The following is a 435,000-nucleotide window of genomic DNA, read 5'->3' on the forward strand; positions in this document are numbered from 1 at the left end:
GTACTCTTCGCATGTTTGGGGGGGGTTCCAGTCACACAGCTTTACTTGATAGGGTGGAATCGAAAGCTCTTCGTCTCATCAACTCCCCTCCTCTGACTAACTGTCTTCACTCTCTTTCTCACCGCCGAAATGTTGCATCCCTTTCTATATTTTAACGCTATTTTCATAGTAACTGTTCTACTGATCTTGCTAACTGCATGCATCTACTCTTACTGCGGCCACGCTGCACAAAGCTTTCTTCTTCCTCTCATCCCTATTCTGTCCAACTCTCTCTGCTAAAGATGCCTCCCCTACTATCTTCAGATTGTCGAAACCGTACCTCTTCTAGAAGTTGTTGAACCAGCCGTTACTGGCGATGAATGGCTTCTTCTCCCCTTCGATGGTGTCATAGATTGACACAGCCTTCGCTTTGATTAGCGTCAAGCTGATGGGCACACAGGTCTTATTTTGGTGCTCAATCCACGTAGCTAACATCTTCTCCATTCTCTGCATCTCTACAGGACGAGCATAGGATAACTGACTAACTTTGAGTGGAGCTCCTGCCTTAGTTGTGTTGCGTTTTATGTACATTACTGTGGCTTTGTTTACCCCAAATGTGGCCTGAATAACACTATTTCGCTGGCCTTTTTCTGCCCTGTCCAAGACTTCCAGCTTTTCCTCCAGTGTATATGTCTTCCTTGCTCTCTTGGGTGTATCACCGCTAGCTGGAGATGCAGAAGGGCGCTTGGGAGCCATGGTAAACAATGGGCACGAGAGATGGAGATGTTGCCACAACCACGCATACGTGACCAATGAGAGTGCTTGATGCACGGCCAGGGTGAGAGGGATGTGGGTGGTGGGAAAATGCTAGTGAGCGGCAAATCGCCGCGCGGGTTTTAACTTTATTGACACCGTTTAATTCTGAGGAATTCATACAATGTGATGAATAATCCCTATTTTTTGGACACCATATAACTATGAATTAGTATAAAAGTAAATTTGTATATATTGAGAACTACCTGCATATATATATATATATATATATATATATATATATATATATATATATACTAGTACAGGCAACCCCCGTTTAACAAAGGTTCACACAACGAAATTTTGCTACAACGAAAGTTTCATTTTACTACCATCTGCTCGATTAACGAACACCAAACTCACTTTAATAAAGTTTTATCCAGGTAATTTTTTCCAAGTTTAAAAGCCCCACCGTATCACGCAAGCCGACAAGCTTTTCAATACATTAGGAGCTGCCGATACTAAGGCCTGCCTCAGGAGAAATCTTGTAGAATCAAGATCAAGCCTCTTGTGGACAACATGCGCACCACTCACTCCAGTTCAAAACATAACAGCGTTAGCAGCAACAACTTACCACCAAAACGCCCTGCAATGTGGCCTAGCATTCCTAAGAAGACCAGGAAGTCTCTTGCTCTTGAAGTGAAGCTGGATATTATTCACAGACACAAGAAAGGCGAGAAAACTATAGCATTGCTTGCCACCATCTTGAATCCATCTACTGTCTCTACTATTTTCAAGTCAGCAGACTCTATTAACCCCTTCAATACGGTGACGCTTATGTAGGCGTCATGAAGCCCCAGTAGCATATACGGTGACACCTACGTAGGCGTTATATTTCTTTTCTGAGCTTTCTTCAGTTCAGTTGTCCCGTATAGTGTGTTGGATATCAATTACACACGCCGTATGCTGTCCTTGAAATCCTAGAGCTCCTCCCACCATCCTTGTTTCCACCAATCACTAAAGATAAGCTACATGCGTCCCGCCTTGTGTCTAAAATTACCCAATGGCATAGACTTTTCCCATCTCTCTCTCTCTCTCTCTCTCTCTCTCTCTCTCTCTCTCTCTCTCTCTCTCCTCTCCATCTCCTTTCCTCCCTCCCATCTTCCTTCCTCCTCCCCTCTCCTCTCAAAAGATAAGTTACATGCATCCTGCCTTGTAACATTCATGAAAACACACACACACACACACACACACACACACACACACACACATACACACACACACACACACACACACACACACACACATACACACACACACACACACACACACAAAACAACAAATTTTTAATCTCTCTCTCTCTCTCTCTCTCTCTCTCTCTCTCTCTCTCTCTCTCTCTCTTTCCCTCCCTTCCCTTCCCTCTTCCTCTCGAAAGATAAGCTACATGCATCCCGCTTGTGTCTAAAATATTAGCAAATGTCACTCTCTCTCTCTCTCTCTCGAAGAGAGAAGCGTCCACTTTCCTCTTCGAAAGCGATATAGTAACTAAAAAATAGCAGCATAATACACAAAGACGACAAGTATGACAAGCTTGCACGAGTTTCCAGCGCTCGGGCGCGCGGCACTACCACCCGTATATCATACAGGCGGGCTTTTTTAACATCCGGCGCGAAGGGGTTAAGGTGGTAAACTCTGGAACTCCCTCCCTGCATCTGTATTTCCGAATTCCTACAACTTGTCTTCTTTTAAGAAGGAGGTATCGAGGCAATTGCTCCCCTACTTTGGCTGATGTTTTTTGCACTCTTTACACTTTTTAGAGAGCCAGCACTCAAGTGGGCCTTTCTTTAGCTTTCTTTTTTTTTGCCCTTGGCTGGCCCTCTTCCCTACGTAAAAAAAAAAAAAAAAAAAAAGTCCTCATTATACTGTAGTTCTTTATCCAGTAAATTCACAGTTGCGATATATGGAAATTACTACCCTTGATTCGATAAATGATAAGAAAAATTCACAGATACGGTATCCGCTCATATCATCCAAGAGGGCCCAGCGCGGGGAGCAGGGGTGATGACGTCATCTACGCCACATCTTCCCGCCACTCACTCTACTGTCTTTTAACTAGACCACCCATGGAGCCTGTTATCTCTTCCCATCCCCCCTTTTTTTTAACTTCATTACAATATATATTACTTACATGCAATACTAATTAGATGAATAAATGGAATATTAAAGATTCTATTGTAAGCACAAATATACTCATAATAATCATGGCAAACATTTAAAGCCTACTAACAGCGGTGAACCACGCAGCAATTGATAAAGGACACAGATGGGCCTGGCAAGCCCACTATCTGAGAATGGTGGAATTTGTATAACATCAAGCACGCCTTAGATAACATCATGTCATCTTGGGACGAAGTGAAGACCTCTACCATGAACTTAGCGTGGATTAGAGTATGACCAGAATGCGCACATGACTTCCCAAGCTTCACTGAAGACGACATCGGTGTGATCAGAAGTGACACAGTAAATCTGTGCCAAAGGGCTGACTTTGATGAAGTTGATGATGATGATGTTCAAGATCTTTTAGAAAGCCATGCTGAATCTCTCTCAAATGATGAACTTATAGAGCAAGACAAAGCATCACAGTTGGCAGAAAAAGAGGGAAATGAGGAAGAACCTGTACGTGGCCTGGACATCAAAACTCATAGAGAATGTCTCGGTGGTATCAAAAAAGGTCTGGAAACCCTGAAGGAACGTGATCCAAATCCTGCCAGGAGTAGCAAAGTGGCTCATGACGTAGAGAAAAGTGTCAAAATTTATCAAGAAATCAAAACTCATAGAGAATGTCTCGGTGGTATCAAAAAAGGTCTGGAAACCCTGAAGGAACATGATCCAAATCCTGCCAGGAGTAGCAAAGTGGCTCATGACGTAGAGAAAAGTGTCAAAATTTATCAAGAAATCTATGACGAAAAAACATGAAAAACCAAACGGTCCTCTATCTACTTGTTCTTCAAGCCAGTCAGACATGCCGTCCCTGTCACACCTGCCGACCCTGCTACAGCTGGCCCTTCCTCCATATTCTCTTTCTTCAAACCAGTGAAATGTGCTGACCCTGCTACAGCTGGCCCTCTACATCTGCTTCCTGCTTCCGACAGTGCAGACGACGAAGTTCACTCAGTGGAAGATGAGTAAGGGCTGAAATACCTACTGTCCTTTAGCCTCGGGAGGGACATCATCTGATAAAATACATGGTGAGTGAAAGGTAAATAAAAACGTTTTCTGTTTATTTCTTTTGTGAGGTACTTTACATTTTTTTTAATGACTATTTTCATGTATTTTCATTTCTGTAGGGGTGACTTTTGCCGTGCTGGAACGCATTCCTTACTATTACATGTTATAATGGGTTCGGTATACGGTAAATTTGATTTATGATAAGGTTTCCAGGAACGCATATGTACCGTATAACGAGGATTTACTGTGTGTATATATATATATATATATATATATATATATATATATATATATATATATATATATATATATATACAGTAATACTCCACTTAACGAACGTTCGTTTAACAAATTTCCGGTTTAACATACTATATAAAGTGAGACCAAAAATCCGCATAACGTACAACCACATCCGTTTTAGCGAATTTTCTGGGTTTGAATTTGCCGGGTAAGGGACCAAACGCGGTAGTTTCGCTGTGATTGGGTGGCTCCACGCCTGTCTATAGCGCTCCTGGAGCTGGATCCAAGATTCTTTAACAATGTCAGAGAAACCTCTTACAGCAAAATGGCATCCATGAACGCGCGGAGAGACGGTGACAAGGTTGCTATCAGGTTGCTCTGAGGTTGCTGGGAACACCACCTCTCAAGGTGGTGTTACTGTCTTATATAATGCATTTATGTTCACAAAACAACATTTCTATTAGATTTTTACGAACCTTGCCCCGAAGAAAGGATTGTTTTGTAATGCATAAAGAGAAATCTTACATGGAATACTAAAAAATAAAGCAGAGATGAGACTCGCTGCCACTCGGCCGCTTCTTCTTCTTGTGACCCTTTTGCTTGTGTGTTACTTTCATCATGATGTTTATGTTTTCACTCCTCTATTGCCTGCTATAATGGATATCATATCTTAATATTCATATACGCTCATGCCACGAAGATAACCTCGACTCCGTGGCACTGAGTGATAGTGAATTACTACTGAAATACCGCGGGATTTCATTAATAATTCACTGTCACTCAGTGACACGGAGTCAAGGTTATCCTCGTGGCATGAGCGTATATGAATACTAAGATATGATATCCATTATAACAGGCAAGAGAGGAGTGGAAACAAATATCATGGGGAAAGACAACACGCAGGCTAAAAGGGTCACAAGAGGAAGAAGAAGCAGCCGAGTCGCCTTGAGTCTCCCGTTTCGTCTGTGGCTCATCTCATTTCTGCTTTATTTTTTGGTATTCCATGTAAGATTTCACTTTATGCATTACAAAATAATCCTTTCTTTGGGGCAAGGTTTGTAAAAAGCTAATAGAAATGTTGTTTTGTGAACATAAATGCGAGAATGTGAGAGAATTTGTACGTAGCTTCTCTACCTTCCAATGACTCACATGACATCATAAAAGTAGTGGTACACCGGTGACCCAATGTGCTGCCAAACGTATATGTATATATATATATATATATTTTTTTTTTTTTTTTTTTTACCATGTGGTATGTTGGGACCAGTCCAGAATGCATCCCCCTATTTCCATTATTTCCTATGGCAAAATTACATCTGCTTAACGAATTTTCGCTCTACGAACAGCTTTGACACCCCTTATCCTGTTCATTAAGCGGAGTATTACTTTATATATATCTATCTATCTATCTATCTATCTATCTATCTATCTATCTATATATATATATATATATATATATATATATATATATATATATATATATATATACAGTAAAGTCCCGGGTTACGTCGGTCTCGAGTTACGTCAAACTCGTAGTTACGTCAATCCACTAGAAGGCAATTTAAGATTTAAAAATTAAAAATCATAAATCGTAAAGTGCGGGATTTATTGTTATTGTTGGTGGTTGCCCGCCACACCGCCCGCCTCATGCTTGAATACAATAACACCCTGCCTCAGTTCCACCACACCATCGCCCCTAGCAAGAGTGTTATCCTACTTCTGCGTTTACTGACTCAAGTTCTTAGTATCTTGCTCAATGGCACCAAAGAGAAAACTTCTTAGTGACAGCAGTGATGCTAAGAAAAGGAAAACCATTATGCTACAAGAAAAGAGGACATAATTAAAAGACATGAGAAGGGAGGCAGCAGCTGTGTGTGAGGGAGGGAAGAAGAAAATGGGAAGTTCGTTACCATGACAACGGGGAGGTTGACGACCTTGAGGGCTCGCACACCCATCACAACAATAACAACTCCAGAGCCTTCGCCTGGGCCACACGACACTCGCAGCTGACTTGCACCGTCTGCGCCTGTCTGCTGATCCCTATTGCCTTTTCCTATTGCATTTCCTGCCCTGCTGCCCACGCTTCTACTCCCACCGCACTGCACTACACTCCCAGCTGTCCGCCCTGTGGGCGTCACAACATTCGACCTGCCCACCCTCCTGGCGGCCTCAGGTGTCCACCCCTCTCGGCAACCTGCAGTCCTTCGGGTTCGTGGCCCTAATCAACAACAAAAACAAGCTTGTGTTTCATATTCCTAAATAGTTGTAAATAATATAACAATATAACCTTTAACTTACCTGAATGACCATAAACAATGATTGGTTGAAAACTCGATAATATGCTTTGAAATGTATGGAAACTCGAGTTACATACAAAATCGACTTACGTCATGTTTCAGGAACGTAACTCTGACGTAAACCGAGACCTTACTGTATATATATATATATATATATATATATATATATATATATATATATAGAGAGAGAGAGAGAGAGAGAGAGAGAGAGAGAGAGAGAGAGAGAGAGAGAGAGAGAGAGAGAGAGAGAGAGAGAGAGAGAGAGAGAGAGAGAGAGAGAGAGAGAGAGAGAGAGAGAGAGAGAGAGAGAGAGAGAGAGAGAGAGAGAGAGAGAGTAAGAAGGTGGAGAGGAGCTAGAGAAAGAAGGCAAGGCTGTGACCTATGGAGAAGTGACAGTAGTGTGGAGGTAGTCTACTTTGACTTTGATGATCCCTTGTCTTCCTTCCCTCCTTTGTCATTTCAGCAATGTCCTTCAGGCAGTCATTAAATTCACGATAACGGACAACCCCTCATCTCTGAAATATCCGTTATCACGAGGTACCACTGTAATCATCATCAAAATCCTTTAATGTCAACTCTTTAATAATCAACTCACTATTACCCCCTCACAACCACAATAAAAGCATCATACACAATGGTAGCCACACTATATGCAGTAACCTGCAAGTAATGGGTGATGAGATGGTGTCAGTCCTGCAACACCAAAGATGCCATTGGACCACATGGGAATCAACAATTACACTATACGATAAGCTATATCATTAATTCATCTATTCTCAGTAAGACAAATTTATTTTCATTAATAATAATGAACTCCTTTATTTCAACATTGAGTGTAGAATAAGGTAGGTTAATTTATGAAAATATTTTTAGCATTATGTAAAAGAAAATAAATAAATAAACTAAAAAAGAAAGGGGGTGATTAAGGGTCTCACAGACAAAGAGCTCTTAGTAACGGACAACCCCTCATCTCCGAAATGTCCATTATCACGAGTTACCACTGTAATCATCATCAAAATCCTTTAATGTCAACTCTTTAATAATCAACTCACTATTATCCCCACAACCACAATAAAAACATCATACACAATGGTAGCCACACTGTATGCAGTAATCTGCAAGTAATGGGTGATGAGATGGTGTCAGTCCTGCAATACTCACCATTACTAAATATAAAAGCAGCAAACATATGATGTGCTAGGATCCTGGCCACCTCCAGGGGCAAGATAACTGGAGGCTCTTTCCACACAAAACATTTCCACAGAGGCATCACCAGGCTGGCAATTCTTTGTACCTTCTTTCTGATCTTTATACAGGTAACACAGGACCAACATCTGCACAAAGAAACAATAGATATTTTCACTATGCATTTTTGTTATTAGATATGATATGGGTGAATACACTAAGCTCCTTTTCAGTAATCCCACTATAGTCTGATAATTTTATGAAGAGTATTTTGGCTAATTGTATGCCTTCCCTCCTGCAGCCTTGGTGCACAAGGCTTTCTTCTTCCTCACATCCCTATTCTGGCATATCCTCTAATACAAGAGTTAACCAGTGTTCTCAATCATTCATATACCTTTCAGTGATAAACTCTGGAACTCCCTACCTGCTTCTGTATTTCCATCTTCCTACGACGACTTCTTTTAAGAGGGAAGTTTCAAGACATTTGTCCCTATCTTTTGACTAATCCCTTCAAAATATTTTAGGGAAGCTGCAGTTTAGGTGGGCCTTTCTTTAATGTTTTGTTGCCCTTGGCAGGTCTACCTCTTGTGTAAAAAAAAAAAATCCCCATTTCTTGTAGAAGTTGCACATCTCACTGGTTAAGTCATTCCCACTGTTTGTGGAACTGTGGAAACTGACTCCTGTGCGCTTCAGCAATGGGAATACTAATGAAGCACTGATATCAGCTTACTTGATATAGCTCAACTTGGGAAGTGTGCTATCTCCAACCACCCTATGAACCTGTCCACGTATGCTAAGTGCACTTGTCTGTCGAGCTGGAATAAATCTGTCACTGTATGTTGAAATGGATACTGGGGTGGGGGCTTGGCTGCTCGCAAGTGTGAGTGGGTGTTGCAGATGATCCAGGTATCTCTGTGGTGTTGTAAATCGCCTCCTATACCAGGTCTGCCTTGCCCTCCTTAGCATCCAGTATAGACCCTGGTGGCCTGTGTGGAGCTTTGCCGCCTGTCATCTGAGAGCTGCAGGTACCATCAAGCAGAGAGATCCTTGCCCAAACATTTATGTTACTAGCCCATGCAACACTGCCACCCTGTCCCTGAGCCCACAGAATTAACACAGGTAAGTCACCTCCTGGGCCTGATGTGGATGCAAATCCCCTGCTGTCACTTTAGCAATGAGTAGCTGATAGTCCTGGTCCTTAGCAGCTGCCTGCATAACCTTTGTGCTGTCCAGGACTATGTGATCATTGCTGTCAAACACAGCCACTGTTGCAGCAACCATGTTAACCTCCACGTCATTGGACTGTTCCTCATCTCTGACATTTAGTGGTGCACAGAGCATTAAATACCGCAACCAGAAGTCGGCTACAGAATTGCATTTCCCTTCAAGATACTTGATCTGGTACTTATACTGTAGTGTTTTCTCTTTCAGAGCAAACAGTCTTGGGTTTGCGACATCTTTCAGCTCTCTGTTTCCCAAGAGCTTCACTAGAGGATGGTGGTCAGTAATGATGAAGAAGTTGGGATATCTAAGCAGGAAGAGGTGAGCTTTGTGGAGGCACAAAGCAACAACCAGAATTTCGCCCTCCACAGACGCATAGCCCACCTCCTCAGGCATGAAGTGATGGCTGCCACACAGCGCCAGGAGCCACCCACTTTCACAACAGAAGGGAGCCCCTCCCAGATGACAAAAACAGTATTGCTCCAATCTGTCATCACCACAGTGAGTCTGTCTTTGTCATAGAAAGTGAGGCCTTCCTTGGCGAGCGTGAAGACTACCTTCTTGGCTTGGCGAAATTCTCTTGCAGGTTTTCATCCCAGTAGACTCTTTTCCTTTGTGCTTTCCAAAATGACTCCTGAAATGTCTCCATGAGTGGTGTGTTGGCCAGAAAGGCACTAGCTAGTTGACAAATCCATGCCAGGAGCAGATGTTGGTCAAGGATGGCTCAGCATGCAGGTCAAAGTTCCTGACAGCAGCCAGCCTTTCCTTTGTAGACTTGTAGACATCCCAGCCTACATAAAAGCCCAAGAAGTCCACCTGCCTCCTACAGAACATGAATTTTTCTGGCTTCAGGGTCACACCTTTCACAGCACATGTCTCCAGAAAACTTTATGTGCCAGAATCCATGGGTGTTCTACAGTACATATACCTGACCCAAGGGGTGAAGAAAGTCGTGAGTTTCCTGAGTGAGTTTCATTGGGTTCCTGGCTCATAGTGAATAATCTGCACCAGTGAGCTGCCTAGTTGGTCACCTGGAGAGTAATGTGACCAATGGAGTCCAAGGCCTCTTAATACCCAGCACCTGCCACTCCTTTGTGGTGAACCTGGCATCCAAGGACTATTGCAAAGCAGAAGTGCAATGAGGCAATGGAGGCGGATGTGGAGGACAGCCTCCTTCAGACCCCAATAATACAGGTCTAACCAGCACTGCATCGAAAATGCCTCCATGACAGGAACGCTGCGGTGGACATCTCCATGTGAGGACTGGATCATGTCATCAGCTGCCATTGAAGAACAGAGATAGCTTTGGTCTGTGCAAGGAGCAGTATTGCACCTATTACATGGCTGTAGTTACTTGTGGCCACCGACAGCTTGACCTCGGTGTCTGGGTGGGTAAGCACGGGCAACATCCAGCAATGGTGGGGAAGCGTAGGTCCATTAATCACTGCGCCACGTAAGAGGTTAAGTGACATGCAGGTTGGTGTGTGTGTTTTTTACTGAGGCCTTGGCCCAACATGTCGTATATCTCTTACAGTGTTCTTACCTTGGAGAAAGAAATTTTTGGCTAATGGTGGTGAATGGAAGAGGAGGAGGAGGGAGGGAGGGAAGAAGGGATCCAAGCACTATTCACACATAAACATTAACCATAAATTAAAACTGCACTTTCCTAAAACAAAAAAAAAAGTGAAGTAAATAGTTTGGAAATTAACCCCTTCACGCCGGATGTTAAAAAAGCCCACCTGTATGATATACAGGTGGTAGTGAAAGAGCGCGGGGAACTCGTGCAAGCTTGTCATACTTGTCGTCTTTGTGTATTACGCTGCTATTTTTTAGTCACTATATCGCCTTTGAACAGGAAAGTGGACGCTTCTCTCTTCGGAGAGAGAGAGAGAGAGAGAGAGAGAGAGAGAGAGAGAGAGAGAGAGAGAGAGATATTAGAAAATTTGTTGTTTTTGCATTTGTGTGTGTGTATTTACCTAGTTGTATTTACCTAGTTGTAGTTTTACAGGGCCTGGGCTTTATGCTCGTGTGGCCCGTCCATATCTACACTTATCCAATCTTACTTTAAAAGTGTGCACACTCGTTGCAGACACTACTTCTTCATCTAAACTGTTCCACGTGTGTATTTACCTAATTGTATTTACCTAATTGTAACATACGGGAAAAGAGCTATGCTCGTACTGTCCCGTCTCCATATCTACTAATGTCCAGCTTTTTCTTAAAATCATGAATATTCCTTGCGTTGACCACTTCCACGTCTAAACTATTCCATGCTTCCACCCTTCTATGAGGGAAGCTATATTTTCACATCTCTCCTATAAGTGGCCATTTTAGTTTTTCCCATGCCCTCTCGACATTCTTTCATTCCACATACACAGATCTTCCCTATCCATTTTTCCATGCCAATCATCACTCTGTATATTGCTATCAGGTCTCCCCTTTCTCTTCTGTTTTCCAGGGTCGGAAGTTGCATTCTGTTCAGTCTGTCTTCATAAGTCAAATCTCTTAAGTGTGTGTGTGTGTGTGTGTGTGTGTGTGTGTGTGTGTGTGTGTGTGTGTGTGTGTGTGTGTGTGATTCACCTAGTTGTATTCACCTAGTTGTAATTTTACAGGGCCTGGGTCTCATATGGTTCTCTCCATATCTACACAATCCAACTTTCCTTTAAAACTATGCACACTCTTGTTGACACCATTCCTCATCAAACCATTCCACATCCTCCACTACATCTTTGTAGAAACTATTTTTCATTAACATCCTTACATATTCCCTTGGCTTCTTTTTTACTATCTCTGTGTGTGTGTGTGTGTGTATTTACCTAGTTGTAGTTTTACAGGGCCTGGGCTTTATGCTCGTGTGGCCCCGTCTCCATATCTACACTTATCCAATCTTACTTTAAAAGTGTGCACACTCGTTGCAGACACTACTTCTTCATCTAAACTGTTCCACGTCTCAATACATCTCTGTGGAAACTATATTTTTAATATCTCTCAGACATCTTCCTTTCTCAGCTTTTTACTATGCGATCTTGTGCTTGGATGTCATATTCTTCTCTCAGGATCAGTTTCTCATTATCCACTTGGTCCATTCCGTTGATCAATTTATAGACTTGTATCAGGTCTCCTCTCTCCTTCTTTGTTCCAGGTTGGTAGATCCATAGCCTTTAGTCTCTCCTCATATGTCATCCCTTCAAATTCTGGAACCATTCTTGTAGCCATTTTTGTAGCCTCCAATTTTCTTATGTGTTTCTTTTTATGAGGGGTCCACACTACTCCTGCATATTCCAATCTGGGTCTTATTATAGTATTTATCAATTTCTTCATCATTTCTTTGTCCATGTAGTGAAATGCTACTCCAATATTCCTCAGCAAATTATATGTTTCTCTAAAAATTCTATCAATATGGCTTACTGGTTGATTGTTTTCTTCCATCGTCACTCCTAAGTCCTTTTCCTTTTGACTTTCTCCAGTTCTACTCCATCTCCCATCTTATAGATTCCCACAGGTCGTCTTTCACTCTTTCCCATTTCCATGACATGGCTTTTGTTCACATTGAATTCCATTTCCCACTTCTTACTCCATTCCCAGATCTTATTTAGGTCTTCTTGCAGTATTTCACAATCCTCCTTTTGCTTTATAACTCTGCACAGTTTCGTATCATCTGCAAACAAATTTATGTAGCTGTTCACTCCTTCTGGCATGTCGTTAATATAAATGAGGAAAAGTATTGGTGCCAATACTGACCCCTGTGGCACTCCGCTTTCTACTGCTCTCCACTTGACTTCATATCTTTAACTACCGTCCTTATTTCTCTCCCCTCAAATAATTTTCTATCCATCTCAATGTGCTTCCTTTTAAGCCACCCTTCTCCTCTAACTTCCACAGTAATCTTGCATGTGGCACTTTGTCAAACGCCTTTTTAAATCCAAATAGATGCAGTCAACCCATCCTCTCTCTCTTGTACTCTATCAACTATTCTAGAATAGAAACTCAATAAATTAGTTACACAAGACCGTCCTTTTCTAAAACCAAATTGGCTATTTGATATTAATTTGTTGTCTTCAAGGAACTCGATCCATTGTTTCTTTATTATTCTTTCACACATCTTGCATATTACACTAGTTAGTGATACCGGTCTGTAATTTAAAGGTTCTTCTTCCTTCCACTCTTATATATGGGAACCACCTCAGCTCTTTTCCATTCTACTGGCACTGTTCCATTTTCTATTGAGCATTTTATGATGTTGTATATAGGACTTGCTAGTTCTTCCCTACATTCTTTCAGTATTCTGCCTGAGACTTCATCCGGTCCCATTGCCTTCTCTTCATCCAGTTCCTTCATTAACTCTTTTATTTCAAGCTTGGTTACTTTAATCTCTTTCATATAGATTGTCTCTCTATTACCCTGTGGCCTCTCAAATTTGGATTCTTTAGTAAAGACCTCCTGGAATTTTTATTTAATAGTTCTGCCATACTTTTGGGTCTTCCACCATCCGTTCTCTCCTTTTAACCTTTCTATTGTTTCTTTTGCCTAATTTTTCCATTTATGAATCTATAGAACAATTTTGGTTGCTCCTTACATTTTTCGACAATATCTTTTCAAGTTCTTTTCCTCTTCCTTCCTCACCTTAACATATTCATTTCTCGCTGCCTTGAAGTTTTCCTTGTTTGTTGGATTCCTATTTCTCCTCCACCTTTTCCATGCTCCATCTCTTTTCTCCTTTGCCTTAGCACACCTTGCATTAAACCAATCTTTCTTTCCTTCTTCTTTTGGTCTATATTTTGGGACATATTCCTGACTCCTGTTTTGTATATTTCCAAAAATAAGTTATATTTGTCTTGCATTGTCTCTGAGTTTTCCATCTCCTCCCAGTCTACGTTTTAAAATAGTTCTTGAGATTCTCAATATCAGCCTTTCTGTAATTTAATCGGTCTCCTTTGTATGAATCATCTCTATCTTCCTTTCCTTCTTCTATATCTATTTCTAATATTACATGGTCACTCTTTCCCAATGGGCACTTATATCTTATATCGTCATTCATTTGTATACCCCTTGTAAAACTAGGTCCAATCTCGCTCTGTCTTCCTCTGAATCTTGTTTCCTCTGAATCTTGTGGTTCATCTTTCCCCAGACTTCTTCCCCCATACCACTTTCATAATTTTCCCAGTCCACTTCTTTACAGTTGAAATCTCCTACTAATATCACTTTTCTCCTTTCTTTAACGATTCTCATTAGACTCCTTATTGTGTCATCTATCATGTCTTTATATTCTTGATTGGTCCATGAATTTGTTTTTGGTGGCACATATGTTACAATGATTGTTATCTCTTTTTTATTAATATGCATCTTAATATACAATACTTCTGCTTTTCCTTCCCCACATTCCACTTGATTTATCACTATCTCCTTCCTTAACATTATCATGACTCTCCTCCTCCTTTACCCACTCTGTCTCTTCTCCATACATTATACCTATTATCCAAGACTATTTTGATTTCCTCATTTAGTTTTGTTTCAGCCAGGCATACAATATCTGGATTTTCTTTCCTTATGTAATCTCTTAATTCTAATTTACTTGATAAAACCCGTCTATGTTCGTATACATCATTTTTAGTCTTTTGCCTTTATCATTTTTAGTTAAACTTGTTCCATTTTTTCTCTTCCTTCTCGTTTATATACCATTTCCTTATCCTGTCTCCTAGAATTCTCCAAAAAATGCCTTCTTCTCCTCTTCTGACCTTTCATTATTCTTTTCCTTACTGTGTGCCAGTTCATTGTATCTCTTCCTTTCTTCTTGTGTGTAATTACCTAATTGTAACATACGGGAAAAGAGCTATGCTCGTGCTGTCCAGTCTCCATATCTATTAATGTCCAGCTTTTTCTTAAAATCATGAATATTCCTTGCGTTGACCACTTCCACGTCTAAACTATTCCATGCTTCCACCCTTCTATGAGGGAAGCTATATTTTTCACATCTCTCCTATAAGTGGCCATTTTAGTTTTTCCCATGCCCTCTCGACATTCTTTCATTCCACATACACAGATCTTCCCTATCCATTTTTTCCATGCCAATCATCACTCTGTATATTGCTATCAGGTCTCCCCTTTCTCTGTTTTCCAGGGTCGGAAGTTGCATTCTTTTCAGTCTGTCTTCATAAGTCAAATCTCTTAAGTCAGGCACCATTTTGTTGCAGCCCTCTGTACTTTCTCTAGTTTCCTTATGTGTTTCTTTAAGTTCGAGCCCACTGTATTGTTGCATATTCAAGCCTCGGTCTTATCATTGCAGTAATTATTTTCTTCATCATTTCTTCATCTAAATATACGAACGCCACTCTTATGTTCCTCAATAAGTTCAATACTTCTCCAATTATTTTGTTTATATGTCTCTCTGGCGATAGGTCATTGGTAATTGTCACCCCAAGGTCTTTTTCTTCATGACTGGTTTTATGTCTTCATTTCCTATCTTGTACATACTCCTGATTCTTCTTTCACTCTTGCCAAACTCTATTTTCTTGCATTTTGTCGTGTTGAACTCCATTTGCCATGTACAGCTCCATTTCCATATTCTGTCCAAGTCTTCCTGGAGTAGTTCGCAATCTTTGTCACATCTCACTTTTCTTAACAATTTTGCATCGTCTGCAAATAGGCTCACATAACTGGACACCCCATCCACCATGTCATTTATGTAGACCGCGAACATTACTGGTGCCAACACTGATCCCTGTGGAACTCCACTCTCCACCAAGCCCCATTCTGATGGTCTGTCCTTAATTATTGTTCTCATTTCTCTTCCTACCAAAAGTCTTCCATCCATTTTAGTAAACTGCCATGCACTCCTCCTACCATTTCAAGTTTCCAGATCAGTCTCCGGTGTGGTACCTTATCAAAGGCCTTTTTTAAATCCAGATATATTCCATCAGCCCAACCATCTCTTTCCTGTATTACATCTATCACCCTCGAATAGTAACATATCAGGTTTGTCGTGCATGAACGCCCTTTTCTAAAACCAAATTGACACTCACAAAGTATGTCATTTTTCTCCAAGAAGTCTGTCCATCTATTCTTCACCACCCTCTCACACATCTTAGCTACCACACTTGTAAGTGACACTGGTCTATAGTTCAATGGGTCTCTCTTGTTACCTGATTTATAGATTGGGACAATGTTAGCTCTTTTCCAGTCTTGGGGCACTACACCTTCCCTTAATGAGGCATCAATTACTTCACAAACTTTTTCTGCCAGTTGCTCCTGCATTCTCTTAAAATCCATCCTGATACCCCATCAGGTCCCACAGCTTTTCTCACTTCTAAACTCCCCATCATATTCTTGATCTCCTCCACAGTTACTTGAAACTCCTTCATAATCCCTTTCTGTTCCATTACCAGTGGTTTGTCAAAAGCAGTCTCCTTTGTGAATACCTTCCGAAAGCATCCATTCATAGCCTCTGCCATTTCCTGGGATCTTCACTGCATACTCCATTTACTTCTAAACTTTCAATACTTTCTCTATTTTTGATGTTGTTGTTCACATGTCTGTAAAAAGCCTTGGTTGGTCTTTACATTTATCAATTATATCCTTTTCTTGTTTCTTTCTTTCTTCTCTTCTAATCAACACATATTCATTTCTTGCTCTTTTGTAACTTTCCCACTGCTTAATCCGTCTTTTCCTTCTCCACCTCTTCCATGCATCCTCTTTTCTTGTTCTAGCCTTTTCACATCTATCGTTAAACCAGTCCTGCTTTCCAACTTCTCTATGTTGTCTTATTGGTACAAATTTTTCTCACCTTCTTTGTATATTTTTATAAATTCCTTCCACTTTTCATTTGCTCCTTAGCACTCTTGAATTTCATCCAATTTGTCTCTTGAAAGAATTTCTTTAGGTTTCCAAAATCTGTCTTGGCATAATTCCATCTTCCCACTTTATATTCTTCATTTCTTCTAGATTTCTCTTCATCTATCACCTTGAACTCCAAAACTGCATGATCACTCTTTGCTAAAGGGCACTCCACCCTCATCTCCTCAATGACCATTGGCTCTGTACTAAAGACCAAGTCCAGTCTTGACGATGCTCCCTCTCCTCCAAACCTAGTATCTTCTTTGACCCACTGAGTTAACACATTTTCCATTGCCAGTGTCAATAGTGTATTTCCCATGTTGTCTCTGATCCTTCCATTGACCAGTCCTCCCAACACACCTCTTTACAATTAAAATCTCCCATCATTATAGTTCGTTCACAGCCACCCAACATTTCTTCCAGACATGTTCCTGTATCACTTATCATTTCTTCATATTCCTGTACTGACCATGCATTTGTCTTAGGTGGTACGTACACCACTATGTAGTGCCTCTTTTTCCTTCATTAGTTTCTGCTCTGATCTTTAGCACTTCTGCCTTTCCCATACCTTCTTTCACTTGATCCACCTTTATATCTTTTTAACCAGCAACATCACTCCTCCTCCCATCTTACCTACTCTATTTCTTTTCCAAACATTATATTTCCCTTCTCCAACCATCATCAGGTCTTCTCCTCTCTCAGTTTTGTTTCAGTAAGACCCACAATATCTGGGTTCTTGTCCCTCAAGTAATCGTTGAGTTCTAAAATCCCGATATCACTCCATTTATGTTGGAATACATTACATTCCGCTCATACGTAAGTTTCTTTAGTCCTTTCTTGCTGTACTTTTCTGGGTTATGAACCACTTCCTCAGTCTCATATCCAAGATTCTCCAGAAAACTCTTTCTTCTCCTCTTCTGTCCTCTCTTCATTTTTTTCAAAGCCTCCTTTCTCAACTCATTTAACATTTCTCTTTCCTTTTCACCGAGATCTCTTCTCAACCAAATCTTCCTTGTTGTTTCCTGCTGGGCTAGCCTCCATGACTTCTCCACCAATTCATCTACATCCTTTTGTGACTTAAGTTTGATTCTTATTGGCCTCATACCTTCTCCTGTGAACTTTCCAATTCTATGGAAGTCCTCTATTTCTTGTACTAGGTCTTTTCCTCCTCCTGCACCACATTAATGATATTATTTATCACCTTTTTATGTTTTCTCTCTCTCCATTTTACTCGGTGTCTTATCCTCCTCCACACCAAATATCACCACACATCTCTTTTTGTCTACAGTTTCCTCACCAATGTCTCATTTGACTTAATAACCTTCACCACTTTCTCAGCAATCTTCTCTTCTATGATCTGTTGATCTATAATTTCAGCAAGGCCCAAAGTTTTCTCCCAGACTCTTTGATTTCCTTTTCCAGACTTGCAACTTTGTAATTTACCTCCTTTCTTTCCACTTCCTGACTTTTTTCCATTCAGCCTGCTTCTCCATCACTTTTCCTAAAGATTCTCCACATTTGTCGCAATTCACTTTAATTAGCTTAACTTCCTCTTTCAGTACTTCATTTTCTTTCTTCATATCGGCACACTCTTTCATTACATTGTCATAACTCGTTTCCAGGCCCCATACTTTTCAAACAGTTTTTCAATTTTACCTTCCAACTCCAGAATTTTCTTCACATAAACGCTCTTCTCCATTATTCCTTGAAATCCTGTGAAGTCTGATTCATCTTTCGAGTTCACGGCCGCCATGTTGCGCAGATGTAAACAAACCAGCTGATGGCTCAAACGCAGGCTACAGTTTATATTCACCTTCCTGGACATTATTTTGCTAATCAACAGTTAACATGACTATATGGAGACGGGACAAACATTACAAGCTCCTTTCCCACCTTGGTTACTCTTAGGCAATGGTAACTGTAGAATTAGAGATGATTGCTCTGGAGCTCAGCGACCACATCCGCCATCGACGGTGTCCCGTGTGTGTGTGTGTGTGTGTGTGTGTGTGTATTTTCACGAATATTACAAGGCGAGACACATGTAACTTATCTTTCGAGAGGGAGAGGGGGATGGAGGGAAGGGAGATGAGGAGAGAGAGAGAGAGAGAGAGAGAGAGAGAGAGAGAGAGAGAGAGAGAGAGAGAGAGAGAGAGAGAGAGAGAGAGAGAGAGAGAGAGAGAGAGAGAGAGAGAGAGAGAGAGAGAGAGAGAGAGAGAGAGAGATGGGAACAGTCTATGCCATTGGGTAATTTTAGACACAAGGCGGGATGCATGTAGCTTATCTTTAGTGATTGATGGAGACAAGGATGGTGGGAGGAGCACTAGGATTTCAAAGACAGCATACGGCATGTGTAGTTGGTATCCAACACACTACACGGGACAACTGAACTGAAGAAAGCTCAGAAAAGAAATATGACGCCTACGTAGGCGTCACCGTATTTGCTACTGGGGCTTCATGACGCTTACATAGGCGTCACCGTATTGAAGGAGTTAAACAACAATCACAATACAGGAGATCCACAAGAAACACATAGATATTAGCTCAGTGGAGGCTGGACTGATACTGATGCGCCAAGCTATTAACTAGTGACAACAGCCCTAAGCACGACTTGTTGTATCAAAATTTTTCATGCATCTGAAGACACAAAAAAATAATATACAGGCAATCTCTGCTTAACAAACGTTCACACAACTAATTTTCGCTACAACGAACATTTCGTTTAACGAACACCAAACTCACTTTAACAAAATTTTATCCAGGTAATTTTTTCCAAGTTCGAAAGCCCTGCCGTATCATGCCAGCCAACAAGCTTATGAATACACCAACGCCTCACGTGGACAAAACGCGCACCACTCACTCCCCCTAGTTCAAAACAATAACAGCGTCAGCAGCAGCTTGTCTTCCCTTCCTCAACACACCAACAAAACGCCCTGCAATGTCACCTAGCATTACTAAAAAGACTAGGAAGCCTCTTACTCTCAAAGTGAAGCTGGATATTATTCATAGATGCAAGAGAGGCAAGAAAACTAATAGCATTGCTTGCCACCATGGCTTGACTCCATCTACTGCCTCTACTATTTTTAAGATAGCACACTCTATTAACCCTTATATTCTGGTGATTAAACTATTTTCCAATATCCCATGATGGGTAAAAATGATAAACCTAAAAATTGTCAGAAGACTGTTTGAATACTAATAATTATTTTCTCTTTGTTATTCTGAATACAATGATGTACTTTCTAGCTCGATGTGACCTCTGAAAGTTTAGCTATTGCCTTATCAGGGATTCCTCCTCTGCCCGTTGTGTGATCCGTCAAGCAGAAACAGCTCGGTGAGCGATGACACCGCGCAAACACACACACACACACACTCTCTCTCTCTCTCTTTCTCTCATCTTGGAAGAGAAATTGTACACTTCCAATGAGAGAGAGAGAGAGAGAGAGAGAGAGAGAGAGAGAGAGAGAGAGAGAGAGAGAGAGAGAGAGAGAGAGAGAGAGAGAGAGAGAGAGAGAGAGAGAGAGGTACATTGGAACCATGCATGCTTTGGGGTCCGAAGGGGTCTCCAAGCACACGGGTTCGAATCCTGTCCACAGTCCGAGTGTAGGTTGGGCTTCCTCACTCAGGGCAACAGTTTCCTAGCAGGTGGGCTTTAAGATAGGAGGTACCCCAAAAAGCAAACCTTACAGTGACACTGACGAAATTTCATAGTGGCTGTACTTTGTATTAGACTAGGGAAGTGGCGCTCTGTCAGGCGAGGTTCATGAGCACCTAGCATTGGTTTCTTGGTAGGTTGGGTCGGTTTGACTGTACTATGGGCATTCACGACCTCCCGAAAGACCTCAAGAATGAACTCATTCAGGACCTCCCTTTTGCCATGTACTTGCTGGCAGAGAGCATGGGCATTATAAACTACCAAGTCAAGAAGATGGAAGAACCTCTTCTTGTACCACCTCATCATTTTACTGGTACACTTGATGCTTGAAATCATTGCGTTGGACTGGTCAACCGTATGCATGAACAGGTTATAATCTGGAACAGGCTCAGAAAGAGACAGCACTGAGCCTTTCCTCAAACTCAGGAGTACGCAGAATATTTTTCAAGCGTTGCGCCATGTTTCCTCTCTCGCTGTAGAAGTTACACTGACACCACCCCCGCATCACCCCACGCGCGTGGGACTTGGAAGGCATCTAGCCTGAGGGCATGTATGGGAAGAGTTGGCAAATCTGTCACTGTTTATAGTTTGTTTCCAAATTGATTAGTTTTTGAGTTATGAATTTTTGAAGTTGCCGACGTTTTAACACGTCGCTGGCACTACGGGATATACTACTTGATGACATGTTAACATGTCGCTGGCACTGTGCGGGTTAAGAGTTAACTCTGGAGTCCCATTCTGGGGAGGTGACCAAAAATGTCCCGAGGTCAGACTCCTTTCTCAATAATGACCCCAAATGCTTTGTCACCTCCTCAACTTTTTTACATTAACTTTGCAACATTTGCCATCTTAGATCTAATTTTCAATCTCTGGAACACCACCTCTCCTCTACTAAACCTCATCTTCTTTTCCTCACAGAAACACAGCTGTCCGAGGCAACTGACAGTAGCCCCTTTTCTGTGCCCTCCTACTTTCTCCATTCTCATTTTTGTTCCAAAGTTGGATGTTGTGTCTATACGAATATGGAACGACTTAACATGCTTTCATGCCCACGCTCTTGAATCTTTTGAGTTTTCCACCATCTGGCTTTGACTCAACAGTCACTCTCTAACTAAATTCATTTGTGCTGTCTATCTTTCCCCTAACTCTTCTGACTATAGTAAATTCCTTGACTATTTATCTTCCAAAGTGGAGCACATTCTGTCCCTCTATCCTTTTGCAGAGATTTCCAATCGTGGAGATTTCAGTGTTCACCACCAGCTTTGGCTTTCCTCTCCTTCAACTGACCATCCTGGTGAACTAGCCTTCAACTTTGCTATTCTCCATGACCTAGAGCAGCTGGTGCAATACCATACTTGTATTCCTGACCATCTTGGAGACACACCTAACAATCTTGATCTCTTCCTCACCTCTAATCCTTCTGCTTATGCTGTCACCCTTTCACTTCTGTTCAGCTTCTCCAATCACAATCTCATTTCTGTATCTTGTCCAATTTCTCCAATCCCTCCTCAGGATCCCCCAAAGTGGAAGTGCCTTTGGTGTTTTGCATTTGCCAGTCAGGGGGACCTGAGGAGATATTATGCTGATTTTCCAAGGAATGATTACTGCTTTCGTGTCAGAGACCCAGCTCTTTTTGCTGAATGCATAACAGAGGTGATAGTGTCTGGCATGGACACGTACATTCCTCATTCTTTTTCTCAACCTAAACCTTCTGAACCTTGGTTTAACTCAGCCTGTTCTCATGCTATACATGATAGTGAAGTTGCCCACAAAAGGTACTTGAGCCTTCCATCTCCTGAATCTCATGCTCTTTATATTTCTGCCTGGAATTATGCCAAGTCTGTTTTTCAACTTGCCAAACACTCCCTCATAAATAGAAAATGTCAAAATCTTTTAAGCTCAAACTCCCATCGAGACTTCTGGCATTAAGCCAAAAACATCTCCAATAACTTTACTTCTTCATCTTTCACTTCTTTGTTTCATCCTGATGGCACCACTGCCATCTCTTCTGTCTCTAAAGCTGAACTCTTTTCTCAAACCTTTACTCACAACTCCACCTTGGATGATTTTGGGTTTGTCCTTCCCTCTCCTCCTCCCTCTGACTATTTCATGTCTACAAATAAAATTCTTCGTTATGATGTTTTCCATGCCCTCGCTGGCCTAAATCCTCGTAAGGCTTATGGTCCTGATGGGGTCCTTCCTATTGTTCTCAAAAACTGTGCTTCCATGCTTGCACCTTGCTTGGCCAAAACCTTTCAACTTTGTCTATTGACTTCTACCTTTCTATCTTGCTGGAAGTTTGCCTACATTCAGCCTGTTCCTAAAAGGGTGACCGTTTTAATCCCTTAAGGGGACCGTCTGGTGGCCATGGTATCGAAAAATCTAAAAAAAAATTTAAATCCCCAAAACACCACCAGAGCATCCCAAACATATGGCTATATAGTGATGGAGTATTTTTGGGAAATATGCTAGAATATGTAAGGTATTTAAACTTTAAAGGGCCCCTGCCACGCCCACTGCAGCCCGGGGCTTACCCCTATCCACTCTCTGTACCATAAATGATGATAATAAACACGAAAAAGCCATGGAAAGTGGTTTCTTTGGTAAGGAAAGGTGGGCGCTGGCAACTCAGTACTATGGCGTACACAGGAACACACTCTCTCCCTATCCATTTCAGTGTCCACGTGACTGTGATGGGAGGAGGATCTATTGAGTATCTCGCCCATTATTTCACACCTTGCAAGCCACAATCCAGCCTATTTTACCTGCCTCTTTTTTCCTTACAATATCTAAACAAATGGTGCAAGTGGAAATTACAAGTTGTAACGACCATGCATGGATGGGAGACACTCTCACCTTCGAGTGACTAATAATTGTAAGATTAAACAATACTTACCAAGTTGAAGTTTTATCGTAATTTCACAAACATTTAAACGATGTCACTGAGGCAGTAAATGAGATGTCTATGCCGCTCCTCGTCAGTCCTTCAGAGTGTTGGTTTGAGGAACAAAGTATAAAAATTACAAAAGCTAAAAATTAAACAGTGAGTGAAGAAAAAAAACCCAAAACACGGTGACCAAGAAGCCGGGAGAGGGAAGGGAGGGCATTTACTGCCTCAGTGACGTAGTTTAAATGTTCGTGAAATTACGATCAAACTTCAACTTGGTAAGTATCGTTTAATCTTACAATTTCACTTCACAATATTCAAACTGACGTCACCGAGGCAACAAATGAGAGCTTTAGAGCAGGTCCTCAAACCAAGCCGAACCCCAAAACCAGGAACAACTGAAAACCATATATCATCATCTTCATGTATTCCAGCCAAAAGCATACAATTAAGTACAAATATGTGGACAAACAATGAAATCATATGAAAACCACCACAAAAACCCGTAGTACATTTTACATATTCATGGAGGAGACCCATCCTCCGCCAACACTGCCTGTGCAAATAACCCCTTCTTGCTAATTGGCCTCCCATAAAACTTCGCGAAGGTAGACTCCCTGGACCAGCCCACAGATGAAAGGATGGAGGACAGCGGAAGACAGAGCGCAGCCTTGCTATACGCGGCGGACCTAGTAGAGTGAGGTGAAAAATTTGTGAGGTCAATACCATGCTCCCATAACCTCCTGACCCAGCGCCGTAAGGTATCCTGGGAAGCCACCTTAATAGGGGTTTGGTAGTCAAAAGAAGGCCAGTGATGGAACCCTAGAGTCCTTAGTCCTCTCTAAATAATTAACAATTGTAGTATAGACACAGATAAGCTGGTCTGCAGAATATTTTTCAAAACATAATTCAGAAATGTGGCAACCAGGCCTAGAAGTTTTAAGGAGATCCCCAATACGAAAAACTATCATGGAATCCGAGATAGACATATTAAGGATATCTAAGAAACTTAAGACTTAGCCACGCTGCCCCGAAACCAGTAACAGTAAGGCAATTAATTTGCGGGATAACTGAATGAGTGAAAGACGTTCATCAGGGCCGAGACTCTTTAAGTAGTTGAGCACTAACTCTGGATCCCAGGTAAATTGACAGTGAGAAAAAGCAGGCCTCTCCTGAAAGACGGCTCGCATAAATCTAATAACCAACGGATGTTGACCCGCTGGTTGACCCCCGATCTTAGCGATGGTAGACACGGCCGAACAGATGGTATTCATAGTACTATAACTCCGAACGGGAACCCTCTGAAATTCACACAGTAGGAAGTCTAAAAGAAAACTTAAAGGTGGTAGAAACGGATCAATTTCCCGCCGGAGACAAACTGACACCCATCTTGAGAGATACGGCCTATACTGTTGTAAAGTGCTCTTCTGCCAGGAGTGAAGCAAAAGCTGGGCAACGTCTCGCTATAGGCCTTGGACTTCAAAGGATCGCCTGATAAACTCATCGCAGTCAACACCAGAGACCGAGCCCGCAGGTGGATGTAAGCAGGGTTCTGCGGTAATGACACAGGGAGGCGAGAGAGGAGGACTGGTGGCTGAACAAGAAACTGAAGGGCCCTGGGGAACTATGCTTGCGATGGCCAAAGAGGTAGAATCGCGATCAAGGAAGCCCGGTCCTCTTGGAGTTTCCGCAGCACTCTGGCAATGAGACTGAAAGGAGGAAAGGCATATGAAGTCCTGTCCGCCCAATTAATTGAAAAAGCATCAACAAAAGTAGCTGCAGGGTCAGGTTTCCAAGAAACATAGGTAGCCACCTGGGCATTTAAGCGCGCCACAAACAGGTCAATATCAGGAACATAAAACATGTCACATAACCTTCAAAAGACAAGGGGGTCCAACATCCATTCGGTGTCTAAATTCTTTAACCTAGACAAAGAATCTGCCTCCACATTCTGGGTACCCTTTACATGAGCTGCAGACAAGGTAATGCCCCGAGACCCGGCCCAAGCATAGATCTCCTCTATCAAAAAGTTAAGACGGAACTTCGTGCTCCCACCGCGATTCAGGCACGCGACAGCCACGGTGTTATCTGAACGAAGGCAGATGTGGGCATTACTGACATTCTTACATAGTGACTGGAGACCAAGTAATATAGCTCGCAATTCTAGGCAATTCATGTGGTCTAACTCCGCGTGAGCCCAAGAGCCACCCGCGCGCGGATCCGACAATGGCACCCCAACCTGTCAGACAAGCATCGGCAAACAATTCAAGGTCAGGGGAAGAAGAACGCAGTGATTTAGATTGCAAGGGAACATTATCAACCCACCAAAGGACTAATTCCTTAGCATGCTCATCCAAAGAAACTCTAGCTGCATAACCCCCATGGTGCCGGGCAAGCTTCCTGTTCCTAATGATCTCAAGGTACTTGTAACGAACGGGGGCCAGGTCGACAGCTGGCTCAGCAGCCACAGCGAGGCCAATGAAAGAAGCTAAATCACGCAAAGAGACACGGTCTTTCAACAACAACCGACCTAGTTCCTGAATTTTTATCATTTTCCTGAGATGCAGAGTAGCAGTCATGAGGCATGAGTTTAGAATAATTCCCAAAAATTTCATCTCCTGAGTAGGGACCAAAACTGATTTTTTAACATTAATAGTGAGCCCAACCGAATCAAAAAGATACAGAGCATAACTCACATTGCTAATTAACTCCTCCTCTGAGGGAGCAAAACATATGCAATCATCAATCAATATAACAGATGACCATAATCCCAAGGGACCGGATGTGACAGAACACTGGTTTCAATAATTTTGTAAAGATCCGAGGGGCAGATGTTAACCCTTGAGGAAGACAGGTAAAGTGAAAACATTGGCCCTTTAAAAAAAAACGGAACCAACACCTTTCCTCAGGTCTCACATACACAGAATAATAAGCATCCTGAAAATCAATAGTCATGAAAAAACACTGGGGCTGGACTAAACGCACCACATCCTTAAAGGAATCCATTTTAAAGTGAGTGTGAGTAACATAAGGATTTAGCTCTTTCAAGTTTAGAATGACTCTGGCAGTAGTACCGTCTTTCTTTACAGTGGGAAAAACATTGGAATAAAAAGCATTGCCAGGAGAGGGCTCACATCTCTCAACAATAACCTGTTCCACAAACCTAAGCAGCGCGGCATCCAGGGCCGCCCTGTCACTTTCTGAAAGGGACAGGGGCCGAGGCAGAGCAGATTGTAAGGGAAGCTCGTCAAACTCAAGCACATGGTGTTACGGCCCCCCCATAACATACTCCACTACCATCACCTCCTCCGCTTGTTACCTCGTTCGCCACCTCTCCGCCTCCCCTTCCACGCCACCGTTTCATGAACCCTCCACATCACCGTTTCATGAAGCCCAGCTACTGTCCCGAAGTTGGATTCACGCGGCCCCTTTCAACTCAACCGGAAGTATTGAGCCAGCTCTTAGCTTTCTGGAGTGCAAGTTGAGATCCAAGCCTCAACCAGTGAACACAACGCCTCTTGGGTCTACCGTGGGATCAACCATCACCCAGCATTTCACCACTGCGACACCGCATAAGTATCACTTCCCCTCGTCCGTGTTTTCCACATTGCCTCTATATAGGATTAGGATTATTGTTAGGTATTAAGTTGGGTTCTTTATTGTTGTATTTATTACTGTGTTATATGTATATGTGTATGTCATTTTCCTGTGTTTCATGTTATATATCTGTGTTTCATGTTTCATGTTATATCTGTGTGTCAATTTCATTATGGGTTATTAAAATAGCTTTTAAAGTGCCCCTTTGCATTTCCTCACCAGTTGAACCTGCAGTGTTTTTTTTATTGTTATTGTTCACCGGCTCCCGATGCCAATCTTACCAGTTTAACCGGTGAACGTAACAATTGGCGACCGTGACAGGACCATTATAACCCATGTTCAGTGTTCCATTTTTCCAGTGACTTTTTTCTGTGATTACATTATCTTTTGTGTTTCTGTGGTGTTGTGACTTTGATGTGTTTTTTTCTGTGACTTACTCTGCGTGTGGTTTAAATTTACCTTTGTGCGATCAAGTGGCTCCTTTTGGGTTAAACGTGCTTCGTGACTTTCATTGGTATCGCATAGCAGTGGTAGAGCAGGAAACCAGGTAGAAAGGCGTGTTCACCGATAGCACTTATCTCTATTTTTGCACATAGGCAGGTGTGTAATAAGTGTTATCCAAGTGTTGGGATCATCATATGTTCATGCGAACCCTCAATCCCCTCACTTCGCGGATCATTTTTCTCGCTAGTTAGAATCGGCCATTTTAACTAGTCTCTCAGACTAATCCGCCTCCTTATCAATAACAAGTCTCAGTACAATTCGCTCCTCACTCTCAAGTCTCGTAACTAGAGTAATCCGGATCCCTCTTAATGCCGTAACTCTCTAGTTTACCCCTCATTAGTGATTGTACTCATAAGTGTTTACTTAAGTATAATCTAGGTAATTTCAAGGTTGCCTTTATTATCACTCTGCCAAGTTCCTCACTTAAGTAATTCGCTTATCATTTTTTTTTTTGTTGTGGTTTAACATCTATTTAATATGGCTTCCGCTCAGTTTAACGTTGAAGATTTTTGTGCCGACCCTTCTCTGGAACAACTTAAAGATGCTAATATCAAGAAGGACCAATGGAAGACCATCGCTAAACATTTTGATGTTCCCATCACGTCTCAGATGACTAAAGAGGTCATTAAGAATGTAGTTGTTGAACATCTAGTGCAAGAAGGTCAGTTGCTAGGAAATGCCATAGAAGAGTTAACTCCCATGTCAGCCTCTACGAGGACTATAATACACAGTCCCCAGGAAGAACAGGATAAGAGTAGGATAAGTCAATGGGAAATTGAGAAGCTTAAACTAGAATACCGGATGCATGAAAACAAATGCAACTACAGGCAAAAACAAATGCAACTACAGGCAGAAAAAGAAGGAAAGAAATGCAACTACAGGCAGAAAAGGAAGAGAGAGAATTTCAGTTACAACTTAAAAGGCAGGAGAAAGAGTTAGAAATTCAGGAGTTAGCCCTACGAAATGACGCTAAGTTTAGAGGGAAGAAATAGATATAAAGAAACAGTTAGCAAGCTTTAATCCTGCTACAGCTGCTCCGCTAGTTCCCCCTTTTGATGAATCTGATGTTGACGGGTCATTTCGCGCTTTTGAGAGCATTGCTAATAGGAATAAATGGCCCAAGGATCAGTGGGTGTCTCTCCTTGTCCCTAAGCTAGTAGGAAAAGCTTATAGGGTATACAACGGCCTTAGTGATGAGGTAGAATATGAAGAGATCAAAGGTAACATTCTAGACGCCTACTCTATCACTTCTGATGGATACAGACAACAGTTTCGAAAGTATGTGAAACCAGAGTCTCACACCTATGTTGAATTTGCTAGTGAGAAACTAAGACAATTTAAGAAATGGTTAGCCGCCCTTAACATTACCACCTTTTCGGAGTTGCTCAATCTAATGGTCCTGGAAGAATGGAAGAACAAGTTACCCTTTAATATTCTGAGGCATGTGGAAGAACGGGAGAGAGTGATCTTATGTCTGCCGCTAAAGTGGCTGATGCGTTTGCTTTGTTGATGGGATCCCTGGGTAGTAGAGGTCGTGGTTCACTATCTAATGTTAGGTCCTCCTTTGGGGAAGGTTTTGGGGCGCGGGTGGTAAGCCGACCGGATTCTCGCCAAATGCATATAATTCCCCCTGGTGTACATACTGTAAGAAGCCAGGTCACACGATCCAAAAATGTAGACACCCAAATTGCAAGGCCTCTCAACGTCAATTTTCTTTTGTGGCCCCTAAACCTAACACATTTGAGAACAAGAAACCAGTGGCCCTAGCTAACCCTGTCAACTCTCCTCTAGAACTTTATGACTCGTACATGTATCAAGGTAAAGTGTCCCTGACTGATGGTAAAGACAAGGCAATAAATATCAAGGTTCTGCGTGATACAGGTGCTGCCCAATTCATTTTAAGGGAAGATGTCATCCCTAACATCAAACAGGCTTTCATTGGGGAGAAGGTGATCCTTACAGGTCTCGAATCACAGCTCTCCTATCCTTTGGCTAATATTAGCTTACAGTGCCCTTTCATTTCAGGAGAGGTTGAGGTAGCCATTAAACCTGGTGAACTGTCAGTACCGGAGGTACATCTTGTAATGGGTAATGATCTTGCGGGTAACTTGGCTGTTCCAAACTTAATTGTTCTTGATTCTCCCTTAACAGAAAGTCCCACTAAGACCCTGGACGAAACATCCCCTCACTTCTTCCCAGTGTGTGCAGTCACCAGGTCTCAGTCCAAGTCCCCTGCCCTTTCATCACCTCCTCCACCAATGATTGCCTCTACTGACAACTTGTATAATAACATCATTTCAAAGGAGAATTTGATTAATGCTCAGGAACAGGATCTCACTTTGGCTAAGATCAGACATGTTGCCAGTGAGACAAAGGATATGTCTAAATTGCCTTGTTTTTATTATCAGGAAGGAGTCCTGATGCGTGCCTACAGACCTCCTGAACTGAAACAACTAGACACCTGGTCAGAAACACATCAAGTTGTCATCCCTTGTCTGTAAGACCAGCCATTATAGAACTAGCTCATGATGGATTGTCAGGTCATCTAGGCATCCAAAAACCTACAAGAAGGCTCTTCAACATTTTTTGGCCAGGAATGAAAAAGGATGTGTCACACTATGTAAAAACATGTCACATATGTCAAATTGTGGGTAAGCCTAACGAACGCCTTGTGCCAGCTCCTCTGACGCCTATTCCAGTTCAGACGGAGCCCTTCGAAAAGATCATTCTAGACTGCGTAGGGCCCTTACCCAAAACCAAACGAGGGAATCAGTATTTGTTAACCCTCATGGATCCCACTACCAGGTACCCTGAAGCATTCCTCTTAAGAACATCACATCAAAGACCATTGTAAAACATCTAATACATTTTTCACCTCGGTAGGAATTCCAAAACAAATTCAGTCTGACAAGGGTAGCAATTTCACTAGCCATTTTTTCCAACAGATAGTGAATGAGCTAAACATCGACCATGTTACCTCCTCGGCTTACCACCCCAATCCCAAGGCTGTCTGGAGCGGTTTCACCAAACATTAAAATCCATGATGAAGAAGTATTGCTTGGAGCATCAAGGAGACTGGGATGAAAGTATTTCTTTCCTTCTCTTCGCTTTAAGAGAATCTCCTCAAGATTCTTTAGGTTACTCCCTTTGAATTACTCTATGGTAGACAGATCAGGGGCCTCTCAAAATATTAAAGGATCAATGGTTTACTCAAAATACTCCTTCAAGCCCCAGTGTGTCTGACTACATCAGTAACCTTAAGAATAAAATCAGTGAAGTCAGATCTTTGCTAAATCAAACTTCCTCAAATCTCAAACTAAAATGCAACAGAATTCTCTTCCCAAATCTGTCATGAGAAGTTTCAAACCAGGAGACAAGGTTTTACTTTTCTCCCCACTCCAGGCAATGCTCTTCACAGTAAGTTCATGGGACCTTATGTTGTGGCTCAAAAACTAAGTCCATTAAATTATGTGGTCCACACTCCTGACCGTCGTAAGGATTCCCAACTAGTTCATATTAATCTAATGAAACCCTACCACTCCAGAGAACCAGAGGACGACTTGTCTCACTGTACCTGTATGTCTGGTAGGGAAGGAGTCTGGTCCTGTGCCCCCCGAGGAAGAGTCCGACATCGAATTCCTCTTCTCGTCACCTAAAGGACGCCCCTCAAACAGCCAAATCATGTCTAACCTTGATGAGGTGTTTCTTTCCTTAACCCTTAACTTCCGGGGATTAAAATATTTTTCCTGTCTAATGACGGGCTTTGTAAAAATGGTACACCTAAAATTGTCAGAACACAGTTTGAATACTGATAATTATTTTCTCTGTGTTATTCTGAATACAATGATGTACTTTCCAGCTCGATATGACGTCTGAGAGTTTAGTTATTGCCTTATCAAAGTTTCCTCCTCCGGACTTCCGGGTGACCAGTCAAGAGGAAACAGCCCTAGAGAACACTTTGAATACTGATCTCTCTCTCTCTCTCTCTCTGTGTGTGTGACCAGTCAGAGAGACAGAGAGAGAGAGAGAGAGAGAGAGAGAGAGAGAGAGAGAGAGAGAGAGAGAGAGAGAGAGAGAGAGAGAGAGAGAGAGAGAGAGAGAGAGTAGGGGAGGAAGGAAGGACATATTATCACTGATTTCTGAGACACGTGTGTGTGTGTGTGTGTGTGTGTGTGTGTGTGTGTGTGTGTGTGTGTGTGTGTGTGTGTGTGTGTCATATATCACTGATTTCTGAGACACTGTGTGTGTGTGTGTGTGTGTGTGTGTGTGTGTGTGTGTGTGTGTGTGTGTGTGTGTGTGTGTGTGTGTGAAGCATTACTCTCTCTCTCTCTCTCTCTCTGACAAGTGTTGATGTGTGTAGGCCCGCATGTGTGACTCAGATGAGTTACCTTCACTAATTTATTATAAATTTTTGTACCATTTCGTACTTTTCTCAGGCTGTCAACTGAACTGATTTGCATGTCTGCTTTATCAATAAGCCTCATATTTATGTTGTAATCAACAACAATATCTGGCTTCCATATTATTTCTGTTTTCCAATGACTCCTGCGGGTATTTACCATTTGGCCTGTGTGGATTGTTGAAAGCAAAGTACTTCTTTTATCATGCCATTTCATAGCTATCATGTCATGCGTATTGTACTTGAGTGTTTCACAATCACATATGATATCCTGTTTCACACAAAGCGATGTCGCTTTGATGGTATATATTGCTTGAAAATGAGTCTTCCTTGAAAAGCATAAGTGACTCATCTATCACTAGGTTTTGAAATGGCTTGAAAAGGACTTGAATTTATTTACGAGAGACTGTATGACAGGCCTAATTTTCCAGAGTGGATCATCAGTTTTAACATTGCAGAAGTGAAGGTATTTCAATATGTTGTCATATCTGTCCCTTGTTATGTACCTTGCAAAGATTGGCATGTACAGCAGATCACTCTTCTTCCAATAATCATGCCTCAAAGCTTTTCTCGAATGACTCATAAGAAGCGTGACGGCTATGAACGTCAGGAGTTCATTTCTTGTGATGTTTTTCCACTCTTTCTCGTGAGAGCTATGGGGCACATCATCATCATCTGCTGTTTCTTCATCATGAAAAGTGTTGCTCTCACTCACTATATGGTCCAAGAAAGCATCACTGAGAAACGCCATGAAATAGTCACAATTGTGTTGCACAGGAGGGAATTCAGCTGTTATGCCAGGAGACACAGATAAATCAGGCATAACTGGGAAAAATCATCATTGAATTCCTCCATTGAAAGACAGGTCGGGGTCTCGCGCCACCTCTGCCACGCCCCTTGATCGTCTCCCAGAACGCGAGGAGCACGCGCATGCCTGCCTCCTAGAAACACTCTGTGTCCTTGACACATTATCTGAGTCTGTTCTTCATCATTATTGCCTTCACTGTCACTTATACTGTGTAAGAGTCTCTGTCTCTCTGTCTGTTCTCCTGAGAAAGCAGGTGAATGATGCTCTACATCCGTGTCCTCACTACTAGTCTCTTCACTTTCCCCAGTTTCTTCTTCTATATATTCACTGTCACTTTCTTCTAGCTCAGAACCACTGCTAAGTAAAAGGGTTCTGCCTTGCTCCATGGTGATTTACAATCTGACCCGATCCTTCGCTGTTATCACTGACCTTTCTACCCAGCGTCACCGAGTTGCCAAGTGTCGCCCATAAAACGGGAAAACAGTTCAGTTACCTCTAAAATTAGGAGCTCTTGTGGAAACACTTGTGTGGTAAAAGATGCCAGATACTTCTACTCACCATCCGCCTCAAGAGAGCGCGAGAGACTTAAAATTACCGGAAAAATCTTGATTACTGGGACGAATCCGTCACTGGACGTTCTGACGCAAACGTTTATATACGACCGCCGGAAGTTAAGGGTTAACACCTTCACAACAGTCTGATCTTAAAAAGTTATTGCTAGACTTTTCTGAAATCACAGGTGACCTTCCAGGAGTTTGTAATACTATCCAACATGACATAACATTAATATCTAATGACATCAAGCCTATAAGACAACCAGCCTATCGCATTTCACCCATTAAAAGAGACTTGATGAAAAAGAGGTAGACTATCTGCTCTGTCATCACCTTGCAGAACCTAGTATATCTCCTGGGCTTCTCCTGCCTGTTAACATCTAAGCCAGATGGTAGTAGTCGATTTTGCACCGACTACAGGAAATTAAATAAAGTGACGGTGCCAGACTCCTACCCATTGCCCTTGATAGAGGACCTTATAGATAGTATAGGAGTAGCCAAATTTGTAACCACTATAGACTTACTTAAAGGTTACTACCAGATTCCCCTCTCGGACGAGGCCCAAATAATATCCGCCTTCATCACCCCCTTCAGACTATACCAATACACAGTGATGCCCTTTGGCTTGTCTAATGCTCCTGCCACCTTCCAGAGGGCTATAAATTACATCACCCAGGACTTGGAGGGAACATCTGCATATCTGGACGACCTGGTGGTGACTGCGGACGACTGGGCGACACATCTGACCCGTCTTCGGAGGCTGATGGGTCGGTTGCAGGAAGCCGGGCTTACAATCAACCTGGCCAAGTCCACCTTCGGGAAGTCTACGGTGGTCTACCTGGGACATGTGGTGGGAACGGCAAGGTTCACCCCAAGAGAGCCAACGTGGAGGCCATCCTTGGCTTCCTGTCCCTACCACCAGGAAAGCTCTCATGAGGTTCTTGGGGATGGCTGGTTTCTACAGACGCTTCTGTAGGAACTTCTCCACCCTGGCCGCCCCTGACGGACCTTATCAGCACTTCCGTCCCCTTCCACTGGACCCCGACCTGTGACCAAGCCTTCCAACACCTCAAGGCGTTTCTCTCCTCGGAACCAGTGGTCTGGACGCCGGATCACTCCCGCCCTTCCATCTACAAGTGGACGCGAGTGGAGTTGGAGTGGGTGCTGTCCTACTACAAACGGACCCCACAAGCGGCATCCTCCATCCCATCGCCTATCACTCCGCCAAGCTGAAAAACATCAACTCAACTACTCCACCATCGAGAAGGAGGCTCTGGCACTCGTCCTGGCGCTCCAACGTTTTGAGTGCTATCTTCATCCTGGTCCTCAAACCACGAAGGTCTTCACCGATCACAATCCTCTGGCCTTCCTTCACGCCATGAAGAACCGAAACCAACGCATTCTTAGGTGGGCCTTGTTAACTCAACCTTCAACTTGAAGTCCACCATATCAAGGGGTGGACAACATCATCGCCGACGCCTTATCAAGATCTCCCATCTCACCTCCTTCATGAGCCCATTACGGAGGTCTTAGGGGAGGAAATGTTACGCCCGCCCGTAACATACATTACTACCATCACCTCCTCCGCTTGTTACCTCGTTCGCCACCTCTCCGCCTCCCTTCCACGTCACCGTCTCATGAACCCTCCACGTCACCGTTTCATGAAGCCCGCTACTGTCCCGAAGTTGGATTCACGCGGCCCTTTCGACTCAACCGGAAGTGTTGAGCCAGCTCTTGATTTTTCTGGAAGTGCAGTTGAGATCCAAGCCTCAACCAGTGAACACAACGCCTCTTGGGTCTACCGTGGGATCAACCATCACCCAGCACTTCACCACTGCGACACCGCATAAGTATCACTTCCCTCGTCCGTGTTTTCCACATTGCCTCTATATAGGATTAGGATTATTGTTAGGTATTAAGTTGGGTTCTTTATTGTTGTATTTATTACTGTGTTATATGTATATGTGTATGTCATTTTCCTGTGTTTCATATATATATCTGTGTTTCATGTTTCATGTTATATCTGTGTGTCAATATCATTATGGGTTATTAAAATAGCTTTTTAAAGTGCCCCTTTGCATTTCCTCACCAGTTGAACCTGCAGTGTTTTTTTTTTTGTTATTGTTCACCGGCTCCCCGATGCCAATCTTACCAGTTTAACCGGTGAACGTAACAATGGCCACAAACCACCACAAGAATCCATTTATTGGAGGAAAGAGCAAGCCACTGCTGTCTAGCAGTGAAAATTTTCCCGCTCATAAAATTGTCAGAGGTATTGGATAAAGAGTTAATGGTAATACTCACTCGGCAAGGGTTCACTGGGCCGGCCTGTGTTGCTGGTTCCCCCTCAGGGGAGGAGGCCGCTGGCCTAAAAAAGGCTTAGACCGAAACCTTGAGTTCTGGGAAGGAGGGGCCCTCCTAAGAGCCTGGCGGGAAGCAGCCGTCCGCCTGGTACCTCCTGACCGGTATGGGCGGAAAGAAGGCCTGCCCAGCCGCCTGGCCCGATGCAACTCCTCACACTTCTTAATGACATCAAAGGGGAGCAGCTCTGCAGTGCCAACTTCACAGTCCCAATGGCAAAGCTCCGCAAGGGCTGAATCGTTCATGTGAATGCGGGCCACTTCCTTCCTGAGCTGGTTAAGGTAACACACTGCAGAAGTCAGGAGACGTACACAGTTATTCAGGCCATCCAGGTAATCATCCACAGGCTTACCTTTCCTCTCCCCAATGTCACTCAGGCACTGGGCAACCGGAACCAGGGCCTTGGAGAGGAGGCCATTGGTGAAAACCAGGCGAGCATCAATCAGCCTGCCCCCCACACTTAGAGCCTTGGTAATAACTGCATTTGTAGCAGGCACAATCAGATTAGGAACATTGCTGGGCAACCTCACCTTACTACAGGTAGTTTTCACCCTCCGAGGTGGGCGACGCCTGAGGCTATCATCTAAAATGCCTGCTAAACGGTCAGACAGGGGCTCACCTTTCTTCTCCTGACCATGAAAATGCCCCGCCAGTTCTTCCAAAGCACGATGAAAATCAGCGTCTTCAAGCGTGCCCCGTGGGCCACCCAGGTCATCCAGCCCAGCTAGCGGGTCGGCCGCTGCCTCCCGCACCTCACCGTCTTCGGATCCTGCGCTCTCGATGCTGCCAAAGCCACTGAAGTCCCCACTGTCAGCCTGAGGCACTGTCTCAGGAGAACGCCTGTCCAGCTTCGCAATCAGGTCCGCCACGATGGAACCCAAATGGCTGACACGATCCTCCAGGGACGGGCCAGCTGAGTTGACATCACGGGGCTGACTCGGCCCCGCCAGGGCCGAATCGGAAGCCAGCTGAAACGCTCTGTCATGGCCAGGGTCACGGCGGTCCCTTTTTCCCTGCTGAACATCAGACCAAGCACCATCTTCGCAAGGGCGTTTCCTGCCCCATGGAGGGGAAGCCGACCGGGCGAAGGAACGAAGGGGCGAATCGCTAAGGCATGCTGGGTCCGCCATCTGCAAACGGGGCCCCCCCGACAACAGGGCAAATAAGCCAACACGATCCTAAGATCGAGAAGTGTACCACCATGTATCAGCAGCACAGGGTAAAGGAGAAGGTGAAAACTGACCAGGACAACTCCAAGGAGAAGCAGGCAAAGAAAAGGGCAGCAGCAGGCTCCGAGGAGCAGCCAGCAAAAAACCTGAGATCCAAGCTCGTGTGTAGACCAGACGAGGACGAACAACAGACTGACGAGGAGCGGCATAGACATCTCATTTGTTGCCTCGGTGACGTCAGTTTAAATATTGTGAAGTGAAATTCTTGATTACAGGAACAATCGCCATCGCTACGGACGCACTGATGCAATCATTCATATACAATCGCTGGAACATAAGGGTTAAGAAGGCTGGTGAGACCATATCTTCCTTGCAAGCTAAAAGAACCACCCGAACTCGTGACTCTGCAGTGGATAAAATGGAGAGCCTTGTGTAAATGTGGTACATAAGTTTTGTATGTAGTACAATGATGCGCCCTTTGTTTATATTCCACAGGTTGCCAGCTAGTGTCTTTCCTGCTCCACTCTCCCTCCCCACATAAATTTAAGACCATCAACATCATAAAGTTACTTACATACATACATTAGTGTACATTATAATGACTTAAATTAAACTGCTTAAATGTTTAATTTCATAATATTTACTTTCATTAACCTTTTACTATACTATGATGCATTCTCGTTTTATTTACTCTCAATGGAAGTTCCAGTCACAGGTTTAACTTTTTATAATTGATTCGCTTATGAAAATTCACTTAAACATTTTTTTATAGGAACATAGAACATTCTACGGGGTTGCCTGAATAATATATATGTATATATATATATATATATATATATATATATATATATATATATATATATATATATATATATATATATATATATATATATATATATATATATATATATATATATATATATATATATATATATATATATATATATATATATATATGTACAGGCAACCCCTGCTTAACGGAGGTTCGCGCAACAAAATTTTGCTATAACGAAGGTTTCATTTTATTACCATCTGCTCGTTTAACGAACACTAAACTTGCTTTAACGAAGCTTCATCCAGGTAATTTTTTCAAAGTTTGAAAGCCCCGCCATATCACGCAAGCTGACAGGCTTTTCAATACACCAGCCTCTCGTGGACAACACATGCAGCACTCACTCCCCCTGTTCAAAACAATAACAGCAGCAGCAGTAGCTCGTCTTCCCTTACTCAACTTACCACCAAAACGCCCTCTAATGTCACCTAGCGTTGCTAAGAAGACCAGGAAGTATCTTACTCAAGTGAAGCTGGATATTATTCACAGACATGAGAGACAAGAAAACTAATAGCATTGCTCGCCACCATCTTGAATCCATCTACCATCTCTACTATTTTCAAGTCAGCAAACTCTATTAAGAAGGCTGGTGAGACCATATCTTACTTGCAAGCTAAAAGAACCACCTGAACTCGTAACTCTACAATGGATAAAATGGAAAGCCTTGTGGAAATGTGGTACATAAGTTTTGTATATGATACAATGCTGCACCCTTTGTTTACATTCAACTGGTTGTCGGTTAGTGTCTTTCCCGTTTCACTCACCCTCCCTTCATAAATTTAAGATCAACATTATAAAGTTACATACATACATACATTAGTGTACATTATAATGACTTAAATTAAACTGCCTAAATGTTTAATTTCATAAATTTTACTTTCATTAAACCTTTCACTGTACTATGATGCACTCTCACTTTGTTTACTCTCAACAGAAGTTCAAGTCAGAGGTTAAACTTGTTATAATCGGTTCACTTAATGAAATTTCGCTTAACGAAGGTTTTTTAGGAATGTAATCCCTTTGTTAAGTGGGGGTTGCCTGTATTATATAATAATACTCCGCTTAACGAACATTCGTCTAACGAATTTCCGCTTTAACGTACTATATAAAGTTAAACCAAAAATTCCGCATAACGTACAACCACATCCGTTTTAGCAATTTTCTGGGTTTGAATTTGCCGGGTGAGGGACCAAACGCGGCACCTTTGCTATGATTGTCTGGCTCCCCACCTGTCTCTAGCGCGCCTGGAGCTGGATCCAAGATTCTTTAACAACCTCAGAGCAACTTCCTGCCACGAAATGGCTTCCATGAACGCTTGGAAGGTCGGTGACAAGGTTGTTCTGAGGTTGCTGGGAACACCACCTCTGGAGATGGTGTTACTGTCTCATAAATGCAACTATGTTCACAAAACAACATTTTGATTAGCTTTTTACAAACCTTGTTCCCAAGAGAGGATTGTTTTGTAATGCATAAAGTGAAATCTTACATAAAATACCAAAAATAAAGCGGAGATGAGATCGCCCGCAGACGAGGTGGAAAGAGACTCACAGCGACTCGGCCACTTCTTCTTCATCTTGTGACCCTTTTAGCTTTTGCATATTGTCTTTCACCACGATATTTATGTTTCCACTCCTCTATTGCCTGCTATAATGGATATCATATCTTAGTAATCATATACGCTCATGCCATGAGGATAACCTGGACTCCGTGGCACTGAGTGATAGTTAATTACTAATGAAATTCACTATCACTCAGTGCCACGGAGTCCAGGTTATCCTCATGTCATGAGCATATATGAATACTAAGATATGATATCCATTATAGCAGGCAATAGGGGAGTAGAAACAAATTTAATATCGTGGTGAAAAACAACATGCCAGGCTAAAAGGGTCACAAGAAGAAGAAGAAGAGGCCGAGTCACTGTAAGTCTCCACCTCCTCTGCTTTGGCTGATCTCATCTCTGCTTTATTTTTTTGATATTCCATGTAAGATTTCACTTTATGCATTACAAAACAATCCTTTCTTCAGGGCAAGGTTTGTAAAGCTAATAGATATATATATATATATATATATATATATATATATATATATATATATATATATATATATATATATTTAACCCATGTTCTATGTTGGGAACCAGCCCAGAACACATCTCCCCTATTTCCATTACAGTGTTCCCTCGCTATTTCACGGTTCTACTTTCGAGGCTTCACTGTTTCGTGGTTTTTATACATACTCATAGTATGTTCTGCGGTGTTTTCACTATATCTCGGGGTCTGTGGCGTCACTTATTAATGCTGTAAGTACAGTAATTCGGTAAGTTGGTGTGTAATAATGACGACAATGTACGAAAAGCACTGTACATGTATTGTTCATATACATATGCAGCCTCACCCAACATCTTCCCTTGTATCCAAGGCCCATAGAATAGAAGGTTGACCTTACGTGCAGCTCTAAGGGGGTGCAACAAGGGAGCTTCCTCCCAGGACGTATCTTTCTTGCACGGAAACCTCACGCTCTCCCTCTGCCCACTAAGCAAATCATACCTGGTACAGGCAACAAGTTTTGTGAAGGCCTCCTATTACTGCCCCACACCCTCTGCTTGACAGCAAGTCTCTCTCTCTCTCTCTCTCTCTCTCTCTCATCCCTCCTTTATCTCTTAAATCCTTTGATCTTTACGTTATCATAGAGGAAAGGTACTCTCTCTCTCTCTCTCTCTCTCTCTCTCTCTCTCTCTCTCTCTCTTGACCGTTGTATCATTATCATACTTAATGATCTCAATACTCTTGCTGTTATTAATTGTTATTATTATTATTATTATTATTATTATTATTACTACTATTATTACTACTATTATTAAACATTTGCTCTTATTATTATTAATATTAATATAGTGTTGCTGTCTTCATTATTATTATTATCATTATTATTATTACTATTACTATTATTATTATTATTATCATTTAATTTTTACGTTACATATAACTGAGGTAATTTATATCTACACAAGTAACTGAATGGAGCCCTCAATAACTAGACATCAGAAATTTACTTCTCAATAACTAAACATCAGAAATTTACTCATGTCTTAAGGTGCAAAATTACCAGAAAAAAAAAATAATGGTTTTTCATTTATCACATACTACATACTACATATTATATACTACTGATAATCAAATCAGTCACGCACTGCACAACTCGGCATTGTGACCAATGTTGGCGCAGAAAAGAGAGAGAATGGGAGAGTAGCACATGAATACCTACCAAGCAGCTTGCTAACTGAACCAACATCACTGCTCTGACTACTTGTGAACCCGCTGATGCCACGGCTGTGCATATTAGACCCATTTTGAATGCCTCGTAGGTCGGTCTTCTATTCCATGGGCCTTGGTTGTATTTTGCCAGTTTCGTCCACGCTGTTGGCTGTCTTGCATACTGTATCTTAGTGTTGTGTTCACGACAACTTATTTTTTTTTAAGTGGTGATTCGTTAAGCACTTGCAATGCTGCCTAAGCCCTATGCCCCTGCGAATGCTTCCTCTAGTGAACCTAAGAGGAAGGGGAAATGATGACCATCTGTAAAAAGTGAAATTTTTGCATATGATCAAAGAGGGCAGAAGAGGGTGAGTGAGTGCTACGTATCATGAGAGAGAGAGAGAGAGAGAGAGAGAGAGAGAGAGAGAGAGAGAGAGAGAGAGAGAGAGAGAGAGAGAGAATGTATACTTACTGTATAAGATTTTATAATTAAATAGATTTAAGTAAAATACTGTATGTGTAAAGTATAAATACTGTTAACATATTTTAAACATTCTGGTACCCACATACACACACCAAAATTCCTGGGGGGGGAGGGGGGCAAATCCTACTTTGCGGTTTTTCACCTTTCGAGGGGCATTCTGGTATCCATTAACCGCGATAAACGAGGGATCACTGTATTTCCTATGGGAAAATTACGTCTGCTTAACGAATTTCCGCTCTATGAACAGCTTTGACACACCCTATCCTGTTCGTTAAGCGGAGTATTACTGTATATGTATACAGTAATACTAAGCTTAACGAACGTTCGTTTAACGAATTTCTGATTTAACGTTAAGTACTATATAAAGTTAGACAAAAAAGTCTGCATAACGTACAACCAGTAAACTTTCTGGGTTTGAATTTGCCAGGTGAGGCACCGAATGCAGCAGCTTGGCTGTGACTGTCTGGCTCCCCGCCTGTCTCTAGTGCTCCTGGAGCTGAATTTAAGATTCTTTAACAACCTCAGAGAAACCCCCTGCTGCGAAATGGCTTCCATGAACGCTTGGAGGGACGGTGACGAGGTTGCTCTGAGGTTGCAGAGAACATCACCTCTGGAGGTGGTTTTACTGTCTTATATATATATATATATGTTCACAAAACAACACTTATATTAGCTTTTACAAACCTTGCCCCCAAGAAAGGATTGTTTTGTAATGCATAAAGTGAAATCTTACATGGAATACCAAAAACTAAAGCAGAGATGATGAAATCCGCCACAGACGGCGGAGTCTCCGGCGACTTGGCCGCTTCTTCTTCTTCTTGTGACCTTTTTAGCTTGGTGTGTTTTCTTTCACCATGATATTACATTTCTTTCCACTCCTCTATTGCCTGCTATAATGGATATCATATCTTAGTATTCATATAAGCTCATGCCATGAAGATAACCTTGACTCCGTGGCAGTGAGTGATAGTGAATTACTAATGAAATACCGCAGTATTTCATTAGTAGTAAAAAGCCAATATATATATATATATATATATATATATATATATATATATATATATATATATATATATATATATATACATACAGTAAGGTCTCGGTTTACGTCAGAGTTACGTTCCTGAAACATGATGTAAGTCGATTTTGTACGTAACTTGAGTTTCCGTAGATTTCAAAGCATATTTTCGAATTTTCAACCAATCATTGTTTATGGTCATTCAGGTAAGTTAATGGTTATATTGTTATATTATTTACAACTACGTAGGAATATGAAACAAAAGCTTGTTTTTGTTGTTGATTAGGGCCACGAATGCGAAGGACTGCAGGTTGCTGAGAGGGGTGGACGCCTGAGGCCACCAGGAGGGTGGGCAGGTCGAATGTTGTGACGCCCAGGGCGGACAGCTGGGAGCGTAGTGCAGTGCGGTGGGAGTAGAAGCGTGGGCAGCGGGGCGGGAAATGCAATACGAAAGGGCAATATGGATCAGCAGACAGGCGCAGACGGTGCAAGTCAGCTGCGAGTGTCGTGTGGCCCAGGCGAAGGCTCCGGAGTTGTTATTGTTGTGATGGGTGTGCGAGCCCTCAAGGTCGTCAACCTCCCCGTTGTCATGGTAACAGGCTTCCCATTTTCTTCTTCCCTCCCTCACACACAGCTGCTGCCTCCCTTCTCATGTCTTTTAATTATGTCCTCTTTTTCTTGTAGCATAATGGTTTTCCTTTTCTTAGCATCACTGCTGTCACTAAGAAGTTTTCTCTTTGGTGCCATTGAGCAAGATACTAAGAACTTGAGTCAGTAAACGCAGAAGTAGGATAACACTCTTGCCAAGGGCGATGGTGTGGTGGAACTGAGGCAGGGTGTTATTGTATTCAAGCGTGAGGCGGCCGGTGTGGCGGTCAACCACCAACAATAACAATAAATCCCGCACTTTACGATTTATAAATTTTCAATTTTTTTAATCTTAAATTGCCTTATAGTGGACTGACGTAACTACGAATTTGACGTAACTCGAGACCGACGTAACCCGGGACTTTACTGTGTATATATATATATATATATATATATATATATATATATATATATATATATATATATATATATACAGTAAAACCTCGCTTGACGAACGTCTCTAAGGACGAACAATTCAGAAGACGACCCAAAAATTTGTCAATATATCAGCCCAGGGGATGAACGATATTTCGGGAGACAAACGCGGTTAAACGGCTCGCCAGCAGGCGAGCCGTTTGTGTGATACCTATCACACAACAACAAAACAAAACATAAGCACAAAAGAAAATAGAAACAGGAACATACAAAAAATATTACATAACATAATCTCCGTGCCACCACGATTTTCTCCTGTTTTTCCTGGGCATGGTGATGTTACCGGCGCACTCTACTGTAGCTTCCTCAGCGTTATCCTCGCTGCTCTGGTGGCTCTCAGCATTGCTGTCATCATCATCCTGGCCATGTCCAGGTACTGCAGATTGTGGCACACCCATCGCAGCTGTTTCCTCACTCGCCTGGCAAGGAACACCACCCTACTGCCCGCTCCTCTCACACTGAGCATCACCTCCAAGGATCAAAGGAACTTCCTGGCCACGTGCCTTTAACTTCCCTTCTTGGAAGTCCAAACTTGCTCCCAAACGTGTAAGGAAGTCAATCCCCAGCAGGCAAGGGTCTTCCAATTCAGAGACGAAGACTCCAATCTTTCCATGTTTCCCTCGCCGATGTTCACTATAACGGGCCCCACATAGCATCACTGACTTGTGACGCTACACAGCTGTTGTGTAGCTCTGGCACACTGTGCACGTCCAAAGTCCTCTCTCATGACTGTCTTCTCGGATCTTGTCTGTCTTCCTCCCCATCCTCCTCTCCTCCATTCCATCATGCCATCAACGTCCAGTCTCTCGAGTAAATAACCTTTTCTTTTTTATTCATTTTATTATCATTTTGATAGCATTTAGGTAAGTAAAACAATTTAGGCTTTCTATAATTATTTTGTTCATGTCATGCATACATTAAAGGTGTATTTTGAATGGGTTTTAAGGACAAGATTATGGTTTTTTTTTTTTTTTTTGGTCTGGATCGGATTAATGGTATTTCAATACATTCTTATATGGGAAAAATTAATTCAGGGGACGAACAAATCGGGTGACAAACAGGATTTAGGAATGAATTATGGTCGTGAGCCGAGGTTTTACTGTACATATTTTATATCTATATATATATTTTTTTTCTTACCCATGTTGGGACCAGCCCAGAATGCATCCCCCCTATCTCCATTATTTCCTATGGGAAAATTATGTCCACTTAACGAATTTCTGCTCTACGAACAGCTTTGACACCCCCTATCCTGTTCGTTAAGCGGAGTATTACTGTGTATGTATGTATGTATGTATGTATGTATATATATATATATATATATATATATATATATATATATATATATATATATATATATATATATATATATATATATATATATATATATATATATATATATATATATAAACAGGTTGATTTCTAAGAAATATATTAGCAGGAAACCAATCATAAAGGCAGCTATGAGCAACATCTTTAATAGGCCAAACGTTTCAACATTTTTTCTCGTGTCATCTTCAGTGGTCTAAAAAATGATAAAACAAATATAAGTATAAAAGAACAAAGTTAAAATACTACAAAAAATACAATTTACCATTTACCATTGTACAAGTTACCATGTTTACCATTGTATTTTTCTTAGTACATATTTTAACTTTGTTCTTTTATACTTATATTTGTTTTATCGTTTTTTAGACCACTGAAGATGACATGAGAAAAAAATGTCGAAACGTTTGGCCCATTAAAGATGTTGCTCATAGCTGCCTTTGTGATTTTATATATATATATATATATATATATATATATATATATATATATATATATATATATATATATATACAATAAGTCCTTGTTTTACACTAGTTCAGTATACGATAAATTCGCAGATACAATAATTGACAATTACTACCATTTTTTCGATTTACGATAAAAATAATTCGCCCTTACGATAATTGAAATTCCTGCTGCCTGTGATTGTGGCGCTGCACTGCCCACTGCGACAAACATCAAACCAGTCACTTTCGCGCCACCACAACGAATATCAGTGAGACTGCTTGGTGATTTACTTACATTATTCTCTGCATTTAAGACCAATTCCTGTCCAAAACGTCACCGAAATGTAATTTGGATCTTGGTGAAGAAGTGAGTAAGGTTAAACGAGCCAGGAAAAGTTTAACGTTGGAAACGAAGCTTGATATAGTCAAGAGAAAAGAACTTGGGGAAGGATCGTCAGCCATAAGCCGTTCCCTGAATTTACCACAATCAATAGTTGCTACTGTTTTGAGGAATGCTCTAAGTGTTAAGGAGGCAGCAACTAATGCTTCAAGCCTGCAGGTAAAATTGCTGACAAAACATCGGGAACCCATTATGGATCGGATGGAGGGTTTACTTAAAATTTGGATAGACAACCAAATACGCCAGCATGCCCCACTTTCGTTGAGCCTCATTTCAGAAAAGGCCCCGTCTATTATTGAAACCTTGAAGGTTGAGATGGATGTGAAGGATGTGCAGTTCAAGGCCAGCAAAGGCTGGTTTGATCGTTTTCAGCGTCAATCCAACCTACATAATGTGAAGGCGTCAGGTGAAGCCACCAGTGCTGATCATGAAGCTGCACAGAAGTTCAAGCCAGAGATAGCTAAATTAATTGCTGAGAAGGGTTACAGTGCAAAGCAAGTGATTAATTATGATGAAACAGGCCTTTTTGGAAGAAAATGTCCTCCAAGACGTACATAAGTAAAGTAGAAACACATGCCAAAGGGTTTAAAGCGGCCAAGGACAGAGTCACACTTCTCTTGGGAGGAAATGCTGAAGGTGACCTGAAACTGAAGCCAATGTTGATATACCACTCAGAAAATCCAAGAGCATTGAAGAGACTAATAAAAGATTATTTACCTGTCGTGTGGAGATCAAACAAGAAGGCCTGGCTTACTACAACCATACACCAGGACTACTTCAGCTCTTACTTGGCACCTAAACTAACTGAATATGCCTCTCTGCAAATAATATAGCAAATCATTTTCATCTCATCCTGGACAACGCTCCCAGTCATCCAAAGTGTATGGAAGATTGGGCTGAGAACATTGAAGTGGTGTTCCTTCCTCCCAACACTACTTCACTGATCCAACCAATGAATCAAACCATAATTAAAACTTTTAAGGCTTACTACCAACGCCACATGATGAAGCAGCTGATTAAAGGCACAGATGGACCTGATAAACCCACTCTCATGGAATGGTGGAAATCATACATAAGACATGCCATTGACAACATTAGAGCCTTTTGGGAGGAGGTGGAAACCTCTACAGTGAATGCTGCCTGGGGAAAATTGTGGCCAGAGTGTTGTAACAAATTTCAAGGTTTCTCGGATTCCATAATTGAAGTGAAAAAGGATATTGTCAGGCTATCCCATGAAGTGGGCTTTACTGAAGTGGATGAGGAGGATTTAGATGGCTTGTTGCAGTCATGCAGAGCCTCTGAGCAATGAAGAGCTTTTAGAGTTGGAGAGAGCAGCTGCTGAGAAGAACTCTGCAAAAAGCTTTCAATTTAATTGACTCTGCAATGGAATTGCTGCAAGAACAACACTCTAACCCCAAATGGAGTAGCAATGTGGCTAATCAGATGGAACAGGCAATAAAAATCTACAGAGAATTATATGACACGAAACGTAAGAATGCAAAACAGTCCACAATCTTGTCTTTCTTCAAACATGTAGCAAGCCCATCCACTTCACCCACTGGACCTTCAACTCCATCAATTATAGCTGAGTCATCAACTTCAAATGACAAGTTTGAAGGAAATAAGTCACCTGCTTCACACTTGGCCAGTGCGTCACCCACTTCATCCGCTGTATCAGCTGATTGTTCTCCCATGAGCACTCCTTCTGAGTAGGCAGGTGAGGTCCCTGCTGTCCCTTAGCCTCGGGAGGGACAAAGGAAGGGCACAAATGGTCCTTTAGCCTCGGAAAGGACCTATACAAAAGATTAACATTAAGAAAGGTAAGTTAAACAGTGTTCATGTTGTTCAATTTTTTTTTTTTTGGTAATACACAGCTTGTCTAGTTTGTTTACTTTTTTCAATTGACTTTCATACTGAGCTGGAACGTATTCCTATCTAATACATGTTAAAACGGATTCGGTTTACACTAATTTCGGTTTACAATAGCTTTTTTGAGGAACGGATTTCTAGTGTACAATGAGGACTTACTGTAATTATACAGTGGTGCCTTGGAATATAAACTTAATCTGTTCAAAATTTTTTTCTTACTCCAAAGCATCAAAATACATGTATTCTTATGGAAGAAATCATAATTCGTTCCAAACTACCTCCCAAGACCAAAAAAATTGTATTTTCACCTAATTTCTTACTTTTTGCATACTATTACAATATATATTACTACTACTACTATTATGCTATAACTATACAAGATAGGAAAATAAACAAAGAAAGTAAGCAAAATGTAACATACTGAAACTTCTCTTGATCGGAAACAAGCGTCACCACATCCTACTCGTGTGATTCCATCAAACCAGCATCGCACACTCTTATATAAACCAATAAGTTTTTCTTTGATATACTGCATTCATTATGGAAAATAAATCAGGGAAGTAAGCAAACTGTAAAATGAAAATTCAACTTCTTCACGGTAGAAAACAGGTGTCAACACATCCTCCTCAAGCGACTCCATCAAGCCAGCAATACGCACTCTTATCTAAACTAATAACGAGATAAAATTAACAATTCCAATATTGTCATGCATCATAATATGTTTCTGAACTGCTTACTTATCCATGGAAATACAAGTATATATTATATCTCACCATGAAATACATAAAGAATTATAAAATAAAGCATACTCACATAAGTGTTCTCACCATCCTCACGCTTGGCACTCTCACACTTCCACAAACATATCCTTGTAAAAGCTGATACATGATTGGCTAAGTGTCCACCATCTTGGAAACAATGGATCACAGGTCTTGATATATGACAGATAGCCTCAAGCATAAACAAACTGTGTGGCATAAAGGAGCGCGCACAGTCTAGATATAAGATATAACTGGACCATGGGAGCAAGGCTTCTGAAAAGCGCCATGATCATGCCCGACGGGCTCTACGTAAGAGCCATGATCGTGCCCAAGGAATATACAGAAAGGAAGTTTTGGTGTGGGTTAAAGTTTGGAGGACAGCAACGGTGCTGCCATCTGTTTATAGAAAACGTTGTTAGGAGTAACTTAAAATTTCTCCCATGCTTCCTCCCCCACCCCCTAGTTTTCCCTGCATTTTCTCATGGTTATGAACTTATAAGGCAAACAAAACATGTTATAAATATATATATATATATATATATATATATATATATATATATATATATATATATATATATATATATTCTTGCCCACCTCCACCTGGGCCACACCACACTCCTCACTTGCATCACATACGTCGACTGTCTCGTGACCACTTCTGCCCTTGGTGTAGGACTACCCCTGAGGCCATGGAACATTTCCTGCTTCAATGCCCACGCTTCCTCTCTCAACATTCTGCATTACGTTCCCGGCTCTCGGCCCTGACCATCACAACACTCGACCTGCCCACCCTCTTGGCAGCCTCAGGCATCCACCCCTCCTGGCAACCTGCTGTGCTTTGCCTTACTTGTGCCTTCTTGAGGAAGACTGGCCAGCTACCACGCCTGTGATACCCACACAGGACTGACTACCCCAGGGCTCATAAGGATCCAAAAGAGGCCATAAAGATCTATGGATCCTTATGAGCCTGGGGTAGTCTTGTGTGGGTATCACAGGCGTGGTAGCTGGCTGGTCTTCCTCAAGAAGGCACAAGTAAGGCAAAGGACAGCAGGTTGCCAGGAGAGGTGGACGCCTGAGGCCGCCAGGAGGGTGTGCAGGTTGAGTGTTGTGATGGCCAGGGCGGAGAGCCGGGAGCGTATGCGCTATGTTGAGAGAGGAGGCATGGGCATTGAAGCAGGAAATGTTCCATGAACTCAGGGGTAGTCCTACACCAAGGGCAGAAGTGGTCACAAGACAGACGTAGGTGGTGCAAGTGAGCACTGAGCATGGTGTGGCCCAGGCAGAGGTGGCTCAGGCAGACGATAGCTGATGTCACTGATGTGCCTCGTGCTCCTTCCCGTGACTGACTGACTGTTTAAATCTTGTAACGGCACTCATCCTTCCCCGCTGATGGATGCCCCCAACCCTCACCCCTTTACTACCTGCAACCTGCGCGCCATCTGTTAGAAGCAAGGTTCCCTAATCAATTTCTCCAGCCTGCCCATTGAACCCGTATATCCTCCCTAGAATCCTTGATCGTGCCTGACGGGCTATAAGGGTTAAGGCTTTTCATTCAAGAGCTCAATACTCTCTCTTCCCCTCGGATCTTCTGGAATCTTCTATATGTCTGTCTGTATGTCTCGTGACCATGTGTGCTGTTACACTAGGCAATGATCTTAATAACTAAAAAAATTAACATTATTATTTGCAGCACTACAAAACAACAACCAAATAACTGCAAACCACACTCCTGAGGCACTGAGGCAACATGGATATAAATTAAATAGATATATATATTCTATCAATATGGCTTACCGGTTGATTGTTTTCTTCCATTGTCACTCCCAAGTCCTTTTCCTTTTTTACTTTTCTAACTCTACTCCATCTCCCATCTTATATTTTCCCACTGGTCGTCTTTCAGTCTTTCCTATTTCCATGACATGGCTTTTGTCCACATTGAATTCCATCTCCCATTTTTTAGTCCATTTCCAGATCTTGTTTAAGTCTTCCTGCAGTATTTCACAATCCTATTTTTGCTTTATAACTCTGCACAGTTTCCTATCATCTGCAAACAGATTTATGTAGCTGTTCACTCCCTCTGGCATGTTGTTTATTATATATATATATATATATATATATATATATATATATATATATATATATATATATATATATATATATATATATATATATATATATATATATATATATATATATATGACAAAAACTATTGACTCCAATACTGACCCTTGTGGCACTCTGCTATCTACTGCTCTCCACTTGGATTTCATATCTTTAATTACCTACCATCCTTATTTCTCTTCCCCTCAAATAATTTTCCATCCATCTCAATGTGTTTCCTTTTAAGCCACCCTTCTCCTCTAACTTCCACAGTAATCTTTCATGTAGCACTTTATCAAACACCTTTTCTAAATCTAAATGAATATAGTCAATCCATCTCTCTCTCTCTCTCTCTCTCTCTTGTACTCTATCAACTATTCTAGATAGAAACTCAGTAAATTTATTACACACGATCGACATTTTCTAAAACCAAATTCGCTATTTGATAATAATTTGTTGTCTTCAAGAAACTCGATCCATTGTTTCTTTATTACTCTTTCACACATCTTACATATAATACTTGTTAGTGATACTGGTCTGTAATTTAAAGGCTCTTCCTTCCTTCCTTTCTTATATATGGGAACCATCTCAGCTCTTTTCTATTCTACTGGTACTGTTCCATTTTCTATTGCGCATTTTATGATGTATATAGGACTTGCTAGTTCTTCTTTACATTCTTTTAATATTCTGCCTGAGACTTCATTCGGGCCCATTGCCTTCTCTTCATCTAATTCTGTCATCAACTCTTTTATTTCAAGCTTGGTTACTTTAATCTCTTTCATATGGACAGTCTCTCTATTACCCTGTGGTCTTTTAAATTTGGATTCCTTAGTAAAGACCTCATGAAATTTACTATTTAACAGTTCTGCCATACCTTTTGGGTCTTTCACCATTCTGTTCTCTCCTTTTAACCTTTCTATTATTTATTTTTGTTTTATTTTTCCATTTATGAATCTGTAGAACAATTTTGGTTGTTCCTTACATTTTTCGATAATGTCCTTTTCATAGTTCCTTTCTTCTTCCTTTCTCATCTTAACATATTAATTTCTTGCTGTTTTGAAGTTTTCCTTATTTTCTGGATTTCTGTTTTTCTCCACCATTTCCATGCTCCATCTCGTTTCTCCTTTGCCCTAGCACACCTTGCATTAAACCAATCTTAGGTCTATATTTCGGGACATATTATGTTAGCATGTCCTTTGTTTTTCCCATACTTCCTTTCTGGTTGACATCATGTCCTTTCCTCAGTCTCGCTCAGGCGACACTCTCCTCCTGCCTCTCGTTTCGCTCGGTTTACACTTGTTGTGTATTGTGCTACCGTAAATACACTTTCATAATGGACTCAGGTGTCTCCATGCTACCCCTGTTTTACCACAACTACCACAATATTCCCTGACTCCTGTTTTGTATATTTCCAAAAATAAGTTATATTTCTCTTAAACCGTTTCTGAGTTTTCCATCTCCTCCCAGTTTACGTTTTTAAAATAGCTCTTGAGGTTCTCAATATCAGCCTTTCTGTAATTCAATCGGTCTCTTTGTATGATTCATCTCTATCTTCCTTTCCTTCTTCTATATCCATTTCTAATATTATATGGTCACTCTTTCCCAATGGGCACTCATATCTTATATCATCGTTAATTTGTATAATCCTTGTAAAAACTAGGTCCAATCTCGCCGGCTCATCATTTCCTCTGAATCTTGTCTTTTCCTTTACTCTTTGGACCATCAAATTATCTATCATTAGGTTCAGGAATCTATCTCCCCAGACTTGTTCCCCCATACCACTTTCATAATTTTCCCAGTCCACCTCCTTACAGTTGAAATCTACTAATATCACTTTCCTCCTTTCTTAAATTATTCTTGTAAGACTCCTTATTGTGTCATTTATCATGTCTTTATATTCTTGATTAGTCCATGAATTTGTTTTTGGTGGCACATATGTTACAATGATTGTTAATTCCTTTTATTAATATGTATCTTAATATACAGTATTTCTGATTTTCCTTCCCAAACCCCACTTGATTTACTACCATCTCCTTCCTTAACATCATCATGACTCCTCCTCCTTTACCCACTCTGTCTCTCCTCCAAATATTATACCTTTTATCTATGTCTATTTTTATTGCCTCATTTAACTTTGTTTCCACCAGGCATACAATATCTGGTTCTTCTTTCTTTATGTAATCTCTTAATTCTAATTCACTAGATAAAATCCCATCTATGTTTGTATACATAATTTTTAATCTCTTGTTCTTATCATTTTTAATTAAACTTGCTCCATTTTTTCTCTTCCTTCTCTTTTATATACCATTTCCTTATCCTGTCTCCTATAATTCTCCAAAAAAAATGCCTTCTACTCCTCTGACCTTTCATAATTTTTTTCTCTTGCTTCTGCCACCAGTTCGTTGTGCCTCTTCCTTTCCTCCTCGTTTCTATTTTTCTTTATATATATATATATATATATATATATATATATATATATATATATATATATATATATATATATATATATATATATATATATTGTGATGGGCACCGTCTTAATCCCGTTTAATTTATTATTTCATTATATGTGAAGCCTATGGCCACTCATCGCGGGCCCTCGGGCTGTTCTGCTGAGCAGACAACCCACCTCCCCTCTCCACCATTTTGTGTGCCTGCAGCTTCACAGTTAATCTCAAGGTAGCCTTCAGCAGAAAGACACGCACTCTCGGTCTGGCACAGTGTTAAGAGTCTTTCTCTTCTTTGTTACTCGCTAGTCATTGGTCTAGTTGTGCCCTCCTGTTGAGTAGCTGGCTTGTTACTCGGTAGACCGTGGCTGTGTAGAACAACGGGCTTGTTGTTCTGAGAAAGTGTGGCTTTGGGGCTTTTCTAGTCTTCTCCACTCTGGTGTGGCGGAGAGACATCTTTGTCTCGTCCTGTTTGTTTGTTGGTCCGTGGTCACCAGTGTGTTTTCCTGTGTCCCTATCATCTATTGTGTAGTATCAGTAGTATACTTGTATAGTACTCCAGTCTTCAGCGGAGTTAACACGCACGTTCTCACAGAAAGAGACACGTGTCTGGACTTCTTTCAAGTACTCATTAGTCATTTCTGGGAGTTGTGCCTCCTTGAGTAGCTCTTGCTACTCGGTAGACCGTGACTGCTAGAGCAACGGGCTTGTTGCTCTATGTAGTAAGTTTGGCTGCATTTCTAGTCTTCGTCCACTCTGTGGCACCAGAGACATTGTCTCGTCCTGTGTGTTTGTTTCCTTGGTCACCAGTGGGGTTTGGGCGGCTGTGTCCCCATCATCTTTTGTAGAGTTTCAGTGGTATACTGTATTGTAGTGGTAGTAGCCACACACCATTGAAGGCTGAGAGGCTTCATGTCGGCCAGTGGTGCGTAGTTGTCCCGCCAGACTTGTCTGTGATGAGTGTATAGTTGTCACCCGTATGGTGTCTCTTGTGTGTACATCACCGGATGTGCTGTACACATATATTGCAGTAGTAGTAGGCCAATGTCAGTCTGACAGGTGTTAAAGCACCTGTTGTAGTAGGATAGTATAGTAATATATACACTGCACGTTTTGTCCCAGTCTGTGAACCCTCACAGCCTGGGTGCAAGGCGTCTTACATTAATACTTCATAGAAGTTAATTGTCCTTGTGGGCTTTCTCTAGGGGTATTAAGGCCTCGCCCTGTTACACATAATATCTACCATTTATAAATTCTACTTGGTTGGGTACAGGAGGAGAAGGAGTTGCTGAGGAGATTCCCTTATAGTGGGGGAAATTATACACTGTTGGCGACCTTGAAAGAACCTGATTTCCTGTGAGTTATAGTAGTGGGGACTCTGTGGAATGTTTTATAATCCCCACTGTACTGATCGTAACAAAGTTGGCGATTTTGTCAGAATAACAGTCTAGTGAGCTGTAGCAGCTAACCGCGGCCGGGTGGCGTACGTAAACCCATAACAATATAATATATATATCTTTGCAACCTTCTGTTTTTTCTGAGTTTTGTTTTTCTATATAGTACTTCTTCTGTTGCTGCTTGTGATTTTAGTAATATCTTAATTGGTCTCACTGTTCCTTCTTGATATGGTCCCATTCTATGGATTTCTTCTACTTCCTCTTCTAAGTTCTGTCTATCCTCGTCATTTAGATGTTTTAGTAGGTCTTTTACTTATTTCATTTCGTCCTCTTCCCTTCTTGGTCTATATTTAACATTTTTTTCTTTCAGTCCAAAAATAATTTCACTTTTTTTTCTGCAATTTCTCTTACTAAATTTTCCTTTTTCTTCAGGACTCCTATGATTTTGTTTGTCATATTTTCACCTCTTTCTTTTAACTGTTCTTGAAATACTTCCTGAAATGATTCCTTGTCTTTCTTATCTTGGACTCTCCATGCCTGTACTTCTTTTTTAATCACATCTTGTACTCTTTCTTCTTCTTTGTTAACTAGATCATTCAGCTTCTCTTTTTCTTTCTCGGCTTTACCGAGTCCTTCTTCCATCAATTTCTTGTAGTTAGCTATTTCCACTTTTAATTCTTCATTTTCTGTTCTTAGCCTAGTTTCGTTTTCTTCCACTCTTTTTATCCTTTCTTTCAATTTTTGGAGCTCTTTATCTTGTTCTTCATTCTCTTTCATTCCCATACTCTCCTTTATCAATTTATCTAATTCACGTTCAATAGTCAACACTCTATCAAATATGTGTGTGTGTGTGTGTGTGTGTATTCACCTAGTTGTAATTTTACAGGGCCTGGGTATCATACTCGTGTGGCCCCGTCTCCATATCTACACACATCCAACTTTCCTTTAAAACTATGCACACTCCTCGCTGACACCACCTCCTCACTCAAACCATTCCACACCTCCACACATCTTTGTGGGAAACTATATTTCTTCACATCCTTCAAGCATATTCCTTGGCTATCTTTTACTATGCGATCTTGTAGTTCTATTTAAGTTTTCCTCTCTCAACATCATTTGCTCATTATCCACTTCATCCAGTCCATTCAACAGTTTATAAACCTGTATTAAATCTCCTCTTTCTCTTCTTTGTTCCAAGGTAAGCAAATTCATTTCTTTTAATCTCTCCTCATAGGTCATTTCTGCCAATTCCGGAACCATTTTTGTTGCCATTCTCTGCAATCTCTCCAACTTCCTTATATGCTTCTTTTTATAAGGGGACCAAACCACTCCAGCATATTCCAATCTTGGTCTAATTACCATACTAATTAATTTCTTCATCATATCTTTATCCATATAATGGAAGGCTAATCCAATATTTTTATCAAATTATACGTTTCTCCAAACATCTTATCAATATGAGCCTCAAACTGCCCATGGTCTTGTATTATCACTCCCAAATCCTTTTCCTTTTCCACCTTTTTCAACACTACTTCTTCACCCATCTTATATGACCCTCTTGGCCGTCTTCCACTCTTCCCATCTCCATCACATGACTTTTGCTCAGATTAAATTCCATTTGCCACCTCTTGCTCCACTCCCAAATCTTATCCAGATCTGCCTGTAAAATTTCACAATCTTCTTCACTCTTCACACACCTACACAACTTCGCATCATCCGCAAACAAATTAATATAACTGTTTACTCCTCTGGCATGTCATTAATATATACAAGGAAAAGTATTGGTGCCAGCACTGAGCCTTGTGGGACTCCACTCTCCACCACCAACCAGTCCGACTTTGCATCCCTTATTACCGTTCTCATCTCCCTCCATCTCAAGTAGTTTTCCATCCACTTTAACACTTTTCCTTTCAGTCCTCCATAAATCTCTAATTTCCATAACAGTCTCATGTGAGGTACCTTGTCAAAAGCTTTCTTTAAATCCAAATATACACAGTCCATCCATCCTCTCTCTCTGTATTTTGTCAACCACTCTTGAATAAAAGCTCAGTAGATTTGTTACACATGACCTCCCTTTCCTGAAGCCAAATTGATGATCCGATAATAACTTATGATCCTCCAGGAACCGTATCCAATATTTCTTTATCACCCTCTCACAAATCTTACCGACCACACTTGTTAGAGACACAGGTCTATAGTTAAGAGGCTCTTCCTTACTGCCTCCCTTATAAATGGGCACCACTTCAGCTCTCTTCCACTCTACTGGTACTTCCCTGTTTCTAATGAACACCTTATAATATCATATAATGGATCAATCAATTCTTCTCTACACTCCTTCAATAATTTTCCTGAAACTTCATCTGGTCCCATCGCTTTATCATCTTTAAGTTCCTCCAACATTTTATATAACTCCTTTTAGGTATCTTAATGTCATCCATGTGCACATTTCCTTGTACATTCTGAGGCTTTACAAACATTGTTTCTTTAGTAAATACTTGCTGAAACCTATTATTTAGCAATTCCGCTATATTCTTAGGGTCATCTACTATCCCTTGCTCTCCTTTTAATCTTTCAATGGACTCTCTCTTTTAAGTTTACCATTTATGAACCTGTAAAACAATTTTGGATGTTCCTTACTCTTGTCTACAATATCTTTTCAAATTTTCTTTCTTCCTCCCTCCTTACCCTCACATACTCATTTCTCGCCACTCTATAATTCTCCTTATTTAGTATATTCCTGCTCTTTTCCATCTTTTCCAAGCCACATCTCTTTTCCTTAGCCTTAACACAAGTTGCATTAAACCAATCCTTTCTTCCTTCCTCTCTCGGTTTATACTTTGGTACAAATTTCATAACTCCTTCTTTATAATATTTCATAAAAATCTCATATTTCTTTTGCACTTCTCTGATTTGTAACATCTCCTCCCAATCTAATTTTCTGAAATAATTTTTCAAACTTTCTGTGTCCATCTTTCTATAATTCAATCTACCACTCCTGTATGTCTCGTCCTTCCTTCGCTGTGTTGTTGCTATCTGCATTTCCATAACCACATGATCACTCTTTCCCAAAGGACACTTGTATTGTATATCTCCACATAGGTACACTTCTCTTGTTAACACCAAATCCAGTCTAGCCGGTTCATCATCTCCTCTATATCTAGTATTTTCCTTCACCCTCTGTTCCATCATATTTTCCATCATTAGATTAAGAAATCTCTCTCCCATGCTTCCTCTCCAACACCACTTACTAGATTTTCCCAATCCACCTCCTTACAATTAAAATCTCCTACTAGTATCACCTTTCTTTTTCCAGATAATACACTTTCCAAACTCTGTAAAGTATCCTTGATCATATTGTCGTATTCCTTAATGTCCAAGAATTTGTTTTAGGAGGTACATAGGTCACCATGATTATTAATTCTTTTCCATCACTTTTTATCCTTATGCTTATCACTTCTGCGTTGTTCTTCCCATACCAAACCTTATCCACATTTATTTATTTCTTCGTCATAATCATAACTCCTCCTCCACCTTTACTCTCTATCCTTTCTCCATATATTATATTTATTATCCAAATTTATCTTTGTTTTTCATGCAATTTTGTCTCAGTCAAACACACTATATCAGGCTTCTCCACTATCATATAGTCTTGCAATTCCAATCTACTTGACAGTATCCCATCTATATTAGTATACATTACGGTCCACCCACTGCTCCCTCTAGGGGTTCCTCCGTATTCCTTCTTTCCACATACCACTTTCTGACTCTCTCTCCTATAACTCTCCAAAAACTTTTCTTTTCCTCCTCAGACCGCTCATCATTTTTCCTTCTCGCCTCTTCCACCAATTCCTTATATCTTCTCCTCTCTTCCTCATTTCTATTCTTTCTCACAAACACCTCTTTACAACCTTCTATCTCTCTTAACTTTGATGTTCTATATAGGACATCCTCCAGATTGTTGTGACTTCAGTACTACTTTAATCGGTCTGCTCACTCCCTCCTTATACGGACCCAGTCTATGGATCTCTTCCACTTCTTCTTGTAGGTCTTTTTTTTTCATCATTTAGATTTTTGAACAGATCTCTTACCGTTTTAATTCTTCCTTAATTCTCTTAGGCTTATATGTTATATTTTGTTCTTTCATCCCAAATATTAACACACTCTTCTTCTTTTCTGCTATTTCCTTATCAATGTTTCCTTATTCTTCATTACATTAACCAGTTCCTTGGACCTTTCTTTTTGTCTTCCTTCAACTGATCTTTAATTATTTCTTGTAATCCAACCATCTCTGCTTCCCTCGACTCAGTCCATTGTGTTTTCTTCAGTTCCCATTCCTTTCAAACCTTTCATTCTGCTCACTAATCATTTCCTTAAAGTCATCTTTCTCCTTTACTACTCTATCCATTTTCTCCTCCAACCGTCTCTTGTATTTTTCAACCTCCACCTTCAAGTGCATTCTCATCCACCAATCGTTTTCATTTTCCTCCAGTCTCTTAACTCTTTCCTTCAAAGCCTTGCGAATTCTCTATCCTGCTCCTCCTCACTCCTCTGAACTTTTAATTCCTTCACTAACTCCTCAAATCTCTTCTCCAACATCACCAATCTACCTTGCAATGTTGCCCCTGTTGAAGCTGGACTCATGCTTTGACTGGCCACTTTTGGCTTTGCTCCCTGGGCCTCATCAACATATTTTGAATTTGGTAATTTATTCCTTACCGGTCTATCCATTTTTTCTTACTTTTCCTGGGAACATGTGGGTGTGTGGTCACTGGGGGCCAGGCCTGGTAGTTACGTGTGTGGTTGGGATGCGTTGGCGGCTGCTATGGCTGGCCTTTGTGGGTTCCCGCTCTGTCGTTTGGAGTGTGGAGGTTCTCCCACCTCCGATCACTCCCATGTACACGCCACCAGGCTACATTCACTCTGTACACTCGTTCACTCGCTCTGGTCGCCCCTCAATAGCAATAACTATTCTCACTCAAGCACATTGCTTAGCGTGTGGAGTGTTAGTTAGATGCCGCTCTGCGCAGGAGGCACGTCCGCTCTCCACGGAGCGGAGTGTGTGTGTGTGTGTGTGTATTTACCTAATTGTATTTACCTAATTGTAACATACGGGAAAAGAGCTATGCTCGTGTTGTCCCGTCTCCATATCTATTAATGTCCAGCTTTTCTTAAAATCATGAATATTCCTTGCGTTGACCACTTCCACGTCTAAACTATTCCATGCTTCCACCCTTCTATGAGGAAGCTATATTTTTCACATCTCTCCTATAAGTGGCCATTTTAGTTTTTCCCATGCCCTCTCGACATTCTTTCATTCCACATACACAGATCTTCCCTATCCATTTTTCCATGCCAATCATCACTCTGTATATTGCTATCAGGTCTCCCCTTTCTCTTCTGTTTTCCAGGGTTGGAAGTTGCATTCTTTTCAGTCTGTCTTCATAAGTCAAATCTCTTAAGTCAGGCACCATTTTTGTTGCAGCCCTCTGTACTTTCTCTAGTTTCCTTATGTGTTTCTTTAAGTTCGAGCCCACTGTATTGTTGCATATTCAAGCCTCGGTCTTATCATTGCAGTAATTATTTTCTTCATCATTTCTTCATCTAAATATCTGAACGCCACTCTTATGTTCCTCAATAAGTTCAATACTTCTCCAATTATTTTGTTTATATGTCTCTCTGGCGATAGGTCATTGGTAATTGTCACCCCAAGGTCTTTTTCTTCATGACTGGTTTTATGTCTTCATTTCCTATCTTGTACATACTCCTGATTCTTCTTTCACTCTTGCCAAACTCTATTTTCTTGCATTTTGTCGTGTTGAACTCCATTTGCCATGTACAGCTCCATTTCCATATTCTGTCCAAGTCTTCCTGGAGTAGTTCGCAATCTTTGTCACATCTCACTTTTCTTAACAATTTTGCATCGTCTGCAAATAGGCTCACATAACTGGACACCCCATCCACCATGTCATTTATGTAGACCGCGAACATTACTGGTGCCAACACTGATCCCTGTGGAACTCCACTCTCCACCAAGCCCCATTCTGATGGTCTGTCCTTAATTATTGTTCTCATTTCTCTTCCTACCAAAAGTCTTCCATCCATTTTAGTAAACTGCCATGCACTCCTCCTACCATTTCAAGTTTCCAGATCAGTCTCTGGTGTGGTACCTTATCAAAGGCCTTTTTAAATCCAGATATATTCCATCAGCCCAACCATCTCTTTCCTGTATTACATCTATCACCCTCGAATAGTAACATATCAGGTTTGTCGTGCATGAACGCCCTTTTCTAAAACCAAATTGACACTCACAAAGTATGTCATTTTTCTCCAAGAAGTCTGTCCATCTATTCTTCACCACCCTCTCACACATCTTAGCTACCACACTTGTAAGTGACACTGGTCTATAGTTCAATGGGTCTCTCTTGTTACCTGATTTATAGATTGGGACAATGTTAGCTCTTTTCCAGTCTTGGGGCACTACACCTTCCCTTAATGAGGCATCAATTACTTCACAAACTTTTTCTGCCAGTTGCTCCTGCATTCTCTTAAAATCCATCCTGATACCCCATCAGGTCCCACAGCTTTTCTCACTTCTAAACTCCCCATCATATTCTTGATCTCCTCCACAGTTACTTGAAACTCCTTCATAATCCCTTTCTGTTCCATTACCAGTGGTTTGTCAAAAGCAGTCTCCTTTGTGAATACCTTCCGAAAGCATCCATTCATAGCCTCTGCCATTTCCTGGGATCTTCACTGCATACTCCATTTACTTCTAAACTTTCAATACTTTCTCTATTTTTGATGTTGTTGTTCACATGTCTGTAAAAAGCCTTGGTTGGTCTTTACATTTATCAATTATATCCTTTTCTTGTTTCTTTCTTTCTTCTCTTCTAATCAACACATATTCATTTCTTGCTCTTTTGTAACTTTCCCACTGCTTAATCCGTCTTTTCCTTCTCCACCTCTTCCATGCATCCTCTTTTCTTGTTCTAGCCTTTTCACATCTATCGTTAAACCAGTCCTGCTTTCCAACTTCTCTATGTTGTCTTATTGGTACAAATTTTTCTCACCTTCTTTGTATATTTTTATAAATTCCTTCCACTTTTCATTTGCTCCCTTAGCACTCTTGAATTTCATCCAATTTGTCTCTTGAAAGAATTTCTTTAGGTTTCCAAAATCTGTCTTGGCATAATTCCATCTTCCCACTTTATATTCTTCATTTCTTCTAGATTTCTCTTCATCTATCACCTTGAACTCCAAAACTGCATGATCACTCTTTGCTAAAGGGCACTCCACCCTCATCTCCTCAATGACCATTGGCTCTGTACTAAAGACCAAGTCCAGTCTTGACGATGCTCCCTCTCCTCCAAACCTAGTATTTTCTTTGACCCACTGAGTTAACACATTTGTGTGTGTGTGTGTGTGTGTGTGTGTGTGTGTGTGTGTGTGTGTGTGTGTGTGTGTGTGTGTGTGTGTGTGTCACTTGTTACTTGTTACTTGGGGTGTTTGTTCAAGGCTCCGCTGTACTGCGAGGCAGCGCTCAGCAGAGCCTCCCTCAAAAGCAACTAGCATCTATAATTGTCTTTGATTTCCATGCCGTTAAAATCATAAAATTCCTTGAACAAATATGTCTTCAATTTCTTTTTGAAGATATCGATCCTGGCACAACCTTTGATATCACTCGGCAGCTTACTGTAAATCCTTGGTGCGCATCTTGCAAATGCTTGACATCCCATGTCAAGGTTATTTCTTGGCTCATGTAGTCTGTATGGGTCTGCATCGTGTTCCTTGGTATGTGCACAAATGTATGAGTGTCAGGGGTCATTTCTTTAATTTTTGCAGTATCATATTCACTCAACCATGTTTCAGTCAAAGCAAGAATATTCAGATTCTCATCATTAATTGAAGTTCTGATTTCTATTGTCTTGTTTCCAACTGACTGAACATTTAATAAACCACATTTCAACATAGAGTTCACAGCATTAGTAGCCATGATCTGTATATTTCTGATCCTGTCAATCTTATTTTCCAACACAACACAGCAACTATTATTTGCCGAGTGGTCAGTATTCTGTTTCTTAAACCTCACACAGTTTATGCATTTCTTCTCTGTAGATGTGCAATCCTTGGACTTGTGGTTGCCTGCACATTTAAAGCAAACGGGATGCTCACCATTTTGCTTAGCATTGCAGTTTGCCTCAGTATGACAATACCTTTGACAATGGTAACAGATAAGTGCATGATACCTGTCGCAAACCTGGTAAACTCCCAACTCAAGCTTAATCCTGTCCTGATGCTGATGTAACAGCTGTCTTATCATTGGATCACATTTCATGATGTAATGAACTGTGCCCCCAGCTGCTGGTTTGCAAAAAATATTCTCAATCTTTGACTTGATATCAGGAACTGCTTGGAGGTAGTCATTTCTCGTAATGATTGTATCAATGATACTTTCCTTAGTCTCTTCCTTATGGACATTACATAGCATTATCTTGGGTTTAATTTTCTAACAGATTTAGTTGTCAACTTTTCAACATTCTCCAGTTTCTGGGCTGCCTCATTTCTCAGACTCTCATTGGCAAAATTCATCACTATTTTTTTGCCATCATTAGCAAACTTTGTATCATTAATTTGCATTCTATCCAAAGCATGAGAAACTTCATTCTTCAGATTTGCTTCAGAATCCTGAGTTACCCCTACAACAAGCAGGTTCTTTTTCATCCTCCTCTTCCTCTTCACGTCCTGACAAGGCGTGGAATGTTCCGAATCAGCAGACAGCGACTCAGTAACTCTCACCAAGCCTTCTGTTGCCTCATCAACCTTGATACTTATCTCCTCCATTCTTGCCATCTTATTGTCAACTATTTCCATCATCTTGTCAGCTTTTTTTTTTTTTTTTTTTTTAATACCATGTGGGCTTTTCACGGGAATTTTTATGGGCTAAAGGGGATACTTTTTAGGGTACCTCCTATCTTAAAGCCCACCCGCTAGGAAACCGTTGCCCCGAGTGAGGAAGCCCAACCTACACTCAGACCGTGGACAGGATTCGAACCCGTGCGCTTGGAGACCTCTAGGATCCCAAAGCACGCATGGTTCCACTGTACCACGGTGGCTTTAGCAGAAATGCTCTTCAAATCAGACTTAAATTCAACATCATTGATGAATTTCTTCAGAGACGACACCTCAATGAAGCAAACATCGCACAGATATCTCACATTGCAGATATTTTCAGATTTAATCCCTGCCAAATTCACACATTTTGTATGAGCCCACCGGCTACACAGACAACACTTAATTAATTTTGCTGGGTATCCAGAATCAGAGGTACACTTATAACAGGACGAAGGTAATAATGCTGAAATGGCATATTTCTCCGCCATCTTGGAGTCTTCCACTCCTTTCACTTATTTTCTATCTAGCGGCAACACTTTCCATAAATGTTCCTGTTTTTTTTTCCTCACAGGACATTCATACACTGCTGTGTTCACTGAGAAGTCAATGAGAGGCTTTTTTCATGCAATAATATACATGAAAAAGCGGAGCACCACTACAGAACTAGCAAGTATATGCGCGCGCATATACTTGTGTGTGTGTGTGTGTAAAGGAAATTTATTTTTTATACAAATAAAATTTATCTTACCTTAGATGGGTGTTAAAGAGAAAAGTTTAAGAAGTAACAAAACAAGTATTTACAGCCAATATGGGTGCAAGTAAGCTTAACTTCTTTACTTCAGACAAAAGAAAACTGCTCCTGGTGCCATATCCATGCTTGGTGGGGGTGGAGAGACACCTGACTCAGAGCCCATCTCTCTCTCTCTCTCTCTCTCTCTCTCTCTCTCTGCCTACTACAGAAACAAGGATGATGCTAAATGATTTTTCATAATAGGTATGCACAATAAGAAATAAACCCACACATTTAAAAAAAAAAAAAAATTATAGGCTGCCTTCTCAAGACCATTTTCTGAAGATGAGAAATGATAAAAATTATAATTTTACGGTAAACTAATCTATTAGCACCATAAAGAACATATAAGAGATAAAACAATTATTTCCAGCATGACGCCTCAGTACTTATCCTAATATAAGAGCCATACATATTTGTAATAATAATGAAAGTCAAGTATGACATCGTATCATATAAGACTTTTATTCTGAAAGATCTCTTACTACTAGTATCCGTGAAGAAAACACACCATCTTAGTAGAAAAGCAGCCATGACGCAATATGCACATCAAGGGCTCTTAAACCTTTTAGTTCGTTGACTCCCAATGAAGTTTCAAATTTATTTTCTATCGACCCCCTAGCTTTCAATTCATGGGAAAACCACTGATTCCAAAATCAATAGTAGTAGTAGTAGTAGTAGTAGTAGTAGTAGTAGTAGTAGTAGTAGTAGTAGTAGTAGTAGTAGTAGTAGTAGTAGTACCTATGAAGTACATATGATAAAAAGGTATCACACACTAAGAAACTATTTCAAGGTGTACAAGTACATGTAAATTAATCCTCAGTGCAACATACCTTTTCTTCTGTCACTGTTGACATCATTAATTAATCATTATCAAGGATTTCAAATAGGGGGATTAAATGGTCCCTTCTACTCCAGCAGTAAACATTCATCGATCCACTTTCAACCCCCTGGCTATTCATCGAACCCTTGGATGTTCCAATTGACCCCTGGGGTTCAATATCGACCACTTTGAGAACCCCTGGCCTAGATGAAGCAAAATACGCATCATCATATTGAAGAGTTAAAGAAGGTACAAATGACAATATATACACCATAGTTTCCTCACCAACACAAATAAAATAATCACCACATTCTAGTGTCCTCAAAAAGGTTAATCCAGAACCCACCCCTTCATGAAACACCACCTTCCAACCTGTTCTGCCTGAATATTAATGTATGACAGCACTGGCCTGTCTGACTGTTCCCAGGGCAAAACAGGTGCCTCTGTTAAGACTGAACCCCACTACATCTGAGAGCAAGACATTGCCTTATGCAAAAAACCTCACTGCAATTTCTGCTTGTCTAATGTTATCTACTGCTACATTTTTTTTGGTGGTCTGGTGCAGAGATGTTTTTCAACAATCTTACCTTTGGTCCTTCCTCCAGTGACCTGTTTCTCACAGCAATGTTGTGAAGTACTACTGTTGCCACAATGATTTTACTTCTTGAGGCTCATTTGGTCATGAGGGGTGTTGTTAGAATGCTGAACCTCCTTTTCAGTATTCCAAAACGTCCTCTCCAAACTGTTGTGGGTATTTAAATGGATCTGATTGAATTTCTCCTTATGTGTTGCCCTTTGATTGGCAAATGGAGCAAGGAGTTAAGAGTGGCAAGGCCACTATCTCCAAGAAGAAAGCCATTGGCCAGTCTCAAGAGTATGGCAGAGGCGAGACTCATTAAAATTTTAGAGTTGTGTGCACTGCCAGGCCAGTTTACAACAAGGTTGGTGACTAAAAGTGAGGCATCACATAAAACCATCACTTTGTATGCAAATAATCCCTTGCAGCCACAATATAGCTCAGCATCATCTCCACCAAGCCCTCTGATGGGGATGAGAGTTCCATCAATGCAGCCAGGCATGCCTGCAATGGTAGAGTGGGCTTGCATGATGGCAACCTCCTCTGCTGATGTAAGGAACCTGATGTGCTCTACCAAGACTTCCATGATGGCATGGACCACCCTCCTGATGCAGCGGGATGCAGTGAACCGCAATGGATCTGCTGTTTCATTGGAACTTATCTGTTACAAGGAAATAGCTGGTTCACACATGCCAATTTTTAAATGTATTTTTACATACCTAGAGTTTCCAACTCGCAATCGGCACTTGCTGACTGCAGAAAGCAGTCGCAAATCAAGACCTTGCGACTTTATTTACGTCGTGACATCATGGAGTAAGTTTTGAAAATGTGGTCTCGAGAGAAAAGAAAATATTAGAGTTGGTGAGGGAAAAAGAACATATGTGGGACCTGAGAAATTAATTATGCAGTTAAAAAAAGCTGGCGCAAATCGTCGTTTGACGAAATAGCTGCCACTCTACAAGAGCTGTTTCCCTCAATACAGGGTGTTGTTGGAGGTGAGTATTAAAAACTTGTCAGGTTTCAATTTAATCACAATAGTGCATAATCTCAAGATTAACAATTTTCTTGTGAGAAATGTAGGCTAATTTGAAGTATGGTAGACACTCCTTTCTTTCCTTCTACTTGGCCAGGGATATATCCACAGGCATTTTTTTCTGTTGATGCTTCCAGTATGCCAAAAGAAGAGCAACCACAGCTTCATCATCATCACTGGAGGAAAACATTTTGATGGGTAGCTATTTGTTTACATTCACTTCCCGCAAAGGCACCAACTAGTCGAAACTTTCCAGGCCCTACGTCTGACACTTTCTGACTTGAAGGAATGAGTCAGAAACTCTACATACATAAAAAGAGTCACCTAAATTAGCACATGTGATCTGCCTTAACACAGCATAACTAACAGCAGCAGATTATGAGAGATACAGAGACCTGGAAATATTAATGACTATGCATTAGTTTATACAATTTTATGCTGTTTTTATGAGGGTTCCTGTTACTGTCATATTTTCATTCCTATGTCATGTCAGCAGAATGAAAGAGTTGCAGAAGGGGAGCTATGAAACAAGGAGAGTTGGAGGGATGACTATATTAGAACAGTGCTAGGTTAGGTTAGGTTAAAGGGAGGCGGTGGCGTAGTGGATAAGGTGGTGAGCGTAGGATCAGGTAGATGTCCATGCATAAGTTCAAATCTCACCCATACTGCTTTGAATCTATGCCAATTGTCGAGTGGTTTAAAGTTGCCTACATGTCACTATGATACCCAGGTTCAAGGTGGTTACACCAAAGATGTGCTTGGGTGGTGATATGGACCATAATAACGGTACCAATATACATAAAACTGCCTGCGCCACTAATGGGCGGAAGCTGAACAGCACTTCCCACATACTCGTGTGCCTACAGGCACTATAGGCTATAATATGAAAAAAATAATAAAATGGTACTTTCTAAATTGTAAAAAAAAAAAAATCTCATTTTTTTTTCTGTTTGACTGCACTTTCACCACTTTCATTAAAATAAAAACCTATCCAAAGAGCTTTGCTTTAGACTGCCTTTCAAAATGTTATGAAAATTAGTCAAACAAGTGTCGTTAAAAACTGCTGAGGCACGACTAGTTGAAACTTTTACTAAGTTTCTTTTCAATGAAACATGAAAGCTTCTCTCACATAGCCAGTATCTCTTTAATTTCACTTGTAGAAATCACTTCCTCCGACTCTCCCTCCTCCTCATTACAAATTTCCTGCAGAATCTCTGTATGTTGCATCATCTGTAGCTCCTTTAATTCGTCTGTTGAGAGTTTCTCTTCATAGTCCTCAACAAGTTTGTGAATGTCACCCTTATCTACCTCCAGACTTTTTGAGAGACAATTTCTTCCAACATTTCTGACTTGGTTTCAATCTCAGGTTCAAATCCTTCAAAGTCCCTGTTTGCAACAACATCAGGCCATAACTTTTTCCATGCAAACTTCAAGCTTCTTTGTATTAATCCCCTGCCATGCCAAATCAATAATGCATCAGCATATCACAATGTTGTTGTGCTCTTTCCAGAATTCCCAAAAGGCTAGATTAGTGTTTTCAGTCACATCAAACTAGCAATGGAACAAATGCTTTGTGTAGAGCTTTGTAAAGTTAGGGATGACTTGCTGGTTCATAGTCTGTAAGATTGCAGTCATTTTGGGTGGGAGGTAAAGGACTTTCACGAATTTGAATTTGTCGAGGATGCCATCATCAAGGCCAGGTGGGTGCACTGGAGCATTATAAAAAATGAGTAGTGCTTTCATAAGGAGCTTTTCCTCTTGAAGATAATTCTTCACTGCAGGGCCAAAGATGAGATATAACCATTCAGTAAAACACTGCTGAGTAACTCATGCCTTAGCATTGGCATGCCACTAAACCAGCAGTTCTCTTTAAGAATCTTGTCTGTCTTAAAGGCTTGAAGATTTTGCGAGTGATACATTGGCATTTGCACACAATGCAAGTCAGACAGTCCTTCATGGGTTTATGGCCTGGCAGCTGCTTCTCTGTAGTGATGAATGTCCTTCATAGCATTTTCTTCCACAATAGTCCAGTTTCATCACAGTTAAATACTTGTCACGGGAAGTAGTCTTCTTTCTCAATAAGTGAAGCAAAACATAATGTAATCCCCCACTACCTTTGCATCAGCACTTGCAGCTTTATTATGCCTCATCAGTGAGTGGATGCCAGTCTTCTTAAAAATTTATAAACCAGCCATGACTTGCTTTAAATTAACTTTCTGCTGCCTCTATGGAAGTAGATAGTTCTTGTTTCTTCAGGTCACCATAAATAATACATGCCTCTTTGCATGTTATAGCCTCTGTCACTGTATCTCCTCCTAACTCTTTTTCTTTCATCCACACCAGCAGAAGCTTCTCCATCTCTTCATAGATGTTTGTTCTTAACTGGGACAGAATTGTAGTTCCTTTGGTTGACATTGCACAGTTAACTGCATCCTTTTGTTTAAGGATGGTACAAATTGTAGATGTAGTGCAGTCATACTGCCTTGCCAGATGTAGAACCCATATGCTATGCTCATGTTTTTCTATTATTTCTTGCTTTACTTCTATTGGCCTAATTCTTTTCTTTTTCTCAATACTGTTTTTTGTACTCATTTTTTTCTTTTTTTTTTTGCCCTATGATATAATACAAAAATGTAAGTAAAAAGTATGGAAATGAATTCACAGTGCACGAGATGCGACTCACTACGTGGGAAACACATGGATACTGGCTCAGGTGAGGCTGGACTGAGGCGCTGACTAGCAGCACCATTCTGAACCATGACTCGTATCTCAAACTTCCGCTTGTATCTCAAAACAAAAAATAGAGCAAATATCTCAAAAAATTTGTATCTCAGGTGGCTTGTATCTAAAGGTACCACTGTATAGCCCATCCAACAAAAAGTCCCAATTTTGAAACATCTATATACAGATTCTCCACCAGGAAGAGGTTAACAGACTTATACTGAACAGTAAGTCCTCGTTTTACACTAGAAATGCGTTCCTCAAAGAGCTATTGTAAGCCGAACCCGTTTTAACATGTATTAAGAATACGTTCCAGCTCAGTATGAAAGTCAATCGAAAAAACATCCATCTCAACCTTCAAAGTTTCAATAATAGACAGGGCCTTTTCTGAAATGAGGCTCAACGAGAGTGGGGCATGCTGGCGTGTTTGGCTGTCTATCCAAATTTTAAGTAAACCCTCCATCCAATCCATAATGGGTTCCCGATGATTTGTCAGCAATTTTACTTGCATTAGCTGCTGTCTCCTTAACACTTAAAGCATTCCTCAAAACAGTAGCAACTGTTGACTGTGGTAAATTCAGGGAATGGCTTATGGCTGACGAGCCTTCCCCAAGTTCTTTTCTCTTGACTATATCAAGCTTCGTTTCCAATGTTAAACTTTTCCTGGCTCGTTTAACCTTACTCACTTCTTCACCAAGATCCAAATTACATTTCGGTGACGTTTTGGACAGGAATTGGTATTAAATGCAGAGAATAATGTAAGTAAATCACCGAGCACAGTCTCACTGTTATTCATCGTGGTGGCGCGAAAGTGACTGGTTTGTTGTTGGTTGCAGTACAGCGCCACAATCACAGGCAGCGGGAATTTCAAATATAGTAAGTGCAATTTTTTTATCGTAAATTGAAAAAATGGTAGTAATTGTCAATTATCATATCTGCGAATTTATCATATACTAAACTAGTGTAAAATGAGGACTTACTGTAATAATATAACAAAAATAATAATAATAATAAAATAACAAAGAAGATGAAGAAGCAGAACACCATTGATCATATAGTCATTGAAATAGAAAACTTTGTTAAGTACAGGATAAAGTCATAGGCAATAACATAGATAACAGTAGATCTGGATTTGACATGAAAATCGCCGCGCTACAGTAACGTACCCAAAGCTGGAGAACGGACCTTAAATTTCAAACCTCGAAATCTCAGCTCCTAGCCAACATGAATCTATGAAAATCACTGTGAAGCAAGCTAACTGTGTTTAATTCAATGCCTGAAAGCGATATCTATATTCATACAACCGTGTCATTGTACCGCTCAGTTATACGCGTCAAACACGAGAATTTATATAGTACCAGGTGGATGTTTAAATACAACTTTAAGCTTACAACTGTATTTCAAACACAAAATGCAAATTTTTTTTCACTTATAAATTACTTTACATGATTTTGGCTGTCCACTTGCTCATCTCTTCTTCACACCTGTGAGTTTACGCCTCTTGTCATCACTCTGTGACCAGTGTTACCTCCTGTGGCGACACCAGGTTTGCGCTTGGCATGGACATCGCTTTTGGTGTCTTACTATCCCACCCCTTATATATGTCAAAGATGTTGCACTAGTGCATACTCTATATAATTTCATTAACAAAAATGCAACTTTTCTTTCTTTTTTTTTTTTAGGAAGACTATTTACAAAGCACGGAGGCGGGCTTTATTTATTTTTTACATCATTAACGCGAAGAAATATATCGCAGTAGTCACTATCAGTCACTGCCTAGGCATTGTTTCCTACCATTCTAGTCACACTATTAATCATTCATCAGTTTGTTGCAGTCACGTTAGTAATCAGGTGAGTTTAACACTTTACAGCACTCCACAGTACACTTCCACATCACAGTGATGTCAATAACATGTCACTGTTCTTCACCAGTATCACTATCTTTTCCCAAACTGACTATCTATATGGCACCAGATGTCGTAACTGCTGTCACTGCCACCAGTTGCACGCGTCTCGGATTACGTCCCAGTTACAGCCTCTCACTCTGCCATTTTGTGTGACCTCTAATTATATTTCACTGTAGTGTTTCACATTGTATGCCTCAAGTCACCACTAGCAGTTCTTCTCCACTGTACCACTGACTTAACTGTGCATACAACACTCAGCGTCACCCTACACACGTCATGGTTGGATACACCACCCACAATGTTAAATCTGGGTGCATTACACCACTCACAATGTTCACTCCTTATTCACCTCACTGTACTTCATTAATCACTGCACAGTGACATCACTAGTGACTGCATCACACACGCATAATAACATTTTCATGTGAGCCTTGACACAAGCTCTTCACACTTTCACTGTAAGTCAATTGTTGGACAAAACTCTTTCAACAGCATTCACATTTCACTGTTTCAATGTCTCCACAGATATGTCAAAATGCCTGAACATGCACGTAACATTTATAACCCCTCACTCTTGGCTACAGCGGTATCCCTAGCGTGATTGACTTGAACCGAGTGACTCGAGCGACTGTCCGTAGGCTAAACCGTTGGCCGTCTCGCTGCTCGCCTGAGATTTTAAAATGACTCATTCGCAGTAGACATGGGTGTATACAACTTGCCACAAATATGTACATAATAATAATAATAATAATAATAATAATAATAATAACAATAATGTTTTCTCCAGGTAGAGGTCAGCCAAACCCTTAATCTGGTCCACCTCACAGCCTCCGCAAATGCACATGCCTTCCCACTGCTGTGGTATTTAGTAATGATTAGTATTTCCTTAAAAAATGCACCTTATACTGTATAAAACTTCACAAAATTATAACTTTAACAGTCAGCTGCCGCGTACTACCACTCAACCGCTTCGGGTGCGTTACTGCAGTGGCGGCGCACCTCCGCACTCCCGTGTCAAATCCAGATCTACTGTTATCTGTGGCAACAACAATAGAACTATACTAAAAAACTATATTGTACTGACCCGTAGAGTGAGTCCGAAAATCCATGACATAGCCATATCTCTCATTTCTTAAGAAAATGGAATAACTGTTCTTTATTCAATTTAATGCATGACTTCACTAAAAGAGAGAGAGAGAGAGAGAGAGAGAGAGAGAGAGAGAGAGAGAGAGAGAGAGAGAGAGAGAGAGAGAGATTAATTTCCATTTAACTCTCTCTCTCTCTCTCTCTCTCTCTCCCTCTCATAGTTTACTGAGCATAAGGAAGTAAAATGAAGTGTGAAAAATATGAAAGACGAGAGAGAGAGAGAGAGAGAGAGAGAGAGAGAGAGAGAGAGAGAGAGAGAGAGAGAGAGAGAAGGAGGGGGGACAAGACATGAAGATGCTATAGGTAAATTAAATACAGTAAAGGTGCTGGTTATAAAAGTGAAAATGAGGCTGATAATTTACTTAATATTTACTGTTATGTCCTCTCGAGATACCCAGTATAATATGAGTGGGGAAAAGAAACAAAAGATGAAACTATTTTATTTCAGTTATTTTTCAAGCTGACATGTTGAAGTCATCAAAGTTTATCATCATTGCAGAGCAGTTCTTTTTCAGAGAAGTAAACACAGGCTGATAGGACTGTGGTGCTGTGGTGCTTATCTTGTTTACGCTGGAAAAAATCCTCTTCACCGTGGCTTCAGATATACCAGCTGCATATGCTGTCCTCTTCCTCGCTTGATTTGTGGGTAAAAGTGGTCCTCAATTTGGTTTTTCTTTTAAGAAGTATCTATTACTTCTGCTGACAAATTCCTTGGTTTGGCTGTACAACATACAGTAAGACAGGGAAGTCAGTGTGTTCTTCCATTGTGGCAACCAGATGAGAAGTGACTCGATTTACACTTGCCTGGTGACCTAATGAGCTTTCCCCAAGGAAAATCCCACCTCAGGTTGAGTGGCATCGCCTGACCTGATATGCCACATTATCATACATGTACATAAAATACCTTCATTTGATTTGGTATACAACACTTGTATCATCTGCTATTTAATGAAATAGTCAGAATATTCTTAGAATGTCATTTCTTGATAATACTATGATTAAAGAACAATGAGTAGTACAGGCAACCCCCGCTTAACAAAGGGCTTACGTTCCTAAAAACACTTCATTAAGCAAAACTTCATTAAGCGAACCGATTATAACAAGCTTAACCCGACTTGAACTTCCATTGAGAGTAAACAAAGCGAGAGTGCATCATAGTACAGTGAAAGGTTTAATGAAAGTAAAAATTATGAAGTTAATCATTTAGGCAGTTTAATTTAAGCAATTATAATGTACACAAATGTACGTATGTACGTAACTTTATAATGTTGATGATCTTAAATTTATGAAGGGAGGGAGAGTGAAACGGGAAAGACACTAACTGGCAACCTGTGGAATGTAAACAAAGGGCGCATCATTGTGTCACATACAAAACTTATGTACCACATTTCCACAAGGCTTTCCATTTTATCAATTGTAGAGTCACAAGTTCAGGTGGTTCTTTTAGCTTGCAAGGAAGATATGGTCTCACCAGCCTTCTTAATAGAGTCTGCTGAATTAAAAATAGTAGAGAAAATGGATTCAAGATGGTGGCAAACAATGCTATAGTTTTCTCACCTCTCGCGTGTCTGTGAATAATATCCAGCTTCACTTAGAGAATAAGAGACTTCCTGGTCTTCTTAGGAATACTAGGCCACATTGCAGGGCGTTTTGGTGGTAAGTTGAGTGAAAGAAGACAGAGCTGTTGCTGATGCTGTTATTGTTTTGAACAGGGGAGTGAGTGGTGGGCGTGTTGTCCATGAGAGGCTTGATTTTGATTCCACAGGTTTCCCAGGATTTCTCCTGAGGCAGGCCTTAGTACCAGCAGCTCCTGGTGTATTCAAAAGCCTGTCAGCTTGCGTGATATGGTGGGGCTTTCAAACTTGGAAAAAAATTACCTGGATAAAACTTTGTTAAAGCAAGTTTGGTGTTCGTTAAACGGGCAGATGATAGTAAAATTAAACCTTCATTGTAGCGAGATTTCATTGTGTGAAGCTTCATTAGGGGGGGTTGCCTGTATATGGTGACTGTTTTGATTGGATATCTCACACAATGGCAAACAACACCCTGCAGGTCAGTGCAATATGTAATTTCTTATGCTAAAATTCATTTCTTCACTTACCTGTTTTTCATACAAAAAAAACTCACAGTTCCACTGTCTCACTTACTTTCATCCGCCAAGATTACAAAAATTTCTGCCTTGCACTACGCCTGCCAGCGTGGTGCCCGGCACTGCCGATGGGATTGGCTGCGCTGCCCCTCAGTTAATTTTTATGAGCATTGAAACAGACTGGGGGAGGAAGGGAGGGCATCTGTTTTTGTATGAAAAAGAGGTAAGTGAAGAAATTAATTTTAGCATTAAAACTTACATTTCTATCACAGACACCTGTTTTTCATACAAAAAACTAGCAGACTCCAACATTTAAGGAGGTGGGAGTCGACTGGAAGAGGCAGGCGTAAAGGGTGAAATAACTGTCCATTGTGGAAACACTAACCCGTGGTAGAGGTTGACGTGGAGAAGAGGGTGCTGGAGAATGCAACCAGGTGCATGGGAGCACTACTTGACCAATGTGCCTCAAGAATTAGAGCCCTAGGTGACACGTGGTGAGTGTCCTAGGAGCGTGCATATGCCTATGACTGGTCGGGGCGATTTGATGGTATCCCATAGGAAGAAGGAAATTGCTGCTTTGGACATAGGTCTGGAAGGACATTTAACAGCAAGAAAGAGGTTGCGGGGTCTTGTAGGCGAAGCCGTCCTGTGCAGGTAGTGACGAAGCGCTCGAACGGAACATATGAGTCTCTCCACATCCTCAGAACACACGACGGTGGCAAGGCTTTTAATACGAAACTCCCGAGGAGTACTGTGGGCGTCTGTATTCGTCTTAACAATAAATTCAGGAAGATAAAGAGACCAGCAGATCCTGTCCCTGCCAGCTTGTCTTGTGAGAGAATGCATGAATCTCTCCTACTCTCTGTGCTGTAGCAAGAGCAAGCAGAAAAAGAGACTTTCTAGTCAGGTCTCTGATAGATGAGAGCTGCAGAGTTTCAAAGGGAGCCTCGATTAGGAAGCGAAGATGACATCTAAGTTCCATGAAGGCTGAAGATTCTTGCAAGGCCTCTGTGGCTGGAAAGAGCAGGCTCTGATAATAAGCCTCAGCACCTGGTTGTTGTTGAGGTCCAACCCTCTGATTGCCAGGACACTCTTAAGCATGGCCTTTGTAGCCCTTGATAGCAGAGGTGGAAAGATGACAATCTTGATGCAAAAAAACAAGAAAATCTGCAAATTTCTAGACCGTGGGGTTAGAAACGGTATGCCCGTTGTCCTTGCACCATTTCCTGTACCTCTTCCACTTGTGCTGATAGTTTAAAGAAGTAGAAGGCCTCTTATCATGCGCCAAGAACTCTGCCACCTAAGAGGAGAAGCCTCTGTATCTCACGTATCGCTTGACAGTCTCCACCCTGTCAGCTGAAGCCCGTGGACACTGCGGTGGAACCTGTGGGAGTGGGGCTGAGTCAAGAGGTCCTGCTGAAGCGGAAGGCATCGGGGTGGCTCTCGTGATGCTTTCAACAGGTCTGGAAACCACTCTCTCTGGGGCTAGAACAGTGCAATCAAGATGAGCCTGGTGTTGCTGGAAGCTCAAAGTTTGTTGAGCACCTTCCTGATGAGAGGAAAAGGAGGGAAGGCATACAGTATCCGCAAAAAGTATAGAGCGCTTCCCATTGAAATCGATGCTAAAAAGCGCTCTGAACTTGTTGCGTTTTCCGCCACTGTCAGACATATGGTTATTATAATTTCACATTTGGCAACTCAGCTGGCTATCTAGCACCGCACTCAGCTTGCGTTTTCCCGCTTCAGTGCTCACTGAGCTCTTATAAAGAGAGTTTATGTTACATTTTGCTCCTGCCTCCTACCCCCTATTTTCGTTGTTACACTTTGTAGCACTGCAGTTTTAGGAGATATTCATCCTGATGGCTTCTACTAACCTTAGTGGAGAGCAAAAGGCTCGTATTTTGGCCTGGAAGACTGAAAATGTGTCGACGAAAGAAATTTCAAGACGTACAAGGCGGGGTGAGAGCACCATTCAACATCTGGTCGCTACCTCTCGTGATTTCCCACCCAATGTCATACCACCTCGAAAACCTGTCCCTGGAAGGCCTAGAAAGATCTCTAAGTGTACTGACAACATCCTTCACTCAATAATCCAGAGATTAAAGCAGGTGAACTCGACTCGACTTTGCTGCAAGGAGTGTCAGAATGAACCATACAACATTGGTTGCAGAAGGAGCTTGGCCTACCCACATACAAGTCTGCTGCCAAACCACTCCTCACACCATCAATGGTGAAGAAAAGACTTGCGTTTGCACGCAAATACAAAGACTGGACTGCTGAACAGTGGAGGAAGGTACTTTTCAGTGCTGAAAGTACCTTCAAATATGTAAGATCACTGCCAAGGAGGATCGAACGTCCTAAGAATTCAGATCATTGCTCTCCTCAGTACACCTGCAAAACAGTGAAGCATCCTGACAGTGTGATGGTGATGGGTTAATTTAACCCCTTCGCCACAAGGGCGCCGCGCCCCGCGCCCCACCCAGTGTACAAGCTGAAACCTGTCGCACGCGCTGCCACTACGCATTCAATTAACTCATGTTTTCACTCATTTTGTATGGTCATATGTCTTTATTTTTATGTTCAACAGATAGTAGACACCTCATTGAAGGTTATGGTAGGCTTCGTTTGTTTGTGTTAGGTTTGGTTGCCTCACATCGATAGCGTAAATTTAGGTTACGTTTACGTATGTAAAAAAATATTTTATGGCCTGAATATTTCTGACATACACTTCATTGATGTCTCTACTATATGCTGAGCAAAATTAAAAAGGTCAATATATATATTTATATATATATATATATATATATATATATATATATATATATATATATATATATATATATAAATACAAGGTGTAAACCCACTTGAATGGGTGGAAGCGTAGGTTGCTGCTTGCCCGCCCTGCACACCACCCGCATCTCCCATTACACCACCAAGTACACCACCAGTGTCGCCTCACACCTTTATCCCAATTACGTAATTAGATTATGTTCTTTGCTCAACAATAATAATAATAACAATAATAATAGTAACAATAATAATGTAATAAAACCACATTGTATTATCAATAGGCTATGTACTAATTTACAAAATAATAATAACATATATTATAATGCATAATTATATTATTATTATTATTATTATTATTATTATTATTATTATTGTACTCACATTCACATGGGCAATGATGGGCTTGAGTGGCTTGGTGGGGAGGGGAGGGGCGAGGATTAGTGGGTGCCAGTGCCACTGGGACTCGGCTGTGGCTCCCATGGCTTGGGCTTGGGCCCACCCCTGGTCAACCACAGGCTCTACCTCATTGCCTATGTCATCATCTTTGTCATAATCACAGTCACTCTCACAACTATCATCACTATCCTCACTATCCCCTGGCACATATTCCAGGTCAGAGTCTAACGCTTGGTCTGACATGGCAAGTTAGTAGGGCAAAAAACACTATACTATGGCAGTAAAATCCTCCGTACACGTGCTCACTAAGGCAAAAACAATACTGAATCATTAGCAGGACATAATATCTCAATGCCCATTGGCTAGAGGGGTATTGTAGGTGGAGTCATGCATGACTAACGTACATCCCAGGGTAGCATACAAGCCAAAGAAACAAAGAAACAAAATAATACAAGCATGTACTTGCCCCTATACAATTGTAAGGCGCGATATCGTACACGCGTACGAGGTTGTATGCGCGTACGAGGGCCCATACCTCGTACACGCATACCAGCTTGTATTTAAAGGGTTAAAGGTACAGTGGGTCGTGCAGGGTTGTTTTTCCTTCAGAAAAACGTGACAATGAGAGCTGACAACTATATCAAAGTGCTAGATGACCATATGTTGCCTTTTTATGAAATTCATGGATGTGATAATTTTTTGCAGGATAACGCACCATGTCACAAGGCAAAAAAAGTGATGAAATGGTTGTCTGATCATAATGTTGAGCTTATTAAGTGGCCAGGTAACTCTCCTGACTTAAATCCAATTGAGAATTGTTGAAATTATATGAAAAATCAGCTCTCAACCTGCAACACATCATCTGTAATGCGGCTCTTCCATGAGATCTTGAAAATGTGGACCACAGAAATGGAGCTAGATTACTTTATCCAAAGACACCATACAGTCGTCTTGTCGTATTGCAGACATGATGGTTCTGACCGTCTCCATCTTGAACTTGGTGGTGACGACGTACTTGTTTAGGATGGAGAGGTTGATGATGGGTTGGAAACCTCCCGAGGCCTTTGGAATGACAAACGTGGCTTTTAAACCCGCAGTAGCGGGTGCTTCCTCTATGGCACCCTTGGCCCTTAGTTGCTGGATCTCCAAAAGAGGTGCTTGTCCTTTGAGTGATCCTGGGACATAGCCTCTGGGTTCCCTGAAGTGGGTTGTGAGTGGCGGGGGTGCAGAGAAGGGAATCCTGTAGCCTTCCCTTAGAACGTCGAGGATCCACGTCTCTGCCCCTATCTTGAGCCACTCCTCCCACCTGCGGGCTAGACAGCCCACAACTGCCCCCTGAGGATGAAGGGCATCACTTCCGAAAGGGCTTTGCCTTCCATCCCCATTCTTGCACACCAGAAGAAGAAGAGTGAGAGCCGCCACCCCTTCCCCCGGGAGTCCCTGGCACAAGCGGCGAAGGAAGGTCTATAGGCATGAGCAGCAGAGGGCCTGACAGCTGTGGAGGTAGAAGGTCGGGGGCCACGCTCCACCAAGGGCATGCCTGGAGCAGGACGCAGCCGGGCAAGAGCTCTGAGTGCGGCCTCATAGAGCATCCTATCAGCATTGCTCTTCGAGGACTGTAGCGCCTCCTGAAGGTGGTCCTCATAAAAAATGAGAGGGATAAAAATGGGAGACCTCCAAAGGATGCCTTTTTCGACCTGCAGGAAGGATGGTCTGAGCCTCCCTCCTCCAGGCTCGCAAGTTGGCAATAACATAAATTAAGTCCCTGCAAGCGTCATTAAGCGCCAAACGTACGGCTTTAAAGAGCTGCTCCTCCAAGTCTAAGAGGGGTGCAAGGAGGTTATGAGTCGCCAGAAGATGCATGGCACCCAAGCACCAAAAGGAGTAGTTCAGGGTGTCTCTAGACCCGGCAACCACCCCCTCCATCCTGGCCAACTCCGGGTGTTCACGGAGGACGCGAGGCTCTCTGGCACTAGGATGAAGGGTGCCATGGAGGCTAGGATTAACTAAGGCAGCTAACTCTTGACATGCCACAATGTAAATCTTAGCAAACCTGCCTGAAGGATAGTCATATGAGGTTGGTTTCTTCTCATTTGCCTTCAAATAAGCACTGTCGGCTTGCTCCATGAAAACTCTGACAGGCTGTGCCCTTCCAAGGAGGATGGGTCCCTTTCTTGTAGGTGAGGTGCTGGTACCTGGGGCCACAGGGCATTCCAGGTCAAACCGCTGTTCCATTGCATCCTCAAAAACTGAGTCAATGTAATTCATCATACGATGTTACATGGAGGGGCCATGAGGCGGGAACTCACGCCCCTCATCCCCCTCCAGGCCTGTTGGTAACCCATCATGCCTCTCTGAGTCGCAGCATGCCCCGTTAGGCCCCCAGAGACGGCGTGGCCCCTGAATCCTGCCACCCAGAACAAGAAGGGCAAGGAGAGCCAAGCAGGACACCCAATCGTAAGCATCTGCCAGAAAAAGATCACCTCCAAGACGACGGCTGTCTGAGCGTGTCAGGTCATGCTGAGGAGGAGCCACATCAGCCGAAACAGAGGCAACATGACCACTGTGGAGGCTTGTACGAGCAGGACAGTGGGTTTGTTGGGATGTAGGGGGGTCGTCAGACAATGGACCCCTATTGGCTGAACGGACAGAGGAGGCAGTCTGTGGGTAAGGCATGAGCATGCCATCCAGTGGTTGGGGAGACAAGGCAAGAGGGCAAGAGTCTTTCCCGGCCAGGCCTTCACCCAAGGCCACGGAGGGGGGGCCAAGCCTACCGCGCCAGCCCACCTCCCCCCAGTTCCCCCACCGACCAGTCCCGAGAAAGGGGGCCCACTGAGTTGGGGCAGGACTTCTTGATCCTCCGAGCGTCATCCTTTGGGGGACAAGAACGCTTAAGAGGCACTTCTAATCCTCGGACAGCCCCCCCACTGGCTCCCTGACTTGGTGTGACTGCACACACCTTTTTGCGTCAGGACTCTGAGGGGGCAGGACACTGAACTGAATCAGGTCCGGGTCTGAAGACGAGGGCACAGCTGGAAGACAGGGGTCAGTAGTGGAGGGGGGGCACAGAACCACGCAAATCTCCTATCTGAGAAGCAACAAGAGATTTGACAGAAGCAAGCACCTCCTCCTGCCAAGACTTAAAAAACAAAGAGGTCGATAGCAACAGGAGGCTTAGTGCCCTGCTGGGAAGCTGAATCCCCAGCTGTTAGCTCATCCTGGAACAAAACACTGAAGTCCTGAAGCGAAATTTCCAAGCCGCCATGAACATCAGACAATACAGAGGCAGCCGGTGAAACCCTTGTCTCCTGAATAAAAGGAGGTGCTTTAACAGACTGCAATGTGCCTACGTCACAGGAAACATTACAAAAGGGGGCAACAGAACTATGTAAATGTTTTGCCTTGGCACATCTCCTGTGCCTCAAACCACAGGGCAAGGACTTTATCACTCCTCCAAGTAGAACACTCATCACACCTCTTACCTGGGTTGCAGATATCTCTGCAATGAACACAAACAGAATGAGGGTCCTGGAGGAAACTGCCCAAGACCCTGGTGCAGTCTGGTCTCAGGCAAACCCTTCTAGAAGGCTTAGATGATGACTGAAAGCCAGAAGAACCAGGCCTGAAAGTAGCCCCATCCATCAGCAAACTATTCTCCCGAGCAGCAGCAGGCTGCTCTGGATGAGCATACTGGCCATTAAGGTTCTCTGCCATGAAAACACGAAGAAACCGGCAGAGAAAGCACTTGAAAAGTGCAAGAAGCGAAACAGGGACGGAAGCACAGTGCTTGTGAACACGATGCGCGCTGAAAATTAACTGAGGGACAGTGTAGCCAATCCCATCAGTAGCGCCGGGCACCGCGCTGGCAGGCGTAGCGGCAGGCAGAAATTTTTGTAATCTCGGCAAATGAAAGTGAGACAGTGGAACTGCTAGTTTTTTGTATGAAAAGCAGGTGTCTCTGATAGAATTAGTTTTACTATAATATTGGTACTATTTTATAGGAATGGCAGTCTGGTGTACATACAGTCACTATAGGGATGAGGTGCTAAGCACACAGACCTTTGTGTTACTGAGTGGCCTACTTCTATGTTAAACACCTTCCCTCACTAAGAGATGCCCTTAACACCTTCACTACGGTGACGCCTATGTGGGCGTCATGAAGCCCCAGTAGCAAATACGGTGACGCCTACGTAGACGTCATATTTCTTTTCTGAGCTTTCTTCAGTTCAGTTGTCCCGTATAGTGTGCTGGATACCAACTACACACGCTGTATGCTGTCCTTGAAATCCTAGTGCTCCTCCCACCATCCTTGTCTCCACCAATCACTAAAGATAAGCTATATGCCTTGTGTCTAAAATTACCCAATGGCAAAGACTGTTCCCATCTCTCTCTCTCTCTCTCTCTCTCTCTCTCTCTCTCTCTCTCTCCCTTTCCTCCCTCCCCATCTCCCTTTCCTCCTCCCCATCTCCCTTCCTCTCTCCCTCTCGAAAGATAAGTTACATGCGTCCTGCCTTGTAACATTAGTGAAAACACACACACACTCACACATACACTGATGATGACAATGTTGGTGAGGGAGAAAGAGAATTTGAAGGCTTTGATACGGCGCAAACTTCACTATTTGATAGAGTCTTGTCTATCGAACGTAAATTAGATAAATTGATAAAGGAGAGAGTATGGGAATGAAAGAGAATGAAGAACAGGATAAAGAGCTCCAGAAATTGAAAGAAAGGATAAAAAGAGTGGAAGAAAACGAAACTAGGCTAAGAACCGAAAATGAAGAATTAAAAGTCCAAATAGCGAACTACAAGAAATTGATGGAAGAAGGACTCGGTAAAGCCGAGAAAGAAAAAGAGAAGCTAAAAGATCTAGTTAACAAAGATGAAGAAAGAGTACAAGACGTGATTAAAAAGAAGTACAAGCATGGAGAATCCAAGATAAGAAAGACAAGGAATCATTTCAAGAAGTATTTCAAGAACAGTTAAAAGAAAGAGATGAAAATATGACAAGCAAAATGATAGGAGTCCTCAAGAAAAAGAAAATTTAGTAAGAGAAATTGCGGAAAAAAGAAGAGTGTAATTATTTTTGGACTGAAAGAAAAAATGTTAAATATAGACCAAGAAGGAAAAAGACGAAATGAAATCAGTAAAAGACCTACTAAAACATCTGAATGACGAGGATAGACAGAACTTAGAAGAGGAAGTAGAAGAAATCCATAGAATGGGACCATATCAAGAAGGAACAGTGAGACCAATTAAGATATTACTAAAATCACAAGCAGCAGCAGAAGAAGTACTATATAGAAAAACAAAACTCAGAGAAACAGAAGGTTGCAAAGATATATATAAAGAAAAATAGAAACGAGGAGGAAAGGAAGAGACACAATGAACTGGTGGCAGAAGCAAGAGAAAAAATAATGAAAGGTCAGAGGAGGAGAAGAAGGCATTTTTGGAGAATTATAGGAGACAGGATAAGGAAATGGTATATAAAAGAGAAAGAAGAGAAAAGAATGGAGCAAGTTTAACTAAAATGATAAGAACAAGAGATTAAAATGATGTATACAAACATAGATGGGATTTTATCTAGTAAATTAGAATTAAGAGATTACATAAAGAAAGAAGAACCAGATATTGTATGCCTGGTGGAAACAAAGTTAAATGAGGCAATAAAAATAGACATAGATAAAAGGTATAATATATGGAGGAGAGACAGAGTGGGTAAAGGAGGAGGAGGAGTCATGATGATGTTAAGGAAGGAGATAGTGGTAAATCAAGTGGAGTTTGGGGAAGGAAAATCAGAAATACTGTATGTTAAGATGCATATTAACAAAAAGGAGTTAACAATCATTGGAACATATGTGCCACCAAAACAAACTCATGGACTAACCAAGAATATAGAGACATGATAGATGACACAATAAGGAGTCTTACAAGAATCATTAAGGAAAGGAGAAAAGTGATATTGGTAGGAGATTTCAACTGTAAGGAGGTAGACTGGGAAAATTATGAAAGTGGTATGGGGAAGATGCCTGGGAGATAGATTCCTGAACCTAATGATAGATAATTTGATGGTCCAAAGAGTAAAGGAAAACACAAGATTCAGAGGAAACGATGAGCCGGCAAGATTAGACCTAGTTTTTACAAGGGATATACCAATTAACGATGATATAAGATACAAGTGCCCATTGGGAAAGAGTGACCATGTAATATTAGAAATGGATATAGAAGAAGGAAAGGAAGATAGAGATGAATCATACAAAGGAGACCGATTAAATTACAGAAAGGCTGATATTGAGAATCTCAAGAACTATTTTAAAACGTAAACTGGGAGGAGATGGAAAACTCATTAACGGTTCAAGAGAAATATAACTTATTTTTGGAAATATACAAAACTGGGGTCAGGGAATATGTTCCGAAATATAGACCTAAAGAAGAAGGAAAGAAAGATTGGTTTAATGCAAGATGTGCTAGGGCAAAGGAGAAACGAGATGGAGCATGGAAAAGGTGGAGAAGAAACAGAAATCCAGAAAATAAGGAAAACTTCAAAACAGCAAGAAATGAATATGCTAAGGTGAGAAAGGAAGAAGAAAAGAACTATGAAAAGGACATTGTCGAAAAATGTAAGGAACAACCAAAATTGTTCTACAGATTCATAAATGGAAAAATAAGACAAAAAGAAACAATAGAAAGGTTAAAAGGAGAAAACGGAATGGTGGAAGACCCAAAAAGTATGGCAGAACTGTTAAATAGTAAATTTCATGAGGTCTTTACTAAGGAATCCAAATTTGAAAGACCACAGGGTAATAGAGAGACTGTCTATATGAAAGAGATTAAAGTAACCAAGCTTGAAATAAAAAGTTGATGACGGAATTGGATGAGGAAAAGGCAATGGGACCGGATGAAGTCTCAGGCAGAATACTGAAAGAATGTAGGGAAGAACTAGCAAGTCCAATATACAACATCATAAAATGCTCAATAGAAAATGGAACAGTGCCAGTGGAGTGGAAAAGAGCTGAGGTGGTTCCCATATATAAGAGCGGAAGGAAGGAAGAACCTTTAAATTACAGACCGGTATCACTAACTAGTGTAATATGCAAGATGTGTGAAAAAGTAATAAAGAAGCAATGGATTGAGTTTCTTGAAGACAACAAAATATTATCAAATAGCCAATTTGGTTTTAGAAAAGGTCGGTCATGTGTGACAAATTTATTGAGTTTCTACTCTAGAATAGTTGATAAAGTACAAGAGAGAGAGGATGGGTTGACTGTATTTATTTAGATCTAAAAAGGCTTTTGATAAAGTGCCACATGAAAGATTACTATGGAAGTTAGAGGAGAAGGGTGGCTTAAAAGGAAGCACATTGAGATGGATGAAGAATTACTTAAGGGGAGAGAAATAAGGACGATAGTTAAAGATATGAAGTCCAAGTGGAGAACAGTAGACAGCGGAGTGCCACAGGGGTCAGTATTGGCACCAATACTTTTCTCGTATATATAAATGACATGCCAGAGGGAGTGAACAGCTACATAAATCTGTTTGCGGACGATGCGAAACTGTGCAGAGTCATTAAACAAAAGAGGATTGTGAAATACTACAGGAAGACTTAAACAAGATCTGGAAATGGAGCAAAAAATGGGAGATGGAATTCAATGTGGACAAAAGCCATGTCATGGAAATGGGAAAAAGTGAAAGACGACCAGTGGGAATCTATAAGATGGGAGATGGAGTAGAACTAGAAAAAGTAAAAAGGAAAAGGACTTGGGAGTGACAATGGAAGAAAATAATCAACCGGTAAGCCATATTGATAGAATTTTCAGAGAGACGTATAATTTGCTAAGGAATATTGGAGTAGCATTTCACTATATGGACAAGGAAATGATGAAGAAATTGATAAGTACTAAAATAAGACCTAGATTGGAATATGCAGGAGTTGTGTGGACTCCCCATAAAAGAAACACATAAGAAAATTAGAGAGACTACAAAAATGGCTACAAGAATGGTTCCAGAATTTAAAGGGATGGCATATGAGGAGAGACTAAAGGCAATGGATCTACCAACCTTGGAGCAAAGAGAGAGAGGGGATCTGATACAAGTTTATAAATTGATTAAGGGAATGGATGAAGTGGATAATGAGAAACTGATCCTGAGAAAAGAATATGACTTTAGAAGCACAAGATCGCATAGTAAGAAACTAAGGAAGGGACGATGTCTGAGAGATGTTAAAAATTTAGTTTCCCGCAAAGATGTATTGAGACTTGGAACAGTTTGAGTGAGGAAGTGGTGTCAGCAAAGTGTGCATAGTTTTAAAGAAAAATTGGATAAGTGTAGATATGGAGACGGGACCACACGAGCATAAAGCCCAGGCCCTGTAAAACTACAACTAGGTAAATACAACTAGGTAAATACACACACACACACACACAGCCCAGTAGCTCAGTGGTTAGAGCGCTGGCTTCACAAGCCAGATGACCGGGGTTCGATTCCCCGGCCGGGTGGAGATATTTGGGTGTGTCTCCTTTCACGTGTAGCCCCTGTTCACCTAGCAGTGAGTAGGTACGGGATGTAAATCGAGGAGTTGTGACCTTGTTGTCCTGGTGTATGGTGTGTGCCTGGTCTCAGGCCTATCCGAAGATCTGAGCTCGTTCCATAGGGTAACGTCTGGCTGTCTCGTCAGAGACTGCAGCAGATCAAACAAACAGTGAATTACACAAACAACTAGGTAAATACACACACTCTCATACACACACACACACACACACACACACACACACACACACACACACACACACACACACAAATACAAAACAAAAATTTTCTAATCTCTCTCTCTCTCTCTCTCTCTCTCTCTCTCTCTTCGTTTCCTCTCCTTCCTCCTCCCCTCTTCCTCTTGAAAGATAAGCTACATGCATCCCACTTGTGTCTAAAATATTAGCAAATGTCACTCTCTCTCTCTCTCTTTTTCTCCGAAGAGAAGCGTCCACTTTCCTCTTCGAAGGCGATATAGTGACTAAAAAATAGCAACATAATACACAAAGACGACAAGTATGACAAGCTTGCACGAGTTTCCTGCGCTGGGCGGCACTACCACCAGTATATCATACAGGTGGGCTTTTTTAACATCCGGTGCGAAGGGGGTTAATAACATACTACTTCTAATACACTCTTTTTAATGTACAAGGAGCAACACATCAAGTTCAAGAATAAATCTAGAAACAAGAAAAGACCCATTAATTCTCTCCAAAAAGAGGAGGAAAGAATTAGACAAAGAAAGAACCTATTCAGATTAAAAGAATTGGTGACAGCCAAATCTCAGAAGCACTTCACTATTCTGTGACACAAAAAAAAAAAAAAAATAAATAAATAAATAAAATAAAATAAAATTCTACACATAACTGAGCTCTTTAAAGTGGTGAAGTCAAGGAAGCTAAAGACTTATAAAACAGAACAACAAAATCATTAATTCTCTCATAGATGCATTACTTTTCCCATAATCACCAATAACTTTTTATATGGTACAGTTTCCTAAATAATTATATGTCCAAGAGGAGTCAAATAAATCTCTCATTCTTTCTTTATTGTGTACCCATTGACAACAAAGGATGATCTTGCACACAAGAGGCTAAACTAAATACTCAAAAGACTACAAGAAAAGTGAGCCTGCAAGACACGTACCGGATCCAGGCCTGGTAAAACTTGCTCAACACTTGTGTTAGCTTCTCCCACGGCTTCAGGTTCCAGGTAAAGCCCTGGTGGTTCAGCATTCTGATAAGCAGTAACAGGCACCTCATCAGCACCTCTGCTTTCCCTGCTGCAGGTAAATTCACTGTTATTCTAAGCATCCTCTTAAGGAGTATAATAACAATGACATAGTATGACTGTATAAATTTTGTACATATGAAATTATGTTTACTACTTAAAAATAATGCACTATTGGAAAACTAGGCACCCATTGAGGTTGCATCAGACACCACATGTAATTAGTTTTCGGCTTTAAAAGTAGGTGGATGAATTAGTATCGATCACTCTCTCACAGACTTTGAACACCTTTGTAGCACCACAGTTCACATCTATCACCCAGACCAGCAACAACCATGAGGCATTTACAACACCATGCTTCTACCACCAGATCCCTCTTAAACAGCTAAGTTCAGGCTAAATGGGAAAGCCCTTGCTAAAACCATCGAGTGCCAAGTGTAACTGCAAGACCATGTATCAACTCCTTGGAAGCGTTTATATCTGCATCATGATTGAAGATTGAGGCTACACATTCAGGAGAATGTGATGTATTTGTTTAGAAACCCAATTTCAGGGCTGAAACAAGTGTGCTTGACACAGCACACTCACTGGGAATCTCACTGCAGATGACATTTTTACAGTTAGTGAACAGCCACTCACTTGTTTGGTAACCTTTAAATCACATCTAAAGTTTAGCAAGAAACAGACAGAAACAACAGTGATATTTATTAATGAGATTAAATGAGCCTTGCTCAGCTGGTATAACTCCATTACTCTTGAGATTCTGCCTGAAAACTTTCCAGCCCAGATTCATATTATTCAACATCTAGCAAAGCAACACAGCCAGGAAGACAAGGCAGCCTAGCCACAATTGTTCTCGCTGGCATCATCATCAGCGGAACTTCCAAGCTGGTCGCATGTGTACGATCTAACTCCATTGGAGCAGGAAAACCACACTAAAGTGATAAGGAAGGCTTTCTCAAGGGTCTTCAGTGCTTCAGCTTCAATGAGGGAAATTGGCAGAGGTGCAATACAAACACATCTGACCAACAATGCTCACCCATTTGCATAGAAGTACCTATTCCTGGCATCAGGATATTAAGCATCAGTTGGATGAACTACTGGCCAAGGACTTCCTCAAGATGGACTATCCAATGGCTTCGCGCCACCCAATCTTTAAGTACTGATGACGAGATCGCTGTGCGACTGATACAGGATAACCTAGATGGGCCCTGGTGGCCATTTGTTATCCTATTATTTATGTTATGTTATGTTATTTTATCACGGCAGTGCCTAAAAAGCCATCATGTGTGAGACTTTGTGTTAACCTCACATCCAAAGGCCAACATATCCTGTTTGTTCACCCTACGATGGTATATCTTCTATCTGTGGGATTGGTAGCATGGTTTATCCCCCTTAATGACAAGATAGAATACTTCCAAATCAAATTTGCAAAAGAGGACCAAGACCTGGCATGCTTCATGTTTAAACATGCTGTCATGGGCCTAGTTCAGTTTCATCAGGAGATGAGTACAAGCAACAGGGTGACAAAGCACTTGGAGACATCTCGCAGATCATCAAGAGTGAGGATGATATTCTAGCCTATGACAAAACATATAGGGGCTATCTCTCATATGTCATTAACACTGTTCATTGTTGTAATCGACATGACATCATACTGAACCGAGAAAAGTAAAATTTTGGAGAGAACATGATTAACTTTTGAGTTTACACCATAACACCTTTAGGATACATCAGTGATGCCCAGTACACAAAGATGATTGCTGATTTCCTAAAGCCACATAACATCACTTATTTTCATTCATTCATAGACCTCACTAATCATTTTAGGAAATTTCTTTCCAGCTATTGCAGACACTGTTGAACCATATGAGACCTCTTGTGACCCAAGAAAGAGTGATGCTGATCACATCATGATGAGGTCAAGACATGCCTGGTATCACCACCAGTCCTTGTTTTTTTTTACACATGCCAACAATGGTGCAAAAAAGATGTCAAGATTGCCTGGGGTCAGATTTGTACTCCTACAAAAGCACAGGAAAGACTGGAGGTCAGTACCACGTGCAACAAGATTCCTTTCTGATACACCAAATATTTTGTCCAATTAATATGCATTCAAGCGGGCCTATCAAAAATTACATGATTGTTGTGTGTGTGCCAGCTTGTCATGGTATGTCATTCCACAGTTATCTTAGACAAATGTACCTGTAATATTATATGCATGTGTAGCTTCAATATCCCAGCCTTGTCAGAATCATTGTCTTGAGGGTGTATGGAATCATCTTGACCTCTTACTTATTTATTATAAAGAGACTTGACAGAACAGACTTCCATCTTGTATGGTAATCCTTTGTCTCCAGACTAGTATAAATACTATAACATGTATAAAAAAAAAAGGTTCTAAATCTCTTCTTACAATAATAGAATCTCCTTAAAGTATAGTGAGGAAAATGGGTTATGTGGTACATTAAAGAAAATTTAAGTTATAAGGGTAACTTCCATATATTGTGGTATAGATACACCACACTTACTTTCCTCTTATAAAAAGATTAAAGGATTAACATGTTATACTTAAAACTATAGCTTAGCTTATAGGAATGATTATAAATAACTTAACCTACAAATTAAGTCTATCAAGAGGTTTATTTCCTGTACTCCTGGGAGGTAATACCCGAATACCTACACCAACATGTCTCAACACTAGAATGTTGGTCATCATTCTGGGGAACATGAGCTTGTGGTGCAGCTGGAATTTGAACATCTTGTAAATTACTAGTTTCATTTGTATCCTCATCAGGGTGTATTACAGATGGTTTCAATTGATCTACATGTCGTTTAGTTATTCTCTTATCCACCTGAACCTAACAGTGCATGTTTCCTAAGGCTTTAGTGACTGTACCAGGCACCCACTTGTCTGGTGTGTTATAAGAACAAACCATGACAGAGGAGGAGGGTGAGTACGTAGGAACGTTGCCCTGCTTCTCCATCTGTTGCAATTCTCGTGAATGTGCCTCTTCCTGGTAATCAGGTAAGAGTAAATCTAGTTTAGTCCTGATCCTTCTATTCATTAGCATTTGTGAGTGTTTGACCAGTGGTAGTTCTGTATGACAAGAGAAATTTACTAGTGTTGGGAATTATGTCCACTGATGTTCATCTACACTTCATGTTATGCCTAAAAGTTAGGACTATTCTTTCAGCTTCTCCATTACTACTTGGATGGTAAGGTGCTGATCTGGTGTGTAAAATTCCATTAACTTTCAAAAAGTCAGCAAACTCACTAGAAGTGAATTGAGGTCTATTATCGATTACAATTCTTACTGGTAGACCATGTGTTGCAAATACAGGCATTATTGCTTCAGTAGTGGCATGTGTCGTAGTTAACTTCATTGGTATAATTTCAGGCTACTTACTGTAAGCATCTACAATCACTAAGAATGTGTGAGTAAGAAAAGGACCTCGAGTGTCTAGATATAGTCTCTGCCATACATATCTGGGCTGCTCCTATGGATGCATGCGTTTAAGCTTTGGCATATTTTGATGAGCTGCGCATGAGCTACATTCTCTTGTATATGCTTCAACTTGACTATCAATACCAGGCCACCATACATAAGTTCTGGCTACTGCCTTAGACCTTACAATGCCTTGATGGTCAGCATGTATTTCCTTCAGGAGGGATTGTCGTAACTCTTCAGGAACTACAACTCTAGCTCCACGAAGAATACATCCATCTTCCACAGTTAACTCTAACCATACCCTAAGATAGGATTTATAATCTTCTTGAGTTGTGACAAGTCCACGACCATTTATTAATCTTTGCATAACACGTGAAAGTGTTGGATCCTTTTTAGTGGCTTGTCTAATCATCTCAGTGGTCACCGATAGGTTATGACTTTCTACAAGTAATACACTGGTATTATATAGAATATATTACCAAGGAGTTAGATGATGGAAATAGCATAAATGTTATATATCTAGATTTTAGCAAGGCATTTGATAAGGTACCGCATAGGAGGCTAGTGTACAAATTGAGACTACATGGGATAGGGGGTAGGTTAGTTGATTGGATTAGTGAATGGCTTTCTGATAGGAAACAGAGAGTAGTATTAAATGGGGCAATGGCTGAGTGGAAGGAAGTGGTTAGTGGGGTACCCCAAGGATCAGTGCTAGGACCTCTTCTTTTCTTGGTGTACATTAACGATTTAGATATAGGAATTAGTAGCAAAGTATCAAAGTTTGCAGATGATACTAAGATAGCATGTGCAGTACAGGGTGAAAAGGACAATTACAGAATACAACGAGACCTGGACAGGCTGATAGCATGGGCAGACAGGTGGCAGATGGAGTTTAATTCTAAAAAGTGTCAGGTTATGCATTTAGGTAAAGACAACACAAACTTTAACTATGAGATGGAGGGATGTTGGCTAGAGGCAGTAGAGGAAGGAAAGGATTTAGGAGTAGTGATAGACAGGACTATGAAATTTTCAAAGCAATGTTTAGAAGCAAGAAATAGGGCAAATAGGATCCTGGGTTTTATAAATAAAAATGTTAGTTATAAAAGTAAGGAAGTGGTGCGTAGCTTATATAATTCCTATGTTAGGCCCCATTTAGAGTATTGCATACAGGCCTGGTCACCCCACTATAGGCAGGATATCAACATGTTAGAAGCAGTTCAGAGAAGAGCAACTAGGATGATACCAGCATTAAAGCGCCTGGAGTATAGAGATAGATTAAAGGAATTAAACATGTTTTCATTTGAGGGAGATGTATAAGAGGGGATATGATAGAGTTATTTAAAATGTTCTCAGATACAAACTACATAGATGTGAGATCTTTCTTTACCTTAGAGGAGGGAAATAGGACTAGAAATCATGGCAGAAAGATTAGAAAGCAAGACTGCAGGTTAGATATAAGAAAATATTTCTTTAGTCATAGGGTGGTAGACTTCTGGAATGCATTACCAGAGACGGTTGTAAATTGCACTAGTTTGACAATGTTTAAAAACTGATTACATAAGCACTTAAATTTATTAGATTTATAATTATGTATAGCACTGCATGATAGTTTTTATAAGAAATTTACTATAGTTAAACAAGACATGATCCCCATGTATGGGGACCACAAATTGTAGAGGCTTTCACTGCAGGACTTAGCCCTGTTAATGGGCCAAATATTTAGAATTAGTATATAATGTATTGTGTACTTGTAAGTGTATCTTTAAGTACTGATGACGAGGTCGCTGTGCGACTGATACAGGATAACCTAGATGGGCCCTGGTGGCCCTTTGTTATCCTATTATTTATGTTATGTTATGTTATGTTATTATCACACTCAGGTGCTGCATGGAAAATGAGACAGCACATCAGCATTTCCTATTTTACTGGTTTCCTTACATCCTAAGTCATATGTATAAGCTGCTAGAATTACAGCCCATCTCTGTAATCGAGCTGCTACTAGAGTCGGCAATCCTTTTCTTTGGACATAGAATGGCTAACAATGATTTATGGTCAGTCACTAAAGTTAACTTTTGTTTACCATACAAATATATGTGAAACTTTGTAACACCATATACCAAAGCTAGTGCTTCCTTTTGTATTTGTGAGTAATTTTTCTCAGCTGAATTAAGTGAGCAAGAAGCAAATGCTATTGGTCTCTTTGTTTTATTCCTAAATCCTGTTCGTCACCCGATTTGTACGTCCCCTGAATCAATTTTTCCCATAAGAATGTATTGAAATACCATTAATCTGTTCCAGACCAAAAAAAAATCATACTTTTGTCCATAAAACCCATTCAAAATAGACCTTTAATGTATGCATGACATGAACAAAATAATTATAGAAAGCCTAAATTGTTTTACTTACCTAAATGCTATCAAAATGATAAGAAAATGAATAAAAAAGAAAAGGTTATTAATTACTTGAGAGACTGGACATTGATGGCATGATGGAATGGAGGAGAGGAGGATGGGGAGGAAGACAGACAAGATCCAAGAAGACAGTCATGAGAGATGACTTTGGATGTGCGCAGCGTGCCAGAGCTACACAACAGCTGTGTAGCGTCACAAGTCAGTGCCGCTATGTGGGGCCCCGTTATAGTGAACATCGGCGTAGGAAACATGGAAAAATTGCCAGTCTTCGTCTCTGCCTTTAGAAGACCCTTGCCTGCTGGGGATTGACTTCCTCACGTGTGGGAGCAAGTTTGGACTTCCAAGATGGGAAGTCAAAGGTACGTGGCCAAGAAGTTCCTTTCATCCTCGGAGGTGATGCTCAGTGTGAGAGGAGTGGGCAGTAGGACGGTGTTCCTTGCCAGGCGAGCGAGGAAACAGCTGCGATGGATATGCCACAATCTACAGTACCTGGACATGGCCAGGATGATGATGACAGCAACGCTGAGAGCCACCAGAGCAGCGAGGATAACGCCGAGGAAACTACAGTAGAGTGCGCCGGTAACATCACCATGCCCAGGAAAAACAGGAGAAAATCGTGGTGGCACGGAGATTATGTTATGTAATATTTTTCGTATGTTCCTGTTTCTATTTTCTTTTGTGCTTATGTTTTGTTTTGTTGTTGTGTGATAGCTGGATTGGCTATCAGACAAACGGCTCGCCTGCCGACGAGCCGTTTAACCGTGTTCATCCCCCGAAATATCGTTCGTCTCCTGGGTCGATATATTGACTAATTGTTTGGTCGTCTCCCGAATTGTTCGTCCCTAGAGATGTTCATCAAGTGAGGTTTTACTATATATATATATATATATATATATATATATATATATATATATATATATATATATATATATATATATATATTATTTTATTTTATTTTTTTTATTATTATTAAGTGCAGTTTCTCCTTTCAGCTGAACAGATACGGCTATGCAGGCTGTGAGCCTGATCCATGTGTGTGCGCTGGTGTACTATGGTTAGGCTAACTATTACCAGTGTTTTTTCTTGCCTTGCCGTTGTTTTAAGACAGTGAAGGAGATTGTGTCACCCTTTAGTACACATCTCCCAGAACAGTGTTTTCTTTTTTTTTATTGTTTTCACCTTAAAAGATGAGTGTAGTGGGATGTTTATGTGAGGAGAGTTACGGCACCCCGTGACACCACAAGTCAACATTAACTAGGCTGTGTAGTAATTTTTATTTTGTAATATTTCTTTATCTATGTTTTTTTTTTTGTGAGTGAAATATCCTCTCTCTGGTGTATTGGACTGTAAAGGACAAACATGGTTGTGGGGAGATAAAGATCATTCAATACTATTCCAGTTATTTGCGTAAAGTGTGTGAATTTATTCAATGTTAATTTCTACTAAATCTATAATCCAGTGCCTTGATCACAGCTACCGCTACCATTTCTGTCAAAGTAAGTTTGAAGGTTCTTGCATAATCTTTCCTTTATTCATTCTAAATTTATTTTATTTTATTTATTTATCTATATATTTTTCATTAGTCATACCCTGAACCGCAACCTCAGCGGAGAGAGCCTGAATTTCCCCAACTCTCTTTGCTGTTGCCAGAGCCAGGAGAAAGAGAGTCTTATGGGTCAAGAACCAGAGAGAGGACTGGTCTAACAGCTCAGAGAGTGCCAACAAGATGCCGTAAGACAACGTCAACATTCCAAGGGGGCACTGTGGGCATCGGCCTGCGTACCCTCTGCCCACAGGTGCAAATGACCTCCCGTCAGACAGGTTGAGAAGAAAGGTCAAAACCTTTCAGATGAAAGACACTGTTAAGCATAGCCTTGTATACTTTCGCTGCTGATAATGAAAGGTGACAGTCCTGGTGCAAGTGGAGAAGGAAGTCAGCAAATTTTTGACTGGGAGGTGTCAAAGCAATATGTCCCTCCTGCTGACACCACTGACAATAACAGTTCCACTTATATTGGACTGGTAGTTCACAATGGTTGAACGCCGTCAAGATCCTGTCAGGAACTTCGCAACTCTTTGGGAATAGCCTTGATAACAGAGGAGTCGCTGGACAGTTTCTACGCAGTCAGCCAGAGCACGTGGAGACAGGCATGGGAGTGATGAAAGTGAGGCTTCCTTAGAAGGTCATCTGTGTTGGTCACCTGTAGCAGATCTGGAAAGCATTCCTTGCGTGACCAAAATGGTGCAATGAGGATGATGGATGTCCCCTGTGACAAATGGAGCTTGAACAGAAGTTGCCTGATCGCTGGAAACAGTGGAAAAGCGTATAGATCCATGTGATCCCAAGGGATGAGAAAAGCATCCATGGCAATGGCCATAGCATCTGAGAATGGAGAGACAAATACAGGGAGCCTGAAGTTCTGGCTGGTGGCAAAGAGATCCACGAGAGGCATCCCCCAAAAGTCGCCACAGGGCTTGACATACATCGTGATCAAAAGTCCACTCTGTGGAAATGACCTGTGACTCCCAGCTGAGGGATCTGCCACCATGTTGTGAGACACACTGATGAACTAAGGCCTGAGAACAATAGCTCTATCCTCTGCCCAATGCAACATCTGCTGTACCCTTGTGGTGAGAGAGATATGCCAGAGCTGTGATATTGTCTACAAACACTCCCACCGTCTTGCTCTGAAAGATGTGTTGGAAGTGTAGCAGAGCGAGAGAAACTGCTCAAAGTTCCAGAACATTGATGTGAAGAGCTGCTTCGTCTTCAGACCACAGTCCGCCCACAGTGTAATGAAGAAGAGAGCACCTCCAACTGTGTGTGGAGGCATCGGTGTACAGTAGAAAATCCAGCACCAGGTCCTGGAGGTCCCTGCCAGCAAGAAGATTGCATTCCATCGTCCACCACTGTAGGTCCACAAGATTGTTGGGAGTCCAGCTGATCTGGATCAAGTTGTCTTGCATTGAGCTGGACAACTGAGAGAGAAGGCAAAACTGTAGGCTCTGTATATGCAACTGAGCCCCTGGAACCAGGTGAATGAGGGAAGCCATGTGACTCAGTAGCATTAACTACTCTTTGGCAGTTGGGAGTCATGAATCCATGAAAGCTTGTAGATGAGAGAGAAGACTGTGTCAAGAATGCCTTCAAAGTCTGAATGTTGACTCCAAAGTAGACAATCTCCTAAGCCAGCCATAAGCAAGATTGTCATAATTGATGCGGACCTCTAAGGGGGCACAAGGCTGAAGCAGGACTTGGGTCGAGTTGAGAGCCTCTTGGTAAGATGACGCCAGGAGAAGCCAGTCGTCCAGATACTGTAGGATGCAGATGCCCCGCATGTGTAACTCCATGGAAAAAGGTGCCATAATCCCGGTGAATACCTGGGGAGCCTTAGACAGGCCAAAGCACAGTATTCAGAACTGTAGTATATGTTTATCCCAACTGAAACAAAAGAACCACCTGCTCCGGGGATGGACAGGAACTTGCAGGTAGGCATCCTTCAGGTCGATGGACACCATTCAATCGTGTCAGTGGATGGCAGCCAGTACCATGCAAATGGTTTCCATCTTGAACTTTGTTGTAGTAAAATGTTGATTGAGGAAGGAGAGGTCAATGATCGGACAAAATCCTCCTGTCACCTTGGGAACCACAAACAGCTGACTATAGAACCCGGGTGTAGGAGGAGCTTTCTTCACTGCACCCTTGTTGAAGAGAGCTATTACTTCTTCTGTCAGAGCCCTGCCTCACTCGGAATCTGTCAAGTAGGAGCCCAAGTGCCGAGGCTCCTGAGACACCGGAGGGAAGGAGTGGAAAGGAATCTTGTACCCCTCAGGAAGAACTCGTAAAACCTGTTCTTCTGACCCCATGTCCTCCCAGGCAGGTAGATGTCGGACAAGCAAGGCAGCCTCCAATTGAAGAAGTTGGAGAAGGAGAGTCATTTCTGAAATATCTGGATCTTTGACTTTCTAAAAGAGGGACATCCAGAATCATGGGAAGTGCAAGAATGGAAGCACAGTTTGAAGAACCATTGCTGAGTTAGACCAGGATGAGGGCGAGAGTCAACAGAGGTGGAAGAGCATGGATGTTTCTCCACAGTGGTGTTCCCGGTCTTGGCTTTGCTTTGATGAGAGCCTTAGTTGCCGCCTCAGTGAGCGAAACCAAAGCCATCTACTGTGCTTGACAAATGGCCTTCTCCACACTACCCAAGTCGAACTGCAGATCCGAGTCCAAGTCTGACTGGCGTAGCTAGGCCTTAGAAGTCGAACTAAACTGATGCAGAAGATGTAAGAGATAGGACTCCCTCCTCGCCACCCATGTATCAGCCAGAGCAAAGGCCATCATGATCCTGGTTTGGTCCACCACAGCACGTTGAATGCTGTATGTAAGTTGGTGTAGCATGGGCCCATGAACAGACGAGCCCTGACCTGACAACGTGAGGGAAAAGATGGTACCCACTGACCAAAACAGGAAGTTCTGTGTGTCCTGAGTGGTGAGAAGAGCCTCCTCAAGGCGCATCATCTCCCCCTGAGAAAGCGAGACCCGCAGGTCACCACGCACAGTCAGGTGTTGAACCAATTCAAGGTTCACCATTGCAGTGTTACAGTTTGTGCCTTGATTTTCTTGATTTTCTTGTCTATATATATTATTATTATTATTATGTTTATGATGAGTGAATTTAAATGTAGAATAAGAAGTAATGTCTTTGCGCAAGGCTATGCGTTTTTTGTTGCCCCCGTTGCATTGTGAGAGCCCGCGCTCCTTTTGTTTTCTCTTCCTCAGCGGGCGCTTCCTGGGATGGATGTGTTTTGTTGGTGTTGGAGAAATTTTGTGGTGATGTCATGGGTATAAAATGTGTTGGTTATTTGTGCTCCAATCCTAAAGGTTGGTGGTGTTATCTGAGAGATTTTTGGTGGTGTTTATAAGGTCTGGCAAGACCAGCTGTGGTGAAAATAAGTGGCGATGTGGAGTGGCTTTTGAGCGGGAAGGACCGCATGCATAGTGGGAGTGGTGACTATAAGTGGATCTTGGTGACTTTACATGGGTTGTGTGTTGTTTTCTTGTTGGTGACGAGTCTTTAGGAGGTCGTGGCGTCAACTGAGGGAGAGCATGGGTGAGGTGTGTCGTGGAGCGTGATTTTAGGGACATTTTGTTTTTGCTCATACTGTGTTGAATTAGGAGTGTAGATGAGATGTTACAACGGCATTTCTTGATATGTGGAGTTAATGATTAATTTTTGAGAGTATTGATTGATTGCAATCCATGTGTCCAGCTGTGGCCTTGGATCTTATCTCAGTTGAGATTTGTGGGGACCACTGATCTGGAGTAGTGTCGTCCCCTGGGTTAATTCTTATGAAATTAATATTTTCTATGATTTATATGTGTACCATTGATATTTTATTTTTGTATTATTTCATGCATTACCCATATTTTCTTTATGTAATATACCTATGTTTATTTATGCCATGCTTTTGAATTATTCCAATTATTCATGTAACCGATCATAACACCAGAGTGAAGCCTTGGGAGACTGTTAGAGGTAAGCAATGTTATAATTGTGTTGTGCAGTGAGTAGAGGCCATGGACAGCTGGAGAGGGTGACATTTTCTCTTAATATCCAGACCCTTAAAACTCCTGAGACAGGGATAACGTAATCTCGTCTTTGGGAGCAAACTGACCGTGAGTGAAAGCCTTGACAGCAGAAAGACTTTTACCTTCATCAATACTAGTCCTATAACTTCTGTAGTATCGCCTGGCAGGATACTTGGCAAAGGAAGGCTTAGAGGACTCATTGGCACATATCAATGCCTTCGAGGCTTGAAACATCATGAAATCTATGGGATGTGCATGCCTTAAGCAAGGAGTGGTGGCAGGAACATTACTCCTTTGCATGCCCGGGAGAAGGGAGAAGGGGGCTGGAGTCCTGTACCACCTGACCATGGGCTTCTGGAAACTTCTTACAGACAATGTCTATCATAGTTGTGAAGGTAGGGAAAGACTCTAGAAGACAATCTTCTGAACCCAAGGAATCCTCCTCCTTTTCCCCACTGACCAATTCCCAATACCCACCCATGGAGGGACGAGAGGTGGAAGGAACACAGAGAGGGGAGGGAGAGCCACGCACCGAACCCGCACTGTGGTGTTGCGAAAGTTGCTGTGGAGAAAGTTGTTGCAGAGCCAAACAATGGTCAAGATGATCAGCCAAGGAGAAGTTACCATCTGCCAATCCTCCCACTTCAGGTGCCATGGACTGGGGAGAGGGATGACTTGGTGCAGTCTCCTTGGTGTGGTCTCTTGCACCCCACCCTCCATGGATTGAGTGGTTGGATGCGCTTGACACAGCCCAACCCTCATCCAAGGATCTGAGATGGGCTAGCAGGCCAAGAACCTCACTTATAGCCACATATGGGTCCTAAGCCAAAGGAAGCGACAGAGAAGCAGGCCTCACTCTTCCCCTCACCTCGGCCCAGGATCGTTTCATGAACGATGGGGCGTCCACCATCATGGCACACTTACCCAAATGAACACTCGATGATTTGAATCACAGGTTGCCTCCCCGTGCCCCCTTGGCTAGGAGTGCCTCTTGCACTCTGCTAGGGGCCACATGTTTTTGGGGAGGTTGGTCTAGAGCTAGCCAGACACTCTGCCTGAGACAACGAACTTGCTGGAAGCTTAGCAAGTTATTAAGACATTAAGTTACCTGAGAAGCAATCATATCAGAAAGCATAGACTGCAGTGGAGAGCCATGGGCAAACATGATGGCAAGTTGATTCTCCAAGGGCAAAACCTGGCTTGCCTAGGAGGCCAAATCCTGATGGAAGCCACCGAAGACGGCGAGTCCACCTGTACCACCCGTGGGGCATGTCACCAGCCCCAACCCTGCTTCCTGAAGTACCGACACTACCCTGATGTTTAGCATGGGCACATCTGGTATGGTGCCGCTCCAACTTAGCCTGATAAACCCTGGCTGAATCCACCATCATGATATCCCAACCTCCATATTCCTAACACCTTAAAGAAACAGTACAGGAACCACGACACATAATACACATGGTATGAAGGTCATGAGAGATGTCAGGAAGAGCCCTGCTGCATTCCTGACGTGCACACAATCTTTTGGAGGAAGCAGAAGAGAAGCCAGAGTGTACTGGGGCCAGCGGTGAAGTCCCCGAAATGCCGGAACTGTCTGCTCTGGCCCACAGGCTACCAGTGATAAACATAACACCATCTGTTGGGTGACTAGCGCCTTCCCCCAGCATGTCTTTTTCAGCAGAGGGATGGAGGAGAAGAAGCCACGTGAGAAGACGTCTTGATAGAAGGAAAAAAAACATCGACAGTAGAGCAAATAACACAGAGAGCAGTGTGTGTAGCTGTGATGCGTGTGGGTAAAGAAGTGGGGTATGAAGATGGTTACCACAGGGAGGAATAGGAAAACAGCGCATCGACTTGTGCATGAGGGGAGAGGTTGATTTTTTTTTTTGTCATTGACAGACTCAAGGAGACAAGGCACTCATTGCTTATAGTAGAAGGAACAGGTCTTATTTGAAATAAATTCAATGTTATGATTTGTGAGTGATTGTTTTTCTGGTGATGTGGTCCACCACATCATCTTATCCCCAACTCTGGATGAAATCTGACTTTGGTATCAGCACTCTGTAGGTCAAACATGACATCACATAGTTGGACAGGACAGCCTAAGAGGAACCCTGATCATCACACACTTGCTAAGGTAAGTTAATGATGATCTTGTAATTATGTACAGTACTTGGTTACATTACAAAACTAATTTTTTGTATGCTGGTATATATCATAGCCAATGATATATACCAGTAACAGACAACCACTTCCCCTTTCAATCAATTAAATTGAGGATCACATAAATACACACTATATTAGCACGTAAACCCCGTATTGGGCCACCCGTGTACCGAGCAGATGTTTCACTTGTTGCATATTGGTACATCTGAGACCCAAATATCACTTCCTACAAACTATTACAAACATGAGTATGTAATCAATTTGTGTATACATTTGTATTTATTACATCTGCAGATGCATTGCTAAGGTACTAGAAAATAAGATAAAAATGCTAAGACAATAATTTCATTTGTTGAAAGAAAAAATAGGGTTCTGAAATACAAGTAATATTTGGTGACATATTACTTCAAAAATACAATCAATATAAGAAACTAATGGAATATTAGATCATCATAATGATGATCACTAATTACATGAGTCATTATTTTCATTAAACCATGAAATGCAAAGGTGTGGTTGACCCTCACATTCATTGCAATAGGTGGATACTCTCCTAACCTTGTTTGTGGCCACCTTGTATCCCTCAGACAGTGAAATTTTCTCACAGCATCCTCTGCATCTCTTCCTTGTGTTTTTCTTTGGTCCATCTGCTTCCTGTAAGGTATGTTCTTTTCTTGCACCCAATATATCAGAGGTCCTCTTCCCTGGTTTTGTAATTTCTTCAGGAATGTTTTTAGTAAGAGAGAGGATTACTGATTCTGTGAAAGTTTTTAGGAATACTTGTTTTGCTGAGGAGTATTTATTGTATAAAATTTGAACATTTGTCACTGATATCCTAGCAATCATTTCCAGAGACAGCTTCTTGTATCACTTCCTTGATCTGCAGAGTGGCGAGTTGTAGGAAATGAGTTGATCAGCAACATCAACACTTTTTTTTGCTTCATTTTACTCAATGACACTTTCAGGTTCTACAATCTCTTCCCTTTTCTGTTTTTCATTCCACTTGAAAATAAGTTATTACCTTACTCAGGTACTGTTGATAGTGTCAAGAATATATCATCAAATGCTATAGACTATACCTGGCACAATGGTGTACCAATAAGCAAAAGAAGGGAAAAAAAATTACTAGTTCACAATTCGGTATACATTTGTACCATGGATTTTTACGCTCTATACTAGAGGCCACGCTCTCACAATGATATATTTATACCTCTTCTCTCTGAAAAAGTCTAATGGACATTGGAGTGGTGGGGTAATGAAGGTTACGTGGTGAGGGCGAGTGTGCTAAGTTGCCAAATGCAGTTAACGTGTTAACTGCCTGAACATTCACTCTTGCTGTTCACATTTTTTTCATTTAATGGGACCGTCCAGTGGCCATGGTATCAAAAAATCTGAAAAAATTGAAAACCCCCAATACACCACCAGAGCATCCCCAAACATATGGCAACATAGTGATGGAGTATTTTGGGAAAATACGCTAAAATATGTGGGGTATTTAAACTTCAAAGGGACCCTGCCACGCCCACCGCAGCCCGGGGCTCCCTCCCCCGTACCATAAATGATGGTAAGAAGCACAGAAAAAGCCATGAAAAGTGGTTTCTTTGGTAAGGAAAGGTGGGCGCTGGACACTCAGTGCTATGGCATACACAGGAACACACCCTCTCCCCTTCCATTTCAGCATCCATGTGACTGTGATGGGAGGAGGATCTATTGAGTATCTCGCCCGTTATTTCACACTTTGCAAGCCATAATCCAGCCTATTTTACCTGCCTTTTTTGTCTTACAATGTCTAAACAAACGGTGCAAGTGGAAATTACAAGTTGTAATGACCATGCATGGATGGGAGACACCCTCGCCTTCGAGTGACTAATAACTACAATCATTATAGGGGCAGTCGGGTGCCATATGAGTCGTACAGAATATTCTAAACATCCCTAAAAAGGATATATAATGCACATGGTGGTGTATGAACACCAAATATCCAACCCAAATAAATGTACAGGGTCACAGAAGAAGAAAATGACATCTCTGTTTTTTTTTTTTTTTTTTTTGCCTTTTTTCCCAGTTTCCACTTCTTATCATTCAAATCGAATCTTCTCCCACATTTCTCAACGGATTTTCAATTTTGAGGTATCATTTTGAAGCTCAATGAAGCTGCTACATTTTCACCTCATAGAATTTGGCATTCTTTTTTAAGTGCCGCAATATAAAAAAAAATTGAAAAAAAATCATAATGGCCATCAAAATAAAAAAAAAATCAAAATTCTATGAGGTGAAAAGTTTTGGTATCCGTACCAGCAAAATTGAAATGTGTCCTCTAATGACAAATTTTACTTCCGCAAGTCACCCTCTGCGGAGTTGAGCTTCCCCATGAGATACGCTTTGCCACATCACGCAGTCAGTAGCTTGCATGCGGTTGCGCTGGTCGACGTTCGCTGCTGAGTCCGGGTTTGCGGTTTTTTCCCCCGTTTTCCAGGTAAGGCCACGTTACCTCTTACGCGGGGACATTGCCTTCTATCCGTTATCCTATGCTTGGAGCGGACAGAGCCGTTCAAGTGGCTATATTTGTAATATGGGCAGTTGTTAGGAGCTTACGGCTCTTGTTGCATTGCAGGGTGGTGGCCATGTCTTCCTCTGGTGAGGAGTTAGGAGTTAGCTGGACCTACCTTGGGCTCTTCCACGGGTTCCAGGACCTGCAGGAGTGCACTCAGTCATTTGGAGGGAGCTGGTTCTGCCACTGGTCTTCTGCGCCATGGTGGTTTGCAGGAAGTTTGCCAGTCGCCGGGCCATGGGGCGCATGGGCCTGCCAGTGTAAACAACTCTGCCACTGCGCCACTCTCACCGCCCACACAGGATGCCGCACCGTGGGACGTGGTTCTGACGGCCCTGGCAGAGTTGAAGGATGAGGTGAACAAGCTGAAGAAGGACAGACTGCAGCCTGCCCCCTGCCAGGCAGGGTGAATGAGGGTGCCAGTACTTCCCAAGGTACATAGAACAACAGTTCATCTGTTAACACCTTCTGTGGTTTTTCTGACCAGTCGGGTGCTGCTGGTGTTCCCCTTGAGCTCAGCCCCTCTGACAGTGTGTTGTTGCATAATGCTAAGGTGTTTGGGCCTCCAGACACTGACTCTGAGGAAATTGATCAGCAGATCGCCGATATAGTGAACTTCTTGTTTACCAACGGCATGCGTACTGAGGATTACAGGCTTCTCTGTGATGAGGTGATTAAGCGGCCGAGGAATTGCTGCAACCCTGAAGTGTTGGATGCGCTTAGGACTGACGCGAAGAAGACGGACCACCGTCTTAAGGAAGTGAACCAGGACATCCTGCAGGCTGCCACTATTGTTACTAAGTCGCTCTTGGCGCTGGACAGGGTGGCCCAAGTGTACGATCTGCCGGAGGTGGCTTGTGAGGTGGACCTGCTTAATGGGGCCTTGGCCTTGTTGGGTAATGCCAACTACAAAAACAACTTGGCAAGACGTTTCGCCATGAAGCATGAAATTAACTCCAAGTACTCACATCTCTGTTCTAGTAAGGTGCCAGTGACTTCTTTTCTTTTTGGCAATGATGTGTTTCAGTCTGCTAAACAGATCGAGGATTCAGAGAAGCTGAAGTTTAAGTTTGCGCCTAAGAAGCCCCCCTCTACATGGTCCTTCAAGAGTTCCAGAGCAAGAGGGTTTTGGGAATCTCAGCCAAACAGGAGTTACACCAGGTTCCAGCCCTATGGTCTTCAGCGGCAGGGAACCAGTGTTACGTTCACCGGTTAAACTGGTAAGATTGGCATCGGAGAGCCGGTGAACAATAACAATAAAAAAAAACACTGCAGGTTCAACTGGTGAGGAAATGCAAAGGGGTCACTTTAAAAGCTATTTTAATAACCCATAATGAAATTGACACATATATAACAAGAAACATGAAACACAGATATATAACATGAAACACAGGAAAATGACATACACATATACATATAACACAGTAATAAATACAACAATAAAGAACCCAACTTAATACCTAACAATAATCCTAATCCTATATAGAGGCAATGTGGAAAACACGGACGAGGGAAGTGATACTTATGCGGTGTCGCAGTGGTGAAATGCTGGGTGATGGTTGATCCCACGGCAGAACCAAGAGGCGTTGTGTTCACTGGTTGAGGCTTGGATCTCAACTGCCAATCCAGAAAACCAAGAGCTGGCTCAACACTTTCGGTTGAGTCGAAAGGGGCCGCGTGAATCCAACTTCGGGACAGTAGCGGGCTTCATGAAACGGTGACGTGGAAGGTTCACGAGACGGTGGCGTGGAAGGTTCACGAGACGGTGACGTGGAAGGGAGGCGGAGAGGTGGCGAACGAGGTAACAAGCGGAGGAGGTGATGGTAGTAATGCATGTTACGGGCGGGCCGTAACATTTCCTCCCCCCTAAGACCTCCGTAATGGGCTCATGAAGGAGGTGAGACGGGAGATCTTGATAAGGCGTCGGCGATGATGTTGTCCACCCCCTTGATATGATGGACTTCCAGGTTGAAAGGTTGAGTTAACAAGGCCCACCTAAGAATGCGTTGGTTTCGGTTCCTCATGGCGTACAGGAAGGCCAGAGGATTGTGGTCCGTGAAGACCTTGGTGATGTGCGGACCAGGATGAAGATAGCACTCAAAACGTTGGAGCGCCAGCACGAGTGCCAGAGCCTCCTTTCGATGGTGGAGTAGTTGAGTTGATGGTGTTTCAGTTTTGCAGAGTGATAGGCGATGGGATGGAGGATGCCGCTTGTGGGGTCCGGTTGTAGTAGGACAGCACCCACTCCAACTCCACTCGCGTCCACTTGTAGATGGAAGGGTCGGGAGTGATCCGGCGTCCAGACCACTGGTTCCGAGGAGAGAAACGCCTTGAGGTGTTTGAAGGCTTGGTCACAGGTCGGGGTCCAGTGGAAGGGGACGGAAGTGCTGAGAAGGTCCGTCAGGGGCGGCCAGGGTGGAGAAGTTTTACAGAAGCGTCTGTAAAACCCAGCCATCCCCAAGAACCTCATGAGAGCTTTCCTGGTGGTAGGAACAGGGAAGCCAAGGATGGCCTCACGTTAGCTCTCTTGGGGTGAACCTTGCCGTTCCCCACCACATGTCCCAGGTAGACCACCGTAGACTTCCCGAAGGTGGACTTGGCCAGGTTGATGGTAAGCCCGGCTTCCTGCAACCGACCCATCAGCCTCCGAAGACGGGTCAGATGTGTTGCCCAGTCGTCTGCAGTCACCACCAGGTCGTCCAGATACGCAGATGTTCCTCCAAGTCCTGAGTTATGTAATTTATAGCCCTCTGGAAGGTGGCGGGAGCATTAGACAATCCAAAGGGCATCACTGTGTATTGGTATAGTCCGAAGGGGTGATGAAGGCGGATATTATTTGGGCCTCGTCCGAGAGGGAATCTGGTAGTAACCTTTAAGCAAGTCTATAGTGGTTACAAATTTGGCTACTCCTATACTATCTATAAGGTCCTCTATCAAGGGCAATGGGTAGGAGTCTGGCACCGTCACTTTATTTAATTTCCGGTAGTCGGTGCAAAATCGACTACTACCATCTGGCTTAGATGTTAACAGGCAGGAGAAGCCCAAGGAGATATACTAGGTTCTGCAAGGTGATGACAGAGCAGATAGTCTACCTCTTTTTCATCAAGTCTCTTTTAATGGGTGAAATGCGATAGGCTGGTTGTCTTATAGGCTTGATGTCATTAGATGTTAATGTTATGTCATGTTGGATAGTATTACAAACTCCTGGAAGGTCACCTGTGATTTCAGAAAAGTCTAGCAATAACTTTTTAAGATCAGACTGTTGTGAAGGTGTTAAGGAAAGAAACACCTCATCAAGGTTGGACATGATTTGGCTGTTTGAGGGGCGTCCTTTAGGTGACGAGAAGAGGAATTCGATGTCGGACTCTTCCTCGGGGGCACAGGACCAGACTCCTTCCTACCAGACATACAGGTACAGCGCGAGACAAGTCGTCCTCTGGTTCTCTGGAGTGGTAAGGTTTCATTAGATTAATATGAACTAGTTGGGAATCCTTACGACGGTCAGGAGTGTGGACCACATAATTTAATGGACTTAGTTTTTGAGCCACAACATAAGGTCCCATGAACTTACTGTGAAGAGCATTGCCTGGAGTGGGGAGAAAAGTAAAACCTTGTCTCCTGGTTTGAAACTTCTCATGACAGATTTGGGAAGAGAATTCTGTTGCATTTTAGTTTGAGATTTGAGGAAGTTTGATTTAGCAAAAGATCTGACTTCACTGATTTTATTCTTAAGGTTACTGATGTAGTCAGACACACTGGGGCTTGAAGGAGTATTTTGAGTAAACCATTGATCCTTTAATATTTTGAGAGGCCCCTGATCTGTCTACCATAGAGTAATTCAAAAGGGAGTAACCTAAAGAATCTTGAGGAGATTCTCTTAAAGCGAAGAGAAGGAAAGAAATACTTTCATCCCAGTCTCCTTGATGCTCCAAGCAATACTTCTTCATCATGGATTTTAATGTTTGGTGAAACCGCTCCAGACAGCCTTGGGATTGGGGTGGTAAGCCGAGGAGGTAACATGGTCGATGTTTAGCTCATTCACTATCTGTTGGAAAAAATGGCTAGTGAAATTGCTACCCTTGTCAGACTGAATTTGTTTTGGAATTCCTACCGAGGTGAAAAAATGTATTAGATGTTTTACAATGGTCTTTGATGTGATGTTCTTAAGAGGGAATGCTTCAGGGTACCTGGTAGTGGGATCCATGAGGGTTAACAAATACTGATTCCCTCGTTTGGTTTTGGGTAAGGGCCCTACGCAGTCTAGTATGATCTTTTCGAAGGGCTCCGTCTGAACTGGAATAGGCGTCAGAGGAGCTGGCACAAGGCGTTCGTTAGGCTTACCCACAATTTGACATATGTGACATGTTTTTACATAGTGTGACACATCCTTTTTCATTCCTGGCCAAAAAAATGTTGAAGAGCCTTCTTGTAGGTTTTTGGATGCCTAGATGACCTGACAATCCATCATGAGCTAGTTCTATAATGGCTGGTCTTACAGACAAGGGATGACAACTTGATGTGTTTCTGACCAGGTGTCTAGTTGTTTCAGTTCAGGAGGTCTGTAGGCACGCATCAGGACTCCTTCCTGATAATAAAAACAAGGCAATTTAGACATATCCTTTGTCTCACTGGCCACATGTCTGATCTTAGCCAAAGTGAGATCCTGTTCCTGAGCATTAATCAAATTCTCCTTTGAAATGATGTTATTATACAAGTTGTCAGTAGAGGCAATCATTGGTGGAGGAGGTGATGAAAGGGCAGGGGACTTGGACTGAGACCTGGTGACTGCACACACTGGGAAGAAGTGAGGGATGTTTCGTCCAGGGTCTTAGTGGGACTTTCTGTTAAGGGAGAATCAAGAACAATTAAGTTTGGAACAGCCAAGTTACCCGCAAGATCATTACCCAGTACAAGATGTACCCCGGTACTGGCAGTTCACCAGGTTTAATGGCTACCTCAACCTCTCCTGAAATGAACGGGCACTGTAAGCTAATATTAGCCAAGGATAGGAGAGCTGTGATTCGAGACCTGTAAGGATCACCTTCTCCCCAGTGAAAGCCTGTTTGATGTTAGGGATGACATCTTCCCTTAAGATGGATTGGGCAGCACCTGTATCACGCAGAACCTTGATATTTATTGCCTTGTCTTTACCATCAGTCAGGACACTTTACCTTGATACATGTACGAGTCATAAAGTTCTAGAGGAGAGTTGACAGGGTTAGCTAGGGCCACTGGTTTCTTGTTCTCAAATGTGTTAGGTCTAGGGACACAAAAGAAAATTGACGTTGAGAACCCTTGCAATTTGGGTGTCTACATTTCTGGATCGTGTGACCTGGCTTCTTACAGTATGTACACCAGGGGAATTATATGCATTTGGCGAGAATCCGGTTGGCTTACCACCCGCGCCCCAAAACCTTCCCCAAAGGAGGACCTAACATTAGACAGTGAACCACGACCTCTACTACCCAGGGATCCCATCAACAAAGCAAACGCATCAGCCACTTTAGCGGCAGACATAAGATCACTCTCTCCCGTTCTTCCACATGCCTCAGAATATTAAATGGTAACTTGTTCTTCCATTCTTCCAGGACCATTAGATTGAGCAACTCCGAAAAGGTGGTAATGTTAAGGGCGGCTAACCATTTCTTAAATTGTCTTAGTTTCTCACTAGCGAATTCAACATAGGTGTGAGACTCTGGTTTCACATACTTTCGAAACTGTTGTCTGTATCCATCAGAAGTGATAGAGTAGGCGTCTAGAATGTTACCTTTGATCTCTTCATATTCTACCTCATCACTAAGGCCGTTGTATACCCTATAAGCTTTTCCTACTAGCTTAGGGACAAGGAGAGACACCCACTGATCCTTGGGCCATTTATTCCTATTAGCAATGCTCTCAAAAGCGCGAAATGACCCGTCAACATCAGATTCATCAAAAGGGGAACTAGCGGAGCAGCTGTAGCAGGATTAAAGCTTGCTAACTGTTTCTTTATATCTATTTCTTCCCTCTAAACTTAGCGTCATTTCGTAGGGCTAACTCCTGAATTTCTAACTCTTTCTCCTGCCTTCTAAGTTGTAACTGAAATTCTCTCTCTTCTTCTTTTCTGCCTGTAGTTGCATTTGTTTTTCTGTAGTTGCATTTGTCTTTCCTTCTGTAGTCTTTATCTTCTTTTTCTGCCTGTAGTTGCATTTCTTTCTTTTTTTCTGCCTGTAGTTGCATTTGTTTTCATGCATCCGGTATTCTAGTTTAAGCTTCTCAATTTCCCATTGACTTATCCTACTCTTATCCTGTTCTTCCTGGGGACTGTGTATTATAGTCCTCGTAGAGGCTGACATGGGAGTTAACTCTTCTATGGCATTTCCTAGCAACTGACCTTCTTGCACTAGATGTTCAACAACTACATTCTTAATGACCTCTTTAGTCATCTGAGACGTGATGGGAACATCAAAATGTTTAGCGATGGTCTTCCATTGGTCCTTCTTTATATTAGCATATTTAAGTTGTTCCAGAGAAGGGTCGGCACAAAAATCTTCAACGTTAAACTGAGCGGAAGCCATATTAAATAGATGTTAAACCACAACAAAAAAAATGATAAGCGAATTACTTAAGTGAGGAACTTGGCAGAGTGATAATAAAGGCAACCTTGAAATTACCTAGATTATACTTAAGTAAACACTTATGAGTACAATCACTAATGAGGGGTAAACTAGAGAGTTACGGCATTAAGAGGGATCCGGATTACTCTAGTTACGAGACTTGAGAGTGAGGAGCGAATTGTACTGAGACTTGTTATTGATAAGGAGGCGGATTAGTCTGAGAGACTAGTTAAAATGGCCGATTCTAACTAGCGAGAAAAATGATCCGCGAAGTGAGGGCATTGAGGGTTCGCATGAACATATGATGATCCCAACACTTGGATAACACTTATTACACACCTGCCTATGTGCAAAAATAGAGATAAGTGCTATCGGTGAACACGCCTTTCTACCTGGTTTCCTGCTCTACCACTGCTATGCGATACCAATGAAAGTCACGAAGCACGTTTAACCCAAAAGGAGCCACTTGATCGCACAAAGGTAAATTTAAACCACACGCAGAGTAAGTCACAGAAAAAAACACATCAGAGTCACAACACCACAGAAACACAAGCAATCACAGAAAAAAGTCACTGGAAAAATGGAACACTGAACATGGGTTATAATGGTCCTGTCACGGTCGCCAATTGTTACGTTCACCGGTTAAACTGGTAAGATTGGCATCGGAGAGCCGGTGAACAATAACAATAAAAAAAAACACTGCAGGTTCAACTGGTGAGGAAATGCAAAAGGGGTCACTTTAAAAGCTATTTAATAACCCATAATGAAATTGACACATATATAACAAGAAACATGAAACACAGATATATAACATGAAACACAGGAAAATGACATACACATATACATATAACACAGTAATAAATACAACAATAAAGAACCCAACTTAATACCTAACAATAATCCTAATCCTATATAGAGGCAATGTGGAAAACACGGACGAGGGAAGTGATACTTATGCGGTGTCGCAGTGGTGAAATGCTGGGTGATGGTTGATCCCACGGCAGAACCAAGAGGCGTTGTGTTCACTGGTTGAGGCTTGGATCTCAACTGCCAATCCAGAAAACCAAGAGCTGGCTCAACACTTTCGGTTGAGTCGAAAGGGCCGCGTGAATCCAACTTCGGGACAGTAGCGGGCTTCATGAAACGGTGACGTGGAAGGTTCACGAGACGGTGGCGTGGAAGGTTCACGAGACGGTGACGTGGAAGGGGAGGCGGAGAGGTGGCGAACGAGGTAACAAGCGGAGGAGGTGATGGTAGTAATGCATGTTACGGGCGGGCCGTAACAGACTTGCTCGCACATTCCAGGCAGTGAAAACCTTTTTGCAGATTGCGCTTCTCGCACATTTAATGACAGACATGAATGGAAACTCGACGAGAGCATCTTTCATTGCATAGCGTCGGTGTTCAGTATGCCTTCCATTGATTTATTTGCGTCCAGACTAAATACTCAGGTCAATACTTTTTGTTCTTGGAAACCGGATCCTGAAGCTAAATTTTTCATGCTTTCACCTTACAATGGGCGCAGTTTGACTTGCCTTACCTTTTTCCCCTATTCTCTCTAATCACTAAGTGCCTCCAGAAGGTCCGTGCGGAGCAGGCAAGGGTGTGGATGGTCGTGCCAGTATGGTCGACTCAACCCTGGATGGGGACGCTGCTAAGGTTACTGGTCGATTTCCCCAACAGGAAGGATGTTTTGACACATCCGTCCATTGCCGGGTCGCACCCGGTCATGCACCACACTCGACTCATGGCTTGCTCACTTTCCGGGAGAGCCTGCAAGAACAGAGCGTTTCTGCAGCAGGCGCAGACATCTTGCTGGCTTCCTGGAGACCAGGCACAGCTAAACAGTACCGGCCGCATGTCGCTAGGTAGTACCAATTTTGTGTTGGACGGAGTATTAATCCCCTTACTCCCTCTGCCTCCCACATCATCAACTTCTTAACGGAGACGTATCACAAAAATGTGGGCTATGACTGCGTTAACATGGTGACGGATGCTCTGTCATCGCTAGGGATTGTGCTTGATGGATGTAGAGCAGGGAATCATCCACTCATTTGCCGGTTCATGAAAGGAGTGTTCAATCTAAGACCGCCTACACCCGGGTATACAGCGACATGGGGCATACAACCTGTCTTGCAAAAGCTTCAGTCTATGCATCCCGTGCAGGAACTCTCGCTCAAAGATCTCACTTTAAAACTCGTCACTTTAATGGCACTCACTCAAGCTGCCAGGGTTCAGATTTTACATTTATTACTGCTTCATGGCATGGACATTACAGATGACTATATTTTCATTCCACTGGGTGGCACTGTGAAGCAATGTAGACCTAATTTCAATATTTCCAGGGTGCGATTTCAGGCTTACTCTCATGATGATAGTTTATGTGTTTGTAAAACTTTGTTGGAATATATTACACGGACCAAGGCTCTTAGGCATGATGAACACCAGAAAGTTTCCAAATTATTTATTAGCATCAACAAACCACATGCTGCCATATCAAAAAAAGACACAATTGCCCGGTGGGTAAAGTCATTGCTGTGTATGGCGGGTGTGGACATGAGCATCTTCAAGGTGGGTAGTGTGAGGCCAGCTGCAGCCTCAAAGGCCAAGGCTATGGCAGTCCCAGTGACGTGCATTATGAATAAAGCTGGTTGGTCTAAGGAGTACACATTTGCAAAGTTTTATGATAAACCAATTGTAACCAATTCTGATCTGTTTCAGGATGCAGTCCTTCAATAGGCAGAGGACGGTGACGTGTATCAGCTTATTCCCTTTGGGATGTCATTTATTATTTGGGTAATGTTCTGCTTAATGTACTTTTTGGTTTGTACCCATACCTGTTTTTTCTGTGGTCTTTCTGTGATGTATGATCCTGTATTCTACTTTGTGGATAATTAAAATGCTGTGCACAATTGAGACTTGAGCGTTTTGTTTTTACTTTTCATTTTTATCCCTCATCTGAGTCCGACACCCACATGGCTTCAAAGCCTCATGGGGAAGCTCAACTCCGCAGAGAGTGACTTGCGGAAGTAAAATTAATAAAGTACATGAGACTTACCTTGGTCAGTTGAAGTGTGCTTGTAATTTTATGAGGCAAGTCACCTCTGCTGGAGGGAGCTTTCACATGCCCTCCTCCCCCTCCCTCTTGTCAGGTGCGAATTTCAATAGTATTCTCAGTGCTACATCATGTGGGTGGTCGTTTACTTCAAAGTCTGACTGTGTGACGTGGCAAAGCGTATCTTCTACAGCAGGGGTGACTTGCCTCGTAAAATTACAAGTACACTTCAACTGACCAAGGTAAGTCTCGTGTACTTTATTAAGTTTAGAGGAAAATTTTTTATTTAATTGATTTTTTTTTTCATGCAGTTATTTATGGGTCGATTCACTTGTAACTACTAAACTAACATTGTGTAATAAACATCTATCAGCGAAAAAAAAAAACCCACGTACAGGCAACCCCCGCTTAACGAAGGGGTTACGTTCCTAAAAAACACTTCGTTAAGCAAAACTTTGTTAAGCGAACCGATTATAACAAGTTTAACCCCGGATTTGAACTTCCATTGAGAGTAAGCAAAGCGAGAGTGCATCATAGTACAGTAAAAGGTTTAATGAAAGTAAAAATTATGAAGTTAAACATTTAGATAGTTCAATTTAAGTCATTATAATGTACACTAATGTATGTATGTACGTAACTTTATAATGTTGATGATCTTAACTTTATGAAGGGAGGGAGAGTGAAACGGGAAATACACTAACCGGCAACCTGTGGAATGTAAACAAAGTGCGCATCATGGTACCGCATACAAAACTTATGTACCACATTTCCACAAGGCTTTCCATTTTATCCATTGTAGAGTCTCGAGTTCAGGTGGCTCTTTTAGCTTTCAAGGAAGATGCGGTCTCACCAGCCTTCTTAATAGAGTCTGCTGACTTGAAAATAGTAGACAATAGATGGAGTCAAGATGGTGGCAAGCAATGTTTTTAGTTTTCTGGCCTCTCTCTTGTCTGTATGTTTTTAGTTTTCTGGCCTCTCTCTTGTCTGTGAATAATACCCAGCTTCACTTCGAGGGTAAGACACTTCCTAATCTTCTTACGAATGTTAAGCCACATTGCAGGGCATTTTGGTGGTAAGTTGAACTAGGGAAGATGAGCTGCTAGTGACGCTGTTATGTTTTGACTGGGGAGTGAGTGGTGCGCGTGATCTTGATCTTGATCTTGATACTACAGGTGACGCAGAATTTCTTCTGAGTCAGGCCTTTGTATCGGCAGCGCCTGTGTTGTCCATGAGAGGCTTGATCTTGATCTTTATTCTACAGGTGTCTCAGGATTTCTCCTGAGGCAGGCCTTAGTACTAGCAGCTCCTGGTGTATTCAAAAGTCTGTCAGCTTGCATGATACGGTGGGGCTTTCAAATTTGGAAAAAATTACCTGGATAAAACTTCGTTAAGACGAGTTTGGTGTTCGTTAAACGAGCAGATGGTAGTAAAACAAAACGGTGGTTGCCTGTACTTTTTTCTTTTCAATTTTTCAAAAACCTCACTGAACAGTCCCCTTAAACTTTTACAGCTAAAATACATCATACTTTAAAGAATACACCATGGTACAGAGGAACTATGCGTGCTCTGAGGTCTGAGGGGTCTCCAAGCGCATGAGTTTGAATCCTGTCCACGGTCCGAGTGTAGGTTAGACTTCCTCACTCGGGACAACGGTTTCCTAGCAGGTGGGCTTTGAGATAGGAGGTACCACAAAAAGTATCCCCTTTAGCCCAGAAATTCCCGTGAAAAGCCCCACATGGTATGAATAAAAAAAAAAAAAGAATTAATTAAAAAAATAACACTAGGCCTTACTTAGTTCTATCTTTAACACATTAATCATGTATTTGGCCACATGTGTACAAAACAATTGTTTCACTTGTTGTGTTTTGGTACATCTGTGGCCCAAATAGTCCTTCCTACAAACTTTTGCAAACATGAGTACACAAGTACTTTGTGGGTAAATTTGTATTTTCATGTGACTGCAGATGTGTTACAATGCTACCATGTAAGTCGTCAATGGTATGGTGTTAATTATATATGCAGCACAAAAAAAAAGGTCTTACAAGATGTATAAAGTTTTGAGACATTTTACTTCCAAAATATAAACATTGCTTTGTGTAACAGTAATCAACTGTAAAGGATAATTCCCCTCATAGCAAAAAATAAAATTATATAATAAAGATTCCTAATAAAATAAAAAATTTGCTTTCATAAAAGTGTAATGTTCCATAGCCACCTACTGGATGGAAATAAGAATGCTATATATATAAAAAGAAAAACTGAATAAAAGTTCTTTAGATCACTACTTGTTACATGGAATATTGGATTATTCAAATATATGAAAAAGTATTTATGAAGAAAATATCACTCGGCAAACAATTAACATAAAAAAAAATTTCTTCCATAAAAGACGGTCAGTTTCATTTCTGTTCAAACAAGAAAACACACTTTTCAGTCATCCTAGATACAGCTTGTATCCCTACTAACTTGTATATGCATAAAAGAAAAACTGCATTAAAGTACAAAACAAGAATATATCATCAGTGCATTGCAAACTGGTTCATATATATGCACCAACTCATGCCTGGTACACTAGTACACCAATACACGATTGAGAAAAAAATTTTGTGGTCCGCAATTTGGTATGTATGAGTATTAAGGATCTTAACACCTGACAACAACAAAAATGGCATCCAGGCAAACTAGAGACTTTGAAGGTTTTATTACTACGCCAAAAGGACTGCAGAAACTTAATATGGATGCAAGAATCCAGGCGCTGGAAAGTAAGTTCCTAAGCATTTTGTCAATAGAAGAAAAACTGGATAGAGTTCTAGCCGAGAATGATTCGTTCAAGAAAGAGATCTACTTGTTAACGCTAGCGAATAAAGAGCTATTGAAGGAAAAAGTAGAGATGGAGAAAGAAAACCAACAACTAAGGAAACAATGTGAAGAGATGAAGGCTAAACTCATGGAAATGGAGATAAAAATATCCGAAGGGACTTGAAGAAAGAGGAATGTCTTAATCTAATTGACACCAGGATGAAGGAAGTGAATCATGAACATCAGGAGGTAGAAAGGTCGTTTAGGGAGATAGTAAAAAAGCAGGAAGAGGAAAATAAAGGGATTACGCAGAGGGAAATGGTAAAGGCACTAAAGGAAAATGAGTATGTGGTGAGAGATATTGCTGAAAAGAAAAAATGTGTGATCATAATAGGATTGCGGGAGGAAACTAACAGGAACTGGCAGGACAGGAGGGATAAGGAAAATGACAAGATTAAGTCTTTACTGAACAAGATCTCTGTGGAAGAAGAGGACCTATATGCTGAGGTAGAAGAAAGTGTGAGATTGGGAGCTTTTGAGGAAGGCAAGAATAGACCATTAAAATTGAAATTAAAGTCTCAGGTGGCAGCGGAGGCCTTGTTGAGGAGGGCTTGGAAACTTAAGGACTCTAAGGAAACCAAAACAATTTACATAAGAAGAAATATGTCACGGGATGAGAGAATGAAAATGAAGGAGCTAGTATCTGAAGTGAAAGAGAGGAATGACGAAAGAACAGAGGAGGAAAAGATCAAGTTTTTTTGGAGGATGAGAAATGGGAGGCTAAAGAAGTGGTGGATAAAACAGACGGAATAGGCATTACATGGAAGAATGAGACTAGGAATGGAATAAAAGTGACTTGCACGAACATAGATGGATTTCTGTCTAAGAGGCTAGAATGTATGGATTACCTAAGAAATAATGAACCGGACATAGTGTGTGTGGTGGAAACAAAGCTAAGGCCGAAATAAAGCTAGACTGGTTTGTTGTAAAACACTACAAAGTATGGAGAAATTATAGAAAAAATAAAGGAGGTGGTGGTATAATGGTTCTTACTAAGGAAGATCTGATAGTGAAGGAGGTGAACTATAGTAAAAGAAATGAGGAAGTGATAAGTATGCTTATAACAGATGGCAAGAGGGACATAAATATTATAACAGTATACGTACATACCACCCAAAACCAGTGCTTGGGAATATGAACAGTACCAAATGGTGATGAGAAATACTCTAGACAAAATGATGCAAGAACTCATCAGAAAGGATAGAGTGATGATAGTTGGAGACTTTAATTGCAAAGAAATAGTGTGGGAAGACTACAAAGTGGTGAATGGTGGTGAGTGGGCAGAAGAATTGTTAAAGGTAGCAACAAATAACTTGATGACACAGTGGGTGAGATCACCAACAAGGTGCAGGGGACAAGATGTTGCAGCAAGGTTGGATTTGGTATTTACCAGGGAATCTCTAAAAGAGGAAATTGAACATGAAAGTCCCTTGGGAAAAGCGATCATGATGTCCTAAGCTTTGAGCTGGATACAGAATTAAGCACGAATAAGATTGTGGAACGCAAGGAGGAAAAATTAAATTATACTAGGGCAAATTATAACCATATAAGGGAGTTCTTTAATGAAATTGACTGGTCCGTGGTATACCAGGAAAGAGATATGCAATTGAAGTACGATAAATTTATGGATTTGTATAACTCTGCTGTGAAAAAGTTTGTGCCATATTACAGAAAGGGACTTTAAATAATAAACAGTGGTTTAATAGAAATTGTGAAGAAGCAAAAAAGAACAAAGAAAAGGCATGGAAGAAACTTAAGAAAAACAGTGATGTATTATCAAGGGAAGGCTACAAAACAGCAAGGAATAGATATGTTGAAGTAAGGAGAACAGCACAGAAGGAATATGAACAGAGGGTGGTGGAAAACTGTGATAGTGACCCAAAATGTTTTACAAATTCATAAATGGAAAACTAAATAAAAGGAGGCAATAGAAAAGGTAAAAACGGGAAGAAGTATATGAAGATGCTGGAGAGATAGCTGAAATTTTGAACGACAACTTTTGCAAAGTGTTTACAAAGGAGGAGCATTTTATGGGAGGAAGGCCTACGGAAATAAAGCAAATGCAGGACATCATGGTTACTAAGGAAGACGTAAGGAAAATTATAAGTCAATGGGGCCTGATGGCATATCTGGGAGGTTGCTAAAAGAATGTAAGGATCAATTGTTGAACCCCATATTTGATATTGTGGATACCTCCATACGAACAGGATTAGTCCCGAAAGAGTGGAAAAGAGCTGACATTTTGCCTATATATAAGAATGGTAGTAGAATGGAACCGCTAAATTATAGACCAGTATCGTTGACTAGTATATTGTGCAAGGTATGTGAAGAAGTAATTAAAGCTAAGTGGAGTGAGTATCTAGAAAGTGAAAACATTCTGAGTGAAAGGCAGTTTGGTTTCAGAAAAGGAAGATCGTGTGTATCCAATTTATTATGTTTTTATTCAAGAGTGACTGACATACTACAACATAGAGAGGGATGGGTGGATGCTATCTACCTGGACTTGAGAAAGGCCTTTGATAAAGTACCACACAATAGACTGATGTGGAAACTAAAGATGACTGGAGGAGTAAATGATAAACTAGCAAAATGGATGGAAAATTACTTAATGGGAAGAGAAATGAGAACAGTGGTGAGAGGAAGGAAGTCCGAGTGGAAGAAGGTAACCAGTGGAGTTCCACAAGGGTCAGTGCTGGGTCCCATCATGTTTTTGATTTATGTTAATGATATGCCAGTAAGAATTGACAGTTATATGAACATGTTTGCTGACGATACTAAAATTATGAGGAGAGTAAAGAATGTGGAAGATTGTAACAAGTTACAGGAAGATCTTGATAAAATATATGAGTGGAGTAAAGAGTGGCAGATGGAATTTAATATAGACAAGACCCATGTTATGAAAATGGGAAGAAGTAGATACAGACCAAACTGGGATTACAGACTGGGTGATGAGAAAATTAAAGAGACCAATGAGGAGAAAGACTTAGGAGTAACCGTGCAAAACACTTTGTCACCGGAGAAACACATTAACAAGATTTTTTGGAAAACATACAACATGCTTCAAAATATTGGCCTTGCATTCCACTACCTAGATGAAGGAATGATGAAGAAGATATTATGTACCTTAATAAGACCCCAGCTAGAATATGCAGCATGTGTCTGGTCACCGCATATGAAGAAAAATGTGAAGAAGGTAGAAAGGGTACAAAGGCTGGCAACAAGGATGGTACCAGGACTCAGGGAGTTAGACTATGAGGAAAGACTGAGGAAGCTGGGGCTGACCACATTAGAAGAGAGAAGAACAAGAGGAGATATGATAACTATGTATAAATTGGTGAACAAGATTGACATACTGGATAGAGAGTTGATAAAGGTGACCACAAGTAATCATCTCCGAGGACATGGAAAAAAGCTAATAAAAGACATCTGTCTAAATGACGTGAGAAAATACAGTTTCCCGCATCGTAGCATTGATAAGTGGAATAAACTGAGCAGTCATGTCGTTGACGCGGTGTGTGTCAATCAGATGAAAGAGAGATATGACAGGAATGGACAAGGAGACAGGACACAGAGAGCTTAGCTCAGGTCCTGTAATACACAAATAGGTAAATACAAATAGGTAAATACACACACACACAAATACAAAAACAACAAATTTTCTAATCTCTCTCTCTCTCTCCTCCCTTCGTTTCCTCTCCTTCCCTCCTCCCCGTCACACCTTGCCGTGCGTCAGACTTTAAAGAGACGATCACCCACGTGAAGAGCAATGTAGTGCAAGAAACATAGTAACCAGACTTCACCACGGGGGGGAGAGGAGGGCATGTGAATGCCCCACAGCAGAGGTGATATTCATAAAATTCCAAGCATACATCAACTGACCTCCGGTAAGTCTCGTATACTTATAAATTTTACTTCATCCAATCACCTCTGCTTGTGGGGTAAGGCGAACACATGAGGTTTTAAAGCCACGTGGGTGTCGAAATAATCGTAATACCAAGAACCATGCCTCGAAATTAAGAAACCATAGCCAGATTACGTGACGCAAAATTTATTCCACGTAAGAGTTGACAGAGATCACAATGCCTGCATTACCCCGAAGTGCAACCATCACCGCCCAAGAATATACCCAAAAAAGAAAATTTACAAACACAGACAAGTACATGAACATTCACGCACATATTATTGGTCAAGATGCAAAACCGCCTCTTGAAATGTATCAGAAGTGTTAACAATTTCCTTGTCATAATGTCTAGCGAATGTGGACTCATGAGCCCAACCCGCTCTTGCCAAAATAGCACTGACAGGCACCGCCAAAGCCTTCGCTCTCGAAGCCGCTGCTGGCCTCACACTACCTGCAGTGAAAAGCTTGGTGTCAATACCTGCCATTGCCAACAGAGTTCTTATCCATCTTGCTATGGTGTCTTTAGTAACAGAATGGTGAGGCTTTGTAAAACTAATAAGTAACTTATCAGAAGTCAGATGGTTAGGCCTGAGCTTCGTGGTGACATTAATGTAGTGCCGCAGAGTGTTACAGACACAGAGGCGTGCATCTCTCCTATAAGCTGTAAAGGTCACACTTTGTATGTTAAAAGAAGGCCGACACTGTTTGACATTGTCCCCCAATGGGACAGTGATAGAAGAATCTGACATTCCCATACCATTGAGCAAGAGTAAGTGAAGTGTTTGGGTTCTCACAGCCTGAGTTAGTGCCATTAACATCACAAGTTTCAGGGTAATCTCCTTTAATGTGAGATTTGTCAGAGGATGCATAGACCTTAATTGCATAAGTACTGGCTGAACATCCCACGTCCTGTCATATCGTGGCCTTGGAGGACGTAAGTTGAATACCCTTTCAAAACCTATTTACTAACGGATGTCTGCCTGCTGGAAAACCATCGACTATAATACCCAAAGATGATAATGCACCTCTTGTTGTGTTTACTGAATTGTACCCCACACCTCTGAGAAATGAGGCTGTCAGAAAATTGATGATGTTCATCACAGTGGGATTAAGGGGATTGATGTCCCCTCCATGACAAAAGTGTGTCCACCTCCTGATGTGTGTAAGGTACTGTTTCTGTGTGCCAGGTCTCCATGATGCCATGATGATACACACACCCTCTGCCTGTATGCCCTGTTGTCGGAGGGATCCCCTGAGAGAAGGCATGCCATCAACTGCGTGTGACTCAGGATGGGATGGCATTCGGCTGATGACGGATGTGTCAGAATGTACCTCGATTTCCGTATGAGTCAGGGATGATCGATGAGCATGCGTAGAAGCATGCCCATCCAAGGCTGTGACGTCCAAAAAGGAACCACGATCCACCCCTTGACTCTCTCCGCCCGAATTTTCTGGAGGCACCTAGAAATTAACGAAAAAGGAGGAAAAAGATAAGGAAGTGTAAACTTGTCCCAATTAAGTGAGAAGGCATTGAAAAGGGCAGCCTCTGGGTCCGGCTTCCACGAGCAAAATGGAGTGACCTGTTTGTTAAGGCGGGATGCAAAAAGGTCGATGGAAGGGGTCCCAAATAAAGCACAGAGCAACCTGAATGTAGGCACATCCAATTTCCATTCATGCCAGCTATTAAATTTTTTGGAAGCTATATCCGCAACAAGGTTGTCTTCCCCTGGGATGTGAGAGCAGGTCACCCATGCGTTATGTTTGATACACCACTCCCAAATCATGACAGCGACGTCATTGCAAGCTTGAGATTTTGTGCCTCCCATTTCATTGACATAAGTGACCGCCGTGGTATTATCACAAAAAACCTTAACATGCTTATCCGTCAATTCTCGTTCAAACGTCCGTAAAGTAAAGAGAATCGCTTTAAGTTCCAAGGCGTTAATATGCATAGCCGTTTCCTCCAAGGACCACTGACCGCCTGTAGATTGTTGGTGCAGACTGCCGCCCCACCCTACTGTTGAGGCGTCTGTGAATATTACAATGTCAGGCCCTGATCTGAAAATGGCTCTATCCTGCACTGCTGCATTACTGCACCACCAAGCTAACTCAGATTTCATATTCTCCGAGATAATCATCATAGCATCAAAGTTCCCTTGGGCAGTGTGTAATGCATTAATCTTTGCTGTCTCAAGGTGTCTATAATGCAATTTCTCCAACGGAACCGTTGAGGTGGCTGCCACCAGAAGGCCAATGACCCGAGCCACTTGTCTGATTCGTGCGACATCCTTACCCATGAGTGCCCCACAAGCCTGCACTAATGTCACCACTCTGCACTCAGGAAGGGAAATTTTCATGGTTACAGTGTCAATAATATTCCCCAAATACTCAATCCGTTGAGTTGGGACCAAAACAGATTTGTCCACATTGATACAGAAACCCAGTTGTCGTAAAAGAGCTAAAGTGTCCTGCACACATGCCATACAATCTTCCCAAGACCTATTACAAATAAGGGAATCATCAATGAAGCTAGTAATGGTGTAACCCTTATTCCTCAAAGTGGAGTAAACTGGCTTCATGAGCTTAGTGAAAATTCTGGGGCCTTCAGAAATCCCATTAGGGAGACATGTAAATTTATAAACTGTCCCCTGCCAGGTGAAACAAAGAAACTGCTGCTGCTCGTCAGCAATCTTAATGGAGTAATATGCATGACTTAAGTCCATAGAAGCTAAATAGTCCCCTGCACTAATAAGCCTAATGGCCTGCTCAAAATCCTCCATTTTGAAATGTTGATATGGGATATGTAAATTAAGGTCCTCCATGTTCAGAACCATCCTGTACTCCCCATTCTTCTTTGCCCTGAGAAAAATGGGAGAAATCACTTGCTCCTCATGCCTTAGTTGTGACTGTGATGACCTTAAGTGCTAGCAATTTTGAAATCTCAGCATTAATAATAGCTTGTTCCATTTCATTGAAACAGTACTCCAAATTACCTGAAAAAAGATGTCTAATTAAATCCACCTCAATGTTAAGGTGACAATGCTGAACATAATCTAAAATTACAGGGTCACTGGTGATCTGATGACATGCACCAACAAACTTATGACGCCTGCCACCTTCAAAACTCTCACTTGCCTGGATTATTGCCAGGGCCTGGAACCGCCCCGGCTCTTGGCGTTTTTTGGCGGCATGTCACGGAAACCAGGAGAAACCAGTGGACCATCCCTAAGGCCACAGTTCTGAAACCCGTAAGGTTGGAAGCAGGAAGAGAAGCGTCGGTATGCAGCACCTGGTCCTGAGCCCCTTGTCCTGTTGCCAGGAAGACGCCACGGAAACGATGTCTTCTTGGCTGTAATTGTGGACTTGAGCTTAGCTGACTCTTCAATTTGCTTTACACTCTTTGAGATGTCATCCCCAAAAAGGAACCTAGTCATTGGTACCTTCTCCGTGCAGAAATGACTAAACTTCTGGTTCAATTCACGCTTCATCACATACTGTCGTGCTAGGTTGTTCCTGAAGTTGGCATTACCCAACAAGGCCAGAGCACCATTAAGAACCCCAACCTCTTGTGCCACCACTGAGTGCTTCTCCTCTTGAGCCACTTTATCCAAAGTCAACAGTGACTTAGTAATAACTGAAGCTGCTCGCAGAATGTCCTTATTAACTTCCTTCAAGCGGAAGTCAGTCCTCCTGGCATCAAGCCGTAAAGCATCCAAAATTTCTGGGTTGCACTCAACAGGCGCCAGTGCAGGGCAATTGGACGGCCTCATCACACTCATCCTCACAGATAGCTTTGTGATCCTCCTCACGCAGTCCATTCTCAAACACAAAGTTCACCATGTCAGCCACTGTACTGTCAATCACCCCAGAGACAACTTCAGGCGGCCCAAAAATCTTTGCACATTGATGCAAGTCCGTGGATAACGGGGCAGGAACCCCCTCCTCATCGCTGGCCCCCGCCACAAACCCAGAGAAGTTTCCAGGAGAGGCTCCACACGGAAGTCCAGAAGATGGGCCCGCACCATCATTGACAACAGGTGAGCGGGGAGAAGGCGCCATCCCGGTCACTACCAGCACCCGCAGGGGAGAAGCAGCACCTCTGTCCACTTTGAGCTGGTTAACCTCCCTTCTCAGCTCAATCAAAGCCTCCAAAACAACATCCCACTGGGCAGTAGGGGCCGAATCCTGCGTAACAGCTGGCCGGGGGCATGAGGCGGCACCAGGCATCCCCCTAAGCCGGGACCCAGAACGAGACGAGTGCTTTGACACTCTCCCGCTTGCCATAAGATAAGCATCCACACCAGAGCCACCGTCAGGGTCCTGGGACATCCCCCTAGCCTTGCTGGGCGCCAACGAGGGGCTGGATGGCAAGATGGGCCGCTCGTCCGTCGAGTCGGAGGACACCATGGGAACAGCTGTGACACCAAGACAAACCTTACCATGTCGCAAATAAATATAACCATGTAATATTCCCATGGACGTCACTAACCGCTCCCTACTGGGATTACGGATAGTAGGCACTGTACCTGCTTTGACAAGTGACGTGGCCTCGCTGAAAAGCAAACACTGGAATGGGAGACAACACCTCCCTACAACGTCCGCCTGACGTGGTGCGGTGTAAACAACTGACGCGGCAAGGTGTGACGGTATCTCATGTGTTCATCTTACCCCACAAGCAGAGGCGATTGGATAAAGTAAAATTTAACATTAACATGTTAAATTAACTAAACCAAACATTACCAACGAAAGTTAATCAGCATAAGGAAGCTTCATAAGAATTTTACCAATTACCACGAAACACAAAAACACTCACTTGTCTTCAGTAAGCACGAATTATCTAGCAGGCTTGGAGAGGGACAATTATCACTGCTTTCCTGGTCACTGTCACTCATAGTACTCCTCATCCACATCATGGCTCTCTCCAGAGCTGGCCCTCCGTGTTCCACTGTGAGACAAGACACAAAACTGTTCATAAACAGACAAACATGTAATACAGCTTCTGATACCTCAGGCTTAATGGCTTATTCTAACTGAAGTTCTATTCTTAACCATTTAAGGGAGCCAACCAAGTTCAAAGAAAATAAAATACATAAATCATCTCATGGCATTCATAGGCCTAGTACTTCACTATACTCACATAACAATTAAAGTCTCCCATTTAAATGCCCCACAACAAGTAAAAAAAAAAAAAATACATAAATCATCTCATGGCATTCATAGGCCTAGTACTTCACTATACACACATAACAATTAAAGTATCCATTCAAATGCCCCACACTCACACTAGGTTGTTCAGTTAAGATAGCCTAGAGATAGCTCTAGAAAAATACTCATTAAAAATAAACAAGAAAAATTTACCAAGAACCATTTTCTTTATTGTGCCATATGAAAGTTTTCTCTAAAAGCCTAGAAAGGAAGAGCCAGTCACTCACTAGCACATATGGCATATGCTTAGAAAGAGGAATCTGGGTTGCCACATCCACCCACCATCTCCCCTTTCAATCAAAGCATTTTGCATTTTCAGAGTTTTTAATGTGATTTTGTTGATTTCAGACCTTTTTGCAATTTATATTCCTTCATGTAATGTTCCCCACCCAAAAACTCCAATTTCCCATAAAACCCCTAAGATTGTTGGGAATGAGAAGTAGACAAAAATTGCAATTTGAAAAACAATCATAACTTGAAAAATATTCGTCTACGATGGAAATGACATATATCATCAGTCATTTCACTACATTTCTCACCAGATAACATAAGCTACATACCAGATTCCATGGTTGGGTTGAACTGTGAATGGATCACATTTTATGCTTGTATAATGTGTTACTAGATTGCTTTCAACAGTAGTTGCTCAAATGCACTAAAAAAATTTTCTGAATTTGACTTGCTGAAATCGGGTGTGTGTCTTATATGCCTGTGCATCCTATATGCCATCAAATAAATTCTAATTATATACAGATAACTTGATTTACACGATAGATGCGTTCCAGAAGGCATCGCGTATTTTAAAATTCGCCTAAAAGAAACTTGTAATTCTCATAAGAAACAATAGGGGGGATGCGGGATGTGGTCCAAAAAATATTTGTACAAAACACTCTATTAATTTGGCTAAATTAACATGTTTTTTTATCATTTACCATTCTACATACTAGAAGTGTATTCAAAGTAAAGGCAAAAGCAAGAAATAATGAGAAAGCAAAAAATAATAAGAGAAAACAACAAAACAAAGAATATGTAAACAAAACACTCACTACGTCACTGCCTTCACCATTCACACCACAGTCAGTCACCATTGTCCTCTGAGCTTTTCCGCTTTATCAAAAATCCATGTATCAAAAATAACCCCACAGTATAAAAGTAAACACTAGTAAAAAAATGAACGCAGGATGCCAATGTCTTCACCCCTCACAAGTAGTACTCCCTGTTGCTGTCCACTCACTGACGTGCAGTTTGAAATTCCGTCTGGTGCTAAGTTTGAAAATGTGGTTGGGCCAAATCGTGTATAACCAAACCAATCGTGCAAATTTAATTAATCATAACATTTTTCTAGTCACGTATTAACAAAAGGCGTAAATCAAACATGCATAAATCAAGAGTTACTGTTATGATGTTAGGTTCGGGCAGGATGAGGGAAACAAGTAAGCTGAGTGGAGCCGTACTGTTTACTGACCTAGTGTAGTGCTTACAACCCCAACATAGACTCCCTCTAGTCTCTATGGTTCGAAACTCTCGAACTAGAGGGCTGTGACAATGAACCCAACAAGACAAGTGAACAATCTTAATCTAATAACCCAACACCTTCCCCCAAGATTACATCACATATATACATTATTCGTAAGACTTCTTATCCTTCCGTACAGTGAGTCTCCTCGGCTCCCGTCGCTGGCATCCGCTGCGGCATAGAGGGGCAGATTGACTGTTCTTGCGCTTCTCCTCCTGAGGTACATGCAAGGCTGGGGGTTGAGTAGTCGACTATTCTGACGAATGCATTTCATCAGTGGTTGCACTCGTGAGGAATGGGCGATATGGGCGTAAAAACCTGCGATTCCTCCACCAAGTCCTCCCGCTACCCAGCTTTACCAGGTAGTCACACCGGGATCCTATGGCCACGATCACGCTATGACGATCCCAACGGTTCGACGTGTGGTTGAACACGTCCACGCATGTTCCGATAATGAGTTGGGAATGTGTGCGATACCTGGCATCGTATCTGTCCTTGGCTTGTTGACGGAGAGTTATTGTTTTGCTGTCACACTCTGCCGCTGATTTCTGCCACTCCTCTGCGAAGGAACGATAGTGAGTAGGGACAGAGGATCATAAAGATGTCCAAATAATACCTGTGATGGCAACCTCCTGTCACCATGAAGAGTGTTTCTTAGTCCCAGCAGGCCTCGAGTGAAAGCATCATCGTCCAGGTTGCCGTTCTGCGTAGTGGTCATTAGCAACTTCTTGACGAGTTTCACAGCCGCCTCCGCATGACCGTTCGATTGAGGGAAGTGAGGAGAGGAAATACGATGTTCCACCCCCCATCACGTCAAGAAGCGTCGCACTTGCGATGACGTAAACTGAGGACCTCCATCAGTCCTGAGCACGGTAGGTATGCCAGTGTACGCAAAGAGCTTGCGTAAAAATGAGACAAGCTGAGCTGACGAAGCAGGCCTCACGCAGCTAAATACATACAGCCATCCTGAGAGTCTATCCTCATACACCAGGAACGTATGGCCAGCCATGTGGAAATAGTTGGCCGAGACAGATTCAAAGATACCGGTAGGTGTGTCGTCCTGAAGCAATGGCTCCCTCTGCAGGCTTGGTAACAACTGGCAGCACGCTGTACAGGAAGAAACTATATTTTCAATGTCAGTGTCTATTCTCGGCCAGTACACACACTGCCGAGCGCATCGTTTCGTCCTCTCTATACCTAGGTGGCTGTCGTGCAGGCGGTCCAAGGTTACCCTTCTTAGATAGCATGGAATGAGGAGTCGTGTTCCGTAGACTATGAGGTCGTCCACGACAGCTAACATGTCACGAACCCTCCAGTAAGGTCGAAGCTCAGGGTCTAAATTATTAGCATGCTCAGGAAAGCCAGTTAATATTACATCACATAATTTCATATACTCATGATCATGTGTGGCCGCACAACATACCTTTGCGAGCGTAGCGTCGTGTAGAGGTGAAATATGCGTGCCGGTCTCATCAACCGCATGTAAGGTAGCTAGTATAGCAGTATGAAGGGGATCCTCATCCTCCTCTTCATCCTCTTCCACCAGATCCTAAACAGGTGATCTGGACAGAGCGTCAATGATGCTGTGATCAGCACCGCGTTGCCAGACAAGTAAAATTATATACAACTAGTTTCTGACGCATGCGCTGGAGTCTAGTATTTTCTATCTCTTCGATATACTTGTGGTTGAGGATGGGCAGTAGCGGACGGTGATCGGTGACTACCTCAAAGTGCGGTAAACCTCAAAGGTAAGTACTATACTTCTTAGCAGCTCATACAAGCACTGCCATTTCCATCTCAATCACAGCATAGCGGCTCTCTGTGTCTGTGAGGAACCGAGAACCGCACTGAACAAGCTTTCATGTGTCACCATGGCGTTGCCACAAAACGAATCCGAATCCTCGTGTGCGTGAAGCATCTGTTTCAAGCTTGGTAGGACGTGAAGCATCGAAGTGAGAGAGGATGGGTGGAGAAGCTAAAGCTGACTTGACGTTGTTAAAAGCCTCGCTATGTTGCGTAGTCCAACACCATTCGTTGCGTGGGCGTAGTACGTCGTGAAGTGGTGTTACGGCAGCAGCGACGTGTGGCGAGAAACTTCCTAGTTGATTCATGAGCCCTAGGAAAGAGCGAAGCTCAGTGATATTCTGAGGCTCCGTAAACTCTGAAATAGCCGCCACCTTCCTCTTGTCCACAGTGTATCCCTCTTGTGATACGCAGTAACCGCAGAATTCCACGCAGTTCCCTGCGAACTGAAACTTCTTTGGGTGCCAAATTTGTCACATCGTTCAAGAACAGATATGATGTGAGAGAGATGATGGCACTAAGTAAAGTCGTACACCAACACGTCATCCACGATCTTTACCATCTGTGAAACATCCTCTAATGCTTGGTCGCCTCGCCTACTGTAATCGTCTCTGGACGATACCAGTCCCATGGGGGTGCGCTTGAATTTGTATTTCCCCCACGGTGTGATAAAGCAGGTTAGATCTTGGTCCTCCTCAGCAATGGTTATTTGGAAATAACAAATCATGGCGTCCATCGTTGTAAACCACTTGGAGCCTTGTTCCATCGAGGCAATGGCATCAATAGGTGATCAGAGGGTGTATGCGGGCCGCATCACACATCGGTTTAGACATGTGGACATTCTTCTTCGGCACTGGCACCATGGGGTGGCATCGCTGTGTAGGGTAGTCCACCTTGGTAATAATGTCCTTCTCAAGCAAGTCGTCGAGTTGAGCCTTTATCTCACCCCTCCAACTGCAAGGTATCAGGCGAGAAGTGGTCACTGCTGATGGTTGAGCACCATCCACAAGGCGTATACGCATGGCACCTCCTGACATCTCCCGTAGAGTTGTTGTGTCGAACACTTTCGGAAATGCGGCAATGATCTCCGAAGCATGCGTTGCTCGCTCTATTGGTGTCGGTTCACGGTCATGTGGCCATCGAGGCATAAGTCGCAGGCGTAGATTCCACTTGCGTTACGCTTCCAGGTGTAGATTTCGGAACTTTACTCTTCACAGCCTGAATCTGTGCTGAGAAATCGTCTGGTAAAATACCCAAAGAAAAAGAGTCGAACCAGCTCAGTAACAAACCCTTCACTTTTCTCACCACGGACACAGTCACTTCCGCTTTCCTGTCACCCAGTTCAAGACTCACAGGGAAAGTACCGATGCAAGTCAAAGGTTGCTGATACGCAGCAAACAGACCAGAACTAGGTAAAGGACACAAGTGTCATTGCTGGATGCCAAGGAAGTTTGCGACCCCTTCGCCCATGACAGTCATTTCAGCGCCTGAGTCTGGGGTCCATTGAATTGAAGCACTACCAGTGGGGTGAGTAGTTCGCACAATGATTCGAGGCGCCCGGTGAGAACAAACACCATTCACGTAAATATAGCAATTAGACGATGCACCTCCGTTTTCTCTGCTTTCATAGACTTGACTTTCACTGACTTACACACTTTCCCTAAATGTCCTATTTTACCACACTTATAACACTTTTGACCTTTTGCTCGACAGGAGGAGGTAGTAGACACCTAGCGAAACAATAACTTACTCCCAGTGAGATCTAATAGCACTAGTTCAGGAGGTGCTGTGAACCTTCCATTAAAGCTAGTTGTGATCTCGTTGAATGTTTCCCTTTGTGTCTCACAACCCAAGGGGGTAGTCACAGCCTACCCTCTAAAGACAGCTCTCCTTCTTCACACAAAACTACATGCACTTACCACACATACACCCTTCACTCCAAATAAAGATTTAAAAGAAAAATGGGACCCAAAATAAACAACGCCTCGGAGTCCCCCTCTGGGGAGAGGACCAAAAATCTGTGGAACACCACCTCTCCTCTAATAAACCTCATCTTCTTTTCCTCACCGAAACACAGCTGTATGAGGCAACTGACAGTAGCCCCCTTCTCTGTTCCCCTCCTACTTTCTCTATTCTCATTTTCATTCCAAAGCTGGATGTTGCGTCTATGTACACAATGACTTAACTTGCTCTCGTGCCCACGCTCTTGAGTCTTCCGAATTTTCCACCATCTGGCTACGACTTAACAGTCACTCTCAAACTAAATTCATCTGCACTGTTTATCTCTCCCCAACTCTTCTGACTATAGTAATTTCTTCGACTACTTAACTTCTAAAGTGGAGCACATTCTGTCCCTCTATCCTTTCGCTGAGATTTCCATTTTTGGAGATTTCAATGTTCACCACCAGCTTTGGCTTTCCTCTCCCTTCACTGACCACCCTGGTGAATTAGCCTTCAACTTTGCTATCCTCCATGACCTAGAGCAACTGGTGCAGCACCCTACTCATATTCCTGACCGTCTTGGAGACACGCCCAACATTCTTGATCTCTTCTTCACTTCTAACCCTTCTGCTTATACTGTCACCCTTTCATCTCCGTTGGGCTCCTCCGATCACAATCTCATTTCTGTATCTTGTCCTATTTTTCCAATCCTCCGCAGGATCCCCAAAGCGAAGGTGCCTCTGGCGTTTGCCTCTGCCAGTTGGGGGACCTGAGGAGGTATTATGCTGATTTTCCCTGGAATGATTATTGCATCCGTGTCAGAGACCCATCTCTTTGTGCTGAACGCATAACAAAGGTGTTAGTATCTGGCATGGAGGCGTACATTCCTCATTCTTTTTCTCAACCTAAACCTTCTAAACCTTGGTTTAACTCAGCCTGTTCTCGTGCTATACATGATAGAGAGGTTGCCCACAAAAGGTACTTGAGCCTTCCATCTCCTGAATCTCATGCACTTTAAATCTCTGCCCGGAATCATGCCAAGTCTGTTCTTCAACTTGCCAAACACTCTTTCATAAATAGGAAATGTCAAAATCTTTCAAACTCAAACTCTCCTCATGACTTCTGGCATCTAGCCAAAAACATCTCAAATAACTTCACTTCTTCATCTTTCCCTCCTTTATTTCATCCTGATGGCACCACTGCCATCTCTTCTGTCTCTATAGCTGAACTCTTTTCTCAAACCTTTGCTCACAACTCCACCTTGGACGATTCTAGGCTTGTCCCTCCCTCTCCTTCTCCCTCTGACTATTTCATGTCTACAATCAAAATTCTTCGTAATGATGTTTTCCATGCCCTTGCTGGACATAAACCCTCGGAAGGCTTATGGACCTGATGGGGTCCCTCCTATTGTTCTCAAAAACTGTGCTTCTGTGCTTGCACCTTGCCTGGCCAAACTCTTCCAACTTTGTCTATTGACTTCTACCTTTCCTTCCTGCTGGAAGTTCGCCTACATTCAGCCTGTTCCTAAAAAGGGTGACCGTTCTAACCCCTCAAACTACCGTCCTATAGCTTTAATCTCTTGCTTATCTAAAGTTTTTTTAATCTATCCTGAATAGGAAGATTCTCAAACATCTGTCACTTCACAATCTTCTGTCTGATCGCCAGTATGGCTTCCGTCAAGGTCGCTCTACTGGTGATCTTCTGGCTTTCCTTACTGAGTCTTGGTCATCCTCTTTTAGAGATTTCGGTGAAACTTTTGCTGTTGCATTAGACATATCAAAAGCTTTTGATAGAGTCTGGCATAAAGCTTTGATTTCAAAACTGCCCTCTTACGGCTTCTATCCTTTTCTCTGCAACTTTATCTCATGTTTCCTTTCCGACCGCTCTATTGCTGCTGTGGTAGACGGCTACTGTTCTTCTCCTAAACCTATTAATAGTGGTGTTCCTCAGGGTTCTGTCCTGTCACCCACTCTCTTTCTATTATTTATTAATGAACTTCTTAACCAAACTTCTTGCCCTATTCACTCCTACGCTGATGATACCACCCTACATCTTTCCACGTTCTTTCAGAGACGTCCAACCCTTCAGGAAATTAACAGATCACGCAGGGACGCCACGGAACGCCTGACTTCAAGATCTTTCTAAAATTTCCGATTGGGGCAGAGAAAATCTAGTAGTTTTCAATGCCTAAAAAACTCAATTCCTTCATCTATCAACTCGACACAACCTTCCAGACAACTATTCCCTCTTCTTCAATGACACTCAACTGTCTTCCTCTTCCACAATGAATATTCTCGGTCTGTCCTCTGCTCATAATCTTAACTGGAAACTTCACATCTCATCTCTTGCTAAAACAGCTTCTGAAGTTAGGTGTTCTGAGGCGTCTCCGCCAGTTTTTCTCGCCCCTCCAACTGCTTACTCTGTATAAGGGCCTTATCCGTCCCTGTATGGAGTACTCTTCGCATGTTTGGGGGGGTTCCAGTCACACAGCTTTGCTTGATAGGGTGGAATCGAAAGCTCTTCGTCTCATCAACTCCCCTCCTCTGACTAACTGTCTTCAGTCTCTTTCTCACTGCCTAAATGTTGCATCCCTTTCTATATTTTATCACTATTTTCATGGTAACTGTTCTACTGACCTTGCTAACTGCATGCCTCCCCTCCTCCTGCGGCCACGCTGCACAAGGCTTTCTTCTTCCTCTCATCCCTATTCTGTCCAACTCTCTAATGCAAGAGTTAACCAGTACGCTCAATCATTCATCCCTTTCACTGGTAAACTCTGGAACTCCCTCCCTGCATCTGTATTTCCAAATTCCAACAACTTGTCTTCTTTTAAGACGGAGGTATCGAGGCATTTGCTCCCCTAACTCTGGCTGACGGTTTTGGCACTTTATCTACTCTTTGGAGAGGCAGCGCTCAAGTGAGCTTTTTTTCTAACTTTCTTTATTTTGTCCTTGGCTGGCCCTTCCCTACGAAAAAAAAAAAAAAAAAAAAAAAAAATTGCTCTCTAACAGTGTGCCTATTTCCACCACACCAGCAGTTTTCAGGTTTGACTGTACCGTCCCGTTGCTTGTTACCTTGGTACGGTGGGCAATGAGACACTTTCTGAACACTTGTTGAGCCACTCCCTCGCAAATCGGCATAATCAGCATGAGCAGTTTCTGATGCCCTGCATATGCATACAGCATTACTTAAGTCAAGGTCGTGTACCTGAAGCAATTGTTGAAGTGTTTCCTCGTCACGGGTGCCAACAACAACTTTATCACATAATCTGTTGTCTAAACACGTAGGGCAAAAATCACAGAATGTAGCTATTTCTTTCACCGCACAGAGAAAGACGTCGAATCGCTCACCAGGCTCCTGAGCTCTTGCGTAGAAGTCCCTTCGGTCCACCATCACGTTCCTCTGGCACCATAGGGTGAGACTCCAATGTGTCAGGGGTTCTCAGACATCGTCCCTTCCTTAGTTTCTTACTATGCGATCTTGTGCTTCTAAAGTCATATTCTTCTCTCAGGATCAGTTTCTCATTATCCACTTCATCCATTCCGTTAATCAATTTATAAACTTGTATCAGATCCCCTCTCTCTCTTCTCTGCCCCAAGGTTGGTAGATCCATAGCCTTTAGTCTCTCCTCATATGTCATCCCTTTAAATTCTGGAACCATTCTTGTAGCCATTTTTTGTTGTCTCTCTAATTTTCTTATGTGTTTCTTTTTATGGGAATTCCACAAAACTCCTGCATATTCCAATCTAGGTCTTATTTTAGTACTTATCAATTTCTTCATCATTTCCTTGTCCATATAGTTAAATGCTACTCCAATATTCCTTAGCAAATTATACGTCTCTCTGAAAATTCTATCAATATGGCTTACCGGTTGATTATTTTCTTCCATTGTCACTCCCAAGTCCTTTTCCTTTTTTACTTTTTCTAGTTCTACTCTATCTCCCATCTTATAGATTCCCACTGGTCGTCTTTCACTTTTCCCCATTTCCATGACATGGCTTTTGTCCACATTGAATTCCATCTCCCATTTTTTGCTCCATTTCCAGATCTTGTTTAAGTCTTCCTGTAGCATTTCACAATCCTCTTTTGTTTAATGACTCTGCACAGTGTCGCATTGTCCGCAAACAGATTTATGTAGCTGTTCACTCCCTCTGACATGTCATTTATATATACGAGAAAAAGTATTGGTGCCAATACTGACCCCTGTGGCACTCCGCTGTCTACTGTTCTCCACTTGGACTTCATATCTTTAACTATCGTCCTTATTTCTCTCCCCCTTAAGTAATTCTTCATCCATCTCAGTGTGCTTCCTTTTAAGCTACCCTTCTCCTCTAACTTCCATAGTAATCTTTCATGTGGCACTTTATCAAATGCCTTTTTTTAGATCTAAATAAATACAGTCAACCCATCCCTCTCTCTTGTACTTTATCAACTATTCTAGAGTAGAAACTCAATACATTTGTTACACATGACCGACCTTTTCTAAAACCAAATTGGCTATTTGATAATATTTTGTTGTCTTCAAGAAACTCAATCCATTGCTTCTTTATTACTTTTTCACACATCTTACATATTACACTAGTTAGTGATACCAGTCTGTAATTTAAAGGTTCTTCCTTCCTTCTGCTCTGTGTGTGTGTGTGTGTGTGTGTGTGTGTGTGTGTGTGTGTGTGTGTGTGTGTGTGTGTGTGTGTTTTACCTAATTGTATTTACCTAATTGTAACATACGGAAAAGAGCTATGCTCGTGTTGTCCCGTCTCCATATCTATTAATGTCCAGCTTTTCTTAAAATCATGAATATTCCTTGCGTTGACCACTTCCACGTCTAAACTATTCCATGCTTCCACCCTTCTATGAGGAAGCTATATTTTTCACATCTCTCCTATAAGTGGCCATTTTAGTTTTTCCCATGCCCTCTCGACATTCTTTCATTCCACATACACAGATCTTCCTATCCATTTTTTCCATGCCAATCATCACTCTGTATATTGCTATCAGGTCTCCCCTTTCTCTTCTGTTTTCCAGGGTCGGAAGTTGCATTCTTTTCAGTCTGTCTTCATAAGTCAAATCTCTTAAGTCAGGCACCATTTTGTTGCAGCCCTCTGTACTTTCTCTAGTTTCCTTATGTGTTTCTTTAAGTTCGAGCCCACTGTATTGTTGCATATTCAAGCCTCGGTCTTATCATTGCAGTAATTATTTTCTTCATCATTTCTTCATCTAAATATACGAACGCCACTCTTATGTTCCTCAATAAGTTCAATACTTCTCCAATTATTTTGTTTATATGTCTCTCTGGCGATAGGTCATTGGTAATTGTCACCCCAAGGTCTTTTCTTCATGACTGGTTTTATGTCTTCATTTCCTATCTTGTACATACTCCTGATTCTTCTTTCACTCTTGCCAAACTCTAATTTCTTGCATTTTGTCGTGTTGAACTCCATTTGCCATGTACAGCTCCATTTCCATATTCTGTCCAAGTCTTCCTGGAGTAGTTCGCAATCTTTGTCACATCTCACTTTTCTTAACAATTTTGCATCGTCTGCAAATAGGCTCACATAACTGGACACCCCATCCACCATGTCATTTATGTAGACCGCGAACATTACTGGTGCCAACACTGATCCCTGTGGAACTCCACTCTCCACCAAGCCCCATTCTGATGGTCTGTCCTTAATTATTGTTCTCATTTCTCTTCCTACCAAAAGTCTTCCATCCATTTTAGTAAACTGCCATGCACTCCTCCTACCATTTCAAGTTTCCAGATCAGTCTCCGGTGTGGTACCTTATCAAAGGCCTTTTTAAATCCAGATATATTCCATCAGCCCAACCATCTCTTTCCTGTATTACATCTATCACCCTCGAATAGTAACATATCAGGTTTGTCGTGCATGAACGCCCTTTTCTAAAACCAAATTGACACTCACAAAGTATGTCATTTTTCTCCAAGAAGTCTGTCCATCTATTCTTCACCACCCTCTCACACATCTTAGCTACCACACTTGTAAGTGACACTGGTCTATAGTTCAATGGGTCTCTCTTGTTACCTGATTTATAGATTGGGACAATGTTAGCTCTTTTCCAGTCTTGGGGCACTACACCTTCCCTTAATGAGGCATCAATTACTTCACAAACTTTTTCTGCCAGTTGCTCCTGCATTCTCTTAAAATCCATCCTGATACCCCATCAGGTCCCACAGCTTTTCTCACTTCTAAACTCCCCATCATATTCTTGATCTCCTCCACAGTTACTTGAAACTCCTTCATAATCCCTTTCTGTTCCATTACCAGTGGTTTGTCAAAAGCAGTCTCCTTTGTGAATACCTTCCGAAAGCATCCATTCATAGCCTCTGCCATTTCCTGGGATCTTCACTGCATACTCCATTTACTTCTAAACTTTCAATACTTTCTCTATTTTTGATGTTGTTGTTCACATGTCTGTAAAAAGCCTTGGTTGGTCTTTACATTTATCAATTATATCCTTTTCTTGTTTCTTTCTTTCTTCTCTTCTAATCAACACATATTCATTTCTTGCTCTTTTGTAACTTTCCCACTGCTTAATCCGTCTTTTCCTTCTCCACCTCTTCCATGCATCCTCTTTTCTTGTTCTAGCCTTTTCACATCTATCGTTAAACCAGTCCTGCTTTCCAACTTCTCTATGTTGTTTTATTGGTACAAATTTTTTCTCACCTTCTTTGTATATTTTTATAAATTCCTTCCACTTTTCATTTGCTCCCTTAGCACTCTTGAATTTCATCCAATTTGTCTCTTGAAAGAATTTCTTTAGGTTTCCAAAATCTGTCTTGGCATAATTCCATCTTCCCACTTTATATTCTTCATTTCTTCTAGATTTCTCTTCATCTATCACCTTGAACTCCAAAACTGCATGATCATCTCCTCATCTCCTCAATGACCATTGGCTCTGTACTAAAGACCAAGTCCAGTCTTGACGATGCTCCCTATCCTCCAAACCTAGTATCTTCTTTGACCCACTGAGTTAACACATTTTCCATTGCCAGTGTCAATAGTGTATTTCCCCATGTTGTCTCTGATCCTTCCATTGACCAGTCCTCCCAACACACCTCTTTACAATTAAAATCTCCCATCATTATAGTTCGTTCACAGCCACCCAACATTTCTTCCAGACATGTTCCTGTATCACTTATCATTTCTTCATATTCCTGTACTGACCATGCATTTGTCTTAGGTGGTACGTACACCACTATGTAGTGCCTCTTTTTCCTTCATTAGTTTCTGCTCTGATCTTTAGCACTTCTGCCTTTCCCATACCTTCTTTCACTTGATCCACCTTTATATCTTTTTAACCAGCAACATCACTCCTCCTCCCATCTTACCTAATCTATTTCTTTTCCAAACATTATATTTCCTTCTCCAACCATCATCAGGTCTTCTCCCTCTCTCAGTTTTGTTTCAGTAAGACCCACAATATCTGGGTTCTTGTCCCTCAAGTAATCGTTGAGTTCTAAAATCCCGATATCACTCCATTTATGTTGGAATACATTACATTCCGCTCATACGTAAGTTTCTTTAGTCCTTTCTTGTGTGTGTGTATTTACCTAATTGTATTTACCTAATTGTAACATACGGAAAAGAGCTATGCTCGTGTTGTCCCGTCTCCATATCTATTAATGTCCAGCTTTTCTTAAAATCATGAATATTCCTTGCTGACCACTTCCACGTCTAAACTATTCCATGCTTCCACCCTTCTATGAGGGAAGCTATATTTTTCACATCTCTCCTATAAGTGGCCATTTTAGTTTTTCCCATGCCCTCTCGACATTCTTTCATTCCACATACACAGATCTTCCCTATCCATTTTTCCATGCCAATCATCACTCTGTATATTGCTATCAGGTCTCCCTTTCTCTTCTGTTTTCCAGGGTCGGAAGTTGCATTCTTTTCAGTCTGTCTTCATAAGTCAAATCTCTTAAGTCAGGCACCATTTTTGTTGCAGCCCTCTGTACTTTCTCTAGTTTCCTTATGTGTTTCTTTAAGTTCGAGCCCACTGTATTGTTGCATATTCAAGCCTCGGTCTTATCATTGCAGTAATTATTTTCTTCATCATTTCTTCATCTAAATATACGAACGCCACTCTTATGTTCCTCAATAAGTTCAATACTTCTCCAATTATTTTGTTTATATGTCTCTGGCGATAGGTCATTGGTAATTGTCACCCCAAGGTCTTTTCTTCATGACTGGTTTTATGTCTTCATTTCCTATCTTGTACATACTCCTGATTCTTCTTTCACTCTTGCCAAACTCTATTTTCTTGCATTTTGTCGTGTTGAACTCCATTTGCCATGTACAGCTCCATTTCCATATTCTGTCCAAGTCTTCCTGGAGTAGTTCGCAATCTTTGTCACATCTCACTTTTCTTAACAATTTTGCATCGTCTGCAAATAGGCTCACATAACTGGACACCCCATCCACCATGTCATTTATGTAGACCGCAACATTACTGGTGCCAACACTGATCCCTGTGGAACTCCACTCTCCACCAAGCCCCATTCTGATGGTCTGTCCTTAATTATTGTTCTCATTTCTCTTCCTACCAAAAGTCTTCCATCCATTTTAGTAAACTGCCATGCACTCCTCCTACCATTTCAAGTTTCCAGATCAGTCTCCTGTGGTACCTTATCAAAGGCCTTTTAAATCCAGATATATTCCATCAGCCCAACCATCTCTTTCCTGTATTACATCTATCACCCTCGAATAGTAACATATCAGGTTTGTCGTGCATGAACGCCCTTTTCTAAAACCAAATTGACACTCACAAAGTATGTCATTTTTCTCCAAGAAGTCTGTCCATCTATTCTTCACCACCCTCTCACACATCTTAGCTACCACACTTGTAAGTGACACTGGTCTATAGTTCAATGGGTCTCTCTTGTTACCTGATTTATAGATTGGGACAATGTTAGCTCTTTTCCAGTCTTGGGGCACTACACCTTCCCTTAATGAGGCATCAATTACTTCACAAACTTTTTCTGCCAGTTGCTCCCTGCATTCTCTTAAAATCCATCCTGATACCCCATCAGGTCCCACAGCTTTTCTCACTTGTGTGTGTGTGTGTGTATTCACCTAGTTGTAATTTTACAGGGCCTGGGTATCATACTCGTGTGGCCCCGTCTCCATATCTACACACATCCAACTTTCCTTTAAAACTATGCACACTCCTTGCTGACACCACCTCCTCACTCAAACCATTCCACACCTCCACACATCTTTGTGGAAACTATATTTTTCACATCCTTCAAGCATATTCCTTGGCTATCTTTTTACTATGCGATCTTGTAGTTCTACTTAAGTTTTCCTCTCTCAACATCATTTGCTCATTATCCACTTCATCCAGTCCATTCAACAGTTTATAAACCTGTATTAAATCTCCTCTTTCTCTTCTTTGTTCCAAGGTAGGCAAATTCATTTCTTTTAATCTCTCCTCATAGGTCATTTCTGCCAATTCCGGAACCATTTTTGTTGCCATTCTCTGCAATCTCTCCAACTTCCTTATATGCTTCTTTTTATAAGGGGACCAAACCACTCCAGCATATTCCAATCTTGGTCTAATTACCATACTAATTAATTTCTTCATCATATCTTTATCCATATAATGGAAGGCTAATCCAATATTTTTATCAAATTATACGTTTCTCCAAACATCTTATCAATATGAGCCTCAAACTGCCCATGGTCTTGTATTATCACTCCCAAATCCTTTTCCTTTTCCACCTTTTTCAACACTACTTCTTCACCCATCTTATATGACCCTCTTGGCCGTCTTCCACTCTTTCCCATCTCCATCACATGACTTTTGCTCAGATTAAATTCCATTTGCCACCTCTTGCTCCACTCCCAAATCTTATCCAGGTCTGCCTGTAAAATTTCACAATCTTCTTCACTCTTCACACCTACACAACTTCGCATCATCCGCAAACAAATTAATATAACTGTTTACTCCTCTGGCATGCCATTAATATATACCAGGAAAAGTATTGGTGCCAGCACTGAGCCTTGTGGGACTCCACTCTCCACCACCAACCAATCCGACCTTGCATCCCTTATTACCGTTCTCATCTCCTCCATCTCAAGTAGTTTTCCATCCACTTTAACATTTTTCCTTTCAGTCCTCCATAAATCTCTACTTTCCATAACAGTCTCTGTGAGGTACCTTGTCAAAAGCTTTCTTTAAATCCAAATATACACAGTCCATCCATCCCTCTCTCTCTGTATTTTGTCAACCACTCTTGAATAAAAGCTCAGTAGATTTGTTACACATGATCTCCCTTTCCTGAAGCCAAATTGATGATCCGATAATAACTTATGATCCTCCAGGAACCGTATCCAATATTTCTTTATCACCCTCTCACAAATCTTACCGACCACACTTGTTAGAGACACAGGTCTATAGTTAAGAGGCTCTTCCTTACTGCCTCCTTTATAAATGGGCACCACTTCAGCTCTTCCACTCTACTGGTACTTCCCTGTTTCTAATGAGCACCTTATAATATCATATAATGGATCAATCAATTCTTCTCTACACTCCTTCAATAATTTTCCTGAAACTTCATCTGGTCCCATCGCTTTATCATCTTTAAGTTCCTCCAACATTTTATATAACTCCTTTTAGGTATCTTAATGTCCTCCATGTGCACATTTCCTTGTACATTCTGTGGCTTTACAAACATTGTTTCTTCAGTAAATACTTGCTGAAACCTATTATTTAGCAATTCCGCTATATTCTTAGGGTCATCTACTATCCCTTGCTCTCCTTTTAATCTTTCAATGGACTCTCTTTTTAAGTTTACCATTTATGAACCTGTAAAACAATTTTGGATGTTCCTTACTCTTGTCTACAATATCTTTTCAAATTTTCTTTCTTCCTCCTCCTTACCCTCACATACTCATTTCTCGCCACTCTATAATTCTCCTTATTTAGTATATTCCTGCTCTTTTCCATATTTTCCAAGCCACATCTCTCTTTTCCTTAGCCTTAACACAAGTTGCATTAAACCAATCCTTTCTTCCTTCCTCTCTCGGTTTATACTTTGGTACAAATTTCATAACTCCTTCATTATAATATTTCATAAAATCTCATATTTCTTTTGCACTTCTCTGATTTGTAACATCTCCTCCCAATCTAATTTTCTGAAATAATTTTTCAAACTTTCTGTGTCCATCTTTCTATAATTCAATCTACCACTCCTGTATGTCTCGTCCTTCCTTCGCTGTGTTGTTGCTATCTGCATTTCCATAACCACATGATCACTCTTTCCCAAAGGACACTTGTATTGTATATCTCCACTTCTCTTGTTAACACCAAATCCAGTCTAGCCGGTTCATCATCTCCTCTATATCTAGTATTTTCCTTCACCCTCTGTTCCATCATATTTTCCATCATTAGATTAAGAAATCTCTCCCATGCTTCTTCTCCAACACCACTTACTAGATTTTCCCAATCCACCTCCTTACAATTAAAATCTCCTACTAGTATCACCTTTCTTTTTCCAGATAATACACTTTCCAAACTCTGTAAAGTATCCTTGATCATATTGTCGTATTCCTTAATGTCCAAGAATTTGTTTTAGGAGGTACATAGGTCACCATGATTATTAATTCTTTTCCATCACTTTTATCCTTATGCTTATCACTTCTGCATTGTTCTTCCCATACCAAACCTTATCCACATTTATTTTTTTCTTCGTCATAATCATAACTCCTCCTCCACCTTTACTCTCTATCCTTTCTCCATATATTATATTTATTATCCAAATTTATCTTTGTTTTTTCATGCAATTTTGTCTCAGTCAAACACACTATATCATATATCAGGCTTCTCCACTATCATATAGTCTTGCAATTCCAATCTACTTGACAGTATCCCATCTATATTAGTATACATTACGGTCCACCCACTGCTCCCTCTAGGGGTTCCTCCGTATTCCTTCTTTCCACATACCACTTTCTGACTCTCTCTCCTATAACTCTCCAAAAACTTTTCTTTCCTCCTCAGACCGCTCATCATTTTTCCTTCTCGCCTCTTCCACCAATTCCTTATATCTTCTCCTCTCTTCCTCATTTCTATTCTTTCTCACAAACACCTCTTTACAACCTTCTATCTCTCTTAACTTTGATGTTCTATATAGGACATCCTCCAGATTGTTGTGACTTCAGTACTACTTTAATCGGTCTGCTCACTCCTCCTTATACGGACCCAGTCTATGGATCTCTTCCACTTCTTCTTGTAGGTCTTTTTTTCATCATCATTTAGATTTTTGAACAGATCTCTTACCGTTTTAATTCTTCCTTAATTCTCTTAGGCTTATATGTTATATTTTGTTCTTTCATCCCAAATATTAACACACTCTTCTTCTTTTCTGCTATTTCCTTATCAATGTTTCCTTATTCTTCATTACAATAACCAGTTCCTTGGACCTTTCTTTTTGTCTTCCTTCAACTGATCTTTAATTATTTCTTGTAATCCAACCATCTCTGCTTCCCTCGACTCAGTCCATTGTGTTTTCTTCAGTTCCCATTCCTTTCAAGCCTTTCATTCTGCTCACTAATCATTTCCTTAAAGTCATCTTTCTCCTTTACTACTCTATCCATTTTCTCCTCCAACCATCTCTTGTATTTTTCAACCTCCACCTTCAAATGCATTCTCATCCACCAATCGTTTTCATTTTCCTCCAGTCTCTTAACTCTTTCCTTCAAAGCCTTGAATTCTCTATCCTGCTCCTCCTCACTCCTCTGAACTTTTAATTCCTTCACTAACTCCTCAAATCTCTTCTCCAACATCACCAATCTACCTTGCAATGTTGCCCTGTTGAAGCTGGACTCATGCTTTGACTGGCCACTTTCGGCTTTGCTCCTGGGCCTCATCAACATATTTTGAATTTGGTAATTTATTCCTTACCAGTCTATCCATTTTTCTTACTTTTCCTGGGAACATGTGGGTGTGTGGTCACTCCAGGCCTGGTAGTTACGTGTGTGGTTGGATGCGTTGGCACTGCTATGGCTGGCCTTTGTTTCCCGCTCTGTCGTTTGGAGTGTGGAGGTTCCCACCTCCGATCACTCCCATGTACACGCCACCAGGCTACATTCACTCTGTACACTCGTTCACTCGCTCTGGTCGCCCTCAATAGCAATAACTATTCTCACTCAAGCACATTGCTTAGCGTGTGGAGTGTTAGTTAGATCTCTCTTGCAACAGGCACGTCCGCTCTCCACGGAGCGGTGTGTGTGTGTGTGTGTGTGTGTGTGTGTGTGTGTGTGTGTGTGTGTGTGTGTGTGTATTTACCTATTTGTGTATTACAGGGCCTGAGCTAAGCTCTCTGTGTCCTCTCTCCTTGTCCATTCCTGTCATCTGATTGACACACACTGCGTCAACAACATAACTGCTCAGTTTATTCCACTTATCAATGCTACGATGCGGGAAACTGTATTTTCTCACGTCATTTAGACAGATGTCTTTTATTAACTTTTTTCCATGTCCTCGGAGATGATTACTTGTGGTCACTTTTATCAACTCTCTGTCCAGTATGTCAATCTTGTTCACCAATTTATACATAGTTATCATGTCTCCTCTTGTTCTTCTCTCTTCTAATGTGGTCAGCCCCAGCTTCCTCAGTCTTTCCTCATAGTCTAACTCCCTGAGTCCTGGTACCATCCTTGTTGCCAGCCTTTGTACCCTTTCTACCTTCTTCACATTTTTCTTCATATGTGACCAGACACATAATGCATATTCTAGCTGGGGTCTTATTAAGGTACATAATATCTTCTTCATCATTCCTTCATCTAGGTAGTGGAATGCAAGGCCAATATTTTGAAGCATGTTGTATGTTTTCCAAAAATCTTGTTAATGTGTTTCTCCGGTGACAAAGTGTTTTGCACGGTTACTCCTAAGTCTTTCTCCTCATTGGTCTCTTTAATTTTCTCATCACCCAGTCTGTAATCCCAGTTTGGTCTGTATCTACTTCTTCCCATTTTCATAACATGGGTCTTGTCTATATTAAATTCCATCTGCCACTCTTTACTCCACTCATATATTTTATCAAGATCTTCCTGTAACTTGTTACAATCTTCCACATTCTTTACTCTCCTCATAATTTTAGTATCGTCCACAAATATGTTCATATAACTGTCAATTCTTACTGGAATATCATTAACATAAATCAAAAACATGATGGGACCCAGCACTGACCCTTGTGGAACTCCACTGGTTACCTTCTTCCACTCGGACTTCTTTCCTCTCACCACTGTTCTCATTTCTCTTCCCATTAAGTAATTTTCCATCCATTTTGTTAGTTTATCATTTACTCCTCCAGTCATCTTTAGTTTCCACATCAGTCTATTGTGTGGTACTTTATCAAAGGCCTTTCTCAAGTCCAGGTAGATAGCATCCACCCATCCCTCTCTATGTTGCAGTATGTCAGTCACTCTTGAATAAAAACATAATAAATTGGATATACACGATCTTCCTTTTCTGAAACCAAACTGCCTTTCACTCAGAATGTTTTCACTTTCTAAATACTCACTCCACTTAGCTTTAATTACTTCTTCACATACCTTGCACAATATACTAGTCAACGATACTGGTCTATAATTTAGCGGTTCCATTCTACTACCATTCTTATATATATGCAAAATGTCAGCTCTTTTCCACTCTTTCGGGACTAATCCTGTTCGTATGGAGGTATCCACAATAACAAATATGGGGTTCAACAATTGATCCTTACATTCTTTTAGCAACCTCCCAGATATGCCATCAGGCCCCATTGACTTATTAATATCCAGATTGCTTATAATTTTCCTTACGTCTTCCTTAGTAACCATGATGTCCAGCATTTGCTTTATTTCCGTAGGCCTTCCTCCCATAAAATGCTCCTCCTTTGTAAACACTTTGCAAAAGTTGTCGTTCAAAATTTCAGCTATCTCTCCAGCATCTTCATATACTTCTTCCCATTTTTACCTTTTCTATTGCCTCCTTTTATTTAGTTTTCCATTTATGAATTTGTAAAACATTTTTGGGTCACTATCACAGTTTTCCACCACCCTCTGTTCATATTCCTTCTGTGCTGTTCTCCTTACTTCAACATATCTATTCCTTGCTGTTTTGTAGCTCCTTGATAATACATCACTGTTTTCTTAAGTTTCTTCCATGCCTTTTCTTTGTTCTTTTTTGCTTCTTCACAATTTCTATTAAACCACTGTTTATTACTTAAAGTCCCCTTCCTGTAATATGGCACAAACTTTTTCACAGCAGTTATACAAATCCATAAATTTATTGTACTTCAATTGCATATCTCTTTCCTGGTATACCACGGACCAGTCAATTTCATTAAAGAACTCCCTTATATGGTTATAATTTGCCCTAGTATAATTTAATTTTTCCTCCCTGCGTTCCACAATCTTATTCGTGCTTAATTCTGTATCCAGCTCAAAGCTTAGGACATCATGATTGCTTTTCCCCAAGGGACTTTCATGTTCAATTTCCTCTTTTAGACAGATTCCCCTGGTAAATACCAAATTGTGTGTGTGTGTATTTACCTAATTGTATTTACCTAATTGTAACATACGGGAAAAGAGCTATGCTCGTGTTGTCCCGTCTCCATATCTATTAATGTCCAGCTTTTTCTTAAAATCATGAATATTCCTTGCGTTGACCACTTCCACGTCTAAACTATTCCATGCTTCCACCCTTCTATGAGGAAGCTATATTTTTCACATCTCTCCTATAAGTGGCCATTTTAGTTTTTCCCATGCCCTCTCGACATTCTTCCATTCCACATACACAGATCTTCCCTATCCATTTTTCCATGCCAATCATCACTCTGTATATTGCTATCAGGTCTCCCCTTTCTCTTCTGTTTTCCAGGGTTGGAAGTTGCATTCTTTTCAGTCTGTCTTCATAAGTCAAATCTCTTAAGTCAGGCACCATTTTGTTGCAGCCCTCTGTACTTTCTCTAGTTTCCTTATGTGTTTCTTTAAGTTCGGAGCCCACTGTATTGTTGCATATTCAAGCCTCGGTCTTATCATTGCAGTAATTATTTTCTTCATCATTTCTTCATCTAGATATACGAACGCCACTCTTATGTTCCTCAATAAGTTCAATACTTCTCCAATTATTTTGTTTATATGTCTCTCTGGCGATAGGTCATTGGTAATTGTCACCCCAAGGTCTTTTTCTTCATGACTGGTTTTATGTCTTCATTTCCTATCTTGTACATACTCCTGATTCTTCTTTCACTCTTGCCAAACTCTATTTTCTTGCATTTTGTCGTGTTGAACTCCATTTGCCATGTACAGCTCCATTTCCATATTCTGTCCAAGTCTTCCTGGAGTAGTTCGCAATCTTTGTCACATCTCACTTTTCTTAACAATTTTGCATCGTCTGCAAATAGGCTCACATAACTGGACACCCCATCCACCATGTCATTTATGTAGACTGAACATTACTGGTGCCAACACTGATCCCTGTGGAACTCCACTCTCCACCAATCCCCATTCTGATGGTCTGTCCTTAATTATTGTTCTCATTTCTCTTCCTACCAAAAGTCTTCCATCCATTTTAGTAAACTGCCATGCACTCCTCCTACCATTTCAAGTTTCCAGATCAGTCTCTGGTGTGGTACCTTATCAAAGGCCTTTTTAAATCCAGATATATTCCATCAGCCCAACCATCTCTTTCCTGTATTACATCTATCACCCTCGAATAGTAACATATCAGGTTTGTCGTGCATGAACGCCCTTTCCTAAAACCAAATTGACACTCACAAAGTATGTCATTTTCTCCAAGAAGTCTGTCCATCTAGTCTTCACCACCCTCTCACACATCTTAGCTACCACACTTGTAAGTGACACTGGTCTATAGTTCAATGGGTCTCTCTTGTTACCTGATTTATAGATTGGGACAATGTTAGCTCTTTTCCAGTCTTGGGGCACTACACCTTCCCTTAATGAGGCATCAATTACTTCACAAACTTTTTCTGCCAATTGCTCCTGCATTCTCTTAAAATCCATCCTGATACCCCATCAGGTCCCACAGCTTTTCTCACTTCTAAACTCCCCATCATGTTCTTGATCTCCTCCACCGTTACTTGAAACTCCTTCATAATCCCTTTCTGTTCCATTACCAGTGGTTTGTCAAAAGCAGTCTCCTTTGTGAATACCTTCCGAAAGCATCCATTCATAGCCTCTGCCATTTCCTGGGATCTTCACTGCATACTCCATTTACTTCTAAACTTTCAATACTTTCTCTATTTTTGATGTTGTTGTTCACATGTCTGTAAAAAGCCTTGGTTGGTCTTTACATTTATCAATTATATCCTTTTCTTGTTTCTTTCTTTCTTCTCTTCTAATCAACACATATTCATTTCTTGCTCTTTTGTAACTTTCCCACTGCTTAATCCGTCTTTTCCTTCTCCACCTCTTCCATGCATCCTCTTTTCTTGTTCTAGCCTTTTCACATCTATCGTTAAACCAGTCCTGCTTTCCAACTTCTCTATGTTGTCTTATTGGTACAAATTTTTCTCACCTTCTTTGTATATTTTTATAAATTCCTTCCACTTTTCATTTGCTCCTTAGCACTCTTGAATTTCATCCAATTTGTCTCTTGAAAGAATTTCTTTAGGTTTCCAAAATCTGTCTTGGCATAATTCCATCTTCCCACTTTATATTCTTCATTTCTTCTAGATTTCTCTTCGTCTATCACCTTGAACTCCAAAACTGCATGATCACTCTTTGCTAAAGGGCACTCCACCCTCATCTCCTCAATGACCATTGGCTCTGTACTAAAGACCAAGTCCAGTCTTGACGATGCTCCCTCTCCTCCAAACCTAGTATCTTCTTTGACCCACTGAGTTAACACATTTTCCATTGCCAGTGTCAATAGTGTATTTCCCCATGTTGTCTCTGATCCTTCCATTGACCAGTCCTCCCAACACACCTCTTTACAATTAAAATCTCCCATCATTATAGTTCGTTCACAGCCACCCAACATTTCTTCCAGACATGTTCCTGTATCACTTATCATTTCTTCATATTCCTGTACTGACCATGCATTTGTCTTAGGTGGTACGTACACCACTATGTAGTGCCTCTTTTTCCTTCATTAGTTTCTGCTCTGATCTTTAGCACTTCTGCCTTTCCCATACCTTTTTCACTTGATCCACCTTTATATCTTTTTAACCAGCAACATCACTCCTCCTCCCATCTTACCTACTCTATTTCTTTTCCAAACGTTATATTTCCTTCTCCAACCTTCATCAGGTCTTCTCCCTCTCTCAGTTTTGTTTCAGTAAGACCCACAATATCTGGGTTCTTGTCCCTCAAGTAATCGTTGAGTTCTAAAATCCCGATATCACTCCATTTATGTTGGAATACATTACATTTCGCTCATATGTAAGTTTCTTTAGTCCTTTCTTGCTGTACTTTTCTGGGTTATGAACCACTTCCTCAGTCTCATATCCAAGATTCTCCAGAAAAACTCTTTCTTCTCCTCTTCTGTCCTCTCTTCATTTTTTCAAAGCCTCCTTTCTCAACTCATTTAACATTTCTCTTTCCTTTTCACCGAGATCTCTTCTCAACCAAATCTTCCTTGTTGTTTCCTGCTGGGCTAGCCTCCATGACTTCTCCACCAATTCATCTACATCCTTTTGTGACTTAAGTTTGATTCTTATTGGCCTCATACCTTCTCTTGTGAACTTTCCAATTCTATGGAAGTCCTCTATTTCTTGTACTAGGTCTTTTCCTCCTCCTGCACCACATTAATGATATTATTTATCACCTTTTTATGTTTTCTCTCTCTCCATTTTACTCGGTGTCTTATCCTCCTCCACACCAAATATCACCACACATCTCTTTTTGTCTACAGTTTCCCTCACCAATGTCTCATTTGACTTAATAACCTTCACCACTTTCTCAGCTATCTTCTCTTCTATGATCTGTTGATCTATAATTTCAGCAAGGCCCAAAGTTTTCTCCCCTGACTCTTTGATTTCCTTTTCCAGACTTGCAACTTTGTAATTTACCTCCTTTCTTTCCACTTCCTGACTTTTTTCCATTCAGCCTGCTTCTCCATCACTTTTCCTAGAGATTCTCCACATTTTCGCAATTCACTTTAATTAGCTTAACTTCCTCTTTCAGTGCTGCATTTTCCTTCTTCATATCGGCACAGTCTTTCTTTACATTGTCATAACTCGTTTCCAGGCCCTCATACTTTTCAAACAGTTTTCAATTTTACCTTCTAACTCCAGAATTTTCTTCACATAAGCGCTCTTCTCCATTATTCCTTGAAACCCTGTGAAGTCTGATTCCTCTTTCGAGTTCACGGCCGCCATGTTGCGCAGACGTAAACAAACCAGCTGATGGCTCAAACGCAGGCTACAGTTTATATTTACCTTCACTGGACATTATTTTGCTAATCAACAGTTAACATGACTATATGGAGACGGGACAAACATTACCAGCTCCTTTCCCACCTTGGTTACTCTTAGGCAATGGTAACTGTAGAATTATAGATGATTGCTCTGGAGCTCAGCGACCACCTCCGCCATCGACGATGTCCCGTGTGTGTGTGTGTGTATAGAACTATTTTCTTATATGAATTCAAATTTGTATATCTTTATGATTTTTAAATCATTTTATAATGTTTTGGACTGTATATATTCTAATTTCTTTAATATTTTACCATTTTATACTTTTGTTGAAACTTTTAGGTTGTATTGATTTTCATTATATTTATGGCATTTGATGGCTCATACAACACATGGGCTCACGAGAGGCATCAAGTCTTGGCAGATATTAAAATGAAAAAAAAAGTTAAATGAGCATATCTAATCACTGAACATGAAGTGAATGATTTCACCTGACATTTGAATACTCTTACATGCATTTAGACCATTATTACATCCCAGTATTTTGCATTTAAAAACTTTAATATTTGCTAGTGGCCTATATACCAATCTTGCTGTGATATGTAAATATATACCTGGCATGGGCAAGTAATCATAATTTTTCTTTGTTTATCATAATTTTTTTACATGTATGTCAGGTAAGAATGTTAAAAAGATAGGTGCAATTTTAATTCTAAGAAAGTGAGTCTTACTTCAAGGAGTAACAGCATCACACTATAAAGAACACAGTGAACAAGAAACAAATGTAAACAAAAGTAAGGTTATTAGAGTAGGAGCTTTCAATAGACCACCTAACCAGTCAGCAGATGTAGACAACCTTATGGTAGATGAGATAAATAGGGGGTGTACTAGTCAGACAATTATCTTAGGGGATTTTGATCTTAAGTCACTAAACTGGGAGAGGATGGTAGGAGATGCTAGTGAAAATAAGTTTATGGAAAGTTTTCAGGATAACTATTTAGTGCAGATGGTACATAAACCTACTAGGGGGAGGAAGGTTTTAGACATAGTACTAACAAATATTGAGCATTGTTTAAAGGAAGTTGAGGTAGGAGAGACTTTAGCAAACAGTGACCATCATATAATTAGATTTATCATTAATTTCAGTAGGGATAATATAGTGAATAAGACTAGAGTCCCAAACTATCAGAAAAGCAATTATAGTAGGTTACGTCAGTTATTAGGAGAGGTAAACTGGGAAGATAGTTTTGGAAATAAAACTGCACAGGAGATGTGGGATATTTTTAAGGTTGTAGTAAAGGGTATAGTGATGCAGTGTATCCCTTACAAAGATATAAGGCAGAGAAACAGGAAGCCATTATGGTGGACTCACGAGATAGGTAGACAGATCAGAGAGAAGAAGAGGCATATAGAGAGTTGCAGAAAAGTGGGAAGATGTAAATTTGATTAGGTACAGACAGGTCAGAGATGATTTGAGTAAGGTTATAAAAAAGTAAAAGGCAGGCAGAGATAAAACTAGCTAGAGCTGGGAGTAAAGATCCCAAAAAATTATATAGTTATTACAAGGTCAGTGATAAAAGAAATGGATAGGATTGGACCACTCAGAAAAGATGGTGTAGTAGTGGATCAAAATGAAGACATAGTAGAATTATTGAATGAACAATTTTCTTCAGTATTTACTAGGGAAAGAATAGGAAATCCTGTTACAAACAGTGCGACGAGTAGTTTAAGAGCTTTAGAAAATATTTATATAAAACCGGGAATTATTAGAAAATTTATTCTTGAACTAGACGATAGGAAAGCTAGTGGTCCTGATGAGCTACATGCCAGAGTACTTAGGGAGGGTGTAGACAGTATTTCTGAAGCACTTAAGTTAATCTTTGAAAGATCACTTAGATTTGCTGAGATACCTCAGGACTGGAAGTTAGCTAATGTTACTCCAATATTTAAAAAAGGTAGGAAGGATGATGCGAATAATTATAGACCGATCAGTTTAACTAGTATAGTATGTAAGATACTAGAGAAAATCATTAAGGGTAGTATTTGGGAGCATTTAAATGAGAATAGATTAATTAGAGATACCCAACATGGCTTTAGATCAGGGAGGTCCTGTCTTACAAATTTACTCGATATCTTAGAATATATTACCAAGGAGTTAGATGATGGAAATAGCATAGATGTTATATATCTAGATTTTAGCAAGGCGTTTGATAAGGTACCACATAGGAGGCTAGTGTACAAATTGAGACTACATGGGATAGGAGGTAGGTTAGTTGATTAGATTAGTGAATGGCTTTCTGATAGGAAACAGAGAGTAGTATTAAATGGGGCAATGTCTGAGTGGAACATAACATAACATAACATAAATAATAGGATAACAAAGGGCCACCAGGGCCCATCTAGGTTATCCTGTATCAGTCGCACAGCGACCTCGTCATCAGTACTTAAAAATACACTTACAAGTACACAATACATTATATACTAATTCTAAATATTTGGCCCATTAACAGGGCTAAGTCCTGCAGCGAATTCCTCTACAATCTGTCATCCCCATACATGGGGATCATGTCTTGTTTAACTATAGTAAATTTCTTATAAAAACTATCATGCAGCGCTATACATAATTATAAATCTAATAAATTTAAGTGCTTATCTAATCTGTTTTAAACATTGTCAAACTAGTGCTATTTACAATCGTCTCTGGCAATGCATTCCAGAAGTCTACCACCCTATGACTAAAGAAATATTTTCTTATATCTAACCTGCAGCCTTGCTTTCTAATCTTCCTGCCATGATTTCTAGTCCTACTTCCTCCTCTAAGGTAAAGAAAGATCTCACATCTATGTAGTTTGTATCTGAGAACATTTTAAATAACTCTATCATATCCCTCTTATACATCTCCTCTCAAATGAAAACATGTTTAATGCCTTTAATCTATCTCTATACTCCAGGCGCTTCAAAGCTGGTATCATCCTAGTTGCTCTTCTCTGAACTGCTTCTAACATGTTGATATCCTGCCTATAGTGGGGTGACCAGGCCTGTATGCAATACTCTAAATGGGGCCTAACATAGGAATTATATAAGCTACACACCACTTCCTTACTTTTATAACTAACATTTCTATTTATAAAACCCAGGATCCTATTTGCCCTATTTCTTGCTTCTAAACATTGCTTTGAAAATTTCATAGTCCTGTCTATCACTACTCCTAAATCCTTTCCTTCCTCTACTGCCTCTAGCCAACATCCCTCCATCTCATAGTTAAAGTTTGTGTTGTCTTTACCTAAATGCATAACCTGACACTTTTAGAATTAAACTCCATCTGCCACCTGTCTGCCCATGCTATCAGCCTGTCCAGGTCTCGTTGTATTCTGTAATTGTCCTTTTCACCCTGTACTGCACATGCTATCTTAGTATCATCTGCAAACTTTGATACTTTGCTACTAATTCCTATATCTAAATCGTTAATGTACACCAAGAAAAGAAGAGGTCCTAGCACTGATCCTTGGGGTACCCCACTAACCACTTCCTTCCACTCAGACATTGCCCCATTTAATACTACTCTCTGTTTCCTATCAGAAAGCCATTCACTAATCCAATCAACTAACCTACCCCTATCCCATGTAGTCTCAATTTGTACACTAGCCTCCTATGCGGTACCTTATCAAACGCCTTGCTAAAATCTAGATATATAACATCTATGCTATTTCCATCATCTAACTCCTTGGTAATATATTCTAAGATATCGAGCAAATTTGTAAGACAGGACCTCCCTGATCTAAAGCCATGTTGGGTATCTCTAATTAATCTATTCTCATTTAAATGCTCCCAAATACTACCCTTAATGATTTTCTCTAGTATCTTACATACTATACTAGTTAAACTGATCGGTCTATAATTATTCGCATCATCCTTCCTACCTTTTTTAAATATTGGAGTAACATTAGCTAACTTCCAGTCCTGTGGTATCTCAGCAAACCTAAGTGATCTTTCAAAGATTAACTTAAGTGCTTCAGAAATACTGTCTACACCCTCCCTAAGTACTCTGGCATGTAGCTCATCAGGACCACTAGCTTTCCTATCGTCTAGTTCAAGAATAAATTTCCTAATAATTCCCGGTTTTATATCAATATTTTCTAAAGCTCTTAAACTACTCGTCGCACTGTTTGTAACAGGATTTCCTATTCTTTCCTAGTAAATACTGAAGAAAATTGTTCATTCAATAATTCTACTATGTCTTCATTTTGATCCACTACTACACCATCTTTTCTGAGTGGTCCAATCCTATCCTTATTTCTTTTATCACTGACCTTGTAATAACTATATAATTTTTGGGATCTTTACTCCCAGCTCTAGCTAGTTTTATCTCTGCCTGCCTTTTACTTTTTTATAACCTTACTCAAATCATCTCTGACCTGTCTGTACCTAATCAAATCTACATCTTCCCACTTTTCTGCAACTCTCTGTATGCCCTCTTCTTCTCTCTGATCTGGCTACCTATCTCATGAGTCCACCATAATGGCTTCCTGTTTCTCTGCCTTATATCTTTGTAAGGGATACACTGCATCACTATACCCTTTACTACAACCTTAAAAATATCCCACATCTCCTGTGCAGTTTTATTTCCAAAACTATCTTCCCAGTTTACCTCTCCTAATAACTGACGTAACCTACCATAATTGCCTTTCTGATAGTTTGGGACTCTAGTCTTATTCACTATATTATCCCTACTGGAATTAATGATAAATCTAATTATATGATGGTCACTGTTTGCTAAAGTCTCTCCTACCTCAACTTCCTTTAAACAATGCTCAATATTTGTTAGTACTATGTCTAAAACCTTCCTCCCCTAGTAGGTTTATCTACCATCTGCACTAAATAGTTATCCTGAAAACTTTCCATAAACTTATTTTCACTAGCATCTCCTACCATCCTCTCCCAGTTTACTGACTTAAGATTAAAATCCCTAAGATAATTGTCTGACTAGTACACCCCTATTTATCTCATCTACCATAAGGTTGTCTACCTCTGCTGACTGGTTAGGTGGTCTATAAAAGCTCCTACTCTAATAACCTTACTTTTGTTTACTCTAACATCCAGCCATAAGGACTCTACTCTGTTATCTACCTTAATACCATTAACCTGACTGGAAATGAAGGATTTTTTACATAAATAACTACTCCTCCACCTATCCTACCAATTCTCTGGTGTAAATACATAATGTATCCATCTACTTCATATTCTTTCCTATTTTCCTAAACTTTTCCTCATTTACCCATGCCTCTGTGACACATACAACATCTAAGTCCTCCTCAACTATATAACTAGATAACTCGTCCTTCTTGTTCCTAAGACTCTGGCATTTACATAAAAACATTTAAGTCCAGCTACCTTCCTAGATGCTGTCTCCTTATTTGGAATCCTAATCTTATTCTCTCCTATTTGCACCTGGAAATCTTTCCTAATCTTTTCACTATCTCTGTTTATCCTATCTAATTTATGTCTAGCATCTTTCTTCTGGAATGCATTTGCTACCTCACCCCTACACTCCATCCCAACTCCCCTCCAGACATCCACTCAGCACATCCACACCCTTCCTACTCAGATGCACACCATCCCTAGCATACAAATCCTTCGCCCATAGAACCTATCCCATACATCCACAAAGCTGACACCCACATCCTTACACATCCCTTTTACCCGATCATTCACACCAATGGCTCTAGACAACCATTCCTGCTAACATACACACGAGGCAAGATTCCTGACACTACACACCTCCTACCACTCTCCCTTATCTTGCCTAACATTTCCCGAAATCTTGCCACTAACTCCTCCGACCCACCTGCTCTGACATCGTTCCCACCTACGTGCAAAACTACTACACCTCCCTCTCCATCCCCCAACCCTCTTCTGCACCTCCTCACTCACTGCCTTCACACCTGCACCAGGCATACACACGTTCGTCCTCCTATCCCTGTCTTTCCCAAAGAAAGTGCTATCTAAATACCTAACCTGAGAGTCACCCACCACACACACCTGAGGTGTGCTACACAACCATCCTCCTCCTCTCCTCTACCCCCTTCTTTCTCCTTTCACTCACCACAACCACTTCATTCACTCCACTCTCACTTTCACTCTCCCCCTCCCCATCCAACAAACCGAACCTATTTTCACACTCAACAGGTTTAGTCCTATCCTCCCTAACAGCCTCCGCTTTCCTTCCCCTCGCAACCTGCCATCTCTGCCCATCCTGACTACTATCTTTCCCCGTCTGGCTCGCCTGGTTAGTAGGGTACCCCAAGGATCAGTGCTAGGACCTCTTCTTTTCTTTGTGTACATTAACGATTTAGATATAGGAATTAGTAGCAAAGTATCAAAGTTTGCAGATGATACTAAGATAGCAAGTGCAGTATAGGGTGAAAAGGACAATTACAGAATACAACGATACCTGGACAGGCTGATAGCATGGGCAGACAGGTGGCAGATGGAGTTTAATTCTAAAAAGTGTCAGGTTATGCATTTAGGTAAAGACAAAACTTTAGCTATGAGATGGAGGGATGTTGGCTAGAGGCAGTAGAGGAATGAAAGGATTTAAGAGTAGTGATAGACAGGACTATGAAATTTTCAAAGCAATGTTTAGAAGCAAGAAATAGGGCAAATAGGATCCTGGGTTTTATAACTAGAAATGTTAGTTATAAAAGTAAGGAAGTGGTGCGTAGCTTATATAATTCCTATGTTAGGCCCCATTTAGAGTATTGCATACAGGCCTGGTCACCCCATTATAGGCAGGATATCAACATGTTAGAAGCAGTTCAGAGAAGAGCAACTAGGATGATACCAGCATTAAAGCGCCTGGAGTATAGAGATAGATTAAAGGAATTAAACATGTTTTCATTTGAAAGGAGATGAATAAGAGGGGATATGATAGAGTTATTTAAAATGTTCTCAGCTACAAACTACATAGATGTGAGATCTTTCTTTACCTTAGAGGAGGGAAGTAGGACTAGAAATCATGGCAGGAAGATTAGAAAGCAAGGCTGCAGGTTAGATATAAGAAAATATTTTTTTAGTCATAGGGTGGTAGACTTCTGGAATGCATTGCCAGAGAGGGTTGTAAATAGCACTAGTTTGACAATGTTTAAAAACAGATTAGATAAGCACTTAAATTTATTAGATTTATAATTATATATAGCACTGCATGATAGTTTTTATAAGAAATTTACTATAGTTAAACAAGCCCCATGTATGGGGATCACATATTGTAGAGGATTTCGCTGCAGGACTTAGCCCTGTTAATGGGCCAAATATTTAGAATTAGTATATAATGTATTGTGTACTTGTAAGTGTATCTTTAAGTACTGATGACAAGGTCGCTGTGCGACTGATACAGGATAACCTAGATGGGCCTTGGTGGCCCTTTGTTATCCTATTATTTATGTTATGTTATGTTATGTTAAGCTTGGTCATGTCAAGATCAAGATCATAAATCCCATGTTTTGTTTTGGTTCATGAGGTGTATGGTCACTTAGGAAAATTCTTCCTGACTGTTGTCATTCTATGTGAATTACCGCAAAGTATGACCTATTATATACCGTTACCTTGAAAGAAAGGTGTTTTATGGCGTAGTACCAATCATCACTTTGTTTACATGTGTGAAGATGTATAGGGTTTGATCTTAGAGCCTCTTGCCATAGACTTACCACTAACTACTGCCTCAATACTGAACTTTGGCCTTGAAGGACACAAGCTCATTTCCTGAGACTTTTTTTTGGAGAATAGTGTGTCTTATGAGCCATCAAATACAGTATTTCATAGTTGGTTAAGTTTTAATTGGTGTCACTTTTTCATTGATACTATAAGAAAAGGTCTCATAGGGTACGCCGTGGTGCAGAGGGACCCCAGGGTTCGCAAGTGCATAGGTTCGAATCTTGGCCATGGTCCGAAGTTACTCAGGGTAACAATTCCCAAGTGCCAAAACCATAATCCTCCTGCCTCCTCTGTCAGGAGGCACTGTCCTAGCCCTAATATAATAAGGAAACTGAATGTAAAAACAAGAAGAAAAGAAAAAAACTACGTATAAGAAAAGGTCATACAACAAATAATTAAGCCTCCTTAGGGATATCGTTTTGTTATGGGAAAAATTTTATACTTTTGAGAATATAATTTGCATTGAACTCCAATTACTGATTTTGTGCCATATAAAATTCTTTGAAGAGAAGTTTGAATAGAATACAAAATATTACTATTACTGTAATTCGCTGTTAAAACTGTGGTCAATAAACATCTACCTATCTACAGAGACAGATAACTCATCAAATACCACATCAGTTTAGAATTAATCAGTATGAATTACCCATGTCACCACTTCTAAACAAGCATGGCAGCACAAAATATTGTGTTTATGCAACTTAGGTAAACATGGCTTGCTTACTTGTACAGTAAGCCCCCACATTTTGCGATCCTATTAGTCTGCGAAACCATCGCTAAATTGGAATTTTGCCAAATTTGAATACTACTTTAAATAGGGAAAAATATCAATCAGTCTTTCGTCCGCCCAAAGTCTCCATTTCAAGTCCCCATTTACAGCTGCAACATCGCCACCTTCACGAAAATCAGCACCCCCCGAACCACTAGCCCCTAAAACTTGGGGACGTTTAGTTTTTCGCTCGTGCTAACTCGGGAAGTTTGGCGAGAAACGCACAAAATAGCCTCTATTTACATACTGATTACAATTGAAAATTCAAGAAACGAGTGAGTACAAATGGTGTTCTGCCCACAAGCAACTCTTTCTCTTTGCAATGCAAAAAAAACAGAAGTCTCTAGATGCTATGGTTACCAAAATATCACAGGTTGAATGAGGTGGTATAATCGGTGTACGTGGCCTTGCGTCCGATCTGCGCCAGCGGCCTTGGCTACAGCGATAGAAAACGAGCCCCTTGTATCCTCTCTCTGGTGGTGGTGGTAGAATGTCCTCCCCCTCGGTGGTTGAACCATATCAGAGCTAAGAACATAGCTATCTTCGCTTTCTATTATTGTAGAAACTGTTAATTCCAATGCCCTTTCGATACCACTCTCATTCAAAAGTTGTCTCCCTGCAACATGACGAGAGACCTGAGGTATAGAAGTAAGGCACGTGGAAGGTGACGGAATCAGACACCGTGGAATCACTTTCGCTCTCACCATCCATTGTGGAAGTTGGTGACACACTGACCTATAGCACATGTTTACTCCTGATGAGTGTTGCCACCTCACAAGCAAAGAAAATGGGAAGAAAATAGCCAAAATATAGGACAAAACGCCCAAATGTCGATCGACGTGCCCCGAGTTTTGCGTGATGAACATCTATCGACGTTCCTGAGTAGGAGGGGTTAGTGGAGGCCATGGTGATACCGAAAATCACTAAACAGTGAGGATGGGAGCACAAAATATGAGTTCACATGCTGGCTTAATAGCTCAAGTGTCGAGCGGAAATGCCGGAGGCAATGTGTGGCTGACATCACGGCCAAACAGACACGCAATTGGCTCAGAGTGAGCGGGAGGCGGGACAATTGGCTCATAGTGAGCGGGAGGCAGGACAGTGTAGCGTGGTACATTCGCTAAATATGAGAAAAAATCTCTAAACTTGAGGGCTTGGCCTTTTTCCAGACACTCACTAAATAAGGGTATTGCTAAGCTGGATTTCGCTAAATTGGGGGGCTTACTGTACTGAAAAAATATATCAAATGCTTATCCTCACTAGATAAGGTAAAATTAAACATTCTAAGAATAAAAATAACGGGGAAAAAAGGAAAGTCCCACATGTTAGAAAATGTGGAATATGTATCTGATAGCACAAAAAAATAAAGTGTAAATGAAATCTGCTCTGATAAAGTAGAGTGAATTAATGGGAGTCACTAAAGAAATGAGGCAGTGGACTTACAGCTGTGAAGGTAGAGGTTCACTTCTTCCAGCACCAGAGCATCATAGGGATATGCTTTGCTGATGAACTGTTGACAAGACACTTGTTATAATATGTGAGGGAATCATTTGGCACAATGAGCTCTAAACATCTTGGTACTCATCACAACAAGGGCAGGGTAATGTCTACATGACACACTGCTGAGCAGGAAATATTCCCCAAAGTTAGAGTAATTAGGATGGAGAAGCTCATCAAAGCAAAAATAACACAATTTTTGCACAACACACGACAGAACAGGACATATGCACACGGTTACACTAATTGGAATGGATAAATTGTCTGTAACACTGTATATGTTTATGTCTCAGATAGTGTTTCCAATAACTTCTCCAATCCTGTTACCCTAATCCTGAGGACACTTCCTGCTCTAGTGTGTGTCATGCCAGATGTTGCTTTCACTTTACCATGATGTGTACTGGAAGTTTTGGAGCCAACTGTACAAGACAGGATCAAATATGTAAGGTATGCAAGGATGTCCATCACCACAAGCATGGTGGTGAACCAGTCCGATAATTATGTTCTTTTGATTGCTTTACTTACTGTAAGCTGAGGATTTACTTTTAACTGCATTTTGATAACATGTAAAATGTTGTCAAACTCCATGGGCTACTCCATCACCACTAATATGGACAAGCACATCCTCACACATCTCATCATATCATTTCTCTTCAGTTTTTTTCATTAGCATCAGATGCACTGATTTTTTTTTTTTTTTTATCTGCCATTACTATGAAACTCATCACTTGGACTGTCATCAAGGCATGAGTATTTCCTAGTCATTGCACATCAACACATATCTGAAACACATACATTCATTACATAAAGAGTTACCACTGACTGTGGTAGCTCTCTTGCTAGTTCAATTATCACAACACACAATATGAAGTAAAAAGAGAAATGAATGAACAAAAAATTAAAGAGAAATGAGAAGAAAAAACACACCTTCAATTGTTTAGTCACTCATTACAACAAAGGTAGCTTATTACAAAACATGAAGTAAACAAAGTTAAATAAGTAAAAAGACATAAGCACCTCTAACTCCATTAGTTGCTCCTCAATTGATCTTGGCACAAATTTCTTGTAGAATTGGTAGGCAAGGTGATGCACTGGTCCATGGTAAGGGTAATTCTTATACTGCTTCAATGCACTAACAGCAGATTCCAGGCCAAAGAGCTCTTTCTCCAGCTCCAAAAACTGCAGCATGAACCAGTCACACTGCAATAACAACAATTTGTATCCTATTATATGTTATATTACTTTAAGCTTGATCATCACATGTAAAAAGAGATCAAATTCAGAGAAAACTGGGAAACAAAAATAATAATACTCACAGGTTCACTGAGACTAATGAAGGCTTTCTTCAGGAAGAAGTGAGCTACTTTGACTAACTTTTTGCTGGTGTTTGCTGTTCCTTGATATTCACACATGTTCACTGAACATGAATTATCTGCAATGTAAGATAAATAGAGCATCTTCTCACTTACAGACTTACATGTTAAACAAACCACTGAACTAACAACATACTCTTTCTACCACCAGTAATGTGTATGAGACACTATTTAATTTTATTTACTTTATCTTTTTATTGTGGTATTCTAATACTGGCACCATGTGCTCATCCTGCAAAAAAATCGCCATGCCTCAGCATGTAACATCATATAAGAAATGTTAAAATATATAGTTTCCCGCAAAGATGTGTTGAGTCTTTGGAACAGTTTGAGTGAGGAAGTGGTGTTAGCAACGAGTTTGCATAGTTTTAAAGAGGTAAATACACACACACAGTCAAGAAAGGACGCACTGGCTCCGTTCCAACATTCACCTGATCTTCACTACCTGTTGTACAGTATTTACAGTGGCCTGGGCAAGTTGTGTGGACTCATTTTTCATGAAATCAACTGTTAAAGTATCATGAGTAAAAATAAGATTCCATCAAAATGCAGATATGAAACTAGGGAAAGAATGAAAGTTGATGACTATGTTAGTGAGGGAGTGAGCGCATTCGAAGGTTTCAATACGGAGAATACTTCACTACTTAAGAGTGTGTTGACTATTGAATATAAACTAGATAAATAGATAAACGAGAGTATGGAAATGAAAGAGAATGAAACACAGGAAAAAGAGTTTATAAAACTGAGAGAAAGGATAAAAAAAAGTGGAAGAAAACAAAGCTAGGCTAAAAGTGGAAAACGAAGACCTGGAAAAGGAAATAGCTAGCTATAAAAAAAAATATATAAGGAGCAGATGGAAGAAGGACTCGGTAAAGCCGAGAAAGAGAAAGAGAAGCTGAAAAATCTAGTAAACAAATAAGAGGAAAGAGTACAGAACGTGATTAAAAAAGAAGTACAAGCTTGGAGAGTCCAAGATAAGAAAGATAAGGCTCATTTTCAGGAGGTGATTCAAGAACAACTTAAAGAAAAAGAAGAAAATATGACAAACAAAATGATAGGAGTCCTCAATACAAAAGAAAATTTAGTTAGAAAAATTACAGAAAAAAGAAGAGTATAATCGTATTTGGAATAAAAGAAAAAAATATAAAATATAGACCAAGAAGAGAAAAACAAGAAATGAAATCAGTCAAAGACCTACTGAAGAATCTAAACGACAAAGATAGGCAGAACTTGGAAGAGGAAGTAGAAGAAATACACAGAATGGGACCATATCAAGAAGGAAAAACGAGACCAATTAAAATACTACTAAAATCACAAGCAGCAACAGAAGAAATATTATATATAACAACAAAACTTAGAAAAACAGAAGGCTGCAAGGATATCTATATAAAGAAAAATAGAAATGAGGAAGAAAGGAAGAGATACAATGAACTGGCAGCAGCAGTAAGGGAAAAGAATAATGAAAGGTCAGAAGAGGAAAAAAGGCATTTTTTTGGAGAATTCTAGGAGACAGGATAAGGAAATGGTATATAAATGAGAAGGAAGAGAAAAAACTGGAACAAGTTTCACTAAAAATGATAAAGGCAAGAGACTAAAAATGATGTATACGAACATAGACGGGGTTTTATCAAGTAAACTAGAATTAAGAGATCACATAAAGAAAGAAAATCCAGATATTGTATCCGTGGCTGAAACAAAACTAAATAAGGCAATCAAAATAGACTTGGATAATAGGTATAATGTATGGAGAAGAGACAGAGTGGGTAAAGGAGGAGGAGGAGTCATGATTATGTTAAGGAAGGAGATAGTGATAAATTAAGTGAAATGTGGGGAAGGAAAAGCAGAAGTACTCTATGTTAAGATGCATATTAATAAAGGGAGTTAACAATTATTGTAACATATGTGCCACCAAAAACAAATTCATGGACCAATCAAGAATATAAAGACATGATAGATGACACAATAAGGAGTCTAACGAGAATCGTTAAAGAAAGGAGAAAAGTGATATTAGTAGATCTCAACTGTAAAGGAATGGACTGGGAAAATTATGAAAGTGGTATGGGGGAAAAAGCCTGGGGAGAAAGATTCCTCAACCTAATGATAGACAATATGATGGACCAGAGAGTAAAGGAATGCACAAGATTCAGAGGAAATGACAAGCCGACGAGATTAGACCTAGTTTTTAAAAGGGGTATGCAAATGAATGATGATATAAGATATAAGTGCCCATTCGGAAAGAGTGACCATGTAATATTAGAAATAGATAGAAGAGGGAAAGGAAGATAGACACGATTCATACAAAGAAGACTGATTAAATTACAGAAAGGCTGATATTAAAAATCTCAAGAACTATTTTAAAAACATAAACTAGGAGGAGAAGGAAAACTCAGAGATGATGCAAGAGAAGTATAACTTATTTTTGGAAATATACAAAACAGGAGTCAGGGAATATGTCCCGAAATATAGACCTAAAGAAGAAGGAAAGAAAGATTGGTTTAATGCAAGATGTGCTAGGGCAAAGGAAAAAAGAGATGGAGCATGGAAAAGGTGGAGGAGAAATAGAAATCCAGTAAATAAGGAAAACTTCAAGGCAGCAAGAAATTAATATGTCAAGGTGAGGAAGGAAGAAGAAAAGAACTTTGAAAAGGACATTGTCAAAAAATGTAAAGAGCAACCAAAATTGTTCTACAGATTCATAAATGGAAAAATTAGGCAAAAAGAAACAATAGAAAGGTTAAAAGGAGAGAACGGGATGGTGGAAAACCCAAAAAGTATGGCAGAACTATTAAATAATAAATTCCAGGAAGTCTTTACTAAGGAATACAAATTTGAAAGGCCACAGGGTAATGAAGAGACCATCTATATGAAAGAGATTAAAGTAACCAAGCTTGAAATAAAAGAGTTAATGAAAGAACTGAATGAAGAAAAGGCAATGGGACCGGATGAAGTCTCTGGCAGAATACTGAAAGAATGTAGGGAAGAACTAGCAAGTCCTATATACAACATCATAAAATGCTCAATAGAAAATGGAACAGTACCAGTAGAATGGAAAAGAGCTGAGGTGGTTCCCATATATAAGAGTGGAAGGAAGGAAGAACCTTTAAATTACAGACCAGTATCACTAATATGCAATATAAAAGATGTGTGAAAGAATAATAAAGAAACAATGGATCGAGTTCCTTGAAGACAACAAATTAATATCAAATAGCCAATTTGGTTTTAGAAAAGACGGTCGTGTGTAACTAATTTATTGAGTTTCTATTCTAGAATAGTTGATAGAGTACAAGAGAGAGAGGGATGGGTTGACTGTATTCATTTAGATTTAAAAAAAGGCGTTTGACAAAGTGCCACACGCAAGATTACTATGGAAGTTAGAGGAGAAGGGTGGCTTAAAAGGAAGCACACTGAGATGGATAGAAAATTATTTGAGGGGGAGAGAAATGAGGACAGTAGTTAAAGATATGAAGTCCAAGTGGAGAGCAGTAGAAAGCGGAGTGCCACAGGGGTCAGTATTGGCACCAATACTTTTCCTCATTTATATTAATGACATGCCAGAAAGAGTGAACAGCTACATAAATCTGTTTGCAGATGATACGAAACTGTACAGAGTTATAAAGCAAAAAGAGGATTGTGAAATATTGCAAAAAGACCTAAATAAAATCTGGGAATGGAGTGAAAAGTGCGAAATGGAATTCAATGTGAACAAAAGCCATGTTATGGAAATGGGAAAGAGTGAAAGACAACCCGTGGGAATCTATGAGATGGGAGATCAAGTAGAACTGGAGAAAGTAAAAAAAGGAAAAGGAATTAGGAGTGACGATGGAAGAAAACAATCAACCGGTAAACCATACTGATAGAATTTTTAGAGAAACATAAATTGCTAAGGAATATTGGAGTAGCATTTCACTACATGGACAAAGAAATGATGAAGAAATTGATAAGTACTATAATAAGACCCAGATTGGAATATGCAGGAGTAGTGTGGACCCCTCATAAAAAGAAACACATAAGGAAGTTGGAGAGACTACAAAAAATGGCTACAAGAATGGTTACATAATTTGAAGGGATGACATATGAGGAGAGACTAAAGGCTATGGATCTACCAACCCTGGAACAAAGAAGGGAGAGAGGAGATCTGATATAAGTTTATAAATTGATCAACGGAATAGACCAAGTAGATAATGAGAAACTGATCCTGAGAGAAGAATATGACATTCGAAGCACAAGATCACATAGTAAAAAGCTGAGAAAAGGAAGATGTCTGAGAGATGTTAAAAATATAGTTTCCATAAAGATGTATTGAGACGTGGAACAGTTTAAATGAAGAAGTAGTGTCTGCAACGAGTGTGCATACTTTTAAAGTAAGATTGGATAAGTGTAGATATGGAGACGGGGCCACACGAGCATAAAGCCCAGGCACTGTAAAACTACAACTAGGTAAATACACAGAAGGCATTGTGTAAAGGATATTGGAAAATACAGTTTTCCACACAGAACGGTGGAAAAATGGAATGCATTGGATAATGGAATTGTTACAGCACATAGTGTGCATAACTTTAAAGAAAAACTATATAAATAGAGATATGGAGACAGGATATTATGAGCCCTGCTCGAACCCTGTACAATACAACTAGGTAAATACATGCACACACTGAGGGAATGTAATGACTAGCTGGCAGAGATATTACATAACATTATAGTATGTTCTTTTAATGAAAGAAAAGTCCCTCTAGATTGAAAAAAGGGCCAGTATTGTACCAATTTTCAAGGGAGGTAATAAAGAACCACTCAACTACAGACCAGTGTCCCCAACAAGCATGGTTGTGAAAATAGCAAACAGAATCTTAAAACATAGATGGATGGAATAGCCAGAAGTCATACATTAATTGGATGACAATTTGGTTTCAAAAGTGAAAGATTTTGTGTCACAAACTTATTGAGTTTCTACAGTAGAGCAATAGATATAATTCAGGAGATGGGCAAAAGGGCAGATTGTGTCTATTTGGATCTAAAAGTGGCTTTTGATAAAGTACCACATCAGAGACTGTTATGGAAAATTAAAAAAAGAGTGGTTAACAGGGAAAAGTACTGGATTGGAAAACAGACATCTTAAAAGACAAAGAAATGAGAGCAGTGATAAAAGATCAAGAATCAAAATGGTGTAGCATTATAAGTGGAGTTTCACAGGAAATGTTCCTGGCTCCAGTAATGTTCATAGTGTACATTAATGATAAGGTAGAAGAGGTGGATAGTTATATAAGCTTATTTGCAGATGACAAAGTTACTGAAACAAGTGGAAAATGACATGGATTGTGAAATGCTGAAGAAAGACTCAAATAAGATACATGAGTGGAACAAGAGATGGGAAATGGCATTTAATGCAAAAAGTGCAAAGTGATGGAACTAGAGAAAAGTGAAGGAAGACAGACAAGATTTGGAATGTGGGAGGAGTAAAAATTCAGAAAACAAAAGAAGAAAAAGATCTGGGTATTACAATAAATAATAATTTATCACCAGAAAAACTTGCAAACATTATATTTAGGGAAAAGTAAAATAAACTAAAAAATATATATATGGGCATTTACCTATATATATGAAGAGATGATGGAAAAAAATAATAGAATACATCTACCTAAACTAGAATATGCTGCACTTGTATTATCACATGAAAAAAAAAAGATATAAGGAAGATAGAAAGGATTCAATGAGTGGCAACCAAACTGGTTTCAAGTTTGAGAGACCTAACCCAAGAGGACAGATCAAAGAGATTGAAACTTCCTACATTACATAAGAACAAAAGAAAAGAGGTAAGCTGCAAGAGGCCACCAAGCCTACACGTGGCAATCCCTGTATGTTTAAAGCTACCTAATTCCATCTATCATCCCCATCCATGAACTTATCTAATCTTTTAAAGCTCCCTACAGAGTCAGCCGTGACTACATGACCACTGAGAACGTTCCACTCATCAACCAATCTGTTTGAAAACCAGTTTCTTCACATTTCTTTCCTAAACCTGAATTTTTCAAGTTTAAATACATTATTTCTGGTTCTGTCCCTGCTACTGATCCTAAAAACTTTGTTCATGTCCCCTTTGTTAAAACCTTTTTATACAACTTAAATACAGGCAACCCCCACTTAACGAAGGAGTTACACTCCTAAAAAAACTCTTCGTTAAACTAATTTTCATTAAGCGAACCAATTATAACAAGTTTAACCCCTGCCTTGAGCTTCCATTGAGAGTAAACATGGCACCACTGCCATCTATTCTGTCTCTAAAGCTGAACTCTTTTCTCAAACCTTTGCTCACAACTCCACCTTGGACGATTCTGGGCTTGTCCATCCCTCTCCTCCTCCCTCTGACTATTTCATGTCTACAATCAAAATTCTTCATAATGATGTTTTCCATGCTGTTACGGTTTTGCCCAAACGTAAGTCGTCACCCGGCTGCAGTTAGCTGCTACAGCTCACTAGACTGTTATACTGGCAAAATCGCCAACTTTGTTACGGTCAGTACAGTGGGGATTATAAAACACTCCACAGAGTCCCCACTACTATAACTCGCAGCCGACGTAACCCTCAGGTTCTTTCAAGGTCGCCAACAGTGTATATTTTCCCCCACTGTAAGGGAATCTCCTCAGCAACTCCTCCTCCTGTACCCAACCAAGTAGAATTTATAAATGGTAGATGCTATGTGTAACAGGGCGAGGCCTTAATACCCCCTAGAGAAACCGCCCACAATGACAATTCCACCCACTTCTCTATGAAGTATTAATGCCTCTCCACCCGCCTTGTCCACAGACTGTGATAACTCACAGACCGGAACAACACGCGCGGTATATTATATTACTATAATATCCTACTACAACAAGTGCTTACTAACACCTGTTAGACTGACATCCCTGGCCTACTACTACTGCAATATATGATGTGTACAGCACATCCGGTGATGTACACACAAGCCCAGACACCATCTACGGGTGACACCCACTATATACTCGTCGCAGAGACGTCTGGCGAACAACTACGCACTCCTGGCCGACATGAAGCCTCTCAGCCTTCAATGGTGTGCGTGGCTACTACCACTACAATACAGTTTACTACTGAAACTATACAAAAGATGGTGGGGGCACACAGCCACCCAACAAAACACACTGGTGACCACAGCCACCAACAGCAACAACGAGGCGAAACAATAACGCGTCCCTCCACGTTGCCACACCCGAGTGGACGAATGCACAACAGGAAATACAGCCCCAACCGGCTACACTTTCCTCAGGACAACAAGCCCGTTGTCCTACACAGCCACGGTCTACCCAGTAGCAAGCCAGCTACTCAACAGGAGGGCACAACTCCCAGACCAGTGACTAGCGAATAACAAGAACAGCCCAGCAACACGTGTCTCCACCCTGTGCCAGAAACCAAGAACGCACGTGTCTACCTCTGCTGAAGGCCACCTCTGTACTAATGTGAAGCTCGCAGGCGCACAAAATGGTGGAAACAAAGAGAGGGGGTGTGGCCGCACAGCGGAACAGCAACAGCCCGCGCTTGGGCCAGAGGCTATACATATAATATAATTAAATAAAGGGGAAATAATGCGCTGGCCCTCACACGCCCTCCCTTAAAAGAAAACATTTTGGAAATAAAAAACATTTACAAAATAAAAAAAATAAAAAAGGCATGGAACTGATTAAAGGGAATGGCCCCGGGACAGACAATCAGCCACAATGTTGTCTACTCCTTTTATATGTCTGACAATGATATTGTACTCCTGGAGTAGAAGACTCCAGCGAGTTAAACGCTGATTTTTAAATTTAAACTTTTCTAAGAACTGAAGGGGACTATGATCTGAATAGATGACTACTTGGGGCCCGTAAGCGGTGGTGTAAATTTCAAAATGCTGCAAGGCTAACAAAATGGCAAGCAGCTCTTGCTCAATGACTGAATAGTTCTTCTGGGCGGGAGTAAACTTTTTCGAAAAATAACACACAGGGTGGTTAACACCCTGGTCATCAGGCTGCAATAAAACTGCGCCTACTCCCACCTGACTGGCATCTACTGCGAGAGCAAAACATCGTCTGAAGTCAGGGGCCTGGAGCACTGGCATCTCGCATAAAATGGTCTTAACTCGGTGAAAGGTGCTCTCACAGTCTTCACTCCAGACCCACTTCTTACCCTTTTGCAAGAGATCTGTAAGAGGTGCCAGGAGGGTCAAATACCCCGGTACAAAACGACGGTAGTAACCTACCACTCCTAAGAATCTCTGCAAGGCACGGCGACAGGTCGGTGCGGGGAACCGCCTAATCGCTTCTACTTTGGCTTCAGGAGGAGTGATGTAGCCATGGCCCACTCGGTAACCCAGGTATTGCACCCGAGCTTGTACAAATTCACACTTCTCCAAGTTGACAACTAATCCTGCTTCCTGGAGTCGTGCAAAGAGGGCTTCTACATTAATCAGATGCTCAGCCCATGTTGTGTCATAGATGACCACGTCATCAATGTATACAACACAGTGAGTCAGACCATCAGTAACTCGGTCCATGAGACGCTGAAATGTGGCTGGGGCATTTCACAGCCCATAAGGCATCACTTGGCACTGATAGACAGCGCTGTTGGCCACAAAACTCGCTATCTCCTTAGCCAGCTCCGTCAATGGGACCTGCCAGTACCCCTTGACAAGGTCCACTTTGGTGATAAAAGTAGCTGACCCGATTCGGTCCACAGAGTCATCCACACGGGGCAAGGGATAAGTGTCTACTTTTGTTAGAGCATTAACCCGCCTGAAGTCAATACAAAACCTGACCTTGCCATCAGGCTTAGGCTGCAGGGTGACTGGGGAACTCCATTGACTGTAAGTCCGAGTAATGAGCCCATGCTCAAGCATGTACTCCAACTCCTTCTCCACCAGTGCTTGCTTCATAGGATTTACTCAGTAGGGGGGCAATTTGACAGGCTCTGCGTCCCCAACATCAATATCGTGTTCTATCAACTGTGTCCTGGCCGGGACACTGCTAAATACTGAAGAGTACTTTCTCAGCCGCCGAAGCAACTCGTATTGCTGATCCCCTAAATGTGCAACCTTCTCTTTCAAAAGATGGAGGCTATTCCGTTCCCACTGCCCTGTAGTAACAACAGGTTCAGGCCCAATGACTTCTGGAGCCTCTCCCTCCCGGCAGAAAAATAAAACTGAAGATGCCTCTTGCATGGCAGAACTAAAAGAGCCCTTCTGGCTAGTAGAACGAAAATAGGGCTTCAGCATGTTAACGTGACACAGCTGAGCCCTCTTGCGCCGGTCAGGAGTGACCACCAGGTAGTCGAGGTCACCTACCTTTTTCTCTATAATATAGGGGCCACTATAGCGGGCAGCAAGCAGCTGGCCCTGAAGTGGTAACAGCACGAGCACTTCATCTCCAGGGGTAAAACTCTGATACTCGGCCCTTCGGTCATAATACCCCTTCATACTCTGCTGGGCCTTACACAGGTGGGCCTGCGCCACCTCTAATGCCTTGGCTAGTCTCTCTCGACTGCTCATAATGCTCTTAAGCAGTGAGACAGGGCGCTCAGGCAATGGCTGACACCAAGCCTCCCGAACTACGTCGAGCGGTCCATGCACTCGGTGTCCAAACACTAGCTGATTGGGTGAGAAACCCAAGGACTCAGTGGGCGCTTCTCTCACCGCAAATAAGACAAAAGGGACACCCTCGTCCCAATCCTTATCTCTCTCCATGCAGAAACTCTTGAGCATGGTTTTGAGAGTTTGATGATGTCTCTCCAGGGCTCCCTGAGACTGTGGATGATAAGCACTGGACACAATATGCTTGATCCCCCACGCAGTCATCGTATCCTTAAACAACTTTGAAGTAAAGTTGGTCCCCTGATCTGACTGCAGCTCTGCTGGCAATCCAAAGTGTGTAAAGAAGGTTAACAAAGCCTTCAGCACCACCTTAGAGTGAGTGCTTCTCAGGGGAATTGCTTCAGGATACCGCGTGGTAACATCCATTATGGTCAACAAATACTTGTGACCAGCCCCGGTAGTAGGCAGAGGACCTACTATATCAATCAAAACCCTCGTGAAGGGAGGATCAACAGCAGGGATAAGGTGGAGTGGCGCCACAGGGGGTGTCTGATTAGGCTTGCCCACCACTTGACAAGTGTGGCAGCACTTAAGAATTGTGGCTACTTCTCCAGACATGCTGGGCCACCAAAAATTGCGAAGCAGGCGAGCAACGGTCTTTCGGATGCTCAGGTGTCCAGCCATGGGCCCCTCATGTGCCAACAGCACAAGTGCCTCACGCAACTTCTGCGGCACAACTACTTGCAATAACTCACCACCGTCACTCTCCTGCTATCTACGACACAAACAACACCCCTTGATGCAAGACAAACTCCTCCCTGCCCTCCAACTCCTCACTTCCCTCACCCACTCGAGAAAAGAAGGAGGCCAACGCCGGGTCCTCCTGCTGCCTACGAATGAGCTCTGCAGGCTCTAGCTGGGTAAGAGAAAGGGGGACTATAGGGTCATGGGGTTGAGGCAACGCTGCAACCCTACGTCCCACACGGCCTCGAGGACGGAGAGCTGGCCCAGGCTGCTCCGCTCCTGCCATGTGATCCGGTGAGTCCTCAGAAGGATCATCACCACCAGCCAGGCAGTCACCAGGCAAGGGAACAGCTCGCTCCCTGCCTCAAAGATGCTCCACAGGGGGAGAAACTTCCAATCCCCCCGCAGAACTGGAAGTCTCCCCACCCTGGGCGCCAACTTCCCACAAACTGCCTGACTTATCATGCTGGGGCCTGTGCTGAACATCAGAGCCCTCAGCCTCCACACCAGGAAGCGATTCAGCACGAGTGCTCCCTCCGGAGTGCTCTGCAGAGTGAGGATAACCATCAAACAACTCAGCTACACCCAACACTCCGTCCTCACTCTCAACAACAACTCTCAAAGCCGAGTCCGGTGCATTAACCCTTAACTTCCGGGGATTAAAATATTTTTTCCTGTCTAATGACGGGGAAAAATGGTACACCTAAAATTGTCAGAACACAGTTTGAATACTGATAATTATTTTCTCTGTGTTATTCTGAATACAATGATGTACTTTCCAGCTCGATATGACGTCTGAGAGTTTAGTTATTGCCTTATCAAAGTTTCCTCCTCCGGGCACTTTGACCAGTCAAGAGGAAACAGCCGGAGAGCGACGCTGCTCTCTCTCTCTCTCTCTCTCTCTCTCTCTCTCTCTGTGTGTGTGTGTGAGAGAGAGAGAGAGAGAGAGAGAGAGAGAGAGAGAGAGAGAGAGAGAGTAGAGGAAGGAAGGACATATTATCACTGATTTCTGAGACACGTGTGTGTGTGTGTGTGTGTGTGTGTGTGTGTGTGTGTCATATATCACTGATTTCTGAGACACTTGTGTGTGTGTGTGTGTGTGTGTGTGTGTGTGTGTGTGTGTGTGTGTGTGTGTGTGTGTGTGTGCAACTCTCTCTCTCTCTCTCTCTCTCTCTCTCTCTCTCTCTCTCTCTCTCTCTCTCTGACAAGTGTTGATGTGTAGGCCCGCATGTGTGACTCAGATGAGTTACCTCAAAGCTTTTCAATGACTCATAAGAAGCGTGACGGCTATGAATGTCAGGAGTTCATTTCTTGTGATGTTTTCCACTCTTTCTCGTGAGAGCTATGGGCACATCATCATCATCTGCTGTTTCTTCATCATGAAAAGTGTTGCTCTCACTCACTATATGGTCCAAGAAAGCATCACTGAAAACGCCATGAAATAGTCACAATTGTGTTGCACAGGAGGGAATTCAGCTGTTATGCCAGGAGACACAGATAAATCAGGCATAACTGGGAAAAATCATCATTGAATTCCCTCCATTGAAAGACAGGTCTCTCGCGCCACCTCTGCCACGCCCCTTGATCGTCTCCCAGAGCGAGAGCAGCATGCCTGCGTCTCCTAGAAACACTCTGTGTCCTTGACACATTATCTGAGTCTGTTCTTCATCATTATTGCCTTCACTGTCACTTATACTGTGTAAGAGTCTCTGTCTCTCTGTCTGTTCTCCTGAGAAAGCAGGTGAATGATGCTCTACATCCGTGTCCTCACTACTAGTCTCTTCACTTTCCCCAGTTTCTTCTTCATATATTCACTGTCACTTTCTTCTAGCTCAGAACCACTGCTAAGTAAAAGGTTCTGCCTTGCTCCATGGTGATTTACAATCTGACCCGATCCTTCGCTGTTATCACTGACCTTTCTCCCAGCGCACACGAGTTGCCAAGTGTCGCCCATAAACGGGAAAACAGTTCAGTTACCTCTAAAATTAGGAGCTCTTGTGGCACACTGTGTGGTAAAGATGCCAGATACTTCTACTCACCATCCGCCTCAAGAGAGCGCGAGAGACTTAAAATTACGCCGAAAATCTTGATTACTGGACAATCCGTCCGCCTCTCTCAACAACTCGACCGCCGAGTTATTAACAAGTGACTCTATACCGTCACCGTCAGCCTCTACACCAGAACTCAATGGTGAGCCCAACACTGGCTCCACCACATCAGCACTGTTACTCCCATCTGGAGTCAATCCCATCGGGCTGCTAGCAACCTCCTGGGTAGTAACAGGCTCTCTCAGCCCAGCGGGCCTGAGAGCGGGTAACAACATTTACAGAGTCTTGCACCACTGGCCCAGACTCTTCAGCAGCTTCATCCTCCTCAGAGGTTGGGATCCATACACGACCACCAGCCAAATCATTCCCAAGCAGGAAGTCCACTCCTGCAACTGGCAGTTCGTCTGCCACTGCTACCTGACGTAGCAGTGACAAGAGGACATGACAGCGTCACCTCAGCCGTCACGAACTCCTCCACAGTGTTAAGTCCACACAACACTGACACAACACTGCCTTGCTAGATGTCACCTTCTACCAGTGACATTTCGGCACACTGACTGCTGTGCTCCCGTATCACGCAGTGCAGTGATGGGATTTCTTCCGCCTCTCTAGCCTTCTCTTCCGCCTCTCTAGCCCTCTCCTCAGCAGCTAGTCTTTTTAACTCTCGCCTCTCTTCTGCTTCTATCTCCATTTTCCTCATTTCCAGCTTCAATCGCAGTTCCTCCAGTCTGGCAGCTGACTGGACACTATCAGCAATACTGCTTGCTGGACTAGATCGTCGGGAGCCTTCCCTGCTTCCGATACTTCTGCCAGGGCTAATATATCCCACATCACCTTCACTGGGACCGCCACGTGCGTTATCATGACACGTAGTAAATGCGTCCTCACTGACCCCACGCGCAGAGCCACCGACTCATCATACCCACGTGGTGAGTCTCACCGGCTCACACTCGCATCCTCACCCTCCACTAGTGGGGTGAAAAGACCAGTAACTCTCTCTCCATGGTGCCCACAGGGACTCATTCTCACAAACAATAAAATAATATAAGTAATAATAACCCACACAATAACACTACACACTATAAAGCACTTGGTTTATCCTGGCGAGGTCGCCACTGTTACAGGTTTGCCAACGTAAGTCATCACCCGGCTGCGGTTAGCTGCTACAGCTCACTAGACTGTTATACTGGCAAAATCGCCAACTTTGTTACGGTCAGTACAGTGGGAATTATAAAACACTCCACAGAGTCCCCACTACTATAACTCGCAGCCGACGTAACCCTCAGGTTCTTTCAAGGTCGCCAACAGTGTATATTTTCCCCCACTGTAAGGGAATCTCCTCAGCAACTCCTTCTCCTCCTGTACCCAACCAAGTAGAATTTATAAATGGTAGATGCTATGTGTAACAGGGCGAGGCCTTAATACCCCCTAGAGAAACCGCCCACAAGGACAATTCCACCCACTTCTCTATGAAGTATTAATGCCTCTCCACCGCCTTGTCCACAGACTGTGATAACTCACAGACCGGAACAACGCGCGTATATTATATAACTATACTATTCTACTACAACAACTGCTTACTAACACCTGTTAGACTGACATCCCTGGCCTACTACTACTGCAATATATGATGTGTACAGCACATCCGGTGATGTACATACAAGCCCAGACACCGTCTACGGGTGACACCCACTATATACTCGCCGCAGACACGTCTGGCAGATGACACAACGCACTACTGGCCGACATGAAGCCTCTCAGCCTTCAATGGTGTGCGTGGCTACTACCACTACAATACAGTTTACTACTGAAACTGTACAAATGATGGTGGGGCACACAGCCACCCAACAAAACACACTGGTGACCACAGCCACCAACAGCAACAATGGGACGAAACAATAACGCGTCCCTCCGCGTTGCCACACCCGAGTGGACGAACGCACAACAGGAAATACAGCCCCAACCGGCTACACTTTCCTCAGGACAACAAGCCCGTTGTCCTACACAGCCACGGTCTACCCAGTAGCAAGCCAGGTACTCAACAGGAGGGCACAACTCCCAGACCAGTGACTAGCGAGTAACAAGAACAGCCCAGCAACACGTGTCTCCACCCTGTGCCAGAAACCAAGAGCGCACATGTCTACCTCCGCTGAAGGCTACCTCTGTACTAATGTGAAGCTCGCAGGCGCACAAAATGGTGGAAACAAAGAGAGGGGGTGTGGCCGCAGAGTGGAACAGCAACAGCCCGCGCTTGGGCCAGAGGCTATACATATATAATTAAATAAAGGGGAAATAATGCGCTGGCCCTCACAATGCCCTTGCTGGCTTAAACCCTCGAAAAGCTTATGGACCTGATGGGGTCCCTCCTATTGTTCTCAAAAACTGTGCTTCTGTGCTTGCACCTTGCCTGTCCAAACTCTTCCAACTTTGTCTATCGACTTTTACCTTTCCTTCCTGCTGGAAATTCTCCTACATTCAGCCTGTTCCTAAACAGGGTGACCGTTCTAACCCCTCAAACTACCGTCCTATAGCTTTAATCTCTTGCTTGTCTAAAGTTTTTGAATCTATCCTGAATAGGAAGATTCTCAAACATCTGTCACTTCACAATCTTCTGTCTGATCGCCAGTATGGCTTCCGTCAAGGTTGCTCTACTGGTGATCTTCTGGCTTTCCTTACTGAGTCTTGGTCATCCTCTTTTAGAGATTTCAGTGAAACTTTTGCTGGTGCGTTAGACATATCAAAAGCTTTTGATAGAGTATGGCATAAAGCTTTGATTTCAAAATTGCCCTCCTACGGCTTCTATCCTTCTCTCTGCAACTTTAACTCGTTTTCTTTCTGACCGCTCTATTGCTGCTGTGGTAGACGGCTACTGTTCTTCTCCTAAACCTATTAATAGTGGTGTTCCTCAGGGTTCTGTCTTGTCACCCACTCTCTTTCTATTATTCATTAATGTCCTTCTTAACCCTTAACTTCCGGGGATTAAAATATTTTTTCCTGTCTAATGACGGGGAAAAATGGTACACCTAAAAATTGTCAGAACACAGTTTGAATACTGATAATTATTTTCTCTGTGTTATTCTGAATACAATGATGTACTTTCCAGCTCGATATGACGTCTGAGAGTTTAGTTATTGCCTTATCAAAGTTTCCTCCTCCGGGCGGGTGTGACCAGTCAAGAGGAAACAGCCCGGAGAGCGACGCTCTCTCTCTCTCTCTCTCTCTCTCTCTCTCTCTCTCTCTGTGTGTGTGTGTGTGTGTGAGAGAGAGAGAGAGAGAGAGAGAGAGAGAGAGAGAGAGAGAGAGAGAGAGAGAGAGAGTAGAGGAAGGAAGGACATATTATCACTGATTTCTGAGACACGTGTGTGTGTGTGTGTGTGTGTGTGTGTGTGTGTGTGTGTGTGTGTGTGTGTGTGTGTGTGTGTGTGTGTGTGTGTGTGTGTCATATATCACTGATTTCTGAGACACGTGTGTGTGTGTGTGTGTGTGTGTGTGTGTGTGTGTGTGTGTGTGTGTGTGTGTGTGTGTGTGTGTGTGTGTGTAAGCATTACTCTCTCTCTCTCTCTCTCTCTCTCTCTCTCTCTCTCTCTCTCTCTCTCTGACAAGTGTTGATGTGTGTAGGCCCGCGTGTGTGACTCAGATGAGTTACCTCAAAGCTTTTCTCGAATGACTCATAAGAAGCGTGACGGCTATGAACGTCAGGAGTTCATTTCTTGTGATGTTTTCCACTCTTTCTCGTGAGAGCTATGGGGCACATCATCATCATCTGCTGTTTCTTCATCATGAAAAGTGTTGCTCTCACTCACTATATGGTCCAAGAAAGCATCACTGAGAAACGCCATGAAATAGTCACAATTGTGTTGCACAGGAGGGAATTCAGCTGTTATGCCAGGAGACACAGATAACACAGCCATAACTGGGAAAAAATCATCATTGAATTCCTCCATTGAAAGACAGGTCGGGGTCTCGCGCCACCTCTGCCACGCCCCTTGATCGTCTCCCCAGAACGCGAGGAGCACGCGCATGCCTCGTCTCCTAGAAACACTCTGTGTCCTTGACACATTATCTGAGTCTGTTCTTCATCATTATTGCCTTCACTGTCACTTATACTGTGTAAGAGTCTCTGTCTCTCTGTCTGTTCTCCTGAGAAAGCAGGTGAATGATGCTCTACATCCGTGTCCTCACTACTAGTCTCTTCACTTTCCCCAGTTTCTTCTTCTATATATTCACTGTCACTTTCTTCTAGCTCAGAACCACTGCTAAGTAAAAGGGTTCTGCCTTGCTCCATGGTGATTTACAATCTGACCCGATCCTTCGCTGTTATCACTGACCTTTCTACCCAGCGCGTCACGGAGTTGCCAAGTGTCGCCCATAAACGGAAAACAGTTCAGTTACCTCTAAAATTAGGAGCTCTTGTGGAAACACTTGTGTGGTAAAAGATGCCAGATACTTCTACTCACCATCCGCCTCAAGAGAGCGTGCGAGAGACTTAAAATTACGCCGGAAAATCTTGATTACTGGGACGAATCCCGTCACTTCGGACGTTCTGACGCAAACGTTTATATACGACCGCAGGAAGTTAAGGGTTAACCAAACTTCTTGCCCTAACCACTCCTACGCTGATGATACCACCCTACATCTTTCCACGTTCTTTCAGAGACGTCCAACCCTTCAGGAAATCAACAGATCACGCGGGGACGCCACGGAATTACTGACTTCCGATCTTTCTAAGATTTCTGATTGGGGCAGAGAAAATCTAGTAGTTTTCAATACCTCAAAAACTCAATTCCTCCATCTATCAACTTGACACAACCTTCCAGACAACTATCCCCTTTTCTTCAATGACACTCAACTGTCTCCCTCTTCCACAATGAATATCCTCAGTCTGTCCTTTGCTCATAATCTTAACTGGAAACTTCACATCTCATCTTTTGCTAAAACAGCTTCTATGAAATTAGGTGTTCTGAGGCGTCTCCGACAGTTTTTCTCGCCCTCCAACTGCTTACTCTGTATAAGGGCCTTATCCGTCCCTGTATAGAGTACTCTTCGCATGTTTGGGGGGGTTCCAGTCACACAGCTTTGCTTGATAGGGTGGAATCGAAAGCTCTTCGTCTCATCAACTCCCCTCCTCTGACTAACTGTCTTCAGTCTCTTTCTCACCGCTGAAATGTTGCATCTCTTTCTATATTTCATCGCTATTTTCATGGTAACTGTTCTACTGATCTTGCTAACTGCATGCCTCCCATCCTCCTGCGGCCACGCTGCACAAGGCTTTCTTCTTCCTCTCATCCCTATTCTGTCCAACTCTCTAATGCAAGAGTTAACCAGTACGCTCAATCATTCATCCCTTTCACTGGTAAACTCTGGAACTCCTTCCCTGCATCTGTATTTCCGAATTCATACAACTTGTCTTCTTTTAAGAGGGAGGTATCGAGGCATTTGCTCCCCTAATTCTGGCTGACGGTTTTGGCACTTTTGTACTCTTTGGAGAGCCAGTGGGCTCAAGTGGGCCTTTTTCATAGTACAGTAAAAGGCTTAATGAAAGTAAAAATTATGAAGTTAAACATTTAAGCAGTTTAATTTAAGACTAAGTCATTATAATGTACACTAATGTATGTATTTAAGTAACTTTATAATGTTGATGATCTTAAATTTATGAAGGGAGGGAGAGTGGAGTGGGAAATACACTAACCGGCAACCTGTGGAATGTAAACAAAGTGCGCATCATGGTACCGCACAAAACTTATGTATCACATTTCCACAAGGCTTTCCATTTTATCCATTGCAGAGTCACGAGTTCAGGTGGTTCTTTTAGCTTGCTTAGTGCTGTGGCACTATTTTTCAAAACATGTACCACCAGTGCGGCGGGTTTGAGCAGTTTTTTTTTATTACGAAAATGGAATCCTTGTGGTCCAAACCCAAAGAAAATGGGTTCTAAGTACTTGTTGTATATGTAAAGTTTTGCACTATAAGCCAAAACGTGTGTGAGCCATGCATTTTCTACGCCCACTGTGGTGAGTGGTAATTACCAGCTGATGATGTTGCCTATTGGTCACCATTTATGTTTTACTTTGTCTACTTAGTCTTCGGAATTTTTTTACCGACAACAATGTGTCGTCGTCCGCAGCGGACAGGTTAATAGAGTCTGCTGACTTGAAAATGGTAGACAGTAGATGGAGTCAAGCCATGATGGGAAGCAATGCTATTAGTTTTCTTGCCTCTCGTGTCTGTGAATAATATCCAGCTTTACTTCGAGAGTAAGAGACTTCCTGGTCTTCTTAGCAATGCTAGGCGACATTGCAGGGTGTTTTGGTGGCATGAAAAGCAAGGGAAGATGAGCTGCTGCTGACGCTGTTATTGTTTTGAACTAGGGGGAGTGAGTGGTACATGTTTTGTCCACGAGGCGCTGGTGTATTCAATAGCCTGTCGGCATGCGTGTTATGCTAGTGCTTTCAAACTTGGAAAAAATTACCTGGATAAAATTTTCTTAAAGCGAGTTTGGTATTTGTAGGAGTTTGTATTTACCCAAGAGCGGTACGATATGTTTACCTAGATATAAGCAGGCGCCATGGGAACAAGGAGTCAGTCCTGGCCCCGCTTTGTCACAGCTCGCCTTGTACTCTTTCGCTCCACCAATAAACCAAGCAAGATCCTGGTGTTTCTGCATCCCCTCACACCCCAACATGGCGCAGTATCGTTTAAACTGGGGTGAGGCACCAGGACGCGTCCGAGGTAACCCCGGAATGGAGCAAGCAACCCTGGAAGAAGTAGTTACCGAAACACCGGCAAGAGACCGCGTGGCACTTCATCCACCATTATCAAACCCTCCCGCCACAGCTCCCAGGCCTGGGCCCTTCAGCACACCCCTCGCCCCATTTGCATCAACACGGTCACCTGGCGCACAAGCTGTTTCACCATCACATCGTCCGCCGGCTCCCCCGTCAGGTCCTGGGACGGCAACTCAAGGCATGTCACCGGCAGCGTTCGAGGCATGGGCCGTTAGCGTGGAAGACTACGGCCTGATCTGCGGGTGGTTCCGCCTCGCCGCCCCATACGTGCGTCTCCTGTGCGACGGCAGTCTCCAGCAGCATATCGACGCACGCTTCGACAAGCAGGACTTCCGGCAGCTCTCAACCAGTGCAGCGATAGAGGTGGTCAGAAGTGTGGTGGTGGGGCAGCGGTGCGAGGTAGGTGCATGGTCCAACCTCTTTCAGTACTCCCAGGAACCGGGAGATAGTGTCGATGTGTACGTGTCGAGGTGCCGTGCCCTGGCAGCCGAGTGCAATTTTCGCTGCCCAGAATGTGATAGTTCGCTGACCGAGTATATCATGAGCAGAAAAGTAGTCATGGGGCTCAGTGATCACAACATGAAAGCTGAGGTGTTACGGTGCTTCCCTCGCCTGACGTCCGTAAGTGATGTGGTGAACCAGTGCGAGATCATAGAGGTCGCAGACAAGGTGGCAGGGCGGCGGGCCACAGGGAATGTGGCCGCCCTGGCGGACGCAGGAGCGTCCACCCCCCACCCACCGCAACCCCTCAGCCCCCCCGCCACCGAGGTGTCAGCTGTGAACCACCAGCGCCACGCCTGGAGCTGCAGCGCCCCCGGTCGTGCCAGCTCAGGGTGCAGCCAGAAGCGGTGCAAGGGCTGTGGGGACAGTGGGTGCGGCGGCAATGACAAGTGCCCCGCCCGCGATGCCACATGCTGCAATTGTGGGCGTAAAGGGCACTTCTGGCGCGTGTGCCGCGCCCTCACACCAGGCAGGGGCCCGTTACCTCCAACGCAGTGATTGTGGGGGGCGTGGAGGCGACGGCAGACCTCTCAGTGCGCATTGTCTGCCCCTGGCCGCAGGCGGAGTGCTGCACCACGGCGGTAGCCGACACAGGGGCTCAGGTGTGCATCGTTGGCCGGCCCCTGCTGGAGAGTCTTGGTATCCCCCCAGGGCAACTTCACGTCTCACCCAGGACAGTCCGCCACGTCGCCGGTGGAGGGGTGAAGCTTCTGGGAAGCCTCACGTGCGAGGTGTCAGTGGGGCCCATCACCACGTCCGAGTGCGTATACATAGCTGATGGGGTGCAGCGGCTGTACTTGTCACTCGGAGCTTGCAGAGCCCTTCAGCTGGTGCCGCAAGATTTTCCTCGCCCCGCAGCCAGAATCAGCACGCTGACAACCCCTGCGCCCAAGACCTCGGCCCACCCATTGTCACCGCCCTGCAAGTTGGTGGAAGAGAACGTGGAGCGTCTAGAGAAATGGCTCCTGGAGGAGTTTGGACGCACGGTATTCGCAACAGAGCGCACACACACCTCTACCAGAAATGCGTAGCCCACCACACCACATACACCTCCGCCCCGGCGCACGCCCCCACGCGGTGCACGTACCCGCCACAGTCCCGCACCACTTCTACGACGAGGTACGGCGCCAGCTCGACGACGTCATGAGCGACATGCCCAGGAAAATCAAATGTGTTGACGACACGCTTCTGCACGATGAAAGTGTGGTGGAAGCCTTCTGGCATACGTATGGGTTTCAACAGAAATGCCACGACAACGGGGTGACGCTGAGGCCTGATAAGTTCAGCTTCTGCAAGAGGAACGTCACGTTCGCCGGGTATGTACTCGGCTGGAAGACTACCAGCCCAGTCACGACCTCATCAAGAGCATCGCAGACTTCACGATGCCTGCAAGCCCATCACTGACGGATATCAGGTCGTGGTTTGGCCTGGTGAACCAGGTGGCTCCCTTCTTAGCAGTTGCCCCCATCATGGAGCCCTTCAAGGAGCTCCTGAAGAAGCCAATCGGCAGAACAGTCTATTGGGACGAAACACTCAACGCCATCTTCACATCAGCGAAGGACACCATCAAAAAGCTAGCAGCAGAAGGCCTCAAGTTCTATGATACCTCACGCCCCACGGCCGTCCTAACTGACTACAGCCGGCAAGGCATAGGATTCGTCGTGTCGCAGCAGTACTGCCAATGCGTGTCCCTGGAGGCACCGATGTGTTGTCCCAATGGATGGAAGCTCGTCCTCTGCGGCAGCCGGCACCTGACCGCGACAGAAAAGAACTACAGCACACTGGAGGGTGAGGCACTCGCGATAGCCTGGTGTCTCCTCTTAGGCTGCAAAAACCTAACCTTCATCACCGATCATAAGGCGCTCACCAAAATCTTCGGTGACAAGGCTGAAGGACATTCACAACCCCGCATCCTCAACATCAAAGAAAGGACCCTGATGTATAACTTCCGGGTCAAGTACATCAAGGGAAAAGCAACTGCGCCGCGGACGCTCTCGCACTACCCAGCATTAGCAAGCGCACCAGAGGACTCAGACGAGGCTGACGATGAAGCAGTGTGCACTGTCATGGTCGCCGCGGCAGCAGACGCCTCACGGACGATGTGGGTCATGTGGTAGACCCACGTCATGTGGAGGAGGAGGCAGTCAGAGATGAGGAATATCGGCTCCTCCATGAGTGCGTGGCCAATGATGGTTGAGGTGAGCGGAAGGACGCCGAGCCGCCGCCACGCCCGTACTTCAGAAGGCGGCGGCACTTGTCGTGTCAAGGCAGCATTGTTCTATATACCAGTGATGAGAGATTCCCCCGCCTCGTCATCCCAGCCGCACTCAGACGCACCGTGCTCGCCAATCTCCACGCCGGTCATCAAGGCAGAGACTCAATGCTTCGCAGAGCCAGGCAGTCTGTATACTGGCCCGGCATCGACGCAGAAGTGGAGCAAAACGACGCCAGTGCCAGGTGTGCGAGATGCACACGCCCTCTCAGCCAGCCGAGCCGCTCCTGCCCACCCCACCACCCCAGTTCCCGTTTCAACAAGCCGTGGCCGACCTGTTTCAGCTACAAGGCAATGTGTACATCGCCACGCCGACCGGCTGACAGGCTGGCTAGAAGTGGAACACCTGTCTGGGGAAGCCACCAGCTCCCGCCTCATCACGTTGTTCGGCGGTGGTTCACACGCTTCGGCATCCCTGAAGAGCTCTCATGTGATGGGGGCACCAACCTCACTAGCCACAAGTCAAGAAGGTTCTTCGAGGACTGGCGCGTCACCCTACAAATCTCATCATCCCACTACGCCCAATCTAATGGGCGTGCAGAAGCAGCTGTGAAGTCGGCCAAGAGGCTACTAAGAGGCAACACAACTCGCAGGGGCTCCTTAGACACCGACAGCATTGCCAGGGCGATCCTCCAGTACCTGAACACACCCCTGCATGGCCTCGACGCATCCCCAGCGCAGCTGCTGACAGGCAGACAGCTGCGAGACGCCATACCCGTGGAGAGCTCCCACTACTTCATCAATGAACAGTGGGGCAGAACACTGCGCGATCGGGAACGTGCCATGATCGACAAGTCAGTCAACTCATCCATACGGCACGACCAGCACGCCCAAAGCCTGACACCCTTAAGGCCGGGCAGCGAGCACGCATCCAAAACCCATCCAGCGGGCGGTGGGATCGGGTGGGAACCGTGCTCGAGCTGTCTGCACCCGCCAGTATCTTCTACGACTGACGGTAGTGGAAGAGCGTCCATACGGAATAGACGTCATCTTCGTCCTCTCATCGGTGAACCACAGCTGTCGGATGATTTGACTACGTCCCATACACCTGTGCGTCACCACACCACGGCCTCATCGCACCCAGCGAGCACCAAGGCACCTTGATGATTGTGTCTTGAACTCTCCTGTTTAGTTAAACTCACTGTGTCACTCCAGGACATGTATTATGGTTACTTTTCATTTGCTACCCACAGTGTATATTATTTTTCATTTGTATCATTACACCATCCAGTGTAATTGGGGGGAGAGTGTAGGAGTTTGTATTTACCCAAGAGCGGTACGATATGTTTACCTAGATATAAGCAGGCGCCATGGGAACAAGGAGTCAGTCCTGGCCCCGCTTTGTCACAGCTCGCCTTGTACTCTTTCGCTCCACCAATAAACCAAGCAAGATCCTGGTGTTTCTGCATCCCCTCACACCCCAACAGTATTCATTAAATGAGCAGATGGTAGTAAAAGGAAACCTTCGTTGTAGCGAAATTTCGTTGTGTGAACCTTCATTAAGCAGGGGTTGCTTGTATTTCTATCAGGTCTCTTCTTAACCTCCATATCTCTAAGAAATGCAGATTGAGTTCTTTCAGTCTTGCTTCATAGGGAATATCCCTCATTCTCTGTATCTTTTTAGTAATCCTCCTTTGCACCAACTCGAACTGAGCTATATCTTTCATATAATGTGGGGACCAAAATTGTACTGCATAGTTGAGATGTGCTTTAATCTAGTCTAATATTCTAGCCTCTAAACCAGGGGTGTCAAACACGCGGCCCGCACGGCCCGCCACGCTACCCTGTGCAGCCCGCAGCATGTCTCCTATTTCAGTCTTAGTTGGTCTTTTTACAGGAATAATTAAGCCAGCCAGCCCTTCGCATTTTAAAGTCATTATATAAAGATATAAAGATACTATTATATTTTTTGGGCAGTGATGTTCCTCTGTGGTATAGTAACTCCCTACCTCGTCAAGTGTGTGTGTGTCTGTATGTGTGTCCAGCTCACCGTCACCTGCCACCATTCTCTCTCTCTCTCTCTCTCTCTCTCTCTCTCTCTCTCTCTCTCTCTCTCTCTCTCTCTGTGTGTGTGTGTGTGTGTGTATTTACCTAGTTGTATTTACCTAGTTGTAGTTTTACAGGGCCTGGGCTTTATGCTCGTGTGGTCCCGTCTCCACATCTACACTTATCTAATTTTTCTTTAAAACTATGTACACTCTTTGCTGACACCACTTCCTCACTCAAACTGTTCCAAGTCTCAACACATCTTTGCGGAAACTAAATTTTTAACATCTCTCAGACATCATCCCTTCCTTAGTTTCTTACTATGCGATCTTGTGCTTCTAAAGTCATATTCTTCTCTCAGGATCAGTTTCTCATTATCCACTTCATCCATTCCATTAATCAATTTATAAACTTGTATCAGATCCCTCTCTCTTCTCTGCTCCAAGGTTGGTAGATCCATTGCCTTTAGTCTCTCCTCATATGTCATCCCTTTAAATTCTGGAACCATTCTTGTAGCCATTTTTGTAGTCTCTCTAATTTTCTTATGTGTTTCTTTTATGGGGAGTCCACACAACTCCTGCATATTCCAATCTAGGTCTTATTTTAGTACTTATCAATTTCTTCATCATTTCTTTGTCCATATAGTGAAATGTTACTCCAATATTCCTTAGCAAATTATACATCTCTCTGAAAATTCTATCAATATGGCTTACCGGTTGATTATTTTCTTCCATTGTCACTCCCAAGTCCTTTTCCTTTTTTACTTTTTCTAGTTCTACTCCATCTCCCATCTTATAGATTCCCACTGGTCGTCTTTCACTTTTTCCCATTTCCATGACATGGCTTTTGTCCACATTGAATTCCATCTCCCATTTTTTGCTCCATTTCCAGATCTTGTTTAAGTCTTCCTGTAGTATTTCACAATCCTCGTTTTGTTTAATGACTCTGCACAGTTTTGCATCATCCGCAAACAGATTTATGTAGCTGTTCACTCCCTCTGGCATGTCATTTATATATACGAGAAAAGTATTGGTGCCAATACTGACCCCTGTGGCACTCCGCTGTCTACTGTTCTCCACTTGGACTTCATATCTTTAACTATCGTCCTTATTTCTCTCCCCCTTAAGTAATTCTTCATCCATCTCAATGTGCTTCCTTTTAAGCCACCCTTCTCCTCTAACTTCCATAGTAATCTTTCATGTGGCACTTTATCAAAAGCCTTTTTAGATCTAAATAAATACAGTCAACCCATCCTCTCTCTCTTGTACTTTATCAACTATTCTAGAGTAGAAACTCAATAAATTTGTCACACATGACCGACCTTTTCTAAAACCAAATTGGCTATTTGATAATATTTTGTTGTCTTCAAGAAACTCAATCCATTGCTTCTTTATTACTTTTTCACACATCTTGCATATTACACTAGTTAGTGATACCGGTCTGTAATTTAAAGGTTCTTCCTTCCTTCCGCTCTTATATATGGGAACCACCTCAGCTCTTTTCCACTCCACTGGCACTGTTCCATTTTCTATTGAGCATTTTATGATGTTGTATATTGGACTTGCTAGTTCTTCCCTACATTCTTTCAGTATTCTGCCTGAGACTTCATCCGGTCCCATTGCCTTTTCCTCATCCAATTCCGTCATCAACTTTTTATTTCAAGCTTGGTTACTTTAATCTCTTTCATATAGACAGTCTCTCTATTACCCTGTGGTCTTTCAAATTTGGATTCCTTAGTAAAGACCTCATGAAATTTACTATTTAACAGTTCTGCCATACTTTTGGGTCTTCCACCATTCCGTTTTCTCCTTTTAACCTTTCTATTGTTTCTTTTTGTCTTATTTTTCCATTTATGAATCTGTAGAACAATTTTGGTTGTTCCTTACATTTTCGACAATGTCCTTTTCATAGTTCTTTTCTTCTTCCTTTCTCACCTTAGCATATTCATTTCTTGCTGTTTTGAAGTTTTCCTTATTTTCTGGATTTCTGTTTCTTCTCCACCTTTTCCATGCTCCATCTCGTTTCTCCTTTGCCCTAGCACATCTTGCATTAAACCAATCTTTCTTTCCTTCTTCTTTAGGTCTATATTTCGGAACATATTCCTGACCCCAGTTTTGTATATTTCCAAAAATAAGTTATATTTCTCTTGAACCGTTAATGAGTTTTCCATCTCCTCCCAGTTTACGTTTTAAAATAGTTCTTGAGATTCTCAATATCAGCCTTTCTGTAATTTAATCGGTCTCCTTTGTATGATTCATCTCTATCTTCCTTTCCTTCTTCTATATCCATTTCTAATATTACATGGTCACTCTTTCCCAATGGGCACTTGTATCTTATATCATCGTTAATTGGTATATCCCTTGTAAAAACTAGGTCTAATCTTGCCGGCTCATCGTTTCCTCTGAATCTTGTGTTTTCCTTTACTCTTTGGACCATCAAATTATCTATCATTAGGTTCAGGAATCTATCTCCCAGGCATCTTCCCCATACCACTTTCATAATTTTCCCAGTCTACCTCCTTACAGTTGAAATCTCCTACCAATATCACTTTTCTCCTTTCCTTAATGATTCTTGTAAGACTCCTTATTGTGTCATCTATCATGTCTCTATATTCTTGGTTAGTCCATGAGTTTGTTTTGGTGGCACATATGTTCCAATGATTGTTAACTCCTTTTGTTAATATGCATCTTAACATACAGTATTTCTGATTTTCCTTCCCAAACTCCACTTGATTTACCACTATCTCCTTCCTTAACATCATCATGACTCCTCCTCCTCCTTTACCCACTCTGTCTCTCCTCCATATATTATACCTTTTATCTATGTCTATTTTTATTGCCTCATTTAACTTTGTTTCCACCAGGCATACAATATCTGGTTCTTCTTTCTTTATGTAATCTCTTAATTCTAATTTACTAGATAAAATCCCATCTATGTTTGTATACATCATTTTAATCTCTTGTTCTTATCATTTTAGTTAAACTTGCTCCATTTTTCTCTTCTTTCTCTTTTATATACCATTTCCTTATCCTGTCTCCTATAATTCTCCAAAAATGCCTTCTTCTCCTCCTCTGACCTTTCATTATTTTTTCTCTTGCTTCTGCCACCAGTTCATTGTGTCTCTTCCTTTCCTCCTCGTTTCTATTTTTCTTTATATATATATATATATATATATATATATATATATATATATATATATATATATATATATATCAACCTTCTGTTTCTCTGAGTTTTGTTTTTCTATATAGTACTTCTTCTGCTGCTGCTTGTGATTTTAGTAATAATTGTTTCGATGACACAGCTATTTCCCGTGCAATCCTATAACTTGCGCGTACTGCAGTGTCATTGGCTTCATGAACACGCTGATACAATGACTGCTGACTTTGTGTGTGTGTGTGTGTATTTACCTAATTGTATTTACCTAATTGTAACATACGGGAAAAGAGCTATGCTCGTACTGTCCCGTCTCCATATCTACTAATGTCCAGCTTTTTCTTAAAATCATGAATATTCCTTGCGTTGACCACTTCCACGTCTAAACTATTCCATGCTTCCACCCTTCTATGAGGAAGCTATATTTTTCACATCTCTCCTATAAGTGGCCATTTTAGTTTTTCCCATGCCCTCTCGACATTCTTTCATTCCACATACACAGATCTTCCCTATCCATTTTTCCATGCCAATCATCACTCTGTATATTGCTATCAGGTCTCCCCTTTCTCTTCTGTTTTCCAGGGTCGGAAGTTGCATTCTTTTCAGTCTGTCTTCATAAGTCAAATCTCTTAAGTCAGGCACCATTTTGTTGCAGCCCTCTGTACTTTCTCTAGTTTCCTTATGTGTTTCTTTAAGTTCGGAGCCCACTGTATTGTTGCATATTCAAGCCTTGGTCTTATCATTGCAGTAATTATTTTCTTCATCATTTCTTCATCTAAATATACGAACGCCACTCTTATGTTCCTCAATAAGTTCAATACTTCTCCAATTATTTTGTTTATATGTCTCTCTGGCGATAGGTCATTGGTAATTGTCACCCCAAGGTCTTTTTCTTCATGACTGGTTTTATGTCTTCATTTCCTATCTTGTACATACCCCTGATTCTTCTTTCACTCTTGCCAAACTCTATTTTCTTGCATTTTGTCGTGTTGAACTCCATTTGCCATGTACAGCTCCATTTCCATATTCTGTCCAAGTCTTCCTGGAGTAGTTCGCAATCTTTGTCACATCTCACTTTTCTTAACAATTTTGCATCGTCTGCAAATAGGCTCACATAACTGGACACCCCATCCACCATGTCATTTATGTAGACCATGAACATTACTGGTGCCAACACTGATCCCTGTGGAACTCCACTCTCCACCAAGCCCCATTCTGATGGTCTGTCCTTAATTATTGTTCTCATTTCTCTTCCTACCAAAAGTCTTCCATCCATTTTAGTAAACTGCCATGCACTCCTCCTACCATTTCAAGTTTCCAGATCAGTCTCCGGTGTGGTACCTTATCAAAGGCCTTTTTAAATCCAGATATATTCCATCAGCCCAACCATCTCTTTCCTGTATTACATCTATCACCCTCGAATAGTAACATATCAGGTTTGTCGTGCATGAACGCCCTTTTCTAAAACCAAATTGACACTCACAAAGTATGTCATTTTCTCCAAGAAGTCTGTCCATCTATTCTTCACCACCCTCTCACACATCTTAGCTACCACACTTGTAAGTGACACTGGTCTATAGTTCAATGGGTCTCTCTTGTTACCTGATTTATAGATTGGGACAATGTTAGCTCTTTTCCAGTCTTGGGGCACTACACCTTCCCTTAATGAGGCATCAATTACTTCACAAACTTTTTCTGCCAGTTGCTCCTGCATTCTCTTAAAATCCATCCTGATACCCCATCAGGTCCCACAGCTTTTCTCACTTCTAAACTCCCATCATATTCTTGATCTCCTCCACAGTTACTTGAAACTCCTTCATAATCCCTTTCTGTTCCATTACCAGTGGTTTGTCAAAAGCAGTCTCCTTTGTGAATACCTTCCGAAAGCATCCATTCATAGCCTCTGCCATTTCCTGGGATCTTCACTGCATACTCCATTTACTTCTAAACTTTCAATACTTTCTCTATTTTGATGTTGTTGTTCACATGTCTGTAAAAAGCCTTGGTTGGTCTTTACATTTATCAATTATATCCTTTTCTTGTTTCTTTCTTTCTTCTCTTCTAATCAACACATATTCATTTCTTGCTCTTTTGTAACTTTCCCACTGCTTAATCCGTCTTTTCCTTCTCCACCTCTTCCATGCATCCTCTTTTCTTGTTCTAGCCTTTTCACATCTATCGTTAAACCAGTCCTGCTTTCCAACTTCTCTATGTTGTCTTATTGGTACAAATTTTTCTCACCTTCTTTGTATATTTTTATAAATTCCTTCCACTTTTCATTTGCTCCTTAGCACTCTTGAATTTCATCCAATTTGTCTCTTGAAAGAATTTCTTTAGGTTTCCAAAATCTGTCTTGGCATAATTCCATCTTCCCACTTTATATTCTTCATTTCTTCTAGATTTCTCTTCATCTATCACCTTGAACTCCAAAACTGCATGATCACTCTTTGCTAAAGGGCACTCCACCCTCATCTCCTCAATGACCATTGGCTCTGTACTAAAGACCAAGTCCAGTCTTGACGATGCTCCCTCTCCTCCAAACCTAGTATCTTCTTTGACCCACTGAGTTAACACATTTTCCATTGCCAGTGTCAATAGTGTATTTCCCATGTTGTCTCTGATCCTTCCATTGACCAGTCCTCCCAACACACCTCTTTACAATTAAAATCTCCCATCATTATAGTTCGTTCACAGCCACCCAACATTTCTTCCAGACATGTTCCTGTATCACTTATCATTTCTTCATATTCCTGTACTGACCATGCATTTGTCTTAGGTGGTACGTACACCACTATGTAGTGCCTCTTTTTCCTTCATTAGTTTCTGCTCTGATCTTTAGCACTTCTGCCTTTCCCATACCTTCTTTCACTTGATCCACCTTTATATCTTTTTAACCAGCAACATCACTCCTCCTCCCATCTTACCTACTCTATTTCTTTTCCAAACATTATATTTCCTTCTCCAACCATCATCAGGTCTTCTCCTCTCTCAGTTTTGTTTCAGTAAGACCCACAATATCTGGGTTCTTGTCCCTCAAGTAATCGTTGAGTTCTAAAATCCCGATATCACTCCATTTATGTTGGAATACATTACATTCCGCTCATACGTAAGTTTCTTTAGTCCTTTCTTGCTGTACTTTTCTGGGTTATGAACCACTTCCTCAGTCTCATATCCAAGATTCTCCAGAAAAACTCTTTCTTCTCCTCTTCTGTCCTCTCTTCATTTTTTTCAAAGCCTCCTTTCTCAACTCATTTAACATTTCTCTTTCCTTTTCACTGAAATCTCTTCTCAACCAAATCTTTCTTGTTGTTTCCTGCTGGGCTAGCCTCCATGACTTCTCCACCAATTCATCTACATCCTTTTGTGACTTAAGTTTGATTCTTATTGGCCTCATACCTTCTCCTGTGAACTTTCCAATTCTATGGAAGTCCTCTATTTCTTGTACTAGGTCTTTTCCCTCCTCCTGCACCACATTAATGATATTATTTATCACCTTTTTTATGTTTTTCTCTCTCTCCATTTTACTCGGTGTCTTATCCTCCTCCACACCAAATATCACCACACATCTCTTTTGTCTACAGTTTCCCTCACCAATGTCTCATTTGACTTAATAACCTTCACCACTTTCTCAGCAATCTTCTCTTCTATGATCTGTTGATCTATAATTTCAGCAAGGCCCAAAGTTTTCTCCCAGACTCTTTGATTTCCTTTTCCAGACTTGCAACTTTGTAATTTACCTCCTTTCTTTCCACTTCCTGACTTTTTTCCATTCAGCCTGCTTCTCCATCACTTTTCCTAGAGATTCTCCACATTTTTGCAATTCACTTTAATTAGCTTAACTTCCTCTTTCAGTACTTCATTTTCCTTCTTCATATCGGCACACTCTTTCATTACATTGTCATAACTCGTTTCCAGGCCCCATACTTTTCAAACAGTTTTCAATTTTACCTTCCAACTCCAGAATTTTCTTCACATAAACGCTCTTCTCCATTATTCCTTGAAATCCTGTGAAGTCCGATTCATCTTTCGAGTTCACGGCCGCCATGTTGCGCAGATGTAAACAAACCAGCTGATGGCTCAAACGCAGGCTACAGTTTATATTCACCTTCCTGGACATTATTTTGCTAATCAACAGTTAACATGACTATATGGAGACGGGACAAACATTACAAGCTCCTTTCCACCTTGGTTACTCTTAGGCAATGGTAACTGTAGAATTAGAGATGATTGTCTGGAGCTCAGTGTGTGTCCGTGTGTGTGTGTGTGTGTATTTACCTAATTGTAACATACGGAAAAGAGCTATGCTCGTGTTGTCCCGTCTCCATATCTATTAATGTCCAGCTTTTCTTAAAATCATGAATATTCCTTGCGTTGACCACTTCCACGTCTAAACTATTCCATGCTTCCACCCTTCTATGAGGAAGCTATATTTTTCACATCTCTCCTATAAGTGGCCATTTTTAGTTTTTCCCATGCCCTCTCGACATTCTTTCATTCCACATACACAGATCTTCCCTATCCATTTTTCCATGCCAATCATCACTCTGTATATTGCTATCAGGTCTCCCTTTCTCTTCTGTTTTCCAGGGTCGGAAGTTGCATTCTTTTCAGTCTGTCTTCATAAGTCAAATCTCTTAAGTCAGGCACCATTTTGTTGCAGCCCTCTGTACTTTCTCTAGTTTCCTTATGTGTTTCTTTAAGTTCGAGCCCACTGTATTGTTGCATATTCAAGCCTCGGTCTTATCATTGCAGTAATTATTTTCTTCATCATTTCTTCATCTAAATATACGAACGCCACTCTTATGTTCCTCAATAAGTTCAATACTTCTCCAATTATTTTGTTTATATGTCTCTCTGGCGATAGGTCATTGGTAATTGTCACCCCAAGGTCTTTTTCTTCATGACTGGTTTTATGTCTTCATTTCCTATCTTGTACATACTCCTGATTCTTCTTTCACTCTTGCCAAACTCTATTTTCTTGCATTTTGTCGTGTTGAACTCCATTTGCCATGTACAGCTCCATTTCCATATTCTGTCCAAGTCTTCCTGGAGTAGTTCGCAATCTTTGTCACATCTCACTTTTCTTAACAATTTTGCATCGTCTGCAAATAGGCTCACATAACTGGACACCCCATCCACCATGTCATTTATGTAGACCGCGAACATTACTGGTGCCAACACTGATCCCTGTGGAACTCCACTCTCCACCAAGCCCCATTCTGATGGTCTGTCCTTAATTATTGTTCTCATTTCTCTTCCTACCAAAAGTCTTCCATCCATTTTAGTAAACTGCCATGCACTCCTCCTACCATTTCAAGTTTCCAGATCAGTCTCCGGTGTGGTACCTTATCAAAGGCCTTTTTTAAATCCAGATATATTCCATCAGCCCAACCATCTCTTTCCTGTATTACATCTATCACCCTCGAATAGTAACATATCAGGTTTGTCGTGCATGAACGCCCTTTTCTAAAACCAAATTGACACTCACAAAGTATGTCATTTTTCTCCAAGAAGTCTGTCCATCTATTCTTCACCACCCTCTCACACATCTTAGCTACCACACTTGTAAGTGACACTGGTCTATAGTTCAATGGGTCTCTCTTGTTACCTGATTTATAGATTGGGACAATGTTAGCTCTTTTCCAGTCTTGGGGCACTACACCTTCCCTTAATGAGGCATCAATTACTTCACAAACTTTTTCTGCCAGTTGCTCCCTGCATTCTCTTAAAATCCATCCTGATACCCCATCAGGTCCCACAGCTTTTCTCACTTCTAAACTCCCCATCATATTCTTGATCTCCTCCACAGTTACTTGAAACTCCTTCATAATCCCTTTCTGTTCCATTACCAGTGGTTTGTCAAAAGCAGTCTCCTTTGTGAATACCTTCCGAAAGCATCCATTCATAGCCTCTGCCATTTCCTGGGATCTTCACTGCATACTCCATTTACTTCTAAACTTTCAATACTTTCTCTATTTTTGATGTTGTTGTTCACATGTCTGTAAAAAGCCTTGGTTGGTCTTTACATTTATCAATTATATCCTTTTCTTGTTTCTTTCTTTCTTCTCTTCTAATCAACACATATTCATTTCTTGCTCTTTTGTAACTTTCCACTGCTTAATCCGTCTTTTCCTTCTCCACCTCTTCCATGCATCCTCTTTTCTTGTTCTAGCCTTTTCACATCTATCGTTAAACCAGTCCTGCTTTCCAACTTCTCTATGTTGTCTTATTGGTACAAATTTTTCTCACCTTCTTTGTATATTTTATAAATTCCTTCCACTTTTCATTTGCTCCCTTAGCACTCTTGAATTTCATCCAATTTGTCTCTTGAAAGAATTTCTTTAGGTTTCCAAAATCTGTCTTGGCATAATTCCATCTTCCCACTTTATATTCTTCATTTCTTCTAGATTTCTCTTCATCTATCACCTTGAACTCCAAAACTGCATGATCACTCTTTGCTAAAGGGCACTCCACCCTCATCTCCTCAATGACCATTGGCTCTGTACTAAAGACCAAGTCCAGTCTTGACGATGCTCCCTCTCCTCCAAACCTAGTATCTTCTTTGACCCACTGAGTTAACACATTTTCCATTGCCAGTGTCAATAGTGTATTTCCCATGTTGTCTCTGATCCTTCCATTGACCAGTCCTCCCAACACACCTCTTTACAATTAAAATCTCCCATCATTATAGTTCGTTCACAGCCACCCAACATTTCTTCCAGACATGTTCCTGTATCACTTATCATTTCTTCATATTCCTGTACTGACCATGCATTTGTCTTAGGTGGTACGTACACCACTATGTAGTGCCTCTTTTTCCTTCATTAGTTTCTGCTCTGATCTTTAGCACTTCTGCCTTTCCCATACCTTCTTTCACTTGATCCACCTTTATATCTTTTTAACCAGCAACATCACTCCTCCTCCCATCTTACCTACTCTATTTCTTTTCCAAACATTATATTTCCTTCTCCAACCATCATCAGGTCTTCTCCCTCTCTCAGTTTTGTTTCAGTAAGACCCACAATATCTGGGTTCTTGTCCCTCAAGTAATCCTTGAGTTCTAAAATCCCCGATATCACTCCATTTATGTTGGAATACATTACATTCCGCTCATACGTAAGTTTCTTTAGTACGACTACGTGTATTCTCGTCACCTATAATCACTGGCTTTGGAACGTGTGTGTGTGTGTGTGTGTATTATTGTTAAAAGTATTTTTCTTAATTAAAGTAAGTGATTGTAAACACAATGTCACCAGCAGGAACTTTACCATCTGCTTCGAGTTTTCTACCGTGTTATGTAGTGAATGAATTATTCTCATATATTTTTACGTAAATCATGTGACCATTTCATCTCATCGACTGCGTTCCAAAGCCAGTGATTATAGGTGACGAGAATACACGTAGTCGTACTGGCCCTTCTCTGTAATATGCATGTAGTAGATGTGACCATAACTCGTCATTCCTCCGTCTCACCGAGAATCGGCCTTTGACTTCAGTCCTGCTTTGAACTTCAAGAGCGTCACAGCATCAGATTTTGGTGTGACTCTTACTGCATATCATCTCATCATGATTTCCAAGAAGCGAACAGTTACTGAAGAACATCGTGTGATGCAGGAAAAGTGGAAAATATCTTACCTTTTTGCTGAAGTGAATGGAAAGCCAACTTGTTTGATTTGCAACCAAATTATAGCGGTGTCAAAAGAATATAACATTCGGCGACATTACACAAGCACTCATGCTTCAAAGTATGATGTGTATAGTGGAAAACTTCGTGAAGAAAAAGTAAAGACGCTAGAACAGTCTCTCAAAAGGCAGCAGTCAGTGTATCAGCGTGTTCATGAAGCCAGTGACACTGCAGTACGGGCAAGTTATAGGATTGCACGGGAAATAGCTGTGTCATCGAAACCATTTTCAGAAGGGGACTTTATAAAGAATTGCATGATGATGGCCGCAGAAGATATTTGCTCTGAAAAACGTAGATCATTTGCAAACATAAGCCTTTCAAGAAATACAGTTGCAGAAAGAATAAATGAACTGTCAGAAAATCTTAATATTCAGCTCAAAGAAAAAGTTGCTAAATTTGTAGCATTTTCTGTAGCAATCAATGAAAGTACAGACATTACTGACATAGCACAACTAGCAGTGTTCATACGTGGTGTTGATGAAAATATGCAGGTAACTGAAGAATTTGTAGAATTAGTACCAATGAAAGGAACAACAACAGGGGATGATATATTTGTGAGTTTGACTGGTACACTTGATAGGATAGGTGTTGACTGGAAGAAAACTGTGAGTCTGAACACAGATGGAGCATCTCAAATGGTTGGTAGAAAGGCTGGCGTGACAGCAGAGTTAAAGGAAAAACTACTCACTCTGAATTCAGACTATCAAATTCACAGTGTTCATTGCATAATTCACAGGGAAGTGCTTTGCAGTAAAATATTAAAGATGGATAACGATATGGATGTTGTTGTCAAGGCAGTAAACTTTATACGAGCGCAAGGTCTGAACCATAGACAGTTCAACTGCCTATTGGAGGAAACTCACTCTCATGGTCTGTCTTATCACACTGATGTTCGTTGGTTAAGCCGGGGAATTGTGCTGAAGCGCTTTTATGAATTAAGAAGTGAAATACAAAGTTTCATGCATAACAAAAGGAAGAAATGTCCAGGAGTTGAAAGACTATGATTGGCTTCAAGATTTAGCCTTCATGGTAGATATGACAGAACACTTGAATTTGCTCAATACAAGACTGCAAGGTCGCAATAAATCGGTGACAGACATGCATGAGTCTATTCGTGCTTTTGAGGTGAGGCTCAAACTTTTCAAACTTCAACTAGCAGCGAAAAATGCTGCACACTTTCCTACATTGAAATCATTGCAAAGCACACCCAAGTTTTGTGGAAATATCAGCAGAGAAAAGTACTGCAACATGATTTCCAAGCTACTGAACGAATTTGGAAAAAGATTTGCAGATTTAAAGAACCTTGAGAGTGATTTCTTGATCTTTCGAAATCCTTTCGCTGCAAATCATGATGAGACACCAGAGGATATTCAGTTAGAACTAATTGATCTTCAGCGCGATTCTGCATTGAAGGAAAAGTTCTCAAGTGTTGATATTGGTACATTCTATCAATATGTTGGGCCAAGATATCCTCAAATCAAATGTTTGGCCTCAAAGATTATGTCAATGTTCAGCAGTACCTATGTCTGTGAGCAATTCTTCTCACTGATGAACTTGAACAAGTCTGGACTCAAGTCTCAGGTCACTAATGAACACCTCAACTCAACACTGAAAGTAGCCATTGCTCAATCTCTGGCGCCAAACATAGACGAACTTGTACAGACCAAGAGGTGCCAAGTTTCTGGGAGCAGCACGACCAGGAATTAAGGTAAATGATGCTTCTTTTTCTTTACTGGTTTATCTTTTGGTTACGTGTGTGCAAACGCGAGTGAAGGTAGAATATATTATTAGTTTTATTATTGTTGTTATTATTATTATTATTATTATTATTATTATTATTATTATTATTATTATTATTATTATTATTACTGTATTATTATTATTACTAATATTATTATTATTATTATTATTATTATTATTATTATTATTATTATCATTGTTATTATTATGTAATTATCTATTATTATTATTACTATTATAAGTATTATCATTATTATTATTATTATTATTATATAATTACCTATTATTATTGTTATTATTATTATTATTATTATTATTATTATTATTATTATTATTGTTATTATTATTATTATTATTATTAATATTATTATGGTCATACGTGATTATCTGGCCCGCACATTGAATGTTAAGGTGAAATCTGGCCCCTTGGGGTAAATGAGTTTGACACCCCTGCTCTATACCATGCGCTCTAACCTCTCTCAAGAAATCTACGCACAGGCAAACCCAGCTTAACGAAAGGGTTACGTTCCTAAAAAAACGTTTGTTAAATGAATTTTCGTTAAGCAAACCAATTATAACAAGTTTAACCCTGATTTAAACTTCCATTGAGAGTAAACAAAGAGAGTGCATCATAGTACAGCAAAAGGTTCAAATTAAGATAAAAATTATGAAGTTAAACATTAAGGCAGTTTATCATAATGTATGATGTAAGTAACTTTATAATCTTGATGATCTTTAATTTATGAAGGGAGGGAGAGTGGAGCAGGAAAGACACTAGCTGGCAACCTGTGGAATGTAAACAAAGGGAGCATCATTGTACAGTACCACATACAAAACTTATGTCCCACATTTCCACACGACTTTCCATTTTATCCATTGCAGAGTCACAAGTTCAGGTGGTTAGTTTAGCTTGCAAGGAAGATATGGTCTCACCAGCCTTCTTAATAGAGTCTGCTGACTTGAAAATAGTTGAGACAGCAGATGGAGTCAAGCCATGATGGTGAGCAATGCTATTAGTTTTCTCGCCTCTCATGTCTGTGAATAATATCCAGCTTCACTTTGAGAGTAAGACACTTCTTGGTCTTCTGAGCAATGCTAAGTGACATTGCAGGGTGTTTTGGTGGCATGTTGAGTGAGGGAAGACGAGCTGCTGCTGATGCTGTTATTGTTTTGAACCAGGGGGGAGTGGTGCGCGTTTTGTCCACGAGAGGTGCTGGTGTATTCAAAAGCCTGTCAGCTTGCATGATACAGCGGGGCTTTCAAACTTGGAGAGAATTACCTGGATAAAATTTCATTAAAGTTAATTTGGTGTTCGTTAAACAAGCAAATAGAAGTAAAATGAAACATTACTTGTAGCAAAATGTCATTGTGTGAACCTTCGTTTAGTGGGGGTTGTCTGTATATAATGTCATAATTATCAACTTTACCTGCCGCCTCATAAACCTTACTATAAAAACTCAATGAGTTTGTACGGCACGACTTTCCCTTCGTAAATCAATGTTGTATCTGATTTATCAAGCCGTGTTTGCCCAGGTGTTCCCTAATGTTTTTCACTAATATTGATTCCAATAATTTACCCACAATTAAAGTTAATCTGACAGACCTGTAATTAGACGTTACGGTTTTATCTTCCCTCTTGAATATGAGAACATTGGAATCAAATACCAACAACACTTACATATAGTTTCAATTGTTTCTTCAATTTTGTAGCAGAGTCTATAATAGATGCCACTTGTTCAATTTTGCAGTAGAGCCTATATATAGATGTCAATCTGGAGTACCAAATTGCTGGGAATCTATATATAGACATATGGATGAAAGTCAGTAGAGTCTATATAGAGACAATTTCTTTATTTGGTAGTTCACTCATCTGCCCTGCTGCCGGGAAGGTGTTAATTAAACTTTTCTTATGGTATTATTATTACCAAAATAAGTGTGTCTTGCATTGAAGTTATTACTGAGATCATCTATCAAACCATTCATAATTGAAACTCCTCTAATATACAAAACAAACAAAGCAAAATGAGAATTATCTAAACACTAAATAAAACATTAACTTAAATTCGAATTCGAAACAGCAACTAGTGAAAATAGCAATAGTAAAGTAAGCTATGGACAAGGCAATACCAAAAAGAAACCACAAAATCATACTCCAGCTTAAAACTACTCCAGAAAATTACTAATTTAGAAAACCAGTTCAAGTTACTGTAACAAAATGAAACAATTAATGGATGGTGAAATGAGCAATATAGAAAGTTTACCAGAATAAAACACGAGCTAAGAGAATTACAACAGGAATTGGGAAAATAAAATTATTGACAATCACAGTAAAAATAGTAGGGTATTTTGGAATAATTTCAAAGTATTAAAAGGTAAAAATATAACATATACTAACTATATGAAAGATTCTGAGGGAAACAAAAATTATACAAAGAAAAATGTAATTTACTAGAAAAAAAATTGAAGGGACATCTGCAAAATAACGGAAGACCATATAGATGCATTTATAAATGTAAATTCAAAGAATATCAGCATCTCCACTATCTGACCTAAACAGACTGAAAGACAAGAACTACCACACAAGAGAAATTGACAGAGAGAAAATTATACGACAATATTTATGTTCTTTGAAGTGTCTAGCATACATCAGCACAGTTTCCCGCCATTCTGACATGGGTTAGTCATCCCCCTCCCCCACCCCTCCCTGCCGCCTTGCCTTGGCAGGACCAAAAAAAACGGAGCGCCATTTGATATTACTGTCATGAATGTGATGTAGCTCTATGCATCGAGCCTTGTTTTGAAGAATATCACACCCTGCTGCAATACTAAAAACCTTAGATACTGAAAGAAGAAAAATAAACAATATTTTGTGGTAAACTGAGCAAATAATTTTTTTATATTATATTTACAGTATTTACAAATATTTTTTTGTATTTTTCATTTTATAAAACATGGGTTAATTTATGAATATGTAACCATTATCCACATGTCTCATAGGAGAAAAATATCGATAAAATGATAAAAAAAAAGCCTCATTCAGAAGTTGTATGTCTGGCAGCATCACTGAGTAAGGTAAATTTAAAGCTCCAGCTGGATATTTATAAATGACAATTTCGAACTCTAACTCTTATTTTTACTTTTCTGTGCTCATTTTGAGTTATATGGAATAAAAAAAAAAATGGAATTTTTGGTGACCTGGACGAGTATTTGGAGGTAAATCGGTGCTGACCTCTTATGGGTTAAAACAATTAAATACCAAGTTTCTCAAAAATTGATAAAATAATATTAAAAAATATTACAGACAAGGCATTATATATTCAATGCATGCTATTCAGCTGGATTTTTACTGACATTTAAAACATCCATAATGAAATTTATCCCTAAAAAGAATAAGTCACCAATACATCCAATTAATTATACACCAATTTCTTTACTAGAAGTTCAGGCAAGCTCTACAAACATATAAAACAAGGTAGACTAAATACATTCATATCAGAAAATAACATAATACAAGAAAAGCAGCAAGGTTTCAGAACTTACAAAAGAACTCACAGCCATTGCAACTACATATGACACAATGGAAAATGCATTAGCAGAGAAGAAACTAGTTTACATAATATTACGCGATGTTGCCACAGCTTTTGATAAAGTGTGGCATGATGGATTAAAATATAAGCTACAGAGAGTGGCTGTTTCTCTGTTCCCTCCTGCTTTCTCTATTCTCATTTTCGTTCCAAAGCTGGATGTTGCGTCTAAGTGCCCAACGACTTTTAACTTGCTCTCATGCCCCAGCTCTCAAATCTTCTGAGTTTTTCACCACCTGGCTTCTACTCAATAGTCACTTTAATTAAATTCATCTGTGCATGCTGTCTATCTCTCCCCTAACTCCTCTGAATATAGTAAATTCTTTGACTATTCAACTTCCAAAGTGATGCACATTCTGTCCCTCTACCCTTTTGCAGACATCTCCATTCTTGAAATTTCAATGTTCACCACCAGCTTTGGCTTTCCTCTCCCTTCACTGACCATCCTGGTGAACTAGCTTTCAACTTTGCTATCCTCCATGACCTAGAGCAACTGGTGCAACACCCTACTCATATTCCTGACCGTCTTGGAGACATGCCCAACATCCTTGATTTCTTCCTTACCTCTACTCCTTTTGCCTATGCTGTTACCCAATCATCTCCACTGGGTTCCTCTGGTCATAATCTCATTTTTGTATCTTGTCCTATTTCTCCAATCCCTCCTCAGGATCTCCCAAAGCAGAGGTGCCTCTGCCATTTTGACTCTGCCAGTTGGAGGGACCTGAGAAAGTATTTTGCCGATTTTCCCTGGAATGATTACTGTTTCCACGTCAAGAGACCCATCTCTTTGTGCGGAATGCATAACAGAGGTGACAGTGTCTGGCATGGAGGTGCACATTCCTCATTCTTTCTCTCAACCTAAACCTTTTAAACCTTGGTTTAACAAAGCCTGTTCTCGTATTATACATGATAGAGAAGTTGCCCACAAAAGGTACTTGAGCCTTTCATCTCCTGAATCTCAAGCACCTTATATTTCTGCCTGGAATCATGCCAGGTCTGTCCTTCAACTTGCCAAACACTCAATCATAAATATAAAAAAATGTCGAAATCTTTAATCTCAAGACTTTTGGCATCTAGCCAAAAGCATCTCCAATAACTTCACTTCTTCATCTTTCCCTCCTTTATTTTGTCCTGATGGCACCACTGCCATCTCTTCCATCTGTAAAGTTGAACTCTTTTCTCAAACCTTTGCTAACAACTACACCTTGAATGATTCTGGGCTTGTCCCTCCCTCTACTCCTCCCTCTGACTATTTCATGTCTTCAGCCAGAATTCTTTGTAATGATGTTTTCCATGCCCTTGCTGGCTTAAACCGTTGGAAGGCTTATGGACCTGATGGGGTCCCCCATTTTGTTCTCAAAAACTGCGCTTCTGTGCTTGCACCTTGCCTGGCCAAACTCTTTCAACTTTGTCGATCAATTTCTACTTTTCCTTCTTGCTGAAGTTTGCCTACATTCAGCCTGTTCCTAAAAAGGGTGACCATACGATGGTAATCCCTCAAACTACAATCCTATAGCTTTATCCTCTTGCTTGTCTAAAGTTTTTTAATCTATCCTGAATAGGAAGATTCTTAAACATCTGTCACTTCACAATATTCTATCTGACCACCAGTGTGGCTTCCGTCAAGGTCACTCTACTAGCGATTTTCTGGCTTTCCTTACTGAGTCTTGGTCATCTTCTTTTAAAGATTTCAGTGAAATTTTTGCTATCGTGTTAGGCATATCAAAAGTTTTTGATAGAGTCTGGCACAAAGCTTTGATTTTAAAACTGCCCTCCTATGTTTCTATCCTTCTCTCTGCAACTTTATCTCAAGTTTCCTTTCCGACCATTCTATTGTTGCTGTGGTAGACGGTCACTGTTCTTCTCCTAAATCTATTAATAGTGGTATTCCTCAGAGTTCTGTCCTGTCACCCACTCTCTTTCTATTATTCATTAATGATCTTCTTAACCAAACTTCTTGTCCTATCCACTCCTACACTGATGATACTACCCTATACCCTTCCATGTCTTTTCAGAGACAACCAACCCTTCAGAAAATCAACAGATAACTCAGGGGCACCACAGAACATCTGATTTCTGATCTTTTTAAGATCTAGTAGTTTTCAACGCCTCAAGAACCCAATTCTTCCATCTATCAACTCGACAGAACCTTCCAGTCAACTATCCCCTCTTCTTCTATGACACTTGACTGTCTCCCTCTTCCACACTGAATATCCTAAGTCTGTCCTCTACTCATAATCTTATCTGGAAACTTCACATCTCATCTTGCTAAATCAGCTTCTATGAAGTTAGGCATTCTGAGGCATATCCACCAGTTTTTCTTGCCCCTCCAACTGCTCAACTGCTAACTCAGTATGGAATACTCTTTGCATGTTTGTGGGGTTTCCACTCAGTTTTATTTGATAGGGTGGAATCAAAAGCTTTTCATCTCATCAACTCCCCTCCTCTGAATGACTGTCTTCAGCCTCTTTCTCACCACCAAAATTATGCATCTCTTTTTATCTTTTATTGTTATTTTCTTGTTAACTGCATGTCTCCCCTCATAAAAGCCCCGTTGCACAAGGCTTTCTTCTTCCTCTCATCCCTTTTTTGTCCAACTCTCTAATGCAAGAGTTAACCATTCATACTTTTCACTGGTAAACTCTGGAACTCCCTACCTTCTTCTGTATTTCCATTTTCCTATTACTGGACTTCTTTTAAGAGGGAGGTATCAACACATATGCTCCCTAATTTTAGTTAACTTTTTACATGTCTTCTTGAGAACCAAATTCAAGTGGCCATTTTTTTAATATTTTGTTTTCCTTGGCTGGCTCTCCTGTATATATAAAAAAAAATTACTAAGAATGCCAACTATACTAGAAAAACATTATGTAATTTTCTCACAATAAAACTGCTAAAATAACTATTGATAAAGACAGTAGTATTGAAATCAAATTAAAAAGTGGTGTACCACAAGGGAGTGTACTTTCTCTGATGCTGAGTCTCTGAATTAGCCTGTGACTGCTCAAAGTGGCAAGCTACCACCCCTGTAGTGGATCAAACTGCTACAACTCTTACAAGCAACCATCTTCAAACCTCCACACTTCACTACAAAGTTGCATATCTTGCTATCTTTTATCATATCTATGGTTACTTCTTTTTGAACTTGGCAATTTCTTGCCTTTCCTTCCTGTAGTCTAGCTGCACAGACTTTCTATTCATTTTCATCTATTCTCTTTCCCGCATATACAAGAGCTATTGAGAGCCCCAATTTTTCATAATTTTCACTTGTGAACACATAACTCTGCCAGTTTCTATTTTTTTGGCTTTTCCACAGCTATGAAAAATGCCTCCCTCCCACTTCCCACTTAGGCCTCACCTTCCAGTGGCTGGGAGGATGATGTGACATTCAGCAAAGAGCTCTTCCAGCAGTGGTAGTGTACCAGGCCACAGAATCCATCAGACAAGGCCTTGAAGTGTTTCCCAATGTAAATCTCAATCCCTTGTGATGGAGGCAGCCTCTGCATCTGGATGTCTTCTATCATCTGTGCATTGGCAAGTATTCATATATTATTAAGCATTTCATCTCTAAACCAGTAACTCTTAAGTTAAGTGTCTTCAGTTTTCATATCCTAACCTTACTGTATGTGGTGTTCCTATATTTTCACTATTCTCAACTAGCAGGTCGTGTTTCATGTATGAATAAATATCACCGGACAAACAATATTCCATGGATCAACTCACAGCAAAGGCTCAACATATCATGGGGCATTAATCCATTTAATCACTTATATGCCCTCAGAGAGAGAGAGAGAGAGAGAGAGAGAGAGAGAGAGAGAGAGAGAGAGAGAGAGAGAGAGAGAGAGAGAGAGAGAGAGAGAGAGAGAGAGAGAGAGAGAGTGAGTGAGTGAGTGAGTGAGTGAGTGAGTGAGTGAGTGAGTGAGTGAGTGAGTGAGTGAGTGAGTGAGTGACCTACATTACTAAGTTGCATTTATCTAGTTCTATATCACAGGGTTCAAGCAGGGTTCATAGTGACCTGTCTCCATATGTACATTTATCCAATTTTTCCTTAAATTTGTGCATACTTTCTGCTGGTACAATCTCTTCACTCAATCCATTCCACATGTCCACCAGACTATGTGAAAAACTAAACTTCTTAATGTTCCTCAGATACTGACTTTTCATGATCTTGGAATGTCCTCTTGTTTGTATATCTCCATCCTCCATCAGTGATACGAGGTTATGTCTATCTATCTTTTCCACAGTTTACTAACTTCTGCATCATTATTAGGTCTCCTCTTTCCCATTTATCATTCAAAGTTAGTAGTTCCATTTCCTGAAGTCTTTCTTCATAAAGAAGTTCCTTTATTTCTGAAACCATCTCTGTAGTAGTCTGTTACATTCTTTCTAGTTTCTTGATGTCTTTCTGCCTGTATGGTGACCATATCACTGCTGCATATTTTAGTCTACGTCTTATCATAGTGGTTATGATCTTTTTCATCCCACTCTCATCCATGTAATGGAAAACCATTCTGATGTTAGTTAGTGTCTTGCATGTTGAAGCAAACAGTCCATTTATGTGTCTTTCTGGAGACAGGGTGTCTTCTATAATCACTCCCAAGTCTTTCTCTTCATTCCTTTTCATTATAATCTCTTCTCCCATTTCTTATTCCCATGTAAGTCTTCCACTACTTTTATCCATTTCCATTACATTTACATTACATTCCTGAAATTAAATTATAATTTCCATTTTTGGCTCCATTCTCAGATCTTGTCAATATCTTTCTGCAATTCCATACAATCATCAATGTTCCTTATTACTCTCAAAAGATTTGCATAATCTGCAAACAAATTAATGTAACTACTCAAACCCTCTTCTATATCATTATTATATACTTGGAACATAATCAGTGCCAGCATCAAACCCTGTGATACACCACTAGTAACTGTGCTCCAGCTTAATGGGATGTCTCTTATCATTATCCTCATTTCCCTATCAGGTAAGTAGTCTGTCATCCAATTTTAGATACTACCCTGTATTCCTCCAATGTGTTCTATTTTCCATAGGAATCTTCAATGTGATACTCTGTCAAAAGCCTTCTTGATATCTAAATAGTGTCAACCCATCCATCTCTCCCTGGTACTTCATCTATTACTCTATTTATAAAAGCTTAGTTAATTTGTTATACAATGATCTTCCTTTTCTGAAACCAAATTAGGAATTATTAATTATTTCATTTCTCTCCAGATATTCTAGCCATTTTTTTTAACAACAATTTCACAGATCTTTCTTACAACATTAGTTAATGACACTGGTCTATAAATTATTGGCTCAGTATTTCTTCCTCCTTTGTATATCGGGACTATATTTGCTCTTTTCCATTCCTATGGTACCTTCCCTTCCATTAGAAAATTGTTGATTGCATCCTAAACTGGTTCCACCAGTTGTTCTCTACATTCCCTCTGTGTCCATCCTGACCATCCATCTGGCCCCATTCCCTTTCTTTCATCCAACTTTTCCAGGAATTCTCTAATTTTCAGATTTTGCATCACAACATCTCTTAATCCTTCCTGTATTACTTGGTTGTTTGGCTCTAGAAACTCTTCCCCTTCATTGAATACTGATTTAAAGCTCTCATTCATCATAAGTTCACTCATTTCTTCCAGTGTTTCATATATCCTTTATCCCTTAATTAACTTAGTAATAGTCTCTTTTTTCATCATTGTATTCTCCTTGTTGTATTCACCTAGTTGTAATTTTACACGGCCTGGGCATCATACTCGTGTGGCCCTGTCTCCATATCTACACACATCCAACTTTCCTTTAAAACTATGCACACTCCTCGCTGACACCACCTCCTCACTCAAACTATTCCACACTTCCACACATCTCTGTGGGAAACTATATTTCTTCACATCCTTCAAGCATATTCTCTTGGCTATCTTTTTACTATGCGATCTCTTAGTTCTATTTAAATTTTCCTCTCTCAACATCATTTGTTCATCATCCACTTCATCCAAATCATTCAACAGTTTATAAACCTGTATTAAATCTCCTCTTTCTCTTCTTTGTTCCAAGGTAAGCAAATTCATTTCTTTTAATCTCCTCATAGGTCATTTTTGCCAATTCCGGTACCATTTTTTTTGCCATTCTCTGCAATTTCTCCAATTTCCTTATATGCTTCTTTTTATAAGGGGACCAAACCAACCCAGCATATTCCAATCTTGGTCTAATTACCGTACTAATTAATTTCTTCATCATATCTTTATCCATATAATGAAAGGCTAATCCAATATTTCTAATCAAATTATATGTTTCTCCAAACATCTTGTCAATATGAGCCTCAAACTGTCCATGGTCTTGTATTATCAATCCCAAATCCTTTTCCTTTTCCACCTTTTTCAACACTACTCCTTCACCCATCTTGTATGACCCTCTTGGCCGTCTTCCACTCTTCCCCATCTCCATTACATGACTTTTGCTCAGATTAAATTCTATCTCCCACCTCTTGCTCCACTCCCAAATCCTATCCAGATCTGCCTGTAAAATTTCACAATCTTCTTCACTCTTCACATACCTACACAACTTCGCATCATCAGCAAACAAATTAATATAACTGTTTACTCCTCTGGCATATCATTAATATAGACAAGGAAAAGTATTGGTGCCAGCACTGAACCCTGTGGGACTCCACTCTCCACCACCAACCAGTCCGACTTTGCATCCCTTATTACCGTTCTCATCTCCCTCCATCTCAAGTAGTTTTCCATCCACTTTAACACTTTTCCCTTCAGTCCTCCATAAATCTCTAATTTCCATAGCAGTCTCATGTGCGGTACCTTGTCAAAAGCTTTTTTTAAATCCAAATATACACAGTCCATCCATCCCTCTCTCTTGTATTTTGTCAACCACTTTTGAATAAAAGCTCAGTAGATTTGTTACACATGACCTCCCTTTCCTAAAGCCAAATTGATGATCCGATAATAACTTATGATCCTCCAGGAACCGTATCCAATATTTCTTTATCACCCTCTCACAAATCTTACCGACCACACTTGTTAAAGACACAGGTCTATAGTTAAGAGGCTCTTCTTTACTGCCTCCCTTATAAATGGGCACCACTTCATCTCTTTTCCACTCTACCGGTACTTCCCCGGTTTCTAATGAGCACCTTACAATATCATATAATGGATATATCAATTCTTCTCTACATTCCTTCAATAATTTGCCTGAAACTTCATCTGGTCTCATCGCTTTATCTTCTTTAAGTTCCTCCAACATTTTATATAACTCCTTTTAGGTATCTTAATGTCATCCATGTACACATTTCCTTCTACATTCTGAGGCTTCACAAACATTGTTTCTTTAGTAAATACTTGTTGAAACCAATTATTTAGCAATTCCGCGATATTCTTAGGGTCATCTACTATCCCTTGCTCTTTTTTAATCTTTCAATGGACTCTCTCTTTTAAGTTTACCATTTATGAACCTGTAAAACAATTTTGGATGTTCCTTACTCTTGTCTACAATATCTTTTCAAATTTTCTTTCTTCCTCCTCCTTACCCTCACATACTCATTTCTCGCCACTCTATAATTCTCCTTATTTAGTATATTCCTGCTCTTTTCCATCTTTTCCAAGCCACATCTCTTTTCTTTAGCCTTAACACAAGTTGCATTAAACCAATCCTTTCTTCCTTCCTCTCTCGGTTTATACTTTGGTACAAATTTCATAACTCCTTTATAATATTTCATAAAAATCTCATATTTTTTTTGCACTTCTCTGCTTTGTAACATCTCCTCCCAATCTAATGTTCTGAAATAGTTTTTCAAATTTTCTGTGTCCATCTTTCTATAATTCAATCTACCACTCCTGTATGTCTCATCTCTCCTTCGCTGTGTTATTGCCATCTGCATTTCCATAACCACATGATCACTCTTCCCCAATGGACATTTATATTGTATATCCCCACATAGGTACACTTCTGGTGTTAACACCAAATCCAGTCTAGCCGGTTCATCATCTCCTCTATATCTAGTATTTTCTTTCACCCTCTGTTCCATCATATTTTCCATCATTAGATTAAGAATCTCTCTCCCATGCTTCCTCTCCAACACCACTTACTAGATTTTCCCAATCCACTTCTTTACAATTAAAATCTCCTACTAGTAACACCTTTCTTTTTCCAGTTAATACACTTTCAAAACTCTGTAAAGTATCCTTGATCATATTGTCGTATTCCTTAATGTCCAAGAATTTGTTTTAGGAGGTACATAGGTCACCATGATTATTAACTCTTTTCCATCACTTTTTAACCTTATGCTTATCACTTCTGCATTGTTCTTCCCATACCAAACCTTGTCCACATTTATCTCCTTCTTCCTCATAATCATAACTCCTCCTCCACCTTTACCCTCTCTATCCTTTCTCCATATATTATATTTATTATCCACATTTACCTTTGTTTTTTCATGTAATTTTGTCTCAGTCAAACACACTATATCAGGCTTCTCCACCATCATATAGTCTTGCAATTCCAATATACTTGACAGTATCCCATTTATATTAATATACATTACGGTTCACCCACTGCTCCCTCTAGGGGTTCCTCCGCATTCCTTTTTTCCACATACCATTTTCTGACTGTCTCTCCTATAACTCTCCAAAAAAACTTTTTTTTTTCCTCTTCAGACCGCACATCATTTTTCCTTCTCGCCTCTTCCAACAATTCCTTATATCTTCTCCTCTCTTCCTCATTTCTATTCTTCCTTACGTACACCTCTTTACAACCTTCTACCTCTCTTAATTTTGATGTTCTATATAAAATGTCCTCCACAGATTGTAGTGACTTCGGTACTACTTTAATCGGTCTCCTTACTCCCTCCTTATACGGACCCAGTCTATGGATCTCCTCCACTTCTTCTTGCAGGTCTTTTTTTTCCTCATCATTTAGATTTTTGAACAGATCTCTTACCGTTTTTATTTCTTCTTTAATTCTCTTAGGCTTATATGTTATATTTTGTTCTTTCATCCCAAATATTAATACACTCTTCTTTTCTGCTATTTCTCTTATCAATGTTTCCTTATTCTTCATAACATTAACCAGTTCCTTAGACCTTTCTTTTTTGTCTTCATTCAACTGATCTTTAATTATTTCTTGTAAACCAACCATATCAGCTTCCCTTGACTCAATCCATTGTGTTTTCTTAATTTCCCACTCCCTTTCAAACCTTTCACTTTGCTCACTGATCATTTCCTTAAAGTCATCTTTCTCCTTTACAACTTTCTCCATTTTCTCCTCCAACCGTCTCTTGTATTTTTCAACCTCCACTCTCAAGTGTGCATTCTCATCCACCAATCGTTTTACATTTTCCTCCAGTCTCTTGACTCTTTCCTTCAAAGTCTTGCAGAATTCTCTATCCTGCTCCTCCTCACTCCTCTGAACTTTTAATTCCTTCCCCAACTCCTCAAATTTCTTCTCTAGCATAACCAATCTTCCTTGCATTGTTGCTCCTGTTGAAGATGGACTCATGTTTTGTATGGCCACTTTTGGTTTTGCTCCCTGGGCCTCATCGGCATATTTTGAATTTGGTGACTTATTCCTTACAGGTCTATCCATTTCATTTCATTCTTCCTGGGAGCGTGTGGGTGTGTGGTGGTGTGCATTGGCGGCCAGGCCTGGTAGCTTTGTGTGTGTGGTGGGATGTGTGTGGCAGCTGTTTATGGCTGGCCCTTGTTTGTTTCCCGCGCCGTCGTCTGGAGCACAGAGGCTCCAACACCTCCAATCGCTATTATGCACACTCCACCAGGCTACGTTCACTCTGTACTCTCGTTCATTCACTCTGGTTGCCCTTTTGTACTAGTGACGGTTCTCACTCCAAGCACATTGTTTAGCGTGTGGAGTGTTAGTTAGACAACACTGAGCAAGGAGGCACGTGTGTGTGTGAGTGTATTTACCTAGTTGCATTTACTTAGTTGTAGTTTTACAGGGCCTGGGTTTTATGCTCGTGTGGCCCTGTCTCCATATCTACACTTATCCAATCTTACTTTAAAAGTATGCACACTCATTGCAGATACTACTTCTTCATTTAAATTGTTCCATGTCTCAATACATTTTTGCGGGAAACTATATTTTTTAACATCTCTCAGACAGCTTCCTCTTCTCAGCTTTTTACTATGCAATCTTGTGCTTCAAATGTCATATTCTTCTCTCAGGATTAGTTTCTCATTATCCACTTGGTCCATTCCGTTGATCAATTTATAAACTTATATCAGATCTCCTCTCTCCCTTCTTTGTTCCAGGGTTGGTAGATCTATAGCCTTTAGTCTCTCCTCATATGTCATCCCTTCAAATTCTGGAACCATTCTTGTAGCCATTTTTTGTAGTCTCTCCTACTTCCTTATGTGTTTCTTTTTATGAGGAGTCCACACTTTCCGCTTACCGCAGGGCCGTGTCTAGTTGACGTTGGCGACAATGGAGTGCCAGAGTCCTCTATTCCCAGCCAGTTCCCTCATTTCTTCCATCTTCTCTCTTCCTACCATCTCTTTGATGTCATCCATATATTTCATTCTCTGTCTTCCTCTCGCTCTACGTCCCTCAGTCATCCCCAACAGACAATCTCTCTCCAAGCCATCTCCTCTCAAAACATGCCCAGCTGTCTGCTTCTCACTGTGGTCAATAACTCCCTTGTCATACCAGCCAGCTGCAACACCTCCCAATTTGTTCTTCTTGCCGCCCATGGGATCCTCATTATTCTTCTCTGTCGCCTCAAGTCTCTTCTTCAACTTTTTACTAATGGTCCAGGTTTCACATCTGTATAATAACACTGACCATATGTAGCACTTCAGGATTCTTAACCGGATCCCACTACTCAACTTCAAATTTGTTAGTATCCCTCTCATTTGCCCAAAGCTTGCCTTTGCCATTCCAATTCTTGCTCTTATTTCTACATCACATCTACCATCTTCGTCCACCAAACATCCGAGGTATCTAAATGATCTAACTTGCTTCACTACCTATACTCACATTTACCCTTAGTTGCTCTTTTTCTTGGTTACTCCCATCACCTCTATTTTACCAATGTTAATCTTCAATCCAACTCCCCTACATTCCATATCCAATCAATCCACCAGTCTCTGTAACTTTTCCACACTACTCCTGCATATTCCAATCTGGGTCTTATTATACTACTTATCAATTTCTTCATCAATTCTTTGTCCATGTAGTGAAATGCTACTCCAATATTCCTTAGCAAATTATATGTTTCTCTAAAAATTCTATCAATATGGCTTACCGGTTGATTGTTTTCTTCCATCATCACTCGTAAGTCCTTTCCCTTTTTTACTTTCTCCAGTTCTACTCCATCTCCCGTCTTATACATTCCCACGCGTCATCTTTCACTCTTTCCCATTTCCATGACATGGCTTTTGTTCACATTGAATTCCATTTCCTACTTTTTACTCCATTCCCAGATCTTATTTAGGTCTTCTTGCAGTATTTCACAATCCTCTTTTTGCTTTATAACTCTGCACAGTTTCGTATCATCTGCAAACAGATTTATGTAGCTGTTCACTCCTTCTGGCATGTCGTTAATATAAATGAGGAAAGTATTGGTGCCAATACTGACCCCTGTGGCACTCCACTTTCTACTGCTCTCCACTTGGACTTCATATCTTTAACTACTGTCCTTATTTCTCTCCCCCTCAAATAATTTTCTATCCATCTCAATGTGCTTCCTTTAAAGCCACCCTTCTCCTCTAACTTCCATAGTAATCATGCATGTGGCACTTTGTCAAATGCCTTTTTTTAAATCCAAATAAATACAGTCAACCCATCCCTCTCTCTCATGTACTCTATCAACTATTCTAGAATAGAAACTCAATAAATTAGTTACACACGACAGTCTTTTTCTAAAACCAAATTGGCTATTTGATATTAATTTGTTGTCTTCAAGGAACTCAATCCATTGTTTCTTTATTATTCTTTCACACATCTTGCATATTACACTAGTTAGTGATACCGGTCTGTAATTTAACCCGTAAGAGGTCAACCACGTACACGTACGTAGAGTCTTTGCTTACTATCTGTGGTCAATCACGTACAAGTACGTTCGCCCCTTTTTCGGTTTCCATGCATTTGAAATTCCTTCCAGCTTCAACATTTATGTTCTTTGAAGTGTCTAGCATATATCAGGACAGTTTCCACCATTCTGACATGGGTTAGTCATCCCCCTCCCCTACCCCTCCCTGCCGCCTTGCCTTGGCAGGACCAAAAAAAACTAAGCGACATTTGGTATTACTGTCATGAATATGATGTAGCTCTATGCATCGAGCCTTGTTTTGAAGAATATCACACCCTGCTGCAATACTAAAAACCTTAGATACTGAAAGAAAAAATAATAAACAATATTTTGTAGTAAACTGAGCAAATTATTTTTTACATTATATTTACAGTATTTACAATTTTTTTTTTTTTTTTTTTTGGTATTTTTCATTTTATAAAACATGGGTTAATTTATGAATATGTAACCATTATACACATGTCTCGTAGGAGAAAAATATCGATAAAACTATTAAAATAGCCTCATTTAGAAATTGTACGTCTGGCAGCATCACTGAGTAAGGTAAATTTAAAGCTCCAGCTGGACATTTCAAAATGGCAATTTTGAACTTTGACTATTATTTTTACTTTTCTATGCCCATTTTGAGTTATATGGAATAAAAAAAGAAAGTGGAATTTTTGTTGACCTGGACGAGTATTCGGATGTAAATCAGTGCTAACCTCTTACGGGTTAAAGGTTCTTCCTTCCTTCCGCTCTTATATATGGGAACCACCTCAGCTCTTTTCCATTCTACTGGTACTGTTCCATTTTCTATTGAGCATTTTATGATGTTGTATATAGGACTTGCTAGTTCTTCCCTATATTCTTTCAGTATTCTGCCAGAGACTTCATCCGGTCCCATTGCCTTCTCTTCATCCAGTTCCTTCATTAACTCTTTTAGTTACTTTAATCTCTTTCATATAGATTGTCTCTCTATTACTCTGTGGCCTCTCAAATTTGGATTCCTTAGTAAAGACCTCCTGGAATTTTTTATCTAATAGTTCTGCCATACTTTTTGGGTCTTCCACCATCCCGTTCTCTCCTTTTAACCTTTCTATTGTTTCTTTTTGCCTAATTTTTCCATTTATGAATCTATAGAACAATTTTGGTTGCTCCTTACATTTTTCGACAATGTCTTTTTCAAAGTTCTTTTCCTCTTCCTTCCTCACCTTAACATATTCATTTCTCACTGCCTTGAAGTTTTCCTTATTTGCTGGATATCTATTTCTCCTCTACCTTTTCCATGCTCCATCTCTTTTCTCCTTTGCCCTAGCACACCTTGCATTAAACCAATCTTTCTTTCCTTCTTCTTTAGGTCTATATTTCGGGACATATTCCCTGACTCCTGTTTTGTATATTTCCAAAAATAAGTTATATTTGTCTTGCATTGTCTCTGAGTTTTCCATCTCCTCCCAGTCTATGTTTTTAAAATAGTTCTTGAGATTCTCAATATCAGCCTTTCTGTAATTTAATCGGTCTCCTTTGTATGTATCGTCTCTATCTTCCTTTCCCTCTTCTATATCTATTTCTAATATTGCATGGTCACTTTCCCAATGGGCACTTATATCTTATATCATCATTCATTTGTATACCCCTTGTAAAATCTAGGTCCAATCTTGCCGACTCATCGTTTCCTCTGAATCTTGTGCATTCCTTTACTCTCTGGTCCATCATATTGTCTATCATTAGGTTCAAGAATCTTTCTCCAGGCTTCTTCCCCCATACCACTTTCATAATTTTCCCAGTCCACTTCTTTACAGTTGAAATCTCCTACTAATATCACTTTTCTCCTTTCTTTAACGATTCTCGTTAGACTCCTTATTGTGTCATCTATCATGTCTTTATATTCTTGATTGGTCCATGAATTTGTTTTTTGGTGGCATATATGTTACAATGATTGTTAACTCTTTTTTATTAATATGCATCTTAATATACAATACTTCTGCTTTTCCTTCCCCCCATTCCATTTTGTTTATCACTATCTCCTTCCTTAACATAATCATGATTCCTCCTCCTCCTTCTCCCACTCTGTCTCTTCTCCATACATTATACCTATTATCCAAGTCTATTTTGATTGCCTTATTTAGTTTTGTTTCAGCCAGGCCTACAATATCTGGATTTTCTTTCTTTATGTAATCTCTTAATTCTAGTTTACTTGATAAAACCCCGTCTATGTTCGTATACATCATTTTTAGTCTTTTGCCTTTATCATTTTTAGTTTAACTTATTCCACTTTTTTCTCTTCCTTCTCGTTTATATACCATTTCCTTATCCTGTCTCCTAGAATTCTCCAAAAAAATGCCTTCTTCTCCTCTTCTGACCTTTTATTATTCTTTTCCCTTACACTGTGTGTGTGTGTGTGTGTGTATTTACCTAATTGTATTTACCTAATTGTAACATACGGGGAAGGAGCTACGCTCGTACTGTCCCGTCTCCATATCTACTAATGTCCAACTTTTTCTTAAAATCATGAACATTCCTTGTGTTGACCACTTCCACATCCAAACTATTCCATGCTTCCACACTTCTATGAGGGAAGCTATATTTTTTTCACATCTCTCCTATAAGTGGCCATTTTAGTTTTTTCATGCCCTCTCGACACTCTTTCATTCCACATACACAGATCTTCCCTGTCCATTTTTCTATGCCATTCATCACTCTGTATATCGCTATCAGGTCTCCCTCTCTCTTCTGTTTTCCAGGGTCGGAAGTTGCATCCTGTTCAGTCTGTCCTCATAAGTCAAATCTCTCAAGTCAGGCACCATTTTTGTGCAGCCCTCTGTACTTTCTCTAATTTTCTTATGTGTTTCTTCAAGTTCGAGCCCACTGTATTGTTGCATATTCAAGCCTCGGTCTTATCATTGCAGTAATTATTTTCTTCATCATTTTCTCATCTAAATATACGAACGCCACTCTTATGTTCCTCAATAAGTTCAATACTTCTCCAATTATTTTGTTTATATGTCTCTCTGGCGATAGGTCATTGGTAATTGTCACCCCAGATCTTTTCTTCATTACTGGTTTTTATATCTTCATTTCCTATCTTGTACATACCCCTGATTCTTCTTTCACTCTTGCCAAACTCTTAATTTCTTGCATTTTGTCGTGTTGAACTCCATTTGCCATGTACAGCTCCATTTCCATATTCTGTCCAAGTCTTCCTGAAGTAATTCGCAATCTTTGGCATATCTCACTTTCCTTAACAATTTTGCATCGTCTGCAAATATGCTCACATAACTGGACACCCCATCCACCATGTCATTTATATAGACCGCAAACATTACTGGTGCCAACACTGATCCCTGTGGACTCCACTCTCCACCAAGCCCCACTCTGATGGTCTGTCCTTAATTATTGTTCTCATTTCTCTTCCCACCAAAAAGTCTTCCATCCATTTTAGCAAACTGCCATGCACTCCTCCTACCATTTCAAGTTTCCAGATCAGTCTCCGTGTGGTACCTTATCAAAGCCTTTTTAAATCCAGATATATTCCATCAGCCCAACCATCTCTTTCTTGTATTACATCTATAACCCTCGAAAAGTAACATATCAGGTTTGTCGTACATGAACGCCCTCTTCTAAAACCAAATTGACAATCACAAAGTATGTCATTCTTCTCCAAGAAATCTGTCCATCTATTCTTCACCACCCTCTCACACATCTTAGCCACCACACTTGTGAGTGACATCAGTCTATAGTTCAATGGGTCTCTCTCTTGTTACCTGTTTTATAAATTGGAACAATGTTAGCTCTTTTCCAGTCTTGGGGCACTACACCTTCCCATAATGAGGCATCAATTACTTCACAAACTTTTTCCGCCAGTTGTTCCCTGCACTCTCTTAAAATCCATCCTGATACCCTATCGGGTCCCACAGCTTTTCTCACCTCTAGACTCCCCATCATATTCTTTATCTCCTCTACAGTTACTTGAAACTCCTCCATAGTCCCTTTTCGTTCCATTACCAGTGGCTTGTCAAAAGCAATCTCCTTTGTGAATACCTTTCAAAAGCATCCATTCATAACCTCTACCATTTCCCTGGGATCCTCACTGCAGACTCCATTCACTTCTAAACTTTCAATACTTTCTCTGTTTTTGATGTTGTTGTTCACATGTCTGTAAAAAAGCCTTGGTTGGTCTTTACATTTATCAATTATATCTTTTTCCTGTTTCTTTCTCTCTCTTCTCTTCTAATCAACACATATTCATTTCTTGCTCTTTTGTAACTTTCCCACTGATTTATCCATCTTTTCCTTCTCCACCTCTTCCATGCATCCTCTTTTCTTTTTCTAGCCTTTTCACATCTATCATTAAACCAGTCCTGCTTTCCAACTTCTCTATGTTGTCTTACTGGTACAAATTTCTTCTCGCCTTCTTTGTATATTTTTATAAATTCTTTCCACTTCTCATTTGCTCCCTTAGCACTCTTGAAATTCATCCATGTGTGTGTGTGTGTGTGTGTGTGTATTTACCTATTTGTATTTACCTATTTGTGTATTACAGGGCCCGAGCTAAGCTCTCTGTGTCCTGTCTCCTTGTCCATTCCTGTCATATCTCTCTTTCATCTGATTGACACACACGCATCAAAGACATGACTGCTTAGTTTATTCCACTTATCAATGCTACGATGCGGGAAACTGTATTTTCTCACGTCATTTAGACAGATGTCCTTTATTAGCTTTTTCCATGTCCTCGGAGATGATTACTTGTGGTCACCTTTATCAACTCTCTATCCAGTATGTCAATCTTGTTCACCAATTTATACATAGTTATCATGTCTCCTCTTGTTCTTCTCTCTTCTAATGTGGTCAGCCCCAGCTTCCTCAGTCTTTCCTCATAGTCTAACTCCTGAGTCCTGGTACCATCCTTGTTGCCAGCCTTTGTACCCTTTCTACCTTCTTCACATTTTTCTTCATATGCGGTGACCAGACACATGCTGCATATTCTAGCTGGGGTCTTATTAAGGTACATAATATCTTCTTCATCATTCCTTCATCTAGGTAGTGGAATGCAAGGCCAATATTTTGAAGCATGTTGTATGTTTTCCAAAAATCTTGTTAATGTGTTTCTCCGGTGACAAAGTGTTTTGCACGTTACTCCTAAGTCTTTCTCCTCATTGGTCTCTTTAATTTTCTCATCACCCAGCCTGTAATCCCAGTTTGGTCTGTATCTACTTCTTCCCATTTTCATAACATGGGTCTTGTCTATATTAAATTCCATCTGCCACTCTTTACTCCACTCATATATTTTATCAAGATCTTCCTGTAACTTGTTACAATCTTCCACATTCTTTACTCTCCTCATAATTTTAGTATTGTCCGCAAACATGTTCATGTAACTGTCAATTCCTACTGGCATATCATTAACATAAATCAAAAACATGATGGGACCCAGCACTGACCCTTGTGGAACTCCACTGGTTACCTTCTTCCACTCGGACTTCCTTCCTCTCACCACTGTTCTCATTTCTCTTCCCATTAAGTAATTTTCCATCCATTTTGCTAGTTTATCATTTACTCCTCCAGTCATCTTTAGTTTCCACATCAGTCTATTGTGTGGTACTTTATCAAAGGCCTTTCTCAAGTCCAGGTAGATAGCATCCACCCATCCCTCTCTATGTTGTAGTATGTCAGTCACTCTTGAATAAAAACATAATAAATTGGATACACACGATCTTCCTTTTCTGAAACCAAACTGCCTTTCACTCAGAATGTTTTCACTTTCTAGATACTCACTCCACTTAGCTTTAATTACTTCTTCACATACCTTGCACAATATACTAGTCAACGATACTGGTCTATAATTTAGCGGTTCCATTCTACTACCATTCTTATATATAGGCACAATGTCAGCTCTTTTCCACTCTTTCGGACTAATCCTGTTCGTATGGAGGTTTCCACAATATCAAATATGGGTTCAACAATTGATCCTTACATTCTTTTAGCAACCTCCCAGATATGCCATCAGGCCCCATTGATTTATTAATATCCAGATTGCTTATAATTTTCCTTACATCTTCCTTAATAACCATGATGTCCTGCATTTGCTTTATTTCCGTAGGCCTTCCTCCCATAAAATGCTCCTCCTTTGTAAACACTTTGCAAAAGTTGTCGTTCAAAATTTCAGCTATCTCCAGCATCTTCATATACTTCTTCCCTGTTTTTACCTTTTCTATTGCCTCCCTTTTATTTAGTTTTCCATTTATGAATTTGTAAAACATTTTTGGGTCACTATCACAGTTTTCCACCAACCTCTGTTCATATTCCTTCTGTGCTGTTCTCCTTACTTCAACATATCTATTCCTTGCTGTTTTGTAGCCTTCCCTTGATAATACATCACTGTTTTCTTAAGTTTCTTCCATGCCTTTTCTTTGTTCTTTTTGCTTCTTCACAATTTCTATTAAACCACTGTTTATTATTTAAAGTGTGTGTGTGTGTGTGTGTGTGTGTGTGTGTGTGTGTGTGTTTACCTAATTGTATTTACCTAATTGTAACATACGGAAAAGAGCTATGCTCGTGTTGTCCCGTCTCCATATCTATTAATGTCCAGCTTTTCTTAAAATCATGAATATTCCTTGCGTTGACCACTTCCACGTCTAAACTATTCCATGCTTCCACCCTTCTATGAGGAAGCTATATTTTTCACATCTCTCCTATAAGTGGCCATTTTAGTTTTTCCCATGCCCTCTCGACATTCTTCCATTCCACATACACAGATCTTCCCTATCCATTTTTCCATGCCAATCATCACTCTGTATATTGCTATCAGGTCTCCCCTTTCTCTTCTGTTTTCCAGGGTTGGAAGTTGCATTCTTTTCAGTCTGTCTTCATAAGTCAAATCTCTTAAGTCAGGCACCATTTTTGTTGCAGCCCTCTGTACTTTCTCTAGTTTCCTTATGTGTTTCTTTAAGTTCGAGCCCACTGTATTGTTGCATATTCAAGCCTCGGTCTTATCATTGCAGTAATTATTTTCTTCATCATTTCTTCATCTAAATATCGAACGCCACTCTTATGTTCCTCAATAAGTTCAATACTTCTCCAATTATTTTGTTTATATGTCTCTCTGGCGATAGGTCATTGGTAATTGTCACCCCAAGGTCTTTTTCTTCATGACTGGTTTTATGTCTTCATTTCCTATCTTGTACATACTCCTGATTCTTCTTTCACTCTTGCCAAACTCTATTTTCTTGCATTTTGTCGTGTTGAACTCCATTTGCCATGTACAGCTCCATTTCCATATTCTGTCCAAGTCTTCCTGGAGTAGTTCGCAATCTTTGTCACATCTCACTTTTCTTAACAATTTTGCATCGTCTGCAAATAGGCTCACATAACTGGACACCCCATCCACCATGTCATTTATGTAGACTGCGAACATTACTGGTGCCAACACTGATCCCTGTGGAACTCCACTCTCCACCAATCCCCATTCTGATGGTCTGTCCTTAATTATTGTTCTCATTTCTCTTCCTACCAAAAGTCTTCCATCCATTTTAGTAAACTGCCATGCACTCCTCCTACCATTTCAAGTTTCCAGATCAGTCTCTGGTGTGGTACCTTATCAAAGGCCTTTTTAAATCCAGATATATTCCATCAGCCCAACCATCTCTTTCCTGTATTACATCTATCACCCTCGAATAGTAACATATCAGGTTTGTCGTGCATGAACGCCCTTTCTAAAACCAAATTGACACTCACAAAGTATGTCATTTTCTCCAAGAAGTCTGTCCATCTATTCTTCACCACCCTCTCACACATCTTAGCTACCACACTTGTAAGTGACACTGGTCTATAGTTCAATGGGTCTCTCTTGTTACCTGATTTATAGATTGGGACAATGTTAGCTCTTTTCCAGTCTTGGGGCACTACACCTTCCCTTAATGAGGCATCAATTACTTCACAAACTTTTTCTGCCAATTGCTCCTGCATTCTCTTAAAATCCATCCTGATACCCCATCAGGTCCCACAGCTTTTCTCACTTCTAAACTCCCCATCATGTTCTTGATCTCCTCCACAGTTACTTGAAACTCCTTCATAATCCCTTTCTGTTCCATTACCAGTGGTTTGTCAAAAGCAGTCTCCTTTGTGAATACCTTCCGAAAGCATCCATTCATAGCCTCTGCCATTTCCTGGGATCTTCACTGCATACTCCATTTACTTCTAAACTTTCAATACTTTCTCTATTTTTGATGTTGTTGTTCACATGTCTGTAAAAAGCCTTGGTTGGTCTTTACATTTATCAATTATATCCTTTTCTTGTTTCTTTCTTTCTTCTCTTCTAATCAACACATATTCATTTCTTGCTCTTTTGTAACTTTCCACTGCTTAATCCGTCTTTTCCTTCTCCACCTCTTCCATGCATCCTCTTTTCTTGTTCTAGCCTTTTCACATCTATCGTTAAACCAGTCCTGCTTTCCAACTTCTCTATGTTGTCTTATTGGTACAAATTTTTCTCACCTTCTTTGTATATTTTATAAATTCCTTCCACTTTTCATTTGCTCCTTAGCACTCTTGAATTTCATCCAATTTGTCTCTTGAAAGAATTTCTTTAGGTTTCCAAAATCTGTCTTGGCATAATTCCATCTTCCCACTTTATATTCTTCATTTCTTCTAGATTTCTCTTCATCTATCACCTTGAACTCCAAAACTGCATGATCACTCTTTGCTAAAGGGCACTCCACCCTCATCTCCTCAATGACCATTGGCTCTGTACTAAAGACCAAGTCCAGTCTTGACGATGCTCCCTCTCCTCCAAACCTAGTATCTTCTTTGACCCACTGAGTTAACACATTTTCCATTGCCAGTGTCAATAGTGTATTTCCCATGTTGTCTCTGATCCTTCCATTGACCAGTCCTCCCAACACACCTCTTTACAATTAAAATCTCCCATCATTATAGTTCGTTCACAGCCACCCAACATTTCTTCCAGACATGTTCCTGTATCACTTATCATTTCTTCATATTCCTGTACTGACCATGCATTTGTCTTAGGTGGTACGTACACCACTATGTAGTGCCTCTTTTTCCTTCATTAGTTTCTGCTCTGATCTTTAGCACTTCTGCCTTTCCCATACCTTTTTCACTTGATCCACCTTTATATCTTTTTAACCAGCAACATCACTCCTCCTCCCATCTTACCTACTCTATTTCTTTTCCAAACATTATATTTCCTTCTCCAACCATCATCAGGTCTTCTCCCTCTCTCAGTTTTGTTTCAGTAAGACCCACAATATCTGGGTTCTTGTCCCTCAAGTAATCGTTGAGTTCTAAAATCCCGATATCACTCCATTTATGTTGGAATACATTACATTTCGCTCATATGTAAGTTTCTTTAGTCCTTTCTTGCTGTACTTTTCTGGGTTATGAACCACTTCCTCAGTCTCATATCCAAGATTCTCCAGAAAAACTCTTTCTTCTCCTCTTCTGTCCTCTCTTCATTTTTTTCAAAGCCTCCTTTCTCAACTCATTTAACATTTCTCTTTCCTTTTCACCGAGATCTCTTCTCAACCAAATCTTCCTTGTTGTTTCCTGCTGGGCTAGCCTCCATGACTTCTCCACCAATTCATCTACATCCTTTTGTGACTTAAGTTTGATTCTTATTGGCCTCATACCTTCTCTTGTGAACTTTCCAATTCTATGGAAGTCCTCTATTTCTTGTACTAGGTCTTTTCCTCCTCCTGCACCACATTAATGATATTATTTATCACCTTTTTATGTTTTCTCTCTCTCCATTTTACTCGGTGTCTTATCCTCCTCCACACCAAATATCACCACACATCTCTTTTTGTCTACAGTTTCCCTCACCAATGTCTCATTTGACTTAATAACCTTCACCACTTTCTCAGCTATCTTCTCTTCTATGATCTGTTGATCTATAATTTCAGCAAGGCCCAAAGTTTTCTCCCCTGACTCTTTGATTTCCTTTTCCAGACTTGCAACTTTGTAATTTACCTCCTTTCTTTCCACTTCCTGACTTTTTCCATTCAGCCTGCTTCTCCATCACTTTTCCTAGAGATTCTCCACATTTTCGCAATTCACTTTAATTAGCTTAACTTCCTCTTTCAGTGCTGCATTTTCCTTCTTCATATCGTGTGTGTGTGTGTGTGTGTGTGTGTGTGTGTGTGTGTGTATTTACCTAATTGTATTTACCTAATTGTAACATACGGGAAAAGAGCTATGCTCGTGTTGTCCCGTCTCCATATCTATTAATGTCCAGCTTTTCTTAAAATCATGAATATTCCTTGCGTTGACCACTTCCACGTCTAAACTATTCCATGCTTCCACCCTTCTATGAGGAAGCTATATTTTCACATCTCTCCTATAAGTGGCCATTTTAGTTTTTCCCATGCCCTCTCGACATTCTTTCATTCCACATACACAGATCTTCCCTATCCATTTTTCCATGCCAATCATCACTCTGTATATTGCTATCAGGTCTCCCCTTTCTCTTCTGTTTTCCAGGGTCGGAAGTTGCATTCTTTTCAGTCTGTCTTCATAAGTCAAATCTCTTAAGTCAGGCACCATTTTGTTGCAGCCCTCTGTACTTTCTCTAGTTTCCTTATGTGTTTCTTTAAGTTCGGAGCCCACTGTATTGTTGCATATTCAAGCCTCGGTCTTATCATTGCAGTAATTATTTTCTTCATCATTTCTTCATCTAAATATCTGAACGCCACTCTTATGTTCCTCAATAAGTTCAATACTTCTCCAATTATTTTGTTTATATGTCTCTCTGGCGATAGGTCATTGGTAATTGTCACCCCAAGGTCTTTTCTTCATGACTGGTTTTATGTCTTCATTTCCTATCTTGTACATACTCCTGATTCTTCTTTCACTCTTGCCAAACTCTATTTTCTTGCATTTTGTCGTGTTGAACTCCATTTGCCATGTACAGCTCCATTTCCATATTCTGTCCAAGTCTTCCTGGAGTAGTTCGCAATCTTTGTCACATCTCACTTTTCTTAACAATTTTGCATCGTCTGCAAATAGGCTCACATAACTGGACACCCCATCCACCATGTCATTTATGTAGACCCGAACATTACTGGTGCCAACACTGATCCCTGTGGAACTCCACTCTCCACCAAGCCCCATTCTGATGGTCTGTCCTTAATTATTGTTCTCATTTCTCTTCCTACCAAAAGTCTTCCATCCATTTTAGTAAACTGCCATGCACTCCTCCTACCATTTCAAGTTTCCAGATCAGTCTCCGGTGTGGTACCTTATCAAAGGCCTTTTTAAATCCAGATATATTCCATCAGCCCAACCATCTCTTTCCTGTATTACATCTATCACCCTCGAATAGTAACATATCAGGTTTGTCGTGCATGAACGCCCTTTTCTAAAACCAAATTGACACTCACAAAGTATGTCATTTTCTCCAAGAAGTCTGTCCATCTATTCTTCACCACCCTCTCACACATCTTAGCTACCACACTTGTAAGTGACACTGGTCTATAGTTCAATGGGTCTCTCTTGTTACCTGATTTATAGATTGGGACAATGTTAGCTCTTTTCCAGTCTTGGGGCACTACACCTTCCCTTAATGAGGCATCAATTACTTCACAAACTTTTTCTGCCAGTTGCTCCTGCATTCTCTTAAAATCCATCCTGATACCCCATCAGGTCCCACAGCTTTTCTCACTTCTAAACTCCCCATCATATTCTTGATCTCCTCCACAGTTACTTGAAACTCCTTCATAATCCCTTTCTGTTCCATTACCAGTGGTTTGTCAAAAGCAGTCTCCTTTGTGAATACCTTCCAGCATCCATTCATAGCCTCTGCCATTTCCTGGGATCTTCACTGCATACTCCATTTACTTCTAAACTTTCAATACTTTCTCTATTTTTGATGTTGTTGTTCACATGTCTGTAAAAAGCCTTGGTTGGTCTTTACATTTATCAATTATATCCTTTTCTTGTTTCTTTCTTTCTTCTCTTCTAATCAACACATATTCATTTCTTGCTCTTTTGTAACTTTCCACTGCTTAATCCGTCTTTTCCTTCTCCACCTCTTCCATGCATCCTCTTTTCTTGTTCTAGCCTTTTCACATCTATCGTTAAACCAGTCCTGCTTTCCAACTTCTCTATGTTGTCTTATTGGTACAAATTTTTCTCACCTTCTTTGTATATTTTATAAATTCCTTCCACTTTTCATTTGCTCCTTAGCACTCTTGAATTTCATCAATTTGTCTCTTGAAAGAATTTCTTTAGGTTTCCAAAATCTGTCTTGGCATAATTCCATCTTCCCACTTTATATTCTTCATTTCTTCTAGATTTCTCTTCATCTATCACCTTGAACTCCAAAACTGCATGATCACTCTTTGCTAAAGGGCACTCCACCCTCATCTCCTCAATGACCATTGGCTCTGTACTAAAGACCAAGTCCAGTCTTGACGATGCTCCCTCTCCTCCAAACCTAGTATCTTCTTTGACCCACTGAGTTAACACATTTTCCATTGCCAGTGTCAATAGTGTATTTCCCCATGTTGTCTCTGATCCTTCCATTGACCAGTCCTCCCAACACACCTCTTTACAATTAAAATCTCCCATCATTATAGTTCGTTCACAGCCACCCAACATTTCTTCCAGACATGTTCCTGTATCACTTATCATTTCTTCATATTCCTGTACTGACCATGCATTTGTCTTAGGTGGTACGTACACCACTATGTAGTGCCTCTTTTTCCTTCATTAGTTTCTGCTCTGATCTTTAGCACTTCTGCCTTTCCCATACCTTCTTTCACTTGATCCACCTTTATATCTTTTTAACCAGCAACATCACTCCTCCTCCCATCTTACCTACTCTATTTCTTTTCCAAACATTATATTTCCTTCTCCAACCATCATCAGGTCTTCTCCCTCTCTCAGTTTTGTTTCAGTAAGACCCACAATATCTGGGTTCTTGTCCCTCAAGTAATCGTTGAGTTCTAAAATCCCGATATCACTCCATTTATGTTGGAATACATTACATTCGCTCATATGTAAGTTTCTTTAGTCCTTTCTTGCTGTACTTTTCTGGGTTATGAACCACTTCCTCAGTCTCATATCCAAGATTCTCCAGAAAAACTCTTTCTTCTCCTCTTCTGTCCTCTCTTCATTTTTTTCAAAGCCTCCTTTCTCAACTCATTTAACATTTCTCTTTCCTTTTCACCGAGATCTCTTCTCAACCAAATCTTCCTTGTTGTTTCCTGCTGGGCTAGCCTCCATGACTTCTCCACCAATTCATCTACATCCTTTTGTGACTTAAGTTTGATTCTTATTGGCCTCATACCTTCTCTTGTGAACTTTCCAATTCTATGGAAGTCCTCTATTTCTTGTACTAGGTCTTTTCCTCCTCCTGCACCACATTAATGATATTATTTATCACCTTTTTATGTTTTCTCTCTCTCCATTTTACTCGGTGTCTTATCCTCCTCCACACCAAATATCACCACACATCTCTTTTTGTCTACAGTTTCCCTCACCAATGTCTCATTTGACTTAATAACCTTCACCACTTTCTCAGCAATCTTCTCTTCTATGATCTGTTGATCTATAATTTCAGCAAGGCCCAAAGTTTTCTCCCCAGACTCTTTGATTTCCTTTTCCAGACTTGCAACTTTGTAATTTACCTCCTTTCTTTCCACTTCCTGACTTTTTCCATTCAGCCTGCTTCTCCATCACTTTTCCTAGAGATTCTCCACATTTTCGCAATTCACTTTAATTAGCTTAACTTCCTCTTTCAGTGCTTCATTTTCCTTCTTCATATCGGCACACTCTTTCATTACATTGTCATAACTCGTTTCCAGGCCCCATACTTTTCAAACAGTTTTCAATTTTACCTTCCAACTCCAGAATTTTCTTCACATAAGCGCTCTTCTCCATTATTCCTTGAAATCCTGTGAAGTCTGATTCATCTTTCGAGTTCACGGCCGCCATGTGTGTGTGTGTGTGTGTGTGTGTGTGTGTGTGTGTGTGTGTGTGTGTGTGTTCACAAACATTACCAGCTCCTTTCACCTAGTTGTAATTTTACAGGGCCTGGGTATCATACTCGTGTGGCCCCGTCTCCATATCTACACACATCCAACTTTGTCCTTTAAATACTATGCACTTTCCTTGCTGACACCACCTCCTCACTCAAACCATTCCACACCTCCACACATCTTTGTGGGAAACTATATTTTTCACATCCTTCAAGCATATTCCCTTGGCTATCTTTTTACTATGCGATCTTGTAGTTCTACTTAAGTTTTCCTCTCTCAACATCATTTGCTCATTATCCACTTCATCCAGTCCATTCAACAGTTTATAAACCTGTATTAAATCTCCTCTTTCTCTTCTTTGTTCCAAGGTAGGCAAATTCATTTCTTTTAATCTCTCCTCATAGGTCATTTCTGCCAATTCCGGAACCATTTTTGTTGCCATTCTCTGCAATCTCTCCAACTTCCTTATATGCTTCTTTTTATAAGGGGACCAAACCACTCCAGCATATTCCAATCTTGGTCTAATTACCATACTAATTAATTTCTTCATCATATCTTTATCCATATAATGGAAGGCTAATCCAATATTTTTATCAAATTATACGTTTCTCCAAACATCTTATCAATATGAGCCTCAAACTGCCCATGGTCTTGTATTATCACTCCCAAATCCTTTTCCTTTTCCACCTTTTTCAACACTACTTCTTCACCCATCTTATATGACCCTCTTGGCCGTCTTCCACTCTTTCCCATCTCCATCACATGACTTTTGCTCAGATTAAATTCCATTTGCCACCTCTTGCTCCACTCCCAAATCTTATCCAGGTCTGCCTGTAAAATTTCACAATCTTCTTCACTCTTCACACACCTACACAACTTCGCATCATCCAAAACAAATTAATATAACTGTTTACTCCTCTGGCATGTCATTTATATATACCAGGAAAAGTATTGGTGCCAGCACTGAGCCTTGTGGGACTCCACTCTCCACCACCAACCAGTCCGACCTTGCATCCCTTATTACCGTTCTCATCTCCCTCCATCTCAAGTAGTTTTCCATCCACTTTAACACTTTTCCTTTCAGTCCTCCATAAATCTCTACTTTCCATAACAGTCTCGTGAGGTACCTTGTCAAAAGCTTTCTTTAAATCCAAATATACACAGTCCATCCATCCTCTCTCTCTGTATTTTGTCAACCACTCTTGAATAAAAGCTCAGTAGATTTGTTACACATGACCTCCCTTTCCTAAAGCCAAATTGATGATCCGATAATAACTTATGATCCTCCAGGAACCGTATCCAATATTTCTTTATCACCCTCTCACAAATCTTACCGACCACACTTGTTAGAGACACAGGTCTATAGTTAAGAGGCTCTTCCTTACTGCCTCCCTTATAAATGGGCACCACTTCAGCTCTTCCACTCTACTGGTACTTCCCTGTTTCTAATGAGCACCTTATAATATCATATAATGGATCAATCAATTCTTCTCTACACTCCTTCAATAATTTTCCTGAAACTTCATCTGGTCCCATCGCTTTATCATCTTTAAGTTCCTCCAACATTTTATATAACTCCTTTTAGGTATCTTAATGTCCTCCATGTGCACATTTCCTTGTACATTCTGTGGCTTTACAAACATTGTTTCTTTAGTAAATACTTGCTGAAACCTATTATTTAGCAATTCCGCTATATTCTTAGGGTCATCTACTATCCCTTGCTCTCCTTTTAATCTTTCAATGGACTCTCTCTTTTAAGTTTACCATTTATGAACCTGTAAAACAATTTTGGATGTTCCTTACTCTTGTCTACAATATCTTTTTCAAATTTTCTTTCTTCCTCCTCCTTACCCTCACATACTCATTTCTTGCCACTCTATAATTCTCCTTATTTAGTATATTCCTGCTCTTTTCCATCTTTCCAAGCCATCTCTCTTTTCCTTAGCCTTAACACAAGTTGCATTAAACCAATCCTTTCTTCCTTCCTCTCTTGGTTTATACTTTGGTACAAATTTCATAACTCCTTCTTTATAATATTTCATAAAAATCTCATATTTCTTTTGCACTTCTCTGATTTGTAACATCTCCTCCCAATCTAATTTTCTGAAATAATTTTTCAAACTTTCTGTGTCCATCTTTCTATAATTCAATCTACCACTCCTGTATGTCTCTCCTTCCTTCGCTGTGTTGTTGCTATCTGCATTTCCATAACCACATGATCACTCTTGTATATCTCCACATAGGTACACTTCTCTTGTTAACACCAAATCCAGTCTAGCCGGTTCATCATCTCCTCTATATCTAGTATTTTCCTTCACCCTCTGTTCCATCATATTTTCCATCATTAGATTAAGAATCTCTCTCCCATGCTTCTTCTCCAACACCACTTACTAGATTTTCCCAATCCACCTCCTTACAATTAAAATCTCCTACTAGTATCACCTTTCTTTTTCCAGATAATACACTTTCCAAACTCTGTAAAGTATCCTTGATCATATTGTCGTATTCCTTAATGTCCAAGAATTTGTTTTAGGAGGTACATAGGTCACCATGATTATTAATTCTTTTCCATCACTTTTTATCCTTATGCTTATCACTTCTGCTTGTTCTTCCCATACCAAACCTTATCCACATTTATTTATTTCTTCGTCATAATCATAACTCCTCCTCCACCTTTACTCTCTATCCTTTCTCCATATATTATATTTATTATCCAAATTTATCTTTGTTTTTTCATGCAATTTTGTCTCAGTCAAACACACGATATCAGGCTTCTCCACTATCATATAGTCTTGCAATTCCAATCTACTTGACAGTATCCCATCTATATTAGTATACATTACGGTCCACCACTGCTCCTCTAGGGTTCCTCTGTATTCCTTCTTTCCACATACCACTTTCTGACTCTCTCTCCTATAACTCTCCAAAAAAACTTTTCTCTTTCCTCCTCAGACCGCTCATCATTTTTCCTTCTCGCCTCTTCCACCAATTCCTTATATCTTCTCCTCTCTTCCTCATTTCTATTCTTTCTCACAAACACCTCTTTACAACCTTCTATCTCTTAACTTTGATGTTCTATATAGGACATCCTCCGCAGATTGTTGTGACTTCAGTACTACTTTAATCGGTCTGTTCACTCCTCCTTATATGGACCCAGTCTATGGATCTCTTCCACTTCTTCTTGTAGGTCTTTTTTCATCATCATTTAGATTTTGAACAGATCTCTTACCTTTTCAATTCTTCCTTAATTCTCTTCTTATATGTTATATTTTGTTCTTTCATCCCAAATATTAACACACTCTTCTTTTTTCTGCTATTTCCTTATCAATGTTTCCTTATTCTTCATTACATTAACCAGTTCCTTGGACCTTTCTTTTTGTCTTCCTTCAACTGATCTTTAATTATTTCTTGTAATCCAACCATCTCTGCTTCCCTCGACTCAGTCCATTGTGTTTTCTTCAGTTCCCATTCCTTTCAAGCCTTTCATTCTGCTCACTAATCATTTCCTTAAAGTCATCTTTCTCCTTTACTACTCTCCATTTTCTCCTCCAACTCTCTTGTGTGTGTGTTGTGTGTTGTTTTGTTCCTTGTTATTTACCTAGTTGTATTTACCTATTGTATTTTACACCTCTTTATGTGTGTGTCCCGTGTGTGTGTGTGTGTATTTACCTATTTGTGTATTACAGGACCCGAGCTAAGCTCTCTGTGTCCTGTCTCCTTGTCCATTCCTGTCATATCTCTCTTTCATCTGATTGACACACACCGCATCAACGACATCACTGCTCAGTTTATTCCACTTATCAATGCTACGATGCGGAAACTGTATTTTCTCACGTCATTTAGACAGATGTCCTTTATTAGCTTTTTCCATGTCCTCGGAGATGATTACTTGTGGTCACCTTTATCAACTCTCTGTCCAGTATGTCAATCTTGTTCACCAATTTATACATAGTTATCATGTCTCCTCTTGTTCTTCTCTCTTCTAATGTGGTCAGCCCCAGCTTCCTCAGTCTTTCCTCATAGTCTAACTCCTGAGTCCTGGTACCATCCTTGTTGCCAGCCTCTGTACCCTTTCCACCTTCTTCACATTTTTCTTCATATGCAGTGACCAGACACATGCTGCATATTCTAACTGGGGTCTTATTAAGGTACATAATATCTTCTTCATCATTCCTTCATCTAGGTAGTGGAATGCAAGGCCAATATTTTGAAGCATGTTATATGTTTTCCAAAAATCTTGTTAATGTGTTTCTCCGGTGACAAAGTGTTTTGCACGTTACTCCTAAGTCTTTCTCCTCATTGGTCTCTTTAATTTTCTCATCACCCAGCCTGTAATCCCAGTTTGGTCTGTATCTACTTCTTCCCATTTTCATAACATGGGTCTTGTCTATATTAAATTCCATCTGCCACTCCTTACTCCACTCATATATTTTATCAAGATCTTCCTGTAACTTGTTACAATCTTCCACATTCTTTACTCTCCTCATAATTTTAGTATCGTCCAAACATGTTCATGTAACTGTCAATTCCTACTGGCATATCATTAACATAAATCAAAAACATGATGGGACCCAGCACTGACCCTTGTGGAACTCCACTGGTTACCTTCTTCCACTCGGACTTCCTTCCTCTCACCACTGTTCTCATTTCTCTTCCCATTAAGTAATTTTCCATCCATTTTGCTAGTTTATCATTTACTCCTCCAATCATCTTTAGTTTCCACATCAGTCTATTGTGTGGTACTTTATCAAAGGCCTTTCTCAAGTCCAGGTAGATAGCATCCACCCATCCCTCTCTATGTTGTAGTATGTCAGTCACTCTTGAATAAAAACATAATAAATTGATACACACGATCTTCCTTTTCTGAAACCAAACTGCCTTTCACTCAGAATGTTTTCACTTTCTAGATACTCACTCCACTTAGCTTTAATTACTTCTTCACATACCTTGCACAATATACTAGTCAACGATACTGGTCTATAATTTAGGGTTCCATTCTACTACCATTCTTATATATAGGCACAATGTCAGCTCTTTTCCACTCTTTCGGGACTAATCCTGTTCGTATGGAGGTTTCCACAATATCAAATACTTCAACAATTGATCCTTACATTCTTTAGCAACCTCCCAGATATGCCATCAGGCCCCATTGATTTATTAATATCCAGATTGCTTATAATTTTCCTTACATCTTCCTTAGTAACCATGATGTCCTGCATTTGCTTTATTTCCATAGGCCTTCCTCCCATAAAATGCTCCTCCTTTGTAAACACTTTGCAAAAGTTGTCGTTCAAAATTTCAGCTATATCTCCAGCATCTTCATATATTTCTTACCCATTTTTTACCTTTTCTATTGCCTCCCTTTTATTTAGTTTTCCATTTATGAATTTGTAAAACATTTTGGGTCACTATCACAGTTTTCCACCACCTCTGTTCATATTCCTTCTGTGCTGTTCTCCTTACTTCAACATATCTATTCCTTGCTGTTTTGTAGACTTCCTTGATAATACATCACTGTTTTCTTAAGTTTCTTCCATGCCTTTTCTTTGTTCTTTTTGCTTCTTCACAATTTCTATTAAACCACTGTTTATTATTTAAAGTCCTCTTTCTGTGATATGGCACAAACTTTTCACAGCAGAGTTATACAAATCCATAAATTTATCGTATTTCAATTGCATATCCCTTTCCTGGTATACCACGGACCAGTCAATTTCATTAAAGAACTCCCTTATATGGTTATAATTTGCCCTAGTATAATTTAATTTTTCCTCCTGCTTCCACAATCTTATTCGTGCTTAATTCGTATCCAGCTCAAAGCTTAGGACATCATGATCGCTTTTCCCAAGGGACTTTCATGTTCAATTTCCTCTTTTAGAGATTCCCTGGTAAATACCAAATCCAACCTTGCTGCAACATCTTGTCCCCTGCACCTTGTTGGTGATCTCACCCACTGTGTCATCAAGTTATTTGTTGCTACCTTTAACAATTCTTCTGCCCACTCACCACCGTTCACCACTTCGTAGTCTTCCCACACTATTTCTTTGCAATTAAAGTCTCCAACTATCATCACTCTATCCTTTCTGATGAGTTCTTGCTTCATTCTGTCTAGAGTATTTCTCATCACCATTTGGTACTGTTCATATTCCCAAGCACTGGTTCTGGGTGGTATGTATACTGTTATAATATTAATGTCCCTCTTGCCATCTGTTATAAGCATACTTATCACTTCCTCATTTCTCTTACTATAGTTCACCTCCTTCACTATCAGATCTTCCTTAGTAAGAACCATTATACCACCACCTCCTTTATTTTTTCTATCATTTCTCCATACTTTGTAGTGTTTTACAACAAACCAGTCTAGCTTTATTTTGGCCTTAGCTTTGTTTCCACTACACACATTATGTCCGGTTCGTTATTTCTTAGGTAATCCATACATTCTAGCCTCTTAGACAGAAATCCATCTATGTTCGTGTAAGTCACTTTTATTCCATTCCTAGTCTCATTCTTCCATGTAATGCCTATTCCATCTGTTTTATCCACCACTTCTTTAGCCTCCCATTTCTCATCCTCCAAAAAAACTTGGTCTTTTCCTCCTCTGTTCTTTCGTCATTCCTCTCTTTCACTTCAGTTACAAGCTCCTTCATTTTCATTCGCTCATCTTGTGACATATTTCTTCTTATGTAAATTGTTTTGGTTTCCTCAGAGTCCTTAAGTTTCCAAGCCCTCCTCAACAAGGCCTCCGCTGCCACCTGAGACTTTAATTTCAATTTTAATGGTCTATTCTTGCCTTCCTCAAAAGCTCCCAATCTCACACTTTCTTCTACCTCAGCATATAGGTCCTCTTCTTCCACAGAGATCTTGTTCAGTAAAGACTTAATCTTGTCATTTTCCTTATCCCTCCTGTCCTGCCAGTTCCTGTTAGTTTCCTCCTCAATCCTATTATGATCACACATTTTTCTTTTCAGCAATATCTCTCACCACATACTCATTTTCCTTTAGTGCCTTTACCATTTCCTCTGCGTAATCCTTTATTTTCCTCTTCCTGCTTTTTTACTATCTCCTAAATGACCTTTGTACCTCCAGATGTTCATGGTTCACTTCTTTCATCCTGGTATCAATTAGATTACATTCCTCCTTCCTCAAGTCCCCTTCATATTTTATCTCCATTTCCATGAGTTTAGCCTTCATCTCTCACATTGTTTCCTTAGTTGTTGGTTTTCTTTCTCCATCTCTACTTTTCCTTCAATAGCTCTTTATTCTCGTTAACAAATAGATCTCTTTTTTGAATCATTCTCCTAGAACTCTATCCAGTTTTCTTCTATTGACAAAATGTTTAGAACTTACTTTCCAGTGCCTGGATTCTTGCATCCATATCAAGTTTCTCCAGTCCTTTTGGCGTAGTAATAAAACCTTCAAAGTCTCTTGTTTGTCTAGACGCCATTTTGTTATCATTATTTCACCAATTGTCAGCTGATTACGGCCAAAACAATCACCGCCCACACCTCTCCTCTCAGGGATCACTCTCCATATCCTCACTTTCAACACTAAGCAACAGTAGGACATTAACAGGACACTAACTTAGAGTTACCGGGCCCTGCAACACCATAGGTATTTTCCTTCTTCCCGTCACTTTCTCTCAGCAGTGTGTGTGTGTATTTACCTAATTGTATTTACCTAATTGTAACATACGGAAAAGAGCTATGCTCGTGTTGTCCCGTCTCCATATCTATTAATGTCCAGCTTTTTCTTAAAATCATGAATATTCCTTTGCTGACCACTTCCACGTCTAAACTATTCCATGCTTCCACCCTTCTATGAGGGAAGCTATTTTTTCACATCTCTCCTATAAGTGGCCATTTTAGTTTTTTCCCATGCCCTCTCGACATTCTTTCATTCCACATACACAGATCTTCCTTATCCATTTTTTCCATGTGTCATCACTCTGTGTTGCTATGTGTGTGTGTGTATTTACCTAATTGTATTTACCTAATTGTAACATACGGAAAAGAGCTATGCTCGTGTTGTCCCGTCTCCATATCTATTAATGTCCAGCTTTTCTTAAAATCATGAATATTCCTTGCGTTGACCACTTCCACGTCTAAACTATTCCATGCTTCCACCCTTCTATGAGGGAAGCTATATTTTTCACATCTCTCCTATAAGTGGCCATTTTAGTTTTTCCCATGCCCTCTCGACATTCTTTCATTCCACATACACAGATCTTCCCTATCCATTTTTCCATGCCAATCATCACTCTGTATATTGCTATCAGGTCTCCCTTTCTCTTCTGTTTTCCAGGGTCGGAAGTTGCATTCTTTTCAGTCTGTCTTCATAAGTCAAATCTCTTAAGTCAGGCACCATTTTGTTGCAGCCCTCTGTACTTTCTCTAGTTTCCTTATGTGTTTCTTTAAGTTCGAGCCCACTGTATTGTTGCATATTCAAGCCTCGGTCTTATCATTGCAGTAATTATTTTCTTCATCATTTCTTCATCTAAATATACGAACGCCACTCTTATGTTCCTCAATAAGTTCAATACTTCTCCAATTATTTTGTTTATATGTCTCTCTGGCGATAGGTCATTGGTAATTGTCACCCCAAGGTCTTTTTCTTCATGACTGGTTTTATGTCTTCATTTCCTATCTTGTACATACTCCTGATTCTTCTTTCACTCTTGCCAAACTCTATTTTCTTGCATTTTGTCGTGTTGAACTCCATTTGCCATGTACAGCTCCATTTCCATATTCTGTCCAAGTCTTCCTGGAGTAGTTCGCAATCTTTGTCACATCTCACTTTTCTTAACAATTTTGCATCGTCTGCAAATAGGCTCACATAACTGGACACCCCATCCACCATGTCATTTATGTAGACTGCGAACATTACTGGTGCCAACACTGATCCCTGTGGAACTCCACTCTCCACCAAGCCCCATTCTGATGGTCTGTCCTTAATTATTGTTCTCATTTCTCTTCCTACCAAAAGTCTTCCATCCATTTTAGTAAACTGCCATGCACTCCTCCTACCATTTCAAGTTTCCAGATCAGTCTCCGGTGTGGTACCTTATCAAAGGCCTTTTTAAATCCAGATATATTCCATCAGCCCAACCATCTCTTTCCTGTATTACATCTATCACCCTCGAATAGTAACATATCAGGTTTGTCGTGCATGAACGCCCTTTTCTAAAACCAAATTGACACTCACAAAGTATGTCATTTTTCTCCAAGAAGTCTGTCCATCTATTCTTCACCACCCTCTCACACATCTTAGCTACCACACTTGTAAGTGACACTGGTCTATAGTTCAATGGGTCTCTTGTTACCTGATTTATAGATTGGGACAATGTTAGCTCTTTTCCAGTCTTGGGGCACTACACCTTCCCTTAATGAGGCATCAATTACTTCACAAACTTTTTCTGCCAGTTGCTCCTGCATTCTCTTAAAATCCATCCTGATACCCCATCAGGTCCCACAGCTTTTCTCACTTCTAAACTCCCCATCATATTCTTGATCTCCTCCACAGTTACTTGAAACTCCTTCATAATCCCTTTCTGTTCCATTACCAGTGGTTTGTCAAAAGCAGTCTCCTTTGTGAATACCTTCCGAAAGCATCCATTCATAGCCTCTGCCATTTCCTGGGATCTTCACTGCATACTCCATTTACTTCTAAACTTTCAATACTTTCTCTATTTTTGATGTTGTTGTTCACATGTCTGTAAAAAGCCTTGGTTGGTCTTTACATTTATCAATTATATCCTTTTCTTGTTTCTTTCTTTCTTCTCTTCTAATCAACACATATTCATTTCTTGCTCTTTTGTAACTTTCCCACTGCTTAATCCGTCTTTTCCTTCTCCACCTCTTCCATGCATCCTCTTTTCTTGTTCTAGCCTTTTCACATCTATCGTTAAACCAGTCCTGCTTTCCAACTTCTATGTTGTCTTATTGGTACAAATTTTTCTCACCTTCTTTGTATATTTTTATAAATTCCTTCCACTTTTCATTTGCTCCTTAGCACTCTTGAATTTCATCCAATTTGTCTCTTGAAAGAATTTCTTTAGGTTTCCAAAATCTGTCTTGGCATAATTCCATCTTCCCACTTTATATTCTTCATTTCTTCTAGATTTCTCTTCATCTATCACCTTGAACTCCAAAACTGCATGATCACTCTTTGCTAAAGGGCACTCCACCCTCATCTCCTCAATGACCATTGGCTCTGTACTAAAGACCAAGTCCAGTCTTGACGATGCTCCCTCTCCTCCAAACCTAGTATCTTCTTTGACCCACTGAGTTAACACATTTTCCATTGCCAGTGTCAATAGTGTATTTCCCATGTTGTCTCTGATCCTTCCATTGACCAGTCCTCCCAACACACCTCTTTACAATTAAAATCTCCCATCATTATAGTTCGTTCACAGCCACCCAACATTTCTTCCAGACATGTTCCTGTATCACTTATCATTTCTTCATATTCCTGTACTGACCATGCATTTGTCTTAGGTGGTACGTACACCACTATGTAGTGCCTCTTTTTCCTTCATTAGTTTCTGCTCTGATCTTTAGCACTTCTGCCTTTCCCATACCTTCTTTCACTTGATCCACCTTTATATCTTTTTAACCAGCAACATCACTCCTCCTCCCATCTTACCTACTCTATTTCTTTTCCAAACATTATATTTCCTTCTCCAACCATCATCAGGTCTTCTCCTCTCTCAGTTTTGTTTCAGTAAGACCCACAATATCTGGGTTCTTGTCCCTCAAGTAATCGTTGAGTTCTAAAATCCCGATATCACTCCATTTATGTTGGAATACATTACATTCGCTCATATGTAAGTTTCTTTAGTCCTTTCTTGCTGTACTTTTCTGGGTTATGAACCACTTCCTCAGTCTCATATCCAAGATTCTCCAGAAAAACTCTTTCTTCTCCTCTTCTGTCCTCTCTTCATTTTTTCAAAGCCTCCTTTCTCAACTCATTTAACATTTCTCTTTCCTTTTCACCGAGATCTCTTCTCAACCAAATCTTCCTTGTTGTTTCCTGCTGGGCTAGCCTCCATGACTTCTCCACCAATTCATCTACATCCTTTTGTGACTTAAGTTTGATTCTTATTGGCCTCATACCTTCTCTTGTGAACTTTCCAATTCTATGGAAGTCCTCTATTTCTTGTACTAGGTCTTTTCCTCCTCCTGCACCACATTAATGATATTATTTATCACCTTTTTATGTTTTTCTCTCTCCATTTTACTCGGTGTCTTATCCTCCTCCACACCAAATATCACCACACATCTCTTTTTGTCTACAGTTTCCCTCACCAATGTCTCATTTGACTTAATAACCTTCACCACTTTCTCAGCTATCTTCTCTTCTATGATCTGTTGATCTATAATTTCAGCAAGGCCCAAAGTTTTCTCCCTGACTCTTTGATTTCCTTTTCCAGACTTGCAACTTTGTAATTTACCTCCTTTCTTTCCACTTCCTGACTTTTTTCCATTCAGCCTGCTTCTCCATCACTTTTCCTAGAGATTCTCCACATTTTTCGCAATTCACTTTAATTAGCTTAACTTCCTCTTTCAGTGCTGCATTTTCCTTCTTCATATCGGCACAGTCTCTTTACATTGTCATAACTCGTTTCCAGGCCCTCATACTTTTCAAACAGTTTTCAATTTTACCTTCTAACTCCAGAATTTTCTTCACATAAGCGCTCTTCTCCATTATTCCTTGAAACCCTGTGAAGTCTGATTCCTCTTTCGAGTTCACGGCCGCCATGTTGCGCAGACGTAAACAAACCAGCTGATGGCTCAAACGCAGGCTACAGTTTATATTTACCTTCACTGGACATTATTTTGCTAATCAACAGTTAACATGACTATATGGAGACGGGACAAACATTACCAGCTCCTTTCCCACCTTGGTTACTCTTAGGTAACTGTAGAATTATAGATGATTGCTCTGAGCTCAGCGACCACCTGTCGACGATGTGTGTGTGTGTGTGTGTGTGTTTACCTAGTTTTACCTAGTTGTATTTTACGGGGGAAGAGCCTATGCTTGTATTGTCTCACCTCTGTATCTCACAGTGTCTAATTTTCTCTTCAAGTCATGTACAGACTTTGCATATACCACCTCTCCGCCCAGTCCGTTCCAAATATCTATCACTCCATCGGGGAAGCTGTTTTTCTTGAAGTCTCTTCTATAGTTGTCTTTTTCTGAATTTTAATCCATGTCCTCTTGTGTCCCTTGTCCCTCTTCAGCCAGTCGATCCTAGTTGTATTTTTTACCTAGTTGTATTGTACAGAGTTCGAAAAGGGCTCATAGTATCCTGTCTCCACATCTCCATTTATCTCATTTTTCCTTAATGTTATGCATTTTATGTGCTGTAACAACTTCATTATCCAATGCATTCCATTTTTCCAACATTGTGTGGAAAACTGCATTTTTCCAATATCTTTCACACACTGCCTCATCCTGATCTTCTCATGTCCTCTTGTCCTTCTATCTTCTGTCAGCAGCAGCAGGTCTTCTTTGTCTATCTTTTCACTTCATTTACTATCTTATACAGTTATTAGGTCCCCACATTCTCTTCTATCTTGTAAGGTTGGCAGTCCCATTTCCTTCAGTCATTCTTCATATATGAGGTCCTTTAATTCCGGCACCATCTTTGTAGCAATCTTCTGTATCCTTTCCAATTTTCTTATATCCGTTTAGGAGCTCGGAGACTATACCACTGCTGCATATTCCAGCCTGGGGCATATCATGCTTGTGATGATTTTTTTCATCATATATTTATCCATGTAATGTAATGCCACTCTTATATTAGTCAACATTTTATATGATAGTCCAAATATCTTGTTTATGTGTTTTCAGGGCTCAGATTTTTTCTGTATGATCACTCCCAATCTTTTTTTTCTTTAATCTTCATTATTATTTGCTCCTCTCTCATGAAATAGTTCCATACTGGTCTTCTCTTACTCTTTCCTAGTTCCATTATGTGGCATTTCTTGCCAATAAACTCCAATTTCCACTTCCTGCTCCACTCATAGATCTTGTTTATATCTTCCTACAACAGCAGACAGTCCTCTCTGGTTTTGATAACTCTTAGCAGCTTTGCATCATCAGCAAATAGATTTATATAACTGTTGTTTACATAAATCTGAAACATAATGTGGATTAACACTGACCCTTGTGGCACTCCGCTAGTTACTTTACCCGAAGATGAGTATGTATCTCTGATCACAGTTCTCATTTCCCTATCCTTCAAATAATCTCTTGTCCATTCAAGAAAAGTTCCTCGCAGTCCTCCTATGTTCTCTAGTTTCCAAAGTAGCCTTTTTGATGTCCAGGTATACTGTGTACACCCATTCATCTCTGTTTTCAAGTCCTGCAATAACTCTCAAGTAGAAGCTTAATAAGTTTGATACACATGACCTCCGTGTCCTGAACCCAAATTGTGTTCTATATGACTTGCTCCTCTTCTAGAAATTTAACCCATTTTTCTTTGATAATTATTTCAAATAACTTTCCCAAAACACTTGTAAGTGACACTGGTCTGTAGTTTAGTGGTTCAATTGCCTTTCCTCCTTTAAATATTAGTATTTCATTGGCTCTCTTCCATTCTAGTGGAACTTTCCCTTCATTTATTGATACACCATCCAGCCCCAATACTTTTCTGACATCCAAATTGTTCTAATATCTTCTATGTGCACCGTGATTTCCTATAATCCTTAGCAATGCAATGTCCTGTCTGGTTCTGTAAAATCTTCTTCTAAAGTGAACACAGTTTAGAAGCTCTCATTCATAATTTCACACACTTCTTTTTGTTTGGTATGTCTTTCCTCCTTTAATTATTTTTTTCTACTGTTTCCTTGTTCTTTATCTTACCATTTATAAATCTGAAGAAAAGCTTGGGTTCATCTTCAGTTTTTTGCACCACATCTTTCTCAAAGTTTCTTTCTTCCTCTCTCTAATATATTAATTTCTCGCATCTTTATACTGCTGTCTGTTATTGTCATTTCTCTGCTTTCTTAGTTTCTTCCAAGCTTTTATCTTTTGTCTTTTTTAGCTTCTGTGCATCTAGCATTGCACCAAGAATATATATATATATATTGTTACGGCCTGCCCGTAACATACATTACTACCATCACCTCCTCCGCTTGTTACCTCGTTCGCCACCTCTCCGCCTCCCCTTCCACATCACCGTCTCGTGAACCTTCCACGTCACCGTTTCATGAAGTCCCGCTACTGTCCCGAAGTTGGATTCACACGGCCCCATTCGACTCAACCGAAAGTGTTGAGCCAGCTCTTGGTTTTCTGAAAAGCAAGTTGAGATCCAAGCCTCAACCAGTGAACACAACGCCTCTTGGGTCTACCGTTGGATCAACCATCACCCAGCACTTCACCACTGCCACACCGCATAAGTATCACTTCCCCTCGTCCGTGTTTTCCACATTGCCTCTATATAGGATTAGGATTATTGTTAGGTATTAAGTTGGGTTATTTATTGTTGTATTTATTACTGTGTTATATGTATATGTGTATTTCATTTTCCTGTATTTCATGTTATATATCTGTGTTTCATGTTTCTTGTTATATATGTGTCAATTTCATTATGGGTTATTAAAATAGCTTTTTAAAGTGACCCCCTTTTGCATTTCCTCACCAGTTGAACCTGCAGTGTTTTTCTTTTATTGTTATTGTTCATCGGCTCCCCGATGCCAATCTTACCAGTTTAACCGGTGAACGTAACAATTGGCGACCGTGACAGGACTATTATAACCCATGTTCAGTGTTCCATTTTTCCAGTGACTTTTTTTTCTGTGATTACATTATTTTTTTGTTTCTGTGGTGTTGTGACTTGATGTGTTTTTTTTCTGTGACTTACTCTGCGTGTGGTTTAAATTTACCTTTGTGCGATCAAGTAGCTCCTTTTGGGTTAAAATGTGCTTCGTGACTTTCATTGGTATCGCATAGCAGTGGTAGAGCAGGAAACCAGGTAGAAAGGCGTGTTCACCGATAGCACTTATCTCTATTTCTTGCACATAGGCAGGTGTGTAATAAGTGTTATCCAAGTGTTGGGATCATCATATGTTCATGCGAACCCTCAATCCCTCACTTCATGGATCATTTTTCTCGCTAGTTAGAATCGGCCATTTTAACTAGTCTCTCAGACTAATCCGCCTCCTTATCAATAACAAGTCTCAGTACAATTGCTCCTCACTCAAGTCTCGTAACTAGAGTAATCCGGATCCCTCTTAATGCCGTAACTCTCTAGTTTACCCCTCATTAGTGATTGTACTCATAAGTGTTTACTTAAGTATAATCTAGGTAATTTCCAAGGTTGGCTTTATTATCATTCTGCCAAGTTCCTCACTTAAGTAATTCGCTTATCATTTTTTTTTTTTGTGGTTTAACATCTATTTAATATGGCTTCCGCTCAGTTTAACGTTGAAGATTTTTGTGCCGACCCTTCTCTGGAACAACTTAAAGATGCTAATATCAAGAAGGACCAATGGAAGACCATCGCTAAACATTTTGATGTTCCCATCACGTCTCAGATGACTAAAGAGGTCATTAAGAATGTAGTTGTTGAACATCTAGTGCAAGAAGGTCAGTTGCTAGGAAATGCCATAGAAGAGTTAACTCCCATGTCAGCCTCTACGAGGACTATAATACACAGTCCCCAGGAAGAACAGGATAAGAGTAGGATAAGTCAATGGGAAATTGAGAAGCTTAAACTAGAATACCGGATGCATGAAAACAAATGCAACTACAGGCAGAAAAAGAAGATAAAGATAAAGAGATAGAATTACGGAAAAACAAATGCAACTACAGGCAGAAAAGAAGCAAAAGAAATGCAACTACAGGCAGAAAAGGAAGAGAGAATTTCAGTTACAACTTAGAAGGCAGGAGAAAGAGTTAGAAATTCAGGAGTTAGCCCTACGAAATGACGCTAAGTTTAGAGGGGAAGAAATAGATATAAAGAAACAGTTAGCAAGCTACAGCTGCTCCGCTAGTTCCCCCTTTTGATGAATCTGATGTTGACGGGTCATTTCGCGCTTTTGAGAGCATTGCTAATAGGAATAAATGGCCCAAGGATCAGTGGGTGTCTCTCCTTGTCCCTAAGCTAGTAGGAAAAGCTTATAGGGTATACAACGGCCTTAGTGATGAGGTAGAATATGAAGATATCAAAGGTAACATTCTAGACGCCTACTCTATCACTTCTGATGGATACAGACAACAGTTTCGAAAGTATGTGAAACCAGAGTCTCACACATATGTTGAATTTGCTAGTGAGAAACTAAGACAATTTAAGAAATGGTTAGCCGCCCTTAACATTACCACCTTTTCGGAGTTGCTCAATCTAATGGTCCTGGAAGAATGGAAGAACAAGTTACCCTTTAATATTCTGAGGCATGTGGAAGAACGGGAAAAGAGTGATCTTATGTCTGCCGCTAAAGTGGCTGATGCGTTTGCTTTGTTGATGGGATCCCTGGGTAGTAGAGGTCGTGGTTCACTATCTAATGTTAGGTCCTCCTTTGGTGGTAAGCTGACCGGATTCTCGCCAAATGCATATAATTCCCCCTGGTGTACATACTGTAAGAAGCCAGGTCACACGATCCAGAAATGTAGACACCCAAATTGCAAGGGTTCTCAACGTCAACTTTCTTTTGTGGCCCCTAAACCTAACACATTTGAGAACAAGAAACCAGTGGCCCTAGCTAACCCTGTCGACTCTCCTCTAGAACTTTATGACTCGTACATGTATCAAGGTAAAGTGTCCCTGACTGATGGTAAAGACAAGGCAATAAATATCAAGGTTCTGCGTGATACAGGTGCTGCCCAATCCATCTTAAGGGAAGATGTCATCCCTAACATCAAACAGGCTTTCACTGGGAGAAGGTGATCCTTACAGGTCTCGAATCACAGCTCTCCTATCCCTTGGCTAAAATTAGCTTACAGTGCCCGTTCATTTCAGGAGAGGTTGTGGTAGCCATTAAACCTGGTGAACTGCCAGTACCGGGGTACATCTTGTACTGGGTAATGATCTTGCGGGTAACTTGGCTGTTCCAAACTTAATTGTTCTTGATTCTCCCTTAACAGAAAGTCCCACTAAGACCCTGGACGAAACATCCCCTCACTTCTTCCCAGTGTGTGCAGTCACCAGGTCTCAGTCCAAGTCCCCTGCCCTTTCACCACCTCCTCCACCAATGATTGCCTCTACTGACAACTTGTACAATAACATCATTTCAAAGGAGAATTTGATTAATGCTCAGGAACAGGATCTCACTTTGGCTAAGATCAGACATGTTGCCAGTGAGACAAAGGATATGTCTAAATTGCCTTGTTTTTATTATCAGGAAGGAGTCCTGATGCATGCCTACAGACCTCCTGAACTGAAACAACTAGACACCTGGTCAGAAACACATCAAGTTGTCATCCCTTGTCTGTAAGACCAGCCATTATAGAACTAGCTCATGATGGATTGTCAGGTCATCTAGGCATCCAAAAAACCTACAAGAAGGCTCTTCAACATTTTTTTGGCCAGGAATGAAAAGGATGTGTCACACTATGTAAAAACATGTCACATATGTCAAATTGTGGGTAAGCCTAACGAACGCCTTGTGCCAGCTCCTCTGACGCCTATTCCAGTTCAGACGGAGCCCTTCGAAAAGATCATTCTAGACTGCGTAGGGCCCTTACCCAAAACCAAACGAGGGAATCAGTATTTGTTAACCCTCATGGATCCCACTACCAGGTACCCTGAAGCATTCCTCTTAAGAACATCACATCAAAGACCATTGTAAAACATCTAATACATTTTTTCACCTCGGTAGGAATTCCAAAACAAATTCAGTCTGACAAGGGTAGCAATTTCACTAGCCATTTTTTCCAACAGATAGTGAATGAGCTAAACATCGACCATGTTACCTCCTCGGCTTACCACCCCAATCCCAAGGCTGTCTGGAGCGGTTTCACCAAACATTAAAATCCATGATGAAGAAGTATTGCTTGGAGCATCAAGGAGACTGGGATGAAAGTATTTCTTTCCTTCTCTTCGCTTTAAGAGAATCTCCTCAAGATTCTTTAGGTTACTCCCTTTGAATTACTCTATGGTAGACAGATCAGGGGCCTCTCAAAATATTAAAGGATCAATGGTTTACTCAAAATACTCCTTCAAGCCCCAGTGTGTCTGACTACATCAGTAACCTTAAGAATAAAATCAGTGAAGTCAGATCTTTGCTAAATCAAACTTCCTCAAATCTCAAACTAAAATGCAACAGAATTCTCTTCCCAAATCTGTCATGAGAAGTTTCAAACCAGGAGACAAGGTTTTACTTTTCTCCCACTCCAGGCAATGCTCTTCACAGTAAGTTCATGGGACCTTATGTTGTGGCTCAAAAACTAAGTCCATTAAATTATGTGGTCCACACTCCTGACCGTTGTAAGGATTCCCAACTAGTTCATATTAATCTAATGAAACCTTACCACTCCAGAGAACCAGAGGACGACTTGTCTCGCACTGTACCTGTATGTCTGGTAGGGAAGGAGTCTGGTCCTGTGCCCCCCGAGGAAGAGTCCGACATCGAATTCCTCTTCTCGTCACCTAAAGGACGCCCTCAAACAGCCAAATCATGTCCAACCTTGATGAGGTGTTTCTTTCCTTAACACCTTCACAACAGTCTGATCTTAAAAGTTATTGCTAGACTTTTCTGAAATCACAGGTGACCTTCCAGGAGTTTGTAATACTATCCAACATGACATAACATTAATATCTAATGACATCAAGCCTATAAGACAACCAGCCTATCGCATTTCACCCATTAAAAGAGACTTGATGAAAAAGAGGTAGACTATCTGCTCTGTCATCACCTTGCAGAACCTAGTATATCTCCACAACTTAACATTGCAGAGGAAGCTGACAGCCTGTCAGATGCTGAAGCTAGTGACCATGGCTTCTCATCTGGATCTGGTTTGAAGGAAACTAATGTTGGTGAGATGTATACCTTTATAGGCTTGGCCATTTTGCCCACTATTTACTCATATCATTCCACAAACCAGATGCTGTTATTTACCTGCTTTCATCTAAGCCAGATGGTAGTAGTCACTTGATTTTGATATTCACCGACTACAGGAAATTAAATAAAGTGACGGTGCCAGACTCCTACCCATTGCCCTTGATAGAGGACCTTATAGATAGTATAGGAGTAGCCAAATTTGTAACCACTATAGACTTACTTAAAGGTTACTTCCCCCTCTCAGACGAGGCCCAAATAATATCCGCCTTCATCACCCCCTTCGGACTATACCAATACACAGTGATGCCCTTTGGCTTGTCTAATGCTCCCGCCACCTTCCAGAGGGCTATAAATTACATCACTCAGGACTTGGAGGGAACATCTGCATATCTGGACGACCTGGTGGTGACTGCGGACGACTGGGCGACACATCTGACCCGTCTTCGGAGGCTGATGGGTCGGTTGCAGGAAGCCGGGCTTACAATCAACCTGGCCAAGTCCACCTTCGGAAGTCTACGGTGGTCTACCTGGGACATGTGGTGGGAACGGCAAGGTTCACCCCAAGAGAGCCAACGTGGAGGCCATCCTTAGCTTCCCTGTCCCTACCACCAGGAAAGCTCTCATGAGGTTCTTGGGGATGGCTGGTTTCTACAGACGCTTCTGTAGGAACTTCTCCACCCTGGCCGCCCCCCTGACGGACCTTATCAGCACTTCCGTCCCCTTCCACTGGACCCCGACCTGTGACCAAGCCTTCCAACACCTCAAGGCGTTTCTCTCCTCGTAGCCAGTGGTCTGGACGCCGGATCACTCCTGCCCCTTCCATCTACAAGTGGACGCGAGTGGAGTTGGAGTCGGTGCTGTCCTACTACAAACGGACCCTACAAGCGGCATCCTCCATCCCATCGCCTATCACTCCGCCAAGCTGAAAAAACATCAACTCAACTACTCCACCATCGAGAAGGAGGCTCTGGCACTCGTCCTGGCGCTCCAACGTTTTGAGTGCTATCTTCATCCTGGTCCTCAAACTACGAAGGTCTTCACCGATCACAATCCTCTGGCCTTCCTTCACGCCATGAAGAACCGAAACCAACGCATTCTTAGGTGGGCCTTGTTAACTCAACCCTTCAACTTGAAGTCCACCATATCAAGGGGTGGACAACATCATCGCCGACGCCTTATCAAGATCTCCGTCTCACCTCCTTCATGAGCCCATTACGGAGGTCTTAGGGGAGGAAATGTTACGCCCGCCCGTAACATACATTACTACCATCACCTCCTCCGCTTGTTACCTCGTTCGCCACCTCTCCGCCTCCCCTTCCACATCACCGTCTCGTAAACCTTCCACGTCACCGTTTCATGAAGCCCCGCTACTCAACTTTCGACTCAACCGAAAGTGTTGAGCCAGCTCTTGGTTTTCTGAAAAGCAAGTTGAGATCCAAGCCTCAACCAGTGAACACAACGCCTCTTGGGTCTACCGTGGGATCAACCATCACCCAGCACTTCACCACTGCGACACCGCATAAGTATCACTTCCCCTCGTCCGTGTTTTCCACATTGCCTCTATATAGGATTAGGATTATTGTTAGGTATTAAGTTGGGTTATTTATTGTTGTATTTATTACTGTGTTATATGTATATGTGTATGTCATTTTCCTGTGTTTCATGTTATATATCTGTGTTTTATGTTTCTTGTTATATATGTGTCAATTTCATTATGGGTTATTAAAATAGCTTTTTAAAGTGACCCCCTTTTGCATTTCCTCACCAGTTGAACCTGCAGTGTTTTTTTTTTATTGTTATTGTTCACCGGCTCCCCGATGCCAATCTTACCAGTTTAACCGGTGAACGTAACAATATATATATTTCTCTTAACTCTGTAAATAGATACGTATTTCTTTACTCCATTATATTTCTGTATGAACATTTCATATTTCCCTTTAATTGTCATTCCATATATAATGTTTCTCCATTCAATATCAGCAAAAACTCTCAGCAGCAGCAGCAGCAGCAACAGCAGTAACAGCAGCATCATTATCATCATTACTATCACACCATCATCATTACTATTATCACCATCATCATTAATATCATCACCATCATCTTATCAGCACTATGATGTTAATAAATACTATGAGTGTAAAGATATGAGAGAGAGAGAGAGAGAGAGAGAGAGAGAGAGAGAGAGAGAGAGAGAGAGAGAGAGAGAGAGAGAGAGAGAGAGAGAGAGAGAGAGAGAGAGAGAGAGAGATACTCGAGGACCACACCTCCGAAAAGTGATTAGCAGTGTCCGTGAGTGTTACACCAGTGCGAGGATATATACTAAGTGAAGGAATTCAGTGCTATAGTGGCTAAAACAGTGAATGAAGTTTGAAAACAGGAAACTGCACGTGGAAGTGCGGAAGCCTGTATCACACAGAGTGACCTTGACAAGGGATTAGCTTGACCTGACCGCGACCCTCCACCCCATTGTCAGCCAGTACTCCTTACCCCCACACGACACCTCCCTCTCTCTCCCAGCATTCCTGGCTCACATACCAAATGGCTCATCCAGGTATGGTGTCCGAATGTTTTGAACACCGCATCAAAAGACCCAATGGCATCAGTGGATATAGACCAGCTGTTTGGTGTGCAGTATGTGGCTGCAAAGAGTCACTACAGCCAGTGAAGGAATGCACTAAGGAAGGGTGTCCAAACATCTGTCACGTGAATTGTCTGGGCGTGGCAACAGAGTTCAGCTGTGGCAACACCGCACAGCTCCGTGATCTGGCGGGGATCAGCGACCCTGTGACTCCTTACTCAAGAAATCACCAGGCAAATACTGATCTCCAAACCCAGACAGACTCCGCCCCGCAACAAAGTGTAGAGGAGCCTCAGGACGACTTAGGAGACCTACAGAAGGAGGAACTGATGAAAATCGCCAGGAACCTTCAAAAGGAGCTCGCCTCAGCTGAGCTGCTACAGATCCGTCACGGCGGGTCTTGCTGACAAGCGGGTAGTGCTAGTAGAGGCAGTGTCTATAGTGGACACTCTCCTAGCCACCCTCGCTAGTGAGGGCCTGGTGCAACAGACAGTAGCGTGCACGGCTCGTCCTCATAAAATTGTGAGCGAAACAGGTGAGACTGTGACTGTGGGCTCAGGGGAGTGTGATTTCTTCTCTTCTCCTTCCCTTACATCCCCCCCTCTCTTCCTCACCCAACACCACTGTCCCTCTCTCTACCATCCCCAACCCGCCTACGCCTAACACCTCTGTCCTACTCCCTACCCTCTCCTCCCCACCTACACATTCCTCCCCACCCAACACCTCTGTTCAACTCCCTACCCTCCCCACCCCACCAACACCTTTCTCCCCACCCAACACCTCTGTCTCTTCCTCTACTATCCCCACCCCACCTACACCTTCCTCCCCGCCCAAAACCTCTATTCCTCTCCTACCCTCCTCCTCTGCCCAACTGAACCCTCCTTCATCCTCTACTCCTCCTACCCCTCCTACCTCACTCGACATTGCTGCACTACCTCACCCAACCCCCTCCTCTAACAACACACTACCTCCCAACTCCCAAACTCCCCTACCCAACCCACCCCAACCCCAACACACCCCAGAACCTCCTGTCCCGCCATACCCTGCATCAACGCTACAGCAAGGTGTGCCCCAAACAAGAGGGGAATATCCTGCCACCACACAAAGCAGCTCTGCTGGCAGGCAACACCGCCCTAAGCGAAAGAAGATGAGGAATACGGCCACAGGAAGGAACTCCGACTCCAGTGAATCATCATCCGAGCGTCAGCAGCAGCAGTCACGACAGGAGATGATTCAGGCGAGACAGCAGCAGACCAAGTGCCCTCAGTGCAAACGTCAGGGACACACTCGGGATCAGTGCCCAAGGCAGGTCTGTGATTACTGTCAAGGCCACCACCATTCCTCCGCCACCTGTAGGATCAGGATTGCGGACGTGAGACAGCAGGAGTTAGTGCAGGCAGTGAGGCAGAATGGTCAGGAAACACTAGTCGCCCTGAGAAGTGTTGCTTGGCAGCTTCCTCTGCTGAGACACACAAGGGCTCCACTCATGGCTCCTCACAGCTCCTCACCACCACAGTGGCCTGCAGCCACACCTGCCTTCCCAGCTCACTATGGCGCCGGACACCCCTACTACCTGGCGCCGCCACACTCCGCTCAACAGTGAACTGACGATAGTGTCGGCCAATGTGAGAGGGTTCCATACCAACATTGGGGAGCTCACTCACAGAGCCATAACCAGGAACAAGGCAGACATTGTATTCGTGTGCGAGACCTTCCTGGACGACAACATACCTCCAAGCTACGCCCGCGTCCGGGGTTACTCGCCCTGGATCAGAAAAGACCGCTCCACATGGGGAGGTGGCGTGGCCTTCTGTTATAAAGAGTGTGTTAACGTTCAGGTGGTAGAGTCTCCCACGAACATGCCCAGTGACCTGGAAATGCTATTTTGGAAAATAATAGACAGTGTGGGTAGAAGTGTACTGTGCATTGGCTGTTATCGTCCTCCTTCTCAAGGCGCAGCGATAACAGACTACCTCACAGAAAACCTGGACCTATTGTTGACGGCCAACCAGTGTGAGGGAGTGATAATTGTAGGTGACTTGAACCCACACACAGTGCACGCCTCATTTAACACGCTACTGGTGGTACATGACCTACATAATCATGTCACCTTCCCCACTCATGTCTCTGGGTCATGTCTTGACCCTGTGGTGACCGATCTTCCCCCCAGTGATGTTCAGTGTTCACCCTTGGACTTTATAGGCACCTCAGATCATGTAGCTGTCATCACCAAATTCCACTTCAGATGCCAACGTGAGGAGAACCTCTCCCGCACTCTGTGGAAGTGGGAAGCCACAGACTGGGGAGCCTTAAGGGAGGACCTGAGAAGGACGAACTGGGGAGCTGTTCTGAGTGGAGATGTCAACCAGCAGGTGAGGCAGTTCTCAGAGCTGCTATTCACCTTACAAGAGCGCTGGGTACCACACTCCTCTCACACCACCAAGCCCTCTGACCAGCCCTGGTTTGGACCTGCGTGCCGAGAAGCCTCTGACGACAAATACCGGGCATGGAAAGCCTACAAGAGGCATCCGAAAGAGGGCAACAAAAAACGTCACAGAGCAGCCTCCCTGAGAATGAGGCACACACAAGAGTGGGCCTCAGAGCAATGGAAGGAGGACCTCAGGAGGAAGCTCCATGGCGGACAGGTGGGCACGAAGAGGTGGTGGGGCATTGTGAAAGACCAGCAGGGTGAGGAGAGAGGCGCCAGCATCTCATCCCTCTTGCAGGAGGATGGCAGTCTGGCCCACTCAGCACATGAGAAGGCCAACCTCCTGGCGAAACACTTTGCTGGAAAAATGAGTGTGCCCGACCCTGAGAAGACACCACCAACGATGCCTCACACCATAAAGGACACACTTCTGGAAGTTAACCCGTATGTGGTCAATCACGTACAAGTACGTGAAATCGGAGGTTACTTCCTGTGGTCAATCACGTACAAGTACGTTCGTCACTTTCCCGCCTTCTACTACTACCAAATGCCTTCTGCTTACATGAATTATTTTTCTGTATGTGTCTAGCATATTTTAGCACGGCTTCCTGCCATTTGAACACGTGCGTGAGCCCTCCCCCCCCAACCCCCTCTCACTGCGCACGCGCTGCTGCTTCCCCGCGTCGGAGCGTCCCCATCCATCACTTGGCTATGAGTCACAATGGCAGGAACGCGTCACCGCTCTCTAACTTTCGCTGAGATTGATGAGTTGTTATGTCATAGATTATCATTTATAGTGTAAATAATGTGAAGGAAGCCAGAGGGTACTTGTAGTGTTAGACAAAAAAATATAATTATTTTGTAATAAAACTGCTTCATTTAAAAAAAATGGAAATTAACTATATATGAAAACATGCAACTGTCTTAGATAATAAGGACCCATAATACACTTACTTATCATAGATTATCATTTATAGCTCTTAAAAGGTCGGGAAACAACAAAAAATCAAGAAAAACAAAAATCGTACGTCTGGCAGCACCGCCCAGCGAGCCAAGTTTAAAGCCCCAGCGGGACATTTAAAAATGCCGATTTTGAACTTTAACTTATTTTTTTTTAGTTTTGTGATCATTTTCATACATATGGAACAATAAACAAAAAATTGATTTTTGGTGACCAGGATGAGTATATGTGATGTAAAGGTATGTTGACCTCTTATGGGTTAAAACGAGTGAATCCGAAGTAAGGAAAAAGAAGCTTCTAGAAGTGGATGAAAATAAGGTGACAGGGCCGGAAAATATAACCCCTCGCTTGCTCCGTCAGTGTGCTAATGAGCTGGCGCGACCACTCGCCTTACTGTTCACTCGGTGTCTCGAGTCCGGCACGTGGCCGGCAGCCTGGAAAACGAGCAATGTAGTGCCAGTTCACAAAAAAGGAGGCAAGAACCAGTGTAAAAACTATCGCCCTGTGTCCTTACTGTCGGTGCTCAGCAAGGTTCTGGAGGCTATTATAACCTCTAGGGTCACTGAGCACCTAGAGAAACACCATTTTCTGTGCGTCAGACCTACATCTGCTGCTTGCCACCCAATTGAGTGCTGCACTTGATCAGGGCAAGACCACAACCGTCGTGGCACTGGATATTGAAGGCGCTTTCGACCAGGTGTGGCACAAAGCCCTGATCACTAAAATTCGTGCAACTGGCATTGATGGTGCACTCCTGTCTCTGCTGGATGATTATCTCAGCAACAGACACCTGAGAGTGACTGTCAGCAGCCAGGAGTCAGAGGTGCAGCCCATCAAGGCAGGTGTACCACAGGGAAGTTGCCTCGGCCCTCTGCTGTGGAAAATCTACATCAACGACCTGCTGCACCTCATCCCCAGTGCAAGGGCTGATGATGTAACTCTGACTAAGAGTTACCAGGCAGAGGAGGAGCCTGAAGCAGCAAGGCAGCTGGAGGACAGGTTGAGCTGCATCGTGGCCTGGGGCAACACCTGGCAAGTTAAGTTCGCCCTACAGAAAACACAGCTGCTCCTCGTCTGAAGGTCACGCTCAGCCATGCGCATAAACTTCAACGGGGCAACACTTTCACCACAAGAGGAGGTAGAGGTGCTGGGGGTCACCTACGACCAAGGATTGACCTTCAGGACCCACATTGAGTGCCTTGCCAGGGCAGCCTCCAGGAAGCTCGCCTCACTCCGAAGAATGTCGTGGTTGCTGGATGGTGAGGGGCTAGAGCTGCTCTATAAAGCACAAGTAAGGTCCTCCCTGGAGTTCTCATGCCTTGAGTGGGGCGGCTCCGCCAGCAAACGTCTCACCCTCCTGGACAAAGTACAGAACCGAGCAGCAAGGCTTATCAGGGACACAGCTGGGCAGCAGCCACGACTCCACACCCTCCAGCATCGCCGTGACATGGCGGGACTCACGGTGATGTACAAAGTGCAGGTGGAAAGAGTGAGCCACATGCAGGAGCTTCATCTGCCTGCACGCTCCCCTCAGGTCACCACCCACATGGTCACCCAGACACCTGGTGAGCTCCTGTTGACCCGATGCAGGACATGGCATCACCAGAGACAATATATAAACTCGTGTGCAAGGAAATGGAACTCTCTTTTGGCCTCACAGGAGATAAACCTCAGTGACACAAACACTCAGACATTTAAAGTGCAAGTGAACCATTGGTTACTGAGGCAAGGGTGAATCATGTACAGTGAACGTAGTATATTCAAGTGTTATTACAATATAAGTTATTGTTGTACATACAGAATGTAATATACATCACCAGGGTCAGATTTTAAGATAGGTTGCACTAACCCTGTACCCTTTAGTCTGTAAAAACAACGTTCTTATGTAATGTAGAAGTTGTTTTCCCTGTACATTTGATCAGTATAAATGAAAAAAAAAAGAGAGAGAGAGAGAGAGAGAGAGAGAGAGAGAGAGAGAGAGAGAGAGAGAGAGAGAGAGAGAGAGAGAGAGGAGGGAGGGAGGAGGAGGAGGAGGGAGGGAGGAGGAGGGAGAGGGAGAGAGAGAGAGAGAGAGAGAGAGAGAGAGAGAGAGAGAGAGAGAGAGAGAGAGAGAGAGAGAGAGAGAGAGAGAGAGAGAGAGAGAGAGAGAGAGAGAGAGAGAGAGAGTGTGTCTGGAATGGGTGGACGGGCAGAGAAATTAATTCCTACAACCTGGAGATATTACAAAATCATCGACCTTCCATCTGGACTCCCTGTGCTACCTGTATATTTTAACATTCACTTCTGTGCTCACCAGAAGCTGAGGCAATAGTACTGCTCACCTATATTAAGTCTCTGGGGCCAATCTCTACTCTGTCAAATATTCAACTGCCTCAGAAACTTATAGTTTTAATGTTGTTGCTTTCTGGGTAAAGTGGTCAGGCCTTACATTCATTGGACATCAGAAACATAAACAATCTAAGATTCCAAAGTTTCCTTCAGGATAGGCAATCCACCGAAGACTTATCATTTAGCTGAACTTTGTTTAGTGTCTTATCCCCTTGGTAAACTCTCATGTGTTCACACAACTATTGTAGACTACTTAAACAGAACTAATTCTACTAGCAGGCCAAACACTTTTTTTTTCCTAACCACAAGACTCCCTTCTGTATGGCCTCTTAGGACATATTAAGACATTGGACTCAGGATATGGTAGTAGATGCTGTCATTGACTTCTCAATTTTTCCCCCCCACACTCCTCCAACAAGTCAGTCTCGTCCTGTAAGGTGAATTTGAAGTTGCCTCTTTCAAACTATTTTGTCCACGATCAACAGGGCCAGTGTTGTCTATTTTTCTTTTCTTTTTTTTAATGCAAGGGAAGCCGGCCAAGGGTAACAAAAAATCTTAAAAAATGCCCACTTGAATGCCAGTTCCCTTAAAGGTCAAAATAGAATTAGCAAAAAGTCTGAGACAAATTTCTTGAAACTCCCTCTCAAAAGTTAAGTCATAGGAAGATGGAAATACAGATGCATACCAAAGAAAGGTATAAATGATTGAGAGTACTGGTTAACTCTTGCGTTAGAGAGTTGGACAGAATAAGGATGAGAGGAAGAAAAAAACCTTGTGAAGCGAGGCCACAGGAAGAGGGGAGGCATGCAGTTAGTAGGATCAGAAGAGCAGTTACCAAGAAAATAGATATAAATGATAGCAAGGGATGCATCATTTTGGCAGAGAAAAAGAGGCTGAACACAATCAGAGGAGGGGGAGTTGAGATGAAAAGCTTTTGATTCCACCCTATCTAATAAAACTGTGTGAGCAGGAGTCCTCCAAACATGCAAAGAGTATTCTATATAAGGGCAGATGAGGCCCTTGTACAGTGTTAGCAGTTGGAGAGCCGAAAAAACTGGCAGAGACGCCTCAGAACGCCTGTTTTACAAGAGATGAGATGTAAAGTTTCTAATTTAGATTATGAGTAAAGGACAAACCGAGGATATTCAGAAGAAGAAGAGGGACAGTTGAGTATCATTGAAGAAGAGGGGATAGTTATCTGGAAGGTTGTGTCAAGCTGATAGATGGAGGAATTGAGTTTATGAGGCATTGAACACTACTATGTTTTCTCTGCCCCAATCAGAAATCTTAGAAAGGTCACAAGTCAGGCAATTTGTGGCATCTCTGCATGATCTGTTTACTTCCTGAAGGGTTGGTCATCTCTGAAAGGACATGGAAAGACATAGGGTGGTATCAACATCAGTCTATCAATGATAAAGCTTAAAGTTGTGGATCTACATTTTGAAACCCATATTAACAATTATGTTTTGTCTGCTACTTTACATTATGTACAATTGTATCTTTCTGTTGGTCTTGTTTCCGCTACCTATGTTTGGTACAAAGTGTCAAGTTCTATTACATGTTATTCAGCATTCAGGAAACTTTGTGTTTAATTTTTCCCCTTTGACTCTTGGAATTTTTTTAAAGTTTAACTTGTTGAGTCTTGAAGGTTGGAGAAACCAATTTAAAGCTCTCACTGAGTTCCTCAGTTTAAATTCCATGAAGTGAAATCGTAATATTAAAAAAGACCTTACCAAGTATGAAGTCTGATTGTGATTTCAAAAAAATTTGAACTGCATCACTTAGGTGTTAAATACCCTCCCTGCCCTACCCTATCCTATGGGGCTTTCTTTGGGGTTTTAAGCTTTGCTTACTGACAAATTTGGCAGCTTCCTCCAACCTTCTTTCTGAAGGACTGATGAGAGGTGTGCACGGAAGGCATCTCATTTAATACCTGAGTGATGCAGTTTAAATGTTAGTGAAAACACTATCAAACTTCATCTTTTGTAAGTACTTATTTAATCTTACATTTATGAGATAGGAGCAAAAAGACTTAGGAGTGTGAGTTACAGATAACATGTCACAGGACAAACATATCAACAAGATTACCAGGAAAGCTATAAATTTGTTGAGGAAAGTGTTTTGTATACTTGGGTTAAGGAAATTATGAGAAAAATAAGTTACAGCAATAATGCCTAGATGGGAGTATGCAGTAAAGGACACAAAAAAAAGCTTGAAAAAGTGCAGAGAGTGGCAATTAAGATGGTATTCAAACTTTGGGATCAGACTTATGAATGTGCAGGAGAGATGTGTGGTTTAACTTTCCAAATAGAAGCATTGAGCCATGGACACTGGAGGTGATAGTCTGTGCAAAAGACTTCCATTATTTCAAAGAAAAGTTGGTTAGGTGTAGATTTAGAGATGGGACAGCGCTAGCATAGCTCTTCTCCCGAATGTCACAACTAGGTAAATGCAATAGCAATAACACTGGTAGATTTATCATAGAGCTGGCAAATAGGTGGCTGTCAGCAATGAAACTTATCACTGATTTTCATCTGTTGTCATATTGTTTCTCCAAGCACTCCAAAAATGTATAAAATATCATAAACAGGACAAATCTTTTCACAGATCTTTTATCATAATTGGTCATTCCTAGTCAAATTTTGATTGATATAGTATTTCCTAACACTTTCTTAATTAGAATTTGTTTAATTTTGAACAAATCTGCTAGAACAGCCTACTTATCACCTGTCAAAAAAGACAATAGGGTTAAAAAGGTCTAACATGTACTTACCTGCAACAGTTCATCAACATCACTATCCATTGCTTCTGTAAGATCTTGAGATGAAACGTCAAAAAACCCTGATGGCTTTAATTTCATACCATTAAGAATAGATCTGAATTTTTTTCTGTCATCCGCAGTCAGACTTGGGATATTTCTGGCAATGACATCTGTCACCTGTATGAAAGAGATCAATGTGAGAAAAAACAAAATTTTAGTTTATCATTTCACTAAACATGCAAGACTTCAATGGTCATCATGGACTGAAATGCTCTTGCAAGCATCTGAAGGCAAAGAGTCAACATAGATTAAAAACTCAAGAGAAAAAATCCATTTAAACAAGAAAAATACCTTAATCTTTTCTTAATATACAAGACATTGGCCAAGGCAAAAATTAAATAAATAAAACATATTAAAAAAATGTTAACTGGTGTTAGTTCAAAAGAAAAGTCAAAAGGAACATCCAAATTGGAGTACATGTGTCTTGCAGGCATGGCCATGATTATGATTACTAATCAAAAATCATAAGTCAGGCTGTGATTACATAATCATAATCAAATCATAATAAAAAGCATTAAATTTGTTTAGTCATAATCAAAATTTACTCTGCAGTGATAATCATAATCAATTCATAATCAAATATTTTTTTATAACAATCATTGGTTAAAATGTGATTATTGTGATAATTTATTTGTAATTTCCATGAAACACTTCACTTTCAAGTCAAAGTATGTTTTGAAAGCATTGGCATGATCTCATGTTTTTACTTGCATGCTCTTCTACCATGATGAAGGGGAAGCTGGGGTGAAGTGGACCAGTGGTGCAATATGGACCACTGGCTCTCCCACCAAAACCAATGATACGAAATGTCAAACAGCAGCTGCAATATCTGTTGGTATCTTAACGAAAATTGCCCATCAGCTTTGGTACTGAAAGGAAACCTTATTTCAACTGAAGGGATCAAAGTTGAGACTTTTGTAATACTTGAAATTTATATGTAGTTTTATCATGTTTTGTTGTGATGATAATTTCTAAAAAACAGTGGTAATATTGCTAAAATAAGCAAGGCTGGTGTGAGAAATGAGAACACCTAGCCACAGGGCTACATTATATTATTTAAACATGTTGTCCGAGTATCAATCGTGGAACTGGCTACAACTGCGCGTATTTACCTAGTTGTTTACCTAGTTGTGACATATAGAGAAAGACCCACACTAGGCTTGTGCTGTCCTGCCTCCCGATCCGTTTCTATCAAAATTTTGCTTAAATTTCTGTATGGTCTTTGCACACAATGTTTCATCAAGTTTGTTCCATGTTGCTATACATCTAGGAGGAAAGCTACATTTCTTTGTCTCTTTTGCAATCACTCATTTTCAGTTTCCTTCCATATCCTTTGGTGCTTTTCATATGAAGTTTGATGAGATCAGCTCAGTACAGTCTGTCTATCTTTTCCATACAGTTTATTATCTTATACAAAGTTATTATATATTCTCTTTCCCATCTAGTTTTCAAAGATGGTAGTCCTATTTCCTCCAGTCTTTCCTTTATCTTTGGCACCAATTTTATACCTGTCCTTTGGATTCTTTCAAATTTTTTTATATTCTTTTGCATATGTGGAGACCACACCACTGCTGGATATTCAAGTCTGGTTCTTATCATACTGAAGTTATGATTTTTTTCACTGTACTCTTATCCATGTAATTAAATGCCACCATGATATTTGTTAGTGTCTTATATGTTCTAGTAAATAACCCATTTATGTATCTTCCTGGCATCAGGATGTTTTGTATAATTAATGAAGTACATGAGACTTACCATAGGTCAGTTGAAATGTGCTTCAGATTTTACGATGCAAACCACCACTGCTAGAAGGGAGCATTCACATGAGATATGCCACGTTGCCATGCACCAGCAGACTTCAAAGAAAGGAGAAGCACCCACATGCACAAGAAATACAGAGTAACGCCTGTCGTAAAAGTCAGCCAACCTATTGACCGTACAAAGGGCGGGAGCGGAGGGCACGTGAATGCTCCCTTCTAGCAGTGGTGGTTTGCATTGTAAAATCTGAAGCACATTTCAGCTGACCTATGGGAAGTCTCATGTACTTCATTAATTTTCCTTCAGCAAACCACCTAACTGCTAGAGGGAGCATCACATGAGATTTTAAAGCCATGTGGGGGTTCTCCTTAACCAAATAAGCACATCCATCTCCAAATAGAAAAGAACTGAGAAATATAAACCCCAATTTCATTCTAAATTGAAAAATCATTCTTATTACAAATAATACCAAATAATATATAAATGAATCACAACATAACCAACCTGGTTACAAATTATGAATTATGGAGATAACAGCAAAACTTAATTATGCAAGTTCAAGTACTGCCCTTTGAAAAGGATCTGTGACCTGGGAAATTTCATTATTATAATGTCTGGCAAAGGTGGTCTCCTGCATCCAACCTGCCTTTGCCAGGATAGTGTGAATAGGTACATTTAGGGCCTTTGCCTTAGACCCTGAGGCAGAGCGAACACTGCCAGCCGTGTGTTTTTTGGTATTGATACCACAATCCGTCAGCATAGTCTTTATCCACCTTGCCAGTGTCCTTGGAAATGCCACCATGTGGTTTAATGAAACTGATAAGGAGTTTCCCATGATCATGACCAGAGGTCTTTCTCAAATTTTCAGTTCTCAAAAGATATTCCTTCAAAGTTTGTACAACACAAAGTCGAGAATCCTGATCATAAGCAAAAAATTTTACCATTTGAACATTAAATTCTAGACGGCACTCTTTTAAGTTTCCTCCTAACCAAAGAGTGATACAGGAGTCATCTATCCAAGCCTCCTTACATAACAATAAATGTAAAGTTTGAACCCGTGCAGCTTGTGTCAAAGCCATCAGCATCACCAGCTTGAGAGTCAATTCCTTCAGAGAAAGTTCACTTAACTGGTTCATGGTCCGGAGCTTCATCAACACAGGCTGTACATCCCAGGTTTCTGCATATCTGGGGCAAGATGGTCTTAAGTTAAATATACCACGCAAGAACCTGTTTATAAGTGGACGAGTCCCAGCTCTGCATCCCTCTAAAATAATGCCTAGTGCAGACAGAGCTCCCCTGGCCGTGTTAACGAAGTCATATCCCAACCCTCCGTGAAAAGTTTCTGACAGAAAATTCAAAACATCAGCTACAGAGGGAGTAGGGGGATTGACGTGCCATCTATTACAAAATAGCGACCATCTGTTAATATGTGTTCTGTATTGGCGTGCAGTACCTGATTTCCACGAGGCCATGACAATGTCCGTACCCTCTCTAGATACGCCTCGCTCTCTGAGCTGATGCCTGACAAGAGACAAGCCATCAGTTTGGTGTGTCGCAAGATTGGGTGTACCTCTTTTGACGACGGATGCTGCAAGACATTCACTTTCTGATTTATGATCCTCGTTTCGTTGACCAGCATCCGCATAAGGAGACTCATCCACGGTTGAGATGCCCAGAGAGGAACAATGAGCCACCCCTTCGCTTTCTCTACCTTCATTTTCTGAAGACATCTAGTGATGAGAGAAAAGAGGGGAAAATATAAATCAAGTCAAATTTAGCCCAATTTAGGGTAAAAGCATCAATGTGTCTGGGTCTGGATGCCAGGAACATAAATAGTCCAATTGCTTATTAATTCTAGATGCAAATAAGTCAATGGAAGGAGTCCCAAAGATTAAGCACAACTTGCTAAAAATCTTAGAATTAAGCTGCCATTCATGCCGATCATTAAAGTTCCGTGATGCTGCATCTGCTAATACATTATTCCTACCCGGAATGTGAGCACAAGTAAGCCAGATCCCATTTGCAATACACCAGTTCCAAATATCAATGCAAATCACATTACACATAATAGACTTAGTTCCACCCATCTCATTAACATAGCTACTTGCAGTGGTGTTATTGCACAACACTTTGACATGGCAGCCCTTTAGGAAGTGTGCAAAGGATTGTAGGGTGAACAGGATGGCCTTAAGTTCTTAGGCATTAATGTGTAATTGTTGTTTTTCAGGCGTCCATTTTTCATTGGTAGAGTGTTCTAGAAAGCAACCACCCCAGCCTAAATCAGAAGCATCCATAAAGATCTCAACATTTGCAGCTTCCCGGAAAATTTTTGTCCTGAGTACCTATTTCAGCAATCCACCAGTTCAGCTCATGTTTCATTGCATCCGAAATCACCATCTATTTGTCAAAATCTCCTTTTTGTGATTTTAATGCCTTAATTTTTTCCCTTTCTAATGTCCTATAATGAAGTTTGCCCAATTCCACTGCTGGGATAGCAGCCACCAGTAGCCCAATTACACGTGCTACCTCTCTGATTTTCACTTTGGTCTTACTTACCAAAGAAGAGCAATGTCTCACTATCTTCTCTACTCTGCGAGGGGGAAGGGTGACGTTCATGGCCATTGAATCTATGATGTTACCAAGATACTCAATACGTGTGGTAGGTACCATGACAGACTTATCCACATTAATGCAGAAACCAACCGATTGGAGGAGCTCCACTGTGTCTTTCAAACAAGCATAACACCCCTCTACAGATTTACTACACATAAGCGTGTCATCAATAAAAGAAGTGATGGTGTGGCCTTTGAACCGCAATGCTGAAAAAAATGGCTTCATAAGTTTAGTAAAAATACGAGGACCCTCTGAAATGCCATTATCCAGACAAGTGAATTGATAAATTTTACCTGACCATTTGAAGCAAAGATATCTCTGTTGTTCTTCAGCAATTTATACTGAGTAATAGGCATGCGTAAGGTCTACTGAAGCCATAAGATCACCTCTACTAACTAACCTGATCGCCTCTTCAAAATTTTCCATTTTAAAATGTTTGTATGCCATGAATTTGTTCAATTTTTCCAAATTGATCACCAGTCTGTAACCCGTTTGCTTCCTCAAGAAAACGGGTGAAATAATCTGGTGATCCTGTCTGTGAGTCTCTTTCATAACCTTTAGACTTAACAACTTCTCAATCTCCATACTCAAGATAACTTTCTCCTCAACTCCAAATCAGTATTCTACTTCCTAAGAGAATAAATGTCCTATTTTATCTTCATCTATCTCAAGATGACAATGTTGAACAGTGTCTAGGATGAAGGGGTCACTGGTAAGTTTACACCACTCGTCAACAAACTTGTGAAGCTGCCCTGCTTCAAATTCCTGTCTTACCTGGATTACTGCCGGGGGCTGTTGAGTCCCCGGCCTCTCCAGTTTTTTGAAGACGAGTGTCTCCTTGGAGAAAAGGATCACTGGTCCCCTCTGGTGCCAGCTTTGCATTGCCCGTAAGGTTTAAACCGTGAAGACAGGCCCCGGAAACCAGACTTGCCAAAGAAGCTCTGTTGCCTGGTTCCACCAAACTTCCCAAAACCTGGTGACCAATAATGGAAAGGCTTTTTGTTGGAGATTTTGTTCTTCAGCCTCTCAGCTTCATCAATCTGCTTGGCAGCCTGCTAAAGATCGTCCCCAAATAATAAACCCGTCATGGGTGCCTTATCATAACACAAGTGTGAGTACTTTTGATTAATCTCACGCTTGATGATGTGCCGCCTGGTTAGGTTAGTGCGGAGGTTGGCATTCCCAGTAATGCCAAAGCGCCATTGAGCATAGCTACCTCCTGACCAATAACAGGGTTCCCGTCCTCCAAGGCCAACTTATCCAGCACAGACAGAGACTTAACAAGGATAGTGGCGGCTTTGATAATATCCTTACCTACCTCTTTGAGTCTGAAATCAGACTTCTTTGCCTCCGTGGACAGAGCATCCAACACCTGTGTGTTGCACTCCACGGGAATCAGCCCCGGGCAATTGCTAGGCCGCTTGGTAACGTCAGCATCTAAAACGTCTTTATAGTCTTCTTCCGTCATGCCGTGAGCAAACAGGTGGTACACCATGGCAGCAACTGGCTCCTCAAGCTCCTCAGCACACTCAACCGTGGGACCAAAAGATTTTGCTGCCTGTAGCAAAATACTGCCTGTTTGAGCCTCTTCTTGAATTTCTCCTTCCTCAGCACTCACATCCTGTTTGGACTCAGAAAAACCTCCCGCAGCACGGGGAGGAGGGGGAAGCAGAGCGAGCATGTTCCCCGCCTGAGTCTTTACCAGAGCCAAAACCAGAGAAAGAAACGCCAGGTTCCGAACTCACACGAGCACTATCACTCACCATGTTCTTATCACACTTAAGTTTGTTCACGTCCTCCTGAAGGGCAGCCAAAGCCTCCAAAATCTTGGATAAAAGACCAACCCCCAAACGGCAGGGTCAGTGGCGGCCGCGGGGCCAGCCCTCTTATGTGAACCACCACTGACCACGCTCTTGGATCCTGATGAAAGCCTCCGATCATTCTTCCACTTGGAAGAATAGTGGCCCCTAGTCTTGCTACGATCAGTAGAAGGGGAAGAGTCAGATGATGACATGCTGGCAGCCAGCTGAACTGCATTAAACAACGTAAATCTGAGCTAACTCACCCAGCCAAGAGCCTTACCAACGGGGGGCAAACCAGCTCTTCATACAGATAACGGGAAAAAACACGTCAAGTAATCATAAATAAGCCCGCTCTTATGTAGATAACGGGGAAAAAACAGGCAAATAAACCATAAACGAACCCGCTCTTATTTCAGATAACGGGAAAAAACATTGAGTAACTTTGACGACTTACCCCGCTTCACCAAAATCACGAGGCACAAATGCTGCAAATCTAGCTCACCATGCCTTACCAGACCCGCTCCAATCGTGGATAACAGTGAGACAAGTGGAAATAAAGTAAGGCAGCCCGCTCCAAACACGGATAACAGGAAAATCAAGACGAATCGACGACACGTCTGCACCGTGCGCGAGCAGCGAAGCAACTGCTGGTGCGTGGCAACGTGGCGTATCTCATGTGGTGCTCCCTCTAGCAGTTAGGTGGTTTGCTGAAGGAAAACCACTCCCAGATCTTTCTCTTCATTTGTTTTCATTATAATCTCTTTTCCCATATTCTATTCCCTCATAGATCTTCTATTAATTTTACCCATTTCCATCACATGGTATTTCTTAGCATTAAATTGTAATTTCCACTTTCAGCTCCACTTTCAGATCGTGTTAATATCTCCTTGCAATTTCATACAGTCCTCATTGTTCTTCATTACTCTCAATAGTTTTGCATCATCTGCAAACAAATTTATATAGCTACTCAAACCCTCTTGTATATCACAAAAATATATATGGAACATCATTGGTGCCAGCACTGAACCCTGTGGTACTTCACTAGTTACTGCGCTCCAACTTAACCCTTAAATGGGAACAAGACTCCACTTGGAGTCACATGTTAGTGGTTTTGAAAAAGTACGCCATTTTTTCAAGCACACCTGGCTCCAAGGTCTATGGGTGAGTTGAGTGTCTGTTGATCATCAGATCTAGGGGAGGACAAACGGGCTCCTCGCTGGTGATGTTCTTTCCTTCCTAGGTAAAGACTGTGACGCCAGGTGGACCCACTAGGTCGGTTTATGAAATATTCTAATGAACATACATATTGGGCAAAACATTGTTTATAGACCTGTATATGTGGTATACAGGTCTTTATCATCTCTAAATCACACTAAATATGTTGGCTGGGATTTGATAAGAGTCCTGTTACAGTTATTCTCTCGTTCTACATGTGTGTAATAGTTACTATTATTTATTCTTCTGGTTTCTTTCATAGGTAAATTTGATGTGTAGCATCCCTGTGGACTGCCTGATGAAAGAATACAGCAGCTGTTGGCTAAGGAAACTGTAGATCTCACAGGTGAAATAACATTCACTGAAGTCTGTGAGCCACTCACAGCGGACTTGGTTATTTAGAGAAAATCACATTTTCAGGAATCACCTTCCTTTTGTTCACACCACCACAATTGGGATGGAATGCATACAATTTATAAATAATTTTCAGATAATGATTTAAGTAATATGTTCAAGCAAAAGTTATCATGATAAACCATATTGTGAGTATGCATGTTCTGTTTTATTTGGTTATTTACTTGTTTATATAAAAAAAATGAGAAACAAAAATTTTTCATCTTCATTTGGTCAGAACACCACAATTGGGAAGCAAATTAGGAATTATACACTATTTCTTAGAAAAATCAACCACTTTAGTTAGAGAATATTCAATTTTCTTACTTTTATTTCCAAATAATTTTTATTTATATGGCAGTCACTATTATTTTCAATATTTTTTTAAATAAATCATGAAAATTAAATATGACCGTAAATTTGAATGTTTTTACTTTCATCTTACAAGATGTTTTCTTTTTCAAATCTAACCTGGTGTAACTCAATAAAGATAATCCAAAACATTTTTTTCCAATATTTTTTGCAGTGGGTCCAAATGTAGTCATGACATAATTAGCGTTAGTGAAATTGGGCATTTCCATTTAAGAGTTCATGAGATGTCTCTTATTACAGTCCCCATTTCTCTCTCTATTAAGTAGTCCCTCATCCAGCTTAAGAGCATGCTGCGGTAAAGATTTAGTAAATTATGATGAAAATTCGCTCAGTCCCTGCAGATTATTGCAAGAAAATATTCTGAATTCATATGGTATAAGAAATATTGGCATATGCATATGGTAACACTCATTCTGACACATTTAAAGGGACATGAGTGGCATATGCCACAAGGTGGGCGTAGCACAATAAACACTCTCTAAACATGGCGGTATATTGCCTGTTTTCCTTGTCATTTTACCACTAATATTGGTCTCTGTGGTGAGGTGCCACCCCTCAAATCGCTATACAGCACTCCCCCAGTGCAACAGAGAGAAGCAAAGGAAGAGATTATGTCATGCTCCTGCTTGCAGGCTCTCTAAGTTATCCTCTTTGCTAATCTTAGTGGTGGGTGAATTCTATCCAAGTGAAGAGTGAGTGCCCTCTACCTCCCACAGCTATTCCCATTCTGTTTCTACTGTCTTTGCCTCCCTTTTTGTCCTTTCTTTGGCAGTCAGGGTTTTTACCCTCAGGGATATCAGTGTCCCTGCCCAAGGCTGACTTTGGTAGGAGTGGGTCTTGCAACCCCTCCCCCATGGATGCTAAAGTACCAGAGGGGCTTGCCTACCCGTATGACAGATGCAGAGAAAAGCTTGAGAGATCCCTGTGTCTTGAGAGGGATGGGAGGATCTCCTCGCCCTATTTCTGACCTTGGGGTTGCCGGTGGGGTTACAGATGTGGCATCTGCCTGTCAGACCATTCCTGGAGTAAACCTTGGAGGGTTCTACGTGTAGGCTCCTGGAATGTCCTGAGCCTCTCAGAGGATCAATGACTGCCTCATCTATTGGATGAGCTCAATAGGTTGAGGGTGGATATGGTGGGACTCTGAGACAAGGATGCCTGGCAGTGGTGAGACCAGTAGCAAGGGTTTTACATACTACTGGTCCAGCATGAGCAATGGTCATCATGTCAAGGGTGTAGCCATAGCTGTCTCCAGCAGACTGCAGCCATCCGTTGTAGAGGTTACTCAGGTTGATGAGTGTATAATCCAACTAAGGTTAAAGCACAGTCTAGGCTTCACGTCTGTTGTTGCAGTATACGCTCCTACCAAAGTACAGGCAACCCCCCTTAACAAATGGGTTACATTCCTAAAAAACGTTCGTTATGTGAATTTTCATTAAGCAAACAAATTATAATAAGTTTGACACCTGACTTGAATTTCCATTGAGAGTAAACAAAGCGAGAGTGCATCATAGTACAGTAAAAGGTTTGATGAAACTAAAAATGATGAAGTTAAACATTTAAGCAGTTTAATCTAAGACTAAGTCATTATAATGTACACTAATGTATGTATGTAGGTAACTTTATAATGTTGATGATCTTAAATTTCTGTAGAGAGGCAGAGTGGAGTAGGAAAGACGCAAGCTGGCAACCTGTGGAATGTAAACAAAAGGCACATCATTATACCCCATACAAAACTTATGTACCTCATTTCCTAAAGGTTTTTCATTTCATCCATTGCAGAGTCACAAGTTCAGGTGGTTCCTTTAGCTTGCAAGGAAGATACGGTCTTTCTTAATAGAGTCTGCTGACTTGAAAATAGTAGAGACAGTAGATGGAGTCAAGATGGTGGCGAGCAATGCTATTAGTTTTCTCGCCTCTCTCATGTCTGTGAATAATATCCAGCTTCACTTCAAGAGTAAGAGACTTCCTGGTCTTCTTAGCAACACTAGGCAACATTGCAGAGCTGGTCGCAGGGCGTTTTGGTGGCATGTTGAGCGAGGGAAGATGAGCTGCTGCTGGATGCTGTTATTGTTTTGAACTAAGAGCAGGGAAGGGTAGGGGAGTGAGTGGTGTGCATTTTATCCACAAGAGGCGCTGGCGTATAAAAAAGCCTGTTGGCTTGCGTAATACGGCGGGTTTTTCAAACTTGGAAAAATTTACCAGGATAAAATTACGTTAAAGCGAGTTTTGTTTTCATTATACGAGCAGATGGTAGTAAAATGAAATGTTCTTTGTAGGGAAATTTTGTTGTGTGAACGTTCGTTAAGTGGGGTTTGCCTATATATGAAACTGAAGAGAATGAGACATACTACGCCAAAGTCGACTCTGTCCTGGATCAGTGTCCCTGTCATGATGCACTTATTGTCTTGGGTGACTTTAACCCCTTCATGCCGGATGTTAAAAAAGCCCACCTGTATGATATACGGGTGGTAGTGCCGCGCGCCCGAGCACGGGAAACTCGTGCAAGCTTGTCATACTTGTCGTCTTTGTGTATTATGCTGCTATTTTTTAGTCACTATATCGCCTTCGAAAAGGAAATTGGACGCTTCTCTCTTCGAGAGAGAGAGAGAGAGAGAGAGAGAGAGAGAGAGAGAGAGAGAGAGAGAGAGAGAGAGAGAGAGAGAGAGAGAGAGAGAGAGAGAGTGACATTTGCTAATATTTTAAACACAAGTGGGATGCATGTAGCTTATCTTTTGAGAGGAAGAGGGAGGGAGGGAAGGAGAGGAAACGAAGGAGAGAGAGAGAGAGAGAGAGAGAGAGAGAGAGAGAGAGAGAGAGAGAGAGAGAGAGAGAGAGAGAGAATTAGAAAATTTGTTGTGTGTGTGTGTGTGTGTGTGTGTGTGTGTGTGTGTGTGTGTGTGTGTGTGTATTTACCTAATTGTATTTACCTAATTGTGTGTGTGTGTGTGTGTGTATTTACCTAATTGTATTTACCTAATTGTAACATATGGGAAAAGAGCTATGCTCGTGTTGTCCCGTCTCCATATCTATTAATGTCCAGCTTTTCTTAAAATCATGAATATTCCTTGCGTTGACCACTTCCACGTCTAAACTATTCCATGCTTCCACCCTTCTATGAGGGAAGCTATATTTTTCACATCTCTCCTATAAGTGGCCATTTTAGTTTTTCCCATGCCCTCTCGACATTCTTTCATTCCACATACACAGATCTTCCCTATCCATTTTTCCATGCCAATCATCACTCTGTATATTGCTATCAGGTCTCCCTTTCTCTTCTGTTTTCCAGGGTCGGAAGTTGCATTCTTTTCAGTCTGTCTTCATAAGTCAAATCTCTTAAGTCAGGCACCATTTTCGTTGCAGCCCTCTGTACTTTCTCTAGTTTCCTTATGTGTTTCTTTAAGTTCGGAGCCCACTGTATTGTTGCATATTCAAGCCTCGGTCTTATCATTGCAGTAATTATTTTCTTCATCATTTCTTCATCTAAATATACGAACGCCACTCTTATGTTCCTCAATAAGTTCAATACTTCTCCAATTATTTTGTTTATATGTCTCTCTGGCGATAGGTCATTGGTAATTGTCACCCCAAGGTCTTTTTCTTCATGACTGGTTTTATGTCTTCATTTCCTATCTTGTACATACTCCTGATTCTTCTTTCACTCTTGCCAAACTCTATTTTCTTGCATTTTGTCGTGTTGAACTCCATTTGCCATGTACAGCTCCATTTCCATATTCTGTCCAAGTCTTCCTGGAGTAGTTCGCAATCTTTGTCACATCTCACTTTTCTTAACAATTTTGCATCGTCTGCAAATAGGCTCACATAACTGGACACCCCATCCACCATGTCATTTATGTAGACCGCGAACATTACTGGTGCCAACACTGATCCCTGTGGAACTCCACTCTCCACCAATCCCCATTCTGATGGTCTGTCCTTAATTATTGTTCTCATTTCTCTTCCTACCAAAAGTCTTCCATCCATTTTAGTAAACTGCCATGCACTCCTCCTACCATTTCAAGTTTCCAGATCAGTCTCCGGTGTGGTACCTTATCAAAGGCCTTTTTAAATCCAGATATATTCCATCAGCCCAACCATCTCTTTCCTGTATTACATCTATCACCCTCGAATAGTAACATATCAGGTTTGTCGTGCATGAACGCCCTTTTCTAAAACCAAATTGACACTCACAAAGTATGTCATTTTTCTCCAAGAAGTCTGTCCATCTATTCTTCACCACCCTCTCACACATCTTAGCTACCACACTTGTAAGTGACACTGGTCTATAGTTCAATGGGTCTCTCTTGTTACCTGATTTATAGATTGGGACAATGTTAGCTCTTTTCCAGTCTTGGGGCACTACACCTTCCCTTAATGAGGCATCAATTACTTCACAAACTTTTTCTGCCAATTGCTCCCTGCATTCTCTTAAAATCCATCCTGATACCCCATCAGGTCCCACAGCTTTTCTCACTTCTAAACTCCCCATCATGTTCTTGATCTCCTCCACAGTTACTTGAAACTCCTTCATAATCCCTTTCTGTTCCATTACCAGTGGTTTGTCAAAAGCAGTCTCCTTTGTGAATACCTTCCGAAAGCATCCATTCATAGCCTCTGCCATTTCCTGGGATCTTCACTGCATACTCCATTTACTTCTAAACTTTCAATACTTTCTCTATTTTTGATGTTGTTGTTCACATGTCTGTAAAAAGCCTTGGTTGGTCTTTACATTTATCAATTATATCCTTTTCTTGTTTCTTTCTTTCTTCTCTTCTAATCAACACATATTCATTTCTTGCTCTTTTGTAACTTTCCCACTGCTTAATCCGTCTTTTCCTTCTCCACCTCTTCCATGCATCCTCTTTTCTTGTTCTAGCCTTTTCACATCTATCGTTAAACCAGTCCTGCTTTCCAACTTCTCTATGTTGTCTTATTGGTACAAATTTTTCTCACCTTCTTTGTATATTTTTATAAATTCCTTCCACTTTTCATTTGCTCCTTAGCACTCTTGAATTTCATCCAATTTGTCTCTTGAAAGAATTTCTTTAGGTTTCCAAAATCTGTCTTGGCATAATTCCATCTTCCCACTTTATATTCTTCATTTCTTCTAGATTTCTCTTCGTCTATCACCTTGAACTCCAAAACTGCATGATCACTCTTTGCTAAAGGGCACTCCACCCTCATCTCCTCAATGACCATTGGCTCTGTACTAAAGACCAAGTCCAGTCTTGACGATGCTCCTCTCCTCCAAACCTAGTATCTTCTTTGACCCACTGAGTTAACACATTTTCCATTGCCAGTGTCAATAGTGTATTTCCCATGTTGTCTCTGATCCTTCCATTGACCAGTCCTCCCAACACACCTCTTTACAATTAAAATCTCCCATCATTATAGTTCGTTCACAGCCACCCAACATTTCTTCCAGACATGTTCCTGTATCACTTATCATTTCTTCATATTCCTGTACTGACCATGCATTTGTCTTAGGTGGTACGTACACCACTATGTAGTGCCTCTTTTTCCTTCATTAGTTTCTGCTCTGATCTTTAGCACTTCTGCCTTTCCCATACCTTCTTTCACTTGATCCACCTTTATATCTTTTTAACCAGCAACATCACTCCTCCTCCCATCTTACCTACTCTATTTCTTTTCCAAACATTATATTTCCTTCTCCAACCATCATCAGGTCTTCTCCTCTCTCAGTTTTGTTTCAGTAAGACCCACAATATCTGGGTTCTTGTCCCTCAAGTAATCGTTGAGTTCTAAAATCCCGATATCACTCCATTTATGTTGGAATACATTACATTCCGCTCATACGTAAGTTTCTTTAGTCCTTTCTTGCTGTACTTTTCTGGGTTATGAACCACTTCCTCAGTCTCATATCCAAGATTCTCCAGAAAAACTCTTTCTTCTCCTCTTCTGTCCTCTCTTCATTTTTTTCAAAGCCTCCTTTCTCAACTCATTTAACATTTCTCTTTCCTTTTCACCGAGATCTCTTCTCAACCAAATCTTCCTTGTTGTTTCCTGCTGGGCTAGCCTCCATGACTTCTCCACCAATTCATCTACATCCTTTTGTGACTTAAGTTTGATTCTTATTGGCCTCATACCTTCTCTTGTGAACTTTCCAATTCTATGGAAGTCCTCTATTTCTTGTACTAGGTCTTTTCCTCCTCCTGCACCACATTAATGATATTATTTATCACCTTTTTATGTTTTCTCTCTCTCCATTTTACTCGGTGTCTTATCCTCCTCCACACCAAATATCACCACACATCTCTTTTTGTCTACAGTTTCCCTCACCAATGTCTCATTTGACTTAATAACCTTCACCACTTTCTCAGCAATCTTCTCTTCTATGATCTGTTGATCTATAATTTCAGCAAGGCCCAAAGTTTTCTCCCCAGACTCTTTGATTTCCTTTTCCAGACTTGCAACTTTGTAATTTACCTCCTTTCTTTCCACTTCCTGACTTTTTTCCATTCAGCCTGCTTCTCCATCACTTTTCCTAGAGATTCTCCACATTTTTCGCAATTCACTTTAATTAGCTTAACTTCCTCTTTCAGTGCTTCATTTTCCTTCTTCATATCGGCACAGTCTTTCTTTACATTGTCATAACTCGTTTCCAGGCCCCATACTTTTCAAACAGTTTTCAATTTTACCTTCCAACTCCAGAATTTTCTTCACATAAGCGCTCTTCTCCATTATTCCTTGAAATCCTGTGAAGTCTGATTCATCTTTCGAGTTCACGGCCGCCATGTTGCTCAGATGTAAACAAACCAGCTGATGGCTCAAACGCAGGCTACAGTTTATATTTACCTTCCTGGACATTATTTTGCTAATCAACAGTTAACATGACTATATGGAGACGGGACAAACATTACCAGCTCCTTTCCCACCTTGGTTACTCTTAGGCAATGGTAACTGTAGAATTAGAGATGATTGCTCTGGAGCTCAGCGACCACCTCCGCCATCGACTGTGTGTGTGTGTGTGTGTGTATTTACCTAATTGTATTTACCTAATTGTAACATACGGGAAAAGAGCTATGCTCGTGTTGTCCCGTCTCCATATCTATTAATGTCCAGCTTTTTCTTAAAATCATGAATATTCCTTGCATTGACCACTTCCACGTCTAAACTATTCCATGCTTCCACCCTTCTATGAGGAAGCTATATTTTTCACATCTCTCCTATAAGTGGCCATTTTAGTTTTTTCCCATGCCCTCTCGACATTCTTTCATTCCACATACACAGATCTTCCCTATCCATTTTTCCATGCCAATCATCACTCTGTATATTGCTATCAGGTCTCCCCTTTCTCTTCTGTTTTCCAGGGTCAAGTTGCATTCTTTTCAGTCTGTCTTCATAAGTCAAATCTCTTAAGTCAGGCACCATTTTTGTTGCAGCCCTCTGTACTTTCTCTAGTTTCCTTATGTGTTTCTTTAAGTTCGAGCCCACTGTATTGTTGCATATTCAAGCCTCGGTCTTATCATTGCAGTAATTATTTTCTTCATCATTTCTTCATCTAAATATACGAACGCCACTCTTATGTTCCTCAATAAGTTCAATACTTCTCCAATTATTTTGTTTATATGTCTCTCTGGCGATAGGTCATTGGTAATTGTCACCCCAAGGTCTTTTTCTTCATGACTGGTTTTATGTCTTCATTTCCTATCTTGTACATACTCCTGATTCTTCTTTCACTCTTGCCAAACTCTATTTTCTTGCATTTTGTCGTGTTGAACTCCATTTGCCATGTACAGCTCCATTTCCATATTCTGTCCAAGTCTTCCTGGAGTAGTTCGCAATCTTTGTCACATCTCACTTTTCTTAACAATTTTGCATCGTCTGCAAATAGGCTCACATAACTGGACACCCCATCCACCATGTCATTTATGTAGACCGCAAACATTACTGGTGCCAACACTGATCCCTGTGGAACTCCACTCTCCACCAAGCCCCATTCTGATGGTCTGTCCTTAATTATTGTTCTCATTTCTCTTCCTACCAAAAGTCTTCCATCCATTTTAGTAAACTGCCATGCACTCCTCCTACCATTTCAAGTTTCCAGATCAGTCTCCGGTGTGGTACCTTATCAAAGGCCTTTTTAAATCCAGATATATTCCATCAGCCCAACCATCTCTTTCCTGTATTACATCTATCACCCTCGAATAGTAACATATCAGGTTTGTCGTGCATGAACGCCCTTTTCTAAAACCAAATTGACACTCACAAAGTATGTCATTTTCTCCAAGAAGTCTGTCCATCTATTCTTCACCACCCTCTCACACATCTTAGCTACCACACTTGTAAGTGACACTGGTCTATAGTTCAATGGGTCTCTCTTGTTACCTGATTTATAGATTGGGACAATGTTAGCTCTTTTCCAGTCTTGGGGCACTACACCTTCCCTTAATGAGGCATCAATTACTTCACAAACTTTTTCTGCCAGTTGCTCCCTGCATTCTCTTAAAATCCATCCTGATACCCCATCAGGTCCCACAGCTTTTCTCACTTCTAAACTCCCCATCATATTCTTGATCTCCTCCACAGTTACTTGAAACTCCTTCATAATCCCTTTCTGTTCCATTACCAGTGGTTTGTCAAAAGCAGTCTCCTTTGTGAATACCTTCCAAAGCATCCATTCATAGCCTCTGCCATTTCCTGGGATCTTCACTGCATACTCCATTTACTTCTAAACTTTCAATACTTTCTCTATTTTTGATGTTGTTGTTCACATGTCTGTAAAAAAGCCTTGGTTGGTCTTTACATTTATCAATTATATCCTTTTCTTGTTTCTTTCTTTCTTCTCTTCTAATCAACATATATTCATTTCTTGCTCTTTTGTAACTTTCCACTGCTTAATCCGTCTTTTCCTTCTCCACCTCTTCCATGCATCCTCTTTTCTTGTTCTAGCCTTTTCACATCTATCGTTAAACCAGTCCTGCTTTCCAACTTCTCTATGTTGTCTTATTGGTACAAATTTTTTCTCACCTTCTTTGTATATTTTTATAAATTCCTTCCACTTTTCATTTGCTCCCTTAGCACTCTTGAATTTCATCCAATTTGTCTCTTGAAAGAATTTCTTTAGGTTTCCAAAATCTGTCTTGGCATAATTCCATCTTCCCACTTTATATTCTTCATTTCTTCTAGATTTCTCTTCATCTATCACCTTGAACTCCAAAACTGCATGATCACTTTTTGCTAAAGGGCACTCCACCCTCATCTCCTCAATGACCATTGGCTCTGTACTAAAGACCAAGTCCAGTCTTGACGATGCTCCCTCTCCTCCAAACCTAGTATCTTCTTTGACCCACTGAGTTAACACATTTTCCATTGCCAGTGTCAATAGTGTATTTCCCATGTTGTCTCTGATCCTTCCATTGACCAGTCCTCCCAACACACCTCTTTACAATTAAAATCTCCCATCATTATAGTTCTTTTTTTTTTGTGTGTGTGTGTGTGTGTGTGTGTGTGTGTGTGTGTGTGTGTTTACCTAATTTACCTAATTGTAACATACAGAGCTATGCTTGTCCCGTCTCCATATCTATTAATGTCCAGCTTTTCTTAAAATCATGAATATTCCTTGCTTGACCACTTCCACGTCTAAACTATTCCATGCTTCCACCCTTCTATGAGGAAGCTATATTTTCACATCTCTCCTATAAGTCCATTTTAGTTTTTTCCCATGCCCTCTCGACATTCTTTCATTCCACATACACAGATCTTCCCTATCCATTTTTTCCATGCCAATCATCACTCTGTATATTGCTATCAGGTCTCCCTTTCTCTTCTGTTTTCCAGGGTCAAGTTGCATTCTTTTCAGTCTGTCTTCATAAGTCAAATCTCTTAAGTCAGGCACCATTTTGTTGCAGCCCTCTGTACTTTCTCTAGTTTCCTTATGTGTTTCTTTAAGTTCAAGCCCACTGTATTGTTGCATATTCAAGCCTCGGTCTTATCATTGCAGTAATTATTTTCTTCATCATTTCTTCATCTAAATATATGAACGCCACTCTTATGTTCCTCAATAAGTTCAATACTTCTCAATTATTTTGTTTATATGTCTCTCTGATAGGTCATTGGTAATTGTCACCCCAAGGTCTTTTTCTTCATGACTGGTTTTATGTCTTCATTTCCTATCTTGTACATACTCCTGATTCTTCTTTCACTCTTGCCAAACTCTATTTTCTTGCATTTTGTCGTGTTGAACTCCATTTGCCATGTACAGCTCCATTTCCATATTCTGTCCAAGTCTTCCTGGAGTAGTTCGCAATCTTTGTCACATCTCACTTTTCTTAACAATTTTGCATCGTCTGCAAATAGGCTCACATAACTGGACACCCCATCCACCATGTCATTTATGTAGACCACAACATTACTGGTGCCAACACTGATCCCTGTGTAACTCCACTCTCCACCAAGCCCCATTCTGATTCTGTCCTTAATTATTGTTCTCATTTCTCTTCCTACCAAAAGTCTTCCATCCATTTTAGTAAACTGCCATGCACTCCTCCTACCATTTCAAGTTTCCAGATCAGTCTCCTGTGGTACCTTATCAAAGGCCTTTTTAAATCCAGATATATTCCATCAGCCCAACCATCTCTTTCTTGTATTACATCTATCACCCTCGAATAGTAACATATCAGGTTTGTCTGCATGAACGCCCTTTTCTAAAACCAAATTGATGTGTGTGTGTGTGTGTGTGTGTGTGTGTGTGTGTGTGTGTGTGTGTGTGTGTGTATTTACTAGTTGTATTTACCTAGTTGTAGTTTTACAGGGCCTGGGCTTTATGCTCGTGTGGCCCCTCTCCATATCTACACTTATCCAATCTTCTTTAAAAGTATGCACAATCTTGCAGACACTACTTCTTCATTTAAACTGTTCCACGTCTCAATACATCTTTGCGGAAACTATATTTTTAACATCTCTCAGACATCTTCCTTTTCTCAGTTTTTACTATGCGATCTTGTGCTTCAATGTCATATTCTTCTCTCAGGATCAGTTTCTCATTATCCACTTGGTCCATTCCATTGATCAATTTAAAACTTGTATCAGGTCTCTCTCTCTTCTTTGTTCCAGGGTTGGTAGATCCATAGCCTTTAGTCTCTCCTCATATGTCATCCTTCAAATTCTGGAACCATTCTTGTAGCCATTTTTGTAGTCTCTCAATTTCCTTATGTTTCTTTTTTATAAGGGTCCACACTACTCCTGCATATTCCAATCTGGGTCTTATTAAAGTACTTATCAATTTCTTCATCATTTCTTTGTCCATGTGGTGAAATGCTACTCCAATATTCCTTAGCAAATTATATGTTTCTCTAAAATTCTATCAATATGGCTTACTGGTTGATTGTTTTCTTCCATCGTCACTCCAAGTCCTTTTCCTTTTTTACTTTCTCCAGTTCTACTCCATCTCCCATCTTATAGATTCCCACGGGTCGTCTTTCACTCTTTCCCATTTTGTTCACATTGAATTCCATTTCTCACTTTTTGCTCCATTCCCATATCTTATTTAGGTCTTCTTGCAGTATTTCACAATCCTCTTTTTGCTTTATAACTCTGCACAGTTTCGTATCATCTAAAGTTTTCCATCATAGTGATAAGCCTCTAGCAGTTCTACAACATTCTTGTGCTTGCACTCAGATAGAATATCAATCTCAATCATGAAAGTCTCCAGATCCTCTTCCTCCTCTCAACTTCTTGAGAGCTCATCTTGATTTCCTTGTGTTGTGCTTTGTACACTTTACCATAAGCTCCATCTCCAAGCTCTCCAATAATATCCCAAAAGTCCTCAGGACAGTCCAGTCGCACATTATGGAAATGTTTTTTCTTTTTAGCTGAAGAGCCACCCTTGAATATTATATCTTTGACCTTAGAGATGAGTGACATTTTTTTTCTAAAACTCTCGTGGTTACATTATACAGCACAACTTTTCACCTAGTTTTACCTAGTTGTAGTTTTACAGGGCCTGGGCTTTATGCTCGTGTGGTCCCGTCTCCATATCTACACTTATCCAATTTTTCTTTAAAACTATGTACACCCTTTGCTGATACCACTTCCTCACTCAAACTGTTCCAAGTCTCAACACATCTTTGCGGGAAACTAAATTTTTAACATCTCTCAGACATCGTCCCTTCCTTAGTTTCTTACTATGCGATCTTGTGCTTCTAAAGTCATATTCTTCTCTCAGGATCAGTTTCTCATTATCCACTTCATCCATTCCGTTAATCAATTTATAAACTTGTATCAGATCCCCTCTCTCTCTTCTCTGCTCCAAGGTTGGTAGATCCATTGCCTTTAGTCTCTCCTCATATGCCATCCCTTTAAACTCTGGAACCATTCTTGTAGCCATTTTTTGTAGTGTGAGTGTGTATTTACCTAGTTGTACCTAGTTGTAGTTTTACAGGGCCTCGGCTTTATGCTCGTGTGGTCCCGTCTCCATATCTACACTTATCCAATTTTTCTTTAAAACTATGTACACTCTTTGCTGATACCACTTCCTCACTCAAACTGTTCCAAGTCTCAACACATCTTTGGGAAACTAAATTTTTAACATCTCTCAGACATCGTCCCTTCCTTAGTTTCTTACTATGCGATCTTGTGCTTCTAAAGTCATATTCTTCTCTCAGGATCAGTTTCTCATTATCCACTTCATCCATTCTGTTAATCAATTTATAAACTTGTATCAGATCCTCTCTCTCTCTCTGCTCCAAGGTTGGTAGATCCATTGCCTTTAGTCTCTCCTCATATACCATCCCTTTAAATTCTGGAACCATTCTTGTAGCCATTTTTTGTAGTCTCTTTAATTTTCTTATGTGTTTCTTTTATGAGTCCACACAACTCCTGCATATTCCAATCTAGGTCTTATTTTAGTACTTATCAATTTCTTCATCATTTCCTTGTCCATATAGTGAAATGCTACTCCAATATTCCTTAGCAAATTATACGTCTCTCTGAAAATTCTATCAATATGGCTAACCGGTTGATTATTTTCTTCCATTGTCACTCCCAAGTCCTTTTCCTTTTTTACTTTTTCTAGTTCTATTCCATCTCCCATCTTATAGATTCCCACTGGTCGTCTTTCACTTTTTCCCATTACCATAACATGGCTTTTGTCCACATTGAATTCCATCTCCCATTTTTTGCTCCATTTCCAGATCTTGTTTAAGTCTTCCTGTGGTATTTCACAATCCTCTTTTTGTTTAATGACTCTGCACAGTTTCGCATTGTCCGCAAACAGATTTATGTAGCTGTTCACTCCCTCTGGCATGTCATTTATATATACGAGAAAAATATTGGTGCCAATACTGACCCCTGTGGCACTCCGCTGTCTACTGTTCTCCACTTGACTTCATATCTTTAACTATCGTCCTTATTTCTCTCCCCTTAAGTAATTCTTCATCCATCTCAATGTGCTTCCTTTTAAGCCACCCTTCTCCTCTAACTTCCATAGTAATCTTTCATGTGGCACTTTATCAAAAGCCTTTTTAGATCTAAATAAATACAGTCAACCCATCCTCTCTCTCTTGTACTTTATCAACTATTCTACAGTAGAAACTCAATAAATTTGTCACACATGACCGACCTTTTCTAAAACCAAATTCTATTTGATAATATTTTGTTGTCTTCAAGAAACTCGATCCATTGCTTCTTTATTACTTTTTCACACATCTTGCATATTACACTAGTTAGTGATACCCCTGTAATTTAAAGGTTCTTCCTTCCTTCCTTCCTCTTATATATGGGAACCACCTCAGCTCTTTTCCACTCCACTGGCACTGTTCCATTTTCTATTGAGCATTTTATGATGTTGTATATTGACTTCTAGTTCTTCCCTACATTCTTTCAGTATTCTGCCTGAGACTTCATCCGGTCCCATTGCCTTTTCCTCATCCAATTCCGTCATCAACTTTTTATTTCAAGCTTGGTTACTTTAATCTCTTTCATATAGACAGTCTCTATTACCCTGTGGTCTTTCAAATTTGGATTCCTTAGTAAAGACCTCATGAAATTTACTATTTAACAGTTCTGCCATACTTTTGGGTCTTCCACCATTCCGTTTTCTCCTTTTAACCTTTCTATTGTTTCTTTTTGTCTTATTTTTCCATTTATGAATCTGTAGAACAATTTTGGTTGTTCCTTACATTTTTCGACAATGTCCTTTTCATAGTTCCTTTCTTCTTCCTTTCTCACCTTAGCATATTCATTTCTTGCTGTTTTGAAGTTTTCCTTATTTTCTGGATTTCTGTTTCTTCTCCACCTTTTCCATGCTCCATCTCTTTCTCCTTTGCCCTAGCACATCTTGCATTAAACCAATCTTTCTTTCCTTCTTCTTTAGGTCTATATTTCAACATATTCCTGACCCCAGTTTTGTATATTTCCAAAAATAAGTTATATTTCTCTTGAACCGTTAATGAGTTTTCCATCTCCTCCCAGTTTACGTTTTAAAATAGTTCTTGAGATTCTCAATATCAGCCTTTCTGTAATTTAATCGGTCTCCTTTGTATGATTCATCTCTATCTTCCTTTCCTTCTTCTATATCCATCTCTAATATTACATGGTCACTCTTTCCCAATCACTTGTATCTTATATCATCGTTAATTGGTATATCCCTTGTAAAACTAGATCTAATCTTGCCAGCTCATCGTTTCCTCTGAATCTTGTGTTTTCCTTTACTCTTTGGACCATCAAATGTGTGTGTGTGTGTGTGTGTGTGTATTTACCTAATTGTATTTACCTAATTGTAACATACGGGAAAAGAGCTATGCTCGTACTGTCCCGTCTCCATATCTATTAATGTCCAGCTTTTTCTTAAAATCATGAATATTCCTTGCGTTGACCACTTCCACGTCTAAACTATTCCAAGCTTCCACCCTTCTATGAGGGAAGCTATATTTTTCACATCTCTCCTATAAGTGGCCATTTTAGTTTTTCCCATGCCCTCTCGACATTCTTTCATTCCACATACACAGATCTTCCCTATCCATTTTTCCATGCCAATCATCACTCTGTATATTGCTATCAGGTCTCCCCTTTCTCTTCTGTTTTCCAGGGTCGGAAGTTGCATTCTTTTCAGTCTGTCTTCATAAGTCAAATCTCTTAAGTCAGGCACCATTTTGTTGCAGCCCTCTGTACTTTCTCTAGTTTCCTTATGTGTTTCTTTAAGTTCGGAGCCCACTGTATTGTTGCATATTCAAGCCTTGGTCTTATCATTGCAGTAATTATTTTCTTCATCATTTCTTCATCTAAATATACGAACGCCACTCTTATGTTCCTCAATAAGTTCAATACTTCTCCAATTATTTTGTTTATATGTCTCTCTGGCGATAGGTCATTGGTAATTGTCACCCCAAGGTCTTTTTCTTCATGACTGGTTTTATGTCTTCATTTCCTATCTTGTACATACTCCTGATTCTTCTTTCACTCTTGCCAAACTCTATTTTCTTGCATTTTGTCGTGTTGAACTCCATTTGCCATGTACAGCTCCATTTCCATATTCTGTCCAAGTCTTCCTGGAGTAGTTCGCAATCTTTGTCACATCTCACTTTTCTTAACAATTTTGCATCGTCTGCAAATAGGCTCACATAACTGGACACCCCATCCACCATGTCATTTATGTAGACCGCAAACATTACTGGTGCCAACACTGATCCCTGTGGAACTCCACTCTCCACCAAGCCCCATTCTGATGGTCTGTCCTTAATTATTGTTCTCATTTCTCTTCCTACCAAAAGTCTTCCATCCATTTTAGTAAACTGCCATGCACTCCTCCTACCATTTCAAGTTTCCAGATCAGTCTCCGGTGTGGTACCTTATCAAAGGCCTTTTTTAAATCCAGATATATTCCATCAGCCCAACCATCTCTTTCCTGTATTACATCTATCACCCTCGAATAGTAACATATCAGGTTTGTCGTGCATGAACGCCCTTTTCTAAAACCAAATTGACACTCACAAAGTATGTCATTTTTCTCCAAGAAGTCTGTCCATCTATTCTTCACCACCCTCTCACACATCTTAGCTACCACACTTGTAAGTGACACTGGTCTATAGTTCAATGGGTCTCTCTTGTTACCTGATTTATAGATTGGGACAATGTTAGCTCTTTTCCAGTCTTGGGGCACTACACCTTCCCTTAATGAGGCATCAATTACTTCACAAACTTTTTCTGCCAGTTGCTCCTGCATTCTCTTAAAATCCATCCTGATACCCCATCAGGTCCCACAGCTTTTCTCACTTCTAAACTCCCCATCATATTCTTGATCTCCTCCACAGTTACTTGAAACTCCTTCATAATCCCTTTCTGTTCCATTACCAGTGGTTTGTCAAAAGCAGTCTCCTTTGTGAATACCTTCCGAAAGCATCCATTCATAGCCTCTGCCATTTCCTGGGATCTTCACTGCATACTCCATTTACTTCTAAACTTTCAATACTTTCTCTATTTTTGATGTTGTTGTTCACATGTCTGTAAAAAGCCTTGGTTGGTCTTTACATTTATCAATTATATCCTTTTCTTGTTTCTTTCTTTCTTCTCTTCTAATCAACACATATTCATTTCTTGCTCTTTTGTAACTTTCCCACTGCTTAATCCGTCTTTTCCTTCTCCACCTCTTCCATGCATCCTCTTTTCTTGTTCTAGCCTTTTCACATCTATCGTTAAACCAGTCCTGCTTTCCAACTTCTCTATGTTGTCTTATTGGTACAAATTTTTCTCACCTTCTTTGTATATTTTTATAAATTCCTTCCACTTTTCATTTGCTCCTTAGCACTCTTGAATTTCATCCAATTTGTCTCTTGAAAGAATTTCTTTAGGTTTCCAAAATCTGTCTTGGCATAATTCCATCTTCCCACTTTATATTCTTCATTTCTTCTAGATTTCTCTTCATCTATCACCTTGAACTCCAAAACTGCATGATCACTCTTTGCTAAAGGGCACTCCACCCTCATCTCCTCAATGACCATTGGCTCTGTACTAAAGACCAAGTCCAGTCTTGACGATGCTCCCTCTCCTCCAAACCTAGTATCTTCTTTGACCCACTGAGTTAACACATTTTCCATTGCCAGTGTCAATAGTGTATTTCCCATGTTGTCTCTGATCCTTCCATTGACCAGTCCTCCCAACACACCTCTTTACAATTAAAATCTCCCATCATTATAGTTCGTTCACAGCCACCCAACATTTCTTCCAGACATGTTCCTGTATCACTTATCATTTCTTCATATTCCTGTACTGACCATGCATTTGTCTTAGGTGGTACGTACACCACTATGTAGTGCCTCTTTTTCCTTCATTAGTTTCTGCTCTGATCTTTAGCACTTCTGCCTTTCCCATACCTTCTTTCACTTGATCCACCTTTATATCTTTTTAACCAGCAACATCACTCCTCCTCCCATCTTACCTACTCTATTTCTTTTCCAAACATTATATTTCCCTTCTCCAACCATCATCAGGTCTTCTCCTCTCTCAGTTTTGTTTCAGTAAGACCCACAATATCTGGGTTCTTGTCCCTCAAGTAATCGTTGAGTTCTAAAATCCCGATATCACTCCATTTATGTTGGAATACATTACATTCCGCTCATACGTAAGTTTCTTTAGTCCTTTCTTGCTGTACTTTTCTGGGTTATGAACCACTTCCTCAGTCTCATATCCAAGATTCTCCAGAAAAACTCTTTCTTCTCCTCTTCTGTCCTCTCTTCATTTTTTTCAAAGCCTCCTTTCTCAACTCATTTAACATTTCTCTTTCCTTTTCACCGAGATCTCTTCTCAACCAAATCTTCCTTGTTGTTTCCTGCTGGGCTAGCCTCCATGACTTCTCCACCAATTCATCTACATCCTTTTGTGACTTAAGTTTGATTCTTATTGGCCTCATACCTTCTCCTGTGAACTTTCCAATTCTATGGAAGTCCTCTATTTCTTGTACTAGGTCTTTTCCTCCTCCTGCACCACATTAATGATATTATTTATCACCTTTTTATGTTTTTCTCTCTCCATTTTACTCGGTGTCTTATCCTCCTCCACACCAAATATCACCACACATCTCTTTTTGTCTACAGTTTCCCTCACCAATGTCTCATTTGACTTAATAACCTTCACCACTTTCTCAGCAATCTTCTCTTCTATGATCTGTTGATCTATAATTTCAGCAAGGCCCAAAGTTTTCTCCCCAGACTCTTTGATTTCCTTTTCCAGACTTGCAACTTTGTAATTTACCTCCTTTCTTTCCACTTCCTGACTTTTTTTCCATTCAGCCTGCTTCTCCATCACTTTTCCTAAAGATTCTCCACATTTGTCGCAATTCACTTTAATTAACTTAACTTCCTCTTTCAGTACTGCATTTTCTGTCTTCATTTCAGCGCACTCTTTCAGCACATTGTTATGACTCTTTTCCAGTTTGCCATACTTTTCAAATAGTTTTCAATTTTTCCTTCTAATTCCAGAATTTTCTTGACATAGACGCTCTTTTCCATTGTACCTTGAAGCCTGTGAAGTCTAATTTCTCTTCCGAATATGCGGCCGCCATGTTGCGCAGATGTAAACAACTCCCAGCTGATGGTTCCAACGCAGGTTACAGTTAAAATTCACCTTCCTGGACATTACTTGCTTCTCAACAGTTAACATATGGAGACGGGACAAACATTACATGCTCCTTACCCACCTTAGTTACTCTTAGGCAACGGCAACAGTAGTAGTAAAGATGATTTCTCCGGAGCTCAGCGACCGCGTCTTCTGTGTACTATCCATTTTTCCATGCGTGTGTGTGTGTGTGTGTGTGTGTGTGTGTGTGTGTGTGTGTGTATACGAACGCCACTCTTATGTTCCTCAATACGAATGTTACAAGGCGGGACGCATGTAACTTATCTTTCGAGAGGGAGAGGGGAGGGAGGGAAGGAGATGGGATCAGAGGAGGAGGAGAGAGAGAGAGAGAGAGAGAGAGAGAGAGAGAGAGAGAGAGAGAGAGAGAGAGAGAGAGAGAGAGAGAGAGAGAGAGAGAGAGAGAGAGAGAGAGAGAGAGAGAGAGAGAGATGGGAACAGTCTATGCCATTGGGTAATTTTAGACACAAGGCGGGATGCATGTAGCTTATCTTTAGTGATTGGTGGAGACAAGGATGGTGGGAGGAGCACTAGGATTTCAAGGACAGCATACGGCGTGTGTAGTTGGTATCCAACACACTATACAGGACAACTGAACTGAAGAAAGCTCAGAAAAGAAATATGACATCTACGTAGGCGTCACCGTATTTGCTACTGGGGCTTCATGACGCCCACATAGGCATCACCGTAGTGAAGGGGTTAATGCTGTCACTGGCACTGAGAGAGCCGGCTATGAGTCATGTGTTGGTTCCCATGACTCTGGGTACCAGGAACAACAACAGCTCTTTTCTTCTGAATCTTGCAAGATCCAGAAGGTTGAGAATTACAGGTTCTTGGTATCAGAGACCAGCGCTGCACAGCTGGACTTGATATAGCAATGCCAGAAAGGTAGCAAAGGAGATTAACCATATCCTTTTTGGTACTTGTTGGAGAATCCTTCAGAACTGCAGAGTTTTTGGAGTGCCGAGTTCTTTGCGAGTGATCACAGGCTTGTTGTTACTACACTCAAGCTCCATGTCAAGTCCAGAATGCCTCCAAGATGTGATCACACTGTATTTCATCTTGAGAAACTGAAGGACTTGACATGTGCCCAGGAGTATGCAGTGACAGTCTCCAATTGGATTGGAGTGCTCGACACCATTGAGGACCCGGTAGAGCTATGGAATACCTTCAATCATGAGACTCTTGAGGCTGCCTAGGAATGCGTTGGGGAGTGCCCAAGGTCACAGAGTGGCTTCACCTTGGTAGGGATGCTGGACAAAATTGAGGAGAGTTGTGCTGCCAGACATGCTGGGAACCATGACCAGTACAAAGCTCTATCACTAGACCTCTCCTGAGGAGGGACAAGGAGAGGTATATCAGTGGTCTTGCTGAGGATATAGAGTGTCATTTAAATGCTAATGACCTCCAACCTGCCTATCGAGCACTGAACAGACTCCACTCCAAGTCTACATCTCAGGCAAGCGCTATCCAAACAATCAGACGCAGATGGGCAGATGGCTCATTGGGCTGAGTACTTTGAGCAGCTATTCACGGTGGATTCTCCAAGCAGACAGCTCCGAACTGCAGGGTTACAGATGCTGGATGCTGATCCACCCATTGACAAAACTGCACCTCCATTGATGATGTTAAAGGAGCTGTGACAAAGTTGAGGGGTGGAAAGGTAGCTGGCATCTGTAACATCAGTGCAGAGCTGCTCAAAGCGGGGGGTGAGACCATGATCCATGGATTGCATGCTGTCTTGACTGCTGCATGGCATTCAGGTACCATTCCCCTTGCCTGGAGAAAGGGATTAGACATCCTTATCTGGAAGATGAAAGGGGATCATCAGGACTGCAACAACTATTGCGGTATAACACCGCTTAGCATAACAGGCAAGGTGCTTGACCATTTGCTGTTGATGCATATCTGCAGTCACCTGCTGAAACACCAGAGACCTGAATAGTCTGGGTTCATGCCCGGTAAGTCAACAGCTGACCAGATCCTAGCGCTTCGCGTACTGGTGGAGCATCAACAGGGGATGCTTGCAGCCTATGTCGATCTCAAGAAGGCATTTGATTCAGTGCATCAAGAGACATTCTAGGATCCTCTGTGTCTCTGTGGGATTCATGCAAGGATTACTGATTTATTAACTGGTATCTACTCCGGAACTGTGAGTACTATGAAGTGTGGAGGGTGCATGTCCAGCTTTTTCGATGTGAGTACAGGAGTGAAGCAGGGATGCGTGCTTACTCAATCACTTTTCAACATTTGTATGGACTGGGTACTAGGCAGAGTTGTAGACCAAAGTCATTGTGGAGCATCTGTCAGCAATACTGAGATTACAGATTTTGTTTTTGTCAATGATGCAGTAATATTTGCTGAGTCACTGGAGGTTCTGATAATGGCTCTAGAGGCACTGCATGAGGATGTGAAGCCCCTAGAACTCCAGGTTTCCAAGCCTACGACCAAGGTTCGGGTGTTTGGAGGCTTACTGGATGAACCAGTACAGTCTGTCCATGGGTGTGGTGAGGACATTGGGATCTCAGAAAATTTCACATACCTAGGTAGTGTAGTGCATAATAACAGTGGATCAAGCCAGGAAGTTGTATGATAGATTGGCCTAGCCCACGGCGTTATGAATTTGCTCAACACGAGTATTTGGCATTGTCAGTACCTGTGCAGACAGACAAAGATATGGATCTTCAAGTTGCTGCTGATCCATGTCTTGCTCTACAGTTGTGAGACATGGACACTGAACACTGATCTGAAGAGGCGAATTGATGTCTTTGGTACTAGATGCTGCGCAGGATCATGGGGTACCGCTGGTATGACTGTGTCAAATCAGTAATTACCTTGTGAGACTGATTCAAAGCTGATTACCAGCATAGTCCATCAATGTCAACCGCTACTTGTAACAGTGTCACACAGTAATGAACATCGTACTTGTCATTAATTCCTTAATTATTATTATATGTGTATGTATATAATTATGTTGCATGTCTAAATATGGTAAATAGTGTTGCACCAAAGATGGATGGGGCTGACAGGATCATCACACAAGTCATGGAACTTTCCATAACCTATTTTTTGCCATCGATAACTAATTGGTTGCATCTACATTATATTATATAAGTGATTTGCATACTTATCTCTTATATAATGTATTTTAACATGTACTAATCTTAGTCATAAGTTAATTTTTCTTGCCTAATTCATGTAATTAGATTATCATATTTAATATACTAATGTATAGTGACTGTGGTAAACCCACTCACATTTCTGCTGTCAGCACTTTGAAGGCAGCAAGTGTGCCTTGAGCTGGCTCAGAAGTCAGTCAGCTTGCTGGGATGTAACACGTTATCACGTACCAACACAGGTTGTCTCACATACGCTACACCTTTCTCCAGATCTCTGTATTTAATCTTATATATATTTATAGCCAAATACAAGTTCACCTTTGATATTCATCTGTAAAACCACAGAAGCTCAACCAAGTGACTTTACCTACAACAGAGAGGTAAGAACTAGTTAATAGCATCCTGGGGTAATTAATAATTCTAAATACCCCGCTGGAAGACTTTATAGGCATGTGGCACACTATCCGAAAGCCGATCCTGCATATCAGGTTGTCTCCGAAATAGATAACCCAGCATGGAGGTCAAGGGGACATCCACCGAACTCATGGCTGCAGCAAGTCAATGCCTCTTACTGGGAGTTACTTGGCATGGGAAGGGAGCCTGCATGGAGACTCGTACGGCGTGACCACCTGGAGTGCCACCATAGGGTAGGCGAGTCTATGTGCTCCCCAGCATATGCTCCCCCTGGTTGATTGATTGATTGATCTTCCTATTGCAACATGGGAAATAAACAAAATAGCAGCTGAAGATGTGAGAGATGAAGAAAAGGAAGAGACAATAGGAGATAAATGAAAAGAAGAGAGAAGAGATGGTTCAGTGGCAGGTAAAGCTGAGGTATTTGGCAAGGCAGAGAAAGAGGTTTTGGAGAGAAGGGACAAGGAGAGGATCTCACTTTTGATAGCAAAAGTAAAGAACGATGAAATCAGGGAAAAGAAAATCAGAAAATACATGAGGAGGAAGAGAGAGAGAGAGAGAGAGAGAGAGAGAGAGAGAGAGAGAGAGAGAGAGAGAGAGAGAGAGAGAGAGAGAGAGAGAGAGAGAGAGAGAGAGAGAGAGAGATGCACATACCTGGAGGTGCCAATCTTGATTAGGACCAAAAAAATCTACTTGGAAAGGAATGTCTCATGGAGAATGGAGAAGGTGGCTACTGGCAGTTAAAATAAACCATAATTCTATGAAATAGCATTCTTATGACACCCAAAAGTGAGTTAAATCTACCTGCAAAGGCACAAAGAACCAGAGCCAAAAATTCTAATAGTGTCACCACAAGGTAAATAGCTCCCAAAATACAGTAATACTCCGCTTAACGAACAGGATAGGGGTGTCAAAGCTGCTCGTAGAGTGAAAATTCATTAAACGGACATAATTTTCCCATAGGAAATAATGGAAATAGGGGGGGGATGCATTCTGGGCTGGTCCCCAACATACCACATGGGTTAAAAAAAAAAAAAAAAAAAATATATATATATATATATATATATATATATATATATATATATATATATATATATATATATATATATATATATATTGGCAGCATATTGGGCCACCGGTGTACCACTACTTTTATGATGTCATGTGAGTCATTGGAAGTTAGAGGAGCTATGTACAAATTCTCTCACATTCTCACATTTATGTTCACAAAACAACATTTCTATTAGCTTTTTACAAACTTTGCCCCCAAGAAAGGATTGTTTTGTAATGCATAAAGTGAAATCTAACATGGAATACCAAAAAATAAAGCAGAGATGAGATGAGCCACAGACAAAGCGGGAGACTTACGGCGACTCAGCCGCTTCTTCTTCTTCTTGTGACCCTTTTAGTCTGCATGTTGTCTTTCCCCATGATATTTGTTTCCACTCCTCTATTGCCTGCTATAATGGATATCATATCTTAGTATTCGTATACGCTCATGCCATGAGGATAACCTCGACTCCGTGGCACTGAGTGACAGTGAATTATTAATGAAATACCTCGGTATTTCATTAGAAATTCACTATCACTCAGTGCCACGGAGTCAAGGTTATCCTCGTGGCATGAGCGTATGTGAATACTAAGATATGATATCCATTATAGCAGGCAAGAGAGGAGTGAAAACGTAAACATCATGATGAAAGTAACACGCAAGCCAAAGGGTCACAAGAAGAAGAAGAAGCGGCCAAGTGGCCGCAAGTCTCTCGCTTTGTCTGTGGCTCATCTCATCTCTGCTTTATTTTTTGTTATTCCATGTAAGATTTCACTTTATGCATTACAAAACAATCCTTTCTTGGGGCCAAGGTTTTTAAAAAGCTAATAGAAATGTTGTTTTGTGAACATAAAAGCATATATGACAGGGAGGAGCGCCAGCTCCTTTCTTCTCCCTTTTCTGTCGTGCTATTTGACCCTGTGGTGGTGGCCAGAGTACAGGGAGATGGGCACTTAGCTGCTCAGCAACGTGCACTCTCTTCTTTTCAGGGATCAGCCTCTGGGTCTCGGGGGAGCAAGATAAAACTTCAGACGAGGAGGGGTGTGTTTCGTAAATCCTCTTCGTCGGCTCCGGTCCCTAAGCCCTCCACTACAGGAGGATCCTTTCAGGCCAGGAGTTCTCGCAGTGGCAGACCTCATGGCTGGGGTAGATCTCACTAGGGAAGTAGTTTGCTCTCCTGTGCCTGTGGGCACTTACCTGCAGTGGCACTGGAGAGAATGGATGGAGGTTGGAGCAAGAGAGTGGGTAGTGAAGACTCTGCATTATGGGTATATCCTCCCCTTTCTGTGTCCTCCTCCTTTCTCAGCCGTACCAATAGAGTTTGTGAGTTGTGCAGAGGGGTCGGATCGTCATATGGCATTGGACTTAGTGGTACAAGACATGTTAGCCAAAGGGCCTATGGAGCTAGTGGGGGGCAAGCTAGAAGGCTTTTATGCCTGTATGTTCCTTGTTCCCAAGGTAACACGTGGTTAGAGACCTGTGTTCAACCTCTCAACTTTGTACAAGTTTTTAGTGTTCAGTCCCTTCCAGATGGAAACGGTGGCATCAGTTTTGGAGTCTTTGAAAGTGGGGGATTGGATGGTGTCTCTGGATCTGAGGGATACATATTTCCGAGTTCCAATCCACCTGCATTCCCGCAAGTACCTACGGTTCATTTGGCAAGGCAAGGTTTTTCAGCTCAAAGTTCTTTGTTTTGGCCACGCCACTGCCCCGCAGGTCTTCACCAATATGATGGCTCCAGTGTCTTCATGGGCTCGTCAACACAATATCTCCCTGCGCCGTTACCTAGACAATTGGTTGGTCACAGGGATGACTCTACAGGGATGCATAGGCACCATCCGGGCTGTGTTACGGCTGTGTGCTCACTTGGGTATTCAGATCAATCTACCCAAATCAGACCTGGTACCCAGCCAAAAGAAGCAGTACCAGGGCATGGTGCTGGATTCAGTGAGAGCTCTGGTTTTTGTCGCCGAAAGGATCAGCTGGTTTCTCTCATTGGCGCAGAATTTTACAGAGGACAGAGCCCCTACGGTGTCTCTGTGGAGGTCACTCCTGGGTCATCTGGCTTCCCTGGAGAGGCTTGTCTAAGGCAGCCAGGTACACTCTCTGTCCCTTCAGTGGTACCTGAAAAATCATTGGAAGGCAGCGTCGGACGATCCCTGGTGGCGGGTTCCTCCTTCACAGCAGTGTCTGGCAGACCTCTCCTGGTGAATGGATCCAGGTCATCTAATCAAGGTGATGGCACCTCCAGAACAGTCTCTGTTGGGTGCTCAACTGGGGGACTCTCTAGTCTTGGGGGTGTGGTCTCCACAGGAGCAGAGGTTTCACATCAACCACCTGAAGATGATGACTGTTTTCTGGGCTCTGCGGTCCTTTCAGCAGGAAGTCTCGGGCACAGTGGTGTCTCTCATGTCAGACAATTCAACAGTGGTGGCCTATTAGAGGAACTCGGGGGGGCACCCGGTCCGAGTTTCTCTTGGGTCTGGAAGGGCATATTCTCCAGTGGTGCAAGGACAACTCAGTCTCTCTTCTCCCAAGGTTCATGCCAGGACGGTGCAATGCAGCAGCAGACATCCTCAGTCGTGAGTGTGTGGTGTCAGATTGGACCCTGCATCCTGTAGTGTTCAGGCAGGTCTTCCAGGTGTGGGATGTGCCACAGGTGGATCTGTTTGCCACTTCCTTAAATCACCAGTTACCTCAGTATGTCCCCCCCCCTGCCTGACCCGGGAGCTTAAAAAGAGGACACTTTTGCCTTTCCATGGGAGGGCTTGGATCTGTATGCCTTTCCTCCCTTCTCTCTGATACAGTGGGTGCTAGTTAAAGTCAGAGAGGCCACTTGTGTTGGTGTGACTCTGACTGCCCCGCGGTGGCACCAGGCAGACTGGTTTCCTCTCCTACTAAGTCAGCTTGTGGACCATCCTCGAGTGTTGCCGCAATGGGCCTCTCTACTCTACCAGCCTCATCGCCATCTCTTTCACAAATCACCAGGGGCTCTTCACCTTCATGTGTGGAGACTCTCTGGCATCTCTTCCGAAAGAGAGGCTTTTTGCAGAAGGCTGCTAGATTTATGGCCCTTCTGGTCAGACAGTCCTCTGCCAGAGTCTATCAGGCAAAGTGGTCATCTTCTGTGGTTGGTGAGAGTCGAGGGGTTGTCATCCTCTTTCGACCTCTGTGATGGACTTAGCAAACTTTTTTATTTTCTTTGGGACACTAAACATTTGTCCCTGCCATCCATTAGAGGCTATCGTTCCGCTTTGGGCCCTGTTTTCCAGCAGGCTAGCTTGGATATCTCACGAGATAGGGATCTGTCAGCTCTGTTTCAGGGGTTTGCCAAGTTGGCTCCTCCTTGTTCACCACGCATTTCTGCGTGTGATTTATCCTTAGTTTACACTCTTTAAAGAAGTCCCCTTATGAGCCTCTGCATTTGGCTTCATTGAAGGACGTTACACTAAAGTCCTCCTTTCTTTTGGTTTTAGCATCTGCTTGCTGAATTAGTGAGCTGCACGGGCTGTCAGCGGAAGTTTGTTACTCAAAAGGTTGGGCTTCTGTGACTTTCCCTTTAGCTCCAGATTTTCTAGGAGACTCGACTCCCAGGTGATGTATCGCACTCCGATTTCACCATTCCTGCTTTAACGGTGTACACTGGCGACTCGGATGGGGACAGGCTTTTGTGCCCAGTCAGAGCCATCAGGGAGTACCTTCATAGGACCAGGAACTGTCGTCCTAGATTCTCCCACCTTTTTGTGACGGTTACTGAGCCTTGGTGTGTAGTGCACCTTCATACTACGAGTATTTCCCAATAGATATATCAGGTTATCCAGCGTGCACATGTGGATGTGACTGAGAACATGCGCTTGGTTCAGGTGAAGGCACATCAAGTTAGAGCAGTGGCAACGAGTGTCTTGTTCAGGAAAATTCAGAGTATTCCTACCGTTCTTCAGGCAGGAACCTGGAAGACTATGTCCACTTTTGCTTCTTTTTATCTCAGCGATACCTTTTCTCTGGGCCCTGTTGTATCGGCTCTCAGGGTAATTCATTTTGTTTTCTCTTGGGTTCCTTATACATACAGTTATATGTATTGTCCTGTGTGGGGTTTGAGGTCCTTGGACTGTTCTCAGAACAAGAGTTATTATGCTTCTCTCACTCCTCTGGTTTTCAGCCGAATTGTTATATCTTCACTTTCCCCTTCCCTAACGGGACCACACGACAGGACCCGTTTGGCCCACATCGGCGTGGGGTAATGTTACCACGTACCATCCCTTCCCCTTGATGCGAGCTTTTCACGGAAAGGTTGGTACATCAGAAAGTGTATAGTGCACTTCGGCTTCTTCACTCCAGCACACTGTATTCACATTTGAGAGCAGACACGCAGAGCACTACTAGAATCATCGTCTCAATTCACCAAAGCAAACTTTCATCACAAAATGTTGTTTTTTATTGTCTTATGATAACGTAGACTTATGTGAACCAATAAAATAGTCGACTGTGGCCTATATTAGTAGTTATAGTGCTAGGTGGATTAGCTGGTTTAACCTTTGGTGGTAGGCTACTTTTATCGTGATGATAAACATTTTCTCGACCACCAAGCTGCTTCTACGCGGTTTTATATCAAGCAGCACCAATGGGAATCAATAATACAGGCAACAGCAGCCTGTTTTACATACTGTGCTGCAAGCCAAATGTGCAAGACTTTGCTATGGCTCAGACTAATTATATCATGTTATATGTTTGGAGAAACACATTTTTTCTTCCTTCACATATGATTCTAGCTATTTTACTTCAGCAAATCACTCATCTGCTAGATGGCGCCGTTCACATGAGACACACTACACTTCGCCACACTGTCAGTTGCTACGCTGACACCACACTAGTTGGACGTAGGAACCGCCTCCTGATACGTCGTTACTGCTTCTATTTTCTGTGAGTAGAGCAGAGTATTACCTATTACAATTTTTACTTGTTTGGATTGTGTTGTGGATATCCGTTACCTGTTATAAGGGCGGAGTAGTGACTATAGATATCCGTTACCTGGTACAAGGGCGGAGTAGTGACTATAGATATCCGTTACCTGGTACAAGGGCGGATTATTGGTTATAGATATCCATTACTTGATATAAAGGCAGATTATTGGTTATAGATATCCGTTACCAGATTTAAGGGCGGATTATTAGTTATAGAGATCCGTTACTTGACATAAGGCAGATTATTAGCTTTAGATATCCGTTACCTGATATTAGGGTGGATTATTGACTATAGATATCTGTTTTATGAGCAATCTCGTGAGCCGACATAGGTGCAAGATGGTTCCTTCTTCATTACCCATCATAGGGGTGAGAGGAATATTGCTTAATTTTCAAAGTTTGGGGCATCTGACTTCCCTGCATACTAAGACTGGTAATTTTCAATTTACAGTTGTCCTGTGTGAGAGATTAAGGCACCTGTGGGATTGGTATAGGAACAGCTGTTTCCAGTGGTGGCGTTTTGTTTACATTAGTCGCCATGTCTCGGACACCTTCTGTAACTAGCCACAGTCCTGAGAGATTCAGAAATACAAGCTTGCCACGCACCTCTTCTAAGGTTAAGGAATTTCACAAGGGGAAGTAAGCATGGTGAGGAAAGATCCAGATCCAAGACCCATTCCACTTGTCATGAACGGTTAAGTTCCTCACGGTCACCTACCCCAGTTCCTACCCACACACGTGAAGGCAGCACTGCCCCTTCTTTGGGCATGATTATGGATGCTTTAACTGAAGTGAGGAAAGACATGGACAAGCTTAAGAAGGAAAATGCAGCTGAGAACTCTAATGTAGTTCATAACAATGCTCCCCTGCCTTTGTCAAGTACTATTTTGGCGCCTGTTTCTCAGGAATCACCTGCGGGATTTTCTGGATTTAGATCTCCATCTATGGAGGCCAGCAGTGAGGAGGAGGAACTCCAGGGGGATGATACAAGGTGCCAAGAATTATGGGGCCACGGAAAATGTCGCAGAGGAACTTGACAAAGAGGTTGCTGCAATGGTGAACCACTTGTTTATTAATGGCATGAAACAGGAAGACTACAAAGCCATTGTAGAAGACGAAGTGACTCTGAGACCAAGTAACTGCCATGCATTAACACAAGTGGACTGCAACGCAGAGGTGCTGGACGCGCTGCCTGCGGAGGCAAGGAAAGCAGACTTCCGCTTACGTGAAGTGGGAAAGGATATTACTAAGGCAGCTACGATTGTTGTCAAATCACTTACAGTGCTAGATAAGTTGGCTCATGATGAAAAAAATCAAGTCATTGCAAATGAGGTGGCCATGCTTAATGGTGCCTTGGCATTATTGGGCAATGCCCACTACAGAAACAACTTAACCAAGAGCCATGTCATTAAGAGGGACATTAATCCCAAATATTCACACGTGTGCAGACAAGGCTTCCATGACAGGTCTATTGTTTGGGGATGACCTTTCACAAGCCACCAGGAAAATTGAGGAGGCCGAAAGGCTGAAAAGCAAGTTTACCTGTAAGAAGCCTTCTACGTTTTGGACTTCCAGCAGTGGCAGATTTGGTGGAGTAAACAGCGGAATTTTTTTGCCAAGGCCCCCTCCCGTGGATTTTCATCCAGATACTAACCATATGGATTTCGCAGGACGCCCTCCAGTGGTGAACCCAGGCGCTCCTATCCTGGTCAAGCTTGGATGGTAAAAAACTTGCGAGGCCGGGATCAACACAACCCCGGCGTTAACTCAGGTAAGACAGCAGTTTGAGGCTGGGCAACTTCACAAGTTTATCAATGAATGGCATGTGATTACGAGTGACCTGCTCATCTTGGATATGGTGGAACATTGTCATCTGGATATAGATGAAAATAGTATTCGATATTTATTTAGTGAGGATATACAATATGTGTTTAGTGAGGAAGACACACTGATTATGAATCAAGAGGTTAATAAATTGTTAGAGATAAAGGCCATCATAAAAATGCATAAGACAGGATCAACAAATACTTTCACCTGTCTTCCTGAGGAAGAATAAGACTGGGGATTATAGGATGGTGTTAAATCTTGAGAAACTGAACAGGCATGTGGCCTATAATCATCTTATAATGGAAAATTTCGAACAAACAACCAGTTAGTTAGTCAAGGTGATTTTATGGCCGCTATTGATCTTAAGAAGGCACATTATTCAGTGAAAATTGCAAAGGACCAACAGAAATATCTTTGTTTTAGATTAGTAATTCACTAACACTCAGTGCCACGGAGTCAAGGTTATCCTCGTGGCATGAGCCTATATGAATACCAAGATATGATATCCATTATAGCAGGCAAGAGAGGAGTGAAAACATAAACATCATGATGAAAGTAACACGCAAGCAAAAGGGTCACAAGAAGAAGAAGAAGCGGCCAAGTGGCATGAGTCTCCGCTTCTCTGTGGCTCATCTCATCTCTGCTTTATTTTTTGTTATTCCATGTAAGATTTCACTTTATGCATTACAAAACAATCCTTTCTTGGGGACAAGGTTTTTAAAAAGCTAATAGAAATGTTGTTTTGTGAACATAAAAGCATATATAAGACAGTAACACCACCTCCAGAGGTGTTCTTCCCAGCAACCTTAGAGCAACCTGAAAGCAACCTTGTCACCGTCCCTCCAAGCGTTCATGGATGTCATTTCGCTGCAAGAGGCTGCTCTGACGTTGTTTAAGAATCTTGGATCCAGCTCCAGGAGCGCTAGAGACAGAGGCGGGGAGCCAGCTAATCACAGCGAAACTACCGCGTTCGGTCCCTCAACCGGCAAATTCAAACCCGGAAAATTCGCTAAAACAGATGTGGTTGTACGTTATGCGGATTTTTGGTCTAACTTTATATAGTACGTTAAACCGGAAATTCATTAAACGAACGTTCATTAAGCGGAGTATTACTGTATTATGGAAACAGAGGTCTGGACCACACACAGCTTGAACATTCACTGAAAAAAATAACTTTCCGGCACCTAAACACCTCTGGGTTTTCCACCAATGGTCTTTGAATGGCAATGCATGTGCAGCCAATTGCTCCAATAACCCCTGGCATTCCAGCAATGTCATGGAAAGCTTCAACAGTTCGTTGCAGGTCATTTCCCGAATGTTGCTGTATGTAACACCTGCTTAAACTAGCAACTGCCCTGGACACAACCTTCAAGCACTGGCTGACTGTTGTTTGTGAGACGTCATAGCAATCACTTACAGTCAGCTGTGATCTCCACTTGCCATACAATGTACCGCAAGCAGGGTTTGGAGGTGTGGTGGAACGGGACATCCTGTTAAAACAGAAAAATTGTATTGCTTGCAATACAGTGTGGTATACAATGTATACCAAATTATATTGATACACTAATATCATTAAAGCATAGAATATTGTTTCATCTTTTTGAACATTAAAGTAGAAAAAATGTACTTGTCAGCGTTATCTATTTTAAAAAGAAAAGTATAAGCTCATTTCAGTCACATGAAATAGGCTTCCAGAGTACCTAGAATGCAGGAAATGCAATTTTTTTTTCCTAAATTTTCTGGGGTGCATGTCCCCACAGCCCCCTAGAATATGTGCCTCTAGCATTCACACCATCTGGTCAACCATCACCATCCATCATCAGCACAAGTAACCCCACAAAAGTTTACCCAGCCTACAGGCCTGACTTGTAATGAGGAAAGTAATCACCCCTTGAATCATGTGGAGCAGGAAGCTGATCTCTTATTTCAGGGTTTGCCTGTACTTATCAATAAAAGTATAGAAACTTAACTTTAATGTGATCTCATAGCCCGGATGTTTATGAATGACAGGCGCACCATAGCAGTAATTTTGTGCATGATATAGATATACGTGCAGCTTTTTTTAAGTAAGTGCGATAACAATAAAACACAATAGCGGAAGGCTGATAGCAGAGGTTTAACTCCTTCAGTATTTGAACACATTTTTACCATGATTTTGGGTATAGCAAGACTATTTCATTTGCATTTGGAAGGGTCTGTGGAAGTCAGAAGATCAATGGCCAGAATCTTCATTATTTTAGTCCCCCACATGAGTAACAAAAGCTGTATAAAATAGGGAATTGCGTCATGGTACTGAAGGGGTTAAGTGTATATAATATACAAAGATTTACTATTTATGGAATATTTATGGAATATATGATGCTGATATGTTTTTTTAACTGAGTATATATTGCACTCATTGAATATTCTCTGTTTCTAGGAATTTGATGTTGCTTGTGATCTTACATAAGGATTGCATCAAATATTGAATATGTTGATGAGATATGAATACCAAATTACCAAGTAGTGATTTTTGACAAACAAATGAATGTGATCAAGGAAATTATTTGTATGAAATGTAAATAACTGGTAGCTGTTAACTGATATATGAAATGTTTGTGAGTTTTCCAGTTCCCTCAATATACCATCCATGGAACATCTTGGTTCAGAACAAAATCAAAGAGGGAAAGATGAAGATGCAAAGCTTTTCCAAATTTTTGGCTAGGTGCAAGAAATCACAAAGAAAACTTGATTGAGAATGATCTTAAAATTTTCTATTGATGGAGTTTACAGCCTGACAATGATTTTGGGCAAAAATACTAAGAGGATGAGATTCAAGTGATGGAGAGGTCAAGCATTACTTAGGGGTTACCTCTGTCAGGTATAGCATATGAACAGCCAAATTAACCTCTTCACTCTGGACAATAGAAAACTGTTCCTGGCGTCATAACAGGGTTGCGTTAGGGTGGGATATCTGACTCAGAGGGAGCTTTCTCTCTCTCTCTCTCTCTCTCTCTCTCTCTCTCTCTCTCTCTCTCTCTCTCTCTCTCTCTCTCTCCTCTATGGAAATAATGACAATGGTAAGTGCCTAATCTATAAGAACCATAGAAAATAAAGAAATAAAATAGCAATATTTCCAGCAAGTGCATCAGTACTTATCCTAGTATAAGTGAATCATACACCTTTGTAATAATGATTAAAGTCAAGTGAGCTAATCCTATCATATAAAACCTACATTCTGACAGATCTTATACAGTATCTGGGAAAGAAAACACACACCATCTCAGCAGAAAGCAGCCATGATGCAACATGCACGTCACTGGATATATCACAAGCGTTCCAATTACATGAAATACATGTCATCATGTTGAAGGAATTAAACCAAGGTTTGGAAGATTTTGGGTGAGACAGAACTCAACTTGTAAGTATATCTTTAAGTACTGATGACGAGGTCGCTGTGCGACTGATACATGATAACCTAGATGGGCCCTGGTGGCCCTTGTTATCCTATTATTTATGTTATGTTATATGTTATGTTATGTTAAAAGTTACACTTCCATGCCAGACACCATAACATCATAATCACCTCTATTAAATGCTCAGTACACAGAGGTTTAAATTGTATTGCAACTGCACTATTGTAAAATAAATACCCTAAAGAACAGATAATGTAAGAAAATAAAAAATAGCAAAAGGCCACTACACTAATACAAGGAAATACTTTAATCAGTTATATGTTGACACAAGTAGGACAACTTTTGTTACCCTGAAACAGAGGAATACACACAAGAACATGTACATCAGAGAACCTACATGTGAAGCAGATCACACACCTGCCACAGGAGTTCCAGGGAAAGAAACGGTGCAGCTGGGATGATGACAGAAGGCAGGAGACTGAAGGCATCGTCCCACTGCTGCTTATAGACAGTCAGGTGAAACTGATCCAATGACCAATTGAAGTCACTCTTGTCTGGCAAAAAGTGTAGTATCATTGTTAATATCAACTTGATCCCACCCACAGCCTCAAAGTCTAAGTAAGGAGTTAGGTTCTTGTGCTACAATTAGGCACCTCATTATGCTTTATACTCATCCCACATTCTTTCATTTACTACACAGAATAAATACAAAAAATCTTTGAAAATATAGTTTGATAACTGATGATAAAGAAGACTACAATGAAGTTGCTCATTCATTCACAAAACAAGCAATTAAGGCATGCAGGGTTGTTGTTTTTTTTCTTTATTGTGACTTGTGGCCCAAAAGTTTTCCTGAGCTGTCATATAATTTTTTTTGTAGAAACTATTTTCCATAAGTTCTCAAAGAGTGGCACATGTTTGTGCTATCAAGTTAGGAAGAAGAAGAAGAAGAAGAAGAAGAAGAAGAAGAAGAAGAAGAAGAAGAAGAAGAAGAAGAGAGAGAGAGAGAGAGAGAGAGAGAGAGAGAGAGAGAGAGAGAGAGAGAGAGAGAGAGAGAGAGAAACATATGACAATATCAATGCAAAGAAAGTGGACCTATTGAGGAAGCTCAGTGTGGACCCTATGTCAACAGTACAACATTGGCTCATCAACCATCTATGATATAAAAAAGCAGATGAATCAACTTCTCAAGTTTTACAGTGAGTGTGAGAGCAAGAAGAACATGGAGGTTCGTAGAACACTTAAGGAGGATAAAAGCAGTGATTTAGACAGTGCTCTCATACAGTGGTTTAAGCTTCGGCGCGCTGGTAACATCCCTGTGCCCAGCGAGATGATAATGGCGCAGGCAAAAATTTTCCATGCTAAACTTAATTTACAACATGATTGTGAATATTCACAGGGATGGTTACAAAAATCAAAACGAGACACATACGTGTACAACTATCATATATCAAAACAATGTTACAGCTACACTTGTATAATACAGGGTAAGTATATAGAGGGTGTTTTGGGGACCACCTATAGTTCGGAATTTTCCATGGTCTGGCAAGTCTAAGGTCCGGTGGTTGCCGAATTTGGGAGGTTCAACCTGTAGGAGATTTCAACTATAAGGAGGTGGACTGGGAATAATTATGAAAGTGGTATGGGGGAAGAAGCCTAGGGAGATAGATTCCTGAACCTAATGATAGATAATATGATGGTCCGAAGAGTAAAGGAAAACACAAGATTCAGAGGAAACGATGAACTGGCGAGATTGGACCTAGTTTTTACAAGGGATATACAAATGAATGCTGATGTAAGACATAAGTGCCCATTGGGAAAGAGTGACCATGTAATATTAGAAATGGATATAGAAGAGGGAAAGGAAGATAGAGATGAATCATACAAAGAAGACTGATTAAATTACAGAAAGACTGATATTGAGAACCTCAAGAGCTATTTTAAAAATGTAAACTGGGAGGAGAAGAAAAACTCAAGAGACGGTGCAAGAGAAGTATAACTTATTTTGGAAATATGTCCCAAAATATAGACCTAAAGAAGGAAAGAAAGATTGGTTTCATGCAAGGTGTGCTAGGGCAAAGAAGAAAAGAGATGGGGCATGGAAAAGGTGGAGAAGAAACAGAAATCCAGAACATAAGGAAAACTTCAAAACAGCAAGAAATTAATATGCTAAGGTGAGAAAGGAAGAAGAAAAAAACTATGAAAGAGATTAAAGTAACGAAGCTTGAAATAAAAGAGTTGATGATGGAATTAGATGAGGAGAAGGCAATGGGACTGGATGAAGTCTCAGGCAGAATATAAAAAATGTAGAGAAGAACTAGCAAGTCCTATATACAACATCATTAATGCTCAATAGAAAATGGAACAGTACCAGTAGAATGGAAAAGAGCTGAGGTGGTTCCCATATATAAGAGTGGAAGGAAGGAAGAACCTTTAAATTACAGACCAGTATCACTAACTAGTGTAATATGCAAGATGTGTGAAAGAATTATAAAGAAACAATGGATTGAGTTTCTTGAAGACAACAAATTATTATCAAATAGCCAATTTGGTTTTAGAAAAAGACGGTGAGTTTCTATTCTAGAATAGTTGATAAAGTACAAGAGAGAGAGAGAGGGATGGATTGACTGTATTTATTTAGATTTAAAAAAGATATTTGATAAAGTGCCACATGAAAGATTACTATGGAAGTTACAAGAAGGTTGGCTTAAAAGGAAGCACATTGAGATGGATGGAAAATTACTTGAAGGGGAGAGAAATAAGGACGGTAGTTAAAGATATGAAGTCCAAGTGGAGAGAAGTAGACAGCGGAGTGCCACAGGGGTCAGTATTGGCACCAATACTTTTTCTCATATATATAAACGACATGCCAGAGGGAGTGAACAGCTACATAAATCCGTTTGCGGACGATGTGAAACTGTGCAGATTCATAAAACAAAAAGAGGATTGTGAAATGCAGCAGGAAGACTTAAACAAGATCTGGAAATTGAGTAAAAAAAATGGGAGATGGAATTCAATGTGGACAAAAGCCATGTCATGGAAATGGGAAAAAGTGAAAGACGACCAGTGGGAATCTATAAGATGGGAGATGGAGTAGAACTAGAAAAAGTGAAAAAGGAAAAGGACTTGGGAGTGACGATGGAAGAAAACACTCAACTAGTAAGCCATATTGATAGAATTTTCAGAGACATAATTTGCTAAGGAATATTGAATTAGCATTTCAAAGAAATGATGAAGAAAACTATTTTTTCATACTTGAAAAATGTTTTCACTAGTTACCTGTTTCACATAACAGAGGAATAGAGTGGAACATGGGTTACCTGACCGTAGATTGTAGTCACCCCCCAACCCGAGGGTTGTGGGGGAGAAGGTAAAGAAAACGGGAGTTGTACCTCTCCCCACAACCCACCCCTCTCAGCCCACCAACTCCATTCCTTCACGAGGAGTCAGAGCAGTGGGGAGGTAAGGAGGGCATGTGTTATGGAGAAACAGGTAAGTAGCAAAAACATTTTTTATGTATGAAAAAATAGTTTATCGCTACCCTGTTTCACATAACAGAGAAATATAATGGAATCCCACATTGAGTGGAGGGGGGTACTCTGAGACAGAGGAGTGGCATCACCTCAGAATCAAGGAGAACAGTATAGAAGATAAAACTCCTAGAATTAACCCCGTAAGATCCATCGGTGGGTGAGGTGTGGGACCGGTCTTGGGCACCGGAGTATACACCTTGAGGTTGGAAGGTTGGGATCAAGGTTAGAGCACAATGTTGTCAACCCTGCCACATGTCTCAGGAGAGGGGCACGACAGCAATCTCACCCAGTCTTCCAGGAACGTAGGTGAAGCTGAAGTTGTCACAAGGCAGGAGGGCAGGGCCTGTGACTGGGCTAACGCACAATGTCACCAGCTGCCACAATAGGACCCAGAGAATAGGTATCCCAGTATCCCTATCTATTCTCTCCAAGTCCTTCAGGTAATGGTTGGCGAAGACCGAAGGAGTCTTCCAGGAGGCTTCTTCCAGGATGGCCATAAATGAATGGTTCCGGGAGAGGTTGAGCGAGGTTGCAATTTTGCGAATGTCATGAGCCCTTACTTTTAGTGGTTGCTGAAGTTCCTCTGGAAAGGACTCATGAGCCTGGAGGATGATTTCTTTGAGAAGAAATGACAAGGCATTCTTAAAAAGAGGCTTGGCAGTATTTGATGGTGAGAGGAACAAGTTTCTGGGTTTGTGTGAGGAGACAAGGAGGCCGGGCCCTGCCAACCCCAAACAAGAAGGCCGGGGGGAACCATGGAGTACCTGTCTATCAGTGCTATCCATGAGGAGGTCACTACCCTAGAGACAGGCAGTCCGGGGGGTGCCTCCAGGAGTGGAGTCACCAGCCTCAGAGGGGAAGCACACACCTCGAGGGGAGGGGAGGTCCTGGCGCCTCTCTGGCGTAAGACAGTGGCTTTGGTAGGACGTAGGGAGGTCGGCTGACTCTGAGCCCCTAGCGGCCGAAAGGACATAGGTGGCAGCCCGTGGAAAGGGCGTGGGCAAGCCACCTGGTAGGCGAAGAGGCAGAGCATCACCCTTGCCTGGGCCCTCACCCTGGGCCTTGGGGGAGGAGCCAGGAGCAGTGCACTGGTCCACCCTCTCCTGTCCCCCCCCACCGACCGGGCCTGGGAAGGAGCCAGGGCACCGGTCACCACTGAGGTGGGGTGGGACTTCTTGATCCTTCTAGCGTCATCCTTAGGAGGATGAGAACGCTTGGAAGCCACCTCAAGCCCCCGGACGGCCCCCCTGGCCCCATGACTTGATGTGACTGCACACACCTTTTTGTGTCAGGACTCTGGGGGGGCAGGACACTGAACTTCATCAGGTCTCTGTCCGAGGACGAGGGGAGAGCTGAAAGAGGTGGGTCAGTAGCCAGGGAAGACACAGGGTTATGTAACTCTCCCAACCGTGAAGACACCAGGCTGTCAACAGAAGCAAGGAGTTGCTCCTGCCAGGATTCCAAAAACAGGGAAAGATCTATAGAGACTGGAGGCTTAGACCCCTGCTGAGAAGCTAAATCATCAGCAGTGAGCTCATCCTGAGAAATTACATTGCCTGCCTGAAGGGCAACACCTCCAACAGAAATAGCAGAGGAGACCTGAGAGCTAGAATCCCCAGACATATGGCTTGTGTCACTGCTGATACCAGACCGAGTATGAGACCCCTTAGACTTACCCTTTAAGTTAGCTTTAGCCTCCCGCTTGCACCTCAACCCACATTGATACTTGTAGGCGGTAAGAATCTTATCCTTGCTCCAGCCAGAACACTCATCACACCTCTTACCTAGACTGCAGAACTCCCTGCACTTGATACAGACTGAATGAGGATCATGGAGGGCACTACCCAAGACCCTGGAACAGTCAGGCCTAGAGCAAATCCGCCTCGTGGGCTGTGGCGAAGGAGACGTAAACACTGCAGAAGGACCGGCAGGGGCGTCCATATGGCTGGCCAAAACACCCTCCAGGACGGGAAACGACCGCCCCGGAGACACAGGAAAATCACTAGAATCTTCCTCCATAGAAACAGGAGGAAAAAGAAGGCGAAAAAAAGGCGAGGAAGAAAGGAAGCAGCGGTGGAAACGCAGGTCTACTTGCTCTGCGTGCCGAGAAATAACTGAATGGTTGTCCACGCAGTGTGCTGGCGGCAGCAATGAGCGCCGCGCTGCCAGGCATAGTGCTAAAGCGGGCAGTTTCTTGGCAAAAGGTATGTGGAGCAGTGGAACTGCTATATTTTGTATGAAAAACAGGTGTCTGTGACAGAAATATATATACATATATATATATATATATATATATATATATATATATATATATATATATATATATATATATATATATATATATATATATATATATATATATATATATATATATATATATATATATATATATATATATATATATATATATATATATATATATATTTATATATATTATATTTTTTTTTACCCATGTGGTATGTTGGGGACCAGCCCAGAACGCATCCTTCCCTATTTCCATTATTTCCTATGGGAAAATTACGTCCGCTTAATGAATTTTCGCTTTACGAACAGCTTTGACACCCCCTATCCTGTTCGTTAAGCAGAGTCTTACTGTATTCTGTATGACTCATATGGCACCCAGCCATCCCTACAATGATTGTAGTTTCACTTCACAATATTTAAACTGACGTCACCGAGGCAACAAATGAGATGTCTATGCCGCTCCTCGTCAGTCTGTTGTTCGTCCTCGTCTGGTCTACACACGAACTCGGATCTCAGGTTTTTTGCCGGCTGCTCCTCGGAGCCTGCTGCTGCCCTTTTCTTTGCCTGCTTCTCCTTGGAGTTGTCCTGGTCAGTTTTCACCTTCTCCTTTATCCTGCGCTGCTGATACATGGTGGTACACTTCTCGATCTTAGGATCGTGTTGGCTTATTTGCCCTCTTGTCAGGTGGCCCCGTTTGCAGATGGCGGACCCAGCAGGCCTTAGCGATTCGCCCCTTCGTTCCTTCGCCCGGTCAGCTTCCCCTCCACGGGGCAGAAAACGCCCTTGCGAAGATGGTGCTTGGTCTGATGTTCAGCAGGGAAAAAGGGTCCACCGTGACCCTGGTCATGACAGAGCGTTTCAGCTGGCTTCCGATTCGGCCCTGGCGGGGCCGAGTCAGCCCCGTGATGTGAACTCAGCTGGCCCGTCCCTGAAGGATCGTGTCAGCCATTTGGGTTCCATCGTGGCGGACCTGATTGCGAAGCTGGACAGGCGTTCTCCTGAGACGGTGCCCCAGGCTGACAGCGGGGACTTCAGTGGCTTTGGCAGCATCGAGAGCGCAGGATCCGAAGACGGTGAGGTGCAGGAGGCAGCGGCCGACCCGCTAGCGGGGCTGGATGACCTGGGTGGCCCACAGGGCGCGCTTGAAGACGCTGATTTTCATTGGGCTTTGGAAGAACTGGCGGGGCATTTTCATGGTCAGGAGAAGAAAGGTGAGCCCCTGTCTGACCGTTTAGCAGGCATTTTAGATGATAGCCTCAGGCGTCGCCCCACCTCGGAGGGGGTGAAAACTACCTGTAGTAAGGTGAGGTTGCCCAACAATATTCCTAATCTGATTGTGCCTGCTACAAATGCAGTTATTACCAAGGCTCTAAGTGTGGGGGACAGGCTGATTGATGCTTGCCTGGTTTTCACCAATGGCCTGCTCTCCAAGGCCCTGGTTCTGGTTGCCCAGTACCTGAGTGACATTGGGGAGAGGAAAGGTAAGCCTGTGGATGATTACCTGGATGGCCTGAATAACTGTGTACATCTCCTGACTTCTGCAGTGTGTTACCTTAACCAGCTCAGGAAGGAAGTGGCCCGCATTCACGTGAACGAAATGATTCAGCCCTTGCGGAGCTTTGCCGTTGGGACTGTGAAGTTGGCACTGCAGAGCTGTTCCCCTTTGATGTCATTAAGAAGCGGCTGGGCAGGCCTTCTTTCCGCCCATACCAGTCAGGAGATCCCAGGCGGACGGCTGCTTCCCGCCAGGCTCCTAGGAGGGCCCCTCCTTCCCAGAACTCAAGGTTTCGGTCTAAGCCTTTTTTAGGCCAGCGGCCTCCTCCGCTGAGGGGGAACCAGCAACACAGGCCGGCCCAGTGAACCCTTGCCGAGTGAGTATTACCATTAACTCTTTATCCAATACCTCTGACAATTTTATGAGCGGGAAAATTTCACTGCTAGACAGCAGTGGCTAGCTCTTCCCTCCGATAAATGGATTCTTGATGTGGTTTGTGGCCATGTGCTTGAGTTTGATGAGCTTCCCTTACAATCTGCTCTGCCTCGGCCCTTGTCCCTTTCAGAAAGTGACAGGGCGGCCCTGGATGCCGCGCTGCTTAGGTTTGTGGAACAGGGTATTGTTGAGAGATGTGAGTCCTCTCCTGGCAATGCTTTTTATTCCAATGTTTTTCCCACTGTAAAGAAAGACGGTACTACTGCCAGAGTCATTCTAAACTTGAAAGACCTAAATCCTTATGTTACTCACACTCACTTTAAAATGGATTCCTTTAAAGATGTGGTGCGTTTAGTCCAGCCCCAGTGTTTTTTTCATGACTATTGATTTTCAGGATGATTATTATTCTGTGTATGTGAGACCTGAGGAAAGGTGTTGGTTCCGTTTTTTTTGGAAGGGCCAATGTTTTCACTTTACCTGTCTTCCTCAAGGGTTAACATCTGCCCCTCGGATCTTTACAAAATTATTGAAACCAGTGTTCTGTCACCTCCGGTCCCTTGGGATTATGGTCATCTGTTATATTGATGATTGCATCTTTTTTGCTCCTTCGGAGGAGGAGCTAATTAGCAATGTGAGTTATGCTCTGTATCTTTTTGATTCGGTTGGGCTCACTATTAATGTTATAAAAAAAAAAAATCAGTTTTGGTCCCTACTCAAGAGGTGAAATTTTTGGGAACTATTCTAAACTCATGCCTCATGACTGCTACTCTGCCTCTCAGGAAAATTATCAAAATTCAGGAACTAGGTCGGTTGTTGTTGAAGAACCGTGTCTCTGCGTGATTTAGCTTTTTTCATTGGCCTCGCTGTGGCTGCTGAGCCAGCTGTCGACCTGGCCCCGTTAGTTACAAGTACAGGTAACCCCCGTTTAAGGAAGGTTCACACAACGAAATTTCGCTACAACGAAGGTTTCATTTTACTACCATCTGCTCCTTTAACGAACACCAAACTCGCTTTAACAAAGTTTTATCCAGGTAATTTTTTTCCAAATTTGAAAGCCCCACCATATCACGCAAGCTGACAGGCTTTTGAATACACCAGGAGCTGCTGGTACTAAGGCCTGCCTCAGGAAAAATCCTGTGACACCTATAGAATAAAGATCAAGATCAAGATCAAGCCTCTCGTGGACAACACGCGCAACACTCACTCACCAGTCAAATCATAACAGCGTCAGCAGCAGCTTGTCTTCCCTAGCTCAACTTACAACCAAAATGCCCTGCAATTGGCCTAGTGTTGGTAAGAAGACCAGGAAGTCTCTTACTCTCCAAGTGAAACTAGATATTATTCATAGACAGGAGAGAGGCCAGAAAACTATAGCAGTGCTGGCCACCATCTTGACTCCATATTATACTGTCTCTATTTTCAAGTCAGCAGACTCTATTAAGAAGGCTGGTGAGACCGTATCTTCCTTGCAAGCTAAAAGAACCACCTAAACTCGTGACTCTACAATGGATAAAATGGAAAGCCTTGTGGAAATGTGGTACATAAGTTTTGTATGCAGTACAATGATGCGCACTTTGTTTAAATTCCACAGGTTGCCGGTTAGTGTCTTTTCCGTATCACTCTTCCTCTCTTCATAAAGTTAAGATCATCAACATTATAAAGTTACGTACATAAATACATTAGTGTACATTATAATGACAAATTAAACTACCTAAATGTTTAACTTCATAATTTTTACTTTCATTAAACATTTTACTGTACTATGATGCACTCTCGCTATGCTTACTCTCAATGGAACTTCAAATCAGGGGTTAAACTTGTTATAATCGGTTCGCTTAACGAAGTTTCACTTAACGAAGTGTTTTTTAGGAACATAACCCCTTCGTTAAACGAGTGTTGCCTGTACCTTGAGATCATTAGGAACAGGGAGCTTGCCCGGCACCATGGGGATTATGCAGCTAGAGTTTCTTTGGATGAGCATGCTAAGGAATTAGTCCTTTGGTGGGTTAATAATGTTCCCTTACTATCTAAATCACTGCGTTCTTCTTCCCCTGACCTTGAATTGTTTGCCGATGCTTGTCTGACAGGTTGGGGTGCCATTGTCGGATCCGCGGCGTCGGGCGGCTCTTGGGCTCACGTGGAGTTAGACCACATGAATTGCCTAGAATTGCGAGCTATATTACTTGGTTTCCAGTCACTATGTAAGAATGTCAGTAATGCCCACATCTGCCTTCATTCAGATAACACCGTGGCTGTCGCGTGCCTGAATCGCGGTGGGAGCACGAAGATTCGTCTTAACTTTTTGATAGAGGAGATCTATGCTTGGGCCGGGTCTCGGGGCATTACCTTGTCTGCAGCTCATGTAAAGGGTACCCAGAATGTGGAGGCAGATTCTTTGTCTAGGTTAAAGAATTTAGACACCGAATGGATGTTGGACCCCCTTGTCTTTCGAAGGTTATGTGACATGTTTTATGTTCCCGATATTGACCTGTTTGCGTTGCGCTTAAATACCCAAGTGGCTATGTATGTTTCTTGGAAACCTGACCCTGCAGCTACTTTTGTTGATGCTTTTTCAATTAATTGGGCAGACAGGACTTCATATGTCTTTCCTCCTTTCAGTCTCATTGCCAGAGTGCTGCGGAAACTCCAGGAGGACCGGGCTTCCTTGATCACGATTCTACCTCTTTGGCCGTCGCAAGCATGGTTCCCCAGGGCCCTTCAGTTTCTTGTTCAGCCACCAGTCCTCCTCCCTCGCCTCCCTGTGTCATTACCACAGAACCCTGCTTACATCCACCCACGGGCCCGGTCTCTGGTGTTGACTGTGATGAGTTTATCAGGCGATCCTTTGAAGTCCAAGGCCTATCGCGAGACGTTGCCCAGCTTTTGCTTCACTCCTGGCGGAAGAGCACTTTACAACAGTATAGGCCGTATCTCTCACGATGGGTGTCAGTTTGTCTCCGGCGGGAAATTGATCCGTTTCTACCACCTTTAAGTTTTCTTTTAGACTTCCTACTGTGTGAATTTCAGAGGGCTCCCGTTCGGAGTTATAGTACTATGAATTCCATCCGTTCGGCCGTGTCTGCCATCGCTAAGATCGGGGGTCAACCAGCGGGTCAACATCCATTGGTTATTAGATTTATGCGAGCCGTCTTTCAGGAGAGGCCTACTTTTTATCATTGTCAATTTACCTGGGATCCAGAGTTAGTGCTCAACTACTTAAAGAGTCTCGGCCCTGATGAACGTCTTTCACTCATTCAGTTATCCCGCAAATTAACTGCCTTACTGTTACTGGTTTCGGGGCAGCGTGGCTAAGTCTTAAGTTTCTTAGATATCCGTAATATGTCTATCTCGGATTCCATGATAGTTTTTCGTTTTGGGGATCTCCTTAAAACTTCTAGGCCTGGTTGTCACATTTCTGAATTATGTTTTGAAAAATATTCTGCAGACCAGCTTATCTGTGTCTATACTACAATTGTTAATTATTTAGAGAGGACTAAGGACTCTAGGGGTTCCATCACCGGCCTTCTTTTGACTACCAAACCCCTTATTAAGGTGGCTTCCCAGGATACCTTACGGCGCTGGGTCAGGGAGGTTATGGGAGCCACAGGTATTGACCTCACAAATTTTTCACCTCACTCTACTATGTCCGCCGTGTCTAGCAAGGCTGCGCTCCGTCTTCCGCTGTCCTCCATCCTTTCATCTGTGGGCTGGTCCAGGGAGTCTACCTTCGCGAAGTTTTATGGGAGGCCAATTAGCAAGAAGGGGTTATTTGCACAGGCGGTGTTGGCGGAGGATGGGTCTCCTCCATGAATATGTAAAATGTACTACGGGTTTTTGTGGTGGTTTTCATATGATTTCATTGTTTGTCCACATATTTGTACTTTTGGCTGGAATACATGAAGATGATACTATATGGTTTTCAGTCGTTCCTGGTTTTGGGGTTCGGCTTGGTTTGAGGACCTGCTCTAAAGCTCTCATTTGTTGCCTCGGTGACGTCAGTTTAAATATTGTGAAGTGAAATTGTAAGATTAAACAATACTTACCAAGTTGAAGTTTGATCGTAATTTCACGAACATTTAAACGACGTCACTGAGGCAGTAAATGCCCTCCCTTCCCTCCCCTGGCTTCTTGGTCGCCGTGTTTTGGGGTTTTTCTTCACTCACTGTTTAATTTTTAGCTTTTGTAATGTTTATACTTTGTTCCTCAAACCAACACTCTGAAGGACTGACGAGGAGCGGCATAGACATCTCATTTACTGTCTCAGTGACGTCGTTTAAATGTTTGTGAAATTACGATCAAACTTCAACTTGGTAAGTATCGTTTAATCTTACAATTATTAGTCACTCGAAGGTGAGAGTGTCTCCCATCCATGCATGGTCGTTACAACTTGTAATTTCCACTTGCACCGTTTGTTTAGATATTGTAAGGAAAAAAAAGGCAGGTAAAATAGGCTGGATTGTGGCTTGCAAGGTGTGAAATAATGGGCGAGATACTCAATAGATCCTCCTCTCATCACTGTCACATGGACACTGAAATGGATAGGGAGAGGGTGTGTTCCTGTGTACGCCATAGTACTGAGTTGCCAGCGCCCACCTTTCCTTACCAAAGAAACCACTTTCCATGGCTTTTTCCGTGCTTATTATCATCATTTATGGTACAGAGAGTGGAGAGGGTAAGCCCCGGGCTGCAGTGGGCGTGGCAGGGGCCCTTTAAAGTTTAAATACCTGACATATTCTAGCATATTTCCCAAAAATACTCCATCACTATATAGCCATATGTTTGGGGATGCTCTGGTGGTGATTTGGGGATTTTAAATTTTTTTAGATTTTTCGATACCATGGCCACCAGACGGTCCCCTTAAGGGATTAAAACGGTCACCCTTTTAGAAACAGGCTGAATGTAGGCAAACTTCCAGCAAGATAAAAAGGTAGAAGTCAATAGACAAAGTTGAAAGGTTTTGGCCAAGCAAGGTGCAAGCATGGAAGCACAGTTTTTGAGAACAATAGGAGGGACCCCATCAGGACCATAAGCCTTCCGAGGATTTAGGCCAGCGAGGGCATGGAAAACATCATAATGAAGAATTTTATTTGTAGACATGAAATAGTCAGAGGGAGGAGAAGAGGGAAGGACAAACCCAAAATCATCCAAGGTGGAGTTGTGAGCAAAGGTTTGAGAAAAGAGTTCAGCTTTAGAGACAGAAGAGATGGCAGTGGTGCCATCAGGATGAAACAAAGAAGTGAAAGATGAAGAAGTAAAGTTATTGAAGATGTTTTTGGCTTAATGCCAGAAGTCTCGATGGGAATTTGAGTTTAAAAGATTTTGACATTTTCTATTTATGAGGGAGTGTTTGACAAGTTGAAAAACAGACTTGGCATAATTCCAGGCAGAAATATAAAGAGCATGAGATTCAGGAGATGGAAGGCTCAAGTACCTTTTGTGGGCAACTTCACTATCATGTATAGCATGAGAACAGGCTGAGTTAAACCAAGGTTCAGAAGGTTTAGGTTGAGAAAAAGAATGAGGAATGTACGCCTCCATGCCAGACACTATCACCTCTGTTATGCGTTCAGCAAAAAGAGATGGGTCTCTGACACGAAAGCAGTAATCATTCCTTGGAAAATCAGCATAATATCTCCTCAGGTCCCCCCGACTGGCAAACGCAAAACACCAAAGGCACTTCCACTTTGGGGGATCCTGAGGAAGGATTGGAGAAATTGGACAAGATACAGAAATGAGATTGTGATTGGAGAAGCTGAACAGAAGTGAAAGGGTGACAGCATAAGCAGAAGGATTAGAGGTGAGGAAGAGATCAAGATTGTTAGGTGTGTCTCCAAGACGGTCAGGAATACAAGTATGGTATTGCACCAGTTGCTCTAGGTCATGGAGAATAGCAAAGTTGAAGGCTAGTTCACCAGGATGGTCAGTTGAAGGAGAGGAAAGCCAAAGCTGGTGGTGAACACTGAAATCTCCACGATTGGAAATCTCTGCAAAAGGATAGAGGGACAGAATGTGCTCCACTTTGGAAGATAAATAGTCAAGGAATTTACTATAGTCAGAAGAGTTAGGGGAAAGATAGACAGCACAAATTAATTTAGTTAGAGAGTGACTGTTGAGTCAAAGCCAGATGGTGGAAAACTCGAAAGATTCAAGAGCGTGGGCATGAAAGCATGTTGAGTCGTTCCATATTCGTATAGACACAACATCCAACTTTGGAACAAAAATGAGAATGGAGAAAGTAGGAGGGCACAGAAAAGGGGCTACTGTCAGTTGCCTCGAACAGCTGTGTTTCTGTGGGGAAAAGAAGATGAGGTTTAGTAGAGGAGAGGTGGTGTTCCAGAGATTGAAAATTAGATCTAAGATGGCAAATGTTGCAAAGTTAATGTAAAAAAAAAAGTTGAGGGAGGTGACAAAGCATTTGGGGTCATTATTGAGAAAGGAGTCTGACATTTTTGGTCACCTCCCCAGAATGGGACTCCAGAGTTAACTCTTAACCCGCACAGTGCCAGCGACATGTTAACACGTCATCAAGTAGTATATCCTGTAGTGCCAGCGACGTGTTAAAACGTCGGCAAATTCAAAAATTCATAACTCGAAAACTAATCAGTTTGGAAACAAACTATAAACAGTGACAGATTTGCCAACTCTTCCCATACATGCCCTCAGGCTAGATGCTTCCCAAGTCCCACGCACGTGGGGTGATGCAGGGGTGGTGTCAGTGTAACTTCTACAGTGAGAGAGGAAACATGGCGCAACGCTTGGAAAATATTCTGCGTACTCCTAAGTTTGAGGAAAGGCTCAGTGCTCTCTCTCTCTGAGCCTGTTCCAGATTATAACCTGTTCATACGTACGGTTGACCACTCCAGGAGAGGTACTTACGGGGATGTAGGCAGTGCTGCAGATTGAGTGATTCCCCGTGTCCTCTCTTCCCGGTTCCCTTTGTGGTCTCATTTATACAATTGAGCAGCTGCAGCCTGCCCTCTAAAGACAACTTCTACTACTTCCTACACTACACTACAACACCTTACACTTTTACACTCTCTTCAAATCAAAATTTAATAATGGCTTCACCACGCCCTGCCTCGGAGTCCCCTCTGGGAGGGACCATAAATGTCCCCAGGTCGGACTGCCCTCTGCTGTCGACCTTGGGTGTCTTGACACTTCATCTAATACTTTCACTATCAATTTCTGCAACATTCGTGGCCTTCGTTCTAATTTTCAATCTGTGGAACACCACCTCTCCTCTACTAAACCTCATCTTCTCTTCCTAACCGAAACACAGTTGTCTGTGACTACTGACAGCAGCCCCTTTTCTGTTCCCTCCTACTTGCTCTATCCTCATTTTCAATCCAAAGCTGGATGTTGCGCATACGTGCGTAACGACACCACTTGCTCTCGTGCCCACAATCTTGAATCTTCAGAATTTTCTACCATCTGGCTAAGACTTCAATGTCACTCTCTAACTAAATTCATCTGTGCTGTATACCTCTCACCTAATTCCTCTGACTATGTAAAATTCTTTGACTATTTGACTTCCAAGGTGGAGCACATCTTATCTCACTTTCCTTTTGCTGAGATCTCCATTTTAGGGATTTCAATGTTCACCACCAGCTTTGGCTTTCATCTTCTTTCACTGACCAACCTGGTGAACAAACCTTCAACTTTGCTATCCTTCATGACCTAGAGCAGCTAGTGAAGTTCCCTACCCGTATTCCTGACCGCCTTGGAGACACGCCCAACATTCTTGATCTTTTCCTAACCTCCAACCCTTCTGCTTACTCTGTTAAACTTTCCTCTCCGTTGGGCTCCTCCGACCACAATCTAATTTCCGTTACCAGTTCTATCACTCCAGTGCAGCCTCAGGACCCGCCTAAGCGGAGGTGCTTCTGGCATTTTAACTCTGCTAAGTGGAAGGAACTAAGGCAGTACTATTCTGATTTCCTTGGGATGATTATTGTTTTCATGTCAGAGATCCTTCTCTTTGTGCCGAGCGCATAACAGAGGTGATTATCTCTGGCATGGAGCTATACATTCCTCATACTTTCTCTAACCCTAAAGCTAAAAAGCCTTGGTTTAACTCTGCTTGTTCTCGTGCTGTCAATGATAGAGAGGCGGCTCACAAACGGTTCCGTAGCCATCCAACTGCTGAAACTCATGCCCTATATATTTCTGCCCGTAATCATGCCAAATCTATTCTCCAACTTACTAAAAACTCTTTCATCAATAGAAAATGTCAAAGTCTTTCCAATTCTAACTCCTCTCGAGATTTCTGGCATCTAGCCAATAATATCTCTAACAACTTTACTTCTTCGTCTTTCCCTCCTTTACTTCATCCAGATGGCTCTACAGCTGTCTCTTCTTTTTCTAAAGCTGAACTCTTCGCTCAAACCTTTGCTACCAACTCAACTTTGGATGATTCTGGGCATATTCCTCCTACTCCTCCACCCTCTGACTACTTCATCCCTAAAATTAAAATTCTTTATAAAGACGTTTTCCTGGCCCTCTCTGGCCTTGATTCTCGGAAGGTCCGGATGGAGTCCCTCCTGTTGTTCTCAAAAACTGTGCTTCCGAACTCGCTCACTGCCTGGTCAAACTCTTTCATCTGTGTCTCTCTACTTCTATTTATCCTTCTTGCTGGAAGTTTGCTCACATTCAACCTGTCCCTAAAAAAGGTGACCACTCCAATCCTTCTAACTACCGCCCTATAGCTTTGATTTCCTGCCTTTCTAAAGCCTTTGAGTCTATCCTTAATAGGAAGATAATGAGGCATCTATCAGCTCACAACCTTCTCTCTGATTGCCAGTATGGTTTCCGTAAAGGCAGATCTACTGGTGATCTTCTTACTTTCCTAACTGAATCTTGGTCATCCTCTTTAGGGACTTCGGTGAAACCTTTGCTGTCGGCCTTGACATATCGAAAGCCTTCGATAGAGTCTGGCACAAATCTTTAATTTCTAAACTACCCTCCTACGGATTCTATCCTTCTCTCTGTACCTTCATCTCCAGTTTCCTTTCCGATCGTTCTATTGCTGCTGTAGTAGACGGTCACTGTTCTTCCCTAAAACTATCAACAGTGGTGTTCCACAGGGTTCTGTCCTATCACCCACTCTCTTTCTATTATTCATCAATGATCTCCTAAATCTGACTCAATGCCCTATCCACTCCTATGCTGATGATACCACCCTGCATTATTCAACAGCGTTCAACAGACGCCCAACCCAACAACAATTAAATGACTCAAGGCGAGATGCTATAGGACGCCTAACTTCTGATCTTTCACTTGTTTCTGATTGGGGCAGAGAAAACCTGGTTTTGTTCAATGCCTCAAAACTCAATTTCTACAACTATCTACTCGACATAACCTTCCAGACAACTATCCTCTCTTCTTCAATAACACTCAACTTCCCTCTCCTCTACATTAAACACACTCGGTCTATCCTTCACTAAAAATCTAAACTGGAAATTTCACATCTCTACTCTTGCTAAATCAGCTTCCAAGAAGTTAGGTGTCCTATGGCGTCTTCGTCCATTTTTCTCCCTCCCAGCTGCTTGCTCTGTACAAGGGCCTTATCCGCCCGTGTATGGAGTATGGCTCTCATGTCTGGGGATCCACACACACAGCTTTACTAAACAAGGTGGAATCTAAAGCTTTTCGTCTTATCAACTCTTCTCCTCTAACTGACTGTCTTGATTCTTTAAGTCACCGCCGCAATGTTGCATCTTTATCTGTCTTCTACCGCTGTTTTCATGCTGTCTGCTCTTCTGAACTTGCTAACTGCATGCCTTCCCCCTCCTGCGGCCTCGCTGCACAAGACTCTCTACTTCTTCTCATCCCTATTCTGTCCATCTTCCTAATGCAAGAGTTAACCAGTATCTTCACTCCTTCATTCCCTACACTGGTAAACTCTGGAACTCTCTACCTGTGTCTGTATTTCCACCTGCCTATGACTTAAACTCTTTCAAAAGAGGAGTGTCAAGACACCTCTTACGTTAACTGGACCCTCCTTTTAGATTTTTTGTTTTTTCTTTCTACTTTCTTCTTAACAGGGCCTGGCAACCAGCGGGATTTTTTTTTTTTCCAACACTTTGTTTGCCCTTGGCCAGTGCCCTTGTAATGTAAAAAAAAAAAAAAAAAAAATAGAAAGATGATGAAGTGGTACAAGAAAAGGTTCTTCCATCTTCTTGACTTGGTAGTTTATAATGCCCATGCTCTCTGCCAGCAAGTACATGGCAAAAGGGAGGTCCTGAATGATTTCATTCTTGAGATCATTCGGGAGGTCGTGAATGCCCATAGTACAGTCAAATCGACCCAACCTACCAAGAAACCAATGCTAGGTCCTCATGAACCTCGCCTGACAGAGCACCACTTCCCTAGTCTAATACAAAGTACAGCCACTATGAAATGTCGTCAGCGTCACTGTAAGGTTTGCTCGTCAAGTGTCAGACGTGCTCATGTTCGAAAAGACACACGTTACGAGTGCAAAGAGTGTGATATAGGTCTTTGTGTGGTACCTTGTTTCAAGGAACACAACCTTCCAGACAGCTATCCCCTCTTTTTAAATGACACTCAACTGTCTCCCTCTTCCACAATGAATATCCTTGGTTTGTCTTTTACTCATAATCCTAACTGGAAACTTCATATCTCATCTCTTGCTAAAACAGCTTCTATGAGGTTAGGTGTTCTGCAGCGTCTCCGCTAATGTTTCTCGCCCTTCCAACTGTTGACTCTTTTCAAGGGCCTTATCTGTTCTTGTATGGAGTACTCTTCACATGTTTGGGGGGGTTCCACTCATACAGCTCTATTAGACAGGCTGGAATCAAAAGCTTTTCGTCTCACCAACTCCCCTCCTCTGACTGACTGTCTTCAGCCTTTTTCTTACTGCCAAAATATTGCATTTATTTCTATCTTTTATTGCTAATTTCATGCTAACTGCTTTGTTGATCCTGCTAACTGCATACCTCCCTTCCTTCTGCGGCCTCACTGCACAAGGCTTTTTTCTTCCTCTCATCCCTATTCTGTCCAATTAATATGCACAGTGCCAGAAGGTTCTACCCAAAATTACAACCCAGTGCCAGCGATTTTTCAATTTTTTTTTCTACATAAATCACTTCATTTCAGTCTAAGAAACATGCCTGTAAAATTTTAAGACTTACTTATGAGCCATTGTGGAGATATAGAGGCTTTTGTATTTGAGGCGGTGTGATGTTTTGTCGTTCCCGGATGGCATGCGGTAGCAAGTTTCCTGTTCTTTGTAAACCAGTGTGGGTGTCACTTCAGTTTTGTGTGGTTTTGTGGCAAGTATGGAGTACGTTCAGTATAATTTTATACTCCAACAAGTTTGAGTACACACTGAGAGAGGAAACAGATGTGTCAAAATCGGCCAAAACATTGTTTTTTACGGATTCATTTTCTCTGGCCGAGGGAAGGGAAAACTAATCTATATACACTGTGCACTATATTTACACTGCTATTTACATGTTTATTCACCTTGTACACTAGTAGTTTTGGATTGTATGATGTTAGTGAATTACTAATGAAATACCGCAGTATTTCATTAATAATGCACTGTCACTCAGTGCCACGGAGTTGAGGTTATCCTTATGGCATGAGCGTATATGAATACTAAAATATAATATCCATTATAGCAGGCAATGGAGGAGTGGAAACAAATATCATGGGGAAAGACAACACGCAGGCTAAAAGGGTCACAAGAAGAAGAAGCAGCAGCTGAGTCGCTGCGAGTCTCCCGCTTCGTCTGTGGCTCATCTCATCTCTGGTTTATTTTTGGGTATTCCATGTAAGATTTCACTTTATGCATTACAAAATAATCCTTTCTTTGGGGTAATGTTTGTAAAAAGCTAATAGAAAAGTTTTGTGAACATAAATGTGAGAATGTGAGAGAATTTGTACGTAGCTCCTCTAACTTCCAATGACTCATATGACATCATAAAAGAAGTGGTAAACCGGTGGTCCAATATGCTGCTAAACGTATATATATGTATATATATATATATATATATATATATATATATATATATATATATATATATATATATATATATATATATATATATTGTGAGGGCCAGCACATTATTGCCCCTTTATTTAATTATATGTGTAGCCTCTGGCCCAAGCGCGGGCTGTCGCTGTTCCGTTGTGCAGCCAAAACCCCTCTCTTTGTTTCCACCATTTTGTGTGCCTGCGAGCTTCACATTAGTAACCAGCCAGTCTTCAGCGGAGGTAGACATGTGCGCTCTTGGTTTCTGGCACAGGGTGGAGACACATGTTGCTGGGCTGTTCTTGTTACTCGCTAGTCATTGGTCTGGGAGTTGTGCCCTCCTGTTGAGTAGCTGGCTTGCTACTGGGTAGACCGTGGCTGTGTAGGACAACGGGCTTGTTGTCCTGAGGAAAGTGTAGCCAGTTGGGGCTGCATTTCCTGTTGTGCGTTCGTCCACTCGGGTGTAGCGACGCGGAGAGACACGCTTTGTCTCGTCCTGTTTTTGCTGTTGTGGTGGCCATGGTCACCAGTGGGGTTTGGGGGGGCGATTGTGTGCCTCGACCATCTTTTGTATAGTTTCAGTAGTATACTGTATTGTAGTGGTAGTAGCCACGCACACCATTGAAGGCTGAGAGGCTTCATGTTGGCCAGTGGTGCGTAGTTGTCGTCCGCCAGACTTTTCTGCGACGAGTATTTGGACTCGTGTATAGCTGGTGTCACCCGTAGGTCGTGTCTGGGCTTGTGTGTACATCACCGGATGTGCTGTACACATCATATATTGCAGTAGTAGTAGGCCAGGGATGTCAGTCTGACAGGTGTTAGGAAGCACCTGTTGTAGTAGGATAGTATAGTAATATATATACTGCACGTTTTATCCCAGTCTGTGAACCCTCACACTTCATAGAGAAGTGGGTGGAATTGTCCTTGTGGGCGGTTTCTATAGGGGGTATTAACCCCTTCCATACCGCAAGACTGTTTTGTGGTACGTGCGTACCACGCGCAAAAGTGACCTCGTGGTACCGCAAGATGCCGCCATGGTACGTGCGTACCACACCAATACATTTCCGTGTATAACCGTGGCCTGAGTGCGGATTTTGCCTTTTTCATGCTCCACGTGGTTCACTATAAACAAACAAACACTGGAGGTGTTATTTTTAGCCACCCCAGCATAACAAAACCATCCCCCCCACTAGCCAATCAATATCGGAGTTAATTTTTCATGCATAAACTATAAAGCCAATCACTATTCTTTGACATATATCATTCCCACAGTCCCCTCAAGAACATCAGTTCTCTAGTATCGGCCGTGGTGAAACTGTTCTATTGCCTCTAGTTAGAGATAATGGCGTCTGCTTCGTGTAGCAGCGATGAGGATTATCATAATTATGAGACAGATAGTGAGGATATACTGGAAGACTTTCCAGATGAATATGATTCAGACTATGATCCTGAAAAAGAAATAGGAGAGTGATAGTGACAGCAGTGTTGAAACCCTCTCGGCAAGTGAGGGGGAGCAGCCTAGTTATGACTGCCTCAGGGCCACCCTCACCAGGTGCAGAGTGTGTGCTGCTGAATTTATGATTAGTGCACAATTTATGATTGTTTACGTTTTCTTTTATTAATAAAATGACAAAAATATGTTTAGAAAAAAGTACATAACACTGAGTTAGAAAGAAATATAATGTGTAGATCTGGCCGTGAGGCACGTGCGCACACAGGCAGGGGGCTGCGGTATTGGAGGGGAACGCTTTGTTTATATCGGGGGGTGGCTGCGGTAAGGAAGGGGTTAAGGCCTCGCCCTGTTACACATAACATCTACCATTTATAAATTCTACTTGGTTGGGTACAGGAGGAGAAGGAGTTGCTGAGGAGATTCCCTTACAGTGGGGGAAATTACACACTGTTGGCGACCTTGAAAGAACCTGAGGGTTACGGCGGCTGTGAGTTATAGTAGTGGGGACTCTGTGGAGTGTGTTATAATCCCCACTGTACTGATCGTAACAAAGTTGGAGATTTTGCCAGAATAACAGTCTAGTGAGCTGTAGCAGCTAACCGCAGCCGGGGGTGGCGTACGTTAAAACCGTAATATATATATATATATATATATATATATATATATATATATATATATATATATATATATATATATATATATATATATATATATATATATATAAGCATCCTATCAGTAAGCCACAAAAAGTATCACATCACATTACTTAGAAAATGAGTCAGCAGTGAATGTTGGTTCATGCACCCACAAAGCTAGCCCATGCACAGCATTCCATTGTAACACATGTTTCATTTTCAAATCAGTTATAGCAACAAAAGTTACCGCCACAAAAAGCACTTTCGCATATCTCAGTTTATTTTCAATTTCATCTTGTATACAACTTACCACTTAAGTTGTATGGTTTCTTCAGCTTCTTCACTGGTCTCTGATGTGATGAGTCACACTGCAACACATATTCCTTGTATTAGTATTTCTAACATTCAATAATAGATGCAAAATGCCTAAAATAAAAATGACAGTAGTAATACAAAATAAAGGAATAGCTAAAATGAACAACAATAGTTATTTAACCCTTTCACTACAATATGGGACAATTAACATTATTTCAAAAGTAATGTATGAAATCTTCATAAGCATGAAAGAGCATTAAAGGAACAGATTTTGCCATTTGTACCTAGTTTAAAGATTGGAAATGGCTGTTTAACAAGCAAAAATGTCTCAGAGTGATATGTATTTACATTATAGATATGCAGAATTAACATTTTCAGTGTGGCTGATAGTGTTGTAGTACATGCTTTTCTGCAGCTTGCGGCCCATCCCTGCATTTGGCTTCAAGTTCTCTGTGTTAGAGAATGACTTGAAAACAAGCCTAACCTTAGTTTTTGATGATATTGGTATTAAAAAACTAAATTACAATTTGTTGTGAATTGACCCAAATTTTAGCTTAAGTTTTTGTAGTTCTCGAAAGATTTTACATATGCAAACACAAAATATATAAGGCAAAGCCTGTCATTGATCAAATACTTGAACATAGTTCAAACAGTGTAATGCACATGGACATAAAAGTACAGACAACTCTCGATCAATGCGAGCTTCTATTGAATAACACAATTTCTATTTCGATTTCAACTTAATTTTTTTTCTTTTCCCCATGAAGTTCAAATAGAGTTAGCCAAAAGTCAGGGATAAAAGTTTTGGAAACCTTCCTCTTAAAAAATATTTAAGTTGTAGGAACATGGAAATACAGAAACAGGCAGGGAGTTCCAGAGTTTACCAGAGAAAAGTATGAATGATTAAAGGTACTGGTTAACTCTTGCATTTGAGAGTTGGTCAGAATAGGGGTGAGAGGAAGAAGAAAGCCTTGTGCAGTGAGGCCACAGAAGAAGGGGAAGCATGCAGTTAGCAATATCAGAAGAGCAGTTAGCATGAAAATAGGATTTTTTAAATGTAAAATCCATTTTATCTACATACTTATGCATGAGTATTAATTATTGCTTAAACCCCCATTCTCATAGTAAACTTAGACCATATCTAACAGCTCAAGAAAAAGAAATGAAAGAAATACATGAGGTGCCCTTTCTCATTTTATTTGAGAAGACACCCAGCCTGTTTTTTATTTCCAGGTATCAGCCATCAGGCTGATTCCCTCATTCGCCTCTACCCTAAAAGGTCATAGAGGGGAGGGAGGAAGGGAAACTCAATTATAATTAATAATTATGGGTAAGTATATAGATAATTGATTTTACATAAAAAAAAATCCTATTTGTTATCACACATACTATTACCCATAATTATTAATTATTGCTTAAGAACTGAATCCCAGGTACTGGAAGGAGGGTGACCTCACCCCTAAGAACAACTTTCACTCCCCAAGAAACACACCCTTACAAACCCAAAACTTACAAGGCGGAGACCATATCCTGGGGAGGGTGCAGCACTTGTAACCCATGACAGAGGGACAAAACCAGAGGAGTGAGAGAAGCATCACAAATCTCCCTACGAGACTGGTCAAATGACCCAGATACCCGACAAAGGACAATGCATAGAACCATATATGTACAAAGAATCCCCCCAAAAAATATTGAATTAACCTAAAAGCCAATACAACAAGGAATAAGTTACCAAATTCAAAATATGCCGATGAGGCCCAGGGAGCAAAACCAAAAGTGGCCATACAAAACATGAGTCCATCTTCAACAGGAGCAACAATGCAAGGAAGATTGGTTATGCTAGAGAAGAAATTTGAGGAGTTGGTGAAGGAATTAAAAGTTCAGAGGAGTGAGGAGGAGCAGGATAGAGAATTCCGCAAGGCTTTGAAGGTAAGAGTCAAGAGACTGGAGGAAAAAGTAAAACGATTGGTGAATGAAAATGCACACTTGAGAGTGGAGGTTGAAAAATACAAGAGATGGTTGGAGGAGAAAATGGAGAAAGTTGTAAAGGAGAAAGATGACTTTAAGGAAATGATCAGTGAGCAAAGTGAAAGGTTTGAAAGGGAGTGGGAAATTAAGAAAACACAATGGACTGAGTCAAGGGAAGCTGATATGGTTGGTTTACAAGAAATAATTAAAGATCAGTTGAATGAAGACAAAAAAGAAAGGTCTAAGGAACTGGTTAATGTTATGAAGAATAAGGAAACATTGATAAGAGAAATAGCAGAAAAGAAGTGTGTTAATATTTGGGATGAAAGAACAAAATATAACATAATAAGCCTAAGAGAATTAAAGAAGAATTAAAAGCAGTAAGAGATCTGTTCAAAAATCTAAATGATGAGGAAAAAAAAGACCTACAAGAAGTGGAAGAGATCCAGAGACTGGGTCCGTATAAGGAGGGAGTAAGGAGACCGATTAAAGTAGTACCGAAGTCACTACAATCTGTGGAGGACATTTTATATAGAACATCCAAAATTAAGAGAGGTAGAAGGTTGTAAAGAGGTGTACGTAAGGAAGAATAGAAATGAGGAAGAGAGGAAAAGATATAAGGAATTGTTGGAAGAGGCGAGAAGGAAAAATGATGAACGGTCTGAAGAGGAAAAAGAAAAGTTTTTTTGGAGAGTTATAGGAGAGAGAGTCAGAAAATGGTATGTGGAAAAAAGGAATGCGTAGGAACCCCTAGAGAGAGCAGTGGGTGGACCGTAATGTATACTAATATAGATGGGATACTGTCAAGTAGATTGGAATTGCAAGACTATATGATGGTGGAGAAGCCTGATATAGTGTGTTTGACTGAGACAAAATTACATGAAAATACAAAGGTAAATTTGGATAATAAATATAATATATGGAGAAAGGATAGAGAGGGTAAAAGTGGAGGAGGAGTTATGATTATGACGAAGGAGAAAAATGTGGATAAGGTTTGGTATGGGAAGAACAACACAGAAGTGATAAGCATAAGGTTAAAAAGTGATGGAAAAGAACTAATAATCATGGTGACCTATGTACCTCCTAAAACAAATTCTTGGACATTAAGGGAATACGACAATATGATCAAGGATACTTTGCAGAGTTTGGAAAGTGTATTAACTGAAAAAAGAAAGGTGATACTAGTAGGAGATTTTAATTGTAAAGAAGTGGATTGGGAAAATCTAGTAAGTGGTGTTGGAGAGGAAGCATGGGGAGAGAGATTCCTTAATCTAATGATGGAAAATATGATGGAACAGAGGGTGAAAGAAAATACTAGATATAGAGGAGATGATGAACCGGTTAGACTGGATTTGGTGTCAACACGAGAAGTGTACCTATGTGGGGATATACAATATAAATGTCCATTGGGGAAGAGTGATCATGTGGTTATGGAAATGCAGATGGCAATAACACAGCGAAGGAGAGATGAGACATACAGGAATGGTAGATTGAATTATAGAAAGATGGACACAGAAAATTTGAAAAACTATTTCAGAACATTAGATTGGGAGATGTTACAAAGCAGAGAAGTGCAAAAAAAATATGAGATTTTTATGAAATATTATAAAGAAGGAGTTATGAAATTTGTACCAAAGTATAAACCGAGAGAGGAAGGAAGAAAGGATTGGTTTAATGCAACTTGTGTTAAGGCTAAGGAAAAGAGAGATGTGGCTTGGAAAAGATGGAAAAAGAGCAGGAATATACTAAATAAGGAGAATTATAGAGTAGCGAGAAATGAGTATGTGAGGGTAAGGAGGGAGGAAGAAAGAAAATTTGAAAAAAGATATTGTAGACAAGAGTAAGGAACATCCAAAATTGTTTTACAGGTTCATAAATGGTAAACTTAAAAAGAGAGAGTCCATTGAAAGATTAAAAAAAGAGCAAGGGATAGTAGATGACCCTAAGAATATCGCGGAATTGCTAAATAATTGGTTTCAACAAGTATTTACTAAAGAAACAATGTTTGTAAAGCCTCAGAATGTAGAAGGAAATGTGTACATGGATGACATTAAGAAACCTAAAAAGGAGTTATATAAAATGTTGGAGGAACTTAAAGAAGATAAAGCGATGAGACATCAGGCAAATTATTGAAGGAATGTAGAGAAGAATTGATATATCCATTATATGATATTGTAAGGTGCTCATTAGAAACCGGGGAAGTACCGGTAGAGTGGAAAAGAGATGAAGTGGTGCCCATTTATAAGGGAGGCAGTAAAGAAGAGCCTCTTAACTATAGACCTGTGTCTTTAACAAGTGTGGTCGGTAAGATTTGTGAGAGGGTGATAAAGAAATATTGGATACGGTTCCTGGAGGATCATAAGTTATTATCGGATCATCAATTTGGCTTCAGGAAAGGGAGGTCATGTGTAACAAATCTACTGAGCTTTTATTCAAGAGTGGTTGACAAAATACAAGAGAGAGAGGATGGATGGACTGTGTATATTTGGATTTAAAAAGCTTTGACAAGGTACCGCACATGAGACTGCTATGGAAATTAGAGATTTATGGAGGACTGAAGGGAAAAGTGTTAAAGTGGATGGAAAACTACTTGAGATGGAGGAAGATAAGAACGGTAATAAGGGATGCAAAGTCGGACTGGTTGGTGGTGGAGAGTGGAGTCCCACAAGGTTCAGTGCTGGCACCAATACTTTTCCTTGTCTATATTAATGATATGCCAGAGGGAGTAAACAGTTATATTAATTTGTTTGCGGATGATGCGAAGTTGTGTAGGTATGTGAAGAGTGAAGAAGATTGTGAAATTTTACAGGCAGATCTGGATAGGATTTGGGAGTGGAGCAAGAGGTGGGAGATGGAATTTAATCTGAGCAAAAGTCATGTAATGGAGATGGGGAAGAGTGGAAGACGGCCAAGAGGGTCATACAAGATGGGTGAAGGAGTAGTGTTGAAAAAGGTAGAAAAGGAAAAAGATTTGGGAGTGATAATACAAGACCATGGACAGTTTGAGGCTCATATTTGACAAGATGTTTCAAGAAACATATAATTTGATTAGAAATATTGGATTAGCCTTTCATTATATGGATAAAGATATGATGAAGAAATTAATTAGTACGGTAATTAGACCAAGATTGGAATATGCTGAGGTGGTTTGGTCCCCTTATAAAAAAAAGCATATAAGGAAATTGGAGAGATTGCAGAGAATGGTAACAAAAATGGTACCGGAATTGGCAGAAATGACCTATGAGGAGAGATTAAAAGAAATGAATTTGCTTACCTTGGAACAAAGAAGAGAAAGAGAAGATTTAATACAGGTTTATAAACTGTTGAACGGTTTGGATGAAGTGGATAATGAACAAATGATGTTGAGAGGAAAATTTAAATAGAACTACGAGATCGCATAATAAAAGGATAGCCAAGGGAATATGCTTGAAGGATGTGAAGAAATATAGTTTCCCACAGAGATGTGTGGAGGTGTGGAATAGTTTGAGTGAGGAGGTGGTGTCAGCGAGGAGTGTGCATAGTTTTAAAGGAAAGTTGGATGTGTGTAGATATGGAGACAGGGCCACACGAGTATGATACCCAGGCCCTGTAAAATTACAACTAGGTGAATACAACTATAGTCCGTTCATCCAAAGAATCCAGGCCGAAACTGCTAGTTCGGTTGGCAGCCCTGCCCACCCTCGCCGCCACTAAATCTTCCGACACTTAAATTTTTTTCAAGTACATTTGTTTTTTTCACTTAACTCAATAGATATACAAGTTTATAGCTTGAAGAAAAATAAATGTACTTGAAGGAAATTTAAGTGTCGGGAAGGTTTAGTGGTGGCAGGGGTGGGCAGGGCTGCCAACCGAACTAGCAGTTTCGGCCAGGATTCTTTGGATGAACGGACTATAGGTGAATACACACACACACACACGAGAGACACGGTGGAGGAAGGACGCACTGGCGCCGTTCCGACAATCAGCTGATCTTCACTACATACCTGTTGTACAGTTTTTACAGTGGCATGGGCAGGTAGTGTGGACTCATTTTTTTTCATGCAATCAATTATTAAGGAATGATGAGTGAAAAAGAGATTCCATCAGAATACAAACATGAGAATAGAGAAGGAATGAAAGCTGATGATGACTATGCTGGTGAGGGTGAGCGTGTATTTGAAGGCTTCGATACGACGAATACTTCACTACTAAAGAGAGTGTTAAATATTGAATATAAACTAGATAAATTGATAAAGGAGAATATGGAAATGAAAGTGAATGAAGAACAGGAAAAAAAGTTTATAAAACTGAGAGAAAGGATAAAAAAAGTGGAAGAAAACGAAGCTAGGCTAAAAGCGGAAAACGAAGAACTAAAAAAGGAAGTAGCTAACAACAAAAAGCAGATGGAAGAAGGACTCAGTAAAGCCGAGAAAGAAAAGAGAAGCTGAAATCTAGTAAACAAGGAAGAGGAAAGAGTAAAGAACGTGATTAAAAAAGAAGTACAAGCATGGAGAGTCCAAGATAAGAAAGATAAGGCTGATTTTCAGGAGGTGATTCAAGAACAACTTAAAGAAAAAGAAGAAAATATGACAAACAAAATGATAGGAGTCCTCAAGACAAAAGAAAATCTAGTTAGAGAAATTGCAAAAAAAAAGAAGAGTGCAGTCGTATTTGGAATAAAAGAAAAAACAAGCATAGAGTCCAAAATAAGGCTATTTTCAGGAGGTGATTCCAACTTAAAGAAAAGAAGAAAAAGAAATGAAATCAGTCAAAGACCTACTGAAGAATCTAAAAAAGAGAAAAAGAAGAAATGAAGATAGGCAGAACTTGGAAGAGGAAGTAGAAGAAATAAACAGAATGAGACCATATCAAGAAGGAAAGACGAGACCAATTAAAATACTACTAAAATCACAAGCAGCAACAGAAGAAATATTATATAGAACAACAAAACTTAGAGAAACAGAAGGCTGCAAGGGTATCTATATAAAGAAAAATAGAAATGAGGAAGAAAGGAAGAGATACAATGAACTGGCAGCAGCAGTAAGGAAAAGAATAATGAAAGGTCAGAAGAAGAAAAGAAGGCATTTTTGGAGAATTCTAGGAGACAGGATAAGGAAATGGTATATAACCGTGAAGGAAGAGAAAAATGGAACAAGTTTAACTAAAAATTATAAAGGCAAAAGACTAAAAATGATGTATACGAACATAGACGGGGTTTTATGAAGTAAACTAGAATTAAGAGATTACATAAATAAAGAAAATCCAGATATTGTATGCCTGGCTGAAACAAAACTAAATGAGGCAATCATAATAGATTTGGATAATAGGTATAATGTATGGAGAAGAGACAGAGTGGGTAAAGGAGGAGGAGGAGTCATGATTATGTTAAGGAAGGAGATAGTGATAAACCAAGTGGAATGTGGGAAGGAAAAGCAGAAGTATTGTATGTTAAGATGCATATTAATAAAAAAGAGTTAACAATCATTGTAACATATGTGCCACCAAAAAACAAATTCATGGATCAATCAAGAATATAAAGACATGATAGATGACACAATAAGGAGTCTAACGACAATTGTTAAAGGAAAAAAGTTATATTAGTAGGAGATTTCAACTGTAAAGAAGTGGACTGGGAAAATTATGAAAGTGGTATGGGGGAAGAAGCCTGGGGAGAAAGATTCTTGAACCTAATGATAGACAATATGATGGACCAGAGAGTAAAGGAATGCACAAGATTCAGAGGAAACGACGAGCCGGCAAGATTGGACCTAGTTTTTACAAGGGGTATACAAATGAATGATGATATAAGATATAAGTGCCCATTGGGAAAGAGTGACCATGTAATATTAGAAATAGATATAGAAGAGGGAAAGGAAGATAGAGACGATTCATACAAAGGAGACCGATTAAATTACAGAAAGGCTGATATTGAGAATCTCAAGAACTATTTTAAAAACGTAAACTGGGAGGAGATGGAAAACTCAGAGATGATGCAAGAGAAATATAACTTATTTTTGGAAATATACAAAACAGGAGTCAGGGAATATGTCCCAAAATATAGACCTCAAGAAGAAGGAAAGAAAGATTGGTTTAATGCAAGGTGTGCTAGGGCAAAGGAGAAAAGAGATGGAGCATGGAAAAGGTGGAGGAGAAATAGAAATCCAGCAAATAAGGAAAACTTCAAGGCAGTGAGAAATGAATATGTTAAGGTGAGGAAGGAAGAGGAAAAGAACTTCGAAAAGGACATTGTCGAAAAATGTAAGGAGCAACCAAAATTGTTCTATAGATTCATAAATGGAAAAATTTGGCAAAAGAAACAATAGAAAGGTTAAAAGGAGAGAACGGGATGGTGGAAGACCCAAAAGTATGGCAGAACTATTAAATAATAAATTCCAGGAGGTTTTACTAAGGAATCCAAATTTGAGAGGCCACAGGGTAATGGAGAGACAATCTATATGAAAGAGATTAAAGTAACCAAGCTTGAAATAAAAGAGTTAATGAAGGAACTGGATGAAGAGAAGGCAATGGGACCAGATGAAGTCTCAGGCAGGCAAAATACTGAAAGAATGTAGGGAAGAACTAGCAAGTCCTATATACAACATCATAAAATGCTCAATAGAAAATGGAACAGTACCAGTAGAATGGAAAAGAGCTGAGGTGGTTCCCATATACAAGAGCAGAAGGAAGGAAGAACCTTTAAATTACAGACTGGTATCACTAACTAGTGTAATATGCAAGATGTGTGAAAGAATAATAAAGAAACAATGGATTGAGTTCCTTGAAGACAACAAATTGATATCAAATAGCCAATTTGGTTTTAGAAAAGACGGTCGTGTGTAACTAATTCATTGAGTTTCTATTCTAGAATAGTTGATAGAGTACAAGAGAGAGAGGGATGGGTTGACTGTATTTATTTGGATTTAAAAAAGGCGTTTGACAAAGTGCCACATGCAAGATTACTATGGAAGTTAGAGGAGAAGGGTGGCTTAAAAGGAAGCACATTGAGATGGATAGAAGATTATTTTTAGTGTGAGAGAAATAAGGACAGTAGTTAAAGATATGAAGTCCAAGTGGAGAACAGTAGAAAGCGTAGTGCCACAGGGGTCAGTATTGGCACCAATACTTTTCCTCATTTATATTAACGACATGCCAGAAGGAGTGAACAGCTACATAAATTTGTTTGCAGATGATACGAAACTGTGCAGAGTTATAAAGCAAAAAGAGGATTGTGAAATACTGCAAGAAGACCTAATTAAGATCTGGGAATGGAGTAAAAGTGGGAAATGGAATTCAATGTGAACAAAAGCCATGTCATGGAAATGGGAAAGAGTGAAAGACGACCTGTGGGAATCTATAAGATGGGAGATGGAGTAGAACTGGAGAAAGTTAAAAGGAAAAGAACTTAGGAGTGACGATGGAAGAAAACAATCAACCAGTAAGCCATATTGATAAAATTTTAGAGAAACATATAATTTGCTAAGGAATATTGGAATAGCATTTCACTACATGGACAAAGAAATGATGAAATTGATAAGTACTATAATAAGACCCAAATTGGAATATGCAGGAGTAGTGTGGACCCCTCATAAAAAGAAACACATAAGGAAATTGGAGAGACTACAAAAAATGGCTACAAGGATGATTCCAGAATTTGAAGGGATGACATATGAGGAGAGACTAAAGGAACAAAGGAACAAAGAAGAGAGAGAGACCTGATACAAGTTCATAAATTGATCAACGGAATGGACCAAGTGGATAATGAGAAACTGATCCTGAGAGAAGAATATGACATCCGAAGCACAAGATCGCATAGTAAAAAGCTGAGAAAAGGAAGATGTCTGAGAGATGTTAAAAATATAGTTTCCGCAAAGATGTATTGAGACGTGAAACAGTTTAAATGAAGAAGTAGTGTCTGCAACGAGTGTGCATACTTTTAAAGTAAGATTGGATAGGTGTAGATATGGAGACGGGGCCACACGAGCATAAAGCCCAGGCCCTGTAAAACTACAACTAGGTAAATACACACACACACACACACACACACACACACACCAGGGTTAAACTTGTTATAATCGGTTCGCAACGTAACCCTTCGTTAAACAGGGGTTGCCTGTATATATATATATATATATATATATATATATATATATATATATATATATATATATATATATATATATATATATATAATATATATATATATATATATATATATATATATATATATATATATATATATATATATATATATATATATATATATATATATATATATATATATATGTGTGTGTGTGTGTGTGTGTGTGTGTGTTATTTACCTAATTGTATTTACCTAATTGTAACATACGGGAAAGGAGCTATGCTCATACTGTCCCGTCTCCATATCTACTAATGTCCAGCTTTTTCTTAAAATCATGAATATTCCTTGTTGACCACTTCCACGTCTAAACTATTCCATGCTTCCACCCTTCTATGAGGGAAGCTATATTTTTTCACATCTCTCCTATAAGTGGCCATTTTTAGTTTTTTCCCATGCCCTCTCGACATTCTTTCATTCCACATACACAGATCTTCCTATCCATTTTTTCCATGCCAATCATCACTCTGTATATTGCTATCAGGTCTCCCTTTCTCTTCTGTTTTCCAGGGTCGGAAGTTGCATTCTGTTCAGTTTGTCTTCATAAGTCAAATCTCTTAAGTCAGGCACCATTTTTGTTGCAGCCCTCTGTACTTTCTCTAGTTTCCTATGTGTTTCTTTAAGTTCGGAGCCCACTGTATTGTTGCATATTCAAGCCTTGGTCTTATCATTGCAGTAATTATTTTCTTCATCATTTCTTCATCTAAATATACGAACGCCACTCTTATGTTCCTCAATAAGTTCAATACTTCTCCAATTATTTTGTTTATATGTCTCTCTGGCGATAGGTCATTGGTAATTGTCACCCCAAGGTCTTTTTCTTCATGACTGGTTTTATGTCTTCATTTCCTATCTTGTACATACTCCTGATTCTTCTTTCACTCTTGCCAAACTCTAATTTCTTGCATTTTGTTGTGTTGAACTCCATTTGCCATGTACAGCTCCATTTCCATATTCTGTCCAAGTCTTCCTGGAGTAGTTCGCAATCTTTGTCACATCTCACTTTTCTTAACAATTTTGCATCGTCTGCAAATAGACTCACATAACTGGACACCCCATCCACCATGTCATTTATGTAGACCGCAAACATTACTGGTGCCAACACTGATCCCTGTGGAACTCCACTCTCCACCACACCAAGGTGTGTGTGTGTGTGTGTGTATGTATATATATATATATATATATATATATATATATATATATATATATATATATATATATATATATATATATATATATATATATATATATATATTGATGGTAACATCTCGAAAGAGCAGTACAGCGGTCTCGGTAACTATCAAGAACACAGATTAGTGTAGGTGATCTTGGTCCTACCATCTGTGAACACTGTGGAAAAAGGAATTTTTCCCAGAGTGGGTCTGTGATCTGTGTCCCAGCTGGTATCACAAGGTGTGTGTATACTTACAAGATGTGCGAGATAAGGATCTGGACAAGGTGGATTGGATGTGTCGTCCATGTAGGAGAAAAGTGTTACATGTCTACTAGGAGCATGATAAGCTAGTTGATGAGTTAGGTAAACAGGCAGAAAGGCTAAACAGAGAGAATGAAATGCTAAAACAAAGGAATCGAGACTTGGAAAGTAAACTAGAAAAGGGTTGTCATAACACTGATCTTGATGACTGCATAACCAAAATTGTTACTAGTACAGAAAATCTGAACCAGAAGCTGTCTGAAGTGAAAGATGAGATCATCAACACTGTTGTTAACATGCATGCTAGTGTGTGGGGAGAGGACTCAAGAGAAAATTATATTGGTGCTACTCCTGCACCAGTGGCTGGAACTAAGAGAAATGTGCTACTTGATATGAAAGATGAGATAATAAGTACCATGGTTAACCTACATGCTAATCACATTGTTAAGGAGAATGTAAATGATGCTAGGTCCTATGCTACTGTCACAAAGGAGAAAAATCTGTTGGTTGTAAAGTCTACTGATAAGAATAATAATGTAGCTAGCAGGAAAGCTGAACTTGTTAAGGTTCTGAAGGATGTGCCAGTAGTGGATACCAAGTTTACAAGTGGTGGTAATGCTGTCATGAATTTTGCTAGTGAGTCTGAGCCCAGACCCGAACAAGATCAGCAATGGATTAAAGAATTTGGAAATTAATTTCACTAAGAATGATCTGTAATGTTTCTAAAGAGGAGAGTAAGGAAGATATTGTTGAATTTTTGGTTGCTAAAAAATGTTTATCTTCACAGTGTAGACAATGTGCATGATAAAATTAAGCTTATATTTGATAAGCCTGCCAATGGTAACACTGTACATTACATATTGAGATGTACACCTGATGTTAGAGGGCTGATATATAAACACGGTGATGTTGTGTGTCTAAAGTGGGCTAGATATACTGTGTGTGACAGGTATCACGTATTTAACTGCTACTACAGTCAAAGATATGGACACTCAGAGAGCAACTGCAAATTTAAGAGTAATGGAGATGTTGCCAGTTGTGCTAAATGTTCTGATAATCACCTTACCAAAGATTATACAGTAAATACTAGTGAGAGTGTATTAATTGTATGAGACACTCCAGGGATGATGTGAACCATGTAGTAAACAGTAGGCAGTGTAAATCACTTGATGCAGAAATGGCGAGAGTAAGAAACATAACTGATCATGGATACTAGGAGACAAGACATTCTTAAATATGGTTTTGTAAATATTCAATCTGTTGGTAATAAGATTGAGTTGAGAGAATTAATTGTGGAGAAATCTTTTGACGTTCTTGCTATTGCTGAAACATGGTTGAATGTTAACGATGAGGCCAAAATACATGAAATGACACCAAGCACTCACACCTTTCTACATGTTCCCAGAGCAAACAGGAGATGGATTGGTATATTTATAAGTAATGAATTTTCACAGATAAAATTACATGCTTCTCACACATTTAATACGTTTGAATCATTGACAGCTAGTTTTCTGGTTAACGGCAACCATAAACATATTTTAGTTGTTGTATACAGACCTCCACAGACCATTAGTGTTGCTTTTATTGAGGAATTCACTACCTACCTCGAACATTTTCATGATACAAATGATAATATCTATATTTGTGGAGATTTCAATCTTAGAATTGATGACGTACATGATCAACACTCTAAAAATGTCATGGACATCATGTCAGCTCAGCAATTCTTAAATAAAGTTGATGAACCCACCTCTCTTTCAGGATATATACTGGACTTAGTATTTTGTGACAGTGAATTCATCACCTTGTGGTTGAGCCAGACTTTGCCACTTCTCCTTGTCATAAACTTATTACATTCATGATTGAGGTGCAGAGAAACAGGAAGACCAAGAAAACTATTACTTACAAAAATAAAACTAATCTTGACTCTTCAATTTTGATTGACACCGTAATGGCTAAGATTTCTAGTGAAATTAATGATAATTGCTTTCATGCTGTGCTTGATAGCTGTGGTGGCGAGTGGACGTGTTGTGTGTGCGCTCCGTTTTTGGCTGTGGTTTTATAGTTAGCGAGTGGTGTTTGTGCTTGGTGTCTGTGTGTGGTGCTTTTGAGTGTTAGTGAAGTGAAAGTGTGTACTGCAAGTGTTAGATTAGAGTGAAATAGTGGTTAGAATCAGTGTTTGTGAGTTAAAAGTATTTTTGTAGAGCGAGGAGACTAGGCTTGTAACCGTCAAGTTGACCTTGAAAGAGGATTAGTTGACCTCACTTAGGCCCCCCCACCACCGCGGTTCCCCCACCCTGCTGTCACCTAGTATTTTTATTTGTTCGTGAGTTAACATATTGTAAATTAGTATGGCGGTAGCTACTGAGGTATATCAGAGTGTGATTGAGTGCGTGAAAGAGAGTGTTGAGGTGGGATTGGGAGAATTTGTTGTGTGTGAGATGTGTGGGCACGACAGGAAGGTCGTTGACTTTTCTGAGTGTATGGTGTGTAGGCTCAAGAGCGAGAATTTAGTTCTTTCTCTTGAGCACCGAGAATTGCGAGAGGAAATCAGAAAGCTAAGTGAGGGGAAAAGTGCGAACGAAGTTCTCATCTTTGAATTGAAGGAGGAGGTTAAGAGGCTTGGGGAGGCAGTGGAAAAAATTAGGCAGGAGATCAGTGTTAGGCCGAAGGTTGGACCTTCTGAGGGCGACAGGGTGGCTTGGCCCTCTGTCGGGAAGAGCAGAGTGGGGAAGAGGGAGCAGGCGAGCCAGACTGGGAAAGATAGTAGTCAGGATGGGCAGAGATGGCAGGTTGCGAGGGAAGGAAAGCGGAGGCAGTTAGGGAGGATAGGACTAAACCTGTTGAGTGTGAAAATAGGTTCGGTTTGTTGGAGGGGAGGGGAGAGTGAGAGTGGAGTGAATGAAGTGGTTGTGGTGAGTGAAAGGAGAAAGAAGGGGGTAGAGGAGAGGAGGAGGAGGGTTGTGCCTAGCACACCTCAGGTGTGTGTGGTGGGTGACTCTCAGGTTAGGTATTTAGATAGCACTTTCTGTGGGAAAGACAGGGATAGGAGGACGAACGTGTGTATGCCTGGTGCAGGTGTGAAGGCAGTGAGTGAGGAGGTGCAGAAGAGGGTTGGGGGATGGAGAGGAGGGTGTAGTAGTTTTGCACGTAGGTGGGAACGATGTCAGAGCAGGTGGGTCGGAGGAGTTAGTGGCAAGATTTCGGGAAATGTTAGGCAAGATAAGGGAGAGTGGTAGGAGGTGTGTAGTGTCAGGAATCTTGCCTCGTGTGTATGTTAGCAGGGAATGGTTGTCTAGAACCATTGGTGTGAATGATCGGGTAAAAGGGATGTGTAAGGATGTGGGTGTCAGCTTTGTGGATGTATGGGATAGGTTCTATGGGCGAAGGGATTTGTATGCTAGGGATGGTGTGCATCTGAGTAGGAAGGGTGTGGATGTGCTGAGTGGATGTCTGGAGGGGAGTTGGGATGGAGTGTAGGGGGTGAGGTAGCAAATGCATTCCAGAAGAAAGATGCTAGACATAAATTAGATAGGATAAACAGAGATAGTGAAAAGATTAGGAAAGATTTCCAGGTGCAAATAGGAGAGAATAAGATTAGGATTCCAAATAAGGAGACAGCATCTAGGAAGGTAGCAGGACTTAAATGTTTTTATGTAAATGCCAGGAGTCTTAGGAACAAGAAGGACGAGTTATCTAGTTATATAGTTGAGGAGGGCCTAGATGTTGTATGTGTCACAGAGGCATGGGTAAATGAGGAAAAGTTTAGGAAAATAGGAAAGAATATGAAGTAGATGGATACATTATGTATTTACACCAGAGAATTGGTAGGATAGGCGGAGGAGTAGTTATTTATGTAAAAAAATCCTTCATTTCCAGTCAGGTTAATGGTATTAAGGTAGATAACAGAGTAGAGTCCTTATGGCTGGATGTTAGAGTAAACAAAAGTAAGGTTATTAGAGTAGGAGCTTTTATAGGCCACCTAACCAGTCAGCAGATGTAGACAACCTTATGGTAGATGAGATAAATAGGGGTGTACTAGTCAGACAATTATCTTAGGGGATTTTAATCTTAAGTCAGTAAACTGGGAGAGGATGGTAGGAGATGCTAGTGAAAATAAGTTTATGGAAAGTTTTCAGGATAACTACTTAGTGCAGATGGTAGATAAACCTACTAGGGGGAGGAAGGTTTTAGACATAGTACTAACAAATATTGAGCATTGTTTAAAGGAAGTTGAGGTAGGAGAGACTTTAGCAAACAGTGACCACCATATAATTAGATTTATCATTATTTCCAGTAGGGATAATATAGCGAATAAGACTAGAGTCCCAAACTATCAGAAAGGCAATTATGGTAGGTTACGTCAGTTATTAGGAGAGGTAAACTGGGAAGATAGTTTTGGAATTAAAACTGCACAGGAGATGTGGGATATTTTTAAGGTTGTAGTAAAGGGTATAGTGATGCAGTGTATCCCTTACAAAGATATAAGGCAGAGAAACAGGAAGCCATTATGGTGGACTCATGAGATAGGTAGCCAGATCAGAGAGAAGAAGAGGGCATATAGAGAGTTGCAGAAAAGTGGGGAAGATGTAGATTTGATTAAGTACAGACAGGTCAGGGATGATTTGAGTAAGGTTATAAAAAAAGTAAAAGACAGGCAGAGATAAAACTAGCTAGAGCTGGGAGTAAAGATCCCAAAAAATTATATAGTTATTACAAGGTCAGTGATAAAAGAAATAAGGATAGGATTGGACCACTCAGAAAAGATGGTGTAGTAGTGGATCAAAATGAAGACATAGTAGAATTATTGAATGAACAATTTTCTTCAGTATTTACTAGGGAAAGAATAGGAAATCCTGTTACAAACAGTGCGGCGAGTAGTTTAAGAGCTTTAGAAAATATTGATATAAAACCGGGAATTATTAGGAAATTTATTCTTGAACTAGACGATAGGAAAGCCAGTGGTCCTGATGAGCTACATGCCAGAGTACTTAGGGAGGGTGTAGACAGTATTTCTGAAGCACTTAAGTTAATCTTTGAAAGATCACTTAGGTTTGCTGAGATACCTCAGGACTGGAAGTTAGCTAATGTTACTCCAATATTTAAAAAGGTAGGAAGGATGATGCGAATAATTATAGACCGATCAGTTTAACTAGTATAGTATGTAAGATACTAGAGAAAATCATTAAGGGTAGTATTTGGGAGCATTTAAATGAGAATAGATTAATTAGAGATACCCAACATGGCTTTAGATCAGGGAGGTCCTGTCTTACAAATTTGCTCGATATCTTAGAATATATTACCAAGGAGTTAGATGATGGAAATAGCATAGATGTTATATATCTAGATTTTAGCAAGGCGTTTGATAAGGTACCGCATAGGAGGCTAGTGTACAAATTGAGACTACATGGGATAGGGGTAGGTTAGTTGATTGGATTAGTGAATGGCTTTCTGATAGGAAACAGAGAGTAGTATTAAATGGGGCAATGTCTGAGTGGAAGGAAGTGGTTAGTGGGTACCCCAAGGATCAGTGCTAGGACCTCTTCTTTTCTTGGTGTACATTAACGATTTAGATATAGGAATTAGTAGCAAAGTATCAAAGTTTGCAGATGATACTAAGATAGCATGTGCAGTACAGGGTGAAAAGGACAATTACAGAATACAACGAGACCTGGACAGGCTGATAGCATGGGCAGACAGGTGGCAGATGGAGTTTAATTCTAAAAAGTGTCAGGCTATGCATTTAGGTAAAGACAACACAAATTTTAGCTATGAGATGGAGGGATGTTGGCTAGAGGCAGTAGAAGAGGGAAAGGATTTAGGAGTAGTGATAGACAGGACTATGAAATTTTCAAAGCAATGTTTAAAAGCAAGAAATAGGGCAAATAGGATCCTGGATTTTATAAATAGAAATGTTAGTTATAAAAGTAAGGAAGTGGTGCGTAGCTTATATAATTCCTATGTTAGGCCCCATTTAGAATATTGCATACAGGCCTGGGCCGGTATTTATCAAAAGTTCCAAGAATTCTCCCAAATTTACTCCCAAGTGTGTCTACGTCACCGTGACGTCACTCTCAAATCTTGGGATTTCTCCTAGCCGCCTTGAGACTCCGTTGGGAGAATACCTATCTTCTATTTTTCCCAAGATTGTAGAAATCAGTCAGTGTTACCATGTGAAAAGGAAACATACAACTTTCGTGTTATTTAGGCTTAAAGTAATGTTTTTTCTGCCTAATTATACAATGATAAATAAGAAAAAACTATAAAAAACACAAATAATTCATATATATACCAATTTTATGGTAATGGTACATATATTCCTACTCAAATTATTTCGGTACCGCATGGCGGATGTAAGCAATGACACGTGCAACTTTCAACTTTCAACACGATGGAAGGCAGCACCAAGAGTGATCGTCCAATGGAGGAAAATTACACCGGAGGAGCAGCAACCTCCAAAAAGGCTAAACTATGCAGGTCACCTTATACAAGGACAGCCAACTGGAGCCAAGCGGCTAAGCTAAAGCTGCTGGAATTAGTCGGGGAAAAACGAAGAGTTATAGAGGGAAAAAGGTTGGTAAAACAAAAGTTTCATGTACACCTATGGTTAGCAAAATAGTAGGCTAATCTAACCAATAGGACCCCCAGAAGAATCCTTGTTTTATTTATATATAATAATTGAATACGTAACGTACAGCGCGTTTGTGGTAGTATTATATGTATATTTTATGTGTATTGATATATGTATTTTTATGTGATGAGCTTATTTAGTTTTTTATAATGAAGTCGGTTACTTAGGTTAAGCTAGGCTACTTTGATTAGGTTTGGTTAGGCCACAGTGTAGCTGTGATGATTGTGGCAATAAAAGAAGATAGGCAATGAATAATTTTAGAATGGTATATTTTAGAGAATAAAATGAAATGCATTATAATGTGGCAAGGCAGTGCAACAACAACAACAAAAAATATATATTATACATATATATATATATATATATATATATATATATATATATATATATATATATATATATATATATGTGTGTGTGTGTGTGTGTGTGTGTGTGTGTGTGTGTGTGTGTGTGTGTGTATATATATATATATATATATATATATATATATATATATATATATATATATATATATATATATATATATATATATATATATATATATATATATATATATATATATATATATATATATATATATATATATATATATATATATATATATATATATATATATATATATATATATATACACTTCTTCATATTCGTGGGGTGCCGTGATTCGTATGTGAGTGCCATCAATAACACCCACCACATCAGGCAACCCACCAATTGCAGCGAATTCACCCTTGATCCCCTCCACTTCCTGTAGATTCACCGGGAAGTGAATGAACCTCCGGATGATGTCAGGGTGTACAAGGGCATCCAAGGTGTCACTGATCACTCTGCTGATGGTGGGCTGTGAAAGTCCAGTCATCAGCGTTGCACTGCTGCATTTTTCTCGTCGCCAAATACCGAAGAAGCAGTGCCACCTTCATCTCCGCACTCACAGCACAACTTCGTTTTGTTAAATTAGCAATTGCAGGTCGCACTAAGTCTGTCACAAACACAAGGCCAGCACGATCAACCCTGAACCTTCTCTTGAATTCAGCATCGTCGTACTGGTCAAATATGTCTCTCCTTGGCTGGAAATTCCTGCACTGACGAAGCCTGTGTTGATGTTGCTCGGCCATCTTGCTGCTTTGTGACTGCTTCCAACTCCTTGGGACACCGTTTTCGTTCTCCCAAGCGGAGCGCGACTTGGGACTTACCACAAGACGTTGGGATAAGCCACAAGGATTTTCTCACAGTTGGAAGTAGTCTCAAGCGCTTAGGAGAGCCCCAAGCGCTTAGGACTTCCCCCAAGCCCTTGGAACTTTTGATAAATACCGGCCCTGGTCACCCCATTATAGGCAGGATATCAACATGTTAGAGCAGTTCAGAGAAGAGCAACTAGGATGATACCAGCATTAAAGCGCCTGGAGTATAGAGATAGATTAAAGGAATTAAACATGTTTTCATTTGAGAGGAGATGTATAAGAGGGATATGATAGAGTTATTTAAAATGTTCTCAGATACAAACTACATAGATGTGAGATCTTTCTTTACCTTAGAGGAGGGAAGTAGGACTATAAATCATGGCAGGAAGATTAGAAAGCAAGGCTGCAGGTTAGATATAAGAAAATATTTCTTTAGTCATAGGGTGGTAGACTTCTGGAATGCATTGCCAGAGACGGTTGTAAATAGCACTAGTTTGACAATGTTTAAAAACAGATTAGATAAGCACTTAAATTTATTAGATTTATAATTATGTATAGCACTGCATGATAGTTTTTATAAGAAATTTACTATAGTTAAACAAGACATGATCGATCACAGATTGTAGAGGAATTCACTGCAGGACTTAGCCCTGTTAATGGGCCAAATATTTAGAATTAGTATATAATGTATTGTGTACTTGTAAGTGTATCTTTAAGTACTGATGACGAGGTCGCTGTGCGACTGATACAGGATAACCTAGATGGGCCCTGGTGGCCCTTTGTTATCCTATTATTTATGTTATGTTATGTTATGTTATGTGAGTGTGTTTTTCCGGAAAGTGAGAAACTTGCTATTGTTAAACCTACTCTAAAGAGTAAACTTGATTGGCAGTGCCTTTCTTCATACCGACCAGTTTCAAACCTATCATTCCTATCAAAGATTATTGAAAGTGTGATTCATGTTCAGCTAATGGATTATTTATCTACTATTCATGTATTGCCTGACAATCAGTCTGCGTATAGGAAGTTACACTCAATTGAAACAGCATTGTGTAGTGTCACTAATGATCTTTTGTGTATGATGGATGAGAGAAAGTGTGGTGTTTTAATATTGTTAGATATGAGTGCTGTTTTTGATACTGTAGTGCATGATGTACTGTTAGAAGATCTGCAGATCATAGGTGTTAGAGAACGTGCACTGCAGTACCTAAGGAGCTACCTTGTAAATAGGAGTTATTATGTCCAAGTGGGGAGCTCCTTTTCTGAGCACTGTCAGCTCAACAGAGGTGTTCCCCAAGGCAGTGTGCTGGGACCGGTATTATTTAGTGTTTATACTATAGAATTGTCTTTCATTTTGGAGGAATTTGATGTAACCTTCGCTCTCTATGCTGATGATACTCAGTTTTACTTAACAGTTAACAATATTTTAGATACAGAAAATACAATGACAAGAGTTATGGCTCTTATTAAGGAATGGATGAATAAAAAACAGTTGAAATTAAATGTAGAGAAAACTGAATGTTTGTTTATTGGAAAAAAGAGTGGCCTTAGGAGGTTTAACGAAGTGCAAAGTTTACATGTAAATGGTACAAAGATTTATTTATCTGAGAGGGTTAAGGATTTGGGAGTCATAGTTGATAAGTATTTAAGCTTAAATGATCAAATAAATGAGGCTGTGAGAGTGGCAAGGTATAATCTGAGGAACATTGCTTTCATAAGGAGATATTTGGATGAATATTCTGTCAAGTCTCTGATTCAAAATCATGTAATAGCCAAGCTGGACTACTGCAACTCCTTGTATTATAACCTGCCAAATTATCAATTAAGGAAATTACAACTGACAATGAACAGGGCTGCCAGAATGATCAAATATGTTTCACCTCGCGACAGAATAACGCCTGTAGTCATTGAGTTGCATTTGTTACCGATAAAGGCTCGTATTGCTTATAAAATTTGTGTGTTAACTTATCAAGTCGTGACTACTGGAAAACCTGTTTATTTAAGAAAGTTATTGCATCCATTTGAAGTTAAGACAAGTGTTGTGGTAAGACATGTAGCAGATGAGTACAGGCTAAATGAGCCAAGATGTAACTCAGATACGGGTTTCAGAGCCTTTCAAGTGTGTGCTCCAAGACTGTACAATAGGCTCCCAGTGCAGGTCAAGGCAAGCAATAGCAATGAACTTTCTAAGAAAAGACTACAGACATATTTATTCAGGGATGCCTATGATATGTCAGATATGACTGTCACTCAACATTATACTGTGTAAGATTATAATGTGCAATTTTTATGTTTTGATTACTTAAACTACATTACATGTAGAGCTAGATTTTAACGTGTGTGTGTGTGTGTGTGTGTGTGTGTGTGTGTGTGTGTGTGTGTGTGTGTGTGTTTTACTGTTTGATCTGCTGCAGTCTCTGACGAGACAGCCAGACGTTACCCTACGGATTGAGCTCAGAGCTCATTATTTCCAATCTTCGGATAGGCTTGAGACCAGGCACACACCACACACCGGGACAACAAGGTCACAACTCCTCGATTTACATCCTGTACCTACTCACTGCTAGATGAACAGGGGCTACACGTCAAAGGAGACACCCAAATATCTCCACCCGGTCGGGGAATCGAACCCAGGTCCTCTGGCTTGTGAAGCCAGCGCTCTAACCACTGAGCTACCGTGTGTGTGTGTGTGTGTGTGTGTGTGTGCGCGCGCGTGTGTGAGTGTGTGTGTGTGTGATCAGTTTTTACAATATTTTATATAGTACTCTGCTAAGTATTGTTCATATTTGTATTTTATATTTAATTACTATAGAATAGAGGCTCTGCGGAGCGCCACTAGTTGGTGGAGCAGGGTCTGAATGTAATGACAAAGAATAAAGAAAGAATAATATATATATATATATATATATATATATATATATATATATATATATATATATATATATATATATATACATACATACATACATACCGTATATATGTATATACGTATTCACAACAGAAACGAAATCTAGCAGAAAAAAAAATGCTACCTTTTATCGCAAAATGGTATCTTCATAAGAGGCGGTGGAAAGGGGGGATAAAATAAATACGGATTTGCGAAGTAAACAAAGTGAATATGCATTCAAAACAGGTCAAAATCTACCATGAGAAAATCATTTCATCCATGAGTGTGCTGTTGGTGTAACTGTAAAAATAAATACCAAAGAAGGAAGGTTTTATTTTGCAGTTTGAATGGCATTATCATTTTCACAGCATAACTACTTGGGCCAGCAAGCCTTGTGATGCCCTATGCACGAGGGGAAGTAAATCACCAATACACTACCTTGGTTACGACGAATAAGTCACGCGTGTTTCCTAGTTATCACTGTTTATGTCTTCCTTATTAGCGAGTGACCATGATACGTTGCAAACACCAAAATGAAGCCGCTATTGTCAGTCAGACCGCTACCATGCCAGGCAATAATGGCCGGTAAGCCGGGGACTATAGTATCAGACAATTAAATCAGTATTATCTACCTACCTTGACACTTGCTCCACGCACCCCGGTGACACCACCACCATTCTTAATATCCAAAGCTCTATTTTGCTGTGTAGGTCGACCCCAGCCAGGTAATGCACACATGTTTAAGTATACACATCACGCCTCCGCTCCCGCGCTATCTTGATCTTGATCTTGATACTACAAGTGCCTCGGGATCGTTCCGGAGCATTAGAACAAGTGCTAGAAAGCATAAAAGTACGCCGTGGTGGAATGATGAGATTAGAGATGCTAGGAAGGAAAGGAAGAGACTGAATAGAGTGTGCAGACAGTTAGGAAAGAGGAGACATGAGAGTGAGGAGGCTGAAAGTGAGTACCTGAATGCATGGACAGCGTATGTGAGTCAGCAGCGAGTGACGAAGCGAAAGATAATGAATGCTAAAGTTAAATGAGGGCTCATATGATCTGTGGGATCGTCGAAGCCCGAAAACAACAAGAAGTTAAATGTGAGAAAAGTGTGATTCAGTCCCTTAGAGAGAAAGGTGTGGAAGGTGGTCGTGAATGGTACAGATTCCTAAGGGGTGAGGGGATGCCTGACAGTGAGAATGTGGAGAGCCTGAAGGTGAATGGAGCAGTGGTGACTGATAAGGAAGAAATGAGAAGGGCAATAAAAGAATTTAGGGAAGAGATTGGAGGTGTAGGTGAGGTCTTTGATGTGGGTGAAGGGCGTGTGACACTGGAGAGAAAGGATGCAGACGAGTTGAATGAAAGGATCAGCAGGGAGGAGGTGGGGAAATGAGTGAAGAAGCAGAAGAATGGGAAGGCAGCAAGGCCGGATGAGATATCTTATGAATTGTACAAAAATGGAGGAGAGGTTGTGATTGATAGGATGACTGAGTTGTTTAACCAGGTGTGGGAGGAGGAGAGAGTGCCGAGAATGTGGAATGAATGCAGGGTGACTTTGTTGCATAAGGGAGGGTACAAGAGTAAGAATGAGTTTAAAAACTACAGGCCGATTGCGTTAATTAACACAGTAGGAAAAGTGTTCAGTGCAGTTTTGAATGAAAGATTGTGTAAATGGATTGAGAGAGATGGAGTGTTAGGTGAAGAGCAGAATGGGTTCCGTGTGGACAGGAGAGCTGAAGACAATATGTTTGTGGTGAATGAATTGATTGAGAGAAAGAAGAAAGATGGTAGCAAGTTATACTTAGGTTTTCTAGACATAGAGAAAGCATATGATAGGGTGAACAGAGAAATGCTAAGTAGAGTGCTAGAAAAGATTGGGTTAAGTGCAAAGATAGTTAACATAGTGCGAAGGATACAAGAGCTAAGTATAAACTTGGAGATGTAGAGACAGACTGGGTGAAGAGTGAAAGAGGAGTTAGGCAGGGTTGCATATTATCACCAACCCTCTTTAGCTTATATACAGAGGAACTAGCTGCTAGATTGAGGAGAATGAATGCAGGTGTAAATGTGGGGAATGATAAGATAGGTGTGCTCTTGTATGCAGATGATGTTGTTATGAGTGAGTCGGCAGAAGAGCTTCAGAGTTTGCTTGATGTTATAGATGGGTATGGAAGAGACTTTGGAGTGAGGTTTAGCAGTGAAAAGAGCAAGGTAATGGTTGTGAATGGGTCAGAGGATGAGAGAAACTCAGTGTGGAGACTATAGTCCGACTCAAATATGAAGGCCGCTGACGGGAGGGGGGGGGGGAGACCTAACGGGGATTCCCCGGCTGCGGCGTTGCTAAGCATCGTAGCACATGTTTCGATCTCATTATTAACTTACATTTTAATGAACCGTCATAAAAGTGTATTCCTCTAAATTTCTAATAAGGATGTACAGAGAGCTTTGAATATTGTTTTAGTGTAATGAAGACAATGATTTTGTATAGATACCACATGGGTGAGGTCAACCTCCCTGACCGCTGAGTCAAATCGTTGAGTTCCATCGCTTCAGGATGGAAGGTGAATATCAAAGTAGGAAAAATCAAAATGTATCCACGTGATCTTCAAAATGTACCATTTGGAACCAAAATGTATCAAATTTATCATCTATCTATTAAATCAAATTACTTATTGCGTTACGTCACTGTATGAATTATTTTCTTTAATTGCGGCTGAAAGCGACGTATGGAATCATCATAGCCGTCTGGCAGTTGTGTCTGAGAGAGAGAGAGAGAGAGAGAAAAATTCTCTCTCTCTCTCTCTCTCTCTCTATAGGTTGATGGACACTGCTATTATCTTCGTTACTATCTATTTACCCGCTAATGGGTGTGTGATTGTGACATTAGTGAATATAGACTTAAAACAAAGAGATACCAGTGAGGTTTCTTCCCTGTAACTCTTAAGTTTAAATTAGGAACAATTGTAGGAACACCTGCTCTTTGACTATGTATGACACAGTATGATGCAGTACATCTATGTAGACATATCATAATATCACTGCTATGAAATATACAACATCACAGCCTGCAAGTTAATCACTGGAATATCAATAAGATATCATGCGCTGTATGTAAATATAGCTATCACTAGAAGTAATACAGTCATGATTCTATTCAAAATATACATGGAATCTTTATATATAGAGAGTAAAAAAATATGAGAAACAATATATTCAACTTAAATTTTTCAACTTCACTAGAATTGTATAGAATATATATTGAAATATAATGAAGACACTTAAGATTCAAGCACTGTGTGGTAATTACCAGCCTATCTATCCATCATATATAAGAAAATAGGAACATTTGCAGGAACACCAGTATGATGCAGTAAATCTATGTAGACATTTCATAATATCAATTTGCTATGAAATATACATTATTATAACAGCCTGTAAGTTAATCACTAGAATATTAATAAGATATCATGCACTGTATGTAAATATATCACCACCAAAATATGAGCATATTGAGCATGTAGATTCACATCACTTTGCTATAAAAAATCATTATCACAGGCTCACAGCCTGTAAGTTAATCACTTATCCTAGAATATCAAAAAGACATCATACACTCTATGTAAATATAGCACTACCATAATATGAGCATATAGATATACTGTATCACCATAGACTTAGATATAAAATCAGCACACAGAACATAAGTTACTCACAAGAATACCAATAAGATACTCGTATCACACACTGTATGGTATACCATTACAATAATTCAAGCATCAATAAGAGATCAATCTTACAGTAATGACAAGAAAAAATACTGTCATAGTATAGAAGTTTTGCAGTCATTTCTTGCAACTTCACATCAATAACACTAACCCATACATAGGTGCATCTACCTTTGGTGAAGCATCACATATGTAAATATGTCACTAGAGTAATCATGAGATCATATAGTAGGTAAATATATCACAATAATATCAACATCAGTATGAATAATTACAGTAATACAGTACATACTTTAATAAGAAAAAGAAAGTATCATTGCTTAGGAGAGTTGCAGTTCTTACATACTATATAAAAAAAATATTTTCTCATTACTACACCAAAAATAAAAATGCATGTTAACTTCTTATTACATGTAGAATTTGAGCTTTACATAAGAAATCAATTCACCATTAGAGCATGACAACTACTGCGGCAACTGGGTAACTGGAAATAAAATAGTAGTTGAACTCATCATGCAGTCAATCAGTGATGAGTGTGGTGAAGAGGAGCGTATTTCACATTACATCTCACTTTTCTCTGAATACAGTTTCAGAACTCTTTACCATGGCACTGCTTGGCTCCCACTCATAGCAGTTCACAGAACCGCCACTTCCTTTGGTCAGTAAAAGATCATTCATTGTTGTGGTATTTAGTCTATTTCTGTGATCTGTTTTTATAAGTTTGACCTGAGAAAATATTCTTTCAACTGCAGCTGAGGAGTGTGGAAGAACAAGTAAATTTAACATGAAATTTGCAAGCTTTGAAAATATAGGTGTTCCATCACTGCTCTTGATTTCCTTGACAGAACACCAAAACTCAGCTGGGTTATTTGAAGTGATGGGTGCCACTGCTTCATGAAAAGTGAGGGATCTCCACTCATCATTACATTGATCATATTCTGACTCTTTTATCAATTGTGGAAATTTACTAAAGAGTGGTACCAAACTTTTAACTCCAGTGGTACCAAACTTTTAACTCCAGTTACGCGAGCAACAGCAGGGTCACACGCTTTTAGTAGAGGGAATACACCACCTAGGCCTTTGAACCTCTTACTAATTTGTCCTGACAGTTCAATGTAAAAATTCAGACAACAAACTCTGAAAGTGTTAAAATCTGATCCTATTCTCTTTTGTATATTTTGGTCATTCATTAGGGTTTCAACTTTACTGCCCAAATTCCATTCACTTTCAGGCAAAAAATTATTTGGATCATGGAAGTTAATATCAAAAGGATCTGACTTGCTTTTCATATAATTCCTTTTAATGAAATTACCTAGAATGGTCCTGTAAAATGCACAAATGTTGGAGTAAGCAAGATGAATCATAACAGTTTCACTCTGAAATTCTCTGTTCATCTTGTTGATGATAGGCAAAACATAACTTAAAAAAGAGAAATAAAGTTTGTAAATAGGATTGTTAAGGGCATCAAGTATTGCTGCAGCAGACTTTACACTAGCTTCCAAGGCTTCTGCTTGGAAGAAAAGGATGAGTGCCGGCCATTGTTCTAAAATTCTATTAACTACTGATTCTAAAGAAAGCCATCTTGTTTGGCTAGCAGTCAGAATTCTGTGTGATACAACATCAACAAATTCCTGAAATTCTTGAAACTTGATGAGCCGCTTTGGGCTATGATTTATGTAGACATGTATGTCTCTACACAATTCCTCAACTGCTTTGGGGAGCTTTTTGCAAGCTGCTGAGGATAATATCAAAAGGATCTGACTTGCTTTTCATATAATTCCTTTTAATGAAATTACCTAGAATGGTCCTGTAAAATGCACAAATGTTGGAGTAAGCAAGATGAATCATAACAGTTTCACTCTGAAATTCTCTGTTCATCTTGTTGATGATAGGCAAAACATAACTTAAAAAAGAGAAATAAAGTTTGTAAATAGGATTGTTAAGGGCATCAAGTATTGCTGCAGCAGACTTTACACTAGCTTCCAAGGCTTCTGCTTGGAAGAAAAGGATGAGTGCTGGCCATTGTTCTAAAATTCTATTAACTACTGATTCTAAAGAAAGCCATCTTGTTTGGCTAGCAGTCAGAATTCTGTGTGATACAACATCAACAAATTCCTGAAATTCTTGAAACTTGATGAGCCGCTTTGGGCTATGATTTATGTAGACATGTATGTCTCTACACAATTCCTCAACTGCTTTGGGGAGCTTTTTGCAAGCTGCTGAGGATAATATCAAAAGGATCTGACTTGCTTTTCATATAATTCCTTTTAATGAAATTACCTAGAATGGTCCTGTAAAATGCACAAATGTTGGAGTAAGCAAGATGAATCATAACAGTTTCACTCTGAAATTCTCTGTTCATCTTGTTGATGATAGGCAAAACATAACTTAAAAAAGAGAAATAAAGTTTGTAAATAGGATTGTTAAGGGCATCAAGTATTGCTGCAGCAGACTTTACACTAGCTTCCAAGGCTTCTGCTTGGAAGAAAAGGATGAGTGCCGGCCATTGTTCTAAAATTCTATTAACTACTGATTCTAAAGAAAGCCATCTTGTTTGGCTAGCAGTCAGAATTCTGTGTGATACAACATCAACAAATTCCTGAAATTCTTGAAACTTGATGAGCCGCTTTGGGCTATGATTTATGTAGACATGTATGTCTCTACACAATTCCTCAACTGCTTTGGGGAGCTTTTTGCAAGCTGCTGAGGAACACAGATGTAAGGAGTGACAAATACATCCAATTACAAATAAATCAGGTACTTTCTGAAGGAGTTTTGCCTTTAACCCTCCCATTTCACCCATCATGACTGATGCATTGTCTGCAGCAAAACCCAGCATATTTGAAAATGGGATACCATTTGTTTCAAAAAATTTATTTAAAAGCTGAAATAAACCTTCAGCGCTGGAATCTTCTACATCCAACAGTTGTAGAAATTTATCATCAACAGTTCTTTTTAAAGTTCAATACTCTAACAACAATGGCTAACTGCTTTGTTGTTGATATATCTGTACTTTCATCAACAAGTATTGCATATTTGTTAGTTTGTAAAAGTTCCACTATCTCCTTCAGACTCTCACTACCAATGCATTTTATAATATATATATATATATATATATATATATATATATATATATATATATATATATATATATATATATATATATATATATATATATATATATATATATATATATATATATTTTTTTTTTTTTTTTTTGGCTGGCCAAGCTTGTAAAAAAAATGCTGTCCTAGGACAGCCAAAAAGTATCAAATTTGTTCCCAAAACGGTAAAAAGTATCAAATTTTGTCTGACAATTCTATTTTGTACCAATTTTGCTGAGCGGCGTAAGAATGTACGAGCATTGTCAAAATGTATCATTTTGGTACAATTGTACCATTACTTGCACAACTGCGTCCGCGCTACTCGCCATCGCAACCTTCATAAGCAAGAGAAATTAATTATTTACAGCGTCAACAAGTTCTGCTTAGAGGATTCTTTTATTATCAATGTGGAGGACACTTCTGACGAAGAACTGTCTGATTAAATAGCTGAGAGAGGATTATGCCTACAGGGTAAAACCTCTATTAAAAAAAAAAAAAAAAACGCACCTTAACTCTTACCTCATGGGTGGTGTGGAAAAAGAGTAAAATAAAGCAACAAAAAAGATGCATGTCTACTTGTCTATTTTAGAGAGAGAGAGAGAGAGAGAGTGTGTGTGTGTGTGTGTGTGTGTGTGTTACGCCGCGTCACAGGAGAACCAATACGTAAACTGTTGAAAGACTCGCGCAAGCAGGATTACACACACACACACACACACACGTGCATGAGAGAACTATTATAGTAATAAGAAACAGGAGGAAGTAGTAACAAGCCACAGAGAGAGAGAGAGAGAGAGATGGGCGTTTCTCCACACTCAATGTTAATCCTTTAACTGGGGCTGCAACGTTTGGCGACGCCGCAACCGGGGAATCCCCGATAGGTCTCCCCCCCCCCCCGTTCAGCGGCCTTCATATTTGTGTCGAACTATAGGTGAGAATGAGATGCAACAGACAGATGAATACAAGTACCTGGGGATGTGGATGAGTCCGGTTGGCTGCGTGAAGACAAAGAATGAGAAGATAAGCTTGGTGAGTCAGTGGGTAGGTAGGCTAGGAAGTGCAGCAAGGATGAGAGCGAGTAAATATGACGTGCTGCGAGAAGTTTGGAAGAGCGTGGCTGTTCCGAGCATCATGTATGGTATGGATGTGATTGCATGGAATGAAAGTGAACTATAGTCCGACACAAATATGAAGGTCGCTGAAGGGGGAAGACCTAGCGGGGATTCCCCGGCTGCGGCGGCGCCAAGCATCGTAGCACATGTTTCGATCTCATTATTAACTTACATCTTAATGAACCGTCATAAAAGTGTATTCCTCTAAATTTCTAATAAGGATGTATAGAGAGCTTTGAATATTGTTTTAGTGTAATGAAGACAATGATTTGGTATAGATACCACAAAATGTAGCACCACTGCTCTCCAGCGTTGCTACTTTTCAAGGTTGGACATGGGTGAGGTCAACCTCCCTGACCGCTGATAATCCCCAGGTCAAATCGAGTCACTCCTCCCCTCCATTTCGCTCAGGATGGAAGGTGAATATCTCGTCCGCGCTACTCGCCATCGCAACCTTCATAGTCAAGAGAAATTAATTATTTACAGCGTCAACAAGTTCTGCTTAGAGGATTCTTTTATTATCAATGTGGAGGACACTTCTGACGAAGAACTGTCTGATTAAATAGCTGAGAGAGATTATGCCTACAGGGTAAAACCTCTATTAAAAAAAAAAAAAAACACCTTAATTCTTACCTCATGGGTGGTGTGGAAAAAGTAAAAATAAAACAACAAAAAAGATGCATGTCTACTTGTCTATTTGAGAGAGAGAGAGAGAGAGAGAGAGAGAGAGAGAGAGAGAGAGAGAGTATGTCAGTGATGTTAATTGTACGACAATTATCGTATTTGTACGATAATATGGCTGTTTGTACGATGTACAATACATAGGTAAGAATCGTACACCAATATACGATAATTGAGTGGCAAAGTATTTTTTTTTTTATTTGTAATAAGGTACTGGAATAATTGTGTAAAGCAAAAAATATCGATGTCAACATTTCAGAGAGAGAGAGGGGCTGGGGACTGGGGAGGGAAGGAAAAAGGAGAGAGACGCTGTCAGTCACAGTGTCAAGTGACAAAATGACCTTATTAGTGTGACTCTTAGTGTTTGTATGGTGAAGGGCGAGTTTTCCTTCTCTTATCATATGTTCTATTTGACGTATAACGGTATGAAAAAACAAAACATTCTCATTATGTGGCAATAATGGGCAACAATAAATAAAGAAATAAATAATAACGGTTTTCCAGTGTAGGTTGTGTTGCGGAGAGTGATGGACTGACGGTTGACTGATACGTTGACCCCTTGGAGATACATGCACATTGACACTGTACGTAAGCTTTTATCAATATACAGTTTTCATTATATATATATATATATATATATATATATATATATATATATATATATATATATATATATATATATATATATATATATATATATATATATATATATATATATATATATATATATATATATATATATATATATATATATATATATATATATACACACACACCTTTGTGTAACCTTTGTATGTGTAGTATGTCATTTGCATATAAAAATGAATGAAAATTAATGAAATGTTCAATACAGTGTATAATGCAGTTCTGATGTGTGTATATTATTTTTCCTTTGGATGTACGATAATATTAGGCAAAATACGATAATTCTGGTGGTTCGGTACGACAATGCGGGCTATAGAAAAGTTAACATCACTGGAGTGTGCGTGTGTGTGTGTGTGTGTGTGTGCCGCGTCACAGAACCGTATTATACGTAAACTGTTGAAAGACTCGCGCAAGCAAGATTACACACGTGCATGAGAGAACTATATAGTAATAAGAAACAGGAGGAAGTAGTAACAAGCCACACACACACACACACACACAGAGAGAGAGAGAGAGAGAGAGCTGGAGAGATGGGCGTTTCTCCACACTTCAGTGTGGGAAAAAGTGTGTCAGGATGGTGGTGAAGAGTGGTCTAATAGCTAGTAGGGCTTTTCAGTAGGTAGAAGGAAGGCACTTAGAGAAGGACTGGAGTATGATAGTTAGAAATGGAGAGGGTAGAGAATGGGGTGTAAGGAAGTGGAGGAGTGAAAGGTGTGGGACTGAGTGACTGGAGGAATAGGATTGAGCAAAAGAGTACCTTGGAATGGTATAGAGAGAAAGAGGCTCCAATGTATGAAGTGGCAGGTATGATGGAAGCCTGGGTGGGGACCTTCTCTTCCATGCTAGGGCACAGTGCATGGATGTGAATGCAAGGAATTATAGAATATAGATGGTCTGAGTCCCGCAGCAAAGTGTGCCAGATATGTGTCGTGGGAGAGGATGAGACGGTGGAGCATGTGGTGCTGGAGTGTGTGAAGTATGTCAGACAGGTATGAGATGATGCAAGTGGTGCTGAGGGAGCTGGGGCATGACAGAGTGGAGATGACAGGAAGGGAATGGATGGTGGTGCTGCTGGGACTCTGTGGGGATACGAATGGAAGGATGATTGAGGCTGTAAAAGAGTTCCAGGAGAGAATGTGGCGTGCTAGATGCAGGAACTAGTGGTGTGATTGTCCTCTTTGTTGTTTTTGTTTTGTTTTGTTTTTCTTATTTTCCCTACAGGCGCTGCCGATACAAAGGCCTGACAGAAGAAATTCTGCGTCACCTGTAGCATTAAGATCAAGATCAAACAGACTGGGTGAGGAGTGAGAGAGGAGTTAGGCAAGGATGTATTTTGTCACCAACCCTTTTCAGCCTGTACACAGAGAAGTTAGCAGCAAGAATGAGAAGGATGAATGCAGGAGTGAGTGTGGGGAATGATAAGATAGGTGTGCTTCTTTCTGCAGATGACGTAGTGGTTATGAGTGAGTCAGCAGAGGAGCTGCAAAGTTTGCTGGATGTGGTTGATGGGTATGGAAGAGATTTTGGAGTTAGGTTTAGTAGTGAGAATAAGGTGATGATTGTGAATAAGTCGGAGGATGAATGTAATGCAGCATGGAGGTTGGGAGAGAATGAGTTGAAGCAGGCACAAGAATACAAGTACTTAGGGATGTGGATGAGTCCGAATGGGTGTGAAAAGTTAAAGAATGAAAAAATAAGCTTGGTGAACCAGTGGGTGGGCCGTTTAGGAAGCGCGGCAAGGATGAGAGCAAGTAAGTATGACGTGCTGAGAGAAGTGTGGAAGAGTGTGGCTGTCCCCAGTATAATGTATGGTATGGATGTGATTGCATGGAACAAGAGTGAAATTGTGGCAGGGCGTAACTCGAAACACTGTTCTCCCAATTGCAGTTTATTTACAGAGCACAGAACTAGCAGCACAGCAGGCACCACAGTCTTGGTGATCACACGTCTCCAACGTCGTGTCTCCCTCCTCTTGTGGCCGTCTCCTCCACTGGCACGGCGGCAACACATGTAGGGAGTCCCACGCACTCGTAAGGGCCCACAACTCGCCCACACTGGCTCCTCGTGCTTGATCCCGTCGCTCGTGCCTCCCCTGCGGCACGACCTCGCACACAATCTTCGCTGAACAGAACAGGGGTAGTGGTGTGTATGGCGGCTGTTGTCCGTCTCCCGCTGCGCTGGCTAGCCTGGAAAACGTCGCCTCCTCTCATAGCTGCCGGCAAGAGCCACGTCAGTCTGGGGGTAAACTACCTTAATTTAACCACAAACGAGCGGTAGTGAGCCAACAACACTCCGTCAGTCCACAGAAATTGACAAGGTAGAAGTGGGGCAGTGTAGAGTAGCTAGGCTGGCACTGAATGCACCGAGGTACACGGCAGTAGAAGCCTTAAGAGGAGATATGGGATGGAGCTCTTTTAGGGAAAGACTTATAAAAGTGACACTTAGGTACGAGATTAGGCTTAAGAGAATGGATGATGCAAGAATAGCAAGGAAGTTGTATCTGTGGAGTGAAAGTGGAAGCAAATGGAGGAAAAGGTGTATGAGAATGACAGAGAGGAATGGTCTACAGGTTGGGTGGGCAGTGAGAATGGCTGGAGTGAATCAGAATGAGCTGGAATGGGTCGTGACAAGAGGAGGCAGAGTGGGAACAGAATGGGATGCGAGGAAGTGGAAGAGTGAGATAGACAGAGATGTGAAGAGTATGGGACTGAATGAGTGGAGGAATGGGATGGAACGAAAGACTACTCTGGAATGGTGCAAGATGAAAGAGGCCCCGATGTATGAGAGGTGGTACGATGGAAGCCTGGGTGGTGATCTTTTTAAAGCTAGGGCACAGTGTATGGATGTGAATGCAAGGAGTTACAGGTGGTCTGAGTCCCGCAGCAAAGTGTGCCCAGATGTGTTACTCGGGAGAGGACGAGACGGTGGAGCATGTGATGCTGGAGTGTGTGAAGTATGCCAGAGACAGGTATGAGATGATGCAAGTGGTGTTGACTGAGTTAGGGCATAATAGGAACGAAAGAGTGGAAAAGACAGGGAGGGAGTGGATGGTGGTGCTGCTGGGACTGAGTAGAGAAACGAATGAAAGGATGATTGAAGGAGTTTCTGGAGAGAATGTGGCATGCCAGATGTACAGAGGGTTAGAGCAAAGGACCCTGTTTCCTTTTTCTTATTTTTTTTTTTTCTGTGTGCCTTTTTTTGTCGTCTACAGGAGCTGCCGATCCAAAAGGCCCCGCTCAGGAGTGATCTTGATCTTGATCTTGATTCTACAGGTATCCCAGGATTTCTCCTGAGGCAGGCCTTAGTATCGGCAGCTCCTGTAGGGGATAAAAAGAAGAAAAAAAAAAAAAAGGCGGCAAGAACCTAAACCAGACACCATCCTTAATACTACTAATCCCTGCATCTGGCACTCCACATTCTCTCCAGGAACTCCTTGACAGCTTCTATCATCCTTTCACTTGTGTCTCCACACAGTCCCAGCAGCAACACCATCCATTCCCTTCCAGTCTTCTCCACCCTGGCATCCCCTAGTTCCCTCAGCACCACTTGCATCATCTCATTTCTGTCTCTGGCATACTTCACACACTCCAGCATCACATGCTCCACCGTCTCGTCCTCTCCCATGTCACACATCTGGCATACTTTGCTGCGGGACTCTGACCATCTGTAACTCCCTTGCATTCACATTCATGCACTGTGCCCTAGCTCGGAAGAGGAGGTCACCCCCCAGGCTGCCATCATACCACTTTTCATACATTGGGGCCTCTTTCTCCCTATACCACTCCAGAGTACTCTTTTGTTCCATCCTAGTCCTCCATTCGCTCAGTCCAATACACTTCACCCTTCTGTCTATCTCTCTCTTCCACTTCCCTACATCCCAGTCTGGGCCCTCTCCATTTCCAACAATCATGCTTCAGTTACTCTCAACATTCTTCCCCTCAACTCGCTAGAATGCCCAACTAGTTTCCAGACCACTCTTCACTACCATCCTGACACACTTCTTCCCCCACCTGTTATTCCTAACATTCCATAGAAACACCTTCATAACTATTCTTGCATCATTCATTCGTTCTAGCCTAGCCTTGAATCTCAGTGTTGCCTTCACATGCCTCTCTCTGAAGGTACTCCATCCCATGTCTCCCCTTAATGCCTCTATTGCTGCATACCCTGGTGCATTTAGAGCCATTCTTGCTACTCTGTTCTGTCCTATTTCTAGCTTCTCTAATTCACTTTCATTCCACATCATCACATCCATACCATACATGATGCTTGGAACAGCCACGCTCTTCCAAACTTCTCGCAGCACATCATACTTGCTGGCTCTCATCCTTGCTGCACTTCCTAGCCGACCCACCCACTGGTTCACCAAACTCATCTTTTCATTCTTTGCTTTCACACAGCCATATGGACTCATCCACATCCCCAGATACTTGTATTCCTCAGCCTGTTGCACCTCATTTTCTCCCAGTCTCCACACCAAGTTTCTTTCATCATCTTACCTATTCACAACCATCACCTTGCTCTTCTCACTGCTGAATCTCACCCCAAAGTCTCTTCCATAGCCATCTACAACATCCAGGAGACTTTGGAGCTCCTCTGCTGATTCACTCATGACTACCACATCATCTGCATACAAGAGCACACATACCCTATCATTCCCCACCTTTACTCCTGCATTCATACTTCTCATTCTGGCAGCCAGTTCTTCTGTATATAAACTGAAGAGAGTTGGTGACAAAATACAACCCTGCCTGACTCCTCTCTCACTCTTTACCTAGTCTGTTTCTATGTCTCCTAGTCTATATCTAGCTCTTGTGTCCACATACATACTTTGCACTATCTTTGAACTCAGTCCAATCTTTTCTAAGACTCTGCCTAACATTCTTCTATTCACCCTGTCATATGCTTTCTCTATATCCAGAAAACCCAAGTATAATTTACTACCCTCGTTCCTTTTCCTCTCAATCAGCTCATTCACCACAAATATGTTGTCTTCAGCTCTCCTATCCACATGGAAACCATTCTGTTCTTCACCCAGCACTCCAGTCTGTTCAATCCATTTACACAATCTCTCATTCAGCACACCAATGAACACTTTACCCACTGTATTCACTATTGCAATGGGCCTGTAGTTTTTCAACTCATCTTTACTCTTGTATCCTCCCTTGTGTAACAGAGTCACCCTACATTCATTCCACACTCTTGGCACTCTCTCCTCCTCCCACACCTGGTTAAAGAGCTCAGTCATCCTATCAAGCAGAACTTCTCCTCCATTTTTGTACATCTCATATGGTATCTCATCCGGCCCTGCTGCCTTACCATTCTTTTGCCTTTTCACACATTTCTCCACTTCCTCTCTGCTGATTCTATCATTCAATTCATCCGCGTCCTTTCTCTCCAGTGTCACACACCCTTCTTTAACATCAAATACCTCACCAACACCTCCAATCTCTTCCCAGAACTCTTTGATCACCTTTCTCATATCTTCCTTGTCTGTCACCACTGTCCTATTCACCTTGAGGCTCTCCACATTTTCACGGTCAGACATCCCCTCACCCCTCAGGAATCTATACCATTCTTTGCCTCCTTCCATGCCTTTCTCTCTGAGAGATTGAATCACGCTTCTCTCACACCTACCCTTGGCATTCATTATCTTTCACTTCGTCACTCGCTGCTGCCTCACATATGCTGTCCATGCATTCTGGCTCACTTTCTGCCTTTTCACTCTCATGCCTCCTCTTTCTCAGCTGTCTACACACCTTATTTAATCTCTTTCTCTCTCTCCTGGCATCCCTAACCTCATCGTTCCACCACAGCTTACACATATGCTTTCTGGCACTTGTCCTCACATACCCTATCTGGCTGGCAGCTGCGTTCTTCACATTCTCGACAAATCTATCATTCAATTCATCCACATCATTCAAGCTTTCATCTTCCCAGCATCTCTCACTCAGGTCTACCTGGAAATTTTTCCATCCTGCATCTTTTAGCCTCCACCTTCTCCTCTTAGCTTTTGTATTCCTATTCTGTCTCCCATTCAACTTACACTCCAACACCAGCATGTTATGGTCCGAGACAATGTCAATCGTTCCATCCTCGTCAATCCACATGCAGTCCACCAACTCACGCATTCTCCTATTCACTAACATATAATCAATCGCAGACTCCTGGTTCCTCACACACCAAGTCACTCGTCCTTCAGCCAGGGTCTCATTCAGGTTCTCCAACTCCATCTCATTTACAAAGCTGTCAAGCATTTCTCCATTCCTGTTCATTTGCTCGCCTAGTATACCTACATGTGCATTCATATCTCCCATAAGAATCAGTCTCTCTCCAGCACATTCTCCCACGATCTTCCTTAGAATACCATACTTCCTGCTGCTCTCTGTCACTACTCTCTCACCCTCTACTGTCATGTATACTACAATCACCACCAAACTTTCACACTTCCTATGCTCACCTGTGCACTCTACCTTCACTGCTAGAATATCCTCACTCATGGCACAGTTTCCTACATCTAGTTTTTCTTCTCTAAAATTCCTTTCCTTCCTATACATCAGGGGCAGGCAACCTTTTTAGAGTGAGTGCCAGATGAGACTCTTGGAAGGAGGTCGCGGGCCGGAGTGAAAAACGAAATCTCAGAAATACTATATTTTGTATAATACATTGATTACGTGAAAAAAATTGTACAAAAATTGCATTGAACACTCTACAAATCAATGAGACTGCTGGTGCTGTTTGCCATGAAGAAGCATTTCCATGTCCGGCTTGACATGTAAAGTAATTCAATAGTATAATTTATTCATTTAAAAACTTAAAATTTATTAGAGTTTCTTCTCTACTTTTAGTGGGAGGTCCACGGGCCGGATTGCATTAATAAAGCCTAGCAGGGTGGCGGGCCGGACGCTAAGCCTTCGCGGGCCGGATGTGGCCCACGGGCCGGAGGTTGCCCACCCCTGCTATACATGATAGCTACTCCTCCTCCTACTCTGTCCTGCATCTTCCGTCCCTTTCCAATCATCACATACTCACTACCATCCACTTTCACATCATCCCTCAGGTGTGTCTCGGTTATTCCGACTAAGTCAAAATGTTACTCTTCCAGCTCCTTAGACACGTCCTCAAATTTCCCAGTGCCCCATTCTCTCACATTCACACACCCAATCTTCATGCATACTGACACCCCGTGGGTACCTCCTCTTCCTTTCACATTCGCACACTCTTTTGCCGCAGGTTCCCTTTCTCTCGGTAGCCTGCTCTCTTTCATGCTTCTGTCCTCCTTTTCTCTCATAAAAACACCCACCCCTCCTCTTTGGATTCTATCCTATTCCTTCTTACCTTCCTCCCATCGCTGAGCCCACTCCACCAGGTTCCAGGCCACCCACACCTTTCCTATATTGGACATATACACTCCGTCCTGTGTCCACACCCGTCTCCAGTCCATCTTCTCCCACAACTGCATCTCGTCACATTTCCAGTCTTCCAGCCTTCCTACCAACTTTCCATTCACCCATCTCCTCTCCCGACCAAAAGCCTGACGCTCCTTGTCCCGCCTCTTAGGGATACACATCATCAAGGGCCTCCTGTGTACCTTGCGCTCCACCACTCTAACTATTTCCTCCATCACCCTAACTGTCTCCCGTCCTCCTATATCTTCCAGCCCGTTTCCTCCTCCCTCTATCACCACCAGGTCTTTGGGCTCCATCTGGTGGACGGAATTCATCACCACCTCACGGATGCCCCAGATATTGGCCCCTGGTTTGCTCTTATCCATCACCTTGTAGCCACCTTTGGACAGGGAGTATATTTCTTTTCCTATTCCTCTCATCAGGCTGTTTCCAAACAGCCACAACCTCCTAACTTTACTCCCTGTCTTGAGCCACAGTCGCTTGCCATCCTGGATATACCTCCAAGATTGCCGACCAACGCCCATCCACGCCGACTCAACATTACCCTGGTCCTCCTTACCTCTGTCCATTGACCTGTGTCTGGCTGGGGGTATCCTGTACTTTCCTGCTCCTAGCTCCTCCCCTGGCCTCCTCCTGTACCTTCGACTCCTTATTTGCCTCCCCCAAGCTACTGTCCTCTTCCACCCTCAATTCTTCACCGCCATTCCCCTTGGCTACCACGGAGTCTGTTACAGCCTTGTTGCTGTAAGAGTGGTCAGACTCCTGTGGGGTCAGTGTACATGTGGCGCCCCCTACCACCTTTACTTCTCCCTCACTACTAGGGTCAGGGACCTCCCCTGTCCTACCCGTGTCTCCCTCATTCTTTCCTTTGCGTTTCTCTTCCCACCATGCCCTGGTAGTGTCTAGGCACTCAGGGCATAGGCCTATAAGGAAGTTGTTGCTCAGCAGCCTCTGGCTAGCTTCCTTTAGGCCCACACATCGTGTGTGGTACCAATCACCACAAAACTCACACGCTATAGAAGTACCCCTATTATCCACCTCACCTTCACATACCTTACAGTCATTATCATACATCCTGCTTAATCACACAAGAAGAGAACGAAATAAATAAAGAAAATCGGGAGTAAAAAACACACCACGTCTTACCTCCTCGGTGTCAGGTCATCAGACAGCTGGTTCTGGTTCTGGAGTGATCCCGAGTCGTCTGTAGTATCAAGATCAAGATCAAGATCCTGTAGAGGACAAAAAGACACAAGCAGAAAAAATAAATAAATAAAGAGCAGTAATCTGTTGACTAATCATCCCTACACCTCACTTGCCACATTCTCTCCAGATACTCCTTCACAGCCTCCATCATCCTTTCACTCGTCTCATTCCAAACACTGCCCCAGGCAGGCATCACTCAAGAACTACCTGCCAGTGGCAGGCTGCCACCGACGCTACCCAGTCCCATGTTGGTGTCATGGGGAACACTGTGGCCAACAGGGCAGCAGCAGAGGCACACACGGCCCGGTAGCTCAGTGGTTAGAACGCTGGCTTCACAAGCCAGATGACCGGGGTTCGATTCCCCGGCCGGGTGGAGATATTTGGGTGTGTCTCCTTTCATGTGTAACCCCTGTTCACCTAGCAGTGAGTAGGTACAGGATGTAAATCTAGGCGTTGTGATCTTGTTGTCCCGGTGTGTGGTGTGTGCCTGGTCTCAGACCAATCCCAAGATCAGAAATAATGAGCTCTGAGCTCGTTCCGTAGGGTAAAGTCTGGCTGTCTCGTCAGAGACTGCAGCAGATCAAACAGTGAATTACACCCACCCCTCCCCTATTGATTTAGCTACTGACCAGACAGGCTTCCTAACTGACTTCAAGACAGCCTACTGGCGACACTGGGACACAACATTGACTGACGCTTTACAGTACACCTCACTGGGACACATTAGACAGGACAGAAGACATCACTGGTGGACCTACTCCCCCAACCGGGTACTGGACATGGCAATCACCAGACTCAAGATTGGCCACACCCGCCTCAATGCCCACCTACACAGGCTGGGCATGACTGACTCTCCCCACTGCCTGTGGTGCCCTACCCAGCCTGACACCCCAGAACACCTGCTCCTGCACTGCCCTCGTCACCACTCACACTGTGTGGCCCTCCTCCACTCACTGTCTGCAATTCACCCTCACAGGCCAACACTGATTGACCTCATGGTGGGTGGCTGCACAAATACCAATCAATCAGTCTTTTAAGACACTCAACCTCACCAGGACCTTCCTTCTTCTTCTTGAGGATTTGTTAGAGCCGTGCAGGCTGTGTGTCACAGCCTCTAGTGCAGTGGTTCTTAACCTGGGTTCGATCGAACCCCAGGGGTTTGGTGAGTCAGTTTCAGGGGTTCAGTGGTTTGGTTCACCCCACTCGTATGATTCGTGACGTCACGCTCTGCTTGGCCATCATTAGCTGCAGCTGATCACGCCACATCGCTTGGCCTTGATATCTGTGCTGCAGGCAACTCGCTCCACTCAGTAGTCGACTTGTGACTGTTTTCATCGCACGTGATTTGTGATTTCCCTTTTAATACTTCAAACCCTTGATACTAACTATGTCGAGCAAAAAAAGGAAGTCGTCGGACGAATACGTGCAGTATGGATTCACGTGTATAACGGAACGTGATGGGAGTCAGCGTCCTCAATGCATGATTTGCAATGCCAAGTTGAGCAATTCTAGTCTGGCACCGGCAAAACTAAGGGAACACTTCCTAAAGCTGCATGGAGATGGGAAATACATGAACACAACGCTTGCTGAATTCAAGGTGAAGAGAGCCAGATTCGATGAAAAGGCTACTCTGCCTGTTTTCGGCTTTGTACCCATAGACAAACCGGTCTTAACAGCATCATACAAAGTTGCGTACCTGATTGCAAAGCAGGGCAAACCACACACCATTGGTGAAACACTCATAAAACCAGCTGCGTTGAAGATGGCGAATATCATGCTGGGAAAAGCTGCTGAAAATAAGTTGTCCCAAATTCCTCTTTCAAATGACACCATCAGCAGCAGAATAGATGACATGAGCAATGACATATTGGCTCAAGTAGTTGCAGATCTGATTTCAAGCCCAGCAAAATTCAGCCTCCAACTAGACGAGACCACCGATGTTTCCAGTCTATGCCAGATTGCTGTGTTTGTGCGCTATGTGAAAGACGACATGATAAAGGAAGACTTTTTATTTTGTAGGCCTCTCACAACAACAACTAAAGCAGCTGACGTGAAGAAACTTGTGGATGACTTCTTCAGAGACAACAATCTTCATGGGATATGGTTTTTGCAGTTTGTTCGGACGGAGCTCCAGTCATGCTGGGACAAAAATCTGGTTTCAGTTCGCTGAAAGCAGATGCACCACACACCATTGTTACGCACTGTGTTCTGCACAGGCATGCATTGGCAACAAAAACCTTGCCTCCAAAACTCGCAGAAGTATTAAAAATTGTAGTGGAATGTGTGAACTATGTGCGAAATAGTGCTCTGAAGCACCACATCTTCAAAGAACTGTGTAATGAAATGGGCTCTGAATTCGAAGTGCTTCTGTACCATTCAAACATTCGCTGGTTATCCCGGGGAAAGGTGCTGAACTGTGTTTTTGCCATGCGTGTGGAATTTGCCCTGTTTTTGCGAGAGCACAAACACTGTCATGCAGATTACTTTGAAAATTCTGAGTTCATTCTCATTTTGGCGTACATGGCCGATATCTTCGATGCTCTCAATCATCTCAATCAACAGATGCAGGGCGGTGGAGTCAACATCATCGAAGCGGAAGAAAATTTGAAGGCTTTTCAAAAAAAGCTACCATTATGGAAACGACGAACAGAGAATGATAACTTTGCAAACTTTCCCCTGCTGGATGACTGTGTAAGTAAGATCGAAGACGTGTCCGGTATCGGAGACATTTCTGTACCCAGGGAACTGAAGCAAGCAATTGCCATGCACTTAGATGAGCTCGCAAAGTCTCTCGACGGGTACTTCCCCACCAGAGAGTCATATCATAAGTGAGACAGCCGTTCATGTTTAGTGTTGCGACAGCAGATGTCAATGATGAATACCTGGACGAAATCATTAAACTCCAGCAGAGCCAGGTTCAACAACAACTCTTCAGAACAACAACGCTCTCAACGTTTTGGTGTCACTAAATCGTAGCGTACCTTCTTCTTGCTAAGAAAGCCCTCGAGATACTCATAACATTTGTTACAACATATCTTTGCAAGCAGTCCTTTTCGAGGATGGTAGACATAAAAACGAAGAAAAGGAACAGACTTTGTTGCAAAAATGATATGAGAGTGGCACTTGCCAAGGTGAAACCGCGCATTTCTGAAATGGTCTCTGAGAGGCAACAGCAAAAGTCACATTGATTTGCAGTAAATATTCATAATGTTTTTGTTTTTATGTGAAATTCAGGTTTGTTGGTTTTGTTCTTTGAACACAGTGATTTTGTGTGCAAATGATGCATGGTACAGTTTACGTACTAATACAGTATATAGTAATTATAGTTAAATACATAGGTTTTGAATTTGAAGAAAAAAAAAGCACATTTTATTTTTCCAACTATGAAGGGTTCGATGAATCCATGTATGGAACTTGTGGGGTTCAGTACCTCCAACTGCTCTAGTGCCCCAAAGGTCCGGGATGCGGAGGTGATGTAGTCAGGCTATATGCGGTGAAGTTGATTTGTTTTGTGTAGGAAGGTCCTGGTGAGGTTGAGTGTCTTGAAAGCCTGATAGGTATTTGTGCAGCCACCCAGGAACCAGGACCTTCCTACACAAAACAAATCAACTCCTCCGCATATAGCCTGAACATATCATCTCCGCATCCCGGACCTTTAGGGCACTAGAGGCTGTGACACACAGCCTGCACGGCCCCAACAAACCTCCAAGACGAAGACGCTACCCAGCAGCTAATGGCAGTGGTGAGTGCACTAGCCGCCAAAGTGGACAACCTGACTGCAACAGTCTCTGGACTTAGTACAGAGTTTGCTGTCTTCAAGAACCAGCAGCACACAGTATGCAGTGGGACCTCCACTGTGGCCCCAACCCTATCCCCAGCCAGCGGTGCTCAACAGGGCCAAGGAGAGAGTGCCGTGTGTCAGCATAGCCTGTGCAACCCACCCAAGAAAAAGGACAATGCTGCAGGGCAATGTGCAACTGCTGCTGCACCCACACCGAGGATAGATACCCCCGACAAGCCAGTCAAGGGAGCCACACGACAACCCTGGAGCCCCTAAGGGATGGCCCCTGCTACAGAGAGCAAGTCACCTGTGGCAGACTGTGAGGAGGAGGATGCAAGTGAATGGACACTGGTCAGCCAAAAGAAGAAGTGGTGCTTCAGCCCAATCCCAGCCTGGACTGCCAGCCCCAAGCCAGACCAGGGACATCTGATGGCAGCCATACAGATGCTGATGGAGCAGATGTCTCGCCTGACACAGGAAGTGGATGGCCTGAAGACACAGATGCAACACCATCGCGATGAACGGTAAGACTTTCCGCACCCTAACATGGAATGTCAATGGTCTACATGCCCGTTTTACTGACTTACACTCTCATGTTCTTCTCCATAAGCCTGACATTATTGCCTTACAGGAGGTAGGGCCAAGGGTGCCTGAGCTGCGGGGTTATGCCTCCCACACCCTCAGTTGTGGTGACAGCAGTAGTCGGGGGATGGCCACTTACATTAAACATGGGATTCCAGTTAACTTCATGGAAATGGGGGTCACTGAGGGTATTGAATGTATTACTGTTTGCTTGCACACTGTGGGTGAAATTATTTACTTTGTAAACATGCACATTCATGCTGGTGCCTTAAATATTGCAAATTTTCCTGAATATGTTCTTGAAGAGCAAAGTGTTATCATGGGTGACCTTAATGTGAGGCATCAGAAAAATTAGGAAGCCACCTCACCACCAATGCCAATGGTATGTGCTGGAATGCTGTCCTTGACACCACAGATACAGCTGTACTTACTGGGGACCACACACCCACACATGTTCAAGGAGGCAGACTTGATTATGTAGCCCTCATCAATATGCCAACATATACTGCCCAAATTTATCTTGTCAGGTCATTGCTGAGCGAGCGCTTCGCCCTGGAAACGACCCTCCTGGGGTGGGGAACGTCCGGCCTCCGGGCCGTATAAGGCCCCCAAGACCATTTGATCAGGCCCGCAAGGCAGTTCATAAATGCTATTTCATATCTCATGAATGAATAATATATAATGTAATTTTATTATGTGCTGGCTGCAGGTTATTTAAATTCAATTAATTATCTATGAACTCGGCAGTTTAGCAGCGTCATACCCTTGAATATAATTATATTTCTTGATTTTTTATTTTGTGACTGACTGTTTTTCTTTGCACTGCTAGCGTCAGCTAAGAGCACTTGTACGGCCTTGAGCTGAGTGTTGCCATAGCATCCACAGGCGGGACCGTACACGTATGCTTCTCGTCAGCCGCCTGTCTGTCTGTACTGCAGTGACTCAGCTAGGCGGGCCGCGGGCAGTCAGTGCTAGGCATTTATCGAGTGTGGACGCTGTAGAACTGTTAATACACACTGGGTAGTTATCACGTGGTGTGACGTCCTACAAATGGCGACTGCAAAGAAAAGAAAAGTAGATGCAGAATGTCGAGCCTTCCAAGAGAAGTGGACAAACGATTATTTTTTTGTTGAAGTGAAAGGCAAACCTGTGTGCCTAGTTTGTGGGGATGCGTTAGCAGTAATGAAGAAGGCCAATGTGGAGCGTCATTACAGCTCAAAACATGCTAAGCTCAGTGATTTGGGAGGACAAATGCGTCTGGATAAAATCAATGCTCTTCGGCGGTGTTTAGAATCACAACAAGCCTCTTTCACAAGACCTCGGTGTGACAGAGACAACGTTATTCAGACGAGTTATGCACTGAGTGACCTAATTGCCAAGAAGCTGAAGCCTCACATAGAGGAGAGTTTGTGAAAGAGTGCATCGTTAAAGCTGCGGAGTTGCTAGCGCCAGACAAACTTCAGTTATTTCAGAGTGTTAGTTTGTCTCGTAGAACCGTCTCAGATCGGATTACTGACTTAGCACAAGATATTCATAAAACACTGAAGGATTCTGCAAGAGATTTCCAGTTCTTCTCTGTGGCTTGTGACGAGACAACAGACATAACAAATACCGCCCAACTGGCCATTTTGTTCGTGGAATAACGGCCGAGTTTGACACACGAGAGGAATTGCTGTCATTGGAAGCCATGCATGGCACCACAACTGGTGAGGACTTGTTTGAGAGTCTTGTTTCGTCATGAACAAACTAGAGCACCACAACTGGTGAGGACTTGTTTGAGAGTCTTGTTTCGTGCATCATACATCAAGAAAATTTATGTGCATTGTCATTGAGGCTCAATAATGTAATGACAACAGTAGTGTCATGCATAAATTTTATCAAGAGCAGAGGGCTAAACAGCCGCCAGTTTAAGGAGTTACTGAATGATATTGCCTCAGAGTACGGTGATCTTGTTTATCATTGTGAAGTGCGGTGGCTGAGTCGTGGGAATATGCTTATGCGCTTTTATGAACTGCGTGATGAAGTCAAGCAATTCATGGAGATGAAGGGGAACACCTGTCAGGGAACTCAGTGATAGCAAGTGGCTGTGTGATCTTGCTTTCATGGTTGACATTACCAAGTATCTCTCAGAGCTGAACGTCAAGCTGCAGGGCCCCAACCAGCTTCTCAGCTCTCTGCTTTCAAACGTGAAATCCTTTGAAGCTAAATTAAAGCTGTGGAAAGTGCAACTCGAAAGAAGTAACACTGTGCATTTCCCCACTCTGCAAGAACAAAATCCTTCTACAACGGATGAATATGCTGGTGAGTGTGCGAAACTAATTGAGGCATTTAGTGAAAGGTTCAAGGACATGAAAAGTAAACAACAGGAGTTGAACATCTTCGCTACACCATTTAATGTGGTACCAGCTGATGTGCCTGATAACCTGCAACACGAAATAATTCAGCTGCAAAGTGATGATGAGCTGAAAGCTAGGTACAACAACCTCTCACTGCTTGAGTTCTACAGACGTTACGTAAGTGCTGATGATTTTCCTATTTTGAGGAGACATGCACTGAAATATGCATCTGTGTTCGGGAACGACTTACTGCTGCGAGCAGTTCTTCTCAAAACTTAACCTGGCAAAGAGTAGACTGCGCTCCAGACTGACCGATGCAAACCTGGAAAACCAGTTGCGAGTAGCATCATCAACAGTACCACCTAACATCACGCGCCTCGCCAAAGAGAAGCAGTTCCAGCCGTCACATTAGAGGTGAGTTAAATGAGTGAAAAAATAATTGATAACTTTTTATGGCCCGCGAATTATATTAAAAATATCTAAATGGCCTTGACAGAACGAAGGTTCCCCACCCCTGATCTAGGTAGTGGAATGCAAGACCAATATTTTGAAGCATGTTATATGTTTTCAAAAATATCTTGTTAATGTGTTTCTCCGGTGATAAAGTGTTTTGCACGGTTACTCCTAGGTCTTTCTCCTCATTGGTCTCTTCAATTTTCTCATCACCCAGCCTGTAATCCCTGTTTGGTCTGTATCTACTTCTTCCCATTTTCATAACATGGCTCTTGTTTATATTAAATTCCATCTACCACTCTTTACTCCACTCATATATTTTATCAAGATCTTCCTGTAACTTGTTACAATCTTCAACATTCTTTACTCTCCTCATAATTTTAGTATCGTCCGTGAACATATTCATGTAAGTGTCAATTCCTACTGGCATATCATTAAAATAAATCAAAAACATGATGGGACTAAGCACTGACCCTTGTGGAACTCCACTGGTTACCTTCTTCTACTCGGACTTCCTTCCTCTCACCACTGTTCTCATTTCTCTTCCCATTAAGTAATTTTCCATCCATTTTGCTAGTTTATCACTTGCTCCTCCAATCTTCTTTAGTTTCCACATCAGGCTATTGTGTGGTACTTTATCAAAGGCCTTTCTCAAGTCCAGGTAAATAGCATCCACCCATCCCTCTCTATGTTGTAGTATGTCAGTCACTCTTGAATAAAAACATAATAAATTGGATACGCACAATCTTCCTTTTCTGAAACCAAACTGCCTTTCACTCAGAATGTTTTCACTTTCTAGATACTCACTCCACTTAGCTTTAATTACTTCTTCACATACCTTGCACAATATACTAGTCAGTGATACTGGTCTGTAATTTAACGGTTCCATTCTACTTCCTTTCTTATATATAGGTACAATGTCAGCTCTTTTCCACTCTTTCGGGACTATTCCTGTTCATATGGAGGTTTCCACAATATCAAATACGGGGTTCAACAATTGATCTTTACATTCTTTCAGCAACCTCCCAAATATGCCATCAAGCCCCATTGGGAGGGGGAAAGTGGTACGTGTGAACTAGTTCGTGCTAGATTTTGGGAAACAGGTATGTGAAAATAGGTTCGAAACACTGCGAACTTATTTCCCATGAACCTATTTTCCAATTTGAACATCGGCTTAGAAATAGAATCGTGTGTAATATCATGAAGCATAGTTGGTAACACGTACTTGGTAATAAGTTTGTTTCAAAATTGTTAACAGGTAGACTTCAGGAATATCAAAAATAGTTTATTTCTATATTTGATCAAGGACTTTATTTCAATAAAATTCCTCTGAGTACATATTACTGTACCGTGTAAAAGAACTAAAATAACCAAAATGACTAAAAGTTCATATGAGCTTCTATGAAAGATACAATTTATGTTCTGCAAATGGGGCAATGTTTACAAGTAGAGCTATTTATAATTGTGACACATCTAAGGCAGACAGTTGTGTAACTGCAGGGAAACAGGCAGATTGGCTCTTTCTTATTCACAGAGGCACTGTAGCAGACCACACAGTCAGCTTTGTCACTAGTTGATTGCAGAGTTGATGGTCCTGGTTCCATGTTGTCTGACTGCTGCAGATAGACAGATAGATAGATAGATAGATAGATAGATGGATAGGTAGATAGATGGATAGATAGATAGACAGATAGTTATACAAGTGTAAAACATTACCTCAGTTCTGGCTTGGCGAGATGCTGCCATTCGCATTCTTGGTGGCTGCTGCTTCACGTGGACGGCTACGCCTGGGAGGGTGAATGGGGGAATGGTAGACAGTCTCTGGCTCCTCTTCAAGTAAAGGTTCAGGTTCAGGATGAGGCTGTACATCGTCAGTCTCTTCAGCCTCAGTCTCATTCCCAACCTGTACAACTTGCTGCTGCCCCTCCTCATCAGGTTCGTCAGTTCTGAGGACCCTCTTCTTCATGCCGAGGTAACGCGTGCGCTTTATGAAAGCCTCAACAGTTCCACCAGCAAGCAACTCTCTGTTAGCTTTCTCGATCCTCTGCTGTGCCATTGTTTTCCCCTGCTGCTGTGTGACAGATACACCATTTGCAACTCTGACTACATCCAGCTCGAATCGCAGAGCTTTTCTCTTGATGTACTCAATGAAGGTCCAAAACCTTGTCTTGGGCTTCAAATTCTTTGACATAACAGCATGATATGACTCGCATGAATTATTTATTCTGTGCACTTGTCCCCACACAGACAACCTGTCCACGCCAATCCGTCTCAACCAAAAGTTGTTGTAATACTCTATAAGGCTGTCCACAGCAGCTTGTTGTCTGGGAATTTGTGGCTTAAGAGTTTCTGAGAAACTGCAGACCCTCCTCAATCTTGTCTGCTGGTAAAAGGGGAAGAGAAAAAAAACCCTCTTGCCCAAAGCTTAAAGACTGAGCCAGGTTTGTTAAATTCCCCCCGCAGATCCCTCTTCTGGATGGTTCGGAAGACTGCTTGGTTGTGGTGAAACCAACAGCCAAGCAGTCTTGCACTGGAAAAGACTGTACCTATAGCATTGTGTATTGCTACTTCAAAATCGCTGTGTACAATAGTTGGATCCAGTCCAGATAACTGAGACTTAATCCTATCAAGAACTGCAGTATACAGCTCCCCTTGCCTGCTTGTCATGAGGACATGGAATATAGGCAGAAAATTGTCTCCAAAGCATCTGAAAATGGTCAGGTGCTGCTCAAAAATTGCTGGTACAACAGAAAATGTAGCATCCATGGCCATCTCTTTCACGTGCATGACAATGTCCTCTATACCATCCTCATACATTATCAAGGCAAGGTTATCGTTGTAGGTAGCCACACCTTTATAGAAAGACTGGAACATAGTATTTGATGCCAAGAAGTCTGCTGCCTCCAAGGGGCTGGCTGGAGCAGGAGGAAGATATTTGTTTAGTTCATTTAGCAGTGTGCGCCTCACGCTTTCAAATGACACAGAAGTTGCTGCAGAAGCTGGAGCCCTGGCACATCGTTCATCATACACGTGCCTGTGAATTGATCTTGATGAAATTTTGAGTGTAATCTTATTTGTCTGCACAATATATACAATGTTTATAGAGAAATTATCATCACCGTAGTAATTTGCGATTGCTACTTACCTAACAATAGTGCATATCAAGGTACTTGCCTGGCATTCTGTGTTGGATCATTCTTAATTGAGTCTTTCATAAACGATTTTTAGCTCCATCTGCTCAATGTAACTTGCCTGGGAGTCATGGTTGTGGTCTTTGGTCACCATCATAGTGCTGTTCTCCAGGTTGATGTGGCCACGCCTATGGCACCCACTTTTGAACAAATGACACCGCACATGAAGCTTCTCATTGTACTGCCAATCCTTGACATAACCTTGGTCATCAAAAACGTACACCATGGAACCACGCCTCTGTCCCTTGATTTTTCTGACCTGCCTTGCCTCACGGTGACTTTCTTCACTCATTGTCACTGCTTAAATAGACAAGGGCCGGGTGATTATGTTGAATGATAAGACACAAACAAGAGACAGGAATAGCATAAATGTTTCATCACAGTATACCAAAGTTGCACTTTATACTACACCACAGTGCCTGAAGTCAGAGATGTCTGAGTAGCACCGGGCCGCACCACCATCACGTACCTGCGGGTGGAGGACTTCGCCACTGTGGATATTTTTTAACTTGAGCTCTTTTCGAACCTAGTTACAACTATTTTTTTAACATAATCCTATCTAGCTCTTTTCGAACCAAGTTACAACTCGAACATTTCGAACTTTACTCTATCAAGCTGGTTTTTTTTACATTTCGAACTAACTGGTGTTTACTAGGAAAGAAATTCGAACACGTTCCTGTTTCAAACCCTGCACTATCTTATTGAACACGAACCTAATTCACCCTCCCGCCCCATTGATTTATTAATATCCAAGTTACTTATAATTTTCCTTATATCTTCTTTAGTAACAATGATGTCCTGCATTTGCTTTATCTCCGTTGGCCTTCCTCCTGTAAAATGCTCCTCCTTTGTAAACACTTTGCAAAAGTTGTCGTTCAATATTTCAGCTATATCTCTAGCATCCTCATATACTTCTTCCCCATCTTTTACTTTTTCTATTGCCTCCCTTTTATTTAGTTTTCCATTTATGAATTTGTAAAACATTTTAGGGTCACTATCACAGTTTTCCACCACCCTCTGTTCATATTCCTTTTGTGCTGTTCTCCTTACTTCAACATATCTATTCCATGCTGTTTTGTAGACTTCTCTTGATAATACTTCACTGTTTTTCTTAAGTTTCTTCCATGCCTTTTCTTTGTTCTTTTTTGCTTCTTCACAATTTCGATTAAACCACTGCTTATTATTTAAAGTCCTCTTTCTGTGATATGGCACAAACTTCTTCACAGCAGAGTTATATAAATCCATAAATTTATCGTATTTCAATTGCATATTCCCTTTCTGGTATATCACAGACCAGTCAATTTCATTAAAGAATTCTCTTATATGGTTATAATTTGCCCTGACATAATTTAATTTTTTCTCTCTGTGCTCCACACTCTTTTCCATGCTTAATTCCGTATCCAGCTCAAAACTTAGGACATCATGGTCGCTTTTCCCCAAGGGACATTCATGTTCAATTTCTTCTTTTAGGGAGATGCCCCTGGTAAATACCAAATCCAACCTCGAAATCCAACCTCGCTGCAACATCTTGTCTCCTGCACCTTGTTGGTGATCTCACCCACTGTGTCATCAAGTTATTTGTTGCTATGTTTAACAATTCCTCTGCCCACTCATCACCATTCACCACTTCGTAATCTTCCCACACTATTTCCTTACAATTAAAGTCCCGACTATCATCACTCTATCCTTTCTGGTGAGTTCCTGCTTCATTCTGTCTAGAGTATTTCTCATCACCATTTGATACTGTTCATAGTTCCAAGCCCTGGTTCTGGGTGGTATTTATACTGTTATAATATTAATGTCTCTTTTACCATCTGTTATAAGCATACTTATCACTTCCTCATTTCTCTTACTAAAGTTCACCTCCTTCACTATCAGATCTTTCTTAGTAAAAACCATTATACCACCACCTCCTTTATTCTTTCTATCATTTCTCCATACTTTGTAGTGTTTTACATCAAACCAATCTAGCTTTATTTCGGGCCTTAACTTTGTTTCCTCCACACACATTATGTCCGGTTCATTGTTTCTTAGGTAATCCATACATTCTAGCCTCTTAGACAGAAATGCATCTATATTCGTATATGTCACTTGAATTCCATTCCTAATCTCTTTCTTCCATGTAATGTCTATTCCGTCTGTTTTATCCACCACTTCTTTAGCCTCCCATTTCTCATCCTCCAAAAAAACTTGGTCTTTTCCTCCTCTGTTCTTTCACTTCAGTTACAAGCTCTTTCATTTTCATTCTTTCATCCTGTGTCATATTATTTCTTATGTAAATTGTTTTGGTTTCCTCATAGTCTTTAAGTTTCCAGGCCCTCCTCAGCAAGGCCTCGACTGCCACCTGAGACTTTAATTTCAATTTTAATGGTCTACTCTTGCCTTCTTCATAAGCTCCTAGTCTCACACTTTCCTCTACCTCAACATATAGACATTCGTCCTCCTCGGAGATCTTATTCAGTAAAAACTTTATCATGTCACTTTCCTTATCCCTCCTATCTTGCCAGTTCCTGTTAGTTTCCTCCTTCAAACCTGTTATGATCATGCATTTTTTCTTTTCAGCAATATCTCTCACCACATACTCATTTTCCTTCAAAGCCTTAACCATTTCACTCTGTGTAATCACTTTATTTTCTTCTTCTTGCTTTTTCATTATCTCTTTGAAGGACTTTTGTACTTCTTGGTGTTCATGTTTCACTTCCTTCATTTTGGCATCAATTAGGTTGAGGCATTCCTCCTTTCCCAAGTCACCTTTGGATATTTTCTTTTCTATTTCAAGTAGTTTAGCCTTCATTTCGTCACATTGTTTCCTTAGATGCTGATTTTCTTTTTCCATTTCCACTTTCTCTTTCAATAGCTCTTTGTTCTCTCTCGTTAGCATGTAGATTTCTTTTTTGAAGGTATCATTCTCCGTTATGACTCTATCTAACTTTTCTTCTATGTAATATTTAGAAACTTACTTTCTAATGCCTGAATTCTTGAATCCATGTCTAATTTATCTAGTCCACTTGGAGTGGTCACAAACTCCTCGAAGTCTCTCACGTTTCTATGGGTGGACGTCATGATTGTTATCGCCAGCTTTTTCGGCCAAAACAAAACACCGCCGACATTCTTCAATTGGGAACCACTCTCCATTTTCACTTGAAAATGGCCCACTTTCTGTACTTTTTGAGAGTAGGACACTAACAGGACACTAACTGTGCCCCACAAAGATACCCGGGCCCTGCAAACAGCATAGGTAATTTCTCCCATTCGCCAGTCCTTAGCCGGAGACGAGCCGTCTTCAGGACTTCCTCTCTCGGCAGTGGCGCGGTGTGTGACCCTGATTCTGCAGGCAGGGCATGAGAACTCATCTTGCAGTGGAAGGAAGCCTCATCCTTCTCTGGCCTTCCTGTGGAACACCAGGAGGCACTTGATCAGCAAAGACCACGAAGGATGGAGTTGCTTTACCACAGTGTTCCTCTGCTGGATGACACCTGTGTGCCTATCACACATGATGAACTCCTCTCGGCAGTCAAGTTGGGCAAGTCAACAGCTCCTGGCAAGGATGGCATCACCTATGATATCCTCAATGCTCTCCTGGAGGTAAAGGTAGACAACCCTATCTTGGATTTATTTAACATGTCTTTCACTGCAGGCAAGCTTCCCCGTTCTTGGAAAACAGCCATCGTCATCCCAATACCCAAAGGTGATGGCACCTTTCACCCTATTTCTCTCACCAGCTGTCTGTGTAAAATGATGGAACAGGTAATACTGAACAGGCTTATATACAAGGTGGGCCATATACTCTCTGGCAATGTACATGGCTTCTTAAAAGGTCACTCTACAAGTCATTGTTTTGTTGAGTGTCTTATAAATAAGGATGCTACCTGCAGAGCTTTCGTTGATCTCAAGGGTGCCTTCCACAGGGCCAACAAAGATGTTATTATGGAGGAACTCATTCTCGAAGGTGTAAAAGGTAGATTATTAGAATGGATCAGGGACTATTTGTACAATAGAACAGCACAGGTTTGGTTTCAAGGTGCAGTCTCCTCTAAGGAAGTCTTTGAGCTTGGAACACTACAGGGTGGAGTCCTTAGTTCAATGCTTTTCAATGTTTTAATGGACAAAATTGTGTGCTGTTCCTTTCCGCAGGGCACCCAGGTCCTCATCTATGCTGATGACATACTCCTCCAATGCCCCACACCCAGGATTCTCTAGTTAGCTTTGTCACAACTGGCAGCATTGTGTGTCCAAATGGGACTAGTGATTAATGAATGTAAAACAAAATTTCAAGCTAAAGGGAAGGTCTCTTGGCTGCCCACTGTAAACAATGTTCATATACACAAGTACCTGGTTGTTCAGATGAACTTCAGGAAGTCTCTTCAAGCCGTCCACTATGTTTGAGACCTCTGTCTGCCATGACTAGCACCACTTCAGCTGCTAGCCAACAGGGGCCTGGGGGCTGGCATTCCAGTCCTAAGAATATTTCATATATCTGTCATACGGTCCCTTATTGATTATACCACCCAATTCTGTCCCCTGGAGCTTGTTCAGAATGAAGCCATGCGAATAATCTTGGGATGACCCAGGACTGCACGGATTGAAGTCCTCAGAGCTGAACTGCACCTGCCGAGTATTATGTGTAGGGTACAGGAAATGACTTGTCGCACAATTAGTCGGATACTATGCACAGGCTCTGACTCTCTAAAGGGATCACTGACCCTCCTGTATCATGATCCTTGCATTCCTACAGCATCATACCTCAGGAATATCTTGGGAGTACTGACAAGTGTAGGGGTAGCCGAGGCTTGTATTAACGTTGTTATGTCACCGCTGCAACCCGCCTGGAACCCTCACCATGTCAGTGTTGATATTTACTCTGCATCAGCCCAAGAGGGACTGGCTCCCTCATGTGCTGCAAGACATGTTCATGACTAAATTGTCCAAGTACCCACACGTTGAGGCTATTCATGTTTATTGTGATGGGTCAGTCAATGGCAGCAGGTTTGGATGTGGGCTGTTCATCCGTGACTACATCTCTGCCAGTCTCTACACTGACACTGAGGTTTCCAGGTGGCTCCCTGCACCCATGTCTTCCACTAGAGCAGAACTGTATGCTGTACTAGAAGCGCTCCACATTGTGGCACCTCTCCATACGAATGTGTATTTCTTTATTGACAGTCAGGCTGCATTGTATGCCCTTCAATCCACCTCCCCCATGGACTGTGATCTAGTTAATAAGTGTCTTGATCTCATCCATGCCCTAGAAGGTGCCGGTGCCACGGTCCATTTCATCTGGATACCCTCTCATGTGGGTATCCCGTTAAATGAAAAAGCAGACCACCTTGCTCAGTGTGCCCTACAAGATGACACAGTGGACCCTGGCACTGAGCACACTCTGGGTTATGTTAAGAGTAGTATTAAGGACTTTGTACAAAGTAGCATTAGTGATCAGTTGGAACTTTGTTGCCATAGGGGCAGTAGCACTAGTCTTCACTATGCACGTGTCTCCCAGAGCTGTGCTTACACCTACGGGAGACACACTGCATCACATGACAGGGTGGCAATGAGGCTCAGATACTTTTGGGAAGCCAGTGCTTCTCCTGGTGTGTGCTGTGTGCTGTGTGCTGGATGCTGCACCAAGGGGACACACTCTGCGTCATTATATCATGGAATGTCCTCTCATTGCTAAATTTGGGCCACAAGGTCAGCATGACTTGTATAGCCTCACTTACCATCTCTTAGACTCAGTCACTCTCAGAGATATACTCAGGGAATATCCTCAGTAGGATGTTTAGGCAATAAGGTGTGCGATATGTGTATTTATTTATTGAAATACTTGTATTCTTGTTGTGTATAATGTCCAAAGTTAGATTTTTGATACTGTAACCTTAAGTCTTTGCCCAGGGGGTGGGTGGCAAGGTCCATCCTCCTCCTTTGTTGAAATTTTATTAATTCAACAATAAATGTATCAATCAATCAATCACTCATATTTATCCATTATGTTCTCATATTTAACCTCTTTCTCTCTTCTGACTGTGGTGTATATATTTCTTGCTCTGTGGTAATTTTTCATTGTTCTTTCGTTCTTTTTCCATCTCATACATCTCCACGAGTCTGCCTTCTGTCTCTCTCTTTTGCCTTCCTGCATCTTTCACTGAACCATATATCTTCCTGTCCCTCCTTATTGGCTTGAATACTGGTACCATTTTTTGAACTACCACTTCATATATCCTCAGGATCTCTTCCAACATTTCCTCGGAGTTTGCCCTTGGAACGTTCTCGAACCATTTCCATTTGCCAAACAATTTTCTCATATTCTCTACATCCGCCCTTTTAAAGTTGTATCTTGTTATTGTCGCTGATTGGGAACTATACTCTCTCTCCCGTACTTAAGCCACACATCACAAGCTACCACAACATGGTCGCTCTTACCCAGTGGGCTCCCCATTGTGATGTCTATTTCCTCTTCTTTCCGAGTGAAAACCAGTCTTGATGGGTTATCTTCACCTCTCACCCTCGTTGGCTCTCTAATATGTTGGTACAAAGCATTCTCAGTCATCTGACTAAATATTTTAGCTCCCCAACTGCCTTCCTCACATCCAGATTTCATTCCTTCCCAATCCACTTCCTTACAATTAAAGCCACCACAAGGTAGGATGCGATTTGAGCCTCTGGATAGCTTCTCCAGGGTTTGCAGTGTCTCATTTTGCATATCTTCATGACTTGCTCTGGTCCACGCACCAATAAATGGTGGTACGTAAGCTGTTATCACCGTTATTTTTTCATTTTCCTCGGTTGCAACCTCGACAGCTAGAACCTCCAATAGGTAAAAACCCTTTCTACCACATTCACCCTCAGACTGTTTTGAACTAATAAACATACTCCATCTCCTGATTTACCCATTCTGTCCTTTCTCCATTTGTTATAGCCTTCCCAACTAAATAGCTCTAAGTTTATGGGCTGTACTTTTAAAACGTCCGACTTTGGTGGCGAACGCCTGGCAAAGATTTGTCAGGCGAGGATATGAGTGAGGGTGTCCTTACTTTAAAAAGCCATGGTGGGTGATAGGTGCGCCTGGCAAACGAGAGTGTTGCTTAGCACTAACATCTTGTATTCCCACTCTATGTAGCGGGTCAGCGACTGAAAAAGGGCACGAAATACACATTTGTTTACATCTGGCTGGCAGCATGGCTTCTACAAGCAACTTCTCTGCCTCATCTCGTGCCTCTCCTTTGTCCCTTTTTGATAAAGAGGCACTTATGGAACTCATTAAAGAACACTTTGATGTTTTTAATGACAAGTCCACCAAATTCTATGCTTCAAACAAGACTCCACAGGTCACCAAAAAACTCCCTTGCAGTTACACAAGATATGGGAGAACATCAAAGCTAGGTGAGTTACATTAATTTTGAAAGCTGCATGTCTAATGGATGCAAATGTAAAGTAATTTTCATTGTCCTTTTCTAAAATAAACTAACCTAATCTAAGGCATCTGGCATACCCCAAACACCCATCACAGTGGGGCCTTTCGAGTGAGGTAGTGTCGTGAGTGTAGTCTAATGTAATATAGCTGGCTTAAACAAACTAATCAAAGCATCCTAAGGATGTTGGAAGAAGCACTTGTAAGCTGGACTGAGTGGACAGGTAACACTAGGGTAACTGAGGTGGAGCTAGATTTCATAGGATTGCTTCATATTGTTCTTGGTCCTACAGTACAATGACTAGGTACTTCTCATACTTATATTATATGGTGCTACTATAGAGTGAGGGCTACCTCAATATAATCTAACTTAACCTAACAGGTTAGGTGAGGTAGACCTCATGCTAATGTAATACATATTATTCTATAAATTTTGAACCTGACATGTGTCTCAAACTACTAGATAAAAACATTGCTGCTGTAGTGTGATTCAGGATAGTTTTGTCAGGTTAGGTATATGTTAAACCTTTTTTTTGTGTGTGTGTGCTTTGAATGAAATTGCTTTAAAGATTTTATCAAGCAATCTTGATTTTTGAGGGAAGGTGTTAGGAGAAACAGCCAGGTAGCCAATATGTTCAATTGACACCTATATCAGCAAAAAAAAAAAAAGTATCCTGAGCAAGAGTAGGATAGAGAATGGTTTAAAATTTTACAGATTTTAGTAGCATTGACACAGCTAGTGGTTCAGTTGAACATAATAAATTATAAGATTGCTTTACATTATCAAGTTAAGTGATGAAGACTTACTCAGATAATAACCATAATGAAAACCTTTCCAGAAGCAAGAATAATTACTCCCGGCACAAGGCTGAGAGGGTCAAGACAGGAGGTAGTAAGCCACCAAAGCCTGTGGATCCTCTCTCAAAAAAAGCGTCCTTTCTTTGCGGGACAATGAATTGGACCCACTATGCAACACATGGGACAGTGATCACGGACACCACACAGTTGTTGTTGTTGAAAATGAAGGTGAGTCACGATGAGGCATTAAATTTTTTTTTTTTTAACCTTGGTGCTGTTTTTGGTATGATAGCCAAACTCCTTATACTTCAATACCTGGTATGCCAAATGTAGTTGCTATCCCAACTGAACTTAACCAAATAACCATAGGTACCTATTTAACTAACCAAAATAAACATAAGCAAACAAGGTGCATAACATACCAGCACAAATCATAAATTAGAGCATCAATTAATTTCTTATTTATCTTCATGGGAGTTAAGACTAAAAAGTATGTAATTTAATTTTTCAGCTGATGGGTCTGTGACACTTTCTCTGTCACAGCTGGAGGATCCCGTCCAAGAGGAAATCCCTCAGCAAGTGCCCCATGGTAGTCCAGCTGCCCCTGCTTAGCCAGTGCTCCACAATGGTCCCGGTGTCCCTCCTCAGCCAGTGCTCCACAGCAGTCCTACTGCCACCGTGGAACAGCCAGTGACTCCAAGGCCAAGGAAGGGACACTTGGTAAAGAAGAAGCTGGTACAGGATGCAAAGCAGGGAGCTTTGAAGTTAGCTAAAGAAAGACATCAGCGAAACATGGAAGCCGATGAGCGTTTGTTTCAAGAACAGCTAGAACTGCTTTGCTATGAGAAACAGTTAATAACATCATATTATGCACAAAAAGGAATTTCTCATAGACCTAAAAATAAAACATGAAATTGCACGGCATGAAAAAGAAATGTCCTCTCTCTAACTATTTATATTATCAATTATACTGTATATATATATATATATATATATATATATATATATATATATATATATATATATATATATATATATATATATACAGTATATTATAATGTCTACCCAGTTCAAACAACATAGTAGTACTGTGATAGTGATGTGATATTAAATACAATGCTCAGTGTTACTTTATTATTAACCCACAAATTAATCTGTTAGGGATGACCTGTTAAAGGGAAAGCAACAAAAAAGATTGTTTGGATTACTGATTGATACATTTTTTGGCTTCAAGTTGTACAACGACACATGTGTGTATATATATATATATATATATATATATATATATATATATATATATATATATATATATATACACACACAACTGGGCACAGTTAATCCAAAAGTTAACTTTTAAAAGACCTGAATACTATGTAATGTAACAAAGTAGAAGACACAATGTTTGCTCACACAAGAAAACTATATGCAGAGAAAGGGGAGGGGGGGATACAAGGTGTGTTGGGAGGATACTAATATAAGCTGTCACAGTGGATGATGTACAGATACAGTAGCATGTTTGAAATCATGATGCAAATTAAAGTGGAATGAATACTGTGAGCTACTCCTAACAGGAGAAACTATTGATTATATGCAATCTTTTCCTTTGTCCTGCATTCCTATATTGAGCACTTTCATTAACCCGTAAACTGCACCAGACATCTTAAGATGCTATGTGACCAACTGCGCCAGACATCTTAAGATGACAGGTTTTCTAAGCTGTATTTCAAAAGTTCCCGCACAGCCACCGTAAAATCCAATGAACATCATGTGGCAACATCATCCCTCTTTCGCTTCAAGCGGCTTCATATAGGCATTACTAACTCAGTCAGCCTTAGGCAGTCATGGAAGACGGTAATTCATGATCATCTTCCGATGCTGGCCAGCCTCCTGGTTCCCACATTCAAGGCCATGGGGGAGGCAGAAGATGTCGTAAAAAGGAGGAGATAGTAAAAAGAAAGCTTGCACTAGGCCCTGATGATGTAGATTATTTACAGTAATCAACTTCTGGTGCTGTGAGAAAGCCCAAGAGATGCCGTAAAAACACCCTCCTGCCTCTCAAGGTCACGAGCACACTGAAGAATGTCAAGTACCAATGTGTGCTGTACTTTGTTTCACTGAGTATCACACACTGAAACAATACTGAATAACACCATGCTGCAAACTATAAATAGTTTCGGATAAAGGGGGGCCACCGTGGTGCAGTGGATCCGTGCGTGCTTTGGGGTCCGAGGGTCTCCAAGCGCACGGGTTCGAATCCTGTCTACGGTCTGAGTGTAGGTTGGGCTTTCTCACTTGGGGCAACGGTTTCCTAGCGGGTGGGCTTTGAAATAGGAGGTACCCTTAATAAGTATCCCTTTTAGCCCATAAATTCCCGTGAAAAGCCCACATGGTATAAAAAAAAAAAGGGAGAAAAAATCAAACATGATTGGGAAGTGCAGTATGATCTCTTTGCCACCCTCCTGGCTCCCCTTTCACTAGCCCCCACTTCCCAAAGAACTTCAGCCAGCCATCACTGCCACACAATGTAATTTTTTTCACTTTTTGTTTCACTTTTCAGTGCTCTACTTGTCTCCTTTGAGTTTCATAAGATCAAAGATAGTTTTCAAGCAAGTTGATTTATTGCCAATTTTTGCGCACCCTGCAGCTGTTCTGAAATCATAATTGCGCAGTGTAAAGGTTAACTAGTTCCTCTTCCTCTTCATTGTTACTCTCATCATTAGCACCATCATCATCGTAACCATCATCTTCATCATCATGAATTTCCATACCATTCCTCTTTTTTTACTTCAATGTTGTGCAAAACAGCTGCACTACAAATTGTGGCCATTGTTGTATCTAGGTTTGTCCGCATAGGTATGGAGAGGCAACGGAATCTTCGCTTGAGGACCCCAAATGCTCTTTCAATAGGGTTGCGGGTTTTGGAATGAGCCAAATTATATCGATGTTCCTTCTGCTGTGTGGGACGCCAAATTGGAGTCAACAAAAAGGAGGTTAACTGGTATGCCGAGTCCCCCAGCAAATGGCCATCATAAGCTCCTGCTTGCAATTGCGCATAAAAAGAACTATTTCTAAATATCCTGCTGTCATGCACTGAGCCTGGCCACCGACAAACTACATTATAAAAACTCAAGTCTGGCCCACACACTGCTTGTACATTTAGTGATAAATAACCCTTTCTGCATCTATACAGTTCTGAATAGGAATGTGTGTACAGTCTATTGCCCCAATAATACCGGGGATCCCAGAAATAGCTGAAAAGTTGTCCTTTAAAGCTTGCAATTGATGCCTTTTAGGAAAGTTTACATGTTGCTGAAATAAAGCAGCAATGGCACGTACAATGTGTCAGGCACATGAGCTTACAAACTGTTGTGATATGTCAAAAGTATCCCCAATTGTGAGCTGCAGGTCACCAGTTGCCATCAACCGTAAGGTGATGAGGAGTTGAAGGTGTGCTGGCACCGGACACCCTGCAGAATGGAAAGATATTCGTTAATATTTGATGAATTAGTTACTTTGTGTATCAAACTAATATTTTTCTTAACTATGGGAAAGGTGTTCTTACTTTATTAAAATGGTATTTTATGATTTTATACATGATAGTATATAAACATTTTATTGACAAAGGAATGCCTATTTAATAACTTCATATGTGTATTTACCATATGTCATTATTAGTTATGGTATTTTACACTAACCTCTTGAATCATTTGCCTCTGGCAAATGTAAATCAGCAAGCAAAGATCTTGCAGTTTCCTTGCCTATCCTGAACCTGTGTGTAAATTCTTCTTCAGTTAGGCTTGCAAAAAAGTCCAAACGGTCTTTCACAATTCGTCTGGGCAGTCTGATCCTTTCTTGTTCTGCATCATCTATCACTTCAAACACCTCAAATTCTCGCAGATCATCCATAATCTAAAAAAAAAAAAAAAAAAAAAAAAATATATATATATATATATATATATATATATATATATATATATATATATATATATATATATATATATATATATATATATATATATATATATATATATATATATATATATATATATATATATATATATATATATAATGACACTTACCAGTAATTTCTGTTAAGATATGTACATATACATTATATATTTGACAAAAGCCTCCTGAACCTAGCTTAGCCTAATTGAACCACAGCAATGTAAGAATGTAATCCAAACCAACATACATTGGCTCAACAAACCTAAATTTCTCTAAAAACTATGATGAAAACGACCATTTGTTCACTCACTTTGGGGTTGTGATAACATGTCAAAATAATTATACATCATTATGTTGCTGTGAAGTGAAGGGTGTGCTTTAAAATGACATCAAAGTTAAACAATATTTTGGCACTGTCCCCAAGAAGCCGTCCTGTACGCTCACCTCCATTTCCGGCTCCCCCTTCACAGCTCCTCCACCCAGCTGATTTGACATCACATATATGAAGCCACGCTATTGGTCAGAGAGAGAGAGAGAGAGAGAGAGAGAATATGATAATGAAGAGAGAGAGAGAGAGAGAGAGAGAGAGAGAGAGAGAGAGAGAGAGAGAGAGAGAGAGAGAGAGAGAGAGAGAGAGAGAGAGAGAGAGAGAGAGAGAGAGAGAGAGAGAGAGAGAGAGAGAGAGAGAGAGATTGATTGATTGATACATTTATTGTTGAATTAATAAATAATTACAACAAAGGAGGAGGATGGGCCTTGCCACCCACCCCCTGGGCGAAGACTTAAGGTTAAAGTATCATAAAAATAACTCTGGACAGTATACACAACAAGAATACAAGTATTTCAATAAATAAATACACATATTGCACACCTTATTGCCTAAGACATCCTACAGTCTGGGAGAGCAAACTGAGGATATTCCCTGAGTATTTCCCTGAGGGTGGCAGAGTCTAGGAGATGATCAATGAGGCTGTACAAGTCATGCTGACCTTGTGGCCTAAATTTAGCAATGAGAGGACATTCCATGATATAGTGACACAGAGTGTGTCCCCTTGGTGTAGCACACAGCACACACCAGGAGAAGCACTGACTTCCCAAAAGTATTTGTAGCCTAATCTGAGCCTCATTGCCACCCTGTCATGTGATGCAGTGTGTCTCCCGTAGGTGTAAGCACAGCTCTGGGAGACACTCGCATAGTGAAGACTAGTGCTACTGCCCCTATGGCAACAAAGTTCCAACTGATCACTAATGCTTCTTTGTACAAAGTCCTTAATACTACTCTTAACATAACCCAGAGTGTGCTCAGTGCCAGGGTCCACTGTGTCATCTTGTAGGGCACACTGAGCAAGGTGGTCTGCTTTTTCATTTAACGGGATACCCACATGAGAGGGTATCCAGATGAAATGGACCGTGGCACCAGCACCTTCTAGGGTGTGGATGAGATCAAGACACTTATTAACTAGATCACAGTCCATGGGGGAGGTGGATTGAAGGGCGTACAATGCAAACTGACTGTCAATAAAGAAATATACATTCTTATGGAGAGGCGCCACAATGTGAAGCGCCTCCAGTACAGCATACAGTTCTGCTCTAGTGGAAGACATGGGTGCAGGGAGCCGCCTGGAAACCTCCGTGTCAGTGTAGAGACTGGCAGAGATGTAGTCACGGATGAACAGCCCACATCCAGACCTGCTGCCATTGACTGACCCATCACAATAAACATGAATAGCCTCAACGTGTGGGTACTTGGACAATTTAGTCATGAACATGTATTGCAGCACATGAGGGAGCCAGTCCCTCTTGGGCTGATGCAGTGAGTGAATATCAACACTGACATGGTGAGGGTTCCAGGCGGGTTGCAGCTGTGACATAACAATGTTAATACAGGCCTCGGCTACACCTACACTTGTCAGTACTCCCAAGATCTTCCTGAGGTATGGTGTTGTAGGAGTGCAAGGATCATGATACAGGGGGGTCAGTGATCCCTATAGAGAGTCAGAGCCTGTGCATAGTATCCGACTAATTGTGCGACAAGTCATTTCCTGTACCCTACACATAATACTCGGCAGGTGCAGTTCAGTTCTGAGGACTTCAATCCGTGCAGTCCTGGGGCATCCCAAGATTATCCGCATGGCTTCATTCTGTACAAACTCCAGGGGACGGAGTTGGATGGCACTAAACTGTATTAAAACAGGGGCAGCATAATCAATAATGGACCGTATGACAGATAACATAAATAATAGGATAACAAAGGGCCACCAGTGCCCATCTAGGTTATCCTGTATCAGTCGCACAGCGACCTCGTCATCAGTACTTAAAGATACACTTACAAGTACACAATACATTATATACTAATTCTAAATATTTGGCCCATTAACAGGGCTAAGTCCTGCAGCGAATTCCTCTACAATCTGTGATCCCCATACATGGGGATCATGTCTTGTTTAACTATAGTAAATTTCTTATAAAAACTATCATGCAGCGCTATACATAATTATAAATCTAATAAATTTAAGTGCTTATCTAATCTGTTTTTAAACATTGTCAAACTAGTGCTATTTACAACCGTCTCTGGCAATACATTCCAGAAGTCTACCACCCTATGACTAAAGAAATATTTTCTTATATCTAACCTGCAGCCTTGCTTTCTAATCTTCCTCCCATGATTTCTAGTCCTACTTCCTCCTCTAAGGTAAAGAAAGATCTCACATCTATGTAGTTTGTATCTGAGAACATTTTAAATAACTCTATCATATCCCTCTTATACATCTCCTCTCAAATGAAAACATGTTTAATGCCTTTAATCTATCTCTATACTCCAGGCGCTTCAAAGCTGGTATCATCCTAGTTGCTCTTCTCTGAACTGCTTCTAACATGTTGATATCCTGCCCATAGTGGGGTGACCAGGCCTGTATGCAATACTCTAAATGGGGCCTAACATAGGAATTATATAAGCTACGCACCACTTCCTTACTTTTATAACTAACATTTCTGTTTATAAAACCCAGGATCCTATTTGCCCTATTTCTTGCTTCTAAACATTGCTTTGAAAATTTCATAGTCCTGTCTATCACTACTCCTAAATCCTTTCCTTCCTCTACTGCCTCTAGCCAACATCCCTCCATCTCATAGTTAAAGTTTGTGTTGTTTTTACCTAAATGCATAACCTGACACTTTTTAGATATATAGAACATTCTTAGGACTGGAATGCCCGCCCCCAGGCCCCTGTTGGCTAGCAGCCGAACTGGTGCTAGCCGTGGCAGACAGAGGTCTCGAACATAGTGGACGGCTTGAAGAGACTTCCTAAAGCTCATCTGAACACCCAGGTACTTGTGTATGTGAACTCTAAGGATGGGAATGTTATTTACAGTGGGCAGCGAGACCTTCCCTTTAGCTTGAAATTTTGTTTTACATTCATTAATCACTAGTTCCATTTGGACACACAACGCTGCCAGTTGTGACAAAGCAACCTGGAGAATCCTGGGTGTGGGGTATTGCAGGAGTATGTCATCAGCATAGATGAGGACATGGGTGCCCTGCGGAAAGGAACAGCGTGCAATTTTGTCCATTAAAACATTGAAAAGCATTGGACTAAGGACTCCACCCTGTGGTGTTCCAAACTCAAAAACTTCCTCAGAGGAGACTGCACCTTGAAACCAAACCTGTGCTGTTCTATTGTACAAATAGTCCCTGATCCATCCTAATAATCTACCTTTGACACCTTTGAGAATGAGTTCCTCCATAATAACATCTTTGTTGGCCCTGTCGAAGGCACCCTTGAGATCAACGAAAGCTCTGCAGGTAGCATCTTTATTTATAAGACACTCAACAAAACAATGACTTGTAGAGTGACCTTTTAGGAAGCCATGTACATTGCCAGAGAGTACATGGCCCACCTTGTATATAAGTCTGTTCAATATTACCCATTCCATCATCTTACACAGACAGCTGGTGAGAGAAATAGGGCGAAAGGTGCCATCACCTTTGGGTATTGGGATGACGATGGCTGTTTTCCAAGAGCGGGAAAGCTTGCCTGCAGTGAAAGACATGTTAAATAAATCCAAGATAGGGTTGTCTACCTTTACCTCCAGGAGAGCATTGAGGATATCATAGGTGATGCCATCCTTGCCAGGAGCTGTTGACTTGCCCAACTTGACTGCCGAGAGGAGTTCATCATGCATGATAGGCACACAGGTGTCGTCCAGCAGAGGAACACTGTGGCAAAGCAACTCCATCCTTCGTGGTCTTTGCTGATCAAGCGCCTCCTGGTGTTCCACAGGAAGGCCAGAGAGGGATGAGGCTTCCTTCCACTGCAAGACGAGTTCTCGTGCCCTGCCTGCAGGATCAGGGTCAAACACCTGTTGTCTGGACTTGCCCTGGACGCTGTTGACATGGTGCCACACCTCCTGGAGGGACCGGGTCCTGCGCACCTTGTCCAGGAAGGAGACCCAGTACTTTTTCCTTTCCTGCTGCTGCAGATCCGTGAGGTGTCGAGCCACGGTAAACATGGCATCCCGTGACTCTGTATCTGCTGGGTTGAGCTGCCAAAGTCTCTGGTAGGCAGTGAGTGTCTGTTGGCAGTTCAGAATGACAGGGTCGGTAGTGTAAGTCCAGTGACATGGAGCATGGGCCCTTGTTGGAACCCTTGGAGTCGCGATGAATCCCTCGATGGTGTGCAGGAGTCCGTCGTACAGTGCCTCTGCATCAGCAAAGGAGCCCTTCACGGCAGCGTACCACGCCACCACATGGACGACGAGGTCCGTCATCCTGGATGGTGGCACTGTCAAGCGCTTCCTGGGCACTGTTGGGGCGGACTGCACCGGGAGGGTCATCTCCAGGGCAAAGTGGTCACTCAGCAATGACCTGACAAGATAAGTCTGGAGAGAGAGAGAGAGAGAGAGAGAGAGAGAGAGAGAGAGAGAGAGAGACACTTACAGATATGGTGTTGGAATGCTATGAACGCTGAATAGAAAGACCCAAAGGTCTCTGCAGGTACAGACCAAACCATTGGTGTGCAGTCTGTGGGCGAAAGGCGTCACCGACAACAGACCCCCAGTGCACCACAAAACCCTGCACTAATCTCTGCCACGCCCACTGCCTGGCCGGCGCGGCTGAGTTTAGGTGCGGCGACACAGGTCAGCTCCGTGCCCGGGCGGGGATTACTGACCCTGTCACTTATTTTGTGGATAACTCACAAGAAAATTCCTCTTCCTCGACTCTTCCCTATATCCCACCCACGGATCTGGTTGAGGAGCAGCCGGGGGATGGCCTCGATACCCTACCGAAGGAGGAGCTGATAAAACAATTAAGAAAGCTTCGTAGTGAGTTAGCCACGACAAAGAGCCAGCTAACGAGCTACAGATCCGTAACTGTAGGCCTGGCCGAGAAAAGATGTGTGCTAGTGGAAGCATTATCCATAGTGGACACCCTCTTGGCTACTCACGCAAGCGAGGACCTGCACCAGAGGTCAGTGGCATGTACAGCTAGACCTCACAAAATTCTGGATGAGGCTGTATCCGTTATCCCCGCGGACACGCAAGAAAGTACGTCTCCATCCCCTACATCAATCAACCTCCAGCATCCTTCCACACCTAACCCAGCATCTGTAAATGTGGTGGAGCAGGGACAAGTAGGAATACTCACCACAGGTATTCCTTCTCCATCCACACCTCATCCTTCACCTGAACTACCGAAGGAAAGAGGTCAGGCGCCATCCCAAGTACCTCCCACACCTTCACCTCACCCCTCGCTTGTATCAGCAGAGGAAAGAGAGCAAGGGCGGTCACTTGCTCCCCCCCCATCATCATCTCAGCCTGAGACATCAACAGGGGTGCTGAGGCGATGAACACAAACAAACAGCAACAGATCTGAAGGAGGTCAGGCAGGAGGGCAACACCGACCACCCAGAAGAAAGAAAACAGTGAGACGAGGGAACTCACAATCAGAAGCAACACCATTACCACTACCACAGCAAGGACGACCTCAGAACAGCAGTAGTCCACGTTACCCACCGCAGCAGCGTCCTAAAAAGGTGTGTGAATACTGCCAAGGTCGCTTCCACTCAGCTTTGGATTGTCGTGTGAGGGCTGCCAACGAGAGACAACAGGAGCTGGTGCAGGCAGTGAAACAGACTGGCCAGGAGACGTTACTCGCGCTGAGAAACGTTACTTAGCAACTTCACCAGCCTGCTTCACACCAGAGGCTGGCCGCACCCCCACTGGTGACTCCTGCAGGACCGCCAGCTTCTTGACCCCCCTGGTCCCTCGCCCCTTACCCATATGGCGTACAGTATGGAGCAGCACCCCACCACTACTCGGCGATGCTACAAGCCGGCCAACAGTGAACTAAAGATAGTGTCGGCCAATGTGAGGGGCTTTCACACAAACATTGGGGAGCTCACTCACAGTGTTATTATTAAGAAAAATATAGATTTAGTGTTCATGTGCAAAACTTTTTTAGATGCCAAGGTGCCAAGCAATTATGCCCGTATCAAAGGGTACTCACCATGGATTAGAAAAGACCGCTCTACACAAGGCAGGGGTTTGGCATTCTGCTTTAAGGAGACTGTGAATGCTTAAGTAGTAGAGCCACCCACACCCATACCTGGGGAACTTGAGCTCTTGACATTGAAAATAATCGACAGCAATGGGAAGGGCCTATTGTGTGTGGGTTGCTATCGGCCTCCATCACAGGGAACAGTGTTGCTGGACTACCTAACATTAAACCTGGACTCTTTGATGACTGCCAGTCAGTGTGACAGTGTAATAGTGATTGGCGACCTAAACCAGCACACAGTCAGGGACGCCTTTAACTCACTACTGGTTGTGCATGACATGCACAACTACGTCACCTTCCCCACGCACAAATCTGGGTCATCCCTGGACCCGGTGGTGACGGATCTTCCTTTCCACACAGTACAGTGCTTCCCACTCGACTTTGTAGGGACTTCAGACCACGTGGCTGTATTCACCAGAGTACAGTTCAAGACACCACATGAGGAGAGCTTCGAACGAACCCTCTGGAGCTGGGAGGCTGCCAACTGGGATGCCTTTCGTGCCGCACTGAGGACTACAGAGTGGGGAGGAGTGCTGCGTGGTGACGCCAATCAGCAGGTGAGGCAGCTCACCGAGCTGCTTCACAACATGCAGGTCTGCTGGGTGCCGCACTCGGTCCATAAAACAAAGGCATCAGATCAGCCTTGGTTTGGTCCTGCTTGCGTTGCCGCGTCAGATGCCAAATACAAAGCCTGGCGTGCTCTCAAGAAGCACCCGACGGCCAGAAACAGGCTGAGGCACCGAGCGGCAACAGGGCATATGAATGCCACGCAAGCATGGGCTATAGAGCAGTGGAGGGCGAACCTGAAAAACAAACTAAGGGGAGGCCAGGTTGGCTGCAAGCAGTGGTGGAGCCTTGTCAAAGATAAGCAGGGTGAGTCGCGGGGCACCTCCTTCCCTGCACTCCACCAGGCAGACGGCAGCTTCGCCCACAGTGTAAGTGACAAGGCAGGCCTCCTGGCCAAGCACTTCGCTGAAAAGATGTGCATCCCCGACCCCGAAAGACCCTCTCCGCTGCTGCCTCAAATAGTGAAAGAGACACTAGTGAAAGTGATAACAAGTGAAGTGGAAGTGCGAGCGATTCTCAAAAGTTTGGACGAGAACAAAGCTGTGGGGCCTCAGGACATCAGCCCGCACGTTCTACGCCAGTGTGCTGCTGAGCTGGCGCGCCCCCTCACTTCCCTCTTCAATCACTGCCTCGCCACCTCCACATGGCCTGAAATGTGGAAAGGGAGCAGTGTGGTGCCTCTTCACAAGAAGAACTCCAAGGCAGAGGCAAAAAATTACAGACCCGTGTCCTTGCTGCCTGTGCTGAGCAAAGTGCTGGAAACAATTGTGGCCTCACGAGTGACGCAGCATCTCGAGCGCCACCACCTGCTGAGCAACAGGCAGTTTGGGTTCAGGCAAGGGAGGTCGGTGGCAGACCTGCACCTGCTCCTCTCCACGAAGTGGAGTGAGGCCCTGGACCGAGGCAAGGCCACAGCAGTAGTGGCTCTTGATATCGAAGCTGCGTTTGACAGAGTTTGGCATGCAGCGCTCATCACCAAGCTCCGCGCTGTAAAGGTGGACGGAGCACTCCTCCACCTCCTAGAAAATTACTTGAGAGCCAGGCACCTCAAAGTAATTATCAATGGGCGGGAATCAAAACCACAGCCCATAAGGGCAGGCGTTCCTCAAGGGAGCTGCCTCGGCCCTTTGCTGTGGAATGTGTGTATATCAATGATCTGCTACACCTCGTTCCTGCAGCGAAGGCGTTTGCAGATGATATAACACTATCCCACAGCTACGGACTGGAGGAGGAAGCTGCAGCCACCTGTGACATCAACGCCACCTTGAGCCGCATTGCAGCCTGGGGAAGGAAGTGGCAAGTTAAGTTTGCTGCTCACAAAACCCAGCTGCTAAGCATCACCAGGACGAGTGAAGTCCTGCGCCTCGCCTTCAACGGGGAGACACTGACGCCGCGGGAGGAGGTGGAGGTGCTGGGGGTAACTTACGACCGTAAGTTAACTTTCAGGACCCACTTGGAGCGACTAGCCAGAGAGGCCTCAGGGAAGCTGGCATCCCTGAGAATCTCCTACCTTCTGGACGCCAAAGGACTGGAGTTGCTCTACAAGTCGCAGGTCCGCTCCTCCTTGGAATACGCCTGCCTTGCCTGGGGCGGCGCAGCCAGCAAACATCTCGCTCTCCTGGACAAGGTTCAAGACTGAGCGGCGAGGCTCATCAGGGAGAGTGAGCTCGGCTTCCACCCTACACTGCACACCCTCCAACACCGGCGGGACGTGGCGGGCCTCACCGTCATGTTCAAGGTGCAGCAGCAGAGGGTGGCTCACCTGCATGAACTCCAGCAGCCTGCCCGACAGACCGAGATTGCCACCAGAACCGTCATCCATGCCCCTGGGGAGCTGCTCCAGCCCAGGTGCAGAACGTGGCACCAACAAAGGCAGTTCCTCAATACGTATATCGGCTTGTGGAACGCTTTTGTTGCTGTGCAAGCGAGTGTAGAGGGCTGCTGGTCCACGCAGCAGTTCAAGTGTGCAGTGAATGAGTGGCTGCTACGGACAGACAGACAGAGGCAGGCTTTCGGATAGAAGGCATTAACTGTGACTTCTTTAGCGTAATATTGTACGAAAGTATGTAATGTATAATGTACAAAACTCTGTATATCTATGTAAATTGGTATAAATAAAAAAAAAAGAGAGAGAGAGAGAGAGAGAGAGAGAGAGAGAGAGAGAGAGAGAGAGAGAGAGAGAGAGAGAGAGAGAAACTCTGAGAGAGTTTTGTGGATCTGAAAGTGATGTACTCCAACGTAGATGGTTTATATTCTAAAAGATTTGAAATAATGGATTTACTTAAGGAAAAGCAACCCCATGGTGTTTTCTATGGTATAAACAAAGGTGAAGAGAGATATACTCTCCCTCTACACAACTCGCTAACATCTGGGAGTTTCCTCCCCTCCTGTTGCCCCCACCACTTCTGATTCCACTGACTTGTTCACCTTCATCACTTTTCCTCTCCTTATCGCAAAAAAATATTGTTTGGCTTCTTCTGATCTATCCTGGTTTAGATCCCTTGCTCTCTTCCTCATCTCCTAGCAGCAGCTAGGTCTTTATTAATAGGGATACTGCGTCGCAGAAACTCTGTGTCGTGGAATGTTCATGAGTCATGACCCTCCCATTCCCCCCAAGGGTATAAGGATTAGAGAGAGTGACAGTTGAATCACTGAGGTCTGAGCGGAGTACGGATTCTATATAGGAGTACCCTGAAATCTGTGGCACCGAGTCCATGCCATAGAGTCCCCCGCGCCATTCAGTCCGCACATACTATTTTCAAAACATCTCTAGCCACTAGGGCTGGGCAGGATCCAAGTACTGGATCCGGATCCACCGGATCCAACAAGGCAGGAGGAATCCGATTACCAGCCTCTGGTACTCGAATCCACTGACAATTACTTGCTGGCTGAGGCGAATCCTGACGAATCCGGTACTCGAATCCACTGATGATTACTTGCTGGCTGAGGCGAATCCTGACGAATCCGGTACTATGATCCAATGACAATTACTTTTCTGGCAGAGGTGAATCCTGATGGATCTGGCGATCATTCATGATTGTTTTTTTGCTTTTTGGGTTTCATGATTTAATTATTGGTAAAAAGAAAATAAAAAAGCAGTATTGCCTAGAAATATATCTATATAAATTAGTCAGCAAGAGACATTTAGAATATGAATTTAGTGTTGCCATTCATGCCTCAATTTCTCCGAAGGCTGATTGGCCGATACGCTGTGACCGTGTGACGTCAGAACGTACCATATAAAAAGTCCCGCTTAGGGGGTGTATGTATCTTTTGTTTAATAATTTGTTTCTATGTATTTCGACCCAACAAAAGCAGCAGGTTGGACCGCCCAGCAACTTTACTCCTCTTCTGTATTTCTATGTTTTTTGTATCTTGTACTGTACCACCCCTTGTTTGTATCTTCCCCTCTTTTCTTAATAAATCTTTGAAATCTTTGGAGTTTCAGTTGAAGCCTTGACACCACAGAGACAGGAAGAATGCAACAGTCGTCTTCATAGCCATATGGCCATAGAATTATGTAATTGTGCAGAGCGAAATAAATTGTAATAAATCTACCATCCTTCCTCTATTAAACTGCGTGTTAATTGTTTTCCAGAAATTTCTAGTCTTGTCAGTAGCCTATCAAAGGTCGGGATTCGTCTGAAGGCAAGTACTCGGATCCCGCTGTGGGACTCGAGTACCACCGAGGCTAAACCGCGCGGCAGACGAATCCAAGCAGCTATAGTCTGACCGGGCTTAATTTACGGCTGTGGTGGGGCGAGGGTAGCTCTACAGTTCTGCCACGTTTCCAAAAAATGCGATGTGAAATGGAAGTTATTGGTGTACAAGGCATCGCAAATACCATCAATTCAGATGTATAAAATTTCGACTTCTGTATATAGATGGCTGAATCAACAGTAACCATCATATGCATAAAAAAAACTATATAGTACCATACAAACATGGCATACATATTCAACAGTGTTGCTGATATCAACTGTAGTAACTTATAATGGTACTTAGCTTATGTTTAGGGTGTGTAATAATATCAGCGTTACAGATATAAGATAATGAGCATGAAAAAAAGAAACAATCTATTATCCAAAGTAAAAAAAAATAATAATAATAGAAGTCTTGAGAGTGGCGGCAATACTGATGAACTCAGCCTGGCCAGACCGAATAGCCTCACCTTGTAGTATGAGAAGTTGCTATAATTATAAGATAAAATGCTCACATTTACTGGCTTTTACAGTAATTTCAAGGGTGAGGCATAATCGCATTCATAATTTGTAAGCCAAGTGTAGTTTCTATTTTTACAAAATAGTAGGTATATGCCAATACCTAAGTGAAAAAAAAGCATTATTCACTTGCGAGCAGCAACTCTTCCACACCCAGCTGGTGGCCTTGACACATTGTGGTGGCGATGTGACTGACCTCGTGCCACTCATATATATATATATATATATATATATATATATATATATATATATATATATATATATATATATATATATATATATATATATATATATATATATATATATATATATATATATATATATATATATATATATATATATATATATATATATATATATAATTATAAAATGACTTACTAAAGAATCAAAGGTAAGCAAAGAGAGAGAGAGAGTAACAGAACAACAGTAGTGAAAACATGGCAACACTGTACAGAGACGCTCGCCCCCTACGGCTGTAAATTAAGGCTGGTCAGACTATAGATGAGTACCGCGCAGCTTGGATTTGTCAGAGGGCAGCCAGTCGGATCCCGCTCTCAGGCAAATCCAGCGCCGCGCCACCCCGTGCTCAAGTACTCGGATCCGGATTCGGATTCCACGGATCCGCCAGACCAAGTAATCGGATTCGTGAGTACATAAAAAGTTGGATCCTGCCCAGCTCTACTAGCCACACATTTGGGTGACACTTTTCCAATACTGTTAATTGTTGAGTCTGTTTGTACCTAATCCATCTCATCCAACTCTATTCTCTTCTCTTGTATGTGTTCCAGTCTCCCTTGAGCTGCGTGCCTGGGTAGACGTTGGTCAGTGTTGTCCATGCCTGACCCTATCAAAACAAAGCGCATTAAAGTCCTCAGACGCGCCGGAAAGTTTCTCCAGCAGGAGCATGATTACTCTTGCCCTCAGGGGCTGCCTGGTGGAGGGTGTCCTGCCTCTGATAGTGGTCAGAAGACCACAGTAATCGTCACTGCGGCAAGCCACTCCAGCACCGAAGCCATGAATGCGATAAGACTGCCTGCCGATGACCACCATCTCCCGCTGTCCCTGCCCCGGGAGAAATGGCCCCGTTCTCAGTCCCCAGCAAGGTCATCTGCCTCTGCTGCTGCACTCAACAGTGAGGAACCTGCCCCCATGATGGAAGAAGAACAGGAAATGACTATTCCCTCTTCAGGTGAGGAGGCTGCTCCACGTAGGATCTGTCTGTGGTTCCCAGGTGACTGTCCCCTTACTACTACGGCACGGAAGTATGAGTGGTACATGGGTCTCCTTCATCAACATCCTGATGCTTCACCGTTGTTCAAGGAAGGTAGGAATGCCCCCTAGATCACCCTTATAGACGGGCCAATGTCTGCCAAGCTAACGAGTGACGGTTTTAACGGGGTTATTTTGGACACTTTTGAGAGGCAGTCTCGTGTTGTCATTATTCATGATGTGCCCACACATGTGAATGTCAACCTGCTAGAGGAACCTGAGGGCTTTCTCTGGCTGAAGAGGCGGACTGTTGGCGGGGCCTCTCGTCCACAGTTTCTCGGGGCAGTGCGTGGTGTGATACTACAGATGGTGAGGTTCACAAGAGTGTATGGCCAGAAACGTGTCACTGCTTACGCTCCAGAACCTGACCTGTGTCGCCGCTGCAGCCGGTGGGGCACAAGGCATGGAGGTGCAGGGCGGCCCATCCTTGCTGTCACTACTGTGCTGCCTCTCACGACTCTGATGTGTGCTTCCAGAAAATATCGCAGGGCCTCAAGTTCCCTCCCAAGTGCTGCAACTGTCTGGGCTCCCATAATGCCCAGTCTGGTCACTGCCCCTACAAGCCACGTTCACCTGGGGCCACGCATGGGCAGCCCTCTGTTGGTGAAGCAGCTGGTGACCAGCGAACCATCTTCCAGCATGCACCACCCCCAGTGGGGAATGCTTGGGGTCGTGCCGCTACTGCCTCAGACTTCCCCGCTCTGTGCCCTCCCTCCAGGACAACTGCTGCCAGTCTTGCTGTTCCTCCTACTCCCACACCCAAGCCAGGGGATGCGACAGGACCCCCTGATGCCAGCACCCATGCCCTGCTTCAGGATCTGCTTAGTATGGTGGCAGACCTTACCACACAAGTGGCCAGCATTGATGCTCGTCTTGGCAAGCTGGAAGCACAGCAGTGTTCTGTACAGGCAGGTGCCTCTGCCTGCAGTACTGTGCCCCAGGGCTCCAAGCATGACCATCCTCAGGCCTCCCCTGCTCCTGAAGAAGCTGCATCAGTGCCTGCTGAGGACTCTGACAAGCATGGGCCCTCCCATTCCCCTGAGCATGCCACATCTTTTCCTGCTGAGGGTACTGACAGGAAAGGTTCCCTCTCTACTCCTAAGGAAACATCGGCCGCTGACAAGGTAACTGCTATGGACTGTGCCCCAGTGGTGTCTGCAACATCTGCTGGCTCCACCACCCAACTCCAGAACACCCTTGCTCCTGGAACTATGAACCAGGATGCCTTTAATACTGTGGTGAGTCAGGTGCAAGGTCTGGGGCAACAAGTGTCTCTCATGATGCAGCGCTTGGACACCATCACTGCTGCCTCCCGCCCTCAACATGGACTGTAAGCCCTTTTGAACCTTAACTTGGAACATTAATGGTTTACGCACTTGTTTCCCTGATTTCCACTCTTATGTTATATCCAATAAGCCTGATATTGTTGCACTGCAGGAGGTTGGTCCTGAGGTGCCAGCACTGCGGGGTTATGTGTCTTATGTTCTCTCCTGTGCTGATGGCAGTAGCAGAGGCCTGGCAGTCTATGCTAAGCAGGGACTTCCCGTCACGCTTAGGGACAAAGGTGTAAGTAATGGCATAGAATTCATTATTATGTGTTTACATACTCAAGGTGAAGCCATCCTGATAGCTAATCTGTATGTACATGCCGGTGGCTATAAATACTTGGGAGCTCAACTTGGTTTTACTAAGGATTCTCACTGTATTACCTATGTTCGCAATCAATGTTTGTTACGGCTTGCTCCCCTACGAGTGCTAGCTCATAGGGGCTATGGTGTGGGTATCCCAGTGCTTAGGATGTTCTACATTTCTGTTATCAGGGCTTTAATAGACTATGCTGCTCCAGTCTTGTTTCGGTATAGTCCAACACAGCTGAAATCTCTTGAGTACATTCAGAATGAGAGCATGAGAGTAATCTTAGGCTGCCCCAAGACTGCAAACCTTGAAGTTCTCCGAGCAGAATTGGACCTCCCCACCATTGTTTGTCGAATACAGGAAATCACCTGCCGTGCACTGTGTCGGATGGCATGTAATGGTGCCAGCCAACCCTTGTGTTCCCTTGCCCACCTTCATGCTAACCCCAGGGCCCCTGCTAACTCTTACTTGAGACAGCTTTTAACATCACTAACCAAATTTGATGTCCTTGACTCCTACTTCAATGTTGTTACCACCTCTGGTTCCCCCTCTTGGAGACCTCACAAAGTCAGTGTAGATATAGAAAAACTTGTTGCTCCTAAATATAACTGGTTGCCACATGAACTTAAAGATCTTTTTATGCATAAGTTGTCTAACTACTCAAGGGTGCAGGCTGTACATGTTTACTGTGATGGTTCAGTGGATGGCAGCAAATCTGGATGTGGCCTGTTCATCCGCAACTACACCTCTCCCTCTGAATACACTGACACTGAGGTGTCCAAGAGGCTTCCTGACAACCTGTCCTCTACAAGGGCAAAACTATATGCCATACTAGAAAGTTTACAAATTGTCCTTCCTTTGGGGAAAGATGTTTACTTTTTTGTTGATAGTCAGGGTGCCTTATATTCATTGTTGTCTCCTTCCCCTGCTGATTGTGATCTCATCGACAAGTGTCTTGGTATCATTGATCTCTTGGAGAGAGATAATCTCAGAGTATGTTTCACCTGGGTGCCTTCTCATGTTGGTATTTCCCATAATGAAAAAGCTGATGTTCTTGCCCGTCGCTCCCTTACTGAGGACATTGCTGACTGTCCTGTTGAACACACTTATAATAACATCAAGGATCAGCTTAAACGTCATGTTTGCAGCACCATTGCTCATAACCTTGACACTTGTTATGGGAAAGGCAGTCGCAGTTCAGTCCATTATGTACATGTCTCCCACACCAGCAGTGTCACCTATGGCTGTAAGGGTGCCGCCCATGACCTGGTTGCTATGCGTCTCAGGCTGGGTTACAGGTACTATTGGGAGGTCAGTGGGGCTGCTGCTGTGCCCTGTAAGCTGTGTCAAAGTCCTGCAGGGCATTGCTGACTGTCCTGTTGAACACACTTATAATAACATCAAGGATCAGCTTAAACGTCATGTTTGCAGCACCATTGCTCATAACCTTGACACTTGTTATGGGAAAGGCAGTCGCAGTTCAGTCCATTATGTACATGTCTCCCACACCAGCAGTGTCACCTATGGCTGTAAGAGTGCCGCCCATGACCTGGTTGCTATGCGTCTCAGGCTGGGTTACAGGTACTATTGGGAGGTCAGTGGGGCTGCTGCTGTGCCCTGTAAGCTGTGTCAAAGTCCTGCAGGGCACACACTTGCCCACTATGTCATGGAGTGTCCTTTGCTGGTGCATTTCCGCCCACAGGGGAACTGGGACCTGCCACCAATGATAAGCTGGTTCTTCAACAATGACATCATCCCTGCCATCCTCAAGGATTTCCCACTTTTTGCTCCACCTTTGTAAATAATGTAAATATACTTAAGGTTATTTATTTTTGTACTGCAATACATTAATTTTCTATGAACATTTGTTTGGGGGATGGGTGGCAGGCTCCTCCCATCTCCTTTGTTGTACTTTTTTTTTTCAACAATAAACTTACCAAATCAAATCAAATCATTGTATGTGTTCGTTTCCTGCTGCATATGTTGCACTTTCCAGCCCCGTACATGTATTGTCTTTGTGGTTTGTTTATTTATTTGGGGCTGGCGCAACGGCGAAATGTGGGTTCTCCTAACTAAGTTAGGGAAGCCCACTATAGAAATATATACACAGATGAGTGAACGTTTGGAGTATCCGGCTCATGTCAGCGGGTATAGTAAAGATACGACACTCTTCAAGTTAAAACAGGGGTGGGGAACCTTCGTTCTGTCAAGGGCCATTTAGATATTTTAATATAATTCGCGGGCCATAAAAAGTTATCAATTATTTTTTCACTCATTTAACTCACCTCTAATGTGACGGCTGGAACTGCTTCTCTTTGGCGAGGCGCGTGATGTTAGGTGGTACTGTTGATGATGCTACTCGCAACTGGTTTTCCAGGTTTGCATCGGTCAGTCTGGAGCGCAGTCTACTCTTTGCCAGGTTAAGTTTTGAGAAGAACTGCTCGCAGCAGTAAGTCGTTCCGAACACAGATGCATATTTCAGTGCATGTCTCCTCAAAATAGGAAAATCATCAGCACTTACATAACGTCTGTAGAACTCAAGCAGTGAGAGGTTGTTGTACCTAGCTTTCAGCTCATCATCGCTTTGCAGCTGAATTATTTCGTGTTGCAGGTTATCAGGCACATCAGCTGGTACCACATTAAATGGTGTAGCGAAGATGTTCAACTCCTGTTGTTTACTTTTCATGTCCTTGAACCTTTCACTAAATGCCTCAATTAGTTTCGCACACTCACCAGCATATTCATCCGTTGTAGAAGGATTTTGTTCTTGCAGAGTGGGGAAATGCACAGTGTTACTTCTTTCGAGTTGCACTTTCCACAGCTTTAATTTAGCTTCAAAGGATTTCACGTTTGAAAGCAGAGAGTTGAGAAGCTGGTTGGGGCCCTGCAGCTTGACGTTCAGCTCTGAGAGATACTTGGTAATGTCAACCATGAAAGCAAGATCACACAGCCACTTGCTATCACTGAGTTCCCTGACAGGTGTTCCCTTCATCTCCATGAATTGCTTGACTTCATCACGCAGTTCATAAAAGCGCATAAGCATATTCCCACGACTCAGCCACCGCACTTCACAATGATAAACAAGATCACCGTACTCTGAGGCAATATCATTCAGTAACTCCTTAAACTGGCGGCTGTTTAGCCCTCTGCTCTTGATAAAATTTATGCATGACACTACTGTTGTCATTACATTATTGAGCCTCAATGACAATGCACATAAATTTTCTTGATGTATGATGCAGTGGCATATTATTAAATCACTTGGATCAAGACAGAGACGATTCAGTTCTTTCTTAACAAAAGCAATTAACCCTTTTTGTGAGCCAACCATGGCTGGAGCTCCATCAGTAGTGAGGCCACTTAACTTTTCAAATGTTAACTCTAGTTTGTTCATTGACGAAACAAGACTCTCAAACAAGGGGAGCAAGACGGTTCGCAGCAAATGACACTTCGCCTCACGTACGGTCAGAAGCGGAAATGACAGTTCGCAGCAAATGTTTGGGACAGTTCGCAGTACATTTCTCCAACTTTTACATTTCGATACGAATATTAATATTAATTTAGATAATTACATTTGTTTCCATGTTAGCATAATAATGGTGATTCACATGTATTATGAATTTGATTGTTTTGCTTGTTTGCCTCATGGACCGCTTTGTTAAAGTTTGTTGTTGTTGTTGAGTGTTTTCCTGATTGATTCAGTTTTAACTTTTTGTTAGTCTGTTCCCAGCCATGGCAACTAAAAGATATCAGAGAAAGAAGGCTACTGTTGACTACCCGTGCATTTCTTGCAGCATGGAAGTTAGAGAGAGGCAGCAAGCTCTGCTGTGCCCTAGGTGTGAGCGTTGGCAACACAGGACATGCGGAAGTGGGGTGAGCCAGGCAGAATATAGACAGGCTATTAGAGAAGGAAGAGAGATAGACTGGATGTGCATATTTTGTATGTCACCACTGCCTTCACCGTCTTCACCACTCGACCTGCCTGCTTCACCGTCTTCACCACTCGACCTGCCTGCTTCACCGTCTTCACCACTCGACCTGCCTGCTTCACCGTCTTCACCACTCGACCTGCCTGCTTCACCGTCTTCACCACTCGACCTGCCTGCTTCACCGTCTTCACCACTCGGCCTGCCTGCTTCACCGTCTTCACCACTCGACCTGCCTGCTTCACCGTCTTCACCACTCGACCTGCCTGCTTCACCGTCTTCACCACTCGACCTGCCTGCTTCACCGTCTTCACCACTCGGCCTGCCTGCTTCACCGTCTTCACCACTCGACCTGCCTGCTTCACCGTCTTCACCACTCGACCTGCCTGCTTCACCGTCTTCACCACTCGACCTGCCTGCTTCACCGTCTTCACCACTCGGCCTGCCTGCTTCACCGCCTTCACCACTCGTGCCTACATCACTTGTTTCTTCTCTGTATGGTTCCTCTGATGACGATTTGCCCAACCTAAACCAAAGAGAGGTCCTCCATGAGTCTATCCTCTCTGATACAGCCCCAGTTGCAGCTGTGTCTCAGGAAGTTCCTGTAACCTACGCCAAGGGCAAGAGCAAGCGAGGGGCTTGCCAACTTATTTCATCAGACGGATATTCTTACAATAAAATACGAACCAACAAAAATGGTGATGTCAAGTGGCAGTGTGTGGTGCGAAATAAACATATCAAATGCCACGCTCAGGTAACAGAATCAAAAGATTGTTTCACATTTGGAGTGCAGCCCCATCTTCATGCTGCTAATCCATCTGCTCTTCTTAAAAACATGGTTGTAAGTAAAGGAAAAGAATCTTCTACAAGGAACCCATACAGCTCCGGAGTACAAATTGCTAAGGATTTGTTAAGAGAAACCAAGTTCCCCAACTGCCAGCAACAGCAAGCTTAGCAAGATGTTTTAATAGATTCAGAGAGAAACAAGACCCAAACACCCAACCACATTAGAAGATTTTAATATTGACACTGAGCATATTCCAAAGATTTTTGAAACATGGCAGGTGCAGCAGGATTCCAGAATACATTTAATGTGGGCCTCAGATCGTCAGAGAGAACTTTTAAAGACTGCCAAAACCTGGTATCTAGATGGTACCTTTAAGCTGGTAAAACAACCATTTGTGCAATTATATTCAATACATGCTTTTATTACAAACGGGACTCTCACCAAGCAAGTTCCACTTCTATTTATTTTAATGAGTGGCCGGAGATATGAAGATTATCAGTGTATATTTAAGACCATAAAATCCTTTTTTTTACAGCTGTCAGTGAAAGAATTCGTAATGGATTTTGAGGCAGCTGCATGGAAGGCAGTACGTCAAGAATTTCCAAACGTCAGAATGCGAGGCTGTACCTTTCACTGGTCGCAAGCAGTGTGGCGGAAAGTGCAGCAACTTGGCCTACAAGTTTCATATCAGAAAGACCCACCCACCCACACGTACATAAGAAAGCTGTTTGCCCTCCCCATGTTACCAGCTGAGCATATTATACCCATGTTTAATTATCTGAAAGATAGTGCAGTTACCAATCCTTGGCAGACTTAATAGAATACATTTCCTCACAGTGGATTTTGAGTACCACTTTCCCCACAAACTTGGTCAGCATTCTTCCACACAACTAGAACGAATAATGACTGCGAGAGCTGGCACAGTGCTTTAAATAGAAGAGCAGGTAAATCTAAGCTACCACTCTATCTGCTAGCAAAACTACTGGCTGAGGAAGCAGCAACAGTCAGTGTGGAGGCACAATACATAAGTGAAGGGACACTGTCAAGGTACCAAAGAAAAAAATATAAACGCATGCATGGTAGATTATTTGATGCGTGGGAAGAATACATGAGAACCTCGACAAGGGACATAGAACTGGCAAAGATGCTTTTGCGCAAATGTGCGGGAATATACTGCCCATTCTAATGTATGGACGGCATGAATACATGTATTTTATTCATTCTTTTCTTACATGTAGCCTATTAATTGACTAATAAAGTTATTTTAATTCACCACCCACATAATGTTGTATTCATGTATTTATTCATGTTTTAAAATGTACGGACTAGCTATATACAGCAATAAAATATGTTAATAGCCATGCTATTTTATTTTCCATGAACATAATAATATAGACATGTATCCACCAGTAAAATACGGTATGGTTTAATAGTACGTAGTCTAGGACGGTTCGCCTCAGTCCCACTGGTTCATTGGGCGCGTTCGCAGCGGCGAGGCGAAGTGTCATTTGCTGCGAAACGACTTGCTCCCCAAACAAGTCCTCACCAGTTGTGGTGCCATGCATGGCTTCCAATGACAGCAATTCCTCTCGTGTGTCAAACTCGGCCGTTATTCCACGAACAAAAATGGCCAGTTGGGCGGTATTTGTTGTCTGTTGTCTCGTCACAAGCCACAGAGAAGAACTGGAAATCTCTTGCAGAATCCTTCAGTGTTTTATGAATATCTTGTGCTAAGTCAGTAATCCGATCTGAGACGGTTCTACGAGACAAACTAACACTCTGAAATAACTGAAGTTTGTCTGGCGCTAGCAACTCCGCAGCTTTAACGATGCACTCTTTCACAAACTCTCCCTCTATGTGAGGCTTCAGCTTCTTGGCAATTAGGTCACTCAGTGCATAACTCGTCTGAATAACGTTGTCTCTGTCACACCGAGGTCTTGTGAAAGAGGCTTGTTGTGATTCTAAACACCGCCGAAGAGCATTGATTTTATCCAGACGCATTTGTCCTCCCAAATCACTGAGCTTAGCATGTTTTGAGCTGTAATGACGCTCCACATTGGCCTTCTTCATTACTGCTAACGCATCCCCACAAACTAGGCACACAGGTTTGCCTTTCACTTCAACAAAAAAATAATCGTTTGTCCACTTCTCTTGGAAGGCTCGACATTCTGCATCTACTTTTCTTTTCTTTGCAGTCGCCATTTGTAGGACGTCACACCACGTGATAACTACCCAGTGTGTATTAACAGTTCTACAGCGTCCACACTCGATAAATGCCTAGCACTGACTGCCCGCGGCCCGCCTAGCTGAGTCACTGCAGTACAGACAGACAGGCGGCTGACGAGAAGCATACGTGTACGGTCCCGCCTGTGGATGCTATGGCAACACTCAGCTCAAGGCCGTACAAGTGCTCTTAGCTGACGCTAGCAGTGCAAAGAAAAACAGTCAGTCACAAAATAAAAATCAAGAAATATAATTATATTCAAGGGTATGACGCTGCTAAACTGCCGAGTTCATAGATAATTAATTGAATTTAAATAACCTGCAGCCAGCACATAATAAAATTACATTATATATTATTCATTCATGAGATATGAAATAGCATTTATGAACTGCCTTGCGGGCCTGATCAAATGGTCTTGGGGCCTTATACGGCCCGGAGGCCGGACGTTCCCCACCCTGTTTCATTGCAGTAAGAGGATGTGCATGTTTGAAAACTGAATTGGAGTAGCAAACAGTACTGATCAAAAACTATGTGTAAATTTTATATGATAGTCTTTGGTGCTGATCAAGGAATATACAGAGAGGAAGTTGTGGTGTGGGTTAAAGTTTGGGGGACAGCGACGCTGATCAAAAGAGTGTCAAGTAACTGCAGCGGTGTTAGTTGACGCTGATGAGAGCCACGTGAGTCAGCTGTGTGGTTCATCAAAAGTGCACTTTGAAAGTTTGAATTTTCACTAATTCGGAAATGTATTCCACCGTGCATGCTGTCTTTGTAGTTGACCTGAGCAAGTTAGTTAGTCTGTGTTCCAGTGTGAACGAGAGTGAACACATAGCCAAAATAAAGTTGTTGTGCTTGAAGTTGTTGCAGAATTTTAGTACGAAAACCAAACGGGCACATGAAGATGTTCAATGGTCATGGAAATTTTACGATTCTCACACCTCTAGACTGGACACCAGCAGGAGACATTTTTTGGACTTCGAAATGAATGCTTTTCGTAAATTTGAAGCCCAGCTAACTGACAAATATCGCAAGGCTTCCGACAACAAACTTGTCCTAGAGGAACGTGAACGGTCCATGTATGAATTGCCACACAGCTTTCTTCTGAAGCAAGCTCTGCTAGAGGTGTTGTTGGACTACACCTGGGATAGCCCGGACATCAGTTCACCTGTTAAAATAACCACAAGAAGTGATGGCAGCGTGGAGCGAGCACCGCTTGCTGCCAGCGGTGGGACGTATAATATGGTGGTGGTGATAACCAATGTGCCAAGGAGTTCTGAGGCGTCCTGCGAAGCATCTCCAGAAGTCTTTTTGGCCAACGTGCTTGACGACGTCAAGATCAAAGCCTTCCGAAAGAAAAACATATCAATCAGCCTTATAGACATGTTGGAGCCTGTCATCTGCCCGTTGCCTTTCAGACGTAGAACAAAACTTGCTAAGCTGGGTGGCAGCCTGCATAGCATAACAGATTTCATCCAGACACAACCCAAGTGTGTGACCAAAACATCCTCTGCTGGCATACCAGAGTGTGGCCAGAAAGGTGTTGCAGTTTTCAGCAAACAGATGCAGCTGCCATGGCTGACTTCCCAAATCAATCAAGCCAGGAAACCTCTGCCCGGCCCAACCCTGCTGTGGGATGATGTTGATAGAATATTACACCTGAGCACCCAGCTTCAGGTGTTCGCTGTGCATGGCAGGTGAGGAGTTGCTATTGTTGGTAATGCATTTTGAATTAAGAATATAATAACTATAAGAATTACAAAATATTATGATTAAGTAATGTGTGTTATGTATTTCCATTTTGAATTGTGCAAAGGCAAATTACTTGTTATTGCAGAATTTTATACAAACTTCTTGAGGATGCCTGTTACCTACTGATCACCACTCATGAAATAATGCTTCAGTAGTCATCATTCTCTCTCTCTCTCTCTCTCTCTCTCTCTCTCTCTCTCTCTCTCTCTCTCTCTCTCTCTCTCTCTCTCTCTCTATATATATATATATATATATATATATATATATATATATATATATATATATATATATATATATATATATATTTACCTAGTTGTAATTTTACAGGGCCTGGGCTTTATGCTCATGTGGCCCCGTCTCCATATCTACACTTATCCAATTTTTCTTTAAAGCTATGCACACTCTGCTGACACCACTTCCTCACTCAGACTGTTCCAAGTCTCAACACATCTTTGTGAGAAACTATATTTTTTAACATTTCTCAGACATCTTCCCTTCCTTAGTTTTTTAACTATGCGATCTTGTGCTTCTAATGTCATATTCTTCTCTCAGGATCAGTTTTTCATTATCCACTTGATCCATTCCATTAATCAATTTATAAACTTGTATCAGATCCCCTCTCTCCACTTCTTGCTTTGTAAAATCCATTATGTTGGCTCCATAAAGGACTGCTGGGAGGGCAATACTTTTCCAGTACGTTTTCCCAATCAGCATCCTGGCACAGCTCCTTGCCACCACTGAGTAGGTGATGTTGGCCATCCTTATTGCTTTCTCTATCATAAGCCTTTTATGTTCTTTAAATAGATTCTTGGTGTCATTTATAGTAATTCCCAGATACTTAACTGTGTTACTTAGAGATGTACCGATACCAAAGTTTTGCCCGATTCCAATACTGATACTGATACCACCTAATTGTGCCGATACCGATACCACCGTTACCGATACTACTACCGATACCGATACCACCGATACCAATACTACTACTTATAGTGATTGCTGCACTGGGCACCAGGATGAGTTGGTGGACGGCGAGCATTATCAGATGGGAGGCTTTGTTTTGGGGGATGCTGTAAGTCCTTCTGAGAATGTTTGTGAAATAGGAGCAATTCTAGAAGCTTTTTGAAGCCATTTGCAAAGGTAAATTACTCAGTAATTGGAATGAATATCTTCTCAGTCTTCTGATTCTTGTCAGTTATTTAAAATTCCTACTTCTTACTCCTTTAGCGACCATTTGGTCGTGTGCATTTTCATTATTAATTTTATTGACGATATTTTGGCGATCAAAAATATCTTTAAAATTGTAAAACAGACACAAAATATTAGCAAAAGAAACTCATTTTGTTGTGTATGTTTCTCTTTAATTAAATCTGACATCCTTTGATATTAATTCATGAGACATTAGTAGACCAATTCAGAAAAATGAGCTTTCACCTAATTTTTTCAATTAAATAGAAAAAAGTTTAGTTCATTCTAAATTTCTAGTGTATTGCTATGATCTTAGATAATTGATATGCAACAAATTATACGCAATGCACATGATTACAAAACAGAATCATTACTTTCTTAGTTATGGAATTTTTACATCCTTAGGTTAACACAAGTTACTCAAAAATTTAACTTGCATTAAAATTAATATACATATATAATTCGAGCTTCCACCTATTCCAGTATGATATCTTGGAATTATAAATCAAATAAGAATATGCTGTTATTTACAATAATGTAAAATGCCTAACTATATATATATATATATATATATATATATATATATATATATATATATATATATATATATATATATATATATATATATATATATATATATATATACCAAATCATTTTGTTGGATTCTCAATATCTGAAGTTTGACATTCTTAGATTATAGTTAAAAAACATAAGCTTTTCACTTGTGTGAACTTTGTGTTGGTGGAGGAGCAGCGTCTGACTGAGAGACAGTGAGAATGTGTGGTGACTCATGACTGACCGTGTGACAGGATGCCGGAGTTCATACACGTCCAATTTAGAGGTTGTGGCTTATTACCACAGAAAACAGTATTCTATGACATATGGTAATCACCACGGACACTTAATATGCCGTATTATATTAATTTGGTATCATCAATATCTTACATCAAATATATCACTAAGTAGTAAATTCCTTTTAGGTATTGGAAGTTTCGGCATAAAATAAGCTGATACCGATACCCAAAAAATGGGCCGATACCACCGATTCCGATACCGATACCGATGCATCGATACATCTCTAGTGTTACTTGCTCTTATTCCTGTTATCTCTTGTGACTTATCCTTCATATTAGATATTAGAACCATACTTTTCTCTTTATTAATTTCAAGTCCACATTCTCTTACTATAACTACTACCTCTTCCACCACTCTCTCAGCATCCTCTATACTGCTTGCCAGTAGCAACCCATCGTTGGCATAGAACAATGAGGTAATATTGAAATTTTTGTTTTTAAATCCTTTGTCTAATTCTTGGAGTTTCTCTATTATTTTGAAAGTGACAAGTTTGAAAAGAGTGGTAGAGCCAGTGCATCCTTGTCTAATTCCACTTGTCACTGGTATCTTTATTCCTCATATGTCATCCCTTCAAATTCTGAAACTATTCTTGTAACCATTTTTTGTAGTCTCTCCAACTTCCTTATGTGTTTTTTTGTTTTTTGTTTTTATTTTTTTTATTTATTAATTTTTTTATGTGGTGTCCACATAACTCCTGCATATTCCAAACTGGGTCTTATTATAGTACTTATCAATTTCTTCATCATTTCTTTGTTCATGTAGTGAAATGCTAATGCAATATTCCTTAGCAAATTATGTCTCTCTGAAAATTCAATCAGTATGGTTACAGGTTGACTGTTTTTTTCCATCGTCACTACCAAGTCCTTCTCCTTTTTTACTTTTTCTAGTTTTACTCCATCTCCCATCTTATACATTCCCACTGGTCGTTTTTCACTCTTTCCCATTTCCATGACATGGCTTTTCTCCACATTGAATTCCATCTCCCATTTTTTACTCCATTTCCAGATCTTGTTTAAGTCTTCCTACAGTGTGTGTATTTACCTAGTTGTAGTTTTACAGGGCCTGGGCTTTATGCTCGTGTGGTCCCGTCTCCATATCTACACTTATCCAATTTTTCTTTAAAACTATGTACACTCTTTGCTGATACCACTTCCTCACTCAAACTGTTCCAAGTCTCAACACATCTTTGCGGGAAACTAAATTTTTTAACATCTCTCAGACATCGTCCCTTCCTTAGTTTCTTACTATGCGATCTTGTGCTTCTAAAGTCATATTCTTCTCTCAGGATCAGTTTCTCATTATCCACTTCATCCATTCCTTTAATCAATTTATAAACTTGTATCAGATCCCTCTCTCTTCTCTGCTCCAAGGTTGGTAGATCCATTGCCTTTAGTCTCTCCTCATATGCCATCCCTTTAAATTCTGGAACCATTCTTGTAGCCATTTTTGTAGTCTCTAATTTTCTTATGTGTTTCTTTTATGGGAGTCCACACAACTCCTGCATATTCCAATCTAGGTCTTATTTTAGTACTTATCAATTTCTTCATCATTTCCTTGTCCATATAGTGAAATGCTACTCCAATATTCCTTAGCAAATTATACGTCTCTCTGAAAATTCTATCAATATGGCTAACCGGTTGATTATTTTCTTCCATTGTCACTCCCAAGTCCTTTTCCTTTTTACTTTTTCTAGTTCTACTCCATCTCCCATCTTATAGATTCCCACTGGTCGTCTTTCACTTTTTCCCATTTCCATGACATGGCTTTTGTCCACATTGAATTCCATCTCCCATTTTTGCTCCATTTCCAGATCTTGTTTAAGTCTTCCTGTAGTATTTCACAATCCTCTTTTGTTTAATGACTCTGCACAGTTTCGCATCGTCCGCAAACAGATTTATGTAGCTGTTCACTCCCTCTGGCATGTCATTTATATATACGAGAAAAGTATTGGTGCCAATACTGACCCTGTGGCACTCCGCTGTCTACTGTTCTCCACTTGGACTTCATATCTTTAACTATCGTCCTTATTTCTCTCCCCTTAAGTAATTCTTCATCCATCTCAATGTGCTTCCTTTTAAGCCACCCTTCTCCTCTAACTTCCATAGTAATCTTTCATGTGGCACTTTATCAAAAGCCTTTTTTAGATCTAAATAAATACAGTCAACCCATCCCTCTCTCTCTTGTACTTTATCAACTATTCTAGAGTAGAAACTCAATAAATTTGTCACACATGACCGACCTTTTCTAAAACCAAATTGGCTATTTGATAATATTTTGTTGTCTTCAAGAAACTCGATCCATTGCTTCTTTATTACTTTTCACACATCTTGCATATTACACTAGTTAGTGATACCGGCCTGTAATTTAAAGGTTCTTCCTTCCTTCCGCTCTTATATATGGGAACCACCTCAGCTCTTTTCCACTCCACTGGCACTGTTCCATTTTCTATTGAGCATTTTATGATGTTGTATATTGGACTTGCTAGTTCTTCCCTACATTCTTTCAGTATTCTGCCTGAGACTTCATCCGGTCCCATTGCCTTTTCCTCATCCAATTCCGTCATCAACTTTTTATTTCAAGCTTGGTTACTTTAATCTCTTTCATATAGACAGTCTCTCTATTACCCTGTGGTCTTTCAAATTTGGATTCCTTAGTAAAGACCTCATGAAATTTACTATTTAACAGTTCTGCCATACTTTTGGGTCTTCCACCATTCCGTTTTCTCCTTTTAACCTTTCTATTGTTTCTTTTTGTCTTATTTTTCCATTTATGAATCTGTAGAACAATTTTGGTTGTTCCTTACATTTTCGACAATGTCCTTTTCATAGTTCTTTTCTTCTTCCTTTCTCACCTTAGCATATTCATTTCTTGCTGTTTTGAAGTTTTCCTTATTTTCTGGATTTCTGTTTCTTCTCCACCTTTTCCATGCTCCATCTCGTTTCTCCTTTGCCCTAGCACATCTTGCATTAAACCAATCTTTCTTTCCTTCTTCTTTAGGTCTATATTTCGGAACATATTCCCTGACCCCAGTTTTGTATATTTCCAAAAATAAGTTATATTTCTCTTGAACCGTTAATGAGTTTTCCATCTCCTCCCAGTTTACGTTTTAAAATAGTTCTTGAGATTCTCAATATCAGCCTTTCTGTAATTTAATCGGTCTCCTTTGTATGATTCATCTCTATCTTCCTTTCCTTCTTCTATATCCATCTCTAATATTACATGGTCACTCTTTCCCAATGGGCACTTGTATCTTATATCATCGTTAATTGGTATATCCCTTGTAAAAACTAGGTCTAATCTTGCCGGTTCATCGTTTCCTCTGAATCTTGTGTTTTCCTTTACTCTTTGGACCATCAAATTATCTATCATTAGGTTCAGGAATCTATCTCCCAGGCATCTTCCCCATACCACTTTCATAATTTTCCCAGTCTACCTCCTTACAGTTGAAATCTCCTACCAATATCACTTTTCTCCTTTCCTTAATGATTCTTGTAAGACTCCTTATTGTGTCATCTATCATGTCTCTATATTCTTGGTTAGTCCATGAGTTTGTTTTTGGTGGCACATATGTTCCAATGATTGTTAACTCCTTTTGTTAATATGCATCTTAACATACAGTATTTCTGATTTTCCTTCCCAAACTCCACTTGATTTACCACTATCTCCTTCCTTAACATCATCATGACTCCTCCTCCTCCTTTACCCACTCTGTCTCTCCTCCATATATTATACCTTTTATCTATGTCTATTTTTATTGCCTCATTTAACTTTGTTTCCACCAGGCATACAATATCTGGTTCTTCTTTCTTTATGTAATCTCTTAATTCTAATTTACTAGATAAAATCCCATCTATGTTTGTATACATCATTTTAATCTCTTGTTCTTATCATTTTAGTTAAACTTGCTCCATTCTTTTCTCTTCTTTCTCTTTTATATACCATTTCCTTATCCTGTCTCCTATAATTCTCCAAAAATGCCTTCTTCTCCTCCTCTGACCTTTCATTATTTTTTCTCTTGCTTCTGCCACCAGTTCATTGTGTCTCTTCCTTTCCTCCTCGTTTCTATTTTTCTTTATATATATATATATATCTTTGCAACCTTCTGTTTCTCTGAGTTTCGTTTTTCTATATAGTACTTCTGCTGCTGCTTGTGATTTTAATAATATCTTAATTGGTCTCACTGTTCCTTCTTGATATGGTCCCATTCTATGGATTTCTTCTACTTCCTCTTCTAAGTTCTGTCTATCCTCGTCATTCAGATGTTTTAGTAGGTCTTTTACTGATTTCATTTCGTCTTTTTCCCTTCTTGGTCTATATTTAACATTTTTTTCTTTCAGTCCAAAAATAATTGCACTCTTCTTTTTTCCGCAATTTCTCTTACTAAATTTTCTTTTTCTTGAGGACTCCTATCATTTTGCTTGTCATATTTTCATCTCTTTCTTTTAACTGTTCTTGAAATACTTCTTGAAATGATTCCTTGTCTTTCTTATCTTGGATTCTCCATGCTTGTACTTCTTTTTAATCACGTCTTGTACTCTTTCTTCTTCTTTGTTAACTAGATCTTTTAGCTTTTCTTTTTTTTTTCTCGGCTTTACCGAGTCCTTCTTCCATCAATTTCTTATAGTTCGCTATTTGGACTTTTAATTCTTCATTTTCGGTTCTTAGCCTAGTTTCGTTTTCTTCCACTCTTTTATCCTTTCTTTCAATTTCTGGAGCTCTTTATCCTGTTCTTCATTCTCTTTCATTCCCATACTCTCCTTTATCAATTTATCTAATTTACGTTCGATAGTTAAGACTCTATCAAATAGTGAAGTTTGCGCCGTATCAAAGCCTTCAAATTCTCCTCCTCTCTCACCAACATTGTCATCATCAGCTTTCATTCTTTCCCTTGTCACATACCTGCATTTAGATGGAATATCTTTCTCACTCATTATTATTTAACACTGTATTCATGAAAAAAAAATGAGTCCACACTTATCGCCCAGGCCACTGTAAACCCAAACAAAGGTGGTGAAGATCAGCTGATTCTCGGAAGCGACGGTATTGCGTCCTTCCTCTGCTGCGTCTCGTGTGTGTGTGTGTGTGTGTGTGTGTGTGTGTGTGTGTGTGTGTGTGTTTTACCTAATTGTATTTACCTAATTGTAACATACGGGAAAGAGCTATGCTCGTGCTGTCCCGTCTCCATATCTACTAATGTCCAGCTTTTTCTTAAAATCATGAATATTCCTTGCGTTGACCACTTCCACGTCTAAACTATTCCATGCTTCCACCCTTCTATGAGGGAAGCTATATTTTTCACATCTCTCCTATAAGTGGCCATTTTAGTTTTTCCCATGCCCTCTCGACATTCTTTCATTCCACATACACAGATCTTCCCTATCCATTTTTCCATGCCAATCATCACTCTGTATATTGCTATCAGGTCTCCCCTTTCTCTTCTGTTTTCCAGGGTCGGAAGTTGCATTCTTTTCAGTCTGTCTTCATAAGTCAAATCTCTTAAGTCAGGCACCATTTTGTTGCAGCCCTCTGTACTTTCTCTAGTTTCCTTATGTGTTTCTTTAAGTTCGAGCCCACTGTATTGTTGCATATTCAAGCCTCGGTCTTATCATTGCAGTAATTATTTTCTTCATCATTTCTTCATCTAAATATACGAACGCCACTCTTATGTTCCTCAATAAGTTCAATACTTCTCCAATTATTTTGTTTATATGTCTCTCTGGCGATAGGTCATTGGTAATTGTCACCCCAAGGTCTTTTTCTTCATGACTGGTTTTATGTCTTCATTTCCTATCTTGTACATACTCCTGATTCTTCTTTCACTCTTGCCAAACTCTATTTTCTTGCATTTTGTCGTGTTGAACTCCATTTGCCATGTACAGCTCCATTTCCATATTCTGTCCAAGTCTTCCTGGAGTAGTTCGCAATCTTTGTCACATCTCACTTTTCTTAACAATTTTGCATCGTCTGCAAATAGGCTCACATAACTGGACACCCCATCCACCATGTCATTTATGTAGACTGCGAACATTACTGGTGCCAACACTGATCCCTGTGGAACTCCACTCTCCACCAAGCCCCATTCTGATGGTCTGTCCTTAATTATTGTTCTCATTTCTCTTCCTACCAAAAGTCTTCCATCCATTTTAGTAAACTGCCATGCACTCCTCCTACCATTTCAAGTTTCCAGATCAGTCTCCGGTGTGGTACCTTATCAAAGGCCTTTTTAAATCCAGATATATTCCATCAGCCCAACCATCTCTTTCCTGTATTACATCTATCACCCTCGAATAGTAACATATCAGGTTTGTCGTGCATGAACGCCCTTTTCTAAAACCAAATTGACACTCACAAAGTATGTCATTTTCTCCAAGAAGTCTGTCCATCTATTCTTCACCACCCTCTCACACATCTTAGCTACCACACTTGTAAGTGACACTGGTCTATAGTTCAATGGGTCTCTCTTGTTACCTGATTTATAGATTGGGACAATGTTAGCTCTTTTCCAGTCTTGGGGCACTACACCTTCCCTTAATGAGGCATCAATTACTTCACAAACTTTTCTGCCAGTTGCTCCTGCATTCTCTTAAAATCCATCCTGATACCCCATCAGGTCCCACAGCTTTTCTCACTTCTAAACTCCCCATCATATTCTTGATCTCCTCCACAGTTACTTGAAACTCCTTCATAATCCCTTTCTGTTCCATTACCAGTGGTTTGTCAAAAGCAGTCTCCTTTGTGAATACCTTCCGAAAGCATCCATTCATAGCCTCTGCCATTTCCTGGGATCCTCACTGCATACTCCATTTACTTCTAAACTTTCAATACTTTCTCTATTTTTGATGTTGTTGTTCACATGTCTGTAAAAAGCCTTGGTTGGTCTTTACATTTATCAATTATATCCTTTTCTTGTTTCTTTCTTTCTTCTCTTCTAATCAACACATATTCATTTCTTGCTCTTTTGTAACTTTCCCACTGCTTAATCCGTCTTTTCCTTCTCCACCTCTTCCATGCATCCTCTTTTCTTGTTCTAGCCTTTTCACATCTATCGTTAAACCAGTCCTGCTTTCCAACTTCTCTATGTTGTCTTATTGGTACAAATTTTTCTCACCTTTGTATATTTTATAAATTCCTTCCACTTTTCATTTGCTCCTTAGCACTCTTGAATTTCATCCAATTTGTCTCTTGAAAGAATTTCTTTAGGTTTCCAAAATCTGTCTTGGCATAATTCCATCTTCCCACTTTATATTCTTCATTTCTTCTAGATTTCTCTTCATCTATCACCTTGAACTCCAAAACTGCATGATCACTCTTTGCTAAAGGGCACTCCACCCTCATCTCCTCAATGACCATTGGCTCTGTACTAAAGTGTGTGTGTGTGTGTGTGTATTTACCTAGTTGTAATTTTACAGGGTCTGGGCTTTATACTTGTGTGGTCCCGTCTCCATATCTACACTTATTCAATCTTACTTTAAAACTATGCACACTCGTTGCAGACACTACTTCTTCATTTAAACTGTTCCACGTCTCAATACATCTTTGTGGGAAACTATATTTTTATACATCTCTCAGACATCTTCCTTTTCTCAGCTTTTTACTATGCGATCTTGTACTTTGGATGTCATATTCTTCTCTCAGGATCAGTTTCTCATTATCCACTTGGTCCATTCCGTTGATCAATTTATAAACTTGTATCTGATCTCCTCTCTCCCTTCTTTGTTCCAGGGTTGGTATATCCATAACCTTTAGTCTCTCCTCATAAGTCATCCCTTCAAATTCTGGAACCATTCTTGTAGCCATTTTTTTGTAGTCTCCAACTTCCTTGTGTTTCTTTTTATGAGGGGTCCACACTACTCCTGCATAATCCAATCTGGGTCTTATTATAGTACTTATCAATTTCTTCATTTCTTTGTCCATGTAGTGAAATGCTACTCCAATATTTTTTAGCAAATTATATGTTTCTCTAAAAATTCTATCAATATGGCTTACCAGTTGATTGTTTTCTTCCATTGTCACTCCTAAGTCCTTTTTCTTTTTTACTTTCTCCAGTTCTACTCCATCTCCCATCTTATAGATTCCCATGGGTCGTCTTTCACTCTTTCCCATTTCCATGACATGGCTTTTGTTCACATTGAATTCCATTTCCCACTTTTTACTCCATTCCTAGATCTTGTTTAGGTCTTCTTGCAGTATTTCACAATCCTCTTTTTGCTTTATAACTCTGCACAGTTTTGTATCATCTGCAAACAGATTTATGTAGCTGTTCACTCCTGGCATGTTAATATAAATGAGGAAAAGTATTGGTGCCAATACTGACCCCTGTGGCACTCCGCTTTCTACTTCTCGCTACTTGGACTTCATATCTTTAACAACCGTCCTTATTTCTCTCCCCCTCAAATAATTTTATATCCATCTCAATGTGCGTCCTTTTAAGCCACCCTTCTCCTCTAACTTCCATAGTAATCTTGCATGTGGCACTTTGTCAAATGCCTTTTTTAAATCCAAATAAATACAGTCAACCTATCCCTCTCTCTCTTGTAGTCTATAAACTATTCCAGAATAAAAACAATAAATTAGTTGCACACGACCGTCTTTTTCTAAAACCAAATTGGCTATTTGATATTAATTTGTTATCTTCAAGGAACTTGCATATTATTCTAGTTAGTGATACTGGTCTGTAATTTAAAGGTTCTTCCTTCCCTCTGCTCTTATATATGGGAACCACCTCAGCTCGTTTCCATTCTACTGGTACTGTTCCATTTTCTATTGAGCATTTTATGATGTATATAGGACTTGCTAGTTCTTCCCTACATTCTTTCAGTATTCTGCCTGAGACTTCATCTGGTCCCATTGCCTTCTCTTCATCCAGTTCCTTCATTAACTTTTATTTAAAGCTTGGTTACTTTAATCTCTTTCATATAGACACTCTCTCTATTACCCTGTGGCATTTCAAATTTGGATTCCTTAGTAAAGACCTCCTAGAATTTTTTATTTAATAGTTCTGCCATACTTTATGGGTCTTCCACCATCCTGTTCTCTCCTTTTAACCTTTCTATTGTTTCTTTTTGCCTAATTTTTTCATTTATGAATCTGTAGAACAATTTTGGTTGCTCCTTACATTTTTCAACAATGTCCTTTTCAAAGTTCTTTTCCTCTTCCTTCCTCACCTTAGCATATTCATTTCTTGCTGCCTTGAAGTTTTCTTTATTTGCTGTATTTCTATTTCTCCACCTTTTCCATGCTCCATCTCGTTTCTCCTTTGCCCTAGCACACCTTACATTAAACCAATCTTTCTTTCCTTCTTCTTTGGGTCTATATTTCGGGACATATTCCCTGACTTCTGTTTCGTATATTTCCAAAAATAAGTTATATTTCTCTTGCATCGTCTCTGAGTTTTCCATCTCCTCCCAGTTTACGTTTTTAAAATAGTTATTAAGATTCTCACTATCAGCCTTTCTGTAATTTAATCAGTCTCTTTTGTATGAATCGTCTATATCTTCCTTTCCCTCTTCTATATATATTTCTAATATTACATGGTCACTCTTTCCCAATGGGCACTTATATCTTATATCATCATTCATTTGTATACTCCTTGTAAAAACTAGTTCCAATCTCGCCGGCTCATCATTTCCTCTGAATCTTGTGCAATCCTTTACTCTCTGGTCCATCATATTGTCTATCATTAAGTTCAGAATCTTTCTCCCAGGCTTCTTCCCCCATACCACTTTCATAATTTTCCCAGTCCACTTCTTTACAGTTGAAATCTCCTACTAATATCACTTTTCTCCTTTCTTTAACAATTCTCGTTAGACTCCTTATTGTGTCATCTATCATGTCTTTATATTCTTAATTGGTCCATGAATTTATTTTTGGTGACACATATGTTACAATGATTGTTAACTTTTTTATTAATATGCATCTGCTTTTCCTTCCCCACATTCCACTTGGTTTATCACTATCTCCTTCCTTAACATAATCATGACTCTTCCTCCTCCTGTACTTTGTCTCTTCTCCATACATTATACCTATTATCCAAGTCTATTTTGATTGCCTCATTTAGTTTTGTTTCAGCCAGGCATACAATATCTGGATTTTCTTTCTTTAGGTAATCTCTTTACTTGATAAAACCCCGTCTATGTTCGTATACATCATTTTTAGTCTCTTGCCTTTATCATTTTTCGTTAAACTTGTTCCACTTTTTTCTCTTCTCGTTTATATACCATTTCCTTATCCTGTCTCCTAGAATTCACAAAAACATGTCTTTTTTTCCTCTTCTGACCTTTCATTATTTTTTTCCCTTACTGCTGTTGCCAGTTCATTGTATCTCTTCCTTTCTTCCTCATTTCTATTTTTCTTTATATAGATATCCTTGCAGCCTTCTGTTTCTCTAAGTTTTCTTGTTCTATATAATATTTCTTCTGTTGCTGCTTGTGATTTTAGTAGTATTTTAATTGGTCTTGTTTTTCCTTCTTGATATGGTCCCATTCTGTTTACTTTTACTTCCTCTTCTAAGTTCTGCCTATTTTTGTTGTTTAGATTTTTTAGTAGGTCTTTGACTGATTTCATTTCTTGTTTTTCTCTTCTTGGTCTATATTTTATATTTTTTTCTTTTATTCCAAATACGACTACACTCTTCTTTTTTTCTGCAATTTCTCTAACTAGATTTTCTTTTGTCTTGAGGACTCCTATCATTTTGTTTGTCATATTTTCTTCTTTTTCTTTTAGTTGTTCTTGAATCACCTCCTGAAAATCATCCTTATCTTTCTTATCTTGGACTCTCCATGCTTGTACTTCTTTTTTAATCACGTTCTGTACTCTTTCCTCTTCCTTGTTTACTAGATCTTTCAGCTTCTCTTTTTCTTTCTCGGCTTTACTGAGTCCTTCTTCCATCTGCTTCTTGTAGTTAGCTACTTCCTTTTTCAGTTCTTCGTTTTCCGCTCTTAGCCTAGCTTCGTTTTTTTCCACTTTTTTATCCTTTCTCTCAGTTTTATAAACTTTTATCTGTTCTTCATTCTCTTTCATTTCCATACTCTCCTTTATCAATTTATCTAGTTTACGTTCAATAGTCAACACTCTCTTAAGTAGTGAAGGATTTCATGTCGAAACCTTCAATCGCTCTCTCCCTAATCAACATAGTCATCATCAGCTTTCATTCTTTCCTTAGTGTCATACCTGCATTTTGATGGAATCTCTTCTTTACTCATGATTCTTTAACATTTGATTTCATGAAAAATGAGTCCACACTCCTTGCCCAGGCCACTGTAAATACTGTACAACAGGTACGGTACGTAGTGAAGATCAGCTGATTGTCGGAATGGCGCCAGTGCGTCCTTCCTTGACCGCGTCTGGTGTGTAATTCACCTCGGTTCCCTGCTGGTCACCCAGCCAGTCTTCCCCATTATGGAGCGAGCTCAGAGCTCATAGACCAATCTTTGGGTAGGACTGAGACCACATCATACACAACAGACACCAGGAAAGAGAGGCCACAACCCCTTGAGTTACGTCCCATACCTATTTACTGCTAGATGAACATGGGCCACACGGTAAGAGGCTTGCCCATTTGCCTCACTGCTTTCCATTCGTGTGTGTGTGTCTGTGTGTGTGTGTGTGTGTGTATACACTAGTGTGTGTGTGTATTTACCTAGTTGTAGTTTTACAGGGCCTGGGCTTTATGCTCATGTGGTCCCGTCTCCATATCTACACTTATCCAATTTTTCTTTAAAGCTATGTACACTCTTTGCTGACACCACTTCCTCACTCAAACTGTTCCAAGTCGCAACACATCTTAACGGGAAACTAAATTTTTTAACATCTCTCAGACATTGTCCCTTCCTTAGTTTCTTACTATGCGATCTTTTGCTTCTAAAGTCATATTCTTCTCTCAGGATCAGTTTCTCATTATCCACTTCATCCATTCCGTTAATCAATTTATAAACTTGTATCAGATCCCTCTCTCTTCTCTGCTCCAAGGTTGGTAGATCCATTGCCTTTAGTCTCTCCTCATATGTCATCCCTTTAAATTCTGGAACCATTCTTGTAGCCATTTTTGTAGTCTCTCTAATTTTCTTATGTGTTTCTTTTATGGGGAGTCCACACAACTCCTGCATATTCCAATCTAGGTCTTATTTTAGTACTTATCAATTTCTTCATCATTTCCTTGTCCATATAGTGAAATGCTACTCCAATATTCCTTAGCAAATTATACGTCTCTCTGAAAATTCTATCAATATGGCTTACCAGTTGATTATTTTCTTCCATTGTCACTCCCAAGTCCTTTTCCTTTTTTACTTTTTCTAGTTCTACTCCATCTCCCATCTTATAGATTCCCACTGGTCGTCTTTCACTTTTTCCCATTTCCATGACATGGCTTTTGTCCACATTGAATTCCATCTCCCATTTTTTGCTCCATTTCCAGATCTTGTTTAAGTCTTCCTGTAGTATTTCACAATCCTCTTTTGTTTAATGACTCTGCACAGTTTCGCATCGTCCGCAAACAGATTTATGTAGCTGTTCACTCCTCTGGCATGTCATTTATATATACGAGAAAAGTATTGGTGCCAATACTGACCCCTGTGGCACTCCGCTGTCTACTGTTCTCCACTTGGACTTCATATCTTTAACTATCGTCCTTATTTCTCTCCCCTTAAGTAATTCTTCATCCATCTCAATGTGCTTCCTTTTAAGCCACCCTTCTCCTCTAACTTCCATAGTAATCTTTCATGTGGCACTTTATCAAAAGCCTTTTTAGATCTAAATAAATACAGTCAACCCATCCTCTCTCTCTTGTACTTTATCAACTATTCTAGAGTAGAAACTCAATAAATTTGTTACACATGACCGACCTTTTCTAAAACCAAATTGGCTATTTGATAATATTTTGTTGTCTTCAAGAAACTCAATCCATTGCTTCTTTATTACTTTTTCACACATCTTGCATATTACACTAGTTAGTGATACCGGTCTGTAATTTAAAGGTTCTTCCTTCCTTCCGCTCTTATATATGGGAACCACCTCAGCTCTTTTCCACTCCACTGGCACTGTTCCATTTTCAATTGAGCATTTTATGATGTTGTATATTGGACTTGCTAGTTCTTCCCTACATTCTTTCAGTATTCTGCCTGAGACTTCATCCGGTCCCATTGCCTTTTCCTCATCAATTCCGTCATCAACTTTTTATTTCAAGCTTGGTTACTTTAATCTCTTTCATATGGACAGTCTCTATTACCCTGTGGTCTTTCAAATTTGGATTCCTTAGTAAAGACCTCATGAAATTTACTATTTAACAGTTCTGCCATACTTTTGGGTCTTCCACCATTCCATTTTCTCCTTTTAACCTTTCTATTGTTTCTTTTTGTCTTATTTTTCCATTTATGAATCTGTAGAACAATTTTGGTTGTTCCTTACATTTTTCGACAATGTCCTTTTCATAGTTCCTTTCTTCTTCCTTTCTCACTTTAGCATATTCATTTCTTGCTGTTTTGAAGTTTTCCTTATTTTCTGGATTTCTGTTTCTTCACCTTTTCCATGCTCCATCTCGTTTCTCCTTTGCCCTAGCACATCTTGCATTAAACCAATCTTTCTTTCCTTCTTCTTTAGGTCGATATTTCGGGACATATTCCCTGCCCCCAGTTTTGTATATTTCCAAAAATAAGTTATATTTTTCCTGAACCGTTAATGAGTTTCTGTCACAGAGACCTGTTTTTCATACAAAATATAGCAGTTCCACTGCTCCACATACCTTTTTGCCGAGAAACCGCCTGCTTTAGCACTACGCCTGGCAGCGCGGCGCTCATTGTTGCCGCCAGCACACTGCGTGGACAACCGTCAGTTATTTCTCGGCGCGCAGAGCGAGTAGACCTGCGTTTCCGCCGCTGCTTCCTTTCTTCCTCGCCTTTTTCGCCTTCTTTTCTCCTCCTGTTTCTATGGAGGAAGAATCTAGTGATGTTCCTGTGTCTCCGGGGCTGACTATTCCCGTCCTGGAGGGTGTATTGGCCAGCCATATGGACGCCCCTGCTGGTCCTCCTGCAGTGTTTACGTCTCCTTCGCCACAGCCCACGAGACGGATTTGCTCTAGGCCTGACTGTTCCAGGGTCTTGGGTAGTGTCCTCCATGATCCTCATTCGGTCTGTATCAAGTGCAGGGAGTTCTGCAGCCTAGGTAAGAGGTGTGATGAGTGTTCTGGCTGGAGCAAGGATGAGATTCTTACCGCCTACAAGTATCAATGCGGGTTGAGGCGCAAGTGGGAGGCTAAAGCTAACTTAAAGGGTAAGTCTAAGGGCTCTCTTACCCGGTCTGGTATCAGCAGTGACACGTGCCATATGTCTGGGGATTCTAGCTCTCAGGTCTCCTCTGCTGGTTCTGTTGGAGGTGTTGCCCTTCAGGCAGGCAGTGTAATTTCTCAGGATGAGCTCACTGCTGATGATTCAGCTTCTCAGCAGGGGTCTAAGCCTCCAGTCTCTATAGATCTTTCCCTGTTTTTGGAATCCTGGTAGGAGCAACTCCTTGCTTCTGTTGACAGCCTGGTGTCTTCACGGTTGGGAGAGTTACATAACCCTGTGTCTTCCCTGGCTACTGACCCACCTCTTTCAGCTTTCCCCTCGTCCTTGGGCAGAGACCTGATGAAGTTCAGTGTCCTGCCCCCCCAGAGTCCTGATGCAAAAAGGTGTGTGCAGTCACATCAAGTCAGGGGGCCAGGGGGGGCCGTCTGGGGGCTTGAGGTGGCTTCCAAGCGTTCTCATCCTCCTAAGGATGACGCTAGAAGGATCAAGAAGTCCTGCCCCACCTCAGTGGTGACCGGTGGCCTGGCTCCTTCCCAGGCCCGGTCGGTGGGGGGGACAGGGAGAGGGTGGACCAGTGCACTGCTCCTGGCTCCTCCCCCAAGGCCCAAGGTGAGGGCCCAGGCAAGGGTGATGCTCTGCCCTTCGCCTACCAGGTGGCTTACCCATGCCCTTTCCACGGGCTGCCACCTATGTCCTTTCGGCCGCTATGGGCTCAGAGTCAGCCGACCCCCCTACATCCTACCAAACCCACTGTCTTATGCCAGAGAGGCGCCAGGACCTCCCCTCCCCTCGAGGTGTGTGCTTCCCCTCTGAGGCTGGCGTCTCCGCTCCTGGAGGCACCCCCCAGACTGCCCGTCTCCGGGGTAGTGACCTTCTCCTCATGGATAGCACTGATAGACAGGTACTCCATGGTTCCCCCCGGCCTTCTTGTTCGGGGTGGCAGGGCCCGGCCTCCTTGTCTCCAGGACCTGCCCCGTCCCTCCACATCCCCGGGGGCCTGGAGGAGGATGAGACCCAGCCCCATCAGCCTCCATGTACCATCGTATGATGGATTACATCAATTCAGTGTTTGAGGACGCGAGGGGCCAAAGGCTTGAGCAAGAGGGTCCTCTCGTGCCCGGAGCTGGTGCACCTGAGTCACAGGGAGGGCCGATTCTCCTCGCTAGGGCTCAACCCCTCCAGTTCTTCTGGGAGCAAGCCAACAATTCTTACCTGAAGGCCAATGACAGGAAGCCGGCTTCTCTTGGTTATCCTTCAGGCAGGTTTGCCAGGATGTACGCAGTATTGGACCAGGAAGGCTCAGGGAAGGCTACTGCCATTAACCAAGACTTGCACCATGCCTTGAACTCGGGCTCCCTTGAGCCAAGGGTTATCCATGACCAGCAGGAGGTCACCAGGATGGAGGGAGTGGTTGGTCGTTCTCTGGACGCACTCAACTACTCTTTTTGGTGTTTAGGTGCCCTTCACCTACTGTCGGTACCGCATCTCCCCTCGCACCTGTTGGATTTAGAGGGACAGCTCGTATGGCCTTGAATGACATCTGCCGTGATTCTACTTACGTCAATGCCTATCTTCGGCCTGGAGAAGGGAGTCCTACATTGCCCACCTCAGACCTGCCTTCTCTCAGGTGGAGAAGGGCATCCTTAGACGGTCCCCCATCTTTTCTCCTCTCCTCTTTGATGAGGCCAAGCTGCAGGAGGCATTCCAGTCTTCCAGGAATAATGCTGCCATGACTCTCCATGAGACTGCTCTCAGGGCCCTGGCTCGTCCATGTCCGGCCACCGGTACTCCCTTGGTGGAGCGGTTCTCATCTTCCTGCCCCTCAGCCTCGAGGCCTCCGGCTGCTCCTCCCTTGCAACACAAGTTCGCCCTCGTCCTAAATCCTCGGGTGGATCTTCCAGACCTCTCTGCCCACCCTAGTGGGCAGTCAGGAGGACGGAGGTGTCCTTTCAGAAATGACAGTCTCACCATGGGGTGGTGGGGCTGTCTGGCCCTTGCTGGGAAGGTTGGCTCAAGATCGGGGCAGAGGAATGGGTCCTCAGCGTTCTGCGGAAGGCTACCAGATCCCTTCTCTTCCCTCCACCCTGACCACTCTCTTCGAGGATCGCAGGGGTTATGCCCCAGGGTCACCCAAGGGTCTCGCCCTCGAGATGGAGCTCCAGCGTCTCTAGACAAAAGGGGCTATAGAGGAAGCACCTCCCTCCCCAGGTTTCTACACCCATGTGTTTGTCGTTCCAAAGGCCACAGGTGGGTTCTGCCCCATCATTGACCTCTCCCTCCTCAACAAGTACGTTGTCACCACCAAATTCAGGATGGAGACTGTCCGGACGGTAATGTCGGCCATCTGACAGGACGACTGGATGGTGTCACTGGACCTTCAGGACACATATCTTCAGGCGCCCATTCATCCCCACAACCGTCAGTTCCTGCGCTTTGTGTGGGAGGGGTACCACTTTCAGTTTTGAGTCCTCTGCTTCGGTCTCTCCAATGCTCCGCAGGTTTTCACTCGTCTGATGGCTCCTGTCTTGGCGGAGTTCCATCGTTGGGGCTTCCGCATCCTTTGCTACCTCGACGACTGGTTGGTACTGGCCTCTTCAGCGGTAGAAGCTCGACACGCCACAGCTTGTCTGCTCAGGCTCTGCTCGGACCTGGGCATCCGAGTAAATTGGGAGAAGTCATCCCTGACCCCTGCACAGGAGAAAACCTTCCTCGGGATGGTGATTCACTCCCCTCTTTTGAGGGTTTTCTCGACCCAGGGGAGGATTCGAGGCCTCCAGGATTTACTCCGCTCCTTCCTCAGTTGCCCGCCCCCCCCCAGCGGAGCACTGGTTGAGACTTCTGGGGCACATGTCTTCCCTCATACATCTAGTGGCGGGATCCAGGAGGCAGACCCGTCTCCTGCAGATCCAACTGAACCAGCAATGGGACAGGTGGTCGATGCTAGACGACCATTCGGTCAGCTGGGACAGTGCTTCACGTCAGGACCTGGAATGGTGGCTGGAGGACGAGAACTTGGGGCAGGGTCAGCCTCTTCAGGTTGCCATTCCGGACCACCTTCTCTACACGGATGCCTCTACAGTCGGCTGGGGTGCGTCGCTCCTCCAGGCTTCTGTGAGTGGCCTGTGGAACATCCAGGAACAGACGCTCCACGTGAACGTTTTAGAACTCCGTGCGATCCGTCTCGGCCACCAGCACTTCACGGAGGTGGTGAGGGGCTCAGTTGTCGCTGTCTTCTCGGACAACACCACGGCCCTCGCTTACCTGCACAGGAGGGGGTACTCACTCTATCCTTCTCAACCTCGAGGCACGCCAGGTCCTTGACTGGGCAGAAGCGCATGCAGTGTCGATCTTGCCCCAGTTTGTGAGGGGCTCAGTCAATGTGGTGGCCGACTGCCTCAGCCGCCGACACCAATCCCTGTCCACAGAGTGGACCTTACATATGGATGTTTGTCACCTGCTGTGGCGGGTCTGGGGCTACCCGACAGTCGACCTGTTCGCCACTCGTCTCAATTACTGGATTCTGAACTTTGTGTCCCCCTTTCAGGATCCGGCGGCCATTGCCACAGACGCCTTCCTCTACAATTGGGACAACCAGGATCTGTACACCCTTCCCCCTCATCAGGAGAGTTCTCAACAAGCTCCGGGCTTCCCGGAACACCCGTCTCATCCTCATAGCCCCTTTCTGGCCTCAGAAGGAATGGTTTCCAGATCTGTTGGCAGGCGTCAGTGGAGCCTCCCCGCCGCCTCCCTCTTCGCAAAGATCTATTGAGACAGCCACACATCCACAAGTTCCACATCAGTCTCCCCGGGCTTCAGCTGACAGGGTGGAGACTATCCAGCGCTTTCTGAGGCACAGGGGTTTCTCCTCTAAGGTGGCCCAGTTCTTATCTCACGACAAGAGGCCTTCCTCTGCTTCCAACTATCAGCACAAGTGGAAGGTGTACAGGAAGTGGTGCAAAGATCACGGACACACTGTCTCCAATCCCACGGTCCAAAAGGTCGCAGATTTTCTCGTTCACCTGCGCCAGGATTGCAATCTCTCTACCTCTGCCATTAACCCTTAACTTCCGGCGGTCGTATATAAACGTTTGCGTCAGAACGTCCGAAGTGACGAGATTCGTCCCAGTAATCAAGATTTTTCCCGGCGTAATTTTAAGTCTCGCGCTCTCTTGAGGCGGATGGTGAGTAGAAGTATCTGGCATCTTTTACCACACAAGTGTTTCCACAAGAGCTCCTAATTTTAGAGGTAACTGAACTGTTTTCCGTTTTATGGGCGACACTTGGCAACTCCGGTGACGCTGGGTAGAAAGGTCAGTGATAACAGCGAAGGATCGGGTCAGATTGTAAATCACCATGGAGCAAGGCAGAACCCTTTTACTTAGCAGTGGTTCTGAGCTAGAAGAAAGTGACAGTGAATATATAGAAGAAGAAACTGGGGAAAGTGAAGAGACTAGTAGTGAGGACACGGATGTAGAGCATCATTCACCTGCTTTCTCAGGAGAACAGACAGAGAGACAGAGACTCTTACACAGTATAAGTGACAGTGAAGGCAATAATGATGAAGAACAGACTCCAGATAATGTGTCAAGGACACAGAGTGTTTCTAGGAGACGAGGCATGCGCGTGCTCCTCGCGTTCTGGGGAGACGATCAAGGGGCGTGGCAGAGGTGGCGCGAGACCCGACCTGTCTTTCAATGGAGGGAATTCAATGATGATTTTTCCCAGTTATGCCTGATTTATCTGTGTCTCCTGGCATAACAGCTGAATTCCCTCCTGTGCAACACAATTGTGACTATTTCATGGCGTTTCTCAGTGATGCTTTCTTGGACCATATAGTGAGTGAGAGCAACACTTTTCATGATGAAGAAACAGCAGATGATGATGATGTGCCCCATAGCTCTCACGAGAAAGAGTGGAAAACATCACAAGAAATGAACTCCTGACGTTCATAGCCGTCACGCTTCTTATGAGTCATTCGAGAAAAGCTTTGAGGCATGATTATTGGAAGAAGAGTGATCTGCTGTACATGCCAATCTTTGCACGGTACATAACAAGGGACAGATATGACAACATATTGAAATACCTTCACTTCTGCAATGTTAAAACTGATGATCCACTCTGGAAAATTAGGCCTGTCATACAGTCTCGTAAATAAATTCAAGTCCTTTTCAAGCCATTTCAAAACCTAGTGATAGATGAGTCACTTATGCTTTTCAAGGGAAGACTCATTTTCAAGCAATATATACCATCAAAGCGACATCGCTTTGGTGTGAAAATGTATATCATATGTGATTGTGAAACACACACACACACACACACACACACACACACACACACACACACACACACACACACACACACACACACACACACACACACACACACGTGTCTCAGAAATCAGTGATATATGACACACACACACACACACACACACACACACACACACACACACACACACACACACTCAGAAATCAGTGATAATATGTCCTTCCTTCCTCTCTCTCTCTCTCTCTCTCTCTCTCTCTCTCTCTCTCTCTCTCTCTCTCTCTCTCTCTCTCTCTCTCTCTCACACAGAGAGAGAGAGAGAGAGAGAGAGAGAGAGAGAGAGAGAGCGCGTCGCTCTCCGGGCTGTTTCCTCTTGACTGGTCACACCGTTCCGGAGGAGGAAACTTTGATAAGGCAATAACTAAACTCTCAGACGTCATATCGAGCTGGAAAGTACATCATTGTATTCAGAATAACACAGAGAAAATAATTATCAGTATTCAAACTGTGTTCTGACAATTTTAGGTGTACCATTTTTCCCGTCATTAGACAGGAAAAAATATTTTAATCCCCGGAAGTTAAGGGTTAAGGGTTATAAGGCCATGCTGAATGGAGTCTTTGCAATCAGGGGTATGGACCTCAACAATGACCGGGTGTTGAGTGCTATTGTCAAGGCGTGCTCTTCTCAACCCCACAGACCTACTAGGAATCTTAGTCCTTCCTGGAACCTGGTTGTAGTTCTTCGCTACCTGTCCAAGGCCCCCTTCGAGCCCCTTCGGCTCTCGTCCTCCAGGGACCTGACCAGGAAGACTCTTTCTCCTGGCATTAGCTACAGCGCAGAGGATAGGGGAGATCCAGGCCCTCTCCTCCCGGACTAGCTGGCAAGAACAGGATTTTATGGTCTGCTATCTCCCTGAGTTCATTGCTAAGACGGATACGGGAGTTCACAGCACGCCCTGGGAATTCCGTATTAAGAGCCTTACTTCCATTCTCGGTTCCATGGATGAGGAGCGCTTTTTGTGCCCTGTTCGGGCTCTCTGCCACTACTTACAACGGACTGCTTCAGAGACAAAGCCCAGGAATCTGTTTGTTGCAGTTAAACGCCCTTCTCGACCTATGTCGCAAGCGGCCATCTCATACTTCCTCAGGGATACCATCAAGTTTGCCCATGAGGCTATTTCTGACTCTGTCTGCCTCGAGGTCAATGCCCGTGCCCATGACATCCGTGGCATTGCTGCCTCCATGCTCCTCTGGGAAAACTGCTCGGTTCCGACCATCCTGAAGGCAGCACGCTGGAGGACTCACTCGGTCTTTGCCGACCATTATCTCCGCGATATAGTGCGGAAGGAAGGCGACGTTTTTTCCCTGGGTCCAGTTGTTGCAGCCGGTCACATTGTGGGCTGACAACTACCACAAGGTCCTCCTTGCTCTGGGGTAACGCTTCGGCTCCCTCAGGTGAACACTCCAGCGCTCACTTACACTGCTCGTCTTAGTTGATTGGGTCAGTAGCCGGGGTTTTCTCCTCTGCGTCAGGATATTGAGCACGCTCCTGGAACACTCATCCCCTGATCCTTAAGGCCTGCTCCCTTTTAGACACACGGGTTAGGAGGACCCTCCAAACCCTCAGCCGAGCCCGCTGGCACCCCTATGCTGCCCGGCCTCAACCAAGAGGTTAGTGTCTACATATGGACAGTTTGTTTTCACCCTCTACGCCTGGCACTTTCTTCTGACTCCCGCCTCCTTCAATGTGGGAGTCTGCTATATTTTGTATGAAAATCAGGTGTCTGTGACAGAAATCTAATTTTTAATACTAAAATTGATTTCTTCACTTACCTGTTTTTCATACAAAACTTCACTGCCCTCCCTTCCTCCCCCAGTCAGGTTCTCTCCCTTGAGACTAAAGCAGGCGGTTTCTTGGCGAAAAGGTATGTGGAGCAGTGGAACTGCTATATTTTGTATGAAAAACAGGTAAGTGAAGAAATCAATTTTAGTATTAAAAATTAGATTTTCCATCTCCTCCCAGTTTACGTTTTTAAAATAGTTCTTGAGATTCTCAATATCAGCCTTTCTTTAATTAATCGGTCTTCTTTGTATGATTCATCTCTATCTTCCTTTCCTTCTTCTATATCCATTTCTAATATTACATGGTCACTCTTTCCCAATGGGCACTTGTATCTTATATCATCGTTAATTGGTATATATAGGTCTAATTGGTATATAGGTCTAATCTTGCCGGCTCATCGTTTCCTCTGAATCTTGTGTTTTCCTTTACTCTTCGGACCATCAAATTATCTATCATTAGGTTCAGGAATCTATCTCCCCAGGCATCTTCCCCCATACCACTTTCATAATTTTCCCAGTCTACCTCCATACAGTTGAAATCTCCTACCAATATAACTTTTCTCCTTTCCTTAATGATTCTTGTAAGACTCCTTATTGTGTCATCTATCATGTCTCTGTATTCTTGATTAGTCCATGAGTTTGTTTTTGGTGGCACATATGTTCCAATGATTGTTAACTCCTTTTTATTAATATGTACCTTAACATACAGTATTTCAGATTTTCCTTCCCCAAACTCCACTTGATTTACCACTATCTCCTTCCTTAACATCATCATGACTCCTCCTCCTCTACCTACTCTGTCTCTCCTCCATATATTATACCTTTTATCTATGTCTATTTTTATTGCCTCATTTAACTTTGTTTCCACCAGGCATACAATATCTGGTTCCTCTTTCTTTGTGTAATCTCTTAATTCTAATTTACTAGATAAAATCCCATCTATGTTTGTATACATCATTTTTTAATCTCTTGTTCTTATCATTTTTAGTTAAACTTGCTCCATATTTTTCTCTTCTTTCTCTTTTATATAACATTTCCTTATCCTGTCTCCTAGAATTCTCCAAAAAAATGCTTCTTCTACTCCTGTGACCTTTCATTATTTTTTTCTCTTGCTTCTGCCACCAGTTCATTGTGTCTCTTCCTTTCCTCCTTGTTTCTATTTTTCTTTTTATATATATCTTTGCAACCTTCTGTTTCTCTGAGTTTTGTTTTTCTATATAGTACTTCTGCTGCTGCTGCTTGTGATTTTAGTAATATCTTAATTGGTCTCACTGTTCCTTCTTGATATGGTCCCATTCTATGGATTTCTTCTACTTCCTCTTCTAAGTTCTGTCTATCCTCGTCATTCAGATGTTTTAGTAGGTCTTTTACTGATTTCATTTCGTCTTTTTCCCTTCTTGGTCTATATTTAACATTTTTTTCTTTCAGTCCAAAAATAATTACTTTTTTTTCTGCAATTTCTCTTACTAAATTTTCTTTTTTCTTGAGGACTCCTATCATTTTGCTTGTCATATTTTCATCTCTTTCTTTTAACTGTTCTTGAAATACTTCTTGAAATGATTCCTTGTCTTTCTTATCTTGGATTCTCCATGCTTGTACTTCTTTTTTAATCACGTCTTGTACTCTTTCTCCTTCTTTGTTAACTAGATCTTTTAGCTTCTCTTTTTCTTTCTCGGCTTTATCGAGTCCTTCTTCCATCAATTTCTTGTAGTTCGCTATTTGGACTTTTAATTCTTCATTTTCGGTTCTTAGCCTAGTTTTGTTTTCTTCCACTCTTTTTATCCTTTCTTTCAATTTCTGGAGCTCTTTATCCTGTTCTTCATTCTCTTTCATTCCCATACTCTCCTTTATCAATTTATCTAATTTACGTTCAATAGTCAAGACTCTATCAAATAGTGAAGTTTGCGCTGTATCAATGCCTTCAAATTCTCTTTCTCCCTCACCAACATTGTCATCATCAGCTTTCATTCTTTCCCTTGTCACATACCTGCATTTAGATGGAATCTCTTTCTCACTCATTATTATTCAACACTGTATTCATGAAAAAAAACAATGAGTCCACACTTTTCGCCCAGGCCACTGCAAACCCAAACAAAGGTAGTGAAGATCAGCTGATTCTCAGAAGTGACGGTATTGCGTGCTTCCTCTACCGCGTCTCGTGTGTGTGTGTAATTCACTGTTTTTTTTATCTGCTGCAGTCTCTGACGAGACAGCCAGACGTTACCGTACGGAACGAGCTCAGAGCTCATTATTTCCGATCTTCGGATAGGCCTGAGACCAGGCACACACCACACACTGGGACAACAAGGTCACAACTCCTCGATTTACATCCCGTACCTACTCACTGCTAGGTGAACAGGGGCTACACGTGAAAGGAGACACACCCAAATATCTCCACCCGGCCGGGGAATCGAACCCCGGTCCTCTGGCTTGTGAAGCCACCGCTCTAACCACTGAGCTACTGGGCCGGTGTGTGTGTGTGTGTGTGTGTGTGTGTGTGTGTGTGTGTGTGTGTGTGTGTGTGTACCTAATTGTATTTACCTAATTGTAACATACGGAAAAGAGCTATGCTCGTACTGTCCCGTCTCCATATCTACTAATGTCCAGCTTTTCTTAAAATCATGAATATTCCTTGCGTTGACCACTTCCACGTCTAAACTATTCCATGCTTCCACCCTTCTATGAGGGAAGCTATATTTTTTCACATCTCTCCTATAAGTGGCCATTTTTAGTTTTTTCCCATGCCCTCTCGACATTCTTTCATTCCACATACACAGATCTTCCTATCCATTTTTCCATGCCAATCATCACTCTGTATATTGCTATCAGGTCTCCCCTTTCTCTTCTATTTTCCAGGGTCGGAAGTTGCATTCTGTTCAGTCTGTCTTCATAAGTCAAATCTCTTAAGTCAGGCACCATTTTTGTTGCAGCCCTCTGTACTTTCTCTAGTTTCCTTATGTGTTTCTTTAAGTTCGGAGCCCACTGTATTGTTGCATATTCAAGCCTCGGTCTTATCATTGCAGTAATTATTTTCTTCATCATTTCTTCATCTAAATATACGAACGCCACTCTTATGTTCCTCAATAAGTTCAATACTTCTCCAATTATTTTGTTTATATGTCTCTCTGGCGATAGGTCATTGGTAATTGTCACCCCAAGGTCTTTTTCTTCATGACTGGTTTTATGTCTTCATTTCCTATCTTGTACATACTCCTGATTCTTCTTTCACTCTTGCCAAACTCTAATTTCTTGCATTTTGTCGTGTTGAACTCCATTTGCCATGTACAGCTCCATTTCCATATTCTGTCCAAGTCTTCCTGGAGTAGTTCGCAATCTTTGTCACATCTCACTTTTCTTAACAATTTTGCATCGTCTGCAAATAGGCTCACATAACTGGACACCCCATCCACCATGTCATTTATGTAGACCGCGAACATTACTGGTGCCAACACTGATCCCTGTGGAACTCCACTCTCCACCAAGCCCCATTCTGATGGTCTGTCCTTAATTATTGTTCTCATTTCTCTTCCTACCAAAAGTCTTCCATCCATTTTAGTAAACTGCCATGCACTCCTCCTACCATTTCAAGTTTCCAGATCAGTCTCCGGTGTGGTACCTTATCAAAGGCCTTTTTTAAATCCAGATATATTCCATCAGCCCAACCATCTCTTTCCTGTATTACATCTATCACCCTCGAATAGTAACATATCAGGTTTGTCGTGCATGAACGCCCTTTTCTAAAACCAAATTGACACTCACAAAGTATGTCATTTTTCTCCAAGAAGTCTGTCCATCTATTCTTCACCACCCTCTCACACATCTTAGCTACCACACTTGTAAGTGACACTGGTCTATAGTTCAATGGGTCTCTCTTGTTACCTGATTTATAAATTGGGACAATGTTAGCTCTTTTCCAGTCTTGGGGCACTACACCTTCCCTTAATGAGGCATCAATTACTTCACAAACTTTTTCTGCCAGTTGCTCCCTGCATTCTCTTAAAATCCATCCTGATACCCCATCAGGTCCCACAGCTTTTCTCACTTCTAAACTCCCCATCATATTCTTGATCTCCTCCACAGTTACTTGAAACTCCTTCATAATCCCTTTCTGTTCCATTACCAGTGGTTTGTCAAAAGCAGTCTCCTTTGTGAATACCTTCCGAAAGCATCCATTCATAGCCTCTGCCATTTCCTGGGATCCTCACTGCATACTCCATTTACTTCTAAACTTTCAATACTTTCTCTATTTTTGATGTTGTTGTTCACATGTCTGTAAAAAGCCTTGGTTGGTCTTTACATTTATCAATTATATCCTTTTCTTGTTTCTTTCTTTCTTCTCTTCTAATCAACACATATTCATTTCTTGCTCTTTTGTAACTTTCCCACTGCTTAATCCGTCTTTTCCTTCTCCACCTCTTCCATGCATCCTCTTTTCTTGTTCTAGCCTTTTCACATCTATCGTTAAACCAGTCCTGCTTTCCAACTTCTCTATGTTGTCTTATTGGTACAAATTTTTCTCACCTTCTTTGTATATTTTTATAAATTCCTTCCACTTTTCATTTGCTCCTTAGCACTCTTGAATTTCATCCAATTTGTCTCTTGAAAGAATTTCTTTAGGTTTCCAAAATCTGTCTTGGCATAATTCCATCTTCCCACTTTATATTCTTCATTTCTTCTAGATTTCTCTTCATCTATCACCTTGAACTCCAAAACTGCATGATCACTCTTTGCTAAAGGGCACTCCACCCTCATCTCCTCAATGACCATTGGCTCTGTACTAAAGACCAAGTCCAGTCTTGACGATGCTCCCTCTCCTCCAAACCTAGTATCTTCTTTGACCCACTGAGTTAACACATTTTCCATTGCCAGTGTCAATAGTGTATTTCCCATGTTGTCTCTGATCCTTCCATTGACCAGTCCTCCCAACACACCTCTTTACAATTAAAATCTCCCATCATTATAGTTCGTTCACAGCCACCCAACATTTCTTCCAGACATGTTCCTGTATCACTTATCATTTCTTCATATTCCTGTACTGTGTGTGTGTGTGTGTGTGTGTGTGTGTGTGTGTGTGTGTGTGTGTGTGTGTGTGTTTACCTAGTTGTATTTACCTAGTTGTAGTTTTACAGGGCCTGGGCTTTATGCTCGTGTGGCCCCATCTCCATATCTACACTTATCCAATCTTACTTTAAAAGTATGCACACTCATTGCAGACACTACTTCTTCATTTAAACTGTTCCACGTCTCAATACATCTGTGCGGGAATCTATATTTTTTAATATCTCTCAAACATCTTCCTTTTCTCAGCTTTTTACTATGCAATCTTGTGCTTCGGATGTCATATTCTTCTCTCAGGATCAGTTTCTCATTATCCACTTGGTCCATTCCGTTGATCAATTTATAAACTTGTATCAGGTCTCCTCTCTCCCTTTT

The 435,000-nt window shown here is 41.6% G+C and overlaps 7 protein-coding genes across 8 annotated transcripts in view; 4 read left to right on the forward strand and 3 right to left on the reverse strand.

Annotated features, from left to right (window-relative positions):
• Positions 1-7,105: 7,105 nt before the first annotated feature.
• On the reverse strand, positions 7,106-343,655 carry LOC123507197. Its single transcript, XM_045259927.1, has 11 exons — positions 343,476-343,655; positions 320,620-320,677; positions 298,937-299,073; positions 256,964-257,128; positions 204,221-204,386; positions 160,735-160,850; positions 160,436-160,618; positions 159,365-159,431; positions 124,401-124,532; positions 86,923-87,058; positions 7,106-7,831 (listed from the first exon to the last, which is right to left on the reverse strand). The coding sequence occupies exons 1-11, from the start codon at positions 343,575-343,577 to the stop codon at positions 7,552-7,554; spliced, it is 1,542 nt and encodes a 513-aa protein (XP_045115862.1). The 5' UTR covers positions 343,578-343,655; the 3' UTR covers positions 7,106-7,551.
• LOC123505086 (zinc finger MYM-type protein 6-like) lies at positions 343,580-349,997 on the reverse strand. Its single transcript, XM_045256495.1, is given in 5 exon segments — positions 343,580-343,724; positions 346,046-346,070; positions 348,908-349,512; positions 349,514-349,626; positions 349,968-349,997. Coding segments are annotated over 5 exon segments (918 nt in total).
• A 12,108-nt stretch (positions 349,998-362,105) lies between these two features.
• On the forward strand, positions 362,106-364,775 carry LOC123505686 (protein ZBED8-like). The gene is made up of 4 exons (XM_045257735.1): positions 362,106-362,830; positions 362,935-363,546; positions 364,378-364,460; positions 364,504-364,775. Exons 1-4 carry the CDS (start codon positions 362,106-362,108, stop codon positions 364,773-364,775), a joined length of 1,692 nt encoding a protein of 563 aa, XP_045113670.1.
• A 2,408-nt stretch (positions 364,776-367,183) lies between these two features.
• On the forward strand, positions 367,184-369,447 carry LOC123506381 (general transcription factor II-I repeat domain-containing protein 2-like). Its single transcript, XM_045258856.1, has 3 exons — positions 367,184-367,594; positions 368,889-368,973; positions 369,371-369,447. Exons 1-3 carry the CDS (start codon positions 367,184-367,186, stop codon positions 369,445-369,447), a joined length of 573 nt encoding a protein of 190 aa, XP_045114791.1.
• Positions 369,212-371,521, reverse strand: LOC123507254. The gene is made up of 2 exons (XM_045260054.1): positions 369,587-371,521; positions 369,212-369,486 (listed from the first exon to the last, which is right to left on the reverse strand). Exon 1 carries the CDS (start codon positions 370,059-370,061, stop codon positions 369,588-369,590), a length of 474 nt encoding a protein of 157 aa, XP_045115989.1. The 5' UTR covers positions 370,062-371,521; the 3' UTR covers positions 369,212-369,486; position 369,587.
• Positions 371,522-387,837: 16,316 nt separating this feature from the next.
• LOC123507079 lies at positions 387,838-391,973 on the forward strand. The gene is made up of 6 exons (XM_045260053.1): positions 387,838-387,883; positions 388,231-389,042; positions 389,184-389,324; positions 389,446-389,708; positions 389,856-391,477; positions 391,513-391,973. The coding sequence occupies exons 1-6, from the start codon at positions 387,838-387,840 to the stop codon at positions 391,971-391,973; spliced, it is 3,345 nt and encodes a 1,114-aa protein (XP_045115988.1).
• A 13,099-nt stretch (positions 391,974-405,072) lies between these two features.
• LOC123507346 overlaps positions 405,073-435,000 on the forward strand; it is a 170,850-nt gene continuing 140,922 nt past the window's right edge. For both annotated transcript variants that reach the window (XM_045260159.1, XM_045260231.1), the window contains exon 1: positions 405,073-406,089. In XM_045260159.1, coding sequence (XP_045116094.1) covers positions 405,140-406,089 — 950 coding nt within the window. In that variant the 5' untranslated portion in view covers positions 405,073-405,139. The remainder of the gene's footprint in view (positions 406,090-435,000) is intronic.

The sequence above is a fragment of the Portunus trituberculatus genome, chromosome 1 (genome assembly GCF_017591435.1).
Source record: "Portunus trituberculatus isolate SZX2019 chromosome 1, ASM1759143v1, whole genome shotgun sequence".
Taxonomy (NCBI): Eukaryota; Metazoa; Arthropoda; class Malacostraca; order Decapoda; family Portunidae; genus Portunus; species Portunus trituberculatus.

Excerpts from the sequence above, each read along its gene's own strand:
- LOC123505686 (XM_045257735.1), top strand. The coding sequence starts at position 362,106 with ATGTCGAGCAAAAAAAGGAAGTCGTCGGACGAATACGTGCAGTATGGA. Across the intron at positions 363,547-364,377 it reads ACCAGAGAGTCATATCATAA|GGCACTAGAGGCTGTGACAC; the intron begins GTGAGACAGCCG and ends CCGGACCTTTAG. Across the intron at positions 364,461-364,503 it reads CCCAGCAGCTAATGGCAGTG|TCTCTGGACTTAGTACAGAG; the intron begins GTGAGTGCACTA and ends TGACTGCAACAG.
- LOC123507197 (XM_045259927.1), bottom strand. The coding sequence starts at position 343,577 with ATGTGTGCATTACCTGGCTGGGGTCGACCTACACAGCAAAATAGAGCT. Across the intron at positions 159,432-160,435 it reads AGCAACTAATGGAGTTAGAG|TTCATCAGCAAAGCATATCC; the intron begins GTGCTTATGTCT and ends TCTTGTCAACAG. Across the intron at positions 87,059-124,400 it reads TTCGTGCTTACTGAAGACAA|CAGGGAAAGCAGAGGTGCTG; the intron begins GTGAGTGTTTTT and ends ATTTACCTGCAG.
- LOC123507079 (XM_045260053.1), top strand. The coding sequence starts at position 387,838 with ATGGGCCCTTGTTGGAACCCTTGGAGTCGCGATGAATCCCTCGATG. Across the intron at positions 387,884-388,230 it reads TCGCGATGAATCCCTCGATG|TCTGTGGGCGAAAGGCGTCA; the intron begins GTGTGCAGGAGT and ends ATTGGTGTGCAG. Across the intron at positions 389,325-389,445 it reads ACGAGAGACAACAGGAGCTG|GACCGCCAGCTTCTTGACCC; the intron begins GTGCAGGCAGTG and ends TGACTCCTGCAG.
- LOC123507254 (XM_045260054.1), bottom strand. The coding sequence starts at position 370,061 with ATGTCAAAGAATTTGAAGCCCAAGACAAGGTTTTGGACCTTCATTGAG.
- LOC123506381 (XM_045258856.1), top strand. The coding sequence starts at position 367,184 with ATGGTTGACATTACCAAGTATCTCTCAGAGCTGAACGTCAAGCTGCAG. Across the intron at positions 367,595-368,888 it reads TTGAGTTCTACAGACGTTAC|CAACCTCCCAAATATGCCAT; the intron begins GTAAGTGCTGAT and ends ACATTCTTTCAG. Across the intron at positions 368,974-369,370 it reads TGCTAGATTTTGGGAAACAG|GGAAACAGGCAGATTGGCTC; the intron begins GTATGTGAAAAT and ends GTGTAACTGCAG.